General features: G+C 34.3%; 5 protein-coding genes and 13 long non-coding RNA genes across 20 annotated transcripts; 5 read left to right on the top strand and 13 right to left on the bottom strand.

The window, feature by feature from the left end:
- Positions 1 to 64,538: 64,538 nt before the first annotated feature.
- LOC135848251 (uncharacterized) lies at positions 64,539 to 65,962 on the bottom strand. The gene is made up of 2 exons (XR_010559338.1): positions 65,683 to 65,962; positions 64,539 to 65,582 (listed from the first exon to the last, which is right to left on the bottom strand). It is a non-coding gene; the product is annotated as an uncharacterized LOC135848251 (long non-coding RNA).
- Positions 65,963 to 143,985: 78,023 nt separating this feature from the next.
- On the bottom strand, positions 143,986 to 145,816 carry LOC135847068 (uncharacterized). The gene is made up of 2 exons (XM_065366464.1): positions 145,712 to 145,816; positions 143,986 to 145,332 (listed from the first exon to the last, which is right to left on the bottom strand). Exons 1-2 carry the CDS (start codon positions 145,767 to 145,769, stop codon positions 144,494 to 144,496), a joined length of 897 nt encoding a protein of 298 aa, XP_065222536.1. The 5' UTR covers positions 145,770 to 145,816; the 3' UTR covers positions 143,986 to 144,493.
- On the bottom strand, positions 143,986 to 150,640 carry LOC135847067 (uncharacterized). 2 transcript variants are annotated; one of them, XM_065366463.1, is made up of 4 exons: positions 150,340 to 150,640; positions 149,840 to 150,079; positions 149,302 to 149,464; positions 143,986 to 149,052 (listed from the first exon to the last, which is right to left on the bottom strand). In XM_065366463.1, exons 2-4 carry the CDS (start codon positions 150,038 to 150,040, stop codon positions 148,589 to 148,591), a joined length of 828 nt encoding a protein of 275 aa, XP_065222535.1. In that variant the 5' UTR covers positions 150,041 to 150,079; positions 150,340 to 150,640; the 3' UTR covers positions 143,986 to 148,588. The 2 variants fall into 2 exon arrangements, with proteins under 2 accessions (XP_065222535.1, XP_065222534.1); XM_065366462.1 differs by having other exon boundaries at positions 149,840 to 150,061; positions 150,340 to 150,639.
- A 41,986-nt stretch (positions 150,641 to 192,626) lies between these two features.
- On the top strand, positions 192,627 to 437,525 carry heca (headcase). 2 transcript variants are annotated; one of them, XM_065365223.1, is made up of 5 exons: positions 192,627 to 194,018; positions 263,468 to 263,567; positions 337,413 to 337,601; positions 342,130 to 342,318; positions 437,357 to 437,525. In XM_065365223.1, the coding sequence occupies exons 1-5, from the start codon at positions 193,210 to 193,212 to the stop codon at positions 437,486 to 437,488; spliced, it is 1,419 nt and encodes a 472-aa protein (XP_065221295.1). In that variant the 5' UTR covers positions 192,627 to 193,209; the 3' UTR covers positions 437,489 to 437,525. The 2 variants fall into 2 exon arrangements, with proteins under 2 accessions (XP_065221295.1, XP_065221294.1); XM_065365222.1 differs by lacking the exon at positions 437,357 to 437,525 and adding an exon at positions 348,692 to 349,135.
- Positions 373,980 to 374,744, bottom strand: LOC135848233 (uncharacterized). The gene is made up of 2 exons (XR_010559334.1): positions 374,401 to 374,744; positions 373,980 to 374,342 (listed from the first exon to the last, which is right to left on the bottom strand). It is a non-coding gene; the product is annotated as an uncharacterized LOC135848233 (long non-coding RNA).
- Positions 378,209 to 379,002, bottom strand: LOC135848513 (uncharacterized). Its single transcript, XR_010559377.1, has 2 exons — positions 378,833 to 379,002; positions 378,209 to 378,609 (listed from the first exon to the last, which is right to left on the bottom strand). It is a non-coding gene; the product is annotated as an uncharacterized LOC135848513 (long non-coding RNA).
- Positions 382,112 to 382,678, bottom strand: LOC135848457 (uncharacterized). The gene is made up of 2 exons (XR_010559350.1): positions 382,564 to 382,678; positions 382,112 to 382,473 (listed from the first exon to the last, which is right to left on the bottom strand). It is a non-coding gene; the product is annotated as an uncharacterized LOC135848457 (long non-coding RNA).
- Positions 383,235 to 383,871, bottom strand: LOC135848570 (uncharacterized). The gene is made up of 2 exons (XR_010559387.1): positions 383,773 to 383,871; positions 383,235 to 383,677 (listed from the first exon to the last, which is right to left on the bottom strand). It is a non-coding gene; the product is annotated as an uncharacterized LOC135848570 (long non-coding RNA).
- LOC135848160 (uncharacterized) lies at positions 396,739 to 397,458 on the bottom strand. Its single transcript, XR_010559320.1, has 2 exons — positions 397,216 to 397,458; positions 396,739 to 397,120 (listed from the first exon to the last, which is right to left on the bottom strand). It is a non-coding gene; the product is annotated as an uncharacterized LOC135848160 (long non-coding RNA).
- LOC135848442 (uncharacterized) lies at positions 402,937 to 403,526 on the bottom strand. The gene is made up of 2 exons (XR_010559348.1): positions 403,352 to 403,526; positions 402,937 to 403,262 (listed from the first exon to the last, which is right to left on the bottom strand). It is a non-coding gene; the product is annotated as an uncharacterized LOC135848442 (long non-coding RNA).
- LOC135848276 (uncharacterized) lies at positions 407,407 to 408,699 on the top strand. The gene is made up of 3 exons (XR_010559342.1): positions 407,407 to 407,562; positions 408,052 to 408,105; positions 408,255 to 408,699. It is a non-coding gene; the product is annotated as an uncharacterized LOC135848276 (long non-coding RNA).
- On the bottom strand, positions 416,480 to 420,804 carry LOC135847805 (uncharacterized). Its single transcript, XR_010559236.1, has 5 exons — positions 420,665 to 420,804; positions 419,678 to 419,713; positions 418,094 to 419,355; positions 417,071 to 417,118; positions 416,480 to 416,876 (listed from the first exon to the last, which is right to left on the bottom strand). It is a non-coding gene; the product is annotated as an uncharacterized LOC135847805 (long non-coding RNA).
- On the bottom strand, positions 425,005 to 426,421 carry LOC135847199 (uncharacterized). Its single transcript, XR_010559108.1, has 2 exons — positions 425,733 to 426,421; positions 425,005 to 425,482 (listed from the first exon to the last, which is right to left on the bottom strand). It is a non-coding gene; the product is annotated as an uncharacterized LOC135847199 (long non-coding RNA).
- On the bottom strand, positions 429,363 to 436,096 carry LOC135847451 (diacylglycerol O-acyltransferase 2-like protein 6). The gene is made up of 6 exons (XM_065366980.1): positions 435,863 to 436,096; positions 431,480 to 431,724; positions 431,130 to 431,398; positions 430,868 to 431,042; positions 429,966 to 430,129; positions 429,363 to 429,868 (listed from the first exon to the last, which is right to left on the bottom strand). Exons 1-6 carry the CDS (start codon positions 435,914 to 435,916, stop codon positions 429,711 to 429,713), a joined length of 1,065 nt encoding a protein of 354 aa, XP_065223052.1. The 5' UTR covers positions 435,917 to 436,096; the 3' UTR covers positions 429,363 to 429,710.
- Positions 437,526 to 459,808: 22,283 nt separating the features above from the next.
- On the top strand, positions 459,809 to 460,652 carry LOC135848286 (uncharacterized). The gene is made up of 3 exons (XR_010559344.1): positions 459,809 to 459,952; positions 460,147 to 460,367; positions 460,469 to 460,652. It is a non-coding gene; the product is annotated as an uncharacterized LOC135848286 (long non-coding RNA).
- Positions 460,653 to 464,624: 3,972 nt separating this feature from the next.
- LOC135847722 (uncharacterized) lies at positions 464,625 to 465,599 on the top strand. The gene is made up of 2 exons (XR_010559220.1): positions 464,625 to 465,071; positions 465,288 to 465,599. It is a non-coding gene; the product is annotated as an uncharacterized LOC135847722 (long non-coding RNA).
- Positions 465,600 to 489,131: 23,532 nt separating this feature from the next.
- Positions 489,132 to 492,161, bottom strand: LOC135847205 (uncharacterized). Its single transcript, XM_065366651.1, has 2 exons — positions 491,848 to 492,161; positions 489,132 to 491,753 (listed from the first exon to the last, which is right to left on the bottom strand). Exon 2 carries the CDS (start codon positions 491,739 to 491,741, stop codon positions 489,762 to 489,764), a length of 1,980 nt encoding a protein of 659 aa, XP_065222723.1. The 5' UTR covers positions 491,742 to 491,753; positions 491,848 to 492,161; the 3' UTR covers positions 489,132 to 489,761.
- Positions 492,162 to 494,675: 2,514 nt separating this feature from the next.
- LOC135846246 (uncharacterized) lies at positions 494,676 to 497,228 on the top strand. Its single transcript, XR_010558927.1, has 5 exons — positions 494,676 to 494,963; positions 495,248 to 495,355; positions 495,462 to 495,644; positions 495,781 to 496,098; positions 496,688 to 497,228. It is a non-coding gene; the product is annotated as an uncharacterized LOC135846246 (long non-coding RNA).
- Positions 497,229 to 549,248: the final 52,020 nt, after the last annotated feature.

Below are 549,248 nucleotides of genomic sequence, written 5' to 3'. Positions count from 1 at the left end.
GAAGTAGTGTTTGTATATCTTATTTACATACGGCCGGTGATCGCAAGTTCTCATCTTTTTGGAGATGTATCGTAATCAAAACGGATTAACGAGGTAAGAACTTTCTTGAAATAGTGACTAAAAGTAGTGAATAACAGTTCTTCGTGTAAATATGTCTCGGTAGTTATGTTTTTTTGTATTTAAATGGAGATTTTCCGGTGAAAACTTCGTGAAGAAGCGTTTGTTTGTTTAGATCGTCGTGACGTCATCACCGATCCTGTCAAAACGCGCGTTTTGTTTGTTTACGTTTTGCGCCTGCGCGCGCATCAGCACAATTGCATCTTGTTTTTAAATTTTATGCTATTTTGAGTTTTTTCTTTTGTTTTTTTGGACCCAAATATCGTTTTTCGGGAAATTTTTCGATTCTGAGAGTGGGAAGCTATGAAGTTTCAAGTTTTCTTGCGCTTTTGGCTGTGAAAATTGATGGTTCTATTCTGAATAGTGGGAAAATTGGTATTTTTTACTAAGGTATGTTATTCCATACGTCGTCCATTGAGTGTTTTTTCTTCATTTTACAAGTTTTCAACTCTTTTTCATGATTTCAATGTAGTGTTTTTCACCTTTTATTATCAGTTAATCACACCTTTTACTTCAGCATATTTTTTTCAACTTTTCCCTCATTTTTTGTGATTTGAAAGAATTTTTAAGTATTTTTACATTTGTTTATCACGTTTTTGACTTTTTATTACCTTTTCCAACATTTTAAATTAAACATATTTCTTTGAGTTGCTATCACTTTCAGGTAACTTACGTCATTTCAAAAACTTTTTTGTGCAGTTTTAGAAAAATTCGTTTTTTTTTGAAAATTCTTTGTTATTTAAATGCTTTTTTGAGCGTTTTTATATCTTTTGAACGTTTTGTCCTTGAACTTTTGGCCAATTTCGCTGAATTTTCATTTCTCTTTGGTAATTTTTTCTAGTTTTCGATGCTTTTTGTGTTTTTACACCACTTTAAACTCGTTTTCAACTCCTTACTCGTGTTTTTGGGCAAATTTTATCAATATTTCATCATTGTGTGGTGATTTACAGAATTTTTTGATTCTTTTATTTGTGTTAACTGTTAAGGAGAGGTTCCAATAATGTTTTAGGTAAGTAGGTATAAACTTGAAATTTTGTCAATTTGTTCAGCAATTCAATCTTTTTGGTAGTTTTTGAAAAGTAATTTTAATGATTTACTCATAATTATTTTTGATTCATTTTTGAAGAATTTTTTTCACATTATACTCAATTTTGACGAAATTCCTTCTGTTTACTTTAATTTACATTGTTTTGTGCGTGTGAATCATTTGAACATGTTTTTTGAAACTTTTTCATATAATTTTTGTCAAATTTCATTGTTGTGTTTTTGAAAAATTTTTAACGGTATTCTGTGCAATTTCGGCTGCATTTTTATCAACTTTTATCAATATTTGATCCTTTTTTGGTAATTTTCAGTCATTTTAATGCTTTTTTTTTGAGTGTTTTGTGTGTATCATTTCAACGAATTTTTCACACATTCGTGCAATTTTCATTAAAAATAGTCGGGAAGCTCGCATGAAGATCTATTGCACCCCCCTCACCAACCGGTTGATCCTTCGGGACAACTTTTTTCTAAAGGGGGGAAGTGCCCTTCTTACAAAATGGCGGCCATTTTGATTGACAGGTCGCCCGAAATCGTAGGTTTTGCATTCCAACATAGACTTGCACGACATTTTTTGAACCGTACAATGGTAGATCGAAAGATCAGGTAAAAATTTATCACCTGTCAAAATTTCAAGAGCTAAAATGCCTTTTTCGATTTTTAGTAAATTTAAAAAAATCAAATTTAGGCCAAAAATGGAGGAAAATCAAAATTTTGGCAAATTGACCAAGAATACTGAAATTTCGGATATACCCTATTTTCGACATGCCAAATCGATTGGGAAACTGTTTCAAACCGTTTTGAGCAGTTCTGGAGCCTCCAGCGGATTTTAGAAACTCGAAATTCCCACAAAATTTCATCAAATAGAGTTGAAAAGCCAAAATTCATTCCGCAAACTAATTTCAATACGCTACGAAGTCAACAGCAGGTGGATTTCAAGTCGTTTTGGAGCCTCCAGCAACCTTCCGAGAATTACTGGAGTTTCCAGTAGATTTTGAAACTCGAAATTTCATCAAACGGACATGGAGAGCCGAAATTTACTCTGCACTCCAATTTTAACACCCTCTAAAGACGACTTTAAGTGGATTTCAAGTCGTTTTGGAGCCTCCAGCGACTTTTTGAATATTACTGGAGTCTCCACCAGATTTTTGAAACTTGAAATTTCCACAACATTTCATCAAATGGAGTTGGAAAGCCAAAATTCATTCCGCAAACTAATTTCAATACGCTACGAAGTCAACAGCAGGTGGATTTCAAGTCGTTCTGGAGCCTCCAGCAGATTTATGAATGTCGAAATTCCCACAAAATTTCATCAAATGGAGTTGGAAATCCAAAATTCATTCCGCAAACTAATTTTAATACGCTACGAAGTCAACAGCAGGTGGATTTCAAGTCGTTTTGGAGCCTCCAGCAACCTTTCGAGAATTACTGGAGCCTCTAGTAGATTTTTGAAAATAAATTTCATCAAACGGAGATGGAAAGCCGAAATTTACTCTGCACTCCAATTTTAAGACCCTCTGAAGACGACTTTAGGTGCGTTCAAGTCATTTTGGAACCTCCAGTGACTTTTTGAATATTACTAAAATCTTCATCAGATTTTTAAAACTTGAAATTTCCACAATATTTTATCAAATGGAGTTATCAAGCTGAAATTTACTTCGCAAACTAATTTCAATACGACATGAAGTTGACTACAGGTGAATTCAGTTGACTACAGGTGAATTCAAAAGGTTTTGAAGCTTCCAGCTAATTTTTGGAAACTTCAATTTTCCAAAAACCGCCATACAACCTTTCGAAAAGTCGCTGGAGGCTCCAAAATTACTTGAACGCACCTGAAGTCATCTTCAGAGGGTCTTAAAATTGGAGTGCAGAGTAAATTTCGGCTTTCCATCTCCGTTTGATGAAATTTTGGGGATATTTCCAGTTTTAAAAATCTACTGGAGGCTCCAGTAATTTTCAAAAAGTCGCTGGAGAATTCAAAACGACCGAAAATACACTTGCAGTCTACTTCATAGCGAATGGAAATGAAATTTTGTGGAAAAATCCAGTTTCAAAAATCTGTTGGAGGCTCCAGTAATTTCCAAAAAGTCACTGGAGGCTCCAAAACGACAGGAAGCCCACCTACAATCAACTTCATAGCGAATCAAAATTAATTACAGAATATATTTCCACTTTCCAACCATATATGAAGAAATTTTGTGGAAATATCCAGTTTCAAAAATCTGCTGGAGGCTCCAGTAATTTCCAAAAAGTTGCTGGTGGCACCAAAACGACTGAAAATACACTTGCAGTCCGCTTCATAGCGAATTGAAATGAAATGTTGTGGAAAAATCTAGTTTCAAAAATCTGCTGGAGGCGCCAGTAATTTCCAAAAAGTTGCTGGAGGCTCCAAAACGACTGAAAATCCACTTGCAGCCGACTTCATACCGAATCAAAATCAATAATACAGAATGAATTTCCACTTTCCAACCATATTTGAAGAAATTTTGTGGAAATATCCAGTTTCAGAAAATCTGCTGGAGGCTCCAGTCATTTTCAAAGAGTCACTGGAGGCTCCAAAACGACTGAAAATCCACTTGCAGCCAACTTCATAGCGAATTGAAATAAAATTTTGTGAAAATATCCAGTTTCAAAAGTCTGCTGTAGGCTTTAGTGATTTCCAAAAAGTCGCTGGAGGTTCCAAAACGACTTAAAATCCACCTGCTGTTGACTTTGTAGCGTATTGAAATTAGTTTGCGGAATGAATTTCGGCTTTCCAGCTTCGTTTGATGACATTTTGTGGGAATTTCGAGTTTCAAAAATCTGCCGGAGGCTCCAGAACTGCTCAAAACGGTTTGAAACAGTTTCCAATAGATTTGGCATGTCGAAAATAGGGTATACCGTATATCCCAAATTTCAGCTTTCTTGGTCAATTTGGTAAAATTTTGATTTTTTCCATCATTTGTTGGCTTAAATTTGATTGTCAAAAATTCACCAAAAATCGAAAAAGCCACTTTAGCACTTGAAATTTTGACAGGTGATAAATTTTTACCTGATCTTTCGATCTACCTTTGTGCGGTTCAAAAAATGTCGTGCAAGTCTATGTTGGAACGCAAAACCTGCGATTTCGGCTGACCTGTCAATCAAAATGGCCGCCATTTTGTGAGTAGGGCCACTTTTTTTTAGGACAAGGGCTAGAAATGTTCCTTTAGGACTCCCCCTTTGAGAAAAAAGTTGTCTCGGTGGATCCAAGGGGCCCCGGTGCAATAGATCCTTATGCGGGCTCCCCGACTAAAAGTATATTTTTTGAGAAAATTTTACAATAATATTGAATGTTAAAAAAAAAAAAACATCGAATGAGTCCAAAATTTAATTTAACCCAGCAAAACATGTGCACATGTGTATTTTTTTGTTTTCAAAACCACGACTTCTCGAAATTCAGCCTGTTAATACCATCACCATCGCTAACCCAATCCGCACCATAACAACATACATATGCAGGGAAATTAAAAACCCTTTTAATATTTCAAAAAGCTAAAACGAGAGGAGAAATCAAAGCTGGAAAAAAACAATAAACAACCGTTTTAACGAGGGTAAATCCACGTTAATCCCTTTTTATGCAACGATTTGCGCGACGATACAGCGTGAAGTAGTCGCAAATGATACGAGTGAGCTATAAAATAAATATTTTGATAAATCCGAACATTTCGTATAATACTCGTACTAATTCAGACAAATATTCACACTCAACAGATGTTTTAGGCATTTTTTAGGGGGACTAGATACTCGTATACTCTTCGTGGTTATAAATCAAATATTTTTAAAAAGCTTTCAACGATGTTTTGTGCGGTAATAGGAACGATGAAAGCTACTGTTAGAAGTGGAAAGTTGGTCGAGTGAGAGGAATTTCAGGGGTGGATACTGCAACAACAAAAAAGTGATACAGTTATTTCCATTTTCAGTATTTTTCATAGTGTACAATATTGTATATTTTATTGTCAATTTTCACGGGGATGAAGGTGGGGTGGGTGCTCTAATTGACTTCGATTCGTTTGCAAATCAAATCATGAAGAATAATTCAAACGTCATCAAATGATCAAACATTTCCCTTAGAAATTATCTACCTATTATTTGGTCGAGAAATTCAATTCTTTCGTATCGGTCGTTAACGAAAATTCGTTCCACAAACCGACGAAAAGGTCCGATAATTGGCTAAATTCGTAAAAATTACTGCTGCCGGCCTGGAACTCGACGTGTATAGTTAATACGTACTTATACTCGTATCTCAAAAATTAGATTTACTCTGGAGAAATAATATTAGCGAATCTTGGCACGATTCTGTAAACGTGCGAAAAATACCATAAATGCGATAATCTAAACTGGCTTTTCTATGCAATGTTGCGTGATTAGGGAATGTTATTTCATATCTGTTTGCTTTTCAAGTCATTTTCTTCGAACCTTTTATATTCGAAGCTCTAATCCTATATTCTTATAATAACGTTTTGAAAAAAAAAGAAGGAAAGAGGATCTCATATGTTGAAAACAAGGCTTATTGTTAGGGCGATTTGTTCTTTTGGATTTTTTTGGGGGGCTTTGTTTTTATGTGAGTGGATTTCCTATGTTTACCATCTTGTACGTAGTACTCGTCGTAACAGAAAATTATTTCATTTTTCGACTTATGCACCTGTAGGTTCTGCTTTTGAGAGGGTTGGGTTCAATGACTTGCTGTTATATTTTGATTTCGGACCTCAGTAAGTCGATGTATAAATTGTCCTAGTAATATGAGATGTCCAATGGTGCTGCTTTTTTGCCAAAATTGACAATATGTAGCGTTTTTTTAAAACCGTTTTGTAATGAAAATTTAAAATTTTTCAGTTACCTATTCTTCCTTTCTTCATTGAAAATTGAAAAATTATGGCCTAAAAATGTGTTCGATCTGAGAAATGTTATTTCTATTTTCTCAATCGAACATCAACAATTTTTCATTCAATTGTTCTTTTCTTCAAAATATATATTTTTTGGGAACTTTAATCGAGTATCGAAAGGAAAAAAATTGAAATATTTTCATTAATGTCTTGATTTTTTTCCATTTTTTTGAATCGAGCTTTGAAATTGTCCATTTATTTTCTCATTTTTCAGGAATATAATACACATTTTTTCCAATTGATGATAAGTTGAAAAAAATATCAAAATTCTGGTTTCAATTCATTTAAAAAAAAAAAAATTGGAAAGTTCCCCTTCCCAAGAATTGATACGTCACAACATATTTTCCAGTTTTCGTACTTTTTTCAAAATTTTGGGAGCAAGATGGGAACCAAGGGGTCGTATTTAAAAAATGAATGAATGTTTGAATTCAGTATCTTTAGATTGGTAAAAAATCAACGCTTCACAGCATATTTTTGGAATTATTTTTGTTTTTCCCTCCAAAATTGAGGTGTTCGAAAATGAATGAATACTTGAACTCAACATGCTCGAAAACTTCCCAAAGGGCACTTGTCATTTTAAATTTTTAGTGAAGTTATATGACCATATTTTGTGACTTTGAAGGAGGGATAGAGGGCGGGGGGGAGGGGGGTTCAAAGAGTCGGATCGAAACGATAGTACTATTTGAATTCAGAATCGTTAAATTGAAGTTTTTAAAAAAAAATTTAATCAAAATTGCAAATCCTCGTTCCCTTCTTTTTCCTCCCTTAATTGAAATGGAATGTTTGAAGAATTAATGTTTCGCTAAAAGTCCAGCTTTTGTTCTGCATTTTTTACTAATTTGAAATAAAATTGAAATTTTTCATGTATTCTCCTCTTCTCCTCAAAAAATTGGGAAGTTGATCTGGAAAAGAATTTCAATCCCCCCCCCTCCATCCCATCCATCCATCCATCCATCCATCCATCTATCCATCCATCTATCCGAAATTTAAATATTCTTTTGAAAATAAAAGCTTCATTTTTTAATCATAAAATTTTTACATTACCAATATTATCCTCCCTCACTTCAAGAAATATTGATATTTTGAATTTGTTTCTTGGTTGATAAGAACATGTAAAAATTGAAAGAAAAAAATCTGAAAAATGTTCCCTCCTCCCTTCCCCTCCCCTCATTTCCCAAATTGAAATATTGAAAAAAATTCTGCTTCCATTTTTAAAATCAAACTTGAAATTTTTCGAGTATTCTTTCCTTTTAAAATGAATTTCATTTAGAGAGGGGGGGTATTTTTTGGAGATTTTTCATGTATTCTCCTCTCCTGCTCGAGAAAATAGAAAAGTTGATCCGGAAAAAAAATTCCATATCCCCTCCATCCATCCAAAATTTGAATGTTCATTTTTGAAAATGTCCTTCATTTTTTAATCATAAAATTTTTACATTAAGCCTAATTATCCTGCCTCACATCAAGAAATATTGATAAGTTGGAACTTTTTCCTGAGTAATATAAATTGAAAGAAAAGAAATCTGAAAAATTTTACATCCTCTCCTCCTCCTCTTCCCCAATTTCCTAAATTAGAATATTTTTAAGAAAATTCTGCTTCCATTTTTAATATCAAACTTCAAACTTTTCGTGAATTCTTTCCTTTTAAAATTATAATTTTTTGTGTGTTGAAGGGGGGGGGGACTTATTGAGTGAAGAGTGATGCAGAATCGAAGACAAAAATCTGAAAAAATGTCGATTCTTTCCCCTGCTAAAAAATTTAATTAACTTATGTACTTCTTTCCTTCCTTTGAAAACTTGATTTTAGTGATTTTAAAAATTTACAAAATTTCAAAATTCCGACTTTCAAAAAAAAAAAAGTTTTCTGTTGCAATGTAAAAAAATTGTGAACCCCCCCCCCTTCACCTTCTCATAGAATATTTCAAAAACTTCCTGCCAAAAGTCCAATTTTTTTTATGCTGATCCGCTTGTCAGACACCTTAAAATGTATTGAAGGTTGTATTCATTTTGTCATACTCCTCTCATCTCGCCCTAAATCCCTCCCCCTCCCCCTCCCCCTCCCCGATTTTTCGAGAGCAAACAGAATTAAGTTTTGTCGAACTGATTCAATTTATGAAATTTCTTAATTTTGAAGTAAAAATTGCCAAATTCGACGAATTTTCCACAATGACGAAATTCTTAATCTTCTGTTCTAAGTTTTCCAAATTCATCCCATCCATCCACCCTTCTATTACAATGACAAAAGCTGCAATTTACAGTAAGGTATTCCCGAACTAATATTTTGAAAACATAAAATGTCATTTTCAGCAACGCTGATTTGGACATTTGAGCCTTGAGGTAAGATGACTGCGACTGCAGTAAAAACGAGAATTGACATAAGTGCATCTACACAACATATGCAGATTTCGGTTATACTATGTACTATACGTATTAATTAAGAAGATTTATATAAATTTTAACGCGGCGCGTAGATATTAACATTGCTATTTTCAAACTGAGCGTAAAACTATTTAAGTAAATGCTTTCAAGATTACACGATGGAAATGTTTCTCGCGAAAATGTGCAAGTTGTCACGTTTTGTTAACGTTAAATCTCGCCATATTTAACCTCGACGTGTAATGCATTATTTACTCGCAAACCACTTACTGTTAATTCCTCGACAATACGCTTCTTGTAAGCAGATTATCTCTGCTTTGCTTTCAAGAATAACTTAAGAAATTTAACATGTTGATAGAAAGAGGTGGAGTTTGAATCTACGTAGGTATACGAGTAGAGTAAAGCAAACATTAAGACAAAAGTGCATACAGACAAATTTTATAATTCGAGTTTTTCTTTCAATCGATAGATAGTCAATATTTTTCATCCATTTACAATCGTGGAAAATACCACTCGACCATTGATCCATGTATTCGAATCAATATCACGATAACAATAACAAATCATCAATAAATTAATACATAATTCAATTACTCATCCAAAAACAAGTCTCCTGTATACCTAAAAAAAATAATCAACAAACGCGCTCATCTCATGTTTTATGCATCGTCTCACCCTGGAAAAAAATCCACCTTGTAAAGTAGCTTAATTACACGAAAAAAACACTCGTTCGATTCACGCGAAAATTCTCTACTAAAAGACCTTAGGAGGAAAAAAAAAAGCAAAAAGAGGGTCACTTTCCATTGAAAAAAGTAAACCAAATAAACATAAATAGAGAAAAAAAAAGGGATTCGATACATCAGCAGCTTCAAAGAGATCAAAACTCCACTGCTGAGCGACTCGCTGATGACTACACTTGGTAAACTTTCCTTTTCCTTTGTATAATCCTTTATGAAAAAAAAGTGAAATTTTAGTTGCATGATTATTTCATACGGGTCTTTTATCGGTTAACGCTTCAGTAAAAATTGTGTTGCCGATGACAACGAAAAAAAAAAAAAAAACGAGCATTGTTGAATACTACATTGTTTCTAAGCCTTTTCTGTTCATGGAACGGAAATTAAATTCGTTTGTTTGAGTGTGTGGTTTTTTTTCTCGCAAAAAACCTGCGAGTTTTAGATAAAACACACAGGAACAGTCAGTTGTGCGTGCGACTATTTAAAATGTGACGGACATCGGGGTTGAAATTAATTTTTATACGTGGAAGGATACGAGAGGGGCTGTAAAAACAATCTGTGAGAGAAAAATCAACGTGTTAGTTGAAATCTAAATGAAACATTTGAAAACAAAATGAAAATATCGCACAAAAAAGGTTTTATGCTGATAAAATGATTTCCTAATTCTTAATTTATTGAAAAAGTTTAGAAAACCAACAACTCTATGGTGCAAAAAAACATGAAAATGATTAAAATGAGTTATGATTATTATTCGGAATCAGAATGCAAAAAAATGGTGGGGGGGGGGTTTAGGGTGAGGTAAGTGGGGTGTGAAAAAATGAATAGAACCTACAATACATTGAAAGGTGTCTCACAAGCAGGACAGCATAAAAAATTTGACTTTTAGCAGAAAGTTTTCCAAATATTCTACGGGAAAGAAGAGGGGTGGGGGTGGTCACCATTTTTCGAGTTTTTTTTTCATTGCCACAGAGAACATTTTTTTTTTTTTTTGTAAAAAATTATTTTAAAAGTCGGATTTTAACATTTTGTAAGTAAGTAATTTTAAAATCACCGAAATCAAGTTTTTAAAAGAAGAGAAAGAATAAATGCGATATTTTTTCCACTTTGGGAAATGAGGGGGGTGGGTAGGAGGGAAAATTGTTCAGATTGTAGTGGGAGAAAAATACACGCAGTTCTCCCACTTATGTGGGAGAAAAATATTTGTATCCGTCACCTACACTGGGAGAAATTTATACACGAAAAGTTCAGTCACCTTAATGGGAGAAAATTTTCCTATCTCTTAATTGGGAGGAAAATTCTCATTCGCCATAGCAGAAGAATATTTTTCTACCCCCTAAGCGACAGATTTTCGATCGTTTTAGTGACCAATTATGACGTCAGTGACCAAGCCGCGACAATTTGAACTTCCTATTCAGTGGTGGTGGCTGGTGGCGCTTACGTCTAATTATAATCAAGAAATTATCGAATATAGCCGATTATACTCGATCACATCATCGTTTTTTAGGTGGTGGCGCCAAGCTATCCACCACTCTCACGATAATAACCAATAGAAAACCAGTTCAACACGAATATCGCCGAGTATAATCGAATGTGACGTAATTCTAGCGCCAGCTGCGAAAGATAGCGCCGCTAGAAGCGTTAAGCGCGTGCGCCACTGACTATGTAGCCTTCCCCACCCGATTTCTCATAAAAAGCGCAGTTATAAAAGCTCTGATCTGAGACAATTCTGGCAGGACTACAGACATTGACGTCGCCAAGTATAGTTCCAACTTTACTTCCATCTCCACGAATGGGCTGGAGCCCATTCGCCAGAAGAGACCAATAAATCCATCTTTAGCTCAATATTTCCAACTGTAGTTCCTACTGTTTCCAACTTTAGCTTCCTTCAGTTCGTGATTTAGTGGACGTTGATGAATTTTGGCGTCTGCAGCCTCGAACTTAGTCATCATCTGCGATGATTTTGTTTCTCAAGTTAAGTCCCAATGGGTCAATTATTTAGTGAATCTTCAGCTGTCTCGGATCACTCTTTGAATTGCACAGAGATAGGTTTTAATAACAAGTTGCCTTGGTTCACATTCCAACTTTAGCTTTAAGTTTCAAGACCTTGGTTCACATTGTCTTTCTTTATTTTCTTTTTTGTTTGAAAATGACGTATCGCTCAGGACGTGCATTTTAGTTTTAAGTTCAGACGCATCGCTCAGGGTGTCTTCCTTTCTTTTTTCTTTTTTTAATATTTATTTTCCTTTTTGTTGCTCCTAGTTTAAGTATTCCCAAAATTCCCCAGGGTTGCGATCCTTTTTATTTGTCTTTGTTTTATCCCTTAAGTATAAGAATAAATGTCCTAAATGTGAATTTGTCTTGGACTTTTATTCAACTTTCGTGACTTTGAGAATTCAATGAATATTTCCAACTTTACCATAAAAATATCATTCCGTCGAAAGTTCAATCATATCTTAGCTCAAGCTTCAATTAATCCAACTTTAACCCCACGTATTATAAATATGTAAATATTGGGGAGGGAACCCATTTTACATCCGCGGTTCGTCCGATCCTGAGATCTTGATGAGCTAGTCATAGAATCGCGAGAGATATCTTATATTTCCATCACCAATTATTCCACCATAACGAGAGTGTATGAATCCGATATCCAGATGGCCAAAGAGGATTTGAATTAGTCTATATTTTCTTATCTTCAAGAAATCAAGATTCAAAAATTTCCATTTTTGAACTCTTGGTGAAAAATCAAAAACTTCAAAATGAAAAATTAATTTTTTATTTTATAGTAGTTTTTGGGTTTTTCCGAATATTTCTCCCTCCACAAGATTTTTTTTTTCAATTCATTATCAACCAACCAAGAAAAAATTTCAAAATTTGTTTTTCAGATTAAATATTGGTTAAAAAAAAACTGGTAACTTGAGGAAGAAATCAGAACAAAAGCAGATTTTTTTAGCCAAACATTTCTTCAGAATATTTTATTGTTTATTAGGGAGGAGGGGTTAAGAGGGAACGAGGGTTCACAATTACGATTGAAATTTTAAAAAACTTCTAAGTGAAATGTTATAACGATTTCACCAATTCAAGTACTATCTATTCAATCAGACTTCTTCGACTCCCCCCCCCTCCCCCCAAATAAAACTCGAGAAATTTCAGAGAAAATGAAACACATCACATTCTACTCGAAATTGATGAAGCAACGAGACAAACGCTGAAAAAAATTCAAACTGCTTTCAAAATTTCACTTCGATTAGGTAAACAACCATTCTAAAAATATCACCGCAGCTAAGTTACGTATACCTAGATAAGACGGTAGTTCGAAACCAATCATAAAATGCAAATGCGTAAATGATGAAATTAAAATTGGTTTCTTTAATGTCGTAAAAATTTACGAACTGTTTTATATTTTTCAAAGACGAAAAAAAAACTTTAAGGCGGTTTTAAAGCAATAGGGGTTGTGAAAGTTGGCTTTCGCGTTTTATATTTCAAATTATTCTTTTTTTTTTCTTAGCATAAACTAGGTACCTACTTCTACATGGATTATAAAGTCACGTAGTTGGTTTTTTAATTTATTTGCACGACTATAAAACCATAACAATAGATCATCCGTGGAATTAATCGAGATAAGGTACAGTCCACTACTCCACTCCACCGATGAATCGTTCAGGGATGATTTTCATCCTCTTTTTCGTATTATTTTGTCGAAAATAAACATACTTTCGAGTCAAACCATCGCATCGCGTACTCATCAAGGAAAAAGTAAATTAAGACGAAGTAAATTAAACTGGCTTAATGTGAAAAACAAATTTTCACGTCTAGATACACCAGCATATCAGCAACGACGACATCGCCCGCTGTACCAATAAGGGGATCGTCGTCGTCGGCCGACTAAAAAAACGTCGCGATTTCTCGCGAGCTCCTCCTGGTTTATTAAAAGTTGATTTCATTAAAAACAACGCGAAATAATTATTTGTTCGGGATAATTTGCAACGATGATGAAAGAATACCTACCCAACGTTGAAATGTAAGTAAACCTTGAAACACCGAGCCGAGCAGAGCCGAGTAAATAAACCGAATCCTTAAGCTATCAAAAGAGTTGATTCGAGGGATGCGCGAGGTATATCGTTAATTCATTATTGCGCCAGTTATAAAAGAAGATTTGTGCATTAATTTGGATTCGGATACAGCTTCTATTCGTCATATTTAAGAAGTTGTACGGCGAGAATCTTCCTCTTTTTAGTTGCGTGTTTTTTGACGGTAAATAAAAGACTCGTTCGTATCAACAACTCTCAAGTATCTATGTAGTTGTTTATTAGCAATCCCTGGGGTGTTGACTTACTCGCACGCAATAAGGGTCGGAAAATAGTTCATTTGTTAAGACATACGTATTGCTGTTTCCGTTTTTGTTAAGTTTTTTGTGTACTGTTGTGTGATCTATTTTAATCCAAAAGGATATGAATTCGTGAAAATGAAAAATACATGCCTTTTTTTGGTGCTTTATATTTTATACTTCGCAGCAATTTTTATCAATTAATCCATAAACTTTTACCTGGAGTTGGAGCTTACAAAGCATAAGTTTGAGGAATATGAGGTAAAGTTGGCTCTTATTTCGAAAATTCGAATTTTATCGCTCCTGATGGATGAAATTGTTCTATTTTGAGATTTTTTTATTATTCAATAAATCATCAATCGATCAAATTTACTGAAAAATTGAAGAAAGTATTCCAATTACCTATTTATTTGTAAGTATATCTATTGGACTATCAAAACCTCGATTTTACTGAGGGAGGGTGGCGGAGGACTGGGTTGAATAATGTGATGATAAAAATTTACTATTGTAGGAATTATTGGACATTTGGCCATCACACTGACTTTTTGACCCCCCCCCCCAATATTGGGCTCATAAAGACCATCCGAGAGAATTCATGCGCAATTTTATTTTCCAAAATAACACAAAATTCCTTTTATTTGACAATTTCTTGGATTTCGAGCTCATGAAGCCCATTTGCAGGGTTCTATGTGCAGCAAAATTTTCCAAAACAGAAATGATTCCTCTGATTCCATAATCTTGTGGACTAAAAAAATTGAAATGGATTATCTGGAAACAGTATGGACATTCCAAGACCCATGGAGGAAGGGGGTGAATTTTGAAATTTCTCAAAATTGGAAAAATTCGAACTGGCTTCTTGAACCAAAAATGAAGTCAAGTACTCCATTTTTCGTAAAAAAATTTCACAAGTTTCTCTCGATAATCTAGCAGAATCGTCCTTATTATTTTCGTGCAAACTTTTTACGGAATTGGAGGGGAGATGAGAAGAGGGGGGGGTTACCTTATAATTTTAACGTATAGGCAATTTTTTGGAAATTTTCAAAAGCTAGTCCATTCGAGACTCGTTAGACTTAGTGCAAATCTGTTGGTGAGGTTTCAAAGAGAATAGGTACCTACTTTTAAAATTCAAAATCGAAAAGCTTGAGGTTGAACTTTTTAAGTTTTTATAGCGATAGCAAAACCCAAAGGCTACGATTTAAAAATTAGAAAAATTACAGTGAAGACTTTTTATCTTCTTTTAAAAAAACTTATTTTCAAAATGGGATCACAACTATGCAGGGGGGAGGGGATAATGAGAGTTTACAACTCTGGATAGAAATTTAAAAAAAAACTTTGAAAGTAAAGTGGCATAACGATTGTTACTACGTAATTCAAACGTGCTGAGTTCAAATATTCACTTACGTTTTTGATCCAGCTCCTTCTGAACTCCAACCCCTCTCTCCCTCATGCCGAAACTATAGTCAAACCCCCTCCTCCCCTCCCCTTCCCTACCCAAAAAATTGAACTATACGTGGGATAACGTTTTTTGAAGTTTACAAATGTGCTGAATTCGAATATTTTCCAAATTGTTTAGATGGGTACCTAACCTACGAACCATCAGTGCCTCACACCCCTTCACAATTTCGAAAAAATACATCAAAAAATTCCCAAACTGAACTGGTGCTTGTCTAACTCTACAAAATATCTAAGAGTGCTCGATTCGAAAATCTGTTTATTTTTAGACACGACCGCTTACCGCTCTTTTTTCCCCAAAAATGTTGAAAAACGAAAAATTGAAAAAAAAACATAATGCCACATAATTGATTTAGAAGTGGGGCGGAAGTCTGGTTAAATTCAAAATGAGGGTGATGTGTTTCAACCAATTTTGAAACTTGAAGCTCCGAATATCAACCCCCTTTTTTAGCAATTTTTTGTGCTGTGGAGAATGAATTTAGAAATTTCAAGCATTAAAAATCTGTTGTAGGCTCCAGTAATTTTCAAGAAGTCGCTGGAGGCTCATAAATGGCTCGAATCCATCTGCAGTAGACTTAATAACGTGTTGAAATTGGAGTGCGGAGTGAGTTTCGGTGGTTTTCGATTTCCAGCTTCATTTGGTGAAATTTTATGGGAATTTCTAACAATGAAATATCTGCTGGAGGATCCAGGAATTTCCACAATGTCGCTGGAAGCTCCGAAACGACTTGAAATCTACCTGCAGTCAACTTCATAGTGTATTGAAATTAGTTTAAAGAATGAATGTCGGATTTTCAACTGTATTTGATGAAATTTTGTAAATTTCAAAAATCTACTGGTGGCTCCAGTAATTTCTGAAAAGTTGCTGGAGGCTCCAAAATGACTTGAAATCTACCTGCAGTCGACTTCATGGCGTTTTGAAATTAGTTTACGGAATGAATTTTGACTTTCCAATCTGAAATTTCAAGTTTCAAAAAATGTGCTGGAGGCTCTAGTAATTTCTGAAAAGTTGCTGGAGGCTCCAAAATGACTTGAAATCTACCCGCAGTCGACTTCATAGCGTTTTGAAATTAGTTTACGGAATGAATTTTGACTTACCAACGTCATTTGATGAAATTTTGTGGAAATTTCAATTTTCAAAAATCTACTGGAGGCTCCAAAATGACTTGTAATCTACCTGCAGTCGACTTCATAGCGTTTTAAAATTAGTTTACGGAATTGACTTACCAACGTCATTTGATAAAATTTTGTGGAAATTTTAGTTTTCAAAAATCTACTGGAGGCTCCAGTAATTTCTGAAAAGTTGCTGGAAGCTCCGAAATGACTTGAAATCTACCTACAGTCGACTTCATAGCGTTTTGAAATCGGAATGAATTTCGACATTCCAACGTCATTTGATGAAATTTTGTGGAAATTTCAGTTTTCAAAAATGTACTGGAGGCTCCTGTAATTTCTGAAAAATGACTTGAAATCTACCTGCAGTCGATTTCATAGCGTTTTGAAATTAGTTTACGGAATGAATTATGACTTTCCATCGTCATTTGATGAAATTTTGTGGAAATTTCAATTTTTAAAAATCTACTGGAGGCTCCGAGAATTTTCAAAAAGTCGCTGGCGGTTACAAAATGACTTAAGATCACCAGCTGTCGCCTTAATAACATGTTCAAGTTGAAGTGCAGCGTGAATTCCGGATTTTCAACTCCATTTGAAAGTTTCAAAAATATGCTGGAGACTCCAGAAGTGCTGGAATCGGTTCTAAACCGGTTCCAATCGATTTGGCTGATCGAAAATAGGGTATATCTCAAATTTCCGAGTTCTAGGTTTTCTCAGTAAAATTTTGATTTTTTTTTCGCATCTTGGGCAAAATTTGATTTTACTAAAAATCAAAAAATGCACTTTGGCACTTAAATTTTTGGGCTAGTGATGATTTTTTGCACGATCTTGTACTTTTTCAACTGTTTATATCAGTAGAACTGCCTGCTACGTGCGTATATTTACACCTTATATAAATGATATATCGTAGCAGGGTTATTATCCTGTCTAAAGTATTAAGTTACGATGCAAACGAGGAAAACTGCACGTTACATGCGGGGAATAAGGAAAAGAAAATTTTCTCCTGGGATTAATTTCACTGGTAGGAAAACAGTTTTGTGGTTTACAATTGGAAAGACGCGGTAAATCGAAATGTCACACGATGTTCTACTTGCAACGTTCTATATACGTATGTACATATGAATACAAAACCGAGCATCTGGTTAAATGAAATTTATGATTGACCTTTTTCGATGCGAAGGAATACTGCTGCAGCCGCAAGAGTACAATACAATTTGAGGGGGCGAGAATTTCGCCATTTCGTTTCATCCTGCATCTCTCCATCACCGTGTAATAGACTCTAAAACGTCGTACTATTACTTAATTGATATAAGATAGAGAGATTCTTCCAAAGAACATGGAAGCTTTCAAAGTTATGACGGTACGTAGTACCTTTAACAATGTAATCACATCAACCTCTAAGCTGATAATAAAGTGAAACTTCAAAGCGTTAGAAATTCCAATACAATAACCACGTTAACAAGGAGATATGGGGAAAGGTACCCACTACCTACCCATCGAACAGGAAAAAAAAATAGACCGGAGAAGACCGATAAAAAGACGATTCTATCTATATTTTGAATGGCCTGTTATATCGTCAATAGCTGGATATATATTTAACCTCTCGTGCCATCCCTTTTCTGCTCGGTTTTTTAAATTGAAATCACTGAAGTGAATTGATAAAGTGATTGTTACGTTGGGACAGTGTGGTATTCGCGTAGCACGAGGAGAAAAAAAAGGGTGAAAACGCCTAAGTGTACCGATAGAGGAGACCTTTGGCCTTGCTACAGTCAAATGTACATGACCCGAATACGCAATTCGAACCTAGCAATTTTCCGGTCAACCGTGGTCTTTTTCCTATTCTACAATTTCCGCCGGTTTTGCCAAATTCAACCCTATAAATTTTTTCGAGCGTGTTTAAGCTGTCGTTGCTGCTGGAAAAAAGGTGATTCGATATTTTGGTAAATTGTGTTCTGCATACGCAATCACCAAACGAGCCGGGCTACAGATTGAAATATTCCTACAATATCGAGCTTTTGATTACCTACGTCGAATGGTTGTTCCTCTCGTCCTTTTTTTTTTTCAAGACGATGGTTAAATAAACTTGGAATTTTTTATACACACGAATCGAATGTGTGATGTGATTTTCTTTTCTGATTCACGTCGAGTTATCGTTGTTGAAAAGATGGGCTGTTGATAAGATTTATAAATTTATTTCGAATAATTTTCATGCAATACGAATGAAGAAGAATAGTTTCAAGAGCACAGAATTGATTTCCAAGTTCACCATCACTTTTGATAACGAAATTCGTGTATTTTTTTTTTTTTGCATCTCCATAGCAGCTAAAGCTTCTCATACGATCCCTTTCTACTTTCTATATACCTAAGGTGATCTCCAACGATATAGAAAAAAAATAGTATAGGTACCTATACCCATTATATTACACACCCTATTACAACGCCATATAAGCTTTCACCTTAAACCAAGCGAACTCTCAATAACTCGGTACCATTTTGTACACCCATCAGTTCCATAAATAATTACTTTAATACGCGGAATTCGCCGATTTACCGTGAACATATAGCCACATAACTGTGAAATATCCACCCATCGTAGCGATAATTTCGATCGTAAAGCAATTACCATTTGACGGTGCATTAGTTAAAATAAACGAAAATATACGATAATGTTCGTATTAGATACTTGTTTTCGGCCTTTTAAATATAAACGCAACCATTTCGAAGCTTATATGTATAGTCGATTTTTAAAATAGTGATAGAAAACTATGTACGTAGGCTACGAATCGCGAAAGGGGGAGGCGTAGTGATCGATGATGTAATTACTTTTCGATTACGTCAAATAAAAGATGTTATTAGTCTTTTTTTTTTTTTACGTTGCAATCTCGACTTTTATATTGTACGAGATTGGGACATACTTTCCTGCTTTTTATCCCTTACGCTCAATCTCATTTAATTTCTTTTTTTGTAGCTCATTTTATCTATTTTTTTTTTCTTACTCTCGTTCTGTCTCGCTCGCTCACTCGTCGTTGTATTTCGCTCTCGTAATGAAAGTTTCTTTTGTTTGAAAACGTATTTTAAGTCTCGTGGTTTGCGAGGGTGGGCGGAGGGGGGGGGGGTTGGTTGAGAGAGAAAAGAAAACTTTTATATTGGATTTTGAAAATATTAAAAATACTTATAAAGTAATAATGTATTTTGATGAATACAATTTGACGAATGAATTGGGTTTTAACCGAGTCAGCTATACGATGTTGGGAATTATTTTAGGGGAGGAAATTTCATTTTAACGAGCAAAAGTGGAGGTAATTTGATGACGGGCGCTTTTTCAGGCTGAATTACACGATTATTGGTACAGTGGTGTTTATTTGTGGTCGTGAAAAAAATGAATTCGTCATATTCGAGCCAAAAGTCGAAATAAAATTGACCAAGGCGATGGCGTAATGTTTTTGAAAAGTTTACAGAATAAAAATGTTCCAGAAAAATTATTTTAGATAAAGAAAATTCAAAGAAAACTATTCTGGGCCAAAATTTCACAGTCTAATAAATATGGAAAGACGCGAAAAAATGTAAAATGTAATATGTACCTACAAAGAATGATGAAATTTGCAATGATATAAAAAACATTCTAAAAAGCATCATAATTACTGAAAACTGCCAAAAGTCAATGAAATTTCAGCGAAACTTCCTGAAAATCCGTGGGAAAAAGTTGAAGACACAATAAAATGATGCAAATACACTTGAAAAATAAATTACAAAATGGAATGAAATATTAGTGTTTACTAAGTAATAATAACTTATGCATGAAAAAGAGTAAAAAAGGTACTGTTGATTAATTTTTTGTCATTTGCTAAGTACAATTCGTTCGATTATTGGACATTTTTGCGATATTTTTCTCGAATTTCAACAAATGTCATCAAAGAAGGAGGGTCATTATGGGCATTTTCGTGCCCCTCGCTACTTCGAGACTTGAATGGCCTTTTCTTATAGGGGATGGTCCCTAGTATTAATATTAGGCGATATTTCCCCAGAAAAGCCCATAGGGGGGCTGTGGGGTGGCCCCAAAGTCGAAAATTTCAAAAATTTTTAGAACCACTGCTCGAAAATGTAAAAAATTAAAAGTAGCGAATATATGTTGCTTTAAGGGTAAGCAATGCAGCACGTAACGCTTTTTTCATTTTTGACCTTTTTGGGGGTTGTGGTGGGGGTATTTCTATTTTTGAAAATTTTGAAACCCCCTTTTTTGACCCTTCCCGTCGAGCCACCCTAATGCCCTTTTCATGGTTTATTGCTACTAGTAGTAAGTTCAATTGATATCATTTGCAACCCCCTCACCAACTTGGCTCATATCGAAAAATTCAATTTTTGACTTTTTTTTGAGGTCCATATTTTGGGAAACCATGAAAAGCTATCGAGGTCCGGTTTGCGGCAAATATGTTGAATTTTACTTCTTAATCGACTGGCATGCTTGAATTTTTATTTCAAGTCAATTTTTGACCTCATTGTTGCAGATCACTTTTGGGGGTGGCAAACTTTGAGAACCCCTGAAAAAAGTTCTAAAGTGAATTTTTTCAAACTTTGAGCTGAAATGGTCTTAAATACATGTGTTTAACCAAGATAATATGCGAATGCGATATTTTAATACAATTTAGTCATTTTGGGTGATTTTATCAAAAAAAGTAGTGTTTTAACAACAGGCATAGCATTTCCGGCAAAAGTTCTGAAACTTCAATAACACTTCTCTCAGCCCCATTCCAACCGATTTTGAAAATTTTTCAGTATGTTATGTATATCCTTATTAGGTATCCTCACAAAAATTTTCAACCCCTTCCCCTTATATTTACCCTTCAAAATGGTGTATTTCAACTAATATTATGCTTTTTAACAATAATAAAAATAAAAATTGAGGCGGCCAAGTGTTCTGTAGAGGGCTAGATGAGTGTAGCAAAAAATCTGACGTCATATTCGTGCTCAGCTGTATCGAATCATAAGAGAACTATTCCCTACTCATTAATTCTTAGTTATTTTCCCTAAAATTCCCATTTTACCCCCAACCCTCCCTATGACACATTTTTACACCGTTTTGAATGGTAAATATGAGGGGAGGGGGTTAAAAAATTTTGTGGGGATACCTAATAAGGATATACATAACATACTGAAAAAATTTCAAAATCGGTTGGAATGGGGCTGAGAAAAGTGTTATTGAAGTTTCAGAAAGGGGGGGCTCTCCAAAAAGGGGAGGGGGTGTGGATCTGAAACTTTCCACGCGGAAGTTTCTCAATGGTAGGTACCTACCTCCCATGCTAATATCAACTCGAACGATTTCGGTGACCATTTCATCCATCTTAGGCGCCTATAGCCTTTATGTATTTTTCAGAGAACCCCTTCATTTGAATGGTTGCAGTTTCGCCCCTCTTGAACATACAAGGGAAGTTGATACAACATTACATCGGAAATTTGACATAGATTCTTTTATCTAGCCACATATTTTTCGCTAAAATGCAATGCGGGGGAGAAAATGGCGAAAAACTGATTTCGGGGGAGGTTCCACCTCCTTTGAGAGGGTTCCGGACCCCGTAGGGGCCAGGACTTTTAGTAGGTTGTTGAGGGGACCTCTGGTGAACAATATCTGCGAAAGATCGGTTTCATATTAATTTTTCCTGCAAAAATGTCTTTAATGACTGGACTACACCACGAATACACGTAGCTTAACTTTTGCCGGAAAGCTATGCCTGTTGTTAAAACACTACTTTTTTTTGATAAAATCACCCAAAATGACTAAATTGTATTAAAATATCGCATTCGCATATTATCTTGGTTAAACACATGTATTTAAGACCATTTCAGCTCAAAGTTTGAAAAAATTCACTTTAGAACTTTTTTCAGGGGTTCTCAAAGTTTGCCACCCCCAAAAGTGATCTGCAACAATGAGGTCAAAAATTGACTTGAAATAAAAATTCAAGCATGCCAGTCGATTAAGAAGTAAAATTCAACATATTTGCCGCAAACCGGACCTCGATAGCTTTTCATGGTTTCCCAAAATATGGACCTCAAAAAAAAGTCAAAAATTGAATTTTTCGATATGAGCCAAGTTGGTGAGGGGGTTGCAAATGATATCAATTGAACTTACTACTAGTAGCAATAAACCATGAAAAGGGCATTAGGGTGGCTCGACGGGAAGGGTCAAAAAAGGGGGTTTCAAAATTTTCAAAAATGGAAATACCCCCACCACAACCCCCAAAAAGGTCAAAAATGAAAAAAGCGTTACGTGCTGCATTGCTTACCCTTAAAGCAACATATATTCGCTACTTTTAATTTTTTACATTTTCGAGCAGTGGTTCTAAAAATTTTTGAAATTTTCGACTTTGGGGCCACCCCACAGCCCCCCTATGGGCTTTTCTGGGGAAATATCGCCTAATATTAATACTAGGGACCATCCCCTATAAGTAAAGGCCATTCAAGTCTCGAAGTAGCGAGGGGCACGAAAATGCCCATAATGACCCTCCTTCTTTCAGAGATTTCCAACTATTTTCATGATATTTTTACTCAAACGATTTTCGCATAGTTTGCTTAATGGGTTTGATTCTTTATCAATTTATGGTAATTTTCAATTTTTTAATTGATGAGAAGTCAATTTGTCGGATTTTATAAAAAAAATTTGTAATTTTGTCAAACCTTCGTAGTTCGTACAATTTTGAGAATATTTTATTAATTTTTAACAATCTAGGTGACTGTTGCAAGATTTTACTTACTTTAATTTCGAGAAATTTAAGTAAATTTTGAGCGATTCTGAAATTTATTTTCATGTCATTCGAACTTTGTTATGTATTTGTAGTTTTTACGGTAATTAATTTCTCTGACTTGAAATTCACATCTGTTTTTGATAATTTTTCAGCGATTTTTACGCCAATCTTATGTTTTTATGATACGTACTTCGTGTTTCTTCCCTCAGTTTTATTCTACATATGTATTTAGATTGATTACACTTAATTAAATTTTTCGTACTTTTCAACTACTTACTCTTTTTTACATTAATTGAGTTTTTTTGTGATATTTTTTCGGATTTTCAAAATGTTTCATTTTATCAACTTTTTAGTCAATTTCAACTATTTTTATAACATTTTAACGAATTTTTCAACCTGTGCTTTGCAAAACTGTATTAAATTATGTTGACTTTTCATCAATTTAAGGTAACTTCAATAACTGGAAAGAGAATTTGACGACTATTATTCAATTTTGAGAAAACTTATTCATTTTTGATAATTTTCAATAATCATGAATGATGTATGCAACATCTCACTTAATTTTTTAGACATCCTTTCAAGTTTTTCATCGTTTTCTAATTTCTTTAGGTAATTTTTGTGTCCATTTTCCAATTTTCATTGTACGTTGTGTGATTTTTTTCAGAGGTTTTGTTCATTTCAATAATACTTGATTTATTTTTCATAATTTTCGACAACTTTTTTTTTGTATTTGAGCATTTTTGCGACGTTTTACTCAATTTTAGCGACGTTACATTATTTCACAATTAATTTCAACTACATATATTTTTACATAATGTTTTAATGAGTAAACTTTTAAAGCACTTTGCAAACCAGCAGAATTACGTGTGCCAAGTTTTCACTAATTCGTGGACATTTTTAGTAACTAAAAAGTTGACTTAGCATTTTTTTTTCATTTTTAAATATTTTTAATAATTTGAGAGATTTATGCCAGATTTTACACAAGTTTTAAAACATTTTCTCAACTTTCAGTCGTTTTTCATTATCCTATCAACTTTTGGTAACTTTGAGTAGTTTTCATACAATTTTTATGATCCTACTTTATGAAATTTTCCAATTACATTTCATTTGGATGATATTATATTGTGTATTTTATTAATTTTTGCAATGTTTCATGAATTTTTAGTTACCCAATTAATTTAGCAATTTTTTCTTCCATTTCTACGTTTTTAACAAATTATCTTTCAATTTCGCGAATATTTATTCATTTTTGGTAATTTTCAATAATCTAATACCTATAAGCGATTTATACAAAATTTTCAACCCAATTTTGAAACATTTTCTCAACTTTTTAGCTCTTCATAACTGTGGCGGTAACACAGCAATAGTGCAACCTAATTTACGTACGTTCAAGTTGAGTTGCCTACCCTAAAAAATGTAGAAATGAAGTGTTGGGTTATCTGATGTCGATTCTGGGAAAATTGCTTTCCTTGCTTTTCCCTTTCGACATTGAAAAAGTGATTCCTACTCTTGGAAAAACTGAAGATGGAAATGGTGAAAAATCAACGTAAATCTTTTTTGCAACATATTTCTGGTCAATTTTTTCCAAAAAAATTAGGAACGTTCGAAGTTTTGGAAATTTGCTGTGAGTGACAAAGAAGGGGGGGGGGTTAAAAATTGGTTTGAATTTTTTATTGCATCGTTTTAATATTCCTTGAAAAATTTTCGCGAAACAAGTCAAGTTATGAAAAAGTTGAAATCGAATTCACTCATCCTTCAAAAAACTTTGGTAATTTTCATCTTTAAAAGGACAAATGAGTGATTAAGACATTGCAAAAATACAAGTAGGTAGAATAAATTTTAGAAATATGTTTCCTGTCATCAAACATCTGCCGCAAACCAGTTGACTGGCGTGCATAATTGGTTGCAGTTCTTTTATCGCAGGCCAGGCGTAATACTGAAGTAGGTAGCTCGAATTCGCTAAACTATAAATCTGCTGATTGTGAAAAATTCGACTTTGTTCATTTTTTTTTAGTGTTGAGGGGGGGGGGGGAGCTTGAGTGGAGAGCTTACTGAACATTTGGTTGAAAAAAGGCAATGAAAAAACAGAGTTATTAAAAAAAATGCCATCTGATACCATGATTAATAATTGATCAACTTCTGATAATTTTCAATCAATGGTGGGGGGGAGGTCAATTTGACAAGTTTTATGACACTTTCTGCAGATTTTTCAAATCATTCAATTTTGAGAATTTCTGATTAGGTAATTCTTAGTATTTTTCAATAATCTAAGCAGTCTGTGTAAGTTTTACCCAAATGAGACATTTTCTCTTTTGGCCATTTTCTGATGGTCCATCAATTTTTGATATTTTTAAGTAATTTTCATTATCAATTTTATAATTTTTATGATACCTTATTAGTAAATATTGATTTCTGGCTCTTTATTAAATGTCGAGATCGTCAGTTTTTACTTTGCAAGCCTTCGATAATTATCATTCCATATATCTGTTGATTGATCAATAATTTTTGCACCAACTAATCTATCTCTATTTTTCTTTGTTTCAGGTGAGTACAAATTTCCTTCCAAAAATGATAGAATATGAACTCACGTATGAGAATAAGCAAGCAATTTCATAATCTTTATGAGAAAAATTACGTAACGTAAGTCACTTCTACTCCTGTGTCCTTTTATTTTCAATGGAAAATCAAAAAAAATTCTAAAATCACGGAATTTGATAATCAGCTGAAATAGTTGTCCATCAGGTTTGAATCGAGATGATCTGATTTTCCGAATACGAATTGATTTTTAATGAGTTTTTGAAAAATCAAACTTGGGTTAAAAATAAAAAAAAATCATTTTACCAAATAGACCAAAAAAGCTGAAATTTGGTGTATGCCCTTTTATCGACCCTCCAAATCAATTGGAAACGGTTTCGAACCATTTTGAGGGGTAGTTCTGGAGCACCCTAGCAGATTTTTGAAAATTGAAATTTCCACAACATTTTACCCAATTGAGTTGCTGAAATGAAATTCACTTCGTACCCCATTTTTAATATATTGAGTTGATTGGAGGTGGTTTCAGGGTGTTCGGGAGCCTTCAGATGTAAGTATTTTGAAAATTTCAGCTTTCCTAAAAAGTGGTCTGAAAACTGTGCAAATTACCTTTAGTGTCATTTTTTTTCTTCCAAATACAGGATATCTAATTGAAGAGCTCTATTCCAAAGTGGGTTAAGTCATTTTGAAAAAAGGCACGTTTTACGGGGATTTTTACTTCAAAAGTGGGTTAAGTCATCGATTTTTTACAGTAAATTTTTCTGTGTCCAAAGAAAGGAAAGATGCACCGACCTTTTAGAAACAGAACAAATTTCAGCATCAAAAACTTTAAACGCATTTTTTGGAGGAAAAAATGACTTAACCCACTTTGGAATAGAGCTCTTCAATTGTAACAGGTAGTGAAAGAAGTGAAAAAGTAGTGATTTGAAAAATGGGTAGTGAGAGCAGTGAAAAAGTAGTGAATTTAGTCAAAAAGGTGGTGAAAAAATTCAAACTGACAGCAAAAATCTTCAAATTGATTAAGCATTGAAAAAATAGATTGAAATTAAAAAATACGTTGTGTACAATTTTTCTTCCAATTTCAATTTTTTTGAATATTTTCTTGTGAAAAATTTGATTTTGTTGATTTTGCGCGCGTGTGTGTGTGGGGGGGGGGGGGGAGGGTTGAGTGGAGAGCTTTCCAAAAATTTGGTTGAAGAAAGGTAGTGAAAAAAGTGAACTTTAAAACCAATGAAAAATCATTTATAAATTCATATTTCACGAAAAAGTTTTAAAGTCTTCCTTGAAATAAGTAGCTTTTTGAAATTTTCAAGAATTCGCCAAAAATCCCAAAAATGAACGCGAGCCTCTGTAATTTGGGTCATGGTCATGGGGTTTTTCAGACCTACTCTTGATCTAGCTTAGTTTCGTTCGTTCAAATTGAAAACGTTTTGAATAAATGAAATTCTGCCAATTGAAGTCTCCTATTTTATCCATTAAAAGTATCGAATGTAGAAAAATTGACCATTCAATCGCTAATTCTTCTCCTTTGCTCCCTTACCTTCCCATCGTTCGCTGTTTCGCTGTACAAAAAATCTATTAAGAGAAATTGAATATAAGGCTGAAATTCAATTTTATATCGTTTAATTTCTAATATAATTTTACACTCCAACTTCCTCCCCTACATCTCTCTTTTCTCTCTTTTTTTTTCGTTTAAAAATCCATTCGTATAGAAAATGTTCACCCTCTTTTCCATTCTTGCTGCGGAACGCCATCCACGCCACGCAACGTGTACGCGTTTGACCGTCTTTAATACAACAAATTACTTACAAGCTTTAAATCTAATGGTGGTAAACACTTTAAAAACTTTTCTCTGCCAATCTTACTTCCGAACTTCGCTTCCAATCCATTTCCTGCCAATTTACCAGAAGAACAGAGTTTCTCAACTTACCCTATACGACGACCTGATGGATATATACCGGTGTAAAGCTTTTGGTTTCGGAGGAAATGTCATTCGGATTTCATTTTTCATATCGTGTGATTTCTTTTCTCTGGTATTGGCAGGCGGAGGACGAGGAGAGGGGAGGAAAACGTATTATTATTATGTCCAACTGTACGAGTAGGTAGGTAAATAATGCCCAGTGTAATTAGTTTTGATAAAGAATTGACCAGTTCGTGGTGTGTAGAAATGGGCCAAGATTGGGGTGTTTTTTTTTCTCTTTGTAGTACATATTTTGAGCCAGCAAGTTCACTTCTTTGCAGATTTCTTCCCCTCTGTTTCTGAGTTATATATTTTTTTCAATGAATGAAATTTTCTACTTATCAACTCGAGGGACTTGACTTGGATTTTTTGGTTTCGTTGAAGAAATGAATCTCCCTAATGATTGAAGGGGGAAGGGGATCAGCTAAATAAAGCCCATCTCCGGTTTATAACAATGTGTGTAGAGGCACATTTACATAGTATGTAGTTCACTCGTACATTTATGTAGTATTTATGCATAAATCATACCCGCGTTTTAGTGGATGGATGTACGTACTCGTATGCATATTTTTGTTATCCTTATAATACGACCTAATATTCAAAAATTCCTATACCCTTTATCAAGGTGAACGAGTATTACAATTTCCTTCCTTTTCTTTGGAAAAGAACGGCGACGTTTCCGTTTACACATTTTATTTCCCTTAATTAATCGCCATCGGACGGTCGAGAAACGAATCAAGGTGCGGGTGCACGGTGGCTTCATGGAGCGGGCTGACTCGCTTTCATATAAGTAATGACATCGTTTAAAAATATGTATGCATATGGAAAAAGAACCAGAGACAGACGAAGACGTATACGAGTGTACTTGCATAGTATGAGCAGGAGGAGGAGGGGAGTAGGTGGTAGGTACTTTGGTATATAAATACATCATACAATATTCCTATACTGGAGTACCTACTGGTACATAAACATAAATAGGCTTCCCTACCTACGACAAAACTCGCATTAAACCCATCAGACCCGATGAGACGAGGAAGCCAGAGAATTTTTACTGAAAAACACGCGCACTTTCAAGGTTACCGAGAAAAAGTAAATAAGAAATTATTTCACGGAGTCGTCATCGTCGTCGTCGTCGTAAAAATAAAAAAAAATGATGTCGATTCAAGGTCAAAATAACGTTGTTTTCACCGCAAAATCACATGGCGAAGAGTCTCTCGTCTCTTCTCCTCGTCGTTAAATATTATAAGAGTGCTTATAATTGGAAAAATCGTATTTACGACGGCGTGGTTGAAGTAAAAAAAAAAGGGGGTCGAAAAATCAAAATAATAGGGTTAATACTCGGTGACTGCAACTGCGACCCAAACCTGGCAACCGAGTTTGCGATACGGGGGGAAAAAATGGTAACTTACAGCTTTGTAAATTATATTTCACGATTATCGAGTATAAAAATTATTATTAAAAGTTTGACTAAAAAACTTACTTATCACCCTTGTGGAAATACTTCTACCGATGCTCCCTCTCTCTCTATATCTCTGGGTGGGATTTTGAGGGAAAGTTTCGCTTGCCTAACTACTGGAGTAATTCGTATTACCCTTTTATTTTTAGGTGGATTTTTTTCAGTTGAAATGTGACTGTGACTATTGCGGTGTGTTCTGTATTCAGAGTTGGGGAATTTTGTTTTGAAATTATTGAATGTTGTGAAATTTTTTGCTCTTAAAAATACTCAAATTTTTTGTTCTCAGTTATCAGATGTTTTTCAAGAATTTTTTTTTGGTGTGTGTTATTCGGTTGTTTATGTAATTTTTGTTTGACGTTTTAAAAATGCATTTTTTGTGATTTTTATGATTTTTTTTCTCAATCATTGAGGGGGAGGCAGGGAGGGAGGGAGGGAGGGAGGAAAAGGGGGATATGGAGAAAATTCACAATTTGCAAAAGTTGGTAAATTTTCAATTTTTGGGCAAAGGTCCAGAAAAATCAATTTCTGCTCAATTTTGTCAAATTTTACCAAAATGTCATCGATTCATGTATAATATTCAGTGATTTTTGATCATTTTGACATGATTGTTTTCAATACTTTTTTTTAGTGTATTCTTGACCAATTTCACTGAATTTTCAGTATTTTTTGATTTCAACACTTTTTCATGCATTTTTGGCACATTTCACTGAAATTTCATCTCAAATTTGGTAGTTTTTAGTGATTTGAATGCTTTATCTATGTATTTTAGTTATTTTAGTGATTTTTATGAAATTTTTTCTACACGTTGCTCAATTTTGGTAAAACTTCTTCTGTTTATGGTAAATTTTATTTCTGTCGTTACTTCTTGTGTTGTATTTTAAAAAGTTTTTATCAATTATTTTTCATGCAATTTTTGTCAAAAGTTGAAATTTCTACAATTTTATGTTTTTAGGTAATTTTAACGACGTTTTGTGCAATTTTGGTTGCTTTTTGCCGAATTTTTAATTTTATCCTTTTTTTTCAGTGATGTTTAGCGATTTTTAAATGCTTTTTTGAGTATTTTTAGTTTTTTTACATAATTTTAACTGGTTTTTAACGCTTATTCATGAAACTTTTGTCAACTTTTATTGAAATTTCATCCATGTTTTATGATTTTTGAGTAATTTCAACGATGTTTTTGACCGTTTTTGCTGCTTTTTGTCAAATTTTGCTAAAATTTCATCCTTTTTTGGCACTTAATGTTCTGTTTTGAATGTTTTTGACTTTTGTATGTTTTCAACGAATTTTCAACTATTTCTCGTGTAATTTTCGTTGAATTTTATCGAGATTATTTCATCAATTTTATGTTTTAAAATGATTTTAACAAAGTTTCAAACTTGTTTGGCTGCATTTTGTTAAGTTTTACTGAAATTTAATTAATTTTTTGGTCATTTCAAGTGGTTTAATGATTTTTTTAAAAATTGTTTTTACGTCATTTTAACATTTTTTCATGCATTTTTGGTAAAAATTATCAAATTTTCCATCATTTTTGGTGATTTAGGGTGTTTTGAAAACTTTAACTTGTGTTTAGAAAAATTGTTCCATTTTGTTATATTTCAATAAAATTTGTTCACTTTTTGGTAATGTTCAATGGCTAATTTTATACAAAATTGAAGAATTTTTATAAAATAGCAGTTTTTCTCGTTTAGATTCAAGTTTCACAATTATCTGAAATATTTTTGCGTGGATGCTAAAAAGTGCTGTTTTATGCCAAGACTGCAAAAATTCTGTTTTTTTTTGAATTTTTTGTCTCAGTAAGGTAGTCATAATTTTTTGCTCTTTTTTTTTACCAAAATTACGTAAATTTTGCTTGATTGGATTTTCTGCTACAATAATTGTCAGAAAGTTTTGCTGTTTTTCCAAAATATCCTCAATCTTGCTTACTTAGATTTTTTGCCAAAATTGCCAAAATTGCTCAAATTTTGCTTGATTGGATTTTTTGCAACAAGTTTTCAATTTTTTGAAGTACCAAAAATTTTTTTTTTGTGCTAAAATTCGCCAACTTTTGCTTTATTGGATTTTTTGATACAAATTGTTGAGTTTTTTTCGTAAAAGCATCAAAACATGTTTTTTTTTGCCAAAATTGCTTAAATTTTGCTTGGTTGATTTTTTTTGATACAATGGTTAAAAACTTTTGTTGTTTTGCCAAAATTGCCTAAAATTTGTTTGATTGGATTTTTTGTCACAATTGTCAATTTTTTTATTGTTGGAAGTTCCAAAAATTGATTTCTGGCAAAATTGCAAGAAAAGTTTGATTTTTTGTCACAGATACCAAAAAGTTGTTTTTTTTTTTTTCAATATTGTTCAAGACTTGAAACTTTTTATTTTACTTCTTTTTAAAAATGAAAATTTTGACCTTCTTTCACTTAAAAATTTTTTTTGATGTTTTTAAAATATTTGAAATTGGCAGTTTGACATCTTTGATTCTTCGAAAATTATTTTACAAGCGAAAAAATATACAAATCGAGAGAAAAATGTTGAGAACAGTCTATAAGCCAGATCGACAAAGCTCACGAAAATTCTTTCAAATTAATTTTTTGAGTTTGAAGTACATTTTTTACATTTTTTTAATAAAAATCAAATTTTGAGCCGAAAGTCAAGAGAATTAAACGCTCAATTGAGCTAAAAAGCTAAAAACTGCTTTGTTCATGAATTCAATTTTTTAGACCTTTAGCCCTCTTCTCCACCGAATTTTTTTGGAAGTGATTTTGAGCTATTTTGACCAGTTTCGGAGACTCCTGTCGCCTTCGAGAAATTCAAGGTTTGAAAAAATGCTCCGAAAAATAAATAGAACTGGCACAACATACGTGTGGAGGGGGTAAGGGGGTGTACTTTGAGGAAACATTGTGCTCAACGCCTCGTAAAGCTTTTAAAAAATGAACAAAACGATCTCCTGGTAGACATAAATACCTCAGATGAATTTTTCTCTTAAACTTAATTTTTAATCGTGAAAAATAATTCTCCATTCTTCAAAGAGTCCCCTTTCTTCCTTCAAAATATGCCAAATTCTTCTTCAAAAATACTTCGGCTCTCAAGTATCAGCATAACTGCGGCGCGGTTTTTTTTCTTTCATTTTTTATTACTGCGGCTAAAACCTCATTAAAATCTTGTTATAAGTTTCAAGAGCTAGCGAGAGAACGTCGCTACCTAATGCCGTTGATTTAAGACGACGACGACGATGATGCCGAACTCTAAAACCGACGAACGAATATTGCCAGATTGATGCGATTTTTAATGGAACACGTACCATATACCAGCAATCCTGCATCTACGTACAAGGAGTATAAAAATCACTATCTATATAAATTATTCAAAATTCGAGCCATAAAGCATCCGAAAAAGAAAAAATACGACCATACAACAAAGTTATAAAACACATAATACACGATTTATTAGCGATAATTCGAGAGAGCTTTTAAAAGGGATAAAAAACAAAACTTGGGAAAACGAAGAAGGAAAAAAAAATCGCCCTTTTAATCTTCTTTATGGAAACGTATAGAGAGAGAGGCAGTTATATGTATAAGTAGGGATGTAAAAACAAACCAAATATTACCTTTATTTCGTTTCCCTCCTCTCGTATTTTTTTTTTTTTTTTTTTTTTTATAGACATTCTCAGGGTACTCGTCTGTTGTCGTCAAGAGTCCAAAAAGTGTACAATAAATCATAAATTATTCCCTTCCATCGTTATATGTACTCACATGATATTTGTATCATGTATTATTCATTAAGAGAAAGCTTTTATTTAGCTAAAAAAAAATTATATGGTAAAATAAGGCCAAAAAAAACCACCGCACATCTCGACAAGGTTTTGGGTTCGTGTGGTGGTTTTTTTGCGAGTGTATTTTGCCAACTATAGGGGGAAAGAGAGAGCACCCTTGTGCGAGATTCATTAGTAAAACTTGATACTCGAACGAGGCACTATATGATATCAAATCGTTGCTGTCGTTCTATAGCTTACGTTAGCTCATGTTTAAATTATTTTTATACATAATCTAAACAAACGAGTGAAAGAAGGTAGGAGTAGAAATGGGTGAGAATGTAAAGATTATTTAGGGAAAAAGTGATGGAAAATTTAAATATCAAAATATACTCATCGTAATCAACGTAAAGGTTGTGTTTTGTTTCTAATAGATAATTTTAATTTCAAGGGTGAATCGAGAGAAATTGCAATTGAAATTTTATGATCAGGATTTTCAAGCTGGTATCTTCCAGTTCCTCGGGTCACTGAACTCCGTTTATCGAAAATCCTCAATTAAGAATGTCAGAAACCCTATTCATAAATTTATAGCCCTACCTTCGATGATTATTTCCCACCTCCTCACCTCTTCTACTCTTCTATAAAGAAATGAACCACATTACCAGCACACTAATCAGCTGTATATTATCGCTTGTAGTTATTACGATCCATTCATTCCGAAAAAAACAGCCCAATACAAGCACAGCTGAACACCTGATCGAAAAAGTTTCATCTTCGTAGCCCTATAGAAAAATACCTTGTACGTAAACGACCTCTAAGCCACAACAAACCTATATGAAATGGACTACTTCCGCGCACTTCTGGTTCTGGCCTCGCAGAAATTACGAAACCGGGCATGAGCCACGACAGGTGCTCATCAAGTTCAAGCTGCCTTACCAATTGTTTTCTTTTTTCCATTATTATTTGATGGCACGCGAGCTCCTCTCTCTCTCTCTCATTCTTTCGATTAGAGGAGCAAAAAGGTGGTTCAATTTTTGCAGCTTTACTTCTTTCTTTAGATATCAGTTTTGAGAACTGACTGTATCGCGAACAACAAGGTGTCGGGGTCAAGAAACTTTGCCAAAGTCAAACTTACGAAAATGAGCGTCTGGTATGGTCTTTATAATTCGACAAGGTATAATTTACTCGTTTTTTTATTAGACGTGTAAAATTTACGCGTCAATTTTTTTCTTCTCCTTTGGTCTAATTCTCTGTTCGTTCTTATAGGTAGGTGAATTCTTCGAATGAAATCGCAAGGGAATTATATATCCAGCAACATGTGTTGGTCTGGCTTCAACTACCGAATAAGAACTTTGAAAAATTATCATTTCAAATGGTCATAAAAATGAACAACGATTCGAGGAGTCAAAACAACAAATTAGCTATAAAAAAAAAAAATGAAAATAGACACGCACAAAAAAATACGTGAAAAAGTACCCCAATATACAATAAAGAAACACGAAGTATAATATAAAAGATGAAAATAAAAATAAGGGTAGCGGTGAAAAATCGCATACGCGCGATAATGATTGCAAAATATCGAACCAACTCGTATTACTCGTATTCGTCTAGCAACCCTTTAAATCATATCTGGCCCCTATATAGTTCGACGATTCATTTTTCAAAACACCTAACCTCCTGGTCTTCTACATATAATACGTATAGTCATACTTATACTCGTACTCCTCGTAGTCCTCGTAGATACACGTGAAAAAATAAATGGAAAATTTCACGCTCGTAAAATCCTTTTATTGTTAAACGATTCGAAAAATTCAACTATCCCACGATTTATTTTAATGTCGAAAGATGAAAAAAATATAGTAGAGGATCTGTGGCCCAGACTAATAAGCAAAAAATGAAAAACTAGTTCACCTAATTATATCCATTTGCAAATCGTGTGGGCTTCGCCCTTCCCCTTCTCGTTGTGGTGCCACATGTGACATATGTGTGACGGAATCTGGAACTGGGGAGGGTGAGAAATGAATCAGGAGTGACAGTAGAGACTTGGTAATCCTTTTCGCATACTACATTATGTACCTTATTGTCGAAAAGATTTTTTTTTTCAGGAACTATGAGGAAGGTGAAAAAAAATACATCAAACCGGTATCGTGTAGGCAAATTTTTAATTTATGCTCAATTTGTTTCGCTTTATAGCGTATCGTGCTAGTAAATGGTGCAGCTAATTGAGCTCAATTTATGATTCTATGTAAATATGAGTTGTTTCGCTTTGCTCTGCTTTCTTTGACCAAACAAAAGAAACACGAATTATGCAAGAAGAAGGAGCAAATGCACATTAGAAAGTTTAATCCTGCATATCATTTTTTTTTTCAGTCAAACTTTTAATTTTTCAATTCAAGTCCTCCCTTTGTAGAATCTTGAAAAAATTCACAAAATTTCCCATTTTCGAACTCGCAATTCTAAATTCAGAATTGCCATGTCTTCAGAATTTCAAATTTCGTGAATGGAAAATTACAAAAGAGATAATTTTCGAAGAATTGAATTTATCGCATGTTAAAAAATTAATGAATAAATCCGTTGAAAAAATATTATACAAAAAATGTTGTTTTGATGTTTTAATCCAAAACTTTTTCAAAAGTGATTTTCAAATGATTAATAATTGATTGCATTTTTTTTTTTTTTTTTGGAACAAATACCTTCAAAAAGTACGACAAAAATTTCACTAAAAACCCTCGAAAGAAGTTTGAAAATGTGAAAAACTGTAAACTAAAATGGTGAAGGTATTTCAACACCCCCCCCCCCTCTTTCACTCAAAATGAAGAATGATTGAAAAATTTACATTTAAAATTTTGAATCCTCCCCTCTCTATCTTCTAAAAAAAGTTAATATCGAAATGTTTGCAAAAGGTATTCTTGACACCCCCTCTCTCCGAAAAAATCTTTTAGAAAAACCAAAAATTGACGTACAAAATTTTGACCTCTCTCCTCCGTCTCCACCACATCTTCTTCTTCCTCCTCTTTCTCCTCTTCCACCTTGTCTTAGAAAGAAAAAGTACATACAAATAATCGAACTCGGTGCCCTCGAAAACCGCTTAAACGATGCGTCACACGTCGCGTCATATTACTTATTTTCTTTTGAATTTAACCGTGTTTGAAGCTCTGGTAAAGAATAAGACGGAACCCCCCTCCCCCCGCTTCCAAAAAAAATGTTCATTAGATTTCTTCATTTCAGAATGCACCTCGAGTCCCAAAAACTTCTGGAAAAAATTGATGTGCAAACATTTTTGACTTTTTTACATTTTCGAGAGGGAGAAAAAACAAAAAAATCCTGTTTGGAATGGATTTCACAGGGGGGGGGGGGAGCATGTCATTCTAACTCAACAAGATCATTATAATTTTTTATCATTTATGCTGTCTCATATTTGAATTTTGATAGTCAGGAAATTGAAAAGATATCAAAAAATAAATTTTTGAGCATCTATAAGAAGAGAAATTGGTTGTGAAAATTGTCTGTACTTAGATAATTAATTTTGTACTTACAATTAGTTTCGAAAATTTTCTTTGGATGGTTTAAATTTGGAGTTTTATTTTATTTTATACTTGCACAATATAAGGCTTAAAAAAGTTGAAGTTTGATGAAAAACTATCACCATGTTTTTTTTGGGACTGTACGTATATGGTTTTTGTTATTTTTGCTATTTTTGAAAATTCGCATTCGGCTTATAAATCGTATCAAATTTAACCGTCGTAGAGAGCTCTGCAGCTTCCAGTGGATTTCAAAATTATTTATAGTTCTCTCACTTTCAAATAGTCAAAACTACGAACTCTGAACAATCACTTGTCACTTCTTGCATTTCAATCGAAATCCATAACATTTTTCTCCAGCAATCAATTTTTGAAACGAAGAAATTGAAAATTTTGTGTAAAGAAGGGCGACAGAAATGGAAAAAATAGAGCTTGGAAGATTTGTGCCAAAGTGAGTCGAATTGAGCTGGCCACCAGTTCAGTTTGCTTGTCATCAAAAGTGGTTTTTGATGCAAATATTCAAATTTTCAGCATTTTTATTACATTTTTTTTCAATTTGAGCTTGAAAATGGTCACGCTTTAAATCTGTCCATTTAGGTACGTGAATACGTCCCTAAGAAAGGTTGGGGGGGGGTGGTGGTGTCAGAAAGAGGTTGAATCGAAGAAAATGAGTGAATATTTGTACTCATTGTCAGTATTTTGAAATCGGTTGCTTCAATTTTTTTTTTAAATGTCGATGACAATTCAATTTTAGATCCTTGGAAGACCCTTCCCCTTCCAAGGGTGTTGAGATCCTATTTTGGAAATTAATTTATTGATTATTTTCAAATTTTCAATTTATAGCCTTTGGTTTTTCTATTTATTTTGAAAAATTTAGCTTTCACAGCAGACGTTTTGCTTTGAGCTTTTCTGATTTTTCTGATAGATTTTGAATCTTCAATCTACCTTCTTGGATACCTACTTTGCGGACGGATTTGGTATAAGTTCAGCGAGTCTCGAGATGTATTCATAAAACATACTAACCGATATATCACATGGTCCAAATCGGACTTTCATTGCAATTTTTGAAGATGAATTCGCTTTCGAACTCTAAAATCAATTTCCAGTTGGATATCACATCAATAGAGTAGTACATTTTGAAGTTGAATTCTGCAAGGCATCGAGAAAATAATCAAATCTCTCTCCCTCAACCCTCTTCCCTCAAAAGAGCTCTGGGGAAACTGAAAATGTTTTTTTTTCGGATGTTGGATAGGCAAATGTTGAAAAAAATGATCGAAAATCGCATTTTTTTGGTCGAGTGGTTGAGTGAATATGAAATAACCTATGAACGGCAGAAAATTTTCAAAGTATCTTCCAACGGATTTGAAACGGTTTCGAAATATTTTGTCGATTTTTTTCCAGCTTCAAATGTCTCGAAATCATGTTACATGAGGGTAATTTCTAAATCATGCAAATTCTCAAGCAAACTCAGTTCTCTGAAACTCTTGAAAATATTGATACAGTTTATAAAATTTCAAATCGGTGATTCATCGATCGGTACTATCGATTTTGATGAGATACCTCAATCTATAATCAACAACGGTCATTATTCATTAACCAAAGCATTGGCAACCAAGATGGTACGATTTATGGGAACTGGACAACTATACACGTGAAGTTGCAAGAGAAAAATGAAAAAAATAGATGGAAAACGATTCCACAGATCTAATTACGTATTCTTCCAAATTCTCGGTAGATATTGTTACCATTATCGTTGTTATTTTCCCAACTACTCATTACTTGTTCGAGCCGCAGCCACCAGCAAAGCGCAACTATAGCCAGTACTATACCATACCGTTTACAGCAAAAATGACCAGCACGTCGCGTCTCTGTCGTGTCCGCGAACCAGACGAAAGAAAATTAACCAACTTGGTGGTGCATCGAGTCGAAATACGACCGTGACTTTTACCATGGAAGAATGAGGAAGATCCATGCCCATCGTTGATATGTAGGACATGACGTGTCTCGAGATAGCGACGGCGGCGGTCGCGAAATTTTTTTGAAAATATACAATTATCTCGTCCGACGTAGACGTAATGATTATTGTTAAAAACGTCTGACTTTCGGTGCTGGGATCCTTCAGTTGTTCTTTATGCCGCCTACTTACATTGCATCGCGTCTACGATCGAGGAGATGTTAGTATGATGGCTTACGTAAGCGAATCATGTTACGTCGAATCGAGCTAAGTGATTTTCAGTTCCATGATCGCATAGATGAGAAAGATTTTGGACACCTTATGGCATGGCAGGATTAAAAATGCCGAAATCGAATTGCGAAAAGAAAAACATGAGCCAGAAGAAAGACGCGAACTACACCACCGCACCGCGCCGCGCGAATGTCGTAATAAATTCAAACTTTTTTCTTTTCTTTTTACCGAACTGCTGTTCCTGCTGCCGAAACATTAGGTGGTTACGGTTTATCATTCTTTTAAGCTCGGTAATAAATATTCGAACAAAAGAAACAATTTCGCAATACCGCGATGCGATGGATGCAACATTTAAAAAAACCCGTTCTTTCTAGGAACCTGACAGAGGAAGTAAAGTGGTAACAAAAGAGTCAACTTGAAGAAGAAAAAAACACATTTCTCCTCAAGGAGAAAAGAGCAGATGTTGCAACAACAACGGTCCTATTGTAAAACTGGAATATACCGCATTACAAAACATACACATACCTACACTGTACCCTGTACTGTACACACCAATACATACTATTCTGCGATGACGACAACAACGTGCTCACAAGCTAACACACACACGTGGATGAAAATATTCCAAACATACTCCAGTCAGCTTGATATCCTTCACGTTGAAATTACCGTCCTCTAGTCACCTTTGCCAACTAAACAATGGCGATACGATCGTAAAAATCTGGAATTCGACGAGTTTCGAGTTGAAATTGCTGGCTTTGAATGTTAAATGTTCCGCATGCGAGTGCGAACTACTGATGATGGTGTTGCGATTCGTAGAGGGTTCTTTCTCCAGAGATTGGTGAGAAAAATTGACTGATGAGATGTAAATGTAGACTTTGTAACAGAGTCAAGGGGTCGAATGGAGAGCTTTCTGAAAATTTGGTCGAAAAAAAAGTAGTTGAAAAAAAACTGATTTTTCAAAACATTGGTCGGGGCCCCGCATAAGGATCTATTGAACCCCCTGCCGATCCTCCGGGCTAATTTTTTTCTTAAAGGGGGAGTCCTACCTTGTCCTCAAAAACAAAACATGTCCCTACTCACAAAATGACGGCCATTTTGATTTATAGGTCAGCCGAAAGCGCAGATTTTGCGTTCCAACAGTAACATAGGACTTGCACGACATTTTTTAAACCGTACAAAGGTAGATCGAAAGAGCAGGCAAAACTTCATCACCTGTAAAAAATTCAAGTGCTAAAACGCATTTTTCGATTTTTGGTGAATTTTTGAAAATCAAATTAAGGGCAAAAATGAGGGGAAAAATCTAAATCTCACCAAATTGACCTATAAAACAGAAATTTGGAATATACCTACCCTATTTTCGACCCGCAAAATTGATTGGAAACTGTTTCAGACCGTTTAGAGTAGTTCTGGAGCCTCTAGTAGATTTTTGAAACTTGAAATTCGCACAAAATTTCATCAAATAGAAATTTGCAGGAGGCTCCAAAATAACTTGAACCCACCCGAAGTCGTCTTCAGAGAGTGCCAAAATTGAAGTGCAGAGTAAATTTCAGTTTTAAAACTCCATTTTAAAATTTCAAAAATCTGCTGGAGACTCCAAAATTTTTCGAAAATTTGCTAGAGGCTCCAAAATGACTTGAACTCACCCGAAGTCGTATTCAGAGAGTGCTAAAATTGAAGTGCAGAGTAAATTTCAGTTTTATAACTCCATTTTAAAATTTCAAAAAACTGCTGGAGACTCCAAAATTTTTCAAAAATTTGCTAGAGGCTCCAAAATGACTTGAACTCACCTGAAGTAGTCTTCAGAGAGTGCTAAAATTGAAGTGCAGAGTAAATTTCAGTTTTATAACTCCATTTTAAAATTTCAAAAAACTGCTGGAGACTCCAAAATTTTTCAAAAATTTGCTGGAGGCTCCAAAATGACTTGAACCCACCCGAAGTCGTCTTCAGAGAGTGCCAAAATTGAAGTGCAGAGTAAATTTCAGTTTTATAACTCCATTTTAAAAGTTTCAAAAATCTGCTGGAGACTCTAAAATTTTTCAAAAATTTGCTGGAGGCTCCAAAATGACTTGAAATCCTCCTGCAGTCGACTTCGTAGCGTATTGAAATTAGTTTGCAGAATGAATTTCGGCTTTCCAACTCCATTTGAAGAATTTTTATGCGAATTTCAAGTTTCAAAAATCTGCTGGAGGCTCCAGAACTACTCTATACGGTCTGAAACAGTTTCTAATCGATTTAGCAGGTCGAAAATATATCAAATTTCAGCTTTCATGGTCATTTTGGTAAGATTTTAATTTTTTTCCCTCATTTTTGGCCTAAAGATTTTCAAAACATCACAAAAAATCGAAAAATGCACTTCAACCTTGAAATTTTGACAGGTTGTAATGATAAAGTTTTTTCAGTAATTATGTATTTTTTTTTTTTTTTTGGTAAATGAAAAAGCTTTTAAAAAGCTGTGGTTCTATTTTTTGGAAAGGAGGGAAGGAGGATAATTTTATGTACTTACGTGGAGAAAAGACAGAAAAGTACATATCTTCAAAAAATTCACATACTTTAGAATAATTCCAAAAATCTGTTGAAACCCTGAAGATTTGATTTTTTATGGGGGGGGGGGGGGCTGTGCGAAAAAAGTACCAAAAAGTGCGAGTTTTTGAATTTTTAGCAACCAGATACTTACTCTGTTGTCAAAAAAAATTCAAATGCCAAGAAAGTACTTTTTTTGAAAATGGTCAGAAAAAGTTGGAAAAATTGCGAAATAAAGTTTTAAAATATCGCGAAAAAGTCGTAAATTTGGAATTTTCGAAAACGGTATAGAATTGACACTCTGAAAAGAGCACGAAAGAGAAACACAAGAAAACGAAACTACCAAAGTTTCATATTTCTCGATAGTACTTCAATTCGTGTACATTTTTTCATGTCAGATGAGAACTGTTGAGAGTTAGTCTTTCAAAAATCTCTGAAAACAAATTCAAGAAAATGTAAGTAAACTGCATCAGAAAACGCATTTTTTTCATTGAAAAAATTGGGAAGGGGAGGGGGGGGGTTGAAGAAAATTTTGCGGAAAAGAGTTTTGCCTCGCTTCGCTTTTTAATGTTGGTCTAATTTTTGATTATTAGTTTGCATTTTTTTCAGAGCAATATTACGTTGAAAAAGTAGGTATATATGATAATAATTTCATGAAAAGCGCTCAAAACAAGTTGAAAAATTGAGATGGTAATAATATTGCCAACTTCCCATAGTTTGTTAGTTTTCACCTCCCACAAAAAAAGTCGTGAAGAGTTCGCAGAATGCCTCACCAAAGAAAAATTTAAATTGTAAACGTGTTTTGGACACCCTCCTTCCTCCAAAAAAATCTTAGAATTTCCAAAAGACATTGAAAAAAGCGAAAAATTTACAAAATTAACGCGTTGAATATTAACCCCCTCCCTCACCATGAAGAAGTCGTAAAGTGTTTGAAGAATGTCCTGAAAAGTCCTGCTTTTTTATTTTGAAATTTTTTTAGGCACCTTGTACAAGGTGACTTTTCAATTTGACAATGTATTTGTATACAAAAGAAAAAATTGCATATTTTGTAAACACTTGATCATCCAAAGTATATATAATCGCTGCAGTATTTACGTTTCATTCATATCTTCCCCGCGGGTGCAACTCACCGTCACACAGGTACTCTGTTAGGTACTTGAACTTATCATACACCCCTAGAGATTCATTCAAGTCATCGGATACAATGAATGAGTTCATCGACTACCCCACGGTTACGCTGACACTTTGAAATCCTCGCGTAATTGGCAAGTAAAAAGTCGACATTTCAACACCACCGGTTTTACTCCACCTTCTTCTGTGCTTGATAATTGACGAAAAAAGTGTGCAAAGGGAGAGAAATTGTATCGAGTCAGCTTCATCATCCAGCTTTACAAATGTATTCTCAATAAGTCGCACCAATGCTTCCGCTGTCATCGCAGCATTACTCCTTGAAAAAAACCTATTTTCTCATGAGCGCGAGGTGCAATTAAATCTGCAATCGGGCTACCTGCTGAGCTGCGTTCCAAGAGGGTTACATCAAGTACCCAAGTTCAACGAACTGCCATTGCTGCGCCGAAATCTGTCCTAATGTATCCAAAAATACGTACATCTCTCTTCTCAATTGCGAATCAGGATCAGGAAGGAAAAGAAATCTCCCAAGTCTTTGCCAAAGGAAAGGTTCTCGGAAATGGGTATACCTTTGTCAAAAACTAGTATGCTCATCTTTACTTTAGCGAGTTGTCCGATGCCCGACATCGCCTGCGATCTGCATTGCATCCACCGCCTACCTCGCTATATAAATATTCCGGTAGCTTTTTAACGCGACAGATGAACCGTAACATAATAAAAGATGCATTTCAAACCTTGTTCGAGGGTTGTTAAAGAGTTTTGTCTTTCAAACTCCCGCTGCGTTTGACATGATCTGCAAGTGACAACCAATCTATTCAGATCTTTATCTCTTTCTCTTCGCGTTATTTTCCACGGGGCTCACCATTCCACCATTCGTTCACCGAGCCGACGAAACAATAAAATCGGTCTTATTATAGCGTATTAAACATTCGTATATGTGTATAGGTATGATGACAACAACAACAACAACAACGTGCAAATCAGTAGGCTAGTTTGTGAAAGATCTTCCTCATGTATGTATTCGATGCTGTTGAGAGGCCACCGATCTCTCTCTCTCTCTCTCTGTCTCTCATTATACGAGCTCGTTCTCATCTCATCATCATGCGGTGGTCATTATTATGTCCGAAGGGTTGACATGTGTAGTTGGATCATCATCTCCATCACCATCACACGCCGAATGAAAACCCGAATTTGGACCACTTCTCAATTCCCTCTCTTTGTCTAGCACGTACGAATAAATGCCCTTTAGCTCGTACGCGTCCATCCTGTTAATGCAATTTTTTTTTTTTTACTTACTAATCTTTTCCCAAACAAGTTCACGATGCAAACTGGTAAGGTTACTTTTCAATTTACGAAATTCGAACCACATCCTAGGGTGAAAGATCATACTGATACGAGAGATTCTCATGAAAATGTTAATCGGTCGCAGTGGAAAAATGATATTCGTATATGCAGATGAAGAGTGATATCCCAAAACTCGCTTTGTCCATTTTCACAACTTTTCAGGAGAGAGGAAAAACAGTTTCCCTTTAAACGGGTAAATTGGCTTTTTAGGCGAGTTTAGCACTTTATTTGGGTGGATTTATGATGTAGGAGTGTAGGTATACATTTCATCCACTAAATACTGCTGAAAAAAATTTCAATAAAAATGGACAAAGCGCGTTTTGGAACATTATTTTTTTTTTAATTTTTAGTGAATTGGCTATTTAGGTGAGTTTAACACCTCATTTTGGTAGGTTGATGATGTAGGAATGTGAGTTAATACTTCATCTACCAGGTACCACTGAAAACCCAGCTTTGATAAAAATGGACAAGCGAGTTTTGGAATATCATTCTTCAGATGGTTTTGATAGAAATGGAATAAAAAATTAAAAATTGAACGTAAGTTCTCTCTGAAGGGATATTTTTGAGAGGATAAATTTCCGATTGTAAATTATAACAAAATAGTGTTTTGTAAGTTAATTAATAAAATTTGGATTGCCGGGATTTTTTTGTTCGAACACTATCTTACGGTGTATCAGACAACAGAATTGAGAACCGATTTCCATTATTTATATTTGGGTAACATGTTAGGAGCATTGTTAAAAATAATTGAAAGTCTGATTTAACTTTGCAAGATTTAAAAAAAGATCTCAAATATGCCTTAAAATGAAAAAAAATTTCTGAAAACCACCCAAGCTTATGAATCAAAATTGAACGTAAGGTAATTTTGCTAAAATTGAAATAAAAGTTTTGGGGGGAAAAAACAGAATAATTGAGCAAACTTTTGAGAAGATTGTTTTAAAGGCTGTTAGGATTGCTTAAAATGGTGTACAATGAATGAAAAGTAAAAATCAATGAAACATTAAAAAAATCAAGAGAAAAAAATGTTGCAAAAAATACTTCAAATGAAGGTAAAAAAATTGTTGATGATTGTGAAAAAATTATCAAGTTACAAAAATCGTAATAAAAACCAAAAACGGGCACATAAATTATTGAAAATTACGCAAAAATTGACGAAAGTTTTTGCAAAATTTGAACAAAAAAATGACAAAAACAATACTTACTTCATGAAAACTATAAACACTTGAAAATTGACAAAAACTAAAAGAAAAAAAGTATGATGAAAAAATATCAATACTTACTTCATGAAAACTATAAACACTTGAAAATTGACAAAATATATCTCAAACTCACCTTTTGAAATATGATTCTTAAGCGTCGTAAGGTCATTTTTGAAAAAAAAAATACACCAAACAAACGTGATTATTTGAAGAGTGATATTCCAAAACTCGCTTTGTCCATTTTTATCAAAGTTGGGTTTTCAGTGGTACCTGGTAGATGAAGTATTAACTCACATTCCTACATCATCAACCTACCAAAATGAGGCGTTAAACTCACCTAAATAGCCAATTCACTAAAAATTAAAAAAAAAAAAAAAAAATAATGTTCCAAAACGCGTTTTGTCCATTTTTATTGAAATTTTTTTCAGTAGTATTTAGTGGATGAAACACCCGTGTAGGGACGGGTTAAGAATATCCTTATGGTACCCTCTGCCTGTCGTAAAAGGCGACTAAAAGAGGACCAGGCAAGCACGGAGGCCTAGATAGCAGCCCTATCACCGTGATATATCTGGCATGGCTGGTAACCAAGTCAGACGAAAATTAACCTTACTCAAAATACACAAACAACAAGAAACGGATGGAACTATGGGATCCCAGGCGGAGGTGAACCCCTGGTTAAAATAAAAACACCCGCAAACGAAAGAAAATACAAACTCGGAAACTGGAATGTAAGAGGATATGCAGCCAAGGAAGCAGAAATAAACGAAATTCTAAGCAGCAGAAATATAGACTTTGCCGTGATGTCTGAAACAAAGAAGAAAGGAAGTGGAACAATCGAATCTGGAAATTACATCGTTATCTACAGTGGAGTTGATAAGAAAACCAGAGCTGCAGGCGGAGTGATGTTACACATACATAATAAACACCGCGAAAACATCGACTCATACAACATATGGCATGAAAGAATTGTATCAGCAAGGATGAGATTGAAAAAAGACTTTCTTACAATAATCGGAGTATATGCACCAGAAGAGGGAAGAGAGGAACAAAGCGAAGAGTTCTACGAACAACTACAGAAGGCAGTACAAGCAGTAAATCCAGAAGATAAATTGATAATAGCAGGAGACTTGAATGCTCAGGTAGGAGATAGGCGTGTCAAGACAGTAACTGGTATGTATGGAACAGAAGGAATGAATACAAATGGGAAGAGACTGATAGATTTTTGCACTTTCAACGGACTGAGAATCATGAATACATTCTACCAACACAAAAAAGATCACAAGATGACATGGAGCAATACAAGAGGACAAAGCTCAATGATCGACCATTTTATAGCCAACGAAAACGCTGCTAAGAAATTCTTGGATGTAAGAACATACAGGGGTCTAGAAATAGGCACTGACCATCATTTTGTTCAAGGAGTAATGAGAATGGAAACAACAAGAATACCAGCCAGGAAAAATGAAAAGAAAATCAACACAAGAGCCCTGGATGACCCAACCAACCAATGGCTGTACCAAAGACGGATGAACATCATAAGTGAAGAAATACCAAAAAGCCAGGACATAGAAGAAGAATGGAAAAATATCAAATCCATTGTGATAAAAGCGGCAAAAGAAAGCTTAGGAATGGTTCCATGCAGAATCGGGGCAAAGCGAATAAAGAATTGGGACAACGAAATCCAAGAACTCATTCAAAAGAAAAGACAGGCATTTAGAAAATTCATGAGCTCAAAAAGTGAGGTTGATGGCGAAGAATATCGAAAACAGTCGGCAAAAGTCAAGAGAAAGTCCAGGAAATTACAGAGAGAGAGCTGGGAAAATTTCATCACATTCCTGGAGCATGACACATACAAGTTACGGCCAAAGGTGTATAAGATCATAAGGAGAATTGACACAAATTTTAATGAAAGAGTGGGTTTGCCAAAAATAAAAATCAATGATGCAAAGGAATATTTTGAAGAACTCTGGAGTGATGAAAACGCACAAGACATAGAGATAGAAGAAGAAATTGGAGAACTAGAAGACAGAATTTCATTTAGAGAGCTACAAGAGGCTTTGAAAACAGCAAAAAATGCGAAAGCTCCAGGAGAAGATGGCATACCAACAGAATTGTACAAATATGCAAGTGGTGAATTCAAAAGAAGACTGCTGGAATTCCTAAATAGGATGTACCAAGAAGAAAAGGTACCTAAAGAATTCAAAACAGCAATTGTAATACCACTGTTCAAGAAAGGTGATATGTCAAACCTGAAAAACTACCGAGGAATAAGTCTACTCAATACCTGCTACAAGATATATGCAAAAATACTGGCAAAACGACTGGCAGACCATGCAGAAGAAAAGATGTCAGAAAGTCAAAACGGATTCAGAAAAGGAAGATCATGCACTGATAGTGTTGGGCAAATTCGCGAATATTCTTTTTTTGCTTGCGCATGCGCAAGAATATGCGCAGATTCTTGCGCATATTCCGCAGATTCTTTTCAAAAAATTAGAACATTATTGCTTAGTTTAGAGATAATCGGAAACTTTTCAAATTTCCATTGAAAAGGTTTCAAATTATTAAGGAAAATTGGAAATTTATGAAGAAAAGTTGATGTAAAACTTGTAAATTGTGGAAAATTGTAGAAAAATCTTCAAATTTTTTGAGAAAAGTCATGATTTTTATTTTTTTGAGAGAATATTCTCCAAGCATTTGAGAATATGCGCAATGCGCATTGAGAATATTCTCAGGCCAACACTATGCACTGATGCAAGTTTTACAGTAAAACTATTGATGGAAAAAAGGATCGAATACAACCTAGAAACACACATGTGCTTTATAGACCTGGAAAAAGCATATGATAGGGTCAATAGAAAAAAACTGAAGTGCTAAAAGATGAAGAGATAACATATAAAATGCGAAAGGTGATAAACAGCATATATAAGAACACTAGAATAAGAGTACGAATTGGAAATAAACTCTCAGAACAAGCAGAAATAAACAGGGGAGTTCGCCAGGGATGCCCACTGTCTTGTGTTTTATTCAACATGTACATGGATCACATGGTGAAAGAATGGCAGAAAATGAAACCAAAAGGAATCAAGACAGACAGAAGGCAGGAAATATCAACAGTACTTTTCGCAGATGATCAAGCAGTACTAGCCGAAACAGAAGATGACCTACAGAGATCAATGTACAATCTAACAAAGACATCAGAAAAGTATGATATGAGAATATCATCAGAGAAAACAAAAACAATGGCCTTCAAAGGAAAGGAACCAGTAAGAAGCAAGATTGTAATAAACGGAAAAATCATTGAACAGGTCAATAATTTCAAATACCTGGGAAACACGATATCATACCAGGGAGAAGTAGATGTTGGTGGAAAGATTGCAAAGTTCCTGAGAGTCACAGGACTGATAAATAGGACCCTGAGAAGCAGTAAGGTGCGAAAAGAAACAAGATTGAAGGTGTACAATACCCTAGCAATACCAATGATGACTTATGGAAGCGAGGTTTGGGCACTGAAGAAATCTGATAAAAGAAGAATAACGGCAGCTGAGATGAAGTTCATGAGGAGAACGGCAGGGGTGACTCTCAGAGACAGAGTCCCATCTGAGAAAATAACAGCAGATCTCGGAGTGATGCCAGTCATGAAAAAGATAAAAAAGTATAGGAAAGATTGGAGAAATCATGTCAAAAGGATGGAGGAAACAAGATCACCAAAACAGGTCCTCCAATATACACCAACGGGGAAAAGAAGCAGAGGGAGACCAAGGAGGAAACTCACTGATACCTCAGGCTCATCCTCGGCAGGTTCCACACCACAGCAGACAGGCCAATAGGCCTACCGCTTATAAGGAAACGACGACGACGATTTAGTGGATGAAATGTATACCTACACTCCTACATCATAAATCCACCCAAATAAAGTGCTAAATTCGCCTAAAAAGCCAATTTACCCGTTTAAAGGGAAACTGTTTTTCCTCTCTCCTGAAAAGTTGTGAAAATGGACAAAGCGAGTCTTGGAATATCACTCTTCATTTGTGAAATCACTGTGTGAGAGATGGTTTTTCATCTAGCTATTGTTATTTTTCAAAAAGCATTTTAAAAATTCACACATTTGAAAAATCACCTTATGAGTCATGATTTTACTCCTAGCTAATGTTGTTTTTCAAAAAATACAAAAAATAAAAACCTATTTTGAAAAAACCATCCTATAATAGTGATGATTCTTCATCTGAGTAACAAAACTTTTTTTAAAACCACCTTATGAGTCACGATTCTATACCTAACTAACGTTATTTTTCCAAAAACTGCCCGAAATGAACGTATACTTTGAAAAACTACCTTATGATTCATGATTCTGTATCTACATAGCTAACGTCGTTTTTGCAAAAACTTCTTGAAATAAACGTGTACCAGGTACCCACTTAAAAACCACCTTATGAGTCATGATTCTACACCTAACTAATGTTGTTTTTCCAATAACTGCTTGAAATGAACGTATAGTTTGAAAAACCACCTTATGAGTTATGATTCTATACCTAGCTAAGGTTGTTTTTCAAAAAGCTGCCTGAAATAAAACTATAATTTGAAGAACTATCTTATGAGTCAGAATTCTGTATCTAACTAAAGTTGTTTTTGCAAAAACTGCTTGAAATAAACGTGTACTTACTCGAAAACCGCCTTATGAATAATGATTCTGTATCTATCTAACGTTATTTATCCAAAAACTGCTTGAAATAAATGTATACTTTGAAAAACCACTTTATGAGTCATGATTCTACACCTAGCTAAGGTTGTTTTTCAAAAAACTGCTTGAAATAAACGTATAATTTGAAAAACTACCTCATGAGTCATGATTCTACACCCAACTAACGTTGTTTTTCCAAAAACTTCTCGAAATGAACGTGTACTTATGTACTCGAAAATCATCTTATGAATAATGATTCTGTACCTATCTATCTAACGTTGTTTATCCAAAAACTGCTTGAAATAAATGTATACTTTGAAAAGCCACTTTATGAGTCATGATTCCACACCTACCTGAAGTTGTTTTTCCAAAAACCGCTCCAACTGAACGTATACTTTGAAAAACCACCTTATGAGTAATGATTCTATACCTAACTAAGGTTGTTCTTCAAAAAACTGCTCTAAACAAACGTGTACTTTGAATAACCACCTTATGAGTCATGATTCTATACCTAACTAACGTTGTTTTTCCAAAAACTGCTTGAAATAAACGTATTCTTTGAAAAACGCATAATTTGAAAAACCACTGTATGAGTCATGATTCTGTACCTAGCTAAGGTTTTTTTTTCAAAAAACTTCTTGAAATAAACGTATAATTTTAAAAACTACCTTATGAGTCAGGATTCTGTATGTAGCTAACGTTGTTTTTGCAAAAACTTCTTGAAATAAACGTGTACTTACTTGAAAACCACCTTATGAATAATGATTCTATATTTAGCAAGGTTGTTTTTCAAAAAACCGCTTGAAATAAACGTATACTTTGAAAAACCACCTAATGTATCTAGCTAACGTTGTTTTTGCTAAGACTGCTTGAAATAAACGTGTGTTGTGTACTTATATAAAAGCCACCTTATGAATTATGATTCTTCATCTTGATGTTCAAGATTTTTTCGGTCATTTGGACTGTTTTTATGGCATTTTTTGTTCAATTTTTGCCATTTTCATCATTTTGCATTTATTTTTAATCAATTTTAAAGGCATTTTTGGAACATTTCCCCAATTTTTCTGTTTTTCCAATCATTTTTAAAGTAAATTTCAGTACTTTTTCAGTCAGAAAAATTGATACGATGTCACAATGTCTGAAAATTACTGAAATACTGATTCTCAAATTGTTTTGGGCATCCGAAACCCCCCTCCCCCCTCCCCCAATCTTCAATTTGTCTCAAGATTTATGAATTCTTACCCAAAAATGTGTAGATTTATCAGCTTTGTAGAATTCGTCACGAGCTAATAACATTTTGAGCAAATTCAACTTCTTTCCTTCCCCTTCCGTCACTTTGTGGGTAGTTGATATGTATTTCGATGATCTGAAAAGTTGAAAAAATTGGTTTTGAAAATCGAAAAGTCGGAAAAAATCATTCCTCCGAATGATTGCTCATGAAGTAGCAATTGATCTAAAATTTCGTCGACTGTCAAATCAAAAATATCATGTGCCTTATATGGTTTGTTAGGGGTTTTCAGACGCTGAATCGGAATTTCGACTCTTTCTTTAAATTTGACCAATGATCATATTATTACCTCCTCCCCTTACTCAATTCGAGTAGAAAAACAATAAATTCGAGGCAAAATGGGTTCCTAAAAGAACGGTGCAGAGTTGAAAATTGCCAAAAATGTAATAATAAATGAGTATCAAAATTTGGATTTTTAAGCGTGCAAAATTCATTTTTTAAGACTATTTGACCCCAAACCTCCAAAATGGGTTCTAAAAGTGAGATACAAAATTGGTAATTTTCAAAAAAATAAAAATAAAATCTGAATTTTTGAAGCCACAAAATTCATTTTTGACCATTTGACCCCATCCCGAAACGGGGTCCGAAGGGAGGGGGGTACAATTTGAAAATTTTCAAAAAAAGATAATTATGGGTGTCTGTCAAATTCTGTATTTTAAAGGCACAGAATTCATTTTTGAAGACCCGTCGAACCCTACCCGAAAATGGGTTCTATAGAGAGGGGGGGGGTGTACAAATTTGAAAATTTTCAAAAAATGCAATATTAATTTCAAAATCTGGGATTTCAAGGGTTCAAGGGTGCAGAATGCATTTTTGAAGACCTGTTGGCTCCAAATTGAATTCAGTGTCCTTAAAAACCTATAATTCGATACCCATTTTGCATTTTTTTGACTTTTTCAATTTTTCAGTGCTACTCCCTCCATTTTATTTAAAACGGACAAAAATAGTCAATAGATCACCAATTATTGAAGATGAAAGTACAAGTACATCCTTCGTGTAGAACATTTTCGTTTTTTTTTTGTTTTTTTTTGGTACAATTCTGCAAAACTTTTTTCATGTTATGGCTAAATTTTCTATCTGGATCGCTGTGTGGGGCCAAGTGTGAAATCGACATCACTCATCATTAGTGTTTAATTTACGTATTGAAGGATTTCAAATGCAGTGTCAGTGATTAGTTCGATAGGCACAAGGTACATACAAATGAAAAAAGAATACAATTTTTCACATTGATATAGTACCACAATGCTCGAGTAACCTTGACATGTCTCATCCAAGTCGACTGACGAAATTTGTCGATGTAAATTACGATTAGCGAATGATGGAATGATCGAATTAAACCGCAGCTTGTACACATACTGTCACAATAATGAATAAAAAAAAAAAGAAGGAAAAAACTAGGTGACCACCGTGTTTCGGCGTGATATACAAAATTGAATGACGAGGCTCGCGGTTGGTGGCGGTGTAGATTTTTCATTAAAACGCGTCTAACCGGTTGTACAACTAGTAGTACGTATTATTTATAATGAATCCTTTTTTTTCAATGAGGGATAGAGAGTGAGAGAGAGTGAGTAGGAATATGCTACCGCGGATTTACTCTTTACGCTCGTTTAAAGGATGATCATTTAGGAAAAGAGAGACCCCCGCAGTCGTCCATGTGGGGAGGGGGGGAGGTGGTGAGAGAGAGGTATTTGTGTGTAAAGAACTGGGAAAAATCATCTCTCGTGGCAAAATTACTGGCGTATTTTACTCGCTATTATAATACAATCCGCACCTTATTAAGAAATACCATAAGTACTACGACGAGTCTCGATGCTACGAGCAGAGCTATTATTATTTAAAAGGCGTGTATATGGTTGGTGGTGTGTGGTATACCAGTTCGTGTATATACATGAACAAGTATATACCTACCTACTCTATAGTCTTCGAATATGTACCTACAGTAAAATTATTCACATCCTTTGTGAAACTTCCGCGTTAATTCACATATTCAAACAAGAGTAGTAAAATATTCTAACCCTTATCGAATTTAAGTATAAGTATTTTAGAACAAAGCGACGATTTTCATACGATAATCCCCGAGCCTTGGGTTTTTACTCGCCTATCAGTTACGCCCTTTTTTGATAAAATTCCGTGTATTTTTCTTCTACACACACATCAATGTGCGAATCTCAGAGCAATTTGAGAGGAGATTTACGATATTCTAGTACATTCTCGAGAGATACCGTATAAGGCTATATAAGGCTTATTATCTGATTACAGAATTGAGAAAAATTAATAGAGGCGGGTAAGTTGGCGGCAGAAATTCAGAAATTAGTCGGCAAGAACTGCAAGGAGAAAAATAAAGTAGGAAGACGGATTAAGGATTAAGTTTTTGTGGAAATTAAAGATGGATGATGAAAAAATACAAGGGAAATGTCTTGGTTGATAAACGCAAACGTATACTATCCTATTATTAAAAGGTTTAGGTCGAAGGTACGAGTAGTGGTATCTCATTTGGGAATTGTCTGTAATAATCAGCGTTTCTTAATAGCGTCGAGTCGATGTGTTACGTTAGAGGTATTTCTCTCTCCTCAGTTCTGGCGTTCTCATTTTCCTTTTTTTTCTTCTTCGGGTTTTCTCGACGATGGTTGCGGTTGCGAATGAGCTGGGTTTTGAAATACCTACATACCTTACGTATTGTTTTCCAATTTATTATTTCACGTGGAATTGAAACGAGAGATGAGGGGGGGGTCCCCTTGAAAAATGGACGTCGAGTTTTCGTAACGTGGATTTTTTTTTGTATTTTTGAAAAGGGCTGATAAGTCTGCAGTTCAAGTGGCAAAAAGTATCCAGGAATCGAATTTGGCTTGCATTTTTACTAGGTACCCAAAAAATTCAGCTGCATTTTGGTTAGTGTAGGTTTAAAAAGAAGCATATTTTCAATTTTCGTAATTGGACGATAGAGAGGAGGGGAGGGTCTCAAAAACCTAAATTTTCAAAATGGCTCGAGCTCAATAAACATGCCTCAAATCAGTTCATTCCACTGCCCCTCAAATTTCGAGTAAAAACAAACTTGAAAATCATTCAAAAGTGCTGTTGCGACCTATTAAAATGGATTAAAATTTTGCAGGAAATTCAAAAATTTCGATAGAAATGTTTTTCGATAATTTTTATACAATGATGAGCCCAAAACTGGGGTTATGATTTCTGAGATTTCAGAGAAAGCTGTCATGCAACCTATCAAAATGTGTTGAAATTTTACTAGAAATTAAAATATTTTAATGAAAATTAATTTTGAAAATTTTCGAAAAATTTTGAGTTCAAAATTGAGTCATGATTTTTGGGATTTTTGAAAAAGGTGTCATGTGGCTAATAAAAATGCGTTAAAATTTTGACAGAAAATCAAAAATCTTCATTAAAACATTTTTCGAGTACTTCTAAAGAATTTTGAACCCGAAATTGGGACTTGATTTTTGGGATTTTTGAAAAGGTTTCGCATAACGTATCAAAATAGGTTAAAACATGGTGAGAAACTCAAATATTTCGACAGAAATGATTTTTAAATATTTTCGAAAGATTTTGAGCCCAAAATTGAGACACGATTTTCGGGATTTTTGAAAAAAGTGTCATGTGGCTAATCAAAATGCATTAAAATTTTGGTAAAAAATTGAAAATCTCCATCAAAACTTTTTTTGAGTAGTTTTGAAGAATTGTGATCCCAAAATTGGGATTCGATTTTTGGGATTTTTGTAAAGGTATCACGTGACGTATCAAAATGAGTTAAAACTTGATAAGAAATTCAAATATTTCGACGGAAATGATTTTTGTACATTTTTGAAGGATTTTGAGCCAAACATTTCGTCACGAGTCGTGATTTTCGGGATTCTTGGAAAACGTGTCGTGAGACTCAAATCATCAAAATGGTTCAAAATGTCATGAAAAAAAAATTCTATGACCACCTTTTTTTGAGCAGTTTTGAAAAATTTTGAGCTTAGAATTAGGTTGTGATTTATGGAATTCATGAAATTTTGGCAGAAAATCTTGATTTCCCTTCAAAACTTTAGAGTAATTTTGAAGACTTTTGAACTCTGAAGCTGGGTCATGTCATGATTTTCGAAATTTCAAAAAAAAAAGGGTCATACAACCTACCAAAACTAGCTAAAATCGTTCAAAAAATTCGAAATTTTCCATTTCTCATGCATGCATATTTAAAGAATTTTGAGTCCAAAATTGAGTCATCATTTTTGAGTTTTTTGAAAAAGGTGTCATGCAACCTATCAAAATGAGTTACAATATTTTAACAGAAAATCTAAAATTCTCATCAAAACTTTTTTTGAGCAGTTTTGTTTGATAAATTTCGAGCTTAGAATTAGGTCAGGATTTCTGGAATTCATGAAATTTTGGCAGAAAATCTTAATTTCGCTTCAATACTTTAGAGTATTTTTGAAGACTTTTGAACTCTGAAGCCGGGTCATGTAATGATTTTCGAAATTTTAAAGAAAAGGGTCATGCAACGTACCAAAATTAGCTAAAATCATTCAAAAAATTCGAAATTTTCCATTTCTCATGCATGCATATTTAAAGGATTTCAAGTCCAAAATTGAGTCATCATTTTTGAGTTTTTTGAAAAAGGTGTCATGCAACCTATCAAAATGAGTTACAATATTTTAACAGAAAATCTAAAATTCTCATCAAAACTTTTTTCGAACATTTTTGAAGAATTTTGAGCCTGAAAAGTTGGTCACGATGTTCAAAATTTTTGAATAAGTTTCATGCAACCTACCAAAACTAGCTAAAATCTTTCAAAAAAAAAAAAAATCAAAAATTTCTATTTTTTGTGCATTTTTGAAGAATTTTAAGCCCAAAATTTGAGTTACGATTTTTGAGTTTTTTAAAAAAGGTGTCACGCAACCCATCAAATTGAATCAAAACTGCGATGTACAAAAAATCAAAAACTTGCATCGAAACTTCTTTGAACAGTTTTGAAGAATTTTGAATCTAAAATTGGTCATGATTTTTAGGGTTTTTGATAAAAGTGTCATTCGACTTATCAAAGTGGATTGAAGTTCCGGCAAATTTTTTGGACAGTTTTGAAGATCAATGAGCCAAACTTGAGTCATTACTCGTATTTTCAGAATTTTTGAAAAATTGACACCGGATTTTAGGAGAAAATTGATTATTTTTTGAACATTTTTGAAGAGGTACAACTTCAAATTTGGAAACTATCGAAGAAGAGATACGCGATCTTACAAAATAAGTTGAAATTGTTCGAGAAAATGCATGGCACGAAATTCACTGGGATTTTCGTTTGAAATTAATGAAACGTTTCCATAAGTGAGGAGATAAACAAAAAAATGAGTACACAGTTACAATGAATCTTTCCAAAAATGGAGACAAATTTGGAAATACTTGAAAATACGAGTACCTATTAAATAAACAAGCCACAGAGTTCTGAGTTATTCTATACAGCTGTTTATTTTTACTCAAAATTGGGGGGGGGGGTGCAAACCTGTAAAAAAAAATTGGGCCTGAGCCATTTCGAAGTTTTTAAAAATGGATTCAAGTGTAATTAAGCAGGTCTCGATGGTTTATTTAATTGAAAAAAAAATGAGGAAGTTCATTTAGCTGAGATTACAAGTTTCTCGAATAATGATTTTTATCTGCTCTGAAACAATTTCACTTGAAAGTTTCTCGAAGAAAATATAGACTGAATCAGGTAGTACGAGCAATAGTACTACAATTACATACTTATACAACGATTGGGTGCTTAGATCGAGATCTTGATGGCACATTCCACAATAATCGCCTGATCAATGGTTAATGAAGCGAAGATTCAAGTACGAATCAATTCATTTGATAAGAATCGAAATGAAACGAAGTATCTATCGTCAAAAAAATGTACTACTTTTAGTCGGAGAGATCGTTTCAGTCAAGCTACCATCTATAGACCCAACACAACATACCACTTGCTCAAGGACTTTGGTACATTTGAAATTTTGTTTTCTGTGTGCGGTTTGATTTGTCGTGATCGCGAATGCTGAAGAACGTTTTACGAAAAATTGTATTTACCGAAGAAAAAGAAAATCCGTCACCTACAGATTCATCTATATCAATACCCACCACGTGTAAAAGTGAGCCTTTATCATCAACGTTGTGGCGAAGAACACACGAGTATTGCAGCATGCTGCTGTTTTTCAAGATTCTTTGCGGAGATTCTAATCAATGAATTTGTATTTGTGAAGAAGTCTCCCGATGAAAAAAAGTATCGAAATGTATGAAACTCAATGGCGAGAAATGATGGTAAAGCAATATGGATAACTTTGGCACATTTCAACTGCGAAAAAAAGTATCCCAAGAGAATAAAAATATCCAATGTATCCTCCAACATTTCCATGGATTACGTAATATCAATAGGAATGATTGACAAAACGCAAAGATATCGAATGGTCCAAAAATCATCAACACGCGGAAGACATTGAAGTCCTTCATAATACCTATGAAAATGATGCAAAGAAAATCAAGATAAAGAATATTCGTTTTAGGACGTTTGACGATAAATACGAGTAATGTCAAAATGCATTTATTCAATTGTTGTGTTGAATAGCCAACTATAGAAGAAAACTTCGAATCAAGTAGCGATGGAAATAATTCAAAGGACTGCAGTTTACCAGAACAAGAAAATATTTTTCTTGTTCGAAAGACATTGATCTAAAGGAATGCCAGTTCAATTATATTCTGCATTTAATTATTATTTATCAACTGACATGACACGATATTTTTATTGATTCATCTATAGAATTGATTTCTGGTACATTTTTAATATTTCACTATCTATTTTAGATGGCTTAAATCTAAATTCATAAATATCGTAATTGAAAGTGATATCGATGATACTCGTATAATACCTACTTTATTATCTTCTCTCGGTATTGGACTTGACTATTTTGTATATTTTGTAATTAATTAGTTTATCTGAATGTTGGTAATTTTTTTACGAGTTGATGTCAAATAAGCTTTAGTTTTTTATGACAGTATTTTAAAAATATATCATCAAAATATATTTCATTGACTTTTAAAATTTACTTTTTTTAAATCTGAAGTTTGCAAATTGTCTTAGGAGGGGGTATTAGATTGAAGTTTGACAAATGCTGGGAAAAAATATGTCTCAGAATTATGTCTCCCAACTACAAGTGAGCATACCTTTTTAGGATTTTTCATCTCATTTGTTGTTCGAAAAGTGTTGTGGGGTATTTCGCTTCCATCTACAGAAAATATTGATTTTATAGGGGAAAAAATCCTAGAAAATTTCAACACCAAAGTAAACTTGAGGTCGTGACGAGTGCTCCTTTCGATTTTTTTTTTCAAATCAAGTAAAAAACGTTTAATGAAAATTTGCTGTTTTCAAGCCAGATTTTTTCGAAATAACCACATTTTCAAGAGGAAACCTGCATCGATTCTCTGAGCAATCTTGACCCAGTGTGCATGCAAAGTGGACCGTTTTTCGTTTTTTTTTTTTTTAATTGGACGAACCTATCAAAAAATTACAGCAAAATTTCCTCAACAGACTTAGGAAAAATTGTAAACGTTTTGGATCAATTCTCTCATCCTCCCCCCTCCCACTGGAGCTCAAAGTTTCAAAACTCTGAAAATCTTTCATGTAAGTGAGGTATGTATGATTTTAAAAATTCTTTTTTTTTGTTTCAGGTGGTCTTTGAATTTTCTGATGGATTAAACATAATAATGACATCAGGAGACAGCTTGAATCATTTTTTTTTTTCAAATTTTGGAATAGGTATTTCAAAAACATGCGAATTTTTAAACTTCGAGCTCTTGCAGGGAAAATTGAAGTATTGAACATTGACTTGAAAATTTGAAACTTTTTCCATGTTTTTTTGAGGCCATTGGCCATCTGTAATTTTTTTCTAGGCCCCATCAAATTTCGAAAAAAAAATTAAAAAACGACTCAATCTAGTGCAGACTATTCTCCAAATTGCAAAAATCAAAAAAATAAAATTAAACAAAGTTGGTGAACATTTTTCAAAAGTTTTTTTATGCTTTGACGTGCCAAATTGGAAAGCCAACATCGATCGGGGAACGTGGAGAATTTTTTCTGCGAAGTAAGGTTATTCAAAATTGGAGCAATCCTGACGCAGAGATAGAAAATTTTGGAAAAAGTTCATTTGTTTCTCTTTTTGATTTTTTTAAACCTTTGTGTATTCTGTGCTGAGGGACCAAAATGATTTGGGAGACACAGGAAATTTTCTCTCGAAAAGGAGGTTTTTAAGATTATGATACAATAAGCAGAATTGACCAACATTTTTCACAAACTTTTGTTTAATTTTTTTGCCATTTTTGCAACTTTTTGAGGCCTTTGTGCAGAGCATTGTTCAAAGTACCAAGGAGAGACATTTTCATAAAAAAAAGACTTATTATTTAGATTTTTCATCATATTTTTTGCAATTTTAGGGAGCTCTAAAATGTCGCGTAGAATCTCATTCGGTGCTGGGCCATGGCTTCCAAAGTAGGTCTGGTAGGTCTAGAACAAGAAAAACCACGATTCCCTCGAGCCAAAATTTTTTCCTAATGACTTTTAACTCATAATGAAGGTTTCCACCGAATTTGTTGAAAACCCTCAAAACACACTTGGCATTTTTTTTAAAAACTCATAAAATTTTTTTAAAAAATCGAAAATTTGTTCAAAAAATCAGAAAAATGAAAAAACTGAAATACTTATGTACCTATTTGTCTACAAATGTATTAAAAAGAATTCTTCGCAGTTTCAAGTTATTTCATGGGAGGCGGGGGGGGGAGTATTTTCATGCGGTAAAAATATGTGCAAAATAGGTCATGAAAAAGTAAGTAATGATTTCTTTGTCTGGGAGTTTTGTTAGACACCTTGTGATGTGTCATTCCCTCTCCTCTGGTACTTTGTGGAAGCAAGGGAGGAGGGGAGGGGGTCGTGATCGTGTCGTATTAATTTTTGCATTGTCTGCATGAAAAATCAAGTACCATTCAATTGATTCAAAAATGTACTCAAAATTCCCCCTTCATCCTTTCACCCTTTTCACCCAGGGACGTAGTAAACCTATTTAATAGGGGGGGGGGGGTGAACAAAATCTTGAAAATGCCAACTACAAAATCACAAATTTTCCAACAACCTAGCTATGTGGTTACTGTACTTTCATAAAATGAATTCTGCTCTAAAAAGCTGGAAAAATTGAAACATGATCAAAATTTTGATTTCAAAAAACAGTGGATGAGAATGAGATAATTCGATTGCAAATGCGAATGTGCCGAGACCAAATTGGTGAATTTTTCGAAAAATATTGAGAGAAGCTTGAAATATTACACAAGCAAGCTAGGGCAACATTTTTTTTGGGAAATTACATTTGATAAATATGTAGTTATTTTTATTTAACAATTTTGGACGTCTATTTTCCACCTCATCACAGAATAAAGGAGTTGGGAGTGATAAACTTGTTCAATTTCCAGTGAGTTTTTTAGTCACAAATTTACAAATTTTAGAGTTGCCAATTCATCATTGAACACTCATAATTTCCAATTTGCCAATTTGACACTCAAAATTGCCTACTTGCCGATTCAACACTCAAAATTGCCAACTTTTGTCAACTTTCAAAACGCCAAAAGAAGTAGAACCCCCTTCCCCCCAGGCTGCTTTGCCCTGTTTTCACCCATTTGTAAAAATACTCATATACCAAATTTACCCAACTCTCTCGTGTATACACCTTCCCTCAAACCACCCTTTATCACCAAATAACACTACCTCTTACATGTACGAGTATGTAGTTCTCTTTTCCGCTTCGCTTTTTCCACCTTTGAAAATGTAGAGAGGAAAAAATCTGTTGTAATCCTAATTTTTTGTATTTCGCTAACGAGCACCCAACGACCTCGATACGTTGTAATAACACCGTTAAGCTGAAATTATTACGCATTGGGTAGTATTACCCGTAACGTCGCCTCTCGACCTGCACCCTCTGCACCTTGCACCCTCATCCCAAAAACTACCACAGATTTCGTAACGAGAGAGTTGAACATGCTGCGAGAGCCGGACTCCTCTCTTCCACTTCCATCCTCGTCGTCGCCAATTACTACTTCTTTTACTCGCAGCAGCAGCAGCAGCAGCAGCAGCAACATTAACACGTTCCGAGTGATTAAACATTTTTGAAAAGACAGATATGCGGCTTTTTACGGCACATCCCCCGAGGAGCTTTTTCCTATAAGCTTGGTGGTAAAAGACATAACAATAACTATCCGATTACAACTTTCGCGAAGCTGCAGCTTTCATAAGAGTGCAGAAAAAAACCATCCTACCTACTCGCTTTTTTAATTTACGATGCCAATTATGTGCTTATAAACGCGATAAATATCCCCCAAAAAAAGTGCTCGGAGATTTAGTCATTTAATAAGAGCGCAGTTTAGGGGATTTTCTCGCTGTTGAGATGACTTTTGAGGGAATCTAACGATGACTTTGGATTATTTTATGTAATAAATGAGAGTATCTTGTATGTTTGTGTGGTTTTTTTTCTCGAACAGGCTGTGTTGGGGTTTCTCCAAAGAGAAAAAACTACAGATTGAGAGAATGTTTGTACGAAAAACGAGGAACTTTTTCAACGTCTACGATCATCAGTGGTACGAAGAAGATACTATTCGAGTATGCTCAGCCTCCCCTGGCCTATTCGTTCGTCTCTTTGGCTTTTTTTTTCGTCGAATAAAATGGAGAGTTAGAGAGATAGAAAAAGGCACCCCGGGAGGAAAATTTTCGTCTACTCTTCTCGCAGTCGCCAAATGAGAAAAAAGAGGAAAAATACGCGTTGCACGCACGAATACCGAAATACCTTATAGGCGGGCAGTTCGCCGGGAAAACGCCCAAAATTATAGGCCGAAAAAAGGGGGCTGTTCTTGGAGCTAAGAGCGCGCAACGTTGCGTAATATTGCGCAACATCCGTGCTCATCCTACTGACATAGAAACATCGCAGAGCCCTTTCGCTTTCGTTGTGTAGCTTTTTGCGAGTGCCAGTACCGCATTGCGGCATCAACTCCACCCTTCGTTGCTCTCTTGCGCCCTATAAGCGGCCCCTATTCTCGCCAATCCCACGTCGATGTGTGCGTTGGTGTTTCTTTCTATCTACCCTACTAGCACACTTACCAATTTTATACAACTTTCGCTCTCTCTCTATCTGTTTCATCGAGTGGAGTTGGAAAAAAAACCCTATTCGTGTCCTTTTTCATCTCATCACGTTTCAGGTGGATCATTGTGCTGCTGGTGCTGTAAAACCCTGGCGAATTCATTCTCTGTTTTTTTCTCTCTCGCTCTGTATTTGGACATCGCCCATAAACGTAGCTATATACCTTTGCGATTACGTAACCCCCTCCCTTCCCCCGGTGCTCGCGTAACGTCGACGTCGAGTATTAAATTGGAGGAAAATAAAAGGGAAAACTCGCTCAACTTTCCCTGGAAATTTTATCCTTTCTGGTTCGTTCGTTAGGTTCCTCCATTTTCCGGGATCAAGGCGCGAGGCTTGAGGGAGGGGGGATGTTGCGTAAAGGATTTTTTTCCTGAAATATTCCCGGAGACTTCATCGTGTTCCATGTTTTACCTACTCGTATTTTCGAGACTCTTAAAATATCCGATGTGCTTATTTCCACCCACATTACCCCTCCGGTGCGCTTTGTCCGTGTATCTTGTGCTACGCAACGAAAGTTCATCTCAAGGTGAAACTTTCCCTTCCCCTGTGGTATATCTACTCGTAGGTTACGAAATACACAAGCTCCAACGTCGTTGTCGAGAGACTGAAGAATTGAAAAACTAAAGTATCGTATTACCCAAACTGGCCCCTTACGTTTTACGAGCAGGCAAATTTATTAACATCTATCGTATTTCTTTTTTGGTGCATTATCGCGTTATATGTAGCTTGGTTTATTCCTACGTCGCGTCGAATTTTTATTCGCAAATGAACACATTTGAAATAACGTGAGCTGAATGTGAAGGAAATAAAGTAGCCTTTGGATGTGGGAAATTGACGACGGGTTTGATGAGGGAAAAATTAACGTAACCAAAGTGTCCATTTAGATGACAAGGGGGACAGGAATTTACATTTTTTTGGTCAGATAACTTTTCAACTTTACCCTCGTATTGCTCCAACTCGGATTTATTTACAATTTGTATTTTGCAGTGTCAAGTCGCTATTTTTTTTTCAGGGAGAATGAGGTGTATTTCACCATGAAAAAAAAATCGAGAAAATATGAACGAAATTGAAAATTTGATTTTTGAAATTCGTGATACGCTGAGAAAAATTTAACATTAGGTAATAAATTGTTTTGGAGTCGGGGAGCCCGAATAAGGATCTACTATTTTCTTACAGAGGAGTCCTAAGGAACATTTCTAGCTCTTGTCCTACAAAAAAAGGGGCCCTACTTACAACATGGCGGCCATTTTGATTGACAGGGCAGTCGAAATTGCAGGTTTTGCGTTCCAACATAGGATTGGCACGAAATTTTTTAAACCGTACAAAAGTAGATCGAAAGATCAGGCAAAAATTCATTACCTGTCAAAATTTCAAGTGCTGGAGTGCCTTTTTCGATTTTTGGTGAATTTTTGAAAATCAAATTTAGGCCAAAAACGAGGGGAAAAAACAAAATTTTATTAAATTGACCAAGAAAGCTGAAATTTGGGATATACCCTATTTTCGACATGCCAAATCGATTAGAAACTGTTTCAAACCGTTTTGAGCAGTTCTGGAGCATCCAGCAGATTTTTGAAACTTGAAATTCCCACAAAATTTCATCAAATGGAGTTGGAAAGCCGAAATTTACTCTGCAACTAATGTATTTTGGGTTTTGGAGCCTCCAGCATTTTTTTGAAAATTACTGGAGCCTCCAGTAGATTTTTGAAACTTGAAATTTCCCCAAAATTTCATCAAACGGAGGTGGAAAGCCGAAATTCATATTATGAACTAGTTTCAATACGCCACGAAGTCAACTGCATGTGGATTTTAAGTCGTTTTTGGAGTCTCCGGCGACTTTTTGATAATTACTGGAGCCTCCGGTAGATTTTTGAAACTTGAAATTTCCCAAAATTTCATCAAATGGAGTTGGAAAGCCAAAATTTATCTAGCGAATTAATTTCAATACGCTACGAAGTCGACTGCAGGTGGATTTTAAGTCGTTTTGGAGCCTCCAGCGACTTTTTGAAAGGTTGTATGGCGTTTTTTGACAAATTGAAATTTCCGAAAAGTAGCTGGAAGCTTCAAAACCATTTGAAACCACCATGCAGTCGACTTCATATCGTATTGAAATTAGTTTGCGAAGAAAATTTCAGCTTGCCAACTCCGCATTTGATAAAATGTTGTGGAAATTTCAAGTTTTAAAAATCTGGCGGAGACTCCAGCAATTTTCAAAAAGTTGCCGGAGGCTTCAAAACGACTTGAAATAAACCTGCAGTCGACTTCGTAGCGTATTGAAATTAGTTCGCTGAATGAATTTTGGCTTTCCATCTCCATTCTCCATTGAGTTTCAAAAATCTGCTGGAGGCTTCAGAACTGCTCAAAACGGTTTGAAACAGTTTCCAATCGATTTGGCCGTTCAAACATAGGGTATATCCCAAATTTCAGCTTTCTTGGTCAATTTGGTGAAATTTTGATTTTTTCCCTCATTTTGGTCCTAAATTTGATTTTCAAAAATTCACCAAAAATCAAAAAAGGCACTTTAGCACTTGAAATTTTGACAGATGATGAATTTTTGCCTGCTCTTTCGATCTACCTTTGTACGGTTTAAAAAATTTCGTGCAAGTCCTATGTTGGAACGCAAAACCTGCGATTTCGATTGACCTGTCAATCAAAATGGCAGCCATTTTGTAAGTAGGGCCACTTTTCTTTCGAGGACACAAGGGCTAGAAATGTTTCTTAGGACTCCCCCTTTAAGTGAAAAGTTGTCTCGGTGGATCGGATGGGGGGGGGGGTGCAATAGATCCTTATGCGGGGTCCCCGACTATTGGAACAAAAACGAACAAAAGTATCGAAAAAGTGATCTTACTATGAAAAATTCCAGCAAAAATTTTGGATTTTTTGCTCCGATGTTACTGTCATAATTAGATGAGGATCCCTTTGGTATGTGGCGAATTCGACGACGATGTGATTAAGTTTACATGATTGTGATTTGTGTGTAAATAATTCAAATAAATTGTGGAGAGTCAGATCAGAAATAACTCATTTATTAACGTGTCATATAAATAATACATCAAGTAATGAATATTTTTTTGCTTGTTTGTTTGTTTCAGAAGGTGAGTTACCAAGTTTTAATTTTAATTACAGAAGTGGAAAAATGAGTAAGTTATTTTTTCATAGCTTATTCAAAAATTCATTTACTTAATCGATGTAATGAGGAAACATCTTCATTAATGAACTCAGAAAACCAGTTATAATTATTGCCGTGATTAGTAGTTTGAGATTACGAAGAATGTAATGGACATTTCACGAATCAAATCGAAAAACACTCGTCTATGGCGTGTATTTTTTTTTGCGTTTCTTTGGGCCAGACAACGTCGGATTTTCATTTCAAAAAATAACGTCCTATGTTATTCGATTCGTTAAGAAATTTGGGCTTCCATATTCAGGTCACATATTGAAAACAAAAATGGAAGAAACAAGAGCTTTTGATGCTGATCAAAACTCAGAAAATTTTTATTGCAGGACTTCTCAAAAAAAAAAAAAAAAACTTTGGTGACCAAAAAAGTTCGAAAAATTGACCAAAACACGAGCAAAACATTTTAATGCTGGAAAATTTAGAGAAATGATGATAATTTCAATTGAATTTAATGTAAGAGAAAATTTTCCAAACAAAACATTCCAATTAAAATTCAACATAAATGATAAAAACTCGATCGAGACTTCGAGACAATTTCAGCTGAAAACCGAACTTTTTGACAAGATGAAACTATTTCGTAACTTTTTTGGCCAAAAATAGAGAATTTTGGGCGAAAGTAACACTTTTGACCATTTTTGGGAGAAAAGTGTAAATTTCTAGAATTTTTTGGAAGTAGGTAAATCAAAATTATAGTGCGAGATGTTTGAAAAAATGTTCAAATGCTTACACTTTACTGCCAAATTTTGGCACTTGTGCGCTCGCATTTCGCCCTGAGTGCCAAACGTGCCCACAAGGGAAGTGTTCTGGCGTCTGCTGCATTTGCTTCAAATTCCACCATTTCTTGATTATTTTCATCTGCAACCGCTAACGAAAGAGCTGCACAATATACGAATACGAAATTTTGTCAACAACTCAAAGTAAATAGGTGCTTATAATTGTAATTAAATTTCATTGATTGAAATATGAAATAACTCACCGACATTCGCTACAATCAAAAGGGCCACAAGAACTCCAACTGTTGAAAACATTATTTTCTGAATTTTTTTTCATCAGTAGGTACGTGTAAAAATCGACTGTATTCCTCGATAATAATAATAATAATGGATTCAATAACAAAACACAACTGCCAGTTGGAGGATGAACAATTTCATTTGTTTATCGTATGAGCGGAAGTCTTAATACAGAAATTGACTAGATAGGAATTTTAAAGGAATGGTCTTATATGATGACTTGATATCGTACGAGTAGTTATCAATGTTTTGAAAGTGATATCGAAATTTTCAATCTCATAATACCTACTTATAATTACACGCATTTCACTTCATACTCTCTCATATCGACTATATAGGTACTACCTATCTATCTGAACCTATTTTTCAAAGTTTCGCTTTCTGTAAAAAAAAAAAGTAAAAATTCTCAGCTTTTGTCAGAATTGCCTAAAAGTCTCGCTTTGTCGCGAAGAATTACCATAAAGCTTTGATTTTTTGCTAAAATTGTCAAAGTCCCATTTTTTGTCAGATTTGAAAGAAAAAATCTTGATTTCTTATCTAAAAATATCAAAAATTGCTTAAAAAATCCACCTCATATTCCAAAAGGTATAAATTAATTTCCTAAACATGTTCAAAAGCCTCGCTTTTTGCCAAAAGCTTCCAAAAAAACTCTGTCTTTTGCTAAAATTGTCCACAGCTCGTTTTTTTGACAGAAATTGCCAAAAAATTTAATTTTATTGTCAAATGTTTTTTTATCAAAAAGTTGAGAGTTGGGCTCATTTTTCTGATAGAAATTTAAAAAAACTGCCGGAGTCCTTTTTCTTTACTTTTTTAATGAAATATTTTGGCTTTTTTGTGATTTTTTTTCTACGATTGAATGCCTTGCTCACGTCCTTGGAAAAAATTGAGTATGAACTCTGTAAATCATCCATCTCTGCAGAAAATTCCAATTGAAATTTTTTCTACTCTTCGAAGTGGAGCTCTTGAGTCGTCTCCAATCACTTTTGAAACGATCTGCAGCCTCTGGAAAAAGTTGGATTTTCTTCAGCACACTGGAATTGCTCAAAATGAGGTCTATGTTGGTCCTTGATGCTTTCTGGAGGCTCCAGATCAGCTTGAAAGTATATTTGCAATCGACTGGGAAGTCTAATTTCAAGTTTAAACTGGTTTCAATTTTTCAATTTCTACGTAGAATATTCCTTTGGGGAAAAAATCTAAAAATCAATTTTCACATCTCAAAATTTGACTTTGAAGTGTGAAAATGTTTTTTCAGCGAGCCAAATTTTGATTGGATCAAAGTGAACCGCTGTTGAATGTGAAAACTAACGCAGGCTCAGTCAGTCACTTCAGCCAATCTTGTTCATAAAATACAATGCTCAAAATAAATCATTCGATTCTTTCTCGAATTCTTAATTTTTTTCACCAGTTTTTTGATGAAGAAAATCAATCTTGAAAAATCTTATTTTTATTCAGTTTCATCTTGCCTCAAAATTCGATCTCGTATTGATTTTTTTTTTCAGGGTGAGCCCTTAATAGCCTCTTATAAAACAGTCTTTTTTCCAACATCTCACCTTTTCTCCCCCCCCCCCTTCTCCAAAAAAATAATACTCACGATTGCGGCTAATATTTGCAAAAACTCTCGTATACGTATAACTTTCAAGAAACCCATTACCAGCACACACCATAAAACCCTGGCGCGATTATCACCCCAGCTTGTGTTTTATGAGGTTTTAATTGCTCATACGTATATTCACGTATATCCCTTTCGTTTAATTACGTAATAATTATGTAATACGCGATGGCTAGCGCGCTTCTTTTTCTCATTAAGCGAAGAGAGCCGGCGGTTAATCAAGAGTCACAGCGTTCGCCGCCAACGCGGTCGCAAAATAAAAGTCATCCGCGAAATACAACGATTAAAAACTTGGGTAATAAAAAGTAATTAAAGACGTATTTTGGCGAGAAATAAAGCATTTAGGCGGTTTAGTAAATTTTCCACATTTCACGTCGACTCAAGTAGTAAATAATTATGTGTAGTGTATAACGATTCCCAGGCGATGTAATTAACGCGGGTGGAAAAAGTTTTTCCAAAGCCGAAGGTGGTAATATTTCTGTTAAGTAGGTATGAAACGAGATGACTTTGGAGAAGGGTTAAGGGCGATGGTGAGGGTGAAAGAAATGCGATGGAAAGCGTCGAAGATGTGATTTCATGTGTATTTGGAAATCGGTCAACTCAATCGTGAAGTATGAAAATGAACGACGATGCTGGTAGTCATTTCGGGATTGAGAGCCAAATTTGGCTGAATGGGCACCCTTCCTCCTCACCAAAGTACGAGTTTTCTCATCATGAAACTGTCGACCAGTATGGCGATTTCTTGAACGACGATGGAAGATTCCCGAGCTTACGAGTATTTTCGTTCTTCGCACTTTCCACTTCCACCTTCTGAATGAGATAACCAAAGCACATTTTAACGGTGTGAAATGGCCGATGTTTAATTGGCGGAATGACGAAATAAATGGCTAATTTCGTAGCGCAAGTTCTCGTCGAAAGGACGACAGATGTTTTATAAAGGTCAGGAAGTAGGTAGCCAAGTGAAAGGAAAGGGTTTCCGAGAGGTTGTGATTCACGGGACCGTGATAGTGTATGTAAGGTGAAGAAGAATGCTTACACGGGAGAGATTTTGATTCTCATTTAAACGATCAAAAAGGAAGTTAGCAGAGCTGTGCAGTGTTGTTATCCCCCTTTTTCTTCTTCTTCTCCTCCTTACTTATGTGTAGATGAAGAAATGAAGGATGCTTAATAATAATATATTGTATTAATCTTCCGTCGTCACCAACAACTGGGGTCACTTTGGAAATTTTTTTAAATGAAGAAGGTCGCATGAAATAGGAATAGGGATTAGGTACAAAGTTACATCCTCAAAATAAGATATTTCGGGAGTATCTCTATCTACGAAGGGGTCAAATTAAAAAAGTTAGTTGATATTCGTATTTAGTGTTCTCATAACCTTAATAAATTATATGTCACATGATTTTTTTCAATTTTTAGGAAATGTGGGTGACCAATGAGTTATTTTGAAACTATTGTCTCAAGTACTTTTAAAATGCCGCAAACAGAATTTTTCCAAGTTGCAGCAGTCTTGAGAAATTATACTTGACTAAGGTGGTTGAGAAATTAATGATTGCGATCTTCCATATTTCTTAATGAGGAACCTACGAACAAATTTTGAGCAAATTCTTACCTCGTGAACCCTAAACTGGTCTGATTTGACATGAAATGGCCCTTTTGTAACTTTTTGACTATTGACTTGGTCACTTTGATCAATAAAGGTAAAACATTCACTTTTCCCAAAAAATTAATTTTTTCTAAATTTTATCTTCCGAACTCAATCTTGAATTAATAGAAACGTCGATTCGTCTTTGAACTGACCCAAAAATCTGATAATTTTTGTGTTTCTAATTTTAAATGGATTCTCTTTTATTTTTGAGATGGTTTGATTTTGAGCAACTGAATAATTTTGATGGATTTTAGACGATTTTTTTTGCAAGTTTTGAATTCTTTTTTAATTTGAAAATTTGTAAGATTTATTGATGATTTTGATGAGGAGAACACTGGGGGGGTCCGCAGTGTTCTCCCCCCCAAAAAAAAATAAAATGAAAAAACATACCTATAGGGAAAAAATAAAATTGGAAAAAATAAAAATGAGCTTTTTAAGCAATATTGTGAAAAAAAGGACTTTTGCTCGGCGAACTTTGAAACAAAAAGAGGATTTTTTGGCAGGCGAGGCGAAAATCAATGCTTTTTCGACAAAAAACACAAATTTCTTGCAATTTCGGAAAAACTGCGAACATCTGACTATTTTATTGGAAAACGAATTTTGACGAAGAAACATTACAACTTTTCGTCAATTCGCCAAAAATTGACCATTTCTAGCAATTTTTACAAAAAAGGGGAATTTTTTAACAATTTTGGCAAAACCGGTATATTTTTGAGCAATCTTGACAAGAGCAGGACTGATTGACAATTTTGCCAAAAACTGGAACTTTTTGACAACTTTTTCAAAAATTTACGAACTTTGACTTGGGCAAGTTTGGTTAAAAAAAAAAACAAAACTTTTCCGGCTATTTTTAACAATTTTGGCAAACGTTGGTCGTTTTTGACCCTTTTTTTTTTCAAAGATTGACATTTTTTGACAACTTTTCTAAATATTACAATTTTTGACTATGGCAAGTTTGGCGAAAAAACCAGAACTGTATAAGCAAGTTTGGCAGAAAACAGGACTTTTGTTTGGCAATTTTTGCAAAAACAGTATATTTTTGGGCAATCTAGGCAAGAACAGGACTCAAAATATTGGCAATTTGGCAAAGATTGGCATTTTTGTCAGTTTTGGCAAAAATTGGCATTTTTGTCCGTTTGGCAGAAATTTACATTTTTTGTCAATTTTGGCAAACACTGGCATCTTAAAATAATTTTGGCACATTTTGGCACTTTTTTTGCAATAATTGACATTTTTTGACAACCGTTCTAAAAATGAACGTTTTTTGACTTTGCAAGTTTATTAACAAAAATAACAGAACTGTATAAGCAAGTTTGGCAGAAAACAGGACTTTTGTTTGGCAATCTTGGCAAGAACAGGTCTGATCAACTATTTTGGCAAAAATTGTCCTTTTTTAGCCAAATTTTTTGACAGTTATGGCAAAAAATTGGCATTTTTGACAATTTTTTTTGGACAACTTTGGCAAAAATGGGCATATTTGACAATTGTGGCACAAATTCGACATTTTTTTACAATTTTGGCAAACACTGCCATTTTTTGAAAATTTTGGCAAAAATTGGTTCATTTGTTACTTTTTTTTTCAATAACTTACACTTTATGACAACTTTTTTGAAAATTAACGTTTTTTGACTTTGCAAGTTTGACACAAAACCAGAACCATACATCTATATACATATGTAAGATTGACAGAAAACAGGACTTTTGTTTGGCAATATTGACAAGAACAGGTCTGATTTTCTATTTTGGTAAAAATCGACCTTTTTTGACAATTTTGGCCAAAATTCACAGTTTTAGGGCAATTTTGGACAACATTTTGTATTTTTGTCAGTTTTGGCAATAATTGGCATTTTTGTCAATTTTGGCAAAAATTGGCATATTTGACATTTCTGGCACAAATTGACATTTTTTTTTACAATTTTGGCAAACACTGGCGTTTTTTGAAAATTTTGGCAAAAATTTGGTATTTTTGTAAGTTTTGGCATAATTGGCATTTTTCTTGCCCATTTTCGCAAAAAATGGCATATTTGACAATTTTGGCACAAATTGACATTTTTCTCACAATTTTGGCAAAAATTTGGCATTTTTGTTAGTTTTGGCAATAATTGGCATTCTTTGTCAATTTTTGCAAAAATTGGCATATTTGACAATTCTGACACAAATTGACATTTTTTTTTTTACAATTTTGGCAAACACTGGCATTTTTTGAAAAATTTGGCAAAAATTTGGTATTTTTGTAAGTTTTGGCATAATTGGCATTTTTCTTGCCCATTTTCGCAAAAAATGGCATATTTGACAATTTTGGCACAAATTGGCATTTTTTTCACAATTTTGGCAAAAAGTTGGCATTTTTGTTAGTTTGGGCAATAATTGGCATTTTTTGTCAATTTTTGCAAAAATTGGCATATTTGACAATTCTGGCACAAATTGACATTTTTTTTTACAATTTTGGCAAACACTGGAATTTTTTGAAAATTTTCGCAAAATTTGGCACTTTTGACACTTTTGGCAAAAATTGGAATTTTTTTGACAATTTTACCAAGAATAATGGATTACTTTCTGACGGTATTGATTAAAATTGGATACTTTTTGACAACTCTTCCAAAAATTGACGCTTTTTGACTTGGGCAAGTTTTGCAAAAAGCAGGTCTTGTGTGGCAATTTTGAAACAATAAGTGGGTTTTTTAAATAGATGAAGCGAAAATGAATTCTATTCGGTTATTTGGGTTGAGGAGTGGTGTAAAGAGGGACAAAAATTCTGGACTTACATATTTCAAGAATTAGCAACCCCCCTCCCCTAAAAAAAGAGCATATCCCATAAAACCCCTGTAGCCAACATCAACATTTCAGGAGCTAAAATTTATATTTTTTTGGATCTTCGGAGAATTTTTTAAAAATTAATGAATTCAAAAAAAATTGTTGTTTCTGGGTAGTTTTTCGTAAAGACATGACTTTTTTTTTAGCAAAGTTAATCAATGTGAATAATCCCTTCGATTGTACACACATCAACAAGATATACTCGTTCTATGTAGTTTTGTGCCATTCTACAGCCCCCAGCGATTTTTCAATTTTCTCCCAACTCTTCAAATTATTCTGAAAATAAGTTCTGAAAATGATTACTTAGTCGGAACACTCAATTTCGGAGTTATTCAGTCAGAGCTACATTTTTACTATTTTTATATGCAAAATCCTATGTTAAATCGCATAAGAACATTGAGGGGCCGAGAAGCTCAGGTTAATCTGCACCAATTTGGCTGAAATTTTTTTTGTGAACCATACCAACTCCTGAAGGGGGAAAAAATGAGCGGGTGGCACCTGCACTTGTCTACAATTTCCTCCTAATAAAATCTAACAACTTTTTTATATCGCGGAACATCTATCCAATGAGCCCGTAAGCATCAGCCGATGTCAAAAGAGCTGGAAATCTTTAGGTGAGATGTTGGCTTATGTCTTACGTAATTCTCGCGTATTGGAAATTACTGAAGAGAAAACTATTCGAAACGTGCCCTCTTTTCTAATAAGATCTATTGTTAAGGGTACGCCACGGAGAAGGAAAAGCGTGCGAATAAGGCCAGGGTAAATCTAATATATTCTCACCTCTTTCGTCGATGATATGCATCGAATGCGTGAATAAGATTCTCTCATTCGTATGTAGAATCCGCCCTCGTAAAAAAATGCTTATAATACAATAAAGGTACGTTGAAAAATGCCTTTTATATAGAACGATATATGTATTGGTAGTAGGTACGTCGAACAGATGAAGAGAGATTTTTGACGAATGAATTTTGATTTCATATGTTTCTATTTCGACGTACGATGGCAAGTTCGTTGTAGCGTAATGGTATTTTTACGGATGCGGTTTTTTTTCTATCATATCTGGCACGTAATTGAACGTTTTACCATCGGTAATAGTAACTTTTGAAATTGGAAATGTTTTGACATTTCTTTGTTGATTTTTTCCCCGATGTACTAGGTACCTACACGATAAAATCCGAACGTATTTTCTCTTTTACAAGCTTGACAAGTAGCTGTCCGCAGCAGTACTGCAAGGTCGTAGTTTGCTATCGAATACGGTAGTGTATAAGAAAGTGAAACGATTGTAGTTGTACACGCGGATGAGGTAAGAAAGTGTCTCTTTATCTTGGTTTCCAATCAAGTCGTGTCTTTTCCAACAACAACCCTTCCAATCAGCAAATTGAGAGAAACATCTTTCGCAAAGGTTGTTCTACGCTACAATACGTTTCAAACTCCCTCGTTGGGAAATACCGCTGCGCCCGCCGCCCCTGCGCCCTGCCCGTTGAGTTTTCTAAATAATTGCGAAATCCGCGTAGCTTTCCACCTCTCTCGTAGAGAGCGTTAGCGAATTTCGAAATGGATCTCTTAATTTTAATTTAACTTTCGCAAAACTTAACGATTTTCGATTTTAATTATTTCTGCAGATTAATTACGCGCGAAACACGAGGGAAAATTGTCGAGTGGTTTTAAATGAGTTTCGCTTATGTCAACCAATTGTCTCTTTCATCGTCGTGTTGTGCTAGCTCGCGAGACAGTTAAAATTTACTCGATGTTTATTCTATGCTGAACGTTCTCAGTTTTGGTACAACACTCGGTCAACGTGTTTTTCTCTCATTTTTTCCCCTCCTAATAATATATCAACGAGAATGGACAAATAGAATAAAAAAATGCCAAGAATGTGAAAATGGAATTCGCGGCGATACCTAAGCGCGTGGACTTTTCGATGGCTTTATATAACTCGCTGCTTTTCAACACACACGAGGGTGTAAATTGTCACCCTGCGTTCGCAACGAATGAATTCGAGTGATCTTTTCACGTTGAAAGTTTATTAAACGAAGCATTTTTGGAATTTCTCTCCTCATTTGAGAGGTAACTGTCCGTGGTAAATTCAGCGCCGTAGCCGAGCCGATTTTCGTCGACGGAATTTTTCTAATTTTCACTTCTACCGTAGTAGGTTGCGACTCCCCCTTTTTCAAATTTTCGCCTTTTTTGGCGGCTTATAATGAAACCAGCTTGGAAGAGAAATGTGAATGGATTTTTATCGTATTCACATTCATCTTCAAGTTTAGAATGTACAAAATATCTTCCTATATAACTAACTACATGTTTTTCCGAACACCCTATGGCCTATATAGTAAGTAAGCAAGTACAATGCACACACTAGATACGATGGTAGGTATATATAATTACAATATGTCAATGTACTAATTGAACACAGGTAGTTACTCACATTGCGCAACATGCATTTTACGATCATTATATGGGGAAGTGGAGAAATGTATCCAAGTTTGGATTATGATATTAGGTCGCAGACAAAATATAATTGCCCGGTACGGTCGTATTTGCGGTTCGCGCCGCGATCATGACGGCGGCGACAAAAAAACCATCAGACCGTAGATAAAAAGCAGACGGATTTCGGCATGCCTGTGCACTTGTGTATACGCGAATTAACGCGGTCGCAGTCGCACCTGGTTAAAATATGTTATAACGGTCATTGCGTGCAAGAAAGACCTCCGATGGTCCGACCGACCGACCGACCGGGCGGTGCGGTAAATTGCACCAAAGAGAAGAAGAAAGCAAACAGCATAAAAAAGCGTGGAAATATTCGCGAACACCCGAAGAAGACCAGAGATAAGTGGGTAGGGAGCAGGGACAAGAGTTCCTTATCACCGGAGGGCTAATTAGAGAAATACATAGGAAATTGACAAATTGAAAACGTGTAGGGTTTTTAACATTTTGTTAGTTGTTTCTATGTATTTTTGGCAGAGCTGTTAATAGGCTACCAATTGTTTTGCGAAAATAGTCGTTAATTGACTTTTGCTTTTCTTACGTCTGTCACACTAAACAGAATTGCTCATTCGTCGTTCTGAAAGATTCAAAATTATGGCAGTTCTGCAATTTGATGATCAATGTGTCTTCCCCCTCCTCTCCACCCAAAAAGCACATTTCAGAATGGTAAGATGAGACTGAAGTAGAATACTTGATTTTTAATAAAAAATTCAAACACGAGCAAAATCAGCTTCACTAGAAAGGGAACATCTTGACCTTGTTAACCCTCTGAACACAACCTCGATAAGTACGAGATACATACTGAGTAAAAGAACTCAAAATTCAAATAATTTGCGGTCGAAGTTGATAAGAGCTCCTTCTTCAGTTTTTTTTTTGGGGGGGGGGGGGGGGTTGTTGACTGAAAATTTTACGACTGGTATGAGAAAAAAATACCAATTTTTTGGAATGAAATGACGAGTTTTTAAGACGAATTACAGAAATAAAAGATGAAAAGACAATTTTACTGATTGATGTATGTAATAAGTACTCACATTAAGTTACCTTTGACAGTAAATTACTGGGGTAATTAAAATTCGGTAAAAAATTGGTAAATTAGTGAGGAAATGTCTCGTAAATTACTGAGGTGAATGTTGGTAAATTTCTGGGGTAATTTTTGGTAAAATGGAAAATTGGTAAATTAGTGGGTAATGTCTGGTAAATTACTGAGGTAAATGTTAGTATATTGCTGGGGTAATTTTTGGTAAATTCGTAAATTTTGGTAAATTGGTAAATTTTGGTAAATTAATAAATTTGGGTAAATTCGTAAATTTTGGTAAATCGGTAAATTTTGGTAAATCGGTAAATTTTGGTAAATTGGTAAATTTTGGTAAATTGGTAAATTTTAGTAAATTGGTAAATTTTGGTAAATTGGTAACTTTTGGTAAAATGGTAAATTTTGGTAAATTGATAAATTTTGATAAATTCGTAAATTTTAGTAAATTGGTAAATTTTGGTAAATCGGTAAATTTTGGTAAATCGGTAAATTTTGGTAAGTAAATCGGTAAATTTTGGTAAATTGGTGAATTTTGGTAAATTGGTAAATTTTGGTAAATTGGTAAATTTCAGTAAATAGCTAAATTTCAATTCTGGATAAAAATTAAGCCATTAAAAACCTCTAAATTGTGGTAAATCGGTAAATTTAGGTAAATTGGTAAATTTTGGTAAATAGGTAAATTTTGGTAAATAGGTAAATTTTGGTAAATTGGTAAATTTTGGTAAATTGGTAAATTTTGGTAAATCGGTAAATTTTGGTAAATTGGTAAATTTTGGTAAATTGGTAAATTTCGGTAAATAGGTAAATTTTGGTAAATAGGTAAATTTCAGTAAATAGGTAAATTTCGGTAAATATGTAAATTGGTAAATTTTGGTAAATTGGTAAATTTTGGTAAATTGGTAAATTTTGGTAAATTGGTAAATTGGTAAATTTTGGTAAATTGGTAAATTTTGGTAAATAGCTAAATTTCGGTAAATTGGTAAATTTCGGTAATAATTTTGTTTTTTGTCAACAATTTTCCTGATATATTATTCCACTTGTAATATGACGGTTACGTCTTCATAAGTACGCTAATTTTTATTTGAAAATCAATTTCATAAAAGTGTAATATGATGGCTACTTATGATTGACTATTTTATTTTGTCGATGTTTTCGACTTTTCGTATTCATTAAATCGGTAAATTTGGGTACTTCCGCGCATTTTGATAAATTGGTAAATTTTTAAGTAATGTCTGGTAAATTACTGAGATAAATGTTGGTAAATTACTGGGGTATATTTAGAGCAAAGTCGGTTGATCTTGCGAACTGCGCAAGATGTTTTTTCTTTTCTTTCCTTAAACCGAAGTTAGAGGGTAGAAAATTGACTCCTCAAATTTTAATAAATTGTTTCAAAGGGCGATTTCTAACCTTCTTCATCAATTATTAATTTTTCGAGCAAATTGAACTTAATTTTTGGATAATATTTTCTGCCACACATCCACAAATTAGGGCTACTAATTTATTTTAGGCCATTCTGGAGCCTCAGTCGATTTTTCAATTTTCTACAGAAACTTCAAATCACTCTGGAAAGACAGAAATAAATTTCTGCTGCTAATAACTTTGCTCACTTAAAAATCTGATTTTTTCACTTTTTCTGGAATTTACGAAATTGGTCAAAAATTCCTTTGGACTTCTTTCGAGGTAACCTACTAAAACAGTCGAGAGGACGCCCAATAACCACCGATTGAACTTTGTCAGGGTCCTTCACGCGCAGTGCGAAACTCGTGTAAGTTTTGTTTCTCATCTTCTCCTCGTCATTTTTTTTTCAATAGGGTGCGAATGAATCGAGTATATTGCGCCATGGTGGACTAGATTTTTGCCCTCGAGTGTAATTATGCTATCGAAATGCGTTTTTAAATGGTGACCTATTTATTGACTTGTCGTGTACCTACCTCTCTTTTCATACTGCTAAACTTTATTTAGGGGGTGAAGTAATCTAAGATTTTAGTATACAACGATGTCGTAATCAACAGAAATTAAACTGGTATGTGCCACTGCCAGCAACATATACACTATACACAGGGGGGTTCTTTAAACGCATAATTTAAAATTATTTTCAGGGTGTCCGGCTCTAGTCTAATTGAAAAAGAATTTTCACTTACTCTTCGCGGTTTTCTGGAACAATTTTTCCAACTTTCCATATTATTATTCAATTAGGTGCATACAAAATGTATCAGAATGAGGAGAGAGTGGCCATTTACAGTCTCTGTTTTCCATTGGTGTAATAACTGGATTCTAAGCGAAAAGAACAATGAAATTTTCAAGAGACCATTTTTTTTGAGGAAATGAATCGATTTAGCAATTTAGGAGCAACAAAATTCAAATTTTCGAAATAAAGGCTAGATACTTCCCCCCTCACTCTCACACTATGCATCCATTTTCCAGTAAATATCTCCTCCAAAAACTACACAGGCGAGTAAGATGAACCGTTTGACTATTCAACTCGTCTCCAGCTGTGCACCAGTAGGTAATCACAGCTCCATACTATCAAATCTCTCAAAGTGACGTACATTTTGAAAAAATCCGGAAAAAAAAATTATTTCGCGAACAAAATAACATTTCTATTACGCACCCCTTCCACCACGGTGATCTCGTCGTTCCCCCATTAATACGTCGCAGGTGTAAAATTTCATTTTCAACGGCGACAGAATAACCTATCAATCGGCGTTTTTTCAAAGGAATCGAGATTCGACGACGACGACGAGGAAGAAAGGGAAGAGGAAATACGTATTTTAATATCGCGTAGTACGGTATACACGTTTACATACGCACGAACGAAATTGAATTTTCCAAGGCGTACGTTGCAGGTTCTCTACACAACCCCTTCGCTAATGCGACTATTGAATGATATCTCGTTGATTATCGAAACTCTTTGCAATTCATAAGACTCGAATGTGTCTTTTATTCAAACACGTCTGTTTATACGAGATTTTCTCTCTTATTATTATTTTTTCCTCGTAGTAGGTATTTTATATAAGAGCACAGGATGCGGAAAGCGAGAAATCCCCGATACGGATTATTTTAAACGATGATGAGTATAGTTTTGACACCGCGAGGGCAAATGGAATATGCTAAAAGTGAACGAGCCCCCGCCAAAAAACCGTGTACAGCGAATATTTTTTTTTATTCCGAGTTGGAAAAAAAACTCGTAAGTAAGGGTGAAATTCGTGCGAATAAGACAGAGTTTCGCTCTCTCTGTTTCTCGCGTATGATGACGATAACACGATACGCGATAGATGTTCGGTGAGTTACCGAGCTCCAGTATGGGGTGTAATTTTTTGTGAAATTGAGTTTTCGAGTCATTAGATAAAGGCAGCTGTGTGATTGAGGGATGACCTGATCGTACAGGGAGGAGAAAAGAAAGAAAGGTATGATTGGATAGTGTTAAACAGATGATTACAGCCAATGTGCTGCATTCTTGTGGAATACGAGGCTTGAAATCTTGATAAAATTTTATGAGGTTTTGATTGTAATTTGAGTAACAGGTTGATTTGATGAGTAATTTAATCAAAAAGGAAGAGAACTTCGATTTTTCAGTCAAATTAATCTGACAATAAGGGAACCTTTTGAGGTGTCACACTCCGATTTGAACGGGACCGCGATTTTTGGAAAGAGCATAGTCTAAAACCCCCAAAACCAGATTTTCAGCTGCCCAAGTTCATTTTTCGATTTTTGGCAAATTTTTGAAAATTCAAAATTGACTGTTTTTGGCGATTTATGCTTTTTTTAAAAAGGACGTACTTGATCAGTAAAAATGGTCAAAATAAGTCCCAAAACTAATACTAATTACCCAAATCCAAATTTTACCATTTCCAGTCAGTCTGGAGCCTCCAGCGCGATTTTTCAATTTCTCCAGAATTTTGAATTTGCCAACGAGTTTATCCACATTTGAACCGACTTTGAGAGTGACAGCTCAAGAGTGGTTTTTTGACCAGTTTTTTTCAAAATTAAAAAATCCAAAAAATCAAAAGTTTCCCCTTTGTGTGGAAAATTTTGAAATTCACGCGAACCGCTGTATTTTGTCCAAAACTAAACCCCCTATCCAAATTTCACAATTTCCCGCCATTCTGGAGCCTCCAGCGCGATTTTTCAATTCCTTCGGAATTTTAAATTTGCTCCAGACGGCGTGGATATGAAGTTGGGCAGCTAAAAATCGAGTTGTGTATTATACACGACCTCTTCAACGAGTTTATTTACATTTGAGCCAATTTTGGGAGTGACACCTCAAGAGTGGGTTTTTGACCAGCTTTTTTCAAAATTAAAAAATCAAAAAAATCAAAAGGAACCGCTTGTGAGGAAATTTTTGAAATTTATGCGAATCGCTGTATTTTGTCCGTAACTAACCCCCCAAATCAAAATTTTACAATTTCCAGCCATTCTGGAGCCTCTACCACGATTTTCAATTTCTCCGGAATTTTGAATTTGCTCCAGAAGGCGTGAATATGAAGTTGGGCTGCTAAAAATCGAGTTGTGTATTATACACGACCTCTTCAACGAGTTTATTTACATTTGAGCCAATTTTGGGAGTGACACCTCAAGAGTGGTTTTTTGACCAGCTTTTTTCAAAATTAAAAAATCAAAAAAATCAAAAGATAACCGCTTGTGAGGAAATTTTTGAAATTTGTGCGAATCGCTGTATTTTGTCCGTAACTAACCCCCCAAATCAAAATCTTACAATTTCCAGCCATTCTGGAGCCTCTACCACGATTTCCAATTTCTCCAGAATTTTGAAGTTGCTCCAGAAGGCGAGAATATGAAGTTGGGCAGCTAAAAATTGAGTTGTATATTACACTTGACCTGTTCAACGAGTTTATCCACATTTGAGCCGATTTTGAGAGTGACACCTCAAGAGTGGTTTTTTGAGGTGCCACTTTCGCTCCAAAACGGCTGGAAATGGTAGAATTTGCGATCTGGGGGGTTAGTCCTTGAAGAAATACTGCGATTTGCGTGAATTTCAAAAATTTTCCTCACAAACTGTTATCTTTTGATTTTTGGATTTTCTAATTTTGAAAAAAGGTGGTCAAAAACCCACTCTTGAGGTGTCACCCCCAAAATCGGCTCAAATGTGGATGAACTCGTTAAGTAGGTCGAGTATAATACACAACTCGATTTTTAGCTTCCCAACTGCATATTCACGCCTTCTGGAGCAAATTCAAAATTCTGGAGAAATTGAAAAATCACGCTGGAAGCTCCAGAATTGCGGGAAATCGTGAATTTTGGATTTGGACTGTTAGTTTTGGACAAAATACAGCGATTCGCGTGAATTTCGAAAATTTCCACACAAACGGGAAACTTTTGATTTTTTGGATATTTAATTTTGAAAAAAGCTGGTCAAAAAACCACTCTTGAGGTGTCACTCTCAAAATCGGCTCAAATGTGGATAAAGTCGTTGAACAGGTCGAGTGTAATACACAAATCGATTTTTAGCTGCCCAACTTCATATTCACGCCTTCTGGAGCAAATTCAAAATTCTGGAGAAATTGAAAAATCGCTCTGGAGGCTCCAGAATGGCTGGAAATAGTGAAATTTAATTTGGGTAGTTAATATTAGTTTTGGGACGTATTTTGACCATTTTTACTGATTAAGTTCGCACTTTTTTTTAAAAAGGCATAAATCGCCAAAAACAGTCAAATTTGAATTTTCAAAAATTCGTCAAAAATCGAAAAATGAACTTGGGCAGCTGAAAATTTGGTTTTGGGGATTTTAGACTATGCTCTTTCCGAAAATCGCGATCCTGTTCAAATCGGAGCGTGACACCTCAAGAGGTTCCCCCGTTAGGAATAAAATTTAAATACATGCTTTATGCTTTATTATTGGTTTGTAGATTTATTTGAGTTGGATTGTAACAACAAGGAACGAAGGCAAGTTCGAAAATTGATGTTCGTCTGTTCCATTGTTTTCCTCGAATTCCTCAAATCTATGCATAATAATCGTCAGCTCGAGAGTAATCATCATTAATATCATTCAATCCCCCCCCCACAAGAAAAACACACACGCGTTTTAAAAGCGTATACCATTTTCTCTACCGACACAAATCCCATAAAAACACTAAAAGCCCGATGAAGAAACAGACTTAAAAAATCAATCAATCTATTTTCCTCTTCAAGATCACATCCTCTTCACATCCCCATCAGCAAAGAGTTGATCATCACCTCTTACGTAATGTACCATTTAAACCACACGAGTATCTCGTAAATCCTACCCATAAGCTTCCTAGTCACGGTACCAAAAATAGCTGTCATTTGTATACTCGTATAATACAATACTTTAGGAAAAAATAGTCTAAATCGAAACCCCTTCGGTTTAGACAAAAAAGAAAAAAAAATCACATCGGAGTTTTTCACTTTAAAAACGCATCACATCAGATGTCGTCGGAAAGGCATCAACGCGGTGGAGGTGATTTATTCGCCAAAAAAGTACTAAAGTACTTTAAAAAAGATAACACAACTAAGATAACTCGTTAGTTTTCACTCGACTGCTGTAGCATTCAGGACGTGTTTTTGAATAAGTTCGAAAATGTGAAGAAGTAGAAAAAAAACGAAGCTGGCGTAAAAAGGCAAAGAGTGTTACTTTAAGACGAAAAATAACACATTGAAAGAAACAGTAGTTGATTTATCATTGTCAAGATTACAAGAGAAGAATTCGGCGTTTTTTTTTCTATACACTTGATACGTACGAATTCGTTGGGAGTCTTTTCGTGTGAGTTGTATACGTCAAGTACTCGAATATTTGTTGAAATGAGTATAGAACTCACATGAACGAGAGTCGAAAATTGGCAAAATTATTCGCGATGGTACTTGAAAAAAATATACGGGGGTAAAATGGACGATGGGCTTCAGTCCCATCATAACGGTTACTCTGTCTCTGTCTCTCGCTCTATAATACATTGTACATATATTTCGGAGCTTAAAAGCTGAATAGGGTCATTCGAATGAAATCCTATCAGTCAATAATTATCAAGCTGCTGTATGGTTCGGTCAGGGGCCGGGGGAGGGGAGGGCGGAGAAGCCAAGAGCCAGGACCAGGAGTGCCAGGAGTAGGAGCAGGCTAAAAGGGACGTTTATGAAGCTGCAAAAAGGGAGTAAATCCCTCGCTCGGTCAATGGAATTCACGTATATAACGAAGGGGCCGAGGTATGCGGCAAATACATGCTGAGCTAGATAAAACGTTTCGTAATTACTAATCTACTATTCGCTCGGAATTATAACGAAGCGTCGTCGTAATGCAATTTCGCCTCTTTCTCGTTACGCTATCATGCCTTCCAGGCCGTCATAATTTCGTTTAACGCGCCCAAAATAGGTACCTACTCGATTGGTTGGTCGTGCTGGCTGCGAAGAGCTTTCGTACATATAAATATACGAAGCTGTGAAAAATTTACACGACTCGATGTACGCGAGTCAACAACTTCCAAGACGATAAGTCTCAATTAAAGCCGGCATTATTTAGATGTGACAAAACGAGCGAGAAAATTGGCTGAAAAATAGGTACTCGAGTATAAGCTTTATATTCTTCGTCGACGAGTAATCAATCATTAGTCGAAGCGTTAAACTTGCGAGGTGACGTTATACCGACGACGATGAATATTGATAGCTTTTTGACGCTGAAAAGCTCTCTCACTGTGCTAAACAACTTACCATGAGCATAACTCGTTCGATATTAAACGACATACAAGAAAAATCAACGTTTAATATAACAAAACACAGCAATGCAAAAACAAAAAAAAACACGTTAAACATTTACAATCTCAACAAGCTCGACGAATCGGTTGACATATGAATATTAAAAAAAAAAAAAAAAACAACGAGAGAAAATAGCTGAAAAAAATCTATATATTCGAGATAACAAATTTTCCGGTGCTCATTGTAGCGAATTTTACGCTGGCGTATAATTCGGCCGCCATATGCGAGAACGATTTTTCGTTGCTTTTTTCAATTAAACTGTCAGTCGCATATTTGCATTCGGTATAGAGGGATAAAAAGTACATTATTCCCGCATGTTTCGTTTCAAATTACGGTTTGCAGTTTTTTTTTCTGCACTCATCCCAAATGTACGGGATTTTTTTTTTTTTTTTCGTTGTTGTAGCAAAGGTGAGGGTGATGGTGTGGTTGATATCATCAACGACTACAACGTTTATTCTTCGTTACCCTTCGTCTCCTCTTCGCCAATCCGTGTTCTCATTTCGATTGTGTTTGTTTTCCCGGCGCTTGCTAGGTACTTGGTGCTTTTTTTTCCAACATTTTTCCTTAATTGTCTTTCCGTTCGATGATCTTTGTTCTTTAAGTGGAAAATAAGCGTATAAAAATCCCTCGATCCGCTGGGAATAGGAATAATTTCGCATTGCTATCAACCGGAATAATAAATATGTACAGTTGGAAATTATTTCGCGAGCTGGTTACATTTTTTTTTTTTTTTGGTTTTTGTAATAAATTCGAACGCGGGTTTTTTTCTTCCTGTATTAACGCGAAACACGACGAACCCCTCTTTGGGTTATGAATTTATTGGTCTTCTTAAAGTTAAGGTTATCTGAATATGTATGTAAGATGCGACGAATGAATAAAAATTAGAAATGAGGGGAAATTCTTTTTAGAAATTATCAAAAGATGAGAAAATTTGATGACGAGGACAAAAAAGTATCAATTTTTCGTCGAATTGAAATTTTCAACATTTTACAATATTCTATCTTCAATTTTGCAAGACTTGAGTTTAATTTTTCAGTTCATCTGATGATAAAAAATATGTTCATTGAACAACAAAAACTAAAACCAAAGTTGAAAATTCTATTTTGAAAAATCACTTCTTTTTCACAACTTTTTTGCGAAATTTTCAAACACTCCCCCACTCTCCCTCCCGAAAAAACCAAAACTTTGACAGATTTTTTTTAATAGTAAAGAGGTAACGAAAAAAAATTGAAGGTTTTTGGGAATAGGGGGAAGGGTCTAAAAATTTGCTAAGAGAAAAAATAACAATTTTGCGGAATAAAATGAAGAGTTTTCAAAGTGAAATAAAAGATGAAAGGACAATTTTCATTTTTGCCATGATATAATTCGCACTACTAAGGCGTATAAAAAACTGTCATTTTCCCTCTTAAAATGAAAGTTTCAAAAATGAAATTGTTTTGGTTTAGAAAAGTAATTAATAAGAGATTGACCCAAGAGAAAAGAGGGGAAAAGCTTTTAAAAATTCGTATTTTGAGTTGTAAAAAACAATGTTTTTTAAAAACTTGTTCACTTTTTTAGCTCAAAATTTTAGAATATTTGAATGATTAATTTTTAAAATTTTCAATTTTGTACAAAAATTCATTTTTGAATTACATACTTATTATGTTTTCAAACGAATTGTTAACGTGTTTAAATTGATTTAATTCTGAGTGAATTGTTCGTGAGAGTATCAATTCATTGAAGGGAATCATTCATGAACGAATTGATTAATTTTTTAAAATAACCATTCGCGAACGAATTAATCAATTCTTCAATTCATGAATCATTTTGGTTCGCGAATGATTCATTGAAAATTATTTAATTCGTTCGCGAATGATTCACCAAAAATTATTCAATTCGTTCGTGAATGATTTACCAAAAATTAGGTCAATGAATCGATTCGTTCATGAACGATTCACTCATACGAATCAATTAATTCGCAAATGATTCACCAAAAATTATTCAATTCGTTCGTGAATGATTTACCAAGAATTAGGTCAATGAATCGATTCGTTATTCATGAACGATTCACTTATACAAATCAATTCATTCGCAAATGATTCACCAAAAATTATTCAATTCGTTCGCGAATAATTCACCAAAAATTATTCAATTCATTCGTGAATGATTCACCAAAAATTGTTCAATTCGTTCGCGAATAATTCACCAAAAATTATTCAATTCATACGTGAATGATTCACCAAAAATTGAGTAAATGAATCGATTCGTTCGTGAACGAGTCACTTATATGAATCAAATAGTTCGTGAATAATTCACCAAAAATTGAGTACCTAAATGAATCGATTTGTTCGCGAACGAATCATTTACAGGAATCAATTCGTTCGTGAATGATTCACCAAAAATTGAGTATCTAAATGAATCGATTCGTTCGCGAACAAATCATTCACAAGAATCAATTCGTTCATGAATGATTCACCAAAAATTGAGTAAATGAATCGATTCGTTCGTGAACGAATCATTTACAGAAATCAATTCGTTCGCGAATGATTTGCCAAAAAACATCCAATTAGTTCGCGAATGATTCACCAAAAATTATTCAATTCGTTCGTGAATGATTCACTAAAAATTGAGTAAATGAATCGATTCTTTCGTGAACGAGTCACTTATGTGAATCAAATAGTTCGTGAATGAATCACCAAAATTTGAGTACCTAAATGAATCGATTTGTTCGTGAACGAATCACTTACAGGAATCAATTCGTTCGTGAATGATTCGCCAAAAATTGAGTAAATGAATCGATTCGTTCGCGAACAAATCACTTACAGGAATCAATTCGTTGGCGAATAATTCGCCAAAAATTATTCAAGTATTCGTTCGCGAATGATTCACCAAAAATTATTCAATTCTTTCGCGAATGATTCACCAAAATTTATTCAATTCGTTCGTGAATGATTCACTAAAAATTAAGTAAATGAACCAATTCGTTCGCGAATGATTCACCAAAAATTATTCAATTCGTTCGTGAATGATTCACCAAAAATTGAGTAAATGAATCAATTCGTTCGCGAACGAATCACTTGAAAGAATCAATTCGTTCGCGAATAATTCGCCAAAAATTATTCAAGTTGTTCGGGAATGATTCACTAAAAATTATTCAATTTGTTCGCGAATGATTCACCAAAAATTATTCAATTCTTTCGCGAATGATTCACCAAAAATTATTCAATTCTTTCGCGAATGATTCACCAAAAATTATTCAATTCGTTCGTGAATGATTCACTAAAAATTAAGTAAATGAATCGATTCGTTCGTGAATGATTCACCAAAAATTGAGTACCTATAAATGAATCGATTTGTTCGCGAACAAATCACTTACAGGAATCAATTCGTTCGCGAATGATTCACCAAAAATTGAGTAAATAAATCAATTCGTTCGCGAACGAATCACTTAAAAGAATCAATTCGTTCGCGAATAATTCGCCAAAAATTATTCAAGTTGTTCGCAAATGATTCACTAAAAATTATTCAAATCTTTCGCGAATAATTCAGAATTCACCAATAATTATTCAATTCGTTCGTGAATGATTCACCAAAACTTGAGTAAATGAATCAATTCGTTCGCGAACGAATCACTTACAGGAATCAATTCGTTGGCGAATGATTCACCTAAAATTATTTAATTCATTCGCAAACGATTCATCAAAAATTATTCAATTCGTTCATGAATGATTTGCCAACAATAAATTATTCAATTCGTTCGCAAATGATTCGCCAAAAATTATTCCATTTGTTCGCGAGTGATTCACCTAGAAATTAATCAATCGTAAATTAATTGATCCGTTTGCACTTTGTGAATGATTCACCAAGAAATCAATCAATTTATTTAATCACCAATCGTTCGTGAATGGTTCGATTCGATTGTAAACAGATCAATTGCTATACAAAATATGTTTCAAAATCATTTATTCAATTTGTTCGTAATAGATTTGTATTTAAAGAAAAATCGGTCTTGTGTTTTTTTGCTTCATGTTTATATTGAGAGGAAGGAGGGAAGAAAGTCAAAATTTAATCAAACCATGTAATTTTCAATTTTTAAACAGAATTACTGATAATGAAAAAAAAATAATGATAATAATTTTGAAAGAAGGGGAAAATGAATTGAAAATGCCAATTTGATTGCAAGAAATGAGGAAAAGCAGGTCTAGTCTTTTGCCAGAAAATGTCGTCAAATGAGACACCAGAGAGATGAGGGGGTTGAATGTCGTGATCGAATTGAACTATCCTCACAGTCAGTACCGAAAAATGAATGAGAAACAAGCATCTCAAGAGATCTAATATCGAGATGAGTGAGAAAAGGAACCAGAATTGCTCATGATGGATATTTTTGTGCAGAATTTTGGTTATAGAAAAAATCAATAGATTGTATGCTTCGAAAAAATTGTTTCTTTCGGGGATTGAATTTACCTACAGCTCCTCTAATTCTGAAATCAGACTAGATGTTCAATGTTTATATCGAGTTTTTTATAGCGAATTTTCCAGAGTCGCTCTAAAAGCTCGTCGAGTCGAAATAAGACACCCTGTACATCGATTCTCGATGCACAGATACCATCAATCTCCTCCGATGTACGTTGTTGAATCCGCGAAAAATTCCACGTCAATCGTCAGCGATTTGGTCGTTCGTCAAATAAATCCACCTTACACGTAAAAAAAAGGGCCTCTTTCGTGAACAGAATAAAATAACCTCTTTACGACCAAATAGTACACGTACGTACAAAAGAAGACGGAGCAGGCAAAAGAAACCTCGAAACGCGTTGATACGCTCGGAGACACCATTTAACACCCTGAATCCTCTGGAGGCCCATTATACGAGGCACATCTAATATGCATGTATCGGAATACGTTATGTATACGTACTGCCGCCTTTCTTCGCAAATATACCCGACGACGACGACGACGATGGGGGTTTAATACACACATATGGATGAAGCACCGACCAAAGTACTCGTATTCCAAAATCCGCTATTCTATTTTCCCTTCGTGTTGCTACCATGGTGGGTGGATTGGAAATTTTTTCGATAAATTTTGGTACTCGATACGCGTACCACACGTTCAACGAGTACACCCCTTATCCTGAGCACATTCTGCTGCTGTCCTCGTCCAGCAATAGCATAACATTCCAGCGCGCACATCCTTCAAATCACCTGTTTATTTATTGACGTTATTATCGGAAAGGCGAAGAGGCGCGTAAACAGCACCCTTTAGTGCCTCAAACGATCGCCCCTCGCGTCTCATCCGCAGTATAAAAATAACCAACCCTTCATATAGCCTGCTTTCATTTCGCCGATGCTCGCGCCCATTCCATTGCAAACCCACCGTCCGCGTCGCGCCCTCACTGCCCTCAGCCCTGCAATGATTTATACGGTATTAACTTACGTACTATATAGTTAATTACCGAGGCACAAACTGCCCTCTGATGCCGTACTCGCCCTCTTCTTCTGCTGCCCCTGAACCTCCCACGCAACCCTATCTATTCTACACGGTGGTATAACGTTTCGCTTCAGTCGCGTTTGTCGTGACAAATCATGTCGATTACGTATTCATAATGTAAATTAATAGCAAGCTGATCTTTGTACCCTTGGTTCCTCTCCTGCTCCATTGTAAAGTTATTTTTCAAAGCGGTTTTGCTTTTTTTCCTCGTCTCTCGGTGGACGGGAAGTTAAAGGGTGATTTTCGCAATTATTTATCGAATACGAGAGAACATTTTTTTCTCTCTGATTTTTCTCGACTGACTCGAAGAAATATGTATGCAAAGGGTTTTCACACAGTCACACTTTTCTTTTTATTGGAAGTTTTTCCTGGTGTGACTCAAACAGCCAATCTGGCGGCGTTTCATTGTGAAAATATTTCACTCTGTTTTTCCGAAGCCCTTTACCACTTCTCTCCCTCATTGCCCCCCCCCCATCCTCCCGAAAAAAAGAAACATTACCGCTTGCCAAGTCTACAAGAAACCTGCAAAGCTTGCAAAAACTAAGAGAATTTCGTTCCTCTAGAAAAGTCATTGGAATAGGTATTTCAATTTTCACTTTAAAAATGGGGGAAAGTACATGAAATCAACTGCACAAGTAAGTAATTGATGAGTCTAGAGTAATTCAAACGAATTCTACTGTTTTTCTTGAAAACGAAAATACTTGAATTCTGAAGATTATTGTTAAGTACTGAAGTTGAATTGGTTCACTTCATCAGGTTTGAATCGAGGTGATCTGATTTGAATTTTCAAATATGTATGAATTTGGAAACAGCAGATCAGATATTTGAGTTCACAAACGATTTTGATTTTTAATGCATTTTTGAAAAATTAAACCCTGGTCAAAAATGGAAAAAAATTGTAATTTACTCACAAGGGAACTTCTCGAGGTGTCACACTCCGATTTGAACGGGAGTACGATTTTTGGAAAGAGCATAGTCTAAAACCCCAAAACCAAATTTTCAACTGCCCAAGTTCATTTTTTGATTTTTGGCGAATTTTTGAAAATTAAAAATTGACCGTTTTTTGGCGATTTATGCTTTTTTTTTAAAGTACGTACTTGATCAGTAAAAATGGCCAAAATAAGTCCCAAAACTAATATTAATTACCCAAATCCAAATTTCACCATTTCCAGCCATTCTGGAGCCTCCAGAGCGATTTTTCAATTTCTCCAGAATTTTGAATTTGCTCCAGAAGGCGTGAATATGAAGTTGGGCAGCTAAAAATCGAGTTGTATATTACACTCGACCTGTTCAACGACTTTATCCACATTTGAGCCGATTTTGAGAGTGACACCTCAAGAGTGGCTTTTTGGTCAGCTTTTTTCAAAATTAAAAAATCCAAAAAATCAAAAGTTTTCCGTTTGTGTGGAAATTTTTGAAATTTACGCGAATCGTTGTATTTTGTCCAAAACTAACCCCCCAAATCCAAATTTCACCATTTCCAGCCATTCTGGAGCCTCCAGCACGATTTTCAATTTCGCCAGAATTTTGAATTTGCTCCAGAAGGCGTGAATATGAAGTTGGGCAGCTAAAAATCGAGTTGTATATTACACTCGACCTGTTCAACGAGTTTATCCACATTTGAGCCGATTTTGAGAGTGACACCTCAAGAGTGGCTTTTTGGTCAGCTTTTTTCAAAATTAAAAAATCCAAAAAATCAAAAGTTTTCCGTTTGTGTGGAAATTTTTGGAATTCACGCGTATCGCCGTATTTTGTCCAAAACTAACCCCCCAAATCCAAATTTCACCATTTCCAGCCATTCTGGAGCCTCCAGCACGATTTTCAATTTCGCCAGAATTTTGAATTTGCTCCAGAAGGCGTGAATATGATGTTGGGCAGCTAAAAATCGAGTTGCACATTACACTCGACCTGTTTAACGAGTTTATTCACATTTGAGCCTGTTTTTGAGAGCGACACCTCAAGAGTGATTTTTTGTGTTGTCACCTCGCTCCAAAACGGCTGGAAATGGTAGAATTTACGCTCTGGGTGTTAATTTTTGAAGAAATACCGCGATTTGCACAAATTTCAAAAATTTCCTCACAAACGGTTATTTTTTGATTTTTTTGATTTTTTAATTTTGAAAAAAGCTGGTCAAAAAACCACTCTTGAGATGTCGCTCTCAAAATCGACTCAAATGCAGATAAACTCGTTAAACATATCGAGTATAATACACAACTCGATTTTTAGCTGCCCAACTGCATATTCACGCCTTCTGGAGCAAATTCAAAATCCTGGAGAAATTGAAAAATTGCGCTGGAGGCTCCTGAATGGCTGGAAATGGTGAAATTTGGATTTGGGTAATTAATATTAGTTTTGGGACTTATTTTGGGCATTTTTACTGATCAAGTACGTACTTTAAAAAAAAACATAAATCGCCAAAAACTGTCAATTTTGAATTTTCAAAAATTCGCCAAAAATCAAAAAATGAACTTGGACAGCTGAAAATTTGGTTTTGTCGGTTTTAGACTATGTTCTTTCCAAAAATCATAATCCCGTTCAAATTGGAGTGTGACACCTTGAGTGGTTCCCTTGTCAGTATGTACCCCTTTTTTAATATGCTGAGTCGGTTGCAGGTGGTTTCAGACTGTTCTGGAGCCTTCGGGTATGTTTTGGAAATTTCAGATTTTCTAACATTTTCTCATAAGTACGTATTTACCCAAGGACTACTTATCATATTTTTTTCAGCATTTACTTCAAATTCAAATCGAAACCGATTTTGCTAAAACGACAGTTTACGCAGCATGCTCTTTCATGGTCATCTGCTATGTCTTATTTAGAATTCCAATCGAAGACAATTTCTATATTTTATCATCACTCATATCTGCAAGTCATGGTCATCCCCAAATCTGTACCTCTTAACACCGCAAAAGCATCGTCAGCTACAGCTACATACGCCCCAGAAACATTACGAACCCTTTTATATCGACCTACTTATTTTTCGTATCATCTAAAACTTTCCACAAAAACGAAACTCTCCTGTGAGCAGTCACATTTTAACTTCCTGTACTTACGTACTCAACTACCCTCAATTCACGACGAACACCCACGTATTATAAAGATGAAATGAAACAAATTTGACGGCGTATCTGGCGTATCATTAACTGACACCAATAATGGATAGTTCACCAATTGGACAACGTTTTCGGAAAGAATACCTCGATATATTTTATTGTACGAGATAATAGATAGGTACACTTATACACGTATAAACTAGCGTAATATACGTTGCGAGGTACCTACCAATACAGTATATGGCGCTTACGAAATAAAAACCTCCCGAGAAGCGTTTAAATTTTACGACAACCAAACCATTAAAGCATATCTTTATAGGACCAGAAATACGAGAAGCCAAAATGGCCAAAAGATAAACCTCGCACGGTGAAAAAAAATCTAAAAAGCGACCTCGTAAAGTACAAAATCGTACCGCCGCGTCGTGGTCTTCTCAGCAGGCTAGCAAATTTGTTGCCAGCGAACGCGCGAAAAAATAATTCATTTTACGCTTCAGCTCAGGTTTGAACGACCTAGTTCTCAAAAAAAAAAAAAAACGCCGAAATGGCAAACTAATTTACAACTTTGTCAATTCGCTTACTCGTTCATTAATTTCCAACCACATTTTCGTTCCACCTTTTGCAAATTGCGTTCCTGATAACATTTTAGCAATACCGAACCATCTCCTAGCATAAATATTGAATCGGTTGTTAAATTGCACCAAAGCTACAGCAGATTCGTTTCCTGCATATTCAAATATTAAATTCATCGATGCAGAATGATACGTTCTCATGTAGAGTAGGTAACACCGACGAATTCTTATATGTATAGGTAACGTCAATTCGAAACACGTATATGTCTTATTCTGTCTTACTCACACGTATAAACCAACCCTGTATTACTATTAGAAGAGGAAACTATATGTCGAAATAAGGGTGCCATGTAACGAACAGGGAAAGGGGGCATGAAGGAGATGCGCAACATATTAATAATAAATTGTGTATCTTAGTATGAAGTTATACAAGGGTGTACGTAATAATATCGGAAAATCATATTAGTGTAGTATCGTTTCTTTCACACAACCGAACAGAGACCTAAACGTGAGTATATCTATATCTGTAAACTCATGCTCTCGTTGCTGATTTTGCTGATACTCAAAATACCATCCAAAAAACTCCCAATAAGCAGGGTAAACGCGAAAAAAATCTCCCATAACAAGGGGTTATCGAGATAAAGTACGTGTATAACGTTTACGCGAGTAATTTTTCATTTTTTCTCTCACTCTTCCGGTCCCTCGCAATGTCGTAAATTATATTCAGTTCGTATCAACAGAAAAAAAAAACATCTTTACGTATATTTTATTTATCGCGAGTGAAATTTTTCCTTTTTTTGATAAAAAGTCATGAAGGTGTGAGGCAGTTTGTGCATTTTTTTCAAAAATTATTGTGTATGCATTTTCGTAACATTTACTTTACCAGTGAAAAACGACAATTTTTGACAATTTTGACAAAAAGGGAAATTGTCTGTGAATGTATCAAGCCAGACTTCCTGTGTTACTGCAAGATATTAGATGCTTGCTGTCTCAATCCACACTTCCACAGGTTAGATAATTTCTTTCAAACGACCCTCAATTGCACTTGTATAATTCGAGTTTTAAATGCTGATTTGGCATAATCGAGCATGAAATGGATACTTGAACGTTTTTAGTGCTCATTGGTACATACATATTTTAAGGTATGTTGCATTTTTTGCAATCGAGGAATGAGTTGGACACTCGTAAAATGCATACCTGGTGAATATTAATGAATATTTTTCTAAAGAATACAGCTAAGTACACTTTCATAGAAATAACTATTTCAAGAACATTTATCGTTTTCCAAACTGCTGATAATTCAAGGCTCATTGAAACGTTTACAGCTTTGAAGATTCAGACTCACTTTTTAATATTCGGGGGGCCCGCATAAGGATCACTTGCACCCTCCTGCCGATCCTCTGGGATAACTTTTTTCTTAAAGGGGGAGTCCTAAGGAACATTTCTAGCCCTTGTTCTCAAAAAAAAAGTGGTCCTACTTACAAAATGGCGGCCATTTTGAATGACAGGTCAGCAGAAATCACAAATTTTGCATTCCAACATAGGACTTGCACGAAATTTTTCAAACCGTACAAAGGTAGATCGATTAAGAGCAAGCAAAAATTCATCACCTGTCAAAATTGCAAGTGCTAAAGTGCCTTTTGCGATTTTTGGTGAAATTTCAAAAATCAAATTTGCGACAAAACGTGAGAAAAAATCAAAATTTTACCAACTTGACCTAGAAAGCTGAAATTTGGGATGTACCCTATTTGGGACTTGCCAAATCGATTGGAAATTGTTTCAAACCGTTTTGAGCAGTTCTGGAGCCTCCAGCAGATTTTTGAAACTCGAAATTCTCACAAAATTTCATCAAATGGAGTTGGAAAGCCGAAATTAATTCTGCAAACTAATTTCAATACGCTATGAAGTTGACTGCAGGTAAATTTCAAGTCGTTTTGGAGCCTCCAGCAATTTTTTGTAAATTACTGGAGCCTCCAGCGATTTTTTTGTAAATTACTGGAGCCTCCAGCGATTTTTTAAAAATTACTGGAGCCTCCAGTAAATTTTTAAAACTTGAAATTCCCCCAAAATTCTCTAAAAATGGAGATGGAAAGCAGAAATTAACTATGCACTCCAATTTTAACACCCTCTGAAGACGACTTCAGGTGAGTTCAAGTAATTTTGGAGCCTCCAGTGACTTTTTGAAAGGTTTCATGGCGTTTTTAGCAGAATTGAAATTTCCAAAAAGTAAGTCCAGGGTGTCTAACAGGTCCTACTGGTCCTATTAGTCCTACTAAAGTCCTGCTTTTCCACAATTTTATCCAAAAGTCCTACTTTTTTTCAATAAGACTTTTTCAAATTTTCAATTTTTTCCCTTTTCCCGGAATTTTGAACAAATTTTATAGAAAAGGGCTCATTTGTCGACTTTTTTAGATTTTGAATTACATATTTTCGGGAGCTTTTGCCCTCGCTTCCCTCGGGCTATTTTCATTTTTTTCCCCGCATAGAAAACAGATTGTTCAAATTAAAGAAATGTTCTGTTTGAATCAGAAAAAAAAACTTCTCTCTTCATAAAGAAACTTTTTATTTTTACTTCTCAAAACATGATTGAATTTTTGAAAGCTTTTGGCCTCGCTCCATTCAGAATAGTTTGCTTTTCTTTTTCAAGTTTGATTTTTTTTTAAAATAATCTTTCGGGTTTTAAAAATTTTGAAACAAAAATAATGAACTTCTTCATAAATCATACAAGAAAACATCGTTTTCATACCCTTCAAAATACTAATTTTCGGGAGCTTTTGCCATCGCTTCGCTCGGGTCTGTTTGCTTTTTTTTTTCAATGTTAAATTTTCCAAAAAATCATCATTTAAATTTCAAAATTTTGAAGCAAATAATAATATGAAATTTTTGCAATTGAAATGGAAGAATTCGAGTTTTTGATTTTAGGAGAACATGATGTGATATTCATCAATTTTTAAAATTGATTGGGAGATAATAAAACGAAAAGTTAGAGTGAAACGTTATATTTTTGGCGTTTACTTGTTCAAATAAAATCATAAGGTGTTTGAAATCATCAGAAAAGCAAATATTTTTTACAAGAATTTAGCTAAAAACTTGAATATCAATTTTGACCCCCCCCCCCCTAATGTCAACAAATTTTATGAGTGCTCGAAAAATGACCTGCTGAAAGTCCTACTTAAGTCCTACTTTTTCATTTTGAAATTTTGTTAGACACCCTGGTAACGGGAACCATCATAACCACCATGCAGTCGACTTCATATTATGTATTATATTGAAATTAGTTTGCAGAGTAAATTTCGGCTTATTTACTGGAGGCTCCAGTAATTTTCAACAATTCGCTGGAGGCTCCAAAACGACTTGAAATTTATCTGCAGTAGACTTCATAGAGTATTGAAATTAGTTAGTAGAATTAATTGCGGCTTTCCAACTCCATTTGATGAAATTTTTTGGGAATTTCCATGTTTCAAAAATCTACTAAAGGCTCCAGTAATTTTCAAAAAATCGCTGGAGGCTCCAAAATGACTTGAAATTCACCTGCAGTAGACTTCATAGAGTATTGAAATTAGTTAGCAGAATTAATTGCGGCTTTCCAACTCAATTTGATGAGGTTTTTTTTGGGAATTTCGATTTTCAAAAATCTACTGGAGGCCCCAGTAATTTTCAAAAAATCGCTGGAGGCTCCAAAACGATTTGAAATTCACCTGAAGTCGACTTCATAGAGTATTGAAATTAGTTTGTAGAATTAATTTCGGCTTTCGAACTCCATTTGGTGAAATTTTGTGTGAATTTCAAGTTCAAAAATCTACTGGAGGCTCCTGTAATTTTCAAAAAATTGCTGGAGGCTCAAAAACGACTTGAAATTTACCTGCAGTCGACTTCATAGCGTATTGAAATTTGAGAACAAGGGCTATAAATGTTCCTTAGGACTCCCCCTTTAAGAAAAAAGTTGTCCTGGAGGATCGGCAGTGGTGCAAGTGATCCTTATGCGAGCCCCCCTGACTATAAAGGTATTCCTGAAAAAAAAGAACCGCGGAATGGTCAGCCAATGTAATTTCACACTTTGAAAAAATTCGTTGATGGCAAATTTCCTATTCAACATAAATCCATTTAGTTGAGTTGATTGCAATATGTACATATTTTCACGATATCTTATTAATTCCCACGTCTTGCTGCAGGCAATCTTTAGTAAGCGTAGAGAAACCAATACTTAGTTGCACTTTTCCAGCATTTTCAAACACCTCTTTGACTAGTTTTCGACATTAACACGTTCGCCTAATCTACTTGTATATCTGAACCCATACTCATTGCTTATGGTGGTAGATCCAGGTATTTTACTTCCACCTAATAAACATGCTCGAAAGTACCTACTATATGAAGACAAAGACAGAGCGAGGTAATCGTAAAACCGATTCGAAGTTACCTTAAAACACATATTCAAGTTTACCTCGCTCTTTCACTCTCTACAAACCACGAAGGAATTTCGCAGACGTGACAATCGAGCGGGATTGTTGTTTACGCGGCTTCGGCTCCGGCCCCAGCCCCGAGCATCTCTGGCGCGATACTTCTTTAAATATACGCGAAACAGTTACCCATTTCCGAAAGCCTAGGCAATAACTAATTTACGACAGTCAAAACACCAAATACACTTTTTTTTATCGGTTTTTACGAGTCGAAGTATAGTACATGTCGCGTTGTTTAGCGTGTCGTGTAGTAAAAACACACACATATAGTACGACGACAACGACTTAAAAACATTATTAAATTTGGTTGCCAGATGCGACGAACGTGAGAATTACCAACATCTACAGGGTCTCTATGATGCTGCCGCTAGCACCACACCTCGTCCAGCCCTTCTTCGTCCGGCCAAAGAGGATAACGACTCCGTCGTAGAAAATTTCCGTACGAGACGCCAAATAATGGCTAATTTTTGTAGCATTTCGTTTTTTTTCCTTCTTCTTATTCATCGTTCAGCAGTCAAATTAAACGACGCTGCCGTCGCGCCGCGATAATGAGTCTTTAGCTGTCCTGTAGCGTATTTATCAACAACTATTAGACGAGAGGAATAATTAAAGCGAGGAAATCGTTACGTAAATTTTTACCAGTCCTCGATCAAATTATTATATTATGCAAATTTAAACGTTAGCAAATTACTACACATGTAAAGTTTTTGATAATTAGTATAGTAACGAAAGAAAACACGTCGAACAAAGAGTAATTAAAATAATGAACTTTGAAAAATCTACCATGTGATGACCAGCTCATGCAGTTTAGATTGATGTATTGCCCGTCGTCGTAGTTGTTATTGTGCTGTAAATAGGTACCTAATTTGCAAACATTGATTTAATAAATTTTCGGAGAACTGTGCAATAATCAGGTTCCTTGTTTCCTAAAAAAATTACTACATCGACACATCGTGAACTGGTCATTCGTCGACATTTTTCAGCAGACAAACCATTCGCGATCAGTTCGTAAAAAAATTGTTTGAATCATACAGGTAACTTCAATTTGGGATCACCTGATTGACATTTTCGATAAAAGGGAGGCTGATAGGCAATCGAGGGAGAGCGTAGTTTGAATCTAAAAACTGAGTACATATTCGAACTCAGCGACCTCGAGATAATAGGAATCGATATGTCACACTATATTTTCATCTTCTGGACTTTTTTTCAAAATAAGGGTCGATGAAGAGGCACTCAAAAAGGGATATATCCAAAAATGAGAGGGTATTTGATTTGAGCTCACAAAAGAACTTCTCGGTGATTGCGTCATTAATTTTTCTCATTTTTTCAGCAGAGTGGGGCGATGTGCAGGGTACTCCACTCCCAGAGAAAAATGTTTAAAAATTGAGTAAATTGATGGGAGAATTTGCATTGAGGAACCTAATTTTGATACAAGGGGGAAAATTCCATTTTTAGAGGGTATATATTTTTCAAAAAAAAAATGTTTTAAAATGCCGAAAAATTTATATTTTTTTGCTTATGTTGAAAGTGGCCCTCAAAACAAATTGTTGATTAAAATATGACCTGGGAAGAAGAAGATTCCTAAAGTCATGATCCAATCCCAAATTTTGACATTCTAGGAAATTGAGAAAATTTGAGCTCTAAAAGAATAATTTTCTTACTCAGAATGAAAGTGGTCCTTGACATACGCTGGTGTTTGAAAATTATGTCTGGAAAATAATTCTCAGAATTGTGTGGCTGTCCTACCCAAAATGTCAAGATTTTGCAGGATTTCTTAAGACAATTTTTTTTCAAATCTCACGAGAAATATGGTTCATAGTTTTTTTTTTTTTAAAAAAAAAGTTGACAATACTACTAAATTTTAATGATTTTAAAATGAAAAAAAAACACAAATAATAAAATATCAAATTACAAAACTTAATTTCTTAAAGCACTTAGGGTAGATAGTTCTAGTAAATTTCTTGTTCAATTTTTTCAATTTCGTGATTTTTGTTATATACATCTTTTTCTTCCAATTCTCTTACTTATCTTTCTATCTTATACAATTTTTTGACATCCTTCCTTCTGTTGTAGCCTTGTAGGGTAGCTGTGTATGGATCTGCTTCTTCTTCCTTAGCTTTTTTTTATACAGCAAGCTTAATTGTGGTTGTTCATCTTCAATGTGGCAGATATGTTCTATATTTTCTCCATCTTCTTCTTCAGCAGCAGGACTATAAAAAAAAAACACCGGTTAAATTAGTTCATCATAAAAATTAATTTTAAGACCCTTAGGGGCTTATTTTCATACTTACTACTCTACCCAGTCATCGAAGCGGCTATACCCCTGCAGTGGCGGAATGTTTTCCTTATCATCCTATCCTCTAACTACATTGGGAGCCAACATATTTTGTAAATCAGGAATATTCCAACTATTGTTCTACTCACTCAAATAATTCAGCATCATCAATGATCAGATCAACAATTTTCACTTTTCTTATGTTGTTGTTGAACCTTAATTTTCTTGCTCTAGCAATGGTGATGAATGGCATGACATCACATTTTAAGTAGTTATTGAGGATAAGCCTAAACTTCATTCGTCTAAGCAGAACAAAAAACGATTTATTTAACACATGTACACGTTTCCCCCTAAATCCACAAATATTTTCAACTAAAACATCCCCCTCAAATTTCAAGTAGAAATTATTTTATTTTTGAAAATTTCTGAAAGCTCATAAGTTGAACTTTTCTTCTTTGATGTGATAACAAAAATCTGATGACATATTCTAATAGAGAATTGAATTCTCTACAACTTTCATCCTTACAAAATTTTCACAGGATGCTTAGCTTCAGAACTATAAGTAATGCTTTGATGATCACATTTTTCAACAAAAAAAAACTATGAAGCGCGTTTATTTTTGCGACAAAGATGATTTTTGAAGCTAAAAATAACCATGGATTCGAATTCTGGGTGAAAAAATAAGATGAAAAACAATATTTCTACAATACAGAATTTTTTTGTTGAAAAAATACCAAAAAAGCTCCACTTCAGCCACTCAAATTTAAAAAATATTCACGATGAAAATATTCATGCTGACCACATTATTTATCAAACCTCAATAATACTTACAAATCGCCATTTTTTTCACCCCTTTGTAAATATTTTTTCAAAACGCATTTTTTCAATTTAAAAACTCATATTCTTCCACCTTACCAGCCAATCAGATTTGAAAAAATATTCATGAACGGATGAAAGAACATGATTTATGTAATATGAATTCAAACATACCATCTTGTTGCCAATGTTTTTGAAGTTTGATGATTAAAGTTTTTCAAAAAAATCTTTGAAATTTTTATTTTTGCGACAACAACGAATTTTTAGGCTAATAATAAGCGCGGATTTGTCAGGGTGTCTAACAGGTCCTACTAGTCCTATTAGTCCTACTAAAGTCCTACTTTTTCTCAAAAGTCCTATTAGTCCTACTTAAGTCCTACTTTTCAACAATTTTATCCAAAAGTCCTACTTTTTTTTCAATAATATTTTTTCAAACTTTCAATTTTCTCCCTTTTTCCGGAATTTTGAACAAATTTTGTTTAAAAAGGCTCATTTGTCGACTTTTTTAGATTTTAAATTACACATTTTTGAGAGCTTTTTTGCCCTTTTCAAAAATTCATAAGGAGAGAATAAAACAAAAAATTGGAGTGGAACGTTATATTTTTGGCGTCTACTTGTTTAAATAAAATCATAAGAAACATTTTTTTACAAAAATTTTGACCATCCCCCCCCCCCCCTCCCACCTTAAAAATTCCATAAGTGCTCGAAAAATTACCTGCTGAAAGTCCTGCTAAAAGTCCTACTTAAGTCCTACTTTTTCATTTTGAAATTTTGTTAGACACCCTGTTTGTGTTCTTGGTGAAAAATTATGATGAAAACCGATATTTCTATGATACCTACAAATTTTTTTTGAAAAATACCAAAAACGCTCTGCCTTGGCCACTAAAATATTGAAAATATTCAATAAAAACTTGTTTTAAAAAAAAAAAACATCTACATTTTTTATCAATGTTTTTTTCTCTTGCCAGTTTGTGAATATTTTCAAAAACCTACTTTTCCACATTTTTCGGCCTTATCATGTGCTTTCAGCCACTCAAGATTTGAAAAATATTCATAAACAGGCTTGAAAAAAAAAATGGCAATCATCCGAATCACATAAATCTATCAGCACATTGTCACATTTTTCCTCATCTAAAATGTTTATCAAGCCTAAACCAACTTTTTTTCTCTCACCTGTTTGTGAATATTTTCAAAACATACTTTTCCACATTTTTCAGCCTTGCCATGTGCTTCCAGCCACTCATGATTTAAAAAAATATTCACAAACAGGTAAGAAAAAAAGATGGCGAATCAACCTAACATCTGAAGTACATTTCTAACAGCACATTGTCAACATCTAAAATCTTTATCAAACCTCAGTAATATTTGAGAATCGTCATGTTTTTTTCTCACTTGTTTCTGAATATTTTCAAAAAACATTTTTTCAAACTTGAAAATACGCATTATAGAAAAGATCAACAGAATCATCTTTGAAGCCTTATGACACAGTATACCAAAGAAGAATTCAAATATTAGGAAGAATCCTCAAATTACATCAAAGATAACACACCTCATCACCCAAAAAAGACAACAACAGCTTTGGAAGCATAGGTGAGGATGATATAACAAAATTGAATAGAATAACTCATCAATTGAAATAAGCACTAAAATGTCACAAAAATGATCAACTCACCTAAAAATTATTAGAAGTGACACCTTGAGCCTACACAGATTATTCTCTTTGGAAAATAACAAACACCTAAAAAGACCAAAACAATCAATACCACCTTTAAGACAAGAAAATGGTGAATGGGCATGCAGTGCATCAAGAAAAGCTGAAATCTTTGCTGACCACCTTGAAATACAATTCAAACCTCATCCATCATGTACTATATCTGCTACAGAACGTAACAACACTCAAATACCAAACATTACAATCGACGAAGTTAGACAAATTGTTGAACAAATTAAAAATAAGAAATCACCTGGATAAGACAAAATTGTCGGAAAAATCATCAAAGAATTTCCATCTCAGCTGATTTAGCATATCATTCAAATTTTTAAACGACTGGATTCTATCCCAACCAATGGAAGTATGCCGAAGTTTCTTCTTTTGTTCCTTCAAATAAATAAATAAATAAATAAATAAATAAATAAATCTGCAGTTTTTTTGCGCAAATGTGTTGGCTCCAATTCAGTCTTGAATTCAAGTGCATACCAAAGTACTTGAGTTAGAGTAGGGCACAATTGCATCATTAATAATGATTGGCAAGTAGAGGTGGGTATGTAGAGAGAAGTCAACATGTAGGTACTGATTTCCCACAATTCACAGTAATTTTACATGACTGCATCCACTCAGTGATTCTATCAACCTCTGTTTGTAGTGAAGTAATGACCCTTTAGTAATCATTGTTTACTGCAAGTATAGCTTTGTCATCTGCAAAAATGTGCAGCTACTATTCCATTCCATCTGTCACTGGAATGTCTGCTGTGAAGAGAAGATAAAGGACAGGAGATAAAACTCCTCCCTGGGGTACACCAGCATCACCTTGGGCCTCATAAAACTAGTGATCTTCAATGTAAGAGCAAATGATGTCACAGTACTTGTTATTAAGCCATTTGCAAATTTTATGCTTCAGGCCCTGGTGCCAAACTCTGTCAAACGCTTGAGCAATGTCAATGAATACTCCAGCACAGAATTTACATTCTTTAAGGTGCACAGCTGATGATGTTAGTAACCCTGTGTGGTTGATCCACTGTGGATTGTGTTCTCCAAAACCCAAACTGAAAATTGGGTATCTCCTTCTCAAATATTGGTGCCAATCTCTTTAGAAGCAGCTTTTCAAATAATTTGGATGGCACTGAGGGAAATTTTAGGAGACTCCCTTCAAAAAAAAATTGAAGGGCTAATGGTGAAAACCGCCTTACAATTAGTCATTTTTTTGTTCACACAACTTTAAAGATTTTTTTTCATATTTCATCAATTTTAAAGGAAAAAATGGGTATTGTAATGCATTCTGGGATAGTTGAAGATGTTTTTTTAATACTTGACCATAAAGTTTTTACATTACCACAACAACGTTTTCATTGATTTGTACAAAAATCACTTCTGACTAAGGCGACTTTCGCCATTAGCCCTTCAATTTGATGACTCGGGAAGAGAATTCGGGATTTTGTGAAATTTTTATTAAGAAACTAGGCTCTTAAAAAATTACGATTATCTCCAACCAATAAAATAATTTCAAATGCTAATCCTCGTGCCAAATAATAGTACGAGTATCATAAAAAATTGCACAACTGGTTTCGGGCCCACTAGACAACTAAATTTTCACCGTGCTGAAATCGAAAATGAATTCGACCCACTGCGGTATACTTACTTACCATTTTCATACAAAAATATACAATTCAGATGCAACAAAGTACCTACCTAATACCACAAAACTCTCACCATCTCCTCTCCTCAAGCACCCCTCTCTATAAATACAAGAAAGCGCATTCGTTCCACAAAACGTACCAAGACCAACCACCAACCGCAAGAAGTAGAAAAAAACTCATTTCTAAAAGTTTACATTTTTCAGTATATGTATCAGCGATTATCCCAGATGGAATTTTTCTTTACTTTTCGACCTTTTGACGGGAATAGCGTGTTCGTTGAATAGAAATCCGCCAATTTTCCACCCTTATGGAATTTTTAAAAAAGCAATGACATTTGCGTTAAAGTTATTACAATATTATACGGCACAGTTGACTTTTAAGTTATAAGCCATCTTATATTACAACTACATCCGTATACCGAAACAGGGTTCGACGGTCACGAATCAGAAATATAGCAACGTATTGGACAGACAGTCCCTCTCTATTACCCGAACCATATAGCTTGTGTCCACATCCAAAGGTATTCAACGCGAGCGACGTACCGCAAACTATCGAAATATGAAAAGTTTTTTTCCTCTTTCGAGTTCTTCAAAACTTTTTAATAGCATTTTTTCTCCTTCTTCGTCGTTGATGTATGCTTTTCCTTTTCTTTTTTTTCGTTTCGCGGACGTATGAGTGTGGGGTGTGATGTGTCGCCAACTTCGAGCATTAAAGGGCATTTGGCTAATTTTATGTATGTACTTTCTCACACATGCTAGAATTTATTCTGGAACATAACATTAATTGCAACAAAAAAAATCACAAAGCTCAATTTTTTCTATAAATTGTCAAAAAGTTCTGTGTTTAGTAAAAATAGTGGAATTTTACAACAAAAAAAAAACTCAAAAGCACAGAATAGAAAGGAGCATGATTTTCACCTTTGAAGAAGGAATGCTGTTGAAACGCCTGCGAAAGTCATACTTCTCCATCTGGAAATCAGGTGAGAAGAAAATCAAAACAAAGGTTTATTTCTTCTCGCTTCATTTCCTCGCTTTCGAAATGCTAAAAAAAATTCGAAGCCCAGAATGTGCACTAGCAATAAAAAAATCATAAAAATAACGGTAATAAAAAATTTTCGATTGTTATTATAGGAGAGTAAGTTCGGACCGTGAATTCGTTGTTGGTTCGTAAATGCTAAATGAAAAGAGAACAATAATAAAAAAGAAATGAAAAAGGAGTAGAAGAAAACGCCTATGCCTATAATCTTTCTATTTTTCTTCTCTTAAGTATGATTTTTACTCTCGAGCAACACATGTACGCGCGTGGTTCCTTTTATGAAATGTCAGAAGGTCGAAGGAGAAGTACCCAAAGCGTGTGTGTGTTTTTTTAATACCTCTACTGAACTCGAGACAAGTTCCGGGATTGTAAAAAACGAAAATTAAAAAGTACATATACTGCTTACGCCATGTGTATTGGTTTTCAAAAAGTAAAAAGGCGGCCGCGTATATTATTCATGGTATGCGTAGTAAATTACCTATGGCGAGGAGAGACGAAGAGGTCGAAAAAAAGAACAAGAAAATTAAATTTTTCCAAATGTTTTTTCGCGCATATTAAGTATAAATTTAATTAACATGTTTCACGATTCGCTTATATGTACACGCCTGTAACGTGACGATAAAACGAACCGAACGATGGGCGAGGTTGTACAGAAGGGAGAAAGTGCCCGGAACCGAGGATTTTATTACCGAAGATTTTTCGTACGGTGATTTTTGGTGTTTTAAAATTTTTTTCCTCTGAAATTAGATGCCATTAGTTCACTGCGCCTGTACCTGTGTTTTTTCTGCAGCTCGATATTATGGCATGCTGTAATATGTACCTACTTGGTATTTCGGTGGCTCAGCAAGGTGATATATTATCGTATGCGAAAATTAATAAACGACGTTCAACGGGGTTTGTTTGGTTTATAATGTAAAGTATGGCAGTATACGAAGTACGATGTACATCGTAGTGGTTTTCATACCCGAACGAGTACATGGTTTCCATTAATTCGACAGTACTACAGGAAATATTTCCTATATGGTTGTATGGGGATGCTTGTGTAATTTATTACTCGGAGCTTGATAACGAAGCATTAAAGCACATGTACTGTACCGTGTGTCCCTGAAGTCATGTTGTAGAATGCCTAATCATTTTTGATTAAATGAGTCGCGGAGATTGGCGGACGAATGATTAGCTAATCCCCGAATTTGGTTCTATAATTTTGAGCAAATAGGTAATTTAAAATGTATCTACTTTCGAAGTCAAAACTTTGAAAATCAATTTTATTTTTATTCAATATTTTGTTCAAGAAATTCGATTCTTGCGAAAACGACGCCAAGTTTATCGAAGCAGCTCTATTTCAAAAATTGTAAAAATTGAGATAGGGGAAGAGACTGAGGAGGGAGCTGTATGAGTGTTGCATCAAATCTGATATCATTTTCACGACGTATTATTATCAAAGTCGTTCTATTTCGAAAATTGAAAAAATTGTCCTGGGGGGGGGGGAGTGAGGCTTAGAAGGAGACTGTGTGAGTGTAGCATCAAATCTGATGTCATATTCGTGATCAGAAGGATTGATTCATATGAAAACGACACATTTTATGCTTACTCCTCCCATGTGTTTTTTCAGTTTTCGAGTAAGGGCACCCCCTGAATGATATTTTGAAAAAAAGGCATGTTTTTAGGGATCAAAAACTCATTTAAGAAAGCCGTTCCCAATTTTGCACCAAACCATTACGTCATATTATCATTATTGCTTTTGAAAAAAAAAAAAAAATTATCTGTTAGAATTTTGCGAGAAGCTCAAATACATATTTCATTTTTGAAAATTTTTGAAAAATCTTAATCTCTAAATTGGTCATAATTTTCGGAAGTTTAGAAAACGTGGCATGTGATCTTACAAAATGAGTTGAAATTTAGAGAAAAATTCAAATATTTCGACGAAAATATTTTTTGCGTATTTTTGAAAGAATTTTAAGCTCAAAATTGGATTATAATTTTCGGTGTTTTTTCGAAAAAATACCATCTCATGCGACCTATCATAGGGAGCTAAATATTCGCGAAAAATTCAGATATTTCGACGAACGCGTATTTTGGATATTTTTGAAGAATTTTGAGTCCAAGATCGGGTCATGATTTTCAGAATTCATGACACGACGACGTATCAAAATTGTTTAATATTTGAGAGAAGATAAAAAATGTTCAATCAAATCTTTTATTGCGCATTTTTGAAGAATTTTGAGCAGAAATCGAGTTGCTTATGTTTGATAATATTTTCTAACGTTTTATGAAAATTTCAAACTTTATAGAAACTCGATAATCAAAATAATTTAGGAGCTCTGTTTTCCAATTTTTAATTCAATTTGCTTCCCGGTAACAAAAACTTCAAGAATTGAGACATATTATGGGCTCGAAATTTTTCAAAATACTCAAAAAGCATTTTCGTTGAAATATTTGAGTTTCTTGTAAAAATTTAAACTCATGTTGATAGGTTAAAAGTCACTTTTATCATAATTTCAAAAATCTTGACCCAATTTTGGCGTCAAAATTTTTCAAAAAATCCTCAAAAAACATTTTTGTGGAAAAATTTGAATTTCTTGTGAAATTTTGACCCATATGAATGCGTTATGTAGGTAACACTTCTTTAGAAATGTCAAAAAATTATCGCCTTATTTTATGATCAAAATTCTTCAGAAATGTTCAAAAAACATGTTGTCGAAGTATAGGAAATTATTACCAAATTTTAATCGATTTTGATGAGTTTCGTGACACGTTTTACAAATTTTCGAAAATCGTGTTTCAATTTTGGGCTTGAGATTCTAAAAAAAACCTCAAGAAATTTTTTGTTGAAATATTTGAGCTATATTTGCAAAATTTTTACTCATTTTCACAAGTAACGTGTGAAAAGCGTTGACATTGAAATTTTGAATTTCTTGCGAAATTTTAACTCATTTTCATTTATTGCGTGATATTTTCTTTTAGTTAACTTCAAAAATTATGTACCAATTTTGGACTTGAGATTCTCAAAAAATTCTCAAAACTTTAGAAATACTCAAAAAATATTTTTGTCAAAATAGTACATATTTGAAATGCTTGCCAAATTTTAACCTGTTTTGATGAACCCCGTGAATTTTTTTTTTCAAATTTTTCAAAAATCATGTCCCAATTTTGAGTTCAAGATTCTCGAAAAATGGTCAAAAATTTTGTTTGTTGAAATATTTGAGCTTCTCGCAAAATTTTCATTCATTTTGGCGAGTAACGTGTTACTTTTTGAAGAATTTCGGAAAATTGTGATCACATTTTCGGGTTTTTCAAAAAAGGTTTAAAAAGATTTGACGTTGAAATCTTAAGTTTCTTGTATAGTTGTAACTCATTTTGATAGATTACCTACGTGACTTTTTTTTTCGAAAATTTTGCAATTTTGGACTTGCGATTCTTAAAAAATACTAAACTTTGGAAATGCTCAAAAAAGATTTTTTTGAAATATATATTTAAAATTTTTGCCTAATTTTAACCTGTTTTGATAAGTCACATGACAATTTTTTTTAAATTTCGAAAATCATGTCCTAATTTTTGGACACAAGAGTTCAAAAAATCTGGCAGAAGGTTTTTCGTCGTAGTATTCGAATTTCTGGAGAAATTTATTTCATCTCTTTTGATGAGTCACATGATGCCTTTTTCAAAAATTCTGTTAGTCAAAACAATTTTTATTTGAATATTTAAACTTCTTGCAAAATTATAACCTATTTTGATTGGTTGCATGGTCACACATTTTTTGCTGCTATGAATGATTTTGGGACGTCTTCGTGCTCAGTTTTGTGAGGAATTTTCCTAAAAACCACGCTTAAGGGGCACTACTATACGCCCGATTGTGCAGTTGGCCATCTGAAGTAGGCAAACATGTAAGTATTAGGTTACTCTTTTCTTGACTTGCATATCTACGAAAAGTGAACTAAATTTTTTGAGCCTTCGAAATTTCAGATAAATTTGTTTCCTGTAAAGCATGTATTGTCCATGGACTCTTTAATTGTGCATTATTCAGGTACATGGGCGAATGATCATGAAGTGATTTGCTAACTAAGTAATCAACGTTTTGTTTTGTTTTTCTGTTTCAGGAGGTGAGTTACAAAATTTCAAATTTTTTCAATAATAAAATAGAAAAATTGGTAAGTCGTTTTTCATGCTTTTTGTTTAGTACAAATTATTTCGAATTTTGATTATCGTGAAATATGGAGGGAGCCGAGAGGGAGAGGGTGATTATGGATTTCGAAATCATTTTGTACCTGTTATTTCATATTTGAAATGCCTCTAAATATACGTGCCAAATTCTGTACGTTTGTGTGTGTCCAACTGTCCATCCCTTCAGCTATGATTCCTAAAGTAAAGAGTCTGTATACGAGTATATAAAGTGCATAAATTATACTCTCATGCATCGAAACTCCTAAATAAACGTAATCGTCGTTACCATATTATTAGCCTATCGAAAAATCATACCTTAAGGCCGCGAAAGGACGATGATTACCCGGTACACGCGCATTGGGCTTAAGCGCGCGGCAAGATGGATTAATTAGAGAAAAAAATACTCGTACACGCGGAGGCGGAGTAAACAAACCGTCGGTCGCGGACGCATATAAAAAGATGAATCGTGACTCGTGGCGCAGCAATTAATTTATAGTTGTAAAAGCGAACGACAGTAGCTGGTGGAGGCGATCACGACGACGACTTCACTTATAGCCAGCATCTCTGCTCTCAGTGAAGCTGAAGCCGAAGACGATGGCGACCATCAAGACCACGACGACCGATATACGACGAGTTGATATAACCAGCCGCAGCCCGGTGATCATTTATTTCATCATAGACGTTGGCGCGAGATAATTATCGTACTTTATTAAAAATTATTACTTACCGTTTAGAAAAATCTACAGGGCGAAGAAAAAAGAGGCAGAGAGAGGAGGTATTGGAAATGCGTAATCGTTGATGAAAGGTACGTATAGTCGAGTAATTAAACGGCTCTCTCGTCAACGAAAGATTTATTTTTACGGTACTACGATTTTTTTCACTCTTTTTTTTTTCGAATGCGAAGCCGCCTCTGTTTGAACAAGTGAACGTGGCCGTAGGCTAATCGTGGTTGCAATGATGTGTTACTAGAGGTTGTATAATGCGTATTTGGATGCGATAGTTTCAACTGTGGAGTGGTTTTTTAGGTGAAAATTTATGAGTGCTTGAAAAAGGAAAAGTAAAGTATGTGGGGGGGGGGGATGAAATTTGACTAGAGAAGCTTTCAAGCAATTTTGTAAAAAAAAACAGGATTTTTGTTTGGAAAAACTTTGTAACAAAAAGAGAACTTTTTAGGCTGTCAAGATTAAAATTATTGCTTTTTGGACGTTTCGGCGAACAAACAACAAATTTGTTAGCAATTTTGGCAGAAATAACAACTATTTTTATGACTACTTTATTGAAAAACCATTTCCTGAGAATTTAGAAGATGGTAGAACATAACAAATTTGTCAATTTGCAAAAATTGACACTTACAATTCTGTCAAAAAACGACAATGTTTTGACAATTTTGGCAAAGAAGAAGACTGTTTGACAATTTTGGCAAAAATTCACCTTTTTTGAAAATTTTGGGGAAAATTGGCTTTTTTTTAAGCAATTTTGGCAGATAATGGCAATTTTTGCAGAGAATAGCATTTTTGCCAATTTTGGCAGCGAATGACATTTTTGCCAATTTTGGCAGAAATTGGTATTTTTGAAAATTTTGGCAGCGAATGACATTTTTGCCAATTTTGGCAGAAATTGGTATTTTTGAAAATTTTGGCAGCGAATGACATTTTTGCCAATTTTGGCAGCAAATGACATTTTTGCCAATTTTGGCGGAAATTGGTATTTTTGACAATTTTGGCAGAGAATGGCATTTTTGCCAATTTTGGCAGCAAATAACATTCTTGCCAATTTTGGTAGAAATTGGTAATTTTGACAATTTTGGCAGAAATTGGTAGTTTTGACAATTTTGGCAGAAATTGCAATTAGTTGGCTACTTTATTGAAAAACTATCTCCTGAGAATTTAGAAAACTGAAGAACATTTCAAATTTTGTCAATTTACAAAAATTGACACTTATACAATTTTTACAAAAAATGACAATGTTTTGACAATTTTGGCAAAAAATATAATTTTTGGCCAATTTTGACAAGAAGAGGACTGACAATTTTGGCAAAACTTGACCTTTTTCGACAACTTTGCCAAAAATTGGCATTTTTTAAAGCAATTTTGGCAGAGAATGGCATTTTTAGCAATTTTGGCAGCGAATGGTTTTTTTGTCAATTTTGGCAGAGAATGGTTTTTTTTGTCAATTTTGGCAGAAATTACAACTATTTAACTACTTTATTGAAAAACTATTTCCTGAGAATTTAAAAAACCGAAGATCATTTCAAATTTTGTCAATTTACAAAAATTGACACTTATACAATTTTCTCAAAAAATGACAATGTTTTGACAATTTTGGCAAAAAATATAATTTTTGGCCAATTTTGACAAGAAGAGGACTGACAATTTTGGCAAAACTTGACCTTTTTCGACAATTTTGCCAAAAATTGGCATTTTTTAAAGCAATTTTGGCAGAGAATGGTTTTTTTTTGTCAATTTTGGCAGAAATTACAACTATTTAACTACTTTATTGAAAAACTATTTCCTGAGAATTTAGAAGACTGAAGAACATTTCAAATTTTGTCAATTTGCCAAAAAATTGACACTCTTTAACAATTTGGTCAAAAAAGCGGCAATTTTGGCAAAACAACTGGATTTTTTGGCCAATTTTGACAAGAAGAAGACTGTTTGACAATTTTGTCAAAAATTGCCCTTTTTTGGCAATTTTGGCAGAGAACGGTTTTTTGCCAATTTTGGAAAAAATAGGTAGGTATGTGTGACAATTTTGGCAGAAATTGGCATTATCTACTATTGACAATTTTGGCAGAAGTAGGCATTTTTGACAATTTTGGCAGAAATTGGTATTTTTTGACAATTTTCCCAAGAATAATTGATCACTTTTTGACGATTTCAACTACAATGTTCATTGTTCATGGAGGAAAATATCAAAAAAATTTCCTGTTGGAATGTTTTGAAAATCTGAGGACACCTTGACTATTTGATTATTTATTGGTTGCGGTGGGAGGAGCGTTGACTGTGGATAGATTTGACGACATTGTCGTGGTACGAAATTTCATTTTGGGAGTACAGAAAAGGCATTGAAAAAGTACGAATTTAGCTTTTTGAATTTTATAAACTTCTTGGGCTGAGAAATGGAAGATTGAATTGTACTTACGAGATGTGATGAAGTTGATTCAAACCCTCTTCCTGAAATTCCAAAAATTATTCCAATATTTTGCGATATAGGGTTTCACCATTTTCACTATTTTGGAGTTAATTTTTTGATTTTTCTTAGTTTTTGAAAGTTCTAGATTTATTTGAGAACTAATCTGAAAAAAAAAGTTTTGATCTTCTTAAGTTCTTATACATACTCTGCGAAACTGGAAAGTGTGTCTTTTGTGTGTTCGTTTGAACGAATAAAACGCTCGGTGATGTATTGTAATATTGATACGAATTGAAAATTTCATTTTTCTAGCACCCTTATATTGTTTGAAAGAAGAGTTATGAAATTTCGCTCGTCGAAGAGAATTTTTTTCGTTTACGTTTCGCGATAATTTAGGCGAAAAATCTCATCGTGTACGGTTCAGCGATTGGATGCTGTGTTATTGAGAGAGAAAAAACAAGAAGGAGCGAGCTCCAGAAAGGGAATCCGAAATATAAAGAAATAACTTTCAGCTGAAGTTTCGGCTTTCGGCGATACAGGCGACAGGAGGAAGTGAAGGGATATACGAGACGCGTATATAGTATAATAAATTGAGACGCAACGTATACTATACTGTAGTATACATAGAGAGAGAAAATTTTCGTAGTCGTCGTCAAAATATATACAGAAAGGGTGTAGGTAGGGGTAGGAGAGCGAGAAAGCGTGAGTTTTCGAAACGGTTGCATCGTCGTGCTGGCTGAAGGGTGCTTCAAGTATAGTATAGACTTTTACTTTGGCAACGAGAGCCGAACAGCGAGATGAAGAGGATGAAGAAGGATAGTTTAGTGATTTTCTTATACTCGTAGTAGGTACTATATAGGCGGAACAGCTTGTTATGCAGAAAAGCACTTCACGGTTCAGCGGTTCTCAAAGGGTCCCAATTATACGGTATTAGGTAATTATTAAATAAAAGCCAATCACAGCGTTGCGAGATTACTCATCTGTGAAAATACTTTCGTTCATTAAGTCGTTTTTCTTGCTCGCTTCGGCTGCCTTCTTCTTTCTCGCTCGCGCTGATCTCATAAATCTCACGCGCCCGAGTCGAGTAAAACGCTATGGTGGTAAGATATCCGCTTCTTTTAAAGAGGTAATTTGCGAAAAAAGGATTATTCGCGTTTTTGAACAAATTATTCGGAGGTTGCTTTATTACTACATTTATATGTGTGTAGATGAGATGTTTTATGCGTTTCAGCTTCTTTGGTGTTTGGGGGGGGGGGTGAATTTGATTGCGAATGTGATTTTTTTTTTCTATAGAGAAAGAGGATTAAAGTGGCCCGATTTCTTATCGTTTCTCTTAAACTGTAAGTTTTCAAAATCTTTATAAAAATGAAAAAAACTGTCAATTTGGTGCATTGCGAACATCTCTGAAATCAGATCAAATTCAGGGGTTTCATTCCGTGTACTAATACTTATTCAAGCGGAAAAATTACTTGGGCTGATGATTGTACATATTTGAAAATCATTCACTTGCAATAAAGAAACACTTGTGGAAAATTGAGCACTCAAGTTTTGAATCACTGATTAAATTTTCGCTTCATTTGAAACAAACTGAACTTACCTTTTTGAAATTGATTTTGAAAACATTTGACAACCCCCCCCCCCCCTCACCCCACCAACAATTCCTCTGCTGATGTTTGGTTTTGTTTTTTTTTTTGTTCTAGTTTTCAATTTGTCAGGCTTCCAGTTTCCATTTTATTTGGTTTTATTTTTAGTTCTAAGTATTGTTTTGGAGGCCTCGCGTCTTTGTGTTCGGTTATCAATTTTATTTTTAGAATTTTTCTTTTTCGGATTTTCAATTTCATGTTTGGTTTTGATTTTGTTTTTCATTTTTCGATTTTTTCTTATTTTGTTTTTAATTAATTTGTTGTTTCCATTTCGAAGTTGTGTGGATGATGTTTTTTGGTTTGATTTTGAGATCTTCTGATTTCCTATGTTTCTTTCAAGATTTTTTTTGTGTTTTGTTCCAGTCTCCGTTTTTGTTTTTCGATCAGTTTTTTCATGATTTATTTCGTTTTTAGAATTTTTTTCTTTTTGTTTGATTTTTTTATTCGATTTGAAGGTCTTCTGATTTCTGGTGTTTCTTTTGAGACCTTTTTTGTGTTTTGTTCCTGTCTCCGTTTTTGTGTTTCGATTTCATTCTTGCATTTTTTTCTTGTTTTTTCTTGTTTTTTGTTGCTTTTATATCAGTTTTTTCATGATTTATTTCGTTTTTAGAATTTTTTCCTTTTTTTATGTTTGATTTTTTGAGATCTTCTGATTTCTGGTTGTTTGGTCTGTGTTTTCATCCTTGAAACTTAGCGTCTCCGGGACAGCTTTTTTCTTAAATAAGACATCCTAAGGAACATTTTAAAGCAAACTTGCCCCAAAAAAAGTTGGCCTTACTTACAAAATGGCGGCCATTTTGATTGACAGGTCAGCCGAAATCGCAGATTTTGCGTTTCAACACAGGACTTGCATGAAATTTTTCAAACTTTACAAAAGTAGATCGTAAGATCATGCAAAAATTTATAACCTGTCAAAATTTCAAGTGCTAAAGTGCGTTTTTCGATTTTTGGTGAATTTTTGAAAATCGAATTTAGGCCAAAAATGAGGGAAAAAATCAAAATTTTACCAAATTGACCAAGAAAGCTGAAATTTGGGATATACCCTATTTTCGACATGCCAAATCGATTGGAAACGGTTTCAACTCGTTTCGAGTAGTTCTGGAGCCTCCAGCAGATTTTTGAAACTCGAAATTCCCACAAAATTCCATCAAATTGGAGTTGTATAGCCAAAATTTATTCTAAAAACTAATTTCAATACGCTACGAAGTACTGCAGGTGAATTTCAAGTCATTTTGGAGCCTCCAGCGACTTTTTGAAAATTACTGGAGCCTCCAGTAGATTTTTGAAGCTTGAAATTTCCCCAAAATTTCATCAAACTGAGGTGGAGAGTAGAAATTCATTCTGCAAACTAATTTCAATTCGCTACGAAGTTGACTATTGGTGGATTTCAAGTCGTTTTGGAGCCTCCAGTGACTTTTTGAAAGGTTTTATGACGTTTTTTTTGGAAAATTGAAATTTCCTAAAAGTAGCTGGAAGCTTCAAAACCATTTGAAACCACCATGTAGCCATTTGATAAACCAATATTGGGGAAATTTCAAGTTTCAAAAATCTACTGGAGGCTCCAGTAATTTTCAAAAAAGTCACTGGAGGCTCTAAAATGACTTGAACTTACCTGAAGTCGTCTTCAGAGGGTATTAATTGGAGTGTAGAGTAAATTTCAACTTTCTATCTCCATTTGATGAAATTTTGTGAAAATTCAAAGTTTCAAAAATCTGCTGGAGGCTCCAAGAATTTTCAAAAAAGTCGCTGGAGGCCCTAAAATGACTTGAATCCACCTGAAGTCGTCTTCGGAGGGTGTTAAAATTGGAGTGTAGAGTAAATTTTAGCTTTGCAACTCCAATTTTGATGGAATTTTGTGGGAATTTCGAATTTCAAAAATCTGCTGGAGGCTCCAGAACTGCTCAAAACGGGTTGAAACCGTTTCCAATCGATTTGGCATGTCGAAAACAGGGTATATCCCAAATTTCAGCTTTCTTGGTCAATTTGGTAAAATTTTGATTTTTTCCCTCATTTTTGGCCTAAATTCGATTTTCAAAAATTCACCAAAAATCGAAAAACGCACTTTAGCACTTGAAATTTTGACAGGTGATAAATTTTTGCATGATCTTTCGATCTACCTTTGTAAAGTTTGAGAAATTTCATGCAAGTCCTATGTTGAAACGCAAAATCTTCGATTTCGGCTGACCTGTCAATCAAAATGACCACCATTTTGTAAGTAAGGCCAACTTTTTTTTGGACAAGTTTGCTTTAAAATGTTCCTTAGGATGTCCCCTTTAAGAAAAAAGTTTTCCCGGAGGATCGGCGGCGGGGGGGTGCAATTACTCCTATTGTCATATGCCGGACTAATAGATGAAAATGATGAAACCAGACAGCCCCTTTAATGTTCTAATACAAACACCCCGTTACTTTTCAAATAATTTTTATCATTTTTATAGGCATACAATAACCTCACATCAGCTCGAACGCTTCGCCCTTTATTGAATGCGCGCCAGTGTCGGTCAATCCGGTAATATTTTATTCGATAATTATACACTTTCATGCGTAAAATACACAATTAGCCATTTTAAAATTCATATAGGCACTTACCTACTACCTACGTATAGTATACGTTCCGTTTATGTACATACGAGAGAGTATATTAAGCTAATAACAATACCGAACTGACTCGGGTTCGGGTTCGGGCTCGTGATCACAACGATAGCATTAAATTCGTACGAGCGAAATATTAACGAAAAATATTAATCGACGTAAAAAATTACACGCCGCATTCCACCGGGCGCGGGCCCGGCCAAGCCACGTTTTCGCATTTTATACCTACAGAGGAAGTAATTCAAAGCATGCGGCAAATTACACCGAAATTTCCACCTAGCCGTGGCGGAACGATTTAAAATATATGTGCAGTTGATAAAAATACACACATACTCTATATTATATCTCTACTACTAATAATAATAATACCTAATAATAATGGCTCTAGAGTAAAATGGCGAATGTGTGCACTTATAAGTTAATATATGCTTATTAGGCACATATGTGTAAACACTTATTACCCGGATTCAATTTTCATTCCAGTATTTTGGTCGTAATTTTATTTATGTGGTGGTTAACATTCATTTCAGAAAAAAAAAAAAAACAGAGGAAAAAGCTGTAAGTGTACTCGACGTTGCTGATTTTCATTTTCACACCGAGGAAGAAAATGACTACTCGTATAGGACGTGTAATTTAAAAGCCATCGTCGACTTATACGAGTACGACGAGGAAGAAACATAAAAAAAATATGCCAAGCTGAAACGCTATTCGCACCGCGTTTCGTAAGGAAACTGCAGCGAGAAAATTTCATCTCATCCAAAGTACCAATAAAGTAGTCGTTTCGACGCTGTCATCTGTTGAATAGTTTTTACTACACATATACACGCCGACGACTTTCAACACCGTCACTTTAGTACGTCTTCTATGTGTCGTAATATTAAAAGCCGAAGCCGCCGGCAAAAACACAGCGAAAGAGAAGCGCGAAGAGGTTTCGTGCAGACGTGCATCAAAAAGAGAGACCAACTCATATAGTCAGCAAGTTTGCAAAATATTATACGAGACGTTTGCGAGGGGGAAAGTTTTGTAAAATTATTTCCAAAAACACAGCGCGACCAAAAGCTATATAGCCAAGCTGTTGCAACGAGTTTCAATTGTTTCGCTTTCGGGTATTGTCGTCGTAAAATGTTTACGTGTTTCTAATTTTATGGATAAATAATACGTACTTTGGAGTGTATTTTTGTATTACGCACCTCATACGTCGGTGTGTATGGTTTGTGTGTTTTTCTACTATACTTGATACATATCAGACTGCAGATGTGTGTGGAGATCTTCATTTTTGAGCTGAAAGTTGCTCGACGAGAATTTACTGCGGAGGAGGTGGGGGGTCCCTGAAGGGTAGATGGGTCAGGTCTTTGAAGAGGGTGTATTTTTGAAAAAAATTGTGATTTTTCGCTCTAGCCCCTACCGACTTATTTGGGGGGGGGGGTAGTATTTGAGATTCTGCGTCGACCTTGGCCATTGCCATCAAAATTAAAAATCACTTTCAGGATTTTACTGAACGGTTAAAAATTTGCAAATCGCTTATTTTTGGGTATAAATTCGTATTTTGAAAAAAAAATTTATACCACAATTTTTCCCATTGATTAAGTATGCCAAAACATCAGAAAACGCCATCTCTAAAACTGAGGAAATAATTCGGAACGCGAAGATATCAATTTTTTAACCATCGCCAATTTCCAATACCTAACTTACGAAAATTAATGAGTTTTGGGCTATTTTTCTCCATTTTCAATAGAAAATGCAAAAAGTTACATTTGAAAAGATTTCAAAATGAAAACCAAAAAAAAATATATCACTTTCGTAAACTTGAAGAAAAAACAAAAATTTTTGAAAATGAAGTTCAGTGTGAAAAAACGACAACGAAAAAGAAAAATTCTAGATACAATTATTACCTAAACAAAAATGAAATCAGTAATCGAAAATAGAGAAAGTCCAAAGACACAAATTGAAAACCGTAAACGAACACGTAAATTAATAATGAATTAAAAAATCCGAAAAAAAAACTGAAACCCAAAAAAATACCTTTAAGCAAAAACCAAAAAAATATTATGCTCGTAATTTCGAAATGAAAATTAAAAATCTCAAAAAACAAAATCAAATATGAAAAAACAGAAAAGGAAAAAATTCTAAAAACGAAATCGATCATGAAAAAAACTTAGCTCAATAACTGGAAGCTGAAAATTAAAAATAGAAATCTCCGAAACCAAAATCAGGAACCGAAAACGCAAATCCTCAAAAATAAACTAGAAAACAAAAAAACTAAGAACTGAAATTTAAAGAATAACTTTTGTAATCTCGAAATGCGTAACAACACAAATCCAAAAACGATATTGAGCATGAAAAAACAAAAATAAAAAACGAATTGAAAACCAAAAACATTAAAAATGAAATCGAAAATCCGAAAAAGGTCTGAAAACACAAATTGAAAACCATTACCTAAAACGTTAACTACGTAAAAATGAATAACAAAAAACAAAAACTGAAAATCAAAAAAATACCTCCGAGGAAAAACCAAAAAAAAAATTATGCTCACAATTTCAAAATGAAAATTGAAAATTTCAAAAAACCAAACCAAACATGAAAAACAGAAAAGGAAAACATTTTAAAATCTCGAAACCAAAATCAGAAACCGAAAACGCAAAGCTTAAAAAAAACAAAAGTTCTGAAAACAAAATTGAACATGAAAAAATAAAAGAAATAAACTAAAAAACAAATCGAAAACTAAAAACACCAAAAATTAAAATCGGAAATCCAAAATTGAAAAAGGTCTAAAAACGAAATCGAAAACCGCAAACGATGAAAAGCATTTAAAAACCAAAATAGAACTTAAAATCGATTTTAAAAAAGTTGAAAATCCAAATACCTCAAAACGAAACCATAAAAACATTATCTTCACAACTTTGAAATGGAAACAAACACTTCTAAAAAATAAAATCGAACGTGAAAAAACAAAAATTAAGAATTCCAAAAACGAAATCGATCACCAAAAGACTACTTTAAAAAAACTCAAGCCTTGAATAAGAATTAGCTTAAAATTGAAAATTAAAAAAACTTAAAAACTAAAAACTTAAAATCAAAAAAATATAATTTTTGCAAGTTTGAAATTGAACAAAAAATTCTGAAAACGAAATTGACCCTGAAATAACTGAATTAAAAATCGAAAATGGAAGTCTAAAAACAAATCTACCCTCCCCCCTCTTCTTGAAAAAATCAACTGCAAAAATGACATGAAAAACTGAGAAAATTGATACGTAGAATAATGTAGAAGTTTTGTGTAGACTGTAGACGTATTGTAAAATATTAGGTACACTAGATTTGTACCGGTCTAATTTTCGTAAAATTATGAAAAATCATTTTAAAATTGACAAAAAAAAAATAGAGAAAGTTGATGAAAAAATAAGTTTAATTTGGAGAAAATTTGTTGCAAATGAAGAAAAAATATGTGAAAGTTAAAGAATTGATTTATTGATGAAAGTAAAGAAAAATGTTTCGAATTTCAGGGAATTTTAGCATCATTTCACTTCATCAATTTTATGTAATTTAATTTTCTGTCGAGTTTGCTTTTGTTTTTTTTTTCATTTCTATGCTCACTTTTTCGTAGCAATTTTCTGAAATTTTCTCAAATTTTTCCATTTTTTATGAAAGTTGATTGTTGAAATTCATCGAAATTGCGATTGGCATAATTTTCGTTTTATGAAAAAGTTGAATTTACAAGAAAGCAGACATGTTTTTTTCAACTACTTATAGTACCCCCCCCCTCCACCCCTCCACATATTTCACGATACACAATTCATAAAGTATTATTTTTCAAAAATGTGAGAGTGAAACATGAAATGGACTGTTGTTTGATTGAATTTTGAAAAATAAATGAGGAAGTTGAAATTCCTCCAAAATCAACTCCCTTCCTTTCCTATATGGAAGGGACTCATAACTCATAAGATTACCGCTCTGTCTGAAAATTTTTTCAGTATTTTCAATCACCATACTGGACTCATTATAATTATGTACTTTCATTATTCATGATTCTTCATCTATTGCCAAAAACTTCAGTTCTTCAACACGTACATATTATCACGAGTATTATCTCGTTAAACAAAATACCTCCGACATTACAAAAGCGAGAAAAAAAATTACAACATTGTGGTTCGCGGATATCTGGAAAAGACAGAGTAGAAAAAAAAAGGTAAAATAATAATAAACGACCTATACGCGTTGACTACTACAACTACTTTTTTTTTATGATACGAGTGAAGCGCCAACACCCGTCTACACGTTTATTAAATATTCAACACGCCGCATCAAAGTACACGCTTGTACTCGTATTTGTTAATTTAATTTCAGTCGGAAGTCAGATAATCATCTTCGGTGTTTGGTAGCAGCAGCTACGGCGACGGTGCAGTGGCCGCAGCAGCGAAAATAAATAAAAAAGAAAACAAACTAGTATACCATAATGAAAAACGGAAGCTGTTAAATTCGCCGATCTGGTGACCTATATTTTTGCTCTTTGGAAATTTAAATTCTGTAAAGTGTCCTCTTCCCCGGTATATACGAATAGATCAGATCATAGAGACCGTGTTCACCTGCGAGAGGTAATAATTTACACGCCAACCAACTCTCGATAGGATACATAACGGTGACTATACAACGGCGTTTTAATTTTTCCCTTTTTTTCACGATAAATTCGTCGATTGGGCCATGATATCGTAGAGCACGAGCATTAATTACCGTCCGGTCCGATACCGAAATGTAGGAAGTCACCGAGTAAAAACGGTACACGATGCACAGGGGAGTACATAGAGATGATTGAATATTCCTATACCTAGTTGGTTGCATTATTAGGTACCTATGGTGTTGTTGTTATCTCTATGGTACCTATCGATGGATGATCTACGATTGTGCCGCACGTTTCGAATCCGCGTGGTTATTTTTCATCGCCGATGTCTGCAGAATTGGTCGGCTGCTGGTGCCTCGACCATGGTGTACGATGACCTATATTGACAGCTATTATACGCATACATGCTTTCGTCCTCCTGTCCTGCTGGGTGAAGGAAGAGGTAGAGGAACGGGTCAACGATTGCATGGACGCGAATATATTTGATACATATAGGTATGGTTTAATTGTGTGTATTTTGATAGTCGAATCGCGCGGAGACAAACAATAATAACTAGTCTGGCGAATTTGCTGGTTGTCGGAGCACGAGCACATGACGATGACGAAGATGGCAACGGCGGCTTGGCTGGCGGTGGTGCTCACCAGACGGAAAATCTGTGAACCGTGAAATCGCGCGCGTTTCACGTTTACCAGAATTAGCGGGAAAAAAATCGTATACACACACAGAAAACCAACAAGAAGAAGATAACCGTAGACAATTAAGTACGCTCTACAGAAACCGCTTCGCCTTGCCTTGCCTGGCCAAAAAACGCGAATTCGAAGAAATCAGAGTAGGAGAAAAGACCGCCAGACAAACGACCAGGTATACCATGTCAGGCAGGCGTTAAGCCGGAAAATCATCGTGGTGGATACAACTGGTAGTTTTCCAGTCTTGTCTGGATATTGTGTAAGGTGCAGTAGGTTTGGATTGGTGGTACATAAGTGGAGTAGATGGTTTGTTTGTCTCACTATGCTACTATTGCATGATGGTTTACTGCAGTTAGGATTGTTATCAGGTTACGTGAACAACTGATGGGTGCGGTGTAGTTTTTCAGCCAGTTTTCGATGAAGATTTCCGACAAGCTTGTGGCAGGTTTGCGAGGAAGTAGATGATACAATTTGTGCAGATTCTTGGAACTGCAGTCGGTTGGATGTGGGTGGTATGCGTGGTTCTCGACTGTTGTAGATTTCCGGTGTAGATGAGATCGTTGGCAGGATTGAATTTTCAATCGGACTTCGAAGAAAAGTGGTGTGGGAGAGGAGGTGAGGTTTTCAAGAAGTTCAGTGTCATTTTGATGACTTGTTAGGTTGAAATGTGTAATTGTTATTAAGGCCTTGCGAGTGCTGTATTTCATGTTTTTAACATATTCTTTGGTCCAACTAGCGAAAAGTGTTGTGGAAGTGGAATCGACCTTTTGAGATTCAACTTTTCCAGATTTCTGAAACAAAATAAAATAAAATCTCGTCATCTTATCAGTCGAAATTGCCAAATAAAACTCGGTTTTTGCTATAAACTGGTAAAACTTTTCGCTTTTTTCTCAGGAAATTCTAAAAAATTAGTCCAGTCGGTAAAGCACTTTATGGGGTGAAACCCAAACAAAACTGCTAACAATGATTTTTTTGCTTTAAAATGTCCAGGAGGGTGTCCTAAACAACATATCTCGACCCGTCTCCGATCCACGTGGAGCTTCCCCTCCACAGTGGATTTTAGCCCCCCAAAACACGTTTTTCGCCATTTACTCGCCCGCATTGCATTTTAGCGAAAAATATGTAGTTAGATAAAAGAATCTACGTCAAATTTCCGATCTAATGATATATCAGCTTTCCTTGTACGTTCAAGGGGGGTGGGACTATAGCCATTTAAAAAGGGGGGTGTCCTGAAAAATACATAAAGGTTATAGGCGCCCAAGAGGGGTGAAATGGTCTCCGAAAGCGTTCGAGTTGATATTAGCATGTAAGGTGAGTACCATAGAGAAACTTCCGCATGAAAAATTTTAGATACACACCCCCTCCCCTTTTTGGAGAGCCCCCCTTTTCTGAAATTTCAATAACACTTTTCTCAGCCCCATGTTGACCGATTTTGAAAATTTTTCAGCATGTATGTATAGTGCAGATGGTCAAAAACGTTATCCCCACAAAAATTTTAAACCCCCTCCCCTCATATTCACCCCTCAAAATGGTGTAAAAATGTGTCTTAGGGAGGGTTGGGGTAAAATGGGATGGGGAAAATAACCAAGTATCAATGAGGAGGGTCTCCTTTTCTCATGATTCGATACCACTGAGCACGAATATGACGTCAGATTTTTTGCTACCCTCATCTAGCTCTCTCCAGAGCACCTTAGTCCCTTCAATTTTCACTATTGTTGAAAAGCATAAAAAAATTGAAAAACGTTATTTTGAGGGGTAAATATGAGGGGAGGGGGTTTAAAATTTTTGTGGGGATACGTAATAAAGATATACATAACATACTGAAAAATTTTCAAAATCGGTCAACATGGGGCTGAGAAAAGTGTTATTGAAATTTCAGAAAAGGGGGGGCTCTCCAAAAAGGGGATGGGGTGTGAATCTGAAATTTTTCATGCTGAAGTTTCTCTATGGTACTCACCTTACATGCTAATATCAACTCGAACGCTTTCGGAGACCATTTCACCCCTCTTAGGCGCCTATAGATAGCCTTTATGTATTTTTCAAGAAACCCCCCTTTTTAAATGGCTATAGTTCCACCCCCCTTGAACGTACAAGGAAAGTTGATACATCATTAGATCGGAAATTTGACGTAGATTCTTTTATCTAACCACATATTTTTCGCTAAAATGCAATGCGGGGGAGTAAATGGCGAAAAACGTGTTTTGGGGGGCTAAAATCCACTGTGGGGGGAAGCTCCACGTGGATTGGGGACGGGTCGAGATATGTTGTTTAGGACACCCTCCTAGAGATCTTAAAGCAAAAAAACCTTTGTTAGCAATTTTGTTTGGGTCCAACTCCTTACCGACTGGACTAAATCTCTAATTTTTTTAAAAGTTAACTTAAAGTGTTTTTACCAAAAAAATTATCAAAAAATCTCGCTTTTTTGACAGTGTGACAAAAATTGCAGAAAATTATAATTTTATTAGTCAATAGTTCTTAAAAAATTGTCAAGGTCTTGCTTTTTGCCAAAAAATTTCAAAAATTCTCAATTTTTCAGAAATTGACAAAAATTCTTGCTTCTTTAAGAAAATTGCCAAAGATTATCCTTTTTTTTTCTTTTTTTTTTTTTTGCAGAAAATTCCAAAATGCCTTAATTTTTTCTCAAAATGCCCAGAATTCTCGCTTTTTAGAAAAAAATTGCATTTTCCCCCAATACTTGCCTTAATTTTTGAAGTTTTGCTTCTTGGTAAAATTGTCAGTTTTGCTTAAGTCGGGATTTTTCGACAGCAACAAAAAGTTGCAGAAAATTATAATTTTCTTTGTCCATAGTTCCCAACCTCTTGCTTTTTGCCAAAAATTGTCAAAAACTCTCGCTTTTTCATAAATTGTTGCTTCTTCAAAAAAGGATTATCGTTTGTGTTTATTTTTTTTTTTTTGGCAGAAAATTCTAAAATGTCTGACTTTTTCCTCAAAATGCCCAGAATTTTCGCTTTTTTGAAGAAAATTGCATTTCCCCCTAATAATTGCCTTAATGAAGTCTTGCTTCTTGGTAAAATTGTCAGTTTTGCTTTTGCCAAAAATTGACAAGAAATCTCGCTTTTTAGCAGAGTTGCTAACAAATTTTACTTTTTTCCAAAAATTGTCCAAAAATTTAGTTTTTTTTGCTGGAAATTGCCAAAAAAGTTTTTCCTTTCGTGAAGTTTTTGCTTTTTGTAAAAATTTCTCGCTTTTTCAAAAATGACAAAAATTTTTACTTTTAACAAATTGGCAAAAAATTGTCGACTTTTCGCAGAAAATTCCAATAAGTCTCACTCTTTTCCAAAAATTGTTCAAAAGTTTGGTTTTTTTGACAAGAACTACGAACATTATACGTATTATTTCTTGGCTTCTCAATTCTCATGAACTGCTTTTTGCTAAAATTGTCCAAGTCTTGCTTTTTGCCAAAAACTGACAAAAAATCTCGCGCTTTTTCAAAAATTACAAAAATTGTTGCTTTTTAGAAAAATTGCCAATTAACTGTCACTTTTTGCAAAAAATTCCAAAATATCCCATTTTTTATTCGAAATTGTCAAAAATTCTTGTTTTTTCGACTTGAATTGCGAAAAAGTGTATTTTTAGTCAATTATTGCCATGAAGTCTTGCTTTTTGCAAAAATTGTCAAAGTCTTACTTTTTGTGAAAAAATGACAAAAGTTCGCTGGCGTATTAGCAAAACTGTGTAATTTTACCTTTTTTCCTAAAAATCCAAAAAGAGTATTTTTTTAAAACAATTGTCCAAAATTCAACTTTTTTGCCAGAAATTGCTAAAAAAAGTCTGTCTTTTTCCAAAAATTCTCAAAAATTCTCATGGGTATTTTAAAAATGACAAAAATTTTGCTTTTTAGCAAAACGGCTATTTTTTGGAGGAAAATTCCAGAAAGTCTCATATTATTATTATTTCAAGAACTAGAGTATCTAGTTTCGTTTTTTTTTACAGAAATTATTGTGAAAATAGGTATCATTTTTTGGTCCTGCCTGCACTCTCGTCCTTGCTTTTTTTACAAAAATCCTCACTTTTTACTAATTGCGAAAAGTATTTTTCTACTCAAGGGTCACTCAAAATGTCTTGTTTTTTTGCCAAGAATTGGTAAAAAATAATTACCTTTTTGCTAATTACCTAATTCCCCCAAAAAAAACCTGCTTTTTACTAAGATTTCCAAAGCTTTGCTTTTTGCCAAAAGTTAGCGTCTTTTGCCAGAAATTGCAAAAATCCTCACTCTGTTGCTAAAAATGACCAAAAAGTTCACTTTTTTACCAGCAAGTTACCAAATTGGTCAAACTTTTTAAAATAGAAACCAGAACATTTCAATCTATCTTCACCCAAAGCACACTTAAGAAATGGCAAAACTTTTGGTCCCTCCAAACCACAAACAAGCTCTTTCAACATAAAAAATTAGTCCATCCTTGGAAAAACCTCTCCCACTTAAACAGACTTGAAGAAATCATTATAACCAGACTGAGAATTGGCCACACAAAAATCACACATAATCACCTCTATGAAAAGGCCCCAAAACCCACATGTCAATTCTGCCTCTCAGAACTTATATCTGTCCAACACTTACTATTTCAATGTCCCTCCTTACATCAGCACAGACTGTCCCTACAAATAGATGAAAGATCCCTATTCATACCAGACGACCCTTCCGAAATCAAAAAATTCTTAGACCTAATTAAAAAACTTGACCTTACCAACTCGATTTAAATCTCATACGACGGGTGTAATAATCAAGTAATTACAAACACCCAAAAAAAAAAAAAAAAAAAATTGAAATTTTATGTATTTTTAGTAATTTTTCTCTACATTAAAAATGTGTGTTTTTGGTTACTTTCTAGTACTCTTTCCAGCTTTTTTGGTTACTGAAGTTACTTTTTTTGAAAAGAATTGAGTACGAGCCTTGTTCATTGCATGAAAAATATGTTCATCGAAATATTTGAATTTTTTGCGAAATTTTAACCCATTTTGACAAGTTGCATGACACTTTTTGAAAAACCTGAGAATCACGACCCAATTTTAGGCTTAAAGTTTTTTATAAAATGTTCGAAAAACATTTTCGTTGTGATATTTGAATTCTTTGAGAAATTTTAAGATATTTTGAAAGCTCGCATGACCTTTTTTCAGAAATTCCAAAAATTCTGATCCAATTTTGTAATACTCAAAATTCTTCAAAAATACTTGGAAAACATTTTCGTCGAAATATTTGGATTTCTCGTGAATTTTCAACCCATTCCAATAGGTCGCAGACACCTTTTTTGAAAATCCCAACAATCATTCATTATCCATTTTCGAATTCGAAGTTCTTCAAAAAATCTTCAAAAAAAATTTTCGCTCAAAATATTAGAACGCTTGCGTAACCATTTTTGTGCTAAATTTACCCAAAAATCAGACTTGAAAGGGGCTAGTGTCTCATTGTGTCCCTGCCCATCTAAAGTAGGCATGTAGGAAAATTTCAGCCAGCTTTTCGCCTGCTGAGCTGTTGACTAATCCTAGGTACAAGTCAAGTATTAATTTTCAACTTCGATAAGTTTCAGTTTCTAAACGCCTGTATTTCTTTTCCTCCTTCGTTTGTATTTATCAACTAGAATGAGATGATTTTTTCTTCCATTTTTGATTATCTTTCTCCTCGCGCCAATATAAAGCAAATAAACTTTTCAAAAGGTAGCTCTCTTAAGATGACAGCTAACGAGAGAGACCTTTGCTTTAAAAGCCAAAGCCAAACGACGCGAACCCGTAATGAAAAAAAATGAGAAAAAATATCTAATATAACCCCACAGAGGAGGGTATGCGGATTATGGGCTTAAAAGTATAAGAGTACAGAAACTCGAAGCCTCCTCATCAGTAAAAGGTAGCCAACTTTTCAAGGGTCAAGGCTTTTACGACGTGCGACCGTTAACAACACAACGCACGCTGGTCAGAAATTAGTTACATCGGTCGGGGCCTTTTTCGCTTTTTAATTTCTTTTTTTTTTAAATCTCATTTTCGCTGCGGGAATCAGGTAAATGACGGTGATCGAATTTATTGGGGTTGCGAGCGGTTATTAATTTCGATTCGAGAAGAGGAGCTGCCATCATGACGTCGTCCATAAAGAGGTACTTATCGACTCGAGCGGATTTTGATGCGCAGTTTCAAGTGTGTCGAGATTTATTTTGTGATGATTTTGTCGTCGTGGAACGGCGCTCAGTCTCACTCTCAGTGAAATGTGAAAGGTACTCTATGGGAAGATGTAGTAGAAAAGGGGGGAAGGATATTCTCCTCATACTGTTCGAGTTTCGTAAATAATATAAGTAGGTATGCCGAGCGGATTAAGTTTTATTTCTTTCTTTCTTTTTGTTATTTGGTAATTATTTTTTTATGATCTTTTTCTCTGTCAACTTTTTCCAAAGGATAGAAGAAGACAATGAACGATTCTCAAGTCGTCGGAGGGTGGTCGCTGCATATTAAATTATTCCAGATTGGAATACGATTTTCTTTCAGCATCTCGTTCAATCCATTCGCATTTTTTATTAAAAAGAGATTAAATTGAAGAGTAAAAAAGACTTTTCAAAGAATCTTTATTTTATGAAAATATTGTGAATATTTGAATTTTTCAAGATTATTAGTCCGGCATATGAGAATACATAATTTCACTCCCCCCCCCCGATACTCTGGAACAGCTTTTTCCTTGAAAGGGACGTCATAAGGAATATTTTAGAGCAAACTTGGCAACAAAAAAAATTGGCTCTACTAACAAAGGCGACCATTTTGATTGACAGGTCAGCCAAAATCACAGATTTTTCTTTCCAGCGTAGGACTCGCACAAACTTTTTTGAACTGAGCAAAACTTGATTGAAACATCATGGAAAAATGAAAAATCTATCACCAGCCCAAACTTCTAGTGTTAAAGTGAACTTTTTCGATTCTGGGTGAATTTTTAAAAACTAAGTTTATGTCAAAAATGAGAAAAAATCCAAATTTTACCAAATCGACCTAGAAAGCTGAAATGTGAGATACATTCTATTTTCGACCTGCCAAATTTATTTAAAACAGTTTCAAACCGGTTTGAGCAATTCTGGAGGCTCCAGCAGATTTTTGAAACTTGAAATTTCCACATTTCATCAAATAAAGTTGGAAATCCGAAATTCAGGCTGCACTCCCTTTTAAATACTGTATTAAGTCAGCTGCTGATGAGTTTAAGTCATTTTGAAGCCTCCAGCAATTTATACAAAATTCTTTAAACCTCCAGTAGATTTTTGAAACTTGAAAAAAGCGATTGGAAAGCCGAACTTTTATTCTGTAAACTAATTTCATCTTGCTACAAAGTCAAATGTAGGTAGATTTAAAGTCGTTTTGGAGCCTCCAGAGACTTTTTAGAAATTACTGGAGACTCCAGTAGATTTTTCAACTGCAGTCGACTTCATAACGTATTGAAATTAGTTTGCTGAGTGGATTTTGACTTTCTAAACTCCATTTGATGAAATTTCCAAGTTTCAAAAATCTATTGGAGACTCTAGAAATTTTCAAAAAGTCGCTGGAGGCTCCAAAATGACTTGAACCCACCTGCAGTCGACTTGATAGTGTGTTGAATTTGGAGTGCAGTGTGAATTTTGGATTTCCAGCTCCGTTTGGCCAAATTGCATGAGAATTCCGGGCATTAAAAAATGTGCTGGAGGCTCCAGTAATTTCCAAAAAATTTCTGCATGCCTCAAAAGGACTTAAAATCTACCCGCAGATGAGATTTTGTGGAGATTTCAAGTTTCAAAAATCTGCTGGAGGTTTCAAAAATTTTCGAAAAGCCGCTGGAGGCTCCAAAATGACTTAAACTTACCAGCAGTCGACTTGATTAGCGTGTTTGAAGTGTAATGTACCGTGAAATTCGGATTCCCTACTTCACTTGATGAAATTTTCGAGTTTCAAAAATCTGCTGGAGGCTCCAGAACTCCTCAAAATCCCAAATTTCAGCTTTCTTGGTCAATTTCGTGAAATTTTGATTTTTCCTCATTTTTGGCAGAAACATAACCTAGCTTTTTGATTTTCAAAAATTCACCAAAAATCAAAAAATGCACTTTAGCACTTAAAATTTTGGCTGGTGATAAATTTTTGTATGCTCGTTCGATCTAGCTTTATCCAGTTCAAGAAATTTCTTGCGAGTCCTATGTTGGGAAGCAAAATCTGCAATTTCAGCTGACCTTTTAATTAATATAACCTCTACTTTGTTAGTAGGGCCAACTTTTTTGTAGGCAAGTTTGCTCTAAAATGTTCCTTAGAATGCCCCCTTTAAGAAAAAAGTTGTTCCAGAGAATCGGAGGATGGGTGGGGGGGGTTGCAATTATTTCTATTGTCACATGCCGGGCTATACATATTTCGAATTTTCCTATTTTTTAAAATTGTCAAAAATTGTCGCTTTTTCCAAAAATGACAAAAAATTTTCATTTTCAGCAAAGTGGCTAAAAAATTTTTTTTCTTACAAAAATCCCAAAAAATGTCTCAAAATATGACTCATTTTCCAGAAATTATAAATTATTCCAAAGTAGTGAATTTAGTCAAAAAGGTACTTAGTGAAAAAATTCAAACGCCCAAAAAAAACCTTCAAATCATTGAAAAAGAAGTTTATTTTTGATGAAATTTAAAAATACTTCGTATTTATTTACTCTTCCAATTTCAATTTTTTTTTTTTTTTTGAAAATCATTCTGTGAAAAATTTGAATTTTGTGTGTGTGGGGGGGAGGAGATCTAGTGGAGAGCTTTATGAAAATTTGGTTTAAAAAAAGGTAGTGATTTTTTCAACAAAAAAAAAATCCATCTGAAAGCATTGGGGGGGGGGGTTGTTATAGAAAATTAGTACATACATCAATAGATTATTTCTGCCATTTTCAAAAATTAACCATAAAATCGAACAATCAATATTTCAACAACTCAAAATTTGTTTCTAAGGTCAGGATGGCATTCTCTTCGAGTGAAACCAATTTTAGCTCAATTGGAATCGACGGATCGTAAAAGTTCCTTCACAAGAAAGTACATAGACGTATACATGAAAGGAAGCATAAGATCATCTTCGAGATGGTCTGACTTGATCCGATCTACATACAAGGCTTCACCATTCATCTACATACGAATCAAGATCTTCGCAATACCATTCAATTGTACATATACATAGATTAAACACGGACGTGACGACACATTAACATCAACCCTAAACAAAGAAGTAACAAGGTAGTACTATGCACACGCTTACGCGTGGTACTCTTTTTTCTTCTTTGTATGTAGGACCTTTAACCGCACCATAAACGGGGCTATTATTTCAACCCATATCGAAGTGTGTAGATTAAAACCCCCGCTCGACAATTCCCTGCCATTGGTTTGTTCGCTGCTATTGAAATGCAAAAAAGTGTCGAACCATTCTGTAAGCATCTCTGAAAAGACGACGAAACCAATAAACGTCGTCGTCTTAGTACATACTATTATCCTTGCTGGCCTCTCTTTTCATCTTCGTACCTACGACGACGATGAAGAAGAAAAACTAGGGCAATTCAAACACACCGGCATCGCGCTTCGACCAGAAACAGGAGTATGATGAGGAGAAGAAGAAGGAGGAAAAAAATCATCTCAAAAATAAAGGGGGACTGGGCACGGCTACGCACGTGTTCAAAAGTGTAACTTTCGCAAATGAGAGGAAGAAATACGCCGTAAATACTATATACACGTACCTTGTATTACGCAATGTATAAGAAACACCGCGTGGATGACGCTGGCGATGGATGGCGGTGCGCATTTGACATGGTTTTTTTATTACTTCGCTCTGTTGCTCGATCGTTGCATCTCTGTCTTTCTTTGAGCGTTTGTTATTCATCTTCAAACAAAAACGACACGAACGCCTCTACGAGCAAGAAAATCCAGAAAGGGTTTCTTGATAACTGCGTAATTCTCGTATCAATACGTGTATTCGAAACAGCTGCTGTTGGTCTAATTCTGCTCTTTGTCAATTTTTTTTTATTCATGTACGACATAGTTATAGTGTTTGTGTATGCTGTAAAAATAGTGTATGTAATCTGCAATTGTACAAATACAAGTACTCACGTGGTATCGTCGGCGAAAAGAAAACAACGAGAAAAGACCCAACAGAAATGATATACCGGACAAGAGGTTGATGAGGTACCAAACCCATGAACCAGATAACTATACGTAAAGAAAACCATAATGATGAATCGAATAAACGAACGAATAACTCCATTCGTTGGCGAATTAATCAAATTTTCATAAACGATCACATAATAACGTCATTAATCGATTCCCAATTTCCCATAGAATTACTCGAGTTTTTGAGCTGCTATACGAGTACATTGTAGTGTACAAAACGTCGTCGTGGCTCCAGTACTTCTCGCACGTTTAGGTTGTATAAATGGGAATATAAAAACGAATTTTCGTAATAGTGAATTTATTTTTGTTTTTTTCTTCACCTTCCTTCCATATCGTCGTCGTGTATAGTATCTCAAGGTCGTTGGCTAAATTACGCTGATGAAATGGAAAAAAAAAGGTGAAGGAATCAGTGGTTGGTCTGTGTTGGATGACGGCTGCAAATCACAATGTAATGTACCTACACCAAAGTAAATAATACAGATATCAAGGTGTACGTTTATTCCCATTACTCGGTCTCGATTGATGGTGGTACCTCCTTCTCGTCTTCTCGTGTACTTTTCTTTTTCTTTTTTTTTTTTTCTATACCTCATTCATTCTCAATATACCTACTCCAAGTTGTAATTACGAAGCGAACAATGACAGAAATTGATATTTGATTATTTTAAAGCGAACGAAATTTTCGTCACTCGAGTTCTGTTATGGTGGTTTTTTTTCACAGAGGTGTTTCGAAATCTTTCGTTTATTCCATTTGTATAGATAATGTATGGATTACAATTAGATTTACACAATTGGTGCAGCGGCGGTGACAAATGATTGGGAATCAAGGCTGGGAGGTGGAATTTTTGGATGTTGATTGGATCTGATCATAGTGTGGTTTGCTAGCGTTCTTATCTCGAGTGTGATTTGAAGGGGAAATATTATTGTAATTGCGAAGAATCATTCGAGGGGGTCACTGATGACTGGTGTAAATTGAGCATATCGCTAAAGCAATAAATAGGTATACTTACATGTTGGAAAATTGTAGATCTTACGAATCAATTCAAGTGTTGAATATTATTTTCTTCACTTAAGAGAGCCTAGGTAGGTTCAGATACTTGCTAAATTAGGTATATATTTCGTCTCCATTTCTAAAATTTAAATTCTTCAGATTTTTCACCGATTTATTTTTACCTCACAAGGGAACCTCTTGAGGTATCCGCCTCCGATTTGAACGGGACCGCGATTTTTGGAAAGAGCATGTTCTGAAACCTCCAAAACCAAATTTTCAGTTTCCCAAGTTCATTTTTCGATTTTTGGCGAATTTTTGAAAATCCAAAATCGACTATTTTGGTGATTTATGCATTTTTTTAAAAAGAACGTACCTACTTGAGCAGTAAAAATGTTCAAAATAAGTCCTAAAACTGATATTAACCCCCCAATCCAAATCTCGCCATTTCCAGCCATTCTGGAGCCTCCAGCGTGATTTTTCAATTTCTCCAGAATTTCTAATTTACTCCAGAAGACGTGAATATGAAGTTGGGCAGCTGAAAATCGAGTAGTGTGTCAAACTCGACCTGTTTAACGAATTTATCTGCATTTCAGCCCATTCTGGAGAAGACACCTCAAGAGTGGTTTTTTGACCAGTTTTTAGTGTGCGTAGCCTTAAGCTATACAACCGTTTTTTGTACCTATTGGACACCATTTGAGAATCATTAAGGCGGAGGGTATAGATTTATTTTCATTCAATTCGGATGGGTAATTGCTGAGTAATTGCAATATTAGTTCATTATTTTAATGCATTAAATCCTAAAAAAGGGAAAAGGGGACTTGTAGAACACCTGCCGCTCATTGTACTCTCTAAATTTGAAACAGTCAATTTCACTGCTTAGCAGTCACGACATTTTGCCTTTTTAAAGCAGTAGTTTTTTTTTACTGCAAAACAGTGAAAAATTACTGAATTGGTCAGTAAAAAATCATTTTGACTGACCAATTCAGTAATTTTTCACTGTTTTGCAGTAAAAAAAAAACTACTGCTTTAAAAAGGCAAAATGTCGTGACTGCTAAGCAGTGAAATTGACTGTTTCAAATTTAGAGAGTACCCTGCTATACCCCCAGTCTATTCCATCACCAGCTGTGTTTCATTGTACCCTGTTACACCCCCGGTCTGTTAGCTGTGTATTCCGAGTGGGAGTGGTTTGGTGGGGCGTTTACCAAACAAATATATTATTTTAATGCCCTAACCCTCGTCGTGAAGTTATGGCTGAGTGGTTAGGGTATGTAGGTAGGAATAGGAAATTTAGGGACCCAGGTTCGAATCCCCGTGAGGTAAGTAGGTATGTGACAGATTTTTCGTAGGAAAATTGGATAGGTAAAATGCCTTGGAGTTACCTATGTAGTACATGATAATGAAATGGTGCAAAAATAATGCTGAAATTGAGTTATGAATTATGATATCATTTGCTAACTAAAAATTCAATTCATTAATTTTTTGTCTACCTATTAGTAAAAATTATTAAAACAAAATGATTTTTACTATTGGTACCTATAGCAAAATTTATTAAAATGATAATTTTTACTATACGATTACAGTAAAAATTATTGAATGGGATCTGGTACTTAATTGTGCTAAATACCAGTATTTAGTTAAATTTTTTTGTAAAAATTACCCATATTTTTTTTCGTGTAATTTAGAGGCAATTCAAATTCTTAACATATTTTATAAGATTTAATTCTTAATTTAGAATAAAAAGCAAGTTCTGAAAATTAGTTTGAAAATTTATGAATTTGAAGACAATGGAAATTCTAAAAAAAAAATAATATGAAAATTTGTATTTAGAAACGCTGAGAATTCCAAAAATTGATTAAAAGTTCTGTAAGTTGCAGATAATGTGAACTTGAACATTATATGAAATAAGTATTGTAATATTTATGAGGAAGATGAGAATTCTGAAAAATTGGAGGCAATGTAAATTCCAAAAATTGAGTAAACGTTTTACAATTTGTGGACAATATGAACTTGAAAATTGAATTTGAAATTTTTTAATTTAAAGACAATAAGAATTCTGAAAAATTATTCAAAATTTGACTGTTTAGAGGCAATGTGAATTTTAAAAATTGATTGCAAATTTCCTAACTCAGCAGCAATGCAAAATTCTGAAAATTTATTGAAAACTTTATGAAATTGTAGCAATGGGAAATTGATTTGAAATTTTGTAAATTTTAAAACAATGCAAACTATGAAAAACAACTAGAAATTTCTTAATTTAGAAGCAATACAAGCTTATAAATTATTCTGAAATACCTATTGTAATTTGGAAAATATGAAAACACTGAAAAACAATTGTTAATGTATTTTGAAGCAATGAGAGTTTCAAAAATTCTCATTACTGTGACATGGTTGATTCACTTATACACTACCTAGATGTAATAACGGTTACAGCTGTAGAAAAGGCAGCTAGCTACGCACACTTTGCAGCTAAGCTTTGCTTTTAGCTGTCTAGTTTTTTTTCAAAATGAAAATATAGGTACAAAAACCAAAAATTTCCCGTTTACGAGAAAATTTTCGAAATTTGCGCGAATCGCAGTATTTTGTCATGAACTAACCCCACGAGGGCGAATGTCGACATTTCCAGCAATTCTGGAGCCTCCAGCGCGATTTTTCAATTTCTCCAGGGGCTCCAGAAAGGCTGGAAATGGGGGAATTCACCCTCGTGGGCTTGATTAATAACGAAATACAGCGATTCGCGCATTTTTTAATAATTTTCTCGCAAACGAGAAATTTTTGATTTTTGGATATTTTTATTATGAAAAAAATCTGGTCAAAAAAACACTCTTGAGGTTTCCTCTCCAGAATCGGCTCAAATGTGGATGAATTCGTTAAACAGGTTGAGTATGACACACAACTCGATTTTCAGCTGCCCAACTTCATATTCACGTCTTCTGGAGCAAATTAGAAATTCTGGAGAAATTGAAAAATCACGCTGGAGGCTCCAGAATGGCTGGAAATGGCGAGATTTGGATTAGGGGGGTTAATATCAGTTTTAGGACTTATTTTGAACATTTTTACTGATCAAGTACGTACTTTTAAAAAAAAAAACATAAATCACCAAAATACAAATAGTCAATTTTGGATTTTCAAAAATTCGCCAAAAATCAAAAAATGAACTTGGGCAGCTGAAAATTTGGATTTGAGGTTTTTAGAACATGCTCTTTCCAAAAATCGTGGTCCCGCTCAAATCGGAGGCGGACACCTCAAGAGGTTCCCAGGGACGAAACTAAGGGGGGGTGTGGGGGGTGTAACACCCCCCCCCCCCAGTCATTATGGATAGTCGGCAAATTCGGCAAATTTGAGAAAAATTGATTTAGTCGGCAATTGCCGACTTTGCCGAGACTGGACAAAGTCGATAACTTTTGAAAATTGCTAGTTTTAATAAAGAGACTAATTTGCGGACTTTTATGGAACTTGAATAGCACATTTAAAAAAAATGTTGCCCTCGCTTCGCTCGGGCTGAATACAGTTCTTCTCTTTCTACATTTTTGCACCTGAGACATATCTGTTCTAGGTAGAGGTACCAGTACCCTCCTAAATTTTTCAAGAAATTGAATTTTTGAAATACAGTAATAATTTACATACTTACTAGGTAGGTACTTGAATTATGAATTTTCAAAAATTTCAGCCCTCGCATCACTCAGGCTCGTCGTTTTTTTATTCAAAATCACGCTTCTAAAAATCAACTATACCTACTTTTAAAAAATGTTTAAATCCAAAAATAAACTCCCCAAATAGAAAAAAAATGTTTTATTCTCAAAATACGAAATTTTGAGAGCTTTGCCCTCACTTTGTTTTGGACCTTTTTGATTTTCTTTTTTGGAACTAAAATTTCTATCAAAAAAATCATTCAAATTCTGAACATTTTAGACCGAAAAAATCAAGTTCCTCCCATAAAAAAATCATTGTTCTTTTACTTATAAAAATAAAAATTTTCGAAAGCCTTTGCCCTCGCTACGCTCGGGCCAACTTTTTATCTACTTTCATTTTTATGAAACGCAAAAATTCTGCTTGAGGCTTCTAAAAATTGAAAAATGAACATGTAAATTTTTATATGCAAATATGTGTTGAGTATATCAATTGGCAAAATTGTCTTCTTCTCATTTTTTTTCACAATAAAAAACTCACTGTTTTAATCGGCAAAATAGGTATTTTTTTGTCATATCAGTCGGCAAATCTTTGGTTGACACCCCCCCATAGAAAATGTCTAGTTTCGTCCCTGGAGGTTCCCTTGTCAGACAATTTTTTGAAAAATTCAAAATTGCTTTTAAAAAAAGAATTATTGAAAAATTTTAACGTGAGGTTTGAAAAATGCAAAATAGCACTTTTTTCCAAATATTTCAGTATTTTTGTTGAGGGGAAGGAATGTGGGAAAATTTTGTGTTGATTGTCTTCTGTCAATTCCACACAGTTAACGTGAAAGAAATCAAAATTTCAAAAATGAAAGGAGAAAATGAACGGAAAATTTCAAAGTCTTAATTTATTGAAAAATGAAAAAAAAAGTTATCCTCTTCAATTTTTTTGGAGGGGAGGGGGGTGAATTTTTTAGATTTTCTTCTTCCAATTCTTCATCATTTAAGAAAATGTTTTCAATCAAGCTGGACAACATTTAAAAATAAGAATAAAGCAGAACTTTCAGACGGAATTTTTCAAACTTTTAATTTCTGAAGAATGGAGGTGGGTGGGGGGGGGTCAAAATTTTTGGGCTGAAATGATCAATTTTGAAGAAGGGAAGAATAAATGCAAAGGCTATTATAGTACAATAAGTTGGGCGAAATTATCTTTTGCTCGAATTTTGGTTTTTATGATATTTCTCGTTCAGTATTACCGAATGATGATTTTTGAGCCCATAAACGGGTTTCCATCTGTCCCCAAGAAGGTGCCCCCTCCGAATACTTTCAAAAATTTTAAGCTGTCTCTTGCTGTTTTGAACAAATCGATTTGAAATTTGATGTGAAGGTCAACTCAAGGTACTTGAGGATATGAGCCTGAATTTTTTTCAATTTTTTCGATTTTTACAACGATCCCGAATCCATTTTGAATACTTCGAATTTCGTATTGTGGGGGGGGGGTTGGAGTCCATAATCAGGAAAAAGGCCAACAATTTTTTAAAATATTTTTCAGGGTATTTTCTAACCTCTGATAATTTTATTATTAGAGTTTTTTCCGCGTAAAGTGAACAATTTTGGTTGATTTTTTTTCCTCGTACGTAATATACCATCAAGGACTTCAAAATACACCATCGACCTGAATTTGAAGAAATGTTGTCAATTTCTTCAATGTTTTACGATCTTTATGTATTAACAAAATTGGATTGTGACGCTTTGGGAACCCCTGCCATCTACTTGGCGGGTGACCTAAAACTACACCATACCATATTATATTGCAATTTCTGCAAAATTAGATGTTTTTGATTTTTCTTTAGGTACTTACATATATTCATTCATCATTTTCCAATTTGGAAAAATATTTCACAATCCGTTTAAAACAGCCGGAGACAGCTTAACACCTTTGAAAATTGTATTCGAAGAGGGGACAGCGACAGGGGGCACCCTCCTAAGTGCAGATGGAAAACCGTTTATGGGCTCAAAAATCATCATTCGGTGCCTCGGTGGTACTAAACGAGAAAGAGCATAAAAACCAAAATTCGAGCAAAAGGCAATTTCACCCCACTTACTGTACTATTTATAGCATTTCAAAGTTCAATTCGAAAATGGTAAAAGCAAGACTTCTTAACGTTCTTTACAAAAAAAGCAAGACTATTCAGTGTTTTTTTTTTTTTAAAGCAGGACGTATACGAGTAAGCAGAATATCAGTACACATATACGTAGATATACGCAAAAAATAAGATGAAACAGGATAAGCTACTGTTGGACACCCTGTGATCCCATTTCTACTCGAAAGTTTAGCTTTTAATTCCCATCAATCACGAATCGAGTATTTTGAAATTAATAAAGTGATGAAAATACGAGGTAGTTCAAAATTGGTTAAACATTGATAGAATCTCACAAAAACTAGTGAAATGGAGGGGGAAGTTTATTAAAAATAGCGAAATGAAAAATTGCTTAGTAATAAATCATAAAATTAGTAAAATTGATACTTCTTAGTCATAAAATTACACTATTTTCGTAGTAAAAACTGCCAATTTTCCGACATTGAAAGAAAAATACTTTTCACTTTTCAAACTGCACATCCCTATGTAGGCATCAGGGAAAAAGATAACAAGTACACACGAAAATTGTAAAGCTCTTTAGTTCTTTAAGGCATTCATAATTTCTGTTATACGTTTTGTTCAACATCGTCGCGCCTACTACACAATTGCATTTGACTATCTATAAAATTGTACTGTTCAGCGAGTGTATTTCCTAAATTATTGTGAGCGTCGTCCGATCCGATTTCGTATAGGTAGCTATGCTAAATGAATTATAACATTAAAATATCACAACTTGCTTGCTGCTTTAGATAACACACGTTTCCCCCGTACGTACAATGAAGCATTCAGCGAAGCTACCCTGCATTCTGCTTTTCAACCAGACTTTTTTTTTCTCACTGACACCGTATGCGGATAAAATTTTGTCCATTTCGGACTGGACTGCTTCTTCTTTATTTCCCATATCGTGTTCAATGCATCGTGTAGCTTTTTTGAGATTTTTTCATTTCAAAGGTGATGATTTACTTAGGCGTTGGGATATTTCAAATGCAACCATCCAATCTGCGACTCTTCCGGATTCGGTTTTTCATTCGTACATTTTTCTGATTTCTATCGTTGACATAGTATTAATATTAACCAAGTGCATACATTTATCTTGTTTTGGTTAGGTCCTCCTCTTCGTAGTTTCTTTCGTATTCGCAAATTTTTGAAAATTCAAGTTCTGTAGATTTTCCTCCGTGCAGTTTTTTTTCGTATTCGCATTTTCTCGCAATTTTCTCGCGGTCTTTTTCATTTCTGTTGTGACGAAGTTAGAGCGGGCAAATAGCGATTTTAAAAAGGAAAAAATTGGCACATCAATTTTTTCTTCGGGAATGTGTTCGGATGGACCCTCTGAACCACCAAAAAAAAGCCGACTCTCCTACCCCTGGAGGAAAATTTTTTAGGGGGCTGAAACCGGTTCCGATTCACGTTTTTTGCGTTTTACTCCGTAAATATTGGGTTTTTGAGAAAAACTACCATGACGAAAAATGTTCCCCTTTAAATTCTCGACAATTTGATGCTACTCTCGATACCCATTGCTCAAGGGGGGTGTCCAAAAAAAGGGGTGGAAAGAGTAGTTGTTTCAAAAAAGGTCAGTCCAATAAATTAATCAAAATTACCACTTAAAATCATTAGTTTTGGCTCAAATTTTTTTTACAAAGTCTACTCACCCAACTACTAATCAAACTATCATTGGTTTGTCTTCAACCCTCCTCGGGGGTTCGTGAGGGTTGCTTGATTTTTCAAGTAACACACTACTGAATCATATATTTGAAAAACAAATCTGGACGTGCGATATATCGAATAGTATGTTTTTGAGGTCGCTGAATACGAATATGAACTCATTTTTTGCATACAACCCCTCAAAGCCCCTCTGTGCCCCAAAATGGGGGTCAAAATTTTGAAAAATCGTGAAAAGTCGAGTGATATATCGAATGGTACGTTTTCGAGGTCGCCGAGTGCGAATATGAACTTATTTTTTGGGTCCCACCCCCCTATGTCCCTCTGTGCCCCAAAATGAGGGTGAAAATTTTGAAAAATCGTGAAAAGTCGAGTGATAAATCGAATTGCATGTTTTAAAAGTCGCTTAGCACGAATATGGCCTTATTTTTTGGACCCAACCCCGCACAGCTCCCAACTGCCCCAAAAAAAGGCCAAAATTTTGAAAAAATGTGGAAAGTCAAGTGACATATTGAATGGTATGTTTTCGAAATCGCTGAGTACGAATATGAACCTATTTTTTGCCTACAGCCCCTCAAAGCCCCTCTGTGCCTCAAAATGAGGATCAAAATTTTGATAACTCGTGAAAAGTCGACTGATATATCGAATGGTATGTTTTTTTTAAAAAAACACGAACTACGAACTACTAAATTTCGATGTTTTCTTCCATAAAAAAAAAATGATTTCATTTTGTTTTCGATTGGTAGCCAATACAGTAGACTCCCGATTATCCGACCTAATCGGGGGTGTAAGGTTGGTCGGATATCAAAAAAGTCGGATAATCCAAAATTGATGTTTTAAGCGTAAAAATGAAGTGCATAAGCTTGAGACGACAAGCTTTCATTCAGAAAATCAAGTTTTGGCACAAAACAGGAACAAAGAATCGAAAAAATAACTAATAAACAAAAATAACGTACTTTTGTACATAAAAGACAATGAAATACTGACTGAAATTATAATTTTTTGAGATAAGTTGGATCGATTTCAAGGAAAATAACACCGTTAGAATACAAAATGCTGAATCCTGGATTATTATTTACACTCCAAAATCAAAAATTAGATGTTTTTTGGATTATCCGACCTTGGTGGGTCGGATAATGCGAAAAGTAAGTCGGATAAATTCGTACCGGATAACCTGAAAGTCGGATAATTGGGAGTCTACTGTAAAAAATGAAATCGAAAACTTTACAGGAAAACAATCGAAATGAAAACACTGAGATAGACAAGAAGATTGACATCTTACCTACTAAAGACATTGAGGATAATTTTGTGGCGTTAGTAGGACGTTTGAATGGTAAAATGAGTGAAATAATAAAAATGAGTCTGTAGTCGTATTCAGCGATCTTGAAAACATACTATTCGACGTATTACACGTTTTTTGGTGACTTTTCGAACTTTTATCCTATTTAGGGGGCGTAAGCGGATTTTGAGGGATCGTAAGTAGAGCAGGAAAAAAGTGCATATTCCAGTTCAGTGTCTCGAAAACATACAAATCGATATATCACTCGACTATTCACGATTTTTCAAAATTTTGACCCTCATTTTGAGGCACAGAGGGGCTTTGAGGGGCTGTAGGCAAAAAATAGGTTCATATTCGTACTCAGCGATTTCGAAAACATACCATTCAATATGTCACTTGACTTTCCACATTTTTTCAAAATTTTGGCCTTTTTTTGGGGCAGTTGGGAGCTGTGCGGGGTTGGGTCCAAAAAATAAGGCCATATTCGTGCTAAGCGACTTTTAAAACATGCAATTCGATTTATCACTCGACTTTTCACGATTTTTCAAAATTTTCACCCTCATTTTGGGGCACAGAGGGACATAGGGGGGTGGGACCCAAAAAATAAGTTCATATTCGCACTCGGCGACCTCGAAAACGTACCATTCGATATATCACTCGACTTTTCACGATTTTTCAAAATTTTGACCCCCATTTTGGGGCACAGAGGGGCTTTGAGGGGTTGTATGCAAAAAATGAGTTCATATTCGTATTCAGCGACCTCAAAAACATACTATTCGATATATCGCACGTCCAGATTTGTTTTTCAAATATATGATTCAGTAGTGTGTTACTTGAAAAATCAAGCAACCCTCACGAACCCCCGAGGAGGGTTGAAGACAAACCAATGATAGTTTGATTAGTAGTTGGGTGAGTAGACTTTGTAAAAAAAATTTGAGCCAAAACTAATGATTTTAAGTGGTAATTTTGATTAATTTATTGGACTGACCTTTTTTGAAACAACTACTCTTTCCACCCCTTTTTTTGGACACCCCCCTTGAGCAATGGGTATCGAGAGTAGCATCAAATTGTCGAGAATTTAAAGGGGAACATTTTTCGTCATGGTAGTTTTTCTCAAAAACCCAATATTTACGGAGTAAAACGCAAAAAACGTGAATCGGAACCGGTTTCAGCCCCCTAAAAAATTTTCCTCCAGGGGTAGGAGAGTCGGCTTTTTTTTGGTGGTTCAGAGGGTCCATCCGAACACATTCCCGAAGAAAAAATTGATGTGCCAATTTTTTCCTTTTTGCCGCTGCTTTTTTACGTTATTTTCCCGCTCTAAGTCTGCAACAAACGGATCAACATTTTGGCATGCTGTTTGCAAACTTGGAACTTACGCGCATTTTAAAACAGTGTACAATGAGAACCAACTTTGAAAGACTGACTGAATAAATTATTCTGCTCTCTATCTCAAATAAGATGGTATTTGTTGGTTCAAGTATTCAATAAGGATATGAAATTGAATTGATTTTTTCATTTGATCTATGATGTACGATTGATGAAAAGCAGATATAATTTTTGAGTTTGGCAAAAGCATGTTAGAAATGTGATTTCGATCGACTATTTGAAATTAATTTGAGTAAAATTTAATGTAGATAGAAAAATATCACGTGTACTTGCTCAGTTATCATGTTCCTCGAGCATGAAAATTTGATTTGAAACAGATTTACTGGCCTACTTTCTTACAACCCTATACAGGGTGTTCCGGAAATCGTCCATCAAAATTCAACTGTTGGCAGTAATTCGAAGATTTTAGTCACGAAAGCGAAACTTTCGGAGTAATTATTGAAAAGAAAATGAGCTTTCTTGGCATTTTCTGTGAAAAAAGGGACGATTTTTAGCAGAAATGAGACTATTTGGCAATTTTGACAAAAAGTGAGATTTTTTGCAATTTTTGGCAAAAATCTAGACTAGGACAATTTTAGTATGGGACATAGCAGGGTTTTGAAATCTTCAATGAAAAAGCAATGCAGGGTCATTCCACGTCAATTCAACCAAGAAGTGGTGGGGGGGGGGAGGTCGGCGATTTTTTTGAAATTTTTTCTGTGGAAAGACCTTTTGAAGGGATGACTATTAATGGTGCAAACCGCAGCAGCTCTCTAGTTCTTTTTCAAAGGCTGCTAGGGGGTGTCAAAGTTTTCAGTGAACTTGTAATATCGCACCTTGGGAGTAATAAGGTACATCTCAAAAAAGTCGATTTTGGCATTTTTGCATTTTTGGTGTTTGTATGACCCCCCCCCCCCCCGACCAAAAATAACACTTTAAGTTGGGTACATTATCAAGATCTTGTAAAAACCAAATGGCCCAACTCAAAATCCCAATAACATTGCAAGTTGTTTGGAGTTATAAGGGTACATCTCAAAAAACTCTGACTTTTTGGAGTAAATTGCGTACATACATACTAAGTGTTGAAAAACAGTTTTGAATGTTTGTCAGATAGAAATAGTCACAAGAAGTGTACTTTTTATTGGTTTGTACCAAATAGAAAAAAATGTTTAAATTGATCACTTTTCAGAAAAATGAATTTGCATATAATGTTTGGAAAAAATGTACCCACAACAAGTAGAAAAAAATCATAAATTTCTAGTTTCGCTGAAATTGCAACACATGATATTGGTCGGTTGATATTATAGTCTAGACATGAATTTTAGGCATATATGTATGTATAAGTTACCAGGAGGGGGTGTCAGAGGAGGAAAACCGCGCTTTCAAATGGTTTTATGGCCATGGAGAAACGGCCATCAATCACTCAAAAAACTCAATAAAAAATTATCAGTGGTGAAAAGTACCTTGATAAATATAAAAATAATTTTTTCGACTTTTTTCCACATTTTCGACTCCCCTCTGTATCAATTTGAAATTTTCAATGTGGATTTTGAGGTCATTGTAGAGGTAAAAAATAATTGAAAAAAATTCAGGGTCAATACCCTCAGGTACCTTGATCTTCACACCAAGCTTCAAATCAATCACAGTGCGAAACCATGATGGGTGCAGATGGAAAACCGCTCATGGGCTCAAAAAATCATCATAAAGTTCAATTTAAAAATCAATAAAAGTGATGAGAATTGTTCAAAATTGGTTACTTATAAATTGATGAATCCTAAATTGTAGCGAAAAATTGTTGAAAATGACAAAAACAAGTGAAATAGAGAGGGAAGGTTTATCAAAAATAGCAAAAATATGAACAATTACTCAATATCATTATAAATTTAGTAAAATTCACTTTTAAGTAGTTAATGTAGCGAATGTTTTTTATAAATGAATAAAAACGCACGAACCATTTAAAATTATAATTAATAAAACGCCATTACAAAATACATCGAGAGAGTGAGAACGGAGAATGGACGATAGAACGGTAAAACTTACAACTACGGCGAATGCGAAAGTACAACATGTGAACGTCAGTGTTGCCACCAAACGCCACGCAAAAAGATCATCTCAGCTACGAAAGAACGCTAAAATTACCAGATACAAAATTGTCTTTACAACACTCCCCTACAATTTTGTTCTGATGAACGAACGATAAAAACTACGCAAAATTCAACTTAAAAATACAACGATACAACGAATGGTCGATACAAAAATAAATACATACGCACGTCAGCTTGATTACAAATAAAAAAACGCACATCAGCTCGCTTACAAATTAACAACACACGTCAGCTCGCTTATAAATTAACAACGCACGTCAGCTCGCTTAGAAATTAAAAACGCACGTCAGCTCGATACACCAAATACAAATTGAAAACGCACATCAGCTCGATACAACAAACAAAGGCTTGATTAAATAATACAATACAACGGACGAACGCTCGATAAAATAGAACACAACAGGTCGAAATTACGATTAAAATACGCAAAAAATGCACTCAACTTCGAATAAATACAATTAGTGACAAAAATCACAGGTACAAGACAATATATACACCTTAAAAATAACATCGCAATGATATAATACAACGAATACAACGATAAGAACGATTCAGCACGCTTTGTATACTTCGCTTTTTCATGGCCATACTTGCCACATTTGCCACATTTAGGCCGATCTTCACCATACTTCACACAATGCTTCGATAAATGACTGCTCCCCTGACACCTGTAACACATCGGACCTTTCACAGGTGGATCAGTAGCTATTACCATCGCTGCTCGCATCTGACCGGAACTAGGCTTAGCTTCAGCTATCTTCGATTCAGCTACCACTTTCTTAGCTTTCTGCTCGACTGTCCTTGTTTCTTCCAGAATAACACTCTCGATATCTTCTACAAAAACATCACTTGTCGGTAATGCAGCTCGGATGGTCGAATTCAAATGCGCTTCTAAACAATGCTCAGCTAAACTGATGATGATCAAATCCATCGCTTTTGCTTTATTCTTAACGCCATCGGAGGGTTTCAACGAATCTTCTTCAGTAATCGCCATTGTAGAGATACAGCCAAGGTTTCTTAGGCGCGTCTTGACACAAAACTCCCATTCCAAAAAACCTCTGCCAACGAAAACGTGAACGGGTACTTGAGTTTCAACACTCATCTTTTCTGCTCGATTCGGAAACAACAAAAGCGCGAAAAACAACGAAAAGAACAAACCAGAGGTCACCAGATTGTCACTGGGCCCATAACCTGTAGCGAATGTTTTTTATAAATGAATAAAAACGCACGAACCATTTAAAATTGAAGCGTGGTTTTCCAAAACGCATTAAGTCTATTTTTTTCAAAAATAATTTTTTCGCGCCATGTGGCTTGTGACCTCATAAGCGCACTTCAATGATTGCACAAAAAACTGTATATAACATTAATAAATAGGTACCTTTGGTGGGGATGTGTCTCAGATGGAGTATTATTGACGTCACAAACCAAATAATGCGAAAAAATTGATGAAAAAAAACCGGACTTAATGCGTTTTGGAAAACCACGCTTCAATTATAATTAATAAAACGCCATTACAAAATACATCGAGAGAGCGAGAACGGAGAACAGACGATAGAACGGTAAAACTTACAACTACGGCGAATGCGAAAGTACAACATATGAACGTCAGTGTTGCCACCAAACACCATGCAAAAAGATCATCTCAGCTACTAAAGAACGCTAAAATTACCAGATACAAAATTGTCTTTACAACAGTTAATAATAATTATTGAAAAAAATGTGATTAAATGTCGAACTTGTAACAATTTAGTCATTGAATTACTGTAGAGCAGGCAAATAGCGGTTTTAAAAAGGAAAAAATTGGCACATAAATTTTTTCTTCGGGAATGTGTTCAGATGAACCCCCTGAACTACCAAAAAAAACCCGAACCTCCTAACCCTGGAGCTAATTTTTTTAGGGGGCTAAAACCGGTTCCGATTTACGTTTTTTGCGATTTACTCCGAAAATATTAGGTTTACGAGAAAACTACCATGACAAAAAATGTTCCCCTTCAAATTCTCGACAATTTGATACTACGCTCGATACCCATCCCTCAAGAGGGGTGTCTGAAAAAAGGGGTGGAAAGAGTAGGTGTTTGAAAAAAAGTCAGTCCAATAAATTGATCAAAGTTACCACTTAATATCATTCGTTTTCGCTCAAATTTTTTTTACAAAGTCTACTCACCCAACTATTAGTCACACCACCATTGATTGGTCTTCATCCCCCCCAAGGGGTTGGTGGGGGATGCTTGGTTTTTCAAGTAACACACAACTGAATCATATATTTGAAAAACGAATCTGGACATGCAATATATCGAATGGTACGTTTTCGAGGTCGCTGAATACGAATACCAACTTATTTTCTGGGTCCAACTCCTCAAAGTCCCTCTGTGCCCCAAAAAGGGGGTTAAAATTTTGAAAAGTCGTGAAAAGTCGAGTGATATATCGAATGGTATGTTTTCGACGTCGCTGAGTACGAATATGAACTTGTTTTTTGTGTCCCACCCCCCCCCCCCAAATGTTCCTCTGGGCCCCAACAAGGGGGCCAAAATTTCAAAAATCATCAAAAAGTCGAGTGATATATCAAAAGAAATGTTTTTCAGGTCGCCATGCAGGCGCAAATATGAACTTATTTTTGGGTCCCACCCCACAATATCCCTCTGTGCCCAAAAAAGGGGCCAAATTTCGAAAAATCATGAAAAGTCGAGTGATAAGTATATCGAGTGGTGTGTTTTCGGGATTCTATTTTGAAATTTTTTATCAATTTATGAGTTTTTTCAGCAAAAAAAGAAACATTATAAATGATTAATTTCATTTAAATTTCCCATGAAAATATAATTCGAGTGGCACGTAAGAACCTAAGTAGACAAAATTTAAAAATAGAAATTAGTTGGATGATTATACATTTTATTTCAATGAAATTCGACAACACAGTGAAAGTCCTAGTTCCATTTTATTTTCGATTGAAAAATAATCAAAACCTGCAGGTAGGTGAGTGAGCGTTTTAAAGAGAAATCTTGAGATGTAAAATGTTTTCTTTGCAAAATGAGCGTTCAAACTTTTTGAACAGCGATCCCAATGATACCTTGGCAATGCGAGTAGCTCTACTTACATCTCCCCTCCTCCCGCCGAAAGTTAGTCCAATCAGTATTTTTGAGATGAATTTTCAGAATTTTTTCTAAAATAATGGTGTGAATCTTTAAAGAAAAAGATCACACCATGTTTTTTCGTTAACTTCTTTGGGGTTGAGAACCATTGTGCTTTGGATTCTAAAAATATGTGTTCAGCGATCTTGAAAACATACCATTCCATATACTTATAACTCGACTTTTCATGATTTTTCAAAATTTGGCCCCTTTTTTGGAGCGAAGAGGGACATTGTGAGGTTGGACACGAAAAATAAGTTTATATTCGTACTCAGCGACCTCAAAAACATACCATTCGATACATAACTCTACTTTCCATGATTTTTCAAGATTTGACCCCTTTTTTGGGCACAGAGGGATATTGTGGGGTGGGACCCAAAAATAAGTTCATATTTGCGCCTGCATGGCGACCTGAAAAACATTTCATTTGATATATCACTCGACTTTTTGATGATTTTTGAAATTTTGGCCCCCTTGTTGGGGCCCAGAGGAACATTGGGGGTGGGGGGGACACAAAAAACAAGTTCATATTCGTACTCAGCGACGTCGAAAACATACCATTCGATATATCACTCGACTTTTCACGACTTTTCAAAATTTTAACCCCCTTTTTGGGGCACAGAGGGACTTTGAGGAGTTGGACCCAGAAAATAAGTTGGTATTCGTATTCAGCGACCTCGAAAACGTACCATTCGATATATTGCATGTCCAGATTCGTTTTTCAAATATATGATTCAGTTGTGTGTTACTTGAAAAACCAAGCATCCCCCACCAACCCCTTGGGGGGGATGAAGACCAATCAATGGTGGTGTGACTAATAGTTGGGTGAGTAGACTTTGTAAAAAAAATTTGAGCGAAAACGAATGATATTAAGTGGTAACTTTGATCAATTTATTGGACTGACTTTTTTTCAAACACCTACTCTTTCTACCCCTTTTTTCAGACACCCCTCTTGAGGGATGGGTATCGAGCGTAGTATCAAATTGTCGAGAATTTGAAGGGGAACATTTTTTGTCATGGTAGTTTTCTCGTAAACCTAATATTTTCGGAGTAAATCGCAAAAAACGTAAATCGGAACCGGTTTTAGCCCCCTAAAAAAATTAGCTCCAGGGTTAGGAGGTTCGGGTTTTTTTTGGTAGTTCAGGGGGTTCATCTGAACACATTCCCGAAGAAAAAATTTATGTGCCAATTTTTTCCTTTTCGCCCTCGCTTTTTTACGTTATTTTCCTGCTCTAACTGTATTTTATTGTAAAAAAAACTGCCCATTTTTCTGACATCGAAAGAAATGTACAAATACTTTTCACTTTTTAGACTTCACATCGCTAGGCATCAGGGAAAAACATTGAAAGTACTTCTTTAAGACATTCATCTCTAAATAACGTCTTCTTCATCATAACGCTTACTATTTGACTATCTGAAAACTGGTACAGTTGGGCGAGTGTGCTTCCGAAATCATAAGCGTCGTCCGATCCGATTTCGCACAAATAAGCTAAATGAATCGATAACACTAAAATATCGCAAGTTGATCGCTGCCTTAGTTTCTGAATGGATTCAGAATTCGATATTGAAAATCCAATAAACCATTCAGCGACGCTACCGCGCATTCTGTCCTTAAACCAGTCTTGCTTATCTTCTTTGACCCTGTATGTGGTTAACACGATATTCATTTGATACTCAACTGAAAAATGTCGGTATTGTTGGTTTCCTAAGGTCTCTACTGCATTTTGTAGCTTTCGCGCGGTTTCTTCCATTTCAGGGGTGAGGGTGTATTCAGTCGGAGTGATTTCTGTAATAAACAGATTATTAGTTCCACGATCGGTGCTGAAATGTTCGCTTTTCAGAGTTATATCGCGTACGAATCAAATGATAAATTGGCTAATGAATTTCGTGTACAAGTTCGAAGTTCATTCGCAGGCAAAAAGCTTTCAAATTATGATTGGTCAGAAAGTTATTGGGCAATTATTTGATTCGTAAGCAAATAGTTTTGAAAGCCAGGCCTATATTTTATCATGCTAATAGCATAAATCTTGCTTACCGGAAGTGCCTTTTGGTTCTTGTTTTTGTTGTTTCTTTTCTAAGGAAGCTAGCCGTCCCTTAGCTATTTCTATTTCCATAAGTATTATCCATTTTAAACCTTCGATTTTTTTTCGACAGACCATTGGCGCAACCAAAATTAGTATGTCATGTTCAAGTCTGCTCTGAAATCAGAAATGAACTCGTTTATTAATTACCGAGATAAGAGTATACGAGTATAGGTATCATAATCGTGAACATTGTCGTTCATTTGTAGTTGGAAAATTGTTCATGGATGAGCTATGTTCGTTACTCATTGAAGTTATGGAATAATGAAAAAAGGGATTTTTTTTTCATTTATAAATCGACCTTTATTAGGTAAAATCGAATAGTTCGATTGGAAAAATAAAAATACATGTTAATTTTGGAATTGATGTCTTTCTTACGCGTATATAAATGAGAACTCCTTACGTTTTAAGGGGATTTTTGGTGTAGGTACGAAGATACGTAGTATCAAAATTACCTACTTTGTAAATAGAATGAATTGTATGATTACTCACCCTTTTCTTATTCAGTATGTCATTAGTTGTATTGAACAGTGTGTAACTTGTCATGAGAAATTCTTTGTCTTTTTGACATTGGTTCTTCTCTTGATGACATTGGGTCTTCTCTTGATGACATTGGTTCTTCTCTTGATGACATTGGTCCTTCTCTTGATGACATTTTCTGTTCTCTTGATAGCACTGTGCAAATAATTCCATCGAAGTCCAAGACGTATTTTCCTATAACAGAAATGTCGTCTAATCGGTCTAGTCATCTTGACTCCTGAGATCTCTAGACTAACTGGTCATAAAATGCGATGTAAAAACTAGTATCGAAAAGGAAATATGTACATACAACTAGACAGCTTGTTGAACTTTTTTTTTTTGTTTCAAGAAAAGAAACAGAGCTAAGCAAAATCGTCTCAAATTCATGAATTGGAAATAAGCTTTCAAGCGTTACAGACAAAGCTGAAAAAAAAACTATGTATAAAAAATGAAAAGAAAATTCATCAACTTACGGATTTGGATTGAAAACCATCGGCATTGATTTTGTTCACCTTCAGCATCAAAAATAATATGAAACTACGTAACATAAGCATCGTGACGAATAAATAACCTACCAAAAAAAAAAATTCAAAAGTTGAATGTGAGAACCCCGAAGGACCGATTGAATAATTATTCTGCTCAGTCTCGATATATTTTTTGGTTTGAATATTCAGTAAAAAACAATAATCGAAATTGTTTTTTTCATTTGATCGATAATACATGATATAAGTTTAGTGGAAAGCGGATATCATTTGTGAGTTTTGCTAAAGCGTGTTGAAAAATGTGATCGCTATCGACTATTGAAATTAATTTCTGTAAAATTTAATATAGATACTTGATATGAAAATAAGTAAATTGGATTTAAAATGAATTTGTTTCATCATGCTGTTTATTAGGGTTTATTTTATTTATGCTTGGTGGGTAATTTTTTCCGATTTTTTTTTCGCTCCCTTTTCTTAAAGTTATTACCTCGAGTTGGAAAATCACGCCAAGAAATTTTTAGTTGTCTTTGTGAAAAAATAGTGGTACCATGTGGACCAACCAATTTTACAAAATTGAAAAAAAAAATCCGAATGCAAATTAGTCCGGCATAATATGACAATAGGAGTAATTGCATCCCCCCGCCGATCCTCCGGGACAACTTTTTTCTTAAAGAGAACATCCTAAGGAACATTTTAAAGCAAACTTGCCAAAAAAAAAGTTGGCCTTACTTAGAAAATGGCGGTCATTTAGATCGAAAGATCATGCAAAAATTTATCACCTGTGAAAATTTCAAGTGCTTAAGTGCGTTTTTCGAATTTTGGTGAATTTTTGAACATCCAATTTGGGCCAAAAATGACGGGAAAAAGCAAAATTTTACCAAATTGACCAAGAAAGCTGAAATTTGGAATATACCCTATTTTCGACATGTGAAATCGATTGGAAACAGTTTCAACCCGTTTTGAGCAGTTCTGGAGCCTCCAGCAGATTTTTGAAACTCGAAATTCACACAAAATTCCATCAAATTGGAGTTGTAAAGCTAAAATTTATTCTAAAAACTAATTTCGATACGCTACGAAGTACTGCAGGTGAATTTCAAGTCGTTTTGGAGCCTCCGGTAACGTTTTGAAAATTCCTGAAGCCTCCAGCAGATTTTTAAAACCTTAAATGTTCATATAATTTCATCAAAATAGAGATGGAAAACTGAAATTTACTCTACACTTCAATTTTAACACCCTCTGAAGACGACTTCAGGTGGGTTCAAGTCATTTCAGAGCCTCCAGCGACTTTTTTGAAAATTACTGGAGCCTCCAGTGGATTTTTGAAACTTGAAATTTCCCCAACATTAATTTATCAAATGGAGTTGGCAAGCTGAAATTTACTTCGCAGACTACATGGTGGTTTCAAATGGTTTTGAAGTTTCCAGCTACTTTTAGAAAATTTCAATTTTCCAAAAAAACATCATACAACCTTTCAAAAAGTTGCTGGAGGCTCCAAAACGACTTGAAATTCACCAGCAGTCAACTTCGTAGCGTATTGAAATTAGTTTGCAGAATGAATTTCGACTTTCCATCTTAGTTTGATGAAATTTTGGGGAAATTTCAAGTTTCAAAAATCTACTGGAGGCTCCAGTAATTTTCAAAAAAGTCGTTGGAGGCTCTAAAATGACTTGAAATCCACCAGAAGTCGTTTTCAGAGGGTGTTAAAATTGGAGTGTAGAGTAAATTTCAGCTTTCCATCTCCATTTGATGAAATTTTGTAAAAAAGTAAAGTTTCAAAAATCTGCCGGGGGCTTCAGGAATTTTCAATAAGTCGCTGGAGGCTCCAAAACGACTTGAAATTCACCTGCAGTACTTCGTAGCGTATTGAAATTAGTTTTTAGAATAAATTTTAGCTTTACAACTCCAATTTGATGGAATTTTGTGGGGATTTCGAGTTTCAAAAATCTACTGGAGGCTCCAGAACTGCTCAAAACGGATTGAAACCGTTTCCAATTGATTTGGCATGTCGAAAATAGGGTATATCCCAAATTTCAGCTTTCTCGGTCAATTTGGTAAAATTTTGATTTTTTCCCTCATTTTTGGCCTAAATTCGATTTTCAAAAATTCACCAAAAATCAAAAAACGCACTTTAGGATTTGAAATTTTGACAGGTGATAAATTTTTGCATGATCTTTCGATCTACCTTTGTAGAGTTTGAAAAAGTTCGTGCAGGTCCTATGTTAAAACGCAAAATCTGCGATTTCGGCTGACCTGTCAATCAAAATGGCCGCCATTTTGTAAGTAAGGCCAACTTTTTTTTTGGCAAGTTTGCTTTAAAATGTTCCTTAGGATGTCCCCTTTCAGAAAAAAGTTGTCCCGGAGGATCGGCGGGGGGATGCAATTACTCCTATTGTCATATGCCGGACTAAATGTCTGGTTCCAACACCTCTGGCCCAATTTAAGGCTTATTTAAGTAAAATCAATTCGCAAGCCAATTTTAACCATCACTCCCTCATCCCCACTCATGACGTCATGACCAACACGTGTACTAGGGTGGCTCTTATTCTGTGAAAAAAAAATTTGCGATTTTTTTTCTCCAAAGACAGAAATTGGAGAGAAGTATACTTTCCCCAATAATTTACCAGGAAGTCCTGCTTTTAGGTGTAATTGTCAAATTCTTGCTGTTTGCCAAAAAATTTTACAAAGATTTTCGCTTTTTGGCAACATTGCTGAAAAAAGCACCTTTTTTCAAAAAATTACCCAGAAGTCTCTGTTTTTTTACCAAAACAAATATACCGGTTTATCCCCCAATCTAGTCACTGAAAAGTCTCGCGTTTTGCTAAAATTGTCAATATCTTGTTTTTTGACAATTTCTAAAAACTCCACCTTTTTCAAAAATAATTGGCAAACATTTTCGCTTTTGTAAAAAAATTGCCAAAGGTTGACGTTTTTTTTTTTTTGCAGAAAAATCCAAAAATCTCATCCCCCCCCCCCCCCAATTGTCCAAAAGTTTCGGGTTTTTCACAAGAATTGCGAAAAATCATATTTGCCAATAAATTACCTAAGTATAATATATCTACCATTATTTCCAGTTTTTTGCTGAAATTGTCAAAAATTCTCGCTTTGTTAGCTCAATTTGTTGACACAACTTGAAAAAGTTTAACTGTTTTTCAAAAATTTCAATACCTCGTTTTCGCGACAAATTTGTCGGAAGTTCTGCTTTTTCAAAAATGAAAAAAAAATCGTTTTTCAGCATAATACGAGTAGCTAAAGCGTTGGGGTTTTTGAAAAAAATTCCAATAAGTCTCGCACATCTTCGTACAGACTTCAATGTTCTATTTTTTTTTCTCGAATTTATAGGGCCATAGAAGGGCTTCAACATCAGTTGGGGTATCGAAAAACATTTTTTATTGATAAGAAGAATTCTGATACAGGTAAGCGAAAATTTGTCATCTATTTTTATTTATTCTTTCTAGAAGACGTGTGGCGAATTCTTTTTTGCAAAATAGGATTACCTACTTACAGAAAAATCCTGACGCAAAACTGAGGAATTTTTGGATAAATGAAGTAGGTAGGGGAAAAACGAAAAATGGGTGATCATTTTCTCACTTGAGTTGACTAGTTCATGAAGATGGTCGAAAGGGAAAAAATAATTTGAGTGGTGGTGATTTCTATGCGATCCCATTTCTGCTCGAAAGTTCAGCTTTTAATTCCCATCAGTCATGAATCGAGTATTTTGAAATTGATAAATTTGTCATGAAAATAGCTTAAAATTGGTCGAAAAGTGATAGAATCCCAAATTGTAGCGAAAAAATGTTTAAAATGACAAAAACTAGTGAAATTAGAGAGCAAAGTTTATTAAAAATAGCAAAAATATGAAAAATTGCTAAATATCATCATAAGTTAGTTACAAAATTGAATTAGAAATTGAGCTTGATACTTAATTGAGAAAAAAGGTGATTTTTTTTTTGTCGAACTTGATACCTAAAAATAATATTACTAAAAATTAAATGTTCAGCGCTTCTTACATGCTGAAAATTATGCAATTTTGGATGCAGTCTGGAAATTCGATAACTTTTACTATACAATATAGTAATTCTTCTTAGTCGATGAATTACTGTATTTTATGGTAAAACCTGCCAAATCTTCCGACATTGAAGAAAAGTATTTTTCACTTTTCAGACTGCACATTGCTATACAACGATGAGAAAAATTACAAGCACATAATGTAGTTCTTTAAGGCATTTTGTCATTTCTGATTCTGCTATACGTTTTGTTCAACGTTAATGCCTACTATTTGACGATCTGTGAAGTTATACCGCATAGAACGTGTATCTTCTTTAGTTGTGAGCGAACGTCGTCGTCTGATCCTATTTCGTATAAGTAAGCTATAGATGAATTGTGCAACACAAATACCACAATAATTTTTGTTCTCGGTGGTAACTCCAAATCCACTGAAACATTCATCAACGCTTCCTTGCCTTCTGCTTTTCAACCAGACTTTTTTTTCCTCATCTGCACCATATGCAGGTAGCATGTTATCCATTTGAGACTGGACTGCTTCTTCTTCATTTCCCATATCACGTTCAATGCATTTTGTAGCTTTTTTGAGATTTTTTTTTTATTATTTCTGGGGTGATGATTTACTTAGGTGTTGACTGTTAAGGTATTTCAAATGCAACCATCCAATCTGCGTCTATTCCGGATTCGGTTTTTCATTTCCTTCTGATTTCTATCGTTGACACAGTATTAATCAAATACATTGACCTCTTGAACATTTCAGTTTCTGTAGTTGGTGCTCCCCGTTGGCAAATTTTATAAAATTCAAGTTCTGTAGATTTTCCGCACTCTGGCTTTTTTCGTATTCACATTTTCTCGCAATTTTCTCGCGGTCTTTTTCATTTTTGTTGTGGTGGATTTTGCAACAAACGGATCAAGATTTTGGCACGCTATTTGTAAACCTGGAACTTACGCGCATCTTAAAACACTGTACAATGAGAACCAAGTTTGAAAGACTGACTGAATAAATTATTCTGCTTTCTATCTCAAATAAGATGGTATTTGTTGGTTCAAGTATTCAATAAGGATATGAAATTAAATTGATTTTTTCATTTGATCTATGATGTACGATTGATGAAAAGCAGATATAATTTTTGAATTTGGCAAAAGCATGTTAGAAATGTGATTTCGATCGACTATTTGAAATTGATTTGAGTAAAATTTAATGTAGATAGAAAAATATCACGTGTACTTGCTCAGTTATCATGTTCCTCGAGCATGAAAATTTGATTTGAAAAAGATTTACTGGCCTACTTTCTTACACCCTATACAGGGTGTCTCGGAAATCGTCTATTAAAATTCAACTGTTGGCAGTAACTAGAGGATTTTTATCACAAAAGCGAAAATTTTGAAGTACTTACTTGAATTTTGTGAAGAAATTGATATTTCTTGGAATTTTCTGTAAAAAAGGCACGATTTTGAGCAGAAAACGAGACCATTTGGCAATTTTGACAGAGAGCGAGATTTTTTGCAATTTTTGGCAAAAATCTAGACTAGGACAATTTTAGTATGAGACATAGCAGGGTCATTCCGCGTCAATTCAACAAAGAAGTGAGGGGGGGGTCGACGATTTTTTTGAAATTTTTCCTGCGGAAAGACCTTTTGAAGAGATGACCAATGGCGCAAATCGCAACTCTCTGGCCCTTTTTTAAAGGTTGCTAGGGGGTGTCAAAGTTTTCAGTGAACTTGAAATATCATCCATATCACTCGAATTAATCATAGATATGGATATTAAACTGGATCGGACACTTACATTTAAAATGTACAGGAAAAAGTGAAGCAAAAAAATCAACCAATCCCAAATCGCGTAGACCACGCTTTTCTCGGGAGGTGAAGGCTCTGATTGGTCGAATTTCTCTGGAGGTGAAGAATTTTTGCTTCACGAGTTTCCGATCCCGTTTAATATTTATATTTTATATCTCTATGGAATTTTGTAATATTTTCAATAGGAACAATATAAAAAACATCTTGCGCAGTTCGCAAGATTAACCGACTTTGCTACAAAAATTTACCAATTTACCAAAATTTACAAATTTACCAATTACCAAAATTTACCAAAATTTACCAATATACCAAAATTTATCAATTTACCAAAATTTACCAATTTTACAAAATTTACCAATTTACCAAAATTTACCAATTTATCAAAATTTACCAATTTATCAAAATTTACCAATTTATCAAAATTTACCAATTTACCATAATTTACCAATTTACCATAATTTACCAATTTACCATAATTTACCAATTTACCAAAATTTACCAATTTACCAAAATTTACCAATTTGCCAAAATTTACCAATATACCAAAATTTGTGATCTGTCACGAGAAAACCAGGTTAGTGTCCAAAAAATCGATTTGGTTTTTAATGGATATTGGTAGTACTCAGTGTGCAGAATCCGCCTGTGGTGGTTAAAACGTTCGCGAACGATTCTTTTGACCCTAAATTCAAGGTTAAAAAAATAGAGCAACTACAAAAAAAGTTTGAAAAAACTTTTTTTTGCGATTTTCTTGAAAAGTATGTTCTGGGGAGTCAACATGCGAATTTTTAGGGCAATCGGCCCACATTTGGAGGATTAGTGCCATTTTATTGAAATTTGAATGAGGCTTAAGCTGGAAAAATCAACTCTTTTCACTTTGAACAAAATTTTTGAAAAAATTGAAAAACTCAATAAATAACTTTATTTTATATTAATTATTCATTTTCAGTAGTTTTCGCGAAATTTTTGGCGCAAAATTTTAAAAAACGAAAAAATCAATTTGGGGAAATTTCGATTATCGGCCTTTGGCAACCCTGATTTTGAAAAAAATTGTCAGGTTATGTTGGCACCCCTTGTGGCCAAAAGTGGTCCAAGTTTCACAGACCTGCGAATCATAGATCGCCGAACACATAGATTCAAAACTTCAAATGCCCATCCTGTAAAATTTACGTTTTGGACACTAACCTGGTTTTCTCGTGACAGATCACATTTACCAATTTACTAAAATTCACCAATTTACCAATTTCCCAAAATTTGCCAAAATTTACCAATATACCAAAATTTACCAATACACCAAAATTTACCAATTTTGTTGGCAAAATTGGTCTTATAACCGTAACGGTATCAATAAGTATTCGATAACTTTTATTTTTTTTAAATAAATAAAAATAAAATCGTTTTTGTAAAATCGCGTAATAGAAACTATTGGCTGTTTACATTTTAAAATTTCGTTGAAACTGTTGGCTGTTAAATATGTTTTCGTGTATTATCTGTTTTCGTTAAAACCTGTTAAATTTCGCGTCAATATTGTTTTTGTCATCGTACATTAATGTTATTCGAGCTCATAGCTCAAGCTTTTATTTACGTGTAGGTTCGTTGAACCATTTCTGGGTCAACGACCGATTCTGAAAATAAATATTTTCTATTCTTCAAAAGATGTTTTGATTTTTGAGTAATACGACGAATTTAATTTTGAGTAGTCAGGGTCTTCGTTACATGTGTTGTTTGATTTCCCGTACATGGTAGCAGAGCGTGGTTTTTCCAAAAGCTCTGTATTTCGTATTTCGACGTGTATTCCTGTGTGGAATCTCCGACGACGTTTTTGGTTTGTGTTGGCTTGTGTAGCTACAGCGTTTGGTGGTATTCGAATTTGGTTCGACGAATTGTAGTAGATGTCGACGGTCTTGTCCTATCTTCGGTCAGGCAAAGTGGTAAACAGCGACGACGTAGACGACGACGAAAGTAAACGTAAATCGAGCTCCGTATTTTTGGGTTTTCCTGAAAATAAATCGAACGAAAGTAAAACGAAGTCGGGTAAAGTAAAAAATACCGCGACTTCTAAATACGTATCTGAGTCCGTAGGCGATTCTGAAAGTGTAGCTGGTCCTAGTTCTGCTGGTTCCGGCGACTTGCAGATTCCTCCTGGTATTGCTGACGATTCGGCGATTCCAGTAAATTCTACTCCTTCATCCGGTGATCCGTCTGGTCCTCCGCCTCCTCCACCTCCTCCACCTTCTCCACCCGGCGACGACGATCCTTCGAGCGACGACGACGAAAGTAACGACGACAAGTCTAATTTATCCGGTAACGAGTCTTCGAGTAGCGATTCATCCGACGGTGAAACGATGTTTGGAACCGGTGACGCTCGCGTTTTACAGTCGATGATTTTTCGGGGAACCAGGTTCGTTACCTGGAAGCGTAAAATAAAGGTAGTACTATCCGCTCGTGGTTTACAAACAGCAATCGTGCTGAATAACGGTCTTTCTCCGCGTAAAAAATCGAAAGCGTTAGAAATTTTGATTCGACATGTGGCTGAGAACGTTTTCCGTTTGGTGAAGGATACAGAGGATCCTTACGTTTTTTGGACCGAGTTAAATACCCTCTACCAAGCGGAAAATCAAAAATGGTGCCACAACGTATTTAATTTAAAATCGTGTGGAATGTCATCAGGGCACTGCCAGGGGTCGTTAGGCAAATTTTTGTAATGGTGCCACAACGACATTTAAAAGTCCCTTTTAACATACTGGTAAAATTATATAGTCAACAGACGTTGTGGCACCATTTTCAGGTCTCATTGGTTTTCGATGTATTCTTTTGTAAAAATTCGTTGTAAAATGTTTTGATTAGATGGCGCTGTTGCTTATACCCTTAATCATCACTCTATACTCATGTACATATAATATAGAGGCACCAGTTGGTTTTTATTAATGAATAAACCGTTGTCATAAAAACGCTCGCGTTAATGACTAAGTTTTCTTCACTTGCTACCTGGTGCCACAACGACGTTCAACTAAATGGTGCCATAACGTTACAAAAGTAGATATTGATATATGTAAACTTATCTCGTTTTGCGCCATACGTCTTATCGTGATCAGCACACTCCAAAACGTCAAGAAAACCCACCCCCACCCAATTCTTGAACCATCATGACTCATGACAAAATACAATACCTTGACTTTCCGTTTCACGGCAAAGTCGGTAAAACTATGTTTTGAAACTTTTTGAGCTAATGTTTGGTAGGTATCGCGGTTATTGAGTAATCCTTTGCTGAAATGGATGCTATTACAAGTTCACTGAAAACTTTGACACCCCCTAGCAACCTTTAAAAAAGGGCCAGAGAGTTGCGATTTGCGCAATTGGTCATCTCTTCAAAGGTCTTTCCATAGGAAAAATGTCAAAAAAATCACCGACCCCCCCCCCCATCCACTTCTTGGTAAAATTGACGTGGAACGACCCAGCAGGGTTTTGAAACCTTCAATGAAAAGGCAATGCAGCTAGTTGGGGAGAAATTTCGAGTCTTGCTGCTCAACGTGAGGCCATCTGATATTTGTGAATTTGTTCGAGAACGATTATGTCAGAATCGAAAAATTATTCGAGAACGACTGAATCACTACCGAATCAAGTTCAGTAAAAGAGAACGTGGCAAAAGTAGTCGTTTTCAAATTCATCAATAAAAATTCAAGATGATCGAAACTGATTCTCTTTAAAATCACGTCAATAACTCGAACCATCATTCGAAATTCACACACTTCCTCAACTTAAACCAACACTGATTTCCTCAAACAGTCAAAAACCTTTTCCGAAACAGCTCCATCGCCTATCCCACGCAAGGAAATAAGACACCACCCAAGTAACTTTGAACTCGTTCGTGACCCCAAACAAGTACGAATTCGCCTTCGACATTTTCCATCATCTACGCTATCACCAATTAACTCGAGCAAATGGCCAAAAAAAAAAATTCGCCCATCGTAAACACACGCCATCGAACGGAACACCGATTCAACAATAGGTTCTAAGATCAATTCGCAGAATGCGACCGACACGACGACGTAGATTGCCGAAAAATGCGGCTTCGTCAACCGTATCGTAAATAAACTTTTTAGCCCGAAAGTGCTCGTTAATTACGAGTCATTCATTTCACGAATGCAGGTCTAGGTACACATTCATAATATCCTTCTCATACAGGAAAATACCAGACGCGTTAAACTGGCGTTTTTCGATGTCTTACGTACTACGTATAAGTAGGTGCTTTTACCTGCACAATTTTCTCTCTATCTTTCTCGCATAGTCACACAGACACACATGAGGCGAAGTATATCGAGCGAAAATCGTCAAATTGGGTAAATTCATTGTCAGACGAGCGGACGCTTTGTGCGAAAAAATTATATGGGCAGAGACAATTACACTCAGACAATATAATAATATATTATTTCCGCTATCGCGTACTACACGCGATGCAATTACCGTCGGCGTCGGCGTCGCGTCGCGCAGACCATTTTCATACACACGAGTCACACTACCATATCTATTCAATTCAGTGCCAAAATATTTTTCCAATCGAGTAAAAAATAGAGTAATTTCCCATTGTTCCTTCACCTCGTATTTCCATATAAACTTTCGACGAGACGTAGCAAAAAAAAAAATTGATAAATTTTCAAATCCAAAAAGCTCCTCTTCTCCATCTGCATTTTTACTCATCATTTATATAATATTAATGCACTTCTACCTGCACTAAAATCCGATTACATACTCGGTCTACACTTAAAAAAAAAAGGTCTTTTCCGGATACCACATTCCATCCTATCAATTCTATAACAATTGCATATCGCGGTTATCTGGCGCGTGAAAATATTCCTACGTAAAATTTCCTCTCATCGGATTACCCGCCCTCGTTACCCGGCACCCACCAGCTAAAAATGGTAATCGAAAATTTTACCGTTACCGGAGCTTATACACGTGTAATTTCCAACCATATCCTCCGTAAACAATTACACCGAAATTATCGTACATACTAACGAGATACGAAATCGCATTATACTTACTACAAAATCAAATCGTCGTTGCCTCTGCTCGTTCCTCTCTTCACTATTACATCCCAACGTGATTGTTTTTCAACCATATTTGAGCATATCAAGTACCTATCCGGTTATAATAATTTGTTTTTTGTTCTTTTTTTTGGGTTTCATTGGGTGTGTAAATAACCAAACTGAGAAAATTTACTTCAATGTTCAGAAATGAAAACAATTTCATATCGTGTACATAGAAGTCGTAACCACTCAATTGAGGTACCTATTTAAAAATCAATGTTCTATTTCCGACCTCTGAAGTTGTTATACGTACCTACCTTACAGAGGAATTTTTTAAACTCACTTTTGTAAGTGTTTTTAAAACAACTGTTGTGGAAAAAGATACATATTTTTCAGGCTAAAAAATTCAAATTTGATCATTTTTATTACGTATAGAAAACAAAATTTTTAAAAATTCACATCATCAACATTCATGTACAAATAGAACTCGGGTACAGTGCAGAAGCAAAATAATTTTACAATTTGGGGGTGGGGGCAAAGATCTTGAAAATGCTGACCACAAAATCGCAAATTTTCCAACAACTTGGATAAATCCTTCATTTTTTTTTGTATTTTCTTTCAATTTTTGTAGTACTTTTTTCAACATCTGCCAATTTAAGCTATTTTTACATTTTATCAATTTTTTCAGTTTTGAACCTTTTTTTACTAAGTTTAGATTGGTTGAGATTACTTAATGCAAAAAATTCTGTTAGTTAGTTCTTTTGTTTGGAACCCAAAGTTTAAAATAACCAAAAACAGGGCTCGTACTCAATTTTTTTCAAAAAAAGTAACTTGAGTTATCGAAAAGTTTGAAAAAGTGGCCTCAAAATGAAACCTTCTCCCCCCACCCAAACAAAATTAATCACCTCGTTTAGAACCATAAGTCCAAAATGATTAAAAACAGGGCTCGTACTCAATTTTTTTCAAAAAGATACTTGAGTAATCATAAAGTTTGGAAAAATCACCAAAAAGTCACAAAAAATTTTGATACAAAAAAAAAACAAAATAGGGCTTTTTGGCGAAAAACTGACATTTCGAGGCAATGTTTGTCAAAAAAGTTGGATTATTTTGTAAATTTTTAGTGAGACTTTGAGAATTGTAGCAAAGAGATATAGTATTCTTCAATTTTTCGAAAAAAAGAGCGAGACTTTTGGTAAAAGGTGAACCTTATTCTTCAGAATTTTGGTTTAAAAAAACAAAATGTTCAAGCAATTTTTTGGAAAAAACGAGACTTTTTAGCCACTGAGACAAGTGGAACTTTTTAAAATTTTGACGAGGAGTAAGATCGTGCCAATTTCAGCAGAGGGCAGGACTTTTCTGCAATTTTTGGTTAAAAAGTGAAAATTCATTTTAATTCAATTATTCTAAGCTATTTCAAGCATCAAGCAAAAAAGTGACGTCTATTGGAAATTTGTGGTGAAAAAGTAAAATTTTAAAAAAAGGAATTTTTGGCAGTTCTTGGCAAAAAAGTACAACTTTTTGGCAACTTTTCACAATAATCGAGACCTCAAGGAGAATTTTGAATAAAAAATAACTTTTTGAAAACTTTTTCAACTAGGTAATGAAAATTTCTACTACAGCAATATTTAGCAAATAAGCGAGTCTTTTTGGAAACTTTTGCTGAAAAGTAAACATACCTATTTGGTAATTTTTGACTTGAATCAAGTTATCGAATATGTGAGGAGAAACGAGATCCTTTTTCAATTGTTTTCAAAAAAGTGAGAATTTTTATCATAAAAATAGCGTTTTGGAATTCTTTTCCAAAAATCGATAATTTTCAGAAAAAAATGTGAGGCTTTAGTAGTAATTTCTGTTGAAAGTGAAAATGTTAGGTAATTTATAGCGTAAAGCAAATTGTTGAAAATGTTTGCAAAATTTTGGCCATTTTTGGCAACAAAGTGACAATGAGACAGCGAGTCTTCAGGGCAATTCTTAGAGAATAATATGAAACTTGTAGCATTTTTTCCAAAAAAATCTTCCAAATTTTAAATAATTTGTGGCATGAAACCACACTTTTTAAATCTTTAAATAAATAAATAAATAAAATCTTTAAAAATTTCAGCTGAAGGCAGAGCCAGTTGGAACTCCAAGTAAATTAGATTAAAATTTCCAATGAAAATCAACTATTTTAGGTGGTTAAGAGGAGGGCGGGGGGACACTACATTTTTCACAAGTGCATATAATATAAAATAAAATTCACCCTAACGTTGTATGTAGCTTATGATTTCGGTACGATTTCGAGAGTTTCATTAATAATATTAAAGGCAAAGGGTTGCTTATGTTTTATGTATCATATCCATTGTACGTACTTGATACTTTTTTAGGAGCAAATTGTATATTACATACGTATTGCTGCAGTAAACACAGAAAGCAGGCAATTGCGAAATGTATTTTTGCCATAACAATGGCAATAATTCAGCCCATTAAATTTAGCAAAATAATTGCCTTTGCTGGCTGAAAACATCTCGGCGATAACCTTTCGCTCCCTACGGCGTGGATATGCTGGATGTATTATATCTAGTATGTAGTCGTATACCATAAAAGACTACTTCAAAGTTGAATTCATACCATCTTATCCTTTTTATTTATCATAAAAGAGAGGAGAGAAAAAAGATGAAGAAGAAGAAAAAAAAACAATTTGGCAACATACCCTATTTTCTGCTTATTTACGATATATGGGTCGCGCTCTCGTTGTAAAAAATTTTCATTCCCTCTTCACCCTCGCTGATTCTTTTTCTTGAAAGTCTTCTGCAACTCTTTTCTCATTTCATTGGGCTCGTACAAGAGTAAAATATATACACATCTACTTACATATCTACCCCACACAATAAGAAAACAGCTTCATATATGCAACTAACTCATCTCCATTCGCCCTTTAAATAGACTATCCCTATTTTCTTGTACGGCAGTCGGCCTTTGCCACCCTCCTGCAGCTCGTATGTCTTTTACCCGGACGCGTGTGTGTATTGTACACACTCGAACACCAACGTATCCGCCTAGACATATCCGTTTTTCTTTAAAATATGGTATATTCCGTATAAATCACATTTTTACAAAGCTATTTCACATCAAATAATATAAGCCAACAAACCGTATTATGCGGAAAATTCGCCTCCTTCGTTTTTTTCCCTCCTCCATTGGCGTGCCCTATCTCATTCTTTTCTTCGTTTCGTTCCCTGCTTTCGTCTCCGTCTTGTTTTTTTGTTTTTTTTTTCGTTTACTCATCTCATATACGAGCTTTAAAACTATTTGAAAATTTCATTTTTCGATGTAAAAATACATCGAATTAGCCCTCCCCAGTTTCCACGTATCCCAATCCAATTTTCGTTCGACGTATGCTGGAAATTTTCGTACGTGTAATGAAATTTTCACCCTGCCAAGTCCTCTCGTCTTGCACAAGTTATAAAGAAAGTTGATGAGAAAAAAAAGGGTGTTTCGGGTCGTCAAATGATGTATCATATCGTGGCAATGCGATTGTCTGCGTAAATCGAATACGAATAAATTAACATTTTTAAAATTAATGGCGTTTCGATAAGAACGAGATGCGAGAGCTTTAGAGTTTGGAAAAAAATGTAAAAAGTTTTTACATCGTCGTTATTACTAGTCACGATCCGACCATGCCAGAGTAAAAAATAAATAAATATGGTTGCTTTTCAAATAAACCCTCATCGCCAGTTTACACAATAAGTTTTTCCATTATTATGGGTTGAGATCCGGATGCTGGTGGAGGAAAAAAGCAAAGAGAAATGTCACCTTTGTAAACTCGTGTCTGTTGCAGTCGATTTGAGACAGAATTCTAGCGAGGTTGAGTATATTGTACTTGTATCAATTTTATTCGTTTTCGAAATCTGTATTTTTCACGATGATTGGTCATTATTAGGGTTCGTATTAAAGTTTTTCCAAAAAAAAGTAACCTTATAAGGGAACCTCTTGAAGTGTCACACTCCGATTTGAACGAGACCGCGATTTTTGGAAAGAGCATAGTCTAAAACCCCCAAAACCAAATTTTCAGCTGCCCAAGTTCATTTTTCGATTTTTAGCGATTTTTTTGAAAATATAAAATTGACTGTTTTTGGCGGTTTATGCTTTTTTAAAAAAAATACGTACTTGATCAGTAAAAAGGGTCAAAATAAGTCCCAAAACCAATATTAATTACCGAAATCCAAATTTCACAATTTCCAGTCATTCTGGAGCCTCCAGCGTGATTTTTCAATTTCTCCAGAATTTTGAATTTGCTCCAGAAGGCGTGAATATACAGTTGGGTAGCTAAAAATCAAGTTGTGTATCATACTCGACCTGTATAACGAGTTTATCTACATTTGAGCCGATTTTGGGAGTGACCCCTCAAGAGTGGGTTTGTGACCAGCTTTTTTCAAAATTAAAAAATCCAAAAAATCCAAAGTTTCCCGGTTGTTTGGAAATTTTTGAAATTCTCGCGAATCGCTGTATTTTGTCCAAAACTAACTCCCAAATCCAAATTTCACAATTTCCAGCCATTCTGGAGCCTTCAGCACGATTTTTCAATTTCTCCAGAATTTTGAATTTGCTCCAGAAAGCGTGAGTATGAAGTTGGGGAGCTAAAAATCGAGTTGTTTGTTACACTCGACCTGTTTAACGAATTTATCCACATTTGAGCCGATTTTGAGAGTGACACTACAAGAGTGGTTTTTTGAGGTGTCACTTCTCGTTCCAAAACGGCTGGAAATGGTAGAATTTGCGCTCCGGGGGTTAGTTCTTGAAGAAATACAGCGATTCGCACAAATTTCAAAAATTTCCTCACAAATGGTTATCTTTTGATATTTTGGATTTTTTAATTTTGAAAAAAGCTGGTCAAAAAGCCATTTTGAGGTGTCACTCTCAAAATCGGCTCAAATGTGGATAAACTCGTTAAACAGGTCGAGTATAATACACAACACTCGATTTTTAGCTGCCCAACTTCATGTTCACGCTTTCTGGAGCAAATTCAAAATTCTGGAGAAATTGAAAATCGCGCTGGAGGCTCCAGAATGGCTGGAAATGGTGAAATTTGGATTTGGGGGGTTAGTTTTGGACAAAATACAGCGATTCGTGTGAATTTCAAAAATTTTCACACAAACGGGAAACTTTGGATTTTTTGGATTTTTTGGATTTTTTAATTTTGAAAAAAGCTGGTCAAAAAACCACTTCTGAGGTGTCACTCTCAAAATCGGCTGAAATGTGGATAAACTCGTTAAACAGGTCGAGTGTAATATACCACTCGCTTTTTAGTTGCCTAACTTCATATTCACGCCTTCTGGAGCAAATTCAAAATTCTGGAGAAATTGAAAAATCGCGCTGGAGGCTCCAGAATGACTGGAAATTGTAAAAACAATTTCAATGTAAAGAGAAATAGCCAAATGCATTGTTCCGATTTTCAATTTTAAAAAGTTAGACCATTTCGCAACCTTTTGGTAAAAAAACGGGGATCTTTTTGGCAAATTTTTCGGTAAAAAAGACTTTGATAATTTCAGCAAAAGAAAAGGCTTTTCGGAAATTTCCTGGCTAAAAATCAAGACTTCTGGACGATTTTTTTTTGTAAAAGGCTGACTTTTTGCGGATTTTTGGTAAAAACAGACTTCGTTAATTTCAGCAAAAGAAACGGCCTTTTGGCAATTCCTTGGCAAAAAAGCAAGACTTTTGGACAACTTTTTTTTTTAAGGCAGACTTTTCGGAGTTTTTGTGAAAAAGTGAAATTTTTTAGAAATTTCACCAGAAAGTGAGTTGTTTTGTCAATTTTTAGTAAAATGCCCGACTTTGACAATGTTAGCAAAAAGCAGGATTTCGTGGGGTTTTTAGCAAAAAATATACTTTTCGGTAATTTTAGTCAAAAAAACGAGAAATAGCTAATTTTGGATATAAAATGGTACTTTTTGAAATTTTCTGCAAACAAACGACAACCTTCAGTCATTTTTCTAAAAAAATGAAAATTTTGAAAAAGCAAGATTTTTTGACAATTTTAAATTTTTAGCAAGCAAAACTGCGAGGAATTTTTTAAAAATTTTGTTAGCAAAGGTAGGTATTTCAAGTTTTTCATTTTTCTGATTTTTTTATCATTTTTTTTTTTTTTTTGTGGGCTTTTTTAAATATTTAAAGTGTGTTTCGAGCAAAATTCATGACTTTCATGACCGTTAGACACCTTGCGAAGAGTGTTGTTTCTTAGCAAATGCTTTTAAGTCTTTTTTTTGGCAGAAATTGTCAAAATCTGTCTTTTTTTTTAGTAGAAATTGCCACAAATTCTCAATTTTATTTCAAAAATTGCCTAAAAATTTTGCTTTATTACTTACTAAAAAGTTGCGAAATAGTGTTTTAGCTGACCTGCTCAATCAAAATGGCTGCCATTTCGTCAGTAAGGCCAACTTTTTTCTGGAAAGTTGCTTTAAAATGTTCCTTAGGATGTCCTCATCAAGAAAAAAGTTGTCACCCTGATCGGGGGAGGGGTGAAATTATTCCTGTTGTCATATGCCGAACTAAAAGTTTCAAGTTTTCAGGCTACATACAAATTTTTAAATCCGAAATTCGAGACTATCTTTGTGACATCTTATAATGAAATTCCAGCATAAATTATCTCGAAATTTATCGTCTGAATAGGGCGATGAAAATTCGCCACGTATTTCTTCTTTCCAAAGTCGGTATCGCACGCATAGTTCTTCATTGCGAGGACACCACCGTTACATTACATAACTATTTAAAATTTATTAAAATCTAATCCGCCAAGATTAGCTATTTGTCGGAAGATGGGTCCAAAAGACAAAAAAAAAATACAACAAAAAAACCCTATCCCATAAATCAAGGCGATCCACCGAGTTCCAAGTCCAATATGTAGTACTTTCATGGTACATCTACATACCTAAGTAACTGTTCAGTTAACATTATTCTATAGCATTATTGCTGGACGATTATCAATTAATTCGAGAATAATATTTACATAGTAATTAGATTTAATTTAGAAATTAATTCGACGCGAGCATTATTTATTGAAATATATACGCGAACGCGTTTGCTTTCGGCGGCCAAGTCAGTAAAACAACAAGGCGGCTTTAGATAAAACTTTGTGAAAAAATTTTCCGCCTCGATGATTATTTACCTATAAACGTGTATTCTGTATTCGGTGTGCTATTTTTTTCATAACATCTTTTTTCTTTCCACTTATAACATAACAAATGGCTCGTTATGAGAACGAGAATAAAAAAAAAACTATGCGAAGGTGAAGAATGTGAAAAAAAAAAGGTATAGAGAGTAATTTCCAATCAGGATGTGAATTTACAATACAGGATGTTTAGAGTACCTACTCGTATAGAAAGGGAAAGGACGCGTGTTACTCGAATGAGTATGAATTTTTGGCGAAAAATTATGCCTTTTTTTTATTCATCACCCTCCTTTTAATAGCCTCGAGCCTCACATACGAACCTACTGCGGTAAACTACTCTCGCGACGTTTATAATAAACACATTATTAGCCTGCGAAATTCAATAATATACGAGTATACTATACGAGCCTTGTACGCGTGTAAGTTGTTTTAGCGTAAATCGCCGTATAAAAGCTTCTTCTTTAATAACGTATAAAATAGAAAATTATTACGACGAGGGCGTGTTGGCGAAAATTTTATGCCGAATAAGTATTTTAAGGATAATTTGCCAAACGAAAGGCCGACTACCGAACCGTCGAGCTTCGCTATAGTACACAGGGGTTGATTCTGCTGTACGTATATCTAAAAAGGATAAATTAATTAGCTTTGTAGTATACATAGTACACGATTTCCAAGGAGGAGTACCAGATATGTATAGAGAAAATATAAACGGCAACACGCTTTGTTTTTGCTGGCTCGTTTAACTTTCGGTGTGCGGTATACAGAGGATGAGGACGACGAGCACGAGAATCACAAAACAAAGATAAAGAGAAACAGAGAACGAATATGAGCCGCCGCCGCCGCGCCGTTTCTGTCAAAATTATTATACGCCTTTTCATTATCGAATATGCAATATTTCGACAAACGATATACGATGCTGGGCGTACGCGTATCTGCTCCTAATGGAATATTATACGTAAAGGGAGGGAAATCCGATTCTTCGGATTTTCAATTTTGATTTCGGTTCCAAACGAGGAAGACTGAAGAGAGTTCACGTGCTGCGTTTATTAATACTATAATGAAATCATCTAAAAATCGTATTCGTGTAATTCCGTTTTCATACAATTTTTGTAGCAATTTTTTGGAATTTTCGAAAAAAATTTACATCGCGACTCTGTTTCTGAATACTTTTATGAGTAATTAGAGTTGAAATTTTAAAGGGATTTTTTTTAAATTTTATGCAATTTCAACGATTTTATCATTCGTCGACTTTCCCCTACTGTCGCGATTTTCAACCATTTTTAGATTAATTTTATGTTAATTTCATCAAATTGTTCAACAGTTCCAAGTAATTTTTTCATATTTTTTTTTACTGAGTTCATATAAATAACTCCTTTTTAAATGTGAAACCTTCGTCTCACCCCCCCCCCCTTAATTCCCTTGTTTAGAATCCAGAACCCAAAGTTTAAAATGACCAAAAACAGGACTCGTACTCATTTTTTTAAAGAGTAACTTCAGTTATCGAAAAGTTTGGAAAAGTAACTTCAAAATGACCCCCCCCCCCCCCACAACAAAATTGGAATACTCGTTTAGATGAATCTAAAGTTCGAAATGACCAAACGCAGGTCTCGTGCTCAATTTTTTTCAAAAAAGGTGACTTCAGTAATCGAAAAAGTAACTTCAAAATAAAACTTTCCGCTCCCCCTCCCCCTCGCACTTCAAACAAAATTGTTCGCCTCGTTTGAAACCCAAAGTTGTTCGAAATAACCAAAAACAAGTCTCGTGTTCAATTTTTTTCAAAAAAAGTAACTTCAGTAATCGAAAAGCTTGAAAAAGTAACTTCAAAATAAAACCTTCCTTCTCTCCCCCCCCTCCCCCTCGCACCTCAAACAAAATTTTTTGCCTCGTTTGCAACCCAAAGTTCGAAACAACCAAAAACAAGTCTCGTACTTGATTTTTTTTCTAAATAAGTAACTTGAATAATCGAAAAGTTTGAAAAAGTAACCTCAAAACAAAACCTTCCTCTTCTCTCCCCCTATCAAAAAAAATGGTTACCTGACTAATACTTACTCAATTTTTTAAAAAAATACTTACTTTATGCAATCAAAAAATTTGAAAAAAGCGCCAAACAAGTTACAAAATATTTTTACAAAAAAAAAAAAAACTTGATTGAGATTTTGACAGATTTTTAGCAAAGTTAGGGCTTTTTGAAAATTTATTCGCTGAAAACTTAAATCTGGAGGCAATTTTTGTCAAAAAAGCTGATTATGAAAATTCATCATTTTTTTTGTTTGCAATTTCTAGCAAAAAAAAACGAGATTTGGAAAAATTTTGGGAAATAAAATAAGGCTTTTTGCTTTTTGGCAGAAAGGGAGAGAAGTCGACAATTTTAGATAAAGACAGAGCTCATCAATTTATAGCAAAAAACGAAACTTTTGAAAATTATCTATTTTGTCGAAAAAGTGGGTAACACTTCTTCGCAACACTCTCTGGTAAAACAATGAGATTTTTGGTAAAAAAAAAAAAGTACATAGAAATGCTTAGCAATTCGTGATAAAAACTGAGACCTGGATAATTGCAGCAAAGGGCTAGAGTATTTGTTGATTTTTCGCAAAAAAGGGAGACTTTTGGAAAAAAGTGAATTTTTTTTTTGGAAATTTTTTGTAAAAAAGCGAAAGTTCTAAGCATTTTTTGGAAAAAACGAGGCTTAGACAAATTATGAAACTTTTTTCTATTGTGGCAGAGGGGAAGACCGTGACGATTTTGCAAAGGGTAGGGCTTTTCGGCAATTTTTGGTTAAAAATGGAAACTTTTAAGATATTTGAAGCAAAAAAATGAAGTCTATTGGAACTTTGTGTTGAAAAAGTAAAACTTTTAAGCAGTTACCTGTTAACTAAAAGCAGATCTGAAAATTTAAGCAATAAGCAAAGACTGTTTTGCAAATCCTGGAAAAAATTGAAACTTTTCGCATTGAAGTTTTCGTCGAAGAAGTGGCATCTTTCGCAATTCATTGGGAAAAAACGAAACTTCATGAATGACAACTTTGGACAAAAATCAAAAACTTTTCAAAAAAGCGAAAATTTTCAATAATTTTCAGCAAATAAGCGAGTTTTTTTTTGAGAATTTTGGTTGAAAAAAGAACATTTTTGGCAATTTTTGACTCGAATCTAGTCATTGCATATGTGAGGAAAAACAAGGTCCTTTCGCAATTGTTTGCCAAAAAAAGTGAGAATTTTTATGAGTTTTTGGGAAAAAAGGCCTTTTTGGCAACTTTTCTTAAAAATCAAAACTTTGAGAGGCAATTTTTGAATAAAAATGATGTTTTGGAATTTTTTTCCGAAAAGCGAGAGTTTTCAGCAAAAAATATGAGGCTTACAAGGGAACCTCTTGAGGTGTCCGCCTCCGATTTGACCGGGACCGCGATTTTTGGAAAGAGCATGTTCTAAAACCCCTACATCCAAATTTTCAGCTGCCCAAGTTCATTTTTCGATTTTTGCCGAATTTTTGAAAATCCAAAATTGGCTATTTTGGTGATTTATGCTTTTTTTAAAAAAAAAGTACGAACTTGATCAGTAAAAATGTTCAAAATACATTTGAGCCGATTCTGGAGGGGACACCTCAAGAGTGGGTTTTTCACCAGCTTTTCTCATAATAAAAATATCCAAATATTAAAGGGAGGCCCAAGAAAGGCTAGAAATGGCGAAATTCGCTCTCGTGTGGTAAATTGATGACGAAATACAGCGATTCGCCTAAATTTCAAAAATTTTCTCACAAACAAGAAATTTTTGATTTTTGGATATTTTTATTTCGAAAAAAAAGCTGGTCAAAAAATCACTCTTGAGATGTCCGCTCCAGAATCGGCTCAAATGTGGATAAATTCGTTGAACAGGTCGAGTATAACACACAACTCGATTTTTAGCTGCCCAACTTCATATTCACGCCTTCTGGAGCAAATTGAAAATTCTGGAGAAATTTAAAAATCGCACTGAAGGCTCCAGAATGGCTGGAAATGGCGGAACTCGGCCTCAGGGGGTTTCTTGTGTTCGAAGTACAGCGATTTGCGCAAATTTCGACAATTTCCTCGCAAACGGTAAAATTTTGATTTTTTTGGATTTCTCATTATGAAAAAAAGGCAATTATTTTTAGCTAGGAATTCGTTGTAAATGTGCGCGAAATTTTGGCAATTTTTGGCAAAAGATCAAGTCTTTTGATTATTATGATGACATAATAAATTAATAATGTTGAAATTTTCTTACTTTTGCCTCAAATTTGGTCTCTGTTTATTTCTATTCCCTCCTCTATTTTTTAAAGGCCATTTTTCATTCCTCGGTGTGAATTTAATTCGGCCCTGAAATCATTTTTGAAAATTTTCGACTTTTCTAGCTATTTCCGTATGATCTTCATTGCATTATTATAACATTTTAGCTCATATTTTTACCTCAAGTTGGCGATGATTTCCTCGAAATTGGCCTCTAAAATATAGCAAAACGTCGCGTCGTCGCAACGTTAAAAACAGCCAGCTTTCGATACCCCTTCAAGAGCCTCTTTATGCCATCTACTCTACTCGAGTAAAACGCGAGCTCGCGATACACACATTTCTCCATCACAAAGTCGATTCGAATTTGTACACTGAAGATGGATGTACCTACGAACGGTTTGCAAATACTCGAGTTTTTCGTCCTCTCCGAATCGTATGGTGGTTCTAGCCTGGCTTGCTTGACCACAAAAGCTCCCCGTTCATGGAATCGCCAAGTTTCTCTCACTTCATAGTACATACGTGGATTAGATGGGAAGACCGCAAAAATCCTTCTGTTTTGCGGCGCATATAATTGAAACGACGTTGATGAGAGAATTACCACCAGTTAAGAGAATCTGCATTGATTTTATGTACCTAATGCTAAATACTCGGACGAATCGGGACGACGGAATGAAAATACAATTTTATAAAAGGGGATAGGAGGGTTAGAGGTTGAATTCAACTGGTACGAGTATTTGTAAAAATGAAAAAAAAAAAAAAAAACGATCGTTTAAGAAACCATTATAATATGTGGCGATAGCGATGTCGGTCGAAAGATATGTGGAAAAAAGGTTATAATTGTCGTGATTATTGCAATATAAACCAATAGGTAGGTAGGTACTCGAGTCAGAGGCGATGGCGCTTTGTGTATTGATGATTGACCGCATATCTGAGGTACTTATCTGGTCTGTGCTACCCGGTTAACCGAGTAATAAAATAAACTACGATGCTGATTCGACTTATAGGTACTCTTACACGCAAAGCAAAGATCATTTTAACAAGTAGCCTATATGCTTTTATCGAGTAGCAGAAATCTTCGAATAGCTCAAGTAGGTATTTTTCTTACTGTTTTTTTTCTTCTTCTTTTCTTTTTCGGCGCTTGTATTTTTATTACGTCGGTTTACGACCGACTCGAGTACATTTTCAGGGTCTGCGCTGCTGCCTCTTCGCCTTATTAAATTGGACATTTTTTCCCCTCTTCGTCATGGGGTAACCCGAAGGCGGCGAAATTATAATAATTGGTTTCGTCTGATGGGCAATTTTTTTGACTGGTATTTAATTACTTTCTTCGCGTAAAATTTAATTACCCACACGTCAACGTTGGCCGGCTTATGGGTATAGATGGAACGCCATCACCCAGACGTATGGTACCTAGACCTACCTATCTATCCATCTACTCGTAATACTCGTAGCTCAGTAATAGAAATAAGGCTAAACGTGAACGAAACGCGAATTTAAAACTTGCGAAATCGAATCTCTATCGTACTTCTCAAATGATGTACGATTTGTTTCGAGAAGGCAGACGACATTAAAATAGTAGGTTGATTTAAAACGGACAGGTTTTTTTTTTACTTATCTTTTTCCATATCCGAAGCTTTGTTTTAGCCTATAGTAGGTTTAATTGGTACCTAAACTGGTCTTTCGACAGTGTGAATTCCTTCGATGAGGAGGAATTCGCACCGAGGGTGGAGATTTTGGGACACCATTGGATAAACCGCAGATAAATGGACCTATAGATGATTTAAAAAGTACGCTAGTGGATTATGCCACAATAGCTCTACTCGTTTAGTTTGCACACGGTTGACATTTTCCGCATATTTCATTCCAATTTTTGGGCTCATTGCGTTTATATATTGTGGCAAAGCGACCGATCACAACAGGAATCGAGATCGTATTATTAAATACTATACCAACTTGACCAGTTTAAACGGTAAATTACACATTAAAAAAACGAAAAAAAAATCTTTTTTTTGCATCGCTTCGCTTTAATCAACCAGTGATTTAACAAAACGTAGAGCACAGCGCAGGAATTAAATGGTCGTTAATTATGTAATACATCGATCATTATGCAAAGTACTATACAAACATAGGCATTTCATTCACCATATCACGTGTTTACAGTAATAGTTTGTAGATAACTTCAATAAAGTTGGATTTCTCGTTTACCGATGGTTTTTTTTTCGAGAGAGAGGTTATTGAAGTTCTCACACATGAAGGCAGGCTCATAAGAAACTGAACTCGATGAGTTATGTAAATAATATATAATCTCATTGGTGGGTGGGAAATAGAGGTATATGTACAAATCGGATGAATACGATCGAGGTGTAGGTCTGTCTGGAATTACATTTAGATATAGATATGTGTAGCAGAATATGCAGCTCTATATCAGCTATATATTGTATGCAATGCACCGAATGCTACGAAAGTGTATTGGAAAATAAATACTGATAAGTGGCAAATGCAGTCATTAAATTGTTTATTTTTGGTTTATCTGTCGAGGTATATATCGGGATACTGTTTGACAGGCTTCTGAAATGGGATATTCTAGAGAAAGTTTTCAAATGATTATGGGCACCAAAACACAGTGTATGTGTAGATAGACGATTGTGTTGGAAGGTTTAGATGTATGTAATTACACTGCCAAGGTTGAAAATGATAAAAATGTTTGAATTTTCAATGGTACTATTGGTATTAGTGGTGAACCTTCCCAGGTTGCTGGTATATACAATATCAGAATTTGAATTTTATCGCGAAAGGAAAAGTTAAAAGATAACGAAGCGTATTGATCATTTTTTGGAAGGTGAATGCATAACTTCACATATGTATTTCGGATTTTTTTAAATAAATTATTCCGTGTAGACAGATTTAACTATTGAGCAAAATGAATAAAATTTCTGAAATTATTTACTTTTTTTTGAGAGCTGGGGAGCATGATTCATGAGATATGTATAGTAGGGTGGATCGCGAGAATAAAGTCAAAGGATTTTTTTAATTCAAATTCAGTTGAGACCTTCATTTCAAGTTGAAAGTCACTTGAAAAAAATTGAAGCTTTGGCGGTTCCAGTAAGAAAGATATTGTTGATTTTCGAAGAAAGGACATTTTCAGAAAAATTGTGTTTTTTTTTTCGTTCTAACCTTTATCCAAACTGTTTTGAGTAAATAAGCCAGTTCTAAAATATGGTATTTGTATTTGAGATTCTGTGTTAACCAAGAGTCCAGGACCGTCATTTCCAGGGTGTCTAACCGGTAGTGAAAGTAGTGATTTTAAAAATGGGTGGTGCAAGTAGTGAAAATGTGGTGAATTTAGTTAGAAGAAAGGTAATGAAAAAATTAAAAAATTCAATAATGCGATCATTTGTATTGTTTTTTTTTTTTTTTAAATAATTTTGATTGAAATTTAAAAATACAAATTGTCTTCCAATTTCAATCTTTTTGAAATTGTTTTACTTTGTTAATTTTTTTTTATGTGTGTGCAGGGGGGAGGGGTGTTCGAGTGGAAAGCTTTCTGAAAATTTGGTTGAGAAAAGGTTCGCAGTGAATAAAGTAGTGATTTTTTCAACAAAAAAAATCCGATAGATACCATGATCAAATTCTGGCAATTTTTAATAAAGGGGGAGGGGGTTGGTTGGTTTGACAAATTTTATGACACTTTCTACAGTTTTGACAAATTATCATTCAATTTTGAGAATTTCCGATTAATTAATTCTTGATATTTTTCAATAATCTACTTGCACTTAAGCAGTCTGTGGATAATTTTACCAAAACGAGACATTTTTTTTCAAATTATGGTCGTTTTCTGATGGTCTATCAATTTTTGATATTTTTGAGTGATTTTCGCGACCAATTTTACAATTTTTATGATACTTTATTAGTGAATATTCATTTCTGGCTCTTTATTAAACATGGAGATCGTCAGATTTTTACTTTGGCCTTCAACCATTATTATTTTATTATAATATCTGATGATTGATCAATAATTTTATGAGTGACTAATCCACTTTAATGTTTCTTTGTTCCAGGTGAGTACAAATTTCCTTCCAAAAATGATAGAATATGAACTCGCGTTTGAGAATAAGTAAGTAATTTTATAATCCTTATGAAGTTATGAGAAAAGTTATGTACCTAAGTCTTTTCTCTTTGTCCTTTCATTTCCAATTAAATGGAAAATCCAAAAAAAAAACAACAAATTTGACCTCGAAATTTGAAAATCAGCTGAAATAATTGTCCATCAGGTTTGAATTGAGGTGATTTGATTTTCCAGATACGAATTTGGAAACAGTAGATCAAATTTTTGAGTTCATAAACGATTTTGATTTTTAATAAATTTTTTAGGAATTAAACTTGAGTCAAAAATGGTAAAAAATTAAAATTTTACCAAATGGACCAAGAGAACTGAAATTTGGTGGGTGCCCTGTTTTATTCAACCCTCCAAATCAGGGTGTCTACCAGGTAGTGAAAGTAGTGAAAGTAGTGAAAAGGTAGTGATTTTGAAAGTCTGTAGTGAAAGTAGTGAAGAAGTAGTGATTTTCAATTCAATTTTTAGCGTACCTAGGTACTTTTTCAATTATATTTTTTCGATCACTGGTTCTAATTATTCAAAATTTATTGGTATATTTAAAAAATATTTGGTTACACTTCATGCCTTTGACTAAAAATTCTGAAAGTCTCGCTTTCTACTAAATCTCCTAGTTCTTGTCGAAATTGCCAAAGAGTGTTGTTTCTTGCCAATTGCTTAAGTAAGTACTTACCTTTTTTTTTTTTTTTGGCAGAAATCTTGATTTTAAAAAAGGTGGTGGTGAAGATTAGGTATGAAACTCTGGTCGTGGTTTTTTGTGATTTTCAGGAATATTAGTTTTATTCACTGATTGCGGAATCAACATTTCGGATCACATTTGATATTTATTTACAATCACATTTGTAGGTCCAATTTTAGCACACGTATGGAAAATTGTATATTTTTGAAACCTAATTTTTTGAAAATGAATTTCTAAATCTTAAAAAGACAGTGCGATTTGACATTTTTGCAACTCTACTTTCTATAGTCATAAAAAGAATTAAGGATTCCTACTTACTGAAAATAGTTCACCCTCCTCTCCGCCCCTCCTGTAAAGCAAGTACGTTTTCCTTTTTTTCCCCAAAAATTGAGGTCGAAAGTGAGTTATTTACAAAACAGAATTCCACCACAAGTTTTATAGTCCGGCATATGACAATAGGAGTAATTGCACCCCCCCCCCCGCCGATCCTCCCGGACAACTTTTTTCTTAAAGGGGACATCCTAAGGAACATTTTAAAGCAAACTTGCCAAAAAAAAGTTGGCCTTACTTGCAAAATGGCGGCCATTTTGATTGACAGGTCAGCCGAAATCGCAGATTTTGCGTTTTAACATAGGATTTGCACGAACTTTTTCAAACTTTACAAAAGTAGATCGAAAGATCATGCAAAAATTTATCACCTGTCAAAATTTCAAGTGCTAAAGTGCGTTTTTCGATTTTTGGTGAATTTTTGAAAATCGAATTTAGGCCAAAAATGAGGGAAAAAATCAAAATTTTACCAAGTTGACCAAGAAAGCTAAAATTTGGGATATACCATATTTTCGACATGCCAAATCGATTGGAAACGGTTTCAACCCGTTTTGAGCAGTTCTGGAGCCTCCAGTAGATTTTTGAAACTCGAAATTCCCACAAAATTCCATCAAATTGGAGTTGTAAAGCTAAAATTTATTCTAAAAACTAATTTCAATACGCTACAAAGTACTGCAGGTGAATTTCAAGTCGTTTTGGAGGCACCAGCGACTTTTTGAAAGTTCCTGAAGCCTCCAGCAGATTTTTGAAACTTTGAATTTTCACAAAATTTCATCAAAATGGAAATGGAAAGCTGAAATTTACCGCACACTCCAATTTTAACACCCTCTGAAGACGACTTCAGGTGGGTTCAAGTCATTTTAGAGCCTCCAGCGACTTTTTTGAAATTCACTGGAGCCTCCAGTAGATTTTTGAAACTTGCAATTTCCCCAAAATATCATCAAACTAAGATGGAGAGTCTGAATTCATTCTGCAAACTAATTTCAATACGCTACGAAGTTGACTGCTGGTGAATTTCAAGTCGTTTTGGAGCCTCCAGCAACTTTTTGAAAGGTTGTATGACGTTTTGTTGGAAAATTGAAATTTCCTAAAAGTAGCTGGAAGCTACAAAACCATTTGAAACCACCATGTAGTTTGCGAAGTAAATTTCAGCTTGCCAACTCCATTTGATAAATTAATGTTGGGGAAATTTCAAGTTTCAAAAATCTACTGGAGGCTCCAGTAATTTTCAAAAAAGTCGCTGGAGGTCCTAAAATGACTAGAAACCCACCGGAAGTCGTCTTCAGATGGTGTTAAAATTGGAGTGTAGAGTAAATTTCAGGTTTCGATCTCCATTTGATGAAATTTTGTGAAAATTTAAAGTTTAAAAAATCTGCTGGAGGCTCCAGTAATTTTCAAAAAAGTCGCTGGAAGCCCTAAAATTACTTGAGCCCATCAGAAGTCGTTTTCAGAGGGTGTTAAAATTGGAGTGTAGAGTAAATTTCAGGTTTCGATCTCCATTTGATGAAATTTTGTGAAAATTTAAAGTTTAAAAAAATTTGCTGGAGGCTCCAGGAATTTTCAAAAAACGTCGCTGGAGCCCCTAAAATCACTCGAGCCCACCTGAAGTTGTCTTCAGAGGGTGTTAAAATTGGAGTGTGCAGTAAATTTCAGCTTTCCATCTCCATTATTGATGAAATTTTGTGAAAATTTAAAGTTTCTAAAATCTGCTGGAGGCTCCAGAACTGCTCAAAACGGGTTGGAATCGTTTCCAATCGATTTGGCATGTCGAAAATAGGGTATATCCCAAATTTCAGCTTTCTTGGTCAACTTGGTAAAATTTTGATTTTTTCCCTCATTTTTGGCCTAAATTCGATTTTCAAAAATTCACCAAAAATCGAAAAACGCACTTTAGCACTTGAAATTTTGACAGAAGATAAATTTTTGCATGATCTTTCGATCTATATTTGTAAAGTTTGAAAAAGTTCGTGCAAATCCTATTTTAAAACGCAAAATCTGCGATTTCGCGGCTGACCTGTCAATCAAAATGGCCGCCATTTTGTAAGTAAGGCCAACTTTTTTTTGGCAAGTTTGCTTTAAAATGTTCCTTAGGATGTCCCCTTTAAGAAAAAAGTTGTCCGGGAGGATCGGCGGGGGGGGGGGATGCAATTACTCCTATTGTCATATGCCGGACAACTACTTTATGATAAATTCCCTCCCCTCCTTTCCCTAAAAATTAATTACTGAATTTAATTTTTAAAAATGAAATTTATTGGAGAAAATGTTTCTAAATAGGTTTCTTCAAAGGCAGTTTTCTCAAATTTGAAGTTTTAAGTAATTTTCTGAAAATTGAGGTCAAGAATAAATTTTGTTTCGAGACAAACAATCTTTGGAGAGAGTTTTTCTAGAGAAGTTTTTCCTTCCCAGAAATCATTTCACAAAAGACTATGGATTTTTTGTGTGAGGGAATTTTTAACTTTTAATGATCATTTGAAAGGTCCTTTTTTCCGCGATGGCAGGTCTGAGAAAAAAAATGCTCACTCGACTTTTGAAAAAGTGCTAAAAACTTTTCCATAGATACTTGAATATAATCTACGAATCAAAATGAACTGACACTTCACAGCCATCTTCACAACGTGCATGATTCTGCACTCGAAGAGCACCTCTACCAAAACAACAGTAAACCTTTGGCACAAATCCAGCCAAAAAACAAATAACACACATACAGATCGAATAACGATTTAGACGAGAAAGAAGAACTACAGAAGTGAGAAAGGAAAAAAAGAGTTAAATTTCAAAACGAGCCTAGTTCGCGACTTGTCCATAAATAATGGTTATGTACGCGATGCATTTATAAGACCGTCATCAATTTCACCTCAGCCTGCGAGCAGCATCACCAGCTACGTCTGCAGCACGAGCGTACAGTTCCACCAATCTGTGATCTTTGATATATTATGCATATGCATTCGCAGACGAAAATTTATTCGTACGAGAGGCGCTTGCCTAAAATGCACATTATGCATCGGAAACATTATACCAACGGTGACCTAGTTGCATATTGTGTATACTGGTTACGGAGACTGCGACGACGACGACGACGTGTTACATTATGTATCAAATAAAAGAATCATTTAGTAGTCTGTCTCTTTTTAGTATTTTCTATTTTTCATCTCGGTGTAATATCGTCGCGTTGACCAAGCATGCATATACCTACAGCACATTTATACGTACGTATATTGTCCTTATACCTACATACGAAAAAAGAAACACGTATTTGAAATAAGAAGAAAAATTTAACTTGCTAATATTATTGGTACGACGACGACGAAGACTACATTCAAAAAACCAAAGAAAGAAAAGGATGAAGAAAGAAAACCATCATTTTCATAACAACAAACAAACCCACGATGCAGCGAACTAGAAATACATATAAAGTAAATTTCCAGCATCGATCAACATGACCAGAGCACCGTTGCGGTCAAGGAATTTCTTCCATTCAGACTATTTACTCGTACAGGAAAGAGACAGAAAATGAAAAAAAATTACAATTTTTGCTTCATTCGAGCCAGACTTGCGAGCAACGCTACGAGTAGCATAAATGGTTTAAAATTAGATTCGACGAAGACGAAGACGACGACGACGATGATGAAGACGTGATGCAAATTTATGCATTTGTGAAGCATTATAGTGTACATACAATAACATAATATACGTGTAAGAATTATGAAAGATTTTTCCAACAGATATGCTACCTATACCTATACAAAGTAGGTATAATGTAACGAGATTCGATGCGACGATTATTTTTCTTTCTTTCAGGGAGTATTGTTTTTTTTTGTACCTGAATTCACGTGGTAGATTGATGGCGAGATGCATTTCAACGGATACGTAACTTTTTAAATTTCATTTCGAGTTTTGCTCGTGCCTATACTTACCTGTTTCTTTCAGGGGTTTTTTTCAATTGCGCCATTTTTTTCTATGTATTTTGTTATTTATAAATCTGAAATTGATTATATCCATGGTCACCCTTTCTTCTTTATTTTTTTTCTCTTTTCAAAATTTGCAAATTTGATACTTACCTGCTACTCGTGAAAACAAATCGAATGAGAATACGTCGCAAAAATTGATCATTTTTCATCATTTGACCTTTTTACAGAAATAATAAAAATCCCAACTCCTTGACTTGTAGGGCATTCAGCATTATGTCGAAATCAAATAAACGGAAATTTCGTTACCTGCATCATCTACAACATAATATGACTTTGATTCTAAAAATGGAACAGAATTTATCCTGAAGTTTTCCCCACGTTAAAGTCGTCCCTTCTCATTCTAAAAATTGATAATAGAAAACTTTGGGGTCAAGAACAAATTCTGTCTCATGATGAACAATTTTTGGAGAGGGGTTTTTTTAGTCCAGTCATTTCAGCAACATTTTTAGTCGAACCTCGAAAAAATTAGGGGAAAGCTGGATTTCACATTATTTGTTCAGATTGGTCTCTAAAACAACCCATCAAAAGTTGCACCTCGCAACTTGTCAGCAACCCCCCCCCAGAGGTCATTAACCTTCGTCGATACACGTTTTTCGGCTGTATCACCGAAATGAAGGGTTGGAGGGAAAAAAGTGATTGGACTAAAATTATTCTTCGTCAAATTTCCTATCAACATGACCAGTTCACTCAAAATATATTTTTCGATTTTTGGTGAATTTTTGAAAATCAAATTTTAGGTCAAAACCGAAGGAAAAAAATCAAAATTTTACCAAATTGAGCTATAAAGCTGAAATTTGGAACATACCCGATTTTCGACCTACCAAATCGATTAGAAACGATTTCAAACCGTTCTGAGCAGTTCTGGAGCCTCCAGCATATTTTTGAAACTTGAAATTTCTACAAAATTTCATCAAATAATGAAGTTGAAAAGCCGGAAGTTAATTCGGATAGATTTTGTAATTTTGTGGCATTTTTTGAAAAACTTCTGTTTTTCAAAATCTGCTGGAGACTCCAAAATGGATTGAAACTGCCTGCGATCCACCTCAGAATAATGTCAAAAAATGGGATGTCTCTGTTTGGTAAAGTTTTATGGAAATTTCGAGCACTGAAAAATCTGCTGAAGGCTCCGGTAATTTCCAAAAAAGTCGCTGGAGGCTCCAAAACAACTTGAAATCTACCGGTAGTCGACTTCATAGTGCATTGAAATTAGTTTATAGAGTGAATTTTAGCTTTCCAGCTGCTTTTTATGAAATTTCATGTTTCTAAAATCTGTTGAAGTCTCTAGGAATTTTCGAAAAGTCGCTGGAGGCTCCAAAATGACTTGAACCAACCTGCAGTCGACTTGACAGCGTATTGAAATTGCAGTGCACTGGAATTTTGGATTTCCTGACTCTGTTTGGTAAAGTTTGATGGAAATTTCGAGCATTGAAATATCTTCTGGAGGCTCCAGTAATTTCCAAAACGCCGCTGGAGGCTCCAAAACGACCTGAAATCTACTCGCAGTCAACTCCCTAGCGTATTGAAATTAGCTTACAGAAAAAATTTAGCTTTCCAACTGCTTTTGATGAAATTTTGTGGGAATTTCAAGTTTGAAAAATCTACTGGAGGCTCCAAGAATTTTTAAAAAATTTCCGGTGGCCATAAAATGACTCTAACCTAACAGCAGTCGACTTCATAGCGTGTTTATTTTGTAGAAATTTCAAGTTTCAATAATGTGCTGGAGGCTCCAGAACTGCTCAGAACGGTTTGAAATTGTTTCCAATCGATTTGGTAGGTCGAAAATCGGGCATGTCCCAAATTTCAGCTTTATAGCTCAATTTGGTAAAATTTTTATTTTTTTCCTTCGGTTTTGATTTTGACTTGAACTTTGATTTTCAAAAATTCACCAAAAAGTAGAAAAATGTATTTTGAGTGAACTGGTCATGTTGATAGGAAATTTGACGTAGAATAATTTTAGTTCAATCACTTTTTTCCCTCCGACCCTTCATTTCGGAGATATAGCCGAAAAACGTAGATTGACAACGGTTAATAACCTCTTGTGGGGGGAGGGGGGAGTAGCAGACAAGTTGCGGTGTACAACTTTGGTGAAAATATTTTTGAGTTTACCGTGAATCAAGTTCACGTTTTAAATTGTGGATTTTAATTTTTTAAAACAGTTTTCATAAAATTGACAACTTTACCCCCTCCTTAGTAAGGGTGAAATCGCCATTTTGGGAAAAGCTGAACTGGTCATGCTGATAAAAAATTTAGCGTAGAACAATTTTTGTTGAAAAATTTTTCCTCTCGGACCCTTCATTTCAGTGATACGGCCGAAAAACGTGTATCGGCAAAGGTTAATGACCTCTGGGGGCGGGGTAGCCGGCAAGTTGCGGGGTGCAACTTTTGATGGGTTGTTTGGTTGTTTTAGAGACCAATCTAAACAAATAATGTAAAGTTCAGCTTTCCCCCAATTTTTTCGAAATTCCACTAAAAATTTTGCTGAAATGACTGGACTAGTTTCATCTGTAAAGAAGTTTGTTTTTTTGCGAGAAAGTTTTTCACAAGAGGCTTTTTTTTCAAAAGTAAAGTTTGATAGCTTGTTCTATGAATTTTCTTTTTTCTCTTCCGAAATTAAGATTTTGCTCTTGTGTGTTTTTTGTTCAAAAAAATGAAGTTTTCACTTTTTCTTCAAAAATAAAGGTTGCATTTCCTCTCCGCTTGCCCTCCCTCCCTCCCTCCATCGACGGTGGCACTGATATTCACACTCAGAAATCCGATTTTGGTATGTATAATGATACTTTCTTGGGAGCCCAATAGGATTACTAACAAATACAATTTTCAGGGCTCTTACCTAATCAATTTTTCCCCAAAAAAATAGAATCATAAAAAGTTCAAAAAAGTAGTCAAAAAAATCACAAAAAAGCCAGAACATTTCATCATCTCTTCACAAAAATCTCAATGAATACAAATATTACCCACACACACGTAAGAGTATCTCTGTGCACCTTTCACATACGTATTAATCTGTGTATAGCAAAACATTCTCCACATGTTCGTTAATTTTTTCCCAAATTTACATACCCACGTTCCATCTTTAGGACGAGCTAACTAGTATAATACCCCGAACCGATGTTCGGTTCTTCGCCTCTTAATTTACAACACAAAAAAAAACCGTACAATAACAAAATATATAACAGGTGAATAACCGAACCGGTACAATAGTGCATGGTACTCGTATAGGTATATTCGCGTTAACCAAATGCGTACGCAGACGCAGCCGCCGCTGAATTGAAAAAAAATACACCCAGACCCAATATTACACTAGAACAGCAGCAGCAGTAAGTATATGCATTGGATAGGATACATATGTTGTTGGAAAAAATTCCACCAGTGTTCTGAGCTGGAATATAATTCGACATCTGTACTACAAACTAATCAAAAAGTGGTCTCTCTCTTACTCTATGAAGAGCAACAACGATAATAAATAATTACGAAACTTCTTGAGACAGCTACTTAGACGACATATGTACGAGTATGAGGTGTCCGAGGAATAAGTGACCTAATTGAAAATTTGGGTGTAACCGAGAACTACAAAAAAAAAAAAACAAAAAAAACAACTGTGGAGGAATATGTTCTTTACTCGTATATTGAAAACTGAACAGGCAAACGTCATATTCAATGAAAATGAATTTGAAATAAATTTTTGACTTTTAAAATTGATAGTAAGTACATACTAACATCGAAATTTGAGCAAAATTTAATTTGTTCGACTTTTTACCCAATTTGGGAGCATCCATACATTTGGAAAAAAATTGCTGGCTGTGATTCGAAAAGTGATCAAAAATTAATTTTAGCTCCCCTCAAAAACTTCAAATTCACGACCAAAACCTCAGATGGATAGGAGGGGGGAGAGTGGTTAATAGGAAAAGTTTCAAAATTGAATTCGCGAGTCTTTCCACTCTTAGTGAGCTGGGCAGAAGAAGGGATCCTGATATTGATACTCGTAGAAAGGTGGTGGGAAAAGGTCTTGGCTAGAGACGACAAAGAACTAGTTATTTTTTTATGAAGAATTTTTAAATGCATGTATCACGGAAGACCGACGTGACGATACTGTTCCGGTGTGATAATACTGATCTTCGGTGTTCAGTTGTGAGTTTTTCAGTTCACAATACAATATCGTGGAGGACTTGTTCGCGTGTGTGCGTTTAATTTTAAATTGTACTTTAGGTAAATGAGTAGGTAAAATATGACGGATTCTATATTTCGTAAATTACACAAAAACGGGCGAATGGATCTGCCTCATTTTCGGATAATATGTTGTTTAGAAGGGTTAGGTATATCTCTACGAGTACGAAGTTGGTTGTTTTTTTTAAGCTTTAGAATACTACAAGCATTTTGGATTCAAACTCACGTAATTTAGGGTCATTTTCATGCGGGTATTATTCATTTATGAGACAATATTTCAAAAAACCGAGCTCGTACTCGCCGAAATATAACCTCTGTAAACAACATATCCAAAAATGAAGCTTATTTAATCGTTTTTGAGCGTGAAAAAGGTACACTAATTACGAACACTATTTCGATGGATTAAGATCAACATGACAGTAAACAAATTTATTCTTGTTTACATTACATAGTTGATGCATTTTCAATGAAGAGAGAGCATTTGTGCAGTTTTTGACATTTTTGCGATTTGAGTATTTTTACACACATATTTTACACTCTTCATGAATTTTTGTCAAATTTTATTGAATTTTCTGGATTTTTTTTTGTTGCGATTTGCATGTTTTTAGGTAGAAATTTTAACGATGTTTTAAAGAACTTTCGTAATTAATCATATCTTTGTACTTGATAGAAATGTTATCATTTCTTCATCGATATTCAGGAATTTTAGAAACTTTGAAGCTTTTTTGAGTTTTTTTTTTTTTTTGTCATTTTGATACGTTTTCAACATTTCACGTATTTTTAGGAACTGTGATTGAATTTAATACTTCATTTTTTGGAGATATATAGAATTTTTAGGGCTTTTACTTTTATTTGAAGAAGTTTTAACGATGTTTTTTTGCCATTCTTGCTCAATTTTGATAACGACAAAATTGTTTTTTTGAGCATTTTTGAAGAATTTTGAGCCTAAATTTGGGTTTTTGGGGTATCTAAGAGGTAATGAAAATAATTTTTGGCTGATAAGTATTGAAAATTTGAAAAATATAATTTCAACGTTTAACAGGGTGTCTATATGACGGTCATGAAAGTCATAAAAGTCATGAATTTTGATCGAAACACACTTGAAAATTTGTTTAAAAGCTCATAAATGAAAAAAAATTGAAAATTTGTTCAAAAAAATCAGAAAAATGGAAAACCTGAAAATTTGAAAAATATAATTTCAACGTTTAACAGGGTGTCTATATGACGGTCATGAAAGTCATAAAAGTCATGAATTTTGATCGAAATACACTTGAAAATTTGTTTAAAAGCTCATAAATGAAAAAAAATTGAAAATTTGTTCAAAAAAATCAGAAAAATGGAAAACCTGAAAATTTGAAAAATATAATTTCAACGTTTAACAGGGTGTCTATATGACGGTCATGAAAGTCATAAAAGTCATGAATTTTGATCGAAATACACTTGAAAATTTTTTTAAAAGCTCATAAAATGAAAAAAAATTGAAAATTTGTTCAAAAAAATCAGAAAAATGGAAAACCTGAAATCCCTAATTTTTGATCCTGTGTAAAAAATGGCAACCCTGTTCGATTTCCTCGCAGTTTCAAGTTTTTTTTCTGAAAGGGGAAGGAAGGGAGGAATGGAGGGAGGGAGGGAGGGAGGGATGGGGTAATTTTTATGCGGTAAAAAAGTGAAAAATAGGTCATTAAAAAGTCATGATTTTTCGTCTGAAAGTTTTGTTAGACACCTTGTACGTTGGAACCTTTTCTTTTCCCCAATTTTAAACTGGTGAATTTTCAAAAACTTTCGCCTTCGCTTCGCTCGGGCATAATTTTTTTTTTTTAGACTATTGTAAGAACCTATACACTTGAAAGTGATATTTTGGACTCACTTTCAAAATTATCGAAGATGGTCAAAAAAAGTGATTTTTCTCATTAAAGTAACATTGTTTTACGTCTCGAATGATACCCAGCGTTTTCCAAAGCTTCTACCTCGCTTAGTTCCGGTCAATTTTATTTTTTATTCCAGAATTTAAAGTTCTAAAAAATTATTGTTCTGATTTGAAAAAATGTCATAGCTGAGAAAAATGGATTTTTCGCATCAAAAATGATCTCAAATATTTTTTTGAATTGTAACCATTCGAAAGCTTTTGTCCTCGCTTTGCCCGGGCCAGTGGTTTTGTTTTCTGAAATTATTATAAAAAATTACTGATTGAATTTAGGAAATATCAAGCTGAAATTAACAAAAAATTACTGCTCGAATTCTAAACATGCCAAGGCCAACGATTCAACAAATCAACTTTTGAAATCAAAAATAATAATATTGTTGAGTTGATAAAAATTCTGAAAAACGTTTGCCCTCGCTTCGTTCGGTGTTCTCGATTGCTTTGGAATTGAAAAATGTCGTACCAGTGTTCAAAGGCGACGTTCTCTGAGTATCACAAAAAAAGTTGGGGAAAATATGAGGAAGAAAGGGGGATTGTGTGTTTTTTAATGGTGGTGAAAAAGTAGTGAAAAAGTTCTAATTTTCGCTTCAAAAATTTCGTTGGATGATTTTTGGAATTTTTTAAAAAATTTGCGGGGAGTTCAAATACTCGTATTTTGACTGAAATATTTTTTTGAGAATTTCTGAAGGGCTCTGAGCCCAAAATTAAGTCATGATTTTCGACATTTCTGAACAAGGTGTCTTGCGACCTGTGTAGTTGAAATGTTGGCAAAAAATTACTATTGAAACATTTTTCGCATTTCAGAAGAATTTTGAGCCAAAAATGTGATCATGATTTTTCAGATTGTTCGGAGAAAGATGCAAACGATCTATCGAAATGAGTTTTTCCTCCCCACCCTTTTAGAAACTCCTGTTTTTGTTTCAAAATTGCCAAACAGAAGTCGTGTTTCTTGCCAAACTTGCTTATAAAGTTCTGTTTTTTTGTTGTTTTTTTTTTTTTTTTTTGCGAATTTGTCCAAGTCAAAATTGCAAAATAGTCAAAAAGTACCCATTTTAGTCAAAACTGTCAAAAAGTGACTATTCTTGGTAAAATTGTCAAAAAAGGTTAATTTTTGACAAATTGTCAAACAGCCAAAATCACCTCTATGAAAAGGCCCCAAAACCCACATGCCAGTTCTGCCTGTCAGAACTTCTATCTGTCCAACACTATTTCACTGTCCCTCCTTACATCAGCACTGGCTATCTCTACAAATAGATGAAAGATCCCTATTCATACTGAACGACCCTTCCGAAATTAAAAAATTCTTAGACCTAATTGAAAAACTTGACCTTACCAACTCGATATAAAATCTCACAAGACGGGTGTAATAATCAAGTGATTACAAACACACCCCCCCCCCCCCCCACAAAAAGTCTTGTTCTTGTCAAGATTAGCCAAAAAAATCCGATTTTTGCCAAAATTGTCAAAAATTCTAATTTTTGGCCAAAATTGTCAACATCTTAATTTTTTGCCAAAATTGTCAAAAATTTTATTCATCTGCCAAAATTGTCAAAAATTAATTTCCTGCCAAAATTGTCAAAAATTTTAAATTTTGACCAAAATTGTCAAAATTTTAATTTTTTGCCAAAATTGTTGAAATTTTAATTTTTTGTCAAAATTGTCAAAAATTTTATTTATTTGCCAAAATTGACAAAAATTCAGAATTTTTGACAAAACTGTGTAGCAGTATTGTTCTTGTCAGGATTGGCCAAAAATAAAAAATCTTGCTTTTGGCAAAATTGTCAAAAATCCTGCTTTGTCCAAAATTGTCAAAAATCCTGCTTTTGCCAAAATTGTCAAAAGTCTTGTTCTTGCCAAAATTATCAAAAATCCTGCTTTCGCAAAAATTGTCAACATTTTAATTTACAATTCTAATTTGTTGCCAAAATTATCAAACATTTTAATTGTTTGCCAAAATTGTCAAAAAAAATTTCCCGTCAAAATTGTCAAAAATTCTAATTGTTGCCAAATTTGTCAAAAATTTTAATTTTTTGCCATTTGTCAAAAATTTTAATTTTTTGCCAAATTTGTCAAAAATTCTAATTTTTTGCCAAAATTGTCAAAAATTCAGATTTTTTCACAAAATTGCCAAACAGTCTTGTTCTTGTTAGGATTGGCCAAAAAATTATGTTTTTGACAATATTGTCAAAATTTCAATTTACAATAATTCTCTGTTTACTTACCAAAATTGTCAAAAATTCTAATTTTTTCCCAAAATTGTCAAAAATTTTAATTAGTTGCCAAAATTGTCAAAAATTGTCAAAAATTTTAAGTTTTTGACAAAATTGTCAGTGTGTGTCTTTTTTTGGGCCAATTGACGAAAATTTCAAATGTTCTTTCGTCATAAAATTCCCAAAAAGTAGTTTTTTGTAAAAATAGTCGAATGGTCGTAATGTGTAGAATTTTACACTCTCGACTTGGCAGACAAATATTTCTCTATAAAAATTACTCCATTACCTACTTTCTCGGATTTTTGGAAGCTATTCTACACCCCTAAAAAAGTTCTAGTGCGTTAGTAAAGAATAGAAAAAACTAGACAGCTAAGCAAAGCTTAGCTGCAAAGTGTGCGTAGCTAGCTTCCTTTTCTACAGCTATAACCGTTATTACATCTAGGTAGTGCATAAGTGAATCAACCATGTCACAGTGATGAGAATTTTTGAAACTCTCACTGCTTCAAAATAATAATTGTTTTTCAGTGTTTTCATATTTTCCAAATTACAATAGGTATTTCAGAATAATTTATAAGCTTGTATTGCTTCTAAATTAAGAAATTTCTAGTTGTTTTTCATAGTTTGCATTGTTTTAAAATTTACAAAATTTCAAATCGATTTCCCGAATTCCCCATCGCTACAATTTCATAAAGTTTTCAATAAATTTTCAGAATTTTGCATTGCTGCTGAGTTAGGAAATTTGCAATCAATTTTTAGAATTCACATTGCCTCTAAATAGTCAAATTTTGAATAATTTTTCAGAATTCTTATTGTCTTTAAATTAAAAAATTTCAAATTCAATTTTCAAGTTCATATTGTCCACAAATTGTAAAACCTTTACTCAATTTTTGGAATTCACATTGCCTCCAATTTTTCAGAATTCTCATCTTCTTCATAATTCATAAATATTACAATACTTATTTCATATAATTTTCAAGTTCACATTATCTGCAACTTACAGAACTTTTAATCAATTTTTGGAATTCTCAGCGTCTCTAAATACAAATTTTCATATCATTTTTTTTAGAATTTCTATTGTCTTCAAATTTATAAATTTTCAAACCAATTTTCGGAACTTGCTTTTTATTCTAAATTAAGAATTAAATCTTATAAAATACCTATGTTAAGAATTTGCATTGCCTATTACACGAAAAAAATATGGGTAATTTTTACAAAAAAATTTAACTAAATACTCACAATTAAGTACCAGATCCCATTCAATAATGTTTACTGCAATCGTATAGTAAAACTTATCATTTTAATAAATTTTGCTATAGGTACCAATACTTAGTAAAAATCATTTTGTTTTAATAATTTTTACTAAATCATGATAATAAAAATTACATGTTTCAATTGTACAAAAATTGGTTTAATTTCTCATTTTGAAGTAATTTTTAAATTATAAGTAAAAAGTTAAAAATTATTCATGTCAAGTAATTCTTACTTTATACTTATGGTTATAGGTAGACAAAAAATTAATGAAATGAATTTTTAGTTAGCAAATGATATCATAATTCATAACTCAATTTCAGCATTATTTAGCAAATGATATTATAATTCATAACACAATTTCAGCATTATTTTTGCCCCATTTTCATGTACTACATTTATAGGTAGTAACTCCAAAGCATTTACCTATCCAATTTTCCTACGAAAAATCTGTCACCTACCTACTTACCTCACGGGGATTCGAACCTGGGTCCCTAAATTTCCTATTCCTACCTACATGCCCTATCCACTCAGCCACCTATTCACTACGAAGGTACGGGCATTAAAATAATATATTTGTTTGGTAAACGCCCCACCAAACCACTCCCACTTGGAATTTACAGCTAACAGACCGGGGGTGTAACAGGGTACCATGAAACACAGCTGGTGATGGAATAGACTGGGGGTATAGCAGGGTACAATGAGCGGCAGGTGTTCTACAAGTCCCCTTTTCCCTTTTTTAGGATTTAATGCATTAAAATAATGAACTAAAATTGCAATTACTCAGCAATTACCCATCCGAATTGAATGAAAATTAATCTATTCCCTCCGCCTTAATGATTCTCAAATGGTGTCCAATAGGTACAAAAAACGGTTGGATAGCTTAAGAGAACATTCAGTTCCAATAAAATTTCATTTCTCAAAGCGAAACCAATAGTGTGCTACGCACACTAAAAACAACTTACCAGTTAGTAGTAATTAACTTTCAGTTGCTTTTCTAGATTTGAAAAAAAAATGAAAAAAACACGTCAAAGTTAGATGGTATCATGGTACTTATTTTTGTTAACGAATTTCCAAAGTTGACAATAAAAAGAAGAAAGCGAGAGAAAAATCACACCCGCGTTTACAAAAATCCACCTCGTACTCTCACACGCGAAAAGACCTTAAAAATAGAAAGCAAAAAATCCTGCAGGATTTAAAAAGGAGAGTGATTTTCTCTCGTATAAACGTATCGAAAACGAAACAAAAAAAACAGAGAAAAACAGAAAAAAATAAATCCCAAAATAGCGAGCAAAAAAAAGGCGAAAAAAAGGTGCAAAGACCATCCTTATAGAGTGAGTGAGAGAGTAGAGGGAATCTCGCCGAAGATCTCTCCCCTCTTCGATGTGTTTTGGAATTCTCGATAGTATTCGCATCAGCCGGTAGGAACGCTGCATCGGTGCTTGTCCTTGACTCTGAGAAACGACGGCGGTTCTACATTCTATCTCGTTTGTGTGTACTTTTAGTCATTCTCGGTCAACGAAAGGGAAAGCAATTCGGTATATAAAATCGTTAACCGCGGGTTAGATGCGCTTTGGCGACGCGCAAAAGCCGGTATCGGAAAAGTCTCTCGGATATTTTGGAAGATAAAAAACCATGGTGAAGAAAATTTTTTTCCGAAACGTCGAATAATAAATTGGTCGGAAAATTTTTTTTTAGGAATCGAATCGTCGATAATTCGTAATTTGGTAATTTTTTTCGGTGTTCGTAATTATTTTGACTCGATTATTTTTTTACGTCAATTTTTTTTTTCAACTGTATTTTTTTTGGAAGATTTTTCTGTATTTTTTTTTCTAACGGTGTTATATAAATATTTTATTATTTTTGAGAGAGTTTTTGTTAACTTCGAACTCGTTTTTTTTTCTCTCTATGTTCGTTTAGATGGATTGTATCGCGAAATCGTTCGTAAGATAGAATTGATCGTGTTCGAGAAGTACGTAATTTGACGTGTGTTGGAAGAAGAAAATTACTGAAGACGTGAAAAATGGCACCTCGACGTAATAATTCGGTATCGTTAGATGGCTGTTCGACTATATTACCAGATATTCAAGGCTTAACACTAGACCCGGTAGTTGGTACGGAGAATCACGCCGGCGAGCCGACTATAACCACGTGTTGCGTGCCGACATCGGAATGTCTGCGAAACAAGGAGCCGATTTTCATGAACAATACCAACGACGTGGTCAAAGTATTGTGCAACAACGACCACTGCCCGATGAGCAAATACATGCACAAGGAATGCTTCGAGCATTGGGAGCAGAACATCCTGACGTACTTGAAATCCTGCGGAAGAGCTCGATCCTGGTCGGATAAACAACGCCAGCAAAATCTGTGGACGAAAAAAGGATACGATTTGGCCTTCCGCGCTTGCAATTGTCTCTGTGGCCGAGGATTCATTCGCAAAGACTTGGACTGGAGTCCGATGACCACCATTGCCACAAACGGATGCCATATCACTGCCTCGGAGGCGGATAAAAAGAAAAAGAAACGACGTCAAAATAACAGGCCAACTATCGCCATGTCAGCAGCGTTCAGCAATGGTAATTCGTACAATATGCAGATTAATGGTGGCGGAGGAGGCATAAATGGTACCAATGGAACGATGGGCAATCGTCAAAATATCGACAATGTTCTCACACCGATCGAATTAAGAGCCAGGACTGTCAGCATTTCATCGTCGAATGGATCAAATGGATCTTCATCGTCGCCTTCGACGTCTTCGAATAGCATCTCACCTACGTTACCTTTACCAGGAATCATCGGCTCGGGAAAGAAAAAGAAGAAGCCTGATCCGTGAGTAGTATTTCACATATATTATCTTTCATTATAAAATACGTACGAGTACGTCGTTGTAATAAATTACCAATTCTAGCTGTACCAAGAAAGACGTATCTCTATCTACAAAATGAATACAGCTAACCAACCTACGTATTTATTAAGTTTTGGCGTTCGAAGACGGTTTTTTACGTATTTTGTTGAATTTTTAGAATAGCTACCTACTTCGGTTGTGGTTTTTTTTCTTCTCTGTGTTCGATGTCGGTGCACAACTTACACAATCGTGGCACGTTGGCGTAAAGATACCTGTTAGCATTTTTAAATAAATTAATCCCGAAATCTTTCTCGTGGACGGTGGACGGTGGACGGTTGTGCTCCGAATAGAAAAGAGGAGACGATTTGAGAAAAAAATAAGAGGAAAAAACCAGTTCTCAGAATCTGATAGGTCGCGATACCCACCGAAAAAAAAAAAGGAACAGAACGTATTATAGGATAATATACGGATTTGAAATTTTATTCTATGGGCAGGAATGCATCTCTTCTTTTTTTTTTTTTTTTGGACCTCCTTTGTATCCCTCGTATTGTCCTCACTGTGTGTGTTACGACAGCAGGGGTTTTATTTTTACGAGTATATGTGTAATGCTACATAATGTATAGTATAAGCAGGTATATTTTCTACGAGTATATGGGGTTTCCATCAGGCACCAAGGGATTGGTTGTGTTTTGTGTACGATGTTGGGCAATCGGATATCGCTAATTGAGTACGTACGAGTTTCTTAACAGTCTATTGTTTTGCCGGCTTGTTGGTTGTTGGTTCCTTGCCTGAAAATACGAGGTATGGTGTTGTCGAGATGGTAATTGAATTATAGTATATTATGGTCGATTTTGTTTTATTAGTGGTGTTGTTGATTTTTTCGGACCCGATGGAAGGCTTGAGTAGGGTGAGTTTTTCCTATAGTCGAGTGAGTAGGTACCTTTTCTTGGGTTCATGGTGCTGTGTGCTGTTGTGTTGATGATGATGATGGGTGTGGGAAATGATGTAAGTGTCGAGGTACATGTCAAACTAACACGAGTGGGTTCTTTTCCGGCCTTTTTTTTTTTTTTGAAAAAGGTGTGTGGATGATTTGAATTTCGATATCTGAAGTGGAGGAAGTTTACCTGCGATGGATTGAAGTGGATTCCGCAAGTTGGGTGGAATTTCAGGAATTGGAACGAGGTTAATGTGTGAGGGTGATTTTAGAGAGAGAATGTCTTGATTGAGAGGCTTGGGCTGTTTGGGGACATTTTTCTCGGATGTGTCGAATATTAACGAGATGATGGGTGAATTGCTAATAAATATTGAGAATTCTGTAAAAATTGAGAAAATTGATGAAAAAATTATTTTTTGAAAGAAAAGTTTTGAAATGTGAAAATAAGGTAATGTGGCAGGGTAAAAATCTCCTACTAGGATTTTTTTAGAAGCCAAATTACTAAAAGTTCTCATTTTTTTAAAAAAAAAATTGAGTCAAAATTTGAAAATATCGATGAAACAATTATTTTTTGAAGGAAAAATTTCGAAATGAGAAAATGAGGTAATGTGGCATGGTAAAAATCTCCCACTCAGATTTTTTTAGAAGCCAAATCACCAAAAGTTTTTTTTTGAAAAAATTGAGAACACCTTCTGCAGTTGTACAGTATCATGGCATCTTTAGGGGGAAATGTACGTATTTTTCTCCAATATTTAAAAAAATTAATTTATGGAACTGAAAAATTCTACTTCCTTATACGAGTAATATTTCCTCGTGATTTTTTTTTTGAACTATACATATACCTTGAATTGAGATTGGATATTGATGTTTTTTTGGTTTTCAATGCAATTGTAGTGTTCTGTTTTGTGATTCATTGTTGCATCAAAATAACACTGTTTTCGTCACTTTGCAATTTTTTTTTACAACGTTGTAAACATTTTTTAGTGTTTGAGACTGTTTTAGTTTTTTTTAAGGGGCGAAGATGGAGGGGATTGAGTACGAGCCTTGATTACATCTGCTTGGTAATTAATTATGTTTGAAGAAGCACCAATACTTATTATCGAAATTTGCCAAAAAAATTACGTATTGCTGTTTTTGGAAAACAATTTTACAAGATACCTGATTATGAAATTGTTTTTTCAGTTTTATAAGCGCAGGTTTCTCGCTGAATTTTTTTAAAATGTTACCTTAGTCCACGCTTTTATGGCATAAATTGCGAAATTTTTCAAAAAATTGTATTTTTTAAACTTATTTTTAATGCAAGTTTGCTTGAAATGAGTCCTCTCGAAGAATTTTAGAATCATTTAGACGTCTTTTTTTCTGTAAAGTTATCAGGTTTTAATTTTTTTTAAATGTGAACCACATTTTTTTATCAAAATTGTGATACCTATGTAAAAAAAAAAGAAAAAAAATGTTGGTCACTCGAATTACCTTTTATAATTTTTTTTCAATTCAAAAATCCAATTCTTCTAAATCTCTTCGCTAGTTCCTTAAGGACAAATCTCGCCATTCTCAAAGTTGCTTACAAATCTCATTTCTTGCTCAATATTGCTAAAAATTGTGGTTTTTCGCCTCGAATTCCGAAAAGTTTAATTTTTTTCCAAAAAATATCCTAAAGTTTTGCTTTTTTTTTTTACCAAGAATTGTCAGAAATTGAGAAGATAGTAATTGGAAAAAAGCATCGAAAATGTATCTTTTTTGCCAATAAGTGCCGAAAAAGTCTGGCTGTGTGCAAAAAATTGACAAAAAATTTGATTTTTGCAAAATTTCACTTTTTCCACAAAAATAATATGTACTCAAAAGTTGAGTATTTTTGCCAAAAATTACTAAACCACGGTGCCAAATTGCGAGTTCAACTTTTTTTGCCAATAATTGGCATATAGTCTTGCTTTTTGCTAAAATTATCGAAGTCTTTATTTTTAGCAGAAGTTTCCACTTTTCAGCAAAATTGCTACCAAATTTCTCTTTTTTTTCTAAAATTACGCCATAGTCTTGTTTTTTTGCCATAAATTGTTAAAATTGATGGTTTTTCGCAAAAATCTCCAAGAAGGGCATTCTTTTTTGAAAATTGACTCAATGCGAATTTTTTTTGCCAGCAATTGTTGAAATTGTCGAAAGTCTTGTTTTTTGCTCGAAATCGCTAAAAAGTCTCCCGTTTTGTCTAAATTTTCCAAAAGCCTTGTTTTTTGTCCAAAATCGTTGAAAATTGTGGTTTTTTGTATAGAAAAATTTTAAGAAAATGTCACTCTTTTCTAGAAATTGTTCTGATGTGTCGAATTTTTGCCGGAAATCGCTAAAAGAGCTTTTTCTTTCGCTGAAATTGTCAAAGATCTTGCATTTTGCTTGAAATTGCAAAAGTTTTCACTTCGCTGCCAATAAAATTACCTAAAAATCTAGCTTTTTTATCAAAAAGTTGCAAAAGTCCTGTTTTTTGCTAAAATTGTGCAAATTTCTATCGAGTTCAATTTTTATATTTTATGTAATTAAATACCTACTACAAGAAGTTCTTGTTTTTTTGGTAATTTTTTCCCGCATTTAAAATTGTTTTTACTCGTGTTTTGTCACTTCTTTGCTGACTAATACTTTTTGATCACTTCTTCTAGCTTTTCTTGTTACTAAATTTACATTTTTTTTTAGTACACACGAGCTCTGTTTTTTGCGACCTTTGGAAAAATTTAAGGATTATGAAGAGATAGAAAATCGTGCTGGAGGGTTTAAAATGACCAGAAATTGTGAAATGCGGTTTAGGGGAATTAATTTCGGTAATCATTTTTGATTTTTTTTTTGGTACTTTTATAAAATTACCGAAATGCTTAAGTAATTATTTTGGATTCGTGAAGATTCGCGAAAGTAATCGAAAAATTAATTTGGGCAGCTGAAATTTTGGTTGTGGAGGTTTCGGATCACATTTCTCATGATTTTATAATTTTAATTAAATTCTTCTGTTCTCATAATATTTTTTTTTTGCAGTAAAAATTTCAAAATAGTGTGAAATAAACTCAGTTTTGAATTTTAAAAGACATTAAATCAATTAAATTCTCAATTACCTAATTTAATCATTTTCAGTATTTTTTTTTTTTTTTTTTTTTTGGTTTTAAAATACCGAATTTGAAAAGTCGTAAAAATTGTGGCATCGATTAGAAGGTTGTGTAAAAACTTCCTCCTCCTCCTTTTTTTTTTTTTTTTTTAATGACGAAAAATATAAAATAATTTTGAAAAAAAGATTTCAGTTTTACGAGTTGGACTGATCGATGTTATTTTTCATGTAGTGGAAAAGGTATAACGAGCGACGTGCTGTACGCATTTTCTCAAAAGGTTACCATGAAAGTCACACCGTGAAGAAAAAAATAACAATAATACGCACCTAGTCGTAAATTATCAATTTTGACGACTATTTTTGATTTTTTTATGACCAGCGTCATAAAACCATATACCTATTAGTGGTTATTCGTGAGTTTTGTAAGGAAGGAAAAAAAATGAACAGTGCTGTCCAAGTGCCCAGTGCTTGTGGTGGTTGTTAATATTATTATGTTCATGTGGATGAAATTTTCAGATTTTGATTTGGCCATTTTCTGATGATTCTTCCCTGGTTTGAATTTTTTGAGGGGTAGTGGGATATTAAAAATGAAATTTTGTTAATTGAACATGATTTTCTACTGTTTTCGAAATCGTAACGAAAAAAATCTATGTAGCCTATTTTTTCTCTCTGAGAAAATTTAAGCGATGTATTATCAAGTCTTCAGCATCCATTTTTCACTTTTTCAAGTGCCCCTTTCTTGTTGTCTTTGATTTTCTTATATGAATGAAATTTCGTCTTATGGGTGAGCCAGCCAAGCTCAAGTTATGCATTACTCGAGTTCGTTAAAAAAAAAATTGAAATAAATAGGATTGTGAACATTTTTCAAACATGGAAAATCGTCTTGAATATTTTCAAATGGAGTCAATTTTCAGAAAATGTGAAAAAATATTTTTTTGGAATTTTTCTCTTGATTTTTTTTTTATCAAAAATACTCGTAGCTGAAATATTTATCTTTTCAAAAATTGAAAAAATTGACGAAAACACGACTTTTTGAAAAATTAGTTTCACAATATTTTTTTTTAAAAATATAGCATATTTGTTGGAATTTTTTTTCGCAAATATAAATGAAAAAGTTTGCATGATGAATTTGCATTATGATTTTTTGTACCTGTTCCTCACTTTCCCCCTTTTTTTCAAGTTTTTTTTTCTCTGTAAGACTGATAATGTTTTTAAAACCAAAAATTTCTTCAATTAAAAAATTATTTGTTCTACTTGAGAAAAAAATGATTTTTTTAATATACTTATCATCTTCTTTTTACTTTTTAAAAATATTTGATTAACTTTTGAGTTTTTTGACAATTTTTTTAAATATAAAAAATGGTGCTATGAGAACTGGTTTTCATTATATTCTTCTTTTGTCGTTCTGTCAATTTTTTTCTATTTATTTAGGTTTTTTTTCTTTTTTTTTTCTTTTTAATAAATGTTTAATGAGAGTTGCAAAATGAATAAATATCACAATTTTTTGTCATTTTGAAGTAAAATCAGTATTCCATGTAGTTTTTGGTCTTTTTTTCAGAATGACCTCTTGCTCAAAAAAATCTACGTTGATATTTTTTTATTTCTTTCACTCACTTTTTCGTGCAAGTTGACTTTTCCGGAAGTGTCTGAAGATAGATATTGCAGGAATCAAATTAACCGCTCGTTTAACTTGATAACCCAATAGTTAGCGAATAATTAACACGTGCTTGCGTATTACGAGTAAGATATGACCATGCTTCTGTTGATAGTTTTGAGCAGTGCTCATATTTTAACATGATGATGTTATTCTAACATTGTGCTTTTTCTTGAGGCTCTGATGGCGGAAATATTCCACCTGCGTGTGTGTACCTGGCTTTAATAATGTATTTACCTATACCTACGAGTAGATACAGAGGTACATGTGCTTTCGATAGAGAAATCATTCGTAATAATACACGTACAAAGTACATACACATAATATCGGCCTATGAGATCAAGAGTGAGTGAGTGAGGGGGAGGGAGAGGAGGGCACAGGGCAGTCAAGTTTGAAACGAATTCATCGACACATGTCACGGTACTTGTTATGTTTTAGTACGCGCGGTAATTTTTTAAAGTCTGTTTAAGAAGACTCGTGTCATTAATCATTGTTTACCCGAACGCCTGTGCCTGGCTCCAGACGACGAGGAGAGCGCCACGTAGTAGGTACAATGAATTGTCTTATAATGTGTGTGTTGGAGAGAAAAAAATATGATACATTGTTGCTACGTGTATATGTATTGTACCTATATACCTACACAACAATGTACATAAGATATATACAAGTTAAGTAAATACTCGTACTCGCTAATTACCGCGTGTAATTCGGTTTGTAAAAATAAACGAAGTGTAGATACCTATAGTAAAGAGGAGAGAAGAGATGCGACGATGATGGTGAGAGGAGGACGTGCTAATATAGCGTGAAAATTTTTACGCGAAGCGTCTTCGATATCCTTGGGTTATTACTTACTACTTAGTAGTTGAAGAGTGTTAGTTTTTCCAGCCATATTATAGAGTCTGTCGATTGCAGGATAACCTCAAAGAAATTATTGCTATCGCGGTGGCCGAAATGGTCAGCGAGCTTCGACTGCGAAATACCTGTGTCCACGCGAACGAGGCGTTAATATTTTTTAATAAATTAGATCGCCAGCTACGATAACGATAATGCTATAAAAATTATATACTCGTTAAGGTTTAGGTGCGAGAGAACGATGAGAAACAATGGTTATATAAATAGATGTTCAAGTACTTACCTACGTACGTTGGTTGGTATACAGTGTGTTCGGAAAGTTCTAAGGAATGGAAGATGTCCAGTGTTTGATCAGGTTATGAAAAAAATCAGATAATCGATTGGAATTTTTTTTCATTTTTCAAAGTTGAAAGTTGTGATGAAGTTTGGAGGTAGTTTGGTCCAGACATGCGAAAGGGATGGTTTAGCGATCTTGTCGAAGGATCACTCGTCGTTTCTTATTTTTGATTAGGAAAGTTGACGAATTTCAAGAGGCATTCTTGATGATGAATTATGATCGAATGAAACTGAATGAAAGGTAAACTTGAAAATTGTTTAAAATTCAAGTCGAGTTCCTTCTACGATGTAAGTATTTTTTTCTGCCCTAATCACGACTTGAGGTATTCCATTCTTCGAGCCTTATTTTTTTTTGAAAAATTCACATGGAAAAAGTGTAGGTACTACTCGTAAATTGTACAGGATGTTTTAAGCGTAAAAAATACATTCGTAGGTACGAAAATGTAGGTTACAAAAAATCATATTTTTAAAGCACAATTACGTGGTTCGTAGAAACGTTTTTTTTTTCTTGTAGCCACTTCCTGTTTTACTCGAGAACAAGCCGAATAGTTTTCCACTTTTGTGCCTAAATATGAAAATTCATGATCGAATGAAACATCCTATTGAAAAAAATTCTTGAAATTCAATTACTTTTTCTCTATTTGGTCACAGGATGTCCACTGTTCAATGTCCCTGATTTTTTTTTTACCAAAATTGTGAAAAAGTTTTGCTGTTGTGCTAAGATTGCAAAAAAATCATGCTTTTTTCAAAATGAATTTTTTCAGAAATTTACCGAGTAGTTGATCTGATTTTTTCACTTTTTTCTGGTTTTTTACGGAAGCAGAAGCATTTTGATCGAGTAAATTCTCACTGGACTTTTTTCCCTTCTCTTCCCTAAAATCATATTCTTTTGAAAATCATTTTTTTTTTCGTAGAATTTGCCAAGAAAATTCCACTTTTCTGCTAGAATCGCAAAAATTTTTGTTTTTCCATATTTTCTTTTGATTAAAATTATGTAAAATTTTTCTTTTACCTTTATTTTCTTTTTTTTTCAGAATTTTGAATTTTTTTTCTTTCTAGTTCTGTTTGGAAATGAAAACAATTTGAATGGACCTCATCGCCCACGTACTCCTCCCCCCTTCACACCTCCAAAAAAAACACATTATTGAAACGATCTCCTGTTGATAATCCTGTGTTTTCCATTTTCTCATTCAAACGGAAATTTTCCATTTTCAAATTCTCTTTTCATTTCAGAGTTTTAAAATTTTGTTTACAATGTTTCTAGTTCTCTTTGAAAACATACCGCTATTATTTAACTTGAATAAATTCTGGTTGGACGTCCCCCTCCCCTATCAAAAAAAAGATTGAAATTATTTCTTGTTGAAAGCCTGTTGTTTTTCTTTTTACAAAATTTTACAACTCAAGTTCCGATTTTTATCTAAATTGCAATAGGTTGCGCTTCTTTTCATTTTCTCAATCAAACTGAAACTTTTCATTCGAGATTTCTCTTCTGTATTCATAATTTTAATTTTGTTTTCATATATTTTCTAGCTCAAAGTACCTATAAAAATTTTGACTAGAATAAATTTTCATTGGACCTTCTCCCTCCCACCTCTCAAAAAACATTCGAAATGAATCCTCATTAAAATTCCTGATTTTTGGATGAAATTGCGATTAGTTCTTTTTTCCAATTTTCTTTACTAAAATTTTTCATTTATTCGATTTCTCTTTCAAAATTTGAATTGAAAAAAAAAGTTTCTTGTTCTACTTGAGCATTTCGAAGTTTCAACCCCCCCCCCCCTGTTGAATCCTTTGAACGAATTTTGTATCCAATTTCTCTCGCTTTCTTGTCTAAATTTCAAAAAATGTCCCGCTTTTCAACATTTTTTAAACCGAACTCTGAAATTTCATTTTTTCCCCCATTTTTTTCTAGTTTATTTTTGTGGTTTTTGAACACATAAAACTTTTGTCTTGAGCAAATTTCGAGCCCACTTCCTTCTTCTCCCCTCTTCATATGAAACGTACAAACGAATTTCGTGTCTAATATCTTACTTTTTTGTCAAATTCCCCCTTCCTGCCAAAAAAGTTCTAGTTTTCTGAAACTTTATGTTTTTTATTTATTTTTTTCGTTTTTTAAAAAATATTAAAATTCAGAATTTTGTCTCAAATAAATTTTGAGCCGACCTGTTTCCCTGCTCTTGCCCTGTCCCAAATTAAAACACTTTCTGAAAGTTCTGTTTTTCCTGCTTCTGCATTATTTGTCCTGTTTTTTGGGCATATTAAAAAATTAAACTTGAAAGGGATTCTCTTTTTTGCGAGTTGAATAAATTTCATGCTCCACAGTTTTTTTCTTAGCAGGCAGATTGGTTTGCTTCACCAAAATAGTCCATTTTTCTAGGAAAGTAGTTTATTTTTCGCTTCAAATTTCCAAATTCTGTGTTTTTAGACACACAAGTGAAAGAGCAAATTGAAAATAATTTTTGTAGTCCTCGATTTATTTATTAGCCTATCATTTTTTGTTGCACTTTTGTCGATTGTCTTGGAAGTAATAATGAGTGATGATTTTGAGATTTTTTTTTTTTTTTTTTTTTAATGAAATAAATTGAAAATTTTTTGTTCAAAGCACAAAAAAATCCAAAAAATGAAAAAAATTGGACATCATTAAACTTTTGAAGAGAAAATGTGCACTTTTGTTGATTGTCTTGGAAGACGTGATGCTGAAATAATTTTGATCTTCTTTTGTTTTTTCATTATTTTTTTTGATGAAATAAATTGAAAATTTTCTGTTTAAAACACACAAAAAAAAACGAAAAATTTTATTCAAAACAATGAAAAAAAATTGGATATACTCTTGAAGAGAAAATGTAAATATTTTTGAAATTATGAATTTTTTGCCTTTATGTCATGAAAATTCTTCGATTTTTCATTTCAGAAAAATTTTTTCATGATTTTGTTAGTTTTTGAAAATTTTCCTCTTTTTTAGAATATTATCCGCATAGGTGGCTAGTTTTCTTATTGAAATTTTTTGGTTCATTATCATTATTAAATGTTCACTTTTTGCAACTAAAAGTATTTCATATTATAAGGTTTCAACTTTTGAGCATTTCAGTAGATTTTCAGAATTTCAGAGAAATATTTTTCAATTTTCGTGTTTATTTATATTTTTTGATATTGTTTTAATGTACCTAATTTTGTTCTTTATCGAATAATCTCTCGTCATTTTCGTCCATTGGCTGTTTGATGAATTCTCGGAACACCTTGTCTCACTATAATATACCTTGACTGATATAAATGGCGCCCGAATATGGACCAGTACAGGTAGTACGATACAATACCGATGTCCAATTGTCCAATTACCGGTGTGCTTCTTTGAAACAGACGCGAAATAAAGAGATTGCGTACCCACGTCTGCTGTCTACGTACTCTTATTATTACCTATTACTTTCAATATCGAGATGAAAATGACGCCTATTTAAACGATTATAGATAGGTAACTAGGTATATCGAGTGTTTTGTACCTGTGTACTCGTACATAAGACGAAAAATTTGAAAAAAGGTATCGCCTTCGTGTTACGTAAGTAAAGTCTGACAATGAAAAAAAATTTTCGTTATTCGTGATGTAATTACCCGTTACCTATCGTATAGATCTCGAGATTGAATCATAACGATCGCGTGGCTTTTGTATTCTGTTAAGATAATACATACCAATAATAAGAACACCGACCAGACATATACGTGGGTTACTAGGTAAGGTAGGTACTCGAAGACGAGAAAAATTATACCTTTTTTTAGATTCTCTTATATTGTTTCTCTGTGTTCTGTTTCTTTCTCGATTTGTCGTCTGTAGATAAGTATTTGTTTTCATTAATGGTCGTCATCGTTGTAGTTGTCGTTGTAGTCGAAATGGAAATATTAATAGGTGGTATTCGATCACCCTACTTACGTAATGACGAGGTGCACGAGCATCGAGCAGTTCGAACTGGAGCTCGATCATTTTTACTGTTACGTCTTCGTACCTACTTCGTATGTACCTATCTGTACTGTGTAATTTGTAATTCTGATCGATTCCTCGTATCGTACTTATTTAATAGTGTTATAATAATATATTTATGTGGTATAATTCGAACGACATCGACACGACACGACGATGCAAACGCAATGTCCGGACGTGTGCGCTGGTTGTTTGTTAAAATACTCGTTGGGTATTGGTACTCATTAACATAGGTCTTTCTATTGTTAAAGTAGGTACCATTCGATCGGTAATTAGGTCAAATGATGTGTGCATGGCCCCCGATGATCGAAAATCAGACGTTCGATGCGGTCTCAAGTAGACGTAGGTCTGGGTATACGATTAATCGTACATATCGTATTTTTTTTTTTTTATTTGCTTGATGGATGATGGGAGGTATAATACTATAGGTATTGTTATTCGATCCTTATTACGTGTAGTGTGTAGTGTATGTGGGACTCTCGGAGACGTGCACGAGTAGAAGGAAGACATTACGAGAACGTGGTGTGAACGCCTTGAGGCGAGTCAGGTCTGTTGCTGTGTTCGTCTCGTACTGTATTTATGATGAATTGATGTACCCAAAATATTCGTGGCTTATCTCTATTGTAGTTTTATACCTACTATATTACGCGATTTATTTGCGGTGTGCTACTGGATGTGTTGGAACTGTGAAATGAAAGATGAAAGAAGAAGGAAATGTTCTACAGGGTGTGAAACAGAGAAAATTGAAGGAATTTTGCCATTCATGAAACGTCAGGATAGGTAAATACCTGGAAATTTGGCAAAAATCCAATATGGAAACAAAATGTTTTTTCCCAAAAAATTATCCAGAAATCTTATTAATTTTTGCCAAAAGTCTCAATTTTTTCTAAAAACTGCGGTGCTTAGACAAAATTTTCAAACAAGCGTTCAAAGAAAGTGTAAGTCGTGGGCTGATTTTTCAATTTTTTTAATTAAAAAAGTTGTCGAATAAAGTTCTATTTCCGCCCTAATTGCCAAAGAAGTTCTATTTTTGCTATTTTTTTTTTGTCTATCCCAAAAAGCCTATTTTTTTCTGACAAAATGGCAATGCTAATGTCCTGACTTTTTCCATTTTTCAATTGGAAAAGTTACCAAATGAAGTCTCGTTTTTAATCAAACTGACAAAAAAATCTTATTTTTGCTTAAATTTTCAAAAAAATTCCTGCTTTTACCGATATTGCCAAAAAGTGCTTTGCTTTGCCAAAATTGTCAAAAAGTTGTACTTTTTCAACCAAAATTGCTGGTCGTGTCCAGCTTTTTTCCATCATTACAACGTCACCAAAATTGCCCAGCTTTTGCCAAAAATGACCGTCAAAAATTCTCGTTTTTCAAAAATTCACTCAAGTGTTCACTTTTCAAAAGAATGGCCAAGGATTGTCGTATTTTGGCAGGAAATTCCAAAAAGTCTCCTTTTTTTGACAAATATTTCAAAAGTCTAGCTTTTTTGCCATAAATTGAGGTTTTTTTTGTTTTTTTTTTGGGGGGGGGGGTGTTTTTAATTACTAGATTATTCAAAGTCATGTTTTTTGACAAGAATTTTTGGTTTTTATCAAATTGACCAAAAATTGCTGTTGTTTCATTTTTTGCCATAAATTGTCAAAAAAAACCTTTTTTTTTGTTTTTTTTTGGGGGGGGGGGTGTTTTTAATTACTAGATTATTCAAAGTCATGTTTTTTGACAAGAATTTTTGGTTTTTATCAAATTGACCAAAAATTGCTGTTGTTTCAAAAAGTTTCAAAAAGTCTCGCATTTTTCCAAAAATTGTCCAAAAGTCGTTTTTTTTTCCAACAGAATTTGGATAAAAAGATCTTTTTAGGCTCTTAATTACCTTACGTAAGGTCCTACGTTCTGCCAAATTTGTCAAACTCTTTTTCCAAAAATTCGTAATCATTCTCGTTTTCATCATTATTTGGTGATTATTTTTCATGAATTCAAAATAAATTACTTACCAAAAATTTCTCCAAGAGTCAATTTCGAATATTACTCGTATTGTTTTTTCGTTACTCATTTCTATTGCAATTTCTTCGTTTGATGAATCTTTTGGCTGAAAATGGTGATAAATTCAAGCTTCTCAACTCGACCAAATTAGAAATTGATGGACAAAAGATGAATTTTTTCAAAATTTTCAGAAAATATCGATCTAGGAAACTGATAAAAGACACTGACAGGGAAAGTCATATTCCACTAAAAATAGAACATTATCTGCACTCATCTTCACCAAAGATCTTCCGATTGAGAATGAAAAATCATAGATTCGATTTCGATTCAACTTCTCGATCTAGCGAACAATTATATTAATAGGTCAACTAAAAGGGAAGATGAAACGAGTTGTTTTCAATTGAATAAGTCAATTTTATAATCATATCGCAAATTTATATGGGTCAACTTTGATCTTATAACCATTATCGAACTCGGCCTTCTTTTTCATTTTATTTATTCTCCCGAGAGTTAAATGTAGGTAGTGTAGGTATTTAAAAATGCTAAAAATGGAGAATTTCATCGTTGCCATGTTCGCGCGATGGTCACCGCTTTTATATATTTTGTCGGTGTTTTTACGCTAAATTTTTTTTGTATATAGAGCTCCACAGCATCATCATCGTCAATATCGCGCGATTGTTAATTACTTATTTTTCTGGCAAGTTGACGCGAATTGAAAACTAGTTTTGTTTCTTCTTCATCGGTAATAAAAAAAGGAAGTATATATTTAGGCGTATAGTTTAAAAAGAAGAGAATCATCAGAATCAGAGTAGCTTGGCTCGCGACTCTCTTGTACTATGTTCAATGTTGTACAACATTACCTACATTTGTACAAGTGACATAATGATTCTTCTAGTCTTCTTTTTTATAATATTATGCTAAATAATACTACTTTTTTATGTTTTTTTTCGCCGACAAATGGTAATTTTGATGGTGGTCGTCTTCTCGCTCCACCCTTCGCCCCTCACCCTCGACTATTTATTAATACAAATAGGTAAGGTAACCGTAAATTCAACGTGAAATTGATTGCCGAGTAAATTTTATAGGTGATTTGGATGTTAATTAATTTCTTTATTATTTGGGTTCTGCTTGATGCTGAAGACAACATTGTTGCAATCGTCTCGTCGCGTCGGTTTTTAGTATATAGATAAAATATTCTTGGAAGAGGTAGCTTGGTTCATTCTGAATCGAACTATCAATTTTTCTGATTATTTTTCAAGATACAATCTTCTCTTCTAGATCTATTCTTAGCTCGTTCAGTTTGCAAATTGGGAAAATATTTATCCATTGCAGCCAAATTTCAATTTTCTATCCAGATCTGCCGAGGTGAAAAAAATTCATAAATCCCCACCCACATCTCTTAATCAATGGACGTCTTTCTATTTCTTCAATTATTATCAAAATAGGTATAAAATTCATTCCAAGAACCAGGTGCTTGTTATTATAACTCTGTATTTTTATGACGTCATGTCGAATCTCTCGAAATTTCCTAACGATAAATAATATTTTCATGTTGCAATAGGCGCACTGTAGAGTCTGTTCTAAGTACACGAGAATAATCACCGTTCTTAAAATTACTAACACATTTACGCTTACCGGAAACGATACAGAACCGACGAGCATTAACAAGAAGACACAAGTTGGGAAAAAAAATTCAAAATAAATCGCAGCTGCGAAGAAAAAATTAATTTAAAGAGGCGTCATCGTCGATATGTTCTCACCAGTAATTCAACGTATACGAAGTACTTCGCAATATGTGCCAATTTGTTACATAGCAAGGCTTTTTTTATCGGCCCGAAAAGAGCTTATCGATTATGGTGTGATTTTGAAGTTCACGTTTCTAGATGAGCCAGAAGTGCAATTGTGTGACACTCTTGCCATATGGATTATGGATATTGGGCATCGAAGAGTTGAGAGTTTCGAATTTGAAATAGCTTCAGGAAAATAATCAAAAAAGCTTGAAAAAAGGATGAAAAATAGAAAAACGTGAAAATTGTTGAGGAAAATGATCAAAAAAAGCCAGAACATGTCGCATTGAAATGTTTTGGTTTCAATTTTAAAAAGTTGGACTATTTTGCAGCTTTTAAAAAAAGCAATTTTTTTTGACAATTTTTGCAGTTTCTGGCCAAAAATCGAACTTGTGGTATGAAGCGAGACTGATTTTTAGCTATTTTGCTAAACAGCAAAAATTACTAGTAAATTTTTGGAAACGCAAAAATTTTTACAATTTTTAACAAGCGAGGTATTAAATAGGACTTCATAACAATTATTATCGGCTAAAAAAAGATACTTTGATATTGAGCATCGAAGAGTTGAGAGTTTCGAATTGAAATACAGCTTCTATTATGTTATCTTCAGGAAAATAACCAAAAAAGCTATAATCTGCTCATTAAAAACACCGAAAAAAAATTTCGAAAAATTTTTAGATTAGAAAACTGTACGCTGCGCAGCAAAAAATAAATTAATAAATACGAGTAATTATAAAATTATGTTTCATTGTGAGTCATGAGCACGTTAAACGACACTCAACATTTTCGTAAAATTGTTAATTCAAAAAAAAAATTATCACTGAAATTAGTCGGGCATAAAAAAAAATGAATCTAAAACACTCTCGTGTCATTTATGATAAATCAGATAAAAGTTCACTGAATCATTTAATATTTCGAATACCAAACTACTGTGTGCATTGCTTAAATAAACAATTACATGATAACTTTTACTATGAAATAGGTAATTCAATGGAAAAAATTTGATCATTTTTTACTCGTACTCGATCTCGGTTAAAATCTTATGATTTTCAAGCTTTCAGATTTATTCGTACCACTCAACCACAAGTTTTGAAAGTTTTGGTCGCTTTTGGAAGATCCAGTCTTTTTCAGAAAACATTGGACAATTTTCTTCCATGATTTTAAATACTTTCTATTATACATTTGCCCTAATTGATTTTATACTTGAAGAGAGGGGGGGGGTCAACATGGAAGTTTTCGAGGTTTTTTAAAAATCATGTACATAGCGGAGAAGGTACAATTATGGACCCAGGTACAAATATGGACCCCCCCCCCATGGTTTAGTGTACTACAACTACTAGCGCTATGGTCATGCTGAGTACTAAAAATTATACTAGTAGTGTAGTATCGATGATCCAAGTACTTATTTCGGATCCATGCATACTTGGGTGTCTCTCATCAGCAATTGTTTTTTTGCGCATTATTTTCTTCCCAATGGAAAATTTTACAAGTTTTTCATTCGGTAATTCATCAACTTCAAATAAAGTTTGGAAAAAAAATTATTAGCGAAGTAAGTAGCTTACAATGAGTACTTTCAAAATATACTTTCATATTTTGTCTTTACTTCAACTGATTTTCATAATTTTTTTCATTTTTCATAAACTGAGCCGATTTTTTGCATGGGTATAAAATATGGACCCCTAAATTTTTTTTCCATCTAATTTTGACTCAATGGTTTTTAGAATACCGAGAAAAGAAGACAAGTCCAAAGCATCAAAAAACATCTTTAAATAAATTTTTGTACAATTTTCTGAAATTTTTATTCATTTTTTGAGGGGGTCCATATTTGTACCCGAGTCCATATTTGTACCACTTTATGTCACTTTTCTAAATTTCAAATTTCTCCGTGAGTTTTCAACAATTTTTTTTTTTTTTTTTTTTTTACACAATATTAATATACATACTAGAGTCTTTGGCCTTTTGAATGGTAAGTATATTCGAAAAAAAAAATTTATAATTTTTTCTACCCTTTAAAGCCAAAAAGCTGGAGGGGGTCCATATTTGTACCTTCAGTTCTCCTCTAATATATGATTTTGAAAAAAAATTGTATTAAATATTTTATTTTCTGGATTTTTGATTTAAAAAAAAAAAAAAAAAAAAAAAAGTTCAAAAATACTTTGAAAATACGAAAAGCACAATCCCACAAAAGTAGACCTAATAATTTTTTTGACGAATTATTCAATGGTTGAAATGAGTATAATCTCAAATAAAATAAATCCCTTGTTTTGTAATATCTGGATTTTTTTTTGAAAATGTCAGCAAAATTGAATCGTTTAGTCAATGATTGGGGGGGGGGGGGGGTTAAATCCAAAGAATTCTTGGTTCTTTTTTTTAAAGTATTGAGCGATCTCGATTAAAGTTTTCTCATCAATGAAATAAATTCTCAAAATCTCCTTTTCTGGCACTTTTTTTAAGGTTTTCACACGATTTATACCCTGTATTTGAAAAAATTCTGACAATTTTTCATTTGATCATCAAATTTACTATTTTTTCAGCCCCTCATGTCTCTCTTCAGTATTTTGGGAGTCATAAAATATGAAAAGGTGCTGTTTTTCAAATGTTTACACTTACGTAGTCAGTCTTGAAGTACTCGTATACTTAGATGATTTTGAAATAAACAGTCCTTCTCCCTTTTGTGAAAAATACCGAATCGTGTCCAGATTTAAATGAAATTTTTAAAAAGAGGTCGCTCTTTTGGCTCAAAAATTTTAAAATTTGAATTCAAGTCACCTTCGTGTGAAAATGTTGGTGTTGCTTTTCTGTAAAGCGGTATAATAATTTATTGAAGAAGGGGAAAAAAACGCTTCTGTATTTGAATTGATAAAATATGTATAATTATGAGAAAATTTGGGTAGTCGAGAATCATTTTGATCGAAACTATACTCTTGAGTAGTGGAAAAAAATGTCGAATCCGGTCAAAAAAATGAGGAAAAAAATTCAAAGGTTTTTTTTAGAGGGGAGGACGAGGAGGGAAAGGGGAACCTTGAGACATTTTCAGAATTCAATTTGAGTCATTTTAGCGAGCTGATGAAGAGTTGAATCTGGCGAGGAAAAATAGTGAAAAAAAATGAGGGAAAAAGTTCAAAGGTTTTTTTAGAGGAGAGGAGAAGGGAAGAGGAACCTTGAGAAATTTTCAGAATTCAATTTGAGTCAATTTTTGTGAGGTGATGAAGAGTTGAATCTGGCGAAGAAAAATAGTGAAAATTTTTTGGAATTTCAAATTGTAAAAATGTCATTTTTTTAAATTTTTGGAAATTTTATTGGATTAGGGATGTTTTTTCTCGTTTAAGGAGCTTCCAAATTTTCCACAAAAAAATTGGTGTCGAGAGTCAAGGGAGAAAGGAGGTGAGAGGGAAGCAATGGTAATCGAAATTTGAGGGATATATGGTACAGTTTTTTATTTTTTTTTGATACAGCGAGACTGTGACGTACAAGATATGCACACTTCATATACACTTAATAAGGATCACGAGAGTCGAGATGTGTGTGGTTTCGAACCTTGACACGTCAAAAAAATGTTAAGAAAAACTGAGCGAGTCGAATACCTACTACATTTATAAGAATACATAATAAAATGAGCTGAAGAAGAAGAAGAAGAAGAGAGTGAAAAAAAAACAAAGAGAACTCGTTCCTTTTTCTTTCTTTCTCTCTCCCTCACATTATGGTTGGCTCACTCGCTCGCTTGATATCTCTCGCGAAAGATGAAGAAGAAAAATTAATAAAACTCGAGCTGAAATTATCGTTAAGAATCACGCAACTTGGTATAGTACATACAAAAAAGTGAAGGAAAAATAACGCGGTATACCTTTACCTACTCTAGCTAATGTATACAAATACTCGTACGAGCACAAACGCTTTATAAGAGATGGAAATCGGATAAGAGAAGAAGAATGGTATAGAGGTAATTCGGTTAATGTACAGTAATTAAGGAAACACGAGCAAATAGGTGTATAATTGTAGTATATTGTGCTTTTCTTATATTTACTTAGTTATACGAAAAATATGTCTAGAAGGCTCTGAACATTGTCACGTTTTCTGGGCAGATGGTGGGGAGGAGGAGGGCAGGGAACTGTTACAGATTACCTACCGAAGAAGACGACGCTAGACGACGTCTTGTTGTTGTTGTTGGCAGATCTTTGGCGAGCCTTCAGGCACGAATGAGACAAGAAGAATGAGTAATTCGGCACGATACTTATAGTAGGTAATTGCTTTACCTAGTACTATGCGATTTTTATACTCGCTCTGTCAGCGTTATACGTTTTCGTTTTCATTTTGCACTGCTCACTGCTCAAGGTCGTGCGAACACCCAAACCATACCTATTGTTCCCCCTGATTAATAACGTTCATCTCTCGCTCTGCTCCCCTTTACCGGGTGATTTTTTACATTCAATCTCCCCCTTCAGCAGAGTGTACGACATCGACATCGACAATCGGAGTTGGACTCCTGCTCCTTCTCCTGCTCACCTGGCCAAGCCGAAAATACACGAAATTACTTACCTAATGCGAGAGATAACGACGAGAGCGCCGCGCCGCGTTCGTCGATATCATTATATCATTAATGATAATACGCTTAAATGCTAATTTTAACCTTGCCTTTCTTATTTATTACACACGGACAACGAGAGCTCGAATAATAACAGCACCCACACCCTTTGTTCACCGCGATGTGATTTTCAATCTGTCTGTCTCTCTCAGTCACTCGCACTCTCGATATTTTCCTACCGCTGCTCGCTATGCAATTTATCGAAACAATTAAATTCTGTTTTTTTTTTGTGCTGTTCTGTTCGCGTATCCGCGGATGCTCTGAAATACTCGTATATCCAATAACCTCGATTTTATTATTGTCGACGGTGTCTTAAGGTGTCCGTATCGTGCTCTGCGGGCTGCAGTGCGGTGCTTCTTCGCAATCGTCGTACTAATTATCAATTTACTTGCTCTACCGTTGTCGTCGTCGTCGTCATTGTCGTTGCATTGAATGCTTAATTGAAGCGAGAGATGGAATTTTTTGCTCGTTCGTTGGTGAATTTGCTACGGCTTGTTTAGTCGTTCGAGTGAAGAAAAAATAACCCACCTGATAAGAATATCCGTTTTTTTTTTAGCGAAATATGTATGTATGTACTTATCAGTGTGGGATAAATGTAAATCACGCGTCAAAATAGATTATTTACTATTTACGAGTAGATTATGGCTCGAATGTATGTGTATAATTCGAACATAAACATATCGTGCGTATTGTATACAAGGTGGCACATTTATTGGCTGCACTCTGCGCAAAATGTGTGACTGTAATTTTGTAATTTTGAAATCGGCTTGGAAATGACGAACGAGTAGCTGGAGAGATTTGAGATTTATGGACTCGATGGCGCGAAGACTTGGTATTTTTCTGGGGGAGGGGGGGTGGGTTCAAATCAATTGAGGAATCGAAAGAAGCCCATGTAGAAAAAAACTACTAGTTGAGCGCAAAAAAAATACAAAAAAAATACTAGTAGTGAATTGGAACACTTTTTAACACTAGTAAAATAATGATTACTAGAAGTAATTAACTACTAGTAGGGGTCACTTGACTAGAAGTGATTTACCACTAGTAGGGTCACTAGACTAGAAGTTTATGTTCCAATTCACTACTAGTATTTATTCATGATGAGCATAGTAACACACTAGTGGTTCAAAAAAATCACTAGTAGTGAAATGACAAAATTACTTTAAGATTTTACTAGTAGTGTAAGACATTGTATTATAGTACATACAGTAATATGATCTTACGATCACAATGCGGTAATTGCGGGACCTTCGAGGTCGCACATCTCCCCGCTCCTTGATGTACTATCCACACCCCTGCACCCCTTCACCTCCAAAATTTAACTTACCTTTACATTTCATCTTTTTTAAGATGATTTAAATAGACTAGGTAAACATTCGGCTTATAAAGAAACTGCTCGATACTTTATCTAAGAGTATTAAATTGGCATACTAATTACTACTAGTATTTGAAAATCCTAGTAGGATAAATACAGGTAATATGGGGTACATAGACGAAAACGCTTATTAAAATTGATAAAAAAAATTTTTGGTGACATTAAAAAAACAAAAAAACATTTACCTATCTTTGAAAAAAATTGTGGCCTCAAAAAATTATTTTCACTACCTATTTTTAATGATTTTTCGAAAAAAAAAGTTCAAAATTGACCATTTTAGCAAGTTAGAAGTTACAGATAATGTGGGGTACTAGTAAAAATTACAATAAAATGAATTTTAAAAAACGAATAAAATATTTTTTCAGTATTTATACACATACCTATATCATGCGCAAAACATAAATTTTCATGAATTTTTTATTTTTTGGGGGGAATGAATTAAGTAGCCAGCCTACTTGTAAAAATAAAAATAAATGAATTAGAGGAACAAGAAAAACGGTTTTCATTTACTATTTTTACACAATATGTTTGTCTTTTTGTAGTTTTTAGGCTTTTTTGGCTCAGAATAGCCAGAATAGGTATATCAAAAATTTATGAAAAAAACAATATACCACATATTACCAGCATGAAAATTTCAACACCAAAAATTTTCTATTATTTTAAACATTTTTGCGATACTTTTCAAAAAACTTGAAGTAAGTATTACTCTCAGAGTTGCATAAAAAAATCGCTACCAACGGATAAAAAAGAATGCAGGTGACCAATCAACTTCAGATCTGATGTAATCTTAGGATTCATTTATTAAAAAACACCTTAAATTTTTTCCCATTGAGAATATCATAACATTTTCTCAAATAACAGAAATCATAGTGGTGCTATTAAGAAACCATTTCGAAACAAGTGTACACCACTACTTGTATTAATAAAAACACTAGTAGTGATAATGAGCAATCACAGAGATCACTTCAGGGCTGTAGTGGAACAGGACTAATATTTTGAAAGATCCAGTAGTGAATAGGATTACTTATCACTTTGTTTCCAAACTAGTGTATTTCTCTACTAGTATGAATCAAAAAACTAGTAGTGGTAATGAGCAATCACAGTAATCATTTTGGACCTGTGGTGCAAGAAGATTAGTATTTTGTAAGATCTAGTAGTGAGTACAAGTACTAGTTATTCTCTTTAAAAACTACTCATATACCACTACTATGCAATGCAAAAAACTAGTAGTAAATCTTAGAACTTCTAGTAATTCTTTGAGGCAGTGATGTACCACTACAAGTGAAAAAATATCACTAGTGGTTTTTATAAATTACTGCTAGGAATCCACTTCATACCACTAGTGTTGTTTGAAAAACTACTAGTAATTTTGAAAAACCTGTAGTATTTTCGCAAAAACTACTAGTAAATTTGAAGAACTAGTGTTTTTTTTCTACATGGGAGAAATTACTTAATTACTTAATCTTAATCAGTGTAATCGGAAATTTTGAGTCAAAGTTGCAGAAACTGGTTCATGGAGTGATTCGAAACCACGAGCTAAATTTTTTTTCAAGGGTGGTCTCAGTTTTTCAGCCAAGTGCCCCTCTAGTATCTTTTTTTTCAACAAGTAACAGGGCTAGGAAAGCGTGGAGTGATTCGGTCTAAAAAATAAATTAATATTCTAACTCACCAACCTCGAATAAAACTGGGCGACTCCTGCTGTTTTGCTGTAATTAGGTATCAAAAAGTTCTGGTTTTTTTTTTGTCTGATTTGAAGCAGTAGGTATTGGTTTTTTGGGAAAGTTGGCGAAAGGTCTGTTTTTTCATTTTTTTCAACTGAACTTGGAAAGTTTTCATTTATTTATTGTCTTCTTTTTTCAAAAATTTTATTTTTTTCTGTTTTTTTTTTTTTTTTTTTTTTTTGAAAAAGGAAAAATTTTGATCAGAAGAATTTTTGACTTGAATAGTTTTGACTCTCTTGCCTAAAATAAAACATTTGAAAAAAATTATTTTTAAAGTCCTGATTTTTTATTAAAGTTGTCAAAAAGTACTTTTTTTTGCTAAAATTGAACAAAAACATGTTTTTTCAACTTTTTTGAAATCAAACTTCTAAATTTTCCATTTTTTGCATTTTAGAGTTTTTGCGTATTTTTTGTTTTATTTTTATTCAATTTTCCTACATTTCTTTGAAAATGAAAAACTTTTTTATCTGAGAAATTTTTGACTTAAATTAATTTTGATCTGATCTTCCCTCCTTTCCAAAATTGAAACATCGGAATTTTTTTTTTTCAAAATTGTAAAAATTCGCCTCCAATAGTTTCTATTTATTCTCTTTTTCTTGCATAATTTTAGTTTTTAAAGGGGGTATTATTATTTTTTTTTTTGAAAATAGAAAATTCTTGCATTGAATACATTTCAAACTCTCCCCCCCCGCACCTTGTCCCAAACATTGAAAGAATTGAAGGTCTTACTGTTATTCACCATGAATTGTTCTTGAAATGAAATTGAAGCCCTGTACACTTGTTTAGAAAAACTTTAAAGAGTCATTAGGCCACTTGAAAATAAATCAGGCCAATAGTTTTTTTGTTTGTTAATTTTTCAACACTGCAAATTTTTTTGGGGGGAAGTCAAGGTAGAGGGATCAGGTTAAAAATTCTGTGTTCTTCTGCCAAAAAAGTGCAATTTTTTATTTTTCACGAGAACCGAAAAACACATTTTTTTGACTTGCTGCAATTTTGAGAATTTTGCTGCATGGATGTACCACTTCCTCCATACCTAAAATGTTTCCAAATTCAGATTCTTTGAATATGAAGTCGGAAATTCTATATTCGCAGTATTGGTCCATGAATTGGACCACCTTGTATAAAAATATCGCGTACACTCGTACTTGGCCACTATATCAGTGGGCGAAACTGCGGATTGCCAGTTTCAATATCTGAAGAATATTTCAGGTATTTTTTTTCCCCCGCTCATCTAGTACGAATATTCTATTTTTCACTTACCATACCTACTCTTGGTGCCCCCTCCTCACTCCCTCAGTTAGGGAATTTTTTTTCTCCTGTTTTGGTTGATGTTTAATTTACGATTTGAATATTTTCAAGATAAACGAGCTATACGTGAATGATTCTCTCGCGCGATTTGCACAGTGCCATGTGAGTCTTGGATACGTATTTATTTATTTATGTACGAGTACGAGAAGAATGGAGCACTGAAAAATACTCGTAGCATAATTTATGAGGTCGATTGTTGTCTATATGTAAGGACGTGCAAGTGGCGCCTCGCCTGTAACGTGATGGCGTTTTGGAAGGAGCAGAGGAAGAGGTGAATTTAATTCGGGTGATAAGAATTCGGATTTTAGTTACTTCGAGTCGGAATAAAACAAGGGAGGTGTTGGATTATAAATTAAAGGAACCTCGACATGATACTTCGTGCAGATTTTGAGCGAATTTTATTCAATTTTGGAGGAATTTGATCGATTTTATTAACACATCGAAAAATCTGCCTAATTTTCATAAAATTCCTATGGAATTTTATGAATTTTAGTACACTTTTAATTGTGTAATTTTTATTGAATTAGGACAATTTTTGCTGGTTTCAATTTTTTTTCTGTTTTCATCCCATTTCAATATCTTTTCACGATGTCTTATGCAAATTCTGGATGATTTTAATGATTTTCAACGTTTTAATGAAATTTTCCTGAAATTTCATCACTTAATTGGTAAATTTTTCATTTTTTAAAATTGCTTTTCAAGTATTTTAATGGCAATAAAAAGTGTCAAAATTGCCATTTTAAAAAAAAATTTTTTTATCTAGAGTCACATTTTTACCAAAATTTTCAGAAAATCGTAATTTTTGTCCAAAATTATCAAATGGTCCTTTCAAGTCATATTTTTTGCCATAATGGTCAAAAAGTTCTAGTATGTCAACGTTGCCGAAAATGTGATGTTTTTTGTCAAATTTGTCAGAAGCATCAGAAGCAAGGTTGGGCAGACTCTTGAAATAAAATAAGTCGAGATTTGAACTCTTTTAAAACTCTTTTATCAGAAGAATTCAACTCTGAGTTCAACTCTTTTTCCCTTCAAAGCAGTAACTCACTAGGAAGAGTTTGAAACTCTCTGTTTGATTTTTTTAGATTTTTCTAGTTTCACTGGCTTCATTTACATTTTTCAACAATTTTTATACAGACAGTGATGTTATTTCAACCAGCTGGTTAAAGATGCTGAATTGAATTGAAAAGAGGTCTGAAAAGAGTTTTTTGAACTCTTCTGAGCTATTTTTGTAAAAGAATTGAACTCGCTGACTCTTTCAGATTCTTTTTGGAAAAATAAGCTCAGAGTTTTACTACAAGTTGAACTCAAAGTTTTTCGAATAATTCGACTGTTCGAAAAACTCAGTGCCCAACATTGGTCAAAAATCCCATTTTTAAAAAAGTTGTCAAAAAATCATATTTTTCCGAAATTTTCCTAAAGTTTTAATTTTTTTTTGTAAAATTGCTAAGAATTTTTTTTTGTCAAAACAGTCCAAAAGGGTTAATTTTTACCTCATCAGTCCAAAAAGTACTGTTTTTTTTTTTTTTAAATTGACAAAGACTTGTTTTTACTACAGATTATGTTTCTTTTTTTTTTTTTTAAACTGTGAAAAGAAGATCCTTGTATTCTGACAAAGTAAAAAAAAACTCAGTTTTTCCCCCTAAATTGTCAAAAAAGTGCGATGTTCTGCCTAAATTACCAAAAAATAGTTTTCACCAAAATTGTTGGAAGAGGTTCCGTTTTCCATCAAAATTATCAGAAAGTCCCATTCTTGCAAAAATTGTCAAAAAGTCTTCATTCACCCCAAAATTCTCTCTGTTTTTTTTTTTTTTTTTTTTCTGAAACATTCAAATAGCAAAAAGTATTATTTTTTTGCCTGAAAAATTTTCCAATTTGAGACCAATCTATCGATAACAATTGTTTGTTCCTTATTCTTATCTGTTCAGTCCTCTTGAAAATTTCAGTGTAGGTAACTGAGTAATTCTCGAAATCGTTCGAATGCCCAATGTAATTAGTTTTGAGTACCTTTTCTATGGTCAATTGGTCATATCCCTCTGGAATCATTTTTCAATCTTCTTCAGAAACTTTTCTTATTTTTAAATGAAATTAGTTTTAACTTTTATTATGCGATGAATAATTATTGTAGATTTATTAGATCATTACCCTTGACTAATCCATGTTTTTTTTCTTTGTTTTAGGTAAGTACAAATTTTTTCGCTTGAGAACAATGATATAGAATATCTGATCATGTATGAAATTAAGTGAGTACATATTCAATTTTGTAACAAAATATTTGCTTTTCTCTGATTGAAAGCACATACTCAGCCCTTATATTCTTCAGACCTCACATTTTTATGTTTTTTTTTGGTCATTAGTTCTGCGCTATCAACACACCCATCGAATCCAGCATTGAAACTTTACACGTTCACATATTTCTGGATATCCTTTTGTACACTTTCCTAGTCATAAACATATGGATAAAAATTCTTTCCATAAAATTAAAATGAGAAATTCGGCTCTACTTACGTAACACGCATCCATCGTGCACTATAATCTACTTTCAAAAAATTACTATCGAATCGTGCTTTACTTTTGGCTTAGTTCGTCAATCCGCTGCCAAAACTTGTAAACACATTTCGGGTTCCTAAAGTACGCACCATACCATACCCACAGCTAGATTCGAAAACCGAAGACCTCGTAATTTAATCATCGCCTTCGTATAATTTATTAGACCGACCATGTACCGAAAAATCGTCCAGTCATTGTCTACATCTTACTTATAGTACCTACAGTATAATCCTAAGATATCGAAAAAAAAAAAAAAAAAACTAAAACACCAAAGTACAGCGATGCAAACCTCGTATAAAAAATGGCCACTTCGGCGCAGTGGCGCAGTCCCGGTCTCTGGCAATTAAAGTAATTACCAAGTATTTAACGATAAGTTCTCTCTAATACGTATACAATGTATACGAGTGTAAGTGTGGTAAGTACTGATACAACATAAGACGGGCAGGGGGCAGGGCGGTGCAAGGCGAGACGAGGAGTATCTTGGTATACCGAGTAAAAGCTCTCAATAGAGACTTATTCAAGGACGAGCAATAACAAATTTAATTAATTTCACTTGGCAACAATTTCATCGTAAAATGTCTCTCGACTAATAAACTTTTACTATTTTGTTCGGTCGAGTGGTAAGTTACATACTCGTACGTATTCGTTTGTATACATCGATTGATGTCTGGTTGCATAAAAACCTCCACCAATCATTGCGTGGGTCAGTTTGAGAACCTTTGGATATAGAAAATCATTCTTGATCACTGATCTCTGATCCACCAAACCCCAAACGGAAGTGAGCTTTTCCCTTCATTATCGTTCATCGACCGACCAATCGCATTCAGACACGATTCCAAGAACACTTTATCGACATCATGATTGGAAAAACTGCTATATCAGCAGCTGCTTCACACACAACACCTTATTACGAGTATACTCGATGCTTATCTCGGCATAAATTCTGTACAGTTGACACGATCACCATTACGCCCACCATCGCTGACGATGGTCTCTTTTGGTCGTCGTCGTCGGTCTGTATACGGTAAACAAAACAACCTCATTGGATCTACACCACACAGCTAGGCTGGCGTTTCTGGCCAATTTCAAGGGCGCCGATTATGGGCCTCGTTATCGGCCCAACGTCCAACCAGAGAATGAGAAGCTTGAGATCGCAGCTCGTAAAATTTATCTATCAGTACGTCTGAGTCTATAAAACATATATTTTTTCCGTCTCTCTCACTCCTTTGCCATCGACGACGTCGAATTCGCGAATAATAATACTCGTACTTCTTCGTATATTTATTAACTTCTATCGGAGAATGAGAAAAATAGTCTATCTGAGATAGAGTGACTGAGAGAGAAAGAAAAAATGACAGCAGCTTCGGGCAACTCGCAGGTGGCCGTTTCGCCATATACGTATGTGAGTTGCCTATATGAATATACCCAAGTATTGTAGAGATAAACGTTATAATATTAGCTACGGTTAACTTAGACGTATAGACTTACGAGTATTTCGAAATATTGGTAACGAACCAACGACCCTTGGCAACTCGCTTATGCTAAATAATACTTACCTTAGAAAGAGTGAACGAATAACGAAATTTAATTCGAGACGATATAAATGTACGAGTGTGTCCTCCCAGACCATCTTTCAGATACTTTTACGTACCAACCCATCGTTGGAAATGGTGGATTGAAATTAGATAGATAATGGACTAGAAAATGCACCGAGCTTGTGGAAAATTTATGACGATTTCGATATCGTTGCATTGACGACATGTGCCTAAGTTATTTTCTAATGTATATTTCGGATTGCAATAATCGACTCAACGAATTACTTGTGAGCGAGCTCGAGCTCACGTTACTTATTTACCTCTTACATTTGTAAAGCTTCGTCTCTCCTTTCTCATATTATAGGTAGGTATATTATAAGTAAACACTTATTCATAATAGCTTAGCTATCACGTTCGTCTTCTTATATGTATACCGGACTGGTGAACGGCGAGTTTATTCATAAATTTGCACACGTAATCTTCAATGCACATTGATGAAGAAAAATCGCGAAATGATGACTGGATTAAATGTAATTTAACGCAGTGTCTGCAAAATTCTTCGGCTTCATTGTATCGAGACCGCGTGATGATGATGTAATCAATGCTGAGGTATGTTTCAGGTGAGATAAGCTTTGATAGAAATGATTACGAAGGCACATTTTTTTGTATTAGAGAGCACCCGACCTCAGCCATATAAAGTTACAAAATCAAGGCTGCTCAATGAGTAGTCGCTAAATTTCCTTTTGATTAGTATATTTTTTCAAAGTAAATACAAAATGAAAAAAATTCGTTGTACATGTATAATTTTTAAAACTGGGGAAATATTTTGGAACACTTTGGTGCCAATTTTTTAGTCATTATGCTAACAAAAAAACGAAAAAATTTGATAAGTTTTTGGCTATTTTTCTCGATATTTTCAAATATTGCCAATAATGAGCAAAGAATTCACGCCACAACGTTTCGAAATGTTTCACCAAACTCAAAAATGATACGTTTCCATGTTTTGGTATAATTAATGCGAAATATTTAAGAAAAAAAATTTCAAAACCCAAAAATAACCGGTTAGAAAATTTTCAACCGCTTACAAAGGAATTTCACGAGCATGCAGTTGTCGAATTGATCCGATTTTGTTTTTCAAAAGTAAGAGGACCCCTGAGGTAGTCCACCAAAAAATTGATGGCTGCCTGATCGCAAAACTACGGATGCCAAAAGGGTTCAAATGCCTCAAAATTTCGATTTTTTGGCCAAGTCAGTCAATAAAAAAATGAAAAAATGTTGGTAATTTTTGAAAAAAGTACGTTTTTTTAGAAATTTTTCTAGAAAAATGAGTTTTGTCTTCAATTTTTGGCAAGAGCAAGACTTTGTCAATTTTAGCAAAAATCTGCACAAAATTGATTTTTTTCACAATTTTTGTCAAAAAAGTGAGACTTTTTGGGGTATTTTCTTTTTAGTTTTTGCAAAAATGCGACAATTTTTTTTTGCTTGAAACGAGACTATGAGTCAATTTTGACAAAAAGCTAGATTTTTCATTGTTTTTGAGCGAAAGTGAGACGTCAACAATTTTAACATAAAAGGTATCTAAGGTTTTGAGACCTTCGTTGAAAAGGCAGTGCAGCCAGTTGGGAAAGAATAAATCGCACCTCGGGAGTTATAAGGTCACATCTCAAAAAAGTGAAATTTTACAGGAGAGTGATTTTCTTTTTTTTTAAAACTTGATTCATTATTTTTATCAACTTATAATTAATTGTGAGGAATGAATAGCACCTCATTTTAAAGATCTGGTATCCTACCTTCATTTAGCATAAGAACACTTTGAAAAATAAAATCTTAAAGAGGAAATATTTCAATGTTTGGAAAACATTTTGAGTTAGAACCTTTCATTTAAGTTGATGTGGAGGCGAAAGGAAGCGTCCAAGAAAAATTTCTCAGTAACAAAGTTGTAGAGAATTAAATTTCCAATCGACATAATGTCGTTAGTTTTTTTCTAAAGTGCTTAGTTTTTGAGTTTTTCTCAAAAAACTAAAATTTCATGATATGTGCAAATTCATTTTTCTGAAAAGTGATCAATTTAAAAAAAATTTTCTATTTGGTACAAACCAATAAAAAATGCACTCCTTGTGGCTATTTCTAACTGACAAACATTCAAAACAATCAAAACTATTTGTTAACACTTTGTATGTACGAAATTTGCTCAAAAAAGGTGGAGTGTTTTGAGATGTGCCCTTATAACTCCAAACAACTTGCAATGTTGTTGAGATTTTGAGTTAGGCCATTTGCGTTTTTTACAAGATCTAGATGATGTACCCAACTCAAAGTGTAATTTTTGGTTGAGGGGGGTCATACAAACCCCAAAAATGCAAAAACATCAAAATCAATTTTTTTTGAGATGTGACCTTATTACTCCCAAGGTGCGAAATAGTGTATGTAGGAACTTGAATTGCTTGTACGATGTACATTTATTCACAAACTACATATGTACAATGATACAACAATAAAAGGGTAACTACAATATGTTGCTATGTACGTAGATAAGAATAGAATAGGTGGAGGGAGTTATGGATACTACAGTCTCCCCGAACGCAAAAAATTTGAAAAATTGATATTTAAATAGAAAATAAATAGAAAAATGTGTACAAATTAATTTTGAACGTACCTAATTGTTCAGATATTTTGGCTTATTCCATTGCCTTGAAGATAGCTGGTGCATCATTGGCTGATGCCCTGCCTGTTGACTTTGACTCAATTGTTCTGGCACTGTATCTGTCGTCACTGATGTACTTGATGATAAAATTATTGGTAACGGTGTCTCAGACATTTTCCGCATTTGAGGTGTGACTATTTCAGGTACAGTTTCAGGCAAAAATGCTACTTTTCACTAACCTTGTTGATGTTGAAGTTGATTTATGTATCATTTTATTTTATAGCCAGTATCCAACTCGACTAGGTAGTGGCGATTTCCCAGCTTCTGGACAATCTCTCCTGGATGCCATTGAGATTTATTATTCGCATAATATCGAGCTTGAACGCGATCTCCCTGTTGGAAATGGCAAGTGCCTTTGAAAATTGATTTGGTACCTGGCTCTGGTTTCACAGGAAAAATTGCATCTATGTTGCTGGATATGTAATTTTCGATTCAGATATAATTCCCTATGAGATTTCCCATTTCTCAGCGGAGTTGCTTAATAACTCGTTAAAATCTGTTGTAATTTTTCACTCATTAGCTGTAAGTCGTCTGCTGAAGATGAATGCTTCATTAGTGTTTGAATATTTCTCTCTGCTAGCCCATTTGTAGCAGGGTGACCTGGTGCCATGAATTTCTTGGAAATATTTAAATTCTTACAATACGCTGAGAAGGTTTTGCTGGTGAAAATAGTAGCATTGTCAGAAACAATTATTTCTGGAAATTCAGTTCAAGCAAATACTGAATTCAATATCTTGATAGTAGATTCAGAAGAGGGGACATTTCTCTGGAATCCTACCTCCATCCATTTCAACTTCGCATCGACAACAACAACAAGAAAATGATACTCTTGAAAGGGACCGACATAGTTGATGTGAATGCGCGCTGCCAGTTGTTGCTAGGCTCATCCCACTGGTGTAGAGGAGCTTTTGCAGGACTTTTCTGAGCTGTGGCGCATTTCTTGCAATCTCTCACCATACGCTCAATATTCTCATCGATGTTCTTCCAATATAGATATTTCCTGGCAAGTTGCTTCATTTTGGTTACTCTGATGTGTGTATTAGAGGTGAAAACGGTTACGCTACCCGCTTACCGGTATCTGGTTAAAATACCGGCTAAACCCGCTAGTGGTTGTATCGGGTTGATTCGGATATAGATAGTAGCGTATAGCGAGTACAACCCGAAAGTTTTCACACTTGGTCTGCGCACGCACCCCAAAATTTGATAATGTGTAAGTGGGAGGAGTTACGCTTCGACACCTGTCGTTTGTATGTGTGATTGACGTTTGACATGATTGATGACAATGATGATGTCATGCCGGTACACCAGCTACGCATTCAATGCGCTACTAGTTATATCCTGAACCAGTGCGACATTTTTTCAATTCGCTACCCGCTACTACCGAGTAGCGAGCATTTACGATATGGATATGATAGTTACCCGCTGTCAGCGAGTACAGTTTTCAGTTCTAGTGTGTATGATGGAGTTCGTTGAGTGTTTTTTCGAAGGGACTCAGGAATGACAATACAATGACCTCTGTAAGCTACGCCATCGTCAATCAAATGGGGACTAATCGAATTGGATTCTGGGGGGGAGGGGGGATAAAATCCAATTTCAAAATGAAAAAAACCTATTATTTTTTATGTGAGGAATTTCATCTATATTTTTTTGGCTTCAAATTCCAATTTTTTTTTTTATTTATTAGAAATTGTAAGGCTAAAACAGGAAAATGAACAGGCCTGAGCGAAGCAAGGGAAAAGGTTTTTTTCAAAATTTGTACTTCCTAAATTTCATCAGTTTTTGCCTTTTTTGGTAGGTAGTCATTCAACGATTTTAACGCTGTTGAAGTGTTTACATTTTGCATGCTCAATTTTATAACATGTTTTAACGACTTATTAGCACAATTTTTTGACAATTTTGATAAAATTTTAGCAATTTTCAATGTTTGAATTTTCAATCATTTATCAGGTTTTTAACCATGTTTAGTGCAATTTTTGGCAAATTATTCCATTCAAAAATTTTATTAGTTTTTGTAACTTTGAAATGATTTTAATGCCTTTCAGTGTTTTTATGAACAAGTTTTAATAATTTTTATGCAATTTTCACCGAATTTCACCGAAATTTGCCGAAATTTAATCACGTTTTTTGGTTCAAGTCGCTCGTATTCGGCAATGTTCATCCATTTTTTACTCCAATTCGACAAATGTCTGCGTTTCAAATGGTATAAAAAACAAATTTTCGGAATTATTAAAAACCAATCGAAATTCTCTTAATTCTCACTCCCTCGATCATTTTACAAGTTATACCCAGAAAAATCATTTCATCCATTTTATCACAGTAGTTCTTATAGTTCTCACCTGCAACTAAACCTGAAAACCCATATCTCTAGTCAAAGCACGATGTCCGAATGGTCCAAACTCAAACCCTCGAGCAGCGTCATTTTGATATTCTTCCATTGTTTTTCAAGTACGTACACTTGAGGCGACCGACATGCAACACGACGACGACGACGAATTGAAATTCCTCAACTTTACAGCCACTCTACGATTTCCGGAGATAACAATGATTATATTCCAAATGCGCCCCTTGCCTTCCCCTTTGCTCTATTAAACCGCCATGCTGTCGTACACTTATGACTTAATGATAAGCGAACTAAATACAATTTGAAGGTCGTAGGCGACAAATTTTCATTCGCTCGCAGGCGATACGAGTACTCGTACGGTTGACTAAGAAACAAAAAAAAACCTCTCGAGTGACCATTACGTGTACATATATTACTCTTTTATTAGTTTGTAAAAAAATACTTGTGTACTTTGTACTCTAAACGTTTCGTTTTTGGCTCTGTATAGTAAATCTTTCATCTATCTTTGCCCATAAATTGTAATTTTTATCACTCTGATGGTATATTTCCGCATTATACCGTATGCACATGCGATAATTTACTCGTAATGTACTCGTACTATTGCATATACGTTTTGAAAAAATGTTTACGCGTATTTTGTATGTACCTCTACCTACATTGTGTTCAAACTGACTTCAAACTACATACATCTAAATTACTCGACACCCATCAAGCCATCACACAGGTACATATCATATTCGAGGGGGAAAAAAGCTCGAATCGAAGTAACGGTACATTTTTAATAATACGTCTCAATTTCCTTACCAAAAAAAAAAAGAGAGATGAGAAAACCAGTCCCTGAAACCGACAACTGGCGAGGAAATTTCCATCGTGGTAACATTTCCGCCACCAGCTGCGTTCCTCGAGAAGTCGAGAAAACTAACCTACCACTAAAGTTGCCATTTGAATAAGGAGGGCAGAGGACGACGACGACGACGACGACGAGGTATCCGCAGACGAACAGTCAGCAGCAGTCATCCAGAGTCTCGAAGTGGAAGGTACGAGACAATCATGCAGACCCACAGACAAGATAGCTTACGTATTCACCGGTATCAGGTGTAAAGGAAGAAGGTACATACAAAGAAGCGAGACCACGTTATATGCATTACCATGTACATGAACCAGCAGTACCTCTTCTTCTACTACCGCCATCATCATCATCACCACTAGCTCCTCCTGCGTCTCCAAAGAAGTCAGAGAGCTATCGCCGACAACACCGACACTCACACTCTACTCGTTGTGAAAAGTGTTTTATTTACTTAACGACGATTCGAATACCGTACCGGTTAACCTTGAATATTTTATAGGTTAATACAACGATCTCCTTGACATAGACCCACAGATAACACGATGAATAATTGTAATGGGACACGAGGGGTTATTACCGCCAGCATTGTTCATTATACACCCACTTAACCATTTAATATTATTTTACCATATTCACGAAACCTTAACTTTTTATATCGTACTTATACTACATAGACCGAGACTCCTACAGACATTATCATCATCATCGTATCGAACTTCATGCACTGCTCGATGAGCTCCTCTTTTATTATCACTCTTTCTTTCTATTTTTAGCAACGTCGGTCGCTCGTCGTCGTCAAGACGGAAATACTGACCCTCATCATTGGCGCGAATATTTTCCGTTATCAAAACACACCTAATGGTCGTACTGGTTGATAGTTCCGCAGTCGTCAAAAAAAAATCATTAAAATGAGCTTTCCTTCTCGTTTTGAAAGCGAATGTTTTATGTGACTGTGAGGCATTCGAACAGGAGAACAACCAACCACAATGCGAGCCGACTCAACAAATTACAGATATCCTAGGTAAAGGACGATCGCGTAAGCGAAACGAACCACTGCTGCTTTTTACCATTCCACCTGATCCAAAGACCCAAGTACATACCGAGTGTATTTATCTAAACCATTTCGTTGGGTAAACAGCACGATAACGTTGAATGCATAATTGCTCACCATTTTTCTTCTTCCTTCCCAATCCTACTCGTATAACGTATAGATCGGTTCGAGGCAGAATGAAACTAAGGGTTAGAAGAGAGGAAAAGTGGGTACGAAATTACACGGTTACTTCTATTTGTGATCTTGGAAGGGTTACCCAGATTGAATAGATACGTACGATATTCTTCTATATTTTGATGTAGCAAAGTGTCGAAGCAGGAAGGAAGCGGAGGATAGGGGAAGAAACTATTCCGAAGCAGATCCGGTCATTGCTTCGACTATTTTTAAGATCGCATTCTATTCTTCAATAATGGAATCTCGTGAATTTGAAAAAAAAAAAGTCAAACGAAGAAAAAGTGAGTTTCGAGCCATGAAAAGACGACGAATCAATACCAAGGATCATCCGAATGAAATTTTCGTTTCCAAAAGTCAGTTTGATTTCTCGAATTACCTATACTTTTTTAACGTAAATTTTCAAAAATTTACGAAAATGGAAAAGTTGGAAAATTTAATATTTTTTTCGTGAAAATAGGCAAAGTTGGCATTGTACCGACCCGCGACCTGGATAGCAAATGAAAACTAGCTAGATAAATAATTTGCACAATAAATCATTAAAAATTGACGAGAAAAATTACACGCGTGAAATATTGTTGAAATTTGTAAAAAAAAAATAATGAACTCCAAAACTTTGAAAAAGCATCAAAATTATCCAAACTTATCGGAAACAGAAAAATGTTGGAAATCGAAAAAACATCGTGATGAAAGCGTGTTTAAAAATGGTTTAAAAACATTTTAAAGATCATATCTAAATAATATTTCAAATTACCAAAAATTAATGAAATCGTTTTGAAATTTCGCTAAACTTGCCAAAAGTTGCATAAAAATGGTTAAAAGCCCATTAAAACGATTTAAAATTACGAAAATATAATTTTGATCATTGATAATCACAACAAAAAAACAGCTCGAAACTGATGAAATTTCATCACAAATTTCATAAAATTACATATATGGGCCTACGTAGAACGTCCCGTCGTTAAAGCAGAAGTAGAAAATAACAAAAATTACTCAGTTTCAGTTTTAGTTTCACTTTTTGTCCCATCAAATCGGTAATATTTTGGAAATTTATTGGAAAAAATGAAGCACCAAAAATCAATTTCAGTTTTACTGTTTTAGTTTCACTTTTTGTCCCATAAAATTGGTAATACATATTTTGGAAATTTCAGTTTTCATTTTCAGTTTTGCTAATTTCAGTTTCAGTTTTTTCATTTTAGTTTCATTTTCAGTTTCAGTTTTAGCTTTCATTTTCAGTTTTGCTCATTTCAGTTTCAGTTTTAGTTTTAGTTTTCCTAAAATCCATGTTTGGGATCTTTCAAAAAACTGTGATTGGATAGTTGAAGACTGGTTCAGTTTTTTTTTCATGTGATGGGTTTTTTTTTTTTTAAAAAAAAGGTTTATTCTCAAATATTATTTACATCTTATAATTACTTATTCCTGCAGTGAGGGGGCGAGGCCCCTCACTGCAGGAATAATACCAGTATGATCTTAAAATTAAGGGGAAGGGTGATGATAATTCTAATACTAAATAACAAACTTGATACTAAAATTTAGCTATAAAAACTATGTACAACTTAAGCTAAGCCAAGATTGAGAGTGTTTCAATTTTGCTTGAAACTATGAAAGGGAGGGGACGGTTCAGCCACCCAGTGGTCCTGGAGCCACGGTGAGTGAGGGCACCAGTTTTGGTTGGGACTGCTGACCCCCCTCCCCCAAGCATCAAGCCAAAGGCCTGGAGCTCCTAGGCAATATCCCAGAATCGCTCCCACCACTTCAGGGTTGAGGGAGTGGTCACCCCTAGGATGTAGCCCATCCCCCCTTCCGCGGATTTGGAGTGACCCCGACCCGTCTCCCATTTTAGGGGTAGGCCTAGGAGGTCTCCAGGCACCACTGTGCCCTTAACTACCTCAGAAAGAGATCTCCTAGAGCAGGATTGTCCAAAAGGATATGATTTCTTATGTGTGAAAGTGGGAACACTCAGCCCCACCTTACATAATCATAATGGATAAAGTTGGAGTAATTTTGAATGCTGAGGATGGACACATTACCATAGGTTTCTTCCATCCTTCAGCTTAGGGTAGTGCTATAATATACATCTATTGGGCTATGTGGGCTTGAAAACTGGATAGATATCAGTATCACTCTCGGTTTTGATTTTGGTTTTATGTTTTTTGAAAAAGTAAAGGTTTTGGTTTAGGTTTTTAAAAATATTATCTCTCTTGTCCCGGTTCTGCTTAAAGGGTTTGATTTCAAAGGAATCGGGTTTGGTTTCGGTTTTTTCCTTTTTTCTCCATTTTTTAGAGGGAAGAAGGCCAAGAAAGTGATCTCTTTTTCAAATACTTTGTGTATGTGACTAGAAAGTGACACTTTGGCAGTGCCAAATTTGTCAACTTTTTTAGTTTTCAGGCCTTTTTACCTTTAGCATCAGTTTTTACTTTATTTTTACCAAAAATTCAGCATTAATTAGGCTAATTACCTGAAAAATTCCAAAACCAAAACGTCCAAAACCAATTCAGTTTTCAATCGGTTACACTCTCGGTTTTGGTTTTGAATTTGAGAAAATAACGCTTCCGGTTTCGGTTTTGGTTTTAGTTGTGGGAAAATAATGCTCCTGGTTTCAGTTTTGGTTTCAGTTTTGAGCAATTTTAATCGGTTTTTGGGGGTTTTGGTTTCGGTTTCGGTTTCAGTTTGCAAGCCCTGTGTAAATTAAATTAAATAAGTTATATTTGGGGTGAATATTTGATGATTTGTTACACTATTATATGTAGCTATTTACAAGTGATATTAATTAGTTTTAAAGCGGGTGTTGGGGGAGGTCCAATTACACACCTTGATGTTTCTCCCTGAATTCTCTCACGATGATTGACCATATCTGGTCCCAGTCAAGCTGGTCCAGCCCACATCCAATCCGTGGGATAGCAAGTTCTTTGATTTTTCTTCTAGTACATTCCCTGGCAAGATATGTGATGGGCTTAAGTCATTCATGGTCCATCCCCCTCCCCCCTCCCAACAATTATTATCTGCAGACAAAATGTATAAATCTTTGCAATGGAACTGTTTTCTTAACGACCAGGTCTCACTTGGTTTTGATTGAACACACAAACGTTTGAGAACCATCTATCAGCAGTATTTTTATCAAATCGGGGTGGGGGGGGGTTGCCCCGGGGGCACCAAAATGTGGAGCTGACTTGATTTGGTGATAAAAAATGATGATGTATATCGATTGTTAGGTTTTCGAGGGCGCTGAATTCGAATTTGGCATTAATTTTTGATTTTGAGCTCACTGTGTGGTGGAGATGGTTTCGTAATTTAGCCCCCAAGTGTAATATTTTGTTTAGAAAATGTTTCAATCCAAATTTGATTTTCCTCTATCATTAATTCATGACGATTAGATGAACAATTCAGTCCAAATATTTCCCCCTCCTCGTTCTCCAACTCGAATAAATCGATTACCTATAGATTCGAATATCGGCGTCTCGAATCGCAGACTGCAAAAATTCGGCGGATTTTCTCGCCATCCAGACATCATATCCGATACACTCGTAGGATGGTAGCTCGTGCTGAATTTTCTGAACGTGTTCGGCGCGTTGCCCAGCACGCAAATAATCCTTGCAAAGATCACGTTTTCTTTTTCTATATATTTTTTTTTCGTGAACAAAACGTGCGCGATTTATCAAGCACATTCGTGCGCAGACTCCTTAATCCTATAATACGTGGTGCAGTGTGTTGTGGCGTTTTTCGTATCGTTATTTCATTTATGTAACGTTTTTTTTTTTTTTTTTTTGGTGGTACTGGTGGTACGTTTGATCATACGTATACGCGATTTTTTAATTGACAATTCGTGACTGGTACAATGGTTCGAAGAGCGACGAGTTTAGTTGAATTTTCCTAGATATGGATTCAATTTAAACGTATAGTACACCTTTAGCTTGTATGTATAGGTAGAGTTTCCAAATGATAACGTTTTTCTCTGTCTCTGTCTGGGTTTCTTGGCTATCTCGCGTGCGATATGCTGAATTATTTTGGAGGTCCTATCGTGACCGAATTCGAAATACAATATGCCTACTCGTCGAATATTTCCGCCAGTGACTGTTTCTGCACCGAGGACGAGGAGGAGATTTTTTTCACGAGTCTAATTGCAATATAATGCTTTAGTGTTAAAAAGCTAAGTTAATATTTACTTTTTTTTTTGGAGACGGTGTAAAAGTTTTAATGTTGTTTTTGTTGCGAGATTGCAACGACGACGACGACGAAGCAGACATGTCATCTTGAGTGGTGTGGCGATGGATGGCGGCGGCGGTATTCTCTGATGGCGATGGCGAAACGAAAATATCTAATTGATTTTTTTAATTACTTAACCGATTGGCGTATGTTCGCGAATACATATTAGTAAAAAGAATAATGTTGGTGGTCGGTGCTAAAGCAATGAGAAACGGGGAGGGGATAGGTCTCGAAGAATATTAATTAACATGGTTATATGGTTCGACTGACTGGTGTTGATAGTGTTTCCAAAGAAGAAAATTTTCGCTTAGATGTAGTATAATTTTTTATCGACTGTTTGGTCGTCGTCGTCGACTCGTGGTCATCGTATATAATTTTTTAATTGCGATGACGAATCAAACTTATATTTATACATCGTATTATGCAGTTAATAACCCCGACAAGGTAAAACGTCCTCCGATGATGAGAAAAAAATTATACGCGAGTTCGTTAGTTTGAATTTGTGTTCTCTCTCACCTCAGCCAATGGTTACTTAGTTGTAGTTGATCGATCATCGACGTGAAAATTGTCTCGTTATCTGGATAATCTCGACTGATCTGACTCGTCGTCGTCTGATGATTGAGATGACGACCTATAAGATCAAATTTTATTCCAAGTTCGATTCGTACTCGTTCGTATACTTTTTATCGATCTAATGAGGTAATTAATGAGATACATGCGTATACAAAGTCAGCTCGAACGTGTCTCGGTGGCTTGATTTATCTCCAATCTGGTCCCCCGGACAAATTACCATCTCTTTGCGGCTCTCCGGCTCGTTTATCGGCTACACAGATGATTTATACGCGACCGTAGATGGCTTCGAAGATGCGGAGGCAGGAATGGAGGCGTTCGCTGTATGACCACAATAACAACAACGTGTTGTTTATGGTAAAGCCAGCCAAGCTGCAGTCGGTGCAATGTAATTTTTAACATTAGTATGCAAGTTCGCACCTATAGTTGCTTCGAAAACAATACGACGATGGATGCAGCTGACTATGATGATGAGTCGAGGGTGGAGGCCGGAGGGGGTTCAACAGCACCTAGACTCATCGATTCGTCTGACTTGGCATTCCTCGTCGACAGGGACAGGGGCAGGGACATGAGACGGTTTGTGTACAAATATTATCAAATTGATTGCATGTAAGGGCAGGGGGAGGGGTCAGAAGAAGGAGAGATTGTTCGAAAATGGATACCTGGACGTCTTTGGTATCTGCAGTAAACATGGCTGTGATCTGCAATAGAGTCGCGAGTGTTTCGAAACAAAACAAAACAATACGAAAATAGTGTTTGCATTTTAAGTAACGCTTTGAATTGGTGATTACATAGGATAGGTAATGCATTCTGCGCGGCATTAATTACGATGATTTTTTTTTCCTCTCTCGAAGTGGTATTAGTTATACTATAGTACAATTCTTATCCTAAAATCGTAAAGGTGACCTTGTCTAGTGACCCGCTATTTACGCCAGATAATTGTTATATCAATACGATGAGATGGATGAGTTGTGAGTTACGTTCTGTTCAATTCGGTTTGGTTCCGTTCGAATGGACGAAGATGAAGATTCTCAGGGTTTCGTGGTATCTGGTGAAGATGATGAAAGGCTCCAAAAAGAAAAATGGTGCTATATAGGGATGCTGTGATTGAAATTTTGAGCCATGGTGTTAGTGGTTTTGAATTTTGGATGAAAAATGTCTCAATTTTTGAGTGGAATTTTTCCCAAACAGTGTCCAGTGTCGGTTGATCGAACATTTGGAAAATTTTTCTGTTATCGAATGAACTTCGCATTGGATAACTCATGTTATCTTTTCTGAAAATCTACTGCGTAAAATGAATGAAAATGGCGATAAAATTACACGTTTAATAGAGGAGATAAAGCTGGCAATTTTTTATCATATAGTATTTGACAGCGTGGAGTAATATTTTTGCTGCAATTAGCCGGATATTATGGTAGCCTGCTGGGCTATTACGATAAGAAGCAGATTAATTTTGTGTCTATCTGTCCCCAGTGATCTCATTTCCTGTTCCCGGAATTCGCGCGGCGATGCATTTTGGAATTTTTTTTATTGCGTGAACTTTTTCGCGTTATATGTAGTATTATGATGAGGCAACGATGGGAAAAATTAAATGCATCCCATCTGCTTGAAATTGTACGTAAAAATGACTAGAATTTTGAAAAAATCAATTCCTCAAAAATTGAATTTTTTTTTACTTTTCAACGTGGAATTATTTCATAGAGATTATTATGAAATTTTGCCAAGATTATGATTGGAATTGATAAAAAAATATATCGCGAATAAATTACTACTGGTGTGAGAACTCGTTTGGAGAATGATGTTGATGAATAGTTGAGGATTTTTTTTTTGACCTAATTATTCAAATAGAAATAAAAACTTATTGGTAGGTTTCTCGGAATATTTTATTTTATTCGATTTGAAATCGTTAATAATATCAACTTTTATACATCGAATCGATATTCGACATAAAATCCAGTGATGTAGCGAAAACTGCGTTGTATGTTGTTGAAATATCATAAAACTGGGTAAATTCTGATCAATTGTTGTTAAAAAACATGTCTTTGAAAATCAGTCTAATATTAGATAGTCTGTGGAGAGGGGGGGGGGAGAAGGACTGAAGCGTCTCTCTTGAAATTTTTGTGCTTTGGAAAAATAAATTCAATGTCACAAGCACGAAAAAGTTGAAGTTTTTTGGTTAAAAAAATATCGTGGAAATTATCTGAAATAGGCTGAAAAAGTTGAGAGCTCTCCTGTAAAAAGAGTGATAAATTTTTCAGCCCAAAAAATTTAAAAAAAGTATTGGTTTGCTTCAAATTTTTGTTTGACAAAATTTTATTTTGAATTTTCCCTCTAAATATTATCTGCGTTTATCAGATTGGGAATTTTTGGCGTACCCAGGAAAAAATGGATTAGATCTAATTATATATGAAATGGTTAGATCTAACTAGATAAAGAAAATGTCTCTATCTAGATAGATCTAACTGTATATAATTTGATCTGATTATATCCAGTTAGATCTATCTAGATAGAGACATTTTCTATATCTAGTTAGATCTAACCATGTTATTGGTAAATTTTCAGTTTTATTCATTTACATAGAAGTGTTTTTGTCCAATTTGGATCCTCGCCCTTTAATATGTAGTTTGTCTCCAAAAAATGGGTAGATCGAATAATAATGATGAAAATTATAATTTTCAACAGAAATGTTTTACTTGATCAATTTTACATGAACCATGAAAAGTTAATTAGGAAGTTTGAGCCTTGAACCCTACATAGGATTCTGCTCAAGACTTTATCTGCGAGTAGTCAAAACGACACACTTTTCGAGCATTTTAGATCAAACTTGATCTTCATAGATCTAACCAGATATAATGAGATCCATTCAGATGTAATTTTATCAAATTTGATCTGAACAGACATGTTTGCAAGAAATGTGTTTCAAACATTTTAGATCCAACTGGGTCTTCATTAGATCTAACCAGATATAATGAGATCTATTCAGACATAATTTGATCAAATCTGATCTGAATAGATATGTCCACAAGAAATATGATTCAAACATTTTAGATCCAACTGAATCTTCATAGATCTGACCAGATATAATGAGATCAATTCAGATATAATTTGATCAAATCTGATCTGAATAGATATGTTTGTAAGAAATACTATTCAAACATTTTAGATCCAACTGGATCTTCATAGATCTGACCAGATATAATGAGACAAATTTATATCTAAGATGTTCAACATTCAGATATAATTTTATCAAATCTGATCTATGTTGATCAATTTTTAGATCTAATTTGATCACATTAGATATGATCAGATACAATTAGATCTGTCCCATTTTTTCCCGGGTACTTTTGGGAACTGGGAAGAAGAAGTGCTTCTCTCTATAGACTTTTTTGTGCCTGGGGAAATCGATTGAGTTGAGTTTCAAACACAAAAAGGTGGAGCTTTTTCGTGATAGTGACATTTGAATAAATTTTCCCCTCTTTTTTTGTGGTTTTAAATTTCTGTCCAACAGCTAATATTATCTGCCAGCCGCAGAGTGTCTTAACAGCCTTGTTTATCCCACTCTTACTCTGCTTTTCTACCAAGACTATCAAAAAGTACAGATTTGTGCCAAAATTGCCAAAAGAGCCAAAAGAGCCAAAAGAGCCAAACATTATCAATAAAAGTCCTGTTTTTACCAAAAATGGCCAATCATTTTTTTTGCCAAAATTGTCAATAATTTCCTGTTTTTTGCCAAAATTATTCAAAAAGTTGCAATTTTTTTAATAATTGCCAAAAATCCTATTTTTAGTTGAAATTGCTAATAGAAGGTCCTGTTGTTAAATAGAGTCCGATTTTTATATTGAACTGCCAAGAAATACGTTTTTTTTTTTTTTTTGTTGAAATTTTCAGGGTATTTAACAGTCTTTTTGATCCAGAAGGTCAGGAAAAATTTTTGAAGTTTTTTTTGGGCAATTTTGTGACAATGAATTGGGAGGGAGTGAGGGAGGGAAGTGGGGGGGGGGGTATCAGTGCGTTTTTAGTTTTGAAAATGTCCTTTCAAGGTACTTTTTTTCTAGTTTTCAGATTTTGTTAGACACTCTAAATTTCCAAAAACGTCCAGTTTTTTGACTCGAGTTGTTTATAAAAACCCTGTTTTCGTCCAAAATGTCATGTCTAATAAAACCAGTGTTTTTTTTTACTAAAATTGCCAAAAATTCCTGCTTTTAATCCAAATTACTCGTATGTCAAAAAAATCTTGTTTTTGGCCAAAATCGTCAATAAAGTTCCATTTTTTGTAATACTCAAAAAAGTATTAATTTTCATCAAAATTAGGAAAGTACCGAAAAAAACTCCTGCTCGTTGCCTTATTTCTCAAAAAAATTATTTTTACGTTTGTCTAAATCTAAAATTTATTCATTTCATTTCAAAATTGCCAGAAAAGGTTCTGTTTTTTTCTGTTCAAAAAGTGCCAATTTTTTGCTATTGGCAAAAAGTTCAGTTTGTTTCTAAAGTTATCAAAAAGAATCCTAATTCTTATACTTACATTGCCAGATTACTTTTTTCCAAAATTTCCATAGAATCCTATTTTTGACTCACGTTGTCAAAAAAATCCTGTTTTTGTCTTCTGAAGTTCTTAATTTCTAGAAACTTTTTTTTTGAAAAATTTCTATAAAAAATTCTGATTTTTATCAAAATTATTCAGTCCCAATTCTTTGATACAATTACTGAAAAGTCCTAATTTTCGACTAGAATATTGTCAAAAAGAAGTCTTGTTTGTTGCCAAAAAATCTCAGTCCTGCTTTCTTTCATTTTTTCAATCAATTTTTAGAATCTTCCTGTAAGTATTATTTTTTTTCAAAATTTTCCTTTTTTTGGTTATTTTTTTTTTTTTGAAAATGGGAAAATTTTGATCTAGAGATTATTTTGATTAAAATAAATTTTGACTTTCTTTTTACTCTCAAATTGAAAAATCGAAAAAAAAACTCATGCTATGAAACAGTCTAGCTTTTATCATGATTCGATTCGATTGGTTTGAGTGAATTTTTTAATGCTTCAATCATTTTCTGTTACTCGAGCCGCCCCCCCTCCCAAGACCGATTGAAAAAATTTTGTGGAATTTTAGTCGTTTTAGTCAACTTTCAGGATATTTCATAATTTTTGCCAATTTAAATTTATATTGATTTGTATCAGTTTTCAAAGTATTTTTTAAGCAATTTGCACGATTTTTAATGCATATTTCAAGATTTTTTTTGTTTGCGATTTTTTAAATGGTAGTTTCATATGTTAGCAATAATTCGTGTATTTTTAATCAATTTTTTTTTAGGTATTTTGATCATTTTTACAGAATTTCAAAACATGTCTACGAGGATTTTAATATTTTCATGACTGGAGAAATTGTGGAAAATTGTTTATGATGATTTTCACAAATAATTTGAAGTATTTGAATTTTCTCCTCCCCCCCCCATTCCCACAACTACATTTTCAAAAAAAATTCAGACGAAAAATCTACACATATTTCAATCGATGGAAAAAAATTGACGAAGCAGTGTTACCACCAATCACAACTAAAAAAAAGCATTCTAATCGAAAATTCATTCAATTCGTTCGAAAATTCGTTTTCAAACAAAAAAGTAATCATTCGTGCATTCGCGTTTATAAATTTCAACCATCAAAACAACCTTCCTCCTCCTCGTCCTCCTCATTTGCCCATCTTTCAATTCAACCAAACAGTTCCCGGTTCTCATCACAATAAATCGAGCTGCGGCAAATACAAGATACATAATAAGCTTGGACGAGGGCACGAGCGCGAAAACACGCGCTTTTATTCGCGTTTTGCCAACTATGTCGTTGATTTACGATTGTTTAATTTAAAATTACGCGATTTTAAACGTGAATTATTACACGCCGAAGACGATGAAATCTCCATTATACGAGTATATTTTACTGGTATGTATTTTTTTCGTATACTCGTATTATAGGCTGCGTGCAATATGTACCTACCTACGAAAAAAAAGCACTGGGCAAAATTGTTTATTATGTAGGTATATTATGATTGTGTGTGTGTTGTGTGAGGTGTACTCTATGGTGTTGTAGTACTTATTTATTATATGGAGATGAAGAAGGAGAAGAAGGAGAATGCAGAGAGAAAGAATGAAATCGTGTATCGTATATTTAAAATATGTCAGCTTCGAAGGTTATACGCGTTATATTTTCGATTAGTCGTTATACATTTTTACGTGTATATCATATCGTAGAATATAAATTTATTATATACTCGAGAGCTCGATGTGTGTATGTGTAAATTTAATGTGCGAATTTACTCGTATTTTCGCTTCTTCGTCATCGCAAGTGTTATTGTATTATTTGTAGTACATAAGAGAATGAATGAAACAAATAAACAAAAATAATAAACAAGCTTAGTGATTTTTTTTCTCAATGTAAAAAAAAAAATTTGCCCTGCTCGTATTTTACCCTCTATATGTACTTCGCACCGTTATAATTTCGGTCGAAGGGGAGGGCGTGGAGAATAAAATGAAAGAACACGTTTACACAGTTCAGTTCGGTGTTACGCAACCAGGTCCTGTGCTTGTGCTCTTATGAATGGGTCGCGGAAGAAAACAACTATAAGGAGGTATGACAGCTCGGTCGATTAATAATTCTCTTTTTTTCCCGTCTCGCTCGCTCACTCGCTCGTCGACGAACAAACGACGATGGAAGAAAAAAAAAATTGAACCAGCTTTTCGAATATGTGCAGGAGGCGGCTAGCCAGGTGTATGACGTTTCGATGCGATAGGTAAAAGGAAAGGTAAGGTACTTATGTACTTACAGTATGTGTGGATATTATGGGAAGCTGCTCAGCTGGAGCAGAGCATGCGTACGCGGATGGATAATTTCCTAAACGCCATGACCTATCGTACGACGAAACCTCTGGCGCAGCAGCCTGGTCGGGTATATCTCTTTTATCGTACCATATATACGAAGTGTTTTTTGGCTCTCGTATAGTATAATACGAAATACGTATGTACAGAGAGGCTTTGAACTACGAGTATTTGTAAGCCTGGGTTTGCGAATATTTTCTGTCGTGTCGATGTCGCGGAAACAAAAGACGATGAACTTGCGAATTTTTATTTATATTTTGCTGCTTTTTTTTGCTCGAGACGACGCGACGTTAATTAAACGGTTCTCATGGTGAATTTTGGCCATGCAGGGGAGGGTATTGGCGGTTCGGGTTATGAAATATGTGACGTACGTTTGTGAAAATAAATATGTACTTACTCGAATATGTGTGTATACGAGTACAATGCTGAGGATGCGGTGGCGGTGATGGCCAGACTTGGACGCGGATACGAAAGTTAATAATTAATTACGCGATACGAATTATAATATTAATGGAGTTTATGGCCGACGACGAAGTCCTAGACTACAATTTACCAGACCGCATATGTAAAGTATGTACGAATATGGATATTGGATATTGTTGTTTTTGGTTGTGATTTTTTCGGCGAGAAAGTAGAGACGGCTGTGGGTGTTTTCATTACTCTTAGGGTGTTCACCTTTATCTGATATGGGAAAAGTGTGACTCTGAAATCTGTCTAAGATGGGATCAAGAATTGGAAAAAATGTCAAATTTTAAATGAAAATTGAAGAAAAAATGTATTTTATAGAGTTTGAGGCGAATGGAATTGAGAATTGGTAGATTTTGATTTTTTGATGGATTTTGTTCAGTTTTGATCGAATCGAAGGTCGAATGTGGATTCCTATTACAAGCATTCTGACAAGAAAGTCTGTTGAAGAGACACCCTCCGATTTGAATGAAATTAAGCTAGATGGAAAATCCATGTCCTAAAACTCCCAAAACCAGAATTTGAGGTAGTGACGTTCATTTTTTGGAGTTTTGGTAAATTTTTAAAAATTTTAAGAAATCAAAAAAAAAACTATTTTTTTGACGATTTCTTCGACGTTTACATTTTTTCCCCCATAGAACACGAACCAACAATTTCTGTAATTTGACCCCCCCCCCTCCACTTTGAAAATGGTGTGTTTTTGGCTATTCTAGAGCCTCTAACAAGTTTTCAATTTTCTCCAAAAATTTCAAATTTCTCTGGTAGGGCTTTGTACTTGTTATCATTTCCTTTCAGTTTTACTTTTCTGCGTTCTTCTATGAGCTTCAATGTTTCTTCCAACATCCATGGTTGACGTTTATTTTCAAAGTGGAGGGGGGGGGGGGTCAAATTACAGAAATTGTTGGTTCGTGTTCTATGGGGGGAAAAATGTAAACGTCAAAGAAATCGTCAAAAAAATAGTTTTTTTTTTGATTTCTTAAAATTTTTAAAAATTTACCAAAACTCCAAAAAATGAACGTTCTTGCTTCGTACCTATTCTTGATCACCAAACCTCATTTCTTTTGGATTTCTGCCTTCATATTTTCCCATAAGGTATTTGGGTCCTCTTCATCTGTGTGATCAATATTTATTTGGGCAGCAAGTCTTTTCCTTTCATGGTCAGTAAGGTATATGCGATTTTTCTTTGTTGGTTTCTTCCCACTGCAAAGACTCAATTTGAACAAAGCCACCAGCAATTGGTGATCTAATTCAAAAGTAAATTTTTGACTTATTTTTAAATGTTGGAAAATTTTTTAAAAGTTTATTTTTGGCTCTTCCTCAACAATTTGAAATTTCTGAGGAAAATCGGAAACTCGCCAAAGGCTCCAAAGTGTCCTAAAAGTAGTGGTTTGTAAAATAAGAGGGTGGACTGAATATCAGTAATTGTGACACGGCCAGCGATACCATACCATAAGTCGGAAAACTTTTTTTTGAGATAATCACGTTTTCATGGAAAAAGTCAGAAAATATCAAAAAAAAATTTTTTGTCGATTCATATACTATGAAGCCTATACTTTGGAATGGGTGTACCCACCGATCTCAAACACGTCGTTTTAGTGGTGAAAAACCGGTTTTACAAAAGTGCTTTTCATAAAAAAATGTCAAAAAAAAAGATATTATGATGTAAAACCATTAAAATATGAAGAAAATCAAAAAAAAAAAAAAAAAAATTAAAAATGTTACAAAAATAACCCAAATTTTCAAAAACGTTTTTCTCAGAATTTTGGTTTTTGAATTTCAAAAAATACGCAACTTTGAAATTTTGCAAATTTGTCAGATCTTAATATTTTGAAAATCTGTTTGCACCATTGAAAAGAGGAAGAAAAACATTACCAGAAACCACAATAAAACGAAAAAAAAATTTGCCGACATAATTATGGTAGGTCGCGTCACAATTATTCACTTCGGTTCATTTTTCTGAAAAAAGAATTAAGAAATAGATCGAAAAATTAGTTTTAGGATTTGAAATTTTGTTTACCAAGGTTTCAAGATCTGCTCTTTCGATTTAGCTTAGTGTTGTTCAAACTTTAGGATGCTAGTTCGGAGGCTCTTGTGAGAAAACCCAAATTTGATTTCAAAATTTTGTTGGAACCTTGTGTAAAAGAATGCTTAAAAACTAGTTTGAAAATACATATGTCAGGAAAAGTCATTATACTCTAACACCTATTTATTAATTAACGTAGGTATTTGTCAGGGAAAAGATTAAGGTAATATTGAAAGTATGTAAATTATCTAAATCAATATCGATAATCAATCAATCAATTGAGGTTTTCAGGTCCAGAGTTCTGGCTTGGCTGGAACTTGGATGGATGATAATGGATCTGTAATAAAAATAATCGCTTTTGAGTACACACATGTACTACTCGTTGATCATGCAAGGCTCGTAAATAACTCGTAAATAATCTGTTCTCAAATGAACACCCTAAAGACCTCCGTCTCAGGCCTCACAGTCTCAGCGATGACCAATTGTGGGGTTGCTAAGGACCCGAGTATCAATAATTGACCCGTGGGTCACCCATCAGTGTCAGTATAATGGAATGGCCCTTAACAGCCAACTAGCAGCGTTGTAACAGAGACACCCGAGGAACCAAACCCAGATTTATCCGCGAGGACCACATTTCCCCCTGCATGGCTTGTCACACATACTGCATAGTGGTGCCCCTTTGAGTCCCTCGCAGGGTCGTGACTCACTGACAAGACATCTATCCTAATTAAAATCATAACTTTTGGAGCTTTGCATGCGCACAGCACCAAAATATCATGCAAACAAATAAACAATGCCTATTCTAAAACATGTATCCATGTATCAGTGTAGTCAGTAAGATAACTTACATATTTGTATAATATTGGTATTGAAATCATAATTCTCAATACAGTGTCAATGGAGCAGGTATATCTTCAGCGACCAAGGAAAGAAACAGTGACAAGCACAGGCACTTTACTCACAGCACAAACTTACATCAACTGACAAGGGAGGTGCCCCAGGTGACATGCACCGATTTAAATGATTCTTGCACCATTGGATAGAGGACATCGAACATAGTCTACCACAAAATTTTCAACTGCTGAAGTCGATATTTCGATTTTTCAGAGCAATTTTTCGATTTTCACATAGCAATTTTGAAAAATTGGCCAAGAATAGTCGGCGGAGGTCGCATACCGAAACCTTCAATATTATTTAGGCATTTCAATACATATGATGAGACTAGCCCACGGTGAAATTTTCAGCTGCTGAAGTTGATATTTGAGCCCTGCAGGGCAATTTTTTGATTTTCACATTGTAATTTTGAAAAATTGGCCAAAAATAGTCGGCGGAGGTCGCATACCGAAACCTTCAATATTATTTAGGCATTTCAATACATATGATGAGACTAGCCCACGGTGAAATTTTCAGCTGCTGAAGTTGATATTTGAGACCTCCAGGGCGATTTTGAAAAATTGGCCAAAAATAGTCGGCGGAGGTCGCATACCGAAACCTTCCATATTATTTGGGCATTTCAATACTTATGATAAGTAAGACTAGCCCACCGTGAAATTTTCAGCTGCTGAAGTTGATACTTGAGCCCTCCAGGGCGATTTTTTGATTTTCACATTGCAATTTTGAAAAATTGGCCAAAAATAGTCGGCGGAGGTCGCATACCGAAACCTTCCATATTATTTGGGCATTTCAATACTTATGATAAGACTAGCCCACCGTGAAATTTTCAGCTGCTGAAGTTGATACTTGAGCCCTCCATGGCGATTTTTTGATTTTCACATTGCAATTTTGAAAAATTGGCCAAAAATAGTCGGCGGAGGTCGCATACCGAAACCTTCCATATTATTTGGGCATTTCAATACTTATGATAAGACTAGCCCACCGTGAAATTTTCAGCTGCTGAAGTTGATATTTGAGCCCTCCAGGGCGATTTTTTGATTTTCACATTGCAATTTTGAAAAATTGGCCAAAAATAGTCGGCGGAGGTCGCATACCGAAACCTTCAATATTATTTGAGCATTTCAATACATATGATAAGACTAGCCCACCGTGAAATTTTCAGCTGCTGAAGTTGATATTTGACTCTTCCAGGGCGATTTTTCTATTGTCACAATTGCTATGTGAAAATCGAAAAATTGCTCTGAAAAATCGAAATATCAACTTCAGCAGCTGAAAATTCTGTGGTAGACTATGTTCGATGTCCTCTATCTAATGGTGCAAGAATCATTAAAATCGGTGCATGTCACCTGGGGCACCTCCCTTGTGAGATCTCTGTGCTCTGCCAAACTCTTTGCTGGTACATTTTTACTCGCTAAGTGGGAGAACCTTTGCCCTCATCACCTATGGTCACTAAAATAACCTCTCATAATATATGTAACTCGATGCAGCTGCAATATGCGTAGGTATTTGAGCAACATATAAATATATGCGTATTTGTCAAATAAATCAAATATCCATGTTATCAGGATGGTTATTTGATTTGAACCCCCTAACTCCCCTCCCACCAAAACCTCAAAGAAGTGTGAATTTGGTCGATTAAGTTCAAAAATACGAATAAATCCTGCAACCAGGTAACTTTTGATGGCTTGCTGCGATTCAGTGAACAGTGAACCGGTTTCAAAATCTGATCAGCAAAAATGGTTGGATTTTTCACGCTCCAAGTACAACTTTTGTTTCAAGCTTTTGTCTCTATCTTCAATTTTGTAGGTGATTGTCAAAAACTGGTTGCTAAATGCAAACCAATGAACCAGTTTCAAAATGTGATTGAACAGAATGGTGTAATTTTTCATACCCCACAACTTTTGTTTCAAGCTTTTTTCTCTATCTCCAATTTTTAGGTAATTTTTGATTACTGCTCGCAAATTAATGAACCGGTTTCAAAATGTGATTAGACAGAATTGTGTAATTTTTCACGCTCTACAACTTTTGTTTCAATATTTTTTCTCCATCTACAATTTTTGGGTATTTTTTGTCAACTGGTTGCAAATTGACGAACCGGTTTCAAAAAATTCGTATCATGTTTTTGTCGTCTTAGTGCGTAGAATACATTGCGCCAATAAAAACCAGTTTGAATTTTTTGACCAAACCGGTTTTTTAATTTGTGGACACCCTGTGCATGGGCCTGAAATTTTCAAGGTCGCTTTTGAAAGCCCTTATTTTTCCCTGCTCAGCGCGGCTTCATTCATCTCTCTAGATTTTTCCAATTAGAAAAAAAAACCACCGGGCACTACTTTTGTGTCATACTGTAGGTATTTTGATGAAAAAGTTGAACTCGGATCTACAATCTAGCCACCTCCTCTCCAAATTTCGTCATCTTCTTTACAGCAAACCGAAGGCGAATTTCATCACAAAATCATATTAATCAAACGACTAATTGAAAAATTCCCCCTCTTCTCCCCTGTTCCTAAATCCGCTCGTTAATAAAACACATCTCTGGTATAAAAGCTCCAAAAAAACACCAGTTCGTTTCAAACATCAAAACACATCGGTGTGGGTTAAAATTTCATCAAAAACTGTTCACCTTTTACTCGCAGCGCTTTTTTTTTGTATTAGTCGTATATTTTATAGCTTCGAAAAACAATGGTTTTTTCATCGTTTTACTCGCTCCTGCTCTTCTCCTCATTGTACACGTTCGGCTTCATCTACTATAATACTTGTGTATTTCCTCTCATCTATACGCGGATGAATTTCCATTTAAACTTTGACAAGTGATAAAAGTTTATTAAAATTTTCCCTTTGAAGTGCAGCGGTGGTACATACGCTTTTAGAAGCACGCGAACTCAAACGATTATGAAATCTGTCCCTCCTCCGATCTCCGTCTATACTTATTCGCTTTGCTACGATTATTCCGTCGATTGCGAACCAAACGCCACAGCAGCAATATATTTATACGAGCACGGTAATCTAAATTTAATATTTACATTTGCTTCGAACGCGAAATATTTTTCATTGTTGATGAATGCGCAAAATACTCGTAGTAAAGCAAAGAGAAAAAGATGCGAATGTGCGGACGATACTCTGCATTGTGTGAACGAGTCTGACTCTGCAGAGCCTTTTGAAAGGTTGGGAAATGGGAATTGTTTCTTTTTTTTTTTTTTAGCTGATACGATACGATTCCGCTTTTGTGGAAAGGGAAAGCTTAAATCCGTCATTAAAGCAAACACGTGGGAATATTTTAATATTATACAAAGTTTAATAATGAACCATTCGGACGAGCGAAAATGATTTTTTGTTTTTTTTTTTATTCATTTTGAATAGGTATAATTTATATTCGAGGAATTTTTGGCTTGTATTCAGCTTTTGATAGAATATTTTCACCTTTTTTTACTCGCAAATTCGCCAATTCATCGAAAATTATTCGATTCGTTCGTGAATGATTCGACAAAAATCAAGTAAATGAATCGATTCGTACGCGAACGAGTCACCTATACGAATCGATTCGTTCGCGAATGATTCACCAAAAATTGTTCAATTCGTTCGTGAATGTTTACCAAAAATTGAGTAAATGAATCGATTCGTTCGCGAACGAGTCACTTATATGAATCAATTCGTTCGTGAATGATTCACCAAAAATCAACTAAATAATTTGATTCGTTCGCGAACGAGTCAATTATACGAATCAGTTCGTTCGCGAATGATTCACCAAAAATTATTCAATTCGTTCGTGAATGATTTACCAAAAATTGAGTAAATGAATCGATTCGTTCGCGAACGAGTCACTTATATGAATCAATTCGTTCGTGAATGATTCACCAAAAATCAACTAAATAAATCGATTCGTTCGTGAACGAGTCACTATATGAATCAATTCGTTCGCGAATGATTCACCAAAAATTATTCAATTTGTTTCAAAAATTGAGTAAATGACTCAATTTGTTCGCAAACGAGTCAGTTGTACGAATCAGTTCGTTCGCGAATGATTCATCAAAAATTATTCAATTTGTTCGTAAATTATTCACTGAAAATTTGAAACATGAATCGATTCGTTCGCGAACGAGTCACTACGAATCAATTCGTTGAATTCGTTCGCAAATTATTCACCAAAAAATTATTCAATTCGTTCGTGAATGATTCACCAAAAATGAATTTAATGAATCGATTCGTTCGCGAACGAGTAAAGTATACGAACCAGTGTTTTCACGAATGATTCACCAACAATTGAGTAAATGAATCGATTCGTTCGTGAACGAGTCACCTATATGAATCAATTCGTTCACGAATGATTCACTAAAAATTAAGTAAATGAATCGATTCGTTCGCGAATGATTCACCAAAAATTATTCAATTCGTCCGCGAATGATTTTCTAAAAAATTGAATATTTCGTTCGCGAATGATTCATCTAGAAATAATCAATTTGTTCAATCACCAATCGGTTAAGAATGATTTGATTCGATTCACTTCGCTTGAAAACAGGTCAATTCCTATACATTAAATTCACAAAAACTGAATCGATCGTAAATTGATTGATCCGTTTGCGAATGATTCACTAAGAAATCAATGATCAATTGAAATGTTTCAAAATAAGCGAATCGATTCGTTCGTAATAGATTTTTATTTGAAGAAAATTCGGTCTTTTCGCGCATTCGCGTGAGTGTTTTTTTTTTTTATCTGATCCAGTTTACGATGAAAATCGCGAAGAACATGAAATAATCCCCCGAGTGGAATTCAAAACCTACACTACACTTCACGTATCAGAGTATCAATTTCTGTGTAAACGTGGTTCGATGGTCTATGTATAAGCTGATCTCGGAGATATTTCGAGTAAAGAGGAGAAGAAGATGAAATGGAAGAAGTATTAGGTATATTGGCGATAGCAAAAAGCTTTTAAAGTTCATTAGACTGATGATAAGCCAGAGGGAATGATGGTATAATATGACATCGAAACGTATCGTACACCAAGCTACCTATACGTACAAATACCTTGGGATGGTTCAAAGTCTGTATTACTATGAGGCTTTACAAATTGATGTCCATTTGGCGAAGTATAATACTATAAATGTACACGATAAATATACGATCTTTTTTTCCCCTTCGAAGTCCCCGAGGAGTTGGAAAATGTGACGTTTTTCGCATTGAAATGCTAAATTGATACGGGACGTTGGTTTTTTCCTTCTCTTTGCTCCCCCTTGTCTGGAGATAGTCGAGCGAAAAAGAACGGAATTCGAACAAATAACAAATAACTAGATCGACGACGACGAATCGAAGATACGTAATACGTATACTTAAATTAAAGAGGTGTAATTAATCGACGACTCGAGTGCTTCTTTGTTTTACGACACGACCTTCTTGATTGATATTCAAATGAAGGCGGAGGAAGAGAGATAGAGCGAGATGGATATTCCGTGGTCAATCGATTAGTTCCCTCGTGGTCGAAATTGGTGTCTGTATCGTATACAACAAATACCTAGCTAAATTATATGCGAATTTGACGATGAGCTGTACTGTGCTATCTCGATGGCCAAGGTTCTCGGTTTTTTATTTTTTTATTCGCGGTTCTCTGTTGTTGTTGTCGTCGTTCGAACGAAATAATTATTTCCGATTTAATTAACATAAAATTAGCTCTCGATTTGGTTTTGGTGTGCTCAACTGCTACCTACAAACTATTGCGAACTCGCGGCGGATAATCTGGCCAGCGATAATTTGACGATTTAAATGCGTATTGCTTTTTGAAATGCATTTGGCCAAAAATCTACCTCGATGAGGAGAATTTTTTTGTGTTTGGGGGAGTGTAAGGGGGGAGGGGAATCGAATTCGTGAATACTTTAGGCTATAAAATGAGCTACGAGTATATATAAGAAAGGACAGATGGTTATGCAGTGCAGGACCACTGGTCGATGACGGATCAAGACGATGATAGGCAGCACGCAACATCCCGATACCTGCCTATTTAATGAAGTAATTTTGTAAAAACGACCACCTCGCCTCGTGCACCGGACCTGGACCTTCGATTAACATATGCTCGAGGAGCGTTTTTTTTCCCTTCTTCTCTTCTCTCAGTTTGGTATCCTTCTTATTCCGCAGCTTGAATGACGGTGCGATGCAATGTGATGGTTTCCTATTCACGTATTCTGCGCTCGTGTTGCCTTAAATGAACCGGTTACACGACGAGGGTTTTTATTGTGATTGTCAGCTGCGCTGTTACAATGAGGAGATTTTTTTTTCCACCAGCACCAGCACCAGCTTGGCCAGGTTTTCTGGTAGAATTCTGATTCCAAGTTGATCGCCAGATACACTAAACAAACAACAGTTGTAGGCCTACGTGGAAGAAATCTTCCAATTTGGTGGTTTACACTGGTATCATTTATTTTATAAAGATATCTAGAAACTGGAGTAATTATTGTACCGGTTGCCTGGGATCGAATTCGAATAAGATGTGTTCGTTTTAATTAACGCGACTCTGCTCGTATGGTATGGTATAGGTTTTCGTCTATACTTGTTTTGGAGTGGATTCAGATCGAAGATGTGTACTCGATTGTCGTGTTTCTAAATATGGGTATACGAAAACGCGGTAGTTTTATTTTTTTCCAATGTCGGATTGATTCGGATGATAGATATTTTTGTGTGAATGTGATACGGGTCGAACCTCGAACGAGGAATAACTTGAGAAACACGAGTCTCGAAAAGATGACGATACAGGGAAGAAAATAGGTACATACGTACCCAAGACGAAGTTTTTTTGAGGAACGATTACGTAATTACACTATTAGTAATTTTATAACGGTGTATGGTATACCTAATTGCCCATCATAATAATATACTGAACCGACCCAAGTGCTAATGTCGCCAGAATAGTACGTATGAGCTCGAGCCGACTCGACCGAGTAATCAGGTTTAATTACGAAGTACATTATACAAGGTGTCCTAAAATTATGTATACATTTGATGGCGTCCGTCTTGATCTGATTGGTACGTGCTACGTGGCTTCTGGTTGTTGAGAACGTGCCGGTGTGTTTTCAAGATCAAGGTGGTACAAGGTAAGTAAACGAGAGAGATAGAGGGTGAATGAATTAATGCAGCTGCAGTATTTCTCTTGGTTGAATCATGAATGCAGTTGTTGTAGTAGTGAAAAAGGTAGCAGGGTTTTGAATGTAGGTAATATGTACTTAGGTTTATGTACGTAGGAGTTTGATGCGAATTGAAAAATAATCTCGATATTGGGATGAAATGAAATACGTGTGCATTTCAAGATGAAATTCGAGAAAATACTGGAAGAGGTTTGTATTTTTTGTACCAAAGTTTAGCGTTTTTCGATGGAAATGTCAGTAAAATTAACACTTAAGGTTTTTATACAATTTTTGCAAATATCTGGTTAATTTGGTCGTTTTGGTAAAAAATGTGGTAATTTTCAGCGAAAGCAGGATTTTAGTATAATTTTGATCAGAGAAATGTTGAATTTTTCAGAAATGTAAGTAAAAAAAAGAATACCTATTTTTGGACTGTTTTATTATGGTAAAGCACTTCGAGCAGTTTTGTCAAAAAAGTAAGAATGATGAACAAGTTGAGCAAAAAATCTGTCATTTTTCAGCAATGTTGGTAAAAATTTAGGATTTTTGGACAACTCTTGACAAAAAATTGCCATTTTTCAGTGAATTTTTCAAAACGAAAAAAGTAGGATTTTCGACTTGTGGACAAGTTTGCCAAAAATTTCTGATTTTTGGACTTTCGTAGCAACAAAGCTTCTATCCATGGTATCTAACAGGTAGTGAAAGTGGTGATTTTAAACAGGGCCTATTCTAAGGACAAATTTGGAGCTGCGCAAACATAGCTCACAATGCGATCGATCAAAAGTAATTATGAAGGCCCGAGCAAAGCGAGGGCAAAAGCTTTTGAGAATTCATGATTCTTCAGAAGTGAAACAACATCAAGTACCTATTTTTAATTTTTTAATGCGAGAAGTCAATTATTCTATTCTACACAACTTAGGTCAAAGAAAAGAAAAGAAAGATAATCTAGCCCGAGCGGAGCGAGGGCGAAAGCCGTGAAAAATTTATAATTTGAAATGCAAAACAACATCAATCTTGATACAGAAAGGTAATTTTCATGACTTCAAAATTTTTTGTTTTCAGGAAATTAAAACGTTTTCAAAAGTAGGAATGCGGGGGCAAAATCTCTCAAAAATTCACAATTCATTATTTTTTCAGGACAAAATTAAGTATAAGTATCTACATATGTTTTCAAATTGTTTACAAATTTTTGATAAAAAATAGGGCTTTTTTTGGTATTTTAGCCAAAAATGGAAATAAAAAGACCTTCTTTTGGTAAATTTCAAGTGAAACAGCAGTTATTTCTAATGTGAGAAGACAATTTTTTACTCTCTAATTTATAATCAGAGAATGAAACGGGAAAATGATTTGGCCCGAGCGAAGCGAGGGCGAAAATTTTTAAAAATTTTGATTTCAAAAAAGTAAAAATCCATGGTTTTTGGTAATTTTTTGATTTTCCGAACTTATATAAATTCTACCTACTTCTCATATTCATTGTCTATCTTTATGACTTTTGTGTTTGTTCAAAATTGTTTTTTAATAAATAAATGGAAAAACGTACGTAGCTGAATTTTTGGAACTGCACAAACTAATTTGGAACTACACACATTTTTTTTGGAACTGCGCAAAATGTGCGGAGCTGCGCCTTAGAATAGGCCCTGATTTTAAAAATGGGTAGTAAAAGTAGTGAAAAATGAAAAAATTCATTAAGTAATGCGTTTATCTGTACTTTTTTTTATGATTTTGATTGAAATTAATAAATACTTTGTATATAACAATTTTTTTTAATTTTCCTGCGAAAAATTTGATTTTGTAGATTTTTTTATGTGCGGGGGAGAGGGGAGGGGAGTCGTTTGGTTGAAAAAAGTAGTGAAACAATTTTGGAAAAAGTAGTGATTTTTTCAAAAAAAAATTCGTTAGATACCTTTAATGAATTAAAAAATACTTAGTAGGTAGAGGTACATAATTATACAAATTTTCTTCGAATTTCAATTTTTTTGAAAATTTTCCTGTGGAAAATTTGATTGTGTTAATTTTTGTGTGGTGGGAGAGGGAGTGGGTTGAGTGGAGAGCTTACTGAAAATTTGGTTGAAGAAAGGTAGTGAAAAAAGTAATGATTTTTTTCAAAAAAAAATATCCGTCAGATACCATGGTATCAAAAAATCTTGGTTTTTCGACAATTTTGACAAGAAGTTGAATTTGTAGTCAATTTTAGTAGCAAAAGTAGCACTTTTTTTTAGCAGTTTTAGCAAAAAGTTAGGAGTTGTGCTGAATTTGGGTTAAAAGGCTGCTTTATTACGTTTTACAAAAGGCTATTTAAAAATCTAATTGAAAAAAGTAGTGAAAAAATGTTGAAAAAGTAGTGATTTTTTTGAGGAAAAAAAAATGAATTAAAAAATAAGTACTTGTTAGTACATAATTATACAAATTTTCTTCCAATTTCAATTTTTTTGAAAAATTTCCTGCAGTGAAAAATTTTATTTTGTTAATTTTTGTGTGTGTGGAGGGGGGCGGGGGTGGGTCGAGTGGAGAGCTTTCTAAAAATTTGGTTGAAAAAAGTAATGAAACAGTGGTGATTTTTTCAACAAAAAAAAATCCGTTGATACCATGCTATCAAAAAATCTTGTCTTTTTGACAATTTTAGCAAGAAGTTGAATTTTTAGTCAATTTTAGTAGACAAATTTGTGATCAGCGCCACGGTGACTTTTGAAAACGAAAAAAAAATCGTAGAATTTTTCATATTGTCAGACTTGAAAATTTCAAAAAGTGATCTTCGAATTCGTCAAACTCATTTTGAAAACTTGGGAAAATTTGATAAATTGTCAACAGTTTGTCTGACTTTGAAAACTTGGAAAAAATTGTGACGAATTCTTGACTTTATATCGGGATCACTTTTGAATACGTTGAAAAAAATCACTAATTCCTAAAATGAGGATTTGAGCAAAAGATCGATAAATTCCTATAATTTATGTTTTACTTTCAAAAATGGCTTTCATGATATTTTGTCAGTAGTCTTTTCTTTACAAATTTAGAATTCCAAGCATTGATTTTTAACCAAAAAACATCAATGATTTGAAACTTTCTTCAAACAGGAGACTTTACCCCCACCCCCTTCATTTTTTCAGCAGTTTTGTCAAAAAATTGAGAATTTGGTGAATTTTGGCTAACAAAATCTGATCTTTTCAACAAAAAATTGAACTTATAATGTACCGAAATGTACAGGGTGTTTGAAAAGTATTTCTGCGGGAATTTTATGATACCGTTTCAAAATTTCTGCGACAGCTTGGACACAATGTCTCCTAAATTTTACCTCCATTCCCAAAAAAATGCACTCTCAAAATTACGCAGGGTTTTTCTAATTGTTTTGTTTTGTTTTCAACTGTGCATCTCGATATTTGGAAGTAGTTTTCATATTTTGTCTGCACCTCCTTTCTCAAGAAATACATTGATTCGTGAAAATTGAAAAATATTTTTCAAATTTCTCCATTAAGAACTATTAAGTCTTTAAAAATATTTACAATCTTATTACTCACTCTCACACTCTGGTATATTTTCATACTCACTCTCACTATCCACTAGCATATTTTCAATCTCAAATATAACAAGCCTAGCCATTGAATCACCTACTGCCATAATCATATCATTTTCATAAAAATTTTGTTTGAATTCTTTCAGAGTTACTCTCTGACTAAGGTTGTTCAATTTAGAAAGTATATCATCAGGTATCTTATAAAAATGATCATACCAATTGTATTTTTCAAAGAAATTGATGCTAGGCATGATGTATACTTCTGTTCTTGAGCTCACGTCAACAAAAGTTTCCAGTGATTCTAAAATGTGGATTGCTTCTTTATTCAATTCATTCACATACGCATATTTTGCATGATAGATCTTGGTAGGTGATGTGAGATCTTCCATTAGGATACATTATAACTTCCTTATCAAACTTTTTAATGATATTTTGTTTGAATGTATCAATGGTTTTCACATGAACTTGCTTATTCTCTTCATTGCCATTCCTCACAAGTAAGGTATAACTATTGTTAGATTGTTGAGCAGCCATCTTATACAAGTGCAGAAAATATACTGATGTGTGGAGGTTTGTGAGGTCCTACTTATACTCTAATGCTTGTAAGGCATTAGTAGGGTGAAATTAATTTACCTACTTTGGAACGATGTGGCCCCGCGGGGGCACAGGTTGTGCGTCGCTAGAGGTAGTAGTCCAGACATCAAGAGGGCCAGCTCCCCAGAGAAAGATGGAAGGCGAAGATGGCAACCAGGAGGATTCTGCGCATCCACGATCGTGCGGGGTGGTAACATGCTCTTCAATAGACTTGGTATTGATGAACATGGCTAAAGTGGAATCCCCCAGCTGGTGGTAGGAACGGAGGGGCGAGATAAGCCGAATATCTCACCCTATAGAAATGCCGTAATCGTACAGACTGCTAAAGATCAGCAAGCCACCAGCAACTCACTCGTTCTAGCCCCAGGCAAGATTTTGAGAGTGAGCAGGTGAGTAACAGTGCCTAAAAACTGGCAATTTCGGCTAAGGGAGAAAACCCCAACAGAAAATCCGGCGGAAGGCAAGAGGGAAACCACCGTCGTAGCTACACCCTAGTATATCATCAATGGCGAGAGAAATCCAAATGGCCCCGAGTCCCGGGCGCCCCTTTGATGGGGCAGGGGTGCGAAGAATATCCCGGTTAGATCTCGCAAAGATGGTAAAGATCGGAACATGGAATGTGAGGTCGCTGATGGAGATGGGAAAGTTGAAGGTATGAGTTACTACAGACAATTATGATGGGGAAGATAGAGGGGAAACGCGGTCGAGGAAGGAAGAGAATGTCGTGGCTGAGAAATCTCAGGAATTGGACAGGACTCGGCGTGGAAACCCTCTTTCACTCAACGGCAGATAGAGATATGTACAGAGAAATCGTCTGGAAGGCGACTTCAGGGGGCTAAGGAGGGGAAAGCGCCAATGGATGATGCCGAAGATCGAGACGGTCATGGCTACGAGAAGAAGAAGGAACGATTTGTTGAAGTGAGTACTTCCTTCAGTATGGGTCCAAAGTGATATTTGATGAGATGTTGAAAATGTATACGATCTGAAATTGCATTCATACATTCATTTCCTTTTCTTGCTCTCAGCTATCTTCATCATCAGCTAAATAATGAATGATCGGGGTTTGTCTGAAAATGTTACGAGTACTTTCTTTCTCTTCTTTTTTCCTCTCTCTCCTAAGCAGTCTAACAACATGATCTGTATGTTTTCTAACACTTTAAAGAATACTGTCACAGACATAAAATTAACCAGTCTTATATACTCATGTGGTTGAGTTTGGGGGGGGGGGGGGTGAGGTGTGACTAGTGTATGGACTATTTGGCTATAGTCCAGAATAGTGGCTGCCAAAATGGTAATTTCCACTGAAAAATACCGATTTTCACACCAATTCAGCCCCAGGACTATAGTCCATCAGGCAATGGACTATGGTCCATCAAGCATGGACTAGATGGACTATAGTCCTGGGGTAGAATTGGTATATTCCTACTACTTTCTCCTCTTCGCTTTTTAAATTTGCTCTCAACACTTGAATGTATTTTTCAAAATCCCTCCACCTCCTCATCCTCATTCTCCTTCTCCTCTTTTTTTTGTATTTCATCTCTATCCAAAAAAAGTTCAGAGTGGAAACTGCTCCTAAATGATAGACAAAGCTTCGGGCAAATTGATCTCTTTTTTCAAAAGAAGTCCAAGTTTTCAGTTGAGTTCATTTTTCTGCAACTTCAGAAATCGAGCATTAGGTACAGTCAGTGGAGTATTTTTCATATATCTTTGTACCCGGAATACCTCACTATCCCTCCCTCTTCCTCTCAACAGTTTTAAAAATATTTCACGGTTATATATTTTTATGACACCCTGTATATAGACGTGCAATGATCTGTGGTATTTTCGATCTGTGGGTGTTCATGTACAACATATTCGTCATTGAATGCAAATTGAACGAACGAAGTTCGAACGAATCAAAAACGAAATACAGAAGGTTGCGAAGCAGTAAGGAAAAAAGTCATTTCGCACAATGTAATGTGCCATATCCCTTGCCTCTCCATATCTTCGAACATTGATACAAATGGCGAAGAAAAAAAATCTTGGTATTTTACGTTTTTAAACATATATATGACATAATTGGCGTTAGTTTTTCTTTTAATTGGCGCTGCTGCGCTCATATATACGAACGCTTATAATATGTAGTAATCTCGTGTGTGCATAATAAATATTAAATACTGTAGACTGTAGACGATTAAGGAAAAAGCTCGTTAGGTCGTACTCAGTCAGAAGGTACGTAATACGAGCTCGCGCACCCACAACCGTATAACTCGTAATAATAAAATGAAAACGAATATGTAAGTAAAAAAAAAATAATAATAAATGAGAGAAAAAACACGACGATCGCGATGATGATGACGACGACGACGAGAGGAATATAAAATTCATACTACATAGTGAGGTATATAGTAAGTATACAAAGTTGATATGTTAAATAATTGTTTTGTTTATGATGGATGAGAGAGGAGATGGAGGTGAATTTACATAGCGACCTTGTACAGAGTAATACAGATTAACACGTTCGCCGGCCCAACGGACTGGAACAAATCGTTATAATTGGTTATTTTGACGACGACCATGCAATATACTCTGACTATACTATACAAAGTCTCTGTGCTGTGTATACCTACTGCAGACTATTGTACGAGTATACGAGGTGTATTATGCTGGGTACTGAAAGAGGTACATATTATGTAGGTCTATGTACAATTATACGTATTTCGAGTCTAATGCAAAATACAAGTTAGTATAAGAGTAGTTAGCACTGAATGTGTATAAATCGTTGTGTTCGTTTCGTTCACGTCGTTGTCGATCGTCTTATACTCGTATTATTACGCGCGTAAATAGCAAATTGTATATACTTAGCACTTAGACTTACCCGTAGACGTATGAGTCATACTTGAATATCTCACGCATTCCAGCCATAAAAAGAAGTGATATATGCGAACGAGAAACGAATAGGGTTTTTGTTCTATCAGCTGAGCAGTGAATGTTACGAGAAACAGTAAGAAAATTAGTACGTTAAGGATCGAAATAGCTTCCAAATCGCGTTCGAGGGGTTTCAAAAAAATTCAAAATTAAATGTTCCTAGTTTTTAGAGAAGCGAAAGTGTGATTATGGTTTCTGTAATCATTTTTTCCAGACGTGAAAAAAAAAGGTTTCGAAATTAATAAAGTCGAATTCGAGTGGAAAAGTTTTGGAAAATTTTTGAATTTATCAATTTTTTAAATTTAAGTGAAAAGTTTGAAAGGGTTATTCTTCAGACTGTTTTACAAATCTCGAAAGTCTTTTTTGCACAAATTGTCGAAAATTCTGCATTTCTTTTTGAATATGTAGACAAAATGCCATCTCGATCGACGAATTGAATTGCACTTTGGACCATTCCTCGGTCAAGTTCGTCCTCCAGAGTCAGTCTCTTTCTCTTTTTTACTCTTTCTCGTCTATACGGGAACAAAGCGTATTTATATTTTATTACACTCGAAATCTGCAGTTGGCGAATTCAAGTAATTAAAGTGTTGGCAGCGGTCGCCTGCGCCATGCCACCGCCTCGATCCTCAAATGATGGATAATTTTCGACCGTACCATACCGGCGAGTTTCCCTCAAGGTCGCTGTATATACCATACATTATATTTTGTGCCGGGTTTCGCGCCTTCCTTTAGCTATATACAAGTACAATATCTGTGTAAGTTTTTGCAGCACTATTACTGTAAGTATAATAGCAAACCAGTGGTTTAATTTTTTTTTACAAAGAATGAAGTTTCATTGTTATTGATAGCGGCAGAAATTGTAGCAGTATATACAATCGACCGAGTTTTTTTTTTCGTTTAAGTTTTTTTTTGCGCGTAGAAACCCGCTACCGGAGGGCAATTAGTGATTAGAAACGTGGTACTGTGTGGACGTGGAGGGCACCTGGGTGAATGATGAGACAGAGGTGGAGTATAGGTGACGTGAGCTCGGGTGATTATATGGATCATGGTGATGAAGTGTGTTGTGAGGCGATCGCGACGATATAGATGAAGGTATAGGATACTCGTACTCGTATTTTTTTCCATTCGATGATTTTGAAAAATGTTGCAGATTAAGGCGTAGATTGGGTGTAAAAATGGCATAGAATAGGAGGAGTGTGTGAAATACACGATCTTGGCTTACATTGTACGAGTACTTATTTCATAGTAAGAATATTTTTTGATGAAAAATTGCAGTCCAACCTGCCAGCCAATGTCTCGTATATCTAATCCAGTTTTTTGTAATTGAAATGGTGATTTTCGAAGAAAAAATGAAAAAAGCTTGGTTTTTTCCCCAAGCCATTACATTATAATTTTTACTGTTTTTATGCATAAAAAATATCTACTTATAGATATTATTTTAAAAATGCAAAATAATAAATTCTTGTTAATTCGCAGTTGCTGAAGTAGTTTGGGGAGGAGACGAGGGGAGCAGTACTTCGAGTTGTGCAATATTTACAAATATTTGACCCCTCCCTGGGCAAAAAATGGATTTCTTGTAGTATGAGCTGATATGCTGGAGCCCGAGTAAGGTGGCGGAGGGGGGGAGGGGGTTGAAACTCTAGATTTGGGTGAGAACTGAAAAATTCATTCTTTTCTTCCACATTCAGAGTTTCAGCTTGTCTTGCAAGTGAATTTATTGTGACGAAGATTGAATTATCCAGCTCAATGAATCGAAAGGAGAAATTTTCACAAGTAGAGTTCTGGAATTTTATCACCACCCTTACATTTTCTATCTTTTATATCCATTGGGGGTATTTTTGAACCATTCTGGGGCTTTTGGAATTTTTTTCCATCTCTTAGTTTTGAAAAAAATTATGCAAATGGGGTTGAAACGAAATTCAGTGACTTGAGTCACGAAAAAGTCATGAATTTTGCTCGAAACACACTTGAAATTTTTTTCAAAAGTTCATAAAAATCATAAAAATGAAAAAACTGAAATACCTACTTGTTTACAAATTTAAAAAAATTTCCTCGCAGTTTCAAGTTATTCGACTTTTGAGGGGGGAGGGGGAGGGGGGTATTCTCATGCGGTAAAAATGTGAAAAATAAGTCATGAAAAAAGGTAATGATTTTTTGTCTGGAAGGTTTGTTGAACAACCAGGATGCTGAATTTCATTTTGGTTCCTTTTTATAGCAGCTCCGGAATTGATGTGCAAAACCATCAGTAATCAAATGGGAGGGGGAGGGAGGGGTTGAAAATTGAATGAAGACCGCATTTCAACATTTCTATACCTTGATTTGGTGGAATTTCGTATTTTTCATGATAAACGAGCTTTTGAAGTTTAAAAAGAGTTTGGAAATCAAAAAATGAGATTTGGTTACTGAGGTTTTGCTCGAAGGTGTCCTTGAAAATATGCTTTTTTGAGATTTTTTTTTGGTCAGATTGTTCAAAAATTTTTGTCTGAGGATTGGAATACTTTTCTTGTTAGAAAAAAAATACTAATCGGTGAGTTTTGATTGATTATTTTAGGTATCATTCAATGAAAAATTCGGTCGAATCTGAACCAGACAGAACTAAATCGAAGAAGTGTGCAAAAATACATCACCAGGCAAAATTTTGAATGCTGAAGTGCATTTTTCGATTTTTGGTAAATTTTTAAAAATCAAATTGGGCTTAAAAATGCAAAAAAAAATTAAAAATTTCACGAAATTGACCTAGAAAGCTGAAATTTGATGTGCATTCTATTATTGACCAACTGTATCGTTTGATGGCAGTTTGGAACAGTTTTGAGCACTACTAGAGCCTCTTATCAGATTTTTGGAAGTCGTATTATTCTCAAAATTTTACCCAATGTATGTAGATGAAAAAATGAAATGTGGTTTCAAACCGTTCTGAAGACTCCAGCTGTATTTTGGAAATTCTAGGTTTTCAAAAGAGTGACCAATTACTCGCCAATTTTCCAAAATCAGTTTCTAACGCCTCGAAAAATTGCATTTTTGAAAATGTGGAGTTTCCAAAATATTTCTGGAGGCTCCAGAATGGCCTGAAACCATCTTTTAATCGACTCTGATGGTTGAAATCAGGGTATAAAATGAATTTTACCTATTCAACTCAATTGAATGAAATGTTGAGAAATTTCGACTTGCAAAAATCTGCTATTTTCAAAAATTCGAACCGCATTCTAACGACTCAAAAAACAGTAATTTTGATACATAATATGGAGTTTCCAAAATATTTCTGGAGGCTCCAGAACGGCTTGAAACCATCTTCTAGTCGAATTTGCATGTTGAAATTGAGGTGTAAAATGAATTTTGTTTATTGAACTCGATTGAATAAAATTTTAAGAAATTTCAACTTCCAAAAATCTGCTGGAGGCTCCAGAACTGCTCAAAACAGTTTTAAATAGTATCCATTCGATTTTTTTCATGCCCCCCTCTCTATATTTTTGAAATTCCATATTTTCAAAAGTTCCAATCGGTTTCTAACGACTCGAAAAACTGCATTTTTGATAATAATTATGGAGTTTCCAAAATATTTCTGGAGGCTCCAGATCGGCCTGAAGGCACCTTTTAATCGACTCTGCTCGTTGAAATTGGGGTATTAAAAGAATTTAATGTGTTCAACCTGATTGACTGAATAAAATTTTGAGAAATTTCAACTTCCAAAAATCTGCTGGAGGCTCCAGAAATGCTCAAAACAGTTTTGAATGATTTCCATTCGATTTTTTTTGTAGCCTCCACCCCTATATATTTGAAAGTTCGAATCGGTTTCTAACGACTCGAAAAACTAAATTTTTGAAAATATGGAGTTTCCAAAATATTTCTGGAGGCTCCAGAACGGCTTGAAACCATCTTCTAAAATCGACTTTGCATGCTGAAATTGGGGTATAAAATGAATTTAATGTGTTCATCTTGATCGATTGAATAAAATTTTGAGAAATTTCAACCTCCAAAAATCTGCTGGAGGCTCCAGAAATGCTCAAAACAGTTTTGAATGATTTCCATTCGATTTTTTTTTTGTTGCCTCCACCCCTATATATTTGAAAGTTCGAATCGGTTTCTAACGACTCGAAAAACTATATTTTTGAAAATATGCAGTTTCCAAAATATTTCTGGAGGCTCCAGAATGGCTTGAAACCATCTTCTAAAATCGACTTTGCATGCTGAAATTGGGGTATAAAATGAATTTAATGTGTTCATCTTGATCGATTGAATAAAATTTTGAGAAATTTCAACCTCCAAAAATCTGCTGGAGGCTCCAGAACTGCTCAAAACAGTTTCAAATAGCTCCCAATCAATTTGGGGGGGGGGGGTCGAAAATCGGGTATTCTAATATGTCAAAATCGAGCTATCTAGGTCAATTTATTTGATTTTATATTTTTTTCACACACACCCCCCCCCCCCCCCCCTAGAATCTTGGCTAGTGATGTATTTGTTCAGTCTCTTTCGATTCAATTTTGACGCTATATTGAATAATTTGCGAAATAGGTTTTAAAAAATTGAAGTGTTCTCTAATTTCTGGTACTCCGAGTCGCTGAGAGCAAATACGATCCCGGTACAAATGACATTTCAAACTCTGTCTTCCCTCCCCTCCCTCCCCCTCCCCTCCCCTCTCCACACAAATTGAAAAACTGGCGAAAGTGGAATTTTTATTATTTCATAATGCAGAATCGAAATTGAAAATTTTCAACGAATTCTTAAATTTGACGCCGATATTACGAGTAATTTTCATCTTTAAAATTCCCAAATCAAATAAAATCAATTGGAAACCTTCATCCAATTTTTTTTCCTTTTCTTTATCTTACATTTTGCAACCAATTGTTATATTTTGTGCATGTTTTTGTGCTAGTGTTTGAAAAAAAATGTAGTTATGCCAAATTCCAAGCACATTTTATTTCTTGTAAATTTTTCTAATTCGTTGATCAACTCGGAAACACACCCCTATAATGAATGTACTCGTAATTCGATGTAAAATAACGTCGTCATCGCTCACGATCATCTGTGAGCTATACAGATACGAGTAAATTGTGTGAATTACCACCAATCAGGATGAAGGATAAATTCGAGTGTGCACGTTTAAAATAATACGGTTTAATTAGCGAAACTCGTGCTGTTCCAGCGTACCTAACAACAAATGGAACGAAAAATTTAGACAGAACCTGAGGGCTTCTTACGTTAAAAAATTTCCATCAGCCTGATCTGCTCGCGAATATTGTTAGCGAAAAAAAGAATAATGATCGAAGTTGGTTTCTTATATTAGGTGTGTGTTTACTCGTTCTGAAATCGGATAAGAGATGAAAAAAACCGCGCGTAATTTTAAACGAGTATTATACTCGTACGTATCTCTCTACAACATATACTATTAGATTAAATTAAATATGATGGAGCAGAATTTTATCGTTATATTTGTTTCGATTTAATTAACGTCGTCGATTTAACGATGCCTCACCTGTATAAGTATGTAGGTATTATGAAGTATATCTATGTAATGTTTTTCTTTTTTTTTTCTTGTTTGCTTTATGCAGGTTCTCAGCTCTCAACGGAAGTGGTATATTTTTCCGTCGTAAAGATTTCAGCGCTTTCAATATTTTGCCGAGACATAAATTGAATTCTTATCACGTCAAGGTAAGATACACGCGTTGTTTTTTTCATTTATTGTACTCGTACGTATATTTCGATTTAGATAGATAGAGTGAGAGAGAGAGAGAGAGAGAAGCATTTTTAGCATCACAATTACGAGTATCGTGTCGTGGTGGTGGGCACGTCCAGTGTGGTTCGTTTTGATCACCTTAATCATAGTGGCCTAGCTTGGCCGCAAAATTTACCTACTCTTAATTGGAAAACAAATTGAGAACCGAGTGATTTGATTTTTTGGGAACCTTGATCCGATAAGATGATGGTCTTCCTTGAGAAGTCTACGTCTCGCGTCCCTTTATGATTCCGATTCCAAGGTATTTAACGTGACACGGGTTGGCGAAATTCGCGAACTATACACCTTTTTTGGGAACTATATACCTACTAAATTGAGAAACTGGTTTGATCGTCTGTTGTTGTTTTACCTTGTTCCGTGTGTGTTTTTATCAAACGTATAAATAATTTTATTGTATAAGGTTTTTGTTTGGTTTAGTTTCGAGGAGCGTGTTTAGGTTTTGTTTTTTTTTTGTATGCCTGTTGTTCTACTCGTATAGTAGGTATGTAAGTTAATAATGGCCATCCTCAATCGCGATTTGCCGGCTGTTTCGAGATCACTGTAGTCGATATAAAACGCGAATTTCGCCTTGTCTATGTAAGACTGTGTGTGAGGCAGAGGAGAGGAAGCTCAAGCAGGAGGAAAAAAAACTCAACACGGGACCGTTTATCGCGATGGATATGGTTGGCAAAGAAAGATGATCAGCACGATTTTTTTAGTAGGTAAACGAGTTACGAGTATTATGGGTGTGCAAGAGGAGTAAAATTTTTACTAGAGCGAGCGCGGGGGAGATTTTTTTGAATGACAAAAGAACGTTTAGCGAAATATAAACTGGTTAAATTCTTCGCTATTTATGTATACTTAGACTTAGCTTAGTTTTTTTTTTGAAACAGGATCTAGTATTTTTGTAGAGGTATTACCTACTCGTATACTGAAAGAGCAAAGAGCATGAGCATGTTTTTCATCATATTGCCATTTAAAGGGAACGTTCCGTTTGGTTTGGTTTGGGTTTAATTTTATGGCGTGTATGCATTTTGCTTTGGTACGAACCGTCGTCGTTGTCGTGGTGGTTTTCATGGGCTATTATGTTGTATAGATGACTAGAATACGAGTATAGTAGATTGGGATTATTGTTTGTGGATGTAGAGGACCCGAGGCTAATCGTGATTTGGTGAGAAAATTCGTAAAAATGGAGGATTCACGATTCTCTGGTGTCTGTGGTGTTGAAAAGAAGATGGAGGTTGGCTGAAATGAATTACGAATGTGGTTGGATTGGCAAATTAAAAAATTACACGATGAGAGGAAATTTTGAGATTTTTCGCAGTGTTCTGGAGGGGGTTATTTTTCTGCATTTTGGTAATTTTGGTTCGCTGAAATTAGTATCTTTGCGTTGTAAAATATCAAAATTCCAAATGATCGAGATAGATAGCCATGAAATGTGAATTTTGGTCAGAAGTGGTGGAATTTTTCGGAGATTGGAATTCGCTAAATTTTGGCCAAATGGGTGGATTCTTTCGAAGATTAGAATTCGCTGAAGATTTCAGAATGGCTTGAAAGTATTATTATTCGATTCTAGAGGTTGGAAACTAGGAGTAAATCAAATTTCAGCTTTCTACCTCCTAATTGAACTATGGTTAAATACCCAAAATCTGCAAATTTTGGGACTTTTCTTGCGCCAAATGCTTTAAAAAAATTCGATTTGAAAAATGAAGTTAGACGCTCTAAATTTCAGATGTAATCTACTTCTGTTTTTAGTTTTTGATTTTCTCGCTTTTGGTATAAAATTACTGGGAAATTTTCATTATTCTAAGGAGTGCTAAAGCGCATTTTTCGATTTTTGGTGTTCTTTAAAAAATCAAATTTAATCCAAAAAATATGAGAAAAAAATCAAAATTTTACCAAATGAACCTAGATAGCTAAAATGTAGGATATACCCTATTTTCCATCTGTCAAATCGCTTGAAAACGGGTTTTAACCGTTTTGAGTAGTTCTGGAGCCTCCAGCAGGTTTTCGAAAGTCGAAATTTCCTCAAAATTTCATCAAAATGATGTTGGAAATGCGAAATTTACGTTGCAATACAACTTGAACACGTTATCAAGTCGACTGCTGGTGAGTTAAAGTCATTTTGGAGCCTCTAGCGACCTTTTGAAAATTCTTGGAGCCTCCAGTACATTTTTAAAACTTGTAAATTCCACAAATTTTCGTAAAATTGGTTGAAACCCCGAAATTTATTCTGTAAACTGATTTCAATTCGTTATGAAGTCGACTGCAGGTGGATTTCGAGTCGTTTTTGAGCCTCCAGCGACTGTTTGGAAACCACTGGAGCCTCCAGAAAATTTTCAATGCTCGCAATTTCCATTAAAATTTTACTTTGCGGAGTGAATTTCGACTTTCCAATTCAAGTTGATGAGTTTCAAAAATTTTTTAGAGGCTGTAGGAATTTTCTGGAAGTTGCTGGAGGCTCTAAAATGACCTGAATCCACCTGCAGTCGACTCGATAGCGTGTTGAAATTAGAGTACAGAGTGAATTTTGGAATTCTAGCTCTGTTTGATAAAATTTTATGGAAATTTCGAAAATTGAAAAATCTGCTGGAGGCTCCAAAACGACCTGAAGTATACATGTAGTCGACTTCATACCGTAGTGAAAGTAGATTACAGAATAATTTTGGCTTTCCAACATTTGACGAAATTTTATGGACATTGCAAGTTTCAAAAATCTGCTGGAGGTTCCAGGAATTTTCAAAAAGTCACTGGAGGCTCCAAAAAGACTTGAACCCACCTGCGGTTGACTTGATGGCGTGTTGAAAATGGAGTTTCCATGGAATTTTGGAATCCAAACTCAAGTTTTTAGTTATTTTGGAGGCTCCAGCAATTTTTGGGAAATTACTGGAGCCTCCAGTAGATTTTTGTAACTTGAAATTTTCAAAATTCATTCCGTAAACTAATTTCAATACACTCTGAAGTCAATTGAAGGCAGATTTCAAGTCGCTTTGGAGCCTCCAGTATGATTTTTGAAACTTGACATCAAATGCAGTTGGACAGCCAAAATAATTCATTCCGTATGAAAAAATGTCAATACGCTCTGAAGTCAATTGCGGGTAGATTTCAAGTCGCTTTGGAGCCTCCAGCGACTTTTTGGAAATGACTGGAGCCTCCAGTAGATTTTTGAAAATCAAATGCAGTTGAAAAGCCAAAATTCATTCTGTAAACTAATTTCAATACGCTCTGAAGTCAATTGCAGGTAGATTTCATGTTGCTTTGGAGGCTCCAGCAACTTTTTGGAAATTACTGGAGGCTCCAGTAGATTTTCGAAATTTGAAATTTTCACAAAATGTCTTCAAATGCAGTTGGAAAGCCGAAATTCATTCTGTAAACTAATTTCAATACGTTCTGAAGTCAATTCATGGAGCCTCCAGCAGATTTTTGAAATTGGATATTTCCACAAAATTTCTTCAAATATGCTTGGAAAGTGGAAATTCATTCTGTAATTAATTTTGATTCGCTATGAAGTCAATTGTAGGTGGATTTTTAGCCGTTTTGGAGCCTCCAGTGACTTTTTGGAAATTACTGGAGCGTCCAGTAGAATTTTGAAACTGAATATTTCCACAAAATTTCATCAAATGTAGTTGGAAAGCTGAAATTCATTCTGCAAAGTAATTTCAATACGCTCTGAAGTGAATTGCAGGCAGATTTCAAGTCGCTTTGGAGCCTCCAGCGACTTTTTGGAAATTACTGGAGCCTCCAGCTGATTTTTCATAGCTTGAAATTTTCGTAAAATATCATCAAATTGAGTTGGAAAGCGGAGATTCACTCTGCACAGTGCACAGTGCGTGCTAAAGTTGAAAAAAAGTATTTTCTTGAAATCTTTGGAATTTTAAAAATCGAAAATACGAAAAAGTCACCCCAATTAGATACGTCAATCTGCAAAAAAAGTTGTACTGAAAATATGGCAATACTGATTTTCACCATATTTCCAAAAAAGCGCTTCTATTAGTCCACAAACTGGCAAAAGTTCCAAATTTGAACCATTCGTGGTTTTCAAATTGACCCAACTCGAACTTTACGACATCCTTATTTTCTTCAAAACTTTGAGCACCCCTATCTCCCCTGCAAACAGACTTTGAGAACTACGGTTTGTACCATTTTGTAATCTCTCATCCATGTTTATCCACAATTTTTTTTTCCGAATCGTAGACCCTAAGTGCAAAAAGCTCTGCAATGGAATGATCCCAAAAGTACAATTTTTCCCCAATTATCTTGACCACTTTGAAAACAAACACTTTTAATTTCAATAATTCGACGATTCGTTCGACTGCAACTTCATCGCACGTATTTTGAAACCCGCTATACTCATCGAAATTCCCTTTTCTTTCGGATGACTTGAGCTGTAGGACATTTCCGCCATCCGAGTTAGACAAATCGATAATTTTTTCCTATACTATTTCATTCAATACTTGCAATTCCACGCAGCAAGGTCTCACTGCGTTTTTCTCTACGCGTATCATCAAACATAAAACGAGTACAGTGATGACCGATGAGGTCTGTTATGACAAATTCTTGAGATATTTTTTTCAATAATTTTTATTACTAGTATCCACATTTCATCAAAATTTACACCCATATATTCCACGAAATGGCGAATAAAATTACCAGATTCCGAAACTTCTTCCTCATTCTCTCGTCATCGAATCGAAATTTTTTTCGAACTGTCGATGAAACGATGCCACATAATTTCGTATAACGAACCGATAAAGCATTCTTATATTAATACTCATTAATCTGCAAAAATCCTGCCAGCTTTGTATAGACGTGCAAAATAGCCCTTGGAAAAAACCACACCCATTCGAGCCATCTCAAATTTCACTCGGGTCAGCTTCCAGCTTCCAGCTTGCACTGCACCTTGCCTCAGCTCGTACATCACACCGGCCGGGCATAAAAAGCCTCTCGAATTAACTCGACTCGTGTATACGCGTTTCGCGTACGAAATTAAATTTTCAGCTCGATAGTGCCTACCAAGTTGAGAGCGAGTCGAGAGCTCTCTAAAAATGTACACTATACCGCGGAACAAACATCAATCTGGGGGCTATTCGTCCATCATTTATCCGCACAGTACAGTACGCCGTCGAGCAGGGGTGAGGGACGCGGTACGTCGGCCAGGGCCAGCGCCGTCTAAAGGGGTCGTTCATTACGCGGAGTCTGGACGCCCGCGCACACCACCCTTAGACAACTCGGGGTAGGTCAGAACAAATGGCGAGTTCGCGCCATACCCCCCTGTAAAGCCACCCAGCCTGAAAGCGTCTGTCCGTAGCAGCAGATACACCGCAGCCGCAAATAATTTGGCAAATGCATCAAAGGCCGACCGTAGACGCTGCCACGTCCCAAACGTGCGCCTCCTCCTCCCCCTCCTCGCTACCGTGGCCGGGCCGCCTTTGCCATGCAAAGTACACGTTTAATGAGCATCCTTTGTGCGGCTGCTGCTGCTGCTGTTGTTGCTGATGACGACCATGGCGATGATGATGATGATGATGATGATACACCAACCGTGACGTTTCTTCTCTCCTCCTGTGGGTATTTTTTTTTTTTTTGTTGCAGAATTCGTTCCGCTGTCTGTTTTTTTGCAGCTTTTTCCCTCGAAAAAGTTTTTCGCCGATGGATGAGCTACTACTCTTTTACCACCCCCGTGAAATAATCCTCATGTACCAGCCTACCCTTTAGTACATTCGAAAGGGTTGGTCCGGGATCCGGGAGCGGCCGAGTGGGCGCGAGTATTTTCCAATCAAAGGGTACATCCGCGACTAGCTCTCGTTAATTATTCAGCCCAGCTAAATTTATACGTACGTTTATACGCTTCACGTAGGCCATATTTATCTTTACACAACGAGCCGAGCCGAGCTGTCCGAATATATAAATTCTATGCGCAATGCCACGAGCTGAATTTTCATTAGATTACGTCGTGTGTTTTTGGTAGGTAGCTTTATTGCTAAATTTCGGCTTTGTGTGAAGTTGTGCGCGCGAATTTTGCATTTTCTTTGATCATTTTGCAGATGTACCTATACCTACGTAATGAAATTTCATCGATTTCGCAGTCCTTTGGATGGGTATTTAAATTGGCTGAAATCTTCGGGCGAGTGTTTTGCAGACCTTTATTGTAATAGGTGCCAAAATATTGAAGTTGGTATCAGATTACAATTTAGAGCAAACTTGCGGAGAACTCAGAGCTCTCAAATGATTTCGTGTCGGAAAATTCAAATTTCGTGCTTTTTGTTCAAGTTTTTTTATTTTCACTCCAAAAATTCGACTATTTCTGAATAAAAGTTTCAACGAAACGATTCAGTCACACCCATTTACTCAGAACCGAAATTTCCGAATCAGTTTTTCAGTTTGAAAGTTTTGTTGTACATATTCGACTCAATTTGGAGCCTCCAGCGAGTTTTCAAAGTTCTCCAGAAATTTCAAGTCGCCCTAGATGGGCCAATAATGAACTTAAGTGCCCTTAACTTTAGTCGGTGGCACCTTCTCGGCCATTTCAGGAGGTTACTGCGACAATTTCAGGAGTGCTAGGTCAAAAATGAATTTTTGGATTTTCCAGAAATCCGAAAACTGCCCGGAGGAAAATTCATTTTAGAACTGGCACTCCTGGAATTTCGCAGTAACAACTTGAAACTGTTCAAAAAGTGCTCAGTAAGCATCGACTTGAGTTGTATGCTCTGAAATTCATTTTCGGACCTTCCTGAGCGATTTTAAATTGCTGGAGAAAATCAAACAATCGCTGGAGAGGCTCCAGAATTTCCCAAAGCTAGTAGTTGTTGATGTTTAGGAGTTGAATAAATTCAAGTAGACCTATTCACGTTGATTCACTTTGCTAGAAAAATTTACATTTTTCTCTAAAAAGTTTGAAAATCTCCCTTGAAACAGATTTTTCAAATTTTTTAGATTTTCAAAAATTAACAAAGAATCCAAAAATGAACTTTTATTCCAGAAATTTTGACTATGGAGGACATGCTTTTTCGATCTAGCTTGGTTTTTTTCGTTCAAATTGAAGAGTGTCAGTTCAAAAGGTTTCCTCGTCAGTTATTGAGAAAAAAAATGTTTTTTTTCAGAATTTCCAAGAAAAATAAATTTTTCACAGGTTTTGGTGAAAATTACATACTAAAAGATGTTTAGAATAATTGATTACATTCGTTCAAATCTTAGAAGAATTGTTCAAAAAAAAAATTGAAATGTCAGGCATCTTACTGGGTCACTTTTATAGTGACTTGGTCACTTTTTTCACGAAAGTCACTTTTGGTTACTTTTTTCATCAAAAAGTCACTATTGGTCACTTTTCTTCCAAAAAAGTCACTTTTTTTATTTTTTATTTTTTCGTTTTTTAAACAAAAAAACGTTGGGTTTTAATCCAAATTATCTTTTTTTTACTCATTTTCGAAGGGTTTTATGCGAATTTTCTTTATTAAGCACTTCAGAATATTAAAAACACAAATTTTTACTTTTCGAAAGCTTTTGCCCTCGCTTCGCTCGGGCTTGTTTTCTTTGCTTTTTCAAAATAAAGATGAAAATTTATTTTTTTAAAAATCAAGTACTAAAGCCAAAAAACAAATTTCTCACAAAAAAACATCGTTTTTATGCCTCTCAAAATACAAATTTTCAAGAGCTTTCGCCCTCGATTAGGTCTGTCTTTTTTCATTTTCAAAATCAACTTCCTTCAAAAAAACATCATTCAAATTCTAAAATTTTAAAAATAAAAAAATGAGCTAAGTACTCGTTCTCACATTTAAAAAAAACGGATTTTCCGGTGGGGCCAGACTGGAGAATAAAGTGATAGTTTTTAGGTGAGATATTGAACGTTTTTTTGCTTTTGTTTTTCGATTTTTTGCTCTCCTGAACGCTGGAATTTAAAAAAAATTGGTCACTTTTTTGGTCACTTTTTTCTCTGATGAAAGTCATTAAAGTCACTTTTTTTTAGAAAAATTTGGGTACGATGCCTGAAATGTGGAAAAACTGTCCAAAATATGGAAAAATTGTTCAACTGTGGAAATCAAAATTTTTAAAAGTTGTTCGAAATTTGGAAAAAAATTCAAATTTTAAGTGTTTAAAATTGAAAATACTGTTCCAAATTCAAAAAAAAAAATTGCTCAAATTTTTGAAAAAGAAAATCAAAATCTGAGAAAGCATTCAAAATTAGGAAACATTGCTCAAACTTCAAAAAAAAAATATATATATATAAAGAACAATCGGAAAATCGTCTTTTAAAATGCACAGAAATGTATTCAAATTTCACAAAAAGTGTTCAAATTTCAGAATAAAAGTTAAAAAAAGGTGTAAAAAAAGTGTTCAAATTTCAGAATAAAAGTTTAAAAAATGTGTAAAAAAAAGTGTTCAAAATAGAAAACACTGTGTCCAAAAATTGGGAAAATTGTTCAACTCTTGGAAAAAATGTTCAAAGTGTTCAAAAAGTTGAAAGAATAAAGCGAAAAATGTGAAAAAGTGTATCCAAATCCAAAACTTGAGAAAATTTTCTAACCATTGGAAAAAATATTCAAAATTTATAAAATCGACCCAAAACTCAGGAAAAAACGATGAAAATTCGTGGAAACAATTTTCAAAGTTTTCAATTTTCTTCTAAACTTGGAAAACTTTTTAAAATTTTAGGTGAAAAAATCAAAAACTTATTCTAAGACTTGAAAAAATTATTCAAGATGTAGAAAATTGTTGAACAAATGGTATTGAAGAGGTGAACAGTTTGAAAAACTGTCCAGGTTTTAAAAAATAATAATATTGAAAACATGAAGAAATTTTTCAACGTTCTGAAAAAGTGTTCTGTGATGATTTCAGTTCGGAAAGATAATATATCCTAAATTTCAGCTTTCTAGGTCCATTTGGGAAAATTTTGATTTTTGTCTCATTTTTGGCTTGAATCTGATTTTCAAAAAATCGCCAAAAATCGAAAAATGCACTTTAGCACTTTAAATTTTGGCTGGTGATGGATTTTTGCATGCTTTTTCGATTCAGCTTTATCCAGTTCAAGAAATTTCGACTTTGGAAAGCAAAATCTGCGATTTTGGCTGACCTGTAAATCAAAATAGCTGCCATTTTGTTAGTAAGGTAAACTTTTTTTGGGCAAGTTTGCTTTAAAACGTTCCTTAGGATGTCTCTTTTGAGAAAAAGTTGTCTCAGAGGATCGTGGGGTGAGGGAGGGTGCAATAATTCTTATTGGCATGAGCCGGACTATAAGAAAAAAAATCAATTTTCGAGCATCACTGCTCCTAAATCTAACGTAGGTAATCTTGAAATGTGAGAATCGTAGAAGAAAACATGGTGTTGAATTCTTGAACACCTTGTGCACGGCGGCGTTTCGGTTTATTTTTTACGATTTTTTAAATTCTTAAATCATATTTAGCCTGTATGTACATATATGCGGCGGCTTAGCGCGACATCGTGTATCGAGTGCATATTAATTATTATTTTTTATTCGTTTGACAAAATTCCAAAAGAAATTTATGTAAAGGAACTTGACGAAGTGTCGCGTTAGCGTGCGATATAATTTATAGGTTTTTAGGTACCCGAGCTATAGCAAGCGGTTCTTGAACACATTTTTTCGCATACTTAAACGTATGTACGTATTTCCCTCTCGATGTGGTTGTTTTTATTTTCATTTTATTTTTAGAATGTAGGTAGGTTGATAGGTATTATAGTTGAACGAAGGTCGTGGGTTTTTGAATATGTAGTATTATTTATTGATATGTACTTCGTAGAGGTAAAAATAATGAATGTGCTTTATGGAGTGGTCTAGTAGCATCGATAATTTTGTCATGAGATTGGTCTAGAGAGATGGCTGCTGTATTATGTTGCATCGTTGTCGTATTTTGTATGTTTACATTGAAATTAAATTGTAGGTTGAGGTATTGGTCATTAGCAGCGATACTGACTCGTACGTACTCGTATATTGAAGAGGATGGTGGATGGAAAATCAAACATAACCTCAATTAAGAAGATTTTTTTCTCACTCGTGCTCACTGCTCACCGCTCATGCACTGTACTTATAAGAATGTAATTGATTGCGCAACACTAGTAGCGCAAATGTACTCGTATTATGTGTGTGGTGTGTGTATACAAGAAGAAGTAGGAGCAGCAGCAGCAGAAGCTGAAGTTGTGATGATGAAGAGGTTAAATTCTTCGGTTGCGAGTAGGTAACCTTTATGCGCAACTCGGATATAATAAAAATTTTAATTACCGACTCGTTAAGGTATGAAGAAGTAATTAGCGGAGGTGTAATTAAAATGGCATTAAAGTTTTGAAAATGTTGACCCCTTTTTTTATTTTTGTTGTTGTTTTGCCTCTCCAACTTGGTGACCGATGCGATGTCGAAGGAGTGTGATCGCGAGTCGGAGTCGAGTGAGAAGTGTTTTTTTGAGTGGAAGTGATGATGATTGTGGAGATGGATGTGGATGTATTGACTGTTGAGATTTGAAGAGTGAATTATAAATTGTGTTTTGGTGATTATTTGGCCATAAGGTACATTGAAAGAGGCTTGTAAATGTTTTATTTGGCAAACCCGTTCAATTTTTTACACCTTGGATGTAAAAATCGGGTTTCAAAGTGTCACCCATTTTTATGATCATTTTTTCCAAATTTTTTGTGGCTCCTTGAAATTTGATGTATTTGTAAGATTCTAAATCAGTGTTTTTTGATTTTCAAATCGAAGGGAAATAACTCATTTTTCACTCAAAAATTCCAGGTTTGTTACCGAAAGAGTCAGATTTCCCCGAAGTGGTCAATTTTACTTATGTCACCAGTTTCTGTAATTTTTTAGGTAAATATTATTGGAAGAGGTAATTTTGAAAATTGGCATAAGAACGCCGAGAAACAGAAAATTGATTCTTTGGTCACTAATTTGCAAGTTAAAAGGTTGATTCTCGAGGAGGAAAAAAAATCAATCAAGCTTAAAATTTATTTGAAGATTGAAAAATTGAAAAAATGTGGTAACGCAGGTTTTTTTTACGAAAAAATATGCTTTGATTTGTAGTAAAATCCCCCCCCCCCCTTCCGGCCCTAATTTCTCAAAAAAATAAGTAAAATCCAAAAACTTGGCATATTCTAGTTTTTTTAGTCTTTTCTATAATCGTTTCTTTTCCATAGAAAATGCTTTGTAACGAGTGATCTTGATTCCACCTCCTCTTCCCCCTCCATTTGATGAAAAAATTGAACTCTTTCTCTCAAAAAATATAAAAAATTATAAAAATCGAAATTTTTCCTTTTTTACATTTCAATTTTTCTATTTGGATTATCGTTATTAGAAAAACACATTTTAATAGTTTCAATTTAGCCTCATCTTCTGAAAGATGAATAAAATTGGAACTTGGACCCCCCCCCCTCATTAAATTCCTAAAAATGATTGGATGGATCGATAATAGCATAGTTAGGTATATCTTCATTTTTAATGTTTTAATCTGGAAAATTTTTTAAAAAAAGGAGTTATTCAGAAAAATTCTGATGCAGAGATGAAAATATTTTTTTAAATTCACCATTTTTTATTTTCTTCCATTTTTTTTCAACTTTGAACTCTCCACATAAAGAAACATTGTTTGTGAGGCAGGAGAAAGTTTTTTCTCAAAAAGCAGGATGTCCAATGTTCATGAAAAGTCATGAAAAAATCATGAATTTTGCTCGAAAAACACTTGAAAATTTTTTTAAAAGCCCATAAAATGAAAAAAATCAAAAATTTGTTCAGAAAATCAGAAAAATGAAAAAACTGAAATACCTAATTTTTGATCCTGTTGAAAATAAAAATGGCAACCCTGTTCGATTCTTCGCAGTTTCAAGGTGTTTATTTATTTATTTATTGGGGGGGGGGGGTATTTTCATGCGGTGAAATTGTGAAAAATAGGTCGTGAAAAAGTCATGAAAAAGACTAAATTTTTCCAATAATTTCGGCTGACTTGAATTTTTAATTGATTTTTTCCTACTGTTGAGGACTTCCTTTAAAAAAATTGAAATTGATACATTTTTTTGGCCTTCATTTGAGAAGATCAGCCTTATTTATTTGGGTCAGGGGAGATTTTTTCTCGAAAATTTTTTTTTAAAGGGATCTTTACCAGAAATGGAAAATTTTCAACGAATTTTGGCAATGAATTTCATTTTTTTTAAACCCATTTTCCACCCAAGTTGTGGACTCTCGTATGGAGGGGGGGTCAACATTGTTTGAGGACCGATTGTTGTGGGGGGTGGGGTCTTCTTGATGTGGTGTTGCTTTGGAAGATTCTCGCCATAAATAAAATGAAAAAATTTCAACTTTTCATTTTCTTGAATATTGTTTTCAGTTTTTTTTGAGGGGGGGGGAAGCTTTACACAAAAGGTCACTCATTATTTAGGTTACAGGTTGATACAGTGAAATAATTTTGAGGAAAGGGAGAGTAAAAGTTTCTCACTATTTTTTTTTCTGTTTAAAATTACTTCTTTCCCATTCTCAAAAATATGCCAATCGATGAATTTGAGAACGATCATAAATGAGAACTAATAAGTATGTTTCTTGTATGGATTCTCAAAAATCTGGTTTTTGGATGTTTTCTGAATCACTTTTTTGAACACTTTTTAGATTCTAACCTCACAAACTTTCGAAACCTTGATAGTAAACTCTTCAAGTTAACTCAGTAAAATCCAGAATCCAATTTTCAAAATATCTGCCAAAATCCAGATTCTCGAAAATCTGCCAAAATTCGTGTTGAAAAAACCAAACGTCTTATTGAGAGCTTTATTTGTACATAAATAGTTATTTTGGGCATCACTGGCCAAACAAATGTAGCAATTTCTCAAACTGTGCGAACCTGAATATTTCAAAATGACCTCTTCGAATAATTCTTGGAAAGCGAATACCGTTTTTATGGCTCATTAATTTTTTGGCAACTCTTTAATGAGTGATGTTCTACGTCCATGAGCATGATTTTTTCAGCTCTTACCATTAGTTGAGATTTTTCTGATCGAAAAATACCTACGTGATCAATTTTCTGAGGAAAAACTTTATTAAGGTTGACTTGTCCTCAAATCTGAAATTTCAGGTGTATCGTTTTGAAAGCAACCGAGGAGGAAGGCAAGGAGGCTCAAAAATATCGTTTCTTTGAATAGTCATAAAAGTCGACCCTCCTTTGAATTTTGGGGTCACTTGCAACTCAAAATCACGAGTTTTTTCCGCGGAATTTGAGAGTCGATGGCAAAGAGTGATCACTTCGTAGATCCATAACTTCACTTACACCTTCGAACCACAAGCCTGGAACTTCCTATGGACCCTTCGCCATTCAAAATGGACCTCTTTTCACGAATTTAATCGAAATCCAAATTTCACAAGTTGTTTTTTTCGTACTTTTGCACGATAAACGCATCATTCGGTGAAAAAATATCTACCAGCTTGAAAAAGAACATCGACGAATGAACGAAACTGAAAACAAAAAAAAAAAGAAACGTATCGCGTGAAAATGCGTACGTACGTCGTCGAAGGCGCAAACAAGCAGGCTGGCAAAAGGGTAGGCGAAGGTGGTGGAAAAAAAGGAAGAAGAAGAAATTCTTAGTCATCCATCAAATCCTACCCTAATACGGTTACGTAACAGTTGTCTAAAAAGGGTTCCTTTTAAAAAGCACCGTACTTATAGTAAGCCCCATTGCTGCTGGTCAGGATCGTCGTCGACGACGACGCGAGTATTTAATCAGTGTTACCAGCTTGATTGATGCTCAATTTCCCGCTGAAATATAATACCCTACTCGTCTTATTATTAGGTATTACCTGTTGTATTCTATATGACAGAATTATATTATACGAGATAGTAAAATTTCTGTTCAACGAGTGCGAGTCGATTAAGGCGTGAAGGTGATTCGAATCTTGAAAAGAATTTATCCTACAAGCTAATAAAATGCCATTGGCGAACTGCTCAGATCTCTAATGAAGAAGATGTACGAGCTGCTGCGGATACTTAACGCTGGCTGGGTGACTCCTTAACGAATTTTTTTTCCTCTTTCAACAACGAATTTTTCTTTTATCGCCGCCATTTATTATTTTATTTTACGACTCGAGTCGGCTAAGCTACGATGTGAGGCGTATCTACACCGCGTTCTCAACAGCCAAGGAGGAGGTGATACTAAATTGTAAAAAATTACGATTTTTTCGAGATACCCGCTGCGAACGAGATTGATGACGAAGTAACAAAATTGGAAATCGAATTTGTATTACGATTATTCGTAGAATAAGTTGTGGCCATGGACTCGTGGTTTCAATGAAAATAAACATCGGTGTGGCTTCAAAGGGTTTAGAACATTTTACCAGAGTAGTGTTGGGAAAATTTTTTTCTTCGATGGGTATTTTTAAAGGAAGCAGATTACGTGTAGCCTAAAAATGTAGATGGGTCTTTAGAGAGTAGAATGAATGGAATTGGTCGAGTGAACGTAATTGATATGACGTCATGGTGTGTAGATGTAAATGCTAGCTTCAAGTACCTATATATAAAATGCCTACTGCAATGAGTATTGTTATGGACGAAGGACGATGAGCAAGAGGAGAAGAAGAGGAATTAGAATTACGTGTACAAGTTCTAGGAGAATTAATGCTATAGAGGGTCTTGCTGCGCTTGCTTACGACGAGAGTTATACGATGACGACGACACGCACTTTACCCTCGTGCTCTTGTTTATAACATAACTTTAAGGTGACCTTGGACTTGAGAAACAACGCTGGAGAATTGTGTTTCGAGTGTGTGCGATTATGAGACGTGTTGTGTTGTCGTGAGAATGTTGGCATGTTTATGGGAATACTTATTATAAAGTATAGGTAGAAGTACATATACGAGTATAGAATACGACTTGTGGGGGTGTTTGAAAGCGAGAATGGTGGAATTGTTGTATATACAGGACGAAGTTATCGAACGTGGAAGTTTCTCGAGAGAGAGAATGGCGAAAATTTGGGCGGAAGTGTGAAATGTCGAGTTTAAAATATGTTATTTGGTGAATTGAACGATTCGATCAAGTATTATTTCGAGTTTTTTCGATTTGAAAACGATGGGAGATTTGAATTAAACCGTTTGAAATCGTATTTGAAAAGATCAATATTCGAAAGATTGCTGAAAATCGAATAATTCATCTCGAAATTACGAATGTATAGCTATTGATTACTACTTTTGGTTGGTTTAGAGGCTCAAAATTGGCAATTTTTGAAAATATAGCCAAATTTTTTGGATTTAACAGAAAAACTTTTCAGTCTCTCACTCTCAGTTATTGATTTTGTTCATTTTTTTTCCCCTACTAGAGCATAAAATCCATCGAGTTGTTTACAAAAAAGATCAACAACTTTGGGAACCCAAATTCTACAAAAAATACGATCGAATCTCGAAAAGTTCGAACGAGTTGATACTGCATTTTTTTCAACTCTTGTTTGAAACAGTATTTAAAACAGAGGAGTGAAATTATAATTATCATTAAAATAGAAGATTAATTTATGGCCAGAGTTACAACCTTACTCATTTTCATTTTCGAAAAACACTATTTTCTGTTGAAAAATTGGTACCTACCTTGAAAAAATCTGAGGGTTGCATCGCGAAATTTTTTTTGGGTTTCGGATCTTCGTTCATTCGAGTGGTTTCATAATTAAATTTCGAAATTCTCAGAAAAAAAATGAAGAAACTCGTATTTATGAAAAATGTTAATCCTAGGTTAATATCATACACATTTAGAAGAGGAAAGAAGTAAAGAACAACATTTTTTGCTATTTTTGACTGTTTTTAGGTAGGGGGTCGGGAGGAGAGGGAGGGGAGGGCGGCTCACAACACTTCTGAATATGTCCAAAATCGTTATTATTTTCGTGAGTATACAGAGTCTTGTTTTCTTTGTAAAAATTTTTTTTTTTCAGAATTGCAGAAAAATTCTCATTTTTTTGCCAAAATTGGAAAAATTTTAAATTTTTTTACATTATGATTGCACAAAAGTCTAGTTTTTTTTTGGTAAAAATTTTGTAAAAAGTCTTACTTTTTGGTAAAAATTTTGTAAAAAGTCTTACTTTTTGCCAAAATTACGTCATTCAAAAATCTGCTTTTTTGCCAAAACTGCTTAAAAGTAAATTTTTTGACCAAAATTCCAGGAAAATGCGATTTTTTGTCAAAGTTGCAAACAAAAAACCTGATGAGTGAAATTCGCAAAAAAAAAAATTCTGTTTTATACCAAAATTCAAAATATTGAAAAAGTCCTGTTTTGAGTCAAAATTACAAAAAAATTAGTTTTTATCAAAATTATGATGACGTTAGTTAGTGACCTGTTTTTTTTTAATTGCAGAAAATTTCTGCTTTTTTGTGCCAAAATTTCAACAGAAATAATTGTCAAAAGTTCGTGTTTTTGCCAAACTTGTGAGAAATTTTTGCTTTTTTCTCAAAACTGCAAAAAAAAAAGTCTTGTTCTATGCTAAAATTTCCAAAATGATCCTGATTTTTTGCCAAAACTTCAGAAAATGTCTTGTTTTTTTGTCAATGTGTGGTTTTATGTCAGAAACCCGAAAAGATCCTGTCTTTCAGTCAAAATTGCAACAAAAAGGTCCTGTTCCATGCTAAAATCATAAGAGAAATCCTGTTTTTTTGCCAAAATTGCTAGAAAGTCTTTTTTTTTTGGTTATAACGTCATGAAATTCCTTCTTTTTTACCAAAATTTCTGAAAAAGAAATTTATTCATTTGTTTTTTTTTGGAAAAATTGCCAAACAGAAGTACTGTTCCATTCCTAAATCTTGAAATAAATCCTGTTTTTTGGCGAAAATTTGCCTGAAAGTCTTGTTTTTTGTTGAAACGTTACAAAATTCCTGTTTTTTTTCAAAATTTCTGAAAAAAATCCTGTTTTTTTTGGTCAAATTTTCTAAACAATCCTAATTTGTCAAATTGCAAAAAAAAGTGCTATTTAAATGCCAGAATCGTAAAAAATCTTCTTTCAAGCTGAAATTGCAAAAAAGTTTTGCTTCTTGTCAAAATGACTTCAGAGAGTGTTTCATGCTAAAATTTTCAAAAGAATCCTGTTTTTTTGCCTAAACTGCAGAACAATCCCTGCTTTCTTTCAAAACTCATCTAAAAGTTTTTTTTTTTGGTCAAAAATTCAAAAAAATGCTGCGTCAATGTTTTATGCCAAGATCTTGAAAAAAATTCTGTTTTGTGACAAAATTGCGAAAAAAGTTCTGTTTTTTTTGCCAAAATTGTAAAAAAGTATTTTTTCGATTTTCTTCCTAACAAATTAAAAATTTTGCTATTTATTTGGTTTTTCTTGCGCTAAGTTTTTAGTTTTTTCAGTTTTTTCCCCTCTTGAGAATACACAACATTTTGACCCGAAACAACATCTCCCTCCACTTGAAATATTTTTAAAAATCGCCCAAATTACAAAAAAATCTTGCTCTTTCAAAATAATGCAGAATACATTTTCCACCTCTTTTTCCAAAAAAAAAAAAAAAAAAAAAAAAGCAAGAAAAAACATAAAATCAATTTTGTTTTTCAACCATTCTTATACTTATATATCAAATAAACCACAATCCATTTCGCGATTTCAATAAATAATGAAAAATTGGTACATTTAAATCAAGATACCCGCGTTAAAATACAAATCCAAATCCCCCCTCACCCTTCATATCCATAAAACAACAGTATAAGTTCACAGCCCAGTAACCTAAACGCGCGTTCCCTTCGTCGATCATTCGACGAAACCTCGTTAGCACTTCATTTCGAAAATTTACGCCAGCAATCTGCAGCTATCGTTGGCGTCATTACGCATTTTCCGAAAAATTTACTCCAACGTGTGCTCCTCAGAAAATAAAAATAAAACCCATAAAAAGCACGCCGAACAGCCATATAAATAAGAGGGTGGGGGGAGGAGAAGGGTGCACACAGGAGTTATACGACGAAAAGCTCTACTCGTCGGCTTATTTACATACAAAACGAATCATTTTAAGCGGAAGAAAATATAATGCCATGAAAATTGAGCATCGTGCTTAAAGAATCGAAAAGTTACGTTTTTTTTTCTTTTTTTTTTTCATCATCTTACCATCTTTATACTTCTTCTAGTTCATCTCATCGCCGCTTTCGCTAATATGGGGGGGAAATTTTTTTTTTATTTAAAAGCTCCTCCACATAGGCGGCCTTTAAAGCCGCAGAACTCTCTGCCATGCCAGTATAGAAATAAGTGCAAACATATGAATAATGAAAAAGCTCGTAATATACAAAGTTTCTTCGTACTATATTTTTTTTCTCATCTTTGTTGTATTCTACTCCTTCCCTCGTCCCCGTTGCCTTGGGTTTTAATGCCTTTCGATGTCTTCTTCTTCTTCTTCGGCTCTATGGTATCGTATGTGATGTTGTATTTAGTACACAAATCCATCTTCTCTGTGAAATTCTCGTATATTTTTCTTTATTTCTTTTCTCCTTTTTTTTCGCCTTTTGGCTTTTGTTGTTTCATCTCTTGAGGTTTACTCCATGGTGGATCTCGACGTCTATATTTTTAAAGTTTCACTCATTCACGTACGATATATTATTATACGAAATCGCGAGCGTGGTTTTTTAAAAAGCGTCTCTTTCTTTTCTATGTTGTCTTTCCTTTTCATTTGCATTTGCAAAATTTCATTTTATAAGCGTATCTGCGAGATCCATATTTATACGTTATTTTCATGTGCCTATCTTATCCTTTTTCTTATTTTATTCATTCCAGTTCATTGATATTTACAACAACTTGGGAACACGATTTATCATAATTGAATGACGAGTCCCCCCCCCTCTTCATCATTCCATCATCAATAAGCAATTTTATCAGGTACAAATTAATCAACTTCGCGATGAAATTACTATATCGATACTCGCGACAATTCACACAATAATTTACTTTCTTCCCCTCGTTGAAAAAAAAAGAGAGAGACCTTTTTCAGCATCCTTTTTTCGAGTCATCGAATTATTTACGCTTTTTAAGATAACGATAATCTGAAACTACTACTACAACCGTTGAGAACACGAAAATAACGCGCAGACTTTTTAAATCCTTATAAGAAGTGAAAAAGAGCACCGAAGTCTTACTTGAGTTTCTAATTTTTTTCCCCTGCTGAAAAAAAAATATCAGCATAATAAAGATATCATTTGTGAGAATAGGAGGGGTTTAGCGAAAGGGAATTGCAACGACTTCTTGTATAAAATTTACAGCGTTGGTAATTTTTGGGCGTTTTTTTCGCTCTCCTGTATCTTACTCGGGCGTAGAGGATTCTTACTCGCTAACAACTTTAATTCGGATTTTCAGATTAAATTTCACAGTAGAACAAGTTTTTTTATCATTTTCCAAATAATTCCCGCTTCGCGTATCGTCGTCTACGACGAGTATAAGAAGACCTCCTTCCTCTTCGCTCTAGTTCGAGATGTAAAAGCGGCTTATACTTTCAAATCTTGGTGAACTTTTAAATTCTTACTCTCTCAGCTTTTTATAGTAAGTACGAAAAGAGAGCAACGAGGAAAATGACGAGTGAAAAAAAAGTTCTACCGTCACCTTTCCCTTTTTCAGCCGATGCCTTTTGCATCTTTCGGTAATCGTAGCGTACAAGCGTCATTATATATTAACATCATAGTCGCCCCGATTTTTTTTTTCATCTCTTGTAATGCTGTTCGCCTTTTTTTTGCCTTTTTTTGCTAAATTATAAAAATTCATCGTATTCTTCTCTTCCCTATGTATACCTAGTATAGCTCATCTCAATTTCTTATTACTTCCTTTTTATACCTTCTTAATGGAATTTCTTTGGAGTTTTTCTTCGTAGTATTTTACTTCTTTCTTTCTTTTTTCCACCCTCGACGATATTGAAATTATGTCGATAATCGAATATCCGGCTCGGTGTGGACCGCAAAAAAGCGATAAAAAGTATAAGTCGCATTTTTTTTCCTCATCTCGTAGATGAATTTTTAAAATAACAAATCAACTTCGTCTAGATTTATACACCTCTACTCCCCTCCCATTATGCTCGTCTGCTTCGTTTCTTTCGAGTAGAATTACTGTCACTTTGTGAACACTTTAGCTTCGCTTTTCTTTAATGTTTTCAAAAGTTTTACGTTTTGATTAATTTTTTTTTCTACAAAAGATGGGTTGATTATGATTTTCTATCGTTGATCGCAATTACTTATAATTATTTCGTTGTCTTGAATAAAAAAGCGTTAATTAATTTTACATACAACTTTTTTAAAAATCAAAATTTTCGTCGAAGAAAATCAATTTTTTTGAAAAAAAAGAAAGTGTTTTAAGAAAAGGAAGTAAAGTTATAAAGCATGAGATTTTTTCAGTTTGTTATAAAGATTTTATTTCTGAGATTTCCTATTGTACTGTTTTGATGAATGGGTGGAGGGGGGGGGGGGTTCATGTATCGATTTTGACATGTTAATAAAAAATGATTATCAGTTTATCGTATAAAGTGATGAGATAATTGATGAAATCAACTAATTTGAATTGTGTTTTTCTTCTGTTTCAGGTGAGTTCGAATTTCCGTTGTTAGAGTAATAAAATATAAATGCTTACCCACGTGTGCGAATAAGTAAGTCATTTTTTGTATGATTTGGTGAACCAGAGAGCTTCCAAAAAATTGGCCTCCCTGCTCAAAAAACATCATTTAAGTTCTCATTTCATTTGTTCTATGCCCTCAGAAACGATTTTACTTTCTGTATTTTTTCAGTAGACAGTTAGACAGATATGTACCGACATTTTTGGAAATTTTGGCAAAAAATCAGGATTTATTGACTATTTTTGTAAAATGTTTGTAACAGAATTTTTAGGTAATCTCAGTCAAAAAAAAACCTTTTTTTGGAGCGATTTTCATTATTTTTTTTAAATATGATTTTTGGACCACTTTTGCAAAAAGCGTGATTTTTTGGCAATTTTTGAAAAGTTTCAGCCAGAAAGCACAATTTTTTATAACTTGCGTAAAAAAACCTGTCTTTTTTGGTAATTTTGGTCTAAAAACAGAATTTTATCAGCAGTTTGGGCAAAAAATTGTGATATTTTCGCAGTTTTGGCAAAATGGCATGAAATCGAGTTCATTTTTGGCATTTTTTACAATATACTTGCAGTAGAGTTTTCTCGCTATTTTGACAAAAAAACATGATTTTTCAGTAATTTTTACAATTTTTGGCTACTTTTAAAAAGAGCATGACCTTTTTTTTGGTAACTTTTGGGAATTTTGACAATAAAGTATAATTTTTCTCCAATTTTGGCAAAAAAACAATCTTTTTTGCAATTTGGTAAAAAAAAGTAATTTTTTAACAATTTTTGCAGGAAAATATTTTTTTTTGTAATTTTGGCAAAAAACCCCCTACTGAACAATTTTGTTTGAAAAAAAAGGGTTTTTTTGTCAGTTTTGGTAAAAAGTACTTAGTGCTTTTTTGGAAATTTTTGAGAAAATTTGGATTTTTTGACTATTTTTGCAAATTGTGGCAGAATATTTAGGCGATTTCAACAAAAACAATGATATTTTTTTTTAGCAATTTTAAGGAAAAAGTACAGTTTTTCGACATCAATTCTTGGAAAATTTTAGCAAAAAAAACTTGGCTTTTTGGAAATTTTGGTCAAAAAATAGAACTTTATTAGTGTTATGGCTAAAGAAAATTGACATTTTGGCAGTTTCGTAAGAAAAATGTGGGTTTTTGAAAATCTTGACGTATTTTTTTTTAAGGAAATGAAAAAATATGAGACTTTTTAGTAATTTTGACAAAAATGACGTTTTTTTGGCAATTTTTACGAAAGCATGACTTTTTTCTGGCTAGAAAAATTACCTACATTTTTTAAAGCAATTTGTATTATAAGTTTGACAACTTTTGCCGAAAGCACGACTTTTCGGCAATTTTTTGAAAAGTTCAGCAAAAAACACAAATCATAATGTTTTCTAATTTTAACAAAAAAAAACTTGGCTTTTGATAATTTTAGTCTAAAAAATATCGATTTTTGTAATCTTACTTGCAATAGAGTTTTTTTTTTACAATTTTGACAAAATATCAGACTTTTTTGTAATGTTGACCAAATGTATGATTTTTTGAAAACTTTTACAGATGCATAACTTTTTTTGTAAATTTTGACAATAAAGCACAATTTTTTCCTATTTTGGCGGGAAAAATTAATTTTTTTGAAATATTAGTAAAAAAAGTGATTTTTTGACATTTTTGTAGAAATTGGAAAGTGTTTGAAATCAATTGCTTGTATAAAAAAAAAATTTTTGATGAAAAAATCCCACCAAAAAAATTGATTTTTGATAAAACAGTGGTTTTAATTGAAAAAAAATAAAGATTGACAAAATTGCATGAGCATAAAATTTACCATCTACCTAGAAGAGTTTTGCTCATTATTTTTTTGCCAGTAATTTAGGTTTAGAAAAAAAATTGAAAATTTCAATTCGACTGAAGAATTAATTTTCCAAAACTTCACTTACACATGAACCACCATATCCATTTGTCTGTCGAGGTTATAGTACTCTCAAATTTCTCACATAAGTAGTACATACAGAAGAATCAACGGTGTCAAAAAAAAACCTTCACTCGTCACAAATGAAAGAAAAGTGTACAAAATCGAAATCGCACCAGAATGAGGAAAAAAACATCCCATAAAGTTTTCATCATTCGACTCGATAGAAAAGAATGTTTTAAAGGCTTTGCGAGGCATACACCGTACGTATACGTTATACGGTGTAAAAGTTGACGAAAAACACCATTTTCCATTTATACGTAACCCATGCATCGAAAGCTTTTAGCATGTAATTGCCCTCCGGATATAACTTTTAGCGGAGTTTTTAAACTTTTAACACTTGCGGTAAACGCATCTGGATTATCTCATGAAATCGACGTATATACCTATAGGAGTACGAGTACATTCGGTATTGCGCAGATTTTTTTTTTCTTTTTGATTTCCTCGTCATTCGTGTAAGTATCTAACTGCTCCAGGGTGTTATATTTATTGAGAGGGAGGGAAAATACGAATAATTCATTCTGCAGTTGGTTCAATTGAATGGTGAAAACGATTTTCTTCTGAGGCTCTTGGCAACAATGTAATTGAGGAGGAAAGAATGGAAACAATTTTCAATTTTTATCAAATTTGAATTTTTGTTCTCATTATTATTTTTATGAAATATTCAGTCTCCAAAATGAGTGATTACTCAATTCAACCTTTTTTCCAACACAATAAAATTTTTTATTCCAACTTCTCTTTAAATAAAAATACGCGACTACCTCAATAAAGGCCTCTTCTCGAGATAACTCTATCATCCATGCATATTTCCATACACTCACAGGTGTTCTGTAAACAACCATATTGAACATGAGGCAGATAGCGAGAGAGAGAGAGAGAGAGAGAGAGAGAAAAAAAACGCTTACGTTTGAAAAAACAAAACAGAAAAACGATCGTGAAAAAAAATACCTACTTATAAAATTATCACAAAAACACGCCCAAACACGAATAACGTTTCTAAAAAACAGTAATAACTATACTAGAATTACGTTATGTGGAGGTAATTTGGAGCGACGCGAAATATTAATTTATTGTTCGTCGATTTGATGGCCTCTGTGAGTCGACCAGAAAGAACTTACGTTCCCTCGTAAACGTCGATAAGACTGTTTTCCGCGATTAGATTCAGCATAAGGCACCCATACCTACCTCGAATAAGTATATATAGGTGAAATAGATGTAAATAAATAACTCGAAAACGAGGTAGATTATTTTTTAGGTGTTTTTTCCTCTCTTTATGCCCGAATTCACGGTTACGTAAACAATAACTACCGCGTGATCGCGGTCGTCCGTATAATTAAGGCCTAGTTAAATATATACCTATCCGTGGTACTGGCGATGTTGAGCTATATGAGAGGCCTGCTGCTGAGCGAAACTGGAAATCGATCGTTTTGTTTAACGGTTAACGCGGCCTGGGCTCGCTTTGTCGAAATAATACATTCGAATTCGATTAATTATAGTAATAATTTCGAAAAAGGTGTAATCGGCTCGAGGCGTAAATCTTTCCATAAACTTCTACGCGTCAATTGTATACTATAGCTTGAGTTCGATTGTCGATTCGAAGCTGTAAAAAAAATAATAATTAAAGAGGTGAGTTCAGATCTACGTGTAGTATTCGCTGTGTGAATCTAGATTGCAAAAAAAAAACATCGTGCTTTGTTTCGAAATGCGAGCCAGTGATTTATCGATGAATTATTTTTAGAGTAATGTAATCTATTAATATACATATCTGCGTAATACAAATTGATCATTATGATGTTGTCTTTATTTACTGTAGTTGTTAGACTCGTAAAAATAGATCCACTTCATCATCGATCTCGATCTAAAAGTACAAAATGATAGCTTGTTTTATTGGTAGTGTGGTACGATTGCATTATAGGTACAAATACGATACCGCACATCTCGACGGCTCGTTATAGTATTTAATTTTATTACCTAGGCGTACTTTTATTTTTTATTAATTTTTTTTTTATTCAATGTGCGAGCTCGAGCCACCGCAGCGTGATCGTAGTCGTAGACGGTATGATGTTATTATTTTTAATCGCCCGCGTAGCCTCATCTCTTCTACTATAATATGCATACACGAGATACACACGCGTGATTATGTAACCTTAGAGATGTTAGACGATGACATGGTGGGCGTCTGAAGAGATCTTGCTGGTCTGACTTCTCACTCTAAACTTCTAAAGCAACAAGTACCGTACCTACCTGTGTTGTACGACCCACACCTACACCTGTGTCCTGTATGCAGTATACTAGTACACGTGGTCTGTGTACTTGTGTTATTTGAAAACGTGTTTTCACGAGTCTTATGGGTATGGACGAATTGACGATGTTGTTTCTCGTGTAGAAAAATAAACGTATATCTACCTATGGTTTTTACCATTTTAAGTAAATGTTAATTAAGTACATGTTTGGCCCAGGCTCGAGATTGGCGCGATTTTGTGTCGTTATGTTGTGAAAATTTTCAGGCAAAAGAGGCAAAAATCGAGAGATCTGGTGGCCACTTGGCCAGACTATGAGGAGCTTGGGTGCTAAATGATTGAAAACACGTGTTATTGTCGATGAAACTGTGTGACTATTCTCTTCCAGAACCTCCATAATGTGACCGAGTTATTATGAATTACGATGGTGAGGCAATCGCGTATACCAAAAGTAACTGTAACAGATGAGATATCTCGATATATTTGTCAGATGTGCGAGTTTGGTTGCGTAATAGTCCTGGTTTGGGGTCCTGGGAGGAGGTATTTGGAGGAGAAATGTGAGTCATTGAGTCATGTGAAAATGATGATCATCGAAAGTGTTCTCTTAGGAGGCGAATTCTACGTCTCAGTTGACAGGCTGAAATGGCGCTAAAGACTCCAGATTGGCTTGAAATATTTTTTAGTTAATTCGACATGTTAAATTTTTGGGATATGAACACCAAAAATTTCAGTTTTCTTTATGGCTTTAACTCAATTTTCTCGAAAAAAGGTAACTTTGGTAACCAAAAAAGCTTGAAAAAATTATTAAAAAATTGGCAAAACCTGAACAAAAAAAAATCATGAAATCTAATGATGAAACTCGAGAAAGACTTTGTCAATTTCAGCAAAAAGCATGACATTATAGCAATTGGTGAAAAAACGATGCATATGACTTTAGTATTTTGCTTGGTTTGATGAAGAAGCCAATTTTTGGCGAAAAGTGATAGTACCTACTCCTTCCTCCCCCTCCCAGAATTTTCTGGAAAATTTCAAGACGGGGTAAAAAAATTGGGAATTATTCAAGCTCAGTTTTTTTTTTTACACGAGTAAAAAGTAGAAAACACGTTTTGGTTTTGATTTTAATTGTAATTTTCCAATTTTTTAACCCCCGCCCCCTTTTTAAGAATTTTGGCTAGCTGGCGACTGTTTAAAGGTTTGTCATCAATTTTATTCAAATTTGAGCAAATAGTGTTTAGAAACTCTCAATTTGATTTTTCAATCGTTTTCAAGCAATGAAAATGCCAATGCTAACGCAAAGGGCACTTTTTGGTGTGATTATTCAATAATTTTTGAGGAAACTTCAAATTATGTTGTTACAATTGATGATACAGCAAAATGGGGGGGGGGAAATGGCAAACTCATTTTTTTGTAATTTCATAATTTTATTCATTGCAAAAATCAAATCAAAGGATGTGCAAAAGAAATTCCGAGAAGAACTGGAAAAGCAAAAGGAAGACAAGTTGGAAGAAGAACAAGGTATCGAGGAAAAGTGGCAAGCATGGAAGCGAAAGGTTAAAACATCAGCAGAAAAGTCTATTCCATTCAAAGGAAGAAGAAAACACAAACCATGGATGACTCAAGAGATACTGGATCTGATGGAAGAACAAAGAAAAGCAAACAGACCAGGTAGCGAATACACGGTGCTAAATAATGAGATCATGGGAATGTGCAGAATGGCCAGAAACAAGTGGTATGAGAAGAGGTGCCAAGAAATAGAAGAGCTGGAGAAAAGGCACAATTCTACAGAAATGCATACCAAAGTGAAGCAGATGATGGCCACCCACGAGAAAAGGAGAAGTGGAATAGTGTATATGGGAGGAAAAGATGGAAAGTACTGTGTTAACAATCAAGAAACTGAAGAGGTCTGGATCAGCTACATATAAGAATTGTATGGAGATGATACACGTCCGGCTCAAATGGAAGTTTCATCCTCAGAGGAAGCACCACAGATTGAAATGTGTGAGCTGAGGAATGCGGTGAAGCGAAGCAGAAACCACAAAGCAATGGGGGAAGATCTCATACCAGTAGACTTGATTAAACATCTAACACCAGAGTATGAAAAGGAGCTGCTGAAGATGATAAACAAAATATATACAATGAAGGTACGCTGCCTAAGGACTTCAAAGCAGTAAATTTTGTACCAATACCAAAAAAGAACAACTTGCAAAAATGCTCTGAATATAGAACTAATGCACTGATGAGCCACACACTGAAGCTACTACTCTCCATCGTAAATGCCAGAATTGAAAAGAAGATAGATGAAAATCTAAGTGAAACGCAATATGGCTTTGTAGCGGAAAAAAGGGACGAAAGATGCAATTGCCCTGCTGAAAGTGACCATTCAAAGAGCACTGAATGCAAACAGGGAAATCATTGCTTGCTTTATCAATTATGAGAAAGCATTTGATCGTGCCAATCATGAGAAGATGTTGGAGATCCTGAAAAAATGCAATATCGATGACAAAAACCTGCAAATAATCAAGAACCTGTACTGGGAGCAAAGCGCTAACATCAAGATTGGAACTGAGTACTTGGAGAACAGATGTGGAATAAAGAGATGTGTAAGGCAAGGATGCCCCCTCTCACCCAGGTTGTTCAATGCGAGGGATGCGAGAATAAAATGAATGGGATTCAAGCTTGATGGCAAGAGAATAAACAAAATAAGCTATGCAGATGACTAAAGTGATCCTTGCTGGGACAGAAGCGCAGATGCAGAAGATGATCGACCAAATTAACAGCGCAGGATTAAAATACATAAATGAAAATAAATGTAGGCAAGACCAAGGTGATGAGATTTACAAAGGGACACGATAAAGAGGTCAAAATCAACATCGGAACACAAGAAATATGAACATGTGAACTGGTTTAGATACATTGGAGTGCTGATAAACAACGATGGTAGAGTTCATAAAGAAATTGAATCACGGATTGGAATGGCAAAAACCGCGTTCAACAACCTTGCAAATGTGCTGGGAAATCGAACGATGAGTATAGGTCTGAGGAAGAGAATTATGTGATGCTACGTATGGACCGTTCTGAAGTATTCCTGCAAAACATGGACCATGAGTGCAGAAAAAGTGAGAGATTTTGGAATTTTCTGCCAAAAAATGATAATTATTATCTTAAAACGAGATCTTTTGGTCATTCAGAGTTTAGACAAAAGGTGCACTGAAAGAAATGATTTTCAAAACGCTTTATTCAGTCCCAAAATTGATGCAATGGTTACTACACAGTACAGTAATTTTCAAATTACCTCATTTTGATGTAATGATAACATAGTTTAAATCAGAGAATGCATGAAATAATGGAATGAGTACATCGCCAGGATGGATTTATTGCATCACTTTTCAAAATTAATTTCTATGTTCTCATTACATTTCTTTGGGGACTCAGTCCTGCAGACATGGTATTCAAAACCTCATTTGGTGGGTAATAATTACATCATGTAGTAAGCAATGATTACATTCCTTAAACATGACTGAGATCCTTGTAGTGATTTACTGAATACAGTAAACGATGTATGTACTGAGTACATCGCCGTACTGCAATGAAATCCTTTATTCCCAAACAGTGAAAAACATATGAATACTTCGAGGGCCTGAATCAAATATTCTACTCGCGGCCATGTTGTTAAGTGTAGGTGGTTAGGAACTAAAGGTCGCAGGTTCAGATCCCAGTTAGGTCGGAAAATTTTCGTAGGGAAATGAGGTCTTGAAAAATTTGTTGCAGTGAGGATTATTTAGATGTGCGGAGAAACTTGAAATTGATAGTACCTAAACCTAACCCCAGTTTTTAAATATTGTTAAATAAAAGCGATGTAATGATTACCGCACTTCTCTGTAATAGTTACTTCTCTGAATATGTACTGATTAATGCGTTTCATTCCTATACCAAAATTACCGCGGAGAAAGCGACACTTGAAATTATTGCATCTAGAAAATTGTAAAAATGTTCAGTTTTTGGTAAAAAAAAAAGTAAAACTTTTTAGCAATTAAAGTCAAAAAATATTCTTTTTTTGTAAATTTTTGTAAAAGCGAGAATTTTTGACATTGTTGGGCAAAAAACAAGGCTTTGGCTGTGAGAATTTGTTCACAAAACAGTGATAATTTTTGAAAGTTTCTGACCAAAAATGGAGATTTTTGGGTAAATAAAAAGTAAGACTTTCAAAATTCAACATAAGCAGTACTTTTTTGTGATTACTTATTGCCATGAAAGTGATACTTTTACGCGCAATTTCTGATCGAAAAAACCAGACCTTTTTTCAACTTTTTGGTGGAAAAACAAAACTTGTAGATTTGTGGGAAACAAAAAGGAAAACTTTGGTAAGTAGATATGTTTTGAAAAAAGTTGAGACTTTTTAGTATTTTTTGTAAAAAAGTGATACAAACTTTTTGGCAAATTTGACCGAAAATGAAACTCGCGATTTTACCAAAAGGCAACGCTTTGTAACCGTAACGATAAAAATGCAACGCAGTGTTTCCAAAATTATATTTTAGAAAATTGACAGTAAATAGAAAGTAATTTTGACACAAAAACGTTGAAAAATTAATTATTTAAAAAAAATTTTGACTCTTAAATTTTGATTTTTTTTTACATTTTTTTCCATCATTTTTCAATTTGGTTTTATTCTGAGACAATTTTCCTAAACGTGTACAAAATAACAAAAATTGAATTTCTGATCGGTTTTATATTTTTATTTTGAAATTTTGTTTTAGAAACGTGATTTTTTAATTTTTACGTTGAAGTGGATGCTTGAGTGAATCTCGTTTTCTCCTTCAAATCCAAAAATGAAATTTTCCATAAAATTTTACTGTTTTGCTCCCCATAGAATCTTTTTATTTCGATCCAACATTGAAATTTTTTCGAAAATGTGTGATCGATTAACCAAAAAAATACCAAAGACTACACGCCATCCAAATTATTATTCGTAAAATTTCCAAACATCTTGTAAACAACACCCACGAATAACAATCTACCCAAAACACACGTGTTCGCCACACCATTCGACCAGAATACTAATCATGTACCAATACCTAGTTTATAATCAAACTGCCATTACAATAATCGATAACCTTTCAGAATTACAAACATATCACCAGGAAGTTAGTCGAAAACTTGAGATCTCTACCTATTACCGCTGCCAAAAAAAAAACACAAAAAACAATAAGGCGTGAAAAACACTCGAGTAAAAGAAGCGAAGAAAAAAAACAATACCATCCGAATGGGATAAACCAATTTCGGAAACATCGTTTAATCTAGCAAAACGAGCGATTTCGTTAACCGATTTCTTAAATTCCGGCAAATCTTTTCTAAAAGGGTGAAGATGGTACGAGGCTTACATTCTCATCAAAATTACCAATCCTAAATGTCACCCTTAAACATCTCCAGTAAAGTTGTACTTCTCGTCTTTATTTCTTCACGTTCTCCCTCTATTATACATCTACAAGTACACACCGGTAGGTATAGAAACGAGTAAGGCCATAGAATTGAATTCTTTCTATTACCATTGCCGATGCGATGCGACAAACACTGGAAAACTTTTTCGCCCGAGTAAAAGTTGCCTAATTTTTAGCATTTTGGCGGGTTTACCGCGAAATTCTCGCAGGAATCGCAATTAAATTCTCAGCCAGGAGGGGGACCAACGACCATCGCCGAGAGAGAAGTTTTTTGACATTAGTATTCCTGCGAATCACTTCGCCCACCACCCCCAGTTCGGCTTAATCTTCGTCTTAATTAAAGAAATAATTTCAATATTTCGCATCGTTTGTGCTCTGTTCGTTCGTTTCGACGAGGATCTTTTAAAAGCTCGCACGATGCCGGTGTAAAAAAAGGGTTGGTAGATGGCAAACTTTTAAACTTGGAGAACTTAAGCCGCCGAAAAATAATACCATTTTACGCGTATCCGGTTAAACGGTATTTTTGCGAATCTGAATCTGCATTCTTTTGTGTATTTTAAAAGCGTTTTCTTTTTTTTTTCAAAAAACATAAACGAGTGACAAGGTTTTTTGACATTGATATGCTCGCTTCGCAAGCAGCATTCGACTGACGGGTGAAAGGGTTACCCTATCTTGGTTCGTACGAGCTTTTGTCTTCTCTATACGCAGTGAAATAATCACATCGCAGGTTTAATGAAAGCTTTCGCGTTCAATTCGATCATCTCGTTGGGTGAAAAAACTTCACAACAAGATGCACGAGCACAGTGAGCTGGCGAGGTCCGTCATAGGGTGTGAATTAAAATCACCCTTAATCAGTTCCAAATACGAGTACAATACACGAGTATGTATAGCAGAATTTGCTGGTGGTTGGAAGGGACAAGAGGTAAAAAGAGGGGTAAAAACAATCGCCGGGTAGATTTCGGAAAACGTTTTTATCTGAATTGTAACAGAGGCTCGTTATCAAGGTACCCATTTTCACTGCCATTAAGTTAATACGCTGAGTAAAAAAAATAAACGTACTTTTTTCGGATTCCTCCTCCTTGCAATCGAAAAGGGAATAATATGTTTCGCTATTATCGAGGATTTTCAGTAATAGAAAAAAACCCTCGGAAAAATTAATAAAAAAAGAGCAGATTTTACCGAAATGAAATAAAAAATGGAACCTTTTTTTTCTCTGCAGTATGTTATCGCGATGGAAACCGTGATTGAAGTTCTCATCAGTGTGTGGGGAGAAGAAGAGATTTCCGCAGAGCTGAGCTGAGCTGAGAGGAAATACGTACGAGTATTTTTATTAAAACTACTAGCTAGATTAAAGTTCGATACGTGAAGAATTTCTGTTTTGGACATGATACCTTTCGATTTCGTAGCATACTTTGTATAGTACATATAACCTATCCCCCTGGAACAGATTTTGAAAAGCCCATCGCAGGCATTTATTTACTCACGTGTTTTGTGTACTATGTATTATGCTTCTCTCTGCTTATCAACCTCGTATACCTACCTATAGCAGACGAAGGCTCTCTGGCTTTTATCAGTTGTATCCGAAATGATAAAGGGGAGAGTAGAGTTGGAGGCAAAATACCCTGTCAAAAACATAAGTAGTGTTAGTGTTTGCTTTTATTATTTGAACTTTTCGTCTCTTTCTTTCTCACTCGCTGCTGTTTGGTAGGTACTTTTACTCTGCTGCCTTCTTCTACTCGTATCAATATTTGTTATTCGATATCTTTCTGTTCTCTCTCTCTCGATACACGCATATGCCATATATCCACGTACATCTTTATACAAACATATCCAAATATCCATCCATATACGATGAGGAGTTGTATTGGCTTCGACGAGCGACTTGGTCGACCACAGAGTTATTTTTCTTCCAGCAGATGCTATGTTTGTTTTATTGTCCGCAAATTGGTACATTCCACGTCCGGCGCTGGGTTCCGAAAAGGTCGTCATATTACAGCTTAAAATTAGGCCATATGTATATGGTAGGTCTTCCCTTGCAATACGACGACGAACCACACACAAGAATAAAAATATGAAGACGTAATATCTCGTGTATTTTTTTCCTTACAGAAGCGACCCATCGTCGAAAATTTATTGGCGTTGACTTCAAAGCATCTTTGCGCTCACGCCCGTTCCCAATCTCCAAGTGGTCTTTACTTAATTAGCTCGAAATTACACGATTTTTTTCTCTTCGCTATACCTAGAAGACGAGGTGTGATTATTAAATGGGCGATGATTGAATAAAGTTCTTCGCTCAAGTCTCAGCTGTGTGTGTGTTGACTGTTGATAGTAATTTGAATCTTAAGCGTTCGTGTGATGGGCGTTGGAACGAATTAATTGCTAAGGCGAAGCGAAATTGAGCTGCGAAGATACACGTAGAATGATTTACTGGGTTCGTAATTGAAAAACGAGAAAAATTGAATATGATTTAGTGTTTTTTCATAATCTCGAAATGAGAATTATGGTAGAGAGCGAAACTAGGCCACAGTTGATGAAATATAATGAAGGGATGAAGGAAGAGAGCGGATAAGGGTTTGAATTATTGTACGAATAATTTTGCGACAAACTGGAAGGAAAAAAAAGTCGTAGCAGTGTGCCGCTACGTAAGAGCCAAATTTTTGTGCCAGAAACATTGAGGGATCTTGAACTACTCGCACCCTCGATTCGCTCCTGTGCTTCGCCTGTGTTGGGGGGGGGGGGATTTGTCCCCCCTGAACCCCCCTTGGGCTCGCCCAACTCTCTCTTTCTGCTATTTCCTTCTTGTATTCGCGGGGGACGTGGTCCCCCCTACACCCCCCTTGGGCTTCGCCCAACTCTCTTCTTCCGCTGTTCCAAACTCTCTTCTTCCTCCTGCACAAAGTATGGTAACAAACCTGTCTTGACCCTAGGTCAATTCGGAGGTGCTGTAGGCTGTCCTAAGGAAAGGGGTCAAATAGGGTCGGAAGGTTGAAACATGCAAAAGGCACTTTGGGTACACCCTCCCATTGTAGCCATTGTACTGTGAAAATTTGGACCCTCTGGGTCAATTTGGAGGAGCTACAGGCTGTCTGAAAAATTGGAAAATGAGTAAAATAGCAAAAAAATCCACTTTTTGACCCTGGAGAGAGATCAAATGGGGTTGGAAGGTTGAAACCTGCAAAAGGCACTTCGGATACATCCTCCCAATGTACTGTGAAAATTTGGACCCCCTAGGTCAATTTGGAGGGGCTACAGGCTGTCTGAAAAATTGAAAAACGCGTAAAATAGCAAAATAATCCACTTTTTTGACCCTGGAGAGAGGTCAAATATGGTTGCAAGGTTGAAACCTGCAATAATCACTCATGGGGCACCCTCCCATTGTATGCTGGATATTTGGACCTTCTAGATCAATTTCAGGGGTGAGGGGGGCAAAAACTGGGGTCAAATGTGGTTTTTCCCACCTTAAACGGGGTGGAGATGACCTAGGAAGCTGAAATTTGGATATGTTGATCACAATGAGCCAGTGTTGAGAACCGTTTGGAACCACAACCGTTTGGAACCACCACAACCGCTTTTTTAGGTCAATTGAAACGGGACCCAGAACCATCAGAACCGTTTCAAAATTTGGAAAAGAGAAGTACCGAAAGAACAACCATATAAAATGATTTTGAAACAATTTAGAACAATTTAGAACCATTTAAAACCGATTGAGTTTTTTAAGGAAAGAACAACCAGAACAAGAACCAGAACAAGTTTCAAATAAGAAGAACCATCAGAACCCTTTTCAGGAATCGGTTCTTTTGGGTCCTCTCATCATTGAAACTTCGTTTTTTTTACCAAAGTGAAATAAGAATTCATGTTTTTCATGCAAAATAAGCGAGGTAAAGGGGAATTTTTACAAATTTTCAATTTTTTGCCAATTTTTTGCATCTGGAACCATTTGGAACTATTTTTTAATTGGTGGAACAACCAGCACCACCAGCAAAATATCAAAAGAGGAGTAAAAGGAACCACCAGAACCGTTTGAGTTTGAGAAGAACTGAGAACCATTTTGGAAGAACAATGTGAAAGGTATCTTTTGGAACCAAAACAAAACCGTTTCAAAGCCACAACTGGGAACCTTTTGAGAACCGAAACCAGAACCACTTATTTTCAAAGGTTCTGAAAACCACAACCATCACAACCAATTCAAATCCAAACGGTTCTCAACACTGCAATGAGGGTACTGACCAATGGTATGATTTTGGAATCTTTTCATCTATTTGGGGTCGTATTATGCCCCTCCAAAAAAATGACCTTTCTGTAAAAATGGGGTGAGAAGGTTGAATCATGCAAAAGGCACTTCGGGTACATCCTCCCGTTGTATTGTGAGAATTTGGACCCTCTAGGTCAATTTAGAGGGGCTGTAGGCTGTCTGAAAAATTGAAAAACGCGTAAAATAGCAAAATAATCCACTTTTTTGACCCTGGAGAGAGGTCAAATAGGGTTGCAAGGTTGAAACCTGCAATAATCACTCATGGGGCACCCTCCCATTGTATGCTGGATATTTGGACCTTCTAGATCAATTTTAGGGGTGAGGGGATCAAAAACTGGGGTCAAATGTGGGTTTTCCCACCTTAATCAGAGTGGGGATGACCTAGAAAGCTGAAATTTGGATATGTTGATCACAATGGGGGTACTGACCAATGGTATGATTTTGGACTCTTTTCATCTATTTGGGCTCATATTATGCCCCTCCAAAAAAAATGACCTTTCTGTAAAAATAGGGTGAGAAGGTTGAATCATGCAAAAGGCACTTCGGATACATCCTCCCGTTGTATTGTGAGAATTTGGACCCTCTAGGTCAATTTGGAGGGGGCTGTAGGCTGTCTGAAAAATTGAAAAACGCGTAAAATAGCAAAAAAATCCACTTTTTTGACCCTGGAGAGAGGTCAAATATGGTTGCAAGGTTGAAACCTGCAATAATCACTCATGGGGCACCCTCCCATTGTATGCTGGATATTTGGACCTTCTAGATCAATTTTAGGGGTGAGGGGGTCAAAAACTGGGGTCAAATGTGGTTTTTCCCACCTTAAACGGGGTGGTGATGACCTAGGAAGCTGAAATTTGGATATGTTGATCACAATGAGGGTACTGACCAATGGCATGATTCTGGACTCTTTTCATCTATTTGGGGTCATATTATGCCCCTCCAAAAAAATGACCTTCCTCTAATTTTCACCTTTGACCTTTCAAACTGCGGGGTCAATTTTAGGTCCTAAAAGAACCCTATTCTCCAAGTTTGACCTTATTTGATCAATTAGAACAGGTTCCAGGTCATCAAATTTAAAAATCACCACCTCGCTGAAAAGTGCTGAAACTTACTTATGTACATATAAATATAAGTAATTATAAACGTCGAGAACTATCAACATTTTTCACCCCCGACCTTTTTATCCAACGTTGGGCCTACCGCAATAGCCATCATTTTTTACAAAAATTTGGCTAAAAATAGCATCTCACGAAGTCTTTGAGAACGAAAATGCAGAATTTTTATTGGATCTTTTCAAAACCATTTTCTTTCCAAAATTACTCGCAGTCTTGACAATGAAAAAAGTCTCGCTTTTCTCGACAAAATTTCAAAAAAGTGCCCATCATTTTTGTGATATTCTGAGCAAAAATCTTGGTTTTGTCGAACCTTACAATCATATGGACCACCCTGTATGTATTTACCAGAGTTGAAGAGTAATACGAGTATTAGAACGCAAGAAGACTAAAGAATACGCGATTCTATGCAGATGCTGGAAGAACTCTGCCTTTTCGTGTCCGATAATTAAAAGGATTAAAATTTCGAGGATTTAGAACTCTGTGTATTGTAACTTTATTATACGTATTACGATGTACACAAAGAATTATCAAACGGAAAAGAAGAAGGGATGGTAAATCTCGCACAGACACAATAGGGTGAACTTTATCGGGCTTTTTCTGTTGTGTTGTTGTAGCTGTTTCTGTCTCTGTCTCTCTCTCAGTATACGGCGAATGTAATCCGAAGCGTGTGTATATGTCTCAATATCTAAAAGAAACTTTTTACTCGTATACGAGTAGAGCTAGATTCTCTGGTAGTCGTAATCTTCGAAACAGCGTGTATTATTACGTGTGTGCGAATACGAATATAGAGTATAGCAGGGTATATCTACGCAGCCAAAAAAGAGGGCAACACGTGAAATTTTATTAGCCTCTTTGTACGAGCGACTTTCGTCGAGTCGTAATCTTTCTTTAATTAAATTTCTATCCGGTTTCATTTACCAGGTGAATTATTCTATAATTTATTACCCTCATGGTGAGCATCTGAAAACGTAAGCCCTCGACCAAATCACGCGATAATCGCACGTCCCCTACGTACCTATATACTCGTATATTACTTATACACATTCGAATGTCTCCGTACTACTACGTAGGTACTCGTCGTATAGTACATGCGAATATCAAAAAGAAGCTCAACAAGGAGAAGAAGAAGATGGAAAAACACCGCACACCGTATAAGAAATAAGCTGCCACTTGTAGTACGACGACAACGACGACGACGTATAATCATAATCGTGAAAGAAAACGAGACGACAATCAACGTATTGGAGTAACCGACTCGTACATAACTTGAAGAAGGCAGAGCAGGAAAAACATCACTGTAACTTTTAGCACGTGCATTTCCGTTCAAATTGCCTACTTAGGCGTACTTGGAACGATTTTATTCGACGTAAAGAGCTTTAATTTTGCGACATTTTCGAGCTTCCAATTTATCCCTCTCGTCGTCATCCGCGCTACAACGATGGTGGTGAAAATCCTCGGATGTTTAAGAATTACATTAACATCTTATTCTCTCTCTCGGTTGGAATCGATGTAATGGACGAGATATAGTTATAACGTATTTAAATAACGTTATTTATGTTACGAAACACGTATACGAGAGATGGAAGTTCGCTGAAGAGATGTTCGCGAAGGTTTTTTTGCCCATCAAACGAGCCCATTAATTGTGTAATGGAAGAATATGGTTTTTTTTCATATTGTCGAAATACTTGTTGTAGGTATTTTGTTGTTAATAATAATTTTATTGCGGATTATGTATGTATCGATGAGATGATGTTATAAATTTACTGTAGATGCCTGTAGCAATGGTGCGCTGGATTGAATGTTGAGCTACAAATAGATGGAATGTTGTCTCCGGGGATTGTTTAGAGGTTTTAATGCTCAATTTTTACTAGAAAAAGAGGTGGGTGTTGATGAATTTATGTGTGTTCTGCGAAAATTACGCAATTTAGAGTTGGTTCCTTCGGAGATACGATGTTCGGTCGAGCAAGGTCCGAACTGATGAATCAGCCTTGATTTACACAAAAATTAATTACTTATCTACAATTCAGGACCTAGAACGATTGGACATTTTGTTGTGAGGGGGGAGGGAGGTATACTAAAATTTTAAAAATTTGAATAATACCTACAATTATAACTGGTTCATCTCGTGGGACTCTGGGTCCCAAAGAATGGCTGAGATGGTCTTAAAAGAGACTAAACAACTTCACTGGTGGATATTTCAAGCCCTTCGGGAACTTTTTGACCAAAAAAAATGCGAAAAATGAACTCACGTGAGCTGTTTGAAAATTTCTAGTTTTACTTCTTCCCTTCGACCTCACCTCCTTCAGTTCTGTCTCAAAATGAAAATACAAAACTTAAACTCAGCGCCCTGCCCTCGAAAATGCACGTTTCACAAGACAAATTAATAAAATTGACAATTTTCCCCTCCTTCACCCCCCCCCCACCACTGACAAGCAGGTCTTTTTTGTATTTCCTTCCTTGGGGAGGGGGACCTTAAATTGATGTTGCAAGTCCCTAATTTTCATACCCCCCCCCCCCCCACTGCTGTGTTTTGAGAAAAAAAGTCGATGTACCTAAATTATTTTTTTATTGTTTACAAAATTTTGAACTTTTTTGAAATAAAAAATGTTGATCACTTTTTTTGCTCTTCAAGTAATAATGTTCCATAATTTGAAAATTTCAATGTGACAACCTTGACAGATTTTGTATTTAGATAATTTTGATCTGAAAAAAAAATTCAAAATTTTTTAAAAAAGTTACCAAGATTTATTTTTTTTTAAATTATTTAATTTTTTTAGTTTTTATGCCAATTTTTTGATATTTTTGAACTTTCCTTTTCCGCTCCCCCACAAAAAGAGCCCTGCTGACAGGTATTGGCTCAAAATAATATCAGAAATCTTATTCAGCATCTAAAAAATCCATATTTCAATACTCAAAGCTACATTTATTTATTTATTTTATTTTATTTTATTTTATGGGTGCCTACATGAACGTAAAAATTTCAATATTTGCACTCTCTCTCCCCTCTCTCTTTTCAAGTTCTGACTCAAAGTGATGTAAAAATACATTCTCTGCCTTCAAAAATTCACATTTTGACAATCAAGTCAATAAGTTTGAAAATATGCGGGTTTTGTGCTCCCTCTTCTCTCTTTTCTGGCCTGTATCGGGTCAAAATACATCAAAGATCAATTCAGCGCCTTTAAAAATTCACATTTTGATACCCAATCCGATATATTTGATGATTTTTGCGTCCTCTACCTCCTCCCTCAGAAGTTTTGGCTCAAAAAAACCTCAAAAATCGATTCAGCACCTTTAAAAATATGAATTACCGTAATTACAGGGTTAATTACTAAAATTACTTGGTAAATTACCGTAAATCCGAGGTAAATTTAAAATTACCATAATTACGAGGTAAATTACCGTAAACCGTAATAACGAGGTAAACTACCGTTATTACGAGGCAAAATACCGTAATTACGAAGTAAATTACCGTAATTACAAGTGTAATTATTCAAATTACTCGGTAAATCTAAATTACAGTGATTCCGTGGTAAATTTTAAATTACCATGATTACGAGGTAAATTTAAAATTACCGTAATATTGAGTTGAATGCCTGTAATTACAAGAATTACCGTAATTACGAGGTGAATTACAGTAATTACGAGGTGAATAACAGTAATTACGAGGTGAATTACCGTAATTACGAGGTAAATTACCGTAATTACGAGGTGAATTACCGTAATTACGAGGTAAATTACCGTAATTACGAGTTGAATTACCGTAATAACGTAATTACGAGTTGAATTTCCGTAATAACGTAATTACGAGTTGAATTACCGTAATTACGAGGTGAATTACCGTAATTACGACGTGAATTGCAGTAATTACGTGTTAAATTACCGTGATTCTGAGGTCAATTTGAAATTACCATAATTACAAGGTAAATTTAAAATTACCGTAATAACGAGGTAACTTACCATAATAATTAGGTGAATTAAATTATTGTAATTACAAGGTGAATTACCGTAATTACCAGATGAATTACCATAATTACTGAGCAAATTACCGTAATTACAAAAATTACCGTAAGTACAAGAATTACCGTAATTACGAGGTAAATTATGGTAATTACAAGAATTTCCGTAATTACAAGAATTACTGTAATTACGAGGTGAATTACTGTAATAATTTTACGAAATAAATTACTAAAATTTTATCACTCGGTAAATTACCGTGATTCCGAGATAAATTTTGAATTGTTATAATTATAAGGTGAATTCAAAATTACTGTAATTACGAGATAAATTACCAAAATTAGGAGGTAAATAACCGTATTTACGTGGTAAATTACCGTAAATACAAAGTTTTACGCTAATTACATGATGAATTATTGTAATTGCAAGACTACTAGATAAGTTCTTACAAGAATGCCGTAATGTATGAAATCACATAGTAAATTTCAGTAATTACGTGGTAAATTACCGTATTTGTGTGATTTTTTGTGGTAATTTGGCGATAAATCACTGAAATACTATGAAAATGAAATCGTTTTGATGATTGTAGTCATTTGTGATATCGAGGAACTGAATCGTACCTCCGATTGGTCTCTTGATGGAGAAGTAGCAGTCTGATCAGAATTCTTCATGAGGAAAATCACTGTTTTAAGATATACCTGAAGCATATTGAACATTCTCACTTGCTTTTCTGCTCCGAATACATATTTTTTCGTCGTTTACGAAAACTATCCATGAACTATGAAATGTGTCTAGGTCTTAATACTTATGTACAGGTAAGTACATGTTTCAGAGTCTGGTGATTTGATTGGCTATCGGTGAAACGTAGTTGACGATTTCTTTATTAATCAAGTTACATATCTACGAATTTTGATCTAAATTCGCCAAAGCGGTAGTTTACACGACACGATGGAAAATACGAGATAAAAAAAATCGAATGTCGAGGTACCTATACTTTGATCTACCCCGAGGCCATTCATCGAAGCGGTTTTCTACGAATTCGCTAATTGTGCTACACGCGAATATGTATCACGACGAAACCCGTTCATCTTCTTCACGATTCACGAGTATCGACGAAGGTGTATTTTATCGGTACATCGATATGGATGGATTTGGAGTATGTCTGGGCAAGGTATATGGATGCTGTTGCTGATGGTGATGGTGTTTAAATTACTTCATTATAGAAGCTCGAACTCGTCGCACGTACACGATTACAAAGCGGTAGCGAGGAGCGATTCTCGTACGTATAATTATGTTAGAGGGCGGTAACGTAACCGCAGTGTCTGATTCGAGAATTCCATATATCTCTACAATGGACTGGACTGGACCTACGTGTATGGTGAACTAACATGTCCATCGTGCAAGGTATTAAAAAATTGGGAGTATTTTTTCGATTTTCAAACGAGAAGGGATGATGAGATAACGACTATGACGAAGGGTATTTAATTCGAGCCCGCTGGACAAATACCGGAATGATTTTTCTTTCCTATATAGGGATTAGCGAAAATAAATCCTAGCACGATGGCACCCTTTCTCCTTCAGTATAATATTTTTGTGGTCTGGAATTCGCGAAGATAAATTTTACTCGTGTTTCGTAATCGTGGTCAGTTCAGGGCACGTGTATTAAAAAAAAAAAAGAAAATAGCCGCGAAGAATGTGAAGAGAAAATGAGGGAAAAAAGGAATGGTGTTTTGCATAACGGAAAAACTAAACTTATCCGACGAGTAAAACTTTATAATACCGAGCTGAGCCGGTGATAAATCTCGACGAGGCAAACGTCGAATAAATAAATTATACGATTTTTGCAACGACTGGGGTCTGCAGAGTGGAGGTCTATGAAGGGTCGGGGGGCACAACTAGTCGCGAAGTTCATAATACGTATAAAAAGAATTCATTAAAAAGTTTTACTTTTGCTTACCATTCAAAACGTTTAAAAAGATGGGAAAACGTTTTTTTTTTTTTTTTTTTTTTTTACTTCATTCGGGTGGGTAGGTACGTGAATTTGTACGACGAAGAAAGGTTAGGGAGGTGGGAAAAGGGGGGTTATTGCGGATGTCACCGATCACTATTTTTACAAATTTGTGGTTAATGTTTCGTATTCGAGGTATTGAGAAAATAATTTACGAGCTGAATGAATGTGAAATTGTGCCTTACGAGATCATCGAAGATGATTTCATGTATTTGGAAATTTTTTCAGGGGTTCCAAAGTATTGTAAAAATTAGATATGTTTTATTTTTAATTTTTAAATTTAAAAAAAAAATAAATTGAAATTGACTAATTTATTGTTTTATTTTTTTTTTGTTCTAGGTGAGTTCAAATTTTCTTCCTTTGAGTAAGTAACAGAATATGCAATCACATGCTCACGTAAGGAGTAAGTCATTTTTATGTTGATTTATGAAAAACACTCTTCGTCTCAGTTTGTCTGAAAAAAAGCACGAAAAAATCAACTTTTTCACACGGCTGGAGAAAATCTGCAAAGAGCCAAGTTGGGGTGCCAGAAAGAGGATACACAACTGACTATCATATATAGACAATAAATCATAGAATACCACAGGACCATTGTTTATAAACCAAATAATAATCGTGAACGAGCAATTTAAACCTCGTGAGAATGTTTGAAAATATAGAAGCTACTGCAGTTGAAAAAAAAAACAAAACACACACATTCATAAACCTATTACGATGATGAGACGCGACATCCCACGTTTTTGTTTTTTTGTTGCTGTAGTATTTTTTTTTTTCGGTAGAATTTTTTTCCCTCTTCTCATTCTTCTTATCACAAGTACCATTACATAATGACAGATGTTAAACAGAACGACAATCAAGCTCGCCTACGTATACAAGTGTTAACGTGTGTAATACACCGTCATTCGCTCCTCGTTCCTATACGACCATATCTCAACTCTCAAGTTCTCCTCCTCCCTCTGTCCCTCTCTCTAAAATATGTACCTCGAAGACATGTGAAAATAGTCCTACATGAATAAATTTACCAATACTCTACGACTAAATCGTTATTACTAGTCTATTTCTACTTATAAGGTACGTACAAACGACTCTCTCAAACCGCAGCATGGTACGAGTACACATTACAGTACGATTAGAACTTACGCACGTATTAATTACGCACTCGTCTCTCTCCTCACCCTTCAAGAAAGCCACACATTGGACGAAAATTCCAGTAATTAGCATTACGTAGATCTTATACATAGGTATAGGCATGGTATAATAATAATACAAGTAACAACGGTCGTTTTCCGACGACATAATTATGATATCACGTTCAGTTGCCACCTTCGCGTCTGCTGGTCTGCTGTGGAGCTGAGCGGTGCTCCGGAGTCCGGATTGGCCGCTGGTTTCACTCTCGAACCGGCGTCTCGACTCTCGAGCGTCGAGCTCGAGGTTGATCTTAATTTTTTTATTTTGATGACCTACTATAAAAGCTAATTGTGTGTTTGGCAGTCGCGTCCCGCCGCCAGATTATAGTATTGTTGCGAATTACGTTACCGAGCCTTATTCTGCATATACGTACTAGTCTAGTATCGCGTAAACTTATATATTATCTGCGTGTGAGGGCGCGAGATGTCTGTCTGTTGCATCTTTCTCTTTCTCTTTTACTCGCCATCTCTCATGGTATAGTCAGTCTTGTACGTTCTTCTCGTTCTGAAATATCGCCCAGTGATCGTGGTTTCTCTCCATTGGCTTGACCACCAGACGGACTGGAGTATTGGGTGCGCGATACCGCCTCCTCATCGTGGTCGTTTTAATTACCACATTCGATTCTTCGCTGCCTATTTTTGATCTCCCAGATTAATGGCCGAGGGGGGGGGTTGAGCCTCTCAGACGTCTTTGAGAAATTTTTGAATTTTTAACAGAGTCGACTCCTCTCCTCAGGTGGTATGGCATAAGTATGCCTATAAGAGTAATTGCACCCCCCCCTCACCCGCTGATCCACTATGACAACTTTTTTCTTATAGGGGACATCCTGAGGAACATTTTAAAACAAACTTGCCTAAAAAAAGTTGGCCTTACGAACAAAATAGCGGTCATTTTGATTGACAGGTCAGCCAAAATCGCAGATTTTGCTTTCCAACATAGCACTCGCTCGAAATTTTTTGAACTGGACAGAGCTAGATCGAAAGAGCAGGCAAACATTCATCACCTGCCAAAATTGTAAGGTCTAAAGTGCATTTTTGGTGAATTTTTAAAAATTAAATTAAAGCCAAAAATGAGGAAAAAATTATAGCAGTTCTGGAGCCTCCAGCAGATATTTTTGAAACTTGAAATTTCCGATGCTAGATGCTCCAGAACTGCTCAAAACGGCTTGAAACTGTTTTTAATCGATTTGACAGTTCAAAAAATGAGATATATCTCAAATTTTAGCTTTCTAGGTTAATTTGATAAAATTTTGATTTTTTTATTCTGATTTTTGGCTGAAATTTGACTTTCAAAAATTCACCAACAATCTGAAAATGTACATGAGCTGTTGAAATTTCAACTACAGTAATTGATCTGTTTTCAAGCGAAGTGAATCGAATCGAATCGAATCATTTACAACCGATTGGCAATTGGACAAATTTATTAATTTTTAGGTGAATCATTTGCGAACAAATTGATTGATCAGTGGTAGATGAATCATTTGGGAACGAATTGAATAATTTTTGGTGAATCATTCACAAACAGATTGGGAAATTTTTGGAGAATCATTCGTGAACGAATTGGAAAATTTTAGGCGCATCATTCGCGAACGAATTGGATAATTTTTGGCGAATCGTTCGCAAACAAATTGAATAATTTTTGATGAATCATTCGCGAACGAATTGATTCGTATTAGTGACTCGTTCGCGAACGGATCGATTCATTTACTTGATTTTTGGTGAATCTTTTGCGAACGACTAGAAGAATTTTTAGTGAATCATTCGCGAACGATTTGATTTGTATAAGTGACTTGTTCGCGAACGAATCGATTCATTTATTCAAGTTTTGATGAATCATTCACGAACGAATGGAATAATTTTTGATGAATCATTCGCGAACAAATTTATTCGTACTAAAAGTGAGAGTGACTCGTTCGCGAACGAATCGATTTATTTACTCAATTTTTGGTGAATTATTCGCAAACGAATTGGCAAAATTTTTGCGAATCATTCTCGAATGAATTGAATAATTATTTTTGCCGAATCATTCGCGAACAAATTGAATAATTTTTGATGAATCATTCGCGAACGAATTGATTTGTATTAGTGACTCGTTCGCGAACGAATTGATTCATTTACTCGATTTTTGGTGAATCATTTGCGAACGACTAGAAGAATTTTTGGTGAATCATTCGCGAACGAATTGAATAATTTTTAGTGAATCATTCGCGAACGATTTGAATAATTTTTAGTGAATTATTCGCGAACGATTTGATTTGTATAAGTGACTTGTTCGCGAACAAATCGATTCATTTACTCAATTTTTGATGAATCATTCACGAACGAATTGAATATTTTTTGATAAATCATTATTTTGCCAACGAATTGGGAAAATTTTGGCGAATCATTCGCGAACGAGTTGGGAAATTTTTGGCGAATCATTCGCGAACAAATTGAATACTTTTTGATGAATCATTTGCGAACGAATTGATTTGTATCAGTGACTCGTTCGCGAACGAATCAAATAACAAATCTTATTAGTGACTCGTTCACGAACGAATCGATTCGTATTAGTAATTCGTTCGTGAACGAATCGATTCATTTACTTGATTTTCGGTGAATCATTTGCGAATGACTTGAACAATTTTTGGTGAATCATTCGCGAACGAATTGAATAATTTTTGGTGAATCATTCACGATCGAATTGAATAATTTTTAGTGAATCATTCGCGAACGAATTGATGCGTATAAGTTACTCATTCGCGAATGAATTGTTTTGTGTAAGTGACTCGTTTACGAACGAATCGATTCGATTCATTTATTTAATTTCTGATGGATCATTCGCGAACGAATTGATTCGTATATGTGACTCGTTACTTAGCGAACGAATCGATTCATTTACTTGACTTTTGGAGAATCATACACGAACGAATTGAATAATTTTCGATGAATCATTCGCGAAATAATTGATTTGTATAAGTGACTTGTTCGCGAACGAATCAATTCATTTACTCAATTTTTGATGAATCATTCGCAAACGAATTGAATAATTTTTGCTTAATCATTCGCGAACGAATTTATTCGTATAAGTGACTCGTTCGCGAACGAATTGATTCATTTACTCAATTTCTTAATTTTTGGTGAACCATTCGCGAACAAATTTATTTATAAATTGAAGAATAGATCAATTCGTTCGCGAATGGTTCAAAAAATTAATGAATTCGTCCATGAATGATTCACTAAAAATTATTAGTCATCGTAGAAGAAGATCTGGAGGGGGGAGGGAGGGTGTGCAAATATTCCCATCGTCATATGCCGGACTATAAAGTTTCTACAAAATATTTGGAAATTCCAATTTTTATAACATTTTACCTGATTTGGTTAGTAAATTTGAAATTCGTCATCTTGCAAATCGATAAAAAGCAGTTTCGAGTCTTTCTACGGCCTCTAGCCAATATCTACATTGCACAATCTTTTAAAAAAAAATATTCCCAATTATAATTTCTCCGCGTACGAAAAAATCAATAAAATCTAAAATATGACAGAACAGCATTATACGTTTTCGCTCATACTAAGTAAGTACATACTAAATTCGTGCGTTCTTTTCTTAACGTTCCAGAACACGAATAATAATTACCAAGACTGTAATTCGTCGACCAAAAGACATAAACCACACACCTCGTACGAGTAGACCAGAGTAGATAACTCCATAGTCCATACAGCACGAGCACATAATAGTACATAATATTATAAACTAACCAATTTATAATTATTTACACACCATACACACACACACACGCAACGTATAAACATCTCATACTCTCTTCTTCCTCTTCCCATCTTGAAACAAAATAATGTGGTAATTCTTCAATTTATTACACTACGTACCTAATATGTACAATGTACATACGAGTACAACAAAACAATGAAAAAATTTTACCAACATAAGCAATCTGTCAATAATTTCAATTGCGACGCAGATACTTACTTATTCGTAAACTAAGCATATGCAGCGTAGCTCATTACATACTAGTACATACATACAATGTATGTACGAGTACTCGTGCAAATGATTTATTAGCTCGCATTATAACATCGACGAACTCTGGGATGTGTATTTTTAGAGATCTTCTCATTGCATTAATTCCAGAAAGTGCGAGAAAAATCCAGCGAAAAAATATTATGCAGATTTATTAAATCGTCTCGTAAGCGAAACATACGATTAATCAAACGTATGTTAACCCATTTTTATACAAACTTTATCGATTCACTTCCTCATCGACATTCTAACCAAATAATCTGGTAACTTTCGACTGACTTTGTTACAAATTTATTAATTTTCTGATACCATCATCTTCCCCTGCATAGTTTGCTAAAATCTGGAGAAAATTTTCAAATGGAAAATTCAGATCTAAAAAGTTCAGCAAAATGTCCCCGAAAATCAAACCCAGCTCTTGAAATATCTTCATAGCTGTACCTTTCGATTTTCTCGATCATCTTGACCTAAAATTTTTCTATTCGTCGAACCCCCCCCCCCCCTCTCCATTGAAATTATTTTTTTCATTTTCTCACGTAATTTGATACATCCCTTCAACTCGTTCGTTGCATTTGCCAAAAACTGATAACGCAGCAGGCAAACCTTAACTTGCGTCTTCGCGTCGACCTATAGGAGTATGATGAAAAAAAAACCTCGAGTTTTTCACCCCTTTCTCTCGTAGTACGTGTCAAAAATGAAGCATTATTTCACAGTGAGAAAGAAGATGCTACGTGTTGAGAAAAACAACCTAAGACGAAAATTATTAAAAAGCACGAAGAGAAAAGGAAGAGTAGGTAAATTCAGCAATTATTTTTCGTTGACTGCAGTGCAGGGGAGAGGGAATCAGAGTTGGGAATTCGCTGATAAATGAGTCCAAACGAGTCAAACAGAGAGCGAGAGAAAGATAGAGGTGGAGAACGAGTCGAGTTCGAGGACCACGACAAAAAAAAAGGTAGCGAAAAGGGTGGGGTAGTTTAATTAATAAAAAGTTTAAAATGTAGAACGTTTTATCTTTCAAATATCATAATTCATTACGTGATTAAAATTACACGGCGTTCTTTTAATTATGGGACGTTTTCAGGACGCGAGCAGCCGCAGGGATGGTTGCGAAACGGTATTTTGATAAATCATTTTCATATTTCGGTGCATCGTTGTTGCCCTTTCCAGTTTCCAGTCTGTGTAAAAAACGTGTCGCTTTATGATGCTGATGATGAAGCTTCATTAGAGAGACAGAGTGAGAGAGAGAAAGGGAAAGGGAGACGAACGGTGTATTCTCAAAGTGTATATTTCTTTTTCAGACCCTCCTCCGCGTTTAAGCTAATAAATTATTCGCACGTTAGGCGCCTCCTTCGAAGTGTGTTTTTTTTTCTATTTCATTTTCATTCATTCGGTCTTTTGCTAGGACAAATAACGCGTTTGTTTCACTCTCTCACTAGTTGTACGAGTAGTAGGGCGATAATGAAGTACAAAATGGTCTATAAATCAACACCGGTCTTTTTTTCCCTCGTTGTTCAAACCAGCGTTGAGTATTTTTTTTTTTGTTTTTGTCTCATAGGGTTTCCAAATGACGTGAAAATACTACAAAATGCGACAATATTGCCGCTGAAAGCTAGACAGGAGGGGGGTCGATACGGAATTTCAAATAATTACGAGAGATCGTGTGAATTGGAGCGTCAAGTGGCTCAAAATACGTTCTATTCGTAGGTACTATCGTGTATTATAGGATGCTGTTTATTGTATTTTTCGATGGTATGTGGAGGGTAGAAGAGAGGTGGGAGGGGACGGGGGACGTGTGTCTTTCGGATCCAGGTACACGTAGTCGTATGCGTGTGTGGTGATTTTTTTCTCAAGTGTTGGTATTATGTAAGGGTAGCCGGATTGTAGTAAATTAAACGCAATGTGTTTGTTTTATTACGCTTCGGATGGGATTTTTTATTAACTGGATCCGGTGATGATGTTTGGGAAACGAGGGGGGGGTGGATTTTTGGCGAGTTTCATCCTCTATATTTTTTCGAAGTGGACATGGACCATGGACGAGCATTCGCAGGAGTAGGAGAAGTTGCATGTCATGTCGCCTGGACGCGTATTTACGGCAAACTGGTTATGCAACTTTATTAACACGTGAACCTGCTCGATCTTGGTTCAGGCGTTCGTTGTTAGGAGTATGGATGTGTAAAGGAGTGGTAAATTACGACTTTGGGTTTCGAAACGATGTTCTTTTTTTGCTGCGATTATTCGAAACAGAGAGGTGGAGATTTTGGAGGATTCCTGGAATGTCTTTTTCATCAATTGAAAATTGTTATCAGCTCGAATCCAAAATAAAGTCGGATCCTCTGATTTCGTTCAGTTTTTTACGAGTGTCCGGCGAATGTCTTGTAAAATAACAATCATTATTTACTATCTGAATTCCTGACCTTCAGAGGAAGGGAGAGGGGTAGTTTTGAGCCATTTTCGATTTCTTGGGAAACTGCGAACCTTTGAGAGCTCATATCTTAAAACTGATGGAACTTGGATTAAATCTGTTTGCGAAGTTCTGGGGAACGAGATTCAAAATCAATAATTGAAATTTAAAAAGCTCAAAACTGAACTTATGTGTTGAAAGCTCAACTTTTAAGAATTTGTACCAAAATGAAAAGCTTCTGCTTGAAAATTTTCAAGAGTTACAGAAACTTTTTTTTTCACTCTCTCTTCAACGAATTAGTTTTCGAAATATGATTCATCTGTGAACAAGGGGGAGGGGAGGGGGAATGGCATCTCAGGATCTATTGTCAAAATTCATTTTAAAAAATTTGAGAGTATTGTAACATACAGTTTCCAATTAATTTTAAACGTGCCGAGTTCGAATATCAGCTCACTTTTCATATTGGACCGCTCCCTAATCCCCCCCAACCCATCTCATCCCAAAGATCTTTACCATGGGCAGGGAAAGGAGAGTTATCCCAGCAGTGTGGCCATATCCCTGACCATTGTCAAGAGAATAGAATTCTCACAAGCAAATGATTGTTGAATTGTGATTTAACAGTGAAATAAATACGCGAAAATCATTCCATTTTGATGGTTTATTAACACAATAACAAAGTCAACTTACAACACTATGATCACAGGCACAGTTTGATAAACTATAGCGCGCCTAATGGCGATCTTGTGAACTACCTTCACGACACTCGGGTAAAAAGCGAGAAAAAAAAATTTGGGAAAAATTGGAAATTTGAACAAAAAGTGAAAAATACATTGATCAAACGGTGAAACTGAAACAATTATTCAATAAAATGATGAACTAAAACACAAATGGCGATTGGCAAATACAATCTTGTAACTAATCACTAATGAGAATAAAACTATTGAAATAAACTATTGAATATTATTATGCTTATTATCAATGATAAAACTAGCAGCAAAAAACATCAATATTTGAATCAAATTTTAACTTACAAACTTAAAATTAATTGAAACATATGTGATCTGTCACGAGAAAACCAGGTTAGTGTCCAAAAAATCGATTTGGTTTTTTTTATGGATATTGGTAGTACTCAGCGTGCAGAATCCGCCTGTGGTGGTTAAAACGTTCGCGAACGATTCTTTTGACCCTAAATTCAAGGTTAAAAAAATAGAGCAACTACAAAAAAAGTTTGAAAAATTTTTTTTTTGTGATTTTCTTGAAAAGTATGTTCTGAAGAGTCAATATGCAAATTTTTGAGGCAATCGGCCCACATTTGGAGAATTAGTGCCATTTTATTGAAATTTGAATGAGGCTTAAGCTGGAAAAATCAACTCTTTTCACCTTGAACAAAATTTTTGAAAACATTGAAAAACTCAATAAATAACTTCATTTTATATTAATTATTCATTCTTAGTAGTTTTTGCGAAATTTTTGGCGCAAAATTTTTAAAAAATGAAAAAATCGATTTGGGGAAATTTCGATTATTGGCCTTTGGCAACCCTGATTTTGAAAAAAAAATGTCAGGTTATGTTGGCACCCCTTGTGGTCAAAAGTGGTCCAAGTTTCACGGACCTACGAATCATAGATCGCCGAACACATAGATTCAAACCTTCAAATGTCCATCCTGTAAAATTTACGTTTTGGACACTAACCTGGTTTTCTCGTGACAGATCACATATGAAACTTCGATTAAAACTAAAATGATTGAACAGATCACATAAAATTGAGCAAATTCTAAACTAGATAAAATGAACAAATTGAATGTGTACAGAAACACAAATACATAAAACTTTAAGTAAAAACAAATATATTTAAAGGATTTAAAATGCGATTACGATCTTTAAAACTAAAATGATAAAACAATGATGAACAATTTGAAAGAAACACATTAAATCTGATATGCTTAATATTTAACTCATTACCTGAGTATGAAATCAATGATGACGTTTTGGTTTTTCCAAAAAATAAAACAAATTGATTATCATTTTGTTGATCATTATCCAAGCATTTATTCATTGGCAAAGACATTGAAGTGCTGCTTATAATTGGTGGAATGATTACTTTCAATCTATTTGGAACAGGATTTTTGATCGCATTTGGTTGATGATTTTGTTGTAATGATAAACAAAGCAGTTGATAGCTGTATTTTTACAGTTGATTCAGCATTCTTCCATTGAATTGGCGGCATTGAATCAACATTCGATTCTCTCTTTTCTGAAGTGTATGTAGATTTGGATTCTTTCAATAAAATAGATGCGGGGGCGACTTTGGCAAGTTCTTGATCTACTGGATGAGAATTGATCGATGGATGGTGCAGATTACCTTGTGATGTTTGCAACATTTTGTCCGATGATTCCAATATTGTTGATAAAACAGTTTCAGAGCGGACTTCAGCTGCTTGTTGATTGGATTGATGGGATTGGTTGATGACTGATGTATTATTTCTATACTTGATATGACTGCATTTTGTCAGTGGCGGAAATTTTTACCTTTTCTTGATTAAATTGATGAGAGTAGAATGATGAATGATGCAATTCAACTTAATTTGAATCATCATTGGAAGATGGAGCACTATTTGTTGTTTTTGAGATGCCGCGAATTGAGTTGTCTGGTTCAGTTAGCGGATGATTTTCGGGTTCAACAGTGTTTTCAAGTATGCGTTTCACTGATGGAGCGTAGTGATTTGCTTTTAAAAGCAAACATGAAGCTAGTGAGAAATCATTGGGTGGTACTAATAGCTTACTCATTACAGTAGGTGTTGAGTGGTAATACTTCAATTTTTCTCTTGTCAACATTAAATTGTTCAAGGTGATTTGAAACCTGAAAGTTTATCGTCGGATGATTGCAACTCACAAGGCGGTATACTCTACAAGGAAAGACAGGGTGAAGTGTTTGAAGAGATGAGCATAGGAAAGAAGACTGTTGGCGCGCCTAAAGGACCTGTGATCTGGTAAAAATGTGCTGGTAATAGTACACCAATGCTTACCTGATGGGAAAATCAGGTCAAAAAACTGTGTATGAAATTTTAGAAGGTTTTGTTTGTTTTCTAACTTTTGAAAAGTGAAAAAATTCATGTGATGAGTACTTATTTTGATCTTTTAAGTTGAAAATTGAAGTAAACAATAAATAGGGGTTACCTTTTTGTTTCATTTATTGCTCATTGGCAAAAAAAAAACAACTAATGAGCAAAAGAAATTAGAAAATTGCAAAATTGGATAACTAATGGCAACCACATGCGAGAATGGGGCTGTAATACTCAAATAGGTACCTATCAGAGGAAAAAATGTATGTCATTGATGTCATAAAACTTGGCCTTTATCAATCTCTTTGGAGTACCTACTGGAATGAAAAAGAAGAGTTATAATATTGACATAAATGTAATCTACTAATTAATTAAAAACTAATAATCTGCTTTCAATTTTTCTTCTGAATTTGATTTTTTGTTCGAATCCAGAGTACTTCTCATGTAGACAATTTCATTAATGGATTGTCCTGTGATCTTGGCAATTACTTCATTGTTTTATTTTATTAATTTGTGGCAGTTTTTCTGTAAAATTATCAGCAAACTTTTTTAATAAGCTTTTTCATAATGTGCATATGCCACTGATGATAGTTCTATAAATTATTTTTGCTCAGTTGGCAATTCATTGGTAGGTACCTACCTAGTTATCTACTTCTGCCTCTGGCAGCAAGTGTGTGGGAACTAGAAATGAGAGAGTTTTACTGATGCCGGGTTGTGGTCATTCGTAGGTACTGGTAGTTGTCTGCATATTTCTGTCTGCTGATAATCTGTCTACTGTAGAAAAGACTGGGTGTATATTAGTCTTCAAGAACTTACTTGGCAGTTGGCAGTCTATATGACGAATTATAACTGAGTATGTAGATGTACAAGTAGCCAGTAACTAGTTTCTAGCTTGTGTACATTTTTACAATACACAAAATTCTCAAACTAACAGCTGTTCAAGCAGTTTTCATTGCTGACATCTGTTTCTGCAAAACCAAAACAACGATAATTGTTTCCAGGCAAGTAGATACTGGACATACGCATCTGCATATTTCTTTGGCTCGGACTCCTGACAATGGTCCACATGTGTAGAAATGCAAGGCTGCTGGATGTGGATTGAATGCTATCGTATCCAATCCATGTGATAGGGATGGTCTCTGAACAGGAAAAAATGGTTTTGTATATGCAGAAGTAATGCTTTCACCTAAGATTATCTCCTAATTTCCAAACCCTGCGTAAGACTGGTTTCATCATACAAAAGAGGTTGTCCTGGTCTTCTTTGCTATGACCATGCGATCGATCGCTCGACATCCTTTCAAGATATTTGTACAGTGAGATGGGAGATTTTGTGAATGCTGAAAAAAAACTTGGCACTCTTGCAATCTTCATCAGCTACTAGTAGGTACCTACTACGCTCGCAGTGATGCTGTCAGTGAACTAGTTTTAATCTAAAAACCATGATGAATGATGATCAATTCTCAGGAATGTGTTGTGAATGTTGTTATTGCGGTTGTTCCTGTTTAATATTGCTGGATTGCTGTGAGTACTGCTGATAACAAAAACACAGTGAAAAAAGGGGGTGCTTGCAGTTATCATGAAGGCATTCTCACATGCATCATTATTGTATACATTACTGAATGCTCAGCTTTCATTAGCTCATAGCTCATCATTTTCGCACTTGGAAAATATCAATCCTGTAGATAGGTATGTACTTTGAGTACAACTGCACATTTAATTTGAGAGCATTTCTACCACAGTTGTTTTGCAATGTCTTCTATAAATTATTTTTGCTTAGTTGGTGATTCATAGGTAGGTATAGGCCCTACCTAGTTATCTACTTCTGGCAGCTAGTGTGTGGGAACTGGAAATGAGAGTTTTGCTGATGCTATGGCCATTCATAGGTGCTCCTAGTTGTCTGCGTATTTCTGTCTGCTGATAATTCGTCTACCATAGAAAAGACCTGGTGTATTTTAGTCTTCATGACAAGTATAACTGCATATGTAGATTGTAGATGTACAAGTCTTAGCAAGTAATTAGTTTCCAGTTCATATACATTTGTTGAATGCAGATGTTCAAGCAGTTTTCATTGCTGACATCTGCTTTTGCAAAACAAAAATAGTGATAATTGTTTCCAGGTAAGTGGATATATAAGTCTGCATATTTCTTTGGCTCCAACTCGGACTGTGGTCTGCATGTGTCAAAATGCATGGCTGTTGGATGTGGATTGAACGCTATCATATCCAATCCTTGTGATAGTGATGGTCTTTGAATAGGTAAAGATGGTTTTATATATACAGAAATAGTGATTTCACCCACGATTATCTTCTAATTCCCAAACCCAGCATTAAACTGGTTTCATTGTACAAAAGAGGTCATCCTGGTGTTCTTTGCTACAACCATGCGATTGATTTCCCATCATCCGTCTGTAAACTAGTTTTAATCTAAAAACGACAATGAATAATGATCGATGCTCAGGAATGTGTTGTCAATGTTGTTATTATGGCTGTTCCTGTTTAATATTGCTGGATTGCCGTGAGTGCTGCTGATAATGATCACAAAGTGAAAAAAGGGGGGAACTCGATAGAAAAACAATAAATCACAAACAAAAAAAAACTTACCAGAAAATCATGTGGAAATGTGCAAATTCTTCTGTGGTGAACACGTCTAATTGAAGAATACCAGAAATTCTTGGAATAACAACGCTTACAAGCCTGCAAAAAAAATTGAACAAAAAACAATTACTAAATAGCAGAGTTGGCGCGATTCCTCGGTTCGTCAGAATCGGATTCCTGAATTACGATTCCCATACCTGAGAGAATCGGGATTCTCCACTCTCGATTCTTTCACAGAGTGAATCCGGTTCTGAATCCGATTCTTTAGCGGTTCTCGATTCCCTCCGATTCCGATTCCCAAATACTAATTTTTTTCAACTTCAGGACTTGACAAATGAATTTTAAATGAAATCAGTAATTTCCCCAACTAGGTATATGATCATTTTTCATGTTCTATTCTTTCGTTTGTGGCTGTGAGTAGGGAATTGCAGAGAATCGCGAGGGCGCGATTCTCCATTAAAGAGAATCCGATTCTTGCATTGCGCGATTCTTTCACTGCATAGAATCACTGATTTGCAATATTATCACACAACAGCCAATCTTTAAAAAAATGTCACCAGTCTCAAACTACAAAATGCAAATGCATCACTAAAAGCCATTAAAAACAGTGCATTTTACTGTTTCAACACGTGAATAATACCTGCAAGGAATCGCAGGGAATCGAGAAGGTGCGATTCTCTATAAAAGGGAATCGGATTCCTGCGTTTTCCGATTCTTTCGACTTGAAGAACCGCGATTCGAATCCGATTCGAATCGTGAGAATCGGATTCTTTCTCGATTCTTTCGCGCGATTCGAATCGCGCCAACTCTGCTAAATAGAAACACAAATTTAAAAAAAAATCATCTTAGAAAATAGAAAAACAATAAATCACAAACAAAAAAAAAACTTACCAGAAAATCACATGGAAATGTGCAAATTCTTCAGTGGTAAACACGTCTAATTAAAGAACACCAGAAATTCTTGGAATAACAACGCTTACTAGCCTACAAAAAAAAAATTAAAATTGAACAAAAAACAATTACTAGATAGAAACACAAATTTAAAAAAAAATTATCTTGGAAAATAGAAAAACAATAAATCACAAACAAAAAAAAAACTTACCAGAAAATCACATGGAAATGTGCAAATTCTTCTGTGGTGAATACGTCTAATTGAAGAATACCAGAAATTCTTGGAATAACAACACTTACCAGCCTACAAAAAAAAATTAACAAAAAACAATTACTAGATAGAAACACAAATTTAAAAAAAAATTGTCTTGGAAAATACAAAGGCTGTCCAAATACGATTGCGACAGGTTTCATATTTTCTATACTTTTCGACCTAGAAAGTTGGGGAAAAAACCATTCGAAAGCTCAAAGAATTCTGTATAACATATCAAAAGTTCAACTTGATCACGCGCGTGGAAAAAAAGTTGGAGCGTTTCGCGCGAGGCGAGTTTCATTTCACCCTCCGGAAAAAACACCTTTTTTTTGTTCACTTTAAAAAACGTTCATTTTTGACAAGTTACAACCATTTTACATCTTTTCATCGTACTTATTGGTCATTGTTAGTGATACATTCCTGCCATCTCTCGACCCATTTTTCAAAAGTTTTTGCAAAATCGTTGGCAGTGAGGGTATTGAGAAATTGCTGACATTCGTTGACCACTTCTGTGTCTGCGTCGAACTGTTTACCGCGGAGAGGAGCCTTCAATGTCGGGAAGAACCAAAAACTGCAAGGCACTAGATCGGAGGAGTACGCAGGATGAGGCATCAATTCAATTTTCCACTTTTCGAGGAAAGTTGTCGTGAATTTCGCAGTGTGAGGTCTCGCATTATCAAAAATTTGAAAAAAACACAGATTTTTATTCGAGCGTGCGTCGTGCATTTGGCTGTGGCTCGCGTTGTGTTGGTGCTACTCTCATGAAATTTTAGTATGTTGTTCGTCAAAGAATCCGCTACAATTCGGTTTTTTAATTTATTCATTAGAGTGCTTGGTTATGGAAATAATCCAGTTTTAAAAAATCTGGAGGGTGAAATGAAACACGTTTCGCGCGGAACGCTCCCATTTTCTTCCCGCGCGCGTGATCAAGTTGAGCTTTTGATATGTTATGTAGAACTCTTTGAGCTTCCAAATGGTTTTTTCCCCAACTTTCTAGGTCAAAAAGTATAGAAAATATGAAACCTGTCGCAATCGTATTTGGACAGCCTTTGTATATAATGCAATTATTTAATATACCTATTACCAGAAAATCAAATGGAGTTATGGCAAATTTTTCAGTGGTCCAACTTGAGAATTGAAAAAAACACTCGCCAATTGAAGAATACCTGAGACTCTTGGAATATTAACACTCACTAACCTGCAAAGAACAAATAGTTTAATTATGAACAAAAAATTTAATTAAAAGTGCACCTTGTTAACATGTTTGAGCCTAATTCCTAATAAATAAAAAACAAGTAGAAGCATACATATAATACTAAATAAATTCTCACCTGTTATGCACAATATTGCTGCTTAAACTTGAGTGGCCCAACTTGAGAATTAAAAAAAAAAAAACACTTTCAATTGAAGAATACTTCAGATTGTTGGTTCCCAACCAATTAGTCTGTACAACAACAAAATAATTTAGTAAATGAATCAAAAAGCTAAAACGAGTACACATTGTGAACATACCTAAGTCTAATTCCTAATTTTGAAAAAATAAATTAATAAACCAAAAAAAACACCAACCTAAAAAAAAAGGTAGAGGTATGTACCTAGTTATCTACTTCTGGCAGCGAGTGAGTGGGAACTGGAAATGAGAGAGTTTTGCTGACGCTGTGGTCATTCATAGGTACTCATAGTTGTCTGCTTATTTCTGTCTGCTGATAATTTGTCTAGTGTACAGTGTTGGGAAAAAAACTTTTTTTTTTTTTTTCATTAAAAGACCAAACAAACAGTTTTTTTTGTTTAAAACAGGGTTTTAAACTACTGGATTCTCATGTGTTTTAAACGTGTTTTAAACATCATCAAAATTTCAAAAATCAAGTGGCACATCGATTGTTGAAAATTTGAGAGCACTGAGTTCGAATTTGGATTTACGTAATTTCTCGATTCAAAATTTCCGAATCACCCCTTTCTTACCTCCTCCCCCCCCCCTCCAACATTACCCTGCAACATAGTCAAAATACCAAAAAACTTTTTAGAAAATGAGTGACACGTCATTTGCTAGGTTTTCTAGAGGGCTGATTTCAAATTATTACTAATTACGTCGATGATGAAACGTTTCAGTCCCCCTAAAACCCCCCTTGCCCTTCTTGAAAAAATCCTCTCCACCCCCATCCCCCCCAAAAAACGTAAAAATACGGCGCGGTGTGGTATATCACATCAATGTTCACTAAATCGTGGTAATTGAGTCTCATTTTCTTCCATGAGACATTTTAGTGTCCCTCCAACCCCTTCTCAATATTGAAAAAAAGAAAGAAAAATTCCAAATGTCTTCCCACCTTTAAAATTTTCGAAAAAAGTTGAGGATATGGTGAGGCATCGTAGACGAGTCAATTCCATAATACATAATAAATACATACTTATTTGTAGATCATTTCTTCTCTTCCCAACAACCAAACGAAACCATAAAATGGAAAACCATTTACATCAGATAATTGGAATCGGTATACACGACAGACTGCTACAATACGTACCAACGATTGCATCAATGATGATGGGTTTTTGCTAACTCGCTCGTCTACGCCTCCGCCACCAAATCAATATGTAAATAAGTGCGAAATTGAAGTCTCCCCATTTTGAGTTTGATGCGAGACCATGACGCTGCTACACTGTTGATAATAGGTGCGCAATTTGTACGGGTTAACGGGCCTATAGCTCACTCTAGTCTCTACCGACACCGAGTTGTAGGCTGGCTCTATTAACAAAGTAATGACGTCGAATTTACATTTTAACGCGATTTCGCCGTTAACGTTAATTAGTCAAGTTGGCGAAGTTTTAATGACAAATTGAGGGTTGTTTCGGTTGTTTCGGTTAATCTTTCTTTATTATTACGCAAAATAGTATAGCGTGTCGTCGACTCGTCGTGAAGCTATATAGAGTTACGTTACGTTACGTATACGTTACGTGGTGTCGTCGTGTAGTATGCCATGTTTTATGTCGCGAGCTGCAGGCGTTAATGCGATTACCACCTAGAGCGAGTATTACGTACGTACTATATGGGCTCTGTTGTCGGCGCAAATTAATGTCTCGAGATCCTCTCTTCGCCTGCACTGCACCAGAGATCTCCGTACATGGGTAATTTAATATCAAGTTATGATATACTTTTATGGAAGTAGGTATTAGCGGTGCTGAAAATGACGATAAAAATAAGTATACTGATACTTTATAACGATTGTTACAAGGTAAGAAAGTTCAATTGCTGTGTTTGGCGAGACAATTATTCAATTAAGGGAAGCGATTCGCGTAAAATATACCTACGCTGTAGAAGTTGAAAAAGGAAGAGGTTTTTTCTTGAAATTAATGTGCTTGTAAGACATTCTGCATAAACCACGAAACTTTCATCGTGAATGTAATAAATCTACACGAGGACTTCGGAATCCTGTTTAAACTCCTGTTGAGTATCATTTTGCTTTTATTTAATGGAATCAGAAGTGTTTCGTTTCATTTTCATGCAATATTAAAAATTGCTTCTCTCATTAAAATGATTTAAAACATTACACAATTCGATGATGGGTCATTCCATGTCAAATCAGACCAGTTTTTGGATTCCTGGATAATAATTTTGATCAAAATGTTTAGGAGAGGGGGTCTGATTTCACATGGAATGACCCAGATAAAAGTATAAAGTAATAATTTGAATAAAAATATTCTCGAGCCAGTTTTTCTTACATAAAGTCGTATTTTTCTTCTCAAAAATTACATCCTCCATTCCACCCAATAATATGCAAAATAATGAAACCGAAACTGGTAAAAACCCATATCGAGGACCAATATACCCAGCAGTAAATAATACCAAACGATGAAAATGTTAAAAAAAGTAAATGGATCGTACGGATAAATGTTCGGGAAACAGAATGACGTTTAAAGATAAGACAAACATACATATATGAAGGTATTACCCTGCACAATATACACGCTCATCCAGCACACCATATAGCACATCTTTAAAGCTTCGAAGCAGTGGCAAAAGTAAACAAGGCGCCACCACGTAGAGCCAAGCGGGCTTCTTATATAAATGGATTTTTGTTATACCCATAAATGCGTCGAGCAGCAAAACTATGCAAATTAAGCATACTCGTACACATATAACTCTACACAATTTAAGATACCCGAATACGTATAGTACGTATTACATGTACACATATTAAAACGAATCAAGAATAAGACACGTCACCCTGCCTAACATCTACGATATTCTTTCCCAGCACTCGTATACCTACCAATGATGAAGCTCGCATCAACCACTACCACCACCATCCCTTGTTGTCTGAAATACCTAAAAGTACTTAACCATCCTACGATACGTACGTACTAAAATGCGAAAACGTAATCTTAATTTATTCTTAATCTTATCTAGGAGAGCGGCGAGGCGGCAGCGTCGCGTGTTTTAGATGGTTTTGCATTGCAAAGAAGGGTAGGGTAGGTAACGCCAAAGGATAAAACAGGAATTCAATCGAGCCTAAGAATGAACAAGATCACACAAACACGAGGAATTACATACGTAATCGTAAATCATTTCCTGTTTTTAATTTTTACACTATACCTACGAGAGACGAATACGAAAGCAATGATACCGGAAAATTGTTCGTGTACCAGTTAAGAGATGAGAAAAAAAAATGGGGTGAATTATACGCTACCGAGGTTTTATCTTCGGGTGTAATTGTTTGCCTTGCTTTTTACTATAAGGCTGTGTGTGTATTTCTTTTGTAGGTTTTTGTTTTATCATCCCTCGCGAACAAAAAAAAAAAAAAAAGAGAGGAAAAAAAAGAACGACTGTTAAAAGTCTTATAGTATAATACGAGGTAATTGAATCAAACACCATGGCTTTATTAATGATGTGCTGTTGCAAATGGTTAAATGATGGAATAGTGTAAATAAAACGTCTCTTTGATATTTCCTCTTTTTTTTCCTTTCTTTCCCCCCCCCACTTTCTCCACTGGAACGTGTTTCGATCATTAAAAGATTGTACGGATGTGACGGTAGGGAGGGATGAAGGAGGGGGGGGGGTCGGGAATTGAAATTGTAAGGGAAATAAACCAAGTCGATGTGCTTGGTGGACTCTTCATTCGAATTGTAGAAATTCAAAAGTTGGGTTTCGAGTAAAATTAAAATCTACATATTTTTGAACAATCGAGTATTTTTTGGAAAATAATCGAAGGATCGAAATATTTTGAAAAATGGAAGGTATAATTGAAGAAAAAGGGGTAGGAGGGGAGGAAAATTTAGAAATTACGCTCATTTTTCAACTAGGTTGTAGTTCATTGAAAAATATGTATCTACTTTAAAACTTGAGTGACGAAATTATTCTCAAATTCAAAAATTAAGCCAGAATAAAACGTAAAAATTATGAAAAAAAAAACCCACTGCATGATTCAATTCAAGTAACACTCATGAAAACTAACATAAAAACTCTCCCTCTTCCTCCCTCCTCCTCCCTCTTCCCAAATACCCTCAAAAACCTGCTCCATTTGCACTCTATACATATTTTGTACTATTACACCTCGATGAAATTTCGAAAACTTGAATTTTTTGAGAGCTTCTTAATACTAGAACAAGACTGAAAAAGCGAAAAACTAAAGCTTAAGTATCCCCCCCCCACTCGAAAAAATGATTTAAAAAATTGAACAAAAAAAACAACATTTTCGATCAGAAAAATAAAAAAAAATGTCGCGAAAGTCGTGAAGAAAATGTCGCGAAAGTTGTGAAGAAAACGTCGCGAAAGTTGTGAAGAAAATGTCGCGAAAATTGCAAAAAAAATCACGATTTGTACGTATAAAAATCGCTAAAAAGTCACTAAAAATCGTCCCAATTTCAGTGTGGTTTTCAATTTTTCACATACTCCTATTTCTTTAGTACAGAGACTGTTTTTTCTATTATGTCACATCAGAACTAATGAAAGTTGGCCAAAAACTCCCTAAAAAAGTGCGAACTTCGTCAGAAAATCCAATTTTTTTCGTTAAAAAATGAGGGGGGAAGGGTAACTGAAAAAAAATCGCGAAAAAAGGGTCGCGAAAAGTCGCGATTTTTGAATATCTAATTTTAGTAGACACCTTGAAAGTAATCGTCGAGTTACGAGTATGACCATTTGAAGGGAAATTCCAGAGGAATGTGAAACAAAGTTGACATTTTTCCCCTTCTCGAATTGGATGATGGTATTGATGGTACAGGAGAGGTAATACAACTAGACCACAATCCATACACGAAAAAGTGCTCTAGAAGTTGATTTTGTATTTTTTTTTTTCGGGAACCAAAAAAACGCGCTGCCAAAGTGAAAGTACTATGTGCCCCGTTCAGAAAAGTGCAATTTTGAAATTTTTCCCTTGCACAAATGGGGGATGGACCCTCAAAAAGGTGATTTTGGGGACATGGTCGGAACCACAAAAACTCGACGGGGTTGTGTTGGGGGACTTCTCCCGATACCAAATATGTGATTTTTTTCCGTGACACCCTGCACAACTGCATATTATGGCACTTTGAATGCGATTTTTATGCATTTTTGGCCAATTTCGACGATAAAACAGCTCTTATGACCAGAGTATGGCCTGGAACCAACGGATTCTTGGACGTGTGTTAAAGGGGGACATTTGAAGCCCAACTGCGCAAAAACGGTGAAAAAATACTTGCACAACGCGATTTTATGCGCACCAATGGGTTTGTCAGCTACCCCCCACCACCGGAATTCAACAATGCATTATCTATCCAATAATATCGATGCGACCTATCAAAATGATATAAAATTTTGCGCTGAACTCTAAAATTGCAGACATTTTTCATTTCCACCCCCGCATGATGACGTTTTGCCCCCCCCCAAACTGAATCCAACTATGCTATTGAACACATTTTGCACATTTCGCGTTGATGGTGAGGATTTATGTGTACGGAATCAGAATGAATCTCATATTCGTTATTTAGGAATATTTTTGCTTCAAAATTTTTCATTCAATCTCCACCCCCTCCCCTCCCCTTTCAAAACTATGTTAGAACATAGATTTTAAAACTTAGACATGACCCATCGAAATGGTATAAAATTTTGCGCTGAGCTCGAAAATTGCAATCATTTTTCATTTGCATCCCCCCGGTGGAGTTTTTTCTCACATTCGTTATCTGAGCATGTTTCTGTTATTTTTTCATCTTTCATTTTTGTTCCAATTTTCTTATTTTTTCGTATTTTTCTCTCGTTGTTCTTAATTTTCTGTTGTTTTCTCATTTCATTTCGTTTTTTCCGTTTGTATTTTTGGAATTTTTTATTTATGTTCCGTGTGTATTTTTTATAATCATTTTTCTACTTTTGTTTTTACTCATTTCACATCATTTTTTTTTCATTTACATTTTTTGTATCTTTCACTGTAGTTCCATTTTTTGATTTGTATTTATTTTTTATTTTTCTATTTTTTCTGATTTTTTATTAGTATTTTTCATTTATACTATTTTCATCTTTCATTGTTGTTCCAATTTCCTTATTTGTTTGTATTTTTTTCTCGTTTTTAGTTTTCTATTTTTTTCTCATTTCATTTCGTTTTTTTCGCGTATTTTTTTGGAAATTTTCATTCATGTTCCATTTTTTTGTTTGTATTTTTTTAATCGTTTTTCTTATTTTGTGTTCACTCATTTCACATCATTTTTTTTCAATTACATTTTTTGTATCTTTCACTGTTGTTCCATTTCTTGCTTTGTTCCAATGTTCTTATTTGTTTGTATTTTTTCTCGTTGTTCTTATTTTTCTGTTTTTTTCTCATTTCATCTTGTAAGTGTTCAATTTCATAGTTAGCTTTATGGTGGGAGGGGGCAAAACTCCACAGAGAGGATGGAAATGAAAAATGATTGCAATTTTCGAGCTCAGTGCAAAATTTTATACCATTTCGATGGGTCATGTCTAAGTTTTAAAATCTATGTTCTAACATAGTCTTGAAAGGGGAGGGGAGGGGGTGGAGATTGAATGAAAAATTTTGAAGCAAAAATATTCCTAAATAACGAATATGAGATTCATTCTGATTCCGTACACATAAATCCTCACCATTAACGCGAAATGTGCAAAATGTGTTCAATATCATAGTTGGATTCAGTTTGGGGGGGGGCAAAACGTCATCATGCGGGGGTGGAAATGAAAAATGTCTGCAATTTTAGAGTTCAGCGCAAAATTTTATATCATTTTGATAGGTCGCATCGATATTATTGGATAGATAATGCATTGTTGAATTCCGGTGGTGGGGGGTAGCTGACAAACCCATTGGTGCGCATAAAATCGCGTTGTGCAAGTATTTTTTCACCGTTTTTGCGCAGTTGGGCTTCAAATGTCCCCCTTTAACACACGTCCAAGAATCCGTTGGTTCCAGGCCATACTCTGGTCATAAGAGCCGTTTTATCGTCGAAATTGGCCAAAAATGCATAAAAATCGCATTCAAAGTGCCATAATATGCAGTTGTGCAGGGTGTCACGGAAAAAAATCACATATTTGGTATCGGGAGAAGTCCCCCAACACAACCCCGTCGAGTTTTTGTGGTTCCGACCATGTCCCCAAAATCACCTTTTTGAGGGTCCATCCCCCATTTGTGCAAGGGAAAAATTTCAAAATTGCACTTTTCTGAACGGGGCACATAGTACCTTCACTTTGGCAGCGCATTTTTTTGGTTCCCGAAAAAAAAAATACAAAATCAACTTCTAGAGCACTTTTTCGTGTATGGATTGTGGTCTAAACTGTAAATATTAAGAGCATAGGTATTTTAAACATGAGTCAATTTTTACGCGTCATTCTGAGGTCCAAGTTGGCCTCATTTACTCCCCCTCACCCGCCCCCCCCCGTTTAATTTCAGCATCCCTGTTTCGCCATTTTTGACGATATATACATATTCGAATGAGGTCGTAATTTCTTAAAAATATCATTCAAGCAGTTAGCTTAGCCTATTTTATACCTCCCCTTGATAATGGGCACATCGCGAGCACCGACAATGAGCGGATTATCCCGTCGAGAAAAAAGTAATAAGATATTAAAAAAGCACCTGTGGGAGAACGCGGAGACGAACGGGATCGTTAACACGAAAGGAAAACTATTATACGAAAAGAGTGTAGAAAAGGAAGGGGAGGAAAAAAATAGTAAAATAAATAAAACGTAACAGTGTCGTGATTTTTTACGAGAGTTGAAAAAAATAATATTATATTACATATCTGCGTTTTTAAACTCATTTAAAAAATTGGCTGACTGGCTGGATGGCGGAAGTACCTAACGAGTGGCACTGTTGCTGTTGTGCGGCTTAATGAATGAACATTGCCAGATCTGTACGTATAGCTCGGATGATGTGGTCGAGAAGCAAGAAGCCACACGATGGTTTTATAGTACCTACACGTAATATCAGCAGGAGGAGTATTTTTGGTAATTCGCATTCATTTGAAAAATGCTCGACAACAATAACCATTTTTAGTTATTACCGCAGCAGAAAACTTCGCCGCCGAGCACATGGCCTGTTTATATTCGAGGCAAAATGAGCGTTTTTACGCGTCGCATCCAAATGGCTTTACTTAAAAACCGGAGACGTCCGTGGGACGTATATTTGCCTTTTATTAGCCGCCCCTCGCTCTTCGTCGCCCCCCAAATGTGCCTCCTTATGCGAAGTGGTACCGAAGTGTAGTGCACATCTGAAACTGGAGCTGGAGCTTTTTTGAGAAATCGTAGTATCTCTATATTGTGGTTAACGTACAACAAATGCCTCACACATAGATTTTCCCTTGGCTTGGAGGGAGGAGGGGGAGTGAGGGAGGGAGGGAGGGTGGAAAGGGTCTGTATAGTATATTTTCTGTAATAGCTAAATGTTTACCCTTATATATATAATATACGTATATATAAAAGATATAGAAACTTTCGTCGCAGTCGTTACCGTATCTTAATGTGTTTTTCAACAATTGTTACGAGATCTCCTCTCCACCCTTTTACGTTGTTGTGTGTTTCGAATATAATAAACATAAAGTACACGATACAGATATATCTGAAATTAAAAATACACCGAACGAGCTTTTCTTCTCTTTAAAACTAATAAACATGATAAATACTACCGACGAAATGGTGGTGGCGGTGGTTGTACTTACATATCGTATACTCGGGCGAATTTTCTTCCCCAAACCTAACCAGAAAGCGAAAGCGAGACAGAGTGAGATGTTAATGGAAAAAAGCATCAGCGGTAGCGACAGCAGCAGCTCCTTGAAATAGGTTGGTTTAATTTGCTATCGAAGTTTGCATTTATATGGTGAAATTTTGCGGATTTAATTATTTTTGCTCGTCGTTGTATATCGGCGGTTGTTGCTCGAGTCGAGAGATTCCTCCCTTTGCGAAGGGCGTGCGAACACATGCGACAGCTTTCTGCTTCTTCGAAAGAGTGCAGACAACTGTCTGTGAAGTTTTTAACGCAATTTAAGCTCGCGAATTGGCTCGAGACATTATACATTGTAATGCGTGTAGATGAATGACGTATCTTACATGTGAATTTTAAATGCTTTTCCATCGAATAATACGGTATCAGGATACTCCCCCGTACCTGTTTTGTATTTTAATAGAATTGCTAGTGTAATTACACCAGTATCAAAGAGGGATGAAAGAGGGGGGAAAAGGCCTTAAGGGACCGATCTGAAACTTTATAGATGATACTAATTTAGAAAATTGAATTTTATGTAAAGCTATCCTCGATGTGCTAAGAATCGAGGTTTAAAGTAAATAATTTCCAAAAAAAAATCATTCTTTAACAAAAGGTAAATTAATTAAATCGTATCCCTTTCTGCGTTGTTGGACCATGGGGAAAAAATAAAACCCAGATTGAGATGGTACCGGGTGCACAATGAAGGAAGGTGAAACACAATGAAAGACATAAAAGAAAGTAGCTACGTTTCGACTCGGCTGTTTACAAATTTAATAATCGAATTAACATTTCAATAAAAGGATTAATTTAAATAAAAACTCACCCTTTCTTCTTTATTTTATAGTTTGGTTTAGTTTTTAAACAAAACTCCACGAGCTCGAAGAAGAAAAAAAAGGAACAGAGAAAGAAACTCGTACATAAGGAAATGGAAATAAGAAAGATTCTCGTACTGTGTTCTTTTTATTCCTGCTTATCCTTTTGTTTTTGGTTCTTTTTTTCGTCGTCGATACGTGCCAGTCATTTTGATTGGCCACGTCTTGGCTAATTTTGCCAACCCGCTGAGATTGTGGAATTCTTTTGGCGGAAAAGGGTTCGCCTTCGGAAGGGTGGGCTTTTTAAAATTCCCAACGTTTGACATTCGTCGAGGAATTTATTCTTTTTCTCTAGAGGTTGGTTTTTTTTTCCGATGGTTTCTTTTCTTTTTATGTGCGTGTGTCTGAAGTACGTACAGAAATCTGGTATGGTACTGGGACTGGCTATACAGTCACGAATTATTGGCTATAATGAAGCGATGAATTGCTATTCTCGAAAGGTACCGTGTCTCGTGTGCCTTTGCCTTTACCTAGTCGACGTTTGATTTTTTATCTCTGATTTTTATTCGCGTGCCCTTTGTACGTACTATGAGGGTAATTTGTCGGGTTGATTTTGATGTCGTCGGTCGTTTGTGTTTTTATTAGCCGAGTTGGAGTAACGTAGACTGCGATGTGAAATTTTATTGAATTTGGACTCGTTTTCAAGGTAAAAGAGATCGTTTGTGATAAAACCTGGGATAATAAATTGGCTAATGGAGGTTCTCGTTTCTGGGATGAATTTTAAAATAAGCTCGAGATTCGAGTGCTTCGATGCCTTCGATTGGCAAAAAATCTTACTGATTGTGCCAAAAATTGACAAAGAGTTAAACGTTGTCGTTCAAAATAGCCGAAATACTATAATATATTTTGCTTTGCAAACATTGCCAGTGGTTTCTATGTATTTTTTGATAGAATTGGCATGTTTCATTTTTTTTATCAAAGATGTAGAAATATTTTCCTTCTTTGCCAAAATTGCCAAATTTTTAGTCGAAATGATCAAAATATTCTACTAGATTTTCCAAAACGTACAAAGAAATATACTTTTTGGCCAAATTTTCAAAAGTTCCAAATTTTTTGTCAAATTTTGCCAAAATTAAAAATTTGCTGATTTTTCTAAAACCCAAATGTTGCCAACGAATATACTTTTTTTCACAATTTGTCCCCCTTTTTTTTTCAAAATTCGCCATAATAAGTATTTTCCAAAATTTCCAAACACCTACTTTTTGGCCATAATTTCCAAAAGTTCAATTTTTGACAGAATTGCCAATTTTTTTTCTTTTGTTAAAATTCTCAAATTTTTGGTGAAAATTGCCAGTATACCCAAATATTGTCTCAGAGTTCTACTTTTTTCAAAAATTGTCAAAATAATGTACTTTTTTAAGTAGTATCAAACTTCCCACGACTTTTGCTAAAATTAACTATGTTTTGTACTTACCAGTACAGATTGCGCCCTTCACTTCCACCTAAAGGGAAGAATTGGACCTGAGGGAAGTGGCTGCACTGCTGTGTAGTAGTTTCCACTACAGGCAGCGCAATCTATAGGAACTGGTTTCCGAGCAACTTTAATGTATCCAATTTTGAGCTCTGCAGCCTCCTGCCCCAGTCGTTTCCGACGTTCAAGGATTCTGAGAGATCTCCTGGTAACATTGATCGGAGTAGGATCTTTAGCTGTTTTAGGCTTTTTCGCCTCTTTGGGCGATTTATCCGATTCTGGTCTGCCTCATTTAGGTAGAAGACTTCTCTTTAGTATTATAATGAACTGTTAATCCATTTGCATGTAATTGTAATCTCGCGGTTAGGGGAATTGTTTTAGTCAGTATGGCAAGTACATTTACTTATACAAGCCTTTGTTCTAGTCCATTGATTGTATATTACTTGGTAAATACATCAATTGGCGAGTGCGCAACTGCGCATGTTCGTGTATTATTATAGGAGTGTTTTCTACACCCCAGAATCACCTATGAGCTCTTGAGTCTAGGTGAGTTGGTTCTGCTCAACTCACATGTGTAAGAGTAGACGTCATCTCTCTTCAGGTAGAAGAGAACAGTTCCTTACTCTACATTTGGCGCCCCACGTTGGGCGCCAAATGTAAAGTTGGGGTGGGGGGAGTGTTTGTACTTGCATAAAGACTTTTGCCAAATTACATAGATGAAGGTAGGATACCTATCTTCACCACTCAGACATACGAGTCCCAAGTAAATAGGTGTTGTAAGACAACTCAAAATATAAACATTACGTGCGCACTTGTAATTGTTTATACTTATAAATAAGATATAAACTGATTACTAAAACATTGAAGACAATAAAATGTATGCGGCCTAAGCCTGAAACAAGTTCCTTATTGCGAGCAGAATAATATAGGTAACAATACACATGTAGTGTACGGCTAATATAAAACTGTTACAGGTAAGATCTTCACAGACTCTGAAGTGCCTCGTTGAACTAATTCAACAGTGATGATGGTTCTGCCTTTTGGAAGTTTCCATAAACAGTGCATGCACTTCTGAGGAACTTATCTTCCCTTATGGTGGAAGGTGGGGGCGCATCCCCTCCTGGTACTGTTTGTACCCAAGTTGCCAAAATATTCTACTTTTTTGTCAAAAGTAACAAAAAGTTTTACTTATTCTTCAATGCAATTTAATTCGTTTTATTGCAGCTGACTTGAAATTACCAATTTTTTGCCAAAATGTTGTACTTTTTTTTCTCCTCATCAAAATATCCAAAATTTTCTACTTTACGTAGATAATTGACAAAATTGTCAAAGAATTTACATTTTGATTAAAATTACCAAAAAGTACTACTTTTTTTCAAAATTGCCAAAATACTTTCATTTTTTTTTTTTTTTTTTTTGCAAAACTGCCAAGCCAAGATATTTTGCTTGTTGTGGCAAAATTGCATAAATGTTCAACTTTTTTGACAAAACTACCAAAAAGATCTTTTTCTTTGACAAAAATAGTCAACAAGTAAGAACTATTTTTTTTTGCAATTTTTTGAAGAATTTTACTGCTTGCCAAAAAATGAACTTTTGAAGCCAGAATTTCTTTGACAAATTGCCAAGAAAAGGCGTTTTTGGCAGAAATGACTCGATTTTTTTCCCAAATTGTTCTGTTTTTTTTTTTTTTTTTTTTTTTTTTTTTTGACAAAATTGGCTGAGTTTTTTTGTTGAAAAATTTCAAGTGCTACCTTTTTTGCACAAAACGACCCACAAAAAAAATATATTTTTTTTGAAAATTGCTGAAATTTTTCACTTCTTTTGGCTGAATTCACTAATTATTGTAAAAATGTGTTGCCAACTACTTTTCGAAAAATTGCCAAGATTTTTTATTTTTATTGCTAGAATTTCTCGACCCAATTTTGAATGGTTGCACTTTTTAAGCAGCGTTACAATCATTTTCTACCCCTTTTTTCCAAAATATCCTTTATTTTTTTTTGCCAAAATTTCAAAATTTTGCAGTTTTTGAAAAAACTGTAATTGATGATTTTTTTTTGTTGCCAAAATCGCTGAAAAAATTTTACTTTTTTTCACTAAACATTACGAAATGTTTCATTTTTTTTTTTTTTGCTAAAATCTCCAAATAGCATTCCTTTTTTTGAATGCTAAAATTTTTTACTTTAATCGCGATAATTTCCAAAAAGGATCATTTTTTTGACTGAATTTAAAATAGTTTTACTTCTTTTGACAGAAATTTCTACAAAGTTCTGTTTTTTTTTTTTTTCAAAAATGCAGAAACGTTTCTGCTTGTTTTGCCAAAATTGCCATAAACTACTTACAATTTTTTTTTGCCTGCTGTTTGCTTAAATATTCTATGCACAAAATTGTCAAAGTGTTTTACTTTTTTTGCCAGAATTATCAGAGTTCTGGTTTTTCAAAAAATTACCAAAATGTTCAAAATGATCAAAGAGCCAAACTATGTTGCCAAAATTGCCAAATATTTCCCTTTTTGTTGCAAAAATGTTCTACTTATTTTGGTAAAAATTACAAAAAAGTCGAGCAACACGTCCATTTTTGTCAATTTTTTATTCAGATTTCAAATTTTTCATTCATTTATTCTTTTTTTAGAATTTTCATCTTACTGTGACAAATAATTGAATAAGGATCTGTAAAATTTATGGGAGCTTCCCCATCCCTCCCCCGTCCCCCTCTCTATTGAAATATTTGAAAAATTCCCTGCTTTTTGTTTTGTGTCAATGAACATCCTCTCATATTTTGTTGGCAGTTTGGAGAAATTAGAGGCGGAGGGGAGGGGGACTTTTCAGAAAAATCGTAACAATTTTTTTTGTCCGAATTTTTTGATATTTTCGCAGAATTTTGGGATTGAGGATGTATTCTTTTCATCCAGAGTGCAAATCCTAGCATTGCAATTTTCGCTGAACCTTTCATCTAAAGATTATTAATCTAGTAAATTTTTCAAATGCACTCTCTCCCCTTCCATTTCCTCGTCCCAGGTGCTCTAAAGAGTCCATTTATGTGGAACACGTTTTTAAAAAAGTGCACACTAAAAAGTTGCCTGTAAATTTAAAAAGATGATCGTGTATCCGAAGAAAGTTTTACTCTTAATAACACGTCGCGTTGTACGAATAGGTACGAGTATTTAAGCTTTAAAAAAAAGATCTTGGTTAAAACCCAAAATAAAATAAAAAGTTAGCGAATCAAACAATAGACCTAAATTAACGGACGTTAAAATGTTTACGACGATGGCCGTTCGGGGAGTCGTTGAAGGTGATTTTGTTGAATGGTTAGAACGTGAAAGATGCTCGAGGCAAGGACATAGAGCTAAAGGCTGGAAAAATTATACTGGAAAATATTCGCGCGACGTTTTCATTCCAGTTTTTTTTACTCTCAGGGACGATGGGAACTTTAAAAAAAAAAACTTTTAATGGATTCATTAAGAGGACTTTAAAACTCGACCGTTGTTATTGTTGTAGTCGTCGTTTATTAATATAAAAATCATTTGAATAATTGACAACGAAACGTAATTAAAAGATTTAACACTCGATGAGGGGAGGAGGGAGGGGATTGCTTTTTGACAGTGTTTTAATTTTTTTCGTTGTCTCGAGTGTGAGACAGAAAAAAAAATATTCTCGATTTTCTCTACCCTTTCCCTGGAGTGATTTGTGAGAGTTGTTTCGGGAAAAATAATGAAAAAAATGAAGAATGTTTTATTCGGATGCTGGTAGATGCACAAAAGGCTCGAATGTTGTTTCAAGTTAGAGTAGATGACGTTCCCTCCCCCCTTTGCCAACATCCACGTGCTCTTTGCACATTAAATAAGCCATCTTCGATATTAAATTTTCTTCAATATTTACATTCGCTTGTAAATAACGTCGACTGAGATGTACCTCTACCTACGACTACCAGTACGCTTTTCGTCGACTGAAATTTTCATATATTGTACGTACGTACGTATTTTTTCTCTTCCTGAGACTCTTCTCACTATTATACATATAAGGGGGTGAGTGAAAATGAATAAAGTTTAAAAATAAACGTCGTGTTGTAACCGGAGTATACGAGATGAAGAAGGAGGGGGAGGTAAAGAGTGTATAAAATATATAAGAGAGCTTCGAAAGACTGGTATCATCCCTTAAAGGCTAATAAATGGAGAACAAAATAAACAACGTTTTGTGATGTTTGCCTTTCCCTGCCTCCTCGTGTTGTTGTGGCAATCTACCTTCGTGTGTAATACTAGGAGACCGATAAAAATGATATGTGCGTATTTTTATGCTAAATTTTCCCTTTGCTGCTGCTGATGGGGAACTTGGGCGTTAATTTTTGAACGGTGGGGTGGGTTTCTTCGAAGGATGAAAATGGAAAAAGAAACGTCGGTCGCCCAAGTTGGACGTACTCGTAATATAATGTGAGATGTCTGAAACCCTGTGGGAATTGAATTATACCCTTCGAGCGTGATGATAGCCTGATAAGTGATTGAAAGTTGAAACAACGAAGACAAAAGAGATTTAATAAGTTGCGACTTTATTTAGTATTAGAGGAGAATATGAGCTATTTAAAGTTCGACTTTGAAAGCGTCGCTGGTTGAGAAGAAAATAGGGCTTTGAGGTTTAGTTTCGCGTATCGGGGTTACTTTTAGCCATTTGCTTAATGGGCCGGACTTGTTGCTTGGAAATTAATTTAGGCGCGACGACATTCGCCATCGCCATCATTTGGATGTAATTTGGTTACGACGTCCGAAAAGGTAACACGAAGTAGACGTTTTCACCAAGACCTAAACGTATTTAAATATTAATTAGGTTAAGATTTAAGTCTTCGGATGGCAGTGAGCGTGTCCCTTTTACGAGTAACTAAACGAAGGTGTGTAATTAACCCTGCCTGGTCGAACAAAGGCCCCTCCCCCTCTTTGATAAAGTGCACTCGGCCAGAGAATAGGGTGGCGAGATGTACTCTCATGGTGGTGTAGTTCATTCGCAATATCAAAGCCTAAGTTACGAATGGTGATTTGTAAATGAAACTGATCAGGGTAGGTTTTTTTTTGTCGAACTTTTTTCATTTCAGGTCCTTTTTTCTTTTTTTTTATGTTCGCCTTGATTAATACAGCACGAAAGAATTGTCGTGAATCATCTTTTTAGTTCGAAATCGTCATCTTTTTTTTCGCTCTAAGTAAATCATTTCTCAGGGCCGAAGATTATGTACGACCGCACGCTTTCTTAATTTGTAAAGAATTTCGAATGAAACGAGCCCTCTCTTTGAAATAGGTACTACCCAGTTATACCCTCTTATATATATTTTTTTGAGATTTTTTTTTTCTTTTCGTCGTTATTGTCTTTTTTTTCCTTTTTGTTTTTAATTAAAATATTTTCCATCGGAAGATGGAGATTGGAGAGTGGTAGAGAAGAGTTTTTAATTCACGTTTTTTTTTGTTTTTTGTTTTTCTCTCGTTTCAGATGGAAGATGAAGGGAATCATGGCAATGATGAAATACGATCTTTCGTACTGTCTAATCTCACAGCCCATCACCAGTGTCGAGTAATATGCGTACTGTGTAGCGGACCGATGAAGGTGTACGATCGGTATCCTTTGATCGATGGGACGTTTTTCCTTAGCCCGATGAAACATGCTAAGGGCAGTGTTGAGGTGAGTTTTTTTTGCTTGAAATATTTTAACGATTAAGTATTTATGTGATAAAGATTTTTATGAAATGCAATGAATGCAAGTGTGGTTGAAAGATGAGAATTTTGGATCTTTGGAGGAGGAGGAGGGGGTAGGAAATTTTGGGGCTTAAAAGGTGATATCTCTTGATTGGATTGGAAGATTTCTCCGGTTGCGTTGATTTTCAGTCTTTGAGTAATAAAATTGGAGTGCAGATTCCATTTTTCAATTTTTTTTTTCATTTTTGAAGATCTATGTACCAGAATTATTTGAGAAAAATGACCGAAATATTGAATTTTTAAATTCAAACTTTCCTGCAGATTTGGAAAAAAATGCTCAATGAGTTGAATTTTCATTTTCTAAAACCATTTCAAGTCATTAGAGATTGAAATCAGTAGAGACTGCAGAATAACAGGAGACCTATTTTAGCTAATTTTAATGATCGAATGATTTAATTATTGGCTCCCTCCTCTCTCTACAGATTCGTGGAGAGGCTTCAGTTCAATCTATTATTTTGATTAATATTTCATGTTATGATTTTTTGAATACCTTGTAAAAGCAGCATTCTTCAAACTGAATAAGCATCCTGTGCAAGGAAATGGTTTTCTAATATTTATTTACGTACGCTTGCAAACATTTTTTATGATTTTTCCCCTCAAGTTCAATTTGTGGGGGGGGGGGGGATTACAAATGAGGTATTCCAACAGGCAAAAAAATGTTGAATCGAAATGCATTTTTCAATTTTTGATAAATTTTTGAAAATTTTTGGTTAAAAAATGGAGGGAAAATCAAAATTTTACCAAATTAACGTACAGAGCTTGAACTACGATAAATTGCCCAATTTTAGACCACCCCTCCCTCTTTCTGCAAATCGACTGGAAACGGTTTTGAGCAAATCTGGAGTCTCCAGCAAATTTTTGAAAGTTTTTTCCACAAAATGTTACCGAAATAATTTTAAAAGTTGTAATTCACCCTATATCCTGTTTTCAACCCGCTGAGTCGATTTGAGATGGCTCCAAATCCTTCTAGAGCCTCCAGCTATGTTTGAAAAATTCCAGATTTTCAAAAAGTCTCTTGAAGGTCGCTCAAGTGTAGAAAATTCAACTTTCAAAAATCTGCTGGAGGTTCCAGAACTACTAAAAACGGTTTGAAACCGGTTTCAATTGATGGAGAGTGGAAGAGAGAGGTCAAAAATAGAACCATCTTGATTTTTTCTCGTTTTTTGCCCAAATTCGAGTTTTAAAAATCGAAAAATTAATTTTTCATGTTTTGCAGTAAAAATGTGATTAGAAAAAAAAATGCGAAGATTGATTTGAAAAATACTCAATTCAAATTCTTGAGGTTATTTTTTAGGAGGGAAATAAATCAAAAATACGGCTAGTTTATCCCCCCCCCCAAAACAGGGGGAAGAGTGAGACCTTTTTTTGTAAGTGCTGGAGTAAGTAATCGTAAACGAAACTGAATTTTGAAAAATTTCACAATTTGTCTATTTTTTGGTTGAAAATTTGAGCCCCTCCGAACGTAATTTCTGCAGTTATTAGAAGAGATTTTTTAAAACGGAAGGGGATAGGTGGTTCGAGGAAGTTCTATTGGAAGGTTTGAAAAAAAATTTCATGATTTTTAAAATAATTTCTGATTGTAGAAAAAAGTTCAACTGCTCGAATATTTCAGTTTTTTAATTTTTCTAGACTTCGAAGCCTCTTTTATAACCTTGAAATGATTGTCTATTTCAAAATTCAAAATTCCAACTTGGAAAGTCGTAGCTTTTTTCTAAATCTGAAAAAAATGTCCTAGCTGTTTATTGGTTCATCTCCGGTATAAATTAGAAGGGCGGGAGCGGGGTGGGGGGGTGAAATTGTTAAGGAATGTAACTTGTAATTGTAAAAAATCCAAATTTTGAAACATTTCGTGTATTTTTGTTGAAAATTTAAATTTTTTGGGCTTTGTTTTCTTCATTTTTCGTGATTAGAAAACGTTTCTTGAGCTTGGTGGAAGGAGGAGGGTGGGTGGGAGGGGTGAACAATTGAAAACTTGGAAGAACTAAAACATCTATCTACTTTTTTTTTGAAAATTCGAGAAAAAAATTTATTGATTTTCTGACATTTTCGGATTTTTAAAAAATCACGATGAATTCTTGACATTATGGCAGGGTTGAGGGTGAATTTTAGGTATTTTTTTAGGGTTTTAAAATTTTTATGGCTCTAAAGAACTTATAAACATTCTCGATTTTACGGCAAGTCCTTAGAATAATGCCAGACTTTCAAAAATTTTGAAAAAAAAATCACGTATTTCTCACATTTTAAGATAACGTCAGAGTTTCTAGTTTTTTGTCTGAGTTTTCAAGAACTTAAAAAAAATAATTATGAATTCTCAAGGTTATGTGAGATTTTCAGAAACTTTTTGGAAAAAAATGGCCTGAACTGAAAAAATGTTTATTTACAGACGCCCATGGTCTTTTTCTGACATTTTGATATTATTTCACACAAGTTTTTAGGTCATTTAAAAATCTTGATTGATTTTTCATTTCTGATAAATTCTTGACATAATGTCGGACGTTTTAAAACCAAAAAAAAAAAAAATCAGCAATTTCTGACATTTTAATAAGTCTAAGTAGACTTCTCAAAACTTGGAAAAAAATTTTGAAAATTGTCGGTATGATTTTTAACAACTTTGAAAAATTACAATTACTCAATTCTGAACATTGAGTCGGACATTGAAGAACTTTTTTTTTTAATTTACCAATTTCCAGTATCAAGTAAGCCAATTTTAAAATATTGGGCCAAACTTTTGAGAACGTGGAAAAAATTCCAATTAATTCTTAACAAGATGTTAGACTTTTAAAAACTGAAAAAAATGAACAATTTTTGAAATAACTTGGACAAAAACCAGTGAATAGCTTAACTTACAACAAACTATCAAAAATGACTTTTATGATATTTTGTGAAATTTTTCTGTTTATTCGAGATTCTGAACTTTCAGTTGACTTCATCAAAAAACCTATCCATGATTTGAAACTTCCTTTGAGTTGAAGTGGACTCTTTACGCCCACCTTTTTTTTTTTTTTGATTTTCTCTCATTTTTAAGCCTTTCTTGACCTTGAAGGTGTCTCCATTTCAGAAAAATGAGAAAAATTCAAATCAATACTGCGAATGTCTTTGAACTTCGCTTTAATGACCCTTTTTAATGCTTTAAAAAAAAATCACATTTTCTTACTCTCTCTTCTTTCGAGCTCATTTATACTTTTTATTTGACAATTTTTTGAGTTGAGATTAAAAATCGAGTTTTGTTTTGTAGCACAAACTGATTTTTTGTTCAAAAATTTTCCTTCAATGTTTTTATTGGGGGGGGGGGGTGATCTTTTGCAAAAGTTCCTTCCTTCCACCTCATGAAATGGTGCAGGTTTAAATAAGGCCCTGAATTTTGATTTTTTGAAAATCAGTTTTCAGATTTGTCCAATTGGGGAGGAGGGAAAGGAGGGGAGAGGGGTTTACGATTGACGTTTAAATGAATGAGAATCTCTTTTTCAAAAAATTAGAAATCTTCAAAAGTAAAAAAAGTAGAGCAGCAAGAAAAAAAAGTCAAAGTAATACACCTCTTGAAAATAACGAACGAACGATGAACCACTCGTCGTCGTCGTCGTCGTAGACAAATTGACAATATTTAAATAGAGACGAGGGCAAAAAAAAGAAAAAAAAACATACAGAAAAGAAGTAGAAAAACCTTAGCTTATTCTTTTAGTATTATTTCACGTTTGATGGGGCACGAAAGTAAAAAAAAAAAAAAGACCGACTATAGTAAAGCAAAGAATACATTTGCCTTTATTGTACAAAAGGCTATGTTTGAAGAAGAGAGAGAGACTAAGCCATATAATAGAACGAGAAGAGACCACGGCGAATGCTCAAGCAGAAGTGAATACCAAAGAGTAGGAAAGAAGAAAAAATAGTATAAGAAGAGAGAGTTATTGAATTTAGATGAAATTTCTCTTCTTTTCGCGAGCATTTAGGAAAAACTTCAAAGAGAGCTCGCTATAAACTTCAATTACATTTGACAATCTTTTAAAGACGTTTCTTTTTTGACGTCTTCTTCTACTGGTTGTTGGTTTTTTTTTTTGAAGCAGCAATAAAATATAAAAAAAAAGCAAACCGAGAAAAGCGAAAGATTAAAAATAGATATTTTAAAGGTACCTTTATCCGTTTTAGGTGCCCTAGCTCGGCTCGTCGCGTTTCAGCTTGAGCAGCTTTGTATAGTAGGTATTAGGATATGAGAAGAAATGCATAGTAGGATAGGGGATGATGGGTGTTTTTTTTCCTCTTTACTTACCTACATAAATATCTACATTTGAAATGTACACTGTGTGTGTGTGTGAGGTTTCCCTTTGAGATATGGATGAGTTTTGCTCTTCTTTTCGGAGTAATTTTATTAAACGAATGGAGCATAAGTAAATCGTATTTTTTGATAGAATGTTTCTGTTGTATTAAAATGGAGTCTTTTTTTTTCTGAATTATGTTTATAGGTGGCCAAGGATAATAGAAGGTTGTTTTTGAACTCGATTTGTATGCGTTGCTTGGAAGCTTTTACTCCTGGATCTAGAATACGCTGTGTCCATTGTAAGACAGCCTTTGACGGAGGATCTATGGTGATTGGCACGATGTACACGTACGATGTATTCGCAGCGATGGCCTGTTGTCAAGAAAGAGTTAGGGTAAGTTGTATTCGAGATTTTTTTATGGGATATGGGTCTGTAGAAAATTAGCTTTGTTGGTCGAATTGTTACCTTCTTCTATGAGAAGGTCCAAGAGTAACATTTGGTCGATTACGAATCGTTCATGGAATCACCTTGAACAGAGTAATCACTCGAATTTCCCTCTATTCTTATTCTAGCTGTTGATAATTACCGCCCCTGCCCCGATATCGTCTCACGTAGTAGGGCATTACGTTATCGCGAAATCTCCTTATCTTGGTCGTCGAATCGTACTAATTAAAACGCGATTATTTAACGAAGGGAATTGGGAAAAAATTCGGCGTTGAAGAATGTTCGACTCGACCGATCAAAGTAATTAGTACTTTGTGAGGCGAAAGAAGCATCGTTCGTGAGGCTTCTCAACACTCGTACTACTTGTAATTACAGAATAGGAAATTTTTACGCGGTTTAGCTGAGCGGAATATTAACGACGTCGATTTTTGGTATACTCTTTCAAGACCGCTTTTTTTTTTCGGCAGTGGCCGGTTCGAGAAAGAATTCCGAGCTCGTTTTCGTCATCATCGTCATCATAGTTCTCGAACACAGAGGGAAAAAAATCGTCAAAGTTGTACGTGCTTACGAGTTGTGGTGATCTGCATTCATTCGATTCTCGGTTTGAATTTTTTATCTAGAGCCATTCATGGTTAATACCCTGGAGATACGTACGTACGAGTATATCGTCCAGAGTACATTAGAATTTAGAAAGGATGATGTTTCGTGTGGCTCTCGTGTTAAAATGTCGTAGGGAATAGTCCGTCATCGTCGTGTCGTCGTAAATGGTCAACTATCAAATGCTTATACGAATACGATACGAATATGTACTCGTATGTGTAACGAACGGACACGATATTTGAATTATGCAACGTATTTTATATAAAATGGAGATGGCCTTTGAGTATGTGTAAAAGTGATGTCGGTGTAACACGAGGATTACGTATATCGACGACGGTCTTGGGAAGTCGTTTATAAGCGGTGGCAATGCGACGATTATGGGGATTTTTTTTTTTTTTTGGATGAAAGAAGGGTTTGCTGGAAGCGAAGTTGTGTAAGTGCAACAGATTCGAATTTGTTTGCTGTTTATATGATGGGTTGATTTGAAGGGTTGTAGGAATACTCGTATGTTGAAGAATATGTGTGTGTGGAGGTTTACTTTTTTTTTAAATGAAATTTTCGTATCATTGGAGATAAATTGTTAGGAGATGTGTTGGGTTACTTGTTTTGCTTCGGGGTGTAGTGAGAAATATGTTGGGTGAAGTGGAATTCGAGAAAGGGGGGTGTTTGGAAAATCTGCATTCAAGTACTGCTATGATAGAGGCATTCGTGTAATTTATGATGTGAGGAATTGAGATTTTTTGGGATAGCATAAATGTGTCAGGACACTTGGAAAAATATTTTCATTTGTCTGCAAAATTTCCTAAAAATCATTTAAAAACGTCACAAATATTTTCAAAAATTTTAAAAACATTTGAAAATGACTAAAAATAATTTTGAAATTTGAAATTTCACAAAAAAAAATCTTTATTGTAATAAAATATCTATAATTTTCCAGAAATCGTCGTCCAAGTTGTTTTCCAAATGAAGGGCGGTTTTCCAAAAAGCGATAAGTCAAAAATCATGATTTCGAGATAAATGACGTTTTTAGTGCCCATTTGAAGCCATGATGCACTTGGAGTATGCAACCTGTCCTGCATGTTGCATTAGGTCTACCTCAACACGTACGTGTTGGTTTCGCGGTGTAACTCGAGTTCGCAGCGCTTCTGCGGCAGAAAAAGTAAACTGACTTATCGACTTTTGGAAAAACGATTTTTCAGTTTTTCATTTATATGATAAAACCAGTGGTGCAAATCGATGTAAGTCAACTGTTAATCACAAAACAAAAGTAGAAAACCAAAAAAAATCGATTACAAAAAATTTAACCTGTATTTTTAACAAAAATTATCCATTTTGGCAATCAAATAAAAACAAAAGTACCTATATTACGATACTATCTAAGTATTGGAAAAAAAACAATTTTCACAGCTCTACTTCAACGAACACGAAGTATTACAGTAGGTACAAAAAATTTAACCCATATTTTTAACACCAAATTCAAAGGTTCACTGGATAAATGGTGACTTATCGCGTTTTGGAAAAACGATTGCGATCTGCAACTTACGGAAAAGCTGGATTGCGAGTAAATAAATAGGTATTTTGGGTAGGTTAGGCATTAAATAGGTGAGATACAACCTACAGAACACAATGACGTGAAAAACTCAATTTTCAAAAAAGTTGACTTATCCACTTTTGGAAAACCGCCCTTCAAATTTAAAAAAAAAATCTCAAAAACTTTCAACGTTTTTCAACAGTTTATAAAATCATCCAAATATTTTCAAAACTTTCCAAAATTAACCTAATAAACCAAATCTAAACCCTTCTAGCCACGGGTGTAATAATCGTGCAATTATAAACACCCAAAAAAAAAAAAAATACAAAAAAAAATACAAAAAAAAATTCAAAAAATTTCAAAGTTTTTCAAAAATTTTCAAATACCTACCACGATTTTCCAATGCTTGATTTTCAAAATAATTAAGAAAAATTACCAAAAGTTTCATCAATTTTCAAAGTTTTTTGAACATTCAAGTGAAAAAAAAAAATCAAAAAAAATGTTTAAACAGCTGAAAAAATGTTTTTAAAAATTTGTAAATAAGTTTCTGAAACCTTTTGATTTTTTCAAACGATCAACTTTTCATAAACTTTCAAAGTTTTCAAAAACCTCTAAACTTTCCAAAAACAGAAACTTTTTAATTTTTCAAAAAAACTTTCATTTACCCTACTTTGAGAATTTTTTCAATTTTTCCATCGTTTCTTGACAGTTTTCAACTTTTTTCAACAATTTTCCCATAATTTTGTAAAGTTTACAAAAATTTTCTAAAAAATGAAAAAAATTCAAAAATTGTTCGAAAGTTTTAAAACTTTGAATGTTTTTCAAAATTATTTCAAACTGTTCATTAATTTCCAACAGTTGAAAAACTTTGACAAAAATTTTAAAGAAGTTACCAAAAGCAAAGATCAACAAAAAAATTGCTGCAATTTTTTCAGCATTTTTTCAAAGTTTTCAGCATTTTTCAACGAGTTTCTGGCAACTTTGGAAAGTTAACTAAAATTTTCTCGAGTTTTTTTTTTTTGAAATTTTCCTTATTTATTTGAAAAAAATCAATCAAAACCTGGTCAGGTCTTTTCAAATTTTTCAAATTTTTTCAAGATCTTTCTTCAATAGTTCCCAACAGTTTTCAAAGAGAAATTTCATAAAAATCGAGATTTGTTTTAGAAAGTTCCATAAACTTCCAACATTTTGTATATTATATGCTTTCAATGAATTTTCAAATTTTACGTTTTCCAAGCCATTTTTATCAATTTTAATGAATTTTCAAACGACTTTCAACATTTTTCAAGAATTTTACAACGCTTTTAGAATGTTTTCAGAATTTTTTTTAGCGTTTTTTTTGAAATTTTCCACAATTTTCAAAAAATTCAACCAAAATCTTCTGGAGATTTTTCACCTTTTTGAATTTTTTCAAATGACATGTTTCCAAAAGTAAATTTCAAAAACATTGAGGAACATTTTCGAAAGTTTCGTAAATTTTTAACATTTTTGTAAATAATGTAGGTACTCTTAGTAAATTTTCAAATTTTACGTTTTTCAGTCAATTTCCAGTAATTTTGATAAATTTTCCAAAAACTTTCAACATTTTTTGAAAATTTTACTACGCTTTTGTAAAATTTTCAGAATTTTTCTAGAGCGTTTTTTGAAGTTTTCCAAAATTTTGAAAAAAATCAGCCAAAATCTGCTGAAGATTTTCAACTTTTTGAATTTTGTCAAAAGTTTTGTAATTTTGTCAAAAATTTTGAAAAGGTTCCAAAAGTTTCAAAAAAGACATTTCAAAAACATTGAGGTACATTTTTGAAAGTTCCATAAACTTTCAACATTGTAAATACTTTTGATAAATTTTTCAAATTTCACGTTTTTCAAGCGATTTCCAGTAATTTTGATAAATTTTCAAAAGACTTGCAATATTTTTCAAAAATTTTTCAATATCTTTGGAAAATGTTCAAAATTTCTATCAAATGTTTTTGAAATTTTCCAAAATTTTGAAAAAAAAATCAATCGAAATCTGCTGCAATTTTTCCAAATTTCATATTTTTCCAAAAGCTTTCAATGTTGTTCGATAAATTTTCTAAAACTTTTCAAGAGTTTCCAACAGTTTCCAAAATAAAGAAATTTCAAAAATATTTGTGAAAAAAATTCAAAAGTGATATCAACTTTTTACAAACTTTTCAAGATTTGAGAAATTTCTGATGTTTCTGGCTACTTGGTTTTCTTTCCAAAAATCTATGGTTACCAAATTCCTATCAAAGTTTTCAAAAATTGAAAGTTCTTCAGAGGTTTCCGAAAATTTCCAGAATTTTTTAATATTTTTCAAATAATTTCCAACAAAAGTTTTCAACATTTCTTGAAAGTTTTCAACATTTTTCAAAGATTATCTACTCAAAAACTTTGGAAAGTTTTCAGAAATTTTCTCAAAATTGTTTTTAAATTTTTCAGAAGTTGAGGAATGAAGAGCTGTTGGAGGTTTTTCAATCTTTTTCATAACTTTCAGTGTATTCCAAATTGTTTTAAAACTTTCCGAATGGTTTTCAGCAGTTTCTTCAATGTTTCTATAGAACTTCGAAGCTTTTTCAAACATTTCATAAAGTGCCCAAATTTTCAAAAACTTTTCAACTTTCTATAAATGGCGAACTTTTTGCCAACTTTCAAAGTTCTGAGGAGCTTTTAATGTTTCTAAATAGCAACCTTGGTTTTCCACAAAAATTGTAGATTTGAAAAAAAAAGTTCTCGTGCGTTTTCAAAAACTTTGTAAGCTCAGTTATTGAATTTCAGAATTATTTTTTAGTGTTCGTCAAAGAATTCCCAACAATTAATTTGAAAATGTTTCAAAATTTAGTCATCGACATCGGAAAGGTTTTAGAAAATAGAGACATTTTCTAAAAAAAAAAAAAAAGCTGTCTCAATTAATTTTTGAAATCATAATTATACAATGATTATTTTAATTTAAGAAGAATTTTTGAAGAATAAATTTGATAAATTTTTTGCTCTGAAAAAATGTTGACACCCCCTTCCCTACCCTCCCCCTTCCACCTTGAAAAATATCTGAAAAAATGTCCTATGCTAAACGTCCTACGTTCGGCAATTTTCTGCGAAAATGAAAGAAAAAAAAACAATGTGAACATTTAGAAAAACTACTTAAACTATAGTTACAGTGATAAATTGTAACGAAAAATTAACTTTGAAAATAAAAACGATGAAATTGTTGTACAGCTTGTTTTTTCATGCTTCGTTCAGAGAATCAGAAAATTCAGAATTTGATGAAGATTAGACTTCAGTCGAAAAATCTGAATTTGAAAGTTCATAAAATGATAATTATCCTGAAAGATAATTATTTTATATTACAATCCCAAAAGTGGATTTGTTCTTTGAGAATAAATTGAGTTGTGGAGTTCCTGCTTTTTTCATTTATGTGTTTGTGTATGATGCATTTTCAGACGAAATTTCGTAATGAATGTAAAGTGAAGGATTAAAATTTGGAGATTGGGTGGATTACGATTCGTTGATCAGTTGATCATAATTATTATTATGTAATTACACGTAACTTGAAGTAACGTCGATTGCTCGATTAAACTCGGTTCAATTGGGCTATTTCGTCGATGTAAAATCGTTTGTGATTAAAGTCGAAAAATTCGTCGTTGTGAAATCGATTCGTACGCAGAAAGATCCGATCTAATCATCAACTGCAATAATTCGATCGTCGTCGTCCAAGAAACGCCCCCAAGATTAGCATTCGTCGTTCACCAGTCGAAGATATCGAGATTGTAGTTCTCTCGCCGCAGAAAATCGTTCCTTTATCTCAATCGATGATCGCTGAAGAAACCCCCTTTGAATCTGATAGTGAACCCTACGTCGTGTTCCAGTCGAAGATGAATCCAGATCTGCAGTAGTCGTCGTCGGTATTCGAGTCGTTTGAATTTCGAGAATTCTTCGAAGATCCCCTTTTGTCACCCCTCCCCCTTGATTTACTGCGTATTCTGTAAAATATTTAACCCCTGAACACCCAAATAGTGCCATATTCGTCCATCAGACCAGACTGTAGCATAGAAACTCACGCTTTGTAGTTGGTAGTACGTAGCACTTACCTAGAGAGTAGCTTTGGTTGCACCTATATCGTTTAAGACTCGAGATTAATTTCACCCCCGGCTAATTCTCCGCTTCGGTTTTGTTTTTCTGTCCCTCTCGTTACAGTGCTCTGGCTGCCACGCTCCTCTACTCCTACCTCACGAACGTCTAAACTACTTCAGCGACTACAGCCGTATGATAATCTGTCCGCATTGCGGCACCAAAGACTACCACTTCGTGCGACCGATTTCCAATTGTTACGTGCTGGAGAATCCGACATAACAATTAATCGAGGATGCCCCCACCCAACTGGAGCAAATCGTTCAGGGGGATCCTTACCAATGTCATAATCCTATCGTAACCATTACCGAAGAATCGACGTTGAAACGTTCGACCGATTTTGGACCAGCCACTACAACTACTACGAAGTCTAAGCATAATGGCTCGAATAATAAATCTAATCATCATCATAATAACCATAATAATAATAACAACAACGTCAACGGAATCGAGAAAAAGGCTCAGTTGGCGACCAACAACAACAACTCTGTACATAGCAATAATAATAATAATAAAATATACAGCAATGGAATGGCCATGTCTAATGCCAAATTTGTAAATAGTTGCGTACCCCTCAACGAGCTGGTCATCAATTGCAACACCACTACAACGAATTACAACACCAACAACAACACCATCAGCAATAATTGCAACTCTAGCAATAATCATCATATCGGTTTAGATATGAATTCTAATCATATTAATCTAAAGAGTATGGCTGCTTACGCGAATACCTCGTTGAATTCGCTAATCACGACGACCACAGCGTTGGCAGCAAATTCCGATCAAAATGGATTCAGTTTGAATTCGCTGATGTCCGATTCCTCCAACACGTGCTCTAGTTCGCCCCCTTACTCTAAATCCAATAACACCAATGGCTACAATAACCACCAAAGTAATGGATACCTCAGCCATAGTCCTACCTCTCCGAACGGATCTACCTCGAATTTCATCACCTCCACGAATATGTTCAACGTGAACGCCATCATACCCCATACAAATTTCATCAAATCAACTCCACCAGCTGCTTCGACTCCCTCTCAGATGAGTAAGCTGGCTGATCTTAAACGAGCCTTCGAGCTGACCAGTAAAGCATCGCAGCAGACTCCTTTGATCGAGAACGTTACCTCGGGCAGTATATTCGATTCGATGGACTGCTTCAGTCTAAACGGTGACCTGAAATCGGCCATTAATGGATTATCCTCCATCAACATGGTGGACGAAAACGATAACATGCAGCATTTTTGGGATGCTCGAATGAAAGACATAGCAGACGCTATGACATACTTGGAACTCATTTAAAGAAGAATACCTGGACAGATTGTACGAAAGTCTGGTGTGTGTGTTAATTTATTGATGTATCGATGTTTTCGTTTTCTTTGATTATTTTACCTCTTTGATTTTTTTTTTTTCTGTGGTCATTGTGTGTAAATAGGGTTACGTTCTTGTTACCTTTTTTGTTCGCAAGAATCATTATATTAAATTATATAAATGGTTATTCCACTATATACTAATGGTGTTTATAACACTTAGGTATTGTAAAGTTTCTCAGGGGTATTGTTTTTATGTGTGTTTTTTTTTCTCTTTTTTTTTCTTTCTTTTATTAAGTGTTCAACAGCCGTCTCGCGATTTATTATACGAGTATTTTACCTACCTACTTATGTACTGGTAGTAGTATGAAATGGTGGTAGAAATTACCTACTGTACTATATTATATTATGATAATATTTATTTCGCGATTAGAAATTAGGAGTATTTTTGTTTTGTTAGGTTTTTTGAGTTTTTTTTCTCTATCTCTATCTCTATCTCTCTCTCTTGATATGATTTTTTTGTGTGGAAAAATTCACTACGCTGTGGTGGGGTAGAAGATGTACGATATTTTATTTGGGTACCAAATTATTACCTATCTAACTCGCGTGTGTAATTTTTTTCAATTTCTCGTTATTTTGTTTTTTTTTTCTCTCTCTCTCTCTTTTTTTTGTCTTAGTGTATCGAACTAGTCAACGAGTTTTTTTGAACGGAAATGATTTTTGTTCTTTGTTGTATCGTTTCCGTTGTAAGGATAGCTTCGGTTAGTTTTTTTTCTTCGTTTTTTTTTAAGAGAGTGTTTTTTTTGTATGGTAATGTTTTTTTTTTATTCATTATTTTTGGTCTTTTAATGTATTGTACTTAATGGAAGGTAGACAATTTCATTGGTAGGTTTTATAGTTTTTCGTTTTTTTTTTTTTTTTTTTTTTTTGTCGATAATGCACCGCTTTTATGTTTAGTTTTAGGGTTGTTCGGTGTGGAAGGGGGAGTGTGGTTAGATGAAGGAAAGGTGGGGTGTTGAAGGTATTTTTTGAAGAATTTTTCATTTTTTTTTTTTTATTAATATGAGTTTTGTGTTGAATTTTGAGTTATTTTGGTTTTGAGAGAAAATTCAAAATATGTAAATTTCTACACAATTTTGTTTCCAAGAAAACTGTTTGGAAGTCTATAATATGATCAAATTCCTCGTACTCTTTTTTCCAAATTATTCGCATTGGATTTTTTTTAGAAGTTTAATTTGAACATTTTTTAAATTTTTAACAAGTTGTTTATTGCAGTTTTTTTCATTTTTTTTTTTTTTTTTTGAAAATTATGGAATTGAATGCATTTTTTAACTGTACTGCCTTTTTAAAATCGTTTTTACTAATTTTTTTTGTTCAGGATTTTTTCTACGTTTTCAGGATTTTTACATTACCCAATTCTCTAATTTTGCATAAAAATTTTTCGAATTTTTATTTTTTTGCCATTTTTTTCAGGTATACAATCTTTGAACTTCTTAAATTTGTTTTCCAAGTTTCAAAATTATAATTTCTTGTTGAAAATGATGCTTTTTTAAAACCATTTTTCGAAGTTTTCTTCTTGATTTTTAGATTTTTTAGTTGTCAAATTTTTCATTTTACTTACCAAAAAACTTTGAATTGTTTTTTCATAGTTTTATTGAAAAAAAAATCAATATTTTAAGCGACATGATAGAATTTTTTTTACTTTTTTTGGTGTTAGGTAAAATTTAAACATTTTTCAATTTTTTTATTTTTTTGAAATTAAGTAGGTAAAATGAAAGAATTTCTTGATCGAGGTGCTTTTTTGAAAGCATTTTTCATAAAAAGTTATCAAGTTATTTACGATTTGAATATTTTTATTTTTTAAATTTTTTTTTTATTTTTTTCAAGTCTCAAAATTTCAAGTGTTTTGTTTTTTAAATTGATTTTCTTTGTGTTCAAAGGTTTTTTCATTTTTGAAGTAGATACATTTTTCAATAGTTTTTTTTCTATTGTTTTTTTTAAAAATATGGATGAAAATAGATGAATTTTTTGAGATTTTAGATTTTCAAAAGATCAAGTTTTTCAATTTCACAGAAAAAGTTCTCAAATTGAGCACAATTCAAAATATTGAGCAAAATTATTGAACTGTTAATTTCATAATTCCAACATTTTTCTCAATTTTCCGTCAAATTTTTCCTATTTTTTTTTTGATTTTTCAGTTTTATCATTTTTTAAAAAGTTTTCAAGCTTTTTCAATTTTTTTTTCATTTTTTAAATCAAAATTTGAGCAAGATTATTGAACAGTTGATTTTGTTTGTATATTTTTCTTTAAATTTCATAATTCCAACATTTTTCATAATTTTCTATCCAATTTTTTTTTGATTTTTCATCTTATTTTTTTGATTCATTATTTTTTTTTCATTTTTTAAATCAGGATTTGAGCAAGATTATTTTCAACAGTTGATTTTGTTTTGTATATCTTTTAAAAATTTCGTAATTCCAATTTTTTTCTTGATTTTCTATCACATTTTTTTAGTTTTTCAATTGAAATTTTTTTTGATAATTCAATTATTTTTTTGGAAGTTCTCAAGCTTTTTCAAATTTATTTTATTTTTTCGGAATTTTCTTGTTTTTTCTTAATTTTTTTTAAATTTTTTTGTTTTTTAAATTTTTTTAAACTTTTTTTTTTATTTATTTATTTTTTTTTTTTTGAAAAATGTGTGAATGAATAAATTTTTATAGATTTTAAACTGTTAATTTTACAGAACAAGTTTTCAGTTTTTTTTTATTGATTATTGAGCGAAATTCTGAGCAAAATTATTGAACTTTATTTTGTTTTATATTTTTTAAAAAATTTCATAACTAACATTTCTTTAGTTTTCTCTCAAATTTTTTTAGATTTTTAATTTTTAAAAACTTTTATTTTTAGTTTTGAAGTTTTTTCATTTTTTTTTTAATTTATTTTTTTTGTAATTTTTCAAGTTTTGTGCAAGTTTTTGGAAATTTTTTGATTTTTTTTTTTTGGTTTTTCGAGTTTTTTTGAAATTTTTTCGTTTTTTTACGTTGATTATTTCTATTTTTGAAAATTGTGAGAACGGATAAATTTTTTTTCGATTCTGTAAAGTTCTTTGATTGTACAGAAAAAGTTTTCAAATCATAATTTTTTTTATCGAGCACAATTCAAAATTTTTTGTTTCGTTTTTTTTTTTCTAGTTTTATATTTCAACTATTTTTTTTCACTTTTGCAACAAATTTTTCAGTATTTTTTTCAATTTTTCAAGTTTTTTCGATATTTTTTTTTCATTTTTTACGTTTTTTAAAAATTTTATTTAGTTTTTTCATCTTTTTTTTCTCTTTTTTTTTGAAAATTATGGAAATTGATAAATTTATTAAGTATACCCTCACGATTTCGTTTTCAGATTTCAGATTTTTTTTATTCGTCAATTTTTTCAATTTCACGAGAAAATTTTTTGAAAGGAACCTTTTTGAAATTGATTTTTGAAAATTTGAATTGGGTACATTTTTGAAAAACGTTCGCAAAATAGCGTAAAAAAATTAATTTTTTTTTTGAATTGTAATTTTTTAAATTTATAATTTTGAACCTACTTTTTAAAAAATTATCAAATTATAAATATTCAAAATAAAGGTGAAAAATTTTACATTGATTCGTTAAATTGATTTTTTTCAAATTTTTTTATGTTTCAAAATTTTTTATGCATTTTACGTCAAAATGGCAAAAAATGAATACATTCTTATCAATCTTGAGTCTGAGTCTGAATCTATCGATTGTGGGAACATTGGACCATTATAAATTCTTCGTCTGCCCCTCAAATGCTCACTCCCCTCCACACCGAGCAACTCTACGAGAAATACTTATTTATTAAGAGCATATACGAATCCATCATTATAATAAAGTATCTAAGGTAGAATATTACGAGTATAAAAAAATTTAATTATAATTTTAATTATTTTGAAAAATATTGTGTGTAAAAAGCACAATGAAGGGGAAAACCTATACGCATTATTATTAAGAGAATAATCCCGATGACCGGTAATTTTTTTTTGTTTTTTAAATCTTCGTGTACTAAGAGAGATATCCATGGCCATAGATATTGAATAATAATTTCGCGAGGCGAATGCTAACGCATCCCTCTCCCCTCTTATATACCCTTGTCTAATAAATAAATAAAAACATTCGTATTATCAAAAAAACTAAATACACCGGTTTTCATCGTCTCGCTTTATAGCCACAAATTTTAAGTAAAACTTAAGATTATGTAAGTTATCGTCACACAGCCAGGTTTCATTTTTATACATTTTTATTTTTATATTTTTTTCTTCTTTTTTTTTTATAACCTTTTATCGTTTTATTACCTAATTTTTAAGGGTGTATTTTTTCAAATTCATTCTTTTTTGTTTCTCCTCTTTTGAACAAAAGACTTCGACATTTTATGTACTCTTCGAAAAAATTGCAATCATTTATTACGTGTGAGGCGCTTTAAGCGTATAAACGAAGAGCATCGTGATTCATAATATACTATCATTGAATTCCTCCTTTGAGGAGTGATATTTTATATCGATCTGTAACCCAAAACGCTTATTATTTTATAATGAATGTGGTCTAAAGTTATCAGAATTTTTGAATTTAAAAAAAGATGCCAGATCGACGAAGAAGAGAAGTCTTTATGTGTAATAACGAGTGATTTTGAAATGATTATTAGTGACGTTAAAAACGTTATAATAATGATACGCGTATTGTAAGGAAAGTTTGTTTTTTTTAAGAGTCAATTTTTAAGTACCTATTGAAAAAAAATTTTTTAATTAAGACTTAATGGAAAAAAGTAGCTAGAGATGGAAAGAAATCAGCTTAAACGCTTATTAAAATTTAAGTATTAGGATTATACAGTATTTGATTTTCTTTTTTTTAATTTTTTTTTTACGTGAATATTTTTAATAATTTTTTTTTACATAAGGGTTTTTTTTTCTATATAACTGAAAACAAACGTAATTGTTTAATTGCTCGATTTTCAAGTTGATTTTTTTTTTTCTGAAGAGTCGCAGTTGTTTATTCGGAGCCTAAAAATGTAGGTATATTTCGTTGTCTCGTATTTTATTATGTTCCTATAGTTAATTATTTCTCTCGTTGTAAAGAAGAAGAAGAAAAAAAAAAGGCTTCCATGTTCGTACGTATTGAAAAAGTAGCAGCTAAACAATTCGTCAGGTTTTATCAATTTTTTAAGGTTGTAGTCGAATTTTTATTTTTTTCATCGAGTTGTTTTCAATAGTTTTAATCGTTTATCAGATGAGTATGGGGGGTTTAACGAATTACTAGGTAGAGATGCAGGAGTGGAATCGAGAAGGGTGGGGGAAGGGGACATGAAGAGGAAATTATTTATGTTTCGTTGATTTGAATTACCTAAGAGGTCTTGTTCATAGAGGGTTCGATATTTTTCGATATAATATTTGAAATATGTGCCAATTTAATGGCTTGAAAAATTCGGTTTCATTTTTAGAAGTTTGGTTCAACGAGGCGATAATAGAGCGAGGGGGGAGAAGAAGTGTTCAGGAAATCGATTTGTTTCAATCGACTTATTTTTTCTCGGAAAGAAATTAATTAGTGAGGGAGAAATAAATAATAATTGTTGAAAATTGAAGTATACATGAAAAAAGGGAATTTATCTCTTGTTATTTTTTGAGAAGAGGGCAGAAAGAAGGTGGTTTGGTTGGAGGGGAAGGAGTGGGGGTCATCATGGAGCTTTTGAGTGAAAATTGAAATTATCTGATGTTATTTTCTTTAAAAAAGGTGAGGAGGATTTGACCATGTGGGGAGGGGGGAAGGAGAGGGTGTCATCGAAAATCATACAATCATACGAAAATATGGCAAATTTCGTTCATTTTGTCATTGTATCGTCAATCGTGTCAGAATTAGGGTTTTTTGAATTAAAAATTGAAATTCCAGAGGTTATTTTTTGGGAGGAGGATGAAAGGAGGAGGGGGAAATTTTGCTGTGGATTTGGATATTTCGTCGCTTTTAGACTCATTTATGTAATAATTAATTTTGATTTTCTTCAAGATGGGGCGAATTTTCACAATTTTGGGTACTCGAGTCAATATTTTAATCCTTTTCACAAAAACTCAAAATTTCAAATTTTTACGATTTTTTTTTTTTAATATTTTAGAAAAGACTCGCAGTTTTTTTCGAGAAGTTTTTTTCGAAAGGGAAAAGAAAGAGAAAGGAGTTTTTTTGAATGATTCATTTTCAGCTCTAAAAATTATTAGAAAACTTTCAACTCGAAAAAAGTTATAATATTTGTCACGAAATGAAATCATTTTCGGTGAATTCCCCCCCTTTTTTTGGTCTCCAGGAAGGGGCCATTTTTTATACAGGAGGGCCCGGAAGGGGGATTGATGAAAACTGTAGAGTTTCGATTGTATCTGCTTAGAGAAGAAAGAAACTACAAAACGTTATTTTTATTCAAATTTTTTCTCTTCGAAGGGCCAAAGTTGAAACAAATAAACATTTTTTTTTTTAAATTTAAAAAATTTTCATTTTAAAAATTGAATGATTTCAATTTTGATGGACTTTAAATTTTTACTTCATTTTTTTGAGAGGGGGAAAGATCATATCACAATTTTCTGAGAAAAATTTGCAAATAATCTGGCTCAGTTCTCCCCTCCCCTCCCCTCCCATCGCTCAAATGGGCTTCGATCGTATCTGTTTAGAAGGGGGAGGGGAGCTGTACAGGTATTTTCATCTTCATCTTTTTTGAGAAGGGGAAAAGATCATTTATCACAATTTTCTGAGAAAAATCTGCGAATCATCTGGCTCAGTTCTCCCCTCCCTTCCCTCCAAATAGGCTTCGATCGTAGCTGTTTAGGAGGGGAAAGGGGCTTTAAAGGCATTTTCATTCAAAATTTGAAAACATTTTGTTTTCGAAATTAAATGTTTTCAATTTAACAGAACATTGAATTTTTTCTTCGATTTTTTTTGCGAGAAGGAGAAGATCATTTCATAATTTTTCTGAAAAAATCTGCGAATCATGTGGCTCAAACTCCTCCCCCCTCCCCCCAAATGGGCTTCGATCGTGTCTGTTTAGAACGGGGTGGGAGGGAAAAGGAAGCCATAAAGGTATTTTCATTTAAAATTTGACAAATTTTCATTTTTGAAATTAAATGATTTCAATTTTAATGGACATCAAATTTTTTCTTCATTTTTTTGAAAAAAGGGGAGAAGATCATATCACAATTCTTTGAGAAAAATCTGCGAATCATCTGGCTCAATTTTCCTCTTTCCTCCCTCCCTCCCCCATGGACTTCGATCGTATCTGTTTAGAAGGGGGGGGGGCTGTAGAAGTGTTTTTATTTGAATTATTTTTTTCGAAGGGCCAATGGTAAAGCAAACTGAAAACTTCAGTAAACAATTTTTTCAAATTTCAAAATATTTTTATTTTTTTTAATTGAAATTTTGTGGGAAGATTTAAATTTTAAAGCATACCTATTAGATTTTCATTTAATTTTTTGAGAGGGGCTGATCAATGATCATATCACCGTTTTCTGAGAAAAATTTGGAAATCGTCTGACTTAATTCAGCCCTCTTCTCCCCCCTTCCCATCATGGGCTTCGATCGTATCTATTCAAGGAGGGGAACAACTATAAATTGTATTTTTATTGAAATTTTTTTCCTTCCAAGGGTCAAACTCAAAAGTCAATCAATCAATCAATCAATATTTATAAACATTTCGAAATTACAAATTAAAGAATTAAGTTAAATTTTTTTTCAAAATTTAAAAAATTTTCATTTTTGAAACTGAACGTTTGTGGGAAGATTTCAATTTTGAAGGTATCGGTTTTTTATTACAGTTTCCTCTCCCTCCCTCCCTCCCTTAAAAATTCTAAAATTATTCGTACAAACGATTGTCTATTTTTTTATTTCAATAAAAAAAACTTGTTAAAAAGAATCTGAAAATTCAAGAAAAAAAATAAAAATAGATCAAAAAAAAATTTTGAAAAAATATTGAAATATTTTCAAAGTAAAAAGAAAATTTTTTCATCAATAAAAAATTAAATTGAAAACTCGTTTTAAAACTTGAAAAAAGTATCCTGTTTCGAAGGAAAAAAGAAAAAAACTGTGAAAATTACTGACGATTCATTCTGTATTCTGAGCCAATTCGTTCATCCCCATACTCATCTCGTTTCCCTTCCTCTCTGCCTAATTTATAATTTGAAAAAAAATCAAGCCAAAATAGACAATTTTATACAATAATAAGTCATTATAGTTTTATTTTTTTAACAATTTTTACAATTTTTTTTTCGTTTTTTAAAACATTTATTATTATGGTAATAAGTTATTGATTTTTTTACATCTTTTTTTAAAAATGAGAATATTCTTCATTGAGAGTCGAATATACTACATATAACATAATAATGCAAAGTTATAAAAATTATCTTATTATAACGAATGTTGAAAGCCATTTTTATGCAGACGGTTAGTTTGAATTATTTCGTTTTATTTTGAATTTTCCGTTTTTCTTTATAATTTTTCTTTATTAATTACGTACGTGTTACTTGAATATATATATTTTTCTTTCGTATGAATTTTAGAATATTTTTGAAAAAAGAAAAGAAAACTGATAAAGTACAAACTTAATGTAATTTTTTCAAAGTTGTTTGTTATGTATGATGCGTTATACGTTATTATTATACTTATAGTTGAGACGTGGATATATTACGTGATTGAATATATAGGTAACAAATTTATAGTACAATGCATTCAATCATTGTGATATAATGCTCATTTTCCGTATAAACAAAAATGTTTACCAATTGAAGTACAAAATAATATATAAGTAGGACATTCCTAATTTAATTTTTAACACAATTTTCATCCAAATGCCTCACAGTATCTAATTCTCGAAAGATCGAATTTTTTAAAGAGCAAAACATACTCGCGTGTATTTTATTTTTCCCTCATCGCGTAAAAATATACGTAAAATAAAGTTTGAAAGCTTCAACGAGAGGTTCTTCTACTCGACACCGAAACTTGAACGATACTAAAACGTACACGAAGTTGAAAAGTCGACGTAAAATTTCTCTACTTAAGAACGACTGCACAGTGATGCCAGATAACAGATTACTTATAGTACAAATAATATAAACAGAACAAAACTGTGTTAGGGATGTCCGCCAATATATTCAAAACGTTTGTTGTTTACATTGTAATAAATTCCTGGTTAATGTATTTTGTTATGTAATCGTATAAGAAAATTCTTTTAAAAAATGATCTCTGTTATAAGTTTTATCTCCTCCCGAGTTATAATTTTATTTCCAAATCCAAATAAAAAAAATCCAACTCACACTTATCGATTGTCTTGTCTCATCCGAATTACATAACACCTAAAAATACCTAACAAATCCTAAACATTTTTTTTTCTCCAACCTTAGTGTTTAAGCTTACCTATATTTTTATTTAGTTTTTCGCTATTTTTATTTTATTTTTTTTTTGAATCGATTTAAATGGCAGCACTGTAATACGATGTGGAAAGGATTAGATGGCTGTATTATTCGATCGTTTCCTCTTTTTTTTTGATTTTTTTTTTTTGCTCAATCGTTTTTCCACGTTTGTTAGTTAATTTCCTTTTCTTATATTATTTTTTTTTTCATCATTTTTTGCATTTCCCTTCTAAATTTACTACGTATCATATGTGTTAGGTTTTTGTTTTAAAGTTTTTTTTTTTTTCTGTATTTTCGAGTACTATTATATAAATAGTAGAGGCGTATTGTTTATTGTAATTATTATACTGTATTATTATTTTTTTTTCACCATTATAGAATAATTCGCTTATTTTTTCCCTTTGTTTTTTTAGTTAATTTTGTTTGTTTGCGTGCGATTAATTCTTTTTTGTTATAATTATTTTTTTTTTAGTTTATGTTTTGACGATTGTATTTTGAAAGGAAGATGGTTTGTTTGCATTATTATTGATTACAATATATGTAATTATATTAATAAATGTTTATTTTAAAAATATTTTGCGGTTTTTTGGTGTACTTATGTGTGTGAATGTTGGCAACAATGCGAAACTGGATGAAATGATTATAGGAAAACTACACTATGACAAGAATGCTCAAAGTTCTATTTTATGTGTACCGAGTTTGGAGATGACATTTATAAATAGTGGTCCTTCGAGCCGGATCGATTTTTGAAACTACAAATACATTATTCGGTTCGAAAAAAAGTGAAGTTTGGTTTCCAATATAGACCTAATAATATTTCATTTAATTTGTCATGAAGCAATTTTATCAACATTCCACAATATTGTGGGATCAACTGGTGTTTTGTAAATTACTGATAATCCTCAGAAAATTGGTAATCTTTGGTAAATAACTGGTCATTTTTGTTGAATTACAAGCCCTTTATTAATAAATTGGCTGCTTTCTTTCGGGGCAAATTAGTGTTATTTTTGTTATAAACAGGTGTGTTTTAGTAAAATACAAGTCACTGTTGGCTTTTAACTTTTGGTAAATGACTGGTAATTCTTGGTAAGTGACTGGTAACTCTTGGTAAATAACTGAAAATTTTGTGATAGATTACTGGTAACTCTTGGTAAATAACTGAAAATTTTGTGATAGATTACTGGTAATTTTTGGTAAATTACTGGTAATTTTTGGTAAATTACTGGTAATTTTTGGTAAATTACTGGTAATTTTTGGTAAATTACTGGTAATTTTTGGTAAATTACTGGTAATTTTTGGTAAATTTCTGGTAATTTTTTGGTGAATTACTGGTAATTTTTGGTAAATTACTGGAAATTTTTGGTAAATTATCTATTCCTGGTAATTTTTGGTAAATTATCTATAACTGGTAATTTTTGGTAAATTACTGGTAATTTTTGGTAAATTACTGGTAATCAGAGATGGAAGAACGAACGGGAACAAAGAACGAAAGAACAACTAATTTTTGAAAGAACGAACAAAGCAAAGGACATCTGGAAAAATCCCAATGAAGAACATCGAGAACAAAGAACGGAAATTTTTATTCGCCTTTGAAAAACAAAAGAACAAGAAATCCATTCTTCTGATTTTTTCTTTTGTTCCCATTCTTTTTTACATTCTGTTTTCAGGTTTTTTTTCTGTTTTTTTAGTTTTTTTCAATCATTTTGAGATATTTTGGGTCCAAACTTGAGAAAAAATTTCCAAAAGGCCAATATGCAAAAAAAAAAAATTGAAAATTATGAGAACAAGAACACTGGGAATGGAGAACCAAAAAAATTTTTAAAGAAAGAATAAAAGAACGAACGAAGTTTCATATGAGTTTTGAGAACAAACAAACGAAAGAACATGTGACTTTCATTTCAGGAACATAAGAAAGAAGAATGAAGAACAAAATTCATTGTTCTTCTATCCCTGCTGGTAATTTTAGATAAATTACTGGAAATTTTTGGTAAATTAGGTAGGTACTGGAAATTTGGGTAAATTACTGGTAATGGTAATTTTAATTATTGGTAAATTACTGATGATCTTTGGTAAATTACTGGTAATTTTTTTTGGTAAATTACTGGTAATTTTTTTTTTGGTAAATTACTGGTAATTTTTTTTGGTAAATTACTGGTAATTTTTTTTTGGTAAATTACTGGTAATTTTTTTGGTAAATTACTGGTATGTTGTGGTAAACTCGTATTTATTGTTCGTTGGTGTGTTACTGGTGATTTTTTGGTAAATTACGTGGCAATTTCGCTGTGACATTTATTGGTAATTTTTTTTATAAATTACTGACTGGGTTTTGTAAATAACGCAGAATGTTACCTACTGGTAATTTTTGGTAAATTACTGGTAATTTTTGGTAAATTACTGGTAATTTTGAGTAAACTTTTGGTAATTTTTGGACGATGAAGGACAGTATGTGGTGAATTTCTTCTGACTTCGGGCCCAAGGTGTCTAACAGTGCTGCTTATCGTGGTTTCCCAGCTTTTGTCCTGCTGTTATATATCAAAATTGCCGAGAAACTCATACTGCATTGCCGAAACACACAAGAGGTGGGTATTAATTTCTTGCTCCAATTTCCTAAAAAAAATTTTTTTTCACAAAATTGCCTTAAATCTTGTAATAAGGTCTTGTTTTTGTGACAGAAATACTAAAAAGTCTCTTTTTACGCCTACCTTTCCGAAAAAAGTCCTGTGTTATGTCAAAAATGTCAATTTTTTTTTGTAATCAGAAATTTTCATTTTTGGCTTAAAAAATGTCAAAAAAAGTCGATGTTTTCTTAAGTTGTAAAAAAATTCAATTTCTGCCAAAATTATCAAAAAACTCTAATTTTGGCAAAAAAAAAACTTCAAAAGGTGTTGTTTTTTGTTAAAATTTCCAGAAAAAGGTTAAAGTCGTAATTTTGGTCAAAGTTGCTGATGGTTTGCCCCTCCCCCCCCCCTCAAAGAAACCATGAAAAATATTGTTTTTTCACCCAAACTGTCTAACAATTCCCTGTTTTTCTTCCTGCAAACGAGCCAAACAATTTTGGTGTTTTGCATAATTTGCTAAAAAAAAAGTCCCTACATGGAGGGGGGGTGTTTGTAATTGCTTGATTAGTTCTGCCTAAATTGTCGTTGTCGAAAGTCCTTTCTTTGCCATCATTTTTGAAAAGGTCCTGTTTTCTGTCAAATTGCCAGAAAGTCTCATTTTTTGCCAAATTATCAAAAAGTTCAAATTTCTGCCAAAATTACCTGAAAAAATTCCTGCTTTTTTGCTAAAACATTCAAAAAGTAGATACCTATTGTTTTTTTTTTCTTTTGGTGTCTACGAGTAAAAAGTCCTGTTTCATCATTTCCCAGTAACAGCTCAAATTGCTAAGAAGGTCCTATTTTTTGCCAAAATTATCAGAAAGTACATATTTCTTCAATCGAAGTAATAAAACTTTGTTCATAATTTTTCATTTTATGTTCTTCTTGCAAAATTTTTATTTTTTTTTCAACTATTTATGAAAATGAAACCGTCTAGAACCCAAAATATTCTGACTTGAATAAATTTGAACCCTCCTCTTCCTCAAGTCGAAACATTGGAGAAATTGTCTTACCCGAGAGGTCCTGCTAGTTTGTTCTTGGAACAATCTATTCATCGATGAAAACTCGAATGGAAATCCCCTACAAAATACACTTTCCCATACACCACCTATAAGTATAGTATGTGTAACATTCCATCAACAAGCCGGTTAATGGGTCAATGAGACCGGATAGCAGCCTGCTTTCATTTACATACATACACAAACTTTCACCCTTATCAGCGCCCAAATGAACCCCAATTTCGAGCAAAAACTCATCTAATCATCGATGACATAATAATTCAGGGTACGTGCCAAGCTGGCGAGATGAAACTCGAGCCAGCGAGCTCAATCGTCGCGTCTTCTTCGAATCGTACACAGGGAGCGATTTAAATTACAAAACACGCTTGCAAATCAAACCGTGTAATTGGTCTTGGGAATTGATGAAAATTTCGGCAATGAGTTTACTTATTTTTTTCCCCATTTCGTTGTGAGAATCGTGGTAGGAGGGGGGTAAAAAAAGAAATAAATAAAAATATAATACGTAGGTACCTCTAACGTAAAGCGCCACGATAGGTAAAACCGACAAGCCATTTCCGGTGAGGGGTTGATTGGCGTGCACAGGGGCGGAGAAGGAGGCGAAGTGGGACTTGTAAATTACATTTGCGACCTGTTGAAGTCTCATTTCGAGTTGAATTTCTTGATATTTCGAATGAATATTAATGACGTACGACGCCTTAACTAAGCGCTATTCAATCGTAAAATGATTAGGATTGTTTTTGCCAAGGGTTCGGATTATTTATTTGGTAATTTTTTCCGAAGGGTTGGCAGCATCTTCGACGCGTGGAAATTACAACCGCAGGCAAGGCGTCTACACGGGTTGAATTTTCACGTATTAATCTCTGCGGAGCACCCGAACGAATTTTCTTATCGGTTTAATTAATCCGCGATATACTACAGTAGTACTCGTAGTAGTAGTTGGACGATCGTAAATCATCGTAAGGTTTATTACACTGCACGGTTACCGTATTTTCCATCGTGGTTTTTCTAAATCGAAGAATAATATTTCGCAGACGAGAAGGGGCTAACGTATGTTTGGTATTTTCCCATACGTGTGGCCATTCGATCGACTACGCAGATACTCGTATTGAGTCTGGAATGCGAACGAGCAATATACTAGGGATGCTCTCGAGGGTGTAATTTATTGAACCATAGCTCACCTACCGATAATTCATCTCTTTTTACCCCCCTAGCTTTTTCACAATATACCTACGTGGCCTTTATAAAGTCTAGAAATATTATCTTCGGAATGAGTTAATTTAACAAAAATACCTCGTATACTTCAATCTTCCTCCCCACTCGTAAGTATTTGTCGTTTCTGTGCCTACCGATTCTGCTTTGTATAGGCCAGCGCAGATTCCTGCAACTGGACGAAATATTTTTTCCTATACTTTTTCACGCATCGAGTAATTCGACGATTTTTTTCTCTCTTCGTTGTACGTACTAAAAACCGTTTTAATTAAATTTTACCAGCGATAGTCGTTTTTTGCCAAAATACCACCCTCGCTCTCGTACTACTCGTATTTATATTAAATATGTAGAATTAATCCTGGACCGATGCGAAAGGGTCATTCGAGCGTGTAACTTGAAAATGACCACGATGAGAGAGTTGCCCAATGTGTGTAAGAGCGTGTAAATGGTAACACTATTTAAGAACATCCCTCTGCATCCCTCCACCGCATTAGTAACAGCGGTGCCGAGAACCCATATGTAAATGTGCAAAAACTAGCAACGGAGAGGGACTGGTCTTTTTAATTTTTGCGCCTTCGCCTTTGAATAATTTAAAACGTTTTTTTTTTCTTTTTCACGCTCTCTTTATGTACCTAATACTGTTAGAAAACTCGACAATTATTACGTTTTTGTTTCCAGCCAACTCGAAGGAGGGTGTTTCGTTTTAGTATTTGTTTTTCTTTTTCATAAACGCGCGCCACATTGCACCGTTTCAATTTCATCTTTTGAGTTTTTTTTTCGCTTCACGTCGTTTCAAAGATTGTTTCCATAACTTTGTATGTACGGTGGTTTGGTTATCAAAGCGAAAAGAAAGTATTATTATTGTTTGAAATGCTGAGAAAGGAAAGAGAAAGAGACAGGAAACGTAATGTGAAATTTCTGACATTTGGAAGGTTGTCAATTTTTTCAATATGGAACGGTGGGCGAGAGAGAGGTAACGAAAAAGGAATTCAACGAACAGGGCGATTAATTTCTAATCGCTTCAAAAACGAACCTTTTCCGTAACTCTATTTATTTATCAATGACAACAATAACAAAATACTTTTGAATCTTCGAGATAACAAACATTGCAGCCGAATATTATCGAGATCGCGAACTTTAAATACAACGAAAACATAGCCAAATAATATTAATAATCGCGAATCCGCGACACTCCCGACGAAAAACGAATTTTAATTTAAAATAATAAATATAAGCGAGAAAGATTATGATGTTTCTAAGGGATACAATTTGTTAATGGGACGGGTAAGTTTCAAATTTTTAGTTTCAACGATTGCCGACCTAACATTACCGTCCGAGCTAACATTAACATTAATTACTTTACCAACTTTCCACTCTCCTCTAGGACAAAATTTTTTATCGCCTTCGATTAATACGATATCTCCTACTTTAGGAACTAAATCTACTACATTTTTCTTTTGTTTTATACTAATATTACGTTCACAAAGACTAGTTAAATATTGAAATTTCCAAACGTTCCAAAATTGATTAATAATATCGTTAGATCTTTTCCATAAATTTACGATTACATCACGTTTAATATTTTTAACATTATCGATATCCGGAATAAAATCGAATTTGGTATTCATCAAATCATTAGGTGTTAATACATTACTATCATTTTCACCGACGTAAACGATAGGACGAGAATTAATTACAGAAGTTACTTCGTACAACACGGTTCTTCATTGATTTTCTGTTATTATACAATTAAAAATTGTTTTCTTTAGCGACATTTTCACTATACCGATTAACCTTTCGTAAAAACCGCCATGCCACGGGGCATATTCAGGTAACAGTTTCCATTCTATCGAATTATTTTTACAAAAATCTATTACATCATTATCAGAAATTATTTGTTTCCAAAGATTTTCAAAAACCGATTTGGTTATTTTAAATTGTGGCGCGTTATCACTTATCATGCATTTTGGAATTGTGTGTAACGCTATAAAATTACGAAAAGCGAGTAGGAATTCTTGAGTGGTCATATTTTCTAAAAGTTCTAAGTGAATCGCACGCGTAATCATACAAACAAAAATGCTAACAAATACTTTTTTCTGGACTGAGTTACCACTGACGTATAAAGGACCAAATGTGTCAATACCACAACAGGAAAACGGACTGCTTTGATTTACACGGAATTCAGGTAACGGAGGAATTGACGGATATTTATAAGGACCACCATTATAGTATTTGCAGTTAACGCATTTTTTTAGAATGTAGTACACCGTCGATCTGCCTTTTGGAATCCAGAAATTTTTTCTCAATTCAGATAGAGTATGCGAAACGCCGACATGATAGTTATCAATATGAATTTTTTCAATTAATAAGCGAGTGAACTTCACTTTAACTTCATTATAATCTGCTGTAGACAGCTTCTCATTTACGTATGACATACTTCTAGTCAGTGAAGATCGAAGTCTGGACTTTCGGGTGGATAACGCTTTTAGCTTTTCGGCATTTTCGCTGGTTTCCGGCATTTTTGGAATTTACCAACGAATTCGGAGGACAAAACGAACGATTATTTAGGATCAGCCTGCTACCATAACGAAAAAGGAATTCAACGAACAGGGCGATTAATTTCTAATCGCTTCAAAAACGAACCTTTTCTGTAACTCTATTTATTTATCAATGACAACAATAACAAAATACTTTTGAATCTTTGAGATAACAAACATTGCAGCCAAATATTATCGAGATCGCGAACTTTAAATACAACGAAAACATAGCCAAATAATATTAATAATCGCGAATCCGCGACAAGAGGGTCACATTTGAAATGAAAAACTTGACCCAGCAACAAAAAAATTGAAAGTGAATAATTAGTGTGTTATGATTTTTCAAATTTTAGGACATTTTGAACCCCTCATCATCCCTTTTAACTCACCATGGGGTCCAAATGTTCCTACTGTCTTTAAATAATTATGTAGGTACTTGGTTTTTTTACGATTTTGACCAAAAAAAAACTTTACTGACTGGCAATTTTGACCAAAGAATCCGTCTTTTATGAAAATTTTGACAAAATGAGATTTTTTTAAAGAGTTTTTACAAAAAAAGTACAACATTTTGCAATTTTGTCAAAAAAAATGAATTTGGTGGGTAGGTACTTTTGATGAAACATTGATTTTTTACAATTTTGATTAAGAAAGCAAGACTTTCCAAAATTTTTGACCAAAACGAAATTTTTTGGCAACACTTCTTGGCACTACTTACTGCATGATTCTTAAAAACAAGGCTTTTTGGTAAATTTTTGACAATAAGACGTGAGAATTTCTTACAGTTTTCTTCAAAAAAGTAATTTTTTCTAATTCTGTAAAAAAAACAGATTTTTTGACAAAAAAAAAAAATGATTTTCACTAGGGTTTTTCTTGCAATGAAAAATGACTTTTGATTTTGAAAATTTTACCAAGAAAAGGTTTTTCCTACATGTTTGACAAGAAACAAAACTTTTTTGGCAGAACATGAGACTTTTTTTTATTTATTTTTTTTTGGAAAATGTAGAAAACTTTAGACCATTTGGGTTAAAATCGATATTTTCATATATATGTACTTCGATTGAAGAAATATGACATAATGTACTTTCTAATGATTTTGGCAAAAAATTAGACCTTTGAGCTGTTACTTGAAAATTGTTGATAAAACACGACTTTTTAGACAGGTAAGAAAAAGAACAATAGGTTCCTTTTGCGTGTTTTAGCAAAAAAGCAGACATTTTTTCTGGTAATTTTGGCAAAAATTAGGACTTTTTGATAATTTTTGAAAAAATATAAAACTTTTGGACAATTTTGACAGAAAACAGGACCTTTTCAAACATGATGGCAAAAGAACAAGACTTTTGGACAATTTTCAACAAAAATTAAGACTTTTTGGCTATATTTTCATAAAAAATGTAACTTTTTGAAAATTTTCAACAGAACTGGACCATTTTGACAATTTTTTAGGGGGAGTGACTGTCTGACTGAATTGGATTTTCATTTTTGGTCAGTTTTTGTATATATATGAGGGTGTATACAGTGTAGTGAAAGTAGTGGAAGTAGTGAAAAGGTGACAATTAGAATGATGAAGATATTATATTTTCGACATTGACTTGCTTGAAAAAAATCTTGAGATTTTTGAAGACTATTGGGAAAGCGAAAAATTTGAACATAAAATTTTGTCTCGTCCACCCCTTCCCCCCACTACTTGAAAAATTCCAAGTGTTTGAAAAATGCCTTGCTAAAAGTCCTACTAAAGTCCGGCTTTTTTAGCTTGAAATTTTATTAGACACCCTGATAAATGTAGTGATGGTTTTATAATCATTGAATTGATTTTAAATTGTTGAAAACGTATACTCCAATGTAAAAAACAACAAATTCCAAGCGAAAAAAAATTAAGAAAAAATAAAAAAATTGAATTGGGAGAGGGGGTAAAAATATTTTTGAGCGTGGTGATTTTTTTTTGAAAGGTAGTGAAAAAGTAGTGATTTTTAGTCAATAAATTCCTGTATACATCCAGTAATATGCAAAGACTGACTTTTTGGAATTCAATCTTGACAGTTGAAAAGTTTTTTTTTGGCATTGTGTCAATTTTTTGGTTAATTTTATGTCATTTTAAACGGGAAATATATATTGGGCCGATAGAAAAAGTATTTCCCGCCAAAAAAAAAATCTGAAAAAGAACTCATTTTGTAATGAAAAATTTTTTTGTAAAAATAAACATACTTAATAATAAATTTTACAAATGGAAAGTCCTTCTTTTTTTGAAAAAAATCCTTGAATTTGAAAAAGTTTTTTAAGAAATTGATTTCTTGCAGAAATTGATAAAAATTGAGAAAAAGTTGTAGTTTTTTTTAGTTGCTAAAATTGCGAAAAAATTATGTTTTTTTGGTCAAAATTTTCAAAAATTCTCAAAAAGTCTTTCGTTTTTCCAAAATTACCAAATGAATTTTGCCTTTAACAAAACTGCCAAACATCTTTCTTTTTTTCCAAAAATTGCCAAAAAAATGTTCCGATCAAGTTTTTTTTGTGATATTCCAAAAAAAAAACTAGCCCAAATCTCTAAAAATTAATATGAATTTCTATATTTTTGTTTTTTTTTTGTTTTTACTAAAATTGTGATCAAGTTTTGCTTTTTTGGTCAAAACCACCGAAAAGATCTTGCTTTTCATCGTAACTATAAAAAAATATCGTTTTTACGCCAAAATAACTGTCAAAAAATTTTACTTTTTGTTAAAACTGCCGAAAAGTGCGTTTATAAAACTCCCTGGTGAAATTTTTGATCCTCCAAATTACTCCCATCTCCTCCTGTTGCCCAAAAAAGCAAAAAAAGCACTACTTGTGCAGTAAATGAACTGTTTTTATTTTTGTATTTTTTTTTGACGTGCTATTTATCAATTTTTGCACCTTCTCAAGGTCGTACGTCTGCTTCTCCGGTCTGTCAAGGTCATTGACTTGTCTGTCTGACTTTTGAAGGTCGTCTGTCTCCCTGTCTATCCTCTTAAGGTCGTTGACCCGTCTGTCTGGCCTCTGAAGGTCTTCTGTCTATTTGTCGAACCTTTCAGCGATTTAGTAATTTTATTCGCCAATCCAAACGTCATAGTCTTGGTCGCCAAAAATGATTGTGAGCATTTTCAATCTGAATTTCAATTTTTTCAAATCATTGGTTTTTGCAAGAGTAATATTTTAATCTCAAATCAAAATTTTCAACTTTTTTTTTCAATTAGGACTGTGTGAGCAAAAATTATAAATGTTTTTTACCAGCTCAGCTGAAAAAAAATGTACATTTTCATTTTCTTTAGCACTTTATTGTTAGAAATGAACGAGTTTTACTAACTGATATTTAGCTACTGAAGTTGGCAAATACCGCACAGATTTTCGTATAATATATGTAGATATTTTAATATTCTCATGTTGGTTGCTAATCATGACATAAACATTTGCCAAAATTTGCTTGGCATTTAAACGCGTTGCAGTCATTTTCAAGTTGGCAAAACGATCGGCACTTTTGCTGGCAATCATTGAAATCAGAAAAAGTTGTTTGTGTATTAGGGCATTCAGATCTACCGGCAACATGGTCAATCATTCCAATCAGCAGAAACAAGCCGAAAAGTTGAATCGATAATAATCGCACTGAAACATTACCCACCATTCGTTCTAATGTATTCTTTTGAGAATTTTTCCATCATTTAGGAGATTGTTTTCATTTTTTAAATAATTTGTTTTGTTCTTTTTTCCTCAAATTTTTCATTATTTTTTTCCGGGCTTATAAAAATTTTTTTCGTCTTTAATTTTTTGTTTTCGTCTCACTATCTCCTTTTTTTGTCTGTGTTTGAATATCAAGTACATCCAATACCAAATTTCAGAACATTTCAAAAACTCAAAGTACCTACAGAAATTCGCACGAAACATATTAACTAAAAAACTAGCCACTTACCAAAATCCATATTTGTGAATTAATTTCCGAGAAGAGAATCGAGCTGTATTAGGTACTTAATTTGTTTGCTTTGAATGGTAGGTAGCAAGAAATGAGGAGGTAACCCGATCGAGCATTTATAGTGTATACTTTTTCGAGCGTATTTGTAGATTCCGCTGCTACAAATTTTATTCTAATTAATTTTCTAGGTTACTTGTAATTTCGTTCGGTTGCGATTCAATAAATATTTTGAGCTCTGACCGCTTAATGTGTACACGTAGATATTTTTATTTCAAATTGTAGTTTTGTCCTTGTTCAGGTGATTTGTGAATATGATTTAATATTGAGCTTTGCCCAAAAATTGCAACACCGATGAAAAAATTTAGTGGTATGTTGTTACGGGAAATTCCATTACATACTAATTTTTTGGTCATTTTTATTTGAAAAAACTTATCTTTTTTCGCAATTTCTTAAAAAAAGAACAGGTTTTTGGCAACAAAAAAAGCAAAACTTTCTGGAAAAAGGATTTATCAGCTAGTCATTTTGATAGTTTTGACAACAAATATATTTTTCTTGATAATTTTGATGAAAAAAGTAAGATTTTATTTCAACTTTAAGAAAAAATTCAGGAAATTTCGACCAAAAAAAATTTATTTGGCAAAAACAAGATTTCTTTGATTTGAAAAAAATAGCAATATTGACAGGACATGAATTTTTTTTCAGTTTTCACAAAAACGTGGGATTTCTTGCAATTTGGGCAAAGGTAAATTGGTAATTCGGAAAAATGACAATTTGGGAAATTGCTATTGATGTACCTAATATAAATATTTGAAAATCATTTTGAAGTAATACGTTTTGATATTCTAATTTTATAAATCATTTATTTCGAAGTAAGCAATAAATACAATGTACGAATCAAACCGAAACTTTCATCTATTCGCTGATGATTGATCTCCTTCTCCTCCCCCTCCCCCTCAAATGTTGCGAATCACATAAACAAGTCCCATCATTTTTGCATTCAAAATTGCTACATATAGGTGTGCAGAACCCCTCGCAATTATCCCAACAGGCGTCTTTATTTGAATACATCGTCAGCTTATTGTAACATTTTTTATCTCTTCTTGGGCTTCGACTACATTGTCAATTAGTTCAATCAACAGGTAGTCCAGTAACTTTAGCATTGAATAGTGAATCTCTAGGTGGCAAGCTGATTTTTGGTATACTGGTCCATTTTGATGTCCTGAAAACGAATCCGAGGAGTCCCCTACTGTGCCGGGTGAGCTTTCCCCCAAATTGTGGATCTTAGCCCCCCAAAATCAGTTTTTGGTCAACGTATCGAAAAATGTTGACTCTAGCGCAAAAATGATTGAAGAATGTTGTTCTACGTCAAATTTCCGATCTATTGATATATCAACTGTCTTTCTCCCCCCCCAAGGGGGGTGGAACTACAACCATTCAAAAAAGGGGGGTTTCCTGAAAAATACATAAAGGATATAGGCGCCTGAGGGGGGTGAAATGGTCCCCGAAAGCGTTCGGGTTGATATCAGCATGGAAGGTGGGTCCCATCGAGAAACTTCCGCGTGAAAAATTTCAGATCGGCGCCACCTCCCCTTTCTGGGGAACCCCCCTTTCCTGTAATTTCAATACCAACTTTCTCAGCCACATTTCGACCGATTTTGAAAATTTTTCAGTATGTTATGTATATTTGTAGTAGGTGTCCCCACAAAAATTTTCAACCCCCTCCCCTCATATTTACTCCTCAAAATAGCGTTTTCAACTTATTTCATTATTTTTATTAACAATAGTATAAATTGAGGGGGCTATGTGCTGTGGAGAGGGCTAGATGAGTGTAGCAAAAAATCTGACGTCATATTCGTGCTCAGCGGTATCGAATCATAAGAAAACGACACCCTACTCATCAATACTTAGGTATTTTCCCCAAAATTTCCATTTTACCCCCAACCCTCCCCAAGACACATTTTCACACCATTTTGAGGGGTAAATATGGTGGGAGGGGGTTGAAAATTTTTGTGGGGATACCTACTATGAATATACATAACATACTGAAAAATTTTCAAAATCGGTTGAAATGGGGCTGAGAAAGTTGGTATTGAAATTGCAGAAAAGGGGGGTTCCCCAGAAAGGGGAGGTGGTGCCGATCTGAAATTTTTCACGCGGAAGTTTCTCGATGGGACCCACCTTCCATGCTGATATCAACTCGAACGCTTTCGGGGACCATTTCACCCTCCTCAGGCGCCTATATCCTTTATGTATTTTTCAGGAAACCCCCTTTTTTGAATGGTTGTAGTTCCACCCCCCTTGGGGGGGAGAAAGACAGTTGATATATCACTAGATCGAAAATTTGACGTAGAACAACATTCTTCAATCATTTTTGCGCTAGAGTCAACATTTTTCGATACGTTGACCAAAAACTGATTTTGGGGGGCTAAGATCCACAATTTGGGGGAAAGCTCACCCGGCACAGTAGGGGACTCCTCGGATTCGTTTTCAGGACATCAAAATGGACCAGTATACCAAAAATCAGTTTGCCACCTAGAGATTCACTATAGCCCCTAATTTTTGCTAAAGTTACTGGACTAAGGACGAAAGCGACAATATGAATGAATGACAATTGTGCTAAAACATGAGTGTAACTGTAAAGGTACGAGTAAGTAATCTATGCTTATCAGTTGTTACAATAATCTGGATGAAAAAATTTTTACAAATGCTGGAATTATGCGACAACTTACCTAACTTCATGTTTTGTTTAATTATTCGCTTGTTTAAAGGATTAATCGATACTTTCACGTAAATACGAGTACATATATACACAGCAACAGTACTGAATGAATCTGAGTGTATATGCTTTTTCAAGAGGTGATTAAACATTTTTAATTTTGGTCAAGTTCCAATTCATTTAAGAGCAATGTTCAATGCAAATCGAATTTTTTCACGGTTTGTGGAAAAATATGTAGGTACTATGAATGTATTTGAAATGTGGAATTAACACAGTTTCCTTACCTAAAGTTTTAATTGGGTGTTTGGCCCTGAGATCATTTCAGTTGAAGAGAGAACGAAAAGCAACAGATTAGTTGGAGGGGGCTCTTTGTCCTTTCAAAGTTGGCAATCGGCGTATTTCGAAAGGGAAGGGCGGATTTTTTTTTCACATGTTCGTCTACAGTCTACACATTGGTAAAATATCTCAAAAATGCAAAATTTTTCATTTTTTAGGTTTCTGGTGGTATTTTTATGTACCAGACTGAAATTTGGCATGTACACTCACAGGGTTCTCTCTATAGTTTGATGTTTCAAGTTTTCATATCATTTTTATATTCGAGGATGCTTGAATAATTAACAAAAATATCACTCAATATTCATTGATAATGCGAAAACAGTGTTATGTAAAATGAAGAACAATTTGATTTTTCAACAAAATGATATGAGGTACTTCTTTGATTCACCTATGGTACTTCAAAAAAAAAAGCAAAAACTGCGTTCATTTTGTTGAGAAATGTAGAGTCCTTAGGTACCTAATCATCTTCTTCTTCTATGCATATTTTTATTTCCGGCACAACATTTGCATATTCCTGTGTTGGCCATGCAAGAAAAATCCGTACATCCTTCGCCCAGGCATAATTGCTCGCAATATACCAAACATTCCTCGTACGTTCTGAACGATATCGATGCTGTCACGTCATCAATCCAAACACCCAGTAGGACCAGGCTGAGAATATGAATACTCGTGCTAGAACATAATAATAATTTATCATTTGGCTGCTTACCTATCAGTAAATTCATTATATTTTTCTTCATCTCGTGATAATGATTCAGCATTTCAACGTTGTTCGATCATTTTTTTTCAATTTGAAAAGTATATTTTAAGAATGGATGCAAGTAATATCAATGTGATGTTACAAGTATTACTGTTCAACCGAGTTAGCATATAATTTGTTTCTATTATTGCAATAATTTTTAATTTACAATGGTAAATAGCAATAACAACTTACCTAACTTCATGTCTGTGGAAATTAAAGAGTAAGTCTAAATTCGAACGGCTTCCCTGAACTAAACTCCGCCTTCCACTGTGTCATAAATCCTGATATACAAATTAATATTCCAATTTCGCTATTTATTCGTCTAATATTATGAGGTACCTAACGGCATATGTGACCAGCTCCGACAAAATGGACCGTTTTTTTTTTGAAATTTTCTTAGTTGAAGTGGTCGATTTCGTCAGAGTGGGTCATATATGAATTTCTATTTCAATTTGCTATTTTGTTCTTGATGAAACATTCATGATGTAGATTCCTATAGGTTAAGGTTGCCCAAATCGTACCACTTTTTAGTTTTTTCAACCTGGACTGCACTTTAATTATTTTTTGGAAACCATGCACCAAATTGTACCTTGGTCTTTTGCCTACCTTTGAGCGCAAAAATGAAAATTGCATCTCAAATAGCAATGGCGCTATTTGAATCCGCGCAAAGGTCTCAAAAAGGTAAGATTTAGGGACCTAGTTACTCAAATCGTACCACCAGTTTCTCAAATCGTACCATGAATGAAATTGATAGAAATAAAGCTCTGTGACCTCCCACCACCTCAAAATCAAGTTTTAAATTTCCCTATGTGACCATGTAATGTTACCCCCTGCCCTTTGACCTTCATTCCTTCATCTGATCCACTTTTTACAATGCTTCTAAAATGTCAAAGAAAGGTGGAGTTGGGTATCTCATATTGGCAGCAGCAGTTGTTCAAATCAATTTTATTTTCACGATATTCCTCCAAAGAGCCCTCCATATCATCCGCAGACTAAATTCCATATTTTTTCTTCTCAACGTTTGATGACATTACATATCTGTATTGAAATCATGGTACAATTTGAGCAACCATCAACAAGTACGATTTGAGCAACTCACATTTTTTAACATCAATCTTCTCTCACTCAGGTTGATGTTGATGGCATTTTTTCATGAATATCTCTAAATGTAGGTAATATTACATAACTTTTGCAAGGATTAAATGTAACTTGGCTTTTCAAAATTGTTTAGTTGCAGTTACCTTACATAACAGGTCAGTTTTTTTAACGGAAAATGTGATTAAAAAAACACTAATAATTCAATGTGCCCACATTGGTATCAGGGACCTTGAAATGCAAGCTAGTAACATATTTTATCAGTAGAAAGTGCTATTTGCGGATAGTTTTTGCAATAGAGGGGGTGGTATGATTTGGCCGCTGTCATAATTGATTTTAATGTTGCGAAGGTCACATTCCAATCGGGTTTTTATTCCCAAAACATTTTATTTATTTATTCATTTTTTAAATCAAATTTCTGAATTGCTACAACATTTTTATAAAGTATTGGTAGGTAATGAATTTATTCTCAATTTTGGATAATTTTTTACATAGTTTTCAAATGAATTTCTAAAATAATTTTGTCACGGTTTTCACCAAATTTTTATAGAATTGTCGATTATTTCGAGCAACTTTTTCAATTTTTTAAGTGGTATGAGAAGTGCCAAGAAATAGAAGATATGGAGAAAAATCACAACTTGAAAGAAATGCATCCCAAAGTGAAGCAGATGATGGTCACTCACAAGAAAAAGAGAAGTGGAATAGCATATATGCGAAGAAAAGATGGAAAGTAAGTATTGTGTCAACAATCAAGAAACAGATGGAAGCGGTCTGGATCAGCTACATGCAAGAATTGTATGGAGATGACATACACCGGCTCAAATGGAAGTTTCATCCACAGAAGAGGCACCACGAATTGAAACGTGCGAGCCGAGGAACGCAGTGAAGAGAGCCAGAAACCACGAAGCAGTGGGGGAAGATCTGATACCAGTAGACTTGATTAAACACCCAACACCAGAGTATGAAAAGGAGCCGCTGAAGATAATAAATGAAATAGGTACATATATGACGAAGGTATGCTGACTAAGGACTTGAAAGCGGTAAATTTTGTTCCAATACCAAAAAAGAATAACTCACAAAAATGCTCTGACTATAGAACCATCAAATTAATGAGCCAAGCACTGAAGGTACTACTCACCATCATAAATACCAGAATTGAAAGAAGATAGATGAAGATCTAAGTGAAACACAATATGGCTTTGTGGTAAAAAAAAAAGGGATGAGAGACGCAATCACCTTGCTGAAAATGATCATTCAAGGAGCACTTAATGCAAATAGGGAAATCATTGCTTGCTTCATGCTTCATTGATTATGAGAAAGCATTTGATTGTGTCAACCATGAGCGGATGTTGGTGGAAATCCTGAAAAAATACAATATTGATGACAAAGGAGACCTTTGAAGCTCCATAGCTCCGCAAAGAAATCGCAAGAATGTGTGGTTTGCGTCATTTGTCATTGTTTGATGACCATATGATTTTTAAAAAAATTGGAAGACCCATCGTGCAATAATACACCGATTTGGCATGATTTTAAATCTCAAGTCATTATGGAGGGCTCGTCGCCTTACAAGGGAACGGTCAGAAGTGTAACCCGCCGATCGGGATGAAACTGCGCCTGTGTGTTGGTGAGTATGCAACTACCAACGCGCTGTATACCTTTTGTCTGAAACACGTTTCCTTCTGCTAGCGGATTTGAAACAAATTATTTTTCAGACTGTTCTTTGGCGGGTCACTTGATTTTTTCCACTGCGCTGTCGTGGGAAAATTCTTACTGACCCCCGACTGATGAAGTGGAATTTTTCTATGGCACTGTCGTATTAAAATTCTTCCTAATGCGCAATCGTTGATTGAAAATTGTCCATCCGGGCTAGTTTTTTTCATTTTAAATAAAATTGGTTCAAGAATTGAGATACAAAATTTTTTTTGAAGCTCATAAGTGAATTATTTAATTAACAATCAACGCAAAATTCAGTTCAGGCATTTAAAATTTGTTTTCAGAAAGTTGGAGCGCAAAATGATGAAATATTAGGAAAAAGCGATCGACGTTGATTGAAAACTAGTTTACTTAGGGATTATATTGAAAAAAAGAAAACTCGTCTGCATATAAAAATTTTACCCACCGAGCAGGGGGTTAGTAAGAATTTTCCCACGACAGCGCCGTGGAAAAAATCAAGTGACCCGCCAAAGAACAGTCTGAAAAATAATTTGTTTCAAATCCGCTAGCAGAAGGAAACGTGTTTCAGACAAAAGGTATACAGCGCGTTGGTAGTTGCATACCCACCAACACACAGGCGCAGTTTCATCCCAACCGGTGTGTTACACTTCTGACCGTTCCCTTGTTAGTTGCAAAACCATGTATCTCCAACTTTGAGATCACACCTTGTCTAAACCGTTCTTTTTGCACTGTAGCGCTCCCTATTGGACTTTGATGCTCAACTAAAAGATAAGTAACAGAGGGGGACCACCCTCTCTTACCTACCTTTTAGTTGAGCGTTCAAGTCCGATAGGGAGAGCTACGGTGCAAAAAGAACAGTTTACACAAGGTGTGATCTCAGAGTTGGAGATACATGGTTTTGCAACTAAGGCAACGATATGAGACTGAAATCTGATATGTTCATTGTTCACACACAGGCTTCTCTATAGTTTGATAAAAACCATGTTTACATATGAGGATGCTTGAATAATTAACAAAATATCACTTGATATTTATTTATAATATGAAAAAAGTGTTATAAAATGAAGGACATTTTGATTTTTCAACAAATCACATAATATGGTACCTACTTCTTTTACTCGCCTATGTGCCTACTTAAAAAAAGCAAATAGTGTGTTCATTTAGTTGAAGAGTGTAGATACTTAGGTAATGATCTTCTTCTTCTATACATATTTCCGGCACAACATTTGCATTTTCCTGAATTGCCCATGCAAAAAGAATCCCTACAGTTTCCTTCAACCAGACAAAATTCCTCGCAGTGTCCCGAACACTCCTCAAAAGATCTGTATGATTTTGTCATTGCTGTCACATCATCAATCCAAACACCCAGTAGGACCAGGCCGAGAATATGAATGGTTAATACTCGCGCTAGAACATAATAATTTACAATTTACTTACCTATTCGTAAATTCATTGAAATGTTTTTCCTCTTGTGACAATAATTCTGCATTTTAAACGTTTTTTGAGATTTTTTTTTCAATTTTAAAAGTACATATTTCAAAAATTGATAAAAGTAATACCGATGTGATGTTGCAGTCTATTATTGAAAATAATTTTCAATTTAGATACATGGTAACAACTAACAACTTACCAAACTTCATGTTTGTGGAAACTAAAGAATAAATCTAAAATTTGAACTGCTGCAATTAATATTCTAATTTCGCGATTTATTTGTCTAATATCATGAGGAACCATATATGAATTTTTATTTCAAATTGCAATTTTGTCCTTGATGAAATATTTGCGTAATACATATGTATGTTGCTATATTCGAAAAGTTAGATGCTGGATGAAATTAAAAGTTTGAGGGAGAGGTGAGTTGAGGAACACAATTTCAAAAAATGTTGATCATTTTGATGAACTTTTAATAAATTTTTTCGCCAATTTCATCAATTTTTCAAAATATTCATTCAACAATTTTGATGTTAGGGAGATTTTTGTGCAGGATTTAATACTTACTTGTTTAATCATTTGGATCAATTTTTTTCAAGTGTTCGTCTTTTTGATAGTAACCAGTCAGTTTTTACGTTTCAATTGGCGTAATATTTTACTGACACAATTTTTGTGGAATTCAAAATTAATTACCTGTTACCTGTTGGTTGGTAATCGTGTCATGTACAGCTGGAGGCTAGAGGCGGGAGTTATTTTATTCTATCACATTAATGAAAGGAGGTTGGATTTTTGAAGTAGGAAGGATAGTAAAGGAGGAGGCACAAGAGAACAAATCCTAAATGCATGCCAAGTTATTGAAAAGGCAAGAGAATTCAACAAGCCAGTGTACATGTGCTTCATTGACTACAAGAAGGCATTCAACAATGTGAAGTGGAAGATCCTCTGGTAAAACCTCAAAAAACTCGGAGTATTAGCGCACCTTGTCAGTCTCATGGAGAGTCTGTATGAGGACAATGTGGTACAGGTGAGAGTTGAAGGGGAGCTCACCAATCACTTCCATACAGCAAAAGGAGTGAGACAGGGGTGCATACTCAGTCCAATTCTCTTCAATGCATACGGAGAATGGGTAATGAGAACTGCCCTGGAGGATTGGGGAAAAGGGAGTCAGGATTAGAGGAAAGACATTATCAAACTTATGATACGCAGATGACACAACCCTGCTCGCAGAGATACCAGATGAGATGAATGGAAATACTCCAGAAAATTGAAGAGACCAGCAATGAGGCAGGTTTGAAGGTCAATAAAGGAAAAATGAAATTAATGATAATCAACAGGGAGCAAAAGAACAGACCTGAGATCTTGGAGATTGATGGTATAGAGGATGTACACTAGAGCTGTGCTGTAAATTCTCACTTCTCGCTAGTAGAGGGTAGAGAGTTGAAAAAATGTCACACCCGTTCACAACATAATTAGTAGCGCATTAAATGTGTAGTTGGTGTACCAGCATGCCATCATCATTGTCATCAATCATGTCAAACGTCAATCACACATACATACAAACGACAGGTGTCGAAGCGTAACTCCTCCCACTTACGCATTATCACATTTTGGGGTGTGTGCGCAGACCAAGTGCGAAAATATTTGGGTTGTACTCGCTATGCGCTACTATCTATATCCGAATCAGCCCAATACAACCACTAGCGGGTTTAGCCAGTATTTTAACCAGATACTGGTTAGTGGGCAGCGTAACCATTTTCAGCTCTAATGTACACGACTTTATGTACCTTGGTTCATTAAAATAAATCAGGGAGGCTCAACTGGAGAAATTGGGAGAAGGTCAGCCATAGCAAAGACAGCAATGGGGAAGCTCAACCTAATGTGGAAAAGCCACAACATTATAAAGGCCACAAAACTGAGAATTGTAAACATGCTAATCTTCTCCATCTTCCTGTATGCGTCAGAATGCTGGACAGTACATAAGACAGATCAAGATAAAATCGACACATTCAAAATGTACTGCTACAGACTTGAGCTATAAGGATATTGTGGACCCAGAAAAGAACAAATGCGTGGATACTTCAGCAACTGGGTGTAAAGGAAAGACTAAGCACAGTCATCAAAGAGACAAATATTATGCTAGGTACTTCAGACACATCGTGAGACAGGACAACCTGAAAAAACTGACAGTCCAAGGCCATATAGAAGGCAAGAGGGGAAGGGGAAGATCACCCACCCAATACTCGGACTTAATCAAGAAAACTGCCAAAATGTCACAGGGAGAATGCACGAGAAAAGCTGAAGAAAGATAGCTGGAAGGAATTTTTTGCGGGGATTTTGTTGTCGCAATTTCTGGATACTGGCAAGCGAGGAAGAACAAGGAGTTTAGAATGTTAGAGGTTTTATGGAGATACAAGTTGTAGGCATATGGGAGATTGGGACCAATTTTTAGTCCGTGGTGAGACGGAGACAGTCAACAGTTTTAAGGTGAATGAAGAATTTGGAAAGGATGAATTTTTATTTCAACTGTTTAGGGGGGAGGTTTTCAGATGCTTCTTGACATATAATAAGTGTATAGGAGTGACTCCAAGGACTCCAGTAGCAAGTCAAAGAGCTGTGTTGTGAAGTGTTGACTGTTTGGTGATGAGTAAGTTGGCAACCCATAATCACATTTTGAGTGATTCAGAGCTCTATAAATTCTGAGAAGAGATCTAGTATCTGCTCCATGCGTTGAACTAGATAGTTTTTTAAATAGGTTTATTCTGTTGTTACATTCTTGTTTTAGATGGTTGGTGTGATTTTTCCACGTTTAGTTTGTTGTTAAAGCATAGACCAAGGTATGTGATTTGGCTTTTGCAAGGTAGTGGTGTATCCTTCAATATTTAATTATGTTCTGGTGATTGGACCCTCCAACACAACTGAACCACTTGTTGAACTTCTTATAAATTTTTAATAAGTTTTTTCACCAACTTCATTGATTCAAGTATCTATGCAACAATTTTGATATTAGGAGATTTTTGAGCGGGATTTAATACATTTTTGATAATTTTGATCAAATTTTTTCCTGTGTTCATCTTTTTGATAGTACATGTAAGCATTTAGATTTCATTTTATCTTTCTGTATTATAGGCAACTTTTTTACAATATCATGACTTTTTTTCCATTTTCTATAATTGTGCGGCCGCGGTAGGTTTTTGTTGACTATTTAACTTTTTTGCAAAATTGAATGGAATTGCAAATGCAATCACATTTGATTAAAATTTACATCATTATCAATCATTTCTATGTCAATTAGCCACAAAATTTATTCAAAATGAAGAGCCAGGGAAATTCTGAAAGTTTGAATCCGAAAAATAAATGCATATTTGATCTCAGCAGCGATTTGAAATTGATAAGCACTGATTTTTCAAGTCAGATATTTTTATTCCAAGTTTACCATATTATGTACCTACTTAAATACATTGAAAAGTATTTTGAAGAATGAGTTTTGATTTTTTAATTTCATCAATCGTTTACTTTGAACTAAGCAAAATACAATGTGCATATTTCAACCCGAAGCTTTCATCTTCTCGCCAATGATGGATCTCCTACGCCTCTTACCGCCAGATTTTTTATACTCCCTGAAACGTTGTGGATCACAAAAACACTTCGCATCACCATCTCCGCATTCAAAAAAGGTACATTTAGGTAAGCAATATTCCTGGCAATACCTCGCACAGCTTTCTACATAGGTATACTGCTGTACCATATCATAACATTCCTTGACGAATAAGGCTTCGACTACGTTGTCAATTAGTCCAATCAAGAGAACGTATGCGAAAATATGAATGAATGACAATTGCACTAAAACACGAGTACGAGTAGGCAATTTATGTTTATTACAATCTGGAATTCTGGACAAAAAAAAATTACAAATCGTAACCGGCAACTTACCTAACTTCATGTTTGTGGAAACCAAAGAGCAAATCTAAATTCGAACAGCTTTCCAGAACTTAACTCCGCTACTGTGCTACAAATCCGGATGCAATTAATATTCTAATTTCGCGATTTATTCGCCTAATATTATGAGGTAACGGTATTTGAATTTTTATTCCAAATTACAATTTTGTCCTTGATGAAACGTTTTTCCTGATTTGTAGGCTGTTTACATGTAGATGCTGGATGACAATTAAAAGTTTGAGGGAATGATAAGTTGAGGAGTGTAATGATGGTATCAAATGAGAGAAGGTATTTCTTAGTTTTTGCAGGGTTTTTTGGAGGTAATTTTTTGTTAACTACATAATATGTATATTCAAATAATTCTAGTTGAATTTTTCAGAATTTAGACCCCTTTTGTAAAATTGAATGAACCATGTGATCATATTTGATTAAAATTTACATCCTTATCAATCATTTCTACGTCAATTGGTGACAAAATTTTTCATCTCTCATTTGATACCATTATTACTTAGATACTCTCAACTTAACAGTCAAGTCATCAATGACTTTATTGCTCAGTATGATGATTTCTTTTTTTTTTTACACTAATGGGTCAAAATGTGTGGATTGTTGGTGTTGTTTGGTTGTTTGTGATAGCGAGGTTTATTGAAATTGATAAGCACTAATTTTTCACGTCAGATATTTTTATTCCAAGTTTAAACCATATTATGTAAATAATGTACATTGAAAAGTATTTTGAGGAATAAGTTTTGATATTTTAATTTCATCGATACTTTATTTTGAATTAAACAAAACACCATGTGCATATTTCAAACCGAAGCTCATCTTCTCGCCAATGATCGATCTCCTCCTCCTTCTACTACTACTCATCCATATCTTTTCCATTCCCTGTAACGTTCTACATCACAAAAACAATTCGCATCATTTGAGCATTCATAAAAGCCACATGCAGGTATGCAAGTCCTATGGCACCACCTCCGACAGCTCGCATAACTTGTATACTGCTCTAATACATTATAACAGTTCACAATTTTTGTGGCTTCGACTACATTGTCAATTAGTTCAATCATCAGGACGAATGCGAAGATATGAATGAATGGCAATTGTGCTAAAACACGAATACGAGTAGGTAATTTATGTTTAGGTAGGTATTGGAATTTATCTGGATGAAAAAAAAATTACAAATTGTAACTGGCAACTTACCTAACTTCATGCTCTGTTGAATTATTCGCTTGTTTTTCAAAAGATTAATCAATACGTCCACGTAAATGCGAGTTGGTGCATAACAAGTACTGAATTAGTACATACGAGTTTATGTATTTTTTAAAGAAGTAATTCCACTACTGTAATATTAATTTTCGTCATGTTCCAATTCATTTGAGAGCGAAGTTCAATGCAAGTCGAACTTTTTCTCGACTAATAAAAAAAATAGGTACCTTATTTGAAATGTAAAATGAACACGATTCGTATCGGGGAATATTGGGGTTTTGGCCATCAGATCATTTCAGTTGAAGAGAGAATGGAAAGCAGCAGATAAAAGCGTTATAGATACATATTTCTATAAACAGCAACTTTTTACATACTGTGTTGTTTTTTTTTTTTTTTTTGTACAATTTAGTATACGTACAAGTAGGTATTTAAACGTTTATTTCTGTCGGTAACATATCTCTTTTTGACAAAAAAATTTTATCGGGCATGGCCCTATAATACATATAGGTAGCAGTTTGAAGTAAGGAAATGTCGTGAATTTTTTTATTCGTATATACAGAAAAGATAACGCTGATTTCCTCCAGTCCCTAGACAACCCCATATAAACCAATGTAAAATTAATCATGATACGTATGTAGAACGCTCTTGAGCGATTGTGAATCGCTTTTCAACGCTCTAAAATTCAGGAAACCCCACATTCTTTAATAATTTTGACTACAAGAAACCAAATTTTTTGTGACAAAAAAGCTTACTTTCATGTAAAACATTCTCATTTTCTGAAAACTTTGGCCGTAACAACAGTTTTTTTTTTTTTGCAATTTTTGCTGATTTAATTTTTAAAAAAGTAAACAAAAAACTTTTATGACAAAATTTTGCCAAAAAAAACTGTTTTTAGTTTTCAAAAAATAATTTTTGTTTTTGGCCAAAAAAGTAAGATTTTTTGATAACCTTAACTAACTGTAATAGAAGCTTGATTACAATTCTTACATTAAAGGCAGAGCTGAAAATGGTACTTGCTGACAGCGGGTAACTACTGTACCCATACTGTAAATTCTTGCTTCTTGCTAGTAGCTTGTAGCGAGTTGAAAAAATTTCACGCCTGTTTACATTATAACTTGTAGCGAGTTTGAATGAGTAGCTGGTGTACCAGCATGACGTCATCATTGTGATCAATCACTGTCAAACGTCAATGTCAATCACACATAGGAACAACAGGTGTTGAAGCGTAACTCCTCCCACTTACACATTATCAAGTTTTGGGACGCATGCGCAGACTAAGTGCAAAAAAAATCGGGTTATGCTCACTATACTCTACTATCTGTACCCGAATCAACTGGATACCAACCACTAGAGGCCAGAGGGTTCAGCCTGTATTTTAATTTTAACCAGATACTGGTTAGTGGGTAGGATAACTGTGTTCAGCTCTAGTAGGTACATATCAAACGTTTTTACAAGAGTGTAGAGTTCTAGCTTTTTCTTGGAAACAAAAAGCAAGGCTTTCTGAAAATTTTGACCACAGAAAACATTTTTGTTGTTCAAATTCAAAATAAAGTTCACATTTCCACGTCTTTTATTACACTCTTTTTGCAGAGCAGTGGGACTGATTAAATCCCGATTCAAATCCAATCCTAAAACCAAAATTGTTATTTTTCTTGATACTAAAACCAAAAAAATTCTGGAACCGCAGAACCGATATACAGTGGTGTTGCGATAAGTGAAAATTCAAGGGAAGAAAATTTTTGTTTCACTTATCGAGTTTTTCACATACAAAGGTTTCAGTTGGAGAGTTTTTTTTGGTTAATTTTCACTTATCAAAGTTTGGATAAAAAAAAAACAAAAAAAATGAATTTTTATTGTTTTTTTTTTTTTTACAAATTGATACATGAACACCTCGAATGTATTATGAATTTATAATTTGAAAAACTGATCAATTTTAGATTGCACTTGTGCCGAACGATTTGCCACAGTTTCAATTTTAATCAAAGCAGTGAAGTGTTCATCAGGTAGATCCTCCTGCTGCTCCAGAAATTGTCGAAGAGTAGAAATTGCCGCAACTGAGTTCTCTTTCACTTATAAAGGCTGAACAAGTCAGTACCTTTCACTTAAAGAGGTATTTTCACTTAAAGAGGTTAAACACAGACAACATTTCACTTGTAGAGGTACCTAAATGCAATAATTTTGGGATAAATCCTAATTTCAGTTAACGAGGTAGCTTTTTTCACTTATTGAGGTTGATTTACACATAAAATTGGTCCAAGGTGAAGGGAAGGAGGTTTTCATTTCACTTATTGAGTTTTTTTCACATATTGAGGTTTCACTTATCGCGACGCCACTGTATTTTGAACCCAAAAGAATCCTGAAACTGAAACAAATTCAATTAGGTTTCAAGATTTCAATTTTTGCTCTTTTCGCACGATTCTATTTTGATAATAATGGTCATTTTACATAATTTAACATCATTCATTCAGATTACTCGTATAATAATAATAACTTGACCCATCGGATTCCTTATGTCAAAAGTCAAAAGTCAAAACGTCCCATTTTTTAGATCCCTCTCAGGGTCTATTGGTCAATTTGGGCTTAAAATTTGTTGAAATGGAACTCCCAAAACCAAAACTGAAACCGAAACCAATTCAACCCTAAACCAAAAAAAAGTCGTAGCAGTCTGCCGCTACGTAAGAGCCAAATTTTTGTGCAAGAAACATTGAGGGCTCTTGAACTACTCGCACCCTCGCTTCGCTCCTGTGCTTCGCCTGCGTTTAGGGGGACGTTGTCCCCTCTACAACCCCCATGGGCTTCGCCCAAATCTCTTCTTCCGCTGTTTCCTTCCTATATTCGCGCCCCTGCACCCTCCTCGGGCTTCGCCCAACTCTCTTCTTCCCCCTTCAAAAAATGTGGTAACAAACCTGTCTTGACCCTGAAACAGGTCAAATGGGGGTGGAATGTTGAAACTGGCAAAAGGCACTTCGGGTACATCCTCCAACTGTACTGTGAAAATTTGGACCCTCTAGGTCAATTTGGAGGGGCTGTAGACTTGGCTAAAGGTCAAAATTTTCAAAAAACACATAAAATCGATGAAAAAAATCCACTTTTTTGTCCCTGGAGAGGGGTCAAATGGGGTTGGAAGGTTGAAACCTGCAAAAGGTACTTCGGGTACACCCTCCCAATGTACTGTGAAAATTTGGACCCTCTAGGTCAATTTGGAGGGGCTGTAGGTCTGGCTAAACGTCAAAAAACACGCAAAAATCCACTTTTTTGACCCTGGAGAGAGGTCAAATGGGGTTGGAAGGTTGAATCCTGCAGAAAGCATTCAAGGGGCACCCTCTTATTGTATGCTGAGAATTTGGACCCCCTAGCTCAATTTTAGGGGTGAGGGGGTCAAAAATAGGGGGAAAATGTGGTGTTTCCCAACTAAAATGGAGTGGGGATGACCTAGGAAGCTGAAATTTGGATATGTTGATCACAATAGGAGTACTGACCAATGGTATGAATTTGGACCCTTTTCATTCATTTGGGGTCATATTATGCCCCTCCAAAAAAATGACCTTTCTGTAAAAATGGGGTTGGACGGTTGAAACATGCAAAAGGCACTTCGGGTACATCCTCCCATTGTACTGTAAAAATTTGGACCCTCTAGGTCAATTTGGAGGGGCTGTAGGCTTGGCTAAATGTTGAAATTTTCAAAAAAACACGTGAAATGGATGAAAAAATCCACTTTTTTGACCCTGGAGAGGGGTCAAATGGGGTTGGAAGGTTGAAACCTGCAAAAGGCACTTCGGGTACATCCTCCCAATGTACTGTGAAAATTTGGACCCTCTAGGTAAATTTGGAGGGGCTGTAGGCTTGACTAAACGTCAAAAAACACGCAAAAATCCACTTTTTTGACCCTGGAGAGGGGTCAAATGGGGTTGGAAGGTTGAAACCTGCAGAAAGCACTCAAGGGGCACCCTCTCATTGTATGCTGAAAATTTGGACTCCTAAGGTCAATTTTAGGGGTGAGGGTGTCAAAAATAGGGGTAAAATGTGGTTTTTCTCACTTAAAATGGGGAGGGGGTGACCTAGGAAGCTGAAATTTGGATATGTTGATCATAATGGAGGTACTGACCTATGGTATGATTTTGGACCTTTTTCGTTCATTTGGGGCCATATTATGCCTCTCTAAAAAAATGACCTTTCTGTAATTTTCAACTTTGACCCTCCCCACTGCAGGGGTCAACTCTAGCTCCCAAAAGAACCCTATTCTCCAAGTTTTATCTCATTTCATTCATTAGAACGTCTCTTGATTAAAAAAGTAAAAAATTCAAGTTTCGGTGAAACTTCTATATAAACATATCTATACTATAAAGCTGCAAGAAAAATAAATACCCAAAAAATACCCGAAAAATTCCCAGCCCGATCTATGGCACCTAGAGAGCTAATTTTTTTTTTAATCGACAGCTTAACTTCTCCAGAATATAGGAAAAATACGCGAGGGCAAATTTTTCGGAATTAAAGGGCCCAAATTTTGAGTTGAAATGGGCTGTTTTTGCCGTTTTTTCAATTATTCTCAAATTTATCAAGAACGAAAAAAGCTAGAAAGGCGGTTAATATCTCATTTTGAAGAGGATTTGTAAGCTCGTAAGCTCGTTACCTACCTACGTTATCTCACCTGTACCCCCCTCGTACCTACCTACCAACTCTATGTACGCTATGTACACTGTCTGTACAATGTAACACTAAAAATATATTCATTCCATTGTGTGTAACGTTCTAGTATGTTTGTTCTCTCGTTTCATCTCGATTAAACTACGTTACAAGTGGCGACCCTTGCCAGTTTTTATCTTGTTAAACTTTGCTTTTGGGTAATTTTTGTGCGATTTTCATAATTTTTTCGAGCAATTTTTTTACATAAGTGCGTAATTTGTCGTCATAATGGCTCCCAACGACGACAACGCGGTCGTTATACCGAAAATCGTGAAATTTACGTTACCGGATTTTAATCCACACGATCCGAAAACCTGGTTCTCTGCTGTTGAACACATTTTTTCCACGAACTCTGTAACTACAGAAAAGGAGAAATTCTCGAATTTATTGCAGCATCTCGATGGCACACAACTCGCCTATATTTGCGATATCATTGGTGACCAAACTAATGAAACGAAATTTACAAACGCTAAAGATCGCCTCATCTCTGTCCATGGTAAAAGTCGAGCTCAAGAAATCACTTCTCTTCTGAGAGATACGACTATCGAAGAAGGTATGAAACCAAGTATAGTACTTACTAAATTAAAAAATCTCGCCGGTGCTACGTTTGATAATGATTTGCTGCGTGAAATATGGCAAAAAAAATTACCTCAGCGAATCCGAGAAATCGTATCTGCCACCGGAGGTACTCTCGACAAACAAGCTGAAATCGCCGATCGTGTATTCGAGACATACGAAATATCCTCTCAAACCAGTGCCGTTTTCGCTTCTACCTCGACTCAGAGCAACGTATCTCAGCCAACAGTAAACTCAGTTACCTCCAATACGACATTAGACCTTCTTCTGAGTATGATGAAAAATCTTCAAGCTCAAGTCAATACCATCCAGGCTGAGAATCGTGAACGTGAAAGTAGATCGCGATATAGAGGACACCAACGTAGTCCAACACCTCGACGCACCTCCAGATCTGCTTCTCGCGGTAGGACACGTATGTACGGCGACCAGTGTTGGTATCACCATCGCTGGGGTAAAGATGCTCGTAATTGTGACCCAGCGTGTAAGTTTTACCAAAAAAACGAGTAGATGCTGCCCAAAATGTGGCGAATCCGGCAGCTGGGAAATTTCCAAAATCGCCACGGTTATTTGTGTATGAAAGAGGTACCAAGCTTCAATTCCTCGTCGATTCCGGCTCCGACGTTTCTATTTTGCCAAAGAAACACCTTGGCCTAACAAAAGAGTCATTAATTTTTGCTGATTATACTCTGAATGCTGCGAACGACACGCCTATAGCAACGTATGGCCTCTCTCCTCTTCGAATCGACATAGGCCTAACCAAAAAGTACTATTGGAATTTCGTAGTGGCTGATGTTGACGTTCCTATTCTCGGAGCTGACTTTTTACAGTACCACCATCTTATACCTGATTTAACGAAGCGTCGCATCTACGATGGTATAAATTTAGCCAGTACTATTTGCTCCGAACGTCAATCTGGGACCCCAGCTGTACATTTAGTTCAAGGTGAACCTAACGATTCTCGGATAAAGGATCTACTCGCTCGTTTTCCTGCCCTCACCCGCCCTCCAAGGTACCACGAGAAACCTAACCATGATGTTCTCCACTACATTCACACTCATGGACCACCAGTCCATGCCAAAGTTCGCAGATTGAGACCTGATATTTCTGACCAGGTGAAAGCTCAATTTGATTCCATGGTTGAGGTTGGTACTTGTTCACCTTCGAGTAGTGAGTGGTCCTCTGGTCTTGTTGTGGTGGAAAAAAAGAAAGATCTACGAATCGCAGGTGATTATCGCCGACTCAACGAACGCACCATTTCTGATCGTTACCCATTGTCTGATCTACGAGACGTAACTGATAAATTAGATGGTAAATATGTTTATTCGTGTATTGATTTAGTGAGAGCTTTTTTTAACATCCCTGTTTATAAAAAACACATAAAAAAAAGTGCTATTATTACGCCTTTTGGCCTTTTTGAATATAATAGGATGCCATTTGGCTTGAAAAATGCGCCTGCTACCTTCCAACGCTTCATTAATGCTGTGCTTTCTGGCCTAGATTTTATTTTTTGTTATATGGACGACATCCTTGTTTTTTCCGAATCCGAATCTCAACATTTAGAACACCTCCGCATCCTTTTCGAGCGTTTGAATCAATTTGGTCTGGTGATAAATTTGAAAAAATGTCGTTTCTTCTGTTCTGAGGTTAATTTCCTAGGCCATAAAATTGGAACTGGTGTTTTCCAGCCTACTGAAGAACGAATCGAATTCATAAAGCAGCTTTCCAAACCTGCTACAATCACTGCTTTGCGACGAGTAATTGGTATACTAGGGTTCTATCGGAAGTTTTGTAAAAATGCAGCTCAGCTCTTGGCACCTTTCAACGAAATCCTCAAAGGTCATCCGAGGAAAAATGACAAATCTCCGGTACCCTGGACGCCTCAGCTGGAAAAAGACTTCGAATGCGCCAAACAAGCATTCGCTAATTTCGTCCTACTCCACTTTCCTACCAAGAAAGCTTCATCTTTTCTTCTCACCGCAGATGCTTCAGGTGTGGCTGTTGGAGCTATCCTAGAACAAGTTGTCAATGGTGAACGTCAACCTCTTGGTTTCTACTCTGCTAAACTCGATGATAAGCAACAGCAGTGGAGTACCTATGATAGGGAACTTTTTGCAGTGTATTCAGCAGTTGATCATTTTTCCTACATGATTGAAGGTCGTCCGTTTACGATTGTGACTGACCATCGGCCTCTATGCCACTTGTTCACTACCAAAAAGCCCATTAAAATCGAAAGGCGTTCCAGATGGGCTGAATTTATTTCTCAGTACTCCACTGACATCGTACATGTCACTGGAGCCTTGAATATTGTTGCTGATGCACTGAGTCGTCCTGAGGTTCATTCGTTGTCTACTGTCCCCTTGTCTACTCAAATTGCAGTCGCTCAGGAGGCGGATGAGGAGATTAGGAAAATTCGTACTGAAGGTTTTCGTCAGCACACTCTCAAGGAAGTCCTTGTCAATGATAATCAGTCAATCTTGTGCAGTGAATTCAAGGGAAAACTCCAACCTATCATCCCAAAAAAGCTTCGTCAAGAAGTCTTCTCAAAGCTGCATGATACTGATCATTCAGGGAAAAGGGCCACTCTCAGGAAAATAGGTTCGAGGTACTTCTGGCCGAACATGAATAGGGATATCAAATCCTGGACGAAAACCTGTCACAAATGTCAGCTTGTTAAGACATCTCGCCATACTACATCTCCGCTCCAACCTTTCCCTCCTGCTGACCGTTTCCAGCATGTTCACCTTGACATTGTGGTTTTGGAACCCTGTCAAGGCTACAAATATTTACTCACCATGGTGGATAGAGCTACACGATGGATCGAGGTAATTCCAATTAAGAACATGGAGGCAGAGACAGTAGCGACGAAATTCTTCCAGAACTGGGTATCTAGGTATGGAGTTCCCCTCAAAGTGACAACGGATCGCGGTGCCCAGTTCCAAAGTCAACTTTTCGCCGGATTGTGTAGGCTAATTGGCACTCATCAGCTCTGTACCTCAGCCTATAATCCCAAGGCCAACGGAATGGTGGAAAGAATCCATAGACGTTTGAAGGAGGCTCTCCGCTCCTATGGTAAAAATTGGATAAATAACTTACCGATCGTCCTTCTGGCCTTGAGGGCTGCACCTAGAGAGGAAGGGGGAGTCAGTTGTGCCGAGATGGCTTTTGGCAGAACTCTCATACTCCCTGGTGAGTTATTCAATCAGCAGCCAAGTCCAGCTATTCAGGATGAGAGTCGTTTTGTTTCTAATCTTCGTGAGTCTATTCGTAAAATGTCTCCAACTCCTGTTAAGTGGAAGGACTCTCGGAAAATTTTTGTTCATCCTGACCTAGATACCTGTGAGAAAGTCTATGTTCGTCTCGATCGAGTAAAACTCCCCTTGGAGGCACCTTATGAAGGTCCATTTAAGGTGAGGAAGAGGAAGAGGAAGTATTTTGTTGTTGATAGGGATGGTAAATCTGACGTCATATCTATCGATCGATTGAAGCCAGCTTATGAGATGATCAACGATGCCAAGCTGGAGGAACTCCAAACAGCTAAAACTCCAATCTTGAAGAAAAAAGTCAGTTTTTATTCAGAGTTACCAGCTGATGAAATTTTGTCTGCTGTTGAGCCTCATTCGTCAGTTTTGTCTTCAGCTCCTTCCCCTCCTCCTCCTCCTCCTCCACCTCCTTCGGTCGTTTCTAAGCCCCTTTCGTCAACCAAGTCAAAAAAAGTCACCTTTGACTTACCTAAAACAACCTCTTCAGGTAGACAGGTTAAAAAGCCAGTAAGGTATCAGGCTGCAAGATAATTTTCATTCAATTTTTTCTCTTCTTTCAAAGCTTATTTTCGATGTATCATGCATCTCAATTTTTGAAATTATTTTTATTTCCATTTCTTGTCATCGTCTACTTAATTTGTTTTCGATTATTTTTTGCTATTTTCGCGATGTTTTTTATTCATTTTTTACATTATTTTGCATTTATTTTACTATTGTATTTGATTTTTTTGAAAAAAAATTACGTTTTAGAATTTTTATTATGCGTTTTAGCATTTATTCTATTGGTTTTACGTTATTATTGTCATGTTTCGCATTTTTAAAATGATATTTTGCTGAAATTTATTATGTTTTTTTTTTTTTTAAGTTGTATTCTATCAACATTTATTTGGGTACATTTTTTTGCAAATTGTTTATTGGAATGATTTTATTTTATAATGTGTTTAAATAGTTACCATTAGATTTAAGATATTTTATTTTTATTTTAAAAAAAAAAAAATTTGAAAAAAAAATTTAAATGTTTTAAAAAGACAAAAAAATGTTTTATTATATTTATTTTGCAAATTGTACTTTAGCATGGGTTAACTTATCCTATTTAATTGTTTTTTTAATTTGTTATTTTATATTGTACGCGATTTTCTTTTTTTCTCTAAGGGGGGAAGAATTGTAAGCTCGTAAGCTCGTTACCTACCTACGTTATCTCACCTGTACCCCCCTCGTACCTACCTACCAACTCTATGTACGCTATGTACACTGTCTGTACAATGTAACACTAAAAATATATTCATTCCATTGTGTGTAACGTTCTAGTATGTTTGTTCTCTCGTTTCATCTCGATTAAACTACGTTACAGATTAAATACTGAACATTTCCCTCGATTACATTACCCCTCTGGGGTTTTTAGTTTTTGAGCTATTTTGAATTCAAATTTCGAATTTCAGTTACACAATTTTGAATTAAATTATCTCAAAAACTAAAAACGCTAGATGGGTACTGTCAACGAGGGAAATGTTCGAAATTTCATGCTCTGTAAAATGGTGAAAACAGATTAGCAAAAAGTTACTTAGATCGTGCGATTTTGATCGTTTTTTATGGCATCTTAAAACAAAAAACCGTTGAGACGATGCGTGTACTTATACACCCACACAAGCATAGGTACACACAACCACCAACGTAAATGTACCGGACAACGCATCGTGGTGTCATGTCGTTGTTATTCCAGACAGGATCACGCGACATGCGCGCGCATAAAAATCTCCCACTCCTCCAACAACGGAATTTTTACAATGCGAGGATGATTTTTGCAAATCGAAATCGAATCGATGAAGCGTGAAATTTGTCAACAGATAGATATTATTGTTAATGTTAATCCGTCTGTCTTCGGTGCTTTGTTTTTGCGTCTATCATCCATTATTTTTTTATAAGGTAATTCAAATCGTCTGTCTGACTGACCATTTTAAGTACCTAAAATTTTTAAAAATTGATGCTTGAAAATTCATTAAAAGTATTGGAGGTTGAAAAAAATTGTTCTGAGTACTGAAAGTCGTTGAAAGTGGTGTAAAAATGAATGAAATGATTCCACAATGGCGTTTCAAACCCCAAGTTCTTAAGGAAAGGTACTTGGGGGCAAACCTCTTCTGAGAGTGAGTGAAGGGGGGTTTGGGGGCGCAGCCCCCAAAAGCGAGTTCCGAGGGCGAAGCCCGAGGAACGAGTATGGGGGTTGGGCCGCGAAGCGGCCAGGGGGCTACCTAGTAAACATATAAATATATATATAAAAACTGACACACCGGGAATGGTCTAGTCTGAGCTCAAAACGTCGAGAACTATCAAAATTTTTGACCCCCGACCTTTTTATCCAAAGTTGGGCCTACCGCAATAGCCATCATTTTTTACAAAAATTTGGCTAAAAATTTTTCAATCCCAAAACAAATCCCAAAACCAAAATGAGCATTTAGAAGAATGAATCCCAAAATTATTATTATTTTTTTTCAACAAAGAAGAGTACAATCTTACATGATTACCATAAATTAGTACTAGCTTTAAGGAGTAATTTAATGATGGGAGGGGGTCACAGCGTCACAGCCCATTGACCAGATCCCTAATACAGGTAGTTCTAACTATAATCCAAAGGCTTGCTTCTCCATAGCCTCCGAGCCCCATGAGGGTGCAGCAGCTGGATTGCTCCAGTGTTGATGTGACTGTGCAGGCACTTCTCGTGGGCATCCGCGTAATATTCTCGTACTTCATCCACGTATGGGATATTCAAGTCTGCATGGTTATTGTCATTGCATGAGAATCTGATCCCTAATACAGGTAGTTCTAACTATAATCCAAAGGCTTGCTTCTCCATAGCCTCCGAGCCCCATGAGGGTGCAGCAGCTGGATTGCTCCAGTGTTGATGTGACTGTGCAGGCACTTCTCGTGGGCATCCGCGTAATATTCTCGTACTTCATCCACGTATGGGATATTCAAGTCTGCATGGTTATTGTCATTGCATGAGAATCTGCATGCATTTACGATCATTCTCAGTGTTACATTTTGCCTTTCTCTGTATCATCTGATGATTAGACTTCTTTGCACTGCCACATAGCACCAGACCATATGTCCAGATCGGTCGGATAATCTGCTTGTAGACCAGGACTTTGCAGCTCAGGTCCAACTCCGAGTGCCTTCCAATCAGCCAATAAAGTTACAGCACCTTTTTTTTCATCTGGTTGGACTTCATTTTTACATGGACCTTCCATGATAATCTGGAGTCCATGTGCATTCCCAGGTATTTAGCCGAGTCAGCCTGTGGTATTGGCTCGCTGGTGAGATAAACCCTCATTGAGCTGTTAGCATGACAAAGAGTGAAGAGGACATGCCTCGACTTCTGGTGATTCAGGGCGATCCTCCACTTCCTAGTCCAGTTATGAATTTTTTCTAGTGACTTTTGAAGTATTTTGTTGGCACTACTTTGGTCTCTGCCCACAGGCGAAATTGCAGTATCATCTGCAAACGTTGCCATGGTGGTAGTATCATCAATTGGGAGATCTTGAGTATATAGCAGGTAAAAGAGGGGACTGAGCACACTACCTTGCAGTACCCCTGCCTGGATCTTGCAAAACTGTCCCCAGAATGAATAAATTTTAATCCCAAAACCAAAATCCAATCCCCACAGCTTTGTCTTTTTGCTTTAAAAAGATAATTTGTGGTATTACACTCACCAGCGTTAAAACGAGACTTTTGCTTATAACGCGTTTTGGCTTATAATGCTCTTTTTTTTCAGTCCCTTGCAGAGCGTTGTAAGGAGCTTTCACTGTATTTAATTTACAAATATGACCAAAAAAATAAATGAAACTATGAAAAGTACCCATCCAAAATATACCCATTTAACTCAATTCATAGCGTATTCTAATTAGTAATAATTATCTTAACATTCTTAAGTCCAATAAGAGTGGCTAGTGAGAAGCCCTTAGCAAGTGCACGGGCTACCTCACAAAGTACTCCCCCCCCCCAAGATCCGAAATGATTTGTAATGTCAAGGGGAAATCATCCTGAATCAGTCTGTGTTTTTGGCAACTTTTTCACAGTATTATGACTTTTTCTCTATTTTCAGTAATTGTTAGATAATTTTTTGTTAACTATATTAATTCTAGTTGAATTTTTCAAAATCTAGACCTCTTTTGCAAAATTTAATGATATTGCGATCATATTTGATTAAAAGTTACATCATTAGATTAGATATAGATATCAATCATTTGTACATCAATAGGTGACGAAATTTTTTCCAAATGAAGAGCCAGGGTAATTCTGAATGTTCGAATCCGAAAAATCAATGGATATTTGATCTCGGGGACTTTAAATTAATGAGCACTGATTTTTCACGTCAGATATTTCCAAGTTTATACCTACCATATTATGTAAGTACATTGAAAAGTATTTTGAGGAATAAATTTTGATATTTTAATTTCATCAATCGTTTATTTTGAATTAAACAAAACACCACGTGCATATTTCAATCCGAAGGTTTCATCTTTTCACCAATGATGGATCTCCTCCTCCTCCTCCTCCTCCTCCTTCTCCTCCTCCTGTTCCTCCCACTCATCCATAATTATGGTATTCCCTCCAACGTTCTATATCACATAAACAAGACCCATCAAATGAGCATTCATAAAAGTTACATGAAGGTATGCAATATCTCGGGCACCACAACCAACAGGCATCTTGACTTATATACTGCTCGAGCGCATCATAACAGTTCGCGATTTTTCCGGATTCGACTACATTGTCGAGTAGTTCAATCAACAGGACGAATGCGAAAATATGAATGAATGACAATTGTGCTAAAACACGAATACGAGTAGGTAATTTATGTTTAGGCATTACAATTCACCTGGATGAAACAAAAATTAGATACAGATCGTAACTGGCAACTTACCTATTTTCATGTTTTGTTGAATTATTCGATTGTTTTTTAAAAGATTAATCAACACTTCCACGTAAATGCGAGTTGGTACATAACTATACTTAGTACTGAATGAGTCCGAGTTTATGCATTTTTTAAAGAGGTAATTCCACTACTGTACTTTTAATTTTCGTCACGTTCCAATTCATTTAGGAGCGAAGTTCAATGCGAGTCGAACTTTTTCTCGGCTAGTAAAAAAATAGGTGCCTTATTTGAAATGTAAAATGAACGCGATTCGTATAGAGTTTTTTATTGGGTTTTCGGCCATGAGATCATTTCAGTTGAAGAGAGAACGAAAAGCAACAAATTAGTTGGACGTCGTCAGAAACTTTTGTTGTTGTTTTTTTTTTACCAAAAAAGAAAAACATTCTGCTTTATTGCAATTCTGACAAAAAGCAGCAAATGTTTTTTGTCAAATTTTAAAATTAGTCATTATTTTTTCGCGAAATTGCAAAATTGTAAATAAGAAGTTTGCTTCTCGCAAAAAGCGCAAAAAAGTTTTTTTTTGGCAAAGTTGCAAAAATAAAGTCCTTTTATTGCCACAATTACAAAATGTTGCTGCTTCTTGTCAAAATTGGAAAAAGGCCATTTTTTGTGTTGTCAAAACTGCCAAAAAAATCTTTTTTTGCTAAAATTGTAAAACAGTCCTTTTTTTGTCAAAATTGACAAATAGTCTTCTTTTGCTAAAATTTCAAAAAAAAAGTCCTCATTTGCCATAATTTCAAATAAATATAAGCATTGTTTTGTTATAATTGTTGAATAATGTTCTTTTTATTGTGTTAAAATTGCGGAAAGAGCTGTTTTTTCTGTAAAAGAAAAAAGTCATGTTTGGCCAAAATTTTAAGAAAAAAAGTCTTTCAATCGCGAAAATTGCTAACAAGCTCTGCTTTTTGTTGAAATTGCAAAAATGACTCTTCTTGCCAAAATTGTAAAAACATTTTTTTGCCAAAATTGTCGAAAAGTCATATATTTGATAAAATCGTCAAAGGCTCATTGTTGTGCTAAAACTGTAAAAAAAAGTCACTCTTTTCCACTACATTTCTGAAATGTCTTTTTATTGTCTTTTTTTACCAGAAGTTTTATTTTGTGCCAAAATCGCAAATAAATGTTGGAAATTGCAAAATAAGATTTTTTTGCGAAAACTGCTAAAATGTCTGGCTTTGTGCCAAAATATAGACCAAAAAATGCAGTTGTCTGTGAAAATTTTAAGAAAATTTCCAACAAAAAAATCAGGTTTTTCGCCAAAAAAAGCTACAAAACATTGATGCTTTTGTTAAAGTAAAAGTTTGCAAGAAAGCTCTCATTTTGCCAAAACCGTAAACAAATTTACTTTTTATATAATTGCCAAAAAATTGCAGAAATAAGAGCTGTTTTTTTCTTAAAACCGCAAATTTTTTTCTGCATGCCGAAAATTGCAAAAAAATCTGTTTATTAAAAAAAAGGTGCAAAAAGTACTCGAAATATACAAAAAAGTTCTGTAGCTTCAAAATTGCAGAAAAAAATCATTTTTTTGTCAAAATTGCAGAAAAGTGATTTTTGTCAAAATTTCAAAAAAACTCGTTTTCTGTCAGAACCCTGTTGACAATTTTCCTAGCATTATGCTAGCAAAGCTGGCATATCATTAGCATCAGTCACATTCCACTGGTGTTATGCTAGCATGAGGTGAGCTAGCACACATGAGCTAGCATGATGCTAGCATCTTGCTAGTACAATACCATTCTGGGATAGCATTTTACTTGCATTACATGCGGGCATCACACTAGCACACATATGCTAGCATTTTACTCGCATTTTGCTAGCACTACTTCACTTTTAGATAGCATTTTACTCGCATCAGTATGCTAGGTTCATGCTAGCGTACAAATGTTAGCATTTTTCTGGCATAAGTATGCTAGGTTCATGCTAGCACACACACGCTAGCGTTTTACTCGCATTTTGCTAGCACTACTTCACTTTTAGATAGCATTTTACTCGCATCAGTATACTAGGTTCATGCTAGTGTATAGTGTACAAATGTTAGCATTTTTCTGGAATAAGTATGCTAGGTTCATGCTAGCGCACACACACGCTAGCGTTTTACTCGCATTTTGCTAGCAATATTTCACTTTTAAATAGCATTTTACTCGCATCAGTATGCTAGGTTCATGCTAGCATTCAAATGTTAGCATTTTACTCGCATCAGAATGCTAGGTTCAAGCTAGCACATACACCCTAGCGTTTCACTCGCATTATGCTGGCAATATTTCATATTTAGATAGCATTTTACTTGCATTACATGCGGGCATCACACTAGCACACACATGCTAGCATTTTACTAGCACTACTTCACTTTTAGATAGCATTTTACTTGCATTAATATGCTGGGTTTATGCTAGCATTCAAATGTTAGCATCATAGCATCTGTCTCACATAAGTACGCTAGGTTCACGCTAGCACACATGCCCTAGCATTTTATTCGTATTTTGCTGACACTATTTCACGTTTTTCTGAAATTTTAAGAAGTGCCACAATGAACAACGCGATTTTGCTGCCTTTTTCATAATTAACTTTTTAAGTGAGTCGTTTTTCATAAAGAAACAAAAGTATATTTTTGATGTTGAAATTTTCACGTTCTGGTAATATGGGAAACTTTGTTGTTGTTTTTTATTTTGTAGATTTTTGATATTTTTCTAGACCAAAAAAGTCTGAGAAAAGTCCAAATGACTGTCATTTGTAAAAATGGTGGATGAAAATTGTTTTTCTTGTTTGTCTTTTTCTTTAATTTCATTTCTACAAGTACTCCATATTACCTGCAACTTTTCAGTGAATTTTCAACAGGGTTAAAAAAAATATATCAAAAAATCATTTTAAAAAAAAAATTGTTTATTGTGTGTGACATGTGTAGGTAATTACTAAAAAAATACATTTTTCCTTTTTGAAATTCATTTTTTTGTAATTTTTACTAGTTCCCCATATTACCTGCAACTTCTTGAAATGATCAATTTTTCAATTTTTTTTCTCAAAAAATCATTAAAAATAGTAAAAATAATTTTTTGCGGACACAATTTTTTCCATAGATACTTAAGCTTTTGAACTTTTTAATGTCGCCAAAATTTCCATTTTTTGTAAATTCTTCTGTACATTTAAAATTGGTTTTATTTTATGCATCACACATTACCTGCATTTTCCCCATCCTAACACTAGCATGATGCTAGCACTTTGCTAGCATTGCCTGCTCTTGTGGTATACTTTACTTCTCTTAGATGAAGTATGTAGTCAACTTGCATATAAGCTAAAATGGTTTCTTATGTGATTAAGAGTAAGAAGTTCATTACTCAGTGCACTCAGCTGACACTGGCATCTCAGGCTAGAGTGTTGCTAGCACCGTGCTAGCATAGAAGGTCTAAAGACCAATTTTTGGTACCAATCAGTAGGGGGCACTTCTGGGACCTCCTTTTCCACTTTTGCTAGCACACTATGCTAACACAAAGGTGCCAGTATTTTGCCAGCATGTATTCCCTGGCACATTGCTAGGAAATATGCTAGCGCAGTATGCTAGCATGACTGGCACCCTTTTTTCCATCTTTGCTAGCACATTAAGCTAGCACAAGCATGCCAGTATTTTGCTAGCAGGCGAATGCTAGAGTAATGCCAGCAAGTGTTCACTGGCACATTGCTAGCCAAAAGCTAGCACAGCGTGCTAGTATGACTGGCACCCTTTTTTCCACGTTTGCTAGCACACTATGCTAGCACAATCATGCTAGTATTTTGCTAGCATGCGAGTGCTAGCATAGTGTGCTAGCAAACGTGGAAAAAAGGGTCCCAGTCATGCTGGCATGCTGTGCTAGCTTTTTTGCTAGCTTTTTTCCATGTTGAAATTGTCAATAGGGAATTACAGAAAAAAAATCATGTTTTGTCAGAATTGCAAAAAAACAGTAATTTTTTGTCAAAATTGCAAAAAAAAAAGTTGTTTTCTGTCAAAATTGCAAAAAAAGGTAATTTTTTTGTGAAAATTGCAAGAAAAAAAGTCATTTTTTGTCAAAACTGCAAAAAAGTGATTTTAGGCAAAATTGCAGCGAAAAGTCATTTTTTTGTCAAAATTGCAAAAAAGAGTCATTAGAGTGATTTTTGTCCAAATTGCAAAAAAAAGTAGATGATTATTGTCATAATTGCAAAAAAAAAGCCATTTTTTGCCAGAATTGCAGAAAAAAGTCATTGTTTTGTCCAAATTGCAAAAAGGTAATTTTTGTCAAAATTGCAGAAAATGTCATTTTTTGTCAAAATTGCGGTAAAAAGTCATTTTTTGTCAAAATTGCAAAAAAGAGTCATTAGGGTAATTTTTGTCCAAATTGTAAAAAAAAAGTAATTTTTGTCATAATTGCAAAAAATGTCATTTTTTTTGTCAGAATCGCAAAAAAAGGTCATTTTTTGTCAAAACTGCAAAAAAGTGATTTTTGGCAAAATTGCAGAAAAAAGTAATTTTTTTGTCCAAATTGCAAAAAGGTAGATAATTTTTGTCAAAATTGCAGAAAATGTCATTTTTTTGTCAAAATTGCAGTAAAAAGTCATTTTTTGTCAAAATTGCAAAAAAGAGTCATTAGAGTCATTTTTGTCAAAATTGCAAAAAAAAGTCATTTTTTGTCAGAATTGCAAAAAATGTCATTTTTTTTTGTCAAAATCGCAAAAAAAGGTCATTTTTTGTCAAAATTGCAAAAAAAAGTGATTTTTGTCAAAATTGCAAAAAAAAGTCATTTTTTGTCAGAATTGCAAAAAATGTCATTTTTTTTGTCAGAATCGCAAAAAAAGGTCATTTTTTGTCAAAACTGCAAAAAAGTGATTTTTGGCAAAATTGCAGAAAAAAGTAATTTTTTTGTCCAAATTGCAAAAAGGTAGATAATTTTTGTCAAAATTGCAGAAAATGTCATTTTTTTGTCAAAATTGCAGTAAAAAGTCATTTTTTGTCAAAATTGCAAAAAAGAGTCATTAGAGTCATTTTTGTCAAAATTGCAAAAAAAAGTCATTTTTTGTCAGAATTGCAAAAAATGTCATTTTTTTTTGTCAAAATCGCAAAAAAAGGTCATTTTTTGTCAAAATTGCAAAAAAAAGTGATTTTTGCCAAAATTGGAGAAAAAAGTCATTTTTTGTCAAAATTGCTAAAAACAAAAAAATGGCATTATTTTGTCAGAGTTGCAATAATGTCTCGATTTTTGCTAAACTCGAAATTCTTGATTTTCCCATTATCAGATTGAACTTTAAACCTTTTTATTTATCTATTAAATTTTTTTCAGAGCTTCAATTTTTTTTTTAATTTTTCATTTCTTTTTAAAAACAAAAAAATAATTTCGAACAAATTTGTATTTTAGGCAATTTTGATAAAATTTCATACAGTCGTAATCATTTAGATTGACTTTTTAAGAAATACACATTTTTAGAAAGCTTTTTATTTTGTGAATAACTTTTGACCAAATTTTATGCAGTTTTGATAATTTTGATCAATTTTTTTTTCAAATTTTTTAATGAATTGAAGGTACTACTTGCTGTACTCTGCCTGTAATAATTTTGTGCCTGTGTTTAGAGTCACCTTGGCCAAATTTTATGCAATCGCGATTACATTTCTCAATTATATGTACTTGTAAATTTACCCATTTTTCTAAATCGTTTCAGTGGTTCTCAATACTGTTTTTAATAATTTCTCAAAAAATGTTGAAACAGATGAACTTTTCTCTTGATCTACATAAATGTATTTATAAAACATTTTCAACGGTTCTTCTTCTTCTTATTCAAATACTCAGGATAACTTATATTTCTGTAACGTTCTTCATCACATAAACAAAGTCCATCGTATACGCATGCAAAAAAGTTACATTTAGCAACATGGCCAGTATTCCCTTTGCAGAAATTCCGGCAATTATCCCAACAAGTATATTCATCCGAAAATTTTTTTTCTTCTCTACGACATTTGTATTTATCACCGCCTACATTGTCAGTTAATAGTTCAATCAATAGGACGAATGCGATAATATGAATGAGTGTCAATTGTGCTAAAACATTTATGATTATTATTCTAATTTAGTATAATTATGATTCTGAATTTTTAAAAAGTACTGATGCTTGGACAGGTAAACTCTACCTGACTTCATGTTTTGTTGGATTTTTCCACTCGTCGTTTGAAAGATTAATAAACACTTTCACGTAAAAACGAGTACACACTACACAGCAACTAATGAATAAATCTACGTTAATGTATAAGTACATTTTGAAAAATTAATCTCTGTACTTTACAACCTGATGTTTTTAATTTTGGCCAGGTTCCAATTCATTTAATATGTGTTATGAGTGCGTTGGCTACATTTTCATTTCAATGTTGCAATTTTGTCCTCAATGAAACAGTGTTTAATGAACCTTTAAACCGTTCTTGGGGGAAAGTTCAATGCAAGTCGAAGTTTTTCACATTGAGTAGTGGAAAAATACGTATGCATGTTTTTGACTTTGTACTCCATAAACGAATGTTTGAGCAATAGAAGAGAGTAGGTATTTTTTAGATCATTGGTTTTGAGAACATGACGTTGGACAATATTTATCTATAAATGAAGCAATAATCGAGATAGAATTCCGGAAAATTACACGTGTTATTCGTTGTGAAATGTAAATATGGTGAGCAGAACCTATCTGTGCCTATCGGTATTCGATTACGCACATTTTTATTGGAACGTTGAGAAATTTAACGAGCAATTTGAATTAGTATCAGTGATGGTATACAGGATATTCCACAATTGTGTCGATACTTCCTCTGATAATTAATTACAGAGAATTTGAAGTATTAAATATGTGTTAAATATTTCTGAGAACGATGTACAGATTTTGTTCTAAGTTTATCAAGAATCAATCGTCGTTGAAATATAGAAAAATTAACGCGGAACATTTTGAACGTGATTGAAATATCTACCAAACAATGGGCACCATTGAGTCCAAAATTGGATCATGATTCTTAGGATTTCTTTTTTTTTAAAAAAGTATCGTACCTACAACTTTTCAAAACAGGATAGAATTTTCTGAAAAATTTAAAAATTTCAACCAAAATGTTCTTAAGCAATTTTAAAGAATTTTAAGCTCAAGATTTGGTCACAATTTTCGAAATTGTTGAAAAAATAATATCAAAAATAAATTGAAATTTCGTGAAAAAATCAAAACTTTTTTTGAATATTTTTGAAAAAAATTGCAGCTTGAATTGTGGTTAATTTTTTCTTAATATCATAATAATCCGTCATCTATGACAAAAGGAATAATTGCGCCCCCCTCCCCTCAAAAAACGCAGTTTTTGCTTTTCAATGTAGGACTTGCTCGACATTTTTTGAACTGGACAAAGCTATATCGAAAGAGCGTGCAAAAATTCATCACCAGTTAAAATTTCGAATGCCAAAGTGCATTTTTCGATTTTTGGTGAATTTTTGAAAATCAAAATTGGGCCAAAAATGGTGAAAAAAATCAAAATTTTACCAAATTGACCTAGAAAATTGAAATTTGGAATTGACTCAATTTTTGACCTGCCAAAATTGATTGGAAATGGTTTCAAACCGTTTTGAACAGTTCTGGAGCCTTCAGCAGATTTCTGAAACTTGAAATTTCCACAATATTTCATCAAACGACGTTGGAAATCCAAAATTCACGCTGCACTTCAACTTAAACACGCTATTCAGTCCACTGCTGGTGGGTTTAAGTCATTTTGGAGCCTCCAGCAGATTTTTGAAACTTGAAATTTCCATAAAATTTTATCAAATGAAGTTGGAAAGCCGAATTTCAATCTGTAAATTAATTTCAATACGCTATGAAGTCGACTGCAGATAAATTTCAAGTCGTTTTGGAGCCTCCAGCGACTTCTTAGATTTTATTAAAGCCTCCAGCAGATTTTTCAACTCTCAAAATTACCATAAAATTTTACCGAACGGGGTTGGAAATCCAAAATTTGCTCTGCACTTTAATTTTAACACGCTATCAAGTCATCTGCAGGTGGGTTCGAGTCATTTTGGTGACTCCAGCGACTTTTTGAAAGTTTCTGGAGCCTCCATGGAATTAGGAAGCAGAAATTCATTCTGTAAACTGATTTCAATAAGCTATATGAAGTCGACTGCAGATGAATTTCAAGTCTTTTTGGAGCTCCCAGCAAATTTTTGGAAATTACTGGAGCCTCCAGACGATTTTTAAAATTCAAAATTTTCACAAAATTTCATCAAATGAAGTTGGGAAGCCGAAATTCACTCTGCAAACTAATTTCAATGCGCTATGAAGTTGACTGCAGGTAGATTTCTAGACGTTTTGAAGCCTCCAGTGATTTTTTGGATCGTACTGGAGCCTCCAGCAGATTTTCAATGCTCGAAATTTCCATAAAATTTCACCGAACAGAGTTGAAAATCCGAGATTCACTCTGCACGTCAATTTATTAACATGCTGTCAAGTCGATTCTAGGTGGACTTCCTGTCGTTTTGGAGCCTCCAGCGACTTTTTGGAAATTACTGGAGCCTCCAGTAGATTTTTGAAACTGGATTTTCCACAAAATTTTATTTCAATTCGCTATGAAGTCGACTGCAAGTGGATTTTCAGTCGTTTTGGAGCCTCCAGTAACTTTTTTAGAAAGTACTGGAGCCTCCAGTAGATTTTTGAAACTGGATATTTCCACGAAATTTCATCAAATATGATTGGAAAGTGAAAATTTATTCTGTAATTAATTTTGATTCGCTATGAAGTCGACTGCAAGTGGATTTTCAGTCGTTTTGGAGCCTCCAGCGACTTTTTGGAATTACTGGAGCCTCCAACAGATTTTTGAAACTTGATTTTTCCACAAAATTTCATTTCAATTCGCTATGAAGTCGATTGCTAGTGGATTTTTAGTCGTTTTGGAGCCTCCAGTGACTTTTTGGAATGTACTGGAGCCTCCAGTAGATTTTTGAAACTGGATATTTCCACAAAATTTCTTCGAATATGGTTGGAAAGTGAAAATTCATTCTGTAATTAATTTTGATTCGCTATGAAGTCGACTGCAGGAGGATTTTCAGTCGTTTTGGAGCCTCCAGCGACTGCTTGGAAATTGTTGGAGCCTCCAGCAGATTTTTGAAACTTAAAATTTCGTCAAAGGCAGTTGGAAAACCGAAATTCATTCCACAAACTAATTTTAATGTGCCATGAAGTCGACTGTTGGTGGATTTCAAGCTGTTTTGGAGCCTCCAGCAATTTTTTGGAAATTACTGGAGCCTCCATGAAGATTTTTGAAACCTAATCAGGATAGATTTTGTGGCATTTTTTGACAAACAGAAGTTTCTAAAAAGCCGCCGGAGGCTCCAAAACGGATTGAAACTGCCTGCAATCCACTTCGGAAGCCTTTAAGAAAAAAATCGTAAAATTGAGTCAATTTTGGATTCAAAATCTTTCGATAATGTTAAAGAAAAGTTTTGATGAAAATATTTGAGTTTTTTTTTCAATCCATTTTAAGAGATTGCGAGACACTTTTTCAAAAATCGCAGAAATCTTGATTCTACATATTTTGAGCTCAAAATTGATGAAAATGTCCAAAAAACATTATCGTATGAATATTTGAAATTTCAGCCAAATTTTAACCAATTTTGGTAGGTCGTGTGACACATTTTCAAATACTCTGAAAATCATAATGCAATAATAATTATTATTATGGCTCAAAATTCTTAAAAAATGCTCAAAAAATATTTTCGTCGAGATATTTGCGATTCTTGCGAAATTTCAACCTATTTTGATATTAGGTCCACAAAACGTTTTAAAAAATTACCAAAATGATGACCAGGTTTGGTGCTTAAAATTCTTCAAAAATGCTCAAAAATATTTATTTTCATCACGATACCTACATACCTATTGGATTTTTTCGCGTTGTTGGTTGAATTTTTCAGCTGACTTTGTATTCGATGAAATTGAAATACATAATGCGTACCTCGTTCCAAAAGCCAAGCTAACACGTATTATTTGTACGAGCCGAAGTTCAGAATTTCTTCGAAAATTAATGACAATTACAATGACGCTAATAGGTATTTATTCAACACGTTGATACATATTTTTGTTATCTAGTCTTGGACTTTTCAATGTTTATTCTCAACGTTAATTTTCTGTGTTATCATGAAGACACGTCATCATTAATATTTTCCATTTCGAAAAAATGCGTAGACCTACCTAGACCTAATACCCCTCCTTTGAAATTTTCCCTATTGAATTACGAGTATAAAAGTGTGGCATTGAACCGATCAAGTTATTACTGTTTTGGTTTCGGTTGACGACTTTTGAACAAGTTTGCTTTATTGTTCTCATCGAAACTCTACGTTTGCGGTAAGTGTTATTTTATAATTCGTTTGCTTTTTTTTCCTTTTCGTATCATTTTCTATTTTTTTTTATTTTGATTTGATGAATTTGTGTTTTTTATTCGATTTTTTGGAATGAGAAATAGGTACATATTTTTTTTGTAAATTTTCTTATTATTTTTTTCTGTTGAAAATTAATTTTTGAATAATGATATTTATCAATCAGATCTGATTCAAACCCTCCACGGAACAATTTGATCTGAGTTTGGATTGGATTAGATCTTTCTGGACCTGAACAGATTAAAATTAAATCGTTTTCTGCTTGAATCTCCAAGTGAAGTTTTCAGTATAAATACTTTCGAAATTTTGCAATTGTTTTCTTAAAATATTTTTTCCAAAATGATATTTCGTTACTACAATAGTAAGAGACTGCAAAAAAAAAAAAAAAAAATTGAAAAAGTTAACCAAGATCTATTTACTTACATGTCTTAATAATTTTTTGTGTTTTTTTCCTTAGATTTTAATCAGTTATTCTTTGTTGAAGTACCAATCTACCTCACACAAATAAAAAGTAAGCATGGCATTTAATTTTCTATTGCTATAAAATTTAAAATGAATCGATTTTTTCACCTTCAGATTTTTTGTAAAACGTGTGCAGTGTCTACCTATACCTACTTGAACTTATAAAAAATGTATTTATGCTATTTTTCTTTCCATTAGAATGGCTGACAATGTTGGAATTGACGAAATAAAAGACGCCGTCAAGCAATCCGTCAAAGCGATGAAAGTTGGCGAGAGCCAAAGCGTTCCAGGATACGACGGCTACACTGTTACCAGAATCGATGAAAATAATGTAGAAGTCACGAAAAAAGCTCTTCAAGGGGCCGATGGTGACGATTCGGAAGTTTCGAAGAAAGGATTTAGTCTCAACCTGGGAATATTCTCTATTAGCTGGTGATCGTCGATGTGCGTTTTTGATTGATTTTTATACTCATACTCGTATTAATAGTAGTCTGTAGCGTATAGTTTTGGTAAACTTATTCGACGAGTATTTATTCTACTACATATAAATTACATTACCTGTTAATCTGTGAGATGTTCAGTGTAATGTTTGTTTGTCAAAACGTATTCTGATCTACTGCAATAAAATCTTATCAGAATATTAGATTTTTTTCATTATTTGAATTAATGGTTGGAAAATTGTATTGAAGAAGTATACATTGAAGAGAGGTGCGATTTTTTTTCTCCATTTGCCTGTCACAAGTTCGAATCGTAGGATCTCCTAATGAAAGAGATATCCCCATTGATAAAGAAATTTTTAAACTGTACAAAGCCAAATTGAAAGAAAATGGAGAAAACATTCAGGTTTGAAAATGCATTTTTCGATTTCTGGTTAATTGAAAATCATTGGGCCAGAAATTGAAAAAAATCAAAATTTCATCAATAATTTATTTAGAAGGCTAAAATTTGGTAGTTATCGTGCACAAATCGATTGGAAAGGGTTTTGTCCTATTTTTCAAAATTCCCAAGAAAAATGTGTTTGTTGTCAGAAGTGAAAATTATCTAAATGACTGTTTCTTTTTTTTATGGAAATTTCCAAGAAATCTTGTTTTTTTTTCTCGTCAAAGTCGCAGTAAACTCTTTATTTTAATAAGTTTTTCGTCTTATTTTTTACAAACTTGCAAACAAAAATCAAATCCAGTTAGCAAAAATGTTTATGATGATTTACAGCTGTGAAAATTTTGTGACGGGATTCACAAAACCGTGGGTTGGAGGGGGTGGGGGGCTCAGCCATGGTTTTAGACTGTGGTATAGGTTTTAAAAGTAGGAATTACAGACGGATTTGGCATGTAGGAATCAGATTACAACACGTTATCCTCTCTACAATGCATGATACGAGTAAGTAAGTCTAGTCCTTGGTGGACTTTTCAAGATGTTATTAATGATGAATTGATGAGTCAACGACAATTTTTCAATTCTGAAGATCACTGAAGGTGAAAATACATACAAAAGATTTGAAAAGTAAAGAAAAAAGTACGTGTATGAATTTGAGGTTGTGTTATTCTATTCTACTTGGAAACCAAAGGGAAAAAATTTATGGGATAAATTTATGTTGAAATATGAATATTTTATAAGATTCAGCACGTCAAGTTGATATTTTATCAACTGTTATTAATTATTTAAAAGCTATTACTTGGTAAAAATGGAATTTTTTGATTTCTAAATTCCATAATTCGGGTTCAAATGAATTCTACAGCTGAAAAATCATAATCAATACTTTGGAATAGTTGTTTTAAAAAACCCCAAAAAATTGGTATCACTTAGTAAGTTGTAGTGGGGATGCCACTCTCAGTAAAGTTGTGTAGAATCAACCCCGTCGAGCTTTGTTGCGTTTCCTGCGGCGCCGTCGTGGGAAGTATTGTGTAATAAAATAAGATGCACAATTTGAAATAAAAGATGTAAGGTAAGTAAGTGCAGCTAATTACGCCACGCTAAGGTTTGAGGTCATTTAGTGGGGTTAAAATGCATCTTTGGCAAAAATGTGAATGAACCACCTCAAAGTACATCTTATTGGCTACCTTTCACAAAAAAATTTCTTTTCTTACCCCTCCCCCAATACCACCCATCCCCTCCTGAAAATTATTCACAGAAGTGGCGTAATTATCAACACGTGCAGGTAATTACGCCACCACCCCAAAAAACTATTTAAAATCTATGAAAACATAGGTAAAAATCATTTGGCATTTTGGGTATCTTATTGGCTACCTTTCCATAAACAAAATTTTTCCTTTACCCCTCCCCCTATCCCACCCCTCCATTTCTGAAAATTATTCACCAAAGTGGTGTATTCATCAACATATGCAGATAATTATGCCACTCTCCCCCCACCCCCCCCCAAATATTTAAAATTATTGATAAAAACATAGCTAAAAATTATTTCTAAGCATTTTGGTCAAATATGTGAAAGTCCTGAAAGAGTTTTGTTAAAGTGGCGTAATTTATAACATTGGTACTTTAGTACATTTTTCAACATTATGATACTTACTTTGAGAAATAACAAAAAACTGTTTATCGCATTGAAATTGGCATTAAATTTACTACAGGAAACATATCTTCAAAAATTTTTTTCACCCTTATTACAAGTTACAGCAAGTTTCCAAACTGTAATCAATTTAACATGAGGTTTTTTTGGCATCAAAATGAAAAAGCGAGCCACAGATCAGAAAATTATCCAGTCCGGTGATATTTTTGGTTTTCCTACATACCTTGGCTTTAACAGTACAATCACCTAAAAATCGTCACATGGTGCCATCTACCCATTTACCATGAGAACCGCGGTAGTGGCGTAATTGCCAATGTGGCGTAATTAGCTGCACTTACCTTATTCAAACATATTTACAAATACAAAAATGTGTACATTAATCAAACAAAAAGAAAATCTTCATAATGTGAAAGGAAAAACGTAAAATGGTGATAGGTAATGATAAACGAATAGAGAATCGGGTATTCAAATAAGGTGCACCGGGGGAAGTCAGAACGTTTTTTCACAATTTCAACTTTGATCAGCTGTTACTCTCCTACTAATGAACCAATATGGCTGAAATTTGGTATGTAGGTTCCCATAAGGGTTCTTAACCTATGGTAAAAATTTCAACGCGATTGTCGCAGTAGCTTTCGCACAATCGAATAAAATGTAACTTGTTCTGACTTACCCCACTTGAAAATCTACAGAATTAAATGGAATTATTAGGATTCGACCCTGATGGATGCGCAATATGTCGAATAACATGTTTTCGAGGTCGTAGAATCCAAATCTGGAGTTATTTTTTCTGTAGGAGTGGGGGGTGAGGCCTGGGGAGGGGGCAATTCCAAATTTTTCGTACATTATTGTGTAATATGTCGATTGATATGTTTTCAAGGTCGTAGAATCCGAATCTGCAGTTATTTTTTTTGTAGGAGTAGGGAGTGAGGTGTGTGGAGAGGGAAAATTTCGAATTTTCCCTACATTATTGTGTAATATGTCGAATAATATATTTTCTAGGTCGTAGAATTCGAATCTGGAGTTATTTTTTTTTTGTAGGAGAGGGAAGTGAGGCGTGGGGAGAGGTAATATATCAAATTTTTCCTACACTATCGTGTAATATGTTGAATAATGTGTTCTCGAGGTCGTAGAATTCGAATCTGGAGATATTTTTTTGTAGGGGTGGGAGGTGAGTCAAGGGGAGAGAGAGTAAATTACAAATTTTGCCTATATTAATGTGTAATATGTCGATTGATGTGTTTTTGAGGTTGTATAATTCGAATCTGGGATTATTTTTTCGCAGGGGTATGAGGCGAGTCAAAAAGAGAGGAGAAATTTCAAATTTTGCCTATAATATTGTGTAACATGTTGGTTGATATGTGTTCAAGGTCGCAGAATTCGAATCTTGAGCTAGTTTTTAGGGTCGAGTGCTATTCAAGTATCACCGTTTGGGGAGAGGGCCCCACCCATGCGAACCTACGACTCACCTTCCACCTTCACCATAAAAAATGACTCCGGATTCGAATTCTACGACCTCGAAAATATATTATTCGACATATAACACGATAATGTAGGAGAAATTTGAAATTTTCCCTTTCCCCACGCCTCACCCTCCACTCCTACAAAAAAAAATTACTCCAAATTCGGATTCTACGATTTCGAAAACATATTATTCGACATATTACACAATAATGTACGAAAAATTCGAAATTTTCCCTCTCCCCACGCCTCACCCCCCACTCCTACAGAAAAAATAACTGCAGATTCGGATTCTACGACCTCGAAAACATCGCACCTCGGGAGTAATAAGGTGACATCTCAAAAAAGTGAAATTTTACAGGAGAGTGATTTTCTTTTTTTTCAAAACTTGATTCATTATTTTTATCAACTTATAATTAATTGTGAGGAATGAATAGCACCTCATTTTAAAGATCTGGTATCCTACCTTCATTTAGCATAAGAACACTTTGAAAAATAAAATCTTAAAGAGGAAATATTTCAATGTTTGGAAAACATTTTGAGTTAGCACCTTTCATTAAAGTTGATGTGGAGGCGAAAGGAAGCGTCCAAAAAAAATTTCATGTTAACAAAGTTGTAGAGAATTAAATTTCCAATCGACATAATGTTGTTAGTTTTTTTCTAGAGTGCTTAGTTTTTGAGTTTTTCTCAAAAAACTAAAATTTCATGATATGTGCAAATTGATTTTTCTGAAAAATGATCAAATTAAAAAATTTTTCCCATTCAGTACAAACCAATAAAAAATGCACTCCTTGTGACTATTTCTAACTGACAAACATTCAAAACAATCAAAACTGTTTGTTAACACTTTGTATGTACGAAATTTGCTCAAAAAAGGTGGAGTTTTTTGAGATGTCACCTTATAACTCTAAACAACTTGCAATGTTGTTGAGATTTTGAGTTAGGCCATTTGGGTTTTTTACATGATCCAGATACTGTACCCAACTCAAAGTGTAATTTTTGGTTGAGGGGGGTCATACAAGCCCCAAAAATGCAAAAACATCAAAATCAATTTTTTTTGAGATGTCACCTTATTACTCCCAAGGTGCGACATATCAATCGACATATTACACAATAATGTACGAAAAATTTAGAATTGCCCCCTCCCCACGCCTCAGCCCCCACTCCTACAAAAAAAAATAATTCCAGATTTGGATTCTACGACCTCGAAAACATATTATTCTACGTATTACACATCGATGAAGTCGAGTCCTAATTATCAATGTTCACTTTTCTGACTTACCCCATAGCACTAATTTAGGGGGTAAGTCAGAAAAAGCGATATAAATAATGAATAATTGAAAATTAACAAAAATTGAATACTTGGGGTTTTACATTATTGTTTTAGGAATACTTTCACTTATAGTATCACTTTTACTGATCATTTCTTCTGAGGTAAAAAGCAGTTTGAAAAACACTGATTACAATTTGAAATCAAATTCAAAACAGCAACTAAAAATGAACCAATGAAAAGCCTGTAAAATGAAACTGGGTCGCGAAATTTTTTATGCTGTGATGAAGTAGGGGTAGTACCCTCAAGTTACCCCTGGGTAGCGCTTCAGCAGATATAAGCCTCTAAGAGCTAGAGCAGTTTTTCTGACTTACCCCGAATTCGGACTTCCCCCGGTGCACCTTAGAAAAAATCTAAAAGTCACCGGAGGTTGTTTGTTGACTTTACGCATACATTGTATCTCAATAATACGACAAATTACAAGTAATTACGAAGTAAATAAACAATTACAATGTTGATGCAATTTTTACATTATTTTTAACATTGTGCTTGCGCGCGCTTGTAGCACTCAACATTCAACACTTGTGCACAACCTCTAAATATTATTACTTTTCAACATTTTTATGGGGTCATTTTTTCATCAAAAGGAACAAAATTAGGGGGTAAGACCTTAAGATTTCAAAAAAAATGTTACATGAACCACCCTACTGGAGACTGATCATTTTAGGTTTCTGGTCATTGGTGCTTTTATCATATTTCTTCAAGTGTCAGATGTTTTCTCAAATGATGTAGCGAGGTTTGTTGATATCTTCAAGCTCATAAACATTCGCAAACTTTTCTTTGACTATCTTATATGGGCCTCTCCATTGATTGGCCAATTTAGCAGAGACTACTTTCTCCTTACTCGAGATCACATAATTCTTAAACCTTAAACACCCAAGCAAATCCTGAGATGTTATGATAAAATTCTTTCAATTTCCTGAATAAGATCATCACAAGTATCACTTTTACTCACAGTTCACCCCCCAGCCCCTTGAAGCCATCTCGATAATGATAGACTTATTTATTTGATTATTGTCAAAAATCGAGGAAGCAAAAAACCCGATTGGGTCAATCTTTGAACTGAATGATATAGTTTCATGAGATGTAATGAATGAGTGAAAGCATAATTCCAAAGAACACCTCACCCCTTTTTGAGGGGCAAACATTGATAAAAGTTGGTATAAAATACAGGGACCCATGTCCCATTTTTGGATGAACATATTGATGGTTGAGCTTTCACAAAATGAAATCATGAAAGGTGTGTGCAGGGTGGACCAGAGCGAGTTTTTGAAAATTTGATACGCTTGTCTCAATAAAAAACCGAAAAAACAGAGTATGAATACGCAGAGTACATAATACGGAAATATTCTCAAGTAGGCTTGAAATGACAGAAACAGGAATTGAAAGGAACACAAATGCTCTTAACAGCACATAAGTTCAGAAAATCTACAATCCACCCATCAAATCTGTTCATCACACCGTGGATATTCTTTCTCGATATTTGTCACCAAATAGTTACATCCCACAAAGGTTAGCAGTACGATTGTTTTTCTGCAGAAATATCGAAATAAGTTTATCTACCACTTTGAAAAGCTTTACACAGTCAAATTGCAGCACTCCCTGGCATTTCATAATGTTCAAGCATTCATGAAGAGGTCACTATCCCTCCTCGATCATAGAAATAATGTAAGTAGTTCTACATCATGAAAATTGCATGAGCAGAAGTTGTTGTTTACAATCATGAGATTGTGTCTAGCTTATGACTACTGGATTCAGGGGATTTGAGATTCAGTAAAAAGCAAATTTAATGTCTGAAAATAATTTTATGTGAGATGCATCCCTCCCCTTCTTGGAGATAGAAAAGTCGATAGGTACCTACTCCAATTAAAATTATGATTTTCAAGATTTTTTTTTTTAAAAAAGCACTTTCTACAAAAACGGTTTTTGTACTTTTCACAAAAATGTTTATTACCTAGAAGAATTCGGAATCAGAACAACAATTTTGAAGGGGAAAAAATTAAATTTGGTTTGGTTAGTGTGGTAATTTTCCTTGACAAAAAAAAACCTCCCCCTCCCACAGGTAGGTACATTTCAAGCCCCACTATTCAAAGAATGTTCTTATATGATTTGCTTTTCCCTTCAAAACTCGATTTTGTCCTCTCCTTTCCTAGATTTCTTAAAGTAATTGCTTTTAAAAATCTGTCAATTTTTAGAACCCTTTCCAACATTTTCAACTTCTATGATTATTAATCATGAATAAATGAAATCAGATTGTTGAACGTAATAATTGAACACTGTAAACGTTCTACATATATTCACATGCGTGCAATCATCAGACAAGTTCAATTGTATTATGTACATGCAATTTCACACGTGCAATTTTCACCAACCCAGACAAGGTCAACAACCTTTAATTGTACAGGTTTGTGAAATATGCTGATGTACTTACTCAGTTTTTCGATCTTAATAATCTTTTCAATGATTTTCGGAGATGAATTGATCGAGATTTCCAGGGAGTTTTCTTTTCTCGACAACATTGATCAAACTATCAGGAAACCAATTTTTTTTCAAATTACTTCGTATGGTATGCAGCCAGTAACTAAGCTCTCAGTGAAGATGAGCTTTTTCTCAATGCCTGGAAGAATTCGGCACCAAGACTTCTGCTTATCACTTGTATACTTTCAAATACTGGAACTGATCATTGACATGATCCTTTCAGCAAGATTGAAATTCGGAGTATATCTCGAGGTATAACAAATACGTCAAGACAAAACCGCTTCCAACCGATTTGTGCAGGATACCAAATTTCAACTTTCCACATAAATTTGGTGAAATTTTGATTTTTTTTTCAATTTCTGGTCCAATAATTTTCAATTTACCTACCAGAAATTGAAAAATTCGCTCAAAAATCTGAAATGTGTTCTCCATTTTCTTCCAATTTGACTTTATACTTATGCATAGTTCAAAAATTTCTCTACCAATGAGGATACCTCTTTCATTAGGTGATCCTTCGAGTTGAGTTTGACAGCCAAAAGGAGGACAAAAATCGCACCTGGCACCTCTCCTCAAATTTACTTCTTCAATACGATTTTGATTTTCCAATCAGCAATATTCAAATAATGAAAAAAAATCTATCATCTGATAAGATTTTATTGCAGTAGAACAGAATAAGTTTTGACAAACAAACATTACATTGAACATAATGTAATTTATAGAATAAGTAGGTAATCGTCGAATAAGTTTGGCAAAATTATACGCTTCAGATTACTTAATTTATGGGTATAAAAATCAATCCCAACTTATAGAGAATAATCCAAAGCTGACGTGAACTCCTTTCTTCGAAATTTCCGAATCATCATCCCCTTGACAAGCTTTTTTCGTGACTTCCACATTATTTTCATCGATTCTGGTAACGGTATAGCCATCGTATCCTGGAACGCTTTGGCTCTCGCCAACTTTCATCGCTTTGACGGATTGCTTGACGGCGTCTTTTATTTCGTCAATTTCAACGTTGTCCATGTCAGGCATTCTAATGAACAGAAAAATAGCAAAAATACATTTTTTATAAGCAAATTTAAGTATTGACACTGCAGACGTTTTACAAAAAATCTGAAAGTGAATATAAATCGATATTCATTTTAAATTTTACTGCACACAAAATACTTATTAATAACGAGCACTAATTTAAAATTATAATACGTTAGAAAATCTCATTACACTTACTTCAGGTGTAGTTGGTAAATATCTCAATGAAGGATGATTGATCAAAGTCTATAAAAAATAAATTAATGAAATACAAAAAAAAATAAGTATCGGTGATTTGATAAAGTAGGTAGCCTATCAAAATGAAAAAAAAATCAAAAATATGTATTAAGATTAGGTACCATAACAGGCTGTCTACAGGTAGTGAAAGCAGTGAAAAAGTAGTGATTTTTAGCAATTCTGCTCAAAAGGTAGTGAAAAATGAAAAAAGTGCAGGAAAATCCAGTCGATTGATAATTTTAAAAAGTAAGTTGCGAAAGTTCATTTGAACAGTTTGATAAAATTTTATGTAAACCCGGAATTTCCAAAAAAAAAAAAGAAAAAAAATTCTGGAAGCTTCAAAACGGCTTGAAATAATTTCTAGTCGACTTTCTGTTTTGCAGATCAAAATTTCTGAACGTTTCGCTTTTTTACAAAAATGATTTGAAAAAATGCTGTTTTTGCCAAAATTGCCTTCATGCCTCACTTTTTTTGGAGAAATCGTCGAAAAGATATTACTTTTTTTTGCCAATTTGTCATTGTACATATTTTTGAATTGTTCTATTTTTAATTTGTTTTTTTTTTCGAGTTCGTTCATTTTGTATTTTTAATTCGTACATTATGAAAAATGTCAACAACTTGAATAAGTGTAGCGATTGTTTGATAATCATTGAATTGATTTCAAATTGATGAAAAAAATGTAAATAATGAAGAAAAAATTAATCTGAAGAGGGGGGGAGGGGTAAAAATATTTTGATGAGTGGTGACTTTTTTTTTTTTTTTTGAAAAGTAGTGAAAATTTAGTGATTTTTGGTTTACAAATTCCTGTGGACACCCTGTATAAAATCTTCAAGCTTTTTATATTGAAAAAAAAAATGAAAAATTGAAATTCTGGAAAAATTAGTAAAAAATAGTTTCTGAAAGCGAAAAAAAATCATGAAATAGACACCTTCCTACTCTTATAAAATAGGTAATAAATTTATTAAAAAATATGGAAACACTTACCCAAAACGACCAGTTGAACTTGAAGAATAACGATTGCAAAACAACAAACTACACAATTAAATTTCTCGATTCGATGCTGGAGTTTTTATACGAATTCGAAGTAGGTGTAGGAATTTCATGGTGGGGAAGGAGGCTCGAAATACCACGATAAAGATGAAAAATATGTTTCTGATAACGCAGGAATCAGGAAATGTGTGAACGGAGTTTGCAGAAAATAGATAACGTATAGAATGAGATGTAACATGCGAATAGCTACTTTGAACGAGCATCATCATTGATTTCCCAGAAAAAATTTTTATTCATCGGTTCGTTTCGTTTGACTAAAATGTGACGTGGAAAAATAAGGCAGAAAAAAAATTCCATAAATGGTTACTACAGTTGAGATTCTTCAGCCTATAAGCTGGATGTTCTATTTTTATTTTTATAGGAAATTATTTTCCCTGGTTTTTTTTTCAGTTTTACAGATGTATTTTTCAAACGACCGTGATAGGATTGTACTTATTTTTAGAAATTCTGATTTTTTTATAAGTTCTGTCAGTCCAAAACTTGGTTATGATTTTATGTAGTTTTGAAAAAGTGTCACGCGATGGAGGTCAGTGACCTTGAGAGGTCAACCAGGCAAACATGCCCCCAATTTCGATTATCATTGGGTGATCGGTATTGGATTTTTACTTGATGAAGATTTTCAACAGTCTAAGATTCGAATAGCGAAAAAATAAAAATATATAATCATACTGATTAGCGCTTTATTGGTAGGTAATCCTAAATAGGTAGGTACCAACCTAGAATTGAATACGTTTTACAAACTAACGTTGGACCAAAATGCACCTCTATGGGAAAAGTTTTTATACGAATTGATGTTTGATTTGGGGAATAAAATAAACATCGAATCAATACATAGATATAAATAAGAGAAAATTAATTACGTTGATTGAATGGTTCGAGAATAAGATAGGTTTGGCAAATTAATACCTATTAAACTAAGTACTCGTACCTATAAAAAATCTAATCAGAGATATCACGTTTTGTGTCATTGAGCGTGGCGATTGGTTATTGATCACCATCCGAAGGAGAAACCAATTCTCCATCCTTTTTTGGAAATTTCCACTTCTCCATCTTCACGTTTAGTGACAGAATATTCGGGATGGCCTGGCACCTCTTGCTGCTCGCCGACTTTCAATCCCTTGCAAGATTGTTGAACGGATTCTTTGACTGCTTCAATTTCAGCGTCGGATGGTTTATCTTTGACACAATCAGCCATTCTAGAGAACAGAACAACGTCAGGAATTACAAACCCTTTATGTCAGACTAGCACTTTTGGAGGTTAATTGTTTATTTTATGTGATTTGGCTCCTGCAAACGACCTCAGTAACTTCTCCAGCCAATATTCATTCTAATTGAAAATCGCTCAAAATCATTGCAGAAATAATTTAAAGCTACTCGTACTTTTTTCGACTATTTTTTACTTAAAAAGGCCGGAAATTATTGGACTGCCTATCCAATTATGAATATAGTACATAAAATACCAATGACTAAGGACTAATTTAAAATTATAATACGATAGATAAATCTCATTACACTTACTTCAGGTGTATAAGGTAAAAGATAATTGATCAAAGTCTAGAAGGGAAAAAAATGAAAATAAATGAAATACCAAAGAATTAATACTTATCAGTAATTTGAAAAAATAGACTACCGAAATGAAAAAATTAATTTTTCAAATGATTTGGTGAGGTAAATGCAAATAATTTAAGGTGCATAGACTAAAACCCTTCCTAAATGTACATAGGGAAATTGGTAAAAAATAAAAACTTTGCCGACATTAAAAAGTTCAAATATTTACTAATCATTGGAGAAAATTGTGGCTGCGAAAAATATTTTTGCTATTTTTATTGATTTTTTGAAAAAAAAAGTTCAAAATTGACCATTTTAAAAAATTGTGATAAAATGAATTTTAAAAAACGAAAAAAATATTTTTCTCTGTATTTACACGTGTCAAGCACAATACATGGTTTTTCATGATTTTTTTTTTTTTTGAAAATTATTGAAAATTTACCGAAAAGTTAGGGGTATTAAGCATAATGGAATACTTGTAAAAATGAAAATAAAAATGAATAAGACTAACAAGAAACACGATGTTCGTTCACTATTTTTACACATGCCAGTCTTTTGGTCCTTTTTTTAGGCATTTTTGGTCCAAAATATGTCAAAAACCTAAGGAAAAAACGAGGTATCCCATGTTACCAGCATGTGAAAATTTCAATACCAAAAATGTTCTATTTTTTTCAAGTTGAAAAAAAAAACGACTCACTGAAAAAGTGAAATATGAAGTAGGTAGCAAAATCATAGTTCTTTCCAAAATTACAAAAAAAATTGACCCTTCCCCCGACCATATTATCTTATTTTACCCTACTATAAAATCTTTAAGCTTTTTACAGTGGAAAAAATTGAAAAACACAAATTAAAAAATCAGCAAAATAATTTCTAAATGTGAAAAAAAAATAAAGTAAGCACCTAGAACTATTTCCATAAAATGATAAATTTATAAAAAAAAAATATGGGAACACTTACCAGAAACGACAAGTTAAACTTGAGTAGGTTATACTTGAAAAACAGCAAACTACACAATTAAGTTTTTCGATTCGATGCTGGAGTTTTTATACCAACTCAAAGTACCTATGTAAAGGAATTTTATGGTGGAAAAGAAGGGTTGAAATACCACAATGAAGATGAAATACCTACATAATATGTCTCTGATAAGGCAGGAATCAGGAAATAGGTAAACGAGTTTGCAGAAATAATAAAGGTAATACGAGATGAAACACGCGAATACCTTCGTACGAGCATTATCGATTTCGTAGAAGAAATTTTGATCATTGTTTGATCAAAACATGACGAACTAAAAAACAGGAAAAATTCCATAAATTGTTGCCTCTGACTTTTCTCGGTTTTCCAGATGAATTTTTCTTATTTTTCAAATATCAGCTGCAATACCTAGAGGTTTTCCTTATTTTTTTTAATCAAATTTTGATTTTTTATATTTTTCTTGTTCCATAAAATATTTTTTTACGAAAGTAATTTTGAGCAGTTTTGAAAAATGTTGGGTCTAAAATTGGGTCATGATTTTCGTAATTTTTGAAAATGAGTTTGTGATCTGATAAGTAGGCATCACAATGGGTTAAAATTTTGCGAAAAATTCAAAAAATTCTATCATCAGTGCTAAAAATTGGTTAGATTTTTAGAAATTATAACATTGCTCAGAATATTAACTCGATTTTGGGGTCAAAATTCTGCAAAAACTTCAAAAAACATTTTCGTCAAAATATTTGAATTTCTCACGAATTTTTAACCTAGTTTGAAAGATTGTAAGATAACTTTTTCATGAATGTAGAAAATTGTGAGTTCATTTTGAGCTTAAAATTTTAACCGATTTTGATAGGTCACATGATACATTTTCAAAAGTCCCATTTTGGACTTGAAATTCGTCGAAAAACATTTTTACTAAAGTATATTTCAAAGTCACCTTGTGACGTATGAAAATAGGTAACAATTTCACGAGAAATTCAGTGTTTTTTAGAGCATTTTTGAACCATTTTAGGTCCAAAAAAATTGGGTCATAATTTCGAAGAATTCGAATATTTTTACAGAAATGTTTTTTGATCATTTTAGAAGAATTTTATTCCCTAAATCGGGTTGGGGTATCTTGTTGTTTTGAGAAAGTTGTCATTTAACTTATCAAAATGGGTTAAAATTTCGGCAAAAAGTCAAAATTCTCGGTCTCAACATTTTTTGAGCACTATTAGTCCGGCATATGACAATAGGAGTAATTGCACCCCCCCCGCCGATCCTCCGGGACAACTTTTTTCTTAAAGGGAATATCCTAAGGAACATTTTAAAGCAAACTTTCCAAAAAAAAGTTGGCCTTACTTACAAAATGGCGGCCATTTTGATTGACAGGTCAGCCGAAATTGCAGATTTTGCGTTTTAACATAGGACTTGCACGAACTTTTTCAAACTTTATAAAGGCATATCGAAAGATCATGCAAAAATTTACCACCTGTCAAAATTTCAAGTGCTAAAGTGCGTTTTTCGATTTTTGGTGAATTTTTGAAAATCGAATTTAGGCCAAAAATGAGGGAAAAAATCAAAATTTTACCAAATTGACCAAGAAAGCTGAAATTTGGTATATACCCTATTTTCGACATGCCAAATCGATTAGAAACGGTTTCAACCCGTTTTGAGCAATTCTGGAGCCTCCAGCAGGTTTTTGAAACTCGAAATTCCCACAAAATTCCATCAAATTGGAGTTGTAAAGCTAAAATTTATTCTAAAAAGTAATTTCAATACGCTACGAAGTACTGCAGGCAAATTTCAAGTCGTTTTGGATCCTCCAGCGACTTTTTGAAAATTCCTGAAGCCTCCAGCAGATTTTTGAAACTTTAAATTTTCACATAATTTCATCAAATGGAGATAGAAATCCGAAATTTACTCTACACTCCAATTTTAACACCCTCTGAAGACGACTTCAGGTGGGCTCAAGTAATTTTAGGGCCTCCAGCGACTTTTTTTGAAAATTATTGGAGCCTCCAGCAGATTTTTGATCCTAAAAGTAGCTGGAAGCTTCAAAACCTTTTGAAACCACCATGTAGTCTGCGAAGTAAATTTTAGCTTGCCAACTCCATTTGATAAATTAATGTTGGGGAAATTTTAAGATTCAAAAATCTACTGGAGGCTACAGTAATTTTCAAAAAGTCGCTGGAGGCCCTATAATGACTTGAGCCCACCTGAAGTCGTCTTATTCAGAGGGTGTTAAAATTGGAGTGTAGGGTAAATTTCAGATTTCCATCTCCATTTGATGAAATTTTGTGAAAATTTAAAGTTTCAAAAATCTGCTGGAGGCTCCAGTAATTTTCAAAAAAAGTCGCTGGAGGCCCTAAAATTACTTGAGCCCACCTGAAGTCGTCTTCAGAGGGTGTTAAAATTGGAGTGTAGAGTAAATTTCGGATTTCTATCTCCATTTGATGAAATTATGTGAAAATTTAAAGTTTCAAAAATCTGCTGGAGGCTTCAGGAATTTTCAAAAAGTCGCTGGAGGATCCAAAACGACTTGAAATTTGCCTGCAGTACTTCGTAGCGTATTGAAATTACTTTTTAGAATAAATTTTAGCTTTACAACTCCAATTTGATGGAATTTTGTGGGAATTTCGAGTTTCAAAAACCTGCTGGAGGCTCCAGAATTGCTCAAAACGGGTTGAAACCGTTTCTAATCGATTTGGCATGTCGAAAATAGGGTATATACCAAATTTCAGCTTTCTTGGTCAATTTGGTAAAATTTTGATTTTTTCCCTCATTTTTGGCCTAAATTCGATTTTCAAAAATTCACCAAAAATCGAAAAACGCACTTTAGCACTTGAAATTTTGACAGGTGGTAAATTTTTGCATGATCTTTCGATATGCCTTTATAAAGTTTGAAAAAGTTCGTGCAAGTCCTATGTTAAAACGCAAAATCTGCAATTTCGGCTGACCTGTCAATCAAAATGGCCGCCATTTTGTAAGTAAGGCCAACTTTTTTTTGGAAAGTTTGCTTTAAAATGTTCCTTAGGATATTCTCTTTAAGAAAAAAGTTGTCCCGGAGGATCGGCGGGGGGGGGGGTGCAATTACTCCTATTGTCATATGCCGGACTATATTGAAGAATTTTGAGCTCGGAATTTATTCAGTTTTGCTGATAGTTGTGAAAATTTTTATGAAAATTAAACACAATTCATATATAGTGCAATTTTTCAAAAATGTTCAAAAAATTGTTTGTAAGTACGTATAAATTTTTGATTTTTATGAGAAATTTCAATTATTTTTTGGTTTTATTGCATAATATTTTTTCAAAAATTGAAAAAATCATAAATCATAACCCAATTTTGAGCTTGAAATTTTTCAAAATGGCTCAAAAACTTTTTCGTTGGAATGCCTTATTTTCTCGCGAAATGTCACCATATTTTGAAAGATCGCATGAAACTTCGATGGAAATTCAGAAAATTGAAACCCAATTTCGCACTCAAAATTTATATAAAAATAAATAATCAAAAAACATTTTCGCCAATTTTGAGCTCAAATTTTCCAAAAAAATTGCAAGAAAAAAACATTTTTGCGAAATAGGTATTTGAATTTTTTTTTGTGAAATTTCATCCTATTTCAATAGGCTGCATGACACATTTTCAAATATCTTGAAAATTATAAATCAATTTTGTTCTCAATAGCCTTTCAAAATGCTCAAATTGCGCCCAAAGAGGCGCTTTGGTATTTTAAATGTCACACTTCATACAATACCGAGTGAAAATGAATTTAGAATAATGTTAAAGTCACCTTGTGACCTATCGAAATGTATTAAAATTTCTCGAGAAATTCAAATATTTCAGCATCAGTGCTTTTGCAACAGTTTTGAAACATTTTGAGTACAAAATTGGCTCGTGATTTTTTGGGATGTTTGAAAATGTCTCATGTGACCTATCAAAATGGGTTAAAATTTCACGAGAAATTCAAATATCTTAACGCGTGTGCTTTTTGAGCATTTTTGAAGAATTTTGAGTCCATAATTGGGTCATTATTTTCTGGAAATTTGAAAATGTGGCATTCGACTTATCAAAGTGGGTAAAAAATTTAAGAGAAATTGAAACACTTCGACGAAAATGTTTATTGAGAAATTTTGTAAAATTTTGAGCCTCGAATTTGCTCGCGATTTTTACGATTTTTTAAAAACTTGTCATCGTCATGCAATCCATAAAAATGTCTTGGAACGGTTAAAAATCAAAGTTTTCTATTTTAAGCTTTCGGAGCACTTTTGAAGAATTTGAGCTCAAAATATTTGTTAATTTTCTGTTCAGTTATAATTCAAATAACAAAAGAATAAAAATATATGTATCATGCTGATTAACGTTTTATTATTAGGTAGGTAGTTTTATATTTACATTTGGAATGAAATACATTTCACAAATAAGTTCACGTATGTAATAAAATAAACATAGGATTGTCAAAAAAAAAAGAGAGAAAATAATTTTAGAAGTATGTATCTACTGATTGAATGATTTAAAAATCAGATAGGTTTGACAATCTAATATTAAACTACCTATGTATTAATCAGAGATATCTCGTATTGCGTCATTGAACGTGGCGATTGGTTATTGATCAATGATCACCATCCAAAAGAAATACGAAATCTGCCTCCTTTTTTGGAAATTTCCATTTCTCCATCCTCACGTTTAGTGACCGAATATTCGGGATGACCTGGCACCTCTTGCTGCTCGCCGACTTTCAATCCCTTGCAAGATTGTTGAACGGATTCTTTGAGTGCCGCAATTTCAGCATCGGATGGTTTATCTTTGACACAATCAGCCATTCTAGTGCACAGAAAAACACCAGAAATATGAATAAAATACAAAAAAATAATAAAAAATCAAGATTTATCATTGTAAAAAGTTGCGATAAAATGAATAAATGATTTTTTGATTTTTTTGAAAAAATCTGCTTTTACCCAACAATAAAATCTTTAAGCTTTACATGGCAAAAACATTGAAAAACGCAAATTAAAAAATCAGCAAAATAGTTCCTAAAGGTGAAAAAAATTATAAAAATTATAGAAACACTAACCTAATACTAGAAACGCCTAGTTAGACTTGAAAAATACTTGCAAAGCACCAAACAACACAATTGACAATTCACTTTTTCGATTCGATGCTGCAGTTTTTATACTGCCAATTCAATGTAATGGAATTTCATGATGGAAAAGAAGGGTTGAAATACCACAATGAAGATGATAAAATATGTCTCTGATAAGGCTGGAATCAGGAAATAGGTAAACGAGTACATATATAGAAAATAGAAAATGTGAAACTAGATGAAACACGCAAATACATACCTTTTTATACGAGCATTATCGATTTCGTAGAAGAAATTTTGGTCATTGTTTGACCAAAACATGACGTAAAGAAGCAGAAAAAATTCCATAAATTGTTCCCATAATTCCTTGGCCTGTTCCTGTATGTTCAATTTTTATGGGAAATTATTTTTCATGGCTTTTCTCTGTCGGTTTTCCAGATGAAGTTTTTTAATTCTCTCGAATATCAGCAGCAGTGCCTAAAGTTTTTCTTATTTTTAAATTTCTGATTTCTTTTATGGTACTTTTTCCCAGTTTCATAAAATACTTTTTAAGGAAATCATTTTGAACATTTTTGAAAAATTTGGGGTCTGAAATTGGGTCATGATTTTTGTAATTTTTGAAAATGTGTTATCTCACCTGTTATGTAGGTATCAAAATGTGTTGAAATTACTCAAACAAATTATACCTATCATTGAAGCTAAAAATTGGGTTGATTTTTAGAAATTACAACAATTACCGGCAATATTGACTCAATTTTGAGGTAAAAATTCCGCACAAGCGTTCAAAAAAAAATTTAGTCGAAATATTTGAATTTTTCGCGAAATTTTAACCTATTTTGATAGGTCGCATGACACATTTTCAAAAGTCCCAAAAATCATGACTCAATAATTTAGCACTGGAAATTCGTCGAAAATCATTTTTTTTACCAAAGTATATTTCAAAATTACTTTGTGACCTATCGAAATGAGTAAAAATTTCGCGAGAAACTCAAATATTTTTATGCAAGTGTTTTTTGAGCATTTTTGAACCATTTTAGGTTCAAAGTTGGGGGGGGGGTCATGATTTTCAGAAATTTTCAAAATGCGTAACGCGACCTATCAAAATGGGTTAAAATTTTACGAGGAGTTTGAATTTTTCAATGAAAAATGTTTTTTGGTCATTTTGGAAGAATTTTGATAACCTAAAATCGGGTTGAGGTTTTTTGTTGTTCTGAGAAAGTTGTCATGCAACTTACCAAATAGGTCAAAATTTCAAAAAAAAAATCAAAATTTTTCATCTTGACTTCTTTTGAACACTTTTAAAGATTTTTGAACTGAATTGACTCAATTTTTCTGGTGCAGTTATAATATTTATAAAAATTAATACAATTTTGGATGCAATTTTATCAAAAATGTTCAAAAAAAATGTATACAAATTTTTGATTTTTTTCGAAAATTTCAATGATTGTGTCATGATTTTTGGGTAATTTGAAAATAGTTGAAGAAATCATTATAACCAGACTGAGAATTGGCCACACAAAAATCACACACAATCACCTCTATGAAAAGGCCCCAAAACCCACATGTCAGTTCTGCCTGTCAGAACTTATATCTGTCCAACACTTACTATTTCACTGTCCCTCCTTACACCAACACAGAATATCCCTACAAATAGAAGAAAGATCCCTATTCATACCAGACGACCCTTCCGAAATTAAAAAATTCTTAGATCTAATTAAAAAACTTGACCTTACCAACTCGATTTAAATCCCATACGACGGGTGTAATAATCAAGTAATTACAAACACCCCAAAAAAAAAAAAAAAAAAAAAAAAAAAAAAAGGTTATGAGATCTATCAAAATGGGTAAAAATTTTACGAGGAATTAAAATATTTCGACGAAAATGTTTTTTGAACAATTTTGTAAAATTTCAAGTCTAAAATTTGCTTGTGATTTTTACAGTTTTTTTAAGAACTTGTCATGCAATCTATCAAAATGTCTTGGAATGGCAAAAAAATCAAAATTTTCCATTTTAACTTTTCTTGGAGCTACGGTTTTAAAGAATTTGTGCTCTGTATATTTGAGTTGATTTTCTGTGGAGTTTCGATTATTCGTATAACAAAAAAATAAAAAAATTTATATCATGCTGAAGCTGATTAACGTTTTATTAGTAGGTAATCTTATGTTGACAATTGAAATAAAATACATTTTCCAATCGAATGTTGAACAGAACAGTTCATTTGTGTGATAAAATAAACAATATAAGATTGGTGAAAAAGAGAGAAAATATTTACCTACTGATTTAATGGTTCAAAAATCAGATAGGTTTGACAAACTTATACACAAACTACCTACCCTATAAAATCTAATCACAGATAATCTCGTATTGTGTCATTGAACATGGCGATTGATCATTGATCACCATTTAAAGTAAACACCAACTCTCCATCCTTTTTTGGAAATTTCCATTTCTCCATCCTCACGTTTAGTGACCGAATATTCGGGATGACCTGGCACCTCTTGCTGCTCGCCGACTTTCAATCCCTTGCAAGATTGTTGAACGGATTCCTTCACTGCTTCAATTTCAGCGTCGGTTGGTTTATCTTTGACACAATCAGCCATTCTGGAACACAGAACAACAACAGAAATTACACATTTTATTGGATAATCCTTCAATGCGGACGATAAATTTCAAAATTTGCTGGAAATGGTTGGACTGTTCATCCAGTTGAAAAGTTACTGAAAATACCAATTTCGAGGACTAATTAGAAATTTGTAATTTCATTGCAACTTACTTCAGGAGTAGCGAATACTTTAACGAAGGATAGTTGATTAAAATCTGCGAAAAATAAAAATAAGGAAAATAAATACAAAAAATTATGTATCAGTGATTCAGAAAAATGAGCTACAGAAATAAAAAAATAACATTTTTATATTTTTTCCAAAAAAAATAAAATAAAAAAAATGAACAAAAAAATGAAAAACACGAAAAAGTAGGACGTATTAAAGAGAAATTATTCTACTTGCATTTAAAATAATACATTTATAAAAAATATAGGAACACTCACCAGAAACTTAAAGTTTGAAAAAAGACAAAAAGTGCAAAATAGCAGGTAACACAATTAGCTTTTTCGATTCAACTATGGGGTTTTTATAGGTACTATTTCGAAGCAGAAATTTCAAGGTGAGGAAGGAAGGGTGAGTTTCTCCATCGCAAAATACCTACATGATGATGACACAAAGGAATCAGGAACTAAACGAGTTGGAAGAGAATATGTACGAAGCATAAAATTAGATAAAACATGCAAATTCCTGCGTAAGAGTAATAATTGAACAATTTTTTCTGGGAAACTAGATAGGTAGGTATGTAAGTAATGTATCAATGTCACCAACGTCATCGAGTTCCCAAGAAAAATTGACTAAAATGTGACGTAAAAAAAAGAGGGAAAAACATCCATGAAAGGTTCATATTTTTCATTTTCTTAACTCGGATGTTCGATCTTTTAATAGAGTGATTTTCCCTCTGTTTCCTCGGTTTTCCTGACCGGTTGTTCTGATTTTTCATATGTACTGTACTTATTTTTATAAGTTGCTTGGAGATTTCTTAAAAGTCTGATTTATGGTCCATTTTTTAACACAAAATCGTAAGAAAGAATATAATTCACATAGTAGATAATATTAGCATGATAATAACTATTTTAATCTTAGATAAGACTAAGATTTTGTAAAAAAAAAATATACATCTTAAATTTTAAAATTATGTTTCCTGTCGAGTAATTTCCTGTTTTTAATATTTCAACTAAATTTCAATGGTACTTTGATTTGTGACATTTAATTATATTTTTTAGCATTTATTTTCGATTTTTTATGGCATTTTTTGGAATTTTTTCAAGATTTTTCCGATACATTTTTTAAAAAATTATTTATAACTTTACTTAGGTAATTCAATTTTTTTTCTCGATCGCTGATGAAAACTTTTCTTATGATCTGTTATAAATTTATTAGCTCAGCATTGCTCTTGTTGACGTCATATTTGCATTTATTATCTTCAAACAGAGCTGTAAGTTCTTGAACAAATTTCGCGTGATATTCGTCGATATCTTTTGTCGAGGGGTTCTCAATCTTAGGTACATGGATCGGTTTACCAACTGTAAAATTTGGTTGGCAATAATTAAAAAGAATATTTCTGAAATTTTAATACATAAATACTTGAATAGGTACCCAGCCTACCCACTTAGTACTTACCAACTGTATTTACTGGGTGTCTATAGGGTAAAATACCCATTCTGCCTTTGGGCACAACATCATAGATACCGGTGATTTTCTTGACCATTTTTTGTAGCCATTTCGATTGATATCTCGAGTAAAGATTTTGTTCGCCGAATGAAAATACCGGAACTAAAGGTGTCCTAATTTTTAGAAAAAGGGAGAAATGTAGGCACATAATTGTTAATAGGTAATTGAGACTATATAACAAGAGAGGTGTCCCAACTGGCCGAAAACTTTTTCTATTTAAATTTTCAGAATGCTTGAAGTGCATTTTTCGGTTTTTGGTGATTTTGGAAAATCAAATTTGGATAAAAATGACAAAAAAATACCAAATCAACCTGAAATGTTGAAATTTGATATAATACTCTATTTTTGACCTCTCTAATCGATTAGAAGTGGTTTCGAACAGTTTTTAGCAGTTTGGTAGCATTCAGCAGATTTTTGAAATTGAAATTTTTACAAAATTTTACCCAATGAAATTGGAAAGCTAAAATTGAATTTATACGATCTAATTTCAACACGCTGAGTCGATTAGAAGTGGTTTCAGAACGTTTTAGAGCCTACTGCAGCCATATTTTGGAAACTTCAGATTTTCAAAAAGTGTCATAAAAACCGTCCAAATTGACTTCAGCACGTATAAAAAATCCGCTGGAGCCTCCAGAACTGCTCAAAACGTTTCGAAACTGTGTTTAATCGATTCTAGGGGTCAAAAATAGGGCGCAAGCCAAATTTTAACTTTCTAGGTGAATTTGGTGAGATTTTGATTTTTTGATACTTATTTTTTGGGCTTATGATTTTTAAGAATTCTCTAAAAATGTACTCGAGCATCTGGAATTTTGGTTGATTATGAATGAGCTTGGTAGTTGAATGAAATTTACCCAGTTTTCAAAGCCAAACGAACAAATCCTTTTCTACGACTGGTTATAATTCTGTAAGTACTACCAGGTTCGGTAATTTGCATCTCTGCCCCTCCTCCGGGCACTAATACGACTGCTTTGGATGGCTTCGAATTCAATACGTGTAGAATACTTGATTCTCTTGAACCAATACAACCTGCGTTTTAGAGATGAATATGGAAATTTTTGTAAACGTGAAAAATTCAATTAAAAAAAAAAACACAGTGAAAAATTCGTAATTTACCCATTGATAAACAATATTCTCTCGTTATGGGGCAACATACATGCGCATCTATGGTCACAATTCGAAAATCCAATCCAGGAAATACTCTACTTTCGATCGAATTCGCCTCAGTGCAAAAACAACAAATCGTACTCAAGGCGAACATACCATGAGGATAGACTACGAATAGGTAATTTCGATCAGCTTCTAGATTTTGAGTTTTGATCAATCTGCATGGAAAATAGTCGCGAAAATATTCGAACATTTTGCTACGTCTGAACCAGTTCAATCTGGAATAAATAAAATACGAATGGATTAGAAAAAATAAAGGTAGGATAGGAAATACTGAAATAAAAAATTTGCTTAGGTACTTCCTGCCTCCTGTGAAACCAGTCTTTCTGTCGTAATAGATCCATGCTAAATATAAAGGCACCAGAAACCATAATCGTGTGTAGAAGAATATGTAAATCAGCAGAATGGGGACGAGTGTGGTTCCACTTAATCCTAGGAATAAGTTAAGAGCTACCGATAGTGTTTGAAGATGCTCCTTTGAGAGCTTATTCCAAGCTCCAACATCAATTTTTGATCCTACGAAATCTGTTTCTTTAGCATCATCCTGTAAATTGTGTAGGAGTAGGGTAAATTATATAGGCAGATATTATATGATGGAGGGGACAGAGGGAGTAGAAGTTGGTCTCTGTGATATGAAAATTTACTGGTAAGATTTTTACGTAGCTCTCCATCCCTCCAGTAGAGTGACTTTTATTTTTAATCTTTATTTTTTCGTCCTCCTATCCCATAAAGTTGTTGCATTTTATGAGAAAACAGTTTCCATTTTTAACAAATTTTTTCCTAAGTCCTCAAATAGTTGTGGATGGAGTCTCCCCCCCCCCCGTCCACCGGTGGAAAATTGAAATAAAAAACATGTAATTTGTCCAAAAGTTTTCAATTTTTGCGTTTGAATTTTTCCAAATAATCTCAATTTTTTGAAAGAATTTCCTTCGAAACCCCACACAATGTTGGTCCTCTAATCTAAAGCCCCCCTTGAGCTGAGAAAAAATTAAAATCAAATATTTGAAAATCTGAGTTGATAATTTTTTTTGAATCTTCTCATAAATAACTCCCTCAAGAAAAGAATCTTCCTCAGTTTTTTCAAACAATTTTGACCTTCTAGTGTAGAGCTCTCCCAAAATTCATAAAAATTTCTAAAAAAAAGAAAAAAATACACAAATCAAAAACTGAAGTCGCTAACATTTTTTTGGGAAATTTTCTACCTCTGGTCAAAGTCTTTCTGAATAACCCTCCTTTTAAAAAAAAAAAAATTATAATCTCCCTCGATTCTATTCCTACATAAGTAAATTAGAATTCTTATATGTAAATGATCCATTTTTCAAAAAAAAAAAGTCATCAAGTAAATCTCAAACCCTTACTCAAAAAATAAAAAAAATTAAATTTCTCATCTTACATTCTAGTTTTTTAATTTTGGGCCCTCCTCCCTCCCCCCACCCCAATGATGAAAAGGCTCCTTAGAAATGAAAAAAATCCAAGTTTTTAAAATGAAATGTACAGAATTTAGAAATTAGATTTTGAAATAAATTGTAAAAATTGAACAGAAAAACACTAATGAAAAATTGAATTCTGCAAAAAAATGTCAAGATTTTTCATCTGTGACCAAAGTTTTTTTTAAAAATAACCACATCCCACCCTCTTCAATCTGTTGGCCTCCTTTATGAGTATAGATGCTGCTTGAGTTGGGAAAAAAAATTTTAATGAAAAAAAATTACAACTTCTGTTTTTTTTTCAAATTGTTTGTTCATAGTCAATACGTTTCGGAATAACCCCCCCCCCCCCCACATTCAAGAAAAACCTTCTCTCGACCCCCCCCCAACAATATTGCCCCTATTATTCAGAAGGTACCAAAAATTGTGAAAAATCAAAATATACCTAATTGATTAAGTACTCTTTCAATTTCAATATTTGTCTCCAGATTTATTCTATGTAATCCCCTACTCGAAAACCTTTCTTGGTACCCCTCTCTCAATATTGGTTACTTATTTTTTGTTATTTTTTTTCACTCCTGCCAAAATGATTGATTTCATAGGAAAAAATCTCTCAAAATTTTAGCCCCCTCCCTTCCCTACTGACTTAATTTAAATTATTTTCAAAAATGAGAAAAATGTTTATTAGATTTCAAACTTCAGATCCAATTTATTTTCATCAAAACAGCACCATTCAATGGTTTTCACTCTCTCCTCCTCCTTCCTCAAACGATGAAGAATTAAAACTTGATCCTTCACTCAAAAAATCAAAAAAAATAATAATTTCAGCTCTTTACATTCTAATCTTAAGGTTCAGCCCATTTTCATTGGAGAAGCACTAGTTGAAAATGTTGGACCCTCCTTCCCCTCCTCCTCCCCTTCTCAATGATGAAAAGATGCTCCAGAAATGACAAAAAAGTCAAAGTTTTTAAAATGAAAATGTAAAGAATTTAGAAATTAGAATGTAAAAACGTGAAATTTAATTTTTTTTTTGATTTTTCGAGTAAGGGTTCGAGATTTACTTTTTTATCAAGTGGGAGGGGGCTGGGGGGTTTCTTCCTGATAAAAATATACTAAATTTAAAAATTGGGATCTAAGAAAATGAAAATTTCGATTATTTGAAAATTTTTCTCAATTTTGCGAAAACTACCTCACCAAGACGTTTTCTTCTCAAATGAGTTCGATGGCTTTAAAAATTATTTTTTTCGAAAATTTGCATTTTTGGTCAACTCTTTACAGACTAACAAGGAAACCTCTTGAGGTGTCACACTTTTTTGATTTCTGGCAAATTTTTGAAAATTCAAAATTGACTGTTTTTGGCGATTTATGTTTTTTTTTAAAGTACATACTTTATCAGTAAAAATGGTCACAATAAGTCCCAAAACTAATAATAATTACTTAAATCCAAATTTAACAATTTCCAGCAATTCTGGAGCCTCCAGCTCGATTTTTCAATTTCTCCAGAATTTTGAATTTTCTCCAGAAGTCGTGAATATGAAGTTGGGCAGCTAAAAATCGAGTTGTATGTAACACTCGACCTGTTTAACGAGTTTATCCACATTTGAGCCGATTTTGAGAGTGACACCTCAAAAGTGGCTTTTTGACAAGCTTTTTTCAAAATTAAAAAATCCAAAAAATTAAAAGTTTCCCGTTTGTGTGGAAATTTTTGAAATTCACGCGAATCGCTAAATTTTGTCCAAAATTAACCCTCCAAATTCAAATTTTACAATCTTCAGCCATTCTGGAGCCTCCAGCGCGATTTTTCAATTTCTCCAGAATTTTGAATTTGCTCCAGAAGGTGTAAATATCCAGTTGGGCAGCTAAAAATCGAGTTGTATATTACACTCGACCTGTTTAACGAGTTTATTTACATTTGAGCCGATTTTGAGAGTGACACCACAAGAGTGGTTTTTTGATGTGTCACTTGTTACATTCAGCGCGAAGAATCGGAACAAAAATACGAATACGAGAAAACTAAGTTATATTTCAACGATAAGTACATACAATTGAAAGTAAGACTGCCCTTTTTAGGTAAATAGCAGGACTATTTATATTATTTGAAATAAGGATATTGGAAAGTGAAAGGAGAATAAAGTATACGAGAACAAATAGGTTATTGCATATAGTAGCTTAAAGCGTAAGGGTAATTAGGTACTTATGTACAGGGGTAATTAGTAAGGGTAGGCCGTAACACACTCTCGCTCCAAAACGGCTGGAAATGGTAGAATTTGTGCTCCGGGGGTTACTTCTTGAAGAAATACAGCGATTCGAACAAATTTCAAAAATTTCCTCACAAATGGTTATCTTTTGATTATTTGGATTTTTTGATTTTGAAAAAAGCTGCTCAAGAAGCCACTTTTGAGGTGTCACTCTCAAAATCGGCTCAAATGTAGATAAACTCGTTAAACAGGTTGCGTATAATACACAACTCGATTTTTAGCTGCCCACCTGCAAATTCACGCCTTCTGGAGCAAATTCAAAATTCTGGAGAAATTGAAAAATCGCGCTGGAGGCTCCAGAATGGCTGGAAATTGTGAAATTTGGATTTGGGTAAATAATATTAGTTTTGGGACTTATTTTGACCATTTTTACTAATCAAGTACGTACTTTTTTAAAAAAAATCATAAATCGCCAAAAACAGTCAATTTTGAATTTTCAAAAATTCGCCAAAAATCGAAAAATGAACTTGGGCTGCTGAAAATTCGGTTTTGGGTGTTTTAGACTATGCTCTTTCCAAAAATCGCGGTCCCGTTCAAATCGGAGTGTAACACTTCAAGAGGTTCCCTTGTAAGTAATTTCAAATTTGAAGGGATGAAAAACTTACCCAAAGGTCAACTGATAGAGGGGGTGGGGGAGATTTCGGGAATTGTTATAAAACAATCGGTTTAGTTGAATGTTGAATCGTTCAATTTGGCATTTTTAAAACGCGTCAAGTATTTGAGTAAGTATAATTTACATATTGTTTTTCAATTTGGAAAACTCAAAAATATTCCCAAAAAAAAACGATCCTTGTGGCTAAAAACTCGATCAAAAACTCATAAAATCGAAAATGTTCAACAAATAACCTAATTTTTAATATCATAGGAGGCCATGCCAGAGGATAGGGATGACAAAAATGTTACCAATGAGTTTCGATGTCCATAAATAGGTATTATAATCTTATAAAAAATATTATAATAGGTAAATGTACAAATAGCGAAAAAAAAAATTACTCACGTTCATTTTCGTGTTCATTTCGAAGCTCTGATGAGTGTCAACTTGAGCAAACATTCTTTTGTTATTACTTTCGACTGCGAGGAAATTGCATTTTTCAAAAATATTATCATTTTCTTATCATTCGTGTTGGTATTTTTTACGCCTGTCGTTGTCTTTGTATTTCAAAAGTCAAGCGTGAGTTTATTTTTAATCGACTCTGAGATAAGCCGACGAATTGCGGCGATAAAAATGTATGGCCGTATCTTGATAATAATTATTCGTCGTTTATAATTAAACTATGTACCTAATTAGGTATTTACGTGCAATTTTTCGATACCTATTTAATGCATCTATGTACATAATATACATTATGTAGGCACCTGTTTTATTACTTTTTTGGTATATGTGCTTACTCTCTTCTTACGTGCACTTCAAAATAGATAAAATTATGACGAAAAAAAGTGCACGATATTTAACATGACCCAAATAAAAGTGCGTTGTCGCATCGAATCAAATCGCCAATAAATTACATACGTGTTTAATAATACGTAATTGTTAACTCGATGATAAAAAGTAGGTAATTATCGTGTTTTCTTGAAAATTATTATTTTGTTTTCATCGTTTATTTCATGCAATCTGGGAAGTAAAGTACATTGTACGAAGTACCCATCTGGTACTTCAATTCGGCGGTTCATACTCGTATAATAAATTTTATAAAAAATGCTGTAAATAGAACTTCCCGAAACAGCTAATTTTACAGGAACAAAAGAAAAGTAAAAGATATCGTTTGATATAAAATAAAGAAAAATACGAAAATAGAGCTGCAAAAAATGAACCTTTCACGTTCCCCCCTCCCTCCCTCCCTCCCTCCCTCTCTCCAACCAAGTATACTTTGCTACCCCTTCATCATCGTTGTCTCATTCACTGTGTATATGGCTGATACGATACGCGCCACCTAACCTGAGCCCTGCACCCTTCTATCGGGCGAGTTGGTTAAATTATGTAAGTTTTTCTTCATGATACCGTCGAGGATTGGTTAATTTGGGTAATCTACTTACCAAAGCGTCTTTATCCTCGGTATTGGGCTCGTTGAAAAATTTAATCCGAACAACTCGTATTTACTCGTTTTTCAAGGTACAATATCGCATACACAGAACAATAAGCGCCACTTTTATAAACTTTTTAAACGAATAAAAGATTTGATTAAATGAAATTGGGGTTGGGAGCAGAGCCGAGTCGAGTCGAGTTGAATCTTGGCTATGTAAATGAAACTAGGTATAGTAAAATGAACGTATTTATGGATAAGAATGGCGCGATCGCACGAGTAAAAAGTACCTTTCAGAAAGAAAATAGGTATAATTGGATGTATAATAAAGAGTGTAGCATGGTTACTTACTTACATTGTAAGAGTATTTCATTCGTTGAGGATGATGGGATGAGTCGAGAGGTTGAGATAACGTTTCAAGTTTTTTCATATCGTTTACTATATTTTTTTTTATTTTTATTTTTTTTCAGAGTTTCCATATTATTAAACGACTACTCGGTGTATGCCGGAGCAAGTTTCCATTTGTCAACGTAAAGGATCCGGCGTGTAAGGGAGACCTTGTGCGAAAGGGCGCCAGATGTGACCAAAATCATCGGTCGTAATACGAAGGTAATCAATCATCGTCATTGAAACGTGTTTAAATTTAAATGATCCTTAAATGAATCGCGGAAGATTATTTTTTTAACCTCTAATATTACGTAGGTAGGTACTAAAGGGGGCAGAGTGAAAGTTCATGGGAGTTTATTAGATCCAGACGATGAGACGAGTTTTTGATTTAATATTCCCCTTACGACCACTCTCCCGAATGGATTTTTCCCAAAAGCCCAATTTCCGATTTCAAATGTAAGAATTTCCAGCAATTTTAGTTACAGAATGAAACTTTTGGGCGATTTTGGTTAAAAACGAGACTTTTAGCTGCTATTTTAATTTTTTTTTAAAGTAAAGAAAACAGGTCTTTACGTAATTTTGGGAAAAGAACATGTTTGCGACAAAAAATCAAGACTTTCTGAAAATGTTCGCCAAAAAAAATTGTTTTCGTGCAATTTTTGAGCAAGAAAGCAAGACTTTTGACAGTTTCGATTTAAAAAAAAGAAAGAAACAAAGAAACAAAGAAACAAAGAATGAAAAAAAAATTTTTTTTGGCCATTTTGACAAAAAATGGATTACAATTTTGGCAAAAAAAGGAAGATTTTTTGGTATTTAACTTTGTTGGTTTTGTTTGCAATTTTTACAAAAAGAGCAGATATTTTGCAAAAAAAAGTTCTTCTACAATTTTGAAAAAAAAAACAAAACGTTTTGTCAATTTTGATGAAAACAACAGTTTTTTCTGTAATTTTGTCAAAAATGGGCCCTTTTTACATTAAAAAAAAAATAAGATTTTCTGCAATTTAGTGAAAAAATTAACAATTTTAGCAAGCCTAACTTTTGATAGACAACCGATTGCTTTTTGCAATTTTGACAACGAATGCTGATTTTGTATGACAAAAGAGCAAGACTTATTGAACATTTAATTTGACCAAAAAAAAGTTTTATCTGCAATTTTGAGAAGAAAGAACAGCAGGGTTTTCAACGACCAGAAATTTAATAATTTTGAGCAAGAGAAAAGAGAGAAGTTTTTTTTGCAGCTTTGACAAAAAACAACGCATTAATTTGTAAATTTTAATTTAAAAAACTTTTTTTTTTAATTTTAAATTTTTTACAGTTTTTACTTGAAAGTACATTTATTTATTGCAATATTGGCAAAAATGTAAGATTTTGAAATTTTGATTTAAAAAAAAGGTACTTACTTGATTTTATTTGCAATTTTGTAAAAAATAATTTTTCTGCGACAGAAAAGCAAGAATTTGGAAATGTTGACCAAAAATAAAAAAAAAGGGGGTTCCCGAAATTTTGGCAAAAAAACAAGACTTTTTGACAATTTTTGTGAAAAAAACAGTTTTTTCACAGTTTGACAAAAATGAGTCCTTTTTCAAGTGTTTACAAAAAAGTAGAATTTTTTAAATTTTGGCAAAACTTTGATACCTAACTTTTTAAGAACTTTTTTTTAGAATTTTAGACCCAAAATTGGATTTTAATTTTTGGAACTTTTGCAAATAAAATCTCATACGACCGATCAAAATGCGTTAAAATTTCCCGAAAAATTCAAGTAATTCGACAAAAATATTTTTTAGCATTTGATGGGTCACATGTTATTTTTTCAAGAAATTCGAAAATCATTACCTAATTTTGGTTTTAAAATTCTAAAGGAATGTTCGAAAAATGGAATTTTTTGTTGAATTCTAACCCATTTCGATAGGTTGTATGGCACCTTTATCAAAAATTATGAAAATTGTGATCAAATTGTGGACTGGAAAAATTTTCAAGTATGTTCAAAAAAGTTATTCTTCCCAATATTTGAAATTTTCCTTTGAATTCTAATTCATTTTGATAAATTGTATGACATTTTCTTGAAAATTAAAAAAAATCACGATCCAATTTTGGGCTGGATTTCTCAGAAATACTCAAAAAAATCTTCTTCGTAATACTTACTTGAATTTTTTTTTTCATTATATTGTTTAAACAGTCACAAGGTATTAGATACATAAGTGACTTGATATCAGTAAATATACATCTTAAATTAAATCATTGTACTTAATATCTCGAATAAATTTAAGTAGATCACAATAATTATAATTTGTTACGAAAATTTAATCCATTTTGATACACCACGTGAAATATTTTTGAAGAATTTCAATAATCAAGATCCAATATTTTAAGCTAGAAAATTTTTCATTTCTGATTAGCGTCATTCTGAATTCCCTCCCCTTTCATAAAGAAAAAAGCACTGTCCACTTGGTTCATTTTAAGAAGGGGTTATAAGAGACGATGAAAATGGCTTTAAGGACTGGCACTTTTTTTTAGCTTATAAGGGAATCATTTAGAAAAATTCAGACATAAAAGTAGTCATTTTCATTGATTGCTGCACTTTTTTTCTTTTTTCCCTCCTTTGAGGGACCCCATTCTCGGGCATTAACACTACTTGGAAGATGGAAGGAAATTTTGTCAAAGTAAATATTTCTGTAATACATAATTGAATTTTTCAGCAACATTCGTTGAAATACCTACTCAAGAATGTCAAAACTTTTTCGAGAATCCCTTACTCAAAATTTTAATTTTTTCAAAAATATCGACCAAACACGTTGATAAACGATAATAACACGTTTTCTTAGACTTTTTAATTTTGTTGAATATATTCTACAACATTTAATTTTCACTCTGAAGGAAAGGAGGGGAGGGGAGAAGAGGGCGACTTCAAAATTCGACTGTGCTTCATCATGCAAGTTGTTTTTTGGTAATTCAATGGGCACTTTTGAGCATTTTTGAAGAATTTTTAACTTAAAATTTTGGATCTTTGTTGTCCTGTTGGCCTGTCTGCTATGGTGTGGAACTTGTTGAGGATGATCCTGAGGTATCAGTGAGTTTCCTTCTTGGTCTCCCTCTGCATCTTTTCCACATTGGTATATATGTATTGGAGGACCTATTTCTGCAATCTTGTTTCCTCCATCCTTTCAACATGATGTCTCCAATCTTTCCTATACTTTTTTATCTTCTTCATGACTGGCTTCACTCTGAGATCTGCTGTTATTCTCTCGGATGGGACTCTGTCTGTGAGAGTCATCCCTGCCATTCTCCTCATGAATTTCATCTCTGCTGCCGTTATTTTTCTTCTATCAGATTTCTTATTTTTCTTCTATCAGATTTCTTCAGTGCCCATACCTCGCTTCCATACGTCATCATCAGTATTGTGAGGGCAACATACACCTTCAATCTTGTTTCTTTTCACACCTTCCCGCATAACAATGACCATGCTAATTTTGATGTGAATGTCAACCCATCCACATCCGTCACTTTTGGATGCCACATGTCAATGTGAATTTCGACCCTATGTCTAGCAAATTGTGGATACAATTGTCATCCAATGCTGATTGGCATTTATGTCAGCAATTGGCTCTACACATGGTTGAAATTTACATCAACACGTGAGATCCAAATGTGACGGATGTGGAATGTGGATGGATCGACATTGGCATCAAAATTTACATTGACCTCCTGCTACATAAAGTTATGAAATTTTATTTTCAAAATTGAAAATTTTTTTCCAAAAATGATTTCTCTTAGGTAGCCATTGCTTGTGCTGAAAGCCGCTTCGACACGGAGGCCACCTCCGAGAAGTACAGACAGAAAGTCTGTATGATCTAGAAGTTGATCATTAAAGTCTTTATATTGAGAAAGGTGCAATACTTCATGTAAGAGTACTAAACTAATACATTTTCATGTCGACAACATGATGATGTTAATGTTGATGTGAAATTCAACATCAAGAATTACACCCACAATATCAATGTAATTTTTCAAATTTGAGAAATCATTGAAAATTTGGTGGATGTTGGTGTTGATGTATTTGTGAACAATCAACTTTCACATCGACATAACATTGACAACTCCAAACTAGGGAAAAGTGACATTTTTATCAATGACATTAAAAGTTTGCTTTCCACTTAAAACAAGATAATATTTTTAAATGTTTACCAAACTTTTAAACACTAAAACAGAAATTTCAATTCTGAAAAATTGGTCGACATAGTGTTGTAGATGCAAATTTTGAGCATCAAAATTAACATCTATATGTCAAAATGGTATGTCAAGGTATCAGAAATAATGAAAAAATTTCTGAAATTTTCATTAACCCAACTTCTTTATGTACAGAAGATTCCTACTAAATAACTAATTGGTCACTTTTCCATCATTATGTTGAAAAAAAACGTAGTCGATGCAAATGTTGACATCGACAATTGTTGTATTGGTTACTGCTTCTCAGGGTCCTATGCATCAGTCTTGTGACTTTCAAGAATTTTTTGCAATCTTTCCACCAACATCTACTTCTCCCTGGTATGATATTGTGTTTCCTAGGTATTTAAAATTATTGACCTGTTCGATGAATTTTCCATTTATTACAATATAGGTAGGGGACCCTGCCCTATGACGGCGCAGTTCCTAAGACGGCACAATTCAAATCTGGTATCTGGCAACGCTGATGTAAAAACCAACTGCACACCGTCTTTGTGCTTCACATTCTTGACTTCTTACTGTAGTCATATCCGCTTGAACAATTACCTTGCTTTCTTGAGAACATTTATATTTTTGTTTTTTTGCTTAAAAATTCGATTGTTGCAATTTTTTGCTGGAAGCTCTTCCAAATTGGTTTCATTACCAACAGTGGCAGAAAGTATCTTGTAATGTGCGAAATTTCATCTACTTTCTAATGCACTACTCAGTTTTTTCATTAGTGTTTATGTTCATTCATAAATTTACTAAAATTTGAATTTGTATAAACAGTCCTATGATGGCGCAGCCGTAAAAGCAGGAGCTTATCAGCAACAAAAACGGGTTGATTTAGGTGAATCGTGTAGTAGTGTAAGGTAAGTGCAGGTAATTAGGCCACCCTAAGGTTTGAGGTCATTTAGTGGGGTTAAAATGCATCTTCGGCAAAAATGTGAATGAACCACCTCAAAGTACATCTTATTAGCTACCTTTCATGAAAAAAAATGTTTTCTTACCCCTCCCCCAATACTGCCAATCTCCTCCTGAAAATTTTTTACAAAAGTGGCGTAATTATCAACAGGTGCAGGTAATTACGCCACCACCCCAAAAAACTATTTAAAATCTATGAAAACATTGGTAAAAATCATTTGGCATTTTGGGCATCTTATTGGCTACCTTACCCTAAAAAAATGTTTTCCATTACCCCTCCCCCTATCCCACCCCTCCATTTCTGAAAATTATTCACCAAAGTGGTGTATTCATCAACATATGCAGGTAATTCCGCCACTCTCCTTCCACCACCAAAAAAATTTTTTTAGAATTATTGATAAAAACATCGCTAAAAAATTACTTCTTAGCATTTTGGTCAAATATGTGAAAGTCCTGAAAGAGTTTTGTTAAAGTGGCGTAATTTTCAACATTGGTACTTTTGTATATTTTTCAACATTTCGATACTTATGTACATTGACTATTGAGAAATGACAAAAAACTGTTTATCGCATTGAAATTGTCATTAAATTTACTACAGGAAACATATCTTCAATATTTTTTTTCACCCTTATTACAAATTACAGCAAGTTTCCAAACTGTGGTCAATTTAACATGACGTTTTTTTTTTGTCATAAATTTACGAAAAAGCGAGCCACAAATCAGAAAATTATCCGGTCCGGTGATATTTTTGGTTTTCCTACCTTGGCTTTAACAGTACAATCACCTAAAAATCGTCACACGGCGCCATCTACCCATTTACTATGAGAACTGTGGTAGTGGCGTAATTGCCAACGTGGCGTAATTAGCTGCACTTACCTTATATAGTGTGCCTAATGTTACATGTTTCCGTTCAAAATATTTCATGAAAAGGTATTACTGTAAAAATATTGAAAAAAGCAGAATTGTCAGCCAAATCACTAAAAAAAACTTCTAACAGCCTGAAACAAAAAAATTGGGGGTAAATTAGGGATCCTAATGTATTCAACATAATAATTTCAATCGAATTCAATCGATATAGTTACACGTTTTACATTAAAATTGGATTTGCGCCATCTTGGGAATGCATTTGCGCAATTGGCGCATTTGAACCTATTTGGGTAGTTCTACCAATTTTACACTTTTTGTGTCCGTGTAAAATTTCACTTACAGTATGCACATGAAAAGTAATGGTGAATGGTTTTGTCAATAAAAGTTGCCCCCATCTAACATTTTCAGGCACTACAATGAATTTAACCCCCTCCCCCGGGCCACAGACCCCCTTATATGATCAAAAGTTCCATCGTCATGGCTGTCTCACATCTCGTTTTTAAATAGTTACATCGCTGGTTAGCAAAGAGTCGTGATGTTCTGCAATTTTGACATTTGTTTTTTTATTCCCGAAAACTACACGAAAATTACAGTATGAACACAATTCACTTCAGTGACACCTATATGCTGTGGAGTGACCTCACACCTCTGTCTTCGAGTTTTTGTTCCCTCGGCGTGGTTAATTTTCAATGCATTCCCAACGGCTCACTATTTACAAATTTTGGTGTTTGAAAATGGCAAAACTGTTTAGGCAGTTAACCAAATCTTGTCCCCTGATAAAATATTGAATCCGAACACCGCTATCCAATATAAAAACGTGATTCCATGAAAATATGGTTATTTATCTTTTGCCGATTCTTTCGTCATGGTTTCTCAGCTTCGCCATACACAAACGGAGAAAAACTGAGAAATGTTGAAAAATTATTATGTGGTGAGTACTGATACTACTTACACTAAAAAACACGAATTTAAACAATTTTACATTTATATTATCCCTACTTAATGAAGTTTTATCCACCATCATGGGGAATGACGTTTTTTCCTTCGTCATGGAATTTATACTTTTTTGACCAAGCCGGAGAAATTTTCACCTAGAAATCCTTAAAATTCGTGGTATATTCTCAATTTAAAAATTATTTGAATTACTGAAACACATTTCTTAATTTTGTAGGTGATCAGTTCTCTCAAAAAAGACCAGTTTTGATTCGAAATTTGCAGAAAAGTCCCACATTTTCAAATGGCTCTCCCCCCCTCCCCTGAGAGATATGAATTGGGCACAACACTATCAATGAAGTCTCAAGTGTATATATTAACCATTCCAATCAAAAAAAAATTCTCAAAAAAATTTTTTTTGGCGAGGAAACATACTGCAAAATTGTGTAAAATTGATAGAACTACCCATTTATAATTCATTCGATTGAGACAAGAGTTTGAAACCAAAAGTTTTACATTTCTGGTGGTAAGTAGTAGATAGTCTGAAGGACCTTCCATCAAATTTTTGTCCATTTTGGTTGGATACTTTAGGAGCACCAGGCTTTGGAAAAAAAATTGCGCTGTCTTAGGGCAGGGTCCCCTACTACAATTTTTGTAAGAAAGTCTTTTTTCAATCTCATCCTTGCTGATACAATTCTTTCATGCCATATGTTGTTGTATGAGTCAATGTTTTCGCGATGTTTATTATGTATGTGTAACATCACTCTGCCTGCAGCTCTGGTTTTCTTGTCGACTCTGCTGTAGATAACGATGTAATTTCCAGATTTGATTGCTCCACTTCCTTTCTTCTTCATTTCAGACATCACAGCAAAGTCTATATTTCTGCTGCTTAGAATTTTGTTTATTTCTGCTTCCTTTGCTGCACATCCTCTTACATTCCAGTTTCTGAATTTGTATTTTCAAAATTGGATCTTGATTATTGAAATTCATTTTTTGAAAAATTTTGAAACCAGCTCTAAATTCTTTGAAAATGTTTAACAAATTTTTCGCAAAATTTTAGTCTGATAAGTTACGAGATCAATTTCAAATGATTCTACAGCTCTACTCAAAATAAGGGGGGGGGTGCCTAATTTTTTCGTCAGATTTTCTCAACTTTTGACCTAATTTTTTGCCTTTCTCCAAGATTTTTCCAAATGATTGGCCCGAGGTGGTTCGCACAAATTTTAGAAGGCGATTAGGAATCAAAAATGTCGAGAGCATTATGTCTTTACTTTTCATATGATTAATTCCCCCTCGCCCATTTTTCAACAATCCTCGACCATCTAAGACTACGCTGACATTTAATTACACATTTTATTAATACTAAGAAGTACAATAGGGAACACATTCGAAACCCAGGCGAACAAGATATGCAAACCGCACAACACCCGCAACTGAAACGTTGCATATCTCTGCAAAGCCACAAAGCTCGGTTTTCTTTGCAGCCAGTGTGTGGTGTATGAGGCGTAGAAGATGTATTTTTTTTTTCATAATTTATGCAAAACCATATCGCGCAATTTGTAACACATGCACGTTGTTCCGGATGGTTGGCGTATCCTCGCATTGCATCGTATTCTTCGCCTTCCATTCCACCTTTCTGTACAAAGATGTGAAGTTGCTGAGAGAATATAGCCTAGCGTAAGAATAGATGGCGAGAAAGAGAGAGTAGTGTGTGTGAGCCGATAGATAGTATTTCTTAGCTGTATCCTATGGGAATGTTATCTGCGAGAGTTTCCGCGAAAAGGAAGCAATAAAATAGGTGACATCATATGTTACCAGTTTTGGAAAATAGTAAAAGGGTGCTATATTAATGTTTCTTATATGTATGTAGTATACTAGTATATATGTTATTGCTTTTGTAAATGGAGATGGGATCAGACCAGGGGAGGGTAGGTTATTGCGAAATTAACAAAGCTCGCATACCTCGACGATGTTATACGATAAGCAATATCGCCTTTAAATACTGTCTGCGGCTAACCGCTCTCTTCCTCGGATCGTATATTAGAAGAGGAAGTCGAAACGGGCTTGTTTGTGGCGATTTATTATCCAAAGGGTTGAGATTTTTACGCCGATTACGCCGACGACGAGGGTAGGGTGAAATTTCGCGGAGTAATTCGAGTCACTTATATAGACTATAAGACTAAATAAGTTGAAGAATTTGCGAAATTTCTCCATATAAGATCGAAATATTTGACTGGATGCAGAATATGAAATAACACAACAAATGCTACGCATCTGTACCATATACTTTTGAAAACTTCTACACTTCAAAGTACCATAACAAGTACAGCGAAATATAGAAAGAAAAAAAACCAGGCCTTATCTCGAAAGAGCACATATAAGAAGCTTATATTTTATATTCGCGAAAAAAAGTTCAACTTTAAAAGGAAAACTCGCTTTTACACGTAAGATCTCGCGAATGTATCGACGACCGACTGGAACATATGCCGTTTCGAATACTCGTAAAATATTCCGGATTTAGCTTGTATTTTCGGATTTGCAAACCTCCTATGTGTATAAGCTGTCGACGAATTGAAAAGAATAATATGTTTACAAATGCGGACAATACGCCATATACTACATACCATAGGCCCGAATGCAAGCTCAGCTCACAGTGAGTTGGTACGATAGAAGATATGCTAAATCATCGGATTTTTTACGCTAAAAGTTGACTCAATTTTAAGTAGTCTACCCAAATACTGCGTGATATCGACGAAGGGATGCTGATGCCGAAGATGTATAGCTAGAGCTAGGTGTATAGGGGTGAGTTCGTATCGGATTTCGGATTTCTCTCCCTTCGATGCTACTTACCATTCACTTCGACGGTTATTTGTTTTGACAATTGATGAAAGTACTGCTAAAATATGATTGCCAGACGAGCTCGAAAGCATGCTAATACAAGAGGGTTGGCTCGTCAGCCGATCATTAGTATAAGTATTATAATGTTTAAGTCCATGTTGAAGACTTCGTTCGGTTTTACTCGTTTTTTCGACGAATTTTTCGTTTTTTGCCGAATAGGCGAGTATTTAAAAAAGAAAATAATTCAAGCCATCACTCATTTTGAAGAATAAGTTTGTTTTCAGAGACAAATTTAAAGATACTAACAAAAATGAAAGCACAAATTTTGATAACAATTTTTGATAAAATTTCATCGCTTGAAACATTTTTCAGTTCCCTGCTCTTCAACTTATCGAGGATTGTTGGAAAAAAAGTGAGGAGGATTAATCATATGAAAAGGGAGAGTGCGAGGAATAATGATTTTTGTGATTACTTATTTTAACAAGAAGACGTAATGCTCGAGCTATTTCTTTAAAGTTGCACGAATTTTCAAAAATTTCTGAGAATGGAAAATTTGACTTGAAAATTCCAAAAAGTCTTCTTTTAAAATTTGTTTGAACCTCCTTCGGCCAATAAGTTGAAAAAATCTCGAAGAAAAAAGGGCAAAAATTGAGGTAAAAAGTTGAGAAAATCTGGAGAAAAAATTGGGAAAATTTCAGTTTTACCCCTTCCCCCTCACGACACATTGATTTATCACGACTGTAGCTGAATTTTACTGTCGGAAACCCCTCTCTTATTTTGAGTAGAAAAGCACTGTTGTAGAATCGTTTAAAACTGATCTCGTGGCTTATCAAAATGGATTAACATTTCGCGAAAAATTGAAACATTTTGACATTTTTGAAGAATTTTGAGTCTATTTCAAAATTTTGGAAAAAATTTCACGCAAAGTATCAAAATGGGTTAAAATTTTGCAAAAAATTTCAAAATTTCGACAAAAATATTTTTTGAGTAATTTTGCAGAATTTTGAGCCGAAAATTGGGTCATAATGTTTTGGGTTTTTGAAGTTGTCCTGCAACCTATTAAATGTAGGTATATGTAGTATCAAAATGGATTAAATTTTCGTGAGAATTTCAAATATTTTCAAAGAAGATTTCTTCAAGTATTTCTGGAAAAATTTCAAACCCAAAATTGAGTCCTGATTATCACAATTTTCGAGAAAAGTGTCGTACAAGCTATCAAAATGTGTTAGAGTTCGACAAAAAATCTCAAATATGGGGAAGAAATTTTTTTTTCGATCATTTTTGAAAAATGTTAATTCCAAAATTTGGTAATGAATAATGATTTTCGAATTTTTTGACAAAGTGACAAATGACCCATCAAAATAGGTTAAAATTTCTCAAGAAATTCAAAAATCTCAACAAAAATATTTTTTGAGCAATTTTGTAGAATTGTGAGCCCAAAATTGGGTCATAATTTTCAGGGTTTTTGAAAGAGTTGTCCTACAATCTATAAATGTAGTATTAGGTTTCGGTAAAAATCATCTCAATTACGTATTTCGAACTGCTTTGAGAAATTTTATGCCTAAAATAATTCGGTATTGATTTTTGGAATTTTTTAAAAATGTTTCATGTGGTGTATCAAAGTGGATTTTTTCATGAGAAACTAAAATATTTCAAAGAAGATTGAACTTTTGAAAAATGTTGAGCCCGAAATTGGATCATATGATTTTCATAATTTTCGAGAAAGGTGTCGTTCAATCTATCTTGTATGTAAATGGGTTAAGACTCAACAAAAAATTTCAAATATTGGAAAGAAAATTTTTTTTGAGCATTTTTTGGAAGAATTTTGAGCCGAAAATTGGGTCATGATTTTCGTAATTTTCGAGAAAGGTGCCATACAATCTATCGAAATGGGTTAAAATTCAACGAAAAATTTTAAATATTGCGAAGAAAAACTAGTTTGAGTATTCCTGAAAAATTTTAAGCTCAAAATTGGGTAATGATTTTCGAATTTTTTGAAAAAATGACATGTGCCCCATCAAAATGGGTTAAAATTTTGCGAAAAGATTGAAAATTCTCATCAAAACTTTTTTTGAGTATTTTTGAAACAGTGCCATTTTTGAAATTTGGTTGATTTTTGGGTTTTGGCGAATCATTATAACCATATCCGAAAAATTGACTCAATTTTTTACTCAAAATTCTTTTAAAATGGCCAGAAAAAATAACGATATAAATTTGTTCATTTTCTTCCGAAATTTTAATTTTGATAGCTGGAATTGTAACTCTTTCAAAATCTCAAAAATTGGGGAAAATCGTGACCTAATTTTAGGCTTGAAAATTTTTAAAATTGCTCTAATAAACATTTTATCGTGTGACCCTATTTGGGATGGCTCTCAAAACATTTTTTCAAAAGCATTTTGGGACTCAAATTGTGTCTATCTTTCCGAATAGTGATGATGATTTTCGAATACCAACCGAATTTTTAACTGCACATTTTTGAAAATGCTTGAAAAAATTTTTGATAAAAATTGATGTTTTTCTTTTAAAATGTTGACCTATATTTTGATAGGTATGTCGCAACAATATCTGCTTCAGAAATCATGAAATTCATGATCTAATTTTAGATTCAACATTCTTCAAAAATGCTTAAAAAGTAGGTATTTTCGTTGAAATATTTAAATTTTTGAAATATTTGGATTTATGGTTAGGTTTTAATCCATCTTGATAAGTCTTATGACATTTTACTTTCAAAAATTCTAAAAAACGTGACGCAATTTTGGGCTCAAAACTTTTCAAAAATTCTGAAAAATATTTTTGTCGAATTATTTGAATTTTTGGCGAAATTTTTACCCATTTTGATGGGTCGCATGACATTTTATTTTCAAAAATTCCAAAAATCAGGATTCAATTTTGGCGTCAAAATTCTTCAAAAATTCTTAAAAATATTTTTGTCGAATTATTTGAATTTTTCGCGAAATTGTCACCAATTTCCATAGGTCATATGACACTTCAATTTCAAAAACTACAAAATTCGTAATCCAATTTTTGGTTTAAAATTCTTTAAAAATATTTTGGTTGAAATGCGAGAACCTATTTGAATTTCTCATGAATTTGTAACCCATTTTTGATACATACCTATTACTCGTATGTAGTTTGTATGGCCCATTTTTGTTGAATTTTAAACAGTATTTTTGGAGGAGTTTGGGTTTTCCTGTACTGTGATTTGAACTGTTCGAAATGCCTCCTTTAACTGATAGGACTGGATCAATTTATAATAAATTTTGATCAAACACAGCCTTTTCAAGTGACTCGATCAAATCATTTCCATCTTCTGGTTAAAGATCTCCGGTCTCGATAGATGCCCCTGCCTCATGTCCACGTATCTGTGAATCTCCAACGGTCCATAATACTGCATCGAAACAATTCCAAGAAGAAGGGAACCACACTACCCACGAACGATTTAATTAAGTTTTTGAAAATGTTAAAATTATATCGTTATGTATAAAACGCCGGATAAACTATCCAACAGTCGTTTATCGAGCCGGACAAAAGGTAGGCCTATATAGCACAGAAAGGACGGTTTGAGCGTTTTAATTGAAAACCATAGAGCGGTGTGCACAGTGGACGCGGATGTTTCGATATTATTCATTAAACTGGGTAGTGGGTAGTGGGTAGGTACTCGTCGAATGATGCTGACCCTTTTCACCATGAATACGAACAGAGTCCGCCAGTCCGCGTCCGGACGAGTGCAGCACCGGATGGGGTTGCAAAAGCTCGAGTTTTCCAATTAAATTACTAACAAACAGCAGCGCGCTGTCCATCTTTGATGTTTCATTTCAAAAACGTTAGTTACCCTTCGTCGAACGCCATATCATATCGTATAATGTGTATTAGGCTACAATACTCGTAGTATAGATCTGGTACACTGTGTTGGTGAGCTTTTCACGTGCTTGTCATAGCAGTCGTTTCCGTCTACGTACTCGTAGTATATTATTTGGACGTTTCTCCATGTTAATTATAAAATCCTATTCGAGAGCTTCATTTACATATAAGGTAAGTTTCGTTGTTAAATTTTTTCCCCCCAAAATAGGGCCAAATACCTCCTCCGGGGAATATACTACACGGTCAGCGCCTTGAACGAATCTCTATTTTCAACACTTTCCCTCGTACCTACTTGAACGATATAAGGGAGGGTTTCTGGTGGTCAGTCGTCGCGTTAATGGAGTAAATTATACGTGTGGCTTACGTCGATACGATATGCATATACTCCGAAGTAGCCTTGATTTTATGTTGTTTTTCGCTTTGAAATTTTAACCTAATTTGTCAAAGTTGGGGTAAATATAAGTAAGACACGATGAGGTGGTTTCTGATTTAATTCTTGCTCGAAAAAGGGATAGAAAACAACTGCAAGGCGTATACGTATACTACGTATCATCGGAGCATTAAAGTGTGAAATGATTTCACGGGTGTGTTGTATGTATGTAAATTGGGCACAAGATAAGGTATCACGCTGAGAGGTCATTAATGATGCATGTAAATTGTAAACTGAGTAAAAAAATATATTAGGATGGGTTTCAATAGCGATGAAATGAGCAATGGACATGTCAAGGAGTTTCATCTTGCTCTAAATAGTCCGGCATCTGACAATAGGAATAATTGCACCTACCCCCCCCCCATCTTCACGGAGAAATTTTTTCTTAAAGGGAACATACTAAGGAACATTTTAAAGGGAACTTGGCAAATAAAGTTGGCCTTACTAACAAAATGGCGGCCAATTTGATTGACAGGTCAGCCAAAATCACAAATTTTAAAACAATTTCAATAGGCTATGAAGTCGATTGTAGGTGGACTTCCTTTCGTTTTGGAGCCTCCGGTGCCTTTTTGGAAATTACTGGAGCCTCCAGCAGATTTTGGAAACTGGATATTTTCATAAAATTTCATTTCAATTCGTTATGAAGCCGACTGCAAGTAGATTTTCAGTCGTTTTGGAGCCTCTAGTGACTTTTTGGAAATTACTGGAGCCTCCAGCAGATTTTTGAAATTGGATTTCTCCACAAAATTTCATCAAAATATGGTTGAAAGGTTAAAATTTATTCTGTAATTAATTTTGATTCGCTATGAAGTCGATTTTGAGTGGACTTCCTGTCATTTTAGAGCCTCCGGCGACTTATTGGAAATTACTGGAGCCTCCAGTAGATTTTTGAAACTGAATTTTTCCACAAAATTTCATTTCAATTCGCTATGAAGTCGACTGCAAGTGGTTTTTCAATCGTTTTGAAGCCTCCAGTGACTTTTTGGAAAGTACTGGAGCCTCCAGCAGATTTTTGAAACTGGATATTTCCACAAAATTTTTACAAATATGGTTGGAAAGCTGAAATTTATTCTGTAATTAATTTTGATTTGCTATGAAGTCGATTTTGGGTAGACTTTCTGTAATTTTAGAGCTTCCATCGACTTATTGGAAATTACTGGAGCCTCCAGTAGATTTTCGAAACTGGATTTTTCCACAAAATTTCATTTTAATTCACTATGAAGTCGACTGCAAGTGAATTTTCAGTCGTTTTGGAGCCTCCAGTGACTTTTTGGAAAATACTGGAGCCTCCAGCAGATTTTTTAAACTGGATAGTTCCACAAAATTTCATCAAAATATGGTTGGAAAGCGGAAATTTATTCTGGAATTAATTTTGATTCGCTATGAAGTCGATTTTAGGTGGACTTCCTGTAGTTTTGGAGCCTCCAGCGACTTATTGGAAATCACTGGAGCCTCCAGCGACTTATTGGAAATCACTGGAGCCTCCAGTAGATTTTTGAAACTGGATTTTTTCACAAAATTAAATTTCAATTGGCTTTGAAGCCGACTGCAAGTGGACTTTCAGTCGTTTTGGAGCCTCCAGTAATTTTTAAAACTGGATATTTCCTCAAAATTTTATCAAAATGATTGGAAAGTGAAAATTCATTCTGTAATTAATTTTGATACGCCATGAAGTGGACTGCAAGTGGATTTTTAGTCGTTTTGGCGCCTCCAGCAACTTTTTGGAAATTACTGGAGCCTCCAGCAGGTTTTTGAAACTGGATTTTCCCCAAAATTTCTACGAATATGGTTGAAAAGTGGAAATTCATTCTGTAATTAATTTCTATTCGCTATGAAGTCGACTGCAGGTGGATCTCCAGTCACTTTGAAGCCTCCAGCAACTTTTTGGAAAATACTGGAGCCTTCAGTGGACTTTTGAAACTGGATATTTCCACAAAATTTCATCAAATGTAGTAGTGGACATACATTCAGTAAAGTACTTTCGATTTGCTATGAAGTTGACTGCAGGTCGATTTCCAATCGTTTTGGAGCCTCCGGCGACTTTTTGAAAATACTGCAGGCTCCAGTTTGTTTTTTTGAAACTTGAAATTTTACGAAATTTCATCAAATAAAGTTGCAAATCCGAAATTTACGCCGACTCCAACTTAATTAAGCTATTAAGTAGACTGCTTGCGGGTTTAAATCTTTTGGAGCCTCCAGCAACTTTCTGAAAATTCTTAAAGCTTCCAGCAGATTTTTGAAACTGAATATTTCTACAAAATTTTATTTCAATTTGCTACGAAGTCGACGGCAAGTAGATTCCCAATCGTTTTGGAGCCTTCATTGACTTTTTGGAAAGTACTGAGCCCCCAGTAGAATTTTGAACCTGGATATTTCTACAAAATTTCATCAAATGTAGTTGGAAAGCGGAAAATCATTCTGTAAATTAATTTCAATTCGCTATGAAGTCTACTGCAGGGTGGATTTCCAGCCGTTTTGTGCCCTTTAGTGACTTTTTGGAAATTACTGGAGCCTCCAGTAGATTTTTGAAACTGGATTTTCCCACAAAATTTCATTTCAATTCGCTATGAAGTCGACTGAAAGTGATTTCCAGTCGTTTTAGAGCCTCCAGTGACTTTTTGGAAAGTACTGGAGCCTCCAGTAAATTTTTGAAACTTGAAATTTTCACAGAATTTTATCAAATGAAGTTGGAGATACGAAATTCACGCCGAGTCCAACTTGAACACGCTATCAAGTCAACTGGAGCCTCTAGCAACTTTCTGAAAATTCTTAGAGCCTTCAACAGTTTTTTGAAACTGAATATTTCCATTTACAATATTTATAAAAGATTAAAGAACGTCTAGTTTTTTGTACTGGTGCTAAGTTTTATCCAATTTAGAAAATTTTATTATGTTTCAAGTCGAAACATACCCATGATTTAAACTTTCCTTAAAAAGAAGACTTTACCCCTATTTAAGTTTCGTTTTCGTCGTCGCTCGATTCAAATTACTACGCACGTGTAAGATTTTAATGTGACTTTTATGGAATGGAAAATTTTCCAAAATTTATTTATCCCAGTCTATCGTGTTACAGACTAAATGTTCATTTTGCCAGAGTCAAAGTGAGTGGAAGGGGTAATTCATCCAAATATAATAGCCGCAACTTGGAAAACTTTACATCGACTAACTGCTTTCGTCTGCTGAAAACTTCACCGCAGCATCCGAACAAATAAAATACGTAAAATATCGCCGTCTGATTTCTGTATATATGCTCGTACGTACACTGTATGCACACGACACACACGATAATAACCGCGATGCAATTTAGTAAACGAGTCGATGGCACACAATTGTCGAATTGTTCGATAGCTGAAAAAAAACCACGCACTCTTACAACCCTCGCTCGCGATGAGGAGTCGTATTTGTAGTAATTTCACCTAACGACAGCACTCGGTTAAATTAGACCTCGGCAAGAAAATATTTCATCAAATCATTTCCAGTGAGTGAGAGAGAGAGAGAACGAGTTCGACAAGGGATGCAGCAAAGAATAGGAGAAAAAAAAACCATCGCTGCGAATTTACCACGAGAGATGAGGAGGACCAGGACCACGCGACATCGACATCGACAAAAATAGTAACGAGCTAGTCAAAAAGCTACTTGATATTGAGAGAGTAGACCATGCCAGCGAAGGAGAAATAAAATAAAAACACTCGACTTACACACGAACGAAGACAACGACATTACGTATGTCTTTGGTGTGTAAAAAAAAGCCAATAAAAAGAGACGAATAGAAGAAGAGGTAGTAGCTACATTGAAAATTCAGAACAAATAACAAGCGAATGTAGATAAAGGCTGGTGCTTTCGTTTGTGTACATTTTTTTGCTCCTCTTCCATATGCATCTTGGAGATGTGCAGCATATAGGTAGGTAGAGGCCTATAGTAGCGGAAAACCCTAATCTTGGTATATACGAGTTCATCCCTTTAGTATGTATGAGTAGAAGAGCTGCGAAGGGGGAAGGGAGCAAAAAGCTATATCGGCGATATGCTCGTCGAAGCTGAAAGGGTTTTATTGACTATCTACGCGTCGAGTTTACGATTTACCTGATCGGACTGCGAAAATTCGATGATAAAAACGATTCGCTTAACCGTGATGGACAAATGATATGTATAAAAGCATGTGTCAATCGTCCCATGCGAGTTTACCTAAACTGCGACTTTTTTTTCGCTTCGAAGGACCGCAATAACAACGTGAGCGTGTCTTTTTTCTGCCTACTTTTAGTTTGCCTCATCTTGCGAGGTCTTTATCGGGGAGTATTATGAGCTCGTGCACGCGTGTGTGGCTCTGTTCTTTAAAGTACATATAATATTGGGTGTTCGGTTAATGGTTTCGAATAATTTGCCTGGTAATGTGGCAACTTGGAGCGAATTTGTTCGCAGAGTATGAGAATTGAAGTAGCCAAGGTTTACATCTGAGAATCCAAAATTTTAGCAGATTATCTGAGTGTTTTCGAATTGTTGGGCTCGATTGAAAAAATTCACTTGATAAGGACCAAAAAAAAAAAATCACATAACAAATCTATCAATAAAAACGTAATTTAATTATCATGTTTGAGAATGATTTGTTCGAAAACGACGAATCGAATCATTCGAGAACAACTCAAATCATTTGGATGTCTAATCAGATAATAAACTGCCAGACAGTTTTCTAATTTTTCCTTAAAAATCGTAAATTAATTTGTTTGTGAACGATTTGCTCGGAAACGACGAATCAAATCATTCGAGAACGACTGAGTCATTTGGATATTACATCAGATAATTTACTACCAGGCAAGATGAGACTTTTTTTTAATCCTTGAATAAAAATCGCCATTACTCGTTCGCAAACGATTTTCTGACAGAAGAAAAAAATCGTTCGCGAACGAATGAATCACTGAAATAAAAAATTAAATTACTTAGGTTAAAGGTTAAAGATGAAACGACGAAACTTTGAAGCTCAGATCAAATCGTATTCTTAAAAATTCGACTCAATTCGTTCGCGAACGATTGAACGACTGAATCATTTGGATATCAAATCAGATAATACTTTGCCGTGCAAAACCAGACGTTTTTCAACCCTTAAATAAAAATCGCAAATTATTCGTTCGCGAACGATTTGCTCGGAAGGAAAATCGTTCGCGAACGAATGAATCACTGAAATGAAAAATTAAATTAGGATTAGGTTAAAGATGACACGACAAAATTTTAAAGCTCAAATCATATCATCGAAAATTCGACTGAATTTGTTCGCGAACGATTCGATCAAAATCCAAAAATCATTCGAGAACGACTGAATCATTTGGATATAAAATCAGATAATACCTAGCGGCACAAAACTAGACGTTTTTGAACCCTTCAATAGAAATCGCAAATTATTCGTTCGCAAACGATTCGCTCAGAAAAAAACCGTTCGCGAGCGAATGAATCACTGAAATAAAAAATCGTTCGCGAACGAATGAATCACTGAAATGAAAAATTAAAATAGGATTAGGTTAAAGATGACACGACAAAACTTTGAAGCTCAAATCGCATCATCAAAAACTAGACTCAATTCGTTCGCGAACGATTCTTTCAAAATTGCAATAAATCATTCGAAAACAATTGAATCATTTAGATATCACATCAGATAATAGGTACCTTGCCGTGCAAAACCAGACCTTTTTGACCCCTTCATTAAAAATCCCAAATTATTCGTTCGCGTGCGATTTGCTCAGAAGATTAATCGTTCGCAAACGAATTGCTCAGAAGACAAATCGTTCGCGAACGAATGAATTACGAACGGATGAATCATTGAAGTGAAAAATCACATTAGATTAGATGAAAATGATACGACGAATCTTGAAAGCTCAAATCAGTCAAATCGTATCATCAAAAACTGGACTCGATTCGTTCAAAATCGCATTAAATCATTCGAGAACGACTGAATCATTTAGATATCGCATCAGATAATACCTTGCCGCGCAAAACCAGACGTTTTTAAATCCTTCAATGAAAATCGCCAATTATTCGTTCGCGAACGATTTGCTCAGAAGAATAATCGTTCGCGAACGAATTGCTCAGATGGAAAATCGTTCGCGAACGAATGAATCACTGAAGTGAAAAATCACATCAGATTAGGTATATGAAAATGATACGACGAATATTGAAAGCTTGAATTCTGTTGTCAAAAATTCGACTGAATTCGTTCGCGAACGATTCGTTTAAAATCAACAAATCATTCGAGAACGACTGAGATTCACTTCTAAATCAAATTCAGTAAAAAGTATCGAGTCGAAATTGGACTTTCAATAAAAATCGCAAATTATTCGCTCACGAACGATTTGCTCAGAAGAAAAATCGTTCGCGAACGAATGAATCACTGAAGTAAAAAATCACATTAAAATAAGGTATATGAAAATAATACGACGAATCTTGAAAGCTTCAATCCTGCCGTCAAACACTAAATTGAATTCGTTCGCGAACGATTCGTTCAAACTCAACAAATCATTCGAGAATGTCGGAATCATATTCTAAATCAAATCTAGTGAAAAAGAACGAGTTGAAATTGGACTTTCAATAAAAATCGCAAATTATTCTTTCGCTAACGATTTGCTCAGATGGAAAATCGTTCGCGAACGAATGAATCACTAAAGTGAAAAATCACATTAGATTAGATGAAAATGATACGACGAATCTTGAAAACTTCAATCCTGTTGTCAAAAACTCGACTAAATTCGTTCGCGAACGATTCGTTCAAAATCAACAAATCTTTCGAGAACGACTGAATCACTTCATAGGTTCAATGCAGTGAATAAAGACGAGTCGAGATTGGACTTTCTTTTCTTGCATTCATCAAAATGATTCACCTTCTTACTAAAAAGTAAAATAAATCGTTCGCAAATGAAAACAATTAATTGAAAAAATTAAAAAGTAACGAGAATTTCCTTTCTTTATTTTAACAATTTTTCATCTGTACCTATCATTGATAGATGTAATGATTTAAGTTCGAGAATTTTTTGTTGAAGCATCTTGTGCTACTCTTACAAACTACGTATCAATTTGGTGATCTTTGAAACGTGTCTTTGGTTCATGTGTACCTCATGAGTCATGATGCACCAAATTGGACTTACTTTTTTATTTTGTAGTATGTTTGCATTGAGAGGAATTACAATCCATTTATTGATAATTGGTTTTATTTTTTCTGTTTCAGGTGAGTGAAAATTTTTGCCATTTTCAATTTTGATTAGTAAGAGAACATGACGATGAGTAAGTTGATTATACATTACTTGTGCTAGAATATGTACAATTTACCAATAACCCCTTAAAATTAACTGTTATGCTACCTCTTGATCAAATATTTCTACCAGCCATGTGAGATTATCAAAGAGTTTCATGAACCAAGATGGAAAGTGTTCTGATATTTTGATACCCAATTTATCCCCTTCAGTCGTCACTCGTCAAGATCAGCAACTCATTCCTTTTACACATAATTATAGCAATTTACTGAACACCCAGTATAATATGCTCGCATTGGGCGATGATAATACGCAGCTTATAAACGCCTACGTGTTATATTGGCTATACTCTTTGACTCTTCGTTCCAGTTACTAATTCTTGGGGGGCGGTGGAGGCCCTTTTTTCTTCATCAGTGCCATCTTCTTCTGCTCGACTATACAATACGATGTATTGTTTGTAGCTGTAGCGATCGAGATCGTGTATTGTATTAGATGATAATAAATTTAAAACAACATTTTGGAACCGGGTCAAATATCTTTCGATAAATAAGACGTTCGTCGTTCGAGTTTTTCTTCTTAATACATACTATAAGAATAGGATTAGAATACGAGTATATATGTATAAGCAAAAGGGGGAACAACTCGACTATATGTGGGGCGTTCTCGAGCGGGCTTAATTCGAACGCCATATTAAGGCATTTTTTTCTGCCGAATATGTCGTCGATAAATCAAGCGTATAAAATGAATTGTTCGCCAATGACTGTACCATACATACTTGTAATCTACTCGTATGTATATGGTACGTATTCGAATATGCTTAGCTTTTCCTCTACATATGTATAGTGTTGGGTTTGGGGATGACGATTACGAGAATGGTATACGAGTATTTTTATCTGAGTTTGTTCATCTTTTAGTCTAACTATGTAAGACTAGGGTGGGGGAGGGATTTAATTTTTACAAATCGTTCGACCTTTGCTGGCTGCCAAGTGCCAAGGCGAACCATTGACACGTATAAATGGTAAGATTACGATATTTGCTTGTACATATGAAATATGGGAGGGGGAGGTTTATTTCTTGATTTATTTATTTATTTATTTATGGTGCCAATCGACGTGATATTTCGTAATGGGCCATAGATTGGAAAAATATGAAAAAATTGGCTTTAAAAAAGAGAATAACTTTTTCAAGGTGGGTGCAACTCGTTAAAAATTGTTAAAATGCTTACCTATTAATTAATGGGCCCAATGTAACCTCAAAGTACTTACTATAATTATAATCGTATTGCAGTTTTGCAAGATTGAACTAATAAGTTTATTCGTTTGTTGAATTTTTAGTTCAAAGTTTGTGTGAAAATTCAGAAAAAAATTTCTAATTTGTATTTAGGAAAATTAAGGGCAAGTGCGCATCTTTATTCATTATTTAGATGATTACCTAATTCCAAAGATAAACACAGAAAAATTTATGTTACATTTTGAAAAACTTGAAGAAAAATATGGCGAATTTTGTCAAAATTTCTTTTTTGAACCTCTTTTTAAAAAAATTTTATCTTTAATCCACCGTTGCGTTGTCTAAAACTGATAAAAATGTTTTAGTGAGGTTATCATTGACTCAACTTTTCGTGCTGGTTGTTCTGATTGGAATATGTACCGGTGTTCGGGGCCCGTATTATAGAAACCATTCTGAAGCTTGTAAACCCTACGACAAGACGTTCCCAAGTCCCTATCATTGTGACGAGGGGTGTCAAGATCACTGCCAACTGTACAAATGTAACGGATGGTGCAAGGCTCATCCTAGAGGGCAGTGCTGGTGCATTGTAAGACAATAATCATCTTTTTATGTTTTTTATACCTACCTATTTTGTTGAAAAAATGTTCAAAAAATTTGCTTACCATATTCATTTTTATTTTGAAATAGGAATCCGGGTACCCTGCAGGTCGACGTAGATGATGGATGGGGGAATTCTTCCTTGAGTTATACACGGATAAGGTTCTAAGAAATACTCAAAATTGCTGTACTAATTTTATAATTTCGTATAAATGTCCATAATCGTGATTTCAAAATAAAGTTATAATAAAGTACGCACGATTAGTACTTGAGATTTCAGTCTATTTTTATACTCAGAAGGTTCTTGATTGAGCTAATTGTAAGGAAAAATTCTCCTACAGTAATTCGAGTGCGATTAAAAATGATTATAATATTTCAAACAGATGACATGATTCATAATATAGTTGTTGGATAGTCTGCCTAATTTTTCATTCTTGATTGAAAAATTTACAACAATTAACAAAATAACCAAAGATAAAAAAATCTGCAATTTGAAAAATTCCCTATGTTTTGGTAAAAGTACACAATTTTTGGATTTGCAAAAAAGTTCTGAAACTGAGTCTCATTTCAAGGTCAGCACAAATTATTCATTTGCCAACAAGTTGCTCAGAAGAAAAATCGTTTGCAAACAAATGAATCTTTGCAGTGAAAAATCACGTTAGATTAGATGAAGATTATACTTGTGTGAGGAATATTGCATATAAATGGCAAGATCAGCTTCAAAGATTGTGTTATTGCAATGCAAATCTACAGGAAGTCCAGACGGCCATCAATTGTGGATGCCCACAAGGCTCAACCCTCGGACTGGGACCACTGCTGTGGTTAATTGTGTTTGATGATATCCTGAAAGTGTTGGAAAATGACCCAGGCATCTTCTATCATCTTCAATGTTTTGTAGACGTCACATTCCTGCTGCTTGGTTGTGACACATCAGAAGATTTTGAGATTGAGTCATATGTAGCCATCAATGGCCATTCTACAGTTCCTGAATGCAAATGGACTCAAACTCAACACAAGAAAATGACACGAGAAGGCCAGCAATCAGAAGAGATCATCCGTACAAACAGATCAATGTAGATGGTACCTCAGTAAACCAGCGTAGGAACATCACATACCTAAGTGGTACTATTAATGATAAGCTAAGATGGAATGATCATATATATACTTGTAATGTATGCCATTCAGAAGGCCAAGAGATACATCCCAGTTCTCGCAGCATGCAGTGTGCCATAACACTTATGATTACTCCCTTTGGGTAGTAGGCACACATAATTATGTGTAATGCCACTCAGTGGCGTAGCCAGGATTTTCTCAAGGAGGGGGCAAAACCAGATTTTTAGGCATAAAAAATCGAAATGAGGAGTAATTTTCTGGAAATCCATCGTGATGTGTGATGATATCATGGAAATGAAGGCAAAATTATTGCTCGAGCGAAGCGAGAGCTAAATTTTTTAGAAAAAATTGGTCCAAACAACAAAAAAAACGTCCATTTTTGCATGTTTTCTTTCAAATTTTCGCTCGCAAGGGGGGCCATGGCCCCCTTCGCCCCCCTTGGCTATGCCACTGATGCCACTGTGGTTGCAGTAATTGGATATGCCAGTAGTCTGTGTATAAACTCAACCTGCAAGACGTTGTGGATGAGCTGCATAAATTATATCTTCAGGTTTGCAGGAACATAGCTGGACTGTACAAAGGAAGGAACCAGTTATATGGCAGCAACAGTTATAGCCAATGTAATGCCACTGCATTATAGCATCGAAGCAAGAGCCTTGATATGGATGGCCAGAAAGGGACATGATGGAATACAGCTCCAGGACAACAAATTAGAACAATCAATGGACATTAACTCATGGTGAGTGGACTAGAAACAAAGGAGCCAGTTATATGGCAGCAACAGTTATAGCCAATGTAATGCCACTGCAGCATAGCATTGATGCAAGAGCCCTGATATGGATCACCAGAAAGGGACATAGCGGAATATAGCCCTAGGACATAGTTGTCTGCAGCATCCAACAACGTGCTACAAATTGGAACAATCAATGGATGACATCAACCCATGGTGAGTGGATATATCTTTTGTAAGCAGCTGTTTTATCTCCAACAATGCAATGTGGGGAAATTGGTTCCATTTTATTTCATTTGTGCTCGTATGCGCGTTATGTTGTATCAATTTTGAACAGCTTGAGAGTTTTGAAATGTCACTTAGAAGAAAATGAGGTCAGGTAGTTCTCAGTGATGGTCGCAAAATAATTTCCAATATAATTCTTGTATGTGAAGAAGAAAAATGACTAGATGCACTAGCAGAAAACTTTAGTAAGCCACTAGATCATGCTGCATTATACAGTAATGTTTCTCTCCTTACAGTAAAGATGATTAAAAAAGAATGCAATAATTCAAACACCAGTAACACTTTAACAGTAGTAAAATTATCAACACCAGGTAAGCATAAAAAGAAAGATAGTTTTAAAAAATGAGACAATTATGATCAGCATGTCATTAGACCAACAATTTCAAAATTTTATTTGGAAGATCAACCTGGAGTTCCTTCAACAAAAAAGCTTATTACGTCAGCAATCAGCTGCTGCATCAAATTGGATACCTATTCCTGGAAGAAATGTGATACTAGGAGGAAATTTTTAGTTGAACATTCTGAAAATATAGCTTGAAGAAGAAGGTACATTGAACAAATACAAAAATATCGTACTGAAAAAAAAAACATTTATTGTATTGATGAAACTTGATTGATAACAATCTCATATTCAAGAAATGCTGGCAGGGTAAAGGCTTAGATGGAGTTATTACAAACACTTCATCAAAAAAAACAGATTGATTAGTGCATACCTGTTCTGAAAATGGATTGTTGAATGGTGCCCAATTATTATACAGAGCTAATGTACATATCAACAGGAGATTACCACAGTTAGATGAATTTGGAATTATTTTTCAAATGGATCACTAATCAACTTATTCCTAGCTTACCTCTGAACTCCATTATTGTTATGGATAATGCTCCCTATCACAGAAAAGCAATCGACAAGGTTCTAACTAAATATTGCACAAAACCAGTTTTAAAGGAATGGTTTACCAGACACCAAACTACATTTTCTGATAAAATGTTAAAATTTGAATTATACAATTTCATCAAATTACATGAGCCTAAAGAGAAAAAAATACATTGCTGATGAAATGATAAGAGCAGCTGGTCACCGGATTTCAAGACTACCCCCCCCCCCTTAATATGTGCAAATTGAACATTATTGAGATGGCACATGTGCAAAATCAAAACAAAAGCTAGAGAAGTAAATGTAACTGGTGATTTGTGTCTTCAAAAACTTCACGAAGTGTCCAGTCAATCTATTGCCTCAGTTACAACACAGCTGAAGATACTTGTACAAGAGGGTTCATGAAACACGTAATTAGTCTAGAAGATGAATACTATAAAAACAATCCTGACAAAATTGATGAAGTTATTGTCAATTTGGGGTATAATAGTGAATCAGAAGACAATCCATCATCTGTGAATGAAGACAAGGACGATTCTGACAATGATTTGGCCACCCCCTTCATCAAACATAGTTAATTTGTAATTTTATTTCCTCAATTTAATGTTTTATGATTTGTGTACTTGTATTGTGTGACAGTTTTAATCAGTACCTAGACTTACCTATGCATGCTGTAAAATATTAAATAAACCGTGAATTTTGAACTGTTGGTCTTCTATCTAGTTACATATTTTGATACCCCCTGAAAAACTGGTTCTCATGCATTCAAGGGCATTTTAAGCTAACACTCTGAAGGCCCGTTACAGTTGTGAAGAAGCCTCCCAAGGGTGGGCCATACCAGGACAAAGAGAGTAGAAGAGCCCGGCCCCAACATTTCTTTTCCTGACTGGAGATCCCTGCAGGTAACTATTCTGTGGGTGGGGTATCATAATTTAGCTTAAGAATAGGTACCTTAAGATTAGGTACAGGGTGGCCAGAAATATCGGGTACCCCTAAAAAAGTTTTCTAACTAAATACTTCGGTTGGTCACAGTGAATGATAATAATGATAACACATGATTGGTTGTTGGACCGGAGAGATAACATTCCACCAATCATATGCATCTATTTCACGTTGCCAACCTATATTTTTAATGAAAAACTTTCTTAGGGGTACCCGATATTTCTGGCCACCCTGTAGAATCTGGTGTAAGATGTCCTAATGCTAAGTTACTTTTAACATAAGATTTAGTTATTGTAAAATGTTATGGATATATTAGATGTTAGATACTAATGTGTAAATGATGCTATGTATTCTTATTCTTACCAATACTCTTGCCCCACCCACAAGTTGTTGTGACTGGGGACATTCTTGATTTATTCATTTATAGTGCTAATTGATGTAATATTTTGTAATAGGCAATACTTACGTAGTTTTGAAAAATATGAAAAAATTGGCTTTAAAAGTGGGATGATTTTTTCAAGGTGGGCAAAGCTCATTAAAATTCGTTAAAATACCAACTTACGTTATTAATTGATTAATAAGCTCAATGCGATCTCAAAGTACATACTTACTAAGTACAATATAATTATAGCTGTTTTGGAAGATTTAACCAATAAGTTTATTCGTTTGTTTAATTTTGAGTTCGAAGTTTGTTTGAAAATCCAAGGAAAGAATTATTTCTACTTCATATTTAGGAAAATTAAGTGCAAGTGCGTAACTTTATTCATTATTTAGATGATTAATAATTTGCCAAGATAATTACACAAAAATTTCATGATCGTAGTTCTATGCTTATTTAGACCTACTTATTCATTTTCAAGTTTTTCTCTCAAAGCACCCCTCCCTCCCCCTCAATCAAAACCAACTCTTTCATCCTTAATATAGGTGGTACACCGTTTTCTGAATTATTGATAAAAATGTTTTAGTGAGGTTATCAGTGACTCAACTTTTCATGCTGGTTGTTCTGATTGGAATATGTACTGGTCGTCGGAGTAGTCATCAGGTTCGTCGAGGTTCTACTGGCCATGTTCCACCTTGTAAAAACTATGACAGGACGTTCTCAAGTTATGAGGAGTGTGATAAGGGGTGCGCAGATCACTGCGAAATGTTCCCCTGTAATGGATGGTGTCAGAATAACGGCGTATGCTTTTGTATTTCAAGATATTAATCCTTATTTTACGTTGTTTATATTTTGTTGGCGGAATATTTAAAAAATATACTTAATTACCGTGTTTTCATTTCAGCATTCATTATTTTTTTATTTGAAAGTACAACATAGGTACAGTCAAATGTTGAATAAATTCGACGATAGGATTATTATTTACATTAAATAATCCCTCTCTCCCCTCATACCCTGAAACGTGTGAATGACCAAGGAGACGGATTGAAACCTGAAAAATAAAATGAAAGGTAAACTTGTATTGAAATTCAGCAACCACAAATTGATGGGAATAGTTCATCAATCATAGACCCCGTTTCCTTGGCTGATATGAATCAAAAAAAGAAAAAAATAAGTAATTGTACCAACCGAATAACGTACGTACTATACCCATATTGTTTACATAGATATTTATTTCATCTCCTACGTCCTACCTAAAATAACGTGTCTATTAAAACGTTTGTCTGAAAGTGAAACAAGAAATAATATATTGCGAAGATTTCGACGATGAACGATGTAAAAAAAAAAGATGTCATATAACTTACCCTCAAATCTCAATCACATATCGGTTATCGTTTCGGAGTAAATTTTTTTCACCTCGTAGTATTTTTTTCCCATCTTGAAAACATATAAGATGAAGCGACGGCTGTAAAGATGAATAAGGTGGAGGTAAAAATGAAATACTCGTAAAAATTGATGATCTCATATTTCGTCGATATACGTACTATACGCACACAGGCGAGCAGAAAGCTAAGAGTAAGGGGAGAAGTGTTCGATTTTGCCAAAGTATAGAAAACGAGGATAATACCGGAGTTAAATGACACGCTACATTGAATCAATATCCTCTGCAATAAGGGCTGTTTTGGATTATTAAGTTGGATGAAGAAGCGGCGACGACGAGCTTTTCATAGGAAAATTGCATTTTCGTTAACGTAGTGGAAAATATTACCGCGAAAAAAAAAACGAAAAATCTGCACGAGCTGTTATAAATATTATGGTAAAAGCACCTATATACGTATGCGTAAGCCTATAGATGGTGTACTTATTTTGGAGATATTGTGTTTTTGGATTTCGAGATGTATTAATGATGAAGGGAAAGAGTAAAGTGAGAGGAATTATTTTAATTGAAAAAAAAGTATGAATGAAAATTTTTGTTAAAATAAAAGTTGAAATGTTCTGAAAATTACATCAAACCATGAATTACTTACTCTAACTTCGCAGTAGTTGATTACCGACCACCAAGAGTAAATTACTGAATTACTGAAATTTACTGTAAATTACTGAATTACTAAAATTTACTGTAAATTACTGAATTACTGAAATTTACTGTAAATTACTAAATTACTGAAATTTACTGTAAATTATTGAATTACTGAAATTTACTGTAAATTACTGAATTACTGAAATTTACTGTAAATTACTAAATTACTAAGATTTACTGTAAATGACTGAATTACTGAAATTTATTTTAAATTACTGAATTGCTAAAATTTACCAAAAATTACCACAATTTACCGTAAATTACGGAAATTTACTGTAAATTACCTATGAAATACGGTAATTACCATCATGTAGAGTAATTTACGAATCATTTCATTCACGTTCAGTAAACTAGGATTCTTGACTTATGAATATTAGCGACAATTCAAGAAAAATTACCACTACTTTAGAGTGAATTACCACCAATGTTGATTCGTGGTAATATCACGATTTTCAATATGCATTTTGCATTTCATTACCAAAAAATTACCATAAATGGTAAATTACTGACAATTACAAAAAGTTACTTGGAATGTACTGAAAATTTACAGTAAATTACTGAAAATTTATGGGTAATTTCTGACACTTCGAGGTAAGTTGCTCACAATTACCAATAATTAACAATCAGCGGTAAATTATCAATTATTTACGGTAAAACACGAACAATACACAGTAAATTACCATGGAAAATAATTAAAAGCGTGTTATGGAAAACAGAAACGGGTTAAAAACTGAAACGGAAACCAGTAAAACTGAAACTAAAAACTATAAACGGAAACTAAAAAAAGGAAAACTGAAACGAAAAATTTTAAACCAAAATTTAGGTATGTAATTTATTGTTTTGCTAAATTTTTGAAATACTCTAAATTTGATGTAAAAATAAGTGAAACTAAAACTAGAAACTGAAACTGAAAAGCTTTGTCGTCACTTATTTACCGTAAATTACCAACAATTTACGGTAAATTACTAATTATTTTCAGTAAATTACCAACAATGGCAACAATTTACAGTAAATTACCAACAATTTACAGTAAATTATCAACAATTTACGGTAATTTACCAACAATTTCCGGCAAATTACCAACAATTCACTGTAGATTACCAACAATTTACGGTAAATTACCAATAATTTAAGTTAAATTACCAACAATCTATGGTAAATTACCAACAAATTAACGGTAAATTACCAACAATTCACGGTAAATTTTCGATTATTTCTGGTAAATTACCATTAATTTACGGTAAATTACCAACAATTTACGGTAAATTACCAACAATTTACGGTAACTTACCAACAATTTACGGTAAATTACCAACAATTTACGGTAATTTGCCAGCAATAACGGTAAATTACTAACAGTCATACAGATCATTTATGGTAAATCTTTACTGACAGGTAACTTATGGTAAATTACTGTACAATACAGGTAATTTACCTCAACTTACTACCGATGAGAATGGCCCTCAATTTATCGTAAATTACCACTATATACCAAAAGTTTATGGTAGATGAATCACTTAGTTATTAGTACATGGAAGTTATTTGTGGATTTTTGATAATTTTTAAAAAATTCAATTTGAACCCAAAAAATGATGAAAAAAAATCAAAATTTTACCAAATTGACTTGGAAAGCTGAAATTTGGTTTGCAGCCTATTTTCGGTCTCGCGAGTCGATTGGTGATGGTTTCGAACCGTTCTGGAGCCTCCAGCATGGATTTCCGGATTCTCCAGTTTTTGAAAAAAAAACACTTCAAAATGGGTGGCAATGCCTATAAACTCGGATTAACCATCTGTATGACCCTTAAGTACAGTCAAATTGGGCACAAATTTTCAGAATATTTTCGCGTCGGTTCAAATCCAAAATTTTCTCCAGCGAATGAAAATTCATGGTCTGAGAACGTCTGAATGAAACTAGATGAGAATTTTTGAAACTCTCACTGCTTCAAAATAATAATTGTTTTTCAGTGTTTTTATATTTTCCAAATTACAATAGGTATTTCAGAATAATTTATAAGCTTGTATTGCTTCTAAATTAAGAAATTTCTAGTTGTTTTTCATAGTTTGCATTGTTTTAAAATTTACAAAATTTCAAATCGATTTCCCGAATTCCCCATCGCTACAATTTCATAAAGTTTTCAATAAATTTTCAGAATTTTGCATTGCTGCTGAGTTAGGAAATTTGCAATCAATTTTTAGAATTCACATCGACTCTAAATAGTCAAATTTTAAATAATTTTTCAGAATTCTTATTGTCTTTAAATTAAAAAATTTCAAATTCAATTTTCAAGTTCATATTGTCCACAAATTGTAAAACGTTTACTCAATTTTTGGAATTCACATTGCCTCCAATTTTTCAGAATTCTCATCTTCTTCATAAATATTACAATACTTATTTCATATAATTTTCAAGTTCACATTATCTGCAACTTACAGAACTTTTAATCAATTTTTGGAATTCTCAGCGTCAATGAAAACAAATTTTCATATTATTTTTTTTAGAATTTCCATTGTCTTCAAATTTATAAATTTTCAAACCAATTTTCAGAACTTGCTTTTTATTAAATTAAGAATTAAATCTTATAAAATACCGATGTTAAGAATTTGCATTGTCTATTACACGAAAAAAATATGGGTAATTTTCACAAAAAAATTTAACTGAATACTCACAATTAAGTACCAGATCCCATTCAATAATTTTTACTGTAATCCTATAGTAAAACTTATCATTTTAATAAATTTTGCTATAGGTACCAATAGTAAAAATCATTTTGTTTTAATAATTTTTACTAAATCATGATAATAAAAATTACATGTTTCAATTGTACAAAAATTAGTTTAATTTCTCATTTTGAAGTAATTTTTAAATTATAAGTAAAAAGTTAAAAATTATTCATGTCAAGTAATTCTTACTTTATACTTATGGTTATAGGTAGACAAAAAATTAATGAAATGAATTTTTAGTTAGCAAATGATATCATAATTCATAACTCAGTTTCAGCATTATTTTTGCCCCATTACCATGTACTACATAGTAACTCCAAAGCATTTACCTATCCAATTTTTCTACGAAAAATCCGTCACCTACCTACTTACCTCACGGGGATTCGAACCTGGGTCCCTAAATTTCCTATTCCTACTTACATGCCCTAACCACTCAGCCACAACTTTGCTACGAGGGTTAGGGCATTAAAATAATATATTTGTTTGGTAAACGCCCCACCAAACCACGCCCACTTGGAATTTACAGCTAACAGACTGGGGGTGTAACAGGGTACAATGAAACACAGCTGGTGATGGAATAGACTGGGGGTATAGCAGGGTACAATGAGTGGCAGGTGTTCTACAAGTCCCCTTTTCCCTTTTTTAGGATTTAATGCATTAAAATAATGAACTAAAATTGCAATTACTCAGCAATTACCCATCCGAATTGAATGAAAATTAATCTATTCCCTCCGCCTTAATGATTCTCAAATGGTGTCCAATAGGTACAAAAAACGGTTGGATAGCTTAAGAGAACATTCAGTTCCAATAAAATTTCATTTCTCAAAGCGAAACCAATAGTGTGCTACGCACACTAAAAAGCTGAAATGAGATTTTTGTACTCTATTTCTAACTTTCCCGAGTCGATTGATAATGGTTTCAAACCATTCTGGAGTCTCCAGAAATTTTTTCGATTCTCCAGTTTTTGAAAGAATGCATGTAAAAGTGGAGTGAAAAATGAAATTCAGCATCTATAATTTCAGATTTATCATCTTTGTGACCCTTTCAATGAAATTAGGCTCATATGTATTTTAAAAATCTTTTTGTGCTGGTTCAAATTTCTCCAGTGATTAGTTTTGAAAATTAGGAAAAGTTCACCGAAATTCGCTGGAGGCTCCAGAACAGTTTGTAACCATTACCATCATCAATCGACTAAGAATGTCAAATATAGGGTTCCTATGAATCAAATTTCAATTTTTTCGTTTAGGCGTTCTTGATCAATAATTTTTTTATTTAAAAGAAATCTGGAAAAATAAATTTTGAATTTGAACTGTCACGAAAAGATTTTGAAAATATTTGCCAAAGTCAATCGAAAGGGTTGACAATATGGTGAATTAGAGTTTATGGGCGCTGATTTTCTATATTACTTCGATTTCAGAATCAATCTACATAAAGAACTGAGTCAAAAAATATGAAAATGGAGTTAATTCACGTTCATTTTATGCAGTATTTCAAATGGTGTAATTAGGAGTAATTGAAATTCGAACAAATTATTTCATTTAATTAAAATTTTAGTAATTTACTCGTAGATTTATTTTGAAATCGAGGTATTATTACGAGTAGATACAAATTATGCAATACCCTTTCGATATATGGAAAGAGCACTATAATATGTACCTACTTATACAAATACCTACTTATTCTCACGTTGAAAATTCAACCAAAATTATTAGGTAGGAAATAATAAGTAAGCTATAATTCATTTTCATCGAACTTTCACCGAAAGATAAACCCTCCTCAGTTCCTTCGCTGCTTTTTCGATGTTTAACAAGAAAGAACACCGCGTTGATGAAGGGATAAAAAACGACGACGACGACGAAAAAAAAAATCCAAAATACTTTCACATTTTCCTCGCAATTGAATCTACGTTTCACGAGCTAGAAAAACGAAAGAAAGAGAGACGCTAAAAACGTAAAAATAATCGCTGTAATCCGAAAGAATTAAACGTCGAATTTATTTCAAAAAATATAAAGAAAGTTTTAAAAACACGCCAGAGGAGAAAAAAAAGCGCGCCAGTTGAGAGGGTAGAGTAATAGTAAAATCACGTCGAATATTTAATGCGGAAATGTTGTTTATTAAAATATCGTCACCCCAGCAGCATCATCATCTCACCAACGACGCTTATTTCTTAACGTAAAAAAAAACCTGCTCGGTAATGGTGTTAAAATTCTTGACAGCTGGGTCAAGAGAAAGACGAGAAAAAAATCCACTACGGAGTGCGAAAGTTTATAAGGGTAGATAATAATATTTAAAATTTCCATTAATGTATTTCGTTTCTTAATGGGCACCAAACTATTCGATAATTAGATTTTAATATCGCCAAACAACCGAAAGGGGGAGTAAAAAAGGACGAATATTGCGATGATTTTTTTCCCACTAGCACGATACAGTTGTGAAAGTCGAAGGTAAACAGAGATTGTGCGGGAATGGAAGATGTTGCAGTACGTATATTTTGTTGGTACTTGAGGAGTTGAGAACGACGTGCCTGCTTTGCCTTGGCGATAAAACGTGGCATTATTTCCAAGCTGCTAGGTTCGTAGGGTTGCGGATATTTGTGCCCAGAAGGAGCAATCAAAGCTTACCGAGTACCCCATTTTCGTTTCATTACCGAGTGCGTAGGTGTACCTCTAGAACCTCCTTTACCAAAAAAAAAAAAAATAGAGAGAAGAGGTTTTTACACTGTTCACATATTATATAAGACGAGATTTTCAAATTTTCTAGTACTCGAAATAGGTAGGTAAAGGTATACAAAAATACACTTTAAATTGTCCCTTTTTACCAACCCAGGAGGAGGGGAGGGTCTAACACACGTTCGACACTCGTTCGTCTTTTTTTATCGTCTCTAATTGACCACAACAAAAGCACGACCAAGGCGTCCAACTCGTCCGAGTGTTAAATTAAAAGCTCTCTAGGAAGAGTGTTTTTTGAAAATTTACTCTTCTCGCCTACAAAATACGAGTAACGCGAACACAAACCTCGTAAACATTGTACTCGTACTAGTACAACGTGGTGGGTAAATGTTTAATGGCGTTTACGTCCGAGATAAGTTTAAGAGAGGTTTTCCCTTTAATTATAGACTGGCCGGAGAATAATTAACTTGACCGTTGATAACGTTTAACACTGTCTAATCTCTTTTCACGGCATCTAGTACTACTTTCAAATTAGCCCATTTATTCCTTTGAGGGTTATTTTACAAGTTTCCTTCGCCGTACTCGTATTTAGAGCCCAGTTTACGATCTACGAGTACCCACCGTGTTCGCAATACACACCGCATAATTGACGGGCTAGGGACTGATTTTCAGGCCGAAGCTGTGGCTGTGCCGAATACTTGATACCGTACCAAAAGCGCGTGAAAATTTATAATATGATTTAGTAAGTAATTCGGGTCCGTTCAACTATTTGTCTAGACTAATTAAAAAAAGAACCGCGTAAATAAATCACCGTAGTTAATTCGTTCGGGTCTACTTTGAACTCGGGTGGCTTCTTTTTTTTTCGTTGCATTTGACGCTCGTTGCAGCGTAACGAATATTCAAACATTTAAAAAAAATACTTAGTTCAGTATTCAATACGAATTATTTTTGGGCCAGAAATTTAAAAAACAACAGCATTAAATTATTACTGTCACAAAAAAAAAATCAAATCGTAATTTCTTTCGAGATGAACATATTAGAGGAGAGAGGAAGGGGGGAGCATTCCAAGAAAGACTAAAAAATCAACATCTGGGTGAATTGGAATCGTAAGGCTTGATCGATCAGTGGGGGGGGGGGGGGGTCAGAAAATACGTCTCTCATTTGACGTTGACAAAAATGATCTTCAAGTTGAGAAAATTGAAAATTATGATTTTTTTTTCTCAAGTGAAATACATAAAATTTCACAAAGTTTCAAAGCATTGTAGAATAATTTATTACGAGCATCGTACAAGTACAATGTACATATAATTATTGTGCTACCTACCTGATTTCATTTTGAGAGAAAAAAGTTGGTGAATTTGTGGATTGACAGAAGAATAATGCGACAAAAGTTGAGAAATTTTATAGGGATTTTGCTAAAATGCAGCAAAATCTGCATAAAACATTTTAAAAACTACTCAAAAAACAGTTTGAAGCATTTTTGAAACTCTGTAAATCATCGAGAAGTGATGAAATTTATACGAAACTGGGCAGAAATTGCTCCAATAACGTTAAAAACATGCTGAATTAACAAAAACATCATTAAATATTAAATCGATGAAATATTATTCAAGTTTTACTGAAATTTCATCGATTTTATTGCTATTTAGTGTTTTTTACACCACTTTAACCGGTTTTCTCTACTTTTGAGCGTTTCATTTATTTTAATGCATTTTTTGTTTTTTGTTTTTTTTTTTTAATGTAACAGTGTGTTAAAAATCGTATTAGAGTTACTCTAATACGATTTTTAACACTTTTCGTGCAATTTGTTGAAATTCCATTATGTTTCATTAATTTTTAATAATGTTCATTTATTTTGACGCTTTTTTGTTTTTTTATATCATTTTAACATATAGTTCCTTTACCTACTTCTTAATGAATTTTCCGCCGATATCCCCCAATATTTCATCACTTTTTGGTAATTTTTTGTGTTTTTACTTTTTTTTTTTAACATGTTCAGAACACTTTTATGCAATTTTTCTCAAATTTTTCCAAACTTTATTACTTTTCGAAACAATTTTACCATATTTTTGTGTTTTCATATAATTTTACACCTATATTTAATCACTTTTTGATAAGTTTTAATCATTTTTATGATTTTTTTGTTTGTTTTTTTATGTGGTTTAACCATATTTGTAACACTCTACGTGCTATTTTCACCTTCAAATAATATCTCATTACTTTTTGGTTATTTTCATTTACTTTTACGTTTTTTTGTGTTTTTATTTTATTTTAACGTTTTTTATTCAAAATTTCTTCATGCTGATTTCATAAAATTTTACTGAAATAAATAGTCAATTTTAGTGAATTATTATTGATTTTAAAGTTTTGTTTGTGTTTTTCGTGCCTTATTATTTCGATATATTTTCAACACTAAATTTTTGCTAAAATATTCAACCTTAAATTTTATTGTTTGGAATTTTTGAACAACTCTGACCTGTTTTCTGTGCTTTTATTTTATGTGTATTTTCGAGAAATTCATGCTATGTTTCAGTGAAATTTCATCGCTTCTCAGCAATTTTTTTTATCTATTTTGACTTGTTTTTGTTTTTATGCATATTTTTAATAATTATGTTTTTAGCACTTTTTATTCAGCTTTCATTAAATTTTACTAAAATTCATTTTCTTTTTGATAATTTTTGTGCTTTTTATAATTTCAACGTTTTTTATGCAATTTTTTGAAAACTTTTACTTTAGGTAGGTAGTAGGTACCTACTACGTAGACACAGGGTGCCCAGAAATATCAAGTACCCCTAAGAAAGTTTTTCATTAAAAATATAGGTTGGCAACGTGAAATAGATGCATATGATTGGTGGAATGTTATCTCTCCAGTCCAACAACCAATCATGTGCTATCATTAATATCATTCACTGTGACCACTGACCAACCGAAGTATTTTAGTAGAAAACTTTTTTAGGGGTACTCGATATTTCTGGGTACCCTGTAGTTTTTATTGATTTTTAAAATTCAAGACACTTTTTTTGTTTTTTATGCAAAATTTTAACAATTTTTACTTAGGTAGGAAGTTTTATATTTTGACACTTTTTTGTTTTTATGCAAAATTTTAACAATATGTTTTCAACACTTTAAAAAAAAATGGGTACTAATATTTTGCACGACCAAAAAAACAAGTATCACGACGAGCATACGTAACGACCAAAAAGGCTGAATGAACGACAATCAAATATCAACTTTCACGCCAGGATAAAGCCCGACAGTAAAGTAGGTAGGAACGACGGAGGATGTAGTATGAGATAACAATAAACACGACTGCATAACATTATTCACGACGAACAAAAAATAATAAAATTTCACCCAAATTATCATGATTTCAAGAGATGAAAACCCAATTCACTGCTATTTTTAAAAATTTTAATGTTCCAATTTTAGTCTTTGTTTTACTCATCTGGCGAGAAAATGTACTAGTTTCAGTCTTTTTCTTCAACTTGTTCATCATTTTTGAAAGAGTACTGGAAAAAATATGATTTTTCACATAATTATTTCCAGCTGTTTTGACCAAAATTACGCAAAAAAAAAGTCACTGCAAAAAGGTCTTATAATTTTGTTTTTTCAAATGCATATGGATAAAAAAGGGAATGACTTAAAATTAAAAATATGATAAAAATGTTTTCCGAGACCCTGATGTGGACCTTCAATACACATTTTCAAAATTTCGAAAAAATAATTTCAAGTACCTTAAATCTGGATCGAAACTTTCAAATGCCAATTTGAAAAAAAATAATAGGCGTTCCATTGGGGCAGAAAAGGAAGAGGGGCCGACCCACAAAGGCTACAAAAGCCCTTCTACTTCAATGAATATTTATTCGTACTTGGTTTTTTAACCTTTTTTTTGTATTTCCAATCAAATTTTAGCATTTTTTAAATTTTTAATTTCGTCGGTAATATGTATTTTTCTGACTTTGAAATGTCGTCGTTGTTCGCCTTAAATGACAGGTGAAAGTAAGTAATAAAATGTTGTGAATTTATTTATTTGTTGTTGAATGACTTATCTCGTCGTGCGAAACCATTTTTGGTCGGGTAAACCTTTTTTGGTCGGGAATGCATTTTTCAGCCGTGAAACTTTGAAACGCTTGTCGTGATACTTGTTTTTTTGGTCGTGCGATTAAATGGCACCCAAAAAAAATTCCATTAATTTTTACTGAAATTTCATTTCTTATTTATTTTTTTTTTTTTATTTTCATTTAATGAGCCATATACAGCAACTTATCGGCTAGAGGCTCGTATTTGCGAGTGAAAAACTTAAAATTAGGTTATACAGGAAATAAAGATAAGTATGTACATACAATTTTAAATTTTTTTATCTAATTTTGTTGAGATTAGAAATTTAATTACTTCGTCTGTGCGAGAAGGGTTGTCAGAGAGGAGGACCTGTAGTTGGTTAGAACTTAGGTGTCTGGAGCGTTCATTCTGGTAGGAAGGGCAGTCTATTAGTAAATGAGCAATGTTTAGGGGGATGTTGTTGCATTCTGGGCATAACGGAGGAGGCTGTTTGAGGAATATGAATTGGTGAGTGAGAAGGGAGTGGCCAGTCCTGAGTCGCGTGAGAAGAACCTCAGATTTACGTTGATGTTGCTCAGAAGTTTTCCATAAAGATGTGGTGTTTTTAATGCTTTTGAGTTTATTTGAAACTTGGGACTTGAGACCATGAAGATTGAAATACTTCGTGCATTAGTCTTTTGGAATGGCGTTTCAAATCAGATAGAGGGATTGGTACGTTGGCAAGGGTAGGTGGAGGTGTGCCTGTTTGGCTGTTTTGTCTGCTAGCTCATTTCCTTGAATCTGGGAGTGTGAAGGTATCCAACATAGTATGGGTGTGTTATTTTGGAAGAGTTGAAGGAGTTCAATGATCTCAAGTGATAAAGGGTGTGAATATTTTGACCTATAGTTTTTTATTGATAAAAGAGCAGATAAAGAGTCAGTAAAAATTATGACATTATTTAAAGAAAAATCAAGGGAATATGAAATTGCAGATTTAATTGCATATAGTTCAGCAGTAAGGATAGTGCAAAGGGAGGAGAGAGCAATGGGGATAGATACATCGCCATGAATGATTGCACATCCAGTGAATTGTTGAGTTTTTGAACCATCAGTATATATATGACTGAATTCTTCGTACTTGTCAAGAAGGAGAAGAAAATGTCTTTTAAGTATGATGGAGTTGGTGTGATTTTTGTTAAATTCTGTCAAGGATAGGTCAATAATAGGCAGCGTTGTGAAAACGAAATGTTTTCGTTTTCGTTTTTCGTTTTCGTTTTGATTTTTGGAAAAATTTCGTTTTCGTTAAGTTATTTTTTGTTTGGTTATTAAAAATAACGTTTTCGTTTTGTTTAACGTTTTTTTTCGTTATTCTTTATTTTCCTCAAATTTGGCCAATTTCAGTGATTTTTAAAAAAAAAATTAGGAAAAGAGCAACATTAAAACAATTGAAAACGTGAAAATTATGCAGAAAACTGATAATTTATCCCCAATAATAAAAATGTTCGAAACGTTTTCTCATTTTTTCGAAGTTGCAGGTCCATTTTTCGACATTTTTGAGACCTATTTCCAGTTTTTGAAGGAAAGAAATTGATAACTAAAAAAAACGAAATCCATTTCGTTTTATGATAAATATCGTTATAATATATTTAACGTTTTCGTTTAACGTTATGTCTCTATGAGCCTAAAAAATATCGTTTTTTTTCGTTTTTCGTTTTCGATAAAATAACGTTTTCACAACGCTGATAATAGGGTTAAAAGATTGCCAAGGTGGGATAGGGTTTACTAACAAGTGGTGTATTTTAATGATATTTTCTTCAATTTGTTGGAGAAAAGATTGGAATTTTACAGATAGTGAATGTATAGGAATTATATATTCCAACTTTAAGTTGAAGTCAGGGTTTGATTTTATGCCCAAGTATGTTGATGTGGAAATATATTGTCTATGTATGTCAAGTGGGCATTCAGAAGCATCATTAAGAAGGCTTACAGTGGGGGTAGTTCTAAAGGCTCCAGTGGAAATTCGGACAGCTGTATTTTGAATAGTGTTTAGCCTGGGTAGGCGACTATCAGGGGCATTAGTATAGACAGAACATCCATAATCTAAAATTGGTCTGATGAGTGTGCGGAATAGTTTGAGTAAGGTATGACGATCAGAACCATAAGAAGTGTGTGAAAGTTTCTTGAGCAGATTCATTTTTTTGAAGCATTTGGATCTAATTTCTTCTATATGAGAGGACCAGGAGAGGTTATTGTCAAAGATGATACCCAAGTATTTAACAGAGGGAAGGGTTGGAATTGGAGTATTATTGAAGTGTATGTTTATTTCATGGGCACATTTATTTCGTTTGCAAATATGCAGGGCAGCAGATTTAGACTGAGAAAATTTCAAACCATTTTGTTGTGACCATGATAGCAGCTGGTCTGTGGCTTGTTGTAGTAGAGATTCACCAAGTTCTATGTCATTACAAGATAAAGAAATGTTGAGGTCATCAGCAAATAAAGCTTTTTTGATTGGAGAGGGAATAGCTTCAGTGAGGTCATTAATTCCTACAATGAACAGAGTTGGGCTCAAAACAGCACCCTGAGGAACTCCATTGACAAGAGAATATTCATCAGAGATTTCACTTGAAATTTTAACTCTGAAGTGTCTATCTTTTAAAAAGTTGGCTATAAAGTGCAATAGGTTACCTTGGATGTTCCATGAGTGTAATGTTTTAATAATTTTAAATTTCCAAATAGTATCGAAGGCATGACTAATGTCATAGAAAACTGATGGGAAATGGGTTTTATTCTTTCTAGATTTGTTGATTTCAGAGTTAATGAAGGCTAATTGATGAAAAGTTGATCTAGAGGAGCGGAAACCACATTGAGATGGGGATAGTTTTTTGGTTGATTCAAGGATCCATAAGAGGCGCCTGTTTATAATTCTTTCAAATAGTTTGCAGAGGTTGGAAGTCAAAGAGATTGGGCGATAGCTGTTGATATCAAATGGGTTCCAGGTTTCAAGAGAGGTAGAACTATTGCAGTTTTCCAGCAATTAGGAAAAGAATGAGATGTCCAGATTTGGTTGAAAATTTCCAATAGTAAGAGGGTCACATTTTCTGGTGCATTTTTAATAAATTGTAAATGAATTAAATCAGCACCTGGGGCTGAGTTTCTAGCTGAAGAGAGAGCTGTGTTAAATTCATCAATGCTAATGGGGGAATTATAAGGTTCATGTGTAGCATCATCAATATGAAGGGTAGGTTCATTGTTTAGTTTATAATTGAGGAAGTTCTGATCAAGAGCTTCATCACTAGAGGTTTTAGCAAACATCTGGGCAAAAGCATTAGAAATAGTGGTGGGGTCATAAATTGAGCAATTGTCCAATTTGATACATGTTGGAGAGGGGTTGAAATTTTTGGAGCCAAGTTTTTTAATAGCTGACCATAGTTTACTAATTGGAGTTTTATAATTTATATTTGAGATAAAGTTCCTCCAGGAGGATTTCTTTGCTTGTTTTATAATGTATTGAGCCTTAGCTCTTAGTCTGCGGTAGTTAATGAGGTTGGTTTCAGAAGGATAATTTTTCAATAGTTTCAAGGCTTTCCTACGATTACGAATGGCTAAGGCACATTCTTCAGTCCACCAGGGGACACTTTTTCATTTGAATGGATGAATTTTTGGAATTGATAGTTCTGCAAAGTGTAGAATATATTTGCAAAAATTGTCAACAATAACATTTATGTCTTGACTGAGGTCTATAATAGGGAAATTTAGGCATAGCTCTTTGAAAGCTGACTAGTTTGCTTTTTTAAAATCCCATTTAGAAGATGGGTTTTCATTGTGGTTGTTTGGAAGTGAGGAGTCACTATATTGAATGAGTTGTGGTACATGATCACTGCCTGAAAGATCATCATTATAAAATACTTGAAGAGAGTCACATAAAGATGAGGAGCCTAGAATCATGTCAATTGTTGACCAGAAATTATGAGATGGGCTGAAGTGAGTAGGTTGATCAATATTGAAAAGGGCTATGTTATCTTTATCTAGGATTTGTTCTAATATTTTGCCTTTACTATTTGAGTACATACTCCCCCAAAGGAGGCTATGACAATTTAGATCACCAGTGATGAGGAAGGGTGAAGGTAACTGTTCTATGATTGATTTAATTTCTTCCTTTTGTACAGATAGACTTGGGGGTAGGTAGACACAGCATAGAGATAATGATTTTTTGCCAAAGTGTAAGGAAACTGCAAGAGCTTGTAAAGAAGTTTGAAGTTGAATTTGAGAGTGATTTATGGAATTTTTGTCCTTTTTGATACGTTTTGTGCTTTTTATTGTTTCAACATTTTTATGCAATTTTTTGAAAAATTTTAGTTAGATAAAAAGTTTTCATTGATTTTTAAATGTTTTTTTTTTGTTTTTGAATTTTTATTACCTTTTGATTATGTTTGTGCTTTTTTTATGTGTGTATTTTTACCCATATCTTGTTAAGTTGATGACAATTCATTTATTTCACATTTTAGATGACCTGTGTTTTATGGTAAATGGCTGGTAATTAACGGTAAATGACCGGTAATTCGTGTTAACTGGCTGGTAATTGTGGTAAATGACTGGTAATTTAGGGTAAATGGTAAGTAATGAACGGCAAATTACTGGTAATTATGGTAAATGACCCGTAATTTACAGTAAATGACGAGAAATCAACGTCAAGTGATTGATAATGATGGTAAATTATCGGTAGTTTATGGTAAATATCCGGTAATTTACCATAAATGGCAAGTAAGGAATGGTAAATGATCGGTAATTATGGTAAACAATCGGTAATTATGGTAAACAATCGGTAATTTCTGGTAAATAGCCAGTAATTCATGGTAAATGGCAAGTAATTAACGGCGTATGATCGGTAATGATGGTAAACGACCGGTTATTATGGTAAATGGTTGGTAATTATGGTAAATGACCGGTCATTATGGTAAAATACCGGTAATTATGGTAAAAGACAGGTAATTATGGTAAATTACCGCCAATTTGTGGTAAATTGTTGGTAATTGACGGTAAATGGCAAGTAATGAACGGAAAATTGCCGGTAATTTACAGTAAACGACGAGAAATTAACGACAAGTGATCAATAATGATGATAAATTACCGGTAATTTACCGTAAATGGCAAGTAATAAACGGTAAATGATCGGTAATCATGGTAAAGGACCGGTAATTATGGTAAATGACCGGTAATTTGTGGTAAATTGTCGGTAATTTACGGTAAATGGCAAGTGATGAACGGCAAATGACCGTTAATTTAGGGTAAATGGTCGGTAATTTACGGTAAAAGGCCAAATATTCATGCGAATCGTCTTTACTTGCTGTAATATGAATTCTTAAATAATTTAAATCCATTGCATCGCATATGATTATTTGAAACCGCAACTGATTTTCTCGTGATTTTTGTAATGCTTGTCCGAGACAACTTGTACCTAGATCACTTATCGATACCCTTCCAACGTACATATCGCATCGCTCTTTATAACCTCCTCGTAAGAATATGTTGAGATACACTTACTAAACACGCCATAAAACTCGACCGATTAGTGGGAAAAAAATCTCGAAGCATAAGGAAGAATTTCCAACAACACCCCTTCCGATCTTCTCGGTGTTCGCATTTCCAACATCGTCGTTTGTAGATAAGTAATCACTCCAGCGTAATAATAATTTTCGCTCGTCCAATAAACGACACGAGTATTACGTTGCTTTAATACCGCTAGACGGTAAAATATATTCGACAATTCGTTTTGGGAAATAAAAGCTCCCATAAACATATATTGGACATAAGGCAGCGGCGGCGACTGCGGCGGCGGCGGCGGTCGTGTAATATATATAAAATGAAGACGTATCCAGCTCGTATAGAGAAAAATAATGTGTGTGAATAAGAAAGAGTAGTATGACGACAAACAGGAAAAAATACTTTGGAAAGAGGTGGCCTTCTCTTGTTCGTCGATGCAGATTAGTATAGTAAATTACTAATTTAAAAATCAGCTGCCAAACTGCAGCACGTAGAATTTATTAGGAATGAAGAATAAAGAATATGAGGATCTATTTTTACGATGAGTCGATGAATTAGCGATGTACGCGAGTATTTTATGGTAAGAAAAAGGGGTAAGTAAAATAGATATAGAGAGAGAGACAGATGCGCGCTTTTAGAGCCTTTTATTAATGTAGTGCTGCGGTCGTGACGCGGAATCAATAGATAGCTATTTTGGATCTATGCCAGAGATATATGTCAAAGCTAACTTTTACCGATAAACTTGCCCTAATATCCCACTGTCTTACATATAGGCTACATACGCACATACGTGCCCATCAATACGACACGAAGACTTTATAATAATAAATTAACGACACCATCGTCATATCCTATAGATAGGAGAAAAAGCTGCGATGAGAGGGCGCCAGTTTCGTGTGTTAATTGCTCTTTGTCGACTCTCTCGCACTATACTTAATAACGGCGTTAAAAATAATTGTCATTGGGAGATTACGAATTGTGTTTAACGATGAGATGACGATATACTACAAGTTTGAATCGCAATTAAAACATTTTATTCGACGAGACGTGAGACGATGGAATCTGATTGAGGTAATTTTCAATTAAAACTAAAGACATCGAAAGCGCGTCTTATCGCCGATCAAGTACCCAATATAATAGTATACAATGTTACGAGTAGGTACATTCGGTAAATTAAAATCATTAATCGAGACTCGAGTCGAGTCAACGAGAGAATTACGACGAGCAGAGCTTAGGGGATGATACACAATAGAGGTAGATTTTGGACGAAAATTACAACACGGTTTATACTCCTTAGAAGATAGATACACGTACATATAACAAGAACAAAAACATCAATGTCCTGTCCGTGCAACTATCGCCGATCCCTAGCGTATTGCTATAGGAATTCATTTAGATGATTGAGTTCTCGAATCCTTCTGAAATTTAGCTCGAGCTCGAAAATGAAAAGCAAAATTCTAGCGAGTTTTTTTTCTCATCCCTGCTCCAACCCTACCTACCCTTATAGTATAGTCAGCCTGTAGAGTAATTCATCTGGACGAAGAATAGCCTCTTTACATTACATTGTGTTGAATTCCGGTATTGTTATCGAATAATTTGCGCTTCTGTAGTCGATGTTCTTGTACTTTTGTAGAATATTACGTACAGCAGAGTTAGAAAAAAAAAAAACACCAAATTAACTACATAGCTAGGCAGTATACCGAGTGTCCCGTTAAGATAACGTTGTTACAATACGGTTATTATAGTTTTCGAAATGGTATCGGTGTAATGATACCTTCTCGTACCGGAGATGCCATTATAATACGAAAGAAGCTTAGTTTGAAAATCGCTGATAGATGGATTATAGTATGCTTCATGCTACCCCTCGTGGTGTTCATTCGTCGCATACGCCAGACTACACTCGAATATCGTATAAATTCGCTCAATTATAAAATATTATAGTATACGTAGGAAGGTATAGTGGGCTACCATTCATAAAGCATGGAAATCCTATCACGTATTCTTTATTGGTGTGGTGGTAGCGGAACGGAATGTGCAGGAAGTTATGGGGGGGGGGAGGGAGAAGGGTGGAAAGAAATCTTTGTTTTTGTGAGAAGTTGGTTAATTGTTGTTTCGAGGAAGTTTTATGGAGTAGGGAGAGAGGAAATTGAAGAAAATGGGATGCAGAGAGGGAGGGAGAAGAGGATGAGTTTTTTTGTGATCTGGAATTTTGCTTATTTTCTTAACAGGATTTTTTGTCTTTATGAATTTTTCTGCTTCTGTTGATATTTTTCCCAATTTTTTTTTAGGTGTTTTTAATCAAGTCCCAACAAACTGATTAATTTTTTCGAGTTGAGAGCTTTTTGAAGCTATGAACGTCTAGTAGAGTGGAAAGGAGTTGTGCGCCAGGAGGATGAGTAAAAACTAGTTACATTCGAATAGGTGAAAAATTTCATGTTCTTTCATTTTTTTTTCTTTGTTTTTTTTTTGTGAGAACCTTGATTTTTTCTGATTCTTTTTTGTTATTTAAAAACAAAATTTTAATGAATTTTTTAACACGATGAATCACAGAAATAACTAAAAATAAAATTGTTTGGGGTTAAATTTCTAATCAGTGGAATGTGATTTATTTTCTGAAAAATGCTATACTATCAAATTGATTGTTGGTAATGAAAAAATTGAATAGGTAGCGAGAAAAATTATTTTTAGAAATTTTCAATTTTTATTGCGTTTTTTAAATTGAAAAAATTTTTAAAATTGATTTCGATTGTAAAAATTAAAACAAAATCAAAAACCGAAAAAAACATAGTAAATAATGACGTAAATAAAACAGAAAACTGACAAGGGAACCTCTTGAGGTGTCACACACCGATTTGAACGGGACCACGATTTTTGGAAAGAGCATAGTCTAAAACCCCAAAAGCCAAATTTTCAGCTGCCCAAGTTCATTTTTCGATTTTTGGCGAATTTTTGAAAATTCAAAATTGACTTGGCGATTTATGCTTTTTTTAAAAAAGTACGTACTTGATCAATAAAAATGATCAAAAGAAGTCCCAAAACTAATATTAATTACTCAAATCCAAATTTCACCATTTCCAGCCATTCTGGAGCCTCCAGCAGGGTTTTCCAATTTCTCCAGAATTTTGAATTTGCTCCAGAAGGCGTGAATATGAAGTTGGGCAGCTAAAAATCGAGTTGTGTACTACACTCGACCTGTTTAACGAGTTTATCCACATTTGAGCCGATTTTGAGAGTGACACCTCAAAAGTGGCTTTTTGACCAGCTTTTTTCAAAATTAAAAAATCTAAAAAAATCAAAAGTTTCCCATTTGTGTGGAAATTTTTGGAATTCACGCGAATCGCTGTATTTTGTCCAAAACTAACTCCCCAAATCCAAATTTCACAATTTCCAGCCATTCTGGAGCCTCCAGCGAGATTTTTCAATTTCTCCAGAATTTCGAATTTGCTCCAGAAGGCGTGAATATGAAGTTGGGCAGCTAAAAATCGAGTTGTATATTACACTCGACCTGCTTAACGAGATTATCCACATTTGAGCCAATTTTGGGAGGGACACTTCCAGCCATTCTGAAAATTCTAGAGAAATTTAAAAATCACGCTGGAGGCTCCAGATCGGTGGGAAATGACGGAATTCGGTCTCGGGAGGTTAGTTGTAAACAAAATACAGCGATTCGCGCAAATTTCAAAAATTTCCTCGCAAACGGGAAACTTTTAATTTTTTTGGATTTTTTATTTGAGAAAAGCTGATCAAAAAACCTCTCTTGAGGTGTCACTCTCAAAATCGGCTCAAATGTAGATAAACTCGTTAAACGGGTCGAGTATAATATACAACTCGATTTTTAGCTGCCCAACTTCATATTCACGCCTTCTGGAGCAAATCCAAAATTCTGGAGAAATTGAAAAATCTCGCTGGAGGCTCCAGAATGGCTGGAAATTGTGAAATTTGGATTTGGGATGTTAGTTGTGGACAAAATACAGCGATTCGCATGAATTCCAAAAATATTCACACAAACGGTCATCTTCTGATTTTTTTTGATTTTTTAATTTTGAAAAAAGCTGGTCAAAAAACCACTCTTGAGGTGTCACTCCCAAAATTGGCACAAATGTGGATAAACTCGTTAAACAGGTCAAGTATGATACACAACTCGATTTTTAGCTGCCCAACTGCATATTCATGTCTTCTGGAGCAAATTCAAAATTCTGGAGAAATTGAAAAATCGCGCTGGAGGCTCCAGAATGGCTGGAAATCGCGAAATTTGGATTTGTGGGATTAGTTGTGGACAAAATACAGCGAATCGCGTGAATTCCAAAAATTTCCACACAAAATGGGAAACTTTTGATTTTTTGGATTTTTTAATTTTGAAAAAAGCTGGTCAAAAAGCCACTTTTGAGGTGGCACTCTCAAATTCGACTCAAATGTAGATAAACTCGTTAAACATGTCGAGTGTAATATACAACTCGATTTTTAGCTGCTCAACTTCATATTCACGCCTTCTGGAGCAAATTCAAAATTCTGGAGAAATTGAAAAATCGCGCTGGAGGCTCCAGAATGGCTGGAAATTGTGAAATTTGGATTTGGGTAATTAATATTAGTTTTGCGACTTATTTTGACCATTTTTACTGATCAAGTACGTACTTTTTAAAAAAAGCATAAATCGCCAAAAACAGTCAATTTTAAATTTTCAAAAATTCGCCAAAAATCGAAAAATGAACTTGGGCGGCTGAAAATTTGGTTTTTGGGGTTTAAGACTATGCTCTTTGCAAAACTGAAAAGTGAAATTAAAAATTTTGAGAATAAAATCGAGAACTGAAAATGAAATTTGAAAACTCTAAACATTGAATCGACCTCAAACAGAATTAAAATCTAAAAACTGTATCGGAAATTTTAAAAATGAAATCAGAATGTGAAATAGAAGAGTTGGAAACTCCCGAAAATGACATTAGAAACTGTTAATGAAACCGAACGTTCTGGAAATGACATTGAAAATGCTGAAAACCCACAAGAACATGAAAGGAAACATGATATAAAAGTATGTAATAAATTCTCAACATTAAATAGAAAACATGAAATTAATAAGTAATTGAATTATGAAAATAAAACTGAAAACTAAAAATTAAATTAACAACTGAAATTAAATCGAGAATGCTGAAGAAAAAAAAACGAAAATCGAAAATGATAGTGATATGAAATTGAATCAAAAACATAAAACAAAATCGAATCGTGAAAATGAAATTTACACTGAAAATGGAATTTGAAATTTGAAAAAAATCGAACACTAAAAACGAAATGCAAAATTCTGAGCATGATTGAATATACTGGAAATGTATCTTGTACAAATATAATAAGTACCTATAAAGTGTTGCTTTTGATTCTGAAAATAAAAAAAAAAAATGAAATAAGAAATTGAAACTTTTAAAAATGAAACTAAAAACTGAAATTTGAATTAATAATTATGAAAACAAAACTGGCGAAGTTATAATTCTCATTTCTCAAAAATTAAAAATAAAATTGGAAACTGAAAATGAAATGAATTAAAATTTTTAAAAATAGAATCAAAAATTGAAAATTGAAAATCGAATTGAAAATATTCTGAAAATGAAATCAAAATTTGAAAATAAAGTTGAAAAATAAAATTGAATATTCTGAAAACTAAACTGAAGTTTGAAAATGAAATTGAACATTTTAAAAACAGAATTTAAAACGTGAAAACTGAAAAAAAAAAAAATTGAAAATCAAACTGATAAGTATTAATGATTTTTAACATTGAATTCGAAGTACAAACCAAAAACTGAAATGAAATTGAATAGATACATTCATATTCCGAATAAAAACTGAAAATTGAATGTAAAATTCTGAAAAATATGAAATTGATAATTTTCAAAACTTGAAAATAGAATTCAAAAGTGTAGGTAAACTAAATAGAAAATATGTACTGCAAACGACACCATAATCTGAAAATAAAATTGGAAACTAAAAATGAAATAGGTACCTACCTATGTAGGTAAATTGTAAATTCTGAACGTAAAACTGAAAATTGAATTGAAAACTTTAAAAATGAAACCAAAAACTTGAAGTTCAAAAACGAAATTAAAAAGTCTAAAAATGTAATCAAACCCTGGGAAAAAATTTGAAAACGGAAAATTAGGTTGAAAATTCTAAAGACAAAATTTACAAGGTCAAAACTGAAATAAAAATTGAAAATTCTGGAAACCAAACAGATAATTCTCAACATTGAATCGAAAGCATGAACCAAAAACTGAAAGTGGAATTGGAAAATAAAAATATGAAATTGAAAATTAAATCAAAAATTGGAAATTGAATCGAAAATTGAAAATAAAATTTAAAAATTCTGAAAATAAAACCAAAAAATGAAAATAGAATTCAAAACTGATATTGAAATTAAAAAATCGGAAATTCTGAGAAAATGAAACTGATTATCTTAAAGTTGAATTGAAAACATAAAACTTGAATTTGAAAATTGAAAATAAAACTGAAAATAATATTATAAATACGTAACAACAATTTAAAATTCAACTTAGATCTAGATTTTATAGCTGGATTTTGTTCATCTTTTCAGTTTGCTCTTTTTTCTCAATTTTCAATTAATTTCAACTTCCAGCTTTGGAATTCCGGCTTTGATCTTCGACTTTTTCATGGCGAATCAGAGCTTAAACTAAATTTGAGGTAGATATCTAGGTAGAAGATATGTACTTACGTATCTACAAGAAATTGATTTTTTTTTTGGAAATTTAAATTTTTATCCGAATTTTAAAATGTAAATCAAGTTTGCCGAGCAACAAAAAAAAAAAAAAAAAAAAAAAAATAAGAACTTTAAGACCTAAAATTTTAGCCAGGTAGCTTCTCAGGAATTGTTTGATTTTTGAATAAATGTTTTTCAATTGTGTTTCCTGAAAACTTGAAAAAGTGGATTTAGTCTCTTTATATTTTCACCGAATAAATTCTTTATCATTATGTACCAGAAAAGTAGCCAAATACCGAAATTCTCGACCCCATTTTTCTCGTTTAAATCACATCGCTGCTTCAGCGTTAAATACCTACCAAATATTTGGCTTAGAAAAAGGCTGTCGTCGTATATTGACCAAGATGATCGGAATTTTCACGGAGAATTTCACGCTGATAATAATTATTCGTCGCCGCCAAAAAGGGGACAAATGTACGCTTATTCGCGACAAATTCCATCATCATTTATCACATTATAATTATACTATGTGAGGCGTATAGGACAACGCCAGATTAAGCTTATAATACGGTGGTAGATCCATAGTATTTTGTTTTGACGTACACCTAACACGTGTTTGCGTTTTAGGAAGTGAACCAGCATCATCGGTTAGTGTCTGACGATGGAGACGATAGCAGATCGTTAGAATTGAAAAATTTATTCCAATTTCCAAAACAAAAGATATTTTTTCGGTAATGTTACCGAACGTAATTATAAATTTGTTTGGCACCGATTCGAACATTTTTAACGGGTTAATTTAAGAATAGATTGTTTTAAAATTAATGCTATTTGGATGCTATTCAACAATGAATTTCTATCGAGTGTTGAAACGAGCTACACCGATCTCTGATTTGTGTCTATGGAGTAGTCGTCGCGTTGTCCTTGGTAATTCTTAAGGTCAAAATCGACCTATGTGTGTATACCGACTTCCTTATATACATTTTACGAGTATGATGTTTTCACCGCGTAGGTACTGGAAAGTTTATTCACATCGAATACTCGTCCAATAACGTACGTAGGTACGCGGTTTATTGCCAATTTATTTACGTAGGATGGTAATTCTGTTAATGAAAGTTCACGTGCGTTGATGGGAATATTGCAAGTTGAGAGTATTTTGAACTGTGGAGTAAGTAGTGGGAATTTTTTGAACATGAATTCGAGGATTTACAACTCCGAAACTGGGTACCTATTTAATTCCAGAGATGCTGATTCAGGAAATTTGTTCTTTTCTTTTGAACATTCAAGTGGATAGAAAAAGCTTCTATTCAATCATTAACATCTCTCATAGGTGACATAAAATGTCTCCAAATGCCCATCCTTGAACACATTGACCACCGCATACATGATATGCTTCACTTCAGCATGAGGAAGAGAATACGAAGTCGCAGCTTCGTTCAGCAAGACATCTTCTACTTTACCAGGTTCATCGCAATTCCTCGTTATCACTATCGAACAAACCTTCTCGTTCGTATTATAATAATACACTCCGTAAAACGTATCATTGGCTCGATTACGGAACTGCATCGTCGAAACGAAGAACTCGGAGTTGGCAAACTGCGACGAAGACGCGTACAAGATGGATTGATACCTCAATTCGTTGTCTTTGGAACGTCCATATTGAGCTGTGTTGTTGATACATCTCCCTAAGAGCATTTCCACCAGACCGAATAGGCTCGCTATGGATTGCTTATTCAGTATGACGTCTTTTACAACGAACTGCTGGGAACATTTACCTACTTCGTTGAACGGTAGTCTGGATTCGTTATGATACTCGATGAGTAATTTGTACAAAACGCGTTGAGCTTCTTGATTAGCAATTTTGTAAATATAGGGTTTACGAGTAGATAAATTGCCTATAAAAGGAGTCAAGAATCCTAGATCGAATAAATAAGACCACGTCATCTTGGTGATAGCCAATTCGCTGGAAAACCGATAATTCATGATTTCTTTGACTATTGGTAAATAAAATGGAGGAGTGTAACGGTAATTCAATGATAGGGATTGATTGGAGATAACTGCGAGTAATTCCAACTCCAGTTTAGATCGATTATTCAAATGTTCGCCGATGAAACCGATGTATTTGAAGGATTCTTTGTACACGTTCGATAGTACTTCGTTTCCTATCACTTGCTTACGATAAAGTTTGATGAAACGTGTGAGATGTCTCGGGTTGTAGATCTTCTTGCTGTCTGGATATTTGTGGTAGACGTCGCTGTCTGGATACGTTCGGTAGGCGTCGTAGTACGTTGATAGAATCAGTTTTTCATCGGCTTCGAGATGAAACTTTGTTACTAGTTGTTCGACTTCGGTTTCGTTCAATCCGATGAAGTCGACGAAACGATGCGATCCCAGGAACTCGTAGTGTTTGAAGATGGTTTCAAATTCGAATTTTGGTTTTACTCCCCATCTCAATGGAGCTGCAGAGATGCTCATTATCAGTGCTTTAAACATACAGGTGGACGTTGAGAATAAATCTGAAACGTAATGCAACATCGTATTTAATTCGTGGTAAAATTTCTCGAGTTCGAGGTTTGTGTTCTTGGACAGAAATCCTGCAGCAACGTGATCGTAGTTATCGACAAGTAGGATTACTTTTCGACCGAGGCATCTCGATAGAATCTGTATAATTTCACGTAAAGCCAGTGAAATATCAGAAACGGAGATGTTTCTGGAGAAGAACTCATTCAAGAATTGAACTTCGGCTTCGGCTGGAATCAAATTAGTGGATGAATTCGAATCCTTGCTGGGATCTTGGCAGTATTGAGTATTATGATTTCGTAAAATCGTCGAGTATTTTTTGACTCCTTCTAGTAAAACGTCGAGTAATTTATCTCGAATTGATTCGGAAGTAATTTGGTGATCGGGGAAATCAACTTCCATATCTAATTTTAAAACAACGTATTGAGATTGATGTCTGCGAATGAATTCGGTATCGCGAGCGATCAATGTTTTCTGGAAGATTGCAGAAGGATCAACGTGACCGAGCACTTTGAATTGAGTGGAGTTTATATCGTCATCTTTGAGATCAATACTAGAGAATAGTTCGATCATCGATATCGTGGTGGTTTTTCCAAATCCCCTTGGTGATGTTAGGATTATGCTGGTATCGTCACAGTTGAAGAGCTCGGATAAGAATAACGTCTTGTCTACGAATGTCGGATTCCTGGAGAGTATTGAGAAAGGTAATGTGATCTCCATGCAGGTGATTTGGTGGAAAATCAGTGGTAGAATTATGAGTAATCTGGTGAGCATGGTTGGTGAGATCTGTAAGGCGAAGTTGAGTGAGTCATAAGCTATACTTATACATTTGTATTGCTTCGTATCAGCTTAAAATATGAATAGAATAGAGTAAACTTACTTTACGAATACTGATTAGGTAGATGAGTTATTTCGAACCAATATTTAGGTTGGTTCAAGTAGGATTTACGTTCATTTCAGTGAAATTTACATGATGGAAATAGGTAAATCCGTTGAAACTTTAGCTAGAGAAGGAAACACGATGTGTGTACGGATTCATATCTTGATAATTCTTCAAGTAGAGGCACCAAACTTGATCATTTTGATACAGTTGATACGTACTTGATAGAATTTCAAATTCTAAAATCAGATAAATCTATGATTATTATCAAATTATTTGAAGGAGGAAAATTGAGCATCTCGAGCGATGGAGATTTGATTTAATGAATTTAACTATCCAATTATTTTATTCATTCGGTCATTCCGTCATTCCCCATATTTTTCTTTCATTTAAAATAATTATGATTTTCGATTTTCGAATGTTGAAAAAAAAATTAAAAAAAAATAATTTTGAAAAAAATTTTAAAAATTTTGTTTCAGTGTTGCAAGAGTGGAGTAAGAGTAGGAGTAAGGAGTGCAAGGAGTGAGAATTTTTGAAAGGAGTAGGAGTGGAGTTGGAGTGTTGTCAAATCAAATCAAAACTCCTTACTCCTCTTTTTTCCCCTAATTTTGTGACTAAATTACATCAAAATGTTGCTGTTACTCACGTATTTTCAGTATTTTCAATTTTTTTAGTTGTTTATTTTACTGTTTTTCTCATTAGTCATTATTATCATCAATGATACTATTTTATCAATTATTGATATGAGTTTTACCATCTTACACCTTTAATTTATGGATATAATGATAATCAATCACTCAATATCTGTAGAGTCAAAATTCCTGAAAAATAATGAAAAACAATGGGAGTAAGGAGTGGAGTAGGAGTGGAGTAAGAGTGTTGACATTTCCTTTGGAGTGAGTAAGGAGTGAGAGGTGAGAGTAGTGCCAAATACTATCTACTAACAATACTGGCAACTCCATCAAAAAATGGTGTTTTATCCTCCTAGCGGCCTGGCAAGTAACTAAATTTTACGCAAGCATCTGATTTGCTGATTTGAATCTCGCGGACGCGCGAGATTCAAACCAGTTATGAACCAACCAATCAGAGAATTTTTGATTAGAGTTAGTTTTTTTCCAGGCCGTTCAGATCGCGCTTTTGCTGCGACAAAAACGCTCAATGTATTTTAAATGGAGTTGCCAGTATTGTTAGTTGATAGTATTTGGTAGTGCTGAAACCACCACTCTTGCAACACTTAAAGCTCTTTAATACAAGTATGGAAATAGATTATACTCTTAAGAAAGTCATAGGATTTTACGTAAGTTTTACATACTGCGCAGTGCGCGAGCAAGCATCAAATCAGCTGTTCACGTACAACGTTGCACCCCATTGGTTGCTCCACCCACCTCCACCGCGTGACGACACCAACCTGCCATGCGCAGTACGTAATACATACGTAAAATGCTAAGACTTTCTTGAGAGCATAATCTATTTCCATACTTGTATTAAAGAGCTTTAAGGACAGTGAGTTCAAAACGATCCCAACATGGTTGACTCACATATATGACGTCACTATCACTGTTTATGATAAGGACTTGAAAATTTACGCGATTCGCATTCGCATTCTGAATCTGATTTCAACTTTGCTTTGAGAATCGAGATTTAACTTTCAAGACACATTTCAATTTCTGCGTATGAATTTAATTTATTTTCATGAAGAATTTATGAAACTGTAAGCTGTAGATAGATACTACTACAGACAACAGACTTCAAAGGTCTATAATTAATTACACTCCATACTTTTTAAATCTATCATCTCATGATCTCAAACTTCAATCTAATATCCCATTTGTCACTTCGATTTCACCACCATCTCTAAAGTAACCATATTCTTCAGTACGTATTTCTATTTTCTTTATTCATTTTTGCGCAGTTTTCTATCCTTTGATTGATCAAGTATGACAATCGCATCAACTCAACTTATGAATACAAAATATACATGAATATCAATCATCTTACTCAATTTTTATTTGTTATGAAGATTTTTCATGTAGTGTAGAACTACTGAACTAGAAGGTACTCATAAGTCATAATGAATTTAAATTAATTAGATGAGATGCTTAGAAACTCAGAAAAAAAGTTCGAAATGTTCATCAGTTGCGAAATGTTGACTTGACTTCTACATATAATAATTTTCAAACAATGGACAATTTCAATTTTTATACTTTCACCAAAAAACTACATTGAGTAGTGGTTTAGTTGGTGAGAAAACTGAGAAGTTATTATAATTGTAGTTCAACTTCAACAGGTGCATAGCATACCCAATAATCTGGTAAAACGGCTAAACATTCAGATTTATTGCATTATTCCAATACCAATACGTGCAATACTCGTGCGAATCGCGTAAAATTTACAAGTCCTTATCATAAACAGTGATAGTGACGTCATATATGGGAGTCAGCCATGTTGGGATCGTTTTGAACTCACTGTCCTGAGACGTCTGTATTTTTTCAAGAATGGTGAAGTGGTAACACTGAAATTCCAAAACAAAATTCTAAAGCTCTTTAATACAAGTATGGAAATAGATTATGCTCTCAAGAAAGTCTTAGCATTTTACGTATGTATTACGTACTGCGCATGGCAGGTTGGTGTCGTCACGCGGTGGAGGTGGGTGGAGCAACCAATGGGGTGCAACGTTGTACGTGAACAGCTGATTTGATGCTTGCTCGCGCACTGCGCAGTACGTAAAACTTACGTAAAATCCTATGACTTTCTTAAGAGTATAATCTATTTCCATACTTGTATTAAAGAGCTTTACAAAATTCTAATTTGAACAAATGTGGATACTTTTTTGGTGGTGTGGTGATTGAGTTTTCATTTTTGATTTTTTTTTCAACTCCTTCATTAGTTGATGTGTTGATGATTTTTATAGCTATTTGTTTTGTTTCTGAAGGAAAACTTAGTGATAATAAGTTGATGAATTGAATTTTACAGACATGAAGCTTGAAGTATTTGATTCTAATTTCAACGTAGAATGCTCAACCTCAACAGTCAACACTCAGCGATTTCAACGTAGATCGAAAGCTCCAATTCCAGGATCCCATATCGAGATTCAATCTTATTTTCAACCAGCAGAGGTAAAATATCCCATTTATGAAGTTCTGGTATCCATCCAAAAACTATACGAATGAAATAAGCGAATAATATTGGTACACTTTGAAGAATCATCTCATTATACGTTCGGCGTCCGACGATCTTCGAAGCTCATCCGTTACATACAAACTCAACCAACTGCAGATTAGATTCTTGAAAAACTTAATTTACATAAACATTGCCAAAAAAGCCAGATATTTACGTTTAATGAATACATCCTAAATGTACTTAATTTAGATAATTTACCGAGAAAATTTTGAATCCGTAGGTATCAAGGTGAACGTCTGTACTGTGACTGCTGCTTCAAGAACAAGGTAATACAGAGAAGACAATACAATGTAGTTACTTGAAGTTTATTACGAGTATTATGAAGTAGGTAAATGTATTTTAAAATCATAATCGTTTGACATTTATAATCGTTCGTTTCTCGAAGAAATCCGTAGCAGAGTTTTTGTTCAAAGAATGGTGTTTTGTTCCTATAGGTATCAGTAAGATGGAAAGGATATCGCTGACGTGTTTTTTCCTGTTCTCGACTGTAATACGTAGAATAAGATAACCTATGATGGGAGTTTAATTTAAACTTGAGAATGGAAATGGAACAATCAATCGCTGTTCGTTTATCGAATGTTGATTCAGAATGAATCGTTCGAATCTGACAATGAGAAGTAAGAAATGATCAGTAATAAAAAATGAATGTACGATTATAATATGATCGGCTAATAGATTATTAATTGAAATAATAATTATTATTCGCCAATTATTCTAATCCTTCGGTATTGTTTCCAAATTATATGTACGCAGCTGAAAATCGAATCCGATGCATTCTACGTCCAGAGTAAACAAACCTCCATCTTAAATCACTCAAAACCGAACCCGAATTACGGCGAAAGAATCACCCACCAAGCGAATTTATCAACTTACCACCATCTCGTGTACGTTGGCGAATTAATTTATTAATTCCGGCTTGCAGATCGGACTCTGCTGGTGATTCGAAAACGGATTCTAAATCCGCGCTTAATACTACTCCTGCAACATGTTAGACCGGAACTCAACTATCACAAGTGTTTAACCAAGGTGTTTGTATAACGGTCATCTTGAAGGGACTAGACACTCGTACACGTTAGTATAAAACGAAAACTGTAGCATATTATTTACTCGACTAGCCACCACCGCATTGTCGCTACGTACTCCTATAGGTACTCTTTTAAAAGCACGCGCAACTCTTAAACAAGGGTTAGTTTATTTGAACGTTATAATCGCTAACCCTTCACCCCTTTTTGCGTGTTTGGTGTTTGCTAACTTATGTAACCGAAGACGGATTTAATTAAAGATATGCTTCAATAACTTTTCACTCGAGAGTAAAAGTTGAAAATCTTGACTGAAATATACCGACGAATTGCACATCGTCCCCTCCCCCCCCCCGTCCTCCCTCGTTCGACCGCAAAACTCGAATTGTTTGATTTTCGACTAGAATGTTTAGTTTTGTCGAAAAACTATTTATCTTGCGGGATTTTGTTCTCGTTTGTAATTTGCTTTGGCAGAATGAGAATGAGCTTGAAGAAGATTTTTTTTGGGTCGTATTCGTTCTACGTTGTGTATGATTTTTTGACCTTAACACGATGTATGTAGTGTTCGAAGAGTAGGCCGAGTGTGTATATTGTGATGTTATTTTGTAATATTAATTTTAATCAATTTTCTTGTCTTACAGGTGCGCTGTCAACCGTATCAAATCATAGGTTTAAGTCTATGCGGTAATTAATTCATGAAGGATGTGTTCTTATTTGTGGCAGTTGATTAGAAACAAGATGACTTATTAACCTCGTCGAGATATCGTGTTACAGCAGCGACATATCTACCTACGCAGCGTCGATAATGGTTAGTTTACGTCGATACAATGGATTCTGTTTCACAGAAAGAAGGGGGAGAGTGATGGAAATCGAACGAACGTCGAGTTGTGAAGTTTATACAAAAATTCATCATCGTTCTAATTCCCAATTTATTCTTCGAAATTGAAAAAAATCGATTATTTCGATACAGCTACCTTTGTTTTATAAATCTTCGAAACTAAGCCATCCCTTTTTCAACCCCCAAAGCACAGATTCGCAATAAAACCCTCAGCTCGGCTGCAGCTTCGTCGGTAACTGCAGGAAAAAAACCGTTTGAATTTCTTTATCGTTGATTTCAGCCGAAAAAAAATTTATGTTTAATTTGATGGTCGATATAAAAAATCTGGAGTAAAACATTATAAAAATATTATTGCTTTTTTATTATACTGCATAAGCTAAGGTGGGATGGAGCAAGTACCTGGATATGTATTCCACTATAGTATATTTTTACAACGAGTGATAAAAGAAAAATTCGACATTTTGCCTCCCCCTGCTAACGAGAATTTTTGACTAACGCTAAATCATGGCCATTTGTTGTCGATACTCGTTACATAATAAAATAGTAGGTAGGTACTCGTGTTTGGTAAAAAAGGGTGTAAATTTTTTCGCCAACTGTTAATCCTGGTTAAGTAACGTTTATATGACGTGTCGTGTGTGTGTATACTGTATACGAGTAAAAACGTGCTGAAAACTTCTCACACTTTAGAAATGTAAGTATCACGCACACATCTTATACACGGACGTAAGGAAAACACATATCTCGCAGATATAAGGAGAGATTTACTACTCGCTAGAAACATAAAACTACGATTTCCTTGCTTTTTTCCGGCCTTTAAGTGCCGTCCGATGTTGGGTTTTATTTGGTAATACGGAAAACGTATACGTACCTATATTACCTTCTTAGTAACAAAAAGAAGAAGAAAAAAAAACTTATCTTCTAAATTGAACGGCAATAGTAAAAAATAAAGTTATAGTCGATTTTCAAACTCCAATATTCGTCATTTAAATTCATTTAGAAATTGCTTCGTTTATTGACGCGAGAATCGTAATATAATATGATGGAGACTGAGGACGATTTTGGCGTCTACGAATGTTACGATAGATGCGAGTTTGTGGGTAATTTCGACGTTTAGTCGTGTCAAATTGTACCAACGTGCTTGAAAGTTTAAACGTAAATATTTATGAATATTTTATATGGATGTTGCGAGTTCGCGAATATTAGATACGATGTGTGTGAAGTTGAAGCTCGGCAGATGTCGAGATGAGGAGGGGGTGATTATAATTAGATAATGAGTGAAAAAGAATTATTTTGAAGTTGTTAATTTGGATGTTTAATATTTTTTACAGGTTTTAATGCTGTCCACTTAGTCCAGAAGTTGAAAAGTTGCGGGTTTATGGAGAGCAGGAGGAGCTAATTGCATATTGATTACAAAATGTGACATGAAAACTTTCCGAAGTGAGTCATCATTAGAAAAAATTCATATTCTAACTCACCCTTGTTTCTTAGTTCGTTAATATCAATGCAAAAATATTGATGGATACTCATTTTTGTAGTCAATGGGCCACAAAAATTAGAAAATTTTGACAACCTGCGTGAAATTTTTCAAATATTTTGAAAAATTTTATATAAAAATCAACAAATTTTATGATTTTGGAAAATTTTTTCAAAATTGTCCAAACGTTGGTAGAAAAATTGAAAATCGACTGAATTCAAAACAATTCGTCAATAATATCAAAGTTGAAAAATTTATGAATTTGAAAGTTCGGATTTGTTCATTTAAAAATTTACAACATAAGAAGATTCAGTTCGTTGAGAATTGCGCTGTGGAAAATTCTGTGTTTAGAATTTTGAAAATTCCAAAAATCTATCATTCAAATTCTGTAATTTTGAAACCAAAAAATGGACTTTCGCAAAAACAATATCGTTTTTTTCACTCCTCAAAATATGAATTTTTCTGAAAGCCTTTGTGAAAATTTTAATTTGGAGTTTTTACTCCGAAAAGTTTGATATTGTACTTTTATAGTGTTCTTACTTTGAAAATTCAATTTTGTGACCTCACTTTGAAAGCTTGAAAAGTACTGATTTGATTTTCTGCCTCAAAAATTAAATTTTGAGCTTTCACGCACCTTGAGATTTTGATTTTCAACTTCTGCCTGGAAATCTGAGCTTTGAGCTTTTATCTTCAAAGTTTAATTTTGAGCTTTCGCCTTGAAGGCCTAATTTTGCATTTTCCCTTTGAAAGTTCGAGTTTGAGCTTTTGATTTGATCGTTTAATTTTGAGATTTTGCCTTAAATGTTCAATTTTGTGGTTCTACCTTGAAAGTTCAACTTTCAGCTTTCGGTTGGAAAGTTGAACTTTGCTCATATGACCTTAAAAAATCACTTTTGCGATATTGTCTTGAAAGTTCAATTAATTATTTCATTTTGAAAGTTGATTATTTAGCTCTTTTAAAATCTCAATTTGTTGCTTTTGCTATGAAAGTTGAACTTTGAAGCTTTGTTTAGGAAAGTTGAAGTTTAAGCTGTCACCTTGAAATCTTAATTTTGACATTTAAACCTTGAAGGCTGAATATTTTGGTATCCTCCTGAAAGTTCAAGTTTGAGCTTTTGATCAAGGAGACTGTCAAATTTTGAGCTTTCACCCTGAATTTGTGTTTTTCAATTTTAATCATTAGTTTTCATCTTGATAAAGCAACTTTCAACTTCGGCATGGAAAGTTGAACTTTCCACACAGGTATTGACCTTGAAAGTTCACCTTGATGATCTCATTTTGAAAGATGAAATCTAGCTTTTACCATGATACTTGAAAGTTAATTTTTGAGCTTCCTGCTTGGAATATCAATTTTCATCTTTCGCATTGAAAGCTCAAATTTTTACAATCTTGCATCTTGAATGTTCAATTTTCATTTTCTAATTTGACAGTTCAATTTCAAGATCTCAACTATAATACATGTATCCTCTCTTTGAAATTTCAATTTATTGTATGAATGTAATTTGAAAGTTCAGCTTTGAGCTTGCAACTTGACAGTTGAAATTTGAACTTTGACCTTGAAATTGCAATTTATTAAACTGTTGCGTTTCATGTTCTCGACTTGAAAGTTCAGTCATTTTATATTCTCACCTTGAAAATTCAATTGGTGCTTCAAGTTCAAAGGTTTACTCATCTGCTCTCATTTTGAAAGTTCAGTTTGTGCTTTTCTGCTTTTACTTGAGTTTTATTTTGGAATGTTGATTTTCATGTTACTCCTTGAATAAATTTTCGATTTTCATCTTGTAGTTTCAATTTTGAGCTTTTTGAAGGTTCAATTTTGATCCTTCCCCTCGAAAGTTCAAGTCTGAGCTTTTGATTTGGCAGTTCAAGCTCTGAACTTGAAAGTTCAATTTTATGTTATCACCTTGAGGATTTAATTTGTGCTTTTATGTTAAAAATTCAGCTTTAACCTTGACCTTTCACCGTGAGAATTCAAAATTGACCTTTGAACTTGAAATTTTTCCTGTATACGCTTTCTTCTTGAAAGTTCAATGTGAACTTTTACCTTGAAAGTCCAATGTGAACTTTTACCTTGAAAGTTCATATTGAACTTTTTTACCTCAACTGTTCAATATGAACTGTTTTACCTTGTACATCAACATGAACTTTTCAACCTTGAAAGTTCAATATGAACTTTTTTACTTTGAAAGTTCAATATAAAAGTTTTTTTACCTTGAAATTTCAACATGAACTTTTTCACCTTGAAAGTTCAATATAAACTTTTTTACCTTGAAATTTCAACATGAACTTTTTCACCTTGAAAGTTCAATGTAAACTTTTTTACCTTGAAAGTTCAATTTAAACTTTTTACCTTGAAAGTTCAACATGAACTTTTTCACCTTGAAAGTTCAATATAAACTTTTTTACCTTGAAAGTTCAGTTTTGAGATTACTTTTTGAAAAATGCATTTCAAGCTTTTGCCTTGAAAGTTCAAATTTGTTTCTCATCTTTAAAATGTTGATTGAAGCTTCCAACTTGAAGTTGAACTTTAAGATTTGACCTTGAAAGTTCAATGAGAAGTTTTACCTTGAAAGTTCAATGCGACCTTTTACCTTGAATGTTCAATGTGAACTTTTACCTTGAAAGTTCAATGTGAACTTGAACCTTGAAAGTTCAGTTTTGAGATTACTTTTTGAAAAATGCATTTTAAGATTTTGCCTTGAAAGTACAATTTTGTTTCTCATCTTTAAAATGTTGATTCAAGCTTCCAACTTGAAGTTGAACTTTGAGCTTTGACTTTGAAAGTTTGCATATTTTTTCTCATCTCAAAAATGAAACTTGTTCTTTTACCTTGAAAGTTCGATGTGCACTTTTATCTTGAAAGTTCAATGCGAACTTTTACCTTGAATGTTGTATGTAAACTTCTACCTTGAAAGTTCAATGTGAACTTTTACCATGAAAGTTCAATTTGTACTTTACTTTGAAAGTTCAATGTGAACATTTATCTTGAAAGTTCAATATGAACTTTTACCTTAAAAGTTCAGTTTTGAGCTTACTTTTTCAAAATAGCATTTTAAGCTTTCACCTTGGAAGTTCAATTTTGTTTCTCATATTTAAAATGTTGATTCAGAACTTTAAGCTTTGACCTTGAAAGTTCACATATTTTTTCTCATCTCAAAAGTGCAACTTGTCCCTTTACTTTGAAAGTTTAGGTCTGAGCTTTCAATTTGACAGGTCAATTTTGGGCTTTAAACTTGTATGTTAAGCTTTGAGATTTCATTTTTGAAAGTTCAACTTGTACTTTTACATTGAAAATTCAGAGTTCATTCTGAGCTTTCACCTTGAAAGTTCAATTGTGATCTTTCGTATTGAACGTTTGCTTTTGAGCTTTTCCCTTGAGTGCTCAATTTTTAAGCATAGGATTTCAACTTTCAACGTCCAATTTTTGTAGCGTTTTCGTGAAAGTTCAACTTTGAGCGCTCGCTTTAAAAGTTCAGTGTTGAGTTCAACTTTTTTTTAATTTTTAATTTCGAGTGGAAGTTAACTGTACAAAAATTGACAGAGTGGTCCCAAAATTGTAATAATTGCACTTTTTCTCCTATATAAAGGCACTTTTTGATCAGATTTTCAGGGGAAAAAATTTAATGGTGGGGGAGGGGAGAAGATCCACCGTTTTGGTAAAATTCAAAAAGGACTTCAAAATAAAAGTGATGTATTTTATTTTACTGATTCAAATGTGCTTTTAGTCCAAATACGTATTTACTTATTTCCCCCCCCCCCACTCAAAATGATAAAAATTCCCAAAAATTTGAATTTATACGTGGCACATTGTTTGTTAAGTTTTTGAGTGTGCTTAGCTCGAATTTCCACTTACTATTCAGCCCTCTCCTTCAATTTCAATTTGAAAAAAAATGTGGGCTTTGTTTTATTCTATTTTTTTTAGAATTTTCATCAAAATTGATGATACTTGTACCGCTCTCCTCTCTCTTTAGAGGGTTGAGATCTCATTTCGATGATTTTTTGAAATTTTTAAATAATCATAATTGAGGAAAATATGAAACCTTTTTGTTTTTTCGAACTTTTGTGAAAAATTCACGTTTGGCAATAAACATCCTGTTCACATGATCTCCAATATTTTTCTAAAATACAAAAACCCCTGATATTTTTCAACATACCTATCTTATTTGCATACCTATATTCTTACACCCCTGCTAGGTACCATTTTACAAACACCATCGTTAAAAAAAATGCCCTATTTCCTCATTGAACCTCGCTTGTCCCACGAACAATAATAAAACAGTAAATTAAAAAAATTCCGCCACCCCCATCGTATATAGTCTATCAACGTGGCTTATTCGTCGTATCCGCGGTGTGCTCGTCGATCTCCCCTATTCATATTGGGACCTAAAGTACCTACGCTGTTAATTAAAACAAAATTATAACGGAATTATCGCTATGGAAAAATATTAAAATTCATTCAAAAAGGTGGACTAATAAGCGGAAATTAAATTGGTGAAAAAAAAAAGAAAAAACGAAGAGGAGCGAACTCACGAGGGTGTTCGCAGTAGGAGAAAGAGAAAAAGTAGACCGAACAAACGAGTACGACGAGAAAGTAAATAAAAAAAAATTTCGTTAAAACTTTTCAACCCTTTTATTTTTGGCACAGCACAGCACAGCCGCATCCGCGTCGTTCTCTCGTTAGGAAATTATCATTTTAACAATGCAAATACTATCGGAAAAGGGTTTAAGCTGGTTTTTTTCCACTTAGGAGATTTTTTCACAATGTTTATTTTATGTTTACAGGATTAAAATAACGTTTAAGAGATAGCCTATGGTACCTCTACCTACGTTGCGGAGTAATCGATCTTGCCAAGAAGAGGTGGAGGGAGGTTTACGATGGTGAGCTTTTTTTTTCAATTTTACATCCTCGTTGAGTTGTATAGGAAGAGAGAGCGAAAATCGTCCAACGAACGGAATCGGAATTCGAAAATATCGGCCGGTAATAACTTACGGACGAATGATTACAATCCGGAATAAACCGAATGACAGTCCTACGCTACTCGCTGGCTGCTGCTGCTTGCTTTTTTTTTTTGCACGAAAGTTTTAAAAGTTGCTAACAATCGTCAAAGGCACATTCCGCAATAAATGAAAAGCCTTTGAAAAGTTTACGACTTTTACTCCGTTAATGCCCCTTTTCAGCCACCGTATTACTTTTGGAGAAATTTCAAACAGTTACGCATAAAGCTATAAACCTGACGCGCTAATATAATGTTATTATAGGGGTCTTAACGCCGTACCGCGTACCTCTGCGCCGAAATCCAGCCGCCCAAAATATTAAGCTCGGATCAGTGTAGCTCAAATAGCGATTTCCACTCGCTACAAGTGGTCTTTTCCTATTCCTACTGCCTATAGTTAACCGTACAGATAGGTACGTACGCGAGTCGAATTACATTCGTACTCGTTACTCGATTCTATTCATACGTAAATGCTGCGGACTTGCGAGTGTTTTTCCGCTAGTATGAGAAAAATATTTACATGGTCAATACGCTATAGCGACGAAGGGATGCTGGCGTTGGCAAGCACTGAATACATAAGACCCCGGTTGTAACGTTTACTCTTTCCTTTTTTACTCATCCTTTATATATACCATAGTGTACGGAAGACTTAACGCACAGTGAAGCTGGAGAGTTTTAGTTATCAAAAGGCTCCTGCTTGTTCATTTTATATCTCGATTTTATGGACATATTTTGTAGCCGTTTTATATTTATTATAAAAGGCGAGATACATTTATATGCAAATAAATCGTACTCGGAAATAATATTTTCAACTAGGAATTACCAAATACCAAATCTTAAATGTTACGATGGCGTACGAGTATCATAAGGCATAATATACTTTTGTCCTATATTTTCATACATATAAATATGTCGTACGAGTAACTACTACCGACTTTGTACTAGTATTATATCGGTTTAAATGTGTACGATTAATTTATATGTATAAAAATAGCGGAATGCCAACCCTGCTGAGCTGTAGTGTACGAGTAGGCTTTTGCTTTATCGTGTAATTTTGATTTTACGATCGCTCGGCGTTTCGTTTTCGAGTCGTTATTATTTTTAATTAATTTTTTTATAGTTATTATGATTAATTGGCGTTTTAAAGCTGGATGGCGTAAGATTAGTGTGCGGAATGAGCTATTCGTCGTTTTAGTAGAGATAAAAAAAATTTAAGGGTGTTTGAGGGGTAAATGAAGGTGCTGTTTTTCAGAGTTTTTGAAAATAATGAGGAACGTTGTGATTTTATTTTTCGTTTTGTTGACTTGATTTTAACATTCAAGTTTTCACTTCGAATTACGTGTCATATATTTTTTTTATTCGGTTCTAGGTTTAGGTGAAGAGTTTTCTAATTTCTATTTATTATTTTCGATTCTTTCGTAGAAATTAGAAACGCTCAGAAAGTCGGAAATTAAGTTCTTTGTCCCTTCGGCCTTCCTCGCTCCTCCTTCCCCCTACCAGAACGATAAAACAAAATCCAATTCTGATAATAGTGATAATTTCATTCAAGATGCAACTCGAAAGCTAGAATATATTTTCAACAGTTTACGAATATTCATTTCATAATAGTTTTCAGTTTTTCACTTTTCTGTTGTAATTCAGATAGGGGGGAGTGGAATATTTATGTTTTATTTTTTTGTTTCAGGTTTCAGCTGAAGCTTCAAACCTTCATTCAAGCTTACTGAGTCAGCATTGCAATTATTTTCTTAATTTTCACAAGAGAAATCAGAAAATTGCTGATCTGATTGCTCAAAATAAAAAATGAAAAACATCGAATTCATCAATATCACAGATGAAATTAACGAGATGACAACAAACTCAAAGCAGCAATTTGGAAAACACCTCGTGACGTCATCAGAACACCTGCGATTTTTCAAAATGGCGGTACAAACATAAACAAACTTCAGTTTTGGTGTCGTTTTGATAAAATTCGGTAAGAACTTGTCGTTTTGTTCGTTTTCTGCGATATTTGTTTGAAAAATGTGTTATATTCGTGCGGATTATTCTACGTCGATGTTTATTTTATTCACATCTTTGTTTCGATAGTTTGAATCGCGTCGTAGATCGTAGTATTCATCCCAGTGACTGAATCCCATCATGAATCTGGCACAGTGATCGAACCCAAACAAGGTTTGGAATTGAAAATAGGCCCAATTCTACGGTAATTTTTCGAATAATATCGTGTAATACATACCCTATACTTACGCGAGTTTATGTGTTCATGTTCGTGTGTGCTTTTGTTCGTAAAGTTCGAAGTGATCGATTATTTCCGGTGATGGCGATCCCGATTTCAGTTGTTGAGTTGAAGATACGTAATGATGATTCGAGATCTGCGAAACGTAAGTGTTTGATTGATTTAATTTGAATTTTGTTTACAACTTAGGCCTTAGGGACTTTAATCGAACAGGTGCAACGATCTTGCTGGTTGCTGTTCTCGAACCATCAGAACAATGGTTCAAGTTCTTTATCCTGGTCCCTGTGAATGTAAAATGATGATGTATCAGCCTAGATCTGCGTGTTGTTGACTACTCAGTACTCGTGTATGTATATGTTGGAATTTGGTATGGATGAAGTGAAAAACTGTTGTTTTGTGTTGTTGTGTAATGGTGTTTTATATTAGTTGATGATTTTGGGACTGTTGATTGACAATCTGTTGATTCCTTAGATTTCTAGATCGTCTTCCTGTGGTTTGATTGTGTGTTGTCTGTATTCTGCGTTTGTATCTAGAATATAGGAAATAGCCAGGTATCTGACCAGTAGTTGAATGCTGAGGATATCGAATGATTCATTTCGAATGCACGGAAAGTCCGGTGAAATATGCGTTGGTTTTCTTCGAGATTTCAAACCCTGGGACTACGGTTGCCTGTTGAAGATTTCTGAATATTTAGTTGAGAATCCGTTGGCAAACGCTGCGGCTGAATAAGATTTCTGGAGCTAGATCTAGAATGATTTTTTAATATTTTTGATACTTTCGTTCCAGTTCCGGTTACCAAAGTGTTATCATCTTATCTACTACTGAAGTTCTCTCCTGTATTCTTTGTACAACTTCGAAGACACGAAATTTGAAGCAACTCGTCTGATCAACGCTGATTTTTTTTCAAATTTTCGAAAATTCAATTTTTCAAGTATACATTTTGAAGTAAAAAATATTGATGGTAATATCACCACTACTCCATACCAAGTGAAAGTCTTCATATCTTTTTTCTAAAAATTACCGAAAAGTTTCGCTTTTGTGCCCTCAAAAACTCGTTTTCTGATCGAAAAATTGAGGAAGGAGGAAAGTCTCGCCTTCTCAACAAACATTGCGATAACTAGTGTAATTTTTTTGAAAATTATCTATGCCAAGAGGTTCTGGTTTTTGTTAAACTATAAGCAAATTGTAATTAAAAATCGTCGGTCATGTTTTTTGCTAAAAATTGTCAGAAATTCTTGTTTTTTTATGTGCCAAAGTTACTAAAAATTGTATTTTTTTGCAAAAAAATTCGAAAAGTTTCATTTTTTCCCAAAATTGTATACTTAAATGTCTAATGTCTTATTTTTGTCAAAGATTGGCAGAAGTGTTTGCTTTTTAGCTAATGAAAATTCTCGCTTTTTAGCTGAAATTGCCAAAAATTACTAATTAAAAAAATCTAACTTATCGAAAAAAAAATTGCGAAAAAAAGTGAGTTCGTTTTCCAAATTTGCTGTTTCTTGCTAAAGTTATAAAATCTTGCTTTTTGACAAAAATTCTCACTATTTAGCGAAATTTTTGAAAAATTTCACCCCCTCCTCCTCCTCCCTCGGATTAATTTCAAACGTCTTGCTTTTCTGCCAGAAATGGCCAAAAAGTATGTATCAATTTTTTGCCGGTATAATTCTCAAAAAGTCCTACTTTGTGCTCAAATTGTCAATTTTTTTCAAAAAATTTCAAAAAGTCCTTTTCCCTCTAAAATTGTTTAAAAGTCTCGTTTTCTTATCAAAAAGTTTCAAAATAGTTGATCCTTTTGAAATTGAAAATCGAAACGTTTAAATTTATGATATTGTTTTGTTTTTTTTTTCGATGCTACCGTTCTGGCCCTTTCTTCCCCCTTCCACACCAATATTACGCAAAAGTTTCACTTTCTCGCCGAAAAAATTGATACAAGTCTCGCTTTTTAGACTAAAACAGCGTAAAAGTATGATTTTTTTGGCCAATATTTGTCGAAAAGTTCTGCTTTTTGCTAAAATTATCAGTCTTGTTTTTTCCAAAAAAAATCTCGCTTTTTCGAAAATTGACAGCTTACATTTTTTAAAGCAAAATTTGTGAAAATTGTCGTTAATTGAAAAAGAAATTCCAAAAAGTTTTGATTTTTTTAACAAATTGTCCTACTTTTTGCCGGAAATTGCTAAAAATTCTGGCTTTTTATTAATTGAAAAGCTTAGTTTTTTATGCTAAAATTGTCAAAAATTACGAAAAAAGTCTCGTTTTTTTACCTGAAATGCAAAGAAGACTCCCTTTTGGGGAAAAATAGCAAAAAGTGTCCATTTCTTTTTCAATAATTTTCAAAAATTTCTACTTTTTGCTAAAATTGTCAACTTTTTTTGCTTTTTGGCAATGATTCTCGCTTTGGGGAAAAATTAAAATTTGCTTAAAATTTTCACTTTTTTCGCCGAAAATTATCCAGAAGAAGTGTCGCTTTTCTTCCAAATATTGACAAAAAATATCCTTTTTTTGCCAATTATCTCTCCGCTGCATTTTGCTAAAATATTGTAAAATTCCTTGCTTTTTTTGCAGCGTTGTCCAAAATTTTCGATTTTTAACAGAATTGCTAAGTTTTATCGATAAAATTATCCGAAAGTCTCGATTTTTTGTGAAAAAGCTTCAAAATTGCATGTTCAACTTTTTAAAATGAAAAACCAGAATACTTGTAATGTTGCTTTGTTTTTTTTTTTTTGGAGGGGGGTGATTTTTTCCTGCATTAAAATGTTTTGCTCACGTTTTATCTTTTTGGTTTTTTTTTCCGAGCTGTTTAGGTTGCTTAAGATATATATTTGGGGGGGGGGGGGGGTTGAGTACAAGTCCTGAACTGTTTTTGATTGTTGGAGGTAGTCGTTTTTTTTGAGAAAAAATTGATTAGGTACATCGTTACCCCCCTCCTCATTTCCGCTGTTTTGAGTGTTTTTTTTCTTCTCGTGTTTTTCTTTCTTTTCTTCTTCTTTTTTAAGCAGACGAATCAAAAATTGAACCTCAACTTTGAACATGAAAATGCGAGGAATTGTTGGAAGGCTGAAATACTTATTCCTTGTTTCGATTCTGCTGTTCTGTTTTGAGTTGTTCCGGTCATTCATGAAGTGTTCCAATATTCCAGTTTGAATGTCGGAAATAAGTTCAGTTTTATTTCAGTTATGAGCTACAGCTCCTGCTTTGTTCCAGACTCCTGTAAGATTTATTAACTACTAAAATCTCTCCAATAAGATTACTAAAGGATGAGAAAATCGCCGTTCGTTGGAAATGTGAATCGTTCATGAAATGATCGAATAATTGCTACTACAACTAGATCGTTTACAAACGAGCTGATGTACAAGAATAAGTCAGAACTTCTGCAGAAATCTATCGGATAATGACCTCAGCCAATTGCCGAAGGAACGATAACGAATCACTCGCGAACGAGCAGAAAAATGACAACGAACCTTTGCATACGTCTGGAAATCTGCTCACTCGAAGCAGTCGAAAGAATTTCGCCAATCAAGAGGACAATTATCTGCACAAGAATGGATCCCATCGTATGCGAACGACGATCTACATCAACGAAAACCAACTCGAACCACACTTCGAAACAACTCTCAAGTGACCCAAAATTTCAACAAATTCGCCACACCGCGCCGTTCCAACTAAAAATCGCACGTATTTCGTCCGCAGCTGTCGCGTTAATTAAAAATTTCGCATATTACGCCATTCCCATCGTCATTTTCTTCGTTATCCTAGTTGCTGTGACTCATGATGGTGAACAATTGCGCTAGAATCCAATTATAAGCTGCGGGGGACGATTTTGCTACGCGAATAAATTGTCATTAAGACGAACGAACGGACACATTTTGCTCGGATTGCAGATACTACTACGAGTACCTACATATAACAAGGGCGAATTTAAAATACCAATTACAACATAAATTTGCTCGATTTTGCCATAGAAATAAATAGCTGTACGGTTTAAATTACGATAAATACGTACGAGAAGAAAAAAAAAACAACACTCGAACCTCTATGGGATTACACACGTATATCGGTATAGAGGTAAATGAGAGTAATTTACCTACACAAGATCGACGATCGCCTACATAATGATTACTAATACCAGAGCCATGGCACTGACCGCTACCATGTACGAGACTCGAGAGTCATGGCTTCGATAACGTTATGAAAAATCGAATAAATTTTTTCTATCGTTGAAGGAAGTCAGGTGTTACCCTAGAGGGGTGATTTTTTACATTCTAGTTCCGTTAATACATACTCGTAATGCTGCAACGAAGAAATGGAATCGATTTTCTGGCGGAATTCGAGGTCATTCGATACTTTTGATTACTTGGTAGTTCGTACGTGGACGTGCAATTCCGATTAGCAGACAGAAGCGACTTGGCGAAAGTTACTACACAGCTTGGAGTAGGTAATAAATCGTATTCGACGAATTTTTACCACGAACATAAAAAGTTTTCCTTTTAATGAAAACTTCCTGCATTTTACTCGTACCTACCTTAGCGGTGTGGTGGGTCTTTAAAAATATAGGATCAAACCGATACTATTTTTATCTCCCTATGAGACGTACTATAAGAGCGAAGAAAATCTCCTTCTGTAAGAAGTGCATCAATCGAAACAACCTACCGAGAATTTTACGATCCATATTACGCCACTTTTAATAGTCTACAGTGCAATCCGAAAAGCAGCTAGAGGTTTATGTTTTTCCTCTCTCTGTCATGGCTCAGCTCGGCTCGGCTCGTTCTGCAGGCTTCTCGTTATTTACTCGTATAAAAGAATTTCTTTCTTGTGGCGCTGGCAGAGTGGCGGAATAATGCATCGTTTTTAAGGGCCGCCTGCTCGCGCCTTCTTATGTGATATTGTGCAAGTTCGCGTGCCAACGCTTTATCTATTTTATACATTTGATTATTTAATTAATAACTCGAGTACGAGTATATGAGCCGCCGCCGTTAACGAGTCGCGAACACACACACACACACACATACACAGACACGATGCAGTTTTGTTGTCGTTGTTGTTGTACATTATAATCCAGCTAAGCGATTAATTACGTTCGCTTGTTTACTTTATAACACTGCTTTTATGTAGGTATATACCTTTACCTATGGTACAGAAAGACCTATGACTCTGCATGGGAGAACACTACGATTCTTCTCGTCGTCTGTTCGCCAATTGTATAGCCTACGTAAACACTTGAACAGTTCCACTTTAAATACCTACATCGACTAATCATAAAACGAATATCAATTTGTATTATAATAATTTTATTACCTTCAACGTGTCGATATACGTATCGGTGTCTGCAGCCAACGATAGTAATCATTTGATGAGTTTTTTTTTTTTTCGTTTAATAGAAAGTATCAATGTTTCGGTTCTAGTGTATTGTCATTTTTGTCAGTATAGGTATCGACGAATCGTCCGCAATGTAACTAACGCAAGGAAACTTTTAAAGTTTTTTTTCTTTCCTTGTTCTTTTGTCTGCATTTTAATGGTTCCGTTGTCGATGATTACGTCTGTGTAATTGATTTCGTATCACCAGATGTAGGCCATGGAAAACAATATCCGTTCACAATGTATATAAAACGAGTCTGATTCGATGGCTAAAAATAATGTAAACACAAAGTTATCGTGGTTGATTGATATTGGTAAATTGGATCGAGTGCTGGGTAGGCTACGTAAATGACGATGTTGGGAAAATCATAGCTTATTTTATCATTTTTATCAATAATTTCAACATTGATCATATTCGTGTGATTTTTATGTCGATGCGATGATTTTTGTCACATTTGAGCAATTTTTTGTTGTTTTTCTATTTGAACAATGTTTACCTACTCGTATGTCTGTTTAAAGATTTTTTTAAAAAATTTTGTTGGTAGTTTTTCAAATTGGATGCAATTTACAGCAATTTTTTTACGTTTTGAACAATTTTCAGTCCATTTGACTCATTTTGTGTCATTTTTGTGCCATTTGAACAGTTTTTTACATTTTGATCAATTATACATTTTTTTTCTATATTTGACAAAATCTCATGTTGCGATTTTTTAGCATTAATTTTAAGCAATTTTTTTTTACTTAACTTTGACGGCTTTTGCATTATTTTTCAACCTACTCGTAATTTTGCATTTTCAATTTTTTTTTTTTATTTTAACAATGTTTACGTCGGTTTAATAATTTTTCGTGTAATTTGAACTTTTTAAAAAAAATTTTGTTGGAGTAGTTTTTTTAACTTCAATATGATTTAAAGCAATTTTTCTTACGTTTTGAAGGATTTTCTTTTTATTTTATTCATTTTGTATCAGTTTTGTGTCATTTGAAAAGTTTTTTTTTCCATTTTTGAACAATTTCATTTTTTTTTGTATTTGACAAAATTTTTAACGATTTGTTTTTCTCGTGTTACAATTTTTTTTAGCATTTCAGGCAAATTTTTCTTACTAAACCTTGACTACTTTTTGCATTATTTTTCAACTAACTCGTAATTTTGCATTTTTTAAAATTTCAACAATGTTTAGCAAGGTGTCTAACAGTCGTTCCTGTCCTTCTAGGTCAGTACATAAAAGTTTGTCTTTTTGCCTATGGGTCCTTCTTTTCGAAAAAGTCAGTAAAAAGTCCTCCTTTTTGCCCGAAGGTCCTTCTTCTTTCCAAATTTTCAAATAATTCTGTCATTTAATCAAAATCAGGAATGGTGTTGTTTTACCTTTCATTTTATAAATTCACCACAGCTTTCGCCCTCGCTTCGCTCGAGCTAGATCATTTTTCTTTTCTTTTCTCGAACCGAAGTTGAAGGGTAGAAAAATTGACTCCTCAAATCCAAAATAATGCTGGTTTACCCCTCAGGAATTGTGAATTTTCGAAATATTTTGCTCTGTTATTTTCTGAAAACTTTTAAAATTTGAAAATTTTGAAGCTGTGAAAATCAACTTTTTGCATAAAAAATCATGTTTTACGTTTTGAATTATCAATTTTTCACATACATACTACATCCATTCTCAAAATGAAAAAATTCAAAAAATTTTTTATTCGATATTTTTGTTTCCAACTTCTCTTTTTAAAAAATGGTCTGAACCACATCTGGTCAATTAGTTGGAATTGGTGTGAAGGGGGATGGGGGAGTGCAGAGTAAATAATTGAGAAAATTTAACGAGGAAAAGTTTGGAGAATTTCTCAGTATGACCCCCCCCCCCCCCCCCCCATCTACCACGACACATCGATTTGTCACGACTCTGAAAATAAAATGTAATGTTGATGTATGGAAAGTTTTATACTCACCTCTGTTTTTTACATTAAAAATTTTTTAATCACTTTTTTGATCACTTCTTGGTTATGAAAGTTACTTTTTTCAGAAAAAGTTGAGTACAATCCCTGATATTAAAAATTTTTATTAAAATAGTTCCCCAATAATTACTCAATTTTTATTTCTTAAAAGAATTTAAAAATATGGCGTGTGAAAAAAATATTATTTAAAAAATACGAAAGAGATACGAAGTTTTGTTACACTGGATGAGAAACTGATCCGGTCTATATAAATACTTATTATTAATTTTTTCGTTTTACTTTGAAAATGATAAATTTTTGAAGGTTTTTTTTGGCAATTTTGTAAAAATAATGGGGGGTGGGGTAATCAGTTGGTACATTTTCGATTTTGAAAATGTCCTTCCAAGGTCCTTCTTTTTAGTTTTTAGATTTTGTTAGACACCCTGTTTAGGCCGGTTCAATGATTTGTCGTATAATTTGAACTTTTTTGTTCAATGTTGTTGATAGTTTTTCGACTCTAGTGCGATTTACAGCAATTTTTTTACGTTTTGAACGATTTTCATAGCATTTTATTCATTTTGTATTAGTTTTGTGTCATTTGAACAATTTTTTTGCATTTTTGAAAATTTTCATTTTTTTTCAATTTGACAAAATTTTTCACGATTTTTTTCTCGCATGTTTCAATTTTTTAGCATTTCAAGCAAATTTTTTTTACTGAACTTTGACGACTTTGTTATCTTAGAAATGATAGGGATTAGCAGATGATAGTAGGTTCTATAACGATTGTGTTAATGGTCCATCTCATAAATATCACCTAAGGGGGGACATTTATTCGACTCCTAGCTAGCTCAGATGGGAGTTGAAAAGAGTAATCACCTATACTTCTAAGTCATCAAGTACATAAATAATTAACATTTAAATACCATTTATGTACACAAGGTTTATTTTGAGAAGATATTCACTACATTGGCTACATTTATAACATATTGAGATATGTTATTACTTCGACGAATGTGCTCTATCTAAACAAATAGGATAGTACTTAAGGTACTTCTCCTGGGTGAATCATGCCAATTATACAAGGAATTGAGACCATACTGGTTGCGCAATGTACAACAACCATGTAAGCGAATTATATGAATTTATGCGTAAGTGAGGAATCTCTGCTCCGTCCCGTACGACGATTGACTTCATCTATTAACTACGATATAATTATAGTTAATATAGTGGAGACACCACCATGTAAGTACCCACTTACCTAACACTGCTGACCATCTCACCACCTCTTTCCCTTAGCCTACCCCAATAATAGTGGCTGTCGGTGGCTGCTTTACTTCAAGGAAATTCACGTTATGAAAGCGGCTCTCTCAATGCCTAGGTACATCTCGAGCAGACCGTAAAATTAGGTATAATCGTTGGATTAATACCATTGAAATTATTAACCGACGAGTATGATTTGACTTTAATTTAATCTAGTCCACACGCGAGGTGGGTAAAACAATGAAATAATACTACTTAGGCAAAAGCCTGTCTTCGTATACAGATTACTCCCTGACCACATACTTCGACGAGGATCTTGCCACGGCCGATTGCAAAAACCAAGTGAAGAGACACTCCGATCGCCAGAAGCTCGTGCCTCCTTGGCGATTGACAGATGTCTTTCACACCCTAATATCTGAATACTTTCCCACGTACTCGGTACCTTTTATTACCCAATAAAGATAAATCACATCGCGTAAAAGGTAACCCTAAGAATAATCACCAAGCAGGTGGAGGCAGATTGCACCATAACAACTTCTTGCATTATTTTTCAACCTTCTTTTCAACAATGTTTACGCCGGTTTAGTGATTTTTCGTGCAATTTGAATTTTTTTTTTCAATTTTGTTGGTAGTTTTTCGACTTGAATGCGATTTACAGTAGTTCTTACGTTTTGAACGTTGTTCATGTCATTTTATTAATTTTGTATCAGTTTTGTGTTACTTATTTGAACACTTTTTTTTTTTTCATTTTGAACACTGTCATTTTTTTTCTGTATTTGACAACACAACATTTTAAACGATTTGTTTGTCTCATGTTACAATTTTTGAAGTGTTTCTAGCATCTGTTCAGAATTGATCAGATTTAATAAGGAAAACTGATGAGATCGGGTCAAATTGGATTAGACTTGTTTGATTTCATCTGATCGGATCGGTTTGAATCATATTTATTTGAACCGATCAGATCTAATTAGATTATACAGTTTTGATGGTGTTGGATCTGTTTAGACTTGATCAGATTAAATAGAAAACTCTGATTGAATCTCATCAGACGTGTTTGATCGCATTTGATCAGATCCGAATGTTCCCCGGATCCAACTTGATCTGACCACATCTAATCAAATGGAGACCTGTTTGATCAAATTTGATCGGAACCGATATTGCTCGAATCTAAGGTGATCCATATCAGATTTAATCGGATTAGAGCTTTCAGCTTTAATCTAAATAGATCTGTTCAGACTCGATCAGATATATAATGGAGAAACTGATTAGATCTGAAAAGAAAATGTTTATAAGTCATATGAATATTCATAATTTCTTTAGCAAAATTGATTTTTTTCTACTTCCATGAATCGACAAATTTTCAGTCGACACCGCTCTCCCCCCCCCAAGTCGAAATCATTTTCCTTTTTTTGGTTTCTCATTCAGAATTTTTGAATTTTCATTCGACATTTTTGTACGCGATTCAAACCCCCCCCCCCCTCCCCCAGAGAATTTGGAGCAGGACACCACTGACCAGACATTCCCCGGATCTAATAGCCAATTTTTATCTCGATTTGATCAAATTTGAATTTCTTCTCATTTGATTGGAAGTGAGCAGAATTCAAATTTTCAAAAAATTCGTCATAAATCAATAAATTAAATTCTACTTTTTGAAGTGTTGCTTGCTGTTTATTTTTTGTATTTGGTATTATTATTTGGACTTCTCCATTAATTTAAATTGCATACCAACCTGGACTTGATCAAAAATCTGGAATTTTTTCCATAAAATTTTTCATCTGAAATTTTTTAATGATTCTAGTAGCTAGATCCTTCATTAATGATGGCTGTAGTCAACTCACATCAGATCTCAGTATTAAGCACTTCCCAAAAAAATCATTTTTCTGAGGTCATGGTTATGGAACAACCTTGCATATTGAATTTACGCCTGCAATTTCATCAATTTTTGGATCCAAATCCACTCCATATATGTACACAACCTTAACGTAACAGTAACTTGCGAACTACTATAACACATCAGTAGCAACTATCTAAGTATCAAAATCGAAATTTATTACGTAACGTTGACGAAAACTACCGTATCCATCAAATAACCATTTATTGTAACGGATCTTCTGTGCATAACCAAACCATACATCGTGACTGAGATTCGAGAACTTTCGCATTTTAAATCGTACATTAAGATAAACCCAAATATCTACTCCCTTCCTCTTTAATACTATCCATGGATCATTTCGAGCACTTTTCCTTGAATTTCCAAACGCTACGAGCAAAATACTCGCACTGAGGAAGTAAGGGAAATTCCCGAAATTCTACCAAAAAACACAAATGATAGGTGTCTTTTGTCGAACATCTTCTGCAGGTATTTTTGTACATTACATACGAATTTCAAAACCTCAAAATACGTAAATACCTATTTACAATCGAATGTATATAATTATACGATAATTGAAACCTCAATTACAAATAACACGCATATAAATATTACCGATACGTTCTTCTCTTACATTATCTATACATGTGTACTTCCACTTACCTACATACTTATATTTATTTATTCATTACATCGTGATACTACATAATCATCGGCACCCAATCTCATTTACATACAAGGTGCAATCGTACTTCCGCAAATAGCACTTTGCTCCTTCCCTCTCCCTTCGCACGCGTTTTCCGACTCCTCTTCCAGCACCATCGCATCGCATCAAATCAGCCAGACTTCTGCCAGCTCACATCGATCAAATGACCAGTTCTATAACTGGTATATTACACTCGTCTCCCTTCATCATTCTCTCGCTCAGTCGCTCTCTTTCTCTCTCTGTCATACACGTACTAGGAAGTATACTAACTTACGAGTACACGATGAAGATCAAGGTTGCATTACGCGATTGTCGGATATTCCAGCTTCCAGCAGCGGGGTGTTTCAGATAGACAAAGATGAGAGATTTATCGAGATGACTGGCGAAATCGTCTGTCTGTCTATAGTGATGTCAGATACCTGTTGGCCAATTCATTCTAGCATATTTTGATCTTCATCATTTGACACCACTCTAGTGTCTACTGGAACCTAACATGTACAAAATTGCACTTGTATAGTTACAATTCGGCAAGTTGAACGATCTTGTTTGCAGCAAATTGATAATGGACGCGCGACTAATCCGACGATACACAGTCACAAAGTACAAGGAGACGAGAAGTAAGAGGAGTAGAACGCCGCGGGAGAAAGATTATGGAAATTGATTCGTTCGTGTGAACGAGCACTTCCGCTTTTTACAATCTACACTACCGTCAAATACACACATAAAATATATAAGAGAACCTTGAGATGACCGTACCAGCCCATACGAAGATATTGTATTCGCGTCTTCATCGTGTAACGGAAGAGCGATTTTTCCAACTTCTTCTTCTTCTTCTTCATCATCATCATCAGAGGTACTTTCAAATGTAAATAAATGTACGCTATTCTCGGAGAGTTGAGTAGAATAAAACTCCAACGTAGGTATACGTATGGAAATTCACAAAACAAACGATAACGATTTGTACACGTACCTGCCTACAGTACCTACACGTATAACATTTGCGTAAAATAATTCATTTTTTTCCTCCGTTCGTTTACCATGCGTTGGAGATGCTTTGATAGATTTCCGCCGTTAGAAAACAGAGCGAGGTCCATCACAAGAATAAATAGTGGGTGCCCACTGCCCAAGATGCGGACGTATCTACGTATTATTCTATCTCTCCTCCTTTACATTTTGATCGATTCATTCAATATTAAAATCAACACTCACTCGCAAAAGCGTTAAAATTAGAATTACTTACTGCAAAATTACCAAAACACTAATTTGATTTCAGTTCAAAAAGCCTCACTTTTTCTCACAAATTGATGAAAAGTCTCACCTTCTTTCCCTTCTTTCAAAAAATTAGTTGCTATATACATAGTATCACTTTTTGACAAAGAACGATTTTATGTAAATCTTGAGTCATTGTGGGGGAGGGGGGGCTCTTCAAATCGATGTACGAGACTGAAATCTGTGGTGTACGCTCGGCGGAATCTCTAGTTTGATGTTTCAAGTCTTGATATCATTTTTGTATACGAGGATGCTTGAATGATTAAGTAACAAAATACCACTATAAATATTTATTGATGATATGAAAAAATTAAAGTGTTACAAAATGAAGAACATTTTGATTTTTCAATAAATCACGTGTTACTTCTTTTACTCACTTTTTAAAAAAAAAAACAAAAACTTGTGTTCATTTTGTTGAGAAATGTAGATTATAGGTACTTAAATAATCATCTTCTTCTTTTTCTATGCATTTTTCCATCACAACATTTGCAAGAATTGCCCATGCAAAAAGAATCTATACAGTTTGCTTCGAGGTGGCAAAAATCCTCACATTGAGCTAAACACTCCTCATTAGAGCTGTATGATTTCGTCATTGCTGCGACGTCATCAATCCAAACACCCAGTAGAGCCAGGCCGAGAATATGAATGGTTAATAATCGCGCTAGAACATTATAATTTACAAATTTACTTAACTATTCGTGAATTCAATAAAAAAAATTTCATCTCGTGACAATACTTCAGCATTTTAACATTTTTTGAGATTTTGAAAGTATTTTGAAAATTAATGTTAAGTTCATAATACCAATGGGCGATGTGACGTTGCAGGTTTCATTTTCCAACCAAGTTGGCAAGATTTTTTTCTATTAAGTATTAAAAATAATTTTCAATTCAATGGTAACTAACAACTTACCTAGCTTCATGTTTGTGGAAACTAAAGAGTAAAATGTAAATTTGAATTGCTTCACAGAACTGAACTCTGCTACTGTGCTATAATTGATTCTGATGCAATAATTAATATTCTAATTTTGCGATTTATTCGTCTATTATTATGAGGTAAAGGTATATAAATTTTTATTTCAAATTACAATTTTGTACTTGATGAAATGTTTACTTAATTTATGTAGGTTGCTATATTCAAAAAATTGGGTGCTGGATGAAATTCAGAGTTTGTCGGGGGGGGGGGGGGTGAGTTGAAGAGAGGTAAGATCAAGTGTGAATTCCATTCTTCTGAAAAGTGTTCCATTTTCATAATTTTTTTTGCCGAACTAAAAAAAATGAATAATATGAGGGGTGTCCAGAAAGTCAGTTACATAAAATTCTACACAATCAACAAATGTATTTTACGAAAAAGTGATACATACGCCTTGAAATATAGACTTTCTACTATTTCTCAACATAATCAATTCCCCACGTTGACCCATTTTCCCACCCTACGAGTATTAATTTCAAAATTCCCTCTTCAAAAAACTTGTACACGCTGATTTCAAACAAATTCCATGACCGCTGTCTGCAGCTCCTCATCACAATCAAACTTCCGATCACTCAGGTGTTGCTTTAGAGGATCCAAATTTCATCTCCTGTTGTGATTTGCTCCAAAAAAATTATCCTCATTCGCCAAATGTTGAAGATTTTTCTACACACATTTGAGCCTCAGATGCTTGTGTTCAGCCATTACCTGTTTACGTGTTTAGGCACAATTTTGCGCAAATTTTTCGAAATTTTAATTCATCTTGCCCAATTGCATGAACTTCGAACTTTGAAATAGCTTCTTCATTGGCAATTTGTCATATTTCAGTTTGATGATCGGTATAAATGAGTTGTTCAATGTGGGTGCTTCATCTCATCTATGTAGGCAGTCATGGGTTAACTTTATCCTCCAAATGTGCCTCTCCACAGTCAAATTTTGAACACCAGATCGATATTTGTTTACTAGACATCACGTTATTATCGTGCAACGCGTGAATTTTCTTTGAAATTGAGGAAGAGATTGTTTTTTTGTGTGATAGGCACGGACTACACTACACAATTCCTCCCATCAGCATGTACAGTGGTATCAGATGCAACATACTTAAAGATGGATCATCCACCATGTATAATGGACAAATAATTCAACGTTGAAAATGAGGCAAAATGTGATGGCTAGATTTTGGATGCAGAATCCAGGAAACCGTCTGCTCATGCGCCAAACATGATGTTTATAGTGTCCTGATTGGTCAGGCGCTGGTGGAGAGAGAGGTGGTTTAGCGTTGCTACTTTACCAACACTAGTACACTGGCACATGTGCAGAACGTTTCCTGGATTCTGCATCCACACTGAAAAAAATGATTTTTGAAATCATGTACTCATCACCTGAATTAATGCAATGAGTACTGTACAAAGCGGTATATTGCGCTGTCATGTAATGGTCCAAGTTACTTGCAGAACAAGTGCATTGTTTCATGTAGTGAGTACTTGATGGTAATGTATAGGTTCCCCCCTTGGAAATTCATGCAGTCATTACTGCAAATTACTGCAATGGTTGTTGTTTAAAAGAAATGTCATGTATTAGGTACATGATTTCTAATTAATGCAGTAAACGTTACATATCAGAATGGGAAATATACTGGGTGCTATTGCTGGTCAGGCATTGGGTACAATTATCATTTTAGATACAGGGCTTAGTACATTAGAAAAATGTACAAAATGCATTATCTGGGACTCAGTACATTTTGTAATGTACTGAGTCCCAAATAATACGCATTTCCAGCTTCCATCAACATAGTCTACAAGTTAGTCTTGTGTGCTCTTGTGTGCAAAGCTAACGTTTTCAATATTACGTATGGTGTTACTTATTGAAAATACTTAGCACTTTCCTCTGTTTTTGTTGATTTTCAATAAAATTGGTGATTTTTAATGCATATACGAGTATATTTTTTGTTGATTTTTACTGTAATGTAAATTTTCCAAGTGTCTTGGTCAATTTTCTATGAATTTTTTTAATGTATTGGTCAATTTTCTGTGAATTTTTCAAGTGTTGTGGTCAATTTTCAAAGTGTAGTACGTAATGTGAATTTTTCAAGTGTGGTAGTCAATTTTCTGTCCATTTTTCAAGTGTTGTGGTCAATTTTCAATGTAATGCGAATTTTTCAAGGTTTTGGTCAATTGTCTGTGAATTTTTCAAGAGTCTTGGTCAATTTTCTGTGAATTTTTCAAGTGTTGTGGTCAATTTTCAACGTAATGCGAATTTTTTAAGTGTTTTGGTCGATTTTCTGTGAATTTTTCCAAGAGTCTTGGTCAATTTTCTTTGTATTTTTCAAGTGTTGTGGTCAATTTTCAACGTGATGCGAATTTTCCAAGTGTTTTGGTCAATTTTCTGTAAATTTTTCAAGAGTCTTGGTCAATTTTCTGTGAATGTTTCAAGAGTCTTGGTCAATTTTCTTTGTATTTTTCAAGTATTGTGGTTAATTTTCAAAGTGCGGTACGTCGCTTTGCTCGAGCTTGTTTGCTTGTCTTTCATTGAAAAATTGAAATTTTCATTTTTTAATTACTACCTACCAAGTATTCAAATTCGGCTCATAACAATTTCCTTCTCGAAATACAAATTTTTGAAAGCTTTTCTTCAAACTTGGCTTGGGTTTCTGTATTTTTTTTTCAAATTGAACTTTGAGAAAAACCTATCATTCCCTTACTTATAAAATTATCGGGCACTAAGTACCTATAAAAAACGGTAGTGAATACCAGGAATCCGGGAAAATCGGGATATAACGCCATATCCGATAACTATTACCTTCTTGTCATGTAACTGGATGATTTGTGATGGAATGTAACCATTGCTGCATCTTCCCACCAGTAATGCATTCAGTGCATGCTTTAGGTATCCATTGTAATGTAATAGATACCTTAAAGCATGCAATGGATGCATTACTGGTGGGTAGTGCTCTACTGATAATGCAATGTAATGAGTACCTGATAGATTGCGACTGCGACATAATATACAGTAATGGTTACATTCCATCACAAATCGTCCAGTTACATGACAAGAAGGTAATAGTTATCGGATATGGCGTTATATCCCGATTTTCCCGGATTCCTGGTATTCACTACCGTTTTTTACACGTACTGGGTACATGATATTTTTTTCAGTGCAAAATGTGGCAGTCATATACTACAATTTGAATTATTTGTTCATTATATACAGTAGACGAGCTGGATAGAAAAAGTACTACTGCATGTATCAACAAATGGTTTGTTAACTTACAAAGTTTCAAGTTACTGGTGCAATTTCTTCCCAGGAAAAAAAATGTGTACCTGACTTTCCAGACAACCCTTGTACATTTCTGTGACATGATACACTAGCTCCCTCCAACTGTCGTATGTTCAGGGTGCTGGGTGCTCCTGATGCCTACTGGGAAGCTGAGTCCAATGGCCTTCCAGATAGAGTCTGTCCATCTCATGGGAGATCATCTGCATGCTCTTGTACCCTCTACCTTGCCTTGAATGAATAGTGACTCTATCACATCTGCCCTTGTGACATGCCCAAAATATTTGAGGATTCTGCTGAATACCACTGGCAACAACCTTTTCTCCATCCAATGTCCAGGGGTTCCGACACATTCTCTTCCAGAACCACATCTGGAGTGCATTAATTTTTCTTCTGTCTCCCTCACATAACTGTCCCAGTTTCTGACATGTAGAAAAAAACTAAGGCATCTGACCATATCTTCTGTATAGGTGAGAGATGGCGCTTTGTGTGATTTGCGCTCTGTGTCTCATCTCTGCTCCACTGCATCCTTTGTTATCTACAATGGATCCCAGGTATACAAATTGATTCACCATTTTGATTCTGTCAGTTACCTGGATTTCAGGCGAGTTGTTCTCAGGCTGATTCACAATCATGATCTTTGTTTTCACTTTGTTTATCAGCAAGACATATTTTGCACTAACCTCTTCCAGACATTTCAGAAAACTGGTCATATTTTCAACACTTGAGACGATGAGGGTTATGTCATCAGTGTAGCGAAGGTTTGACATTCGTACACCTCAGACTGATACTCCTCCCTGCCATTCGCCTGAGCTGTTGCCATTGATGCTTTCTGATACAATTAGCTGCAGAGTCTCACGAAGTATTGTAGTGGAGACTTTGGACTCCAAGTTGCCCAATACCGACCTATGTTGGGAACTTTATGCCCAGGCAGAGGCTATACACCAGAGTCCTGCACGTTGTAGTTAAAATAGCCGGATAACCGCCGGAGCTATCGGCTAATTTAACTACACGTTACTAACAGTAGTTAGTTTTGTCGGCGCGCGCAACCGACAAATAACTAACTACAACTACCTGCCGATGCAGTGGTAACTGGTAAGTTAGCTTCGGTTCTGTAGGTGTCTCATCAATACATTTTAGTGACTCATCAAACAGATAAGAAAGAAGCAAACGTTATTTTTCCAATAAGAACGCGGTATAATCGCAGGTAGTGTAGTTATTTTAACTACAAGTTAGTCAATGGTTATGTTATCTGAGTTACAAATGAGGAGTCGGCCTGCAAAGTGACCTAACTGCAAAAAAATGATTTTTGAGATAGGAACGCTATCTGATAGTTTAGGACATGCCCTACAAAAGGAATATATCACCTTCATCCAGTTTCACTCGTAACACTCCTCCCCCCCTTGAAAATGATAAAATTAAAAGCATGGTCTCCAAAAGTGACCTTATTTTTACGATTTTCCGAAAATGTGTTTCATAGGGTACTGTTTGTTGAAATCAAAATTAATTTTAACCCCTTCTGAAGAAATTCAAAAATGTTGGAGACATCGAAAATCGCACTGGAGGCTCCAGAGTGATTCGAAATGGTAAAATCGTAAGTTGAGAATAAGCCACAACTCCAGTTTTAGCTACCCAGCTTCCTGTACATAAAAAAATCTTGAACGAATGAATAAATCTTTGCTTTCATAAAAAATAACATACGCAATGAAAATCCAGAGAAAATTGCGTACATATCACTAAAAAACTAAAAAAAAAACGTATGTGTGGCCTGCAAAGTGACCTAACTGCAGCATTTTTCATTTTTGTTGCACCCTGTAGCGAACCCGTGTTTATATTTTTCAGAAACGAACAGGTGATTAAGTGAGTGAGGGTTGACCCTTTCGACTCCCGAAAACAGATTTCGAAAATGTGACTTCATTTTTCTAGGACACGTTTTTCTCATTTATCTCGAAATCAATTTTTTGCAGTTAGGTCACTTTGCAGGCCGACTCCTCAAATATTATCGCACTGGCTGGTGCGGTTATAACCTGACGTTAGGATGACTACTAACCATAGCTATCCGCGCTCGATATGCGACTAACGCAGATAACTTTTAACTACACCGTGCAGGACTCTGCTATACACTGAGCTTTCTCTAATAGATCAGCGCTCTCTGGTGGTTTAGTACCACAGTGACCAAGCTGGAGCCGCAGATTGTTGCCTGTTGGCCGTTAACTGTTTCTCTTAGGCGACAGATATTTCACGTTGGATTCCAGCCTGATGTTTCGTTGACGCTTGGCAGAATCTAACATAGCTTGGTATTGTGTTATAATTGTAGATACATTCAACACCCTGTGCACAACTGCCCAATAAACAATTGCATGATACGTTGTATGTTCATATGGGACATTGGGGTTGTCTCACTTTGTTGGTTTACTACATAAGGCGATAGCCCATTCAACCCCTATACCAGGGTCCCCATGGCCCATATAGGGAGCAACAGAGACCACTTTGGGTACCTGGGAGGGTAAAGTAGTGACCCCCCCCCCCCAAACAGTATACATATTCTCCAATGGATTAAACAGGAGGGGAGATAGAATGCAGCCCTGTCGTACTCCACTGTACTTTTATACACTAAAACAGAACTTCTGATTCTGCAAAATTGGTCGACATTGTAAGAGATGCAAATTTTGAGCACCGAATTTTACATCAATTTGTTGACATGACTAGTCAAGGTATCAGAAATAATGAGAAAATTTCGAAAATTTTTATTAACATGGCTTCTTCACGGACAAAGAATTCCTACCAAATAACTAATCGATCGTTTTTCCATCATTATGAATTATGATGGAAAGAAACATATAGTCAAAGTAAATGTTGACGTCGACCATTGTTATGCATGTAGCAGTACTGAGAACCTACACACAAATTTTAGGCAAAATAGGAAAACTTATGGCCAAAAACGGTCCGTGTTGAGAAAATTATCACACTGATTCTGCTTCTAACTTAATCTTTTTCTTGGCAACCTTCGTGTATTGGCTACTGTGCTAACGGGTCATCGAATGGTACTTCCAAGTTTTGTAATCATCATCGTTGATTTGTTCCTTTGCGTAAGTTGCGTTGCATCGAATTGGAATTATCTCGGATGCCAGATCTGAATATCGCCACGCCAGCCTTAAAGTCTATGTAATGTCATTGCTGTTACATACGTTTACGTACCTGTACGTATGTGTAGTATAGATACCTGTTATAATATGCGCAAGGTCGTCGAATAATTCGACTTGCGGAGTATAGTACATATAATTTCGCCACTACACATACGTACACGTAGTTAGTAGGTATCTCGAGTCCATTCCAAGACCAAGGAGAGAGAAGTAAAAAAAGAGTTGAAATGTGTAAGAAAAAAATCTGCCATATATTAACGTACGAGTAACTATACGAGATTTTACATATGTAATGTGCTGAGTACGCACGTCATACGTGTACATACAGAAACATACCTAGATATCATTTGAATATAATCACGTGCGATATAAATATGCGAAAACGAATACATTTGTGATACAGCAGGTACCTTATAGACCTACTGTACATATGTAGTGAACCCGCGTGCATAACTATAAACGCAGATATTTAAAAGACATTCTTTTTAAAAGCGTATAAATAAAAACTAAATCATATATGTACTATAGGTACGATTTGGAAAAGGATTACACATTTGTGTGTATCGTAACCCCCTTATACGTACCTGCCTACTACGTATGCTATACAGAAATATAATATTTATTATTCGTTTGACTTGTGCCGATGTGTGTGCAGTTGTTGTTGTTGTTGTTGTTATTTAGGTGGTACTCGACATACACCGTACGAGTATGCAGACAAGTCTTTTTAAGTAGTAGGTAAAGGTATTAAGAAGTGTGTGAAAGAGAAACAGAGATGGAGGAGAAAAAAAACAGAGATAGGTAGGCATTTATATGTACCTATAGACGTATCTGTGTGCTACCTATAATATCAAAGTTGCTAACTACAACTATCAAAGTAGGTATTATGAAATTGAAGGCATTGTTTTGTGAAAGCGTCCTTGGCCAATGGTGCACTATACCTATATGCCGGGTGATTCGTTGAGTTCGCAAATTGCTAGACGCCACTATAATAAATGCTACATACTCGTACATATACTCGTATGTGCTGTTTAGATGTACTTGTGTGTTGTGTATAAATCTAACCCATATCGTTAATACCCATTTACCTAATACCAGCTATCTCTGGACTATTAAAATGTGCGTTTACGTGCTCGCGTGAATTTTTTCATCACTTCGCATTCGATACCTACGAATAAAAATGGCAGCAATTCTTGACCCTCGTTGGTAGAGAATCGCGGTGCACTTGACACGTATGTGGCTCTTAGTCAGTGGCATGGCGGTGAGACGATCAAGTGAGAGTTACAGTAGAGAAGTAGAGGAGGTGGTGTTATCTGAGAGCTAAGACTGCTAAGAGCAGAAATCGAAAGACTGTGCCCAGCTTCCAGCATGACGACTATAAATATGTACCTGGTAATGGTACAGCTGTATGATTAAATGTAGGTACGTTAATTGATACGTATCAATGTCGTTCAATATCGTCCAGTTTATATGTAGTATGATCTATGTGGGTATAAAATGTACAATATGTAAGACAGATCGACAGGAGAGATGTGTTTATCGACGACGCGACGAAGACGTGTCGCGATTCGCTAATTAAAACACAGGAAGGGAAGACGAGTGTGTTGCTCTACCAGAAGAAAGTGCTCGAGGTAGATGGGCTCGAGCACGTGCGAATATGACCGGTTTGATTTCATTTCTCATTTTAAATGACTGATTATGGATAGGTGTTGCAATACTGTACGTAAATCGTGCTCTGTAACGAGCATTTGCTTGTAATGATTTGAAAGGGCAGTTGCTATCACTTTAAATATTTCAAAGGAAGTCATCTTCGGCGTGGTTTTTGGTACAACTTCTCGAGATAGAGCCCATCTCTCCTCCTCCCCCTTACAAAAAAAAAACCAAAGAGTTCCTCAAAATACAATTTTGAATTTATGTAGTTTCAAGTTTTTGTACTGCCTTTTTCGATTTTTGGCGAATTTTTAGATTTAAAATCAGAGCCAGTTCCCCTTTGAAAAAATTGAAATTCGATCAAATTGTTGTTTTTTTTGTGTGAACTAGAATATTCAGAAATCCGATGAATGCTCCAAAAGGGCTCAAAATATGTATCTTGCGATTCGTTCATTCGCGAATGATTTTCTCTACCTGTGGGTAAATTATTCACGAACAAATCATATTCGATGGATTCGAAAAAGTCAATTGTTACAGCTTTTCTTGTGTCACTAGATTTGATTTAGTAAAGATTCCCAGCCATTCTCGAATGATTTTGTCGATTCTGAGGAAATCGTTCGCGAACGAATCGAGTCGATTTTTTAATGATGAGGTTGAAATTGTCGAGATTGTTCATGCTAAGCCTACACCTTGTTACACTGCATTGAATGAACGACAACGAACGTTGATTTGATTCAAATTCTCAAAAGTAAACAATTCATGATATCTAAGAGACTTGTACATACATGAAAAAGTTTTGGTGATATGTTTATGAAGTATGAGCAAACTTCTTCTTACCTAATTTTAAAATCACGAAGATCTGCATAGGTAATTTATTAATTTCATTTATTTTTATTAAAAGGCAGATCTAATATACATTATGTAATATTGTAATACCCATGAGTACGTCAATTAGTATTCTTAATTATGAAATCTTTTGAAGATAAAGTTTACGCAAATGAAATGTGCAAAGTCGTATTCGTATTTTATTTTCATCATTATTGCTTTGATTGATTTGAATTACGGTGATTATGGTGATAGTTTTTTTTTCGTTTTTGATTTCTTGATTCACTTGTGAGAGATTCAAGATGTGATGAAAGTGATATCTTGAGTTCCTAAAATCATTCTATATATCTTTACCTAATGAAGTCAGAGAATTGATGGAAGATATTGGCTTATCATTTGCTCGGCATCGCGCTTGGAAAAATGTTTCTTTCTGAAAACAAAAAATCACAAAGATTTCAATGAAAACCATACTTATTTTGAAATTAAACACGATGTTCTCTTTCTTGTATGATGTTGTACATATTGAAGAATGAAGGGTCATTTTAAAAAAATACTTATGTATAATTTTTTGTCACAATGGTCAGAAAGTTCCGTTTTGTGAATAAATTGTCTTAATGAAGTGATCTTTTCTGCTTAAAATGCAGTAAGAAGTTCTGTTTACTGTAAAGTCAGAAACGCTCCATTTTCCACCAAAATTGCCGAAAAAAGACTCATTTTTGTCAAAGTTGTCACAAAGCTAGATTTTTTTCAACCTTTTCAAAAAAGATTCACTTTTATCAAAATTGTCAAGCCTAAAATGCCATTTTTTGCTAAAATTCCCGAAGGTTCTGTTTCTTTTCCTTTTCGCCAAAATGGTCAAGAAGTTTCTTTTTATGAGAAAATTGCTTAAAAGTACTCTTTTCAGCGTGAAATTCCATAAGAAGTCCTGTTTACTTTTGAGTCAAAATAACTTTATCCCTCCCCTCCTCAAAAAAAATGCCAAAATCGGTCCCATTTTGTATCAAAAATGTAAAAAAATTCTAATTTTTGTTGAAATTGTAAAAAAAAAAACTGATTTTTGTCAAAAAGGTCCGTTTTTTCTTTTTTTGTCAAAATGGTCAAAACGTTTCATTTTGTGAGAAAATTGTCTGAAACCACCATTTTTTCACTAAAATGACATAAAAAGTTCTGTTTTCTGTTGAAGTTTTAAAAAATCCGTTTTACGCCAAAATTGCCAAAAAAAAATAATAATTTTCTCAAAAATTGTCACCAAGCTCCATTTTTTGCCAATATTGTAAAAATGTACTAAGTAATTTATGTCCAAATTTTCAAAAAGTCTCTCATTTTGTCAAAATCATCAAAAAGTTGTCATTTATCAAAATTGCCCAATAAAAGCCCTATTTTTTGCCAAGAATTGCCAGAAAGGTCCTTTTTTTGTCAGAATTGCCAAAAAAGTCATTTTTGCCAGAATTGATAAAAAGGTCCCTTTTTGTCAACATTACCAAAAAGGTCCTGTTTTTCAGGCCAAAAAGGTTCTTCTTTTGCCAACATTACCAAAAAGGTCCTTTTTTGCGAGAATTGTCAAAACTGCAGTCCTTGTTTTGCCAACATTGCCAAAAAGGTCCTTTTTTACCAGAATTGTTGAAAAGGTCCTTTTTTTTTACCAACATTACCAAGCCGGTCCTTTTTTGCCAGAATTGTCAAGAAGGTCCTTTTTTGCCAGAATTGTCAAGAATGCCATTTTTTTGTCAACATTACCAAAAAGTTCCTTTTTTGCCAGAATTGTCAAAACTGTCCTCGTTTTGCCAACATTGCCAAACAGGTCCTTTTTTGCCAGAATTTTTGAAAATGTCCTTTTTTCACCAACATTACAAAAAAGGTCCTTTTTTGCCAGAATTGTCGAGAATGCCCTTTTTTCCCAACAATACCAAGAAGGTCCTTTTGTGTCAGAATTGCCAAAAAGGTAATTTTTTGCCAACATTACCAAAAAGGTCTTTTTTTTGCCAGAATTGTCGAGAAGGTCCTTTTTTTTTCCAGAATTGTCGAGAAGGCCCTTTTTTTGTCAACATTACCAAAAAGTTCCTTTTTTGCCAGAATTGTCAAAACTGTCCTCGTTTTGCCAACATTGCCAAACAGGTCCTTTTTTGCCAGAATTTTTGAAAATGTCCTTTTTTCACCAACATTACAAAAAAGGTCCTTTTTTGCCAGAATTGTCGAGAATGCCCTTTTTTCCCAACAATACCAAGAAGGTCCTTTTGTGTCAGAATTGCCAAAAAGGTAATTTTTTGCCAACATTACCAAAAAGGTCTTTTTTTTGCCAGAATTGCCAAAAAAGTCATTTTTGCCAGAATTGATAAAAAGGTCCTTTTTTGTCAACATTACCAAAAAGGTCCTGTTTTTTCAGAATTGCCAAAAAGGTCCTTCTTTTGCCAACTTTACCAAAAAGGTCCTTTTTTTACCAGAATTGTTGAAAAGGTCCTTTATTTGCCAACATTACCAAGCAGGTTCTTTTTTGCCAGAATTGTCGAGAAGGTCCTTTTTTTCCAGAATTGTCGAGAAGGCCCTTTTTTTGTCAACATTACCAAAAAGTTCCTTTTTTGCCAGAATTGTCAAAACTGTCCTCGTTTTGCCAACATTGCCAAACAGGTCCTTTTTTGCCAGAATTTTTGAAAATGTCCTTTTTTCACCAACATTACAAAAAAGGTCCTTTTTTGCCAGAATTGTCGAGAATGCCCTTTTTTTTGCCAATAATACCAAGAAGGTCCTTTTGTGTCAGAATTGCCAAAAAGGTAATTTTTTGCCAACATTACCAAAAAGGTCTTTTTTTTTGCCAGAATTGCCAAAAAAGTCATTTTTTTGCCAGAATTGTCGAGAAGGTCCTTTTTTTTGCCAACATTACCAAAAAGGTCCTTTTGTGTCAAAATTGCCAAAAAAGTCCTTTTTTTGCCAGAATTGTCGAAAAGGTCCTTTATGCCAACATTACCAAAAAAGTCCTTTTTTTTTACCAACATTACCAAAAAGTTCCGTTTATTGTATGAGCCACTTTTCCGCCTAAACTGCCATTTAAAAAAAACCTGTTTCTGTCTGTGTAAAAAAATCCGACTTTTTGCCAAAATTGCCTGATTAGTTTTTTTTTCATTTTTTCTTATTCTCTTTTAATTGAACATGAAAACATTTTGATCCCAGAAAATTATGGCTTGAATAAATCTGAAGCATCTTCTCCATAAAATTAGCCTCACCCTATCTTGTGTGCTAATACACATCCTATTTTATGAGTAGAATAATGGGCTATTTTAATTTAATCTCTCAAATTTTACTCGAACAGTCCTGATGAGTGATAAATTAATGAATGATCTCGTTTATTCCTTTGTTTCAGATGAAAATTGAATTTTCCGGTGCGGCGTAAAAATTGAAGACGGCTGAAATGAAATGAGTAAGTCATTTTTACGATGTGACTAATAGGTATATTTTCGTTAATTTTTGAATTTTTATGGTTTGCTAAAAAGTGTCGCTCAATATGAATAAATGATTATGAGAAATAATAGTCCTAGAAAAGTTGTGTCTCGTGATGTCAGTGTGCATTGTGCAACCTACGAGTACTTCTCTTTATATGTACCTCTCCGACCCTGAAACTTGAAATACGTCATAATTTCTCCTCACAAGGGACCCACCCCAACTGGCAGAACAATTTTTGAATCTGACCGAGCTAAATCGAAGGAGGGTGCAAAAATACATCTGCAACCAAAATTACAGATTCTGAAGTGTATTTTTCAAAAAAGTCTGAAATTAGAGAGAGATGCATCTGGAAAAGTCAAGGCAATCTCTATAGTGACTCTGAATAAAGGCCATTTTGATTCGAAAACTGGTGAAAATCGAACCAAAGTGCAATTTGAAATTATTTCTAACTGATTATCGTACGGAAGTGCTATTTCCTTTTTAATACGACTATTTTTCTAATTTGATTCGATATTACCACGAGTTATATGTAGAAACAAGTGGATTAATTAACGTAAAATACGTAGTCCGGCAAGGTCACGTGCTCCTTTGGTTTCTCGGATTCCATATACATTCTTTGGCCGTATCGTATAGTCGTAGCAATAGCATTCAGCATCTGGTCATTTTTCAAAACGACTGCGATACACTTGTAAAGAAGGCGTTCTTTGCCTCTATACTCTTTCATCCACACGGTGCACATCCGCTTCCTCATTTCTTCCTGAATCTCGTGTACTGGGTATCCTTGTGTCGAAGATGAACTTTTATGAACTCGAGCAGCGTCTGTGAAAATCGTGCCGCTCATACACGACTCATCTGCGCAAATTCGTCTCGACAGATGAGCGTATTCTTCCGACGTGTAATATGTTTTCGCGACCAGATCGGCAGATCGTATCTTCCATCAATCTTCCAGCCGAATTACCAGCTGAGCTCTGCCCATTGGCCAGTACTGTTGCTCGATGCTGATGGTTTCCGGTATTCCGATTCGTATTAGTTCTTCGAGAAAAAAAATACATTATGTGTATCGTTACACACGACACATCACTGGGGCAAGTCAATATACAGTACGTTGTTTATGGCTGTCGATCGTAACATAATCCCGACAGATATATATAAGAGTACACTATGCTACTTTGACCGAAGGTCTCCTCGACCGTACTATTATTTCTTTGTTAATGGAGCCCGATCAACGATGATAAGGTTGCGTGCGCCTAAGTTCGTGTGTAATTATAACATTGTAATTTTAATTGAACGTTAATAAATCGGCGAATGTTTCTCGCCGCCGCCTTGTTTCCTCTGCTCGCACCATCGCCATTTCCATCGTTCTACATAGGTGTGTTTTTTTTTCTCTTTCTCTCATTTCGAAGATCGTAGCCGACGATATAACCGTGTTAAAATCGTTTGCGTGCTTGTACGCCGGAAAATTATGTGTCGTGGCGAGGTTTTTTTTTTGTCTCTATGCTTCTTCGGTGTCTCTCTTTCGTTCAATAATTAACACTGTTGTATTTTGTATGCTGAGCTGGCACGTGTGCTTGCTGCCCTATGCGTGCGATAAAGATAACTACCTACCTACTTGAAAACTGTACGCGACAATAAACGATGACCCAGATCAAATGATGAAATGGCACGCAGAATCAAAAAAAAAAAAAAATTAGATATTAGGATAAAAATGTGATTAGGGCTCGTACTCGGTTACTTTTAGAGTAACTATGTAAAATTTTGAAGTATTTTTTCAAAATTTTGATTGAAGTTACTTTTTTGAAAATTTTATTTTCCAAATCTTGGCCTTATACTGTTTGAAGAAGAAAAAAAGAATGTATCAACGAGTGAATCATTTTTGTTTTTTTTCAAGTGGCTGCATTGCCTTATAGCCAAAATTGTGGGAAAACTCCAAAACGTCAAAAATCTTGCTTTTTTGTAAAAATTACTAAAAATAATCTTGTGTTTTGCCGAAAAATTATATAAAATTCTCAGTTCTTAGACAAAAACAGTGTAAAAGTTGAATTTTTTCCAATAATTGCCTGAACGACTTGGTTTGTGGTATTCAGACCTGCATTAGGGCTACGATGGCTCAATCAACTTGAGAGCAAATTTTCTTTTCTAAAATTGTGAAATGACTTACTATTGTCACGACCATAGCAGTATATGACCCTAAACCCACTTTCCCACCTATTTTTAAGATACTGTAAATGGGTCACTGCGAATTTGTGTAGTTCTAAACATTGATGGCCATTTTCAAAGCCTTTGGGTCAGTTGTCTGGCGAGGTCTGAAGGAGAATCTTATGCACACTGAACAATAATCAATTTCATTTGAACGAAATCATAATACCTTGTATACCGAATTTATTTTCAATTTTTTGACCTTAAAAAATTGACAATTTTTGACCTCGCGGCTCATAAACAGCAGAAGGTTATTGGCTCACTGGGAGTTTCCTCGGTACCCCGACGGGATTGTCCAATCCTGCACAACTATACAGAAATCAAGAATCTCCAGAGGGTTGACGAAGTGATGTGTCGTTGGGAGGTTGGGGGAGGGGGGGCCTAGACTGAAATTTTCCCTACTTTTTCCGCCAGATTTTCCCAACTATCAGCCGGATGTAGTTTGAAGAAATTTCGGAAGGGGGAATTGGAAACAAAAATGTTGAATAATTTTTTAATTGTTCAAAAACGATGCTTTTATGTATAGGTACTTGACAAAAAATTTCAATTGTTCTGTTGCAAAATTGGCACTGAAATTAAAAATTGAAAATTCGTAATTTTTTTCGTGACCATTTTAGCTTTTTGGACTTTGAAAATCAAATACAAAAATAGATCAGAAAATTTTTGATTTTGCCCGAGCGAAGCGAGAGCGAAACTTTCAGATAATTTATAACTTGTGAGGTACAAAAAAAATCATTTTCAGTATAAGAAAGTTTCAACTCCAAAATTTTGAGCTTTTTGGTATTTTTTGAGTGAAATTTTGCACTTTTTTGCACCGATACCAACACTGTAGGTATTGATTTGATCATGTTTCTTGAATTTCTGAAGTTAATTTTTTATTCTTGAAAATTGTTGAAGAATTTAGTAGTAGAATAAGAATTAAAATCTGCCCGAGCGAAGCGAGAGCAAAAAGCTTTGAAAAAGTTGATAGTTTGAAAAGTAAATAAAATAGCTGATGCAAAAAGTGAATTTGTCTTAGCTTCAGTATTTTTAAAAATTTTAACAATAGGTTTCAGGAAATTATATTTTCAAAAATATGAATAAAAGCCCAGGTGAAGTGAGAGTGAGGGCGAAACCATTCAAAAATAAACTTACTTTTTCATTTTTCTCGAGACATTTTGGCAAAAATAAAAAATTATTGTTTCGAAAGTTTTAGTGAAAAACAGGACATTTTTCGATGTAATGAGCATAAGCTGTGATTTTTTGGCAGTTTTGAATGTATTTGAGAGACTTTTTTTTGTTTTGAAAAAGTCCATGTGAAGCAACATTATTTTGGTATGAGAACTCAATTTTTTACCCTCTAAGGCTACGGACACGACATGAGCGTTGAGCGTTAGCGAGAGCGTTGGCGAAAATTTAAAAAACGTAATCTTGACGTTAGATGGTTTTGACGAGAATATTCCTGAGCGATGACACTCAACGCTCAGAAATATCAAACAATTTTGATATTTGAGCATCAGCGAGAGCGTCAAACGAGTTTTGAAAATTTGAAAACGCTGACGCTCAACGCTCATGTCATGTCCGTAGCCTTTGTTGATCGGTGAAAAGAAAAGGAAAATGATCTGGTCCACACTTTCTCCAATGGCTCAAAAATCGTGTCTTTTTACGTTCCTACGTGTTGCTTGAAATTTCATTTTTTCCGAAAAATTTGACCTTGAAAGTTCAAACTTAGCAAAGAATCACAAAAAAGTATGTTTTTTTACAAGATTTTGCTGAATTTCTGAAAAAATGTCGCTTAGGGTACATTTCTAGTTTTTTTTTGATTTTTAAAACTTTCAACACACCCCCCCCCTCCCCCACTCTAATATGAAATTTTTTTGAACAAAATTTCACACACGCGCTTATCATGGTGACTATTTTTTGTGAAAGTTTCATCATTTTTGGACCACTCCCTCCTGAGAACGAGAATTTTGAACTTTGAGCACGTATAAGGGCACATTTCTCGGATTGAAGTAGGTGACGGGGGGGGGGGGGGTCGACTCCAAAGAAAAATTTGGGATGGTTCAACAAAATTAGTGAAATATGACGATTTTATTATCCTGAAAGGCTTTCCCAACTTTTTCCAAGTCGCCCAAATCTTCCTTAAAATTCTCAATTTTTCTCCTAAATTTTTCTGTCTACACCCCACTACCGTTCAATTCGCTTCTGAGAATCTCAGTTACTTTATTAAGCCTAATATTTTCTTTTTTAATGTGTATATATTTTTGACTCGATAATATAATACTTATGGAACGCTCATCTTTCATGAGACTTCGCTGCAGTGACGGAAATGGTTTTCTGTAGTATGAAAACTGGATACAATCTTGCTCCAATTCCTCTTTCGGCTTGTCCAGCCTAGCATTTTCGCCATACTAAGCAAACTTACTCGCAGAGGCACTCGCATTCTGCCATGTTCTTCCAGAGTAGAAGAAAGTAATCGCTATACTTTTCACGTCAGCTGATGATAAATTAACATTAACTGCTGGGAATCCCGCGCCAATGGATTTTTTTCCCTAACCATTGAATAAACTTGTGTGAAAGTTTGGTCAATTCAATGACGATCTAGTATGTATAATTCTCGTACTCATCGTATTTTTAAATAATTCATTTCGTCGAAGGTAGAGAAGAAGCGAAAAATCGTACATTTTTTCGCACTCCTATAGTTCGAAAATAATAATACTACAATTGAAGGGAGAAAAAAACGTGCCAGCGACAATAAATTTAATCGTATAGATGAAGAAGGTGTGAGCAATATTACTCGTACAACGAAGGCGATATATGTCGAATAATAAAATCCAAACAGTCGTGTTCGAGGTAATTTCATTTTAAACGTTATTACGCTCGAAACGACGATAGCTGAGACGACTTCAATAAAACAATTATTACTCGCCGGATCATTCATTCGGCGAATTTAAAAGCGCCATATAGCACCTTATAAATACGTACTATACGATGTACTCGTCTCAACTATACACGTACTTAAATACTTATACAACATAATGATCTCTAAAGACTCGTACGTAGCTCGAAGTATGTAAGTATACACCAGAATGATGCATAATATAATTAATTAAATATACTCCGGCGACATGACATGACATACCGCATGCCATACGTTGTCAGACAGGTGCAAGTTTATGTATTGTATGTGCAAGTGTATACCTAGTACTATACTGAGACTGAGACAATCAATGAAGCTGTACCATCGATGAAGATGAAAGTGATGGGGAAAAAACGTGTATCGATGCCGTATACTATAAAGGACAAGGTTATTATCACTGAGAGATGATGATACAAGTTCTCGGCGTGTGGCTTATAACCGGTCAGATGAACGATGAATTATCGCCGATGATTGTTTCACGTGAAAATACGAATGGCAAATTGAATGGGATTACGAGTGATTTGACGATTAACGAGATGATTTACCTGCTAGGTGTGAACTGTGAAAAAAAGAACGTGGTTAAAATATTAATATTATGAAGATTTAGTTCTGCTGAATGGGGTCGATGAAGGTGTTGGAGAGGTCAAATCAAAAAAATCGAGTAATCCACGTCACACAATATTTTATATTTTTTACATTTTGGCCAAAATTTTTGGAGCTTCGCCCTCCCCCCCCCCTACTGGTTTTGTGAATTGAATACCTTCACATAAAGTTTATAAATGAGGAAGTTTTTACCAAACAGCAAAAATTTTAGACCATTTTTGGTAAAAACAAGACTAGTTTGGTAACTTTAACAATATGTAAGACTTCTTGTTATTTTTGTTCAAAATCAAAACTTCGAACAGAGAAAAATCATATTTTTTAGTAAAGTTTTACCAAAAAAAAGCGAAGTCTACTGACAATTTTCGGTTAGGTATAAAGTGAGACTTTGTGACATCTTTAGACTGTAACCATTTTTGGCCAAAATGAGGCATTTTGTACATTTATATTCCTGTTTTATGTAATTTTTGACAAAAACGAAAGTTTTAGACATTTTTTATTGTAACAAAAGATCAAAGTTTCTGCTATTTTTGTTCAAAAGCCAGACTTTGATAATTTCAGCAAAAGTCTGGGCTTTTTGGAAATTTTTGGCAAAAAAATGGAAACTTTTTTACAATTTTTGGCAAAAGAATCGAAACTTTTTTACAATTTTTTAATGAAAAAGTGGAGTACAGAATTTGTTGTTGTGGACAATTTTCTTCTTAATTTCTCTCATTTTTTTTTTGAAATTTTGTGGATTTTTTTCACGGGATAGGAAAAAATTTTTCATGATGTTTCGTAAATTTTATTTTAGTTTTTATAAGCGGCAAACCATGAGGAGAACAGGTATGAACCATTCTCTTGGGAAGACCTAGACAGAGCCTTGAAAAGCTCCAGAAATGGAAAAGCACCAGGCAGTGATGTGTTACCAACAGACTTATTCAAGAATGCCACAATAACCATTAAGAAGAGACTGCTAGCTTTCTACAATAAAATACCATCAGGTGCTACCATACCCAAAGACTTCCATACTGCAATTGTAATACCCATTTTCAAAAAAGGAGACTGAAATGACCCAAGAAACTACCGTGGAATTAGCCTACTAAATGCTGCTTACAAAATACTTGCAAGGATGCTAGTGAGAAGGATCGAAAGCCATGCAGAGCCAATAATACTGGAATGCCAAAATGGATTTCAGAAAGGGAAGATCATGCATAAATGGCAAATAATGCCACAAAGCTACTGATGGAGAAGAGACAAGAATATAACCCAGAAACCCACGTGTGCTTTGTTGATCTGGAGAAGGCATACAATCTGGTACAAAGGAAGAAGTTGTTTGAAATCCTGAGGAAAATCAAAGTGAACGAACAAATAGTACACTTGATTGAAGAAATATACACGGATAATGTAATAAGAGTAAGATCTGGAAACATGTCAGAAGTAAAGAAGATAAGAAGAGGAGTAAGACAGGGATGTCCAATGTCATGTAGTCTGTTCAACATCTACTTTGATGACAGATTAAAGAATGGCTGAAAACCAAGCCAAAAGGGCTTGACATCAATGACACCCATATCAATACCCTACTATTGGCTGCTGATCAGGTGGTCTTTGCTGACAACGAAGATGACTTGCAGAGAGTGATGCACAACTTTCAGAAAGTAGCTGATAAATACAGAATGAGAATCTCGTCAAAAACAAAAGTGATGGCCTTTGAGGGGAAAGAGCCAATACGCAGTAAAATTGTTGTAAATGGACTGCCAGTGGAACAAGTTAAAAGCTTTAAATATCTCGGATGTGAGCTGTCATATGAGGGAGAAGTCGACGCACAACTTAACCCTTCTTGGCCTTTGGGCTCAGTTTTCGTAGAGTATTCACTCTCTTCCCACTTTAAATCATTCTACACTGGCTGTAACTGTTCAAATTAATGGCATGACATGCTCTCCATCTTTGACTATATATACATGGACTGCTATCTTCATTGTCGCCGATGAAGCCGAAGTAATAGAGGTACTTAATCGGGAGTATCGGGAATTTTCATGCGCGCGCAGGAATCCGAACCGCGCTCACACCTTCCAATCACCAGCGACGGACACCCTCCTACGTTCCAACAACCGCACTGCTCGTTGCAACGAAATCTCGCGCATGCTCAGAGTCCATGTCCCGATTAAGTACCTCTATTGTTTTGGCTTCACGATTCCCGTCAACAACAATAGGAGATAGCAGTCCATGTATATATAGTCAAAGCTCTCCATCAACATTTTTTAATTGATCGGTGATTTTTCTTCCACAAAATTTTTTCCTCAACGTGAAAATGGACGACTGCACATCGTATACCAAATTTGGACGGACATGTCAAAGAACTTTCTGTTTCAAATGAATGCAAAACACACAAAAATGTACCTAGCGACCCAAAATTTTGTGTTCCAACTCGGAAAATCTTGCTGAATCCAATGAGCGGTTGTTCGTTTCTGTAGCTTTCATAGGAGCTGAGCCACAGAGCGTGGATATGACTTATGAAACACCCCTCATAGATTCTTAATCGAGTTTTAGCTCTGACTTTTCTTGGACAAATGGCTCAGTTTATCGTTCCGCTTACTCTCAGGAATTTATTGATCTTAACCCTTTCCAGGTGGGAACTTCTGGGACACATTTTTCCTGTGGACTGGGTCCCATCAGTAGAGTAAAGTGTCAGGAATTGATTGAGACCACTTGAAATTTTTTTGCTCGTGTTATAGCAACACTGTGAATTATTTTTTCCACAAAAACGTGTTTTTCAGTAAAAATGTGAAATCTGAGCAACTAGTTGGTGGTAATTAAAAATTTATTGCAAACACAGGGAAGTGATTGTTCCCAGCAACGAATTTATATTTGAAAATAGATAGAATAAGCTACATTTTGGTATAAAAAAAATGAATTTTGAGTAATTTTTGAGGGAGTACATTCAAAAACAAAAATGTGAATAAGTTTTATTCAATAATTTTTTGATATTTTTGAGATATTTTGGGTGTTATTTTTTCAAGAAATCGAAAAAAGGATGATTTCAGTCTGTCAGGAATGTTTTTCTGCATATTTATCACAGAGAAATTGGTAAAATTTCATTAAAATGTCAATTTTTTGAAATTTCAAGATTTTATTAGCAAAAATGTGTTTTTTAAAAATTTTTCCTCATTTGCATCCAAAATACAAATTTTTTACATGACTTTTTGCATACTGGAATGATATTATTGGTATTGTCCCACTTGTCCCAGCAATTTTTACAAATTTTAAACACTGATGGGACATATGCTGTCCCAGGACAGATTTTCAAAGTCCACGGCTGGGACATATGTGTTCCCACCTCAATATCTTGAGTATGAGCTGAGGAAAAAATCTGTAATAAACTTATGTTTCTTAGAGATGTCCAAGGAACGAGCAGAGCCAATCATTAGATGAGTGAAAGATTACAGAAAGAAATGGCGAAAGCACGTTGATAGAATGCCTGATGAACAGTCCCCTCAAAAAGTCAAAGAATACACTCCAACTGGCAGGAGGAGCAGAGGAAGACCAAAGAAAAAACTTGATGATACACCGGCAAGCAATTCTTCTGCAGTTTCCCAGACAGGCTGGACAGCTCGCCAGGTCAAAGTTCAATGATGCTGATGATGATGATGATGATGATGTTTGAGCAATATTTCTTAATTTTTTGATAATTACGCTGATATTTTACAAAATTTTAGTATCAGTTATTTTCTTAATTGCTTTCTTTTTTCATGACAAATTTAATATCTACTTTTATGCTTCGTATTGATATTTCCATCATTTTTAACAATTTTTTTCTCCAATTTCGCTGTTTTCTTTGCCAATTTTATACAATTTTATTTGAAGTTGAAGAAGTTTTGACTGCATTTTTATTATTTTTCACGAATTTTAATATGATTTTTTTTTTGTGATGTTTACCAATTTTATGGTAATTTAGAGTAATTTCTCTAATATTTCACGACCTTTTATCAGTATTTCGATCCATTTTTTGATTTTATTCAACAGTTTTTTTGGTAACTTCACCATTTCTTCGCTCATTTTCAGCAATTCTGTTGCAATTTTATGAGATGAACAAAATTTTCCGGAGCTCTTACGATGTTTCATGATTTTTTTCATTTTTAAGTGAATTTTGCGGTTTTTTTCCTGTCATTTTACGTAATTTTCTTAGTATTTTTATGGAATTTTGATCTGATTTATTCTTTTTTAATTTATCATTTTCAATATTTTTCTTGTCAATCTAGTCACTTTCGTGAAAATATTACACAAAATTAATTCGAGTAGGGCTATATGGGGCCAATAGGAAAAAATTGTCGATTGTATCGGTCGTTTGATTTTTTCAACTAAACTGATTTTTCGCTCGAACGCTTCGTGTCGTATTCGAGGTAGCCGGCGCGGAAGTCGAGGTGTTCGCGATAAAGGCCGTACACGAGCCGTTACAAGGTGTTAGGTAGGTACTGTAGACAGGTATAAGAATAATACGATCGATATCATCGATCCGTGAAATATGCTTCCAATATCGCGATCATGATGATGAGATGCGCGACGAGGATACACACGATGAAGAAGAAGCTGCGATGAAACCGCAACATTCACTTAGTATACCTACCTATAGCAAATGAGATTGATTTCGATCTTGGCAGCGCATTGAATCGAACAAAAATGAAAAAGTAAAACACATAAACAAATATGTATTTAATAACTAAAACGATAAAGAGGAACTAAATAGCGGAAGTAATTTCACGGAGGTGCGGCGCACAAATGGGTTTAATTTGTGGCGACGAAAAAAAAAAATGATGAATAAATTTATGTGCATAGTAGATGAATGACGATGATATTTTTTATGCAGAGGCGCCAGGTGCGGGGTACCAGATACATTACCATGTCGGTGTACTATACCTAGATCTATGTACCTCTATCTACCTATTCGATAAATACCAAGATGATAGATGATTTTAAGCGTAACGCTTCCTTCTCTCATGTAAATTGATTTACGCTGAGTCGAGCAACATTTGCTGTTGCACACGTTCAAGGTCGATCGACCCGCCGCCAACGTGCCATACGTTAAGTCGACAACTCGACATCGACTCGGGTCGTGTCGTTCCGCTAATGAGTCCAGATCAGTCATCGAGCTACTGTACCGTATCGTATCCCGTATCGTATCTTATTCTATTGTCTATGCTAACCAATGCTCATTGCTCCTGCTGCTGCGTCAATTAAATCATAATTTTGTTCACGCCAGTCGCAGTTAAAGCCGTCACCTGTATGATAAATTGCATGATTGATTGATTGATCAATGATCGTCTCGTCAATTAACGAAACTATGGAAGCTGAAAGGTGGTAAAGCAGAATTTCGAGCGGAACGGCGCGCTAAGTGCTTACTTCCTGAGATGCGACGACGCTGGTAAGGTGATGCCAACTGCCAAGGGTAGACTGTGGCTGCAGAATTGGCCGGAGGAGGGAAGAAGAAGATCGAAATTTTGCCAGGAGCTTCGGGATGATTTGATAACATCATCGAAATTTCATGTTGGGCTCTCAGGATGCTAAAAGAGCTGAGGAAATGGAGTTCGTGATGAAAAAAATGGTTCTGTTTTGGAAATACGAGTACTTGTCTGGCACAAAATCATATCCAGGTGGATTCTGGGATTATCCCTCATATTCATTATTCCCCTAAAATTTGATTTATAAACGTAATAATTTTTGGGCAATTTTGACAAAAAACGAGAATTTTGTGACAATTTTGACAAGAAATAGGTCTTTTTTAAAGCTTTTGCAAAAAAATGGGATTTTTCGCAATGTTGGCAAAAAAAGTAAAGTTTTTTGGTAATTTTTATAAAAACAATTTTTTTTTGCGAGTTTTGACAAAAAAATGAATTTTTATTGCTTCCAAATAAGAAAGCAAGAATAACTCATTTGGAAATGTCGACCATTTTTTGTAATTTTGGAGAAAAAACAAGATTTTTTGCAACTTTGATTTGAGAACAGGTTTTTATGGAAATTTTGACAAATAGATAGCTTCTTTTACAATTTTTGTAAAAAAATACGATTTTTTTGTCAGTTTGAGCGAAAAAGTAGGATTTTTTGCCACTTTGAGCAAGAAGTAAGATTTTTTTATGATTTTGATTTTGGGCAAAAAATAAACATTTTTGCAATTTTTGATTTAGAAGCAGGGGTTTTTTGGAAATTTTGTCAAAACATTAGCTTTTCTTACAATTTTTGTAGAAAAATACGATTTTATGCCACTTTGAGCAAGAAGTAAGGTGTTTTTTATGATTTTGATTTTGGGCAAAAAAATAAACATTTTTGCCATTTTTGATTTAGAAACAAGGTTTATTTGAAAATTTTGACAAAACATGAGCTTTTTTTACAGTTTTTGTACGTTTTTTTGTCACTTTGTGAGCAAAAAGGTAGGATTTTTTGGCATTTTGAGCTATAAACCAAGACATTTTGATAATTTAAAAAAAAAGATTTCTTTGCCAGACAAAGAAGGAAAAACAGGACTGTTCGGAAATTTTGATGTTGAAAAAAATTATTTCTGCAATTTTGGCAAAAAACAAGAATTTTTGCAATGTTTGGCCAAAAATAGTAAATCTTTTCGATAGAACAAAACATGAGCGTTTTCTCCAGTTTTTACAAAAATTTTCATTTTTTTGGCATTTTGAAGAAAAAAATACGAATTGTTTGTACTTTGAGCAAAAAGGGGGATTTTTGGATAATTTTGGTAAAAAACAAATTTTTGTACATTTTTGACGAGAAGAACACATTTTTTTTCAACAAAAAAGTGGGACTTTCTGGCACAATTTTTTGCATTTTTGGCAAAAAAAAATATCACTTTTTTGATATTAAAACAGGATTTTTTTGGAAAATTTAACAAAACGTGAGCTTTTTTTCACAGTTTTTATTTAAAGAATACAATTTCTTGTTCATTTTGAGCAAAAAAAAAAAAATAGGACTTTTTGGCACTTTTGAGCAAACAAGTGAGATTTTTTCCAATTTGATTTTTAAAGTTGTTTTTTTTGAAAGCTTTGATAGAACATGAACTTTTTTCTCAGTTTTTACAAAAACTGTCATTTTCTAACATTTTGAAGAAAAAAGTGCGAATTTTCGGGATTTTGAGCAAAAAGGGAGATTTTTTGATAATTTTGGTAAAAAGCAAATTTTTGTACATTTTTGACGAGAAGAACACCTTTTTTTTTCAACAAAAAATCGGGACTTTCTGGCATAATTTTTTGAAATAATGGCAAAAAAATACTACCTTTTTGATATTAAAACAGGATTTTTTTGGAAAATTTGACAACACATGAGTTTTTTTCTACAGTTTTTATTTAAAAAATACAATTTTATTTCTTGTCATTTTGAGCAAAAAAATAGGATTTTTTGGCACGTTGAGCAAAATAAAGTAAGCTTTTTTGCCAATTTGAACAAAAAGTGAGATTGTTTTATGATTTTGATCAAAAACTCATTTCTATGCCATTTTTAACAAACAAAATAGATTCTTTTTCCGACAAAAAAGCAAGACTTTTCGGAAATTTTGATTTAAAAAAAACAAGACTTCTTTCAAAGTTTGTCCAAAAAGAAACACGTTTTCTGCAATTTTGGCAAAAAACTGAACTTTTGCCCAATTCTATGCATTTAGGATGAATTGCGTTCCGGAAAAATGGGTTTGGGAAATCGATCGTTCCGAAAAAAGGCAATTCAAAATTGTTCATATTATGACGAAAAATGTCAACTTCTGAATGCTCCAAGTCCAAGGGAGATGGGTTGAGGTGGTATGCAATAAATGTGCAGAATTGGAGAACCTATTCAACTAAACCCTAAACGTGACTGATTTGACTGGAAATGACCCTCTTTGGATGCCCCAAACTCCACTTCGAGTTTTTCTGAAGCTCAACCACAGCAGATTTTGATTCTGATCCGGTGATTAGAAGCCTTCAGATCATTTCTGATATTTTATTTGGCAAATAATCGAGAATTGCCAATCAAATATCGATGTTAACATTCATTTGAGATCATTTTACAGCTATTTATGTCGAATTGGTAATTTCAAATGTTCACCTAATCCACCTGCAGAGCTGAGAATTCGACGTATTTCGTCATTTTTACCCGTTATCCTTCAAAAATGCATGTACTCGTAGTAAAAGATAGGTCCCCATTTATGCGAGCCACGTGTGTTTGAATTTTCATGAAATTCCTCCATTAGACTCAAATCTGAGGTTTTTTCGATTCAGGTATATTTTCAAGTCGTCCTATTTGAGTTTTGTTTAGCTGCAGTCAACTTGCATCAGCTAACATCAGACGAAAAGGTTTCCTTGTATAAGCAGGGGGGGGGGGGCTACTGAGACTGACTATGAGACGCGACGATAACCTTTAACCTAATTCGTGTACGAGTCCGAATGTTTAACAATAAATATTATTGAAATGTTGGGAAGGTCGTGGCGGTAAAGCGGCCAAGCGACGCTTTTACATGCCTATCTCTGTCTCTCTCTCTCTCCCACACACACACACAAACTGTGGAAACACGCGAATGCGAAGTTCGCATATACCGCACGGCTGCGTGAGACACGAGGACGACGTCGAGAGCGACGTTATGCGGTGTTTGTTCGCGCCACCCTTCGTACTCTCGATCACGATCGATCCGGACGACGATCGGAGATCGATGTGGTATTAGGTATATTTCGTCAGCGATGAGCTATCAATTTACTTGGCTCACTATACTCTCTGGTCGAGTCGAGATTTGCGTCAAGTTTTTATTACCGTTACCGCGGCGCTGCGAAAGGGCACGCATACGGTAACACGAAACAATATCGTACTTATGCGTAAATTTCATTTCATATACTCGTACCTTACGTTATATAGGTATGTTATAATCCCCTGGTCACTCTCGATCACTCCCTCTCTTCGATTTATTCGAGTGTTGCTAACCTGTATGTGTAGTTTGTACAGAGAAGTAATGATCTTATTAGCGTGCTCGGCCGTCTGTCTTGCTGCGGATCTTACCATAACGCATCGAAGATTAGGTAATCTTGCATCATGTGTAGGTACGAGCACACGCGAGAATTTGCGTTCCACTGCAGAAGCCACGAACCGAAGTAAAGTGAAGTTCACAACTTTAGCATTTCAAAAAAAAAACAATTTTCATGAAAAAGTAGGATTTTTAAAAAAATTTTACCAAAAAACAGGACCTCCTTCGAGTACAAAGCGTGACTAAAGAAAAGATATGTACATTCTGCAACTTTGACAAAAACCTGAATTTGAAAGACTTCCTCAGTTGGATTCAGGGGGCGTTTAAGAAATTGATGATTCCGAACAATGGCAATTCAGGGGGTTTTCATCCGGGAAAACGCATTCGGGGGGGAGGGGGATGTTCTCAGTCTTCAGATATGTAGAAATAAAGAGTCAAAAAATTCCAAATAGGTACTACATATTTATCAAAAATTTGCTGCAGTTGAGCAAAACGCACGCGTATTTTTGGAACCACTGAACGTAGCTTTAGAAGTTTTTCGGGACTTTTCGTGTTTTCGAAGGCTGGAGGGTGGTTTTTCATCTAAATTGGGAAAATATTAAAAATACAAGACGTGAAAATTCACCTTTTTCAATTCATTTGGAGGAGAGGTTATTAGCTCTAAGATTGTAAGGTTCATAGATATTTCCCTGAACACAATTTGCCAACTTTGGAGTCCAAAAATTGCTGCAACTTGGAGAAAATCCTAAATGAGAGTAGTGTTTCTAGAATATTTGCCAAAAATTCCAAAAGTTCACAGTCAAGTTTATTTTTCAAACGTCTAATTTTCAAAAGCTTGTCAAATTTCAAAGCCAAGATTTGAAAAAGTTTGAAAACTCCAGGAAGCCATACACTTTTACGATACGGTTAGCGAGTAAAATCAATCAAATGAATAACTTTTGATTGTGTACGTTGTTTCATTCTTTTTTAAACTGGCTACACTGCCTTATTTGCATCATTACGATTAAGGCTTGCATTTTGCTGAAGCTATTCAAGTCTCGCTCTCTGCCAAAAATAGAAGTAAGTAAATATTAACGGTCTTGTTTCTTTCTGAAAATTGTCCATTTTTTGTCAAAAATTTCAATGGGTCCAAATTTTTTCCAAAAAACTTAGAAATATCGCTTTTTTTTAGCAAAAACAGTACCTATTTTGTTTTTTTGACAAAAATTACAAAAAAGCGTCATTTTTTGTCTGTAAATAATTGTCAAAAAGTATTTTCTTCTGATAAATTTGTCAAAAGGTTGCTTTCTGAAAAAACGAAAAAATTATTGTTTATTTTAGCAAAATTGCTGAAAAATTCTCGTTTTTTTTTTACCAAAACCTAAATTTGTAAAGTCTTGCTTTTTCGTCAAAAATTCCGAAAAAATATCATTTATTTGCGGTACTTGCCAAAGCCCTATTTGACAAAAATTCTCACTCCTTAGAAAAATTTGATGAAAAAATTTCACTTTTTTCCAATAATTACTCAAAAGTTTCGTTGTTTTTTTACCAAAACCAAAATTTGTTACAGGTCTCGCTTTTTCGACAAAAATTGTGAAAAAATTTAATTTTTTTGCAGTACTTGCCAAAAATGTTTGCTATTTTTGCTGTACCTAATTTAAAAAACCTTGTTTTTTGACAAAAATTCTCACTTTTTAAAACAATTCATGAAAAAATTTACTCAAATGTGTCGTTTTTTCACCAAAACTAAAACTTGTAAAAAGTCTCGTTTTCTCGACAAAAATTTTTGCTTTTGGCTGTAATATTAGAAAAAAACCTTGGTTTTTGACAAAAATTCTCACTGTTCGGGGAAATCGATGAAAAAAATTTTCTTTTTTTTGCTAAAATTTAATCCGTAGTATCAGCTTCCAAAAGCACTGCTTTTTGCCAACATTTTCAAAAACTTGTTTTTTGTCAAAAATTGTTATGTTGCTTTTTTTTATGTAGCAAAATAGTGAAATACCCAAAAAAGTGCCAGAAATTGCTGAAAATTATCATTTTTTTGCCTATAATTCCCAAAAGTTCTGCTTTTTGCTGAAATGGTCAAATTCAATTCTCCCTTTTTCAAAAAAAAAATCGACACAAATTTTCGTTTTTTAGCAAAATGAATAAAAACTGTTCGTTTTTGGCGTGAAATTCTAAAAAGTCTGCCTTTTTTCAAAAATTGTCCTGAAGTCTCGCTGTTTTGTCAGAAATTGTCCAAAAGTCCTTTCCCACTGCTGAAATTGTCTGTCTCGTTTTTTGTTAAAAATTGATTTTTTGACCAACAATTTCAAGAAATTCCTACTTTGTTGCCAAAATTATTCATATTGGTTCACTTTTGGTTAAAAAATTTAATATTTCATGAAAATGTTCAAAAATTACCCTGAGAGCAGTTTTTTTTTGATTTTTAAATTTTTTTTAAATTCGCGAAAAATCCAAAAATGAAGTTTAGGAACTGAAATTTTGGTTACGGGTATTTTAAGACAGGCTCTTTCAAAATTCGAAAAGATTCAAAAAATGAACGAATTTTTATTTTTCTGTTGTGAGTGTAATTTTTATTAACTGTTTCATGAAATACGTCAGAAAGAGGTCAAAATAAGACAACCGAATAAATTTCAAACTTTTTTTGATGTTCGAAATTAAAAATTGAATTTTTTCGAATTTTGATTTTTTTGTGAGGAGTTTATTTCATCGAGTGAAAGGAGTTTTTCAACTTTTTTAACAGATACGTAAAAATAGGGGTTAAATGGGTCAACTTCACCTATCAAAACTTTTTTAATGTATTAAATCAAAAAATCGAATTTTTTCGCAAACTTTAAATTTTTTAAAATCAACTTTGCAACATGGCACCATCCCAATTTTTTAATATGTTGTTCAGGATGAAAAGTTGTCCATAATATATTTTTTTCAGCATTTTTGAGAGTCGGAACGATATGAAAACTACGTTTCGAAACTTCTCAAGCTAACTTTTTGTACGAAAAAAAGTGGCCACACTGATTTTTATGATATCACCAAAAAGCCTTTCAAAACCCTTAACCATGGGAAAATGTTCCATTTTGGTAGGTATCGCGGTTATCGAGTAATCCACTGCTGAAATGGATGATATTTTAGGTTCACTGAAAACTTTGACACCCCCTGGCTGCCTTTAAAAATGGACTAGAGGGCTGCGATTTGCGCCATTGGTCATCCCTTCGAAAGGTCTTTACACAGGAAAAATTTCAAAAAAAATCGCCCGACCCCCCCCCCCCCACCACTTCTTGGTCCAATTGACGTGAAATGACCCATTTTGGAAATTTTTTCATATTATTTTTTGCTAATTTATTTAACAAGTTCATTTTTTGAGTGCCC

This window comes from Planococcus citri, chromosome 5, assembly GCF_950023065.1.
Source record: "Planococcus citri chromosome 5, ihPlaCitr1.1, whole genome shotgun sequence".
NCBI lineage: Eukaryota > Metazoa > Arthropoda > Insecta > Hemiptera > Pseudococcidae > Planococcus > Planococcus citri.
This window is presented reverse-complemented; position numbering and strand designations above follow the sequence as displayed.

Bases quoted from the DNA above. Each gene is read 5' to 3' on its own strand.
- LOC135847068 (XM_065366464.1), bottom strand. From the start codon at position 145,769: ATGGTGTTTGGTGGCAACACTGACGTTCATATGTTGTACTTTCGCATT. The intron at 145,333-145,711 runs GTAAGTTTTACC...CATTCGCTACAG, and splicing joins CTTTCGCATTCGCCGTAGTT to GTTATGGGCCCAGTGACAAT.
- LOC135847205 (XM_065366651.1), bottom strand. From the start codon at position 491,741: ATGCTCACCAGATTACTCATAATTCTACCACTGATTTTCCACCAAATC.
- LOC135847451 (XM_065366980.1), bottom strand. From the start codon at position 435,916: ATGTTTGCTCAAGTTGACACTCATCAGAGCTTCGAAATGAACACGAAA. The intron at 431,399-431,479 runs GTACCTAAGCAA...TATTTATTCCAG, and splicing joins GGTTTCACAGGAGGCAGGAA to ATTGAACTGGTTCAGACGTA. The intron at 429,869-429,965 runs GTAAGTACTAAG...CAAATTTTACAG, and splicing joins ACACCCAGTAAATACAGTTG to TTGGTAAACCGATCCATGTA.
- heca (XM_065365222.1), top strand. From the start codon at position 193,210: ATGGCACCTCGACGTAATAATTCGGTATCGTTAGATGGCTGTTCGACT. The intron at 263,568-337,412 runs GTAAGATACACG...CTCTCGTTTCAG, and splicing joins TGAATTCTTATCACGTCAAG to ATGGAAGATGAAGGGAATCA. The intron at 342,319-348,691 runs GTAAGTTGTATT...CTCTCGTTACAG, and splicing joins GTTGTCAAGAAAGAGTTAGG to TGCTCTGGCTGCCACGCTCC.
- LOC135847067 (XM_065366462.1), bottom strand. From the start codon at position 150,588: ATGTATTATCGATCAAATGAAAAAAACAATTTCGATTATTGTTTTTTA. The intron at 149,465-149,839 runs GTGAGTAATCAT...TTCTGATTTCAG, and splicing joins ACATACTGAATAAGAAAAGG to AGCAGACTTGAACATGACAT. The intron at 149,053-149,301 runs GTAAGCAAGATT...TGTTTATTACAG, and splicing joins AGAACCAAAAGGCACTTCCG to AAATCACTCCGACTGAATAC.